Source organism: Pelodiscus sinensis, chromosome 16, assembly GCF_052426305.1.
Source record: "Pelodiscus sinensis isolate ZL-2025 chromosome 16, ASM5242630v1, whole genome shotgun sequence".
Taxonomy (NCBI): Eukaryota; Metazoa; Chordata; order Testudines; family Trionychidae; genus Pelodiscus; species Pelodiscus sinensis.
The window spans coordinates 9,240,009-9,732,479 of record NC_143067.1 but is presented as its reverse complement, the minus strand read 5'-3'; the positions used below and the strand labels follow the sequence as shown (position 1 = coordinate 9,732,479).

General features: G+C 44.9%; 5 protein-coding genes, 1 long non-coding RNA gene and 1 other non-coding gene across 21 annotated transcripts; 4 read left to right on the top strand and 3 right to left on the bottom strand.

The window, feature by feature from the left end:
* The first annotated feature begins 177,115 nt into the window (after window positions 1–177,115).
* Window positions 177,116–182,394, top strand: LOC149523501 (rho GTPase-activating protein 24-like). Its single transcript, XM_089769469.1, has 2 exons — window positions 177,116–177,871; window positions 179,846–182,394. Exons 1-2 carry the CDS (start codon window positions 177,615–177,617, stop codon window positions 180,096–180,098), a joined length of 510 nt encoding a protein of 169 aa, XP_089625595.1. The 5' UTR covers window positions 177,116–177,614; the 3' UTR covers window positions 180,099–182,394.
* Window positions 182,395–194,926: 12,532 nt separating this feature from the next.
* Window positions 194,927–249,846, bottom strand: MAPK9 (mitogen-activated protein kinase 9). Of its 7 annotated transcripts, XM_075900493.2 has the most exons (13): window positions 249,658–249,842; window positions 235,663–235,838; window positions 227,514–227,643; window positions 227,168–227,226; window positions 220,969–221,107; window positions 218,639–218,804; window positions 216,655–216,726; window positions 209,429–209,611; window positions 207,528–207,652; window positions 206,864–206,927; window positions 205,921–205,992; window positions 204,558–204,623; window positions 200,045–200,182 (listed from the first exon to the last, which is right to left on the bottom strand). In XM_075900493.2, the coding sequence occupies exons 2-12, from the start codon at window positions 235,782–235,784 to the stop codon at window positions 204,604–204,606; spliced, it is 1,152 nt and encodes a 383-aa protein (XP_075756608.1). In that variant the 5' UTR covers window positions 235,785–235,838; window positions 249,658–249,842; the 3' UTR covers window positions 200,045–200,182; window positions 204,558–204,603. The 7 variants fall into 7 exon arrangements, with proteins under 7 accessions (XP_075756606.1, XP_075756609.1, XP_075756607.1 ...); XM_075900491.2 differs by lacking the exon at window positions 204,558–204,623 and having other exon boundaries at window positions 194,927–200,177; window positions 249,658–249,840; XM_075900494.2 differs by lacking the exon at window positions 204,558–204,623 and having other exon boundaries at window positions 194,927–200,182; window positions 249,658–249,838.
* Window positions 249,847–249,897: 51 nt separating this feature from the next.
* LOC142818741 (uncharacterized) lies at window positions 249,898–298,547 on the top strand. Of its 5 annotated transcripts, XR_012896383.2 has the most exons (6): window positions 249,900–250,071; window positions 260,444–260,684; window positions 270,471–270,659; window positions 283,443–283,538; window positions 287,896–288,027; window positions 298,424–298,547. It is a non-coding gene; the product is annotated as an uncharacterized LOC142818741 (long non-coding RNA). The 5 variants fall into 5 exon arrangements; XR_012896384.2 differs by lacking the exon at window positions 298,424–298,547 and having other exon boundaries at window positions 249,898–250,071; window positions 283,343–283,538; window positions 287,896–288,186; XR_016346944.1 differs by lacking the exon at window positions 298,424–298,547 and having other exon boundaries at window positions 249,901–250,071; window positions 287,896–288,183.
* Window positions 258,947–402,927, bottom strand: GFPT2 (glutamine--fructose-6-phosphate transaminase 2). 3 transcript variants are annotated; one of them, XM_075900489.2, is made up of 22 exons: window positions 402,375–402,927; window positions 397,586–397,662; window positions 388,945–389,074; window positions 388,178–388,202; window positions 278,892–278,999; window positions 277,710–277,808; window positions 276,685–276,810; window positions 273,719–273,777; window positions 272,661–272,795; window positions 269,838–269,899; window positions 267,400–267,479; window positions 266,844–266,961; window positions 266,240–266,403; window positions 265,556–265,651; window positions 265,351–265,448; window positions 264,832–264,952; window positions 263,537–263,694; window positions 263,292–263,406; window positions 262,551–262,678; window positions 261,072–261,239; window positions 260,510–260,671; window positions 258,947–259,816 (listed from the first exon to the last, which is right to left on the bottom strand). In XM_075900489.2, exons 7-22 carry the CDS (start codon window positions 276,797–276,799, stop codon window positions 259,772–259,774), a joined length of 1,824 nt encoding a protein of 607 aa, XP_075756604.1. In that variant the 5' UTR covers window positions 276,800–276,810; window positions 277,710–277,808; window positions 278,892–278,999; window positions 388,178–388,202; window positions 388,945–389,074; window positions 397,586–397,662; window positions 402,375–402,927; the 3' UTR covers window positions 258,947–259,771. The 3 variants fall into 3 exon arrangements, with proteins under 3 accessions (XP_075756604.1, XP_075756605.1, XP_075756603.1); XM_075900490.2 differs by lacking the exon at window positions 397,586–397,662; XM_075900488.2 differs by lacking the exons at window positions 388,178–388,202; window positions 388,945–389,074; window positions 397,586–397,662; window positions 402,375–402,927 and adding an exon at window positions 288,464–288,651.
* LOC112543892 (U1 spliceosomal RNA) lies at window positions 345,932–346,094 on the top strand. The gene has a single exon (XR_003087181.3). It is a non-coding gene; the product is annotated as a U1 spliceosomal RNA (small nuclear RNA).
* Window positions 402,928–403,902: 975 nt separating the features above from the next.
* CNOT6 (CCR4-NOT transcription complex subunit 6) lies at window positions 403,903–479,732 on the top strand. Of its 3 annotated transcripts, none has more exons than XM_075900499.2 (13): window positions 403,917–404,055; window positions 406,292–406,664; window positions 440,316–440,429; window positions 447,271–447,457; window positions 453,490–453,575; window positions 456,633–456,737; window positions 456,823–456,891; window positions 464,379–464,536; window positions 465,025–465,179; window positions 468,574–468,728; window positions 469,611–469,841; window positions 471,160–471,362; window positions 475,395–479,732. In XM_075900499.2, exons 3-13 carry the CDS (start codon window positions 440,318–440,320, stop codon window positions 475,605–475,607), a joined length of 1,674 nt encoding a protein of 557 aa, XP_075756614.1. In that variant the 5' UTR covers window positions 403,917–404,055; window positions 406,292–406,664; window positions 440,316–440,317; the 3' UTR covers window positions 475,608–479,732. The 3 variants fall into 3 exon arrangements, with proteins under 3 accessions (XP_075756615.1, XP_075756614.1, XP_075756613.1); XM_075900498.2 differs by having other exon boundaries at window positions 403,921–404,055; window positions 406,287–406,664; XM_075900500.2 differs by lacking the exon at window positions 406,292–406,664 and having other exon boundaries at window positions 403,903–404,055.
* An 8,641-nt stretch (window positions 479,733–488,373) lies between these two features.
* Window positions 488,374–491,738, bottom strand: LOC112543888 (alveolar macrophage chemotactic factor-like). The gene is made up of 4 exons (XM_089769626.1): window positions 491,480–491,738; window positions 491,138–491,264; window positions 490,968–491,048; window positions 488,374–488,452 (listed from the first exon to the last, which is right to left on the bottom strand). The coding sequence occupies exons 1-4, from the start codon at window positions 491,532–491,534 to the stop codon at window positions 488,374–488,376; spliced, it is 342 nt and encodes a 113-aa protein (XP_089625752.1). The 5' UTR covers window positions 491,535–491,738.
* Window positions 491,739–492,471: the final 733 nt, after the last annotated feature.

The window sequence follows — 492,471 nt, the reverse complement described above, 5'->3', positions numbered from 1 at the left end:
ACTGTGCTGTGCTCCCTCCTTTATGAAGGCCCAGCTCTCTCCCAGTAGGGGTGCCAGATGGCTTAACCAAAAATACCCAACCCCCCGCCAAAAAAAGGGGGAGACCAAAATTGTTGAGCCAAAAAAAAAAAAGGACCCCGAGTGTTATTAAGCAAAAATAATGGAAAAATTTAAAAGTTTTAAAAAACCAGCATGGCCCCTTTAAGGCTTTTTGCCGGTAGCCATCTTATTTTCCTGCTCCGAGCCAGAGGACAGCTCCCCTGCAGAACCAAGTAAGCAGGGGAGGAGGACCCGGGGGAGACCAGGAGCTGGGCCTGGTTGCTGAGTGTGTAGGGTTGCCAGGTGTCGGGTATTTTCGCCTCTTGGCAGGGGAAAAAATCAGAAAATACCGGACATTTTAGGTGTCTGGTATTTTATGTATTTTTTTTTACTGGACAGGAGGTAAAATACCAGACTGTACGGGTCAATACCGGACACCTGGCAATCCTATCTCCCAGCTGGGTTTGATCACCGGTTATAACACCCCATCCAGGTGCCACTTAGCCTAATTTGGCAGCAGGTGCCTGTTAACCAGTGTGGGGCCTACCTGCCCCCTCACACTGAATTCAAGGAAAACCAGGTGTAGGCAATTCCTGCCCCTTTGGTTCCCCTTGCTTCTGCCAACACATTCCAGAGGCTGCCTCTTGACTTGCTGTGCGGCCAGACTGTGGCGCTGGGAGCCTAACAGACAGGAGCAGACACTGGGGATGGATTTGTGAGGGAGAGCAGTGAAGAAAGGGGGGAAGCAACAGCGACTAGAGGGATGAAGCAGAGATGGGGGGGGGGGACAAGGCGGAGGGGAGGGGAATGGAGTGGAGACAGGGAGGAGAAAGCCAGGATTGTTTATAATTAACTCTGGGTTTCATCAATTGGCTCCTCTACCATCAATATTGGTTCTGGAAGGAGAAGGGTGCTGAGGCTTGAGGGATGAGGGTTATTTCCCCTTCAGGTACTCTCACCATCCCATCACTGTTGGAGGTGAGCCACATCCACTGTGATTTATTAGCACTGCTGTCACACTCCCATTTCTGCGTCACTGTCTTTTTTGCTTGCCTAGCATCTGAAGAAGTGAGTTGTGTCTCACGAAAGTGTATGCCCTCATCAAGTTGTTCATCTTTCCGGTGCCATCAGACTCCTTGTTTTCCCATTCCTGTAACTCCTGCTCCTCACTGCAGGCCCCAGAATCTATCTGCCCCCCCCTCCCCCCGCTGCTGACGTACACATCACAGCCTACAGCATCAGCCATGTGTACCGCTCCCCTGTTCTTAAGGGTTAGTGATTTCTCCTCGTTCTGTCACCTCAGGGTGTGACCATAGGTCTGATTCTTCACCACCTCAAACCACGTGGACTCCTTCAGCACAAGTGTAAAAGACTGAAGCAGGTCTCAGTGGAGAACTCAGATTGAGTTACCTCTTTCACCCACTGTGCCCAGATGTAAATAATCATCGCTATACGAGGTGGTGGAGAATCAGGAATTCAGCACCTTACAGGATTAGGCCCAGAAAGAGCAGCTGAAAACTTGTTTTTAGGGATAGAATATAGTCTAGGCCAACATTTTAGTTGGCATCTAATCTGCACACACAATTACCTACCTGTCTGCTGACGCCTCTCAGATGCTGATAGCTGGATGTGTAGTTGCATATGTTAATCTATGTTGATCAGCCGTTCTATGTCTCTGCAGTCCAGCTGCCCTGTTGTTATGTTCGGCTCTTTTACAGTTTTAATTGTGTCTGTCTGATTTCACACACCAGGTTACACTGAGAGCTCTGTAACTCCAAAAGCCATGCAGATCCTGAAAAAAAAATTAAACTGTATTGTCTTTTTGTTATTAAATTCAACCCTGGAAACACAGAGAGGGTTCACGAGCCAGTTCAAATCAGCACAGCTCCATGGCTGTCAAAGAAGATCTCTCTGCCAGTTTAAATAAGCTGAGTATCTGGCCCCAAATGTGCATTTACGTTGTAGTAGGAATCCAGTCCTATTGCCTCCTTATTAGCTGTGATAGTGGTTTCTCTACACAAGGAATTAGGAAGATGGGGGGCAAACACTATGGCTACGTCTAGACTGGCATGATTTTCCGCAAATGCTTTTAACTGAAAAGTTTTTCCGTTAAAAGCATTTGCAGAAAAGAGCGTCTAGATTGGCACGGACGCTTTTGCACAAAAGCACTTTTTGCGGAAAAGTGTCCGTGCCAATCTAGACACGGTTTTGCGCAAGAAAGCCCTGATCACCATTTTCGCCATTGGGGCTTTTTTGCGCAAAACACTTTTTAGCTGTCTACACTGGCCCTCTTGCACAAATACATTTGTGCAAGAGGGCTTTTTCCTGAACAGAAGCCGCATAGTATTTGCGCAAGAACACTGACAATCTTACATTAGATCGTCAGTGTTCTTGCACAAATTCAAGTGGCCAGTGTAGACAGCTGGCAAGTTTTTCCGCAAAAGCAGCTGTTTTTGCGGAAGATCTTGCCAGTCTAGACGCAGCCTATGGCTTTTAGTTTAATTAAAAGCTTTACAGATTATTGAATGCTCAGAACTCAACCTTTGGGACTATAATAAAGAGCGATAAAAGTGCTAAGATAAAAGTAGCATTCCCATGCAAACATGGACTTCCAGGTCTCAGACATTTCAGTTTCTTTGTCAGGAACTTAGCAAACAGGAGGTAGTTCACTGTTTTGTCAGAGTGCTGCAAGAATAGTCTATTCATCCGAAATCAAATTAACAACCCTTTGTTAGAGTCAATTGCATGAAGAAGGCTAGCCTCCTATTGAACTGCAAAAATGTTCAGTATCTTTAAAAAAAATCATTGCACTATTTGAAACTAAATGTTTAGGCAACTTAATTAGAAGCAGATGGTGTCGTCGCCATAATTACATAGAAAGCCTCATATTTTGTCATGACACCTCATTGGAGCTGTTGATTCAGCATGAAAGGGATACTTCTTGGATTACTGTGAATATCGCTGCAGTTTTTGATGGAAGACCACACTGCCTTCTGATGGGAGCTGAAGGTGCTGAGCACCTTTTTGAAGACATAGCCCCTGTTTTAGGGTGCAGGACCTTCTTGCCTTCTCCAACAGCCAATGCTTGAGTTAAATCTAGAGCATGGAACTGGGAGCTCCCCTTGATTTTAATGAGGCCAGGACTTTAACCTGGGAGTTTACTATGCTTTCTTACACTCAAGCTACGTCTACACTGCCCAGTCTTGTGCAAGAACATATGCAAATGAGGTGCAGCGATGAATATCGTTGTGTCTCATTTGCATACTTAATGAACCATTTTTGTGAAAGGGGCTTTTGCGCAAGAGCCGTTCTGCCACTTATTTTCAGGGAGAATAGCTCTTGTGCAAAAGGGAATTTTTGCACAAGAAGGGGCAGTGTAGACTGCTCCTTCTTGCACAAAAGCCCCTTATGTAAAATGGTGGCTCATTAAGTATGCAAATGAGGCACAGCAATATTCATAGCTATGCCTCATTTGCATATGTTCTTGCGCAAGACTGGGCAGTGTAGATGTAGCCTCAGTGTAAATTTGGGGTAATATAAAAATGGCACCAGATCCAGAATCTAGTCCATCGAGATCAAAGAGGTTGGTCCAACTTCAGGGAGAGCAGAATTTAGCTTTTGTTAATTAACTGTCTAAGGGTCCCAGAGTCTCTCTCACTGCTTCCATTACCTTAGCTCTAAGAAGGAGTGACAGGGTGTCTGCCCTGCACTGGCCTCACAAAGGTAAAACTCAGCCCTGGGAGAGGGCTGAGATTGTAGAGCCAGTCAATTAGGGCCTAGCTGTGGGCTGTATAAATGAGGGCTCCTAGAAGGGAGAAGAGACTCACTCACTCACACTCTAGCTGAGGAGCAGGAGGTACCTGGCTGCTAAGGATGCTAGTGGTTTCCTGAGACAGAGCAGGCCTGGGGAAAGGCAGGCAGAGCTGGAGAGCTCTGGCGTGACCTCGCTCCCAGGCTGCAAGGCCTAAGACAAGTCTGGAAGGTACTATGGCTGCAGGGAGGCAGCCAGGGCAGGAGAAGGCAGCAGGTCCACACCCCTGGCCACTAATGAGTGACCATTTCAGAGCACAGTTTGCCCCTGAGGGAAGGAGCTAGATGAGGACTGTCAGGACGGTCACGGAGGCAAGGTGGGTCGAGGGGGTTGAGGGTTCCCTGAGGGGGAGAACCCCAGCATGTGGGGTCAAAGCAACAGGGCAATTCCCAAAGGGGAGGGAGCCATGGTTTGGGAGGGATGTGGGTCCTAATGTAAGGTGGCAGAACCGTTCACACGGTGAGACACTGGCTGGAAAGGGGTACTCCAGTGCTGAGTGGAGCTAATTCCCATGTGACCAGTAGGAGGCGCTACGGTGGTGAGTCACATCATGCCACAGAAGGGAATCCAGATTGGATCTCCCTGTTCCAGCACCGTCGGGACCTGATTGGTCCCAAACAAGGTAGTTTACTGCTCAAGGGGAGGTCAATCCTAGCCCCGCAGCTCCCACACTAAGGCTGTGTCTAGACTACATGCCTCTGTCGTCAGAGGCATGTAGATTAGACACATAGGCAAAGGCAAATGAAGCCGCGATTTAAATGATCACAGCTTCATTTAAATTTACATGGCTGCCGCGCTGAGCAGACAAACTGCTGATCAGCTGTTTGTCCGCTCAGCGCGCTAGTCTGGACGCTCCCCTGCCGACATCAAAGCCCTTTGTCGGCAGCCCCGTTATTCCTCGTGGGATGAGGTTTACCGGGGCTGCCGACAAAGAGCTTTGATGTTGGCAGGGGAGCGTCCAGACTAGCGCGCTGAGCGGACAAACAGCTGATCAGCAGTTTGTCTGCTCAGCGCGGCAGCCATGTAAATTTAAATGAAGCCGCGATCATTTAAATCGCGGCTTCATTTGCCTTTGCCAAAACAACAAATCTACATGGCTCCGTCGACGGAGCCATGTAGTTTAGACGTACCCTAATTGGACTTCCGGCTCTGACAAGGCTGCTGGCCCTGCTACTGTTGCTGGTCAAGCTGGGTTGCCAGTCACCAGGGCTCTCTGAATATTAGTGGTCTGGCTATTTAGAGAGGTTCAACCTGTATCAACTTCTTTCATGAGGGAGTAGTGAGGCATACTGAAGGGTTGTAAAGTGATTGAGAAACTCTGGAATAAGATTTACAGCTCAGAAACCTATTTTAAACAACCTATAAACCTTGTCCCATGTTGCCCCTCGTGTAGGGAAAACTCTCTGAACAACTAGTAAAGCTACAATGACCCTCCTCCTTCTTCAAATACTTCACTTCTGTAATGCCTTCAGAAGTCTGCCAGCTAATAAGAGCAGCATGGGTGAGTGGTAAGCTACATTGTACACACAGGTGCATAACTACGGGTGTGTCTAACCCTGCATAACTACAGGGTTTTTTGTTTTTTTTTAAAGAAGCCTTTTTTTAAAAAAACTTCCCCTGCATCTACACTGCTGCCGCATTCTTTCAAAAGTAAATTGAAAGAACGTGGCAGTTTTTTCAACCACGGAAAACCTCGTTTTATGAAGAAGAATGCCTTTTTTTGAAAGTGCTCTTTCGAAAAAGGCGCTATGTAATGCAAACTGTGCTTTTTCAAAAGAGAGCATCCAGACTGCCTGGATACTTTCGAAAGTATCTTTCGAAAAAGCCTCTTTCGAAAGAGGATTGCAGTCTAGACGCAGCCGTATACCTGTTTGCGATCTTTCTTTCTCTCTCAATCTCTCATTCTCATCCACAACTGATTGGATTATCTTGTCATTGACCTAGATTGAAAGCACAGTAGTTTTCACAATAGTAGCCCATACTATTCACTGTATTGTATTAGTGTAATTAACTGTTGGGTCTTTTTTTCTATTTAGTTCAGCAATAGCTTCTCAGATAGCAATAGGCCACACCCAGGTGCAGTGACACTAATTTCAATGACATCCGTTTTAAGGCTAAAGGGACCGTTACTAATTTCTAGTCTGATTTCCTGGCTAGCACGGGCCAAAAAACTCACCCAATAATTTCTGCAGCAAGCTATTATTGCTATTTGAGCTGTAGCATAGATGGCCCAATCATGGCCAAGTCAAATCTGGACTTAAAAAGACTAGGAACAATAAAGACTCCATCATCTCCAAAGGTAATATTTTTACAGCCTACCAGTAGTGGCGACCTTCTGAATTTCTACATGAGAAACTCCTGCACATCTTTTGCAAGCAAGGGAAAGTAATGTAGATAAATGCGGGGCAGGCTAATATACCACCCAAAATTCAATTGGCAAAATTAATGCAATGTATAGTTTGCAGGGACGTGAAAGCCCTGTTTGCAGTGAAGCGCACGACTGAAATTGATTTTACTTATTGATGAGTAAGACAGATCTAAAGAGAATATTTCTCCTAACAAGTAAAGAATCAACGTGGTAAGAAAGGCCTACAGCAGGGGTGGAGAATCTATAACCCAGAGGCTGGATCCAGTCCCCGGCTTGCCTCGATCTGGACCCCAAGTCTCAGGGCTCCCCTGCCTGCACTGGGGAGTTGGCGCTAATGCTCCAGCTTGAGCCTCTGCCCCCCTCCAGCAGGGCTGTTACACCAATGCTGGCTCCCTGCTGCTGGGTGAGGGGGGAGCCCCAAGCCTCCGCGGCTGGAGTGAGGCAAGCCGGGACCTGATCCAACCCATGAGCTCTGCCTGATGGGGAGAGAGGAAGTGGCTCCACATGCTGCCTCTCTCCCTTCCCTTCCCAAGCTGGGGAAATGGCTGCGCAGCAAAGTGCTGTCTGGAGGCTTTCCCCCCGCTGCTCCGATTGGCCGTAATCAAGGCAAATAGGAGAGCAAGGAATGATGCCTGGGAGCAGCGGGGAACTCGGAGCCAGGTGCGTCCCTGGGGAGCTATATCAGATAAGAACATCCTCCCGTTGTCCAGTCCCCCACCCTACTCCTGCTGTCCCCTTGTGCCCACTTTGCTCCTCCACCCTCCTCGCACCCAGACCCTGCACTACAGCCCATTTCTGCACTCCCTCCTCTCCTGCGCCCTACCTCCCACCCAGATCCCTCAGCCCCAATCCCCAGCCTGCTCCTGTGCCCTACCTCCCACCCAGATCCCCCAGCTCCAGTCCGCTCCTGCACCCTACCTCGCACCCAGCCCTTCCACCCCCAGTCTGCTTCTGGACCCTACCACCTTCCCAGACCCCACACACCAAGCCTACTTCCTGGTAGATCCCTGCCACACACTGAGCTCCTCATTTTGGCCCCACCACAGAGCCTAAAGGGGCCCACAAAATCTACTAGCCACATCCTCCAGGCTCTGGTGTGTGAGGGGAATGTGGGGAGTGTCCTTCTGCTTCTCAGTTGGGGCCACATCAGTGAAACACTGGGTTTTGGGGGGGGGTGCCTTTTAGTTTTGTGTGGCCCTGGCCCCAAAAGGGTCTCTCCCCGCCCTGGTCTAGAGCCTCAGATCTACTGAGGTACACAACTCCCTTTGATTTCCTCTGAGGATGTAGGCCAAGCTTACTAGTCTGGTCAACAGTTTACTCATTAAAGGGTGAATTAAAATGATTAATTCTTTTGTAATTAGCCTTGTTAAGTACAGCAGCTCCTAAAAATAGTCTATAAACTAGCAGGGTTTTTTCAATATTATTACAATACCTATACTGTTCAAGGATGTATGGAAAGTGGTTTTATCCGAGAACCACTTAAAGCCCAATGACCCTTGTAAACATCTGTCCTGGCATGTTTTATGGGAAGTGAGTGTAAAAAGCATGTGTCGGCTGTGCAATTTTCATACTTCTTCCCATGCGGTTCCAGAAAAATCGATCATTGCCATGATACAAAGAGGATATGAGAAGCAGGGAAAGATCGCTCAGCTGCTGGCATGGAAGGACATCTGGCAGCCTATTGTTATCATTGGCATTTACGCTTTGATCACGGATCATTTCATTCTTTTGCCAGTTGAATCACATGCTATTTAGATAACAGTAAATGTGTCAGCTCGCAGACTTCTCTCTGTGTGTCTGTGTGTGTGCGTAATTACACACATAGGTAAGTGTACTAACTTGCTCAGGTCCACAAGCCCCCTGGTTATCATTGGAAATTGTCAGGAGGATATTGCTTACGATGGCACAACTCCATCACTGCCCGAATCCCATGGTGCACTGCTCAATTATAAGAGGTATGAGTGGAGTCATGGGACGAGGCTCTCAGCTGCATCCAAGCAGTGCTTGGCTCAGCTATAGGCATCCTTGGCATTAGGTTGCTCTGCAGTGGCCCGGTCCCCTGAAACAAATTAGAACAGCCCCTTTAGAGTCATTAGGGTAGCTGTGGATTGCTGGGACACAAGGGAGATACGGCCATGACCTCTTCTCCTAGCCATTCCCTAAAGCCATCCATGGTGAGGGCTGTATGCCACCTGAAAATCCCCCTACTCAACAGAGCCAGGGTTGGTTTTGGGTTCATGCTTGTGGCAAGAATGAGGAGTGCTGCCATCAATGTGTGTGCATGAGTTCTGTGAGATCTGTTGAATACTCTTAAAGTGCCTCTGTGCTAATGCTGGTTTTGCTCTGTTAGGTTTTCTTTTTGGACCTAGACTTAGTCCACGCCAACTGAGGTGAACCAATTGTCCTCGGGACTCTGTGTATAGGTAGGTGGAAGTTGCAACGCCAAGAGGTTTCTTAATATCAGGCCCAAGAGCGTGAGAAAACGTTCTTTATGGTCTGGGAACTTTTTAGGGCTGTCTGCTTTCAAGACAAAACTTTGTACGGTAAAGGAAGAGACTCGTCCGATGTAAATAGTATTTTAAAGCAAAACTAGGAAAGGGTTCAAATACAGACATTAGAGGTGGACTGTATAATTGGAAATGTAGCTTAGCAGTGGAACCATACTGGATTCTGAGCCATGATGTAATCACTCATGCTTTGAAATACTGCACATGTCCTCTCTCACTTTCAACCTTCACCTTAATTCCCAGTACTGTTTCGTCACTTGCCCTGAAATAATCCTAGACTCAATGGATTGCACTGTTGTCCTTTCTTAGTGTTGCTTTGATCCAAAGTCAGGCTTTTCTCAAACTAAATACAGACTAATTATTCTACTAGAAGATGTACCCAACATTGCTCAGGTCCTTAACTTAATTTTTTTCTTCATTTAAATCATCGCTTTGGGGTAGGGCTGAGGATGAAGGGTTCAGTAGCAGGCTGCCCAAGGGAGAAAGGACAACCCCCGCCCTCTCTCACTGAAAGCAGCTTGGGGGCAGGTGAGAAGCGCTTTTCCATGACTGCTGCAGCTCCAGCAGGCACAGATAGGGGAGGGATGCATTTCCCCTGGAAGGTGCAAATCCAGGTTCATTTGCCCCCTGCGCTCCCCAGCCAGAGAGAGGAATGCAGCAAACTGCACTAACCCTTTTGTCCCTGATGCAGGGAAACTGCCAGCAATGTTCCCGTATAAATCAGGGAGGGGGGAGCTTCAGCCTCCTCACCATTCCTAAAGGGTGGAAAGCTCGGGGCAGGGGCAGGCCTGGACAGATTCTGGCCTTTTTCTGTGTGGTTTTCTGAGAAGCAATCCCATTCCAACCACATTCCATTTTCCTGGCACAACCAAACCCTTACATTGCTTTAAGTCAGGGGTGGCCAACCTGCGGCTCTTCAACCCTGAAAGTGCGACTCGCGAAGCCTCCCCTGCAGCTCGCCAAAGCACCCCTTGCCGCCCTACAAACGGCCCCCCAGCTCCTGGGGGCAAGATGGCGGCAGCCGACGGGAGCCTGATGGGGCCAAAAAACCCGTAGTTTTTAAAAGCGTCCTTTTTTTCCTCAACAATTCTGTTGCGGCTCTTCGCATTTTTTCGGCTGCTGTTTTGGCTTTCTTTGTTCAATGGGTTGGCCACCCCTGCTTTAAGCTATGACGTGAAGAAGCTGTCCATTGAATTTGGTGGTCCTAGTTCTTATGGTATAGGACAGGGGTCTCCAAACTACGGCCCGGGGGCCGGATGCGGCCCGCGAGGCCCTCTCATCCGGCCCGTGGAGACCTTTTTGGATTCAAAGGCAGAAGAAGTGAGATTGTTTCAAAACCCATTTGAAGCAGATGTGGCCAGTTGCCCAGATGAACTGCAGCTGGAAGTCATTGAGTTGCAAGCAAATGACCTCCTTAGGGACAAGTTCAAAATAGGACTGGTGGGTTTTTACCAGTTTTTGCCCAAGGAAGACTTTCCTAATGTCAAAACTTTTGCATCAAGGTACCTTTCAATCTTTGGAACAACATACCTGTGTGAACAAACATTTTCAAGAATGAAATACGTGAAGAACAATTTGAGAACAAACTTGTCCGATGATAATCTCAGGTCACTGTTGATGTTAGGGACAACAAATCTAAAGCCAGAAATGTCTGCTATTTTGGCATCCAGGAAACAATTTCACCATTCACACTAATACAGGTGTTCATGTGTGGTGTATGAATGTGTTATTAAATAATAACTGAATAAAATAATATTAAATAAATAATTAAAAACAACATCCATGTTTTGATTGTTTTTTATTTGGACCTCAAGTGTGTAGTCGGCCCCCGAACTGCTGTTTGATAGTTAATGCGGCCCTCGGGCTGAAAAGTTTGGAGACCCCTGGTATAGGAGATGTGCTTGGACAGATAGACTCACAAACTCTCTCAATTATATAGCAGATTCCCATTGCAGCGGCTGCTTCTTCTAGTCATTTCCAAAGTGTCAAAACTGGGAATGATGCCAGAATAGTGCAATAAGTGCTGCAGCCAAGCAAAGCCCGCGTGCGGATTTAAATACGTTCACCCTCAGAACAGGTACCGTGAGAGCAAGCTTCCCTCACAATGCAAGACCTGATCTGGAAGAACCAACTCCAAGGATGAAAGTGTATTTAAGCGTCCAGGCCATGCACTCCCCCACCACTGTGCTGCCAATGAGAGCCACTTGTAACGGGCTCCTTTAGAGAAGCAGACTCTGGAGATCAACAACGCATTTCTGACCAGGGCTGGAGACATAAGGTTCCAAGTCTAATTACAGTCCCGTGGTCCTGCCAGACGCCACGCCACTCCTTTATCCTTCAATGCTTTTAGGCAACACTTTGAAGGCTTTGACTCTGCAATTCTTAAACAAATCTTCCACTGAAGTCAGGAGTTTTATCAATTAGCTCCAGGAATTGATGATGAAAAGGAGTCAGGAGTGCTCAAAAGATGGCACAGAAATATAATGTGTATTTATGGCTCCATTTTAATAGGTTTTTTGGAGGTAAGTGCCCAAATCCCATTGAAATTCACTGGGGAATATCACCTAACTCCTTTAGGTTCCTTTGAAAAACTCAGCTTCATTTGTTAATTGCTTGAGCTGAGGTTTAAGTGATATTATTGCCCCTCTGTTTAACAAGGCAATAACCCAATTAGTGTGTGGACAAACAAGGGGGCCAAAGGGAACTGAATTTGGTCTGAAGAAGACAGAGAAGCAATTAAAGTGTTGTTATTGTAAGACAAATTTAATCAACTCAGAATGTTTTCATTTGCTCTACCCCTTGAAAGCAAGGTGTGGGAATCCTGTTTTGTATCTGGAGATAGTGGGCAGTGGAACCCACTGTAACATTCAAGCAAGTGATGACACACTAGTATTTTTACTGTGGCTATGGTGGGAAACTTTCAGTGGGCTTTGTGAACAAGACAGTATCATGCCCATCTTAATGGTCCTACTGGTTCACTCTTTCCTGCTCCATATCTCCTTGGTCTACTCCAGGATTCCAAACCCAGAAGAGGTTGCTCCCTAGATTAAGAAACGAGGCTTTAGTTTTGATTTCAGGTTAATTTTTTTGGTTGAAAAAGTGCAATTTTTACCCAGAGAAGATTCATAACATAAATTAATCAAATAGACATGACGATTTGTCCTAGAGAACGTAATGCCCCAGTCACTCAGCAGCTAGCACGCAACATTTTGTTTTGTTGTATGATGTTACACACATGGTAGACTGCACTAAAAAGAACCCTTTCACCTGAAAGTGTCAGATTAAGCTCTTATTTGCCATGCTTCCAAAATTACTCCAGGACTGTAATTCATGCTCATGCGTTTGTTTGGCTCTACTAAGCATAAAACGCCTCATATGAAAAATACACACAATGGTTATTACTAGTTGTGGATCTCTCTCTCTCTCTCATGTAGTTGATAGTTTGTACAATGTGCATGATGATGGAAAATGAATGATCGCTCAGGCTAAGAGAATTGCATCCGATATCATGATGATAATGCTTAATCGTGTGCTATGCAGACTACAGTCCCCAGAGCCGTAAGGATGCAACATGGAATTGGAAAAATGAAAGAGACTTATGACTCTGCTACAGTTTCATTAAGGCTCTATACATTTTGCATTGTCCTTTGTGACTATGTGAACTCAGAGCTGAGACTATGTAACAAACAGAATAGTTTACTCAAAGCCAGGAGTAAGAAAACATGACGGGGCTACTTTGTACATTTCATTTACATTAGGAAAGGTTCTCTTAAACCAACTGGCTTTATTGTAGTGCATGCTGGTTAGAGCAGTAGTAATCTAAATATTGCTAATACACTGTATTTTACTAGGGCTACAGTGACTAGCTATATATATAAAAAATACATGTTTAAACTAGGAACGCAAATCTTCTCTGTTGAGGCGAAAAGAATATATTGCAGAGATGGGGAGTCAATTTTCAAGTATAGGTGCCTACCTGGGAAATCCAAAGCCTGAATTTGGATGCTCAGAATGACGCTTTAGGATATACCTAAGTGATTTAGGAGCATATGACCCATTATGCATTTTAAAACTAAAGGTAATTAAATATCAGAACAATTAAATATCAGATGCGATAGATTCTCTGACACTTGATGTCTTTAAACCAAGAGTGGAAACGGGTGTTTCTAAAAGTGTTCTAATTCATCCAGAAGTTGTGGGATTACTGCTGGAACCAAGCTATCAAACTATATGGCCTCTGTTTATACAAGACGTGTTGGATGAGCCAGATGGGCCCTTCTGCGCTTACACATTTGAGGCTATGACTTTCAATGCCAGCTTCAATCCCCCGATGCAGGATTTCATCCTTTAGTTAATTAGATGTTTGAAAATTCAGCAATGATTATGCATCTTAGCCAAATGACCAGAGTTCGTAGATGTTTGTTCAGTGATTCCTTGGTTCCGAGCCTAATTTAAAAACCATGCAGTGATTCAAACCCCCCTTTTGATTAGCTTTCAGGACATGGACACATCTTGAGGCAAATACACAGTTTGGTGTATGTTAAAAGCCTGGTGTATGGGCACTTAGTAGGATTGCAAAGTTCTAGAACACTCTTGATTCTCACAGCTGTATGGCAGTTCCAGGGGAGGTGGCTGGAGATCTATGATGTATGAATGTGCTGTAGAAGTTTATGGCTGGGCATTTGCAGAATTTACTCTCCTCTCAACTAGGGATTCAGAAACATTTAAAACCCCACTATTACCCAATATGAGAATCGTTCCCTATTGCTTTTCTATTGCCTTTCTATAATAACATGCCCTTTAATCGTGCTTGTGCCATAAGAAAGCTGTACTCTGGGGGGTTGCTCTTCTTGGATTAAACACAATATAAAGCTTTCATTGTTATTGCATTGCTTATCATTCCTCCGCCATATCAGGTTATTAAATGGATACCAGTGTCCTTTAATAGGCCTTGAACTCTCTAGCTGTGCATCTCTTTCAGAATAACAAAGACTTTTAAATGCTGTAAGTAAATGTCACTGAATATTTCCTTTGAGGTTCCTTATTCAAAGGCGATCCTCTAGAGTTCCTCTGTTTTGAGGCTGGATGCCTTGCGGTAAAAGCAGTGGACTGTCACTCAGAAGACCTGCTTTTAATCTTTGGCTCAGCTACTGACATTGTGTGATCTTGGGCAAGTCGTTTTACTCTGTGCCTCAGTTTTCTGTCTGTAAATGGGGGTCACACTCCCTTACTTCAATGGGGTGTTGTGGAGCTAAAATCCATTGCTGATGCTCAGATACTATGGTAATGAAGGCTGTATAAAGGAGATTTTGGATGAATTTCAATGGAAAGCAGTATCAGGCAAACCTCTAATTAAAAAACAAAAACAAAAAAGCAACCCTCCTCCCCCAAGCCCAGGCCTGGGCAAAATAGGCCCCGCAGTCCCAGTGTGGAGCACTAGGCGGGGCTCCCTGCTTGCCTTGCCCCACTCCCACACCACTCAGAAAAGTGGCTGCTGGCCCGTTTCTCTTTAAAAACTGTGAGCCCAGAGGGAAGTGGGGAAGGCTTCAGGTGCTGCGCCTGCCCCCAGCACAATCCCATTGGTCAGCTCCTGGCCAGAAACTGGCCAATGGGAGCTGAGTGTTTGAATGACAGACAACATAAAGTACCATGCCCCTCCTCTCTGGTTATTCACACATGTACATGGCCACACAGCCTGTGCAGGGGAGTGGGGTTTGCAGGGAGGCTGTTTCAGAAACTGCTGGGCTGCTGGCCAGGAGTCAACCAGGTAAATCTCCTAGACAAAGCCTGCCTCTGGCACTCAAACCCCTCCCTTCCCCAACCTTCTGCTCCCCCCTCCTGCCCCCCTCCTGCACCCATATCCCCTTCCAGACCTGGCATCACAACCCCCTCCTGCCCTAGGTCACAACCCAAACTCTTGTACCCCAGTCCCTTGCACCCCCTCCTGTACCCCAATTCCCTGCCCTAGTCACAATTCAACCCCCTGCACCCAGGTGACAACCCCTTCCTGTCCTAGGTCACAACCCAAACCCCTGCAGCCCAGTCCAGGGACCCAGGTCACAACTGCCTCCTTCACACAAACTCCTTCCCAAACCCCACATGCCCTCCTGCACCCCACTTCCTTACCCCAAGCTCCCTTCTGCACCCAGCCTCCATCCCAGGCCCCGCACTTCCTCCATAAATGTTATGAGAAAGTGCCACCTTCGACCACTTTCCAAATTCTTGGAGTGCCCCCCACCACCCATAAAAATTATTGCCCACCCTTTCCCACGCAAAAGTAAATCTGGATAAAACTGAAGGCCAAAAAGAAGTTTTCCTGTTAATGCCTTCCTTGGAACATGGTGCATTTGTAAACAGATTGGGCCATTGCTATTCCACAATGACATTTTGGCTGGTTAGAGTCCTACTGGTTTGCATTTTAATGGCTGAGTACTTATTTCACAATTATGTTCATACTACTGTTATCTGAGTCTTATAATAAGCCTGCCTTTCATTAACAATAGTACATTCAATTGCATTTAATTTAATTTAAAACTATTTATTGACTCCCCCCACCAGCAGACATGCACACTGTCTTTGCTACATGAATGACCACATTAACTTCTTCCCAAGAGTCCAAGGTCTAGACCTAAGCTGGTGTAAGATACCAGTGCTTGCAAGCAGCCCTTTGGACTTCAACAGGACCTCACACAGAGTAAGGCCTATTTAGGGTGGATCTGATTTCCCATTATCAACTGCAAACTCCCTTCCTCCAGGAAGGGGGAAGACTGAGGTAAGGAAAGTTTTTTTTTTTTTTTTTAAATGTTATGCCAGAGAGAAAGGGCTTATGGCTAGAAAATGCTGGTTTAGCACTTCTCCATGTCAGAACCCATCTACTGAACTCCCATCCAACGGCTCTGAACATTATGGGTAAGTCCACACAGTACACTTATCTCGGAATAAGCTATTCCAGAAGAAATACTCCAAAACAGCTTATTTCGAAATAGCACGTCTACACTACAGAGAAGCTTTGAAATTAGTCCGAGGTAGGCTTCCCTAATGTGGAGGTGCTGTCTCAATGTAGAGCCCTAGGAAGCACTGGGAAGTAATTACTCCGAATGGCCCTGGGGAGGAGCTATTTCAAAACAGCAGCAATGGAGTGTCCACACTATAGCTATTCCGAAATAGCAGTCTCAGAAGAGGAGTTATCCCTCGTGGAATGAGGTTTACAGAAGTTGGAATAAGCTGTCTGATATTTTGAAATTATTTTGAAATAATGGAATTGCTGTGTAGACACTCGCAATGTTATTTTGAAATAGCGTCAGTTATTCCGAAATAATGGTGCTGCGTAGACGCATGCTAAGGCTGCAGGAATCCTGTGGCGAGCCGGCAGCAGACACAGTGCACGCTTTCCCTCCCAGGGTGCAAGACAGCAATGTCCTTTTCATCATCAGTGAATTTGGCCCTCTCCTTTCTAAAAGCAACCCCACCAGGCTGCAACAATTGCTTGTGCTTGTATATTTCTTTCTAGACACACAGAACCGGCTTGTGGTTTGAGATGACTGGCAGGGAAAACTTGCAGCTGATCTTTATCCTCATGCTGCAGTTAAAATGAAAGGCCAGTCAGAGTCTTCATCCTCATGACTCCAGAACAGCATTTTGCCCTGGGACTGTGCTTATTGTTCCCTGTTGTACATGTATAAAGGGGCGTCCTTTCCCCCAAAGCAGGCAGACAGAATTATGAAAATACAACCTTCCTGAATGGGGTTCCAGGAATAAGGTCATCAGGCTTGTTCTCTGAATACTCCCTGAAGTGAGCTTGCAAAGGAAATACCTGCTGCCTTCTCCACCTCATCTTCTTGGACAAAGACCTGTTCTATCTGTAGGCATATTGTGTATGATTTCATTGTTTAGTAACCTCCTTTTTCCTAACCACATCAGCCATACCATCAAAGACTCATTCACCAATGTAATATATGCCATCGTGTGCCAACCAGGTCCTTCTGCCATGTACATTTGATAAACCAGACTGTCTACTCAAAAGAATAAATGGACACAAATCAGACATTAAGCGTGGTGTCAGGGGGTACGCCCCCGTCAAGGGGCTCGGCCCCCTCCTACCGGGCCTGTACAGTACTCCAGAGTCCCAACGTAAAAGTCCAGGCCCCTCTATCGGGGCATATACGGTAACTAAAGTCCCAATGCAAAAGTCCAGGCCCCTCTATCAGGGCATATATGGCACTAAAGTCCCAATGCAAAAGTCCAGGCCCCTCTATCCAGGCCCCTCTATCAGGGCATATATGGCACTAGAGGCCTAGCCGCTCTGAGAAGCCTCCCTGGCCCGGGGTTCGCTTATCCAGGGAAGGGAAAATGGGTGGTAGGGGGACCCGGGCCCTCCCTCTCCTCCGGGTCCCAGCCCAGGGCCCTTTAGGCAGGGTCTGTGGCTCCTGCCGGCTCGGCAGGGGATCTGGCTGATACAGGCCGAGCCAAACTTTGTATCCCCTGCCCTGGGCTGCTTCCTACCGCGCCCTGGCTCCCCCCGGGCCCCTTCGCCTCTCAGGCAGTACCTGTCAGGGTTGCAGGCGCGCTCCTGCCGCCCTGGGTCGGCGGCTGCTTCCTCCGTGTCACGGTCTGGCGTGGGTGGCGACTCTGGTCCCAGCGGCTGCAAGAACACTGGGCCAACCTGGTCTCCTCCTTCGCCCTGGGGCCTCCCTGACTGCCGGGTTCCTTCTGCCTTTATACCCGGCCGCTGTTGGGAGCATGCCCAGCAGGGTTGGAGAGGCGGGGCTTTCTCTGCCAGCTGGGCCTGGGCTATCCCCTGCTCATGAGTGCGGGGCCTGTCCGCCCCGTCACACATGGCAACATCCAAAAGCCAGTGGGGGAGTACTTTAACTGCCCTGGGCACAGTTTGGGGCTTGCAAGTTGCCAGACAGAAAAACTTCAAAACCAGACTGTGGAGAGAAATTGCTGAGCTGGACTTCATGTACAAATTTGATAACCAAGATCTAAATCAGGGGTGGGGAATGTTTTTTGGGTAGGGGCTGCTGACCCACAGAAAAATCAGTCGGGAGCCAGAGGCTGAAGGGAGGCAGTGGGGTTAGGGGGGAGAGAAAAGGGGGCTGCAATGCCAGCACGGGCTCCCCAATGCTGGGGGAAATCCTAAGCCTTGGGGGCCAGATCCAGACAACCCAGCGACCACATCCAGCCCCTGAGCCTTAGATTCTCCACCACTGGTCTAAATAACCACATGGAGTGGTTCTCACATTACAATAGGTAATTTCTCATACAGATACTCTGGCCTTCTCATCACTGTTGGAAATTAGCTATATCCATTCTGATTTAATTAGCACTAATGTTACATCCCTCTCTCTCTCTGTGTATGTGTGTGTATGTGTGTGTGTGTGTGTTAGTCTGGTGTCACTGAAACAAAAAACAGGACTATGTAGCACTTTAAAGACTAACAAGATGGTTTATTAGGTGATGAGCTTTCGTGGGCCAGACCCACTTCCTCAGATCAAATAGTGGAAGAAAATTGGCACAACCATATACCAAAGGATACAATAAAAAAAAATGAACACATATGAAAAGGACAAATCACATTTCAGAACAGAAGGTGGGTGGAGGAGAGGAGGTAAATGTCTGTGAGCTAATGATATGAGAGGTGATAATTGGGGAAGCTATCTTTGTACAGGCAGTCCCCGGGTTACGTACAAGATAGGGACTGTAGGTTTGTTCTTAAGTTGAATCTGTATGTAAGTCGGAACTGGCGTCCAGATTCAGCCGCTGCTGAAACTGACCGCCAGTTCTGACTTACATACAGATTCAACTTAAGAACCCCAAGCTTCCCCAAGCCAGCTGCTGCTGAAACTGATCAGCGGCTGATTCCAGGAAGCCTGGGGCAGAGCAACTCTGCCTCGGGCTTCCTGTAGTCAGCACTGGTCAGTTTCAGCAGCGGCTGACTTGGGGACGCCTGGGGCAGAGCAGCTGGGGTGCTGCCGGCTTGGTCCAGTAGTGCCCAGAGCCGCACTGCAGGACCAATCGGTAGCGCCCCAGCTGCTCTGCTCCAGGGTCCAAAACAAAAGCCTGGTCTGCTGGGGGGGGCACACTAGCCGCACCCCCCCCCAGCAGACCAGGGACACGGGGAGCAGAGCCGCAGCGGAGTGCCGCGCCTCTGAGGCTTTGCTCTGGCAAAGCCTCAGAGGCGCGAGACCCCCCCCGCGGCTGCGGCTTCAGTCCCGGTGCCTGTGGTCTGCTGGGGACCGTCCCCAGCAGACCACAGGCACCGCGACTGAAGCGGCAGCAGCGGGCGGGTTCCCGCGCTTCTGAGGCTTTGCCAGAGCAAAGCCTCAGAAGCGCGGGGAACTGCCGCTTCTGTCCTGGTGCCTGTGGTCTGCTGGGGACCATCCCCAGCAGACCACAGGCACGGGACTGAAGCGGCAGCAGCGGCGGGTTCCTGCGCTTCTGAGGCTTTGCTCTGGCAAAGCCTCAGAAGCGCGGGAACCCGTCCGGTGCCCCTGGTCTGCTGGAGACGGTCTCCAGCAGACCAGGGGCACCGGAGCAGCTTACGAACGGGGCTTTCTCGCCCCGGAGATCGCAGGTAGCAATCCGCTACCTCGACCTCCGGGGCGAGAAAGCCCCGTTCGTAAGTGCGGATCCGACATAAGTCGGATCCGCGTAAGTCGGGGACTGCCTGTAATGGGTAAGATAATTAATGTCTTTATTTAAACCGAAGCGTAAAGTGTCGAATTTAAGCATGAATGACAGTTCAGAGGATTCTCTTTCAAGTCTGGTGTGAAAAGGTCTTTGAAGCAGGATGCAGGTAATCAAGTCATTCAAACAATGCCCTTTCTGGTTGAAATGGCAAAAAACTGTTTTTTCTTTGTGATCCTGTCTAATATCTGTTTTGTGGGCATTGATCCTTTGGCGAAGTGTCTGAGACGTTTGTCCAATGTACATAGCAGACAGACACTGTTGGTACATGATAGCACAAATTATATTTCTGGATGAGCAGGAATGTGTGTTCTTGATCTTATAACTCACTTGGTTAGGTCCAATAATGGTATCAGCAGAGTGAATATGTGGACAAAGCTGGCAATGGGGTTTGTTGCAAGGGAAGGTTCCAGGGTTGGTATTAGTGTGGTCTGTCCTGTGGTTGTTGGTAAGAATCATCTTGAGGTTAGGTGGTTGTCTATAGGAGACTATGGGTCTGTCGCCCAGTGTGTGTGTGTGTGTGAGTTACAGCTCACAAAAGCTTATGCTTTAATACCCTAATAAATTTGTTTGTTTTTAAAGTGTCACCAGACTCCTTGTTCCTTTTTCATTATTGTTATTTCCTGATTCAGATGCACCATTGAAAGATGTCAGGTCTGGTTATGCCCAAATATTTGGTTGCACAATGTAATGTGACATACTGATCTGAATGGTTATGAGGTTTCATCCTCATTTATGTTCAAAGCCTGGAAAATGTAAGTGCACGTGGTTTGCTATGGTCCACTTCTCAGTAGATTCATAGTACAGGCAGTCCCCGGGTTACGTACAAGATAGGGACTGTAGGTTTGTTCTTAAGTTGAATTTGTATGTAAGTCGGAACTGGCGTCCAGATTCAGCTGCTGTTGAAACTGACCAGTGGCTGACTACAGGAAGCCCGAGGCAGAGATGCTCTGCCCCAGGCTTCCTGGAATCAGACGCTGATCAGTTTCAACAGCAGCTGAATCTGGACGCCTGGGGCAGAGCAGCTGGGGCGCTGCCGGGTTGGTCCCCGCAGCGCCGCACCTCGGCGCTACTGGACCAACTCAGCAGCACCCCAGCTGCTCTACCCCAGATGTTCCTAAGTCAGCCCTGCTGAAACTTCCTGTAGTCAGCCGCTGGTCAGTTTCAGCAGCGGCTGACTTGGGGACGCCTGGGGCAGAGCAGCTGGGGTACTGCCGGGTTGGTCCAGTAGCGCCCAGGAGCGGCGCTGCGGGACCAACCCGGCAGCGCCCCAGCTGCTCTACCCCAGGCGTCGGCGAGAAAAGCCGCTTTGCGTCTCCCTGGTCTGCTGGGGGGGGCCACCCCAGCAGACCAGGGAGACGCGGAGCAAAGCCGTGGAGGACGCGTCCCTCCACCCGCGTCCTCCGCGTCTTTGCTCCGCGTCTCCCTGATCTGCTGGGGTGGCCCCCCCCAGCAGACCAGGGAGACGCGGAGCAGCTTTTCTCGCCATGGAGGACGCGGACGGCAAGACCGCCTGCGTCCTCCGCGGCGAGGAAAGCCTGGTCTGCGGGGGGGGCGGGGGGGCGCAGCTAGTGCGCCCCCCCCCCCAGCAGACCAGGGAGTCGCGGAGCAGCTTTTCTCACCACAGAGGACGCGGGCGGCGGGACTGCGGCGCGTCTGGGCGGTCCCGCCGCCCCCGTCCTCTGGGGCGAGAAAAGCCCCGTTCGTATGTAGGGATCCGACGTAAGTTAGATCCACGTAACTCGGGGACTGCCTGTACATCATGCAATCTTGTTTAAATATTTGAAATGTTTAGGACATTAATAATAAAAAATGGCTTGTAACCTAAAGAGGGTGATGGTTAGGCTCTTCCAGGAGGGTGTGTTTCCTGGATGGCAGTGGGAATGAAAATACTAGACCAAGTATAGACTAGGGATGTTAATGGGTAACTGGTTGCCTGGTAAGTAACACCATTAATGGGGAGCAGCCTCCTGCCTGCTTCCAGATGCCACCGCTATTTTAAAGGAGTTGCTTCTGCATGGAGCTGCCACTTCTGGCTCCATGCAAGCTGGGAGCTGGCAGCCCCACGCAGGACCGGAAACAGCCAGACTGGAACAGCCCCTGCCCATGGCAGGAGGGATCACTCCAGCCCAGTCATGGGGAGAGGGGAAGGGGAGAGCAGAGCATTCCAGCCCAGCCAGGCTTGAGTGGCCCCCTCCGTCCACCCTCATTTAATCAGTTAACCAATTAGACTTAACATTTAACCAGTTAACTTATTAAACAGGATTTTATATCCCCAGCATAGCCCAGCTGTTGTAGCAAAGGCAGGAGTGGCCCGAGGCCGGCTGAGGCAGCTGGCACCCCAGGCGGAATGCACAATCGGCGCCCCCACCTGCACAGCCGTCAGTGGCCATGACATAATCACAGGGCGCCCCAGCACCCTGTGATGTCATCATCAGGTGCATGGGCCAGCAACACCCTAAGCAAATTCCTAGTTTGCCTAGGCTCACAGGCTGCCCAGAGCAAAGGATAGTTCCATTTGCTACCACGGAGGATTTGGCCTACAGCTCATAGTACTATGAAAAAGAGCCACACGTTAAAATCATCTTGACTTAATTCACTGTCTTAAGGACTTCCACAGAACTGGAAAAGGAGATGGCTGGATGCACTCTCCTGGTTCATCTAGCCATTCTCAGCACTAGAACAAGCTTATTAACAGCACAAAGGCCATAATTTTCTAGCTAGACTCCTGCGGTTACAACTGCTGGTTAATGTGATTGTAAAGGTGTTAAAACTATGTCTGCACTAGGTGCTAAGTGGTGTTTCTCAGGTTGCCTAACATTTTAAAGTCTCAGTGGGGTAGCAGTGTTAGTCTGTACTTAAAAACCAAGTAGCACCTTAGGGTATGTCTACACAGTAGGGCGTACCTTGAAATAAGCTACGTAATATGAGCTACGCAAATTGTGTAGCTTATTTCAAAATAGCTTATTTCAAAATTTGGCACGGTCTACACAGCACTTATTTTGAAATAAATCACTATTCCGCTGATTTCCTTAATCCTCATGCAACGGGGATTACAGGAAGCTGGAGTAAGAAGCTTGTTATTTTGAATTTATTTCAAAATAACAGGCCTCTTGTGTAGACAGCGCATAACTCTGAAACATCTACACTGCCTCCATAGGTTGAAATAAGATATGCAATCTGAGCTATGCAAATTGCGTATCTTATTTCAATCTAATTTTGAAATAAACTGCTATTCCGAAACGTCCCTTAACCCTTGTGGAATGAGGGCTACAGGGATGTCAGAATAGCGAGCCTGTTATTTCAAAACAGATTTTGAAATAATGGGCTGGTTAAAAAGATGCGGAATAGCTATTTTGGGATACCCCTGAAATAGCGCAGCAGTCTAGAGGGACCCTTAGAGCAGTGGTTCTCAACTCGTTTCAGTCCACGGACCACCAGGCCAATCAAAACATTTTTCTGGACCACCTCCAGCACATGTAGCACAGGACGAACGACACAGCAACCGTTCAGCATGACAGCAGCAGCTACACTGACGCTCAGAGCCTCAGATAGAAGTTACTGGCAACACAATGCAATTGCGTCCTAGGTGACTCTATGGATGATGCGCCGCATGCTTGTGAACGCGGCATAAAACAGCCTAACGGTGGCGCCTTCTCACGCCGTGTGACTTTGGACAATGTTCCTGTGGACCACCGAAAAAGTCACTATGGACCACCAGTTGAGAACCACAGCCTTAGAGACTAACAAAAATAGAGAGAGAGTATCATGAGCTTTCGTGGACAAAAGCCACTTCTTCAGATGAACAGAGGGTTTTGCCTACGAAAACTCATGATACTGTATATTTATTGGTCTCTAAGGTGCAAGAGGACTACTCATTGTTTTTAACATTTTAAAGTTTCAGTGGTGTAGCCGTGTTAGTCTGTTTCAGTAAAAACAGCAGAGAGTCCTGTGGCACATTAAAGACTAACACATTTACTTGGGCGCGAGCTTTTGTGGGTTGGAGCGTTTCGTTTGTCAGACGAAAGAAGTGGGCTCCAACCCACAAAAGCTTATGCCCAAATAAATGTGTTAGTCTTTAATGAGCCACAGACGCCTCATTATTTTACCGTTTTTAAACAATCTTTTCTTCTCTTCAGGACAGGACCTAACGTCCATGCATTGCTGGGGGAGAGTTCAGTCTTCCTGCCACAGCCAGGATGAAATGGACCCAGGAGATCTCAAGACTCTAGATCAGTGGTCACCAACCAGTAGACCGGGATCTACTAGTAGATCTTGGAGCCTCTGACAGGTGACTGGTTTGGCCAAGAGGCTACCAAGTGCTGGCACTTTAGCTACCCCTCCCCCCACTGCTGCTCATCTCCTGCTCTTTGCCTTGGAGCGGCACCCCCACATCCCCAGGAGTCTCCTGCTCGCTGGGTAGGGCAGGGCAGGGCAAGCAGAGGAGGGGGCACAGATATCAGGATGCCCCCTCTTCCACCCTATATTCTAGCTCCACAGAAAAGGTGGGGATACAACAGGGCTTGGAATGGGGGGAGTTTTCTGCCTGCTTTTGAGAGCAGTGCAGGGCCAGGGCAAGGGTGATCCTGCCTCAGCCCCTCTGCACCACCACCCAGGAGCCACCTGAGGTAAGCAGAGTCTATCTGGAGCCTGCTCCAAACCCATGCCCCAGTCAAGAACCCCCTCCTGCACCCCAAACCTCTGCCCTAGCCCTAAGCCCCCTGGATCCAAACTCCTTTACAGATCCTGTATCCTGAACACCTCTCCCCCTCCGGAACCCCAACTCCCTGTCCCTGGCTCAGCTCAGAGCCCCCCTCATACTCCAAATCCCTTAGCCCAAGACCAGAGTCCCAACCCTCTGCCCCTTCCTGGTGAAAGGGAGGGAGAATGTGGAAGGGAGGAGGGAGTGAGCAAGGTCAGGGCCTTGGAGAAGGGGCGTGAAGGAAGCGGGGCAAGGGTATTTAGATTTGAGGTAGATCTTACATTGCACTTAAATTGAAAAAGTGATCTTGTGCTTAAAAAGGTTGGAGACCACTGCTCTAGATGATACTAAAATTGCTTTGCCACCATCTCCAATTGCCTTCTCCAAGCAAGGCAGACACAGGTACTCTGGTGAGCATACCAACATCAGTGCATATGAAATACCGACAGGTGGAACCAAACCTGGGACCTCGGGAGCTTAGGTATGAATCTCTACTGCATGAGCTAAAAGCCAGCTGGCTCTCAGCTAAGGCTGTAGAGCAGACTCGTTATTCTTTCTCTAGGAGGGACAGTGCACACCTAGGTTCTGGGTCTTCTGTTTGAACTGTGCACAATTTTCCCTCTCTATTTCCTCCTCCTTTCACTGCCTGGACTCAGCTCTGTACCAGCGCACTCAGCTTTCACCCATTCTACCCCACATGCATAGATGCAGATGATAGCAAGATGCCGCCAAAGACATTTTTCCCAGCCCCTTTGATTTCAAAGTCTGCCAAAAAAAGTGAGCAGCAAATTTATATTTTTTACCCTTCAAAATGTTTTTCATCTGCCTCAGAAAGGACGGTTCTTCAGAGTCCTGCCTCACTTTCTTCTTTGCCTTGCTCCTCAAACTGCAGCCTCTGCTCTCTTAACAAGCTTTCAGCCTCCTAACACTTCAGGGCCTTCAAAAGCTTTTTAACAAGTGCCTAGAGATGGAACAGGAAGGAGACAAACGATGACTTTCAATCCACTCCCTAGTCAAATTCTTACACTTCAACTGCAGTTGAGTTGAAATTCATTAGTAAATTATAGGGAAGGGACAGAGTAAGAGTCAAAGTAACTTTAATGGGAAATTATTCTCTGCAGTCTGATTACTGAACAACCAAGACAATCAACATGACAGAAAGTGTCCTCCTTTAAAAAGTATTTTTTGGCCAGTTTTCTAAAGCAGGAAGATTTAAAAAACAAAAGCAACCAATCCCCCCACCCAAACCAACCAATAATGAATACCTTACTCTACTGCTATTGATGTTGTTTCAGAGTGATTTTCTGACAAGATCTTTGCTTTTAATGAGGGGGTTTGGGAGGCTGGCAGATTTGCCAGGCCTTTGGGTTAGGGTGGATCTGCGTTCCTGGAAGGGGTGGGGCTTTGGATGGAAGGGGCAGGGCTGACTCTCAGCACCATCCCTATCCCCGCCCTCAGAGCCACCGGCACCGTGCAATGCTCCACTGGCGATTTAAAAGCCCTGTAGCTCCAGCTGCTGCCACACCTGGGGGCGGGGCTGCCCATGTGCTGCATGCCCAGGGCTGGCACAGACCTTGCTCCATGCACCCGGGAGTGGGGCCGCCTAACCGCCGCGCGTCTGAGGCCGGCACCGACCACGTGCTGCGCACCCGGGGCCGGCGCTGCTCATGTGCCCAGGGGCTGGCACCACGCATGCACCACGTGCCTGGGGGTGGGGCCGGCCCTGATCACTCGGCGGGCGCACAGAAATGGCCCGGCGGGCGCCATGGCGCCCATGGGCATCACGTTGGGGACCACTGCATTAGACCCTGGAACAAATGCCCCTTTGCCCCCCCCTCCCATCGGCGAGCCTGCTTTTCATCTATAAATAGGCCAGAGTTAAACAGAGACTGTTTTGCATCACACAGGGAATGAATGCCTGCACGGCAGCTACCAGCCGGGACAGCTTGTGCTCGCTGACTCGGGCTGGGCCTGCAGGGCTAGCCAGGTGCAATGGAGATGTTTGGGCTTGAGCCGGAACCTGGCCTCTTGCCCATCATGGGGTTCCAGAGCACAGGCTCCAGCTCTGCCGCCTGGCCCCCCCTGAGCCCAAGTCAGCTGACACAAGCCAGCCATGGGTATTCCGCCGCTGTGTCAACATACCCTTAGAAGCAAAGTTAACACATTAGACTGGGGTTGGGGAAGGCCGAGTTCAGTTCCGGCCTCTGCCAAAGACACTCGCATGGTCTGGACCACCGATGGGGAGCTCGCATCTCTGGCACTGCTTCAACCCACGTTGCAGACTCAGGGGAGCCTAGAAGTTCAGGAGTGTTGTCTCAGCTGCAATCTGCCCGGTGAGACTGAGACTTCCATGGTGCCCAGAAAAGCACCTCCCCCGGCCATCTGACTGGTGGGAGTCAAGCAGCCTCCAGGAGCCAGCTGTCCCCGGTGTCAAAGAGCTCTGACCAGTGATCCCTTTACACTGGGTGCTGGTGCAGCCACTCAGGCGAGATTCCAATGCTGCCCAGCTAATTAGCATAGCACCCCCGTAAGGTTTGTGTTTCTTCTGGTGGTGCACATTCACACAGGCCTTGGTGCACATAGAAATATTCCACACATGGATGGAAAAGGTTAGCGGGAACATTGGCCCTTACTCCAAAATAGTTTGCATGGAAGCCCTCAGGTCTCCAACTCTGGGGAGTCTGCCTGCCTACTCCAGAGCTGCATGCTTGGAAAGCTTTGGATCCCTGGCTATAGGGAAGTCTGTATGGTCAGTTGCCCCAGAGTCTTCTTGGAGGCAGAAAACCTAGGATGTGGAGGACCGGGGCAAGTGAACTGATCGGGAACCAGGCAGGCTTCCATGAGACCCTTGCAAGGGTAGTGGGTATCGCAAACGGGGGAAAGCACTGCCTTCTGCCAGGCATGGCCCTGCCCACACTGCCCCCCAGAATGCCTACTGTAAGAGAACTAAGGGAGGAGTGTTGCTGCCCCCAGCACCTGCCCTTCCCATACTCCAGGGCTGGGGAGGTTGGGACTGCACGCCGTTCCTCCTCCCCTTGGTGCTGGGGAGCAAGACATGGGCAGAAGGGGTGGGGCTAGGAGCTTGCCTCCCCTATCCCTATCTTCACCCAGAACCCATGGACCCTTGCCTAATTCTGTCTCATGTTGGTCAGATTCTAAACATTTCATGGAAACGTTTCCGTTCTGATGAAATCAGCCAACTCATGAAAAAAAGTGTCACTGGGATTTTTTTGTCCGACTAGCTGTAACAATAAGGGACTGTCTCTTTTTCAGTGTATGCACAGAGCCGAGCACATGGGGATCCTGGATTTCAGCTGGGATCTCTAGCTACTAAATAATAGCCTATGCCTCTAATAGGGTACGTCTACACTACAGCGCTAGTTCGAACTAACTTAGTTCGAATTAGTTAATTCGAACTAAGCTAGTTCGAACTAACGCATCTAGAACAAAAAACTAGTTCGAATTAGCGTTTTGCTAATTCGAACTAGCAAGTCCACATTGAGTGGACTCTGAACAGGGCTTAAGGATGGCCGGAAGCAGTGCTGGCAGGGCATCAGAGGAGGACTTAGAGCGTGGAGATGCTGTCTCAGGCTAGCCGAGGGCTGCGCTTAAAGGGTCCCGACCCCCACCCCGGACAGACAGTTCTCAGGGGTGCCCCGCTTACAAACCAGTCCTGGCTTGGAGTGCCCGAAGTACCCACACTGGGCACATCACACCACTCGGCCATCAGACCGGCTGCACTTGCCGCATGCTGCCATCTGGGGAGAGGGGACAATCGGGGGGCTGCAGGAGAGCTTCCACCCCCAGAAGCCCGCAGAGCCAGCCCAGTCCTCCCCATCGGGGGCTCGTGCCCCATTCCTCCCTCACCTCCTTCCACTTACCCTTCCCTAGCCCCCCTTCTTATTGATGTACAAAATAAAGGACACATGTGTTCAAAAATAGAAACTCTGTTTATTTAACAAAACTCGGGGAAACTGGGAAAAGGAGGTGGGAGAGGGGAAGAGAGAGGCTGGGAGAGGGGAGGGGGAAAACTGGGAGGAGGGAGCTGAAAGGGGGAAGCAAGGGAAAGGAGGGGGTGGGGAAACTGAAGGATCAGGGGTGGGGGTCTCGCCGGGCCGACCGCCTCCCAGTACAGCGAGGGAGGGGGCCTCGGCGTCCCCGGGGCGATGGGGTGGAGGGTGCGGAGGTTGAGGTGGGGGGTGTGGACATTGAGGAAGAGGTTGTGGGGGTTGAGGAGGGAGAGGTGGGAGGGGGAGCAGGAGTGGGAGGAGGGACAGCAGTTGGGGGGACAGCTGGTGCAGGATCAGCACGGGGCACCATGCTCTGCAGCAGGAGCTGCAGGTTGGTGCTCAGCCCTCGGACCTCAGACAGCAGCTCGTGGCGGACCTGCAGGTCTTCCTGCATCCATGACCGTAGTGTGCGGTGCACGGCTTGCAGGGCCCCAAGGTGCTGGTCCCAGTATTCCTGCTCCGTGCTGGCAGTCCGGAGCAGGCCGCGGGTGCGGGAGCATGTCCCAGGCGGGGTGGTGCGCCCTGCACGAGCAGCTGGTGCAGCTGTAGAGAAAGAAGAGAAGGGGTCAGTTCTCCCTGGGGACGCAGAGGATGATGCCCAGCCCCCTCCCCAACTCCGCAACGTGAGGGTGACCATGTCCTGCACCGTCACAGCCGCTGTGCTTGTACAGAGGCCATGGTCAGGATGTCTGGCTCTCCCCGGGACTGGAAGCTGCCCCAAGACCGCACCCATATCCCTGTGCCATGTATAGTGTGGCCGGGGCGGTGGGGGGAAAGGGGAGATGTCTCCTGCCTCCGTGTAGAGGGGACATGTGAAGGGAAATCATCCTGCTGGGTCCTGCCCCGGGGTCGGGAGCATGTCACGTCTCTTTGCACAAGCATGTGCCTATTGGGCAATGGCCCCTGGGTGTCACGCAGCTGGAGCCACCTGCCCAAGGGTGGCATGGCACGTGCTCGCACGTGCACAGGTGTCTGCGTGATCCGTGGAAGGCATGGCCCACGCGCGCGGTCCCTGGTCTCCCTGCCACCTCCCCCCCCGAACTACTTAATTCAAACTACTTACCTGGTACAGTCTCCCTGGACGACGCTGCTGGCGGTGACCCTTCCGGTGTGCCCAGGTCAGGGCCCTCTGGTCCCGGCTCAATGTCCCCCGGGCTGGCACGGACCGCCCTGCCCCCCAAGACTTGGTGGAGGGCAGTGAAGTAGGGGCAGGTGGCAGCCCCTGCAGTGGCGCCGCCTCTTGTGGCCCTGGCGTACGCCTGGCGCAGCTTTTTAATTTTAATGTGCACCTGCTCCTGGGTGCGCCTGTGTCCCCTGGTGGCCATGGCGGCTGCTATGCGCCCATAGACGGCCGCATTCCTCCTCCTAGTGCGGAGATCATGGACGTTGGGGGCCTGCCCCCAAACCTCAATGAGGTCCATGACCTCCGCACTAGTCCAGGAGGCCGCGCACCGTCTACGGCCCCTGGCTGGCCCCTGGGTGCTGGGGGACTGGGCAGGGGACATGTCACTCCCACTGGCTGCCTGGCTCATGGTGGGGCCACTGGTTCGGGGCAGAGACTCCTGGCAGGGCTGGCTGACTCCAGTGCCGTCTGGCCAGAGTCTACCCCTTTAAGGGCCCGGGGCTGGGGGAGAGGAGAAGAGTTTTCCTGGTTGTGCCCAGAGAGGCCACCAGGGGGAACCTGGGAAGGGCTAGCCTCCCACTAGTTCGAACTAAAGGGCTACACAGCCCTTAGTTCGAACTAGCTAGTTCGAACTAGGCGTTAGTCCTCGTAAAATGAGGTTTACCTAGTTCGAACTAAGCGCTCCACTAGTTCGATTCAAATTCGAACTAGCGGAGCGCTAGTGTAGCACCTATTAAAGTTAGTTCGAACTAACGTCCGTTAGTTCGAACTAACTTTGTAGTGTAGACATACCCATAAGGATTAACTTTAATTTTCCATAAAAGAATTATATGAAATTAGAAATGCCCCTTTGCCAACAGCTGCTTTTAAAATGTCATTTATACTGCAAGTGCTTCTATTTCCTATAATAAATACTGAAAAAGAACCCCACAGTTAAAGCTTAAATTCTTCCCTCAGGTGAATATCAGAACAAAGAGGAGCCATGCATGTAGTCTGAGGGGAGAATTTGGCCCTTGGCATTTCACAGATAAATTTGCCAGTGCATGCCCTGTGTTTCCTCTGCACCCTGCAAGTATCTTTGATGTATGACAACAGCGAAGCAGGTAAAACATGTGGCTATGCCAGACAAGTTACGGCTTAGCGGGAAAATGCACTTCCAGGCCCAAAGTAAGTGTAATGAAATAATGTTTGTGCTTTTTCCATTAAAGTTCCAACACGCATTTTAAACCATAAAATGAACTGAACAAGGGTATACAACACAAGATCTAGAAATCTGCAGATGATTAATATGTGTGGAGGGAAGGTGAATCATCACAAGGACCAATGCAACTACAATAGATGTAATTTTAGACTTTTTAATGCATTGGACCAAGAGATAGTAAATACAGTTCAGTGCACACAAATCATCCTTATCTAAATCCTGTCTCCCGGAGTAAAGGAGCCAAACTCATCCTGGGTGTAATTCCATTGTTATAATTTTGTATACTTCAGCTTTGAAGCTGTCCCCACTTCCACTAACCTTTTCAATGACACTGAATTTAAGCTGTACATATGTTACAAGCTATGTGAACCTTTGGTAATGTTTATCTTGTTCTCTAATAAAATCAGATGTGCATCTCAGATTTAGGGGGGAAATTACATATAGGGCTGGGTGAACTAGTTTCGAAATGCCTAGGACTCACCCAAGTATTTGTCGATATTGCAAAGAAAGCCTGAGGTCTCAGGTTTCATGTTGTCCACTCTCCTTATTGTCATGTGTTATTTTGTTTGGAGTTCCACAGTTTAGAAAGATATCACTGGACACACAGAGAGCTTGAGCAGTTGCAAGTGTCCATTTATTCCATAACACAGAAGTAACTAGAACCAGCCCAAACCGGCTGGGCTGACCCCTAGTGATCTAACTCAGTTACTATAACAACAAGATCTATATCTACAACAACCCAATACACAACAACATGCCTCCCCATGTCTTAAGAAATGCAAATCCAGTGATAAAAGATATCCCTTTAGTCATTTTTAAGGGTTGGTTTGAGGAAGTGTTTGAGTTTCCTCTACTGGTTGCATTTCATTAAACTGGCTGATCCATCGCAAGGCAAAGAGAAGGGAAAAGGATTTATGGTTTAAGTTCCACAACGTGACTGCCCATGCTGTGAAACCTTTCAGTGGAAGATGAAATGACTGAACAAATGGCAAACCAAAAGACATTCTCCTTTTCAGCCTTCTCTTTTTAAAAATTTCTGGTCATTTTAAATGAGGGGCTAATCTACCCCAGGACAGTTGTTCAGTGAAGTCATGTTTGTGAATGTGGCACACATGTCCGAATGGCAGAAACAAGTGATAGTGGCACAAGTGTAATATCGTTATACACCTGACCGAAAGCCAACAAAATAATAACTTGGCAAGATTTGATTGGTTTTGCTTTTGTATGCTGCCTTCAGCAACCTTTTGTTCCTCTCTGACTTTAAAAGCAAGCAAATGTGAGGGGATTGGAACAAATTCCTTTTAAGGGGAGGACAGAATTATTATTTCTTCAAAAATAGAAGGAATTATTTAGGCTGCATTCAATTTTTTTTCTCCTAAATAAATCATCCCTCCTCCCTGCATTATTTAAGATGTGTTTGATGTGCTAGTCAGATTAAATATGATTATTTGATTAACCATCCAGGAGTCAATGTCTGCCAGCTATAAATCATCACTATTCAAAAGGAAACCAAATGTCAGGGTTAAACTTCCTAATCTTGTAACAAGATCAGTTAGCCTGATAATTATGGTGATCAGTGACAGAACATGGGAGTGGTTTGTTTTGAAACTGACATTACACTGGTGCAATGGTAAATATGGGTAACTGTGTGTCTCCCTGCCTTGAATATTCCACAACCCGGGGGGGTGGGGGGAGAGGGGGAGAAATCAATGGATAAAAGAACTCTGTGTAAGCTTGAAAGCTTGTGTCTCTCATGGTCCAGTAAAAGATATTACCTCACCCACTTTGTCTCTCTAATGTCCCAATTGGTCACTTGCAGAAGTGTCAATTTTTAAGAAAGTTTTGACCTTGTGACAACCTCTATATTTGGGTTCCTACTTCTTTTATAAAGCTACTATGTGTAACAATCTCACCAGGTTCTTGGCCTGTCAGTGTCCCTCAATTCCCAAGGTCTTGCGCAAGGAGGATTGTTGCAATGGATGCTTCAGATGACTAAACAATCAAACAAACCCCCGATGAGTGCTGAAGGTGAGATTGTGTTACAAACAGATGAGACAGGGAAAGTCTGAACAATGGCATGATGGCACTGAAAGGTGATGGAGAGAGAGGGAGAATATTTGACCTTCTGGAATTTGTTCTTGGATTTTTCTTATGGCACTCGCCAGCTATAAAAAGGTACTGTGAGGTCTTCACTAATTTGTACCTTCCAGTGCCTTTTAGTGGGTGGCACATCAGATCTATTCAACTGTACGAGATAGTGTAACCCTCTATAGTAGACGTACCCCTTTTACTTCTAGGCTCCGTCTACATTGGCAAGATTTTGCGCAAATACTCTTTAACGCAAGAGTTTTTGCATTTAAGTATTTGCGCAAGAAAGCGTCTACACTGGCATGTGCTTTTGCGCAAAAGCATTCATGCCAGCGTAGATGCTCTCTTGCGCAAGAAAGCTCCAATGGCCATATTAGCCATCGGGCTTTCTTACGCAAGAAATTCATGTTGCCTGTCTACACTGGCCTCTTGGGCAAGAACAGTTGCGCAAGAGGGCTTATTCCTGAGCGGGAGCATCATAGTTCTTGTGCAAGAAGCACTGATTTCTTACATTAGAACGTCAGTGTACTTGCGCAAGAACTTCCGGCCAGTGCAGACAGGCAGCAAGTTTTTGCCAATGTAGACACAGCCCTACAATTAATGACACTGCGATGAAATGGAGAAGTCACATGGGAGGAGTCTAAGATGGAAGTCTTGAGTTCTATCCCTGCTCTTGACCATGAAATCTATGGTTCCAGGACAATTATATTATGACATGGCCCACTCTTTCTTGGTTCCTCTTATTTTATGTATTTGAAGTTGCAATAAGTCCAGTGCTAAAGAGCAGACTTCAGCTATTTTTTGTGGAAACAGATAGATGTTCCTTGTAAGCAAGATTCAGACATCACTACAGGGCCAATAAAGAGGAGAAACTAAACTGTGAAGAGGACTCTCCATACACACTCTTCAAGAATAGCACAGAGCTCACAGAGAATACAGCAAAGCAAATCATTTTAATATTTGTTAGAGAAATTAAAGTCCGGTCTCTAGTTCTTCCACTATGAAAAGTTCATCTCTAATATATATTAGTACTGTTAAGCTAAAAATGGCAACTGGAAGAGAGTTATTTGGAGGGAAAGAGGACTTCCACATAACAAAATGTCCATTTTACTGTATCATCAATCTACTCAAGTTGCAAGTATATTTTCCAAGTCATTCTTAGCTTCACGATGTGATTTAAACCCCTCCCTGCATGTCTCATTTAGGAATTACTGAGTGAAGTTGTTTAATTACATCGTGAATGTAACCAGACAAATGTGGAATTATTTCTTTCCTTTCATCATTAAGAGCTGTTGATAATGCTTCCAGAAAAAATTCAAGCTCACGCAATTATACCAAAAAATCAAGTTTTAAGAGTGAAGACAGATCACATGTAATGACAGGGCTCATCAGTTCAGCTGGGGGGTTGTAGTTAACTAGGAAGTTCAGGGATCAGTGTGAAGGAAGGTAGGGATTATCTTTTTGTTATGTGTTTGTATGATGCCTTGCACTGTGGGGCAACCATAAAATCAATAATATAGAATAATTCTCCTTCTATACGTTCATTCTTTTTGGGTCCAGGCCTGCAAGGTGCTGAGTGCCCTCAGTTTTCATTGAAGCTTTTTTGGCTTTCAGCACCTCAGAGGTCAGAGTCCTAGTTTTCACTAACACAGAGATCTTATTAGAAAAAAAATCTTACTACCTCTGTTCCCTCTTCTTTCCCCTTCATCAGAAGAATATATCGAAATGGTCAATAATTATAACACTCATATATGGTCAAGGGAGAGCCATAATCCAGCTGCTTTGGGCAGCTCAATTATTTTATCTCTCTGGAATTCCCCAAGCGTCACTCTCGCCTTTTTTGGCAGAAGGAATTTAAGAAGTTTGTTTGTATAGACTGTGACGCTTAGCACACCATGTCCTTCACATCATTCCAGCTGTTAAAATACATGAAAAGTTTCACAAACGGCCAAAACAATGTTTTCTTTTCCTAATTCATAATTTGGGCTTCTCTTTCTAGCTCTGGTGCTGAGCATGAAATCACATGTGAACACCGAACGTTAAGCTGTAACAATTACATTAGTATATCACCTTGAGCTGTAATCTCACAGACAGCTAAACAAGTTTGGGGCAGATCAGTACTGAGATGACAGATCTAAGATAAGCATTGCAGGAAGTAGTGGAAGTTTAGCGGAAATCACTCTTCTGTCTGAATCAGTATAATTTGACTGCCCCATCTTGCTGTCACGTCATGCTGTGCTGCTAGACATGGCCACTTTTCAGTATTTTCACCCTTGTCTATACTACCGCAGGCTGTTGGCCCAAGTTACACAATTTCAGTTAAGTAAAGATTGTAGCTGAAGTTGACGTACTTAGATCTACTTACCACAGTAATTTCATCATGGTGAGTCAACAGATGATACTTTCTCATTTTCTCTGCTTATTCTTCTCATTTTGGTGGAGTCAATGGGAGAGTGTTCGGCGTTCGATTTATCATGCCAGACATGGTAAATCAACCACTGCTGGACTGATCACTGCCCATCGGGTCAACCTGTAGTGAAGACATACCCATGCGGTCATCACAGATATTATGGCATTTTTCATAAATCAAAGGAAATAAAGTCCAGGCCCTAATCAATGGATCCTAGTGCCTCAGAGTTCAGGGGCTCATCTGTAAAGTTCTGAGTCTGCAAGAACTCCATTATAGCCCCTTCTTTCCCAATTTCCAACTCTTCAAGTAATATGCTTTCATGTACTCTGAGTTCCCCTTGCAGTTTCAGGGCTGTGATATACTTCATTCTCAGTCCTAAGCTGTAGCACATCAGTCATGTCCACAGAGCTAGTCAGAGTTAAGGTTGGGACTAGTCCTCTACTATCTAGTTATGTGTTTGGGAGATACGGACAAGCATAAGACTGGGAAGAAGGGTCTAACGCCAGCCCTTTGATCAACTCATCCTGTGGTGATGGACACGTCACAATTTATTATTTATATTACCGTAGTGCCTAGAGCTTCCATATGTAGGTGGACAAACTGCTGCACCCACATACAAGGAGAGACAGTCCTTGCCCCCAAAGAACCTATCATCTAAATAAACATGATAGACAAAGGAAATAGTATCAGTTCCAATTTGCAAGTGAAAAACTGAAGCACAGAGACATTTGGGGGACATCTACACAGTAGCGTTATTTTGGAATAACTCTGAAATAACATAGTGCATGTCTACACTACAAGCCTTTATTTCGAAATAATATCGAGCTGGAGGACTTCTTACTCCAATTCCTGTAACCCTCATTTCACGAGGAGTCAGGGAAGTCGAAGGAAGAGTAGTCTTCCTTCAACTTTCTGCTGTGTAGACAGCACCTAAAGCCGAGTTAAGCTATTTTGATTTAAACTATGCAGTTGACATGGCTGAAGTTGCGTATCTTCAACTTTAACCCTACTGTGTAGACATATCCCACGTGATTTTCCCAAGGTCACATGAGAAATTTGTAGAAGAGGCAGGGCATAAACCTAGGTTTTTTGCATCCCACTACAGTCCCTCAACTACAAGACCATCCTACTTCCCTGGTGTGTTTTGCCACTTTGGCAACCTGCTTCTCCAGCTGTGAAATGGTGATATCATCATGATCATATTTTTTACAGATGTTGCAAGTACTAATGTTCTTGCATCCTGTTAAAATACTAAGTATTATTAATATATTACGGGTGTTTCCATGGAAAGTTTAAACTTGCTCCCTTGAACTTTCAATTTTAGCAGAAGTAGCATCTTTTGCTTCAAAAATAATCTAAATTTTTCTCAAAGCCAAATAAAATGCAAATTGTTGAGTCTCTTCTATTTTGGAGAATGACAGTGAGGAGCTGATAAACAATCCACTCAGTATCTGAGAGAGCTTGTCACAACAGACATTACCCACACATAGCATGTCTTAAGATTTTCTTTTCTCATCCTGTATAGCCCAGGAAGAATGATCTTGTTTGCAGTGTTTCTTGGGATGTTTGCTGCTCAATTGTGCATGCACCTTTGAAATAGCATCACAAATTCTTCCTGGAGTTATGCACTTCAATGTTACCTTTATTCAGAATATACAATGGAAAGTAGATGGTAAAGAGAAAATAAACGCATGGCCCAGCCTGTAGAAGTGGGGTTGCTAAAGCTAACACTCTGCCTCAGGAAATAAATTCCAAGCCGAAATAGACTATACTCGAAAAATGCAATGCCTTGTGCAGATTGGCAAGCACTGAGTGTGAGGTTTTTCTCTGGACTACCTTGAATATCATAAATAAGTTTTTTACATTAATCATTTTCCTTTTAGACAACAGAAATGGTCATCAGACGAGCAGGAAAGAAAAAGAGCATTGTAGTCAAGGAAGCTTCCAACCGAGCAACCCACTTCAGTTAGTTGGGACTAGTTAAGTAAGCATGCTGGTCACCAAGGACCTCAGCTTGCAAACACTTATGCACTTGCTTAACATTATGCACAGCAGCAGTTTCTTTGAAGTCATTGGGGCAGCTCCTGTATGAAGTTAAGCATGTGTGTAAGCATTGGCAGGATTGGAGCCTTTCTAGTGGGGATCCATGCAGTCATATTCCAGTAAAACTAGCTGTTTTGTCAGGTCCTCATGTGGGCAAAACTCATTGATTTAATCAATTGCATTGGGTGCCTGCTTTCTGTATGTGCTCTTGGTAACAGTGTGATACAAGGACCCTACTTCTGAGCAATCCAACTTCAGTGGGGTGCTGTTTGTGCAAAGACTGCAGATTAGATTTACAGTCTTGCAGAGGAGGAGAGTGTGACACTAAATCCCATATTCTTCATGGTAATATTATTGTAATATGAATATGGCATAATTAAGATGTACTTTGATAAGGCATGTGAGATCTAGGCAGAAGAGGAGGTCTAGGCAGACCAGGAAGGATTTCTCATTTTCTCACAGTGGAGCTCAATACAGGAGTAAATGGTTGAAATTTTATGGCCTTTGTTATACTGGAAGTCAGGCTAGATGAGCTAATGGTTCCTTCTGGCCCTAAAATCTACAAATTGTGAATCAATCTGGGAGAAACAGGTGACCAAATAGGTCCCAGTCATTTGTGGTGAAATTAGACTCAATGGAATGTCAATGGGAATGTATCTGATCTTCCCCTCTTTACAACTTTTCCAGCACTAGCTCTTTGAGCAGAGATTCGGGATGCAGAGGTGTACCGAAGATCATACAGGAAATCTATATGCAATCCTAATGCCCCGGCTCCCACTCCTGTACTTTAATCACAAAACCAGGGTCCTGCCTCCTCCTCCTCCTCCAGATTAAATACACGAACCAAAAGAGGCCTCAATAAACGTTGCTTGTCCACATGCAACATTTCTGATCTCACTCTAGTGTATTTCAGCTGCAAAGCTAAAATACTACCTTAATTAGGAACGATTAGCTGAAAACCTTCAGAAGTAGATTCTCACCCACTTGCTAAGGAGTACTCTATCCTTCCCTATCCCCAGGGATCTAGACAATTGTGCGGCTTATTTTTGGATTTCCACAGTTCTATTGATTCTAAAATGCTTTAGGGCTGTAATATCCTTAAATACGCCCTGAACAATTAACTGTTCCAAAATATCCAGGCACTAATATGGACAAAATATATACGTGTGAAAGAACAGCTTTAAGAAACCCAGGGAACGTTAGATACACATCATGCTCATCTTCAAATTTAAGATTGAGGATAATTGCTTTAATGTGCAACTTTAAATCACTGTTCACCCTACTGAGTTTCCCCATGGATTTCTGTTTGAATAATGGCGTAATGACAGCACGGCAGCTTGTAGCAGACTGAATCATTACACCATCATTATCGAGGAATTACTCGTGCAATTAGTAATAATCCCCACATTTACAGTCAAACAAGTCATGCTTTCCCTGTTAATTTAATTTCCCCCCTTTATGGGTACAGAGGAAGAGAATTCCCTTGTCTATGAATATACCTCTGTGTCTCTCCCTTTAAATAGTTCCAAATTCTCTGCTCTCCCAAGAGAAAATTGTCTAGTTGGATAATGCACAGGAATTGAACTATATGAACTGTCAGGTTACCAGTCAGGTAGAAAGTGACTCTCTCATGTTTGACCTGGTTCTACCATGTATTTTAAATGGAAATCTTGTCCTTCAGATGACAAATTTATAACAGGAGAGGAATAACTACTGAGAACAGAACAAAGATTTTTCTGACTAGTATTTAGCCAGGGATTTGCTATGGGCCCTTTACTCACATTGGTGAGCAATTACTCACTGGAGGATTCCCATGGATAGCAAACAGGGATGTAAACTCCTGCTTAATTGGCTAACCAGTTTAAACATATTGTTTAACTGGTTAACTGATTAAAGGGGTGTTGTATCATGCAAGCAAGGTAGTAACAAACGCCAACAGGCTTTTCTTTACCAAAGGTGAAACCTCTTTACAAAGCTGCTGCTGCTCCCCTCTGTAGCTCTCACTCAGGCCTGGCCCATCTCCTCTCCCCTCCTTCCTGTTTCCTGTGCTTCCAGATTCCCAACAGCCAGTGCTCCCAGTTCTAATAATTACAAGCAGCATCTAAAACACCACAAGGGGAGAGCAGAACGGGGGTGACGGGAGCATGCCATCCCAGCTGGAGCATCTGCACCAAGCCCCCTGAGAGGCTGTACCCACAAGAGGTGGGTAGCTGCTCTAGCCCCAATTAGTTATCTTTAACTAGTAAGCCTCACTCATTAAGGGTGAGGCTTACTGGTTAACTGGTTAAACCTTTACATCCCTAATAGGAATTGGATACCCACATGAATAAGTACTCAACAACAGGGCTCACTGAAGTCAATCAGAAGAGTAGTACGGAGGAACAATTTGGCCCTGTGTTTTCTGGGGATGGTTTCTCTTGTTCTTTATTTATTCATTATAATACTCTCAGAGCCAGGAGAGAGAAGCTTCCAATACTCCGCAATACATATATTCTCAGGATAGTCTCCTCCTTTTCTCAAGGTAGTTTCTGGTAATAAGACATCCTGTCTGCAGCCTGCCTTTGTTGCATTTACCATTCTGTCACAAGGAAACTCACTATGGAAGTGATTTCATGTACATTTATTTCTGGGATCTTATAAAATATGATTTCATTAAATAATTTGTAACTGAATGATTTATATAAACCTAGCTCTCCCAGATGTTGCAGTATAAATCATGTCACACACACATGTTCATGAACAATTTTCATAAATTTAGTAGCCCAAGTGAGATTGCATAGGAAGACATAGATCAAATGTTTTGAAAAGCCATTTTTTGCTTCCACTGCATGGTCTCCCAAAAAAGGCATGATGTTTTTTGTTTTTTTTTTTACATTAGCAATTCCAACACACCAGAAAGAGAAAGCTCTTGTTTGAGACCAAGTGATTTTCATTGCTTGGTATCTAATTTAGTCTCAGTCTTCTTGCTTGCTGTCGATAATATTATTCATAATTACAGAGAAACCCTTCTCGTTGAGCAAACAAAGTTCTCCTGCCCAAAGGTGTTGATATAATGCAATGTTGAAGAGCAAATCTCAAAAATGATTAATGTCACAAGTAGAAATGTACTCTCTGAATTACATGTACAAATGCACATATAACTTGCTTGCTAGGAACATCATCTCCTTGGATGATTCCACTAATTCACTGTGCTTTGTACAGCCCTGAGGTCAGGTGCGTTTGCGGCTATGAGTTAGAGAAAGCGCTTGGCATCCATCCAGTCGTAGTAAAACAAAACACGCCTGGAGCCCGCACTGAAGATTTGTTCTCACAGAATGCTCCTGTAGATCAGCGCAAACCAAGGGTTGAATCCTGAAATCAGACTCCTGCAAACAGACTGAGCTGTACCTCCTTCTGTGGGATCTCTGCTTATAGAGGTGCAGATGCAGGATTGGGGCCCAAATCAGCAGGGAGATACCACAATTATCTTTCTAAAAGAAAAGCAATATTCGGATGCGCTGCATACACTCTCCTCAGGCCCACAGGAGTTCGTGGAAAGACTGGAGATTGATGTCAGTATGATTTGAATCAGGGTGTCTCTCCTTAAAAATCTCTTAATTGATTACTAATACCCCAGTCCTGTAAAGACCTACATACAGACCTTGCACATTAGATCAACAGTGGGGGTACAGGAGCCAATCTACATGACTTCATCTATGGTGTCTTGTGTGCGGTGAGGTCAGTGGGGGCTGCTCTCTCATCGATCCAGGCTACTCTTTTTATCCTGGCGGAGTATCAACATTGATGGGAGAGTGCTCAGAGATCGATTAATCGTGTCTAAGCAGACACAATAAATCGATGGCTGGTGGATCAATCACTTTGATATCAATCCCCAGTATATTGGAAAAAAGCCCTTAAATCTTTGCAGGATTGGAGCCTTGGCTTGTAAACTTCCAGAAGTAGGGAGATCTCTACTATATGTTTGTATTAAGAATGAAAAGGTTTAACCAGTTAACCAGTTACCCTATAAGCATTGCCTTACCAGCGTGCTTACTGGGATAACCAGTTAACCTGCACCCCGCCTGGCCAGAGCAGCCCCCCCACCCATGGCACAATGTGGTAGGCCTGTTAACTGGTTAAACATAAAGTTTAACCAGTTAACATTTTAAACTGGATTTTACATCCCTAGATTATATATCACTTAGTTTAACAGATCTCTACTGTAACACAAAGAATAAATAAAATCACATTTTGTTATTATCCTAACGTGTGGCATAGCAAGATAACATGTCAAAGAAAGATTAATCAGTTTTGAATCTTTAATAAGAATCCAGAGACTGACCTGCAAAACGTAAGTAGGTCAGATGCCAGGATGAAATGTGAAACACTAGAGTGCAGGTGAAACACTCCCTTAGCTCTCCATCTCAAGACTCAGTACAGAAGTTCATTTTTTCTTGCCTTGCCAAATGGAATAAATTATCCCCAAAGAAACTAAGACCAAAGTGTTCTTAAATGAAACCGAATTGTCAGAAAGTTGAGTGATCATCTTAAACTAGAAGTCTGGACTCACATCTGGAGTAAGTGGTAGAAGAGGATGTCATAGTCTAACGAAGTAGTTGTATCCCCAAGAGTTCACCCTGCATCAACACTGAGAATACAATCATTGTACATCTTCCCTCTCTCTTCTGCTGTCAAAGTCCAGGCCTGTCAGTTAGCATCAAAGCATGTCGGAGAATCACCTCCGAGTCAACTGTCCAACGCTGTCAGTAGTTCCCTTCTCTCGCTCGCTCACTCCTGCTTTATCTTCCTGACATTCTCTGAAATCAAAGGGTCACCTCCTGACTTTGTGACAGCTATTCTGCATCATGAAGGCAGCAGACAGGAGCCATAATGCCACCTGGACTGGACAGAAAAGCAGCTTTATCATGAGGGATTCCCTAGGTGGCATAAGGACTCCAATATTTGCCACCTCCAGCCTTTGCAGATGGTCTAGTCCGGGGCTACTCAACTTTGGAAGCCCCGGTGGCTACAATGATACTCACAGCACATGCCGAGGGCCGCAACGTAAGTGTGGTTGCATATACATATGCAAATATATGCAAATAGCTTCTTTCATATTGACGGAAAAGACTACATAACATACAGGCCCCATTTAAGTCAGTTCTGTTGATATTAAAAAAATGCAATATTTACCCAATTTCCAACCATATTACAGCACTTTTAATGAGCAATGACAGTCGAGGAATTTAACTACTAAAACACATATCAACAGAACACCATTATATTGACTACTTTTTTGTTTTGGCTCCCACCCGCAGGCTGCAGGTTGAGCCTACGTAAACCCAAACACACTGCGGGCCGCAAACAAATGGGCCACAGGCCACATGTGGCCCACAGGCTGTGTGTGGAGTAGCCCTGGTCTAGTCACTAGGTAATACACTGGACGAGCAATCAGGGCTTGCGTCCAAGCACTTGCAGAGACTCTGGTAATTTTTGGCAAGCCTCTTGGCCGCATCTTAAAACAGGGGCCAGTACTTCCTTCGTCACAGGGATACTGCCAGGGTTAAATCCACAACTGACTGGATCCCGTTACCATGGTGATAAAGATGACAAGTGCTGAGGTAGGCCTCGGCATGTGCTCAGGGCATCTAGTGCCAGCAAAAATTAATTAAAAACACGATCTTCCGTAAGCATAACTAGAAATTAAATAAGTGCAAATATAGAGGGAGATTTCCGCTTTTAGTACATAAAGACATGTCCTTCTCCAAATGGGTACCAATGGACTCAGAGAACAAGACTATATGTAACTTATTTCCTTGAATCTACAGTCTACCTCATGGTAGAAAGATCCTATGTAGCTGAGGTGTTTGTGACTGGAAAAACCTTCTATGCATTTCATTCTACTTATCGGTGCCATCCCCATGCCCTCAGACTCGGCCAGATAAAAAAATTGATGCGGATTGATGCATGCACAACAGTGCTATTTAAGTCTTACATTTTCACGGAAGCTGTGAGGCAAGCTTCAGGCCACAAGCGCAGGAATGTCTTGTGTCAAACCTGGAAGACGAGGGCAGCTGCACAGGATAATTCAGGGTGAAGAAGTAGAAAATTCCATGGTTTTTTTCAGTACTGAAAGTGAGACTGTGGTGAGAATGCACAATTCTTACACCAAAATAAGCAATGTGATGTTTGTGGAAGGTTTGTGCAGCTTCAGTCGTCTTCTTCCATTGCCTACGGAGGTGCCGTGTGTTTGGGTTAGCATGGTAGTTTGTGGATAATTTGGCTCCAGTACAGTGGTTCACAATCTATGGTCCGTGGACCCCTGGTGGTCCACGACAGTACTACAGGGGGTCCGTGGAAAGTTTTAAAATAAGGATCGGGCCCACTCCTTACTGTTCTCTCCCTCTTCTCTTCTTTTTTCTCTTTTTCTGCAGGGAGCAGGGGTCTCCGTGAAATTTCAATAGATTGAAAAGCGGTCCGTATGCTCAAAAGACTGGGAACCACTGCTCCAGTAAATAGTAGATATGTAAGAGCACCTTTGGGCAAATGGTTATCTGGGACCAAGATACGAGGATATTCATTACATCCCAGGTAAAGAAAGGTTAGCTACCTGCTCAACAGATCAGAAGGGACAGGCATCACACACACACCAGTGGAGCTGACAGCTTCTATAGGCCCCTGGGCAAAGTATGTGTGTGGGGGGAGGCTCCAAGGGCAGCCAGCTCTCAGCGCTGCCAAGAGTATGGTGTGCACCACCCTCAGCCCTTAGTGCTGCTTGGAATGGCCCTTTTGAATTGCCAGGCTCTGGGACAACTGCCCGTCTGCCTCTTCCCCATCAGTGGGTCTGACACACACACACAAAGTACGTGTCATGGAGCTATTGCAACATTCTTCCCTACAGGAGCAATTGTTCTTTGCTTTGAGCCAAGTCGTCATAACAATGGCACACAGTAATTAAAAATGCAGGTCCTGAGCCTATGAGGTGCTGCTGAGCACTCTTCACCCACTTCAACTATGGTATAAGTCCCATTTACCCTAGGAGGGGGCTTACTGCTTAGGACCGGGCAGGATCTCTTCCCACTTAGCAACTGGAGGTTAGTTTCACCAAGACCCTATAGTCAATAAAGCTTCAAACCTTGGAGAAGTTCAGAACTGGAGCCAGACTTTGTGACTCAGGCCCGTTCTCTGTTATTGGCTTCGCGGAAGCTAGGACAGCTTACACCAGCTGTGGATCAACCCTATTATGGGCCTAATTCTGGTCTCCCTCCAGTAGCAGTCAGGGGTGGGAATTACACTGATGGAGTTACGTCAGTGTGAGAGACAGGAGACCCGGATCCTACATGAGGTCTCCTGCAAAGCTTTTAACATGATTTGAAAGATTTATTATTTGCATTACAGCAGCACCTGAATGCTCCAAACAGGACTGAGGCCTGTCACTGGGATTCCAGTGCCAGGGCGCCCCGTAAGCCAGGGGTGGGCAATAACACGGCGGCAGTGTTAGCCAGAGTTAGCCCCTGGTGGGTTACTGCTGCTATATTTCTCTGCATGGCTGAGGTACCTGTGATTGTGGCTCCCATTGGCCATGGACCACCATTTCTGGCCAATAGGAGCAGCATGAAGTGGCACAGATTGGCACACCACTTCCCGCAGCTCCCACTGTTCGGGAACGGCGACCCGCACAGCCAAGGGGAGCTGTGGTCGCTGGTACCTGTAGCCATGAAGGTAAATATAGCAGTGAGGACCCACCAGGAGCTAACTCTGGCGGACCAGATCCAGCCCGCAGGCTGGTATTTGCCCACCGCTGCCCTAAGCCCTACGCCAGGCCCAAGCACTGACCCAGGATTCTGCCCTGGGGTGTCTGGCTGTTTCAGTCCACCAGCCTGGTCTTAACAGCCTCAGCCTTTTGGCTCAGCCGCAGGTAGTCAGTCTCCTCCTGGAGCTGTCTACATCCCAGAGATGGACTAGGTGCTGCAAGAGGTCTTGGTTAGGAGGAGAAATTAATACCAGCTTCCATCATCTTCGATACAAGCTGTTTATTTACAAAGAATACACGAAGCCCTGTTTCCCCACACACAGCAGCAATCAAACAGTGGGAGGCTGTTTCTTTGCTCACAACTTCATGCCAAGCCATCAGTAAGCCCCAAATCTCTCTCTCTCAGCTTTTTCCCAGGGGCTCACTACCAAGGTTTCTGTGGCTATGGTGTTTTCTTTTCTCTCAACTTTTCTGTCCTATCTTGCACAGACATATAAACCTTCACAAAACAATGCCCAGTAAAACCCTGGGTTTTACTGTATGTGCCTGGGTTTTGCGTAGCAGCTGCTATTGTTTCAACTACCTGGCTCCATAAAGGAGCTTTGCTTTTCTCACATTTATTCCCAAATAAATGGCAGTTTTTACACCCCCTGGTTTCTGGGAGGTTTAACTTACCTATTACAATATTTATTTCTAAGTCAGGTCTGGACAAAAAGTGCCCTTAGTCCACAGAAAATGTAAAGCAGTGACAATGTCTCACAACTGTGCTGGCATCTTGATTATTGAAGTGCTTTTGTATATGAACCAGGCTGAAATTCGTTACTCTGATACTAATGTAATGTTTCCATGCTCTGACAAAACCATCTCCACCCATCTCCAGCGTTTTCCTCAATTATTTTTACTGCATATTTATTCTCACAGATCAGACTCCCAGCAGAGCCTTGGCATATGCCTCCTTCATCAAGAAGCCGGGTGTTTTAGCTGGAAGGATGGTATTTTGTTGCTGCAAGTAATTAATTGAGGCTTTATACATAAGCACAACTGCTTGGCATTGTGCAACAATATACTGGCAGGCTCAGAAACACACTGCATGTCCTGTGCCACTTCTTTACACTTAACAATCCTTCTCCCTTTCAACACCATGTCTGAAGAATACTTTAGGGTTGAATCTTGGTGCTAACTTTGTTTTCTATTGTCACTTTGTATTGATGATACATCTTTGGCTCCATTTTTAGCCCCTCAGCTCAGGCAGCATCCCACTGTTTGTTTTTTGTCCACAGGCTCTGAACTGCATCTGTAAAGCTCACACACAAGCCAACGTAACGTCAGTGGAGTGTGAATCTACATTTCCCTTCCAAGCTGCGTTGGAATTTTGTTTTTAAACTCTTTTCTCTTTGCACTATTGTGTTTTCAAAGGGGTGTGTCTGCAGCCAGACAAAGCTTTTTAAAACAACCCTTTTCCCTGCTTTCTGGAACCTGCACTGGAAACTTGGAGTAAATCAAGGCAGGAAGGGTAACAGTGATTGATTTCTCACCAAGGTTTATTCCCAATATGGTTGAAATGCCTAATATGAAGAGACAGCAAATAGAGTAATTTTACAGCTCTGTGCAAATTAGGGTATAGCATCGCCTAAGTACCCTTTCACTCTCTGCAGTTATAACCAATGGCTGTGTCTAGACTGGCCAGTTTTTCCGGAAAATCAGCTGCTTTTCTGGAAAAACTTGCCAGCTGTCTACACTGGCTGCTTGAATTTCTGCAAAAGCACTGACTTCCTACTGTAAGAAATCAGTGCTTCTTGCGGAAATACTATGCTGCTCCCGTTCAGGCAAAAGTCCCTTTTGCGCAAAACTTTTGCGCAAAAGGGCCAGTGTAGACAGCTGAGATTTGTTTTGCACAAAAAAGCCCCGATCGCGAAAATGGCGATTGGGGCTTTTTTGCGCAAAAGCGCGTCTAGACTGGCACGGATGCTTTTCCACAAAAAAGTGCTTTTGCGGAAAAGCGTCCGTGCCAATCTAGACGCTCTTTTCCGAAAATGCTTTTAACGGAAAACATTTCCGTTAAAATCATTTCCGGAAAATCATGCCAGTCTAGACGTAGCCAATGGGTAAAGACAGTGCTACTATGCTACCAATAGAGAAGGTGTTGCTATACTACCAACCGCAAAGAGGAATGGTTGAGGTTCTGTCTTGTGTCCAGTGGTGAAAGCAACTTAAAATTTCTTACAAGTACTGTCCTCTTGCCTTTGCCACAGCTCAGATGTGCACCAGGGGGTGCAACCGCTTCCTTTCACCTCTGCTTGTGTCTCTCACATGGGATGAAGCCTAGGCAAAGGGTTTACTCCAACTTACAGCCTTGCATAGCTGCCTACACCTTCATGTGCACAACGCCACACTGCTTTAACCATTCAACCTTTCCTGTGTGCCCGCAGCTCTGCAGGAAGATGGTGCAGGTCTGTCTTGTTCATCTGACACATCCGCTTTCCCCCCAGGGTTACCAGGGACCAATCCTGGCCACACTCAATCCACTAGAAGCATGGGATCTGCCCCAGAATCTGCCCCAGGCCATCAATAGAAAGGAGGAGGATTCAGGTAGGAAGCTAACACGGCAGCACAGCAAACAAGGTACATCTAGTAGTTTTACAATGCGAATATTCTTTTGGGGAGGGAAAGTGAGGGAGAGGACACGCGTCTCAATGCTATTGCAATTATCTTAAGGGAGGCAGCAATATTGCTAATGGTTAGAGCAGGCCACAAGGCGCATGGAGACTGGGTTCTGAATCGGTCTCCTCTACTGACTAGCTGTGTGACCTGGGACACATCCCGTCACCTCTTCACACCCACCTGATCCAACTGTAAAATGAGGCTAACAAAGTAATGCACCATAAAGGGGGAGGGCAGGGAAGGGAAAATGCAAAGGAATCAGCCCAGACTCCTGTCCTGTAAGAGCCCATCCCTTCTCTAAGGTGGACTGCAAAGCTGAGGATGTGGCAGGTGTAACCACCACCAGGTGGATTTGAATCTAGGACTTCAGTATAGGAGCTGCTACAGCTTGAGCTATAAAGCCAACTTCCTCTCAGCCTAGGCTGTAGAGGTCTCTTGATCTTTTCTGCTGCTGTGGAATAGGTGCCACTGCATGGGACAGTGAATCTCACTAAGGGTGTGTCCAGACTCCATGCCTCCGTCGACGGAGGCATGTAGATTAGCCAGATCGGAAGAGGGAAATGAAGCCGCGATTAAAATAATCGCGGCTTCATTTAAATTTAAATGGCTGCCCCGATCTGCCGATCAGCTGTTTGTCGGCAGATCGGGAGAGTCTGGACGCGATGCCCCGACAAAGAAGCCTTTCTTCATCGACACAGGTAAACCTGGTTTCACGAGGCTTACCTGTGTCGATGAAGAAAGGCTTCTTTGTCGGGGCATCGCGTCCAGACTCTCCCGATCTGCCGACAAACAGCTGATCGGCAGATCGGGGCAGCCATTTAAATTTAAATGAAGCCGCGATTATTTTAATCGCGGCTTCATTTCCCTCTTCCGATCTGGCTAATCTACATGCCTCCGTCGACGGAGGCATGGAGTCTGGACACAGCCTAGGTGTGTGGGTAACACAGGCACACGCTGCAAAGCTGAGGGCGCGCCGAAGGAGACTGCAGGCACACACAGCAAAGCTGGCCTCCTGCCCATGGTTCTACAACAAAAATACCAGGGGGGTGCTCCTTCACCTGGGCAAAGCATTCCCGTCAACCGAGAGGCACTGTCAATCGTCTGGCTCCTTTCGGCCTGAAGAGCTGCCATTTTGAGTCATAGGAGTAGGGCAGGGATGCTCACACAGCGCCCTTTAGTGGCAGTCATGCAACACTGCAACCAACCATTGACGTGAGGAAGAAATTGCTCTTCCAGCCAACGTGGATTCACTTTCTCTATTTCCTTCCCATTTTCTATGCTTAGTCTTTTTCAGCAGAGGGTATCGATGCCCCTCCCCCCCCCACCAAAGGACACTGGAGGGCCACATTGGGCTGGATTGCACTCTTGCACTAGGGTAAACCAGCTGTAACTGAATGGCGTTAACCCCTGGAAAGCGGAGGGAGGGGGCGGGCATGTGATCAAACGCAAGCCCCCTGGCTTTAATGAGGGCTACAGAAAAATTAAAAGGATGAAAAGTGCAGGAAGGTTTCCTGCATCCAAAGGGAGATGGCTCCACAGTCTGCTGATTTGGGGTATTTGGAAGCAGGAGCGGCCCGAGGCGAGCTGAGGCAGCTGGCGCCCCAGGCGGAATGTGTGATCAGCACCCTCGCCTGCACGGCCGTCAATGGAGTGACATCATCATTGGGCGCCCCGTGACATCATCATCGGGCGTCCCGGGCACCCCGTTGAAGGTGGCACCCTAGGTGACGGCCGAGTTGGCCAATAGTCACGGGCCGCCCCTGAAGCAGGAGTGTGAGTCTGAGGCAAAATCTGAAACTAGGTCCTCCTCATCCTTCCACCCCACCCCCAACACACTGACAAAAGGTGAGGGGAGGGGATGGAGAATGAGTCCACATCACACTCACTAGCAGAGGTGGCTCTGCACCTGCCCCACAGGGTTGCGGCTGCTTCTCCTCCCCCACACTGGCTCCAGGCATTGTGATCTGACCAGGCCTGATTTTGGGATACTCCAGTATTGCGAAATAGCATTGCAGTATAGACATAGCCTAGGAGTTGCTCAATGAAATTCATAGACAGCACATTTAAAACAAACAAATGGAAGTATTTCTTCACAGTCAACCTGTGGAACTCCCTGCCAAAGGATGTTGTGAAGGCCAAGACCATAACAAGGTTAAAAAAAGAACTAGATACGTTCATAAAGACTAGGCCCTCAAGGGCTATGAGCCAGTGTGGGCAGGGATCCAACACCATGTTCTGTGTATCCCTCCCCTCTGTTTGCCAGAAGTTGGGAATGGGTGAGGCGATGTGATAGGGAAGTCATTTCAGATTTGGGCGGGGCGGGGGGAGCATATTTAGCCACGATTCCAAGCACTGATGATGTGTAGGACCAAGTGCACCCGCAAAGTGGGAGGGACTAGCCAGTAGCCGGCAGGAGTCCGCATCACACCGCACAGCCCCCTCCTCTTCTCTCCTTTCCCTCCCATCACTTGCTGGAAGTACCAATGGGGAAATAGCAGACCAGACCACGCTGTGCCACTCCCTGGCTGTGCTGCTCCAGGGAATGCAGGGAATAGGTGGGGTGGGGAAGGCTGGAGTAAGGGGGCGGAGAGAGGCAGGGACAGTACCCACCCTCCTTCCCCTGTCTCCAGTTGCTGCTGATTTCAAGAGCTACTAAGACACTTGAAAATTCCAGTTTTCTGGCAGATAATTTAGCAGTTTGATGACAGGAGCCCTGTATCTCATTCCTATGTAAAGGAAAAATAAATATTAACTCCACTCACCTCTAATACTAACATGTTCTGACATCTTGTGGTATGTTACGTAAGGGATACTGGTAGGTTTAGAATTGTAATCAATATTCTTACTTTGTTATGAACTCTGCAGAGAGAGAAAGACAGAGAGACCCTATCGCAACTCCTGGGTTGTCTCTCAGTTCTGGGAGGGGGGGTGGGGTCTAAGGGGTTACCGCAGGGGCAGATACATTTGGGTTCTATGTAAGAACATCAGAATGGCCATAGGGGGTAAGACCAGAGGTCGAAATAGCCGAGTATTCTATCTTCTGGTAGTAACCAATGCCAGGAGGTTCAGAGGGAATGAACAGAACAGGAGGATGTTGAATGTTTCATCCCCTCACCCATTCCCAACTTCCGACAAACAGGCCGGAGGGATATACAGAACATGTTGTTGGATCCCTGCCCACACTGGCTCGTAGCCCTTGAGGGACCTAGTCTTTATGAACGTATCTAGTTCTTTTTTTGAACCTTGTTATGGTCTTGGCCTTCATAACATCTTTTGTCAAGGAGTTCCACAGGTTGACTGTGAAGCAATACTTCCATTTGTTTGTTTTAAATATGCTGTCTATGAATTTCATTGAGCAACTCCTAGGCTATGTCTACACTGCAATGATATTTTGGGATACTGGAGTATTCCAAAATTGCTACCCCCCGTTTTCACAGCAAGTCCGTTATTTCGAAAAATAACAGGCTCACTATTCTGACGTCCCTGTAAACTTCATTCCACAAGGAGCAAGGGATGTTTCAGGACAGCAGGTTATTTCAAAATTTGGCTCTGTGCAGACAGCGCCAAATTATGAAATAAGCTATTTCAAAATAAGACACGCAATTTGCGTAGCTCAAATTGCATGTTATTTTGAGCTAGGGTGCAGTGTCGATGCACCTCTAGTTCTTGTTTTATGGGAAAGAATAAATAACACATCCTTATGATTTGCCATTTATGATTTTATAGAAATCTGTCATTTCTCCCCCTTAATCATCTCTTTTCCAAACTGAAAAGCCCCAGTCTTTTTAATCTCGCCGCATATGGAATGTGTTCAGTACTCCTAATAATTTCTGTTGCCCTTCTCTGTATCTTTTCCAAATTCAATACATCTTTTTTGATATGTGGTTACCAAATCTGCACACAGTATTCAATATGTGGGCATACCATGGATTTATATAGAGGTAATAAGATATTTTCTGTACTATTATCTATCCCTTTCCTAATAAATCCCAATATTGATAGAGGTTTTTTTTATTGCAACTAGACATGAAGCAGATATTTTCAGACATCTACAACAACTTCAAGATCTCTTTATTGAGGGGTTCTGCTAATTTAGACCCAATCGTTTTGTATATATCTTCATCAGGGAGCCGGGGTTGGTGCTTTAGCCCTTCACTGCCCCATCCAGCCCAGACCCCCCCCCACTCCCACTTTGCTTCTGCACCCTCCCTCCCAGTAGACCCCTCACACCCACCCCTCTCCTGCACCCACCTTCCTGCTTAGACGCTGCACTTCCACTCCACTCCTTCACCATACCACCCTCCCAGACCCACCAAACCCCAACCCACTCTGAACCCTTCTTCCTGCCCAGACCCCCACACCATAAGCTGCTTCCCAGCAGCCCCCTCCCACACATTGAACCCCCTCAATTTTGCCCCCCCCAAGCCTAGGGCGGCCCATCAGGTCTGCTATCCCAGCCTCAACTCAGGCATTGGTGGCATTGGTGTGTGAGGGGACTGTGGGGAGTGTCTTTCTGCTTCTCAATTGGGTGGGCCACATCACTGAGGAGGGTTTTTTTTGTTTTGTTTTATTCTTTGTTTCTCTGTGTGGCTCCTGGGTGATTTTTCTGTGGGCCAGCAGGCCCCGACCCATAAAAGGTTCCCACTCCTGCCCTAGACTATATTGCCTCCTTAGAAACGCTGGCCGGTATTTCCAAATGAGCCTAAGGGAGTTAGACACCCAACACATTTCAATACAGGCACTTTAGAAATGTTCAGCCTTTGTGACTTACTCTTGATGGCTTAGATCCCCTTCCAAAAGGGGTCTAAAAAGAGAGAGACCCACCCACACCTACACAGGTTTACTTAAACTTACAGCCAAGTCCTGCTATTCAGATGCACTGGTAATTTTAAGACACTGTCCATTTGATTAGCTTTTTTCTAGACAACCCTGCCCAAACCCCCAAAATTACATCACATTTCCCGGCACAGGGAGTAAATATTCTCTGACACACTCTACAGAGGCTTGAGCAATGCAGAAAACACAGACTGCGATGGAATGAGAAAAGGTCATTTCTGAACATCCTTCTGATGTTTCCGTGCAAAGAGTTTGTCTAAGCCAGAGAAATACTCTTTTTCCGTGATCAGTGCCTGGAGAGTGAGCATCCGTCCATTCCAGTTCAAAAAGCCAGGCTGAAAGAGCCATGCAAAGTGGGTGCAAAATGCTACCAAATGGGAATTTTTCCCTCTTATCACTGATTTCACACTCATTTTGCAGAACTGTCTTGGAGGTTGGTCTGAGACTGTGAAATGAATCCAACAAGAACTGCGGGGCCAATAGCCACCGGGGGCCCTGCGGCAAGGTGTGTGTGTGTTGGGGGGGGGGGGGCGGAGTAAGCTCTGTGTCCCTGGAAGGGGCAGGGCCTCTGGCAGAAGGGGCAGGGCCTCTGGCAGAAGGGGCGGGGCTAGGGGTAGCCAGCTCTCAGTGCCGCACAAAGCAGCACTCTAGAGGCTACAGCAGCAGTGGCGGTGGCTGGAGCCCTTGACCCCTTTGAATCACTGAGCCCGAGGGCAACTGCCCTTTTTGCCCCCCCCCCTCCCATTGGTGAACCTGAACAGGAATGAAGGGGCATCACCAGGGTAGGCGACAGATTTCTTCGGGCCCCAGGCAAGGTGGGGCATGCTTGGCTCCGGGCCCCCCAGAAGGGGCAGGGCCTTGGGTGGAAGGGGTGGGGCTAGGAGCAGTCAGCTCTCAGCATCGCCCGAACTGCGACACATAAAGCCCTGGCAGCAATTTAAAGGAGCTCCGGCGGCTGTCACGGCCAGGCCCCAGGACAGCTGCCCTCTTTGCCCCCACTGTCGGCAGCCCTGGACATCACAAACCACACCACCTTCCGCACCACGCGCACGGCGAAGTGCGTCATCCTCCCACTTCTAGCACAGAGCAGCATGGACATTTAACTTAAAAAATTCTGCCAAAACAAGCCATGCCACTGCACACACCATCCTCCTCCTGGGGAGTCAGAACAAGCCAGACAAATAGTTGCATTGTTTAATGGACAACAGGAAGGCAACAGATAGTTGTGTTGTTTAATGGACAACAAGAAGGCACTCAAGTATATGATAAGAGTGATATAAGAACCAGAATAGATTAGGGCAGAGGCAGATCAGGGTTACTACAATCACTTTTTGTTGCAGATTCTGTTTTCATTTGGCACAAAATCAAGATTTTGCCCAGTAAGTGTCCAACATTCTGTCCCTGGCTTGGAATTTAAGGGTCAACGAAGGGCAGCCAGAATATTTTAGGATCTCTGCCTTTCCAAAGCCAGCGATTGGCCAAATTAGATCGAATCTATCTAGTGTCTCTGAGACAGGCAGATTGAAAGGTACAGCCAACTCTGAGGACATGTCTACACTACAGTGTTATTTCGGAGTAACTCCCCTTATTTCGAAATAACAAGGCCAGCATCCACACAGCAAGCCCGTTATTTCGAAATGAGTTCAAAATAATGGGCTTCTTATTTTGAAACTAGCCAATTAGCCCATTATAAGACGGGATTTTCAGGTCTCTCCTCCACGTCGGTCTTCTCTCCTGAGCCTCCGGTCTCTCGCTCCATGTCTCTTTCTCTCTCTCTCCTCCTTCTACTGCCTCCCCATCTGTCTCTCAGCTCTCCTCCGCCTTCTGCCTCTCTCTCTCCGTCTCTCTTTTTCTTCTCCTCCTCCTGCCTCTCACTCGCTCTCTGCTCTCCTCTGTCTCTGTCGGGGATGCACGCTCGTCCAGGCCCCGCCCCCTGGGCGTGTACTCACCACCCCGCCCCCCTTAGCTTCCCGCCATGATGCTCAGCTGACTTCTGTGCCGCTCAGCCTGGCTGACACGCGGGAGCAAGCTGCCTCTCTCTCTCTTCTCCTACTACCTTGCCCTCTCTCTCTCTCTCAGCTCTCGTCTGCCTCCTGCCTCTCTCTCCTTCTCTTTCTCTTCTCCCCCTCCCACCTCTCACTCTATGTTTCTCTTCTCCTCCTCCTGCTGCTGCATCTCTCTCACTCTCTCTCTCTCTCGCTGTCCTCCGCCTCCTCTCTGCCTCCTCCATTCTCCTTTCTGTCTCCTCCACGTCCTCTGTGTCTGCTCCACTTTCCTCCTTTTGAATCCGGCGCCCTTTCCTGATGTCAGAGACGCACGCTCGTCCAGGCCCCACCCCCTGGCTGTTCCCTCTGGGCGGCGCTGTTGCCTCCCACCGTGTCGCTCGGCTGACCCCCATGCTGCATGGGGAGCGCCGACCCCAAATGGACGCTTGTGCTGCTTGCTCCCGTGCGGCGGCCCAGCTGAGCAGTGCAGAAGTCAGCCGAGTGCCACGGTGCGAAGCAACAGCACCGCCCAGAGGGAACAGCCAGCATTACAGAGTCACAAACATTGGGCTACTATATATATGATAACAAACCCTCATTTCATGAGGAACAACGCTTATTTCGAAAATGCTATTTCGAAATAGCGGTAGTGTGGACATTTTGAAATAGCTCCTCCCCAGGGCTTTTCAAAGTAATTACTCCCCAGTGCTTCCTGGGGCTCTAAGTTGAGGTAGCGCGTCCATATTAGAGAAACCTTATTTCAAAATAACCTGGTAGTATAAGTCTGGTAGTATAGACATAGCCTGAATGATAAGGATCTCTGGTTGCACAAGAAAAGGGGAATGGAGATTTTCTGAGAGGTACGTCTACACTGCAGAGCTATTTTGGGATATTGGAAGTATCCTGAAGCAGCTATTTCATGTCTATTGAAGCAGCCTGTTATTTCAAAATAGATTTTGAAATAACGGGCGGCTTATTCCAACATCCCAGTAACCCTCATTCCATGAGGGTTAAGGGGCATTTCAGAATAGTGAGTTATTTTGAAATTTGGCGCTGTATAGACAGCACCAAATTACGAAATAAGCTATTTTGAAATGCGCAAATTAGATAGCTTATTTCAAGCTAAGGGTGTTGGGTAGACACACCCTGAATGACTAGCCAGTTATCTAGGAACAAATATTCAGAAGCATTTCAAAGGGAAAGTATCTGCCTCCTTGACCTAAAACCATTAATCAATGAGGGTTAGTTGATCATTTCTAAATTTTCCAAGGAGTCATTGCAATGTTGGATATGCAAGGCCCTCAGGTACCAGAGCTTGGGGATGTTTGACCATTCCTCATAGCCGATAACAGCAAGCAACGTCAGTTGTGTGACCAGGATAAATAATCATTCTCAAAAGTATGTGGAGAGCCATAGCACGTTCTGTGTTGAGGGTGAGTTTTGTTTTAATTTTGTATGTGTGTCCCATGATGCCCATTCAGCATGGGAGTTTTTTTGTTCCGAGGCTCTGAAATGAAAACAAATTTTAAGACATTCAAAGGGTACATTGGGCCAGAATCTGCTCTCACTTAAAGCAGCGTAAGGGTCTCATCTCAGTCCCACGGACATCAGTGACAATGCTCCCATTGATTTCAGTGAATGTTGGAATCAGGTTCAACAGCCCCAATTCATGTAGCATCTCTATTCAGGACAAAACCTAAACTTATGCTTATTTTTAAGCATGTGATTGAATTTGGTGGAAGTCTATGGGACAGAAGCAGATGCTTAAAATTAACCACATGTGTATAAGTGTTGTCTTGAATGGGAATGGACTTAAGAACATGCTTGGCTGCTATCTTCAGGTGTGGTCAAAGTTAGCAGTAACATCACTGCAATTAAGAAGAGTCAGTGAGTGGAGAACCATGCCTGTTAATTACTGAGACAGTGGTGTTACTGTTCCAGGGCAAAACTCTGTCTGGGTAATTCAGCTTCATTTTTATTTGTGTTTTTATACTCCGTGGGGGAGGTCTGCTGGATTTTCAACTGTTCAGAGCCTTGCTTCTCACCCACAAATTGCCACAAAATATGGATGAAAGTGTTTGCAATAAAGGAAAGCAGTCACTTAGCATATCACCCGCCTTAGACCAGAATGCCAGGCTAACTACTGAGATTAAAGATGAAGCTATCAAGATGAAATGAAGATAAATCAATCACTATATTAAGATATCTGAAGAATCATTTGTATGCACTTAAATGTTATCATATTAAACCCAGCTTCAGTAAGGAGTCCCAAAATCATAAATATTCATCAACTAACCTTTTAGCAAAACTCAACAGCTGTGATGGTAGACGGCTATCAAATTCAGTTTAATAGAAAACCTGAGGAATAATGAAACTATTGCATGTCTGTCTCTTCATTAAAATCAGTGTTCAAATTTGCATAGTTTAATTTGTCAGATGAATAATTTCTCTTTGTTTCTATCCAATAGGACTCATGATCAATATTTAGTTTTAATTCCAGTCTGACATTTGCTTTTCCACAGTCAGGTTTCTGCAATTATTTTAGGTACAAAACTCCTGAAAGAGTGGAGCAGCAGCCAAAAAAGCAAACAGAATTTTGAGACTCAATTAAGAAAGGGAGTGAGAATAAAACAGATAATATCATATTGCCTCTATATAAATCCAGGGTACGCCCACAACTTGATTATTGCATGCAGATGTGGTCACCATCTCAAGAAGGATATATTCAAATTGGAAAAATGATTACAGGTGTGGAACAGCTTCCGTACGAGGAGAAATTAATAATACTGGGACTTTTCAGCTTGGAGACGACTAAGGGGGGATATGATAGAGGTCTATAAAATCATGACTGGTGTGGACAAAGTTAATAAGGAGCTGTTAGTGTGTTCTCATAACACAAGAACTAAGAGCCACCCAATGAAATTAATAGGCAGCAGGTTTAAAACAAACAGAAGGAAGTATTTCTTCATACAATGCAGATAACCTGTGGAACACCTTGCCAGAGGATGTTGTGAAGGCCAACACTGTAACAGGGTTCAGAGAAGATCTATCATATATACTGGAACATAAGCCCATTCATTTATAAGCTGCCCCCCCCCCCCAAACTTAGAGAAAAAAATGGTAAAAAGTCACTGATCCATTTATAAGCCAACTCTAGAGTTCCAGTCCCAACCCGGGCTGAGGGAACATGCTGCTGTTTGCTGTTCCCAGCCAATGGGAGCTGAAAGGCTCTGTGCCTGCAGCCTGCACATCCCTCAGCCTGTGTTGTTTCCCGCAGCTCCCATTGGCTATTGGGCCCCTGCCCATTGGGCGTCTACCTTAGCTGCGTGTAGCTCAGCCATACAGTCTGCCCTGCCCACCTGCCACTATGATCCTAGTGGTGGCTGCAGGCATGGAACCTCTCAGCTCCCAGTCGTGGGAGCTCCATGCTGGCAGCCAGTACGTCCTTCCACCCACATTGCTTCCCTAGGGAAGAACCCGTTCATAAGCTGACCCCCCACTCTTCACAGTGGGATTTTTTCCCCAAAAAATTGTATTATGAATGAGTATAGTCAGTAAGTAAATTCATGGAGGATAGGTCCACCAATGGCTATTAGCCAGGATGGGCAAGGATGGTCTTCCTAGGCTCTGTTTGCCAGAAGCAAATGTTGGGATGGATCACATGTTGATTGCCTATTCTGTTCATTCCCTTTGGGGCACAAGCATTGGCCACTATTGGAAAACAGGGTACTGAGCTAGATGGACCTTTCATCTGACCCAGTATGGCCATTCTCATAGATACAATTTTTGGATATTCCCATTTCTTCTTAACAATTTTTTTGCATGTGATTAAAGAAAGTAATTTCTCAAACCCAGGGAATAGAAGCCTGATTTGCACTATTAGAGGTGAAATCCCATCCTAAGGTCCGAATCCTCAGCTGTGCCACCATCTTCCCACCTTCCCTGAAACTCCAGCTTCTGCAGCTGAAACGGCCTAATAGCTGATCTAAGTTCTACTAGCTGCATCAATCCCTGAGGGTCCAGTCCATTAACCAGAGATTGGGGGAAGCTCAGTACATTCTGGTTCTTCTCTCAGACATGCCCACAGTCCACTTTGTTGAGCCTAACATATCCCTTCAGTTAGGGGGTATGTCAGGAAGGGAAGCAGCTATACCACCTTTATGCCATGATAAGGGGAAACCTCAGCTGCTCCCTCAGGACAGTTTTCTGGCTGCTTTGTGTTGCCTAAGTTGCCACACCAGTAGCGGAGTGTCTATTATGCAACTTCACAAGAACAAACTAGTAAAGGAGGCTCTGAGCTGAGTCGCAGTTGTGCGATCCACAGATCGCTCCACAGAAAATCCATATGAAGAATCTGGAGTTCTGCCAGCACAGAACTGAAGTCAAAATCTTCTGCAACATATCTATTGTGTCCGCACTGCAGAAAAGTAAACAAAATGATCCAAAGTCTCCTCTCCGTTACATCAGTGGCATCCCACAGGATGCACAGGTGCAATGGAGGAAAAATTGATCCCAGGGGGGATTAGACATAACAAAAATACTCCATGTCAAAGGCATAAAATCTTCTAAGTACAGGTTCCAAGTCCTCCCAAGAGCCCAGACAGCTGGGCAACAATGAATTCTCCAAACATAGATTAAAGAAGAAGGACACTGACAGCATCTAAGTTTTCAACCTGCATTTTTACATTTTGATTTTAATTCAGGGCTTTTGCCTAATCAAACAAAGACCATCTGCTGCAGTGCAATCTCCTGCTGATTTGCTCTGCCTGGAGTCAGTAACACGCGTCAGTGCTCAGACTCACACTGTCTTTTCCTGTGTCAGCTGATTTGTTGCAAGTCTGTTTGTTTTACCCAATATACAGTCGCTGGCTATTATTTAACTGGGAGCATGTGAGCGCGTATGATAGATACCCCATTGGAAAGCTCGACTCTAAATACAGAGCAAGTGCAATTGTCAATTACAAAATGAGCTTTTTCCATAAAAATACCTCACTGGGGAAGGGAGGGAGCTAACGCTGCATTGACGAAATTTAAATATTTCCAGTTGTGAAAAGCAATTTTAGCTTCTTTACTCATCGTTTACACTTGGTAGCAACAACTGGGAAGTTGCAGATATGTGCTCCCAGAACTACTCTTTACATTCAGCAATGGTTACAAAAACAAAAGAGGACTCAAGATGAGGGGGGTCAAATTCCCCAGTGGTGTAAATTGGTGCAGCAGCCTTAACTCTGTTAACACCTGCAGAGAGTTTATCCCACAAACAGAACATACAGGCTGTGTCTACATTGGCGTGATCTTGCTCCAAAGCGGCTGCTTTTGTGCAAAAACATGCTGCCTGTCTACACTGGCGGGGAGTTCTTGTGCAAGAACACTGATGTTCTAATGTGTGAAATCAGTGCTTCTTGCGCAAGAACTATGATGCTCCCACTCAGGAATAAGCCCTCTTGTGCAACTGTTCTTGCGCAAGAGGCCAGTGGAGACAGGCAACATGAATTTCTTGCGCAAGAAAGCCTGATGATTAAAATGGCCATAGGAGCTTTCTTGCACAAGAGCGTGTCTACACTGGCATGGATGTTCTTGCGCAAAAGCACATCTCTTATGCAAAGGCACATGCCAGTGTAGACGCTCTCTTGCGCAAATACTTTAACACAAGAACTCTTGCGTTAAAGAGTATTTGCGCAAGATCATGCCAATGTAGACGTAGCCACAGAGTTCGCAGAGGACAATGGTTTTCTAGTTTACACAGGATTCGGCTTGTTATGTAAGCCACTCACCTAGTATGGTTCACTGTCCCATTCAGTGGCACCTAGACCATAGTAACAGATAAGACCAAGAGACTTCTACCGCCGGCATGTCAAACTCGAAGCCTTCTGAGGGCCACACAAATGAAAACTAATAGTTTTCAGGGCTACCTAGGGTTCCCAGATGATTTGTAGAGCGCAAAAAAAAAAAAAAGGCAGAAGGGGCACCAATACCAGTCGCTAGGCAACCCTTTAAGTCATTATTTACTATTATAGATTATGTTGTAGGTATATTTTATAGTACAATAATTTGATGTGTAAAATTATCTGCTCATATTCAATAATTTTAAAATTAATTTTACATAATTTTTAATTTAAATATCAATTGAAGGTACTTTTAAATTTTTTATAGGATACATAACTTGTTTTGTTGAAATAAACACAAGTATAGACTGTGGTTAATGAAATAGAACAGGCTTCTGTGAAAATTTCAGATACTTTGTAAGGTTGAGATTTTGCATAAAGATATAATTATTCATGCAATTGCAAAAAATTGACATATAGATATAAAATTAATATACATTTTGTGATTTTATTTGGGAAAAAATAAAAACCAAAATATTAACAAAATAACCCTTTCTGCTCCCCCACAGCCAGGCACTCCCATACCCCCATTTTATCCCAATCTCCCTCCAATCCCCTAGAGCCAGGCCTCCCCCCCAACCTAATGCCTCCTCCCTTCACCAGAGTGAGGCTTTCCCAGCCCCTCCCCCTCCAACCTAATACCTGGGTCCCAGAGTCGACGTTGCCGCCTGAGGCAGTGCACAGTGTGAGCACAGCGACCAGCTGTGAGAACCTGCTGGAGCGCCCAGCGCAGAGCACCCTGCCGGCCCGGCCTGCTGCGAGCGCCTGCTAGAGAGCCCAGCCAGCCATGAGTGCATATGTAGAGCAACCGGCTAGCTGTGAGCAGGCACTCAGCCACATGCTCCAAGAGGCCAATGGGCTGCACTTCATTCCGCGCCTGCTTTTGCGGAAAAACTTGCCAGTCTAGACGCAGCCATTGTGTCTTCCTATAACACTCCTCCTAATACATTCCAGAGGGCACGTCTAAACTACATTCCTCTTCTGAAAGAAGAATGTAAATGAGCCCGACTGAAAATGAAGCATAGATTTACAAATCTCATGCTTAATTTGCATAATCGCATAAGCGCTTTTTCAAAAAAGGGTTTTTCGAAAAAGAAACCGCAGTCTAGATGGGGTTCTTTTGGGGAAAAAAATCCTTTTTCGAAAGAACCCATACTTCTGAAAAAATGAGGTGTACGGGTTCTTTCGAAAAACGTTTTTTTTTTAAAAAGAACCCCGTCTAGACTGTGGTTTCTTTTCTGAAAAAACGCTCTCACATGATTATGCAAATGAAGCGTGTAATTTGTAAATCCGCGCTTCATTTGCATTTTCAATTGGGCTTATTTACATTCCTCTTTCGGAAGAAGAATGTAGTTTAGACATAGCCAGAATGATGTTTGCTTTTCTTTTCCCACAGTGTTACGCTGTTGCCTCATATTTAGCTTGTGGTCCACTATGACTCTCAGATCACTTTTCTCAGTACTTCTTTCTTTCCCATTTTGCATGTGCCCAGGTGATTGTTCCTTCCTAAGTGGAGTCCTTTGCATTTGAAATATGCAAATGAGGCTAAGCATGGACTATTGCCGAGCCTCATTTGCATACCTAATGAGCCGCCATTTTTGCAGAAGAGGCTCCTGCACCAGAAGGAGCTGTCTACACTGCCCCTTCTTGCGCAAGAAAAACCCTCTTGCGCAATGCCCTTATTCCTGAAAATAATCAGCATAGCAGCATTGTGCAAGAAGGTTTTTCTTGTGCAAGAAGGAGCTTTGTTCTCAGCCCTTGCTCAGGTCTGGGCTTTTGCCTTTAAAAGGCCAGTTCAGGGCAAATGCCCTGTCACATTGCTAATACCTATTGTAATGGGGTGGATCAGGTCTTGAGGCTAAAAAGGGCCATTGAGAAGTCTTCCAGGCCTGCTAGAAAGGCTGGGAAGAAACCAGCCAGTCAGGGACTAGGAAGGACTCTATAAGAAGCTGCAGCACCAGAGTCAGTGCAGTTGCAGTCCAGACTGGAGGGAGAGAGGACCAGGGGTAACTGACTGGCCTGAGAAGGCAGTGGCAGCAGCAGCAGCACTATGGACAGCTCTGTGGGAAGCACTGCTTAGATCAGGACTACTCAACTTTGGAATCCCCAGGGCCACAATGATACTCACAGCACATGCCGAGGGCCGCAACTTAAGTGTGGTTGCATAGAGATGCAAATATATATGCAAATATATGCAAATAGCATCTTTCGCACTGACGGACATGAATACAAAGCACTTCCCACAATGCCCCAGTGCTCCCAGAACCTCCTCCCTGGGGACTAGGAACGCTGACACCCTGTACCCGTCTATTCTAACCAGCCCGTCCACTTGAATCTTTCCAGGCTCACCCCGCCTGGGAGATGCCTCGCTGTTGCGGAGCGTGTTCCCAGTGGAGGCCATGTTCAAAGAATCCCACCCATGGGCCTCGTGTTGAGCCTCGCGTAAACCCAAACTGCCCCACAGGCTGCAAACAAACGGGTTGTGGGCTGCCTGTGGCCCGTGGGACGCATGTTGAGTAGCCCTGGCTTAGAGACTTTGAACAGGAAGATAAAGCCCTGAGCTAAGGGCGAAGGAGTTGTCTCCAGGAAGGAAAGTCCTGGAGGCACCATTCTCATCTGGAGTAGGGCAACAGACTGAGAAACAGACACAGAGACAATCTACAGAGGCCACCAAGTTGGACCCCTGCAAGAGGTGTGCTCCGGAAGGGGTTAAGATTCATGGGTATGACTACACTGCACGGCTATTTCAAAATAGCTACCCTGCGTCTACACAAGCCGTCCATTATTTCCAAATATTTTTCAAAATAATGGGTGCGCTATTTTGCCATCCTGGTAAACCTCGTGGCACAAGGGATAAGGGATGGCTCGAAATAGCATGTTATTTCAAAATTTGACACCGTGTAGATGCGCCAAATTTCAAAATAAGCTATTTCGAAACAGATTTGTGATAAGATATGCAATTTGCGTAGCTCAAATTGCATATCTTATTTCGAGTTTGGGGTGCTGTGTAGACTCACCCTAAGAGTGACTCGGCCAGAAGGATGAATTGCCAAAGACACTTTCAGCATCGAGCTGAGAGATAGAGGCAGAAACCCACACTGGGCTAAAAGGGGCCTCGCGAGAGATGAGTGCCACCCCACTACACCCAGTCAAATTGTCACTGAGAGACAGGCATGGACCAGCTCCAAGTAGTAGATTCAGCACTGAACTGTGTGCATTAGCCCCATTCCTGTTATCCAAATGTGAAGTTTTAAGGGTCCAGGTTGCGGACTCTAATTTTGACTCTTTCATGCCATTGCAGTGGAACCAGAATGTTAATTAGGTCATTGTTAGTTCTCCATCACCAGCTTTTAGGACAAATGGTTCAAATGCAGAAACCCAACCTGAAGATCTATAAAATAAAGTGGGGGAAGGGAGATAGAGGTAGGGGGAACAGAAGAGATGTTGGAGTTGGTATCTGGCTGGCTGTTTTGTTGCTGCAGCTTGTGAATGCAGAACAGTAAAGAAGAAAACATCTCTGCAGGGATGCACAGAGTCCTGTGCTGTCGGCTACAAACAAACAGTCTAGAGACACACAGTAGAGAAAGGATAGTCACCACAGTCCAGATGTCCAGACAATATCTGGAAAAGCTTGGTTGCCACTCCAGGCCATCCTGGCAAACAATAAAACAGGCATGGGTGGAGTGGGGGGCGGGCGCACCAAACCAAACATGTTTTGGGAAAAGACTTCCTCCCCCAGCTCCTTTCTCTTTCCCAACCAACCAAGACCCCATGGACTGATTGTGTTCTTCCACACATGCAAATCAAGAGCAACTCCAGCCGAGCCACACCAGGCTAAACCAGTGTAAATAAAACCAGAATAAGAACCATGCGTCTAGGGTTAGATGCCTGAGTTAAATGAAGACCGTTGAGAAAGATGCCATAAACCTCCTCAGCCCAGGTGTGTGCTTTATTGGAACTGCGGTATCTCAATCGCTGGCCAGTCTCACCTACTGATGGGAAATATAGGTGAAACGTTGCTCAGATTGCTGTTTTCTTCCCTTAGTACTTATCTTGCTGCATTTCTGCCGTGTTTCTATTTGAGTATATGGGGCCAAGTGACTATTTTTCCTGCTTTTCCCCTTGTTACTTCTGGGGTTAAACACATCAAAGACAAGGACACAAAAATGAAGGGTCAAGTGTCACCGGCTGAGTTCATTCCTACTGTTGCTCTTGTGAAGTGAATGGAATTACACCAGGCATGAATTTAGCCCAGGACATACATATTCACTATAATGCATTTTTGGCTTTTTGAGAAAAATCATAAATCCAAGAGTGGCTACAACTAAGTTAGCTGGATCCAAACTACATAGAAGACAATGGAATGATGGCCATTGTTCTTTAGATGGGGCCCAATTTCAGCATGCCGTGAAAAATAAACCTGTCCTAATGCAATTTTATATTACTAAAACAACTTAAGAATGGCCATGCTGGGTCAAACCAAAGGTCCACCCAACCTAGTATTCTGTCTTCCAACAGCAGCCAATGCCAGGTGCCCCACAGGGTTTATTATTTCAAATTAAGTTGTGCATCCTGTGCATACAGCCTTAAAAAAAGCTCTCTATGTTGCTAGAAACAGAAAGAAATTATTCAAAGATGTTATGATTGTTTAACCAGTACGAAAGTCGGTTTGAAACTGCAATATGGTGCAGAAAACCAAGAACTCCAATACATGACAGTATTAATAATCAGAGTCACACAATAGCAAATTACTCTGTCTTGTTGACACTGCACTTGACCTTAAGGTTTGTGCTGCTGCTTGTAAATGGTTTTAGAAAGGAGAGGGAAGAATCCAAGTGGAGAAATTGGCAGCATAGATATTAATTGTAGCTTACTGTAGTTCAAACAGATAGACTCTGTTTACTAAAAGGAAATAACATGGTTATCACAGCAATGAGCATTGCATAAATGCCTAGACAGAGAGAAAGGTAAGAGTAGGGTCCGGAAAGAATTTAAATCCTTAGATTGTTTGGATGTGGATGCATTTTACATAAAAGCAGAAACTGGCATTTTGAATTTCGTATGTTTGGGGGGAATTTTTGTTCAATCTGCCAAATGTCACTCCTTAAAATCAATGTATTTCTTGATACAACTCTGATCATAAAATTATTAATGACACATTTATCTTTCACCTGGAGCTATAAGCGCATTGGTAGTCTGCATTATGGTTTTCTGTTGAAGCAGAATGGCTCTAGTTGTATCGTATAGCAGCGGTGAATTCCCTAAGCAGTCTTTCATCTGAATTAGAATTGTGAATAACTCACATAGGTGGATGTTTTTAATCTCAAAAATCTCATAAGAAAATCACTGTGTGACATAGGATGCTGGAAGAGCTTCCCATTCTTGTGGAAGGAAACTTATTTTATAGACTTCCCATTATTAGCCCATGTGACAAGAAAAATTCATAGATTTTGGTAAAATTAAACAACTTTCCTAAAATTTTGTACCTGTAGCAGGTTTCACCAACAGATGAGTATCAGGAAGCAGCATGTGCTATATTTAAAAAACAAATCTAAACACAAGGAAAAGTCCTCTGCTCCTGCAGTGTTCATAGCCCCATTCTGCTACGCCCATGGAGCGGAGGGACCGGCCAATTCCTGGATGCACTCTCTTGTGCCTTAGGAGACTGTCTTGCAAACTGTTTGGGATTCACATGATTTGCTTGGCAGAAAATTCTTAGTTCAGGTTTGCATCCTAGTCAATGCCTGGTATCATCTAGAGGGCAAAAAGTAACAACATCGCTGTGCAGCACAAAAGAGCATTTGTAAGCAGGGCTGAAGCTCTAGGAGTGTTCAGCTGCAAAGAGAATAAAGGATGGTAATTAAAGTACAGGGCTGGAATGTAAAATAAGGCAGCAGACACGTATTTATCAGCTCCTAAGTCTCCAAAAGGCTGTTGAATACCAGAGCGCACTTTAATTAACTGCTTAATTAAACTGTGCTGCAACTTTAATTTTGCTTAAGAAATTCTTGGCTTAGTGCCTCTAAGTCACGCTTTTTGAAAGCCAGCCAAAAGTGAACACCAATGAAACTAGGCCGGAGTGACTGAGGCAGTGCAGTCTAGTGGGCAGAGCAATGGATTGGGCCTTAGGAGAACTGGCTTCCTAACTCTGCCCTGACCTGCTGGATGACCCTGGGCAAATCACGTCCCCTCTGCGCCTCAGTTTCTTTGTAGGTAAAAGGGAATCACTGGAGCAAACCTGTGAAGTTCTTTGATAGCTATGGATGCGAAGAGCTACAGAAGAGCTAGATGTTATGACAGCTTGCACCTCCCTTAACCAGGACTCTCTCATCTGGCAACATCAATGGTCTGGCATGACCACTGATGCTGCTGGATGCGAGAACCCCAGAGCAGGAGGACCAACAGCTGGGAGTCCCTTGAGTCTGATGGTGGCAGGGCCGCAGCAGCCAGGGCAGCGGTGGAGCACTATCTGGGCTGCCTACTGCCTGGCAGTGGGACCGGGACTGTGGCTGCCCAGGAGGGGACCTGGCTGGGGCTGCGTCAGCCCTGGCAGCAGCAGCAGGCCGTAATATCCTGGGCAGCGGCAGCATGATTAGGGCTGCCCGCCTCCCAGCAGTAAGGCCAGGGCTGCAGCCACAGCTGCCTGGGAGAGGGAAGCAGAGGGCTGGGCCTGTGGAGGCAGCAGCCCAGGAGGCGAAACCTGGCCATGGCTACGGCAGCCTGGCAGAACCAGAGCAGCTGGTCACGTGCCACTCAGCACATAGCGGCGCTGAGGCTGGGGCTGGTGAGCAGGCAGTCTGGCTGGACCAAAGGAAACAGCAGCAGGGAGCGGCAGTGGGCTGAAAGGCTGGTGTCAGGGGACCTCCCGTTGTCCGGAAAATTCCCTCATCCAGAACCAGTCAGGCTCCGAGGATGCCGGACCAGGGAGGTCCAACCTGTATTATTTAACTGGGGTGGATAAAAACTGTTCAGAGTTAGGATCCTGCCCTGCTGATCCTTAAGGCTGTGTCTACACTGCAAGGATTTTGTGAAAAAACAGCTGGTTTTGCACAAAAACATGTGGAGCGTCCACACCTCAAATGCACTTTTGCGCAAGTAAATCAACAGTAAAATGGCAGACGGGAGGGCTTTTTCTAGGATAGGTAAACCTCCTTTTATGAGGCATTGCTCCTTTTTGAGCTACAGCTATTGCGCAAAAAGGCAAGTGTGGACGCTCCAGAGGGGTTTCTTGCACAAGAAACCCCTATGGGAAAAAGCACAGGTGCGCTGATGGCCATTCTGTGAATGGCCATCAGAGCTTTCTTGCACAAGAGCGTCCATGCAATGTGGACACGCTTTTGCGATGTGCTTTGAGGGATGGACATGCTCTTGCGCAAGACATTTTTGCACAAAAACTCTTGCACAAAAGGCTTCTTGCGCAAGAAGCATGTAGTGTAGATGTAGCCTAAGAGAATAATTCTTACTGCATCTGCGAGTTCTGTGGAGGCCTGATCCTATGGAACCTTCTGTTTTGCATCAGCTGGGCTTCATAGTGCTAGTACAGACCACAAGGATACATGTGCAAGGACAACACCCTGACATTAAAACTACTACGGGCCAGAATGAGGCTGGTGCTCCGAACATAAGACCTGCACACTCCCTCTGCAGCTTCCATAGGCCTGGGCTTTGAGGAGGAGGACGAGCAAACCTGTACATCTTCCTTGATGAGGTGGGCAGAATGAGGCAGGATCAGGCAGCCAGATCCTTGGTTCTGGCCTAATGCATTGGGCAGCTGACTGAGCTAAGCCAGCACACAGGGAGTAGGTAGCCTGCGGTAGGAAAAGGTCTACAGCAGATGACCACTCCCCCATGAAGCAAGGCAAGGGGGGGGGGGAACTATGACTTGGAGTCACAAAGCCATTGTTCCCCTTCCACTGGGCTGCCCCACAGATGCACAACCCAGCCCTCACACGAATCCGAACAGTGCGTTCCTTCCTGACCTAAATCATTGAGACAGAGGGAGTGAGGGTGCAACCCGCACACTGCGTGGGTGTGGTGTACCAACCCAGCCAACAGCACTCAGACCCCTTACAGCGAGAATAATGAACAAGCTTTACAGCCTTAACTGAGAGCCTTTCCACTAAGCTCCAAAGGTCCCAGGTTCAGTTCTGCCCGCAGACAACTGAGATCTTCTGGTGTTACAAAGGCAGCTAGCTCTAGGACTCACCCGCTCAAATTAAAAAATGTTGATGGGCCACGGGCTGAGTGTGCATTGTTTGTGTTCTTCCAGCAATGATTCCTGTTCTCCGTTGGGAGGCATGTCTAATGGCCCAGTCCCAAACTCACCTTGCAAGAGCTGCATCTTCGCTCCATTACTGGTAAAACCGAGCGAAGGGTCTGACCTCAATTCACAGAGTCTAGGGAAGTTTATTTTTATCGGATCCTTTCAGACCAGTGTCACAGGGCGCTTGCCACTCAACAGCAGCTCCTGCCTACGAGGAAGTTGCTTGATTTACAATAGAGGGTCCAGTGGAGGGTGACCAAAATGATTAGGGGGCTGGAGCACATGACCTATGAGGAGAGACTGAGGGATTTGGGTTTGTTTAGTCTGCAGAAGAGAAGAGTGAGAGGGAATTTGATAGCAGCCTTCAACTTCCTGAAGGGAGGTTCCAAGGAGGATGGAGAGAGGCTGTTCACAGTAGTGAGGGATGGCAGAACAAGGAGCAATGGTCTCAAGTTACAGTGGGAGAGGTCTAGGTTGGATATTAGGAAAAACTATTTCACTAGGAGGGTGGTGAAGCACTGGAACGGATTACCTAGGGACGTGGTGGAATCTCCATCCCTAGGGGGTTTCAAGTCTCGGCTCGACAAAGCCCTGGCTGGATTGATTTTGTTGGGATTGGTCCTGCCTTGGGCAGGGGGCTGGACTTGATGACCTCCTGAGGTCTCTTCCAGCTCTATGATTCTATGATCCAAAAGAGAATCCCTCAGGCAGAGACTCAGCGAGTCCCACGAAGAAGCCTTTTTCTGTAGCTGTCTTGAAAGGATTTTGGTTCCTAGTTTTGGAGCTGCTACTAAGGCCGTTGCTTCCAAGGGGCTGACTGTCTCTCCTGTCAGTTTGCATTTGTGGGATCTGACCTACTTTTTACTGCTTGTAGCCCAAATCCCTCTCAAGTTTTCTAACACAGGGAAACGACTTTTAAAGCATTTTAATGACAAGGAACTCCAGTGGACGTTCGAAGTCAATGCCAATCTGGCACTGCTCACCAGCATGAACCTCCCCTTCAAAAATGCCCATAGCCCATGTCTCACCAGCAATGCCTTTCTCAGGGCTCAGGCGTGCTGAAGAAATGCTTGCACCGTACATCGGTGCAGCAGGCTGCAGAATGTCCTTGTACCAATCACATTGGCAGTCAGGAGAAACACGGCCTGGATCTTAGACCCCTCCTTTGAGGGGTAAAAGGCAAAGTAGCTGCACTGCTTGCTACAAAAATGTCTGGACATATGGGGATTATTTATTATGGCCCCAATCCTGCTTGTCCCGACACCATGCACACTTACTCCGGTAGGTGTGGTCTACACTAGGCACCAGCATTTATGACAGCAGAAAAACACTTTTGCTGGTAGATCTTATTTTGGTTGCCTAACTGGCATAAGTTAGACTGGAAACAGTGCTCTTCCTCTTCTAGTGTAGAGCAGGCCACAGGTACGAAAGCCCTGAAAGGCAGCTGTTATGGCCAAAGGTGCTACCATAAATGTGATGAATCATGGATGAATAACTCTCCACTGAGGCTACATCTAGACTACAAGCCTCTTTCGAAAGAGATTGTCTAGACAGCAACCAGTATTTTCGAAAAAGAGAGGCGCTTTTTCGAAAGAGAGCACCCAGGCAGTCTGGACGCTCTCTTTTGAAAAAGCCCTGTTTGCGTTCAATAACGCTTTTTTCAAAATAGCACTTTCAAAAAAAGGCGTTCTTCCTCGTAAAATGCGGTTTTCCACGGCCGAAAAAACTGCTGCGTTCTTTCGATTTCATTTCAAAAGAACGCAGTAGCAGTCTAGACACAGGGGAAGTTTTTTCGAAAAAAGGCCACTTTTTTCGGAAAAACCCTGTAGTCTAGACCAGTGGTTCTCAACGTGGGCCATATGGCTCCCCAGGGGGCCACGCCTTACTTCTAGGGGGCCACATGGAAAAAACCAGAACATTAGGGGCCTCAGTAGGATTCTGAGGGGGCCACCCAAACTTAACTGCCAAACGTATGATGAATAAGGCTCAGAAGGGGGCCATGAGCAAAAAAAGTTTGAGAAACACTGGTCTAGACATACCCAGAGTTTGTTACCCCATGGAGTGACCACACCCAGGCACTGGTTAAATGCCTGCCTTGGGAGATGGTCAGTCAGCACAGTAGCACAAAAGCAAGCTTCCTCTATAGCAATGGTGGGCAAATACCAGCCCATGGGCTGAAGCCAGTTCTCCAGGGTTAGTCGCTGGTGGGCCCTCACAGCTCTATTTACCTGCACCTCCACAGATACAGGCGATTCCCATTGGTTTTAGTAAATCCCCAGCCACTACCATAACATATATAATTAATATGAATAACAGGCGGCTTTGTGGACAACCCGTTTATTTGGTTTGGCCCTCTAGCAAGAGTGCAGAGATGCTGTTACACTAGTGGTATCTGACAGTGCTACATATGGCCAGCATTGCTAGGCCTTTCGCGAGCACCAGCTCCAACGCAAACAGCAATGCTACAATCATCTTCCTTCCAAGTAGGAAGAGGAAGAAGAGAGAGGAGGGAGGCAAGATGTCTGGATGGTCTGGAGTACAGGTTGAACCTCTCTAGTCCAGCACCCTTGGGACCTGACTGGTGCCGAATCAGAGAATTTGCTGACCTGCAGGAAGTCAGTGTCTGGTAGCTTTACCAACACTTCCACTGCTTAGTGGGCTCCTAGAGGACATTTAGAGGTAAATTAGAGCTAAATAACAGCACAAAACACAGGGGCTATGTCTAGACTGGCCAGGTTTTCCAGAAAATCAGCCGCTTTTACGGAAAAACTTGCCAGCTGTCTATACTGGCTGCTTGAATTTCTGCAAAAGCACTGACTTCCTACTGTAAGAAATCAGTGCTTCTTGCAGAAATACTATTCTGCTCCCGTTCAGGCAAAAGTCCCTTTTGCGCAAAGCTTTTGCGCAAAAGGGCCAGTGTAGACAGCTCAGATTTGTTTTCCGCAAAAAAGCCCCGATCGTGAAAATGGCAATCGGGGCTTTTTTGTGGAAAAGCGCATCTAGATTGGCACGGATGCTTTTCTGCAAAAAGTGCTTTTGCGGAAGAGCGTCCGTGCCAATCTAGACGCTCTGTTCCAAAAATGCTTTTAATGGAAAACTTTTCCGTTAAAATCATTTCTGAAAAATCATGCCAGTCTAGACGCAGCCTGAGAGCCAGGACTGGTGGCTGTAAACAAACTTTATGGAACTGAGGGAAACTTGGTCACGCCCAGGATACATGGACATCTGGCTAACTAAAATCATGCCGGACCACAGATGTTGCTGGACCAGAGAGTGCTGGACTAGAAAGGTTCAACCTGTAATTACACTCAAGCAACAATGAAACCAGAATAGCAATTTTTTTAAATTTCCTTTTAACTTGAATATTTCTTGCAAAGATTCAGCAGCTCTCTAGAATGTTCCTAGGGAACAGCAAACCATACGTGAGGGCTTTCTTTGAATAGGATGGGTGGTGGAAGCTACGTTAAATGCATCAAATTAACTATTAATAATCCTGGAAGACCAATGATTAAATTGCATGTTATTTCTCCTCCAGTTTTTCTTTTTAATCTCAGTAAAAATGGATTTACAGTCTATTCCAAAATCCATATTTTTAAATAAATTGCAAATGTTCTTTTGTGGATAGGGCCTGTCTGAAAAGGATTATTACACAACACAATCTCTTTGTCCAGGGAAATGTAGGTTAAAGAGAAATAGAGCTGGAAATAAACATAAAGGTTTTACAGGGGACTTTGCAATATACATGTTTATTTTCTTTTTTGATTTTTCCACTACAGTGTCCCATGCAATTTAAGCTATTCATCGAAAAGCTTAGGATCAGTTCTTTTCGCTGACAGCAGTAAATATTTGGGCTCAAACAGTTCAAACATCAGCTTTAAATAGTCTCTGCTTTGCTTTCTCCCCCAGGGCCTCTGTCCTTAAATTTCTACACTGTAAAGTCATGTACGTGATTGTGTTTGGAGATGGAAGACTGTGCTCATTTTGCTGTCTCGCTGGGGGAGCACACAAACTCCACTAGCCTGGGCTCTCCTAGGCTCTGGTGTGTGAGGGGAACGTGGGGAGTGTCTTTCTGCTTCTCAGCTGGGGGCCATGGCAGGGAGTGTTTTAGGGGTTTTTTTCCTTTTCACTTGTGTGTGTGGCCCTCATCTGATTTTTTTTTGAGAGTCAGAGGCTCCCGACCCAAAAAAGATTCCCTGCCCCTGGTACAGCAAAGATTGAATCGTTCTTTGAGTGACTTTGAACTTCACATAGTTAAGCAATGGCACTCTGTGAAGATGTGAGGCCACTGTTGAATACTATATGCAACATTTGTATCTTATTACATGTGAATATAGAATTATAATTTGGTATCAAGTTCCTCCTGACGGGCACCAGTTCAAAATCTTCCTCTAGTGCAGAATAATATGCTTACATTTTGGAATGGTTGCAACAGTTTGCATAGGAACGAAAGAATCACAAAGGGAATTTGAAGCAACCCAGGGTGAGTTTTAAGACAGCCAAACCTAGGCTTTTATGTCACTATTAAATTGCCTAGCACCAGCCCAGGAATTGCAATGGGATTTTGTGTGCCTGTCACATAGTAGTTGGAGGATGTGTTCAGGGACTGAGTGGTACTAACCAAATGGCAGCGCGAGGCTGGCGTTATTTGTGAGGTCTAGTTCGAATATATGGAGTGGGAACGGGGCATATATATATGTAATAATTTAGAGAGCATCTGTCTAGGAGTCCGTCTGTTGGTGCATCTAAGAATCCACCAAATTTAGCAGGCAGCTTCATCTTCCCCTAATTTAAACCAAGGTCAGGGTTTGGTTGTGCTTGGAAAACAGGAAGTGTCGGGCATGGGACATGGACATGGATTCGGACATGGAAAGGGAGGGGGCCGAGAGGGGAGGGATGCGAAAGGGAGGGGCACAGGGAGCAGGGCCACAATGCTGAGAGTGGCCACTGGGGGCAGCTACAGCACAAAGAGCATGGCCAGCAGGGCTGGGGCTCTGCCATCTTGTCTGTGTCCAGACCGGTTTAGTAGCCCCACTGCCCCAAACCTAGAGCCTGCCTCCCCGCACCCCGTGGAGAGGCTGTGGGGGCAGAGGTGCTGAAGGAGGGGGAAATCCCTGGAGCCTGGCACCTCCCCAGACAGCCTGCACTGGGGGAGGGGGGCTACTGGAGGCTGTAGGTAGCCCTCAGAGCCTCGCCCCTCCCCCCCGACAGCCTGTAGGTCCTTGAGCCCCCTGCCCGGAGTTCTGCATCTCCCACCTGCCTTGACTTCTGCACTCCTTCCCCCTGCCCTGAGCCCCCCTACTTCCCTCCTCCTGCCCTGAGCCCCCCCACCTTTCTCAGAAGCCCCTCCTTACCCCAAATGTTCGCTCCAGCCTTCATTTTAAAAAAATACAATAATTGAAATAAAGCATGTATATTTTTAAGAGCAATTCCAGGTACATCTGCTAGTATATCTATATCTATGCTCACATACATGCATACGTACCGGGTGACACAAAAATATGATGAGAAAAAAAATCCAGATTCACTATAAAACTTTAACTAAAACCACATCCCACCCCCATTAGTACACTCAACACTTCCAAATGGCCATTAAGCTCAGGCATCGTGCACAGTGGATTATCTCCATCTTTCACACTGCAGCACTACACTACAGACTTTGATATGGCGCGTGGTTTAAAATGGATGTACGCCTTTCAACCGTGTTTGTATATGTCGCAAGGAACATTTTATTTCTGCAAATCAAATGTCTGTACATAGGCACTTTTCATATCATTTGAATTTTTCATCCGTATTGTTTTCCTGTGTCATAAAATAAATTGTCAGTACATGACAAAAGAGCCTAAAGTGGGACCAATAATAAAGCGCAGGGCTGTGAGGGGGAGAATCGACTGCATGCGCCTGTCTCATGCTGGCCCTGTGGCAGTGGGAACCTCTGGGATGGAAGGGCAGAGAGCAGTGCAAATGCCTGAGAGAAAAGGAATGCATAGATTGTTAATGCATAAATACCGAAAGGTGAAAAATGGGATGGATGAAACCTGAATTTCAACCTTAGCTTTGACTTTGTTTTTATTTTTTGCTGCTGCGAATCTAAACCTTGCCCATAACATTCTTTTGGGACCATTTCTGGTGATTTATTTAATATATTTAAAGAACGGAAGAGAAAAGCAGCAAGAAGTAAAGAAAGCCAGAGCCTCCGAAATATTTCCCCATCTCCTTGATTTTCTTGATGTTCATGTCAAAGTTAGAAAGGAACATTATTAATTACAGGCATCTAAAATACAGTCATCATTGTCTATCATTCAAGGCGACAGACTGACATCTCCTGAGTCGATCACTGAGCATTACCACTGATGATCTCAAGAACTCAGGCTAACATGATAACTAGCTCTGACAGGCTCTGCAGATATATTTGACTATCTGGTGTACGCATGTGGGAATGAGGTTATACCAGAGGGCAGGAATGTGTTTCTTACAGACAACACTCAAACAAATACTTTTGCTCTGATTAACTTTTATTTTAGATTGAGACCTTGCTTATGGTCTGCTGTTCCCTAGGAACGTCCTAGAGAGCTGCTGTATCTTTGCAAGAAATATTCAAGTTAAAAGGAAATTTTAAAAAATTGCTATTATAGTTTCATTGTTGCTTGACTACAATTACAGGTTGAACCTTTCTAGCCCGTCACTCTCTTGTCCAGCAACATCGATGGTCAAACATAATTTTAGTGAGCCGGGTGTCCATTTATTATGGGTGTAGCCAAGTTTCCCACAGTCCTTAAAGTTTGTTTACAGCCACCAGGCCTGACTCTCTGTGTTTGGTGCTGTTCTCTAGTTCTAATTTACACCTAAATCTCTTCTAAGAGCCCAGTAACCAAGGGTGTGTCTAGACTACCTAGTTTTGTCGACAAAAGTGGACTTTTGTCGACAAAACTATACCTGCGTCTACACTACCGCTGAGTTCTGTCGACATAACGTTGACAGAACTCAGCAGTTTTGTCGACGCTGGTATACCTCATTTTACGAGGCATAACACCTTCTGTCGACAGAACTCTGTCGACAGAAGGTGTTATTGCCTGTAACATTGCGTCCAGACTACGGAGTTCTGTCGACAAAGCAGCTTGCTTTGTCGACAGAACTCAATGTGTCTGGACGCTCTTTGTCGACGGAAGTTTTGTGGACAGTATCTGTCGACAAAACTTCCGTCGACAAAACGCGGTAGTCTAGACGTACCCCAAAGGAAGTGCTGGTAATGCTGCTAGACCAGGAGTAGGCAAAAAGGCCTTCGTGGGCCAGATCCAGCCCGCCAAGTGCAAAAGCACTTTTTGCGCAAAAGCATCCGTGCCAATCTAGCCTCCAATCACACAAACTGAGACACTTCCTGCTTTACTGCAGTTCTGTCCCCATGCAGGAACCAGTCCTGTGTTTTGTGCACTCCCAGAATTCCTCCCGAATTCAGAAGGGCCTTCCTTTTGTAACCATAGTACCGGATATTTTCAGCCCTTGTCAGCTAAGCAGGTTTACATTTAGTAACTAGGTGGGAGACCCCTCAGAAAAAGTTAAGTGCTTCAGGAGGTGTGGATTATTCACTAGGTAATGTGACACTTTCCTGTTACAATAATAAATCAATGCAGCATAAAATGCACTTTGCTCCTAGGCTGTGTCTAGACTGCATCCGAAAGATCCCTTATTCCTTATTTTAAGAGGAATAAGGGATCTTTCAGAAAAGGCTTTATTTTCCGAAAGATCCCCGTCTAGACTGGCGCTTTGTTCCGGCAAAGCTCCGAGCCGGAAAAAAACGGCAGCCATGTTTATGCAAATGAAGTGGGGGGTATTTAAATCCCCGCTTCATTTGCAATTGTGATGTGTCTAATTTGCATCCCTTTTATGGAAAAGGGATGCAGTCTAGACACAGCCCTAGAGTCTACAATGGGTCCTTTGCATCTATGGAAAGACTCTCACTTCAGCACCTTTGGGGAGAGCTAGTTATATACAGGGTAACACCATTGTCTTCATAGGGTCCTGGTGCCACAGCGAAGAGAGGTGGTGTGAATTTGTTGCTGAGTGGCTGCTCAAGGATGCGAACCTCCTGGTGCCCCAGCCTCCAAAATGATTCAGGCTGTACTTTCAGCACGACAGTGTGCTAGCTGAGAGGTGTGGGGCAATTGGGTGATGCAGGTGATGGGCATTTCAGGTACTTAAAGCCATGGCCCAGAGGGAAGCACTGAGCTGCGGAGACTGCAGGGGTGCATCTAGACTGGCAAGCGTCAACGACTTTAACATGGAACAGATGTATTCCAGTGGGTACACCCTGTACTATCTATTAATTTTCATTTGCCATTATTGAAAACCCTGGCTACGAGAGAAATAAATGGCTGCTTAAGTAAGACAGCATACAAACAGCTGTCAAGCTTTTGTTGGGTGAAAACATACTGGCTGTGTCTACATTGGCACCCCTTTCCAGAAAAGGGATGCTAATGTAGACTTCGGAATAGCAAAATCCGCGGGGGATTTAAATATCCCCCACGGCATTTGCATTTACATGGCTGCCGCTTTTTTCCGGCTTGGGGATAAGCCGGAGAAAAGTGCCAGTCTAGACGTGATTCTCCAGAAAATAAGCCCTTGAAAGTAGGAATAAGAGATCCTCCAGAAAAGGGCTTATTTCTGGGGAATCACGTCTAGACTGGCGCTTTTCTCTGGCTTATCCCCAAGCTGGAAAAAAGCGGCAGCCATGTAATTGCAAATGCCGCGGGGGATATTTAAATCCCCCACGGATTTTGCTATTCCGAAGTCTACATTAGCATCCCTTTTCCGGAAAGGGGTGCCAATGCAGACACAGCCACTGGGTTTGCAAAGCTTAAAATATTAGTGCACTCAATTCCATTAACCTTACTTGTCTTGGCATATTACACAAAATAGGATCACTTGACTCTAACAAAGACAAGTCCACAGCTCGAAACTTCTACCACAAGATAAAGTGCACCAGTGTGGGAGACAGAGCTTGCTTGAGAGCCAGTCTCAGGCTATGAAATGAACTTCCATAGGAATGAAGAAGTATCAGAGACTTCACCAAGAGTAGAGCTGGGGCTGGAGCAGGCTGGCGTTGGGTGTGGTGAGCAGCAGGGAAGAGCAGGGGGGAATCTGGGTAAAGGCCCAGTGCAGGAGGGATCCACCAGCCCACAGGCCTGGCAGGCTGGGGAGGGGCTGACTCTGGGGAGAAGGGTCCTACCACCCACAGCAAGTGTCTGACCTGAAGCATCCCTGCAGTACAGCCAAGGCCTTAGAATGGGCCTGGACAACACAGGGTGCGCGGGCCAGATCCGGCCTGCCAAGACACCCAGCAGGAAGACTCAGGCACACGCCCTGCCTGCCCATCCAGAAGAGCGGCTGCTGGGCTGCTTTTCGTTCACAGCTGTGGGAGAGGAGTGGGGAGAGGCTTTGTGCACTGTCCCTAGCACAATCCCATTGGCTGGTTTCTGGCCAATGGAAGCTGCCTGTTTAAAGACCAGGCAGCGTGCAAAGCACCCCCCCCTCCTCCCCTCAGGCTTTTGTTTACCTATGCACATGGCCCCTGCAGCCTGTGGGGGGCTGGGCAGGGAGGCTGCCTGAGAACCCTGCTGGGCTGCTGGCCAGGAGTCATCCAGGTAAGTCTCCCGCGTGAAGCCTGTCTCTGGCATGCCAGCCCCCTCCCTCCCTACAAGCCTCTGCCCCCCACTCCTGCCCCTACCCGACATAACGCAAACCCTCTGCCCCCCTCCTGAACCCATACCCTCTCCCAGATCCTGAACCCCAATCCTCTGCCCCAGGCCACAACCTCTTCCTGCCCTAGTTCATAACCCAAACCCCTGCACCTCTTCCTGCACCCCAGTCCTGTGCCCGCCTCCTTCACCCAAACTTCCTCCCAGATCCCACACGCCCTGCTGTATCCTAATCCCTTACCCCAAGCTTCCTTCTGCACTCAACCTCCAACCTGGATCCCACGCCTCCTCCATTTAATATCATGGAAGCATGCGGCCCTTGACCCTGTTCCAAAATCTTGGCGTTCCCCCCCATCCCCGCAGCAAAAATTATTGTGCACCCCTGCCTTAGAAGGAGGCCTGGGACCTACAAGGAACAGACTGAACTGTCCTCACATTCCAGAGACACTGTGCGTGAGGTCTCCCTGCCAGAGAGCAGAGTGATGTGTTTTCCAGTCACATTTTCCATTTTTTCCTTAATCTCTTTTTAAAAAATTGGTTGTTTAATAATCTGCACTTGCTTTTAACTGCATGTCATCAATGGCTCAGGGAAGTGTTCACTGTGAAAAGAGCACCCTGGAGTGGGGACACTTTAGTCCTGCCTGAGGTGACCACAACAAAGTTAGGTGTCAAGCCCCCAGGAATCCTGGGCCCAGCTTTGTTGGGGTTATGAGGATTCTGCCACACAGGAGGGTGGAAAGAGGAGCCCTCGAGGACAACGGGCCTCTGGTGAAGGAAGTGGAAGTGCGGACTCAGATCCTTTCACTAGCCCATTTCATCAGGGTAGTGTTAAGCCAGGAAAGTTCCCCACAATAGCAGGACCAATCCTCCGCTTACGTTAACGTTTGAAGTAGTTTCTTAAAAAGAGTGATCAGTATGTAAAAACCTGCTGAGTAGGTGAGTGGTCAAATCCACCATGTTTAGAAGCAGCCCTGTTCTTCTCTTCCTGCTGCCAATTACAGCACCAGATTCAAATATTTGTGCAGAGAAAACAATTACAACTCTACGGTAAACCCCGGAGAATGGGAAAGCGGAGATGACTCTCAAGCAGTTCATCTGTCCTTCCTTCACGAGCAAATAAACCCTCCCGGGTACTGATAGCAGAACAGCGTCAGGGTTGTAAGGAAAATGTGGATGGGATGGGTTGGCTTTTTCACGATCATTTTTCCTCTTTTCATAATTTGTCAATTTTTAATCATAAATGCTCTTCTGGATTAACAGAGTTTAATTAAACGTCAAAAAATGAGGGCTCTGAACATGGTATACACGTAAAGAGCTTGCTATAGCTGTTATCACAGCTGATAAAAATGCTGCATTTGCATTGCTTAAGTTCAGAGAACTAATTAAAATGATTTAAATCTGGTGTGGGAGAACACATGGATTATGTTGACTGATGCTGTGATTTGACATGTTCAGACTAATTAATGTCTACATTCCCAATCATATCAGAAAAGGGAAAAGTAACCTTCAAGGACTTAGCGGCTGTGGACCTTTTCCTTTTTTAAAGCTTTTTCAGTTTAGCCTGCTCTACCAGCTTGTCTGTGTCTTCAGTGTACTTGTTAAACTTTCAAACCAATCCTTTTGTGCTTGCTTCCATGCTGCACCACACCCCCGAGAATTGTTCCCCATCCACATCTACAAAGCTCTCTCATTAACCACCGACGAATCCCTCCTCCAAATTCACTTCTCCTGGGATGCCTACAAAAAATCTTAACAAGAGTTAGGCTGCCAGAATGCAGAGACCCTTATGGTCATACCGACCAATATTGTCTACTTATTTCCTTGTACTCCCTGGTCTGTCTATAGCCATCTGTTTTCTCTTGTTTTATAGATTTTAAGCCTTTATCATCTATAAAACAAGAGAAAACCGGTTTTTGTACAATGGGGGACCACAGAATCATATAATCCTAGGGCTTCAATAGACTTCAGTAGGTCATTGAGTCCAGCCCCCTGCCCAAGGCAGGACCAATCCCAACTAAATCATCCCAGCCAGGGCTTTGTCAAGCCAGCACGTAAAAACCTCTAGGGATGGAGATTCCAACACTTCCCTAAATAACTCATTCCAGTGCTTCACCACTCTCCTAGTGAAATAGTTTTTCCTAATATCCAACCTAGACCGCCTCCTCCCACCCGCATTGCTCCTTGTTCTGCCATCCCTCACTACTGTGAACAGCCTCTCTCCATCCTCTTTGGAACCTCCCTTCAGGAAGTTGAAGGCTGCTATCAAATCCCCCCTCACTCTTCTTTTCGGCAGACTAAATAAGCCCAAATCCCTCAGCCTCACTTCAACCAGCTCTATGACCCAGAATCCTTTAATACACATAATAAATAATTATAAAAATGGTTCAAAATGTTTAGGCCTTGAGTTTGCAAAGATGCATTAGAAGCCAATGGAATACTCTGTGCCTAAATCTAAGTACTTGCACAAGTCTTTTGGGGGGGAGGGGAGATGGCATTCTCTGAAAAGCAGATGTCAAATTCAGCACCCAAAAATTGAGGCATGCAAAATCACTTTGTCACTTTTGAAAATCTTTTCTTGGAAATCAGTTGTAAAAAAAGAAAGAAAGATAGAAAGAAGACTGGAAAACCATCTATCATGCAGAGGGAGTATATTAAAGCTGAAAGTATTGTACGCTCGAGCTGTTTTATTTGTGTAATCATTTGTTTAGCAGTCATTCTGATGTTTTTTCTACCCACAGCTTTCTGAATGTGTACAAAAATGACACTAGTATTATTGCAAAGCTTTGCATGATGATATGAGAATTTAAACTTTATCTCTTGAAGAGAGCACCATGGGTAAGGGATTTGTTTAAAGACTGGAAGTGCACTCCACTGAATTTTAGATCAGTTAGAATAAATTAAAATATATATTAGTTCATCTAAAATAATATTCATAAAGTCAATAATCTGAATCTGAGTTAGGCTGTTAAAACTGGATACATCATTACTGGAAAGAGAAGAAACTGAGAAGGAAATTGCAGTCTAATTAAAAAAACGCATTTAAATGATAGTGCAACTGTGGATGGTTATGGCATATTTGAGGAAGCAGATAAATGATGGGCCAGTGTGAAAAGAGAAAATATGTTCAGAAAATACAGAGGCTATTTTGAAGTCATGGGAGGATAAATGGCTGTGAGCACTGATGAGTGCTCAAAGGGATGTAACAAAGAGACAAAGATAGCCAAAGAAAACAGTATACTCTGTGCATTATATAGGGATGGTAGCTCCTGGATTCCATTGTTAGTGTTAATACAAAAAAGCATGACAGAGGCTAATGCCATGCAGGGCCATTCAGTGGAAAGGAAGAAAAAGATTGTGTGGCAGGAAGATATAGTGCGAATGCAATGGGGATTAAATCCTTCATTTCCCCTGCCATTGAATCTACACCTCAATCCATGGACAGTAGGTAATGCAGGCAAGGGAAGGCGTTGCCTACCCAAAACTGCCTGTGCTCTCCATTGGCCACCCAGAAGGATTGGGGCTGTGGTGTGGCAACCCGGCTCCCCGGCCAACCAGAAAGAATCGGGCTGCTATGCAGCTGCTGCTCCAGGTGCTTTGGTCACCTGGGAAGGGCGAGGCCTTGACACCTGGTGAGGCTGAGAGCAGTAACCTGGGAAGGAGCCGGGGTTGACTGCACAGGTGTGGGAGAGGTTGCAGAGGGGAAGAGCCTTGAACTTACCTTTTGCAACTAGGCCTTCACCCACCACCCATGTATCAGTCCCCTTCCCCCAAACTGCAAATATTTCAAACTGCAACTCAAAATATAATAGTTACATTTTGTCAGCAGTATTCTGATATCTGGTAGTGAATTTCTGAAACCACTTTCCCTAATCTGAGACTCTCTCGTTGAATACAAAATTGTCATTTTTTCCTGTGTTCCTTCCAGTCATGAAAAGATATTCTCTTACTCTTCATGAATGACCTTAAAATATTTTAGTTCTATTGCTTACTGGCAGCTTCTTGAACATCCAAAACCTTCCTTTTAGTTCCTACCACTGAGGCCCTATGATCTTATTCCTCTAGATGCTGAGGAGCTGAAAGGACTCTTGACTAGAACTTAACCATGGCAATACTTAATCAACTGGAAGGGCTGTCACTGTTTCACTTACCCTCTCCTCTAAGGATGCCATCAGAAATTTTATTGAGGGCTTGTTTCTACTACACAATGGATTGATACTTCAGCGGTCGATCCACTGGCAGTTGATTTATCGCGTCTGCTTAGATATGATAAATTGACCTCCGAGCATTCTTCTGTTGATTCCGGTACTCCACCGGGATCCGAAGAGTAGGTGGAGTCAATGGGAGAATATCAGCCACCGACCTTGCTGTATGAAAGACACTGCGGTAAGTGGGTCTAAGAATATCAACTTCAGCTAAGCTATTCGTGTAGCTGACATTGCATATCTTAGATAGATGGGGTGGAGTGGAGCGTAAACTAGGCTAATAGTGCTCTGGAAGATGATTTCCCTAGTAGTGGAAAAACACCCAGGACACAGCTACAGCATCAGAGCAAAGGCACTTTTTATCCTATTTCATATAAAATGTTTCAGCAAAGGGCAACAAATCCCCTTGGTTGGACAAACACTAGTATGACATAGTGCCTATGAAGTTCTGGGCTAACGTTCCCCTGTTCATAGAATCATAGAATAATAGGACAGGAAGGGACCTCGAGAGGTCATCGAGTCCAGCCCCCCGCCCTCAAGGCAGGACCAAGCTCCGTCTACACCATCCCTGACAGATGTCTATCTAACCTGTTCTTAAATATCTCCAGAGAGGGAGATTCCACCACCTCCCTTGGCAATTTATTCCAATATTTGACCACCCTGACAGTTAGGAATTTTTTCCTAATGTCCAATCTAAACCTCCCCTGCTGCACTTTAAGCCCATTACTCCTTGTCCTGTCCTCAGAAACCAAGAGGAACAAATTTTCGCCTTCCTCCTTGTGACACCCTTTTAGATATTTGAAAACCGCTATCATGTCCCCCCTTAATCTTCTTTTTTCCAAACTAAACAAGCCCAGTTCATGAAGCCTGGCTTCATAGGTCATGTTCTCTAAACCTTTAATCATTCTTGTCGCTCTTCTCTGGACCCTTTCCAATTTCTCCACATCTTTCTTGAAATGTGGCGCCCAGAACTGGACACAGTATTCCAGCTGAGGCCTAACTAGTGCAGAGTAGAGCGGCAGAATGACTTCACGAGTTTTGCTTACAACACACCTGTTGATACAACCTAGAATCATATTTGCTTTTTTTGCAACAGCATCACACTGTTGACTCATATTCAACTTGTGGTCCACTATGACCCCTAGATCCCTTTCCGCCATGCTCCTTCCTAGACAGTCGCTTCCCATCTTGTATGTATGGAACTGATTGTTCCTTCCTAAGTGGAGCACTCTGCATTTCTCCTTATTAAACCTCATCCTGTTTACCTCTGACCATTTCTCTAACTTGCTAAGGTCATTTTGAATTATGTCCCTATCCTCCAAAGAAGTTGCAACCCCACCCAGTTTGGTATCATCTGCAAACTTAATAAGAGTACTCTCTATCCCAATATCTACATCATTGATGAAGATATTGAATAGTACGGGTCCCAAAACAGACCCTTGAGGAACTCCACTTGTTATCCCTTTCCAGCAGGATTTAGAACCGTTAACAACAACTCTCTGACTACGGTTATCCAGCCAATTATGCACCCACCTTATCGTGGCCCTATCTAAGTTATATTTGCCTAGTTTATCAATAAGAATATCATGCGAGACCGTATCAAATGCCTTACTAAAGTCTAGGTATATGACATCCACCGCTTCTCCCTTATCCACAAGGCTCGTTATCTTTTCAAAGAAAGCTATCAGATTAGTTTGGCATGACTTGTTCTTCACAAACCCATGCTGGCTATTCCCTATCACTTTATTACTTTCCAAGTGTTTGCATACGATTTCCTTAATTACCTGCTCCATTATCTTCCCTGGGACAGACGTTAAACTGATCGGTCTATAATTTCCTGGGTTGTTCTTATTCCCCTTTTTATAGATGGGCACAATATTTGCCCTTTTCCAGTCTTCTGGAATCTCCCCTGTCTGCCATGATTTTTCAAAGATCATAGCTAAAGGCTCAGATACCTCCTCTATCAGCTCCTTGAGTATCCTGGGATGCATTTCATCAGGACCTGGTGACTTGCTGACATCTAACTTTCCTAAGTGATTTTTAACTTGTTCTTTGTGTATCCTATCTTCTAAACTTACCCTCTCTCTGCTTGTATTCACTACGTTAGGCACACCTCCAGACTTCTCGGTGAAGACCGAAACAAAGAAGTCATTGAGCATCTCCGCCATTTCCAAGTTCCCTGTTACTGCTTCTCCCTCCTCGCTAAGCAGTGGGCCTACCCTGTCCTTGGTCTTCCTCTTGCTTTTAATGTATTTATAAAAGGTCTTCTTGTTTCCCTTTATGCCTGTAGCTAGTTTGATCTCATTTTGTGCCTTTGCCTTTCTAATCTTGCCCCTGCATTCCCGTGTTGCTTGCCTATATTCCTCCTTTGTTAGTTGTCCTAGTTTCCATTTTTTATATGACTCCTTTTTTATTTTGAGATCATGCAAGATCTCCTTGTTAAGCCAAGCTGGTCTTTTGCCATATTTTCTATCTTTCCTACACAGCGGAATTGTTTGCTTTTGGGCCCTTAACAACGTCCCTTTGAAATACTTCCAACTCTCCTCAGTTGTTTTTCCCTTCAGTCTTGCTTCCCATGGGACCTTACCTACAAGTTCTCTGAGCTTATCAAAATCTGCCTTCCTGAAATCCATAACCTCAATTGTGGTGGTCTCCCTTCTACCTTTCCTTAAGATCATGAACTCTATTATTTCGTGATCACTGTCCCCTATACTGTCTTCCACTTTCAAGTTCTCAACTAGTTCCTCCCTATTTGTTAAAACCAAATCCAGAACAGCTTCTCCTCTGGTAGCTTTTTCAACCTTCTGAAACAGAAAGTTGTCTCCAATGCAGTCCAGAAACTTATTGGATAGCCTGTGCCTCGCTGTGTTAGTTTCCCAACATATGTCTGGATAGTTGAAGTCCCCCATCACCACCAAATCTTGGGCTTTGGATAGTTTTGTTAATTGTTTAAAAAAGGCCTCATCCACCTCTTCCACCTGGCTAGGTGGCCTGTAGTAGACTCCTAGCATGATATCACCCTCGTTTTTTACCCCTTTTAGCTTAACCCAGAGACTCTCTACACAGCTATCTCCTACGTTCATCTCCACTTCAGTCCAAGTGTGTACATTTTTAATATACAAGGCAACCCCTCCTCCCTTTTTTCCCTGTCTGTCCTTCCTGAGCAAGCCGTACCCTTCCATACCAATATTCCAATCATGCGTCCCATCCCACCAGGTTTCTGTAATACCAATGATATCATAGTTGTATTTATTGGTTAGCAATTCCAGTTCTTCCTGCTTATTACCCATACTTCTCGCATTTGTATATAGGCATCTAAGATACTGATTTGATCTTGCCTCCCTGTTGTGCCCTGACCCTCCTTTCTCCTTGCCATTATAGGCCGTAGTCCCCCCCATTTCCAACCCATCTCCCAGTCCCTGTTGATGTAGAAAAAAAGCAGGCTCAACTTTGCTAGACAGTTCTTCAAGATGGTTCAGCTAGTGAAATACATCTCTAATCATGCCATGGCAAGCTGACCTTGCATTGAAATGTTTGGCTCTCATTTCATTCAGTGGAATGGTTTATGCCACCATTGTGCTAATGCTCAGGACCAGTTGGGCTGCACTTCAAGGTCTCAACAGATGCTTCAGTTCTATCCAAATATTTGGAAGCTTTATTTAAAAAAAGAAAAGAAAAGAAAAATCTTATGAAACAAGTAGAGAGAATGTCAAAGAAAAGTGCATTTCAAGCATGTCCAAGAAAGCGCCTTCCAATGTATTCTGTCAATAGAGTTTGTCCTGCATTGTTTCTTTTCTTGCCTCGGTAAGGCTGAAAGGACCATTTCCAACACTGTTGTCATATCTGCTCTCATTGCCTTGAAAACTAGCCATTCAGAGCTTGCGCCTTCATAGCAAATAAGTCATTTGAAAAAAAAACAACCAACCAACGAACAACTCTGCCAACTGTTTGCCCATTGGGCATAGAACAAGGCACTACCAACAGCCTTTTCAATCTGTGCAAAGTGGGTGACAAACAGTTAACCAGGGCAAATGGAAGTGGAGAATCAGGCCCAAAGTTCAGAATCTGCTGTAAATATTGGAATCATTTATTTGGCTTTCACCAACACTTCTCTTGGGCAACAGCCCAAACAAAATTAGTGGCTTTAAACCCCAAAATCAACCAAGTTTTCACATCATACTATTATTAAGTAACACTCTCTATTTTTAATTATTCTTGTTCAGAAATTTCAGGAACCATTCTAAATATAATATCCAAGTTTATTGTTAGGCAATTCCCATTTATCACACACCTTCTATATGAACAATGAGTAGATCTGTGGCACCTTAGGGTGCGTCTACACAGCAGCATTATTTCGGAATAATGGCCATTATTCCAAAATAACAACGTGAGCATCTACCCAGCAATTCCATTATTTCGAAATAAATTTGAAATAACAGATGGCTTATTCCGAGTTCTGTAAGCCTCATTCCACAAGGAATAATGCCTATTCCGAAATAGCTACTTCGGAATGGCAGTAGTGTAAATGCTCCTTTGCTGCTATTTCGAAATAGCTCCTCCCTGGGGCCATTCAGAGTAATTACTCTCCAGTGCTTCCTGGGGCTCTAAATCGAGGTACATATCCACATTAGGGAAGCATGCTTCATACTAACTTTGAGTCTTCCCTGTAGTGTAGATGTGCTATTTCGAAATAAGCTATTTCAGAGTATTTCTTCCAGAAAAGCTTATTTCTAAATAAGTGTACAGTGTAGACATACTTAAGAGACTAACAAAAAATATGTAAAAACAACTAATAGTCTAGCAGCATCTTAAAGATTAACAAAACGTGTAGATGGTATCATGAGCTTTCATGGGTACAACCCACTTCCTCAGATGACTGGAGTATTAAACGTCCAGATCTAAGAATAAATAAGGGAAGGTGGGAAGAAGGGAGAAAAAAAGTAAAAAAAGTAATGAATTAGATTGTTCAAGTTACAAGAGGCTGATAAGAACAATTAGCACCTCTGTGAGTACCCATTGTTAAGTTGGTTGGTTAAGTCATGAGGATGTGGAAGGTAGTGTGCGAGTAAGCCAAGATCTTTAAATACATAAAGAAATCTTTTAAAAAATATATACTATAATAAGTTTTCCAGGGTAAGACCCAGTTCAACAGATGAAGTCGATTTTACCCACGAAAGCTCATGATATTATATTTTTTTTTAGTCTCTAAGACTATGTCTATACTACACTTCTTTTTCGGAAAAAGGTACGCATATTGCGCTCTGCAATTTGCATACTTTTTCCTGATTTTTTTTGGAACAGGCTTTTCTAAAATTTGGCCTATCTACACTGGACCAAATTTCAGAAAAAACTTCCTCTTTCAGAAGAGCCCTTCTTCCTCATGAAACGGGGTTTCACAGGGCTTCCGAAAGAGCACGTCTGCTCTTTTGAAAAAAATGTTCCCTGGACACGGTGGAGTTTTTCTGGGTTACCTCTGGTATCCCTGAAAAACTCCATAGTGTAGACATAGCCTAAGGTGCCACATGACTAATTGTTTTTAAAGTTACAGACTAACCCTGAAACATATAAGGAAAATTTAGATTTGGATCATAGTCTAGCCCGTCTAAACACCTACCTTCTGAAACGAGACACAGGCAACCCAAATTCGAGCTGGGTGAGGATAGGGATTTTTCAATTCCCTGGAAAATTCAAAAAAACTGGGGGAAAACCCCATTTCAGGTCAAACTGTAAATGAAAATGTATGATTTTTTTGGCAAACTGAAAAAAATCATTTTGAGTTGGAGCATTTTCAAATTAAAAAAAAACAAAATTAAAGGAAATTTCCAAGTAAAAAGTTTATTTTAATTGAAAAATCAAAGCATTTCATTTCAAAAACTGTCAGAAAATATTTTTCTTTATTATTAAGTGAAGAATTTGGTAAAATTGACAAATTCATAACGTGTTTCCATGGTACCAAATCCGCATTTGTTACTTAAAATATTCTTAGTCAAAAAATTTGCCCAGCTTTATGCAAAATACTAGTCAAATGCGACTCATGGAATCTGAAAATGCAACCCACATGTATCCTTTCAAAAACAGATATCCATGGAGACTACAGTTCCCAGTATGCAAAGCATCATCTTGATCTTCTGGACCCAAAATTTATGATTGAATAGTGGAGCCATTAGCCTCTGAGGGTTAAACCTTGACAGACAAGACCGTCATAACTACAATCTGTTCTACTTTTAGGAAAATGCAGACAGCTGTTACCCTCTTAGCACGTTACCAGCATGGCTCTTTGCTGGTCAAAGTTCAGCTTCTGTGTGAAGCAGCTGTTGTGTAAGAATGCAGAAGTGAGTATTTTTCTCACTGCTGAAACAAACTTCACGGAATGAGAACTAAGTGCATGTGGACAGAGTACATTTGTTTAGAGAAAAATCTGTTATAGCTAAAATAGTATGTGCACCAGGCTAGCTACAATGAAGCTCTCATCATCAGCTGTCTAATAAACTGTTTCACCTGGCAAACAAATACATTGTCAATGCTCAAAGGGTGCACCAAACAAGACTGGCTTGTTCTGCACTTACACTAATTCTCACAGAGCTGTTGAGAGCTGTGCATGGAGGGTTCAATAGCTAGTGATGTCCATTTCCTATTATATTACTACTACATTCACGGTGAGACTTGGCAATGCCGTCTTCTCCGAGATGTTTGTGGATAGACAGACCCCCATGAAGTAAGCAGCTGCTGTGAACACTTTTCTTTCCTTGCTCCCCTATCACCTCTCACACTCTGTGAAGTATTAGGTGTGTCGTTTGCCATCATAATGTGGTATTCGGGTCCCTAACATAACGGCTTGTTAGCCTACATGCGATACAAAACAAAATTCAAAGTGATGTGTCTGATCCTTTTCTGGAGGCTGCCATAGAAATAAACATGCTCTCATTGCAATCTCAGCACTCAAAATTCCTTATTTTTTTAACATAAAAACCAAAGGACAAGGAACCTGCTGATGGTTCTATCAGCTGATGGATCTATCAGAAAATGATGGTTTGCACGAACCTTCAGCTGATAATCAGTCTGATGTTTCTGGAGATGGCAGAGACTTTCTATTGTTTATTAGCAGCAGCAGACACCAACTGAATGGGAAGAGTAGTGTTAATTAGAATGTTATTGCCAGCTGTGCTTGCGAGGGCTAAGAAGTTGCAGTGTGGCTCACTGCCATCAAAGCTACACTGCTTCCAATACTTCATGTTCATGATCTTTCAAAAGGTGAGTTCTGGATAATAGCCCAAGACTAGATTCTGACAACGATTAGCTAAGAATAAGAGGCAGCCCATGAAGGACACTGTGACTTGGGAAGTCAGAATCACAGACGATTAGGGTTGGACAATATCTCAGGAGGTCATCTACTCCAACTTCCTGCTTGACACTGGACCAACCCCAGATAAATCATCCCAGCCAGATCTCAGTCCCAATCTCCTTGTAGCTCCAGTAGGATGTCAATGGCCATGGGTCGCTACTCTACCCGCACAGCATATGGTTTGCATGAATGCACCAGTACAGTTACGCTCCCCTCCCCCCCCCACACACACACCTGAATGGGAACATATAGATGCACAGCACCCCTTTCAGTAGCCATCAGGCGCCTCCCCATAGGTTGGCGCCCCGGGCAGCTGCCTGGCTAGCCCTCCCCGCTTAATCCGGCCCTGCCCAGGTGGGTGTGTTAATGCTGATATGAGCAGTTTAGATCAAGGCCCCAACAGAGAGAAACTGTGTGGGGGAGAGCGAGCGAGCTGAGAGAGGGGCTTAGAATCAAGGTGAGAGGTGCAAGACTGAAGGACTGGGGTGCTGGCAAGAGAGGGAGAAGAATAGAAAGCTCTGGTTAAAGAAGTTCACTGCAGGAAATCCACGAAGAGGCTTGTGGAGGGAGGGGACAGACGGTTCTTTCTGTCTCACTTGGTGCTTCGATGCCGCACGTCTCAGGAGTCAGATTCAGTGCTGCATCTTGGAGCTGTGTCACACAGAGCTGGCAATGGACGAGAAAGGACTATGGTATATCTGAGCCACGTTTGCACCCGCAGTCCTCACTGTTGTGGACTGAGTTGCTCTGAGGACTGGCAAGGCCTTGGACGTAACTTAGGCAGCCTTGTGGGCCTGTAATGGCAGGTTTCCTGGAATCGTCCAATGGATCCCAAGGCCAGTTGTACTTCCCGGGAGCCCTGTTTCTGGCATGTCTCTCCAGCCCCCTCCCATTCCCTATTCTCGTTCAGTAATCCTCAGGAGCCTTACAGTAATCTCCTGAAAAGCCTGCATTGGGGAATACTAGAGATGTTAAATATCGGCTAATTGAATAGCTGATTAACCTCATGAATTCTTACTGGTTACTCGACTAAACTATAGTCCCCGGGGGTGGGACCGGTAGTCAGTGCGCTCCAGCTACACTCCCGAGGAGCCTACTCCTGGACCCAGTGTGAGCCGGAACTCAGCCAGGCTGCCTACCCGCCCGGCTTCTAATACACTTCAAATGCAGAGTCGTAGCGCGGGTAGGTCCGGGACCGAGCGCAAGCCAGGACTGAGCCGGACTGCTGGACAGCTTGCTACAAAATTTACTGGCAAGGGTGGAGGGGAAAATGCATGGAGTCTACAGCATTAACCAATAAGCTTTTGCTTATCGGTTAATCAACTACACTATTATATGGGGGTTTTAGGTTCCCTTTGCGACAGTTTGTTCTTTTTATCTTGTGTAATGGGGCTGGAGTAGAGGTGAGGATTTAACCAGGTCCATTAACCAGCAAGGGCTGGGAAGTTAATTCACTTTGTATTCAGAATAATTCCTTATTTTTAAAACATTTAAGTTTGCAAAATGTTGGAATCCAAGAGACCTTTGTCTGGTCTCGCCTGCCCTTTTGGAGACTCCCCCTTCTATCCCTGCCACTCCATGCACATACAAATGCTTCGAGAAAGAAATGGTAATGACTGAAATGATCCAGTCACTGAACAGTGCTTGGGAGAATGAACGGGGGTTAACGAAGAACACAACCTCTGAATAGAAGCCAGTGGCCAGAGGAGAGCAGTTGTGAGGACTTCAAGCAGCTGACAAGAAACCATCAAAAAGTATTTGTGGTCAGGCAATAAAGAGAAGCTTCTTTTTGAACACATCCAAGCATGAAACTCCAGCAGAAGCTACCTTGTAATTTTATCCCAATATGTCAAACAGTGTTGTTTTTAGGCAGGAGACTGATTCCTGTGTGACAGCCGCAACTTTTTACACTCCTCTGGAATGATCCCGTCTCTATTTAAGGCCCCAGGAGTGGGAGAATTGCTGATTGCAATGCTGTGGTATGCACATCGAGGAAACTGTGGTGCCTTCTATTTTCTGTATTGGCCTTTGCATTTTTTCAGCATGGCTGCAGTCATTTTGTTCTGTGTACGGCATGTCACAAGGGAGTGGCACTTGCTGTCTGTCATGGAGACTTTCTTTTGGGCTACGTCTACACTGGCATGATTTTCCGAAAATGCTTTTAACGGAAAACTTTTCCATTAAAAGCATTTTTGGAAAAGCACGTCTAGATTGGCAGGATGCTTTTCTGCAAAAGCCCCGAACCCAAAGCAAATTCTTTCCAGCAACCACACAGCACACCTTGAACATACTCACCCAGGAACCTAACCCTGTTGCCAACTCCACCCACATGTCTATACAAGCAACACAATCACGGGCCCCTACCACATAAGCCATCACGTCAGAGGCTCATACAACTATACATCCTGTAATGAGGTCTATGTCATCAAGTGCCAGCAATGGCCCTCTGCCATGTATATTGGCCAAACTGGACAGATCTTACAACAAAGGTTAAATGGACACAAGTCAGCTATCAGAAACAGTAATAACCAAAAACCTGGAGGGGAACATTTTAACCTACCGGGGCACTCATTAATGGATTTAAAAGTAGCCATTCTTCAACAAAGGAATTTCAGGACCCAATTACAGAGAGTGACTATGGAACTGACCTTCATATGCAAATTTGACATTCTTTGTCAGGAACAAAGACATGAACTGGATGGGCCGTTATATTCAACACCCAAAAGACATCAAAAGCTAAGTATGCGACACTTACAGCCCACTCTATTAGCTTCATTAGCACCGGCATTACAAATGACAATTTTTTCCTTCCCCTCTCCCTTCTTTTTCTGTCATAAACTGGGAAATTTTTCTTTTTTTCTCCACTCTCATCTAAAGAAGTGGGTTTTGCTGACAAAAGCTCATGATACTATATGATTCTAAGATGCATTAACAGGTGTGTTGTGAGCAAGACACGAGAAGTGATTCTTCCGCTCTACTCTACGCTGGTTAGGCCTCAGTTGGAGAGTTGTGTCCAGTTCTGGGCACCGCATTTCAAGAAAGATGTGGAGAAATTGGAGAGGGCCCAGAGACGAACAAGAAGAATGATTAAAGGTCTAGAGAACATGACCTATGAGGGAAGGCTGAAAGAATTGGGCTTGTTTAGTTTGGAAAAGGGAAGACTGAGAGGGGACATAATAGCAGTTTTCAGGTATCTAAAAGGGTGTCACAAGGAGGAGGGAGGAAAAAATGTTCTTCTTGGCCTCTGATGATAGAACAAGAAGCAATGGGCTTAAATTGCAGCAAGGGAGGTTTAGGTTGGACATTAGGCAAAACTTCCTGTCAGGATGGTTAAATGCTGGAGTAAATTGCCTAGGGAGGTTGTGGAAATTCCATCTCTGGAGATATTTAAGAGTAGGTTAGATAAATGTCTATCGGGGTGGTCTAGACAGTACTGGGCCCTGCCATGAGGGCAGGGGACTGGACTCAACCTCTCAAAGTCCCTTCCAGTCCTAGTATTCTATGATTCTATTATTTTTGTTAGTTTGTAGGGGTATGTCTACACTAGCCCCGTAGTTATAACTAGGGAGGCTAATGTAGGCATTCAAAGTTGCAAATGAAGCCTGGGATTTAAATATCCCGGGCTTTATTTGCATCTTCCCATCTGGTCGCCATTTTGAAATTTCACTAGTCTGGACTAACTGCCCGTGGCTATATGTGGCAGGGACCAGGTAGTCTGAATTAAAGCCCTAATTCGAATTACCTGTTATTTCTCCTGCAAAGAGGTTTAGACATACCCTAAGATACTACAGTACAACTCGTTTTTTTTTAAAGTTACAGACCAACACTGCTACTCCTCTGTGTGAATTGGGCAGAGACTTGAAAAAATCTATAAGGACTTTTGAAAAATGTATTTATCATAATGATATATTCCATTATTGATCCGAATGGTTACCTCTTTGCAGGACATTCATTTTCTTCCTCTTGATTCATTATACATGTTAATGATAGATGTATTCTAAAGTGGGTTCAATGCGCCAACATTTTTCACCATCATCTGTAGTTTTCTTCCTGTAATTTACATGCAAACACATCAATATTTTCAAATATGAAAGCAGATTAACAAACTGTTTTAGGATCTAGGTACTCAGATCAGAATAACATGTGTGCTGTTTCTATATGTGAGCTGAAAATAGACTCAGAGGCATCTTTCTCGCATGCTGCCAAAATCTATAAATTAGCCTGCCAAGGTATAGGACAGCGCTCACAGCTCTCTGCTTTTGCTTAAGAAAGTCACCAGAGAAGCCTACTTTAATAAGTGGCAAATCATTATGTTTTCCTCCCGAAAATATAGCAATTGTGTTCATTGTGTGTATATACCACTGAGAGTCATAATGTGTGTAATACGTACATTAGTCTTTACAGTATACACAAAGCCCTGAAACCACCTGATTTTTGGACATCTACATAAAACTAAAATATTGCTCAAAATAAAGCCCCCAAATGAAATTAATAACCCCCCAAAACAGCAGCTAATGTATTCCCTGTGCAGAGAGGGGGAGTCTTGCACAGGGAGGATTTGTCTCTGGAGGGCAGGGGTTCCTGTAAGACAAGTCTTGTTAGGAATATTTCTTACACTGACTGCAAGGCCTCACCCATGTGCCTAAGATCCTGGCCTTATCCTTCATAGCTGTATTCACCTGAGTAATGGCTACTTGGACAAGTACATATGTGCAGCCCTGGCACAGACAATGTAACCTTGGGTGTGTCTAGACTACAGGGTTTTGTCGACAAAAGTGGACTTTTGTCGACAAAACTATAGCTGCGTCTACACTACTGCTACATTCTGTTGACATAATGTTGACAGAATTCGACAGTTTTGTCGATGGTGGTAAACCTCATTCCACGAGGAATAATGCCTTTTGTCGACAGAGGTCTGTTGACAGAAGGCATCATTGCATCTACACTGTCCTTTGCATCTACACTGTCATGTCGACAAAGCGACTTGCTTTGTTGACAGAACTGGATGTAGGCTGGACGCTCTTTGTCAACAGAAGTTGTGTCAACAGTATCTGTCGAAAAACTTCTGTCGACAAAAGTCTGTAGTCTAGACATACCCCTTCTTATTGACTTTAATTTTAGACTATAGGCTAAAATACCCTTTAACAATAAATGGGCTTTCTAGCACTGAGGATTGCTGAGGACAGCCGCTTGTAGCAGGTATGTGCCAACGATCTTTCTCTCCAGTGTCAAAAGCCATTCTATGACCAACCGCTAAGCCATCAAAGTTGCCACAAAGACAATAAGCTAAAGATGAGAAAAATAGGATGCTCCCCTTACCTGGCTGTGGTTAATTTCTCATTTACAATCTCCTTCCTCTCTTCAGTCAGAAATTCAGATAGCGGCATTAAAAATTCCGTCTGCCCTCCGCTTTGCCTCATTAAAATTGATAACGCTCATTTTGAACACCAAACATAATTACCTCCCCTTCCCCCCCCCCCCCACACCAACTAGATAGCATAGACTCTTTATTGATAATTTATGAGCATCAGCTAAGATGAACAACAAAGCCCCAGCTCTGGAAAAACCTCTCATTGCCTTCCTTTGAAGTTTCAAACGCGTGAACAGAAGATGAACCTTGTCTGAGGATATGAAGAGTGCCTCTGCTTTAACGGTGCGCTGCCATGCATCTCAACGGAGAGGATGACATGCACACGCCTCACATTTTTACACCTTCTTGAAGCCTGAGGAGGAATCACTCAAGCATGTTTTTTTCACAGGATTTTTCAGAAGCTATGGGCTAGATGCTCCAGGGCCTTAGTAGCACACTACAGCAGCAAGAAAGCTGTAGTAAGAGATAGCCACCATAAGACTATGATGTCCAACCAGTTCTGAAGCAGTAGCCACTATGGTGGCTACTGCTATAGTGAACTAGTCACACTTAATCGGCCATATAGCCACATTGTTCAAGCCAACTAGCCACAGTCAACCAGCCTAATAGCCACATGTGGCTAGCGGCTAGTGTGTTGGACACCATGGCCATAAGAGAAAGCCAAGCATTTACCCTGAGAAAGGGAACCCCTCTGCAGTCTCATACTTCATTTCCCACCAGGTAGCGGGGCTGAGGGCTTGACAGATATGGGAGAGGATAGGTGTAGTGAATAGGGATCAGGTAAAAGCCCTTTAAATAGTCTACGAGTCCTGTAGTGGTCCTGTGTTCTCGTGCAGGAGCCACCAGAACCGAACAGAGGAGCGGCATAGTAGATAATAAAGCTTTGGATATAATTAGTAGCCATGATTATTTGGAACCCAACAGTGTCTGTGTGGTCCCCGTGTATGCATAACACTCTCCCAGTCATACCATTGTGTCAAAACCACAACGCTTGCCAGGACTGCCTATTGCTCCCTCCCACCCTGGCTTAGCACAGCTCTCCGCTACAGCCGGCAGAACTTAGAGCAGCTTTTTGTGCCAGCCATTGTTTTGGTCCCCAAACCTTTCCTTTCCTTCAACTGTGCTGAGTGTAAAATGGCTGTAGCTAAGGATCTAGCCTGTTGCCTTCAGAAAAAATTATTTCCCCTTATACGTACCACATTCTGTCCCTCGCTTAAATTAGAGCTTCGTTCCCTCTCTAACCATCTTGTGGAGTCTATTAAAAAGTGAGAAAAGCTCCCTGGGTAGCCCTCAGCTGGTGTAAATTTCCATCCTCTGTTGAGGCTCACAGGACTATATCGATTGACGCCACTTGAGGATCTGGTCCATCCGATAGAAAGCTATAATGTGGTGTGTCTAAACTACATGGCTCCATCAATGGAGCCATGTAGATTAGGCTGATGGCAAAGGGAAATGAAGCCCCGTGCTAGTCTGGACGCTCCCACACTGACCTGAAAGCTCTTTATTGACCTCCCCGTTATGCCTTGTAGGATGAGGTTTACTGGGGAGGTCGATAAAGGGCTTTCATGTCGGCGCAGGAGCGTCCAGACTAGCGCGCTGAGCCGACAAGCAGCTGATCAGCTGTTTGTCGGCTCAGCGCGGCAGCCATTTAAATTTAAATGAAGCCGCGATTATTTAAATCGCCGCTTCATTTCCCTTTGCCGAACAAACAAATCTACATGGCTCTGTCGACGGAGCCATGTAGTTTAGACGTACTCTTACTGTCCTGTATGTAACCTATTGTACAGGGAGGTAATATGAGCATGCAAGTCATTGCTGCTGCATCATGGGCAGCAAACATAAAGTAGCAGAGGGGCCCATCTCTGGAACCTGTGTGATTATAATCACCCGCTCCCTTAGCTTCCAGAGAATGGGATCAAAAACAAGCTGAGTCCCGGTGCACTGGCTGCTACCTCTGCACCCCATGCTCCTGAAGTTCTGCCCTTGCCCCCTGCCCTCCCAAAATTCCACCCTTGAGGAGCTGGCAGCTCCAGATCTCCCTTTGGCCATAAGACCCCCCTCGCTCTGTAGATAGGCAGGGGACGGAGGGAACAGGAGCTGAGGAAGCCGCGCGGGCGAACAGCAGCCAATGGGTCCTGAGAAGCTCTGTGCCTTGCAGTATGCACATCCCTCAGCCCACGCTGAAGCTGACAAGCTGTGACTGTCCTCTGGAGTTGGCTTACAAATGGGTCAGTCACTTTTTACCACTTTTTTACCATTTTTGAATACGTCACCCCACTCTAACCATTCGAAAGCTATTAGGCTACATCTACCCTGGCAGCTTCTTGCACAAGAACTGTTTTGCAGAAGAGTTCTTGTGCAAAAAGTCCTTCACAAGAGCATGTCTACACTGGCATGTGCTTTTGCACAACAGCATCTATGGCAGGGTAGACACTCTTTTGTGCAAGAAAGCTCTGACGGCCATTTTAGCCATAGGGGTTTCTTGAGCAAGAAATTCATGTTGCCTGTCTACACTGCTCTCTTGCGCAAGCATTAATTAATAGGTAGCAGGTTTAAAACTAATAAAAGAAAGCTCTTTGTCACACAGCGTGTAGTCAACCTGTGGAACTCCTTGCCAGAGGAGGCTGTGAAGGCTAGGACTATAACAGAGTTCAAAGAGAATCTAGATAATTTCATGGAGGTTAGGTCCATAAAAGGCTATTAGCTAGGGGATAGAATTGGTGTCCTTGGCCTCTGTTTGTCAGAGGCTTGATCATTGTCTTCGGTCCACCCTCTCTGGGGCACCTAGTGCTGGCCACTGTCGGCAGACAGGATACTGGGTTAGATGGACCTTTGGTCTGACCCAGCAGGTTCATTATTTTCTCTGTGCATCTACACAGCAAGCCCATTATTTCGAAATAAATTCAAAACAACAGACTTCTTACTCTGAATTCTGCAAACCTCATTGTATGAGGAGTAAGGGAAGTCGGGGAAGCATGCTCTGTTTCAAAGTAAGTGCTGTGTGGATGTGCCCAAATTCAAAATAAGCTATTTCAACTTAAGCTACACAATTAGCGTAGCTCAAGTTGCATAGCTTATTTTGAGTTTAGCCCTGCTGTGTAGAAGTACCCTAAGTGGTGTCAGTGCTACTTGAGGGACAGTACACCACTCCCAGAAAAGGTGTGTGTGGGTGTGTTACATAGTTCTCCAAGCTGAGGGAGCATGTCCCAAACTTTCAGAGACATTTCAATTGAAACACCAGGCAAGCTCCCACTTGCAATACAGGGAGATGGATTGAAACCTGAGGCTTCTGGAGCTTAGTGCATGTGCCTCCATTGCATAAGCTAAAAGCTAGCAGTCTTTTAGCTAAGGCTGTAGAACAGACCTGCTATTCTGTCTGTATGGTCTCAGTACCACCAGATGGGACAGTATATCACACCCAGAAGGTGTGTGGATTACACTTTACCAGCAGTTACTAGAATTCACAGTATTCCTGTGAGGCAGTATTATCACAACAGCTTTACATATGGGGAAATTGAGGGAATTCAGCAGGTAAAAATGATGTCCAAGATCACACAGCCAATGATGGAGCATACAGCCCAGAAATCCTGTCTCCCAGGTTCCCCAATAGGGTTGACCAGTATTCAAAAAACAAGCAAGATAGTTTCCTTCAGCAGCAGAGGGCTGTAAAAGGAAATCATGGAGCTGTTGACAGGGGGAAGAGGCTAGGGAAATACAACTGGCCAGAAGAGCCAATGTTTCTCACTCACTGTGGTATTTTTAGCTTGCACATCTGCTGGTTAAACCAAGCAGCTGTTACCGTGATTCCCAAACATTTGTACAGACTGTTGCCAGTAAAGAAAACTCAGTCTTTTTTACACTTGTATAGTAGTTAGAAGCCTTTACTCCCTCCATGAAAGCCAGTGTGGAGAAGTGGGGAAGATAGAATTTGGGGGCGGGGTTAGTTTATGAAGAAGACAGCTTGAATCTCTCTGGTCCAGCAACATCCATGGTCCAGCATGATTTGAGTTATCTGATGTCCATTTATCATGAGTGTAGCCAAGTGTCCTGTGGTCCGATAAAGTTTGTTTACAGCTACCAGTCCTGGCTCTCCATATTCTGTGCTGTTATTTAGCTCTAATGTACCCCTAAACGTCTTATAAGAGCCCAGTAACTAGTGAAAGTGTTGGTAATGCTGCTAGACAATATTGACCTCCTATGGTCTGGCAAATTCTCTGGTTTGGCAATGGTCAGGTCCCAAGGGTGCCAGACTACAGAGGTTCAGTCTGTACAAAGGAATACTGAGGGAACAAACTGGGCTGAGGGAATAAGAGTAGAACCCCATACTTCCACACCAGACCCCCCGTGACTGGATTGAACTAGGACTTTTATGCTCATGAGGAACTGAGCGTGTCCAGGAGGCAAAAAAATGCTTGGTGTTAGAGTACCAACTTGGAGTCAGTGGGACTAGTGTTAGAGTACCAACTTGGGTTCATTGGGACTAGTCACCATAGTAACCACTACACTCCCAACTCCTCTTCTTTTGTGGGATTGGTCTCAAACGGTCCTAATGCCATTTGCAGGAGGGAGCACAGGTCAAAGCTTCCCCACTGAGTCCCCTAACCTCAGCTCACGATCAAATGTCTGTCAACCCCAGTGTCAATAAGACTACGCTCCAACCCACAGTGCCAGGGAGTTTCATGCCAGGCCCCGACACATCTGTAGGCTCCCATGTCCTCACAGACCTGTCCATACCCACTCTTCCATCCTCCTGCTGTTTTACCTCAGGTTAGTACTTTTCAAACAGAAATTAAGAAGGGACTAACTTCTAAAGAGCCATTCATCTTGATCCAAGTCCTTTCAGGTAAGCAGAGCATTCTGTTTACAAACTAGCCGTGCTTAGTGCAATCTGGGGACACCCAGTGCTTGCTCCAGTTTTCCCCCAGGCTGATGAAATAATTTCTCCAGGAGAGGGCAATATGCTGGAGCAGCAGCACCACATCACTTCCCTGGCTGGGCCTGGAAGGTGCCAGGACTTTCAACTCCCTTAGAAGTCAATCAAAAAGGAATAAAATGGGAGATGAAGGTGCTCAACCCCTCACAAGATAGGGCTCAGATGAAGGGCTGCAATTTGCTGTGTAACAAACAGCTTCCTCCCTCCCAGACAATGCTGTTTCCTGCTTCTTTCTTTGGAACGTTCACCCTGTGGCCTTGTCTGTTCTGGAAAAGCAGACCAGTTTAACTAAGTCGGCCAGGGGCAGTGTTCCTTGTAAGCTGAGCACAGGGGGTATGTCTAGACTGCATCCCTCTGTCAGCAGAGGGATGCAGATTAGGCAGGCTGACATTGCAAATGAAGTAGGGATTTAAATATTCCATGCCTAATTTGCATAAAAATGGCCACCATTTTTGGGAACTCAGCACTTCGTCCACAAAAAGCGGCAGCCTAGAGAGGGATCTGTCAAGAAAGAAAGCCTTTTTCGGCAGATCCCTTATGCCTCCTGCAATGTCGACCTGCCTAATCTGCATCCCTCTGCTGGCAGAGGGATGCACTCTAGACATACCCTGGGTGGCTGCCTAGGAGAGAGTCAAATGTCATTCAGCTAATCAGCAGAGTGCTCACAGCGGGCAGCATGTATTTTTACTGGTGGTGCACATCCACAGGGGCCTCAGTGCACATAACAAAATGTATTCCGCACATGGTCAGAAAAAAATAGTGGGAACATTGGCCAGGGTTGTAAAAAATTCATACCCCAGAGTGTTAAGCCGAACTAATTCCCCCTGTAGACAGCACAGGTCAATGGAAGAATTCATCCACTAATTGAATTACCCTCTTGGGGAGGGGAGGGGATTACCTTGGAGGATTACCATTGATGTAGTGATGTCTGCACTGATGTACTATAGCTGCTCGAGGAGAGCATTTTTAAATTTAGACAAGTCTTTAGTTTAAGTTTTCAAACACATCATTCAGCTGCTTGCTTGCTTCTCTTCCAAGAGCTGTTACCTTCCATACAAAGCCATTCGGACTGCACTTCAGCGGGATCAGGGCTCTCACCCTTTCTCTTTGCATTAGTCTCCCTCCCACCTAGATATTTTAATTCATTCCCGCTATTATGCTGGACCTCACCTCTCTGAATGGGTGAAAACATCAGTGAAATTATAAAAACAAACCATCATTAAGTGGACATTGAAACAGCTCAGATTCCTCCCACGATGTGTCCTTGCAAATTAACAGTGCCCTCTCTGCCGATAAGTGCATCATTGGATAATGTACTGCACTCAGAGATTACATGAGAGAAGCAGTTGTGTTTATCAGCATGTATAAATTCTAGTAATTACTCAAAATTTAATCACTGGTTTGACTGTCCAATTTCTCTTCCCTCCACAGTGTTCAGGACCTGAGCTGCACAAGGACTGATCTATTGTTCTTGTAATTCAATGATTCTTGATGTAGGTGGTTCTCAGGGTGATGAAACTTCTTGGCTTCCGCTGCTTGTGGATGGTGAATGAGTTTTGTTTGTTTGCCTTTGTTGGGCATTTTATTTTGTTCTAGACGGGTAGCAAGCACTGTACTTTTAAAATCTGTCCTAATCTCTAATCAATTCTCAGAAGCCACACCCGATCTATTAATATAATCCAACTAGTCACACAAAATATCCCCATCGTGAACGGAGGCAGACACCTTAAAGTGTATATGCTGCATTGTCCCTACATGTCAGCCTGATTTCTGGGATTTCTAGAATATTGAGAATGTGGATGTCACTTTGGCAGAACAGCATTCTGTCTGTTCAAATGTTGGCGAAGAATTATGTGAGACACTAGCCAAAGGCACCCAGGGCAGGTAAGTGCCCAACTCTCATGGAAAATCAAAAAGACTTTGGTGCCTGTCAACCATGTGTACCTCTGAAAATACATCCCACTAGTCATAGCCCCAGTAAAACCAGAAATGGGCCAAGCAAGGTTGGGATTTGGTTCTGACAGTTCTCTTCCAGCTATGCCCAGTTTACCAGATGCTGAGGAGGGTTCAGATAAGATGGTCTACTTAAAACTAATTCATGCCAAACTGACAGCAGTATCATCAACAGGACTGAAATGCATGCACGCAAGCAATTGCTTTGATTCATTCCTGTTAAGGAATTTTACACAGGGTTGTTTTTTTTCTTAAATTTCCTAAGTGCAGACATACTCAGACTGAGTGTCACACATTGAAGAAAATCATTTTAATGACTATGTTGGCTGTTAAAAAAAAATTCAGTTTCTTCTTGAACTTTCTGTCACAGTTAATGACATTTTGCAAACGTGTGGAATTCGGCATGAGGCCCATCACCTGCTTTGCTAAAACTCTGTGGTCACTTGGTACAATTTAACGTCACGTAACTAGGTTACTTTCAGCATGTTTCTGTTACATTTATTGGGCCTTGTGCTGGAAAACTCTTAACCAAAATGTGGGTAGTCTGGCATAGAGTTGGCCAAGCAGAGCGCTGATGAAAGAGGGTATTGTATAATTTGGCACTTGCGCCAAGTCTACACTGACTCTTTACAGCGCTGTAACTTTCTGGCTCAGGGGAGTGAAAAAGCTCACATATACCCTGAGTGTAGTACATTACAGTGTTGAAATGCTCCTAGCTCCCCTAGTGGAGGTGGCTTACACAGAGCGCTGGAAGAGCTCTCGCAGAGCTGGTGCTGTGGACAAAGCCCTCTTCTAACACCAACTAGCTTCCAACAATGCAGATAGGCTCCAGAAACCCAACCGTTCTCCCAATGGATGGAAACTTTACAATAGGTTCCAAAGCACCCCTGCATTGGAAGTTAGGATTTTTAGCAGTTGGATCTCCAGGTGTATTAGCATCGGTCACTTTAGCTGACACGTTCACAAGCCAATGGAAATTAACCTCCATTTTTACAAGTACTTGCTTCTACTGTGCTCCCTCTTGGAGAGCAGAGCCTCAGAGACATGGTGTGTTGACCCAGGAATACCCAGCACAACACCAGGGCTATGTCTACACTACAAGTTTTTTGCGCAAAAATGGCCTTTTTTGTGCAAAAACTGATGGAGTGTCCACACCTCAAGTGCGTTTTTGCGCGCACACACACACACACACACACACACACACACACACACACCCCAAACCAACCAACCAACCAACCAACCAAAGTAAATTGACAGGACAGAGGGCTTCTGCTGGTAGAGTTATTCCTCTCCCCACAAGGAATAACTCCTTTTTGTGCTATAGCTCTTGCACAAAAAGGCAGGTGTGGACGCACTGTAGAGGGTTCTTGTGCCAAAAGAGCCTATTCGAAAAAAGCACAGGTCCTCTGATGGCCATTCTGTGAATGGCCATCAGAGCTTTCTTGCGCAAGAGTGTCCATGCACTGTGGACGCTTTCTTGCGCAAAAGCATGTTGCTTTTGAGATGCGCTTTTGAGGTGTGGACGCGCTTTTGCGCAAGACCTTTTTGTGGAAGATCTTTTCTGCAAACGGCGTCTTGCACAAACACCCTGCAGGGTGGACAGATCCTAGTAGAGCCACCCCCAAAGTTTCCTGACGTAAGTGAAGAGCACAGCAGGAAATGCCATGGAAGGGCTCCAAACGGTTCATAGGTTCCCATTGGCATCTCTGAACAGTCTCTGATAACCCTAGAAGGGGTGTAAATGTCCTGAGGGTTGAATTTTAACAAAGAAAGCTGCTCCAGTTAGTTAAAAATGTGAAAGTGCCGAACAACTCTCACCATCCCTTGGCTAACTGACCATGGCCACAGAGAGATGGGACGGAGAGTGTGCCACCATGAGCAGCTGAACATCTCCCCATACTCCGCAGAGGATGCATCCAACCAGCTCAGACTCATTCCCCTTCTCAGTTCTTACTTTTCTTATGGAACAAGCTCCTGAAGAATCTTAAACCCTGCTGAGCTGACTGAATCTCAGAGCTCTTTCTGCAGGATTTCTCTTTTCCTCCTTCCTTCTCTCTTTTGCTGCAGAGTTGGAACAAGTGTTATCCAGCTGGTCTGGCTGCGAGGCCAGTTAGCAAGGTAGTTCTACGCCGAAGAACCTAAGAATGGCCACATTGGAGCAGACCAATGGGCTATCTAGCCCAGAACCCTGTCTTCTGACAGTGTCCGATGCCAGATGTTTCAAAGGGAATTAATGTGGTGGGGGGTTGTGCTCCCCACCAGCTCTGCCCAGGTCCTGCTTCCACATTACCCCCTTCTCCCAAGCCTCCACCCCCACCCTGCCTCCTCCCTGTCTTTGCTCTGCCCCTACCCCGCCACTTCCCTGCCTTTTCCTACCCTGTACTGCCCCCTCCCCACCTTCCCAGCACTTCCTGCATGCCACAGAACAGTTAATCGTGGTGGGCGGGAGGTATAGGGAGGTGGGGGAAGTGCTGATCGGTGGGGCTGCTGATGGACAAGAGGCACTGGGGGGGGGGGGGGAAGCAGTGGTAGGGATCCTGCTGGTAGGTGCTAAGCACCCACCCTTTTTTCCATGGGTGCTCCAGCCTCGGAGCACCCACACAATCAACACTTTGTCCTCCAGGCCCAGTTTCTGGCAGTTACAGTGTAGCGACACTCAGAGCATGGGGTTGTGTCTCTGACCATCTTGGCTAATAGCCATTGATGAACCTGTCCTCCATGAACTTATCTCATTCTTTTTAGAACCCAGTTATACTTTTGCCTGTACACAAAATCCTAAAACCTGACACTCGGTTATCAGCATGAGCCAAGTACAAGTATTTGACCTTTTAGTACAAGCGTCAATTCTCAGTGATTACGACCAACCACTAGAACCGTTCATGATTAATTAACTTTGGAATTTTTACTGGCCTAAAAACTCAGCAACTAGGAATACTATTTTTCATTAAAGCTTCTAAATCAATCAGTCAATTGATCGAACAAACACACTACCCCAAACTCCTGTGGCATTTGGATGAATAAACCATGCTTGTCAAAACGGAAGGTAAATTTAGCTGAAAAGCAAATGCAGAGGATATTAGTGCAATTTGAATCTGCATTTTTGATGGGTGGCATTTTCCTTTGGAGTCACAGGCCTCTCTAGCCAGGCAAAATAAAATAAGATAAATCTACACTGCCATTTTTTTGTGGAAGAAGATATGCAAATTGCGCTTGCATATCTTCTTCAGATTCTTTTTGCGGAAGAGGTTTTCCTGATATGTGGGCCCGTATAGATGGGGCCAAATGTTGGGAAAAAACCCTCTTTCACAAGACCCCTTATTCCTCATAAATCGAGGTTTGCAAAAGAGGGTTTTCCCTGACATTTGGCCCGTCTATATGGGGCCAAATATCCAAAAAACCTCTTCTGCAAAATGAATCGGAAGACGATATGCAAATTTGAATATCTTCTTCTGCAAAAACACGGCAGCATAGCTGTAGCCTCAGTAAAAGCAGTGACTATTTCTTCAAGGTGGAGGGATTTATTGGATTACAGGAATCTCATGACAGAGCTCATCTGCCAAATTTTAAATACAGATCTTTAGTAGAAGAGGGAAAATGTCTTTAAATTGCCGATCGCTTTCAGCTAAGTGGGCAGCGGTGTAGTCAACAGAGAAATTCTGTGTGGGCAGACCTATAGTTGGTGGCCTTATTAAAACTAAAAGAAGTTAATATACCCAAGGCATATTAAGTTACAATACAATGTAACCTTTACTCTATTATAATTTCTGATAAAATCTGCTAGCTTTTTGGCATTGTATGTGATTATATAGAGATTTCTTTCGATTGCCTACCTTGCATTTCCTTGAGCTCTATTGAAAAAAGTGTGCAGTGCACAAAGACAAGATTTATTGCACCTAACACTCCATATTAGAGCAGCTCTGCTAGCTGCAGTAAACAAGATATGAAAAAGTAATCATACAGATAACGCCACAAAGGAAGAAGCATTGGTTCCATCTTTAACCCTTCTCCTGCTTTTGTCCAGACAAAACTCTACATCCATCAGCTTGGTATCAAACGCAGACCTACTGTGTTAAAGGTTTTACTCGTATATTAACAGAATCTGGACTTGCATCTCTAACCCTGCCATTTCTAACACTCTCACAGGCCTTGGGAGACAGGCCAGTCCTCGCCTACAGACAACCCCTAACCTGAAGCAAATCGTTCCTGGCAGCCACACATCACACTTCAGACACACTCCAATCCCTGCAGTAAACCCCGGTGTCAACTCTGTCCACACATCTATATGAGCGACACCATCACAGGACCCAACCACTAGGCCATCACATCAGAGGCTCATACAACTGCACATCCTGTAATGTGATCTATGCCATCAAATGCCAGCAATGCCCCTCTGCCATGGGTATTGGCCAAAACGGACAGTCTCTACAACAAAGGTTAAATGGACACAAGTCAGACGTCAGAAGTGGCAACACACAGAAATCCGAAGCCATCATGTTAGCAACTTTTGCTTCCCAAAAGCAACCATTTGAGACCTACAAAGTTAAATAAAGAGTTAATTTCCATATCAAGGGCAAGTAGAGAAATATAAACTCAGTTAATTCACTGAAATAGAAGTCTTCAAATGACTCATAGAACTCTAGAATAAAAAGGGACCATGAGAGGTCAAGTCCAGTCCCCTGCCCTCACAGCAGGACCAAGCATCTACCAGTGGTCTCCAACCTTTTTACACCCAAGATCACTTTTTAAATGACAGACCATGCCAAGATCTACCACCCCGCCCCTTCCATGAAGCCCCGCCCTCTATTCTCCTCCTCTCCATCACTTGCTATCCCCAATCCTTATACTGCTACTTTAAAAAAAAATTCCCACCATTCCTCGCAGCTACTCACCTGTGCTGTTGCTCGGTGAGTAGCTGCTCCTCAAATGAGGAAATCTAATGTAAATGTACTGGACAGGCACGCAGTTCAGAAAGGGCTCAAGAGCTACTCTTAGAGCCTCCGAGATCTACCAGTAGATCGCGATCTACTGGTTGGTGACCACGGGGACCATCCCTGATAGATGTTCATCTAACCTGCTCTTAAGTTATGGAGATTCCACAACCTCCCTAGGTAATTTATTCCAGTGTTTAACCATCCTGACAGTTAGGAAGCTTTTCCTAATGTCCAACCTAACCATCCCTTGCTGCATTTTAAGCCTATTGCTTCTTGTCCTATCAGAGACCAAGGAGAACAATTTTTCTCCTTCCTCCTTGTAACACCCTTTTAAGTACTTGAAAACTGCTATCATGTCCCTTTTCAGTCTTCACTTTTCCAAACTAAACAAACCCAATTCTTTCAGTCTTCCCTCCTAGCTCATGCTCTCTAGACCTTTAATCATTCTTGTTGCTCTTCTCTGGACTGTCTCCAATTTCTCCACATCTTTCTTGAAATGTGGAGTCCAGAACTGGACACAATACTCCAACTGAGGCCTAATCAGTGCAGAGTAGAACAGAAGAATGACTTCCTTTGACTTGCTCACAACACTCCTGTTAATTATCCCAGAATCATGTTTGCTTTTATGCAACAGCGTCACACTGTTGACTCATATTTAGCTTGTCGTCCACCATGACTCAGATCCCTTTCTGCCATACTCCTTCCTAGACAGTCTCTTCCCATTTTGTTTATATGAAACTGATTGAAATGAAATGAGATTAAACAGAAGTCTACATTTAAGCCAGTCGCAAACCGCTATCCTTCACAAGCATGCACAGGAGAATATACGCTCTAGTCCACATTTTTTATGGTCCTGGCTATAACGTAGGAGAGTGGTTCTCAAATTGTAGGTCGCAACCCCATTTTAATGGGGGTCACCAGGGCTGACGTTAGACTTGTTGGAGTCGAGGGTTGAAGTCAAACCCTGAGCCCCACAACTGGGGGCTCAACTTTGGCTTTAACTGTGGACAGTGGGGCTCAGGTTACAGGCCCCCTGCCTTAAAAAGCTCTTGGATTTTCCCCCTCCTGCCGTTTGGAGTGGTGGGGCTCAGATATGCTCTGGCTTCAGTCTCCTCTATGGGGGTCATGGTGCAATGAAGTTTGAGAATCCCAGACCTAGGGAAAAAAAGTTAATGGACAATATCAGCAGACTAAAGATCCATTGATGTATTGCATTCAGTAATTCAGGAAACAATATAAATAACAATTATGAGGGGGAGGGGAGGCATGCGGGCCAGAAAAGCAAGGTAAAGTTGAGAAAAGAACAAAACAAAACTGGTAAATGGTCTTGAGCTGGTCAATGGCTTCTGAATCTGCAGGGTTCAATGTGGGAAGGCCTCTAGATCGCTCAGCAAGAAATAAGCAGCCACCCAGCAATTGCGCTGCATCCTTCCCAGTACCCAGGGGCGGTGAATTGTCCCAGAAGCCCCAGTCCTTTGCAAGCAATTATTTGTACTCTTGTATACACCCACACATGGGTAAACTGAGGCAGAGGGCAAGTGAGCCAATTGAGAAAGGTCTCACACAGAGACATCCTTAAGGTTTATGGTGGTCTATGTGGAGGCAGAGGTGGAGATGGGGACAGAGGAGTGGCCACTCCAGAAGGGTGGGGGGTGCACATCATTGCTGTGGGGGCAAGAGGGCATAGGAGTGGGAACTGGGGGGTGCTGCAGCACCCCACTTTTTTGTGGGTTCCCAGCTGCTGCCACTCCCCTGGCCAGAGTCCTGTCTGTTGCACAGGGCTCCGTTGGTGCCTGGGGTCCTCAGCTGCCATCCGAGGACACAGTCTGAGCCCCACACCTGCCCTGAGCCTTGGCCCAGCCTCCCGGAGACATGGCCCTGTTCCTGACCCCTAGCGAGGAGGGGCGGTGACTGGGCACAGCCGGGGTGGGCTGGGGCTGGCTGCCGGTGCCAGCACTGCCTCTACCTTGCTGTCCAGTCCCTCGGCAGTGGCCCTAGGCATATGCAGCTGCGTGTTCTGAGGACGGCCCTGGTCTCACCGCAGGCCTGTGGCAGACCTAAGAGCAGAGCCACTGCCTGCTCTAATTCAAACACTGGCTTCCCCTCCCTACACAAATGGATGGGGGGGCTATTGCTCATTTAGCAAAAAATTGCTGGGAAGACATTGAGGCTCAGGTTGGAGCTAGGGTTCTGGCCCCCTGCGAGGGGAAGGCTTTGAAGCCCACCCAAATGTCTATGCAGGCCCATTGACAGGGGCCAAAAGGGGCAATTGCTTTGGGGCCTGGCAATACAGAAGGCCTGGAACTTGGCCCTTTAAATCCCTGACCGAGGGCTGTGTGGCACATGCCCAGCAACACTGATAGTTGCCTAGAGGAGGCGTGATGCTCTCGAGAAATGCTAAGGGCTGTCTAGGCTGAGCCACGCCCTTTTTGCCCAAGGCTCCACCCCTTCTAGGAAGTACAAAGCAGGCCCTGCCCCTGCCTTCCCCAGGGACCCGGCCAGGCTTTCGACCCCCCTGTGTCTAGGCCACAGTTTTACAGCCCACAGCCTGAGCCCCGCAAGCCTGAGTCAGCTGACATGGACCAGCCACAGGTGTTGAACTGCGGTGCGGATGGATAACTCCTGATACCAGTCCCAGGCAAAAAATTTTCCAGGGAAGAGGAAAGACGACTAGTCGAGAGTATAAATCACGTTGTGTCCTTCTGGGAAGAAAAAGTAACAGATACTGAAAACAACATTAAAAATAAACTGGGCTCTACAGTCCAAACAGAGAGTATATTTAGCAGCCTGGAGTGGGAACGAGAGCAGAACATTCCGGGAAAACGTTCAAAAAGCATTCTCGGCAAGATGAAAAGATTTCCCCAGCAGAGATTCTGAATCAGGTTGCTATGGATTTTGGAAAGGGGCATTAACCTCTGACCCCTCACAAAATGCATTCCCTGCACACCACTGTAGAGCTGTGAATTGGACCCCAGCTCTGCAGAGACATAAATGAGTGAGTAACTTTACGTATCGAACTAGTTCCAGACAAATCAAAAGGACTGTACATGTGCTTCTATATAAAAGCAAGCATGGGAAAGCTTGGGTTTTTCTGGGTACTAGAGAAGCTGCAAAGGTCACTTGTCACGTGTAACAATGAACGAATCGGCACAATGAGTTCCCAGAAAAATTTTGCCTTGCTGCACGTCGCAAAGAAAGAAACCTTTCTGCTCTCTGGTGCTTCACAAATGGCCAGCATCACAGGTCAGCTACAGATGGTAACTAAAGGGAAAAGGGTAACGGGAACAATTCTGCACCTACTTTGCCACTCTAAGACCTTGCTGCAGTCCACAGAGCTGCAGGGAGCTTGAAGCAGCATAAAATATTTGGCTTTATGAGGTGGATTGTCAGCAGATGTAAATCAGCAGAGGCCTTCTGACTTCAGTGGAGCTACATTGATTTGTGCTAGCTTAGGGTCTGCCCTTTTGCCTATATATGAGTGAATATTCTTTTTGGCTGCCAAGGCCCTCCCTCATGCTGTGCTTCTGGGACAGTGAGAAATAGGCTTCCACCGGGGTGGTATCTAGGGTCTTCCCTACACTAAATGGAAGATCGCTCCTGCCACAATTGATATCCCGGAGTTCCATTTAGCGAGTCTAGTTTAGACTCACTAAATCAAACTCAGAGGGTACACTCACCAAATGCTCCCGTCGGTCTCCCGCCGTGGGGAGGCCGCCACGCTCAGCTTAAGATAATCTGACTCTAGCTACGTATTCGACATATTCTGCGTAGCTGGAGTTGCGTACCTTAAGCCGAGCTGCCTGATGTAGTGCAGGCCTGGTCTTTGTTACCAGCTCCACTGAGCTGGAGGCTGGGAATAGTTGCAGGATAAGCCAATAGAGGGAGCTGGATTTACAGCCTCAGTGCAAGGGGATAAAAATTGCACTGCTGTGTTCCAACAAGTGCCCTGGTGCCTTTGTGAGACATCCCGACCCCCAGAGAAGACAGCTACATTTCTACCACTAGCCTCCTGCAGAGGTTCCCCCACTCAAGGGCAATTTGAAGGAGCCCTGCTGGTGGAGAAGGAAGGCTCAGCATCTTGCCAGCACTGCCCACTCACCAGGCTGTGTGGGTTCCCTTGAGCCCTTGATCGCAGGAAGTTTTCTGCTGCTAGGGGCCCTGAATTGGCCACTAGCTCTTCACATAGCTAATTCTCTGCCAATAAAGGAATAAAGTGAGTCTTTCATCTCTTCACGCATTAGCCCAATCCCCAACCTCTTAGTCTGTCAGTCTGACGCACTCCATACATATTTCCTAGCCTCACTGTTTCATTTTGGCAGGTCTCGCATGGACCCGATTTGCCATGCGTTCTGTAGGTCAACGTGTTATTCGTTAAAAGCATCAATAGCTCCAAATTCCAAATGTTCCATGAAGGCCTTTAGCTACAGTAGGGCCAAATTGCAACAGCCTTATCCACGGCAGAGCACATCACTGACCAAGGAGTCCTGCTGGTTTCGTGAGGGCTGCATGTGTAGGGAGAACAACACGATAAGCCAACACGGTAGAAGCTGTCCCAAAGACATGAGAATGCATTTACCAAGGAGGCATCAAACCTCTCTTGTTCCTCAGAACAAACCATGTAAACGAGAACAGGAAAAACAGGAGATCCTGCCCCATGATTTAGGAAATCAGATGAAGGGGGGCCAAACACAGCGTCCGGATTCAATGAGGATGACTGGCCCCTTTTAGAGAGAGAATGCCAACGGATTAATCTGTCACCTGTTGATTTAGATTAGCCACATGAAGTGAGCTGGCCTTTAGACTTGGTTAGTTTCAGATTATTGATGTAACTCTTTCTAGCTGTCCTAAATCTGCAGCTGTAACCCCAGCTGCTAGTCTCCTGGGAACAAGTTGCTAGGCGACCGCTCTTGTTAGATGCAATGGCTACAAAAGTGGACCAAGTGGACACTTGGCACGTGTAAGACAGAGGACATGCTCAGGCAGAAAATTAAAATCCTGGGGCACACTTTTGGGGGATAGACGCTGAACATAATGAGAGCAAGAAAATTATTCTGACTAGGGCTACAATTGGAACAAACTGAGTAGTGATTTATTCATGCTAGTGTAACCTTTGCAGAAGAAGCTACTTCTTAGGTACTTAAATAGAACAGAAGCTTCAGGGGGTAGCTGAGTAAGTCTGTACAGGATAAACTTAAACAACAAAAAGTCTGATAGCAATTTATAGACTTAACAAAACACGTAGATGGTATCATGAGCTTTTGTGGACACAGCCCACTTCTTCAGATGACCAGAATTTTAGAACAGGCACTTCTGAAAAAAATGGGGATTCGTTACTGCACGTAAAGGAATGAAAATTAGCAGCTACAACAAATTTACTGGCAAAGATAAAGACAGTGAAATACAAAAGTAGTACGGATACCATATTTACTACAGCGTCCCCAGGCGCATCTATCCTGGACATTGAAGAAACAAAACTCAGAGGGGTAGCCATGTTAGTCTGTAACTTTAAAAGCAACAAGTAGTCCTGTGGTACCTTTGGGTGCATCTACACTGCACCCATAGCTCAAAATAAGCTACCCAATTAGAGCTACGCAAATTGCGTAGCGTATTGGAAGTCTATTTTGAAATACCTTATTTCATCATTTGGCACGGTCTACACGGCGCCAAATTTCGAAATAACCCGCTATTCCAAAATGTCCCTTACTGCTCGTAGAATGAGGTTTACAGAGATGTCAGAATAGAGAGCCTGTTATATTTTGAAATAACAGACTTGTGTTAAGACACGGGTTAGCTATTTCGGGAGACCCCCAGTATCTCAAAACAGCACTGCAGTATAGACGTAGCCTTAAAGACTAACCAAAATATCTAGAATTGTGATTCTTGGTTAGTCTCTAAAATGCCACCGGACCATTCATTATTGAGGTAACAGTCATTCACACCAGGTATTGGTTTTAGTCTATTTGCGATATGATAGCAGAGTTTCATGGAGATTTCTGCCTTACTGATTTTGCTCACCAGAGCATGTGCATTTCCTGGAGCATTATGTATTTAAAGCTGTCTAACATATATAAAGGGCAGGAGAGATATCTCTCTTCTCCTGCTTTAGTGAATGTCAGCATTTAATTAATCTCAGGGCTTCAGGGCAGATTTTAGTGCAATCAAAGAGAAAAAAATAATCGAGAGACAAAACATCAACGTGTGCTTAGAATGCCCCAGCGCATTATCATCAACCCATTAACTGTATAAACGGGAGACTACAAAGCTGAAGAGAGGCCAGTGAACGCATGCCACATATCCTTCCATTAGGACTTTTTTCCAGAAACCTATTATTCTCCACAACATCAGTTCTTTTAGTGGGAGCTTTCCTTGATGCTCAGTTTTCTGGGCTTTGGTTCTAGACAAATAAAGGTCCCAATTAGGAAGGGGATGTAATTGATAGTTACCCACATTAATGGGTTGTTATCATTTAACATTTACTTTGTGGTTCCACCTAAAAGTCACAACCAGGTTGACTCCCCTTGTGTGAGGTGCTGTACAAACACATACGAAGTGGCAGTCTACCTCAATAGGGCTCACGCTTTGCGAATGCCTAGGGTTGGACAATATGAAGGTTTATTTATAATTTTGCTCCCTACCCATCCCCAGCGACTATCCTTTCAGTCGACCGCTAGAAAAAAGCCACCAATCTTCTTTAGCCGCGTTGGAGCTAAATTTAGAAAGTTAACCTTTAAAAAGAAACCATTTTTTCCTATAAGGTTTCTCTCCCTGCCAACTCTACAGACTGTCAACCGCTCTGCAGCCCGGAGTCCCTTTGCTAATGCCCTGACTTTCACTTCCAGCCTGATGTCCCTGCAGAATGTCTCTCTGGTTCACAGCATGCATCCACGCCAACATTTTTGTTAAGTGTGCACTGATTTGGGGCATCTAGCCTCATCTTCAGAAGCGCTGGGCCCTAGCAGATCCAGCAAGAGCAGCGAATGCTCAGCACTGTGAAAATTTATCCCCATGTGTCTCAAATGAGACGCTGGGGCGGATACAAAATTTGCATCCATATCTGCACTAATGAGCCGCAGATATCTGCGTTCACATCCGCAGGTGCAGATACCTGCAGATAGAAAGTGGAGCGCCACAAACGTGCAGCGTTCTAGATACAAAATGCGTGTCCACGGCTGTATGCACAACAATGAGCCGCAGATATCAGCACCCACCTCTGTGGATATGGATAGCCGGGGATAGCAAGTGTCTTTCTGCAGATTTGCAGGGCTCTTGCTCAAAACTTTAACACTCTAGCGGCTAGGTCTCCTGCTAAGAATCATGAAGGTAAAAGAGAAAAACATCAAGCAGGGCTTCTGGGGAGAAAAAAAGGACAAGATAGAGCCAGAGGGGTAACTGTGTTAGTCTGTAACTGTAAAAACAATGAGTAGCCCTGTAGCACCTTAGGCCGTGTCGACACTAGGAAATTATTTCGACATTACTACATTTGACTTAACTCCCAATTTAACAAAATCGATCTAGCGTGTCCATGCTACGGGGAAACATTGAAATTAGTCCAAGGCTGGCTCCGTTAATGTGGACGCATTAGCTCCACTTAGAGCCCCAGGAAGCCCAGGGTAGTAATTAGTTCAAATTACACTGGGGGGTAATTATTGTGAAATAGCGGCACCGGAGCATCGACACTACCTTTATTTCTAAATAAATATTCCAGAAGTAGCGTTACTCCTGATGAAAAGCAGGAGCACAGATTTCAAATTAAGTGGCCCATTATTTTGAAATAACGGGCTTGGAAGTGCGGACGATCCGCTTACAAATTCGACGTAAGGGGAGTTATTTCGAAATAAAATCCTAATATAGATCAGGGCTTAGAGACGAACAGTAATATATATATAGTATCATGAGCTTCCGTGGGCGGCGTGTGAATGCCGTTATTCCTGAAAATAATCAGCGTAGCGGCATTGCACAAGAGGGTTTTTCTTGCACAAGAAGGGGCAGTGTAGACAGCTCCTTCTGGCGGAAGAGCCCCTTCTGCAAAAATGGTGGCTCATTAGGTATGCAAATGAGGCTCGGCAATATTCCCCGCTTAGCCTCATTTGCATATTTCTCGCGCAAGAAGCCGTGAATGTAGACATAGCCTAAGAGTTTCCCTGACAAACTAGCATGAAGAAACTCCCGATGTTAGCAGACGGTTGATCAGACAGGAGTTACATTCCTTGCAGCTATGTCATGCGCTCCTCAGATGCTAGGGTGGTGGGCACCGTAAGCACCTACATTGCTCCACCCTGGCATGGGACAAGACCATATTCATTTGCCCTTCCTTTATGAGTATGGGAAGGAGAGCCACAAGCTGCAGAGCAGGGCAGCACAGCGCCATGGGCCAGAGGCCAGCTGCCGCTCCAAGAAGAGTTCCACCATCGCAGCTAAGATAGCTGGAAACAGCCAGGAGAACCCGCTGCACATGCTGGGAATGTGTTCATCTGCCATCAATATTGGTGGAGTAATTAAGGGGGTAAAACAGGGCACTTCTGAATTGCACAATCTGGAGTGCCTAAAATGAAATAAAACCAGATACCGGGAGGAGGGAGTGCCTAGGACTTTGCTCTACCCTCTTAATAAATTCTTTGCCATCCCATCTGCTTTCCCAAATGCTGAGTCCTGGAGACGGCCCTAGAGTACAGATAGCTGGACCGCTGCCAGCTCTGCACATCTAAAGGCACATTCAGCCAAAGATGTTTTCTGGCATCGGCTTTGAGCACCTTTCAAACAAATAAAAATGCTGAAGGGGCATTATAATGGTTCTTTGAATATTAGTCACACTCCCACTAGCGTTTGGGGGTTTTTCCCCCCTTTCGTAGCATGAAGCTCAACTCATGAGACATCTGGAAGGGATCAGATCTGCTCTGTTCAAGGAGAGAGGAGGGACAGCTGGGAATACCACTGGACAAATGTGAAAAATACGGCATGTGTTGGGACCAGCGCCTCTCCCTCATTATGCCACGAAAATACAAGCTCTCCGACCCCTCCAAGGAGATTTCACACCTCTGAGACGATGGCCATCTGTCATGCAGCATGGGGAGCTCATTATTTCGACAGAGACTCTAGTGCCTGCTGCCATTTTTCTCTCACATTCTGCTGTCATAGAATGACTCCCATACCCCCTCGTGCCAGGCTACACAGGGTGATTGTGATACAGGGCCTGGCCTCAGCTTATAAAGCTTTGCAGATTTTTTCTGTTCTTAGAAGGTGCCATTAGTTAAGATTGGATTAAAATACAACAAATTTCAGATAGTTCTAATAACCCTCCACGTGCAAGGTGGGAACCGCTGTCTGCAGAACCCGGGTCCACACTTGTGAACCTGCAAAGGTGATAGCTGTGTTCTTAGACTGAGAGCCACAGGTGTGCACACAGTGGTGAGCAGGAAGCCATATGAAGACTCAGGTGCCGACACCGTGGTGCCTTGGTCTGTATTACCTTGGGTATAGCCTAAGGCATGAGTTATTCTGCTTATATTTTCATCGTTGCCAAATGCCTCCAAACAGATTGTGCTGCCCTACCATAGACTAGCCATGCCACCCAGAGACTGTCCTCATTAGAACACCCCAATCTCATCTCCTCATTTCTATAGGGTTGTCTTCTGCAGTAGGGATCATGCCCATTGAGATAGGGCAAATGCCGGGTGGTCCCAGAGTCACTGGTGACTTCCTGCATGTTACATTTTTGACCATAGTGATGAATCCATCGCTCAAAACAACAGGGTGCTTTTAATGTCATTCTGCGAGTTAGTTGTGGGTGGGGATACTGGATGGGAGGGCACCCCGCTAGGAGACACCGGTCCAGTTCCCCTGCTCCGATCACTCTTGCATTGTTTATCCACCTTGAGGATTGGTAATGAGAAACGGTGTTTGTAACCAGAGGAGGCGTTGCATTCTAACGGTGAGAGTGTTCAGCCAGGACCCAGGGGAACTGGGGTTCAGTTCCCTGATCTCCCCCCAGACTCTGTGGGTGATCTTGGGCAAGTTACTTAGATGCCTCCGTACCTTTGTGGATCAGGATTTAAGTCTTAGGCTCCATTGCAAGTCACAAAACTCCTGCTGAATCCTGTTGGCACCTAAGTTTCTCTTTCTGTGCAAGTGTAACTCACTCTCCTTCTGGAGACTCTCTGGGAGATGGGGGACCTTGGGTCTGGTCTACACAGGAAAAGAAATCCACAGTGGTTTGCAATGGAAGTCCAAATCACAAAAGGCTCAGTTGAGCGAGTTCAAGGATGTCATAGGCGTGAAAACACCTCTGCTTTTCCTGCAGGCTGACAGCAGGTGGACAAGCTGGGGATGCTTGTTCCTGCTAGGGCCAGAAACCATGGGGCAGTGGGGCCAGCAATCCCACGCTTCTCCTGAGCTATACATTCATTTTAAACTCTTTTTAGAGGCATTTTATGAAGCCTCACCGCTCCCCGGCCTTTAGGGGCCAACATTTTTAAAGTGCTCTGGAACCTCTTCTGGCCAAGGGATCATTTTACAAAAAGAGAAGTAAATATCTCAGAAGGCTGCTCAGCATTTTATAGAAATTGCTTTTTTATTCTTTTCAAATCTAAGGCCCGTGTAATATAAACACAGCTCATGGTAAGAATGGGAAGGTTTTTTTAATGGAAAGATTGTTTTATATTCTCCAGAAGATGTGTCAGGCTGTGTGTATGATGGACAAGATGTGAAAAAAGTTATCGACAACAACGCACAGCCTGTTGTGTTTAATTGTGTTAGACCCTATTTATGTTTTTAAGAAGAGAGCGGGAACAATTGGACTCTTAAATTGGCATCAACTATTCACTCACTCCAAGTCAAGACTGAACAAGGCCAAAAAGTATCCAATCCCTCCAGTGGTGAATTCTAAGCAACCCCAAGGCAGGAAATGCAGAGCACAATGCTGTTCCCGTAAAGATTGTGCCTGACGTATGTCAAGCAGGAGCAAAAAAACGTGATGAACACATGAGGGGACTTGACTGACGTTGGTAATTAGTGGTGGAGAAGAGCTATGCATGAAGGAATTCTATTAAAGCGAGGTGGTTGAGTGGGGGGAATATTCTAATATGCCCAGAGTTCATTTTCGATACACTTTTTCCACGCTGCTGACCATTACAGACTGAGATTTCAAAGCAGCCTAGGGGATTTAGGCAGGCCAGGGCAGGCAGATGTGTGTGCTGTGCATGGTCAATGAGGAACACTGTCTGGGCTAAGTCTCGCAGTCCTCAATGTGGCAAGAATCTGATTGCAGCGAAGTGGGGAGACCGGACTAGAACAACAGACATTTGACTGGAAGTTCCGTAAGGGCCAAAATGACTTGAGCAGGAGTTTCCTCCTGCAAACCAAGAGCAGAATCTGGGTTGCACTCCCTCCATCTGCATGCAAAGTGGTGGGAGTGGATGAGCAGCCAGCCAGCTTTGTGGCTGTGTTCCTCCTTTCCCTCCAGTCCTGTAGTGGGCACAGGGCCGGATTAAGGCATGGGCTAGCCGGGCAGCTGCCTGGGGCACCGCGTGCCTGGATCCCGGATCGTAGGCTGCAGCAGCTCCCAGCGGCCACCCTGCAGTGGCCGCCCGGAGCGGGGACTGCATTAACCCCCACAGCGCTGGACAGCAGCGCCCTTCTCCCTGTGGCCACGAGGTCCTGCACGACCTGGCCCGGCCCGCCCCGGGCAGCCCTGGGCCGTGCGCCAGTGGTGGTATCCGGGCTGGGCCGGGCAGGGCACCATGTGTACTGCTGTCGCCAGCTCTGCACGCCATGCAGGGAGGAGTGTGGAGTAGGCAGACTGGGGAAAGAAAGTGCCAGCACCCTGAAGATCTGGGAACAAAGGTAATTCCACCCTATGCTGTTATCTTCCCTTTGGGCCCTTTCTGCTGGGCAGGACATTGGACTAGAGGGAGGACCACAGGAACCGAGAACTAACATCAAGGTACATGACCTCCTGCAAATGCTAGATAATGGGTGAGGTGTGGGTTGTTCACCCTCAGAAGGGTAACCCATAGGGGAAGGGAGTGATTGGATGGGAACTCCTCAATGGGACCCTCACAGAGTTTCCTGACTCCCACTCACAATTCTTCCCATGGGACAAAAGGATTTGAGGCCCCAGCCAAAGACGATGGGCGCTTCCCACTGACTTTTAGTTGACTTTGTTGTGTGGGCCTCGGTCTTGTGCCTTTAAGGAAGACTAGAGAAGGCTGGCGAATGCAGCTACCCTCTGGAATTAATGGCATCTGGCTGTTGGCAGGGCCTGTTTCACCTGTTGCTAGTGAAAAGGAAGCCGCACAGAGTTAATTACCATGAACCGCTGGGAATATGACAATGTTTGATTAATTTGCCATGCATCCCAATAGGCATTTCATCTCTGTGACATGCAATGGTTCAAAAAACAGACCCCTCCTGCTTTAGTCTTAAAGGAAAATGCAAACTCCTGTTTGTAAGGGGGGGGGGAGGTAATTGTCAAACTGCCACCAGCATTTCACGAGGAATATATTAAATAATTGCATTTGCATAATTCAGCTTTGGAGCGGATTTATAAGTCTGTTTTTGTGCACAAATGTTTGCTCATGACAAAGGGGGCACAACTCAGGCAGCTGAGACACCTGAATGGCAAAGAGAAAATTGGATCTTCAGCAAAGTGTGCACGAAGCAACTGCTGCAATCTATCAGTGGTAGTGTCATGGTGCTCCATTACCTTGCTATCTCCACAATACACCTGAGAGGCAGAGCAGCAGTACTGTCCCCCTTCCACAGATGGGTAACCAAGGCACAGGGGACCAAGCAGACCCAGGTCACGCCAGAAGCAGAGGTGGGAACTGAGCAGGGATGACTCAGTTTCTAGGCTAGTGCTCTAACCACTGGAGTATCCTTCCCATAACACTGGAAAATGGAGTCAAATACACTCAGGGCCAGTTGCAACGCCTTAACCCACATTGGGTACCACTTTCCCTCCTTGGCACTGCTTGTAGACCCGGTGCCGCTCAATGTAAACACGGCCCTCGCAATCTGATCCTAAATACATGGACATACTAGGAACGAGTCTCGACATCCCAAATTTCTCCACATACAGCAAATTCTTACACAGGGTCTAGCTTAAACTCTGCAGCCTCTTGCAGACTGTGCAATCGGGGCATGGTTTGCACCACCCCAGAAGCATGCAGAGGGACAGATCCAATTCACACAAGAATGGTCTAATATCTAAAGTGGTGTCCACTGTTTTTTTTAGGACAGCTGCAGAGACTGGGCCAGTCGCATGGAAACTCGCCATTCAGGGCACACAGCTTGTGCCTTAGGACTTTGTGGCCACTTTCCCCCCGCCCTCTCCTCCCACAAGACCATGGCCCTCTTGCCAGGAGCTTCTCTGAACTCTCTCCTTGGGGGTGGGGTTACATAATATGGAGAGGGAACTTCCAGCAGTCAATGCTGACTCAGCAGTTGAGATCGACTTTTATAGAGCGCCTCTTTGGCATCCAAACATGGACGCCATCTCGGGCAAAGGACATTCTAGTGGGAGACAGGCACGGTTTCTTCTGGTTCCATCATCCATTGCCCTCATAGCTCCGCAGAGGTCAGTGGGAGCAGCTGGACTTCTCAGAGATCAGAGAACTGCATTGCATGGCAGCAGAGCTAAGGGGGTGCATAAGAGCCAATGTTTGCATAGAGGGCCATTTAGTTCTCGCTTTCTTCCACTTGACATCTGCCGAGGTTACATCTGCAGCCATAGTGGGTTCAGTCACGCAGCCAGCATCCAAGATGCGAGTATTCAAAAGATGATTTAAAAATGCCATGAATACCACTTGGACATATGCCTGCAGGCCGTTCAATTTTAAATGAGATGTCACATGTAATTTAGCGGCTAGACTATGCATTGTTTTTCACTTTTATTTGCATTGCTTTGGATAGCTCTGGATCAGCTCATGCCTTCATTCGACGAGTTAAATGAAAATGGCACCATTTTTCTGAATTAAAAGCCACACAGCTGACATGTCAATGCCACCTCACCGAACACAGAGCCACGCATCCCTAGAACAGGTGTCTAATTTGCATGGTATTAATGACAGGAAAGATGAATTCTTTACTAAATAAATAGATGCTTTGCGATACTCACATAAACAACAGGTCTTTGTATACTCCCAACATTGCAAAAAAAAGCCGTGAGTTCATTTTGTCCATTCTTGTATTATTATTCTCCAACTGATCTGTCTTCATAACATATCAATCCTATAATTTTTGTTGGGGGAGGGGAGCACCCTTTAAAAGTGGCAAATTACTTTTAGGCCGTGTCTGCACTGTACCCCTTTTCCGGAAAAGGGATGCAGATGAGACAAGTTGGAATTGCAAATGAAGCGGGGATTTACATCTCCCCTGCTCCATTTGCATAAACATGGCTGCCGCTTTTTTCTGGCTCAGGGCTTTGCCGGAAAAAAGCGCCAGTCTAGATGGGGATCTTTGGGAAAATAAAGCCTTTTCCGGAAGGTCCCTTATTCCTCTTAAAATCAGGAATAAGGGACCTTTCAGAAAAGGGGTGCAGTGTAGACACAGCCTTAGTGTAAATGGACCAAATGTGCATCCTATGGAAGAAATATGCAGGAGTTGGGTAAATCCCAGTTTGAAAAAAAATGAAAAAAAGATTCAACTTTTTAGCTGAAAGTTGAAATATGTTTGCTTAACTTATTAATGGCATCAGAGGGGTAGCTGAGTTAGTCGGTAACTGGAAAAACTTAAAAAACATCTGAAGAAATGGGCTGTGCCCACGAAAGTTCATGATACCATCTACATTTTTTAATAGTCTTTAAGGTGACACTGGATTATTCATTGCTTATTAACAACAATATTTTAATTAGAGTTTTCAGATTTTTTGCTGGAACAGAAAGTGCAAGCACAGGAAAATATTGCAATTAATTCTGCTTTCGTTTATCACAGAGTAAGTCCAGAATAACTTTATTCATTTTGCTGGAGCTCTTCTAGATTCACAGTAACATAAATGAAAGTTTGACTGACTCAGTTCCCGAAAAAATGCTGCACAGCCCAATTGCACAGCCCCCAGCGAATCAGATACTTGGGGTGAGATTTAAATAAGCAGCAAATTTATTTGTTTTTCAGCAGTTTGTTAGACTGGATTTCTTTTGATGTTCCTAGCTCTCAAGTCCAGAAGGCCCCATTCTGATAGTGAGTCTGACCTTCTACATACAAGCCATAGAATGTCACCCCTTAATTCCTCAAGTTGAAGGAGATGGCTCTCATTTAAGCTTCCCTGAAGCTTTTCTCTGGCTGATTGAGCAGAGCACTGAAACATGACCTGAAGTACCACTGAAAGGTACAGGACAAGGCATGGATTCAAGTGTTCTCCAATTTGGGGACTCGATCCCCATAGTTTCCACCAAAGAGAAGCAAAGCCCTCAGTTCACTGAGGCACTTAAGCACATGCCTCTGTGGAAGCTTAATAACTAAGAACGTCCGTACATGCTTTCCTAAATGAGGAAGGTCAAACAGCCTGGCTGCGGTGGCTGCTGAATAGGTATCCTGGGCAAAGCCGGATGGGTATCGTTTTGCAGACATTTTGCGGCAGACAGTATGGCGTGCTCCTTGCTTACTCCAGAGCTTGCCACATTAACATTCCTGAGTGCCAATACATTTCCTGGGAACAGTAGCTTTCACCAGAATCACAACTCCCAATAGTGCCAGCTACAAACATTCATCCAAGAGTCATAGTTTGATGTAACTTGCCTCAGGACAACAACAGAAGTTGGGTATAAATAAAGCATGGAGTGGTTCATAACAGAGGAGATGTTAACAAGAATACAAAATCTGTTTTCATACAAGCAGCAAGTTTAAATCAATTATTGCTTTCAACAAATAATGATTTAGACCAGGGCTACTCATTTAAGACCAGGGCTTCCCTCCCATTTGTTTGTGGTGCACGGTGCAGTTTGGGTTTACATGGGGCTCAACATGTGGCCCATGGGTGGGATCCTTTTGAACATGACCTCCACTGGGAACATGCTCCACAATGGCGAGGTGTCTCCCAGGCAGGGTGAGCAGTGAAAGATGTAAGCGGAGGGGCTGGCTGGAACAGACGGGTACAAGGTGTCGGCATTTCTAGCCCCCCGGGAAGAAGTACTGGGAGTGCTGGGGCATTTGGGAAATGCTGGTTGCTTAGCCTTGTGGGCAGAGCCTGAGAGGTGCTGATTGGCTCACACTGGCCACATTTGCATCCAGCACTGCGGCTCAAGGCTCAATCTTTGTATTCATGCCCATCAGTGTGAAATGCTATTTGCATATATATTTGCATGCATATGCAATCACCCTTATGTTGTGGCCCTCGGCATGTGCTGTGAGTATCATTGTGGCCCCCGGGGATTCCAAAGTTGAGTAGCCTTGATTTAGACCCAATGTGCTCACTCTACTCTATTGTCGAAAACATCTTGGTTGGCTTAGGGTACACAACTCCAGCTACACAAAATGTGTAGCTGGAATTGGTTTACATTAAGCCCAGCCACAGCAGCGTTCACACAGCTGGTCAGCTTCTCTTACTCCTCACAGAAGAAGGATGGTGGCTGTCCTCCACATTTGGTTTTAGGGAGTCTATACTAGACCCACTAAATTGAACACTAAAAGAGCGACTTCAGGAGTGTCGATCTTCTCCTAAGTGTAGACATGCCCTAAATTAGCAAGCCCTAAGCATACAGAAAGAAACAACCATATATACAGATGGTTAGTGAGAACAAAGGGGCTTATTTCAAATGATTAAATATGAATCAGAGGATTAATCTTGGATTTCAGAATTGATTAGTATGTTTAGAGGGTGGCACTTTCATCTATCTATTGATCAACGCTTTTTGGAAAATGTGCTGCAAATTGCTGTGCTATTCAAGGCACTCTCTCATTTTTCATCTTTGCCAGCCAAATTAATATGGTAGCAAAATCCCTTCTGGGCATTAGCAACTTCCCGAGTGTTTATATCAAATCAGCACCACTTTTGTGTGCAGCAGGGCAGTTAAACCAATGCTTGGGGGGAAAGTCTTAGCAAAAATTTGAAAAATGTTTCATTCTGTTTGCGACCATGAATGCTTTTGATTTGCTCAAAACATTTGTTATTCCAAATGATTCACTAATTAGTTTCTACAAACATTTACTTTCAAAAAATATTCTCCAGTAGTCACTTGCAATTCATTGGTCCCAGATCCTCAGCTAGTGAAATCAGCATTGTTCTATTGAAGTCATTATATTACACTGGCTGCCTGGACCCTAAAGGGCCATTTTGTCAGCTGGGGAATGAACTTCAGGACCTCCAACTATGTCTGCTTTCCTCCAGCCTTGCTCCATACACAAGGAGCTGGGATGGGGTGTAGGAGCCACTACATTGCTAAGGGAATCCCCACGCCAGGGTTAAGACTAGGGACGTGAAAGTGTAACTGTGTACACGGTTAAACCGTGCGCCTGGGCTCATCAGTTAATGTTCATGGTTCCTGGTACATGTGAGGAGCTGGGTTAAGAGCCAGCTACCCACGCGCGCTGACTCCCTGGGGAGCTGCCTGTCCTCCCCCCACACACCCGTTCATGCTGCTGCCTCCGTATCAGCAGTGCGGGAGGCGAGGGAAAACGGCAGGAGCTGGTACACGCGGGGAGCCAACTTAAAAGCCAAGTCCTTGTGCACACTGGCTCCTGGGAGCACACTCCCACCCCACGTGTAACCACTAACGCTTTCAGCAGTTATGCAGGTACCGAAACACATTTTAACATCCCTAGTTAAGACTGTGTTGCTGTGGTGGAGTGGCTCAGAACAGTCTTAGCCAAGACCAGGAAGTGGTCTAGCAGTTCATTCATTACCTTGCGATTGCTCCCACGTAAGACTTTGGCAAGACCCAAACTTTTCCCCACCACTCTTAATCCAATCAGGTTTTAGCCTTCAGGGAAGCTCATTGTGTCATTTGTCCTAATATTAAAGAGACCATTAACAATTTGGGGCCACAGTGGAGAATATTTTTGCCCTGATATCTTTTTTGTAGCAGGACAGGCCTGGCAGCCCAAACAATTTCCCCACTTCATGAAAACAGCAAGCAGATGGGTGGCAGAATTCCAGGAGAGCAATACAGCAGAGAACTCCACACAGTCTCTGCCTTTTGCCCCAGTTCCTTTCTGTTGCCTGTCGGAACCCCTGGCACCTTACTTGAGAAAGGAGAACATCCCATTCCTTACTAGTCATGGGTATGTCTACACTGCACCCCTTAGGCCTCGTAAAACGAGGTATACAGGATCTATCGGAAAAGGCTTTCTTTAGCGATAGATCAGCCTCTAGACTGCCGCTTTCCTCCAACAAAGCTCTGTGCTGGAAAAAAGCGGTGGCCATTTTTATGCTAATGATATTTAAATCCCCGCGTCATTAGCAATTTCACCCAGCCTAATCTGCATCCCTCTGCCGGCAGAGGGGTGCAGTCTAGACATACCCAAGTGACCACTTTGCCCGCAGCAACCTGTGCATATGCTGTGCCACCCTGGGCATGTGTCCCCAGCTGGCTGCCACACAGGGGCCCTGGCCTGTTACCCACATGCATGTATGTATGATGGCACATGACATGTTCCTGACACCACGGAGGATTACCTGTGGTGCATCTGCTGCTGTAAGTTACCAGTGATCAATAACCGTATAGCTATTTTAAGATCAAGTAAACATGAAATGAAGTCTCTAATTCATATTTAATCAGACGAGCAATTACTCTGCCACTAGCCCTTGTGTTTGAGTGGCTCTAGTACTCCATGGTACAGGTCATTGATAGAGAAGTGATGAGATGCGTTTGGGGTATTCTCTGGGGTAAGGACTGCTTTCTTTATTATGCATTTGTGCAGTCCCATGCACAATGGGGCCCTGATCTTGGATTAAGCCCCAACACGTTTCTGCAATAAGTAATAACAACAGAAGAGTGATTCAGTTGCAGAGGACTCTATTGAGCCTTACAGGAACTTGGTCCACCCATGAAAGACATACCAGCAAGCCCACCGACATGGGGGTAAAGGAGGTAATAGCTCTGGGGCCCACAATTCAAAAGGGCCCAGCACTCATGGCTTTCACCCCTGATAACGTAGCAATGGTGGTGTCTGGGAGCCCTGGGCCCTTTAAAATCACCGCTAAAGCACCACACCACATGCTCGGAGCGGCGCTGGGGGCAGGTACGTTGCAGTCCGGGTGGCACTGAGGGCTGCCTGCCCCAGCCCCGCCCCTTTCTAGGAGCGTGAAGCTGCCCCCTGTAACTTGTCCAGGGGCTCGGTGACACTGTTGGCTCCCCTGCATACCACACAAGCACAGTGGGACAGATTCTCATCTCAGGTGCAGCAGTGTAAAAAGTCAGAATATCTCCACTGACTTCAGCAGAGTCCTTGAATTTCCGTTGCTCATTGAGCTAAAAATCAGTCTGAATAGGAATATGTGAAAAAGCCCCCTTGCTCGCCATCTGCAAAGCAGCGGACATTTAGAAATGCAGACTGCTCGTTAGAACCAGGACTCTGTTCCTCGCTTTTGATTATACTAAAGAACATTCATGTTTCCCCAGATGCATGAAAAGCTGAATACTTAGTCTTGCAATCAGCCCTGGTGCCAACTCTGTCCACACATCTACACAAGCGATTTCATCACTGGACCCAACCACATCAGCCGCTACATCAGGGGCTCATTTAACTGCACATCCACTAATGTGATGTATGCCATCAAATGCCAGCAATGCCCCTCTGCCATGTATATTGGCCAGACTGGACAGTCTCTACAGGAAAGAATTAATGGACACAAATCAGATATCCGAAAAGGCAACACACAGAAACTTGCTGGAGAACCCTTTAACCTGCCCGGGCACTCATTAATGGATCTCCAAGTCACCGTGTTGTTTCAGGCCTACTCCACAAGCCAAATACACAGGGAAAGGTTGGAACCTAACTTCATTTACAAGTTTGATTCCTATCTGAGAGGAAGGAATAAAGATATTGGCGAGCTCGCACACTACCTTCCACATCCTAATGACTTTATCAACCAACCAAACAATGGGTACTCATAGAGGTGCAAATTGTTCTTACCAGCCTCGTGTAACTTAAACCATCTAATTGACTACTTTTTTCCCTTTCCCCCTCTTCCCCCCACCTTCCCTTTTTAATTCTTGGATCTGGACTTTTAATACTCCAGTCATCTGAAGAAGTGGGCTGTACCCACGAAAGCTCATGATACCATCTACATGTTTTGTTAGTCTTTAAGGTGCTGCAAGACTATTCATTGTTTTTTTAAGTTTTTCCAGTTACAGACTAACTTGGCTACCCCTCTGAAGCTTTAGGCGCTCTAGTACATCTGCCTGTTGAAAGTGGCAGCAGCGGCTAGGAGACCCGGTCTGTTTTGAATCACCAGTCCATGGGGCAGTTGGCCCCTTTCCTTACCTCCCCCTCATTGACAGGCCTGAGCCGAAGGCCTTGTGTGCTTCAGCACCTATGAGGGAACTATGCATTGTGGACACAAACTCCTGCATGTCGGGAGAACTGCTCCTCAGCAGGAAGTTTTAGCACAGAACCTGGGATCCTGAGGGAAGCAGAGAGGAAGCTGCTGGATTGCAATTCTAGTTTCTGTTTCTTCACAAAATAAAACTCAGCTCCTGGGGATTTGGCCATGCGGGCCTGGTCTGAGGGGAATACACCCGACACCCAACACAGAACACATTGAGGAAGCTTTGCCCCAGTCCCCCAAAGCTGTGGGAAAAGCCAGAAGGCAGACTTACCCTATCCTGGACAACCCCACACTGAGGTTACGGTTGTCAATGCTCCTGGATTGGCCTGGAGTCTCCCAGAATTGGCATCAATCTTCCAGTGACTAGAAAAAGAGTTTAAGAGGATTTTTTTTTTAAATTACATGACATCAATTCACTCTAACAGAAAAATGTGGTAATGGAAGAGGTGCTTAGTGACTTCTTTGTTTCTGTTTTCACCAAGAAGGTTGGATGGCGAGCATAGCGAATGCTGGAGAAAATTAGGTAGTTTCAGAAGTTGAAATAGGAAAAGAACACGTTACAAATTGCATAGAAAAGTTAGATGTTTTCAAGTCACCAAGGCCTGATCAAATGCATCCTAGAATACTCAAGGAGCTGATAGAAGAGATATGTGAGTCATTAGCTATCATTGAAAAATAATGGGAGAGATTCCAAAAAACTGGGAAATGGCAAATATAGTGCCCATCTACAAAAGGGGAAATAAGAACAACCCAGGAAATTACAGATCAGTCATCTTATCTTCTGTGCCAGGAAAGATAATGGAGCAAATAATTAAGGAATCCGTCTCCAAACATCTGGAAGATAATAAGGTGATAGGTAACTGCCAACATGGATTTGTAAAGAACAAATCATGTCAAACCAACCTGATAGCTTTCCTTGATAGGATAACAAGCCTTGTGGATAAGGGGGAAGCAGTAGATTTGGAATGTCTAGACTTTAGGAAAGCGTTTGATACAATCTCGCTTGAACTTCTTATCAATAAACTAGGGAAATATAATGTAAATGGGGCTACTATAAGGTGGGTGCATAATGGGTTGAATAATGATTCTCAGAGAGTAGTTATCAAAGGTTCACAGTCATGCTGGAAGGGTATAACAAGTGGGGTTCCAGAGGGATCAACAGTTTAGATAATGACACAGAGCGTATGCTCATAAAGTTTATAGATGATAGAAAGCAGGGAGGGGTTCCAAGTGCTTTGGACAATAGGATTATAATTCAAAAAGAACTGGACAAGCTGGAGAAATTGTCTGAGGTAAATAGGATGAAATGTACTAAGGATAAATGCAAAGGACTTCACTTAGGAAGGAACAATCAGTTGCACACATACAGAATGGGAAATGACTGTCTAGGAAGGAGTACTGCAGAAAAGGATCTAGGGGTCATAGTGGATCACAAGCTAAATATAAGTCAACAGTGTGACACTGTTGCTAAAGAAAAAAACCTCCTGCTATCCTTCTGGGATATATTAACAGGAGTGTTGCAAGCAAAACACGAGAAGTCATTCTTCAGCTCTACTCTGCACTAACTGGGCCTCAATTGGAGTATTGTGTTCAGTTCTGGGTGCCACATTTCAGGAAAGATGTGGACAAATTAGAGAAGGTCCAGAGAAGAGCAACACAAATCATTAAAGGTCTAGAAAACATGACCTATGAGGGAAAACTGAAAGAACTAGGTTTATTTAGTCTGGGGAAAGAGAAGCCTGAGAGAGGATATTTTAATAGCTTTCAAGTACCTCAAAAAGGTGTTACAAGGAGGAGGGAGAAAATTATTCTCTGAGGATAGAACAAGAAGCAATGGGCTTAAATTGCAACAAGGGAGGTTTAGGATGGACATTAGGAAAAACTTCCTAATTGTCAGGGTGGTTAAGCACTGAAATAAATTGGCTAGGGAGGTTTTGAAATCTCCATCACTGGAAATTTTTAAAAGCAGGTTAGGCAAACATCTACCAGAGATGGTCTCGATGGTGTTTGGTCCTGCCATGAGTATATGGGACTGGACTTGGATGACCTCTTGAGGTTCCTTCTAGTTCTAGTGGTCTATGATCATGTTGTGGAAAAAATATCTCCGGAATAGCTTGTCAGAATTAACAACCACAACTGGGAGGGTGAAAAAGAGAGGGCATTTCACACGCAATGGTTATGCTGGGGTAAGACCAGTTTAAGTGATTTCAGAATCAAGGCCACAAATCCCCTTTCCAGCTACATGTCAACAGTTTCTGGTTACCAAAAACATGCAGCAGATACTAATAAATCAAAATTCAGATGTAATCTTGGTGTGAAAAGGAAACTGATGTTTCTGCTGACGAAGTGTTCTCTGACTTAGAATTTAGTGCATGAACTTCCCCATGAAAAACGCTCTGCCGCAGTGAATTATTCAAGAAGATTCCCTGCCTAGATTATTGGTTCCCCCGCTTCTAGATAGCCAGTCACTCACCAGCTCTGTATTTTCCGTGTTTGCATTATCACTTGTTAACTGCATCATGAAATGCTACTGTTGATCTGTAGCTCTGGGAATTTTGGGTGTGAGTCTCCTCATATATTTTTCCTGATGTAAATCAGGAGCAAATACAGCAGAGGTATGGGACCCAGCAGGTGGCCAGCCACAATGCAATCTCTTCTCAGGCCTCTCACAAAGCAGTCCATGCTTTTCTCCCATCCACTTTCCTGCTAAAGGCAGCGATGGGAAACCGAGGCTAGTGAGTGGACTGCGTAAGTGGCCCTCCACCATCTTAGTGGGCTGCAAGACTGAAATCAGACACGTGCACTAACCATAACCCCAAGAATAAGATTGAATATTGTGACAGGGTCAGAACAGAAGGCTATAAAAGCAGTGGAGGGGAGATGTATAAGCCTCAGACTGAGGAGATCTCTGTTCCCAGAGTAACAGGGAGGGACTGGTTTAGAACCAGCAGAGGACACTGGAATCAGGGACACTGGAACACCTGGGACTAATTGACCAGGCCTACAGAGTCAGGCCAGCCTAGGCTAATTAGGACACCTAGGGGAAATTAAGAAAACCAGTTCAGATAAAATAAACTTTGCCTACAGTTCGGGCATGTGTGTAGCTGAAAGGATGGAGGAGGGCACTGCTGGGGGGTAGGAGGAAAGGCAACAACTGAGCACTAGGAGGATGAACCGGAGAGAGGAAGGTGCTAGGGAAGGTGTGAGGAAGTAGATCATGGGTCTAGGAGCCATCTTATAGCAGGTGTCAGGGACTCACATGGGCAGCTACTATTACAGGCCCCTGGGCTGGAACCCAGAGTACATGGTGGGCCCAGGTCCCAACACCCACCTCTCCATTTCCACTCGGGGAAAAGGACTGTGGAGTTGATTCTCCATTTCACTATATGCTGGCCGATGATGAAAAGAGTGCAAACAGCCAACAACTAAAGCCCTGGGGGTGCTGCCTACAAGTGTGGGCTGCTGTGAGCCTCTGAGGTGAGCAAAATCCACTAGGAAGCACAGGGCCATCCAGGTATTTTTTGGATCTTTGTCACAACACATTGCACTTGATTCTGCTTCTGTATCATGCCTTTTGAACACAAAGTGATCCATTATTAGGGGCAACATTGCCAGCAAAAGTAACCAAAAAGCCGAGGGCGTGCACGGCTCTCACCATGTTGTGTGCAGTCTGCATACTCCTCACGTGTGCCCTTGCTTTAAATGTGTCACTTCCTCTTTTGTCAGGAGCTGTTCGACCCTCCCCTCCCCCACAGGCTCCTCCCTCACTCCTCCCTTTCTCTCAAACTTCTGCCTGGCCTCTTCCCTGCCTCCTCCCCTGGGCATGTCCAGTTCCTTCTTTTTCCCAGCATTTCCAGAGTGCTGTGAATCAGAGCAGGGACACGGTGCAAGTCAGCTGATTCACAGCACTCCAGAAGTTCTGGGAGGGACGAGGAGGCGCAGGTAAGTGCAGGTCCCCCAGAGTGCAAGAGGCACGGGGGGAGGCAGTAAGAGGGAAATTGCACAGACTACATTTAGAACCCCTCCGGGCCACATTCGGCCTGCGGACCGCAGGTTTCCCGCCACTGTGTTAAGGACTTGGACTGTTTCAGAGACCATAAAACAAAGGCTACTCCTTTTGACTAGTTAATTATTCAGAATGCACCTCTGTGAATGAAAGAATAACCAGCCCAATGAGCAAGAACTGCACTCATTACAGATAACACAAAAACAATTTTCATATTTGGTAAGTCTATAAACGTAATTAGCTCATTAAGCTCACTCCTAGCCACTTGCTCTCACTAGGAGGATCAGCTTGCATTTCAGTGTCACTGAAGGACACTCTGACAACATCATCAGGAGATCAATGAGCTCTAACCAAATTAATTAACCCCAGAATGCCAGTGAAATGATAAAAGCATGCGCATCCTGAGGATTCCTGGAGAGAAACACAGGGCTCACAGTAGCAGTACTTCCTGCAACAAAGCTTATACCACAGCACCAAACTTAGGCTTTCCTGACACTGAGACCAGACCTACACTGAAGGGGAAGGTCAAATCAAGCTACACAACTCCAGCTACATTAATTACATAGCTGGAGCCCTTGAATCAAATTTCCCCACTGTTCTCACAGCAGGAGGCCGATGGGAGCAAACGCTTCTGTCAGCTTCCTCTACTCCTCACAGAAACAAGAGCACCAGCCACTGACAGGGGTGCCCTCTGAGTTTGATTTAATGGGTCTTTACTAGACCCACTAAATTGAACTCCAGAAGATTGATTGTAGCAGCGTCGCTCTTCCCTGGAATGAAAATAAGGCCTGAGGATTTGTCCTGATTACACCTAGCTGCACCAATGCAAGACAGCACCTTTGCTTAGCTACACTATTTGCACTTGTGGAAACCAGTTGCCCTGGTACAAATCATGGTTTATGGTGCTTGTACCCTGTCTGCACTGAAGGCCATACCAGTTCAGCTTTACCTATAGCCACCAGTGTTGTAAACTGAGGCAAAGTCCCCAGCATACACATGGCCTAAATCAGTGACTCCCAACCTTCTCCAGCCTTTTCAATCTATTAACAATTTACAGACTTCCCAAACAAGATGCAGGCTACAGGCACAGCTAAGTCCTTCAACCTGCATTGCTTCCCGTGGCTCAGGGAGCAGCGTGCACTGAAAAACTTGCTGGCTGCCGGCACAGAACCTCTCAGGTCCCAACTTTCCATGGACCCCTTACAGTACAGTCGTGGCTCACCTGGGGTGCACGGACCACTGGTTGGGAACCACTGGCTTACACATATTACCAGTGTTGTCTTCAAGTCATCATTGTCAAGTCCAAGTCGAGTCTCAAGTCACTACAGTTCAAATCTCAAGTCAAGTCTCGAGTCCCTAAAGTCACTTTCGAGTCAAGTCCCAAGTTGAGTCTCAAGTCTTAATTTAAAAAATGTCAAGTCCCTTTTGTAGAAGCCATCAATATTGGCATTTTTGGACAATTTTTCACCAAGTAGATTTAAAAAAATTAGCAAGTCTCAAGTCGAGTCTCAAGTCACAAACCCGAGTCGAGTCTCAAGTCGAGTCACCTAGGCGACTTAAGTCGGACTTGAGTTCAAGTCATGGGACTCGAGTCAACAACTCTGCGTATTACAACTATAAAGTCATGTGGGTTATAAAATGCTGCTAGCCCAGCAGGAGAGTCAGGTGTGGAAGAGAGTGGAAGAGTCTGTACAGGAAAAAAAAAAGAAAGAAAGCAAAGAGGTAAAAGGGACTCCAAACCAATGTGAAATAGGAAATGCTCCCTAATATAGAATCATTACTGTCAACAAAAGGAAAAGGAGAACATGGGATGTATCTCAAAAGGTTACAGGCTCAGAGGTGGCCTCTATGTATTGATAGCCAATTGCTCTGGGTGCTGAGGTTTTACCCTCTTCTCAGCCTAGGATAGCTGAAATCTTTTCCAAACCTCTATTCCTTGGCCCATGCTGGGAGGAGACCTTCACGAAGACAAGCCTGCCAAACGCAGTGGCAGGGGAGTGAAGAATGCATTTCCACTAGAGGTGGGCCCAAGCTGTGGATCACCCAGGACTGTACAGATCCTTGGGTTTGGTTCAGGCCCCATCTTGAAACTGAACTCTTTGTTCATTTAATCTAGGTCAAACCAAGCCATTTACAGACAGTCCCCGGGTTACGTACAAGATAGGAACTGTAGGTTTGTTCTTAAGTTGAATCTGTATGTAAGTCGGAACTGGCGTTCAGATTCAGCCGCTGCTGAAACTGACCGCCAGTTCTGACTTACATACAGAATCAACTTAAGAACCCCAAGCGTCCCCAAGTCAGCTGCTGCTGAAACTGATCAGCAGCTGATTCCAGGAAGCCCGGGGCAGAGCAACTCTGCCTCGGGCTTCCTGTAGTCAGCGCTGGTCAGTTTCAGCAGCGGCTAAATCAGGACGCCTGGGGTAGAGCAGCTGGGGTGCTGCTGGGATGTTCCAGTAGCGCCGCTCCTCGGCACTACTGGACCAACCCAGCAGCACCCCATCTGCTCTGCCCCAGGCGTCCTGATTCAGCCTCTGCTGAAACTGACCAGCAGCGGCTGAATCAGGACCAGAGCAGCTGGGTGCTGCTGGGTTGGACCAGTAGCGCCCAGAGCGGCGCTGCGGGACCAACCGGCAGCACCCCAGCTGCTCTGCCACAGGCGACCGGAGAAAAGCCTAGTCTGCTGGGGGGGGGGCATACTAGCTGCACCCCCCTACCCCAGCAGACCAGGAAGACACGGGCGGCGGACCGAGACGCACCGCGGTCCCGCCGCCTGGGTCCTCCGCGGCTTTGCTCCCCGTCTCCCTGGTCTGTTGGAGACCAGCAGACCAGGGAGCAAAGCCTCTGAGGACGCCGGCAGCAGGACAGCCGCGGGGCGTCTGGGCTGTCCCGCTGCCGGCTTCCCCCATGGCTTTGCAAAGCCTCGGGGAAGCCGGCAGCGGAGCAGCCCTGGCACGCCTGGGGTGCCCCGCTGCCCGAGCCCCCCCGCCGCTTTGCAAAGCCTCGGGGAAGCCAGCAGCGGAGCATCCCAGGCGCGCCTGGGGTGCCTCGCCGCCCGAGCCCCCCCGCGGCTTTGCAAAGCCGCGGGGGAGGGGAGGGGGGGGGCTCGGGCAGCCCAGGCGCCCCTGGGCTGCCTGAGCCCCTCCTCGGCTTTGCTCTGCGTCTTCCTGGTCTGCAGACCAGGGAGACGCAGAGAAAGTCCCAGAGTACACAGGCGGCAGGACCACGAGGTCCCACAGTCCGTATACTCTGGGGCAGCCCCGTTTGTAACTGCGGATCCGACGTAAGTCGGATCCACGTAAGTCGGGGACTGCCTGTACTAAAGAGGCCTTCTTCAAAGTTTTTGTGAGCACACATCAGGCTCCTACCCAACTTCTCCCGGGCTGTTCAGCAAGCAAACCAAAGCTCGGCCAACGCCGGTGGGGGTGGTTTTTGTGCCACCACCTGTAGCCATTTTAATATTTGCGAAGCTTTTTGCTTTCACTGGCTTGCCCGTTGGAAGCAGCTGCTCAGTTGTCGGCTTCCATACCATGACGTGCCAAACCACTACAAAACCCAACACATCGCTTTAACGGGAATTGTTTCTCGTGGGCACGACTGGGTATCCGGGGACCCCTGCAATTGTGTCTGACATCCCTCTTGGCTTCATCCCAGGGCATCGGCCACACTCAACTGGCTGATTCTTGGCACCACCCACCTTCCCAGCGCCAGCCCCATCACAATAGTCCTTAGCAGCGCTTTGTGTTCCTTTGCACCAGCTGTTGTGGATTAGCTGCTTTTCAAGGCCCCGCCTTTGTTGGAACAGCGAGTTTATGGTGAGACTTCACAGGATGGGCCCTGGAGTATTTCAGAGCAGCCATTGGCTGCCAGGCTCCCTGAATCCAGCCCTAGGGGAAGCAGATACTTTCGCCTGCTTGTTAAAAGTGTGCAAAGGAAAAAAAAAACCATGGCTGGCAAAACAGTGGTATGTTGCTGACTTCATTTCATAGGCAGCAGGTTAGCCTGGTGGATACAAAAAGGGAACCTCAGACGGATCAATAAGCCTCACAATCAGTGTTCCCTGTAAACTAAGCGCTTGGGTGGTTGCCCAGGAGAGAGTCAAATGCTGCCCAGCAGAAGGCCCAAAGAGATCACAGCTAGCAGCACATGTTTCTATGGGTGGTGCACATCTGTGGATGATTTGGTGCCCATAACAAAATTTATTCCACACGTGGATGGAACTAATTCGTGGTAACATTGCCCACAATGTTGTGATATAGGTATTGCATCAGTGTCCCAACGAGGCCAGGGGAGGGAAGAGCCCTACTGGGGCTGTGTTGAGGGAGGTGGTATAGAGGGCAGCACCACGACTGTGGAGGTATTTGTGCTTGCAGAGGGATCAAAGGAGCATGCAGAGCAGCAATCTAAAGTTCTCGGCTTCCCACAATGCCCTCCCCTGCCCATCTTTGCTGCTGCCCACCCAGTTAGGGTCATTACTAGTGTTCAGTGGCAGAAGCACACAGCTTACAAGGCTCAGGAGAAATTCACATGCCGGCCAGCTGATTAGCAGAGTGCCCACAGCTAGGCTTGGCTCCTACTAGTGGTGCACGTACACATGCCTCAGTGCACTTAAAATTTATTCTGTGCATTGATGGAAAAAATCTGCAGATGGATAAAAAAAGATTAAAGGGAACATGGGTCATTATCCAGGGATGCTGCTAACCACAAGGCCAGCCATAAGTTAGCCCTGAGTGATCTGCCCCAAGGTCACACAGCAAAGGAGGGGCAGAACTGAGTGCAGAACCAGGAATTCTGACTCTGAATTCCCAGCTCCAAGCCCAAGGAAACACTGTCTCTTGATTAATCTAACCAAAGACCTGGTGATCATGGAAGGCAGTGTGGTTCTGCTCCAGGACCAGACTGCCAATGCCTTAGAGCTGAGTTGGAACTAGATTTTCAAAAGACCATGGTGCCCATATAATCACTTTGCTAAAAGGGCTGGGTTCTCAAGGAGTGCTTGCCCCAAAGTCACTCCCATCGCAAGCCCCATGGCCAGCATTACAGAAGAGTGCAGCAGCCGACGTGGCACGCTGTGTTGAAAATCTAGCCCTGAAACATTGTCATCACTTCCTGCCTTTTCTTCATACAAAAAGAAAGTGCAAAGTTTTAGTATAATTAGCCCGTGTGAATTTGGTCTCGCTCCAAAGTGAATTTGGTCTCGCTCCAGAGTGAATTTGGTCTTGGCTTCACTCTGGAGTTATTCTGGGTTTACACCAGTGTAACTGAGCACAGAGTCAAACCCAGTGGGTCTTCACTGCAGAGCTAACTTGAGCAATCCACACTCAGGCTGACGAAGTCTGCGTCTGAGTAGCCAGTCTGCAAAGGCCTACCTGGGTTATTGTGTCCTCCCTTGTGGCACTAGGAATACTGGGTGCACATCTCATGGTGCTCTGTGGTGCAGTAAGATGAGCTGCTCTTGTAGATATCATACAAATGGGGCTCGTTGGCATGACCGAGAATTGACTCTTTCTGGCCAGCGTGGATCCTGAATGTGTGCTTGCAGTAGCTGCCTGATATTTAAGAATGAAAGGGACAGATTATTTCCCCCAGGTCCACATACAAAAAAGACCCTTCCTCCCACATGGGTGCAATTGGGCAGAAGTCACCTCCATCTATAGTATCCCCTTACATAACCCCTGTGGAGCACCATAGCTAGTGCAGGGTCAGGAAGGATACACATCCTCCCACCAAACCCCATGGGGAACCTGCTCAGAAGCTGCACCCTGCAGCCCCTTTGTGCTGTCAAAGCCGCTTTTAGAGGCTACACTGCCTGTATCAGAAGCAGACTGAGCACAGCTCCACCTAAGGAAGGAATGCAGAACTGGACCACAGCGGAGTGTCATTTTTTCTCCACTCAAGCTCCTCTGAAGAAGTGGGTTTTGCCCATGAAAGCTCATGGTACTAGATCTATTTTTGTTAGTCTTTAAGGTGCCACAGGACTACTCATTGTCCCTAAGATGAGGAAGATGAGAGTAAAAGAGAAGAACATTATGGAGACATATTAGCTGTAAGCGTGGAGCGAGTGCTCCAGTCTTCTATATATTATGTCTAGGGAGGGGAAAGAAGGGGGAATGCCAGGGAGATGCACCGGTTAAAAAGGCAGAAAAGCCCATAAAGTTCCCCTTATGATAGAGCAAAAGTCCTGTTGGGCCATGCAGAAAGGTTCTTAAGCCCTGAAGTATCCTTACAGCTTGGATCATCTACAGCAGGGTTCCCCAACCTATGGGTCAGGACCCAAATATGGGTCTCCATTACATTTCAAAAAGTGTTGCCAGGTGCCTCCCCAGGTGGCTCTTAAGGAGCTATTCACACTTTTTTTGACTTGCCCTGGTTCACCAAGTCTTCCTGAATTGTCAAAATGGGTCCCCATCTGGAAAAGGTTGGGAACCACTGATCTACAGTAAAAACAATGAGGAATCCTGTGACACCTTAGAGACTAAGGGTACGTCTACACTAGTTCGTTAGTTCGAGTTAGGTAGGATAATTAGGGCAAGCGGAGTTGCAAATGAAGCCCGGGATTTAAATATCCCGGGCTTCATTTGCATGTTCCCGGGCGCCGCCATTTTTAAATCCCCTTAATTCTAACTCCGTGCCCGCTAATCCTAATTCAAACTACCGTTATTCCTCATTCCACGAGTAACATTTCACGAGGAGTAACGGTAGTTCGAATTAGGATCTTTAATTTGAACTACCTACTCCGTGCCGCGTGTAGCTGCGGGCACGGAGTTCGGACTAAGAGGGATTTAAAAATGGTGGCGCCCGGGAACATGCAAATAAAACCCGGGCTTTAGCCTCTCCTTAGCCTCTCAGGATAGGATGAGGAGCAATGGGCTTAAACTGCAGCAAGGGAGGTTTAGGTTGGACATTAGGAAAAGTTTCCTACCTGTCAGGGTGGTAAAACACTGGAATAAATTAACTAGGGAGGTTGTGGAATCTCCATCTCTGGAGATAGTTAAGAACAGGTTAGATAAATGTCTATCAGGGATGGTCTAGAGATGGCACTGGGTCCTGTCATGAGGGCAGGGGACTGGACTCGGTGACCTCTCAAGGTCCCTTCCAGTTCTAATGTTCTAGGATCAGCACCGTTTCCTCTTGTTGTCCACCCAGATCAAGTTCTGTCCTCTGCTGTGCACATGACATATTAACCCTCTTTAGGCTTTGCAAACCTATTTTGTCTGTCCAGTGTAAGTTAGAGCAGCCCTTTGCTCTGCTTTTCATAGCCTCGGATCCCATCCCCTTTTACCTCTTCTCTACTTACGCTACATTGATGACATCTTTATGATCTGGACCCATGGCCAAGAAACACTGGAGACATTCCACAGAGATTTCAACAACCTACACCCCTTCTACATGAGAGATCCATTTCCTGGATACCACAGTACAAATCACCAATGGTAAATTAGACACCACTCTCTACAGAAAACCCACTGACTCATACAGTTATCTTATTGCCTCCAGCTTCCATCCAGAACACACCACACGATCCATCATCTAAAGCCAAGCCCTTCGATACAACCGCATCTGCTCTAATCCCACTGACAGAGACCAGAAACTTCAGGATCTCTACCAAGCATTTATAAACCCCAACTACCCACCTGGAGAAATAAAAACACAAATTGAAAGAGCCAGACGAATACCCAGAAACCATCTACTTCAAGACAGACCCAAGAAAACCAACAATAGAACACCACTTGTCATCACCTATAGCCCCCAACTTAAACCCATCCAACACATTATTGATAAACTACAACCTATACTGGAACAGGATACTACACTCCGAGAGACTCTGGGAGACAGACCGTCTCCTACAGACAACCACCATAGTCTCCTACAGACAACCACCTAATCTCAGGATGATTCTTACCAACAACCACAGGACATACCACACTAATACCAACCCTGGAACTTTCCCTTGCAGCAAACCCCATTGCCAGCTTTGTCCACATATTTACTCTGCTGACACCATTATTGGACCTAACCAATTCAGTTATAAGATCAAGAACACATATTTCTGCTCATCCAGAAATATAATTTATGCCATCATGTGCCGACAGTGTCCATCTGCTATGTACATTGGACAAACGTCTCAGACGCTTCGCCAAAGCATCAATGCACACAAAATGGATATCAGACAGTATCACAAAGAAAAAACAGTTTCTTGCCATTTCAACCAGAAAGGGCATTGTCTCAATGACTTGATTACCTGCATCCTGCTTCAAAGGCATTTTAACACCAGACTTGAAAGAGAAACCTCTGAACTGTCATTCATGCTTAAATTTGACACTTTACGCTAGGTCTTAACAAAGACGCTAATTATCTTACCCATTACAAAGATAGCTTCCCCAATTATCACCTCTAATATCATTAGATCACAGACATTTACCTCCCACCCCATGCCCAGTCTGTTCCGAAATTTGATTTGTCCTTTTTATATGCGCTCACTTTTTTTATTGTATCCTTTTGGTATATATGATCATGCCTATTTTCTTCCACAATTTGATCTGAGGAAGTGGGTCTGGCCCATGAAAGCTCATCACCTAATAAACCATCTTGTTTGTCTTTGAAGTGCTACATAGTCCTGTTTTTTGCCTCCCCATAGGGTCTGGGTAAGGCAGCATAGAGGCTTTATACTAGGTATAATCCATCTGGGGAGGAGGCTCCCTGCACAAGGTGTTCTCTTGGATCCCTTTCCTCCTGTGTGAATGTATAAACAAGCAGACATTGGATCCTGGCCTCAGTCTAAGTAAGAATCAGGGTATGTCTACACTACAAAGTTAGTTCGAACTAAAGGACGTTAGTTTGAACTAACTTTAATAGGTGCTACACTAGCGCTCCGCTAGTTCGAATTTGAATCGAACTAGCGGAGCGCTTAGTTCGAACTAGGTAAACCTCATTTTACGAGGACTAACGCCTAGTTCGAACTAGCTAGTTCGAACTAAGGGCTGTGTAGCCCTTTAGTTCGAACTAGTGGGAGGCTAGCCCTCCCCAGGTTTCCCTGGTGGCCACTCTGGCCAACACCAGGGAAACTCTATGCCCCCCTCCCGGCCCCGGACCCCTTAAAGGGGCACGGGCTGGCTACGGTGCCCGTGCCAGGTGCAAGCCTGCCAGCACCCAGCTAGCAGACCCTGCACCTGGCACGGCACAGAGCCACCCACCCGATGCCCCCCAGCCCACCCCCTCTTGCCGGGACCAGGCTGGCGGCTCCCGGGAGCTTGCCCTGGACCGCAAGAGGCGGGCACCTTCCTGGGCTAGTGCGGACATCATGGACCTCGTCCACGATCTCCGCACTAGGCACAGGAAAGTGGCCGTCTAGGGCAGGAGAGCTGCCAGCCTGGCCACCCAGGACCAGGTGTGCATGAAAATCAAGGGGGTCCACTGAGACCCCCGACACTGAGCCCTGAGCTTACAATGGCCGTACTGGGTCAGACCAAAGGTCCATCTAGCCCAGTAGCCTGTCTGCCAACAGCGGCCAACCCTAGGGACCCTGGAGGGGATGGACCGAAGACAATGACCAAGCCATTTGTCTCGTGCCATCCCTCTCCAGCCTTCCACAAACTTTGGGCAGGGACACCACTCCTACCCTCTGGCTAATAGGACTCCATGGACCCAACCTCCATGACTTGATCTCACTTCCCTTTAAACTCTGTTCTAGTTGTAGCCTTCACAGCCTCCTGCAGCAAGGAGTTCCACAGGTTAACTATTTGCTTTGTCAAGAACAACAACTTTCTCTTACTAGTTTCAAGCCTGCTACCCATTCCTTTCCTTTGGTGTCCTCTAGTCCTTCTTGATGGGAACTCAGGAAGAACTTTTCTGAATGCACCCTCTCCACCCAACCCCTGCTTTTAGAGACCTCTATCCTGTCCCCCCTCCGTCTCCTCTTTTCTAAGCTGAACAGTCCCAGTCTCTGTAGCCTTTCTTCATCTGGGACCTGTTCCCAACCCCTGATCATGTTAGTTGCCCTCCCCTCTCCCAGCCTTTCTCTTCCCCTCTCCCACCTCCTTTTCCCAGTCTCCCCCAGTTTTTTTCAATAAAGACAGAGTCAATGTTGGAAGAAACGTTATCTTTATTTTGTACATCAATAAGAAGGGGGGCTAAGGAAGGGTAAGTGGAAGGAGGTGAGGGAGGAATGGGGTACGAGCCCCCGATGGGGAGGACTGGGCTGGCTCTGCGGGCTTCTGGGGGTGGAAGCTCTCCTGCAGCCCCCCAATTACTCCCTCTCCCCAGATGGCAGCCTGCGGCAAGTGCAGCCGGGCTGATGGCCGAGTGGTGTGATGTGCCCAGTGTGGGCACTCAGGGCACTCCAAGCCAGAACTTCTTTGCAAGCGGGGCACTCCTTAGAACTGTGTGTCCGGGGTGGGGGTCGGGACCCTTTAAGCGCAGCCCTCGGCTAGCCTGAGACAGCATCTCCATGCTCTAAGTCCTCCTTTTATGCCCTGCCGGCACTGCTTCCGGCCATCCTTAAGCCCTGTTCAGAGTCCACTCAATGTGGACTTACTAGTTCGAACTAGCAAAACGCTAATTCGAACTAGTTTTTAGTTCTAGATGCGTTAGTTCGAACTAGCTTAGTTCGAATTAACTAATTCGAACTAAGTTAGTTCGAACTAGCGCTGTAGTGTAGACATACCCACAGGCCCTCTGTGTGAAGTGACTTTTCATCTACTTATCGGTCAATGAAGGTTTTCAGCTATGGAAACTACCTTCAGTGAATTAGCTATCCATGGTCTCCTCCTCAACCCTGTACCCTAGAGAAATTCAGACCCAAATCTGAATGTTGCAGATTGGCGCCATCTCTAGCAGAAAAACGAAAGCATGTGATCCCAGAAATTCCTTCATGCTTTTATAGAAACATGTTTATCCATCAGTGATGAGATTCTGCTTCTGTTTGTTTCACACTTTCTTAATCAACATCACCTCTAATGAGAAATGGCTCAATACTAGATAGTGGCAATTACTCCATAGCATATCTAATTCCCTCCTAGCCTGGCCTTACTCTGAGCATTTAAAGTCCATTGCTTACAAGAAATAGGGAAGCTACTGATGTATTTACTAAAAGAATTTAGAAGGGGATGGCTCAGATTGCCCTTAGCCATGAGCATAATTAATATCACTTAGGCAGTTAACTTGTTATTTCATAATTCGATTCATTTCTGCTTTGGCTCACTGAGTGGTTTTGAAGACAAGACAATGAATTATTGTTTTTATGTGACCCATGTCTCTGGCATCACACAGCTTTTAGCAATAGCTGCCAATTTGTCGTCTTGTTGTCTAGGGGCCTGGGAAAGGTTCGGCATTTTCTTCCTGCGTGAAATAAACAAACAAAGATCAACTCCCTGGACATTTTGCATCAAAGCATGGTCACTGGAAACAAGAATTACATTCATTCATGGCATAATTCTGTGAAAGTCAAAGGAGGGTAAATCAGTGATGAATCTGGCCAATTATGTTTCATTTTATTAAGGTCACAGAGATTTATAACAACTTTTATAATAAACCCCTTTCCAAGGCTGGGCTCGTTGCCCAAAGATCAGTAAACCCAGTCCACGTTTTAGGTGGGAACCATCACTTGCTAAGCATGCTGGGGCAGAATGTATCCACTGAGTTTTGCCAACTGCAGTGGCCATGCCTGGGTTCAGTCTGAAAACTGACAAAACTCAACAGTTGGGGCTTAACACCCCTTGCAGTTGTTAGATTTCAATTTTCATGAGTATAGAACCAGGACAAATAGAGGAGTAAGGACATGGACTGCTAAATTTCTCTTCAAAACTTTTTTTTTCATATGACTAACTTGTTTTTCATATTTTGAACTCCTCGGGTTTTTTGTTTTTGTAACTTCAGAAAAAAATGTGTGTCTGTACCCATTTCATAGACAAACTAGTTGGTTTGTAAGCGGGTACCTCTTAACTTGATTTCAACCAGGAAAGAATTTTTATTGTCCCCAAGTTATTTTCCCCTCCTTGTGCACTCCTACAAACAGTTTATTAGATTAGAAATCCTAAAATATCCATAACTGTGGCAATGTTAAAAGGCCCTCTCAATACCATGGCCATGGTAAGCACACATATTTTAAAGATAAGGTCAGACTTCAACATTTCTGGCCCACACACATGATTTACGTAGCTGCACTGGATACTTATTTTCATTGTGTAGCTGAGATATGAGCCACACGTTTTTAAATAGTCTGATTCAAGTGGATTCAGGCACAATTTATGTTGCCCAAACATTGAAGCTCTTTCCAGATAAATCCTGCCCCATAATCGCAATGAAGTGATTTACAGGGAGGCAGGGACTGCCAAGATTTTCAAAGCAGCTCTCGCGTCAGGGTCGAAGTGGCTAAACGAAGCATTTTAGATGTGGAGGCATCAATTATTTTGTATTATAATAGAGGAAAAAAGGTAAAATAATTAACTCTGCTGCTGCACTTGTGAGGTTTTAAGTTATTAATTCAATGGAGGGAATGTGTAAAACGGATCTTTGGCAAATAGATCATTCCATCACTCACCACTGCAAGAAGCACCAACCTCAAAAGCCTCTTTAGTCTTCAATGTATACTCTTCAAAGATTTAATAAACTAAGTTAATCCTATAGCCTTAACATTTCCTGCCCAGCTGCCACTCAAGAGCAGCTTAGCTCCCTTTTTCCTGGAGCCCCATTTCTGCAGAGTATAATTTTAAATGTAAATGCCCCTTATAGATGATCATAGGACAGATTTGTTCCAAAAGCAGTTCACACATGGATACTAACTGCATATGAAATTGAGCATCATTTAAATTCCAAGCCAGGCCATCAAATGCTGCTTACGGACATGTGGGTCAGCCATTAGAATAGGTTGCTAAGAGTCAGGATTCTAACGTTCCATTCTCTGCTCTGCCACTGATTCATCGGACCCTGGGTAAGTCATTTAACCACTCCCTGCTGTTTAGCCATCTGTAAAGCGACGGCTTACCTATCTCAAAGGGATATAATGAGGATCGGTATGTGTGAAATACTTTGAGTCCCTCAGAAAAAAGAGTCAGCCCCACTATCGTTAGTTTCCTGGCTGTTCCAATTTTTTTTTAATTCAAAACAAAACATTTTATTTCGATTCAAAGCTTTTTTTTTTTTTTTTTTTGTCATTTACAAAAAAATGAAACATTGACAGCTGCTCTGTGGTGCCAATTTGCATCAGCCTCAAAGGGTCTTAGACCAACCAAGAATTGGACTCAGAAAGGCTGGTCGGTGTCTCCATGTCCAGAGATCTTGGAGGCAACGGAAGTTTAGGACACGGCCATAGAGGGATAGGCAAATAAAAGCAAGAGAATTGTTTTTCCCCCCAGAGTAAGGATTTAGAGCCACCATTTATGTATATTGTCATAGCTCTGCTGACTTCAATGGAGCTCCACCAATTCCCACCAGCTGAGGTTCTGGCTCACAGAGAACAGGAGAAGATTCTTGTAACGGTTTCAATGATTTTCAGAAATGAGCTTCACAAAACACTGTAGTAATATCCTCCCTCCCATGGCCAACGTTAGCATGCTGTCCCGTAATTCTGCACTGAAATGTTCAAAACGATCTAAGGTCTTTGGATACCCAATTCCCACCCATTTTAGAAGCAGATTTAAGAGGATTGTTAGAAAATAACAACTTGAATGCGAATCGGGTACCCCGTTCACTTTAGTGGCTTTCAAAGTCTCAGCCTTGCTGTGTTTACATGCCATCTAACTTAATACATAAGGTGACACGTATGATTAATTAACACAGTGGTTCCCAACCTTTTCAAGCTTACGGACCCCTTTGAAATCTATTAACATTTCACGGACCCTCCAAACAATCTATTTTTGACAGTGGCCCAACTAAACCTTTCCCGCCACCCTAATAGCTTTTGAACGGTTAGAGCGGGGTGACATATTCAAAAAAGAGAAAAAAAATGGTAAAAAGGACCGACCCATTTATAAGCTGACTCCAGAGGACAGTCGCAGCTTGTCAGCTTCAGCGTGGGCTGAGGGACGTGCAGACTGCAGGGCACAGAGCTTCTCAGCTCCCATTGGCTGCTGTTCGCCCACGCGGCTTCCTCAGCTCCTGGCCCCTCCGTCCCCTGCCCATCCACGGAGCGAGGGGGCTCTTGTGGCCAAAGGGAGCTCTGGAGCTGCCAACTCCTCAAGGGTGGAATTTTGGGAGGACAGAGGGCAAGGGTGGAACTTCGGGAGCACAGGAGGGGGAGAGGACAGCAGCTGTGTGCGCCAGGACACGGCTTGTTTTTGATCCCGTTCTCTGGAAGCTAGGAGAGTGAGGGGAAAGTGCTTGCCTGCCGTGCATACCTCTCACGCCTGACTGGTGTGAGAGAGACATGCATGGGATACAAGCACTTTCCCCTCACTCCCTTAGTGTCTAGGGAACAGGATCAAAAGCAAGCCACATCCTGGCGTATAGGGCAGCTACCCCCTCTCCCCTACCTCCACTCACGCTCTGGGGGCGGGGGGAAGGCAGAAGAAAAGGAAAAGAAAAACAAGGATCAGGCCCACTCCTTACTTTTAAAAACTTTCCACGTACCCCGGGGTGGGCGGGGCCAAGGACCACAGATTGGGAACCACTGAATTAGTACATACAATAGTGGAACTCCCATTGATGTCAATGGGGACAGAGTAAGCGTAATGCAAGGCACTTTGTAATGGAGATATTCATTGCAGATACTATGGTATTATAGATGTAAAATAATGAAATGAACAGTATACAGACTGCTAAAGTTTTCCAAAGGTTAATATTTTGATGAACCTCACAAGTCTTTAAATGATTTTACCAGCCATATCCTTGGAAACATATGTGCTCCTACCAACTGCAAAATTAATCAAGCTCTTCTTAAATCATTAATTGAAACAGCCTTGATGTTTGATTTACAAATGCCTTTTAAATAAGAACCTTGGCTCCATTACTACTTTATCCAGATTTCTAGTATCTGCTATGCAAAAAGATGCTAATGCATGCTAATCAACTGGCGCCACTAACAAAAGATTTCAAAATGGGATGTTTTAATTTTGAAAAATCATGCACCTTTCACGGGCTAATAATTCAGCACAACAGAGTCACATTAAGCTTAAGAGTTCCTCCGCATTTTAACTGCATTGGTTTTGCAGTGGCTGGTGCTCAGAAATCTCCCACAAGTATTAAGGAAACAATGACAACACCACCAACCAACACTAAAGAGAGACTGATTAGGATTAGCCCTTAATTTCTCAGATTATTAAAACATCTGGAGGTGGGCAAGAAATAGTTCTTCCTTCCTTTAAGGTGAAACGATCCCACCAGAACCCTACACACAATTACAGACAAGCTTGAGAGAAGACTCACCCAGGCAAGCCATTGCAGGTTCCACTCCGGCCAGATCCAAAGAGCTCGTGGAAACTTGCAATCCTTGTTGATGTGAGTGAGTTCCGAGTTCCCTGTGGCTTTTGGGAGTTGGCTTTTGGCTCTGTCCTCACACTCGAATAGCTAGTTTCTTTAATGTGGAGCCTCAGTAAATAAATTCACAGAGGGGCCAGCTACTTGCATCCACTTCCTTCTTAGCAAACCAGTTGTGGGGTCCCCTGTAGTGGGCCCCAGGTGTGGCAGCTGCAATATCTTCCAAGTGGGGGAGGATTTTAGGGTTTCTCCGAAGGCACGCGATCCAGTCCTGATAGCTGCACGATGGCCATCCATCACACTCAAGAGGGCCTCGCTTCCATTTATTTGCTTAGCGAGATCTACATCATTCCCCACATCTGACTTGACGCTGAGCTCTGCTGCAGCTGGAAGGGCAAAGAGACTATGAAGTCAGCTTATGAAGCCCCTGGATAATGGTATATGGCTGATTATGGTGGCCCTACAATGCTTCCCTTACTCCTTTGCATAGGGACATGACAGGGAAGTGGCTGAGGGCAGGAGGAAAGTGGTCCCATTGACAGCAGCATATAGCAGCCCTTAGGCTGCTCCACATCATCATCTCCTAGAGCAGTGTTTCTTAAACTCTGTTCCTTAAAGGGGCAGGCAACCTTTTTTTTTTTTTTTTCTTTTGGCTCAATAAAAAATCCTTGGTGTTTTGTTCTGCATAAAAAAAATATATTGTTTGGTGTTCCTCGGTCTTAAAAAGTTTAAGAAACACTGCCCTAGAGGCTGCTCCCAACAGGATGCTGGGCACTACACGAACCCCAAAGCCAGCCATTGACTGCCCCTTCTGTCCTGTCCCTGAGAAGCGCAACCCAAATCCACACCAGTGAGCCGTTATAAAGAAATCAAAGGTCTGCTTAGATCAGAACCACTCCAGGGTCTGACCACATCAGGCAAAGGCAGCTGCTGCAAACAAAACAAGTAGAAATCAACATAACTCAGGGGAGCAGAGAAATGCTTTAAAAACAACGTCACGCAGCAAAGATGGAGACGGTCACAGAACATTTAGTGCAGCATACCGATAGCCATGATTTATTTCAGCCTATCTACATAAAAATGGGCTGATGGAGAAGAAAGTTTAGTAGAGACGCTGCTATATTTTGATTTATTGCTCTATCTACTGCATATTAAAAGGCAACTCCCACCACGTTCTTAAATTTCAGCAGCTACTGTCCCATGAATATTACAATGATGTGGCATTTCATCATTGCAAATGTATACCACGATGCTTTCTCATCTAGTTTCTCCAGAACATTGACAGGACTGGGAAAGCATTCATTCATCTGACAGCTAATTAGACGGTTTAAAAGAAAATGCAGCTCTGCTTAAGCAGCACAGTGCCATAAATGCCCTCTATGAAGCGCCATCGCTTATGGAAGCAAAACCACATAAAAGTACCTATCATCAAATTGAACTCTGAGTTCTTAGGACACAAACCTGCAAACAGAGTCAGTGAGACTACTTGCAAGCCTTAAGAAATGCAGATACTCAAGTGTTTGTAGGCTGCTTAGATACATATTTACCATGTCTACATGCTTTCCAGAATGAAGTCATGATGGAGCTTAGCACTGAGCTAAGCATGGTGACATTCCCCACCACGCAATCTGGGCTAATGGAATGTAAAATCCCTCTCAGTATGGAATGCTTTGCCTCACCAATCATAAACTATACAGGTGTTGCCATTTATGTAGTCTCCTGGCTAGTGTACGCCTCTGGGAAATCTATCATTCCAACACTGGGTAAAATGATTATGCACCAGTCTTGTTATCAAAAAAAGGTTCTCAAACACTTCAGTCAAAACATGCTGATTCATATAAAATGTGGCCCCCTCCTATTCACTAGCCCAGCATGAGGTTATTCAACATAGGGGAGAAGCCTTGTGACTTTTTCCCCAACTCTGGGAGACTAGGCCTGTGGCTCCTTTGTGTGCTCTGCATTGTGTGTCCGGGTGTGTGCACCTCAGACCAGACCCACTCAGGCAAACCACCCGGAACAGGCTTTATTCTGTAAAGAACCTAGAACAGAATTCCAGTTCAACAGCCTTATCTCTGCTTGCAGCTTGCATGCTCCGAACTCAGACAGCTCCAAGACCCCTCTGCCTCGCAGTAGGAACATTGTACCACATAACCCCCCTTACAAACATGTTAGAACACCCACAGTAACTAAGCCCCACAACAAACAAGCCCATGTTCTCCCTTTGTGTCATGTAAACTCCTCTCAGGGTGCTCTATAAGCTCTTTTTGATCCTACCTGTGGAGAACATAGAACTGGATTACAGTGTAGCAGATGCAACAGGATTACTCATTGGTTTAGATCCGTAGATCTCAACCAGGACTATTCAGCAGTGTTTTTTTGGGAGGGGGGGGGGGAATATAACACAGAATCCTAGGGTTGGAAGAGACCTCAGGAGGTCATTGAGTCCAAAGAAGGACCAACCCCAACTAAATCACTCCAGCCAGGGCTTTGTCAAGACGGGACTTAAAAGCCTCTAGGGATGGAAATTCTACCCCCTTCTACATCATGGGTTCCCAAACTAGGGGGCGTGCCCCCCTGGAGGGCACAAAGAAATTTCAGCAGGGGTGCAAGGCGACCCAACCCTCCCCCGCATCAAGTTTTGCTGCCCTGTTCAGTTCCTTTTTTTTTTTTTTTTGCTCAACAGGTTTTGCTGCTATTTGGAAGGAGGGCGTGAGGGTTTTTCAAAAATCAAAAAGGGGGTGTTGATACCAAAAAGTTTGGGAACCACTGTCCTACATTAACTCATCTAGATGAACGTCTGGTTTTACAGCAAGATACATAAAAAGCACTTGCAAAGTCAATACAAACAAAACATTTCACACAATGATTGGTTTACTCTGCTTTATATACTTACTGTCCACTGAAATATAAAGTACAATACTGATATTCCAATTCCTTTATTTAATAATAATTCAGAAAAATGAGGAAATGTGCAATTTTTCACTCATCACATGCTGAGGTGGTTGTTTTTTTTTTCCATTGTTGGATTTTGTAAGCAAATAGCTTTTTAAACGAGGTGTAACTTGGAGGTATGCAAGAAAAATCAGACTCCTGAAAAAGGAATGGCCGTCTGGAAAGAGTCAGAGCCAGTGGTTTAGATAAAGCAATAAAACAAGTTAATTAGCTAGAGAAAAATAGGCTTTAAGTGATTACATGTATTAAGACATAAAAGACAGAACTGGTTACAAAAGCATAAAAGTAACAAGTTAATACCTAAATGAACTGAAAAGCAACATGTGTCTCTCACCATAAGTTGTAACCGTTCCTAGGCTGGATTCCTTTCCAGCCAGAGGATGGACAGACGTATGTATGGACACATACATGCTCTGCTGCCCCAGTTCAATATTCTTCAGATAGTCACTGGAGCCATGAGCAGAGAGATAGGAGAAGAATTGTGGGCTCCTGTATCCTATTTTTATATCCTCCTCCTCTCTTTGAGAATCAACCCCTGCAGGGATGAAGACAGTCCTGCGTATGTGAAATCTGAACTCTAGCTGGGATGAAACGTAAATCTCTTGTTTACACTTCTCTGTTGCTAAAGAGTGGCTGCTTAAGTATGTGATAGGCCCCTTGACATGTTGATCCCTGTCTGAATTTGTCTGTGTATCTGTCTCTGAAACCTGGTTTGTGGATGTTACCCAGAACTACAACATATTTCAGAAACAATCATATCGCAAACTCTAATAATTTTACATGAAGTAATGTTACACACATTTCATCAGGATAATAATGTTCAGCAGATTATGAGTTTTCAAATGATACTGTACAAGGAACACTTTGTACAAAATATATCAGAACCGTATAAAATTGGTAAACATGGATACAGGATGTCAGGAGCACTAATCACCCTTCCCTAACTTAGATCCAGACCCTCAAAGAATCTACTTAAATATCTGTGGATATCTGGTGCTTTTTATTTAATGAGGATCCATTATTTGGATTGTGGTCACACCTACAGACCACAACCAAAAAGATAGCCCTTCATGTTTCAAAAGTTTCCTGACGCCTCAAAGTCATTGTCAGTAGCAACTCTGTAGGAAATTTTTGAGTCTGCATAGAAATTCCAGTATCATTAACCTAAACTTGGCTTGGAACCAGATGCTCTCAGAACAGCTCACAAAACAAATAGCTAAAAGGCATTTAACAGCATGCAGTAACCAATTAAATGCTACATAATTTAGAATATTTTACTACAAATAATTGCATTTTGAAAAAGAAATTGTGGGGCTTTTTTTTACTTTCTTTGGGAGTCTGTTAGCTATTTGATGGTTGGGCTACTGACAGCATCAAAACATCCAAAGCTTTGTACTAACAAACACTGCCTAATATCACTTATACCATGATTCATAGGGAAAATGGCACAATTCAGATGTTATTTCAATTAATGTTTATTAATTAAAATAAACATACATTAGCTGAAGATAAGAAACACACTGCCAGGAATCAGCTGAACAGCCTAGCCAGCGGTACACAGCAGCAAGAGGTACAGTGTGTTACATTTACAAAATTGCAACTAAAAAAAGATGGGGGTGAATTAATGATCCCCCTGGGGCCCCACTACACACAGATTGGCAGGCAGCTCTAGATTTGCATAAACCAACCCAGACAAAGAGAAGGAGGAGGATTTGCTAACACCACAGACTGTGCTGACCTGGGTTAAATGTTCTCCCCACCTGTTCTTGCTGTATGACCTGAGATGGCCAAGTGGAACCTTTGTGCTAAGATAAAGGCAGGACTTTGGAAAGCACTAACCTCTACGTGACATCTCCCTCTGCAGACATAGTCCCAGCCAACTGCCTTTGTGACCTTTAGTTCTTGTGCTAACCGGCTGTACTCAGTGCCCGGGTATGAGGGCAGAAAAGGGCAGCCACCAGGACGAAAGGGACAGGAGGGCCACACATATTCTGGGTGGCTCTAGAAAGGTGGATAAGGAGAAGAGTGAAGTGAGCTTTAATGAGGAACAACGGCAAATGACCAAATACCCTTTTTACACTATTACAAAATGCGAGGACAAAGAAACATGTAAAAGCAGTAAATTAGGCCACGTCTTCACTCTGTGGAAGATTGATGCTACTGTGATCAGTCTTCCAGAGTTCAATTTAGTGAGTCTAGTTAAGACTCGCTAAATCAAACTCAGAGGACACCCCCACTGCCAGCTGGAACGCCTGCTCTTCTGAGGAGTAAGGGAAGCCAACAGGAGCGTTTTCTCCCATCGGCCTCCCGCTGCGGGACACAACCAACCTTGGCTTAATGTAAGCTGACTCCAGCTATGTATTCTAGCTGGAGTCGACTTAGAAGTTGCGTCCCTTAAGCTGAGCTGCCGGGTCTAGTGAAGACCTGGCTTTAGACACATTTACCAGAAGGAAAGATGGTCTCTTGCTATTAAGGTTCTAGCCTGGGACCCAGCAGAATTGTATCTAGTTCCTGGCTCCGCCCCAGATTCCCACTGTCACCTCTGACCAATGAACCACGGTTACACATTTTCAAACACCTAACTGATTCAGGAGCTGGAGTTAGGCAATGTGTAAATGCTGATAAGATGCCTTCTTCTCAGACTCACTATCTTTCTTCTCCATTTACACAGCAAGCCCTTGAGGCCCGGGATTCTCACCCCCTGGATGCGATCACATTGCCTAGCACCAGGGGCCTTTGTCTCATGAAGGGCCTCTTGCCGCTACTGAAAGAAAAACAAACAATAATAAAAGAAAAACTCTTTACATGGCACTCAAGCCACACATGGAATTCAGGGGACAGTCGTCGTGGTTGAGTTTTAAGAGGGCAAGGTAGTTGCATCACCAATTAGTAAGTGCAGAAAGGTAATGGGAATCCAATTGCTGGTTTGGGCCATCAGCTAATGGTTTGTGATGGGCAGGAAGGGCATTTCTCCTTTCCCGCAATACCTTTGCAGCAGCACTGTGCATTTACCTTTGCAGCAGCACTGTGCACGGAGCAGGAGGTGCAAGGAGGTACCATCTTTTGGGGAAGGAGAGAAAAGGGGGGAAACAATGCAACCTGCAGCTCTATTGATAAAGGGCAGCAGCAGCTGCTTGTCCTGAATTTAATAGACCAGCCAGTAGGAAAACTAGCTGGAAAAGATTCCTGTGACCCCTCTCGGAAAATTCACTGGTGACAAAGCCCATACATAGGGCTGGATTGAGATGTGAGCAAGCAGCGGTGAAACACTGGGATTCTGACACCATTCTATTCCTCCTTGCTCTGAGAGGGTTAATGACTTATTCCTGGCATACATTCGCAGCAAATTACTAACCCCCAACTGACTGCTATTTTGATCAACAGCTAATGGGATGAGTGGTTGTAGCCAAATTCCAGGCCATCCCTACCTACTCCAGGGAGGAATTAAGCCCTATTTGTTGCCATGTGCCTGAACCAAAGGTCTGGGTAACCCATAGTCTTCTGTGCAATCACCTCATCTGAGTCAGACTCTGGCCAAAAGGAGGTCGTAAGTCTTAGAGGCAGAGACTGAGTTCTATCTTTTGGGGGACCCTAAGAAGCTATTTCATGTTTGTCAAAGTCAGAGCCTCTTGCATGTCGGACAGCGATGGTTGGTTGTTTTCCTTTTGTTCTCTCTAGTGGATAAACGTGTAGAGCATTCAGGACATCCACTAAATCTTGTTCTTAACTTTTACCTCCATTATATTCCATGTGGATGTGGCCACTATGGGTACTTCTGGAGGCAGGACACCACAGTAGATGGACCCCATGATCTAGCAATTCCTGTCTCCTCCCCTTCATTGCCTTGTATTTAACTCCTCTTCTAGATTCTGTTTTTATTACAAGACCCAGCATTTTGAAAATTAGTTCTTCTGAAGAATTTCAGAGTAGAAAGGAGTCTCCTTCTTCCTTCACAGCACACTGTTTCACTGAAGACACTGCACAGACACTGCATGAGTCCAGTAGAGAAAAATAAAATAAATGCAATATGAAAGATTCTTTGCCTCTGTCAACTCACTCAGTTAAGGAGAAAGTCTGGGGATCTCTCAATCTGTCAATCATTTCCCCTGAAAAGCAGATGTGTCCTCTAATTAATTGTGCTCTAATCCTTCAGTTGCCTGCTACTAATAAACTCTCAGCAAAAGACCTGAAGCTATGAACATTACTGATTTTGCTACTGATTTTTATAATTTTCCACTGCCCCTATTGTACATGCAAATGGATGGTAATGACTTGGTATTATGACTGCTCCATTCAAGTGACTTTTAGCAAAAGGCAATTTAATCAAGTGATTGGGACTTACCAGCGTTTCTCATTTATTTTTAAGCAGCAGGAGGGGAGGGAGATTTTTTCTTTAGAACTGCAGTTTTATCACACAGCGCAATGCTCGCAAGATCGCCCTCTTTCACCACCGGCTCGTGGAAACGTTGTTAATATCACTTATACACAACACAATAAAATTTTGATCATTTCAAAGTGTCACAGGGAACCCTATCCTTTTCCACATACAATCAGTCTTGGGGTATTCATGGCAGCATGACAGGGAGTATAAAAGTGAGTTTCTCAGAGGTGATACTTTCTTGCTAGCTAAAGCCCCACTCTATCAAAGTGATAGAAATGTAGCCATACTCCCCCACCCAATTCCCTTCTGTTCTGAAATTTGATTTGTCCTTTTCATATGTGTTCCTTTTTTTTCTATTGTATCCTTTGGTATATATGGTTGTGACTATTTTCTTCTACTATTTGATCTGAGGAAGTGGGTCTGGCCCACGAAAGCTCATCACCAAATAAACCATCTTGTTAGTCTTTAAAGTGCTACATAGTTCTGTTTTTTGTTCCACTCTACCAAAGCACTTGAAACATGCAAGGAGTCCTATTGAAACCACATTCTTAAAGTGATGCATCTGCTGTAGGGCTCAATCCAGCAAGGGCAAAGCATTTTAGCACCAACTCAGCAAACTGGTTAACTGCATGCTTAAGTGTTATGCTGGTTTGAGATCAGAGTTCTAGGGTCCTTTTAGATCCAAGCCCAGATACCTAAAGAAGTTTAAGCTCCTAACTTCCAATGAAGCCAAAAGTGCATGACAGATTATCAAATGCCAGAAATGCCCCACTGCTATATATATTGGACACAAACCAATTCTACTAGGCAAATACCAGTGGGGGCAGGGGACAGGGTGCCAGTAGGGGACAGGGTTCTGCAGCAGGGAACAGGGAGTCCCCCGCACCTGCCTCCTCCCGGGACTCCTCTCCCTTCCTCCCCGCCCCCCGCAGGAGCCTCCAGCATTCACCTCCTCCGGGACTGACTCGCCCTCCCGCAGAGCAGGGAAGCCCCAGCATAAGCCTCCTCTGGGGACTCGCCCCACCCCCCGCAAGTTCCCAGTATGCCACAGAACTGGGGGAGGGGTGCAGCCAGTGCACTTCCAGAACCCCCAGAAATGGCGTGCAGCTGCCAGACTTCCGTTCACTCTGCAGGAAGCTGGCACTACCTCCATTGTCACTGGAGGTAGGTAGTGGGGCTTCTTGGGGGTGAAGGAAATGGGGAAGGCCCCGAACGCCTCATGATTTACCAGTCTAGCCCTCATGATCAGCAGTCAATCGCGATCGATGGGTTAGTGACCACGGCCTTAGACCAATCACTTTATCTCTTTGCGTCTGTTTCTTCTCCCATCCCTTTTGTCTATGTTGCTTATTTAGTTTGCAAGTTCTTGTGGGGAGGAAAGGTCTCTCATGAGGTATTTGTACAGCATCTTGCACAATGAGGTTCTGATTTTGGTTGGAGACCGTAGCTGCTACAAGTAATAAAAAAACTAAGAAAACTACCTGGGCTATTTTACATAAGCCACGAACTAAAGAAGAACCTTTCCCCTGCATACCTCTATCCTGGACAGAAATAAAATACTGCAGAGAAATACAGTACTCAGTGCCCAAAGGACTACGACCAAAGGGGCACCATAAAGTTTGCCCATCTGCTGAATGAATCTGGCCCAGCAATAATGGCTCCCCCAGAATATTCCTTTATGGTCATTTTTTATGCTGTCCTCAAATTCATCTGTGCCCTTCAACCGAACAGAGAGACCATAGTTCTACCACATTAGTCACCTCATTTTTAATAATTCATGTTAATTACAGTCCGCCTGGCTTTCAAAACAGCCCTCACCTGGATTTCTCTCTTTCTCTCTCTCCCTAGCTGTTCCTTCAGCAGCTCTTTGCCTGCATCTCTCTCTCCTCTCCTATTATATATGAGGGTACAGAATGAGCCTCTGTAGTCTGGCACTTTCTGGTCTGGCACCATCCATGATCTGGCATGATTTTAGTTGGCTGGATGTCCCCGTTCCCTGACATCCCATAAAGTTTTTTTACAGCCACCAGTCCTGGCTCTCAGTGTTCTGTGCTGTTATTTAGCTCTAATTTACCCCAAATGTCTTCTCAGAGCCCAGTAAGCAGTGGAAGTGCTGGCAATGCTGCTGGATGATATTGACCTCCCATGGCGTAGCAAATTCTCTCTCAGCACTGGTCAGGTCCCAGGGGACCACCGTAGAGGGGTTCAACCTGTATTACTGAGCTCTGTCTTTGGTTCTTTATTCGGAATTTTACACCCTAACAATGGACAACGTCATCCATTCACTCAGCGGGAGCATCTGTATGTATATAACTTAGTGATCTCTTACTAGAGATTTAAAAAAAAATAAAGGACCTCTCCCAACTTACATTAGGATGAAAAAGAGGTGAGTTCCGACCTGTACGCAGAAGGGCATGGGTGACCACCAGCTGACAGAGACTGAAAAACAATTCCTCTATGGGCAAATTATTGTGTTCCCGGGATTCCTGCACCTTCCTCTGAAGCATGTGGTGCTGACATCTTTCAGAAATATGATACTTATCTTGATGGCCTGTAACAATCAGTGATGGACCAGAGCTGGCTGAAATATTCAAAACTGTGATTTTTCTATATTAATGGGATACAAGGTTTGCAAATAAATAAATAAAATAAATTTACCCTTTTCCCCTACAGCAGGTATAGAGGGGGGTCACAACATTTCAAGATAATGACAAAGCAGAAAGGAACTATCTTTATTTGCCAAAAAAATCACAAATACATCTCATGCTTTTCCAACCAGCCCTGCTAACGATTGATAGCATGTTGGAGACAAAATATGATCTGCCAAACAACACTATAGCTGCTATCTTCTGTGCCAGCAAACACCCGATGGCAGTTTTTAAAAATACTAATACAATTAAAGGCATTAGCGGAGGATCTTTTTAAATGTGTTTTTCATTGTTCTTCACCCATGGCACAGAGAAGTGGGAAAAATTATCAGAAAAAGGAAATAACTGAAATCAGCAAAAAAGGGACAAGAGAAAAGGCTTCTCCTTTCTTTTGATTACAGTTTTGCAGAATCAGAAGCAGAAGGGAAGAAAATGTATCTTTGATGAAAAACAGAACACTTCAAGGTTATACATATTGGGAAAAGTGAGAGCTAAAAAATGCACTTAAGAAATTGCTAGCTGTAAATGCAGAACTAATGTCACATCATTCTGATAAGTAATACAGATGTCTAGACTGAAGTTAAAGCTGGCATCATCATTCAAGCAACAGGAGTCTTCTTTTTTTTTTAAACTGGCAATAAGATTAAGAACATAAGAGCGGCCGTACTGGATCAGACCAATGGTTCAGTATCCTGTCTGCCAACAGTGGTCAATACCAGATGCCCTAGAGGAAGGGGACACAACAGGTAATCATCACATGATCCCTCCCCCGTCACCCACCTCCAGAGAAACAGAGGCTAGGGACACCGTTCCTACCCATCCTGGCTAATAGCCATTGACAGACCTAACCTCTATGAATCTATCTAGATTTTTTTTGAACCCTGTTCAAGTCCTAGTCTTCACCATATCCTCTGGCAAGGAGTTCCACAGATTGACTGTGCGCTGAGTGAAGAAAAACTTCTTCCGGTTTGTTTTAAACCTACTGCCTATTAATTCTTTTAATATTTCTTTTTTATCCTATCAACAGGAGTTCCAAGCCTGAGTTAAAGAGACAGGCCTTTCTAGGATTATGACTACACTGCAGGCTTCTTACGCAAGAACCTTTTGCGCAAGAGTTCTTGCACAAGAAGTTCTTGCACAATAGCACATCAACACTTCTATGTGCTTTTGCGCAAGAGTATCCATGGCAATGTGGACGCTTTTTTGCACAAGAAAGCTCTGATGGCCATTTTAGCCGTAGGGGTTGCCCATCCTCACATGCCTTTTTGAGCAAGAGCTCTTGTGGAAAAAAGGCTTATTCCTTGTAGAAAGAGGAATAACTCCTGCGCAAAAAGCCCTGTGTTCTTACTATTTACTGTACTTTCTCTTGTGCAAGAACATGCTTGTAGTGAGGACACTCTGCAAGTTTTTGCGCAAAAACTCTGCAGTGTATATGTAGCCACCGTTTCAATATTTGCATAATTAATTAAAAAATGAAATGGGAATGATAATGAATTTTTTTCCAACAAAACAAATACGGGAGAGGCAGTTTGAAAGTTTTGCATTTCTAGGTTGTGCTCCCCAGATCTAGTGCGGTAGGAGTTATTTTTATAAACAAAGCTAAGAATAAAGAGACATAAAGAGAGGGATCTGGAATCCTATTTTTGCCACCTCCGCCTGAAGGAATATTTCCAACACAGAGATACAACACATTGACCTCACTGCTCCCTTCCCCCGCCAATCCCACAAAAGGAAGGCTTCGATGTGGACCCCCACCAACAGACGTAACGAAAGTCTTGATTTCTACATGGACCGTTTCCACCAACGTTCTCGAGCTGACATTATCAGCAAACAACAACATATAACATACAACCTCAGTCATGCAGAACGCAATGCTATTCACAGCCTCAAAAACAATCCTAACATCATAATCAAAGAGGCCGACAAAGGAGGCACTGTAGTCATAATGAACAGGATAGATTATGAACAGGAGGCGAACAGACAACTCATCAATACCAGATTCTACAGCAAAATGCAGGACAATGTAGCACTTTAAAGACTAACAAGATGGTTTATTAGATGATGAGCTTTCGTGGGCCAGATCCACTTGCTCAGATCAAATAGTGGAAGAAAATAGTCACAACCATATATACCAAAGGATACTGTTAAAAAAAATGAACACATATGAAAAGGACAAATCACATTTCAGAACAGAAGGGGGATGCGGGGGAGGGGGAAAGGAAGGAAGGTAAGTGTCTGTGAATTGATTATATTAGAGGTGGGGAGAGTGGGATGTTTGTGAGCTAATGGTATTAGAGGTGATAATTGGGGAAGCTAACTTGGTAATGGGTAAGATAGTTTGAGTGTTTGTTCATTCCTTCTCGGAGAGTGTCGAATTTTAACATGAATGACAGTTCAGAGGATTCCCTTTCAAGTGCAGATGTAAAAGGTCTTTGTAGCAGAATGCAGGTGGTTAAGTCATTGAGAGAGTGTCCTTTCTGGTTAAAATGGCAAGAAACTGTTTTTTCTTTGTGATCTTGTCTGATTCTACAGGTCTCTCTCCTGTGACCCCACTAAGGAATACCAAAAAAAACCTGAAAAAACTGCTCATGAATCTCCCTGATGCTGCTCAGGAACAAATTTACACTAACACCCTCCTCCCCCAAAATCCCCAACCAGGAACTTTCTATCTGCTACCCAAAATACACAAACCTGGTAATCCCGGGCATCTGATCATCTCAAGTATTGGCATACTAACCACAGAATTATCTGGCTATATTAACTCCCTCCTCAGACCCTCTGCTACCAGCACTCCTAGGTACCTCCACGACACCACTGACTTCCTGAGGAAACTTCAGATCATCAATAATCTTCCTGAAAATACCATCCTGGCCACCATGGACATAGAAGACCTTTACACCAACATTCTACATGAAGACAGATTACAGGTCATCAGGAACACCATCCCCAATAACAACACTGCACACCTGATTACAGAGCTCTATGACTTTGTCCTCACCCACAACTACTTCCAATTCGGAGACAATTTGTATCTCCAAGTCAGTGGCACGGCCATGGGCACTCACATGGCACCACAATATGCCAACATCTTTCTGGCTGACCTTGAACAACGTTTCCTCAGCTCTCGCCTCCTAACACCACTACTCTACTTACACTGACTACATCGATGACATCTTCATCATATGGACCCACGTAAAAGAGACTCTTGAAGAATTTCATAAGGATTTCAACAACTTCCACCCCACCATCAACCTTAGCCTGGACCAGTCCACACGAGGAATCCACTTCCTGGACACTACAGTAGAGTTAAATAATGGACAAATTTCCACCACCCTCTACCCAGACACATTTCTCAGTTTATTGTATACAGCCAAGCCCTAAGATACAACCCGATTTTCTCCGATCCCACAGACAGAGACAATCACCTACAGGATCTTTATAGAACATTCCTAAAACTGAAATACCCATCTGGAGAAGTGAAAAAACAGATTGACAGCTCCAAAAAAGTACCCAGACATGCACTACTTCAAGATAGACCCAAACAAGAAAATAACAGAACTCCACTTGTTATTACCTATAGTCCACAATTCAGACCTCTCCAGCACATTATACACAATCTACAATCCATCTTGGAAAATGATCCCTCATTCTCAGATGCCTTGGGAGAAAAGCCTATTCTTGCTTTCAGACAACCCCCCAACCTGAAACGAATTCTTTCTGGTAACCATGCCACACAACCACATCATAAGCATTCAGGAACCCAGCCCTGCAACCAAACACTATGCCAACTCTGCCCACACATCTATACTAGTGAATTCATCACTGGAGCCAACAACATAATCTACCAAATCAAAAGGTCACTTGACTGCATATCCAGTAATTTGATCTATGCCATCAAATGCCAACAATGCCCCACTGCTATATATATATATATTGGACAAACTGGACAGTCTCTGTGGGAAAGAATCAATGGACATAAATCAGATATACATAAAGGGAACATACAGAAATCTGCTGGAGAACACTTTAATCTTCCTAATCACTTTTCAAAAGATCTTCAAGTGGCTGTCTTGTCACAAACCAATTCTACTAGCCAAATACACAGAGAAGCATTGGAATTAGAATTCATCCACAAATTCAATTCTCAGGCTAATGGACTCAATCGTAATGAAGAATGGTTGGGACACTATCAATGTAACTTTCAACGAAGGTGCAAACAGCTCTTTGTGTAGATTCCTATGATAGGAAGGATACTATCTATTGACTTTGATTTTTATCTGCTTCATTTTAACTACCCAGTCTGCAGATACTTACCGACTCCCAGCTCTGCCTTTGTTTTTCCCTTTAATTTTCCATACCCTCTGCTCCCTGTCTCCCACCCTCCTCCTTTTCCCCCCCCTCTCCTCCACTTCTCTCCTATTTATTTTGGATCTCCACATCCTAAACTCAAAACTTCGGTCATCTGAAGACATGGGTTGTGCCCACGAAAGCTCATGATGCCGTCTACATGTTTTGTTAGTCTATAAAGTCCATTTGTTGTTTTTTCCTGTACAGACTAACTAGGCTACCCCCTTAAACTTTGTCAGTTACACATTTAAAATATGGTGGGTCCCAAAGAGTTGCAAACCCAAATCACTTTTAAAGCAATCAGGTAAGCACTGTGTAAGTCAAAAGTACTGAAGGAAAGAACAGAGGCTAACAGAAAATCATACTTTCGTAACTTTAGTAAGGATCATTTTGTTAAAATATAAAACCATGCAGGCTGCCTGTGTTGCAACTCCATCATTCTCATTTGTTTGATGGACGGAACAAGATGGCTTTCCATTCACCAACACACACTAGCACCAGACATTGCCAGTTATGGAAAGTGTCTAATTTATGAATCATCCCTTGACAGCTCAGACAGTGAAACTGACAATATTCTCCTTCTCTCCCTCTCATGCAAAATTGGAGCTGGAAAATTACTTTGAAACATTTATTGTCATGAGGATATAGTCAATAGCCTGATATTGCAGTGAATGCCAATAGTTGTGCAGAGCCGGGATGAGTGTCTGGGTACTGACTTTTCTGTAGTTTAGTTACAGTGATCCTGGATGGCTAGGTACAGAAATAAAATGGCTTCTATGTAGATCATATTGGATAATAAGAGCGAAAAACCCTCTGTCCCCCTTTTGCATTCAATGACAAGGATTCAGCAGAGGGCAGGCCTTTGTAATGCTTTGAAGAAAGTGCTCAGGTACTAGAGCCTTGTCTATACTTACCCAGAGATAGACACTCCAGAGATCAATGTTCTGGGATTTGATTTAGTGGGTCTAGTAAGGACTTGCTAAATTGAATGCTGATGGTGCCTCTTGATTCTAGTACTTCATGGAGTCGCAAAGAATCAAGGAAGTCAATGGATGAGTTTCTCCTGTCAACCTCTTGCAATGGGGATGCTGCAGAAATTCAACTTAAGGTATGTCAATTCCAGCTACGCTATTCTGGAGTTGCGTAGCTTATGTTGACTTTTTCCCTAGGTTGAGACCTGGCCTTGGAGAGCAATAAACTTGCAATTGCTGGAGCCTAAGTGTAGGAGAGTAAATAAATTTGGGGAAACCGAACATTTAACAATAAAAGCAGAAGCCACAGCAAGAACTAGATGCAGGGAACGCTGAACTCTCCATCTGGTGGGTGGGTTGTATGACAGGAAAGGAGACATTTACCCATGTCTTAGATTATTGCTGTGAGTTGCTTTTACTTTTGGTTGTCAATTTGTGGCTGTGTATTTATGGCAACTCAAGACCAGTGGCTCCCAACCTTTCCAGACTACAGTACCCCTTTCAGGAGTCTCATTTGTCTTGTGTACCTCCAAGTTTCACCTCATTTTTAAACCATCTGCTAACAAAATTGGACACAAAAATACAAAAATGTTATAGCACACTATTGGTGAAAAATTGTTTACTATCTAATTTTACCATACAATTATAAATTCAACAATTGGAATATAAATATATAAATCAATTGATACACACACCCTATATTGCCTGTATGAAATTTCAATTTGTACTGAGTTTGCTAGTCCTTTTTATGTAGGCTGTTGTAAAACTAGGCAAATACCTACATGAGTTGATGTACTCCCAGAAGACCCCTCTACACGTCCAAGGGTAGTACCTCTGGTTGCGAACCACTGTCCTAGAATACTGGAGATGTGGTGTAAATAAATACTGCATTATAAGCTTAAAGGATTCTCCATTGGACCTTAATATCTCTGTTCCCACCCTAAAACCAGAGTTTGGAGCACTGATACAATGAACTAACTTAATAGCCTCACACCCAGAAGAAATACCATTTATCATAAAAGATCTGCTAGGTACAGGGAACCTGTGGGTTGGATAAGGGGAAGTAGCAGGGGTGGATTTACAATGAAACATACCATGCCCTGGCATGGGTTCCCCCTAACGACAGGGGGCCCAGGGCCAGGCAGTCCAGCACCAGCACCCCCATGTAGGAGATAGCTTCCCTGGGGGAGGGCCAGTCCTGCTGTAGAGAGGACTTGGGAGGGTGGGAGAAGAGCAGGGATGGTCACCTGCAGGCTGCAGCCTCAGGAGAGCTGGCAGGAGGAGGCAAGCAGCGCAAACATGGACTGGAAGGCTTCAGAGGAGTACGGGGCAGCTATTGATCAAATAAACCAGTTTGTTTGGGCTCCTTGCTCACCAGAATCTCTGTATTACCCACCTCCTCTAATTGCATGGCAGGTATTGTTAGGTGAGATGCAGTAAGAGAGAGACAGACAGAGGAAGAGACAGAGAATGGATAACAGCACTTCTAGGAGACTTTTTTTTATAGCTACACCCACCATACGCCTAACTAGTTTTACTTAGTGTGGCACTTGTACAGGGTGTCCTTTTCAAAGCCAGCTGTCTGAAAGCCTCACGCCCAAGTCCATCTTTTCTGTTGAGTGAAGCACACGCTTTGTTGCAAGGCACGTGTAAGTCTTTTATTTTAATAAAGATTCAACCTTCCTATATACATTCACCATGTCCACCTTCAGTGTCTGCATAGATGGAAAAGCGATATATCCCCTAACTTTGCTTTACTAAAGGTTGGTCAAAAAATGACTACTGAAATTGGAGAAATACCCCAATTGTTTCTCACTGAACATGGCCATTCTATGCATTTTCATCGATCGCAACTTAAAATTAAAAAAGCAACTGTGACACCTAGTGGTCATTAGGTTGAACACACCTATGGTTTGCTAGTCAGGAAAAAAAAGAAAAAAAGAGCAAGTGTAAGGGGACTGTTACCCCTTACTAAAACTCTGTGGGAGTTTTTTGGTTTACCAGCTTCAGAAGGGGAAGGGTTCATGAGACTGACAGACCCCAGAGACAATGGAAAGCAGCCAACACTCCAGCTCAGCCTGACTGGCAGGTTGTAAGTGGGGATTGTTCTGGCTCTCTCTCTGAGCAAACAGGGAGCTGAAAGAGCAGAGCGAGCTGTGTGCAGGAGAGGTCCTGCAAAGACAGAGAGCTGAGAGAGGAGAACAAGAAGAAGTCCTGCAGTGACAGAACCAGACACAGACAGGCCAAGCAGTGCAGACCCTGTGTTGAGCAGCAGACTGGCAGTGCTCAGAAAGCCAAAAGGAACAGAGAAGCAACACAAGAAGCTGGAACTGGCCAAGCAGCACAGCCTGCAGCTGGATGTGGTGAGCTACTGGGACCTGCAAAGTGTGGGGAAAGGCTCTGGACTGGGAGAGGGGTCTGGCCACTTAGAGACTGAGGCTGTGTGGTCACTGCCAGTGCAAGCATGTCCAGCCTGCAGCCCCCTGCAGCACATCCAGGGCTTCTAAGGAAGAGACTGTGAACTGTCCTTACACTCTGCAGACTGCTGTGTTGATGTCCCTGTGCTACAGAGCAGGGCTGTGTGTTCTCATTTAACCATTCTCATTGTTTCTTATTCTATTCTCTTTAATCAGTTGTTGTTTAATAAATTGTATTTGCTTTGAACCTTATGAAGTGATCACTGGGCCAAGAAGGCCTGCAGTGTAAAGAGAGCACCTCGGAGTGGGGACACCCTAACTCCTGCCCCTAGTGACTACAAGGTCAGGGATTAAGCCCCAGGAAACCTGGGCCCAGCCTTGTTGGGGTTTCAAGGGCTCTGCTACTCAGGAGAGTGGAGGGGGAGTCCCCAGGATCAGGGAGCCGTGGGGTAAAGGAAGTGGGAGCGGGGACTCAGATCCTTTCGCTGGTTCATTTCACCGGGGTGTATAGAAGCCAGGAAAGTTCCCCACAAGAGCGGGACCATTCCCCCGCTTACATAATTGGCGTCACGAACAGGATCCCATTCAAAGGGTCCATCCCATTGGTTTATTTGTTGAGTGCTGGTAGCACCAGCCAGGCCTGGTCGAGAGCACTACCATGGCTGGAATTGAAGAACTACAGACCCAGGTTGCTGAACTTCAGCGCAGATTATCAGACCAAAGTGAGGCATTACAGCAAGCTAGAGCGGAGCATAGAGAAGCCTTATCACTTGCCAAGGCAGTTATAGACCAACAGGCAGCAGAAGCTAAGAAACCCCCTACTATTTATGTCCCACGGGAGCGGAAGGTTGCAGAGTTTGGTGGCTTCCCAACTAGGCCAGGAGACATTACGGTAGAGGAGTGGGTGAAGTCTGTGAAGGCAGCTCTGCATGTGCTAAGAATACCTGAAGAAGATCATGTGGATTTCATAGAAGAGCACCTCAAGGGCCAGGCCAAGGCCACAGTAAAGTTTATGGCAATGGCAGACAAGAAAGATGTGAAAAAGGTATTTGAACTCCTCCTAGAAGTGTATGGAGACAAGGTACCTATTGGAATCCGGCTAAAGGAGTTCTTTGAGCGAAAGCAGGAGCCTGGTGAAACTATCCGGGCATATGCCTATGAACTCCAGGAGAGAATGAGCAAAGTGGAGCGGCGAGACCCTCAACGAGTTTCAGATGCAGATATGGCGCTGAAAGAACAGATGGTGTTTGGGCTCCGGGATGACTCCCTCCGCCGTGAAATGAAGAGAAGGTTGAAGGAAGAGCCTGGGAAGAAGTTCCCTGAACTCATGCAGGCTGCCATTATGTGGTCAGAAGAAGAGGAGGCTCCTTTGGAAGAGACCGCCAAGCCTAACTCCCGAACACGGAGTGGGGGCCTAGTCAGTGCAACTACTGGGGAAAAGGCCCTGCCCCAAACACAGTTAACGTTGGAAAGTTTAAGTGAAGCTATCCAAAAACTGGCAATCCAGCAGGGGGAGATGCTGAAAGTAATGACTGAGGTGGTGAAAGAAAAATCCACCTCCTCCACTACTTGGCCAAAATACCCCAGGACCCCAGGGTCCCGAAGACCCCCACTAAAGGATGAGCTGGGAAGGTACATTTGTTACACTTGTGAAAGACCAGGGCATACTAGTCGAGATTGTCCACTGAAGAGGGGACTGGAATCCCGAGCGTCTGGAATCCAAGAGACACCAAGATCGAGTAGCACATCAGGGGAAGGCCAAGCGGGGACAGAAGGGTTCCTACGGCTGTCCCTCGGAAAAGGGCAGCATGCCAGCAGTAAGGAAAAGGACCCCGATGATGCTAGTGCATTTGATGACTTCTGTGGTCGAGCTTTTGGGGACTGCTTGACAGTGATGGTAAAAGAGGTATCACAAAACCTGGTAGAAGGTGAGGATGCAATAATCTCAGGGTATTCGTGGGAAGAGATTCGCACCCTGCAAAAAGAAGGGGACCTTGGGCCAGTCTTAGAGGCAGTCATGAAGCGGATGAGGCCAGACCGGAGCTTTGGGGACAAATACCCTCAGGCTAAGAAGCTGACCAGACAGTGGGAGCGACTTAGGTTGCATCGTGGAGTGCTGTTCCGTGTAATCTGTCATCCTCGTGATGGCGAAGAAGTGTGGCAGTTAGTGGTGCCAGTGTCACTTCGCCGACAAGTTTATGAAGCCAGGCATGACCATGGAGGGCATTTTGGAGACAGAAGCACTCTTGAGGTGATGAGGAAGAACTATTACTGGCCTACAATGGCTAGTGATGTAACAGCATGGATCCGTCAGTGTAAGCGGTGTGCCCTAGCCAAGGATGTGTTTCCGCCCACTCGGGCCCCTTTGACCTGCACTAATGTGACTGCCCCAATGGAGGTCTTAGCAATGGACTACACTCGGCTAGAGAGATCTTCAGAGGGGTTTGAGAACGTACTGGTTCTCACAGATATGTTTACCCGATTCACTGTTGCAGTTCCAACTAGAAACCAGACAGCGCAGACAACGGCTGAAGCCCTCCTAAAACACTGGTTTATGTATTATGGTTGTCCAGCACGGTTACACTCAGACCAGGGGAGGAATTTCGAGTCAGGGGTGATATCAGCATTGTGTAAACTGTATGGCATAGCCAAAAGCCGAACAACACCCTATCACCCACAAGGAAATGCTCAGTGCGAGAGGTTTAACCGGACAATGCATGACATGCTCAGAACACTCCCACCGGAAAAGAAACGAGCCTGGCAGGAGCATCTCCCTGAGCTGGTGATGGCCTATAATAGTCACATCCATTCGTCGACAGGGTATTCTCCTTTTTATCTCATGTTTTCTAGAGATCCCAGGTTGCCATTGGATATTCTGGACAGAGAGGGCCCTGAGGAAGATGATGTGACCAATCTGGATGACTGGGTCAAAAGTCACCATGACAGGCTGAAGAGAGCCTGTGAAGTTGCTCTCAGTACGTCTAAACAGGCAGCCCAAAGCAGGAAGAGGACTTATGATCGCAAGTCCAGGGGGGCTCTCATCAGGCCTGGTGATCGTGTACTAGTTCGTAAGCATAGACACCGGGGGCGTAATAAAATACAGGACAAATGGGAGTCGAGTCCTCACATTGTAGTTGCTCATAACAATCCTGACCTACCAGTTTACACCATTCGACCTGAACGCGGAGGTCAGGAAAGAACAGTTCATAGAGACCAGCTAAAACATTGCACCTTTAGTTCAGTCAGGAATCCTAGGAGGCGTAGATCGGGACGGCCTGAAGAGACTGAAAGGAGTTGGGGAATGGTTCTAGTCCCACAAACTGAACACCAAAGGGAACAGAGGGTAGCAACCCCAGTCCATAACGAGGATGACCAGATCCCTCAGGCTGACCCAGTATTACCCGAAGACAGGGAAATAGAAAATATGGGTAATGAACCACCTGTTGTAAGAAGGTCCCAGAGAACTAATAAGGGTGTATTGCCTGTTAAACTTAGAGATGATTATGTTATTGGTCCTATGTAATGGCTTAATGAGTGTCCGCATGTCCAGTAGAAATAAGATGTTAAGTATGTGAAATGTTTTTGTTAATTGTTAATGTTTTTTATATGGTGTGAATTTTGTGGCTGTGGTAGAATTCTAGCAAGGGGGAATGTAAGGGGACTGTTACCCCTTACTAAAACTCTGTGGGAGTTTTTTGGTTTACCAGCTTCAGAAGGGGAAGGGTTCATGAGACTGACAGACCCCAGAGACAATGGAAAGCAGCCAACACTCCAGCTCAGCCTGACTGGCAGGTTGTAAGTGGGGATTGTTCTGGCTCTCTCTCTGAGCAAACAGGGAGCTGAAAGAGCAGAGCGAGCTGTGTGCAGGAGAGGTCCTGCAAAGACAGAGAGCTGAGAGAGGAGAACAAGAAGAAGTCCTGCAGTGACAGAACCAGACACAGACAGGCCAAGCAGTGCAGACCCTGTGTTGAGCAGCAGACTGGCAGTGCTCAGAAAGCCAAAAGGAACAGAGAAGCAACACAAGAAGCTGGAACTGGCCAAGCAGCACAGCCTGCAGCTGGATGTGGTGAGCTACTGGGACCTGCAAAGTGTGGGGAAAGGCTCTGGACTGGGAGAGGGGTCTGGCCACTTAGAGACTGAGGCTGTGTGGTCACTGCCAGTGCAAGCATGTCCAGCCTGCAGCCCCTTGCAGCACATCCAGGGCTTCTAAGGAAGAGACTGTGAACTGTCCTTACACTCTGCAGACTGCTGTGTTGATGTCCCTGTGCTACAGAGCAGGGCTGTGTGTTCTCATTTAACCATTCTCATTGTTTCTTATTCTATTCTCTTTAATCAGTTGTTGTTTAATAAATTGTATTTGCTTTGAACCTTATGAAGTGATCACTGGGCCAAGAAGGCCTGCAGTGTAAAGAGAGCACCTCGGAGTGGGGACACCCTAACTCCTGCCCCTAGTGACTACAAGGTCAGGGATTAAGCCCCAGGAAACCTGGGCCCAGCCTTGTTGGGGTTTCAAGGGCTCTGCTACTCAGGAGAGTGGAGGGGGAGTCCTCAGGATCAGGGAGCCGTGGGGTAAAGGAAGTGGGAGCGGGGACTCAGATCCTTTCGCTGGTTCATTTCACCGGGGTGTATAGAAGCCAGGAAAGTTCCCCACAAGAGCGGGACCATTCCCCCGCTTACACAAGCAAATGGTCTGGTAGCACTTTATAGACTAACAAAACATGTAGATGGTATTGTGAGCTTTCATGGGCAGTTAACTCCGGTCATCTGAAGAAGTGGGCTGTGCCCACGAAAGCTCACGATACCATCTACATGTTTTGTTAGTCTGTAAAGTGCTACCAGACCATTTGCTTGCTCTTTTTTTCTGTAACAGACTAACTCGGCTACTCCCTGAAGCTCAGGGGGAAAAAAAGAGTCCTGTTTCTTTCCAGTCCTGAAGGAGAGCTCTGTACAGCTTGAAAGCTTGTGGCTCAACAAAAGGTATTACCTCACTCATTTTGTGTCTCTAATGTTCTAGGGCCAATACAGCTACAGGGGATGAACCTGAGGCCTGATGTGGCCCTCACTTGCCTGGATCTGGCCCACAAGGCTCATGCCCCCCTCCCCTCCCAGCATTGAAGAACCTGTGCCTCTCCCCCCCCACACACACACTGTCCCACTGCAAGGCTGGAGTATACAAACTCTTCTAGGCTGGGCAACCCTAGACTCTGGTGTGTGAGGGGAATGTCTGGTGTGTGAGGGGAATGTTTTTCTCCTCAGGTGGGGGCCACATCAATGAGTCAGGAAGGGTTTGGTTGATTATTTGTTGTTGTGTTTTTTTGTTTTTGCTTCTCACTTGTGTGCAACCGCCAACTGATTTTTCTCCACTGACACTTCAGCATCTAACTCCCATTTCAATGAATGGCAGGACATTCACATTTTCCCATCAAAAGCGATGAATGGGACACATCGAGCCAGCTTCATTAGCATGGGCTCTACAATTAACAGGTAACTGCTTTTGCTGTTATATACACCTCGGATTCTGTTACTTCCATTTCAACTCCTCTGATGAAGTGGGCTTTACCTACCAAAGCTCATGAGTCTATATATTTGTTAGTCTCTAAGGTGCCACAGGACTACTTGTTTTTAAATAACCTTTGACACCCTGGAAAATAATTCTGGTTATTAAGTGATGCTTTCCATCCGGAAGGATTCTGCAATGCTTAAACTAATTTTAACAAAATGACTTCACCCAGCAGTGAAATGCAGCTACAGCTGTTTAAAAGCAGTGATAGTACAGAGAAGTTAGGAGAGGAACTGAGGGATATTTTTCAGCAGGAACTCCAGGAGAAGTGAGAATTAAAGGAAGATATTCATGCAGTTCTGGGCTCTCTAGCAGGGCTGCCTTTGTGGTTACAGTAATTAATAAATAATGAAAATGGCAAACTCTTCTACAGTGCTGGTCTCAGTGCATTACAGGGAGGTCAGCATCCTTATCCCCATGTGCAGCCAGGGACGTGGAGAGCCAGGGAGGAAAAGTGACATGCCAAGGTCTCCTGCAGGCCAGTGCCCTAATTTTTTTACTCTCTCATATTCTGTTGAATGACACTTGTCTTGGACTCATGCAGATGCCATTTATGTGGGACACTCCACATGAATATGCAACAACCCTCTGCTACTGTGTCAGTTAAAACTGGACTGAATACAACATATCTGATCCAAAAACAGGTAAATGAAAAATTAATGCACCTAGCGGCATGCACCTCTACCCCCTGCACTCAGAGACACCTCTCACCACTAAAATAAGCACCATACAATACATCCAATGCACCACAACCACAAGTCAGCCAGCACCCCCAAATGACATTTCTCACTATTGTACAGGTCTGTAAAAGCACAGTTCCTTGTGTTGGGGTAGAGGAATACTGCAAGGGGACCTACTGCAGTAATTTCTGTTCTCAGTAACAATGCCTCCCTCCACACAAGAGCAGAGTGTGGCTGTCCAGGGATCCGTCAACACTAGGCAAGTTAGGGGTAGGTGACCGTGGATGTTAGGAACTGTCCTTCCCCATCCCTTGTTTGTATACTCTTGCCCATAACATGTATTGAAAGTGATTTGGTGTCTATCACCATTTCTGTTAACAGTGTTGAAAATGATTGTGGTCATATTTTCATTAACAGCTGAACTGCTTTTGACACCAGGTGAGGAACAATCCATTACTAACAACACTGGTCACAGACATACTAGTTTTCCTTGTAGCTGGAACCTTGTCATTACATTTTTGAGATACATATATACCCTCCCCCCGTCTTTTAATCAGAACAGAAGTGTCAAGTACATGTACACCGATACGTACTCTGATTTAAGTTTTCACTTACATCCTGGCAAGCCACAGTTAGCCTGCTGACCTTTTAGAAAACTTCAGTCAATCCACAGTGCAACTCATGTCTAATAAAATGTGAATGGATTCTATTGTTTTCTCTCTCTTTTTTTTTTTTTTAAGAAATCAGAAGAGCAAAAAACAGGCATCAGACCAGAACTGGGAGAAAAATCCCCTACTTGTTTCTGAGAACTATTTCAAGGCATGTTCCATTTTAACCACACATTGCAGCATCTCTACATTTCAGGAAGAAGTCGTTCCAGACAAGGAATCATCCGTTCCAGGCAATGGGTGTGCAATTAGTACAAAAGAAACAATTTTTCAAAACATCCCATGCCTATGCAAGCTGAAGGTTTGGATTCAAGTTTTTATTTATGTATATATCTAGAGAGAGAGAAGGAGACAGAGACACAGAGTGTGTGTGTGTGTGTCCCCGTCCGTCTGTCCATGCACCTTTATACAAACATTGCAGGGTCCTTCATCTGAAATGGACAAAGTCTACACACACTGGTGCGAGCAGAAAGAGAGAACGTTGCCTTTTCCTACCGACTGATAGGAAGGACTCTTTCCCCTACTCAGGACATGGCCCTCTATGGGGACTTGCAGCAGCTTTTTCCTCCAGGCAAGGCTCCAGCCCTGCTCTCTTGCCCTTCAAATGATTCCTTTAACCAGCCCCCTCCCCATCAGACTACTGACCCCTTTCCCAGTTCCTTTCCTTTCTTGGGACACTGCCTTGCTGTGCAGAAGAGTGAAGATTAGACTGCCTCTTCTTGAGCCCTTTATACTTGCTCTGCCCTGAATCCTGATGAGGTTGGGAAGACTGACTAGACAAGGTTTAAGCTTAAACTTCTTCTCAGGACGTACAGACCAAAAGTACGGAGAGAGCAGTGCGGGAGTCCCTTAACCAGTGCATCTTAGTGTCCATCTGCTCTGCAAACAGGGTCACCCCATCAAAGGGGAGAACCTGTGATGAATGTTGTGCCTTGGGGAGGAGGCTGGAGAGAAGCAGCCAAGATGCTCTCTGCACGGACATAGCCAGCCAAACCCATGGAGCAAGCTGCAGCATCCGCCACATCAAAGGCTTCCTGGAGCGTCGCTTGAGCTGCCATTGCTCCTCCTCCCCCCCCCCCCCCGTGCCCAGGCTTGAAGCACCTTTTTCAAGTCCTCCCGGGGAGAAGACTCTAACTTGGTGACAGCCTGCTCTATGTTCACCCCATAGAAGGCCATGAAGGCTTGGTGATTTGCCACTCAGAGCTGTAGGAGGAATAAAGCTTTTGGCCAAGTAAGTCAAGTCTGAGTCTTTGTTTTTTGGGGTTGTCCCATGCTGGTCTTGTCTCTTCCGTTGGTTGATGGCTTCCACCACTGAGGGAGTTGGGGGCTGGGTGGGAGTAGCAGGTACTTATTCCCCTTTGCCAGGACAAAGTGTTTCTGCTCTGCTCATTTGGAAATAGGGGGAATAGAGGAGGGCATTTGCCACAAAGCCACGGCGATGTTGGCCTCCCCATCATGGAGGAGTAAGGCCAACCCTTCGCCAGGGCTGAATGTTCCAACATCCCAGAATGGGTATACTCTGACTCCTCAAGTTCCTCCACTTGGAGGTTTAAGTTGGTGGGCCCAAGCATCGTCCAGGGGCACCACTGGAGGGAGCCCACAACGGCCTCATCCCAAGAAGAGGCAACGACAGCTTGCACCAGGGGAACGTCCTCAGGACCGAGAGAGGCTGGAGTCTGCGCCTCCATCTCCTGCTCCACCTGGAGGGAGGGAGCCGTAGAAGCCTGGAGTGGTGGGAGGCATTTAGTGAAGGCAGAGGTGGCCGACAGTGCTGTTGATGTACTGGTTACCGAGCACAAGACCTGGGATGGGATGGAAACCCCCCATGAGTTCCAGGGTTACCACTGAGACAGCCAGGCCTGCGATCACTGTACTTCTTTGGTTGAGTTAGTTCATTGTCAGGCAAAATGTGCATCTAAAGCACATGGGCAGCGACTTAGGGTACGTCTAGACTACCGGGTTTTGTCGACAGTATCTGTGGACAAAACTTCTGTCGACAAAGAGCGTCCAGACACATTGAGTTCTGTCGACAAAGCAAGCTCCTTTGTCGACAGAACCCTGTAGTCTAAACGCAACCCTACAGGCAGTAACACTGTCGACAGAAGGTGTTATGCCTCGTAAAATGAGGTATACCAGCGTCGACAAAACTGCTGAGTTCTGTCGACGTTATATCGACAGAACTCAGCGGTAGTGTAGACGCTGGTATAGTTTTGTCGACAAAAGTCCACTTTTGTTGACAAAACTCAGTAGTCTAGACACACCCTTAGATTGCAAACTCTTCAGGCACAGACCATTTCCGTTTTATGTATGTACAGTACCTAGTGCACTGGGGCTTGCAGCCTCTAGGTGCTACCAAAATACAAATAATCAACAGTTCAAAAATGCTATATAAAGGAAAAGGCTATTACCTTTTTCCATAACTGCTGTTCTTTGAGATGCGTTGTTCGTGTTTGTTCTATATTAGGTATATGTGCTCGCCACATGCCCTGTGCTGAACATTTTTCCCTCTGTAGTGTCCTCTAGAACATCCCACACATACTGCAGTATAAGGAGCACCACCGGCTCCCTGCAGCCTTGGTTCCTTCTTGCCAGGAAACTCCAACAGGGGAAGGAGGTTAGAATGTGGAATGAACATGAGCAACACATCTCAAAGAACACCAGTTATGGAAAAAGGTTACTGTTTTTTCTTGGAGTGCTTGCACATGTCCATTCTGTATTAGGTGACTTCCAAGCAGTACCAACGGAGGCAGGTAGGAGTCCACTGATGTGCAGATTGCAACACTGCGCTGTCAAACCCCATGTTGTCTCTGACTTGCTGAGCGATGGAACAATGCACCATGAATGAGTGAAAAGAGAATCCCATTGAGGCTCTATAGATGTCTTGGATAGGGCTGTGCACCAGGAAGGCTGCCAAGGATGCCCCCACTGTACCGCTTACCAGGAACAGCTCAAGGTAAGCCCTTCCTGCCCTGTCCCTGACCCCTCCCCCTCCAAGCCAGAGCTCCCTCCTACACCAGAAAGCTCCCATCCTCAGCCCCACTCCAGTCAAATTATGTTGGGTCACAGGCATCAATTTTCTTCAACTGGGTCATGAGAAAAAAAAATGTAAAAACGACTGTTAAAAGAATGTATGACAAGAAATTCTACATTTAAATGAAACGAGGAAGGTCTTTGATAGCTGTGTAACAGCTGGTACTCTTCACAGTTGTCTGTCTCTCTCCCTCCCTCCTCCCTTTTTTGTCAGAAAGTAATTTATCATAAAAGATAAGAAAATCTAATTCTTCAGAGACTTCAGCCATCTGTTATTTATGAAACCTAAAATGTGTGTAAAGCAATTACATTATTCTGACGAAAAAAATGTCTCGAATATTAAAGACTTTGGTTTGGTAGCAACTGCAGTTCTTGATTTTTATTTACTCGGTTCTTTCCTTCTGCAAAACAGAATCTGTGGATCTCACTCCTTCAGTCAGCAGATTTCTTGTCATCAATATGAGTGTAGTTCTTATTTCTCCTGATTCTTCGTATGCCAATAATCATGAGGCTTCTTTAGTGAATATTCAGTGCTTGTTCAAGTTTAAGGACTGTTTTCTAAGGAGGCTTAGAGTAAAAATTTCAAAAGTCCCTTTTACTTTCTATGTTCTGCAAGGTCCCTAGCAGAGCTTTGGGCACAATGTGATGAATAATAGTGTATTATTCACATGAGAAAAGAGAGAAACTTAAAACTCACAATAGCTAGTGGATGCTGTGGAAGAAAACATTGTCCTCACTCTGAGTTTGTAAGCAACAAGTAGCCAGAGGCAGTTTTATTACGAGCTGCAGCAAGGGAAAAACTGGTTCGGACAGGGGGGGAAGCCCCCCCCCTCCAAGGCAGATCTTCGAATACAAGCAATTATGAAGCAGTTTATATACTGTCTATTAGATATAATAACAATTAGTCTCCTTCCCATTCCAAACACCAATGGCTAACAGTTATTTAGTTCCACCCAGATGCTCCTTATCTCAAGGTCCCTGCCAGAGTCAGCATTCTATCCTTATCTCCGTATGGAGGCGAGAGGCAAAGGCAGCGTCTAATTACAGATCTCGCGTTGTCAGGCCACAGACTTAGCCTGACTCTTGCTCTCTTGTTAACAAGACCAAGATGGCTCCCTTATTCCCTTTTCCTGCCTCCACAATGCCGAAGTCTGCCGTTGGGGGGGGCTGGGGATTGTAGTCAAATTCAACTAAGCCAGCCCAAATCAATCAAAACCATATTCCTATCTGATTAAAGCTGTATGAGCCTCATCCAGACACTTTTACAGGTCTGAGAAAAGAAAAATTCCATGAAGGATGCAGAGTTCCCGCTACAGTACATGGATTATAAACATTTGGTAACATCACTCAAGTTAATAAAGTTTCCCAGTAGTTTCTCAACCTTTTTTTTTTTTATAAAGTACCCCTTTAAAAAAAATTATAAGTACCTCCAGTACCTCCAGTTTTCAGACACACAGACACACATTTTTTTCTACCATTGCAACACATTTGTTCAAACAATTTAATCGTAGCCAGGTGGGCGATGAAATTTTTGGGTGTAAAAAGTACAAATATAATAAAACGTGTAAAACTTAACAAATATTCAGTTTTCTCCAAATTTCGGTTGTGTTGATGTACCCCCCAGACTTCTCAGGGTACTCGTACCACTTGCTGAGAAATACTGGACTAGGTAGCCTAATGGATGACTAGGGATGTAAAATCCCATTTATTCAGTTAACTGGTTAAATGTTATATTTAACCACTTAACCGGGATCCCATGCTGCTGCAAGCCTGGCCAGGCTGAAGCGCCTCTCCTCTCCGCACGGTGGGCCCAGCTAGGCTGGTGATGCTTACCAGTTAAGCAGTTACTTCCCTACTGATGGCCGGTTTTTCTATAGCAAAAGGGGACCAGCTTTCAATGCTCTATATTCCTGTGGGAATAATGCACCATTTTTAATCTAACATGTAAATTTAGGATATCGCAATTTCATAAAATAAGTGAGATAACCTAGCAGCTGGCCACACTTAGTTATGAAAGCATCCGGTTCAACAGATATTTTTAAAGTATATGTGGAGTAGCCTTTATTTTGAGTACATCACTGTCAGAGAATTTTTGTTTGTTTAAAAAATACAAACTCTTGAGTCAGGAACAGAAAACATGGTAAGAACATCAGAAAGAGGAACTCAGCATGGATAGTGGGAAATCCTGAAAAGAAAACAAAAAGTGGAGCTGGGCCAGCTTTCTGCCAGTTTTCTATAGTTTATTTGTATTGGTATTTACACTAATAGCTTTGCCCACTTTTCAAACTTCATCTTGTTTCTTGTACCAAATGGCTGAGGGAAAAGGCTCTCCAAATCATTAAACTGATTTAATTTTAAAGTTAAATATATTTAAATTGCAATTACAAGCTTCTTTTTCTCCTGTTTAAATTTGCTGTACTTAACCAGAAAAAATGAAGCTGTACTTTATTTGAGTATCCTCTGAAAAAATGCCATTAAAAATAAATGTCTATTTAAACTGTATGCATGTTAGCTAGTTTTTCCTACTGGGACTGAAGAGTAAGTAGACAAAGGGCCCTAAAGCTTCCTTGACCTCACAGTCCTTGATACAATAGTGGTGGAGAGACTGAACCATTTTACTTTAACCATTGCCTCTGCTTCCTTGAAAATATGCGACAGTTGATGTCAGAAATCAAAAAGCATAGCAAGCTGTTTTCCATTCATGCAGTTTTTCTCACGCCAGGCTGGCTAGACACACAGCATCCAAAACAGATTTAACATGCCTCTTCCTTAATCTGTGGAACATGGGACATAGGAAGCCTTGTATTTGTAGAATACAGACCAGATATCCCCTTCTGTCCTGGGTTAGTGACAGCCAAGATTACCATGGCAGAAGATTTATCAGAGAAGAATGCAACTAGCAATGCAGACAGCTATGCAATGTGCCACCCACAGATGTCATTCAAACTATGCAGAAAAGATGGAGGGTGCACAAAAGAGGCGGTGTCTCGTGGGGATAAGAACAAGCCAGCGCAATGAGGCCATGCGCATAGTGGACCTGAGACACCACCCATTCCATATCAAAAACAAAATCAGAGACTGAAACAAGACCCAGGCTCCAACAAAATGGACTATTTCCAAGTATTTGAAAAGCTTCAAACAGCTGTGGAGAGGAAGAAAAGTTTCACAGTCCAGAGTGAGGCAGATGCATGAAAACAAGCTCTCTTCTATAACTGATTCTTTTTTGAAAGCCAGGAGGGCATAAGCAAAGACCTAGATCTCCAGGGACTAGATCTCAATTTGAAATTATGTTTGAAGAAAACATGACTTCAAAGTATTTAACCAGGTCTACCTGTCCAGAAGAACCCCAAGAAACTAAAACCGCAATTTCCAATGTTTTGGGGCTCCAGGAAAGCTTGGGATATGGCCCAGCAGACAACAGTAGTGAAGGATCTCCTACTGCCAATGACTTCTCAGTAAATTCGACTTCATTGCAGCACCATCTTCTCAGCCTGAAGAAGCAGATGTCCAGGCAAAAGGCAGAGTATGAAGCTAAAATTACAAGGTAAGGGATCTTACACTATGAACTTCCCGGGACAGGGACTGTATTTCTTTGTACGTACTCTGCCTCCTGCCAGAAGGCAGAGAGCCCCAGCTAGTGTCTTTAGACATTATTGCAATAGAAATAAGGATTGTTCACATTTTATGGTGAATGTTTCTCACTATCCAATATTTGCAAGAGACCAAATTTGATATGTTACAATTTAGGCTAATGGCACTTATTTAAAATTAACAGAAGGCAATATCATCTGAGCTGGTCAGAAATTTTAAAAGCATTTAAAATTTCTTGGAGAACTGGAAGATTTTTTTTAAAAAAAACATGTGTAGTCTACTGTAGAATTCCTACCCACCCGCCCCGAGCCAGGGTGAGGAGCTGTAATTTGCAGAGCCGAGTGGTTTGGGGAAAATAAGACACAATATGAACAACAACAACAACATGTGCTAGCACAGAGCTTTATAAGCATAAAAGGAAAATTCTTTGCAACAGCTCAGTGGAGAAATTGGCAAGTACGACCCTACTTTTTCCCTATTCAGTTTCCTGATATGAAAGTAATCTACCTTAGGCTGCTTAGTGAGTCAAAGGTAGACGTGGAATAAGAATGAAGTAGCTCCCTACGTCTGCACTCAGTTAGCTGAACAGTGCTGCCTGTTGACAAAAAATTGTTCATACCTTAAAATTTCAGATCAATTATCCAAATTGAATATTTAGATAAACTGTGAAATGCCTTGACATAATGTTAGTGACTTGCAATGGGGGACATTTAATTTGCCTTCAGAATAAGAGAACAAGTGGAATTTTGCCCAATACTGAATATTTTTGGAGGTTTGAGTTTCATAGGATAGTCCCATTTTCAAAGGTTTAACAATTCTGTTTAATACATTTATTCCCTGCAAACACTATGACGACAACACCTGGTCAATATTTTTTGCCCAGCACTGAAGAAGCCTCAGTATGAATGGAATTAAAAGCAATTAATGACACACATTGCCTTGCCATATATTATGCAGGTCTAGCCTTACAATAAAAAGGAAAGTAAATGATACAACTGACACAAAAATATCATAGGTCTTAGATGCATCATCTTTTATGTTGAGTAACATAAAAGATTAAATAAGAGGTGGGTGGGAAAATAAAAAAAGCTGTTCCTTTTTTTAGTTCTATCTTTACTACCTTCTTCTTAAACTCTCCCTTCCCATTTTAATTTGGTATTCTCATTTTCTTTCCTAAAAATGGTTGTGTTGGTGATTGCTGTTGAACAGGTTTAGCGATTTCCACTGTACGGCCTATTACATGTGAGTGACACAGTTCTCACATATCTAATATTCCATACAGTACAAGTTAAAGCAACAAAAAGTTAAACAGTTAAACAACAAGAGTCTGGAAATGCAAATTTTGATAGCTGTTAATTTTTTCAGTGTTAGATACAGAGGGTGTACAAGCATCCTGAATACTTGTGATATTCCACTGAAATCTGATGTAAATCCAACTGTTTGTGGGAGTGATTTCGCATAGAGGTTCTAAGTGAAGACTATACACTGATTATAGCCCCTCTCTTCCATAACTCTTAATATTAGTGGAATTGCACACAATCTAAGTAAAACAGGTAGGTCTTTGTGCAAAAAAATATGCAAAATTGCTTTTTTATGCTGCAATTTAAGGTTTACCAGCATGAGTATAAAATGGAAAATTGCATTTACCTTTAAGGAAAAAAGACAACTTTCTGAGCAGGATTGGTACTTTAATTCACTGAGCTGCAGAAATTGAACAAATTATTAACGATAGGAGAGAAGTGCATTAGCAACAAGTTGAAAGGGAACTCAACATAGTCTAATTTGGAGATTCCAAGTGCCTCTCTAGACACTTCTATTTATAGCATCACATGCTTAAAACAAAATGCTTTTTATAAATTTAGGCTTCTCATGAATGGTGACAGGAAAAAAAGAGCCCTATAAACTGCAGTGTCTATCTTTCAAACAGCCTGGAGCAGCGGACCAAAGAGCTGCAATCAGAGATTAAGGATCTACATTCAAAACTGGGTCAGCAGCGGAAGTGGTACAGTCTGGTGGAGATTAAAATGCGAAATGCAGAAAGGGCACGGGAAGATGCAGAAAGAAGAAATGAAATGCTTCAAAGGGAAATGGAAGAGTTTTTTGATACCTTTGGGGAATTAACAAACGATGTGAAGAAGACAGAGAGAAAATTGTTCAAAGTTTTTAAATCAATGAACTAGATCAGTTTGAAAAAAAGAGCTAATATTTGATTAAATGGTTACTCTTTTCAATGCAGAAATTAGATTCTGAATCTTAAAATAAGCTTAGTAATAAAATTAAACTTCTTTAAACTTTTCATACAAATGGGATAGAATTGCAGCATTTTATTAAACCAAGTAAGTAATGCCTATTAACTTTAAATAGCATAAATCTGATTTTGAAAGTTTTGTTAAAAATTATTTTTGCCTGCTCATATAAAAATCTTGTATTTGTTCAAGACAATCCAAAAACTGCAGTGAGAACAGCACACTAATAAGTCACGTCAGCACTGAGTGGAAGAAAAAAATCTTTATTTGAACCCATGCGAAGCAGAATTGATTATATTTCAGTCTATCCATTTCTCCAGCCACAGAGTAACTAACCAAATAGCCTTATTACAGTTATACTTGTAAATTATCAATATAGTTTCTCTAGTCACTAGCATCAACACCAACTAATGAGCAACCAAGGTCAATTCAGACGCATGTCAAAGAGTTTAAAAACTTGAATTTTCCAAAAGCAAAACCAGAACAATAATCAACACAGTTTATATTCTGAACACTGGGATAACTGATGGCCTGTGTTATGATGGGATACAAACAATAAATTATGTATTTATGGCTACCGATTGCCAGTTTTCAGAGACAAGAAGAATACATAATTGAGTGACATTGTATTACAAAAATGGAGGACATATTTGTAAGTCATTTCAGTGCCTACGGCTAGTTGCATTTTTCCTCCTCTTCAGTACCAGTCAGACAATTGTTTTTCTCTGTTCAGAATGAAAGGGCAATTCCAGATGGTTTCTGCCAAAAACGAAGTATACAGAAAGAAAATTCCCTTTTTTGAACATTCCTTACCATTGTCAATTTTTTAAAGAAACTTACTCAGATGAATTATGTAAAATAAACCTTCCTGATTTTTTTTTAAATCTATTTGGTCACCAACTAGTCTATTTGGAAAAAAACTAATGCTACTTGGATATTTTTTCAGATAATGAGGTCTCAAGCGATACATGCCATTTTCAGATCAAATCAATAGGAAAAAGATTTTTTTTTTTTTTTGCAAAAAGTAAGTATTTTAAAGAAAAGCAAATCCCCAATTGGTCAGTGTGATCTGTATTCACCAAATTACTTAATTATAATCACACTTCAATGTTTTGCTAACTAGAACTGGGATTATTCATGTGTTTATTTATAGCACGTACCTAACTACTTTGCTGCATCGGGACCTACTTTCAGCATATGGTGATGTCTGGAGTTAAGGGCCACAAGAATGTCTATTATATAGTTTCTTAGTTCCTAACTTTCTCAAACTTAATTCTCAAACTGAAGTTCTGTGTGTTCAATCCAAGGGCACATATTTCGGAAAGCTTGAGCAAACACAGTTCAGTTTTGCAATAAAAAAAGATACACTTCTCCCATGTGAAGAGAAGAAAAGAAGAAGTGTGACTTTGTTAAAGGCTTCTCTTGTGCTTTACCTGGAGGCAATAAAAGCTTGAGATTTATCAGGGAGAGTGGCCCAATGAGCAAATTTTGATTGTACGGGCGGAGGGGGGGGAAGCGGAGTCATGTTTGCCTTAATCTGGTCATAAGGGCTAAAAACAAACAAATCCCAAAGCCTTACTCTCTGTGTTTGTGTACACATTGGGTCGAATTGTATTTTAATGTATAGGTGCATATACAGGATGATTTATGAAGGCACAGATGGAATGACTCAAGAGTCCATAGAAGTGCTAACTCATTTCATTTGATTTGATAATACGTGCACTGCATGAGGGAGTACGTGTATTGCCATCATAAGGTATAAGAGAATGAAAATAATCTTCAGACCTGAGGAACATTGTTCGTTGGAGACAGGGAGCACCGGCTATCAATTGGATGGTCTTTGAATGTGGGTCAGTTTATGAAGCCTCAGTTCTGAAAATAAACCTTAGTTCTGTGAAAAGGAAAGAACAAATTTGAGATCAGGAACGAGGTGCCAATGCAGAACCTCTCACTGCAACACAGCCTCATTCTATAACAGGGGTCACCAACCTTTCAGAACAGTAATAGAGATGTAGCCGTGTTAGTCTGGTCTTACTGAAACAAAAGACAGGACTATGCAGCACTTTAAAGACTAACAAGATGGTTTATTAGGTGATGAGCTTTCATGGGCCAGACCCACTTCCTCAGATCAAATTGTGGAAGAAAATTGGCATGACCATATATACCAAAGGGATAAAAAAAAAAAAAAGTGAACACACAAAATTGACAAATCAGATTTTAGAACGGAGGGGGGCATGCCGGAGGGGTGAGGGGGGAAGGTTAATGTCTATGAGATAATGATATTAGGGGTGATAATTGGGGAAGCTATCTTTGTAATGGGTAAGATAGTTAGCATCTTTGTTATGGCCCATTCGTAAAGTGTCAAATTTAAGCATGAATGACAGTTCTGAGATTTCCATTTGTAGTGTGGTGTTAAAAGTCTCTTTGGTGTAATATACATGTATTGAGGTAATTGAGACAACACCCAGTCTGGTTGAAATGACAAGAAACTGTTTTTTCTTTGTGAAACTGTCTGATTTGTGGGCATTAATTCTTTGGCGAAGTGTCTGAGAAGTTTGTCCATTATACATAGCAAATGGACACTGTTAGCACATCATGGCATAAATTAAATTTCTGGATGAACAGGAATATGTGTTTTTGATCTTGTAACTGACGTGGTTAGGTCCAACGATGGGTTCAGCAGAGTCAATATGTGGACAAAGCTGGCAACGGGGTTTGTTGCCAGGGAAAGTTCCAGGGTTGGTATTAGTGTGGTATGTCCTGTGGTTGTTGGTAAGAATCATCCTGAGATTAGGTGGTTGTCTGTAGGAGACTATGGGTCTGTCTCCCAGAGCCTCTCGGAGTGTAGTATCCTGTTCTAGTATAGGTTGTAGGTTATTGATAATGCATTGGACGGGTTTAAGTTGGGGGCTATAGGTGATGACAAGTGGTGTTCTATTGTTGGTTTTCTTGGGTCTGTCTTGAAGTAGATGGTTTCTGGGTATTGGTCTGGCTCTTTTTTTTTTTTATTTCCCAGGGTGGGTAATTGAGGTTTACCAAAGCTTGGTAGAGATCCTGAAGTTTCTGGTCTCTGTCAGTGGGATTAGAGCAGATGTGGTTGTATCTAAGGGCTTGGCTATAGACGATGGATCGTACAGTGTGTTCTGGATGGGAACTGGAGGCATGTAGGTAACTATGAGTCCGTGGGTTTTCTGTAGAGAGTGGTATTTAATTTACCATTGGTGATTTGTACTGTGGTGTCCAGGAAATGGATCTCTAGTGTTGAATGGTCCAGGCTGAGATTGATGGTGGGGTGTAGGTTGTTAAAGTCTCTGTGGAATGCATCTTTCGTGGCCATGGGTCCAGATCATAAAGATGTCATCGATGTAGCATACGTAGAGGAAGGGTAAAAGGGGATGGGATCTGAGGAAACATTCTAAGTCAGCCATAACTACCTTATCCACTACAAAGATAGCTTCCCCAAATGTCACCCCTAATATCGTTATCTCATAGACACTAACCTCCACCCCTCAACCCGCTCTGTTCTAAAATCTGATTTGTCTATTTTAAAGCTCATCACCTAATAAACCATCTTGTTAGTCTTTAAAGTGCTGCATAGTCCGGACTTTTGTTTCAACCTTTCAGAAGTGGAGTGCTGAGTTTTGACCTATTCACCTTTATGTACAAGTCCAAGTGCTGGTGATACTTTTAAAAGTCAATAATAGTCCTACTTACAGCAGCTTCATTAATAAATTAAGATGCAGAGCTTACCATTTAGTGTGATCCTTGGCCTTGTTGAGTTCTCCAATCTCGGGCTCATAGTTTGATACTTTAAGCAGCACACAAGCCAGTCAGTACTATGCATATGCAAAGAGCAATCGTTTTTTTCAGGATATGTGATACATATCCAACCCCCGGTGGCAGCAACCCACCTACCTGCCCATGGCTGCAACACTCCCCCTCCAGTCCCCAACCCACCAGAGGCTTCAACATGACACGGCAGCAACTCGCCTGGCTGCCACGTGTTCTACGCCTAAAATGCTGGCTGGCACACAATGCGCTCTCAGCCCCAGCAGCAGCCAGCCCCCCAACATGGCACTAGCCGCCCACAGCTGCAACGCCTCCCCCTCCAGTTCCCAGTCCACCTGTGGCTTCAACATCCACTCCATGGCCACCCGTGGCTTCAACACTACTCCCCTCCGGTCTCCACGCTGCCCGGCTTCAACAGACCCAGTCTGGTACCCAACCAGTCCATGGCTTCAACAACCAAGGTCCCCAACCTGCCTGCCTGCAGCTTCAACTTGCTGTGACTTCCAACATGGCATGGCAGCAACTCACCTGTCTGACACATGTTCTAGGCCCGAATTGCCACCTGCCCCACAATGTGGCCCCAGCCCCAGCAACAGCCCACCCCCAACATGGCGCTGGCCACCTGTGACTGCAACACCCTCCTTCCAGTTCCCTGACTCCCCACAGCTTCAACTCCCACCCCCTATGGTGCCCAAGCCGCCCACAGATTCTTCAACCTCAACCTCTCCCTCTCCGGTCTCCAGGCCACGCGAGGCTTCAACCTGCCCTGCCCTGCCCCCTCTGTAGATAAATCTCTGTAACATTTCCATATAACCATGTATCATTCTCATATAACTTTGTATTAAGAGAAACGTTGTAAGTCCTTTGATAGATAGATCTTGTCCTTATCTATATCTATATCTATCTTTGTGTAAGCCTTCTTATAGAATCCCTTGTATTAAGAGAAACCTTGTATCCAGTCTTTTCCATAAAAACTTTGTATTAAGCCCTTATGTTATAGGCCTTAGGAATAGGAAAATGTCTTTTTCTAGGGGTAAAATAGATCTCTCCCCTTTCCTTGATTGTCCTGTTGAAATAAAAGAGGTGTGAATGGAGAAGCCTTGAAAGGTGAGCACCTCCAGCAGCATTTGCAAGGGTGGAGAGGGGCTGAGAGCCAGATCCAAAGACAATTAGATTTGTGAAGTGAGCTCACTGAAAAAGAAGATTGGACATATGGCCTTGGGAGTCAAGCAGCAAGTGCCTGAAGGACCCTCTTTGAAGAAGCATTAAAAAAGGCATCACAAGTATCTCACTGAATATGTAAATGATGGCTAACTGGCTGCAGGAGAGGAATAAATATGAGGCATCTTGCAGGAAGATGCTGGGTTTGTGTCTTGTCAACATCAGAGCATCGATCTGGATCATCAGCCCAGCTCCACCCTCCCCCATCTAACTCACCTGGTCAGTGTAGTTAGGGGGAGCAACTATTGCTAACAGCAAGACAGAGTGTGTGTGTGTGTGTGTGTGTGTGTGTGTGTGTGTGTGTGCACGCGCGCATGAGTGTAATGTATCATATGCATATGAAAAAGTATTGATTGATCTTACACTCAATAAATATGGCATGTTGCCTTATCCCCCTGAAAAAGATCCCGTGTGCTTCTTTTAAGCACACCTCCTTCCCCGTCTTCAACCCACCCACTCCCTTCTCCAATGCAGCCCCAGGCTGTCCCTGTTCCCATCCGCAGGAGTAGTCATGACACTCATCTTCCAAGAGCAGGAGAAAAGTGAGTTCTGCTGTGGAGGTGGGCGGGCTTAGATTTTTTTGGTGCGTCGCCGCGTAGGCATGCACATTAAAAGGAACAGTGGCACAGGCTCCTGGATGCCAGGGGAGGATGGGTGAGGCTGAGCTCCCGCCTTGCGTGCCAAGGAGAATCAGCTCCGGGGGTTGCCGACCCCTGTTCTATATGATCCATTGATAGGTGCAGAGTGAAACAGGCGGTTTCATTCAGTGCTCAAAACTGTAAAATCATTGAAGCAAGGCTTTACAGACCTTTACTTGTGAGAAAGGTGTATGCTATCTAGTCCACCCCACACACTCCCTAATCTCGGACCACATTGCCCAACGTCCTACTTAAATACTCTCCATTGGTGTCTAGTCTTTTAACACTGCAATTTCAATCTTTTCACACTCATCAAGGCTTTACATAATTCCACACCTGGCTTAATTTTTTAACTGGGCTCTTCTCTTCTTGTACTTCAACACTGTTTTTGTCTGTTAGATGCACATGCAGTATGATCCTGTTCTTTTTCTACTGGAAATCCAATAAAGGACTCCAAGAAGAGGGGAGAAAGGGAGGGTAGTGGAGCACCCATAGGAAAAAGCATCTCAAAGAGCCACACAGTTACTACACAGGATCAGTAACTTCTTCTTCAAGTGGTGTCCCTGTGGGTCCTTTGCTCGGGTGACTAAGTAGCAGTATCTGCCACACTGTAGTGGGCATTGAAGAAGCAAGGACCACATCTGCTAGAGTGGTGGTAGGTATGGGTCCTTTCTGTTGGGCATAATGTTATGCAAAAGTATAATGGGAAGACCATGTTGCTGATCTACAAATATCTGCTAGTGGCACATTATGAAGAAAATCAGCTGATGTGGCCATTGCATGTGTGCAATGTGCCCCAATAATCTGTGGTGGTTCTTTTCCACAAAGCTGGTAAGCCATATACAGTAAAAACTGTTATCTGGCACAGCCAGGGATTAGGGCATGCCGGTAACCTAAAAATTCTGGTTATTTGAGGGGTGGCAGGAGCTGTGCGGGGCCTACAAGAGGGGCCTAAGGGAGCCATGCAGGGGCCAAGAGGTGGCCTGTTGGGAAGGGGGGGGCACGAGCCATGGGGAGGAGAAGGCGAGAGGCAGCCTGGTGAGGGGTGTGGAAGTCGGGGGGGGGGAGGCAGAGATGGCCTGCCAGGGGAAGTGGGGGTGCCAGGAACTGTGGGGGAGCCGAGATGCTTGCTTCTGGCTGCCGTTTGCCCCTTCTCCAGGTACATCCTGCACATCTGAGGAGCACTTAAAGGGCCAGTTTCCTTTTTTTTTTTTTGTTCTTGTTGTTTTGTTTTTGTTTTTCCTGGCATCAAAAATTTGCTGGTTTCTACAGTTTTGCAGATGCTTAAGTTCCGGATAGTGCAGGTTTTACAGTATATGTAGCTTGCAATCCACTTGGAAATCAGTTGTGCACAGACGGCTGTTCCCTTGTGGGGACCGGACAAAAAGATGAAGAGTCTTGGTTCTCTCTAAGTAGAACATGAGGGCTCATCTAGCATGTGCAAGATAGATTCTCTCAGAGAGATGTGAAGTTTAGGAAAATATATGGGCAAATATATGGGTTAATTCAGTTGGAAGTCCGATATAACTTTGGGGAGGAACTTGGGATGAGGCCTGAGCATGACCATATCCTCAGTAAAGGTAGTGTAAGGTGGGTGAGTCATGAGGGCTGTAATTTTGCCCACTCATCTTGCAGATGTTATTGCCACTATGAAAGCCACTTTCATGGATAGGTTTTGTGGTGGGGCCATGGCTAGTGGTTCGAAGAGTGGCCAAATGAGTGTGTCAAGTACAAGATTTAGGTGCCAAGGTTGTATAGGCAGGTGTAAATTTGGACACGTTTTCCGCAAGTCTCTTAAGAAGCACTGTCATCGGGTGTGCAAAGAGTGAGAGATTGTTGAGTGGTTTGTGGAAAGCCATAATAGCAGAGACATGGATGTGAACCGAGCTGATGGAGAGGCCTGTATCACTGAGGTCCATCAAGTGCTCCAGTACGATAGGTATGGGAGCAGTGTTTGGTTGTAATTGATTAATGCTACACCACTTGTGAAAGTGTTTCCATTTGTTTTGGTAGGTGTATCTTGTAGAGGAATGTCAACTATTTAGTAGGAACCGTTTACCTCTCTCTGAGCAGTTAAGTTCTTCATTTTAGAACTATGGAGAAGCTATGCTGTGAGTTTCTGGGTTTTTATGTTCAGGTGGTGGGTCTTAACCCGGTTCTGGGTTAACAAGTGGGGACTCATGAAGAGAGGAATCAATTGACTTATTGACAGGTGACGTAGGTAAGGGAACCAAGGTTGTCTTGGCCAATAGGGAGCTATCAGAATTACTGTGTCTTGGTGGGAGTGGATCTTGTTGATTACTCTGGAGAGTAACGGAATTGGTGGGAAAGCACAGAGTAAGGGAGAGGTCCAGAGAATGGTGAAGGCGTTTCCTTCCAATCTCCTGCCTTGACCTGCTCGGGAACAGAATCCTCCATAGTATTTGCGGTTAGTTGCTGTGGCAAATAGATCTATGATTGGGAACCCCCATTTTCAGAAAATTCAAAGAACATTGAGATTGAGTTCCCATTTGTGTTGTTCAAAGGAGTGTCTGCTCAGTTTGTCGGTCATGGTATTCTGTTGGCCTGGTATGTAAGTGGCAATTAGGGTTATCTGGTTCTTGCAGCACCAGTTCCAAAATCTGATGGTCTCTGCACATAGTGAGAGTGATTGGGCACACCCCTGTCGATTGATGTATGACAGACCAGGGCTACTCAACTCTTGAAGCTCCAGGGGCACATGCTGAGGGCCACAACTGTAGCACAGTTGCAAATATATGCAAGTATCTACTTTCATGCTAACAGGACTATACAACACGCAGGCCCCATTTAAGTCACAACTGCTGATATTAATGAAATGCAATATTTACCCGATTTCCAGTCATATGATAGCACTTTTAATTAGCAATGACAGTCCAGGAATTTAACTACTAAAACACATATCAACAGAGGACCATTATATTGACTACTTTTTTGTTTTGGCTTCACAATTTCAACAAATCAATCAAAAACTGCCAATACAATATTTACTGAAATGTAGGTAGAATCAATGTGAAGTTAAAGGCACGGAGAGGAGAAGTGGCATGGCTAGAAAAAGAATTCAGGAGTCCTGCTTCCCAGAATCCCTTCCTTTCCCCTACCTGCCCCACCAAGCACCAGCTCCCACAGTCCTCACAGAGCAGAGACTTGGAACCCCCAAAACTCTGGTTAACAGACCCATTGTCCACCTACAGGAACGGAAAAGTCAGAAGTTTTAATACCCAGGTCCCTGCTCTAACCCACTACCCCATGCCTTCCCTCAGAACCAGGCACCCTCCAGCCCTCCTGCTCCAATCCAATGCTCCGCCCCTCCCCCAGAGCCAGGTACCCCCCCAGATGCCCATGATCTAACCCAATGCACCCACTCCTCCTCCAGTCAGGCACCCCCAGCCTCCCTGCTCTAACTCAATGTCCTTACCCTCTCACACAGCTGGGGACATGAATCTAGTGGGGTGGAGGGTAACGCCCTGGATCTCACCAGAGCCATGCACTTTTCCCTCCAGGTGCTAGGGCCCGTGCGTAGAGCGGCTGTGAATGGTCCAGGCGTGCAGCTCCAAATGTTCCACTGAAAGCATGTGCCACTGCTCCCTCCCTGATCCCCTTTGCAGGGCAAAAAATCCCAGATATTTTTGCCTTTAAAAAAAAAAAAACCCATCCAGACGACGATTTAACATGTAAAAACAAGGACGTGTCTGGGAAAAAACGGACGTATGGGAACCCTACCCAAGCCCCAGCACAGACCCCTCTCATCTCGGCCTCACTGCCTGGCTCCGCCACTGTCTTGCTGCTCAGGTTTGCCACTGCCTTGTCATGTGCCTCTTGTCACCCCCAGCAGCTCCAGCGTATGTGCCGACGTGGCCTGGCTCAGAGAGGCACTGCCACTGTGGCAGACATGGCAGGCCTGCTTTGTTGCCGCCTTTTGCCACCGGCCCACAGCTCCTGCGCCGATGTGGCTTGTCTCAGTGCCGCGCGGCTCTGCTCATGGGGAGGCATTGCCGCCGTGGCAGACGTGCTCTGCCGCGCCTCCCCCCAAGTTGTCCAGCAGCTCCCACTCACGCGCAGGCACGGCTTATGTCAGCGCCATGCGGCGCGGCTCTGCTCGCGGGGAGATGCTGCTGCTGTGGCAGACATGGCGGTGCGCTCTGCAGCCGTGCCCCGCCCCCTGCCGGCTAGCAGCTCCTGCACACACAGCTTGGCACTGCCGCTGGAGCCCCTGCAAAGAGGGAGCCTGGTGGTCCAGGAGGTGGTTCAAGGTGCCGTGGGCCGCATGCAAAGGGGCTGAGAGCCACATGTGGCCTATGGGCTCATGTTGAGTAGCCCTGACAGAGGGTGTGTTGTCCATGAATGGTTCTGCCCTTTATAAGGGGAAGGAAGCGAGCGCATGCTTGTGGATAGCCCTGAATTCCAGGAGGTTGATATGGAGGTGCAGCTCGAGTTGAGAACATCTGCCCAGTACTGTTCTCATTCCACAGTGGGCACCCCAGCTCAGAAGCGATGCATCAGTCGTGATCGCTACTGATGGGTCTGGACGATGGAAAGGTACACCAGCTAGCAGATTGCTTGGAAAGGTCCACTAGTTGAGAGACTGTAGTACTATTGGTGGGAGCGTGAGGTGATTCACGAGGTTTGTGACAGTACATGTTCCCAACCGACACAGGCAGGACTACAGGCAGCTCATATGTTGTCTTGCGAAATAAGACAATGGCTGTGGCTGCCATCTGTCCCAGCATTTGAAGATACGTGCATGCTGTGGTGAAGGGAGTATGTTTGACTCCCCTGATAAGGTTGCATACTGTTTGGAATTGTTGCTTTGGCTGTCACTTTTGGGTAGGCTGTAAGGTAGATTTCTGGATATTTATAAGGAGGCCCCGTTGCAAGTACTTTTTAACTCTATAAATTGTGATGGGAGTTAAAACTGAATAGTATTAAGGTTTATATTTTACAAAGTACAGGGCTGTGCAGACAGTGCTTCCAGGAGTACTTGATTACTGATCACTACAATTTGTCTCTCACTGTACATTTTCCACCTGGAAATAATATCCAATTGCTCTTAACATTTCATGCTGTTTTAGCTAATCAGGAGAAAACAGCTGCAAGCAGTTTCACTAGAGTTTCATACTATTAATGTTTGCATTTCAGAACCACTAGTTAACTGCAATTTACAATAATTCATTTTTGTCGTACAAAATGATTGGAAATGAATACTTCTCTAGTGCAACATTTCACAGTAATGTGTACCTTCAAAGCAAAAAAACTGAAGTAGAAAAGACAACACTGCTGCAGTAAATAAAACAGGCTTCTCACATATTTTAAGTTCACATATTTATTTGAAATTTTACAAGTGTCTTTAGTATTGATGTTCTAAAATAAGACTTAAAAAAACCACTTAGGAAACCAAGTTTTAGATGCGGCTACAGCTTCCTTGAAATAAGTCTGAAAACAAGGAGTGACTTGCTATCAGTAAAAAATATATTTTAATGTTTTTGAAACCAAAATCCAGCATGAAACAAAATAGCCACTACCATTACACAGACCATTTCCCTGTTGTACAAGCATCAAGAATGAGATCTGGCAATCAAATCTCAATGTATCAGGCTGCAGTGGGCAATAATTTTTGCAGGGGGGCCACCATGAATTTTGGTACATGGTTATGGGCAGGCTCCACCCCCAGAAGGGGCAGGGCTGAGGACTATCCTCCTTGAGATTTGTCTGGGGCTGGAGGCTTTGAAGTAAAAACACAACAAAGGGCTCACGGATCCATCGCTAACACATTGTCTAGCAGCCACCCAGCGTTGCTGCTGCAGTTTTAAGGGCTTGATGCTCCGACCCCTGTTGAGGAAGCGCTGTGATTGGGAGCCATTTAAATAGGATCCTGCTGCCTGAGCCATGGCCTAAAAAATTTGGTGGCATGGGTAGAGATGTTAGCGAATAGTTGACTACTCAACTACCCGATCAGCTTATGCTTACCAGGTAGTTGAGTGAAGTATTTAACTACTTGCTTTTTCCCCCCGCTTTTTGCCTCTGTATGAGAGGCAGCAAAAGCACCAGGGAGGGGGAGAGGGGGGGAAGAGAGACAGGAGCCAGTGCTGGGAGGAGCTGGCTTAAAAGCCAGTTCCCCCCAGCCCCATTTTCATTGTGCCGCCTCCCCCCTCCCTTGCTGTCTCTCTGAGGTAGCAGGGGAGATAGGAGTGGCTGCTCTGTCAGCAGCCCCTGCCCTTAGGGGTCCCAGTGGGGAGCTGGGCCTCCCCATGGATAGGGGCTGCTGCCACCAAGCAGCCCCTGTTCATGCTAGCTGGGGCTGGCAGCCCACAATGGCTGCTCTGGCAACAGTCCCTGGCCATGGACAGCCCTGGCTGCCATGAACAGGGGCTGCTGCCAGAGCAGCTTCTGTTTGCGGTGGCCAGGGCTTGCTGCTGCCAGAGTAGCCCCTCCTGTGGACAGCCATGGCCACTGCTAGATTCAGCGTGAACCAGGACTGAGCAGTCCCAGCTCACACTGGTCCGAGATGCTTTGCCAATGCATTTTAATTGTAAGAAGAGAAACCGGGCTCGCTACATTTAAAACGCAGAGCTGCAGCACGGTTGGCTCCCAGAGTCGGTGCAAGCCAGGACTGCTCAGTCCCAGCTCCAGCCAGCTCTGGGAGCTACCCCTGTTGCAGATCTGCAGAGTGGCCCCTTATCGACTAATCGTGTAGTCGACAATACAAATTGTATCAACTACACAATTAGCCAGATAACAGCAATTTAACACCCTTAGGCATGGGTAGCAGGATATAAATAGAAAGTGGTCAGATGAAGTCCACAGGCTGGATCTGGCCCAGCCCCATATTAGGCAGAATAGGCCACTTTATGTATCTGTACAGTTAGACTTAAAAGCACATCTGTTTTGAAATAACACACTATAATGGAATTAAAATAAAGGCCATAAATTCTGAACAAGATATATGCTAGGGCTTGATGCTATTTTTTGTGATAATTGGTAAACCTGTAGGAATGACCAATAATATGCACATTTTGGTGGGAGTGAACACAGATGAAGACTTTGACAAAATTCTTAGAGAAAAAATTTCAAAATTTGATTAGGCAAGTGTTAAAATATCTACATCAAAAACACCTTATACAGAACATTCTCACAAAAATTACACCAGCTGATACTAAGCAAATACAAACACCTTATGCTTGTGATGAAACCAGGAAAATCCAGGAAATTCTGTTAAGGCTAATACTTCATTTTCAACACATTCAGTCACTGCAGACTGAATTTCCTGGACTCGACAGTTTGTATAAAAAGCAGTTTAAAAAACAAACACACACGATGTAACGAACCTGCATTTGGTGTTCATTTCTTTCTTGCTCAAAACCTAAAATGGAATCTATTAAAATCCTTGTAATTTTATCTATAGACCAGAAAGGCATCATTGTATTGGACAAATCATACTATAAATTACTTCGTGTTTGTCTCTATTTAAGCACACCTCTTGCAAAAAAGTTCGATACGCCACTTCTAAAAAAAAAAAAAAAAAAAGAGTTCTGTATGATAACAAGAGATACACATTGTACTGAGTTTTATTTTTAGAAGTATTTTATTCATCTAATAAACCAGGTGTGGGGTACCTTTTTTGGGGCAGGGACCGCTGACCCACAGAAAAATTAATCAGGGCTGCATACAAGTGAGAAGCACAAAAAACAAACAAACAAACAAACAAAAAAAAACCCTTCACTGCTGTGGCCCCCAACTGAAGAGCAAGATACTCCCCACACTGCCGTTGCCCTCCAGAGTCTAGAGGGGCCCAGCCTAGAAGATCTGTGTGTAGAAGATCAGTGGGCAGCAGGGGAACTGGAGCACCAGTGCAGGCTCCCCAATGCTGGGGGGAGGGGCGCTCTGAACTTGGGGGCTGGATCCAGGCAAATTGGGGGTGGGCCTGAGGTTCCCTATTCCTGCAATAAACTAATGGCTCCAAAGAGGCATTAACCTATTATGGAAATGTAAACTGTAATAATTTTTCTGAATTTTATCTGAAAAAGTTACACACACATAAGTCAGCCATTTGAAAATGTATAAATATATAAAAAAAACCCAGAAGTGACCGCCACATTGCTAATTTGCCAATTTCATTAAAAAAAATTAGCACAAATCCAAGTATCTGAAATTCACAAAAATATTGCACACATATATAACCTTTAAGTTACCATTTTTTCCCTTATAAGACAGGTGTGAGCACATGCAATGTGCTACTATAATTCTCCAAAATTTTAGCTTCATTTCCATAACATGGAGATCAAAAATACTATCATCATTATTTCTCAGCTATCATGCCTTCACATGGCACATAAGAAAAGAAAATAAGGCTCTTGTTGATTATTGTTCCCAGATGATGATACTCTAATCCCCATTGGAAGGATCAGTGCCACTCTCCACAGAATAAATTTCTTAGAAGCAGGAATTATGCCTGCGTGTGTGTTTGTGCAGCACCAATCAAAATAAAGCCTTGATCTTGATTAGGGAGTATGGACATGATCATAAAACAGCCCTCCTCTGAATCATAGCATGCATTAATAGCCTCTGGTTTCAATCACAGGACTAATGTTCTTAGCTGATTCTGCTATTAGAATGAAGAAACCCTAACATCTATATAACCAGTGGCTGGGCAACCATGCTGCTAATTAAACCATTTTAGATCTTGGGAAATGATGCTTGCCAATTGACATTTTACAGTGCATTAAGTTTTAACCATTTAAAAAAAAAGTAAATTTTTAAATCTCTGAAGATAGTTTATGTTTAAAGTATGATGCTGATTCAACCTGAATGACAGGATCACAAAGGAACATGAAGGTTTGCAACATATTAAACAGTTTTAACATGCAAAAAACAATGTAAAAACAGAATGTGAAGGTTGTGTTTAGAAGAATCTTAAAGTGCTTCAATGCTGCAATTAAAACTTTTGTTGTGCAAAACTGCAAGCACCTTTTCAAAAATTAAGCAGCAATATGACAGAGTAAAATCTTAAATATTAAATACATATTCAATATTCTGCTTTTGAATTTCAGGACCAAACTAGCTTACCACATATTCAGTAACAGAGCCCAAAAGAAAATCTTCTGATTTGATTTTGTATTTGATCTTTTTAAGCATACATTTTGATTATATAGAAACACAGCAAATTTGTGGGATTGAAATCCTCATGCAGAATTACAGCTACAAAAATAAATATTATCTTAGATAACACAAAGGTTGGTTGCCTCTCCATTTTCTTCTAATACAAATATTAAGAGAAAAGTCTGCTTTCTTAAAACATATTAACATCATTTAGCTCAAAAGATTTTCAGCATGCATAAGTAGGCATAAGAGGAGGTTTGATTTGATACAGCTGTGTAGTAAGTTATAGTGATTTCTAAATATGCATTATGTGATGGACAATCTAAAATAATATATAAGATAATGAACCAGAATACATTTACTTCTGCCATATCCCCAGTATCAAATGAAGTCAAGGGCATTCACGGAGAAGTAATGAAATAACCAAGACCAGGTAATCAGCTATAGGAAAAAAAATAAAGTCAAAATTCTGCATTTGGATGGAAAGTGCACACAACAAGTTAAATTAAAATGTGAGCCAAACAGTGCTCAGCTCAGGAAAGAATCTGGATTCAAGTATCCAGGATCACTAAGTTTAGCATCACGCCCTCATAGAATCCATTTTATATATAAGTAACACTTAAAGACACTCAGTGTTTCTTCACTTAAAAGTACTTCTATTCAAAGTTTCACAATTCAAATGAAACATCCCAATACAAACTATATTGCTGGAAGACTGAACCTATCTGCCTACTTGGTACTAAGTTCAGTAAAGATTTGTCTGCACTTGAGCACCTGAGGAATTTTCTAGGAATTTACAATGTATGCCAAATCAGTACAGTGCACTTCTACCATTTTGAAATGGGTCACTCTTGGACAATGAACATATACATTGTATTCTGAAGTTCTAAATCCCATGCTATTCCTAAATCATAAGTTTGACAAGAGTTAAGTAAAACCAGATCCAAAATGGAAAATGATTTAAAATTAAGTCGAGGTCCATCTAAAAGCTTTTTTTTTTAAATATAAAGAAAAGATTAATAAATTGAAGGAGGAATCATATTTTTACGAATCTTGAATAAACCAGCACACACTCTTAGGATTTAAAAGACCACCACCACCACTTCCACAAAACAATCTGGTCCCTACAGTTTTTGTATTTTCACAACCAACTAGTCAACAATTTCTAGATGAGTCTGAGGGTACATCTACGCTACACTGTTATTTTGAGAAAACTAGCATTATTTCGAAATAACAATGTAAGCGACTACCCTGCCATTCTGTTATTTCAAAATAAATTTGAACTAATGGACGGCTTATTCCAAAATCCATAAACCTCATTCTACAAGGAATAATGCCTGTTCCGAAACAGCTATTTTGAAATAAGTTGCATGTAGATGCTCCACAACTGCTATTTCGAAATAGCCCCTCACCAGGGCCATTCTAAGTTATTCCTCCCCTGTGCCTCCTGGGGGCTCCAAATCAAAATAGCATATTACGGAAACCTGTCGGACTAATTTTGAGGCTTTCTTGCAGTGTAGACGTGCTATTTTGGAATAACTATCCGGAATAGCTCTTTTCCAAATAAGCATGCAGTGTAGACATACCCTGAGTTTATCTGGGCTTGCCTTCTTTGATAAGGAAGTTTAAATCCTTACCAGAAACAGGTTAAATAAATTTGAAAAGCTTGCTTTTACAATGGTTAGAAAGGTATATTTTATGTGATCTGTGCAGACAAACCTTATTTTGACACAGTGTTTTTTAAAAACCTAACAAAAAGAAAATCTTTCATATCAAAGAATTTCCTCAAAGCACATTCTACAGACTGCTCACTCAGCTTTCAAAATGGTTGGTTTCTTAGTTCAGTCATGTTTTTGAGGAAAAGCGATATGAGCACAAATAAAATGAAATCAATCTTTTAAAATCACTCCATTTCTGCAATGCCATTCAGTTACTCAGTGTTTACATAATTAAAGTGTGGCTTAAAATCTGAACCATTATCCTCTTCTACTTTCAAGTGAGCAGTTAAGTATAAGAACTGTAACTAAATTTGATCATTTCTTTTTAAATAGTGCATGTGTGTGTGTGTATTTGAAAGAGAGGCAGTGTAAACACTGGCGGTAGAGTCTGTCATACAGAAAGGCAACATTCATGTTCATAGATTCAGTTGGGTTGTTTACTCTCTCCCTCCCCCCCTCCCCACACACACTTATAAATGCTAAACATGAAGTGCAGAAAACTGGTCAACTGTACAGGCCCTCCCTGGTCTGGCACCCTTGGGACCTGAGTTGTTCTGAACCATGGAGTTTGCTGGACCAGGGGAGGACAAGACTCTGGTGGCTGCTCTGGTGGGAGCAGGGAGCCAGTGGCAGCCTCAGCCCCACCACACAGGGGCTGGGAGCCCACAGCCTGTCCCAGCAGAAGCTCTGGGGGCTGGGGGCTGCTCCAGCCTGGCTGGAGTGGTCCCCTACCCAGATCCCACTTAAACTAATGTTTCAGCGGTTAACCGTTTAGCTGGTTATCTGGGATTTTGCATCACTAATAGAAAGCTTAACACACTGCATAATCTTGAAAATGACAAGTCCAGCAGGTCATTCCCAGCTGTTAATAGATATCAAAATATCCAGCAAGAACTTTTAGAGACAGGGCCAGACCAATACTGGCAAACAATAACTTACTAATAACTCATTTATGTTATTACTAAGGTAGCTTAATTGTATTTGCTATGTAGCAGTACTGTGCCATGCCCTTTATGGCTCAGAAATAGTGGAAAAGCAATTCTTAAGCAATCTTAATGATAAGTTGCATCATTTTGCACATTCATTCTATTATTTCAAAGTTCTTTGAAAACAATAAAGCCAAGATTTTCAAAAACCTGAACCTGCATCCTTTGAAATTAAGGCTCCTTAAAAAGGTACCTCAAAAAGCACAAGTCATGTCTGAAAGTTTTGGCCTGCATAGCTAATCCTACATGCAATCAGTAAAGAAACACCATGTCTGGAAAAACCCAGTCATTTTTTAATCAACACACTGGAAGAGAGAGAGCATACCTTCAATTTTTTCCCCACTAAGTGAACAGAGTGGAAGTTAATCACAAGATAATTTAAAATCACCAGAGCTCATTCTATATGCTAGGTGTGTTTGAACATTAACACCACCAAACACAGAGATAAAGAAGCAACTGTATTGTGTAAGAACACAATAAGCATTTTTACCAAAGGTTCACTCTAATGACAAAATAAAACCTGGCAAATTTTGAACATTTCACTGGAAACAAAATAATAAATAATATATCTGTACTTTTAAGTAAAAAAAAAAAAAAATTCTAAAAAAGTACTTGTTAAAAAAAAATCAAAATGCTAGATTTACTTCCTACAGGTTATATCACTGAGATACTTCTGTCCAATTTCCTGATAAATTTACATGTACAGCAAATTAAAGTATTTAAAAACATTTATAGGGACACACTGCATTCATAGAAAAACTTCTAACTTGCAGATCATAAGCAAGAGCATACAAAATCATGGACAAATCTTTTTCCTTTCCCAAATAGTACACTGACCAATTCAGCTCTGTAATGTAATGGTTCAGTGAGAAAGTCACATGATTTATTTTCAGATTTAAAGAGAACGTAACAACTAAATATAATGCTATTATGAAAGCAGTACGTTTTGCCTTATCTTAGACATTTTTCATTACTATTTTAGTTATATAGTTTAATCATAACAAATGTACACAAAGATTCTTTAGCAAAGCATTTCTTACACTTGTGTGTTTCAAAGCAAACATGCTTTGTTTGCAAATATGCAACTGCATAATATTTGGTAATTTAAGCACTATTCTACTGTACACACATTTGCTAATAATTCAAATATTTTGCAATGCAAGAGGCAATGTTTGTATTCTTTAAATCTGAAAACTCTATTGATAACCTCTGTTAAAACAGAAAGAAATCTTCACTGCAAACAGCCTTCCTCTCCTGGGGTACCTTGTTAAAAATGTACACAGACTGCTTTTTTAAACAAAAAAAGAACATTTCTAATTTGGACATAGAGTTTAGCTCTATGGATCATATAAGAAATATTTAAGAAAATCAGTTGTCAAGTCAGTCAAAAGGACTATCAAAATTTAGAAGTGTTCATATTGTAGAATAGTTCCATAAAGAAGATTAGACAAAAAAATTATGCAACTATTCCAGGGGTCACTTAGGTTTCAAGGCTCCCCACTGTCTTTGCATTTTATCAGATTTTGCATTGAGACACAAGTAGTAACTAAGGGAGAAGCTCCACAGGAGTCCTTTTTGTTCTTGAAAGAAAACGTAGGGAAAGGGTAGTTTCTTAATGTTTTTATTCATAAAGATCAAAATAATGTATTAGCCAGAAAATAAGGAAATAATTTAACACTTCATTCATTTAAAGAGACATGACTTCATCAAACTAACCCAGTCTATCTCCCACTAAAACACAACTAAAAGACGTTCAGAGAAGCATAGTTGCATTCATATGTAAAATATGAAATGATTGCTATGCTATTTGAAGGTCACAAGTTTGTTTCTTCTACAAGAAGATATACAGAATTATTGTGAGGTGAGAAGAGAAAGGGCTTAATAGGAAAAAAAGTGCTATGTGGAAGAACAATTGCCCCTTGAATACAGTACTAACATGTCCGATATGTAAAGTAACACACACAAAAAACATATTGGAGTTAAATAGCACAAACTTCTGCAGTCATATTTAAGCAAATTATATGGATGCTATACATTCAAAAAATCCACTGCAGGCTAAGTCTATGCAAAAATGTATTGACCGTGTGTGTTACAGAAGTCTACTGAACAAGACAGAAGGTCCATCAGCTTACTCATATCTACTGTAACTGCTCACCTGAAATAGGCTGAAATAAAAAAGCCTATAGTCATGTCTAAACTGTAATTTTTTTCTTTAGACATTGCTTTCATTTTACAACATTAAGCAGGGATTCTTACTACAACTGAGTAAAACACAGGCATTAATTTAGTAGAACATGCAGAATATGGAGTTTCTCTACTTGGTTCCATTAACTTACAGGCAATTCAGGCCAATGGAAACAAGGGTTCCCCCTCCCCCCAATGTTACGTCTCCAATCCTGGCTAATCATCGGCATCCTTCAAGGGGTCCCGTCAGGGCATCAATGCTGCTGTCGGTATCTGAAGCCAATGTTTGCTCTGTTGACATGGATGAAATGTCATTGATAGATGACGACTGGGAAGGGCTGGTGTTGCTATTCACTGCTGCATCTGTGCTAAGTAAACCAAACATAATAAAATCTGAGGCAAGACATTATTGCAAATATAAACAACATAGCTTTAGGATTCTTAGTATTTCCTCTCTCAGAATACACAACATGTTACAATTATAGGGTATGTCTACACTTGCTCCCTATCTTGAGATAGGGATGCAAATGCAGTGTACTGAAAGTGCTAACGAAGCACAGGATTTAAATATGAGGAGTATGAAGAGTAACAGTTATTTTGAGAGAAGGGTTTTCTTCTTGAAATAACGCTGCTACACAGGGTGTTTTATTTTGCAATAATGCGATTTTGAAATGGCAGCCGGACACGATTATGCTAATTAAGCGTGGGATATTTAAATCCCACGCTTCATTAGCAATTTCGGTATACTACATTTGCATCCCTATCTCGAGATAGGGAGCAAGTGTAGACATACCCATATTTATTAAGAGACTATCCAAGTTAGCTCAAATTTTTAGTTACCGTATCTGTGTAAAATACATGTAACAATGTGCATTGTTCCTCCAAAAAGAATACTGTACTTTCTTTTAAAAAAACCCCAGCAGCTCATCACTTTTGAGCAAAATTAGAAGAGCAAACAAGTCTGCATTCATTTCAGATAAGCAAATTTTAGTTTTACATTTCCACGGTGTTATAAAGAGTAGGGAAACATTGTTCCATCCCCTTATGACTAGAACCCTGCACGGATGCAAAATTTGTATCTGCATCTGTATCCACAAAAATACGCTGTGAATATGTACGCTGACATCGTGGATGTGGATACCCACTGATATCTGAAAATATGAAGGGTTCTAGATACAAAATTTATTTCCACATCCACATGAACTTCAATATCCACATCTACGAATGTGGATACCTGCGGATTTACAGCAGATATTCATGAACTTGCAGGTCTCTACTTATGACATCTCATTTTGTCATTTTTATATGTTTAAATAATTTATAACATTATTCTGTGAGAAGGGAAGATGTCAATTTCACTCTTAACAGTAATGTTTTTTGCATTACCTATTCACATCAGAAAATTTAATATTTGTCAGTACAGTCAAAGCATACAACAGGTATCTCGTATCTCCCAGAACAGATAGGATTACTAATTTTTACAACCACCTAAAAGAGAACAAGACAACCTCTTTAGGTGGAAGTACTACTATCTGGTTACTAAGGCTTGGTCCTTTAAAGAGAATGCATTCTGTGATATTTAGCATTTCAGACAGAGCAAAGGGTCATGTGACCTGAAATGGGGGTGACGTGTGGCTATGCAAGGACAATATAACAAGCAGAATGTGCTCAGAGCAGAGCGCCTCATGTGGAGAAAGTATCAGGGCAGACTCCAAAGTTGGTTAGAAGACACCAAAGAAAATGTCCAACAGTAACCTGTAGGAAATATGAAGTACTGGAAAGCTCAAGCAACAGAGCCAGGCTTAGTAGTGGGAGGTCCAGGGATGTTACCATGTAGTCAAGTACACAATTAACCGATAAGCCTGGGTTTATTGGTTAATCTTATTAACCACACACAATCCCACCCCTTGCTGCCTCTGTATCAAAGGCAGTAAGGAGGGAGGGGGAGCAGGAGCCGGTGCTGTGGGGAGCCAGCTGCTGCCTGCCCTGGCACCACAAGGAAGCACTCTCTCTGCACTGGTTTGCAGGCTCCACCTGTCATTCCCACTGGCTAGGAATTTCAGCCAATGGGAACAATGGGGGTGGTACCTGCCGGTATGGTGGTACAGGGCCATCTGAGCTCTCTTCCCCAGAGCTGCACCAGGTGGACATACCCCTGCCCCCTCCCACACCCATCCCCAACTGCCTCCCGCACCCCTCTTCCTACCCAGACCACCCCCCACAACCTCAGCCTTCTCCTTCACACTTCCTTCTGGCCAGAACCCCACACCCTGCCCTCCTACCCCCAACCTGCTAGCCAGCAGCCCCCCTTCCACACTGAACTTTTCAGCCCCTCCCCAGAGCCTAGGGGTCCCCACAAAATCTACTACCTCTGTCCTAGTTTCCATTTTTTATATGACTCCTTTTTTATTTTGAGATCATGCAAGATCTCCTTGTTAAGCCAAGCTGGTCTTTTGCCATATTTTCTGTCTTTCCTACACAGCGGAATTGTTTGCTTTTGGGCCTTTAACAATGTCCCATTGAAATACTTCCAACTCTCCTCAGTTGTTTTTCCCTTCAGTCTTGCTTCCCATGGGACCTTACCTACAAGTTCTCTAAGCTTATCAAAATCTGCCTTCCTGAAATCCATTACCTCAATTGTGCTGGTCTCCCTTCTACCTTTCCTGTGTATAGCCTGCAGAATTGTTTTACACACCATACCTCACTTATCTCAGTTTTCAGCTCATAGCATATTTATCACTTGGTTTGGCAGTTTCTTTTAGAATGAAATAAAAACTGTTCATACCTTCCCCAAGAAGATAAAAGGGGCATTTCCCTGAACAGATTTACTGTAAAATGTAGGGATGTAGAAGAGCTTATCGGGTAGTCAAGTCAACTACTCCCATCCCCCCTCCCTTTTGCTGCCTCCGATATAGAGGCAACAAGGGGAGGAGCAGGGGCTGGGGGGAGCTGGCTTAAAAGGCTGTTCCTGCTAGCATCATCTGTGCAGTGTGTGGGGGGGGAAGCAGGGGTGCAGTGCGGGACCTGGTGTTCACGCCAAGTCCCATGCTGCGGCTCTACCTTTTAAATGTAGTAAGAGCTGCCCTCTTTTTACTACATTTAAAAGGCAAAAGCACACCAGTCCAGACCCAGCGCAAGCCGGGACTTCTTCAATCTTGGCTCGTGCCAGGTCCCATACCTATCCCCGCTGTGGCTCTGCAGTTAACTGTAGCAGAAGTCTGGCTGCCTGCATGTCCAGCTCCTACTACATTTAAACAGCAGAGCCGCAGCAGCCCCTTATCAACTAATTGTGTACTCAATACAAACTGATTCGAGTACATGTTTAGTCATTTACAGGCAGTCCCCGGGTTACGTACAAGATAGGGACTGTAGGTTTGTTCTTAAGTTGAATCTGTATGTAAGTCGGAACTGGCATCAGCCGCTGCTGAAACTGATCAGTTTCAACAGCCGCTGAATCTGGACACCAGTTCCACTTACATACAGATTCAAGATAAGAACACCAGGCGTCCCCAAGTCAGCTGCTGCTGAAACTGATCAGCAGCTGATTCCAGGAAGCCCAGGGCAGAGCAACTCTGCCTCGGGCTTCCTGTAGTCAGCCGCTGGTCAGTTTCAGCAGCGGCTGACTTTGGGACGCCTGGGGCAGAGCAGCTCGGGTGCTGCTGGCTTGGTCCAGTAGCGCGGCTGCTCCTTGGAGCTACTGGACCAACCCAGCAGCACCCCAGCTGCTCTGCCCCAGGCATCCTGATTCAGCCACTGCTGAAACTGATCAGCAGCTGAATCAGGACGCCTGGGGCAGAGCAGCTCGGGTGCTGCCGGGTTGGTCCAGTAGCGCCAAGAAGCGGTGCTGCGGGACCAACCGGCAGTGCCCCACCTGCTCTACCACAGGCCCCCGGCTTTGCTCCACGTCTCCCTGGTCTGCTGGGGGGGCACTAGCTGCGTCCCCCCCCCAGCAGACCAGGGAGACGTGGAGCAAAGCTGCGGAGGACCCGGGCCGAACCGTGGCGCTTCCAGATCAGCGCTGCGGTCCGGCCCGGGTCCTCCGCGGCTTTGCTCAGTGTCTCCCTGGTCTGCAGACCAGGGAGACGCTGAACAAAGCGGCGGAGCACCCAGCAGGACCCGCGCCGCTTCCAGCTGATCTGGAAGCGGGCGCGGGTCCGGCCCCGGGTGCTCCGCTGCTTTGCTCTGCCAGCAGACCAGGGAGACGGGGAGCAGCTTTTCTCGCCCCGGAGAAGGTGGGCGGCGGGACCAGGCATCCCACTGCTCTAGTTCTCCGGGGCGAGAAATCCCCGTTCGTAACTACGGATCCGACATAAGTCGGATCCGCGTAACTCGGGGACTACCTGTACTCGCTATTTAACATCCTTAGTAAAATGTAAGGTCTTCGCTGGAATTAACTGTGACTAAATGTCTTCCTGTGGCAGAATGTGACCATTTCAGCCTTTTGAACAGACCATAATACAAGCTTCTGAATTTACAAGTGAATTTAAATCTATGTAAGGTATCCAGCTAAGAAAAAGGATATAAAGCAAACTTTCTAAAGCAGAACAGAAGAGCAAATGAAGCTGTTTCCCAGGAAAAATACAGACACAACACAATGGGTTTATGAAAAATACAGCCAAATTTGAAGTCTACCTGCTTTTCACTTATGCTGTTTCTAATATTATTTATTAAGACAAAGGGCAAGGATAATAAATTATTAGCTTATTATTTATAAATATGGGAAACTAAGTAAAAAGGATTTACCTGCACTTGCTTTGTCTTAGGATTCAGAATCTGTCAAATCACTACCCTAATTAAACAAATTAGTTCCTAAGAACAATAAAAGGATAACGGTGAATACAGCAGATATAGACAAGAAATAGGGCAAAAGTTCTTCTTCAGTTTTTTATAATTTGCTAACAAAATCATTACTACCCACCTTACTTACAAGGACAACACAAGAATCCTGCCAAACTCTGAATAGAGAGATTGAAACACTGCTGCAAATTTCTTCAGTGCACTGGACATTTTTCCATTACAAAACCATTGCAGATGTTAGCTATTGAATTAAAACCATTAAGTAGTACAGGTGTGCTGTTTTCTAAAATACCACTATGTATTTATGAGAGGTCACAAGCACCCTTGATTTCAAATGTAAAATGATTTTAATACAATCAATGCAAGGTCATATACAACCCAAGAACGACAGGTTATACCTACAAGACAGGAGACGGTCTTAGAAAGACATGGTTCATAAACAATTAAATCCAAAGCAATCTTTTTTTTTTTTTTTTAAACTTCTCCTAGTCATAGAGTGAGATGCGTGTGCATACCCCACACTGAGCAGGAAGAGGGTTAATATTCTGTGAGTAGAGCAAACTAGGCATGTTCCAAGTGCTGGGCTAGAATAAAAGGGAGCAACTCAGCTCGGTCTGGACTAGAGAGAAAGGACCTGCAGCAGGATCTCCAGAGGTGGACCAGCCACATATCCAGATAGTGGGAGCTGGAGACTCACGAGACTGGAATGAGCCTCCAGAGCCTATAGAGCCAAGTGGAGGGACTTGTGCCGTGCAGCTGGAGGATTCTGAAGCCTCTTGGGTCGCCCTACCACCAGAGATGGTAGGCACTAATCCAGGGAAGGCGAGCGAGTAGTATCCCCCACCCGAGTGAGAGACTGGTGTTTTGGTGGGCTTCCCCGCTGATCTAGTGGCGGTGCATCCCCTTCATCTCCTGGGCACTGGACATTAGGCCGTGCTGCCCTATATCCAAGGGGCAGTTCTATAGATTCTGGCCAGTAGACTGCACTTTCCTGTGGTGACCAACTGACGTGGGTTACTGACAGATATAAAGTAGTAATATGGGTGTCCACAGACCCCTGTGACTCCCCCCTCTCAGGACAGGGTATGCCTATACCACTATAGGCAGGAAGAACAGCATGTTTCCACAGCTCACTACATAGTCAGTTTGCCTTGCTATGAATCTGGAAGATTTATCAGGACCAAAAGCATTAGACACCGAAAGTTTCTGGCATAACTGGATTATTGATTCTAATTCATGTAAAATGAGAACCTCACCAAACATGTATCAGAGTTGCAGAAAAGATTAAACTATTAAACCAATGACTAACCTGAGGGCTGATCTTTTACCACACCATTCTTGCTTCTTTCTTCCCAATCCATTACTTCTTTGTATATTAATTCTTAAAAAGGTAGGTAGGGAAAAAATAATATTACCAATAAATCCCCTGTGCTTTCAGCCATTTCCTTGTACACTTTTAAAGGGTGCATTTGTACACTGTTTAAAAGGTACACATTCCCATGGAGCAAACAACTGTTACGATGAACAGACTTTGCAAATGTACTTTAAGATTTTAAAAGATTCTCAATCTTTACCAAAAAATAACAGATACACTCAATCACAATGTGATTGAGACTACTTGAGTAAGGGCTACCTCACTTTTTCACCACAAGGTGATATACACAACACCATAAAGAAGGCATATGGTAATTGTTATCAGAACACAAAACAGCTTTCATCTTTTTGGGCAAATTACCAATATAAAAGCTACTCAGCAAGGAAAATTGGCATCTTATTATAAATAACCAACTCTGCTAGCAGAACTCCGGTACTAGAACAGATCTGAGATTAGGTACTGTGATTTGGAAGGCAGAAGGTGTATCTGTTTTGAAGATCTCTTGATTAAGAAAAATATAGTAGGCATCCATTATAAATGAAAATTTACATTAGAAGGCTGGTTTCACAAAACAAAAAACTACAGCACTCACCTACCCATAAGGAGAGCTAACAAAATACCAAAAAATACAAATAAAACGTCCATTTAGAAATATGCTACTTTCTTCTCTTTCCAACTGTACTCTATACCAATCTATAAATAATTCCATAACATGACATTTATTGTTTGTTGGGTATTTAATCTTTCATATTGTTGCATGCTGTAATGTATTATCTGATTGGTTCTGATAAATCAGGCAGTGTTGCACTTATACTACATTAGTACTATGGTTGATAAATTACTACCATTACTGTAATGTGTTATATTTTGCTGTTACCTTTCCATTCTTCAATGGCGTGTTCTCTTTCTTCCAGTTGTGCATCATAGATTTGAGGAGGAGGCTACAAAGAAAATAAAATCTGAAATATAACTGCAGCACTCCATTAATATAATTAACCATGGTGTCCAAAAGAGGGGAAAAAAACCCCACACTAAACGAAATTATTATTTTTAGTTGCTAATTGTTATTTTTAGTTGCTAATCTTTGGCTGGGTCCCTTTCCAATATCTCCATCCTATCTTTGTATGCATTAGAATTGCATGCTTCCAATTTCAAAACTAAAAGCAAGCAAAGAAATGTACCAAAATTGTTAGATTGGTCAACTGAAAACCGCATATTAAAGCATGAGGCCTGAAATTCTCAACAAAATTAAATGGTTTTATTATAAAGCGGGTAGGATAAAAAACCTGCTTAAGTTACTGTTAAACTGGCAACTATCAGCTATAAGAGATATTTTTCAAACCAACAATAATGCCACCACTTTGGCTGTTTTGGAAGTGGTACTTCAATTACTTCAAGCTATGATCCTCTCAGGACTACATATGAAATCTTTTCTAGCCTGAAAAGGGAGAATTCACCATCTACTCTGACCCGACACAAGTTATTATTTCAAACATAAAGATTAGAGTGATCACTTGAGAAGTATTTTTATGTACACTTACTGCTTCCGCTTCAGCTGGATCATACCAGACCGTGATATATGGATGACGTAAGGCTTCATCTACAGAAATTCGTTTGTCTGGGTCTACTACCAGCATTTTTGATAATAAGTCTCTAGCTTGACTTGCTAATAGAGGGGGGGAAAGTACAGACAGAATTTTAGATTCTAAAAATGCTAGAGTGAAACAAAAAACACATGGCAGAATATATCCTAGCAAAAATTGATATACTGAAACAAAAATTCCTATGAAGGTTAATAATTCAAGTAGTTTTATTAGTTACCTGAAGACTCTTGGCCTTCAACTGTGTCTCAAAATTTACCAAGATTAAGCAGGTCTCTTGTAACTTGTGTGAGAGTTTCACTGAACATTATACACCACATGAAATTAGTCTCTAGTACAACTAAACCCATCTTGCTGTATGCATAAAAGTGTTAACTCTATTGAGAGAAACTAGTATCCGCAAAAGCCAAGTGAGACTTTTTTCTTTTTATTATATTGTTACATATATTTAAAATGAAGGTTACAATGTTTGAAATTAAACATTAATGCTATCAAAGTCATGGTCCCACTCTTGTGAATACGTACAACTAATTTTGCTAGTGCACTCAGTCCCATTGAGGTACTAGACCATGATCTGGATGGCACTAATCTTTCGAATATAACAGTGCACTATTTTAAAAATAGGTATTAATATAGCAAAAAGAAAGCTTTAGCTCTTCTGACTTGACATCACTAATTCCTTTTGATAGAGAGTTATTGCTTATGTTACATTAGATACCTGTATCCTTATGGTCTACTACTACTCACACAAGTGAAATTAATAATACCGTATTTTCCAGCGTATAAGACGACTTTTGATGCTAAAAGGGGGTCGTCTTATACACCGGGGGTCGTCTTATACGCCCTGGCAAAGCCTCAGAGGCGCGGGACCCCGCCGCTGCTGCGGCTTTGCTCCCGATGCCTCTGGTCTTCTGGGGACCGTCTCCAGCAGACCAGGGACACCGGGAGCAAAGCCGGGGAGGCGGAGGGGCACTGGGGTATAAGACGAAAACCTATCTTTTAACTAAAAAATTAGGGGGTCATCTTATACGCCCAGTAGCCTTATACGCCAGAAAATACAGTAGGTATTTGATATTATTATGCAATGTGGTATCATAGTTATAACAAAATTAAGCTGCCTGCTATTGAGGCTTTTAAATAGAATTACCATTGCACGTGGCCAAGAGGTAGATGCATCAGGCAAGCTTAATATACCAGTAATTTAGAACAAAATCTATTTAATCAATACACAGTTAAAATGAACAGGACAACTACACGTGCATATTGATATCAACTAAAGAGATCAGTTTTCATTATCAAATGCCTTTCACAAAAGTTTACTTAGCAAACATTCAAGCTTGTTCTGCAGAGCCTACATCCCGGTTCCCTGGGATCAGGGCCAGCATGTGCTGAGAGCTGGCTTCCGACTGCCCACTCCACTTCCAGGGAGATGGTTGCACTGTGGGCTCTACAGTATAAGCTTTATGCTGCAGAGCCACCAATGCAGAGTGACAGCCAGCTTCCCAGAAGCAGGGCTGGCAGCCAGAGTCAGTGCACACCAGGAGACAGCTTATTAGTGTACCAGCTCCCTGCTGCTGGCCTAACTCCCAGCATGCCGGCTGCCGCCCCACACTGCAGGCTTTGATACAGAGCCAGCATGGGTGGCACCCGGCTACCCAGAAGCTGGGCCAAGAATCAGCATGCAACGATTATGGAAACCAATAAGCTCATGCTTATCTCTTAACCATTTAAACAGTTACACTCTTACATCTCTAGCATCATGTTTGCATTTTCTGCCCATACTATATATACTTTAAGTGAACCAATTTAGAAAGATTCCCCCTGCCCTCCAAATACCTTACTTTTTAATTTGTCACGGTCAGATTCCGATGGAAATATCCAATCTGGGAAGAGCTCTTCAAATTTGATACCTGGATATTTCGGTCTGTTTTCTACATAATTCCTCACAGTAGGCTGTAGTTTCTTCATAAAATCTGCTGATGGTGTTCCTAACTGTTCAATAACTTTATTCCATTGATCAATATCTGGATGCTATCTTCAGGAAAAGTAGCTGAAAATTTTCAAAATCTGCACTGTATAAGGTATTGCTCATAGAAAATGTGCTTACCAAGTAACTGGTTAACCAGCAGCCTAGCCTGGTGCAGCCTTTGGCCCAGCCCAGCCACCCACCCACCCACGGCGTGGGAACCCAGTTAACTGGTTAAACTTAATGTTTAAGCCAGTTAACTTTTTAAACATTATTTTACATCTCTAGTCGGCAAGAGAAGCTCTCCTGCAGACAGAGTGCTGTTCACACCGGTGCTTAAGTCAGCGTAAGTTGTGTCACCATGAAGGTAGTTAATTCACATCTCTCAGCAACATATCTGACGTCAACTTAAGCAGTAGTGCAACCATAGCTTATTAAGAGTTCCAATGTAATATCAGGGGAGATAAATATGCTTTGGAAGATGGATCTTCCTAACATCTAAAAGATATTTGTACACCTTCTCTGCCAAAGCTGTCTTATTTATCTGGCTTTTACCAGATAACACTTTGGTTAGGAACGTGAATCTCAATATGTTGCTGTATAAACAGAATGCTTCAGGAGTAATTAGGAGAACAACATATAATTACTATATTTTGTTGGAATAAAGCTAGAAATGTCATGGATTTTTTTTACTTATTTGTATTTAAAAAAATGCAGATGAAGGCAGAACTAAAGCCTCTGGTCTTCTCTACATAGTCTGGGGTTCAGATAACATTCAGCAATGTGGCTCTATCAGACATCTTATTGCATGCTATGTAATAAAATTCATAGGAATGTCTGAAGACTACAAATAAATTTTTGTATTATTTCTATAATCACTGACTGTGATATAGCAAATTAACTAATACAAGATAGTTTCTCTCAAGGTTCTAACATCAGGATACCTTTTTACTGAACAAATCCCTAATCATCTTCTGAAATCAGAATTTGTGATTCTAATGCAATACTACATTTTGCTGAGCACCAACTCTGTCAACATTCACAAGTTAGACATTTAGTTATGTCACATGTAACATTTTCTATATACATATTTATGTAGCTAACGATTATAACTTAAACAAAACAGCATGCCTTTACACAAAAAAGATCTGTTTAGAAGTTGTTGTTAGAAGTACTTAAATTTCAGCATGTCTGCCAGAAATATTTTAATATCAATGATGCACACTGATGCATATTACAAATATACACCTCTAATGCAGAGATTATAATACATTGCTTATTCCATGCATTCAAATGGAAAACGGACATAAAAAAGCATGGTAAATAAAAAAGGCACAAAAGTTCACTCATGCTAAAACAATGTGCACACAAAGAAAGTTGAACATACACATACACACACAATATTGTTCCCACTCTGGTAGAGGCTCTACCAAACTACATTCAAAGGATCATTTCTCTTTAAAATTATCACCGGTTAGGGTTAATAAAACTTCACACTCAGTCTCTACTCTCATAATGCCTACTTCTCTTTCTTTCATCAATTATAGACCCAGGAAAAATTGACTAACAGTAACTAATAAAGAACTGAACAGGACCAATGAGTGTTTGAACTGGATTTCTCAAAAGAACCACACCAAAGTTGAAAGTAGAAACAAACACTGTTAACTCGAGAACTGAGGACATTACAAACTTGAGTTTAATAAGCATGCATAGTAGCATTTGAAACACTGACTAGATGGAAACTTGACTTGTAATGTAAGGTGTGCACAGGATGCTCTGTAAAAGCCTGCAAAATTTCATCCACAGAAGCAGATGGCAGCCTTTGGGGCAGAGGCTGTATTTATCTTACTGATAATAAGACTTCATTCCTAGAAGTCCTTCAACAGATTCTAATCCAGCAGTAGGCAATAAAATGGCAGCAGTTCACTAGGGTTTGCCCCTGGTGGGCTGCTGCTGCTATATTTACCTGCGCTGCCACAGGTACAGGTTGCTATTTCTGGCCAATGGGAGCTACAGGAACCATGATTTTCTGAGGCTCACACCTGGACCAAATGTAGGGGATTTTTCTCAGTCAAAAATATATCCCTAGAATTAGAGTAACCCCCTCCGCTAGAGTTCAAGTGACTGTAGCAAGTAGTAGAGGTGCTATGGCAGTGGTTTCCAACCTTTTTTATACCGCAGACAGGCCAACTCATTAAAAATCTTTTGACAGACTGATGCGCATATTCATTATGGAAAATAACGAATTTTCACATTTGCATATTCATTGTGGCAATTAATTTTAAGATGTCATGTTATTTTGCCAACCATCAGCCATGTGGTTCCTCCAGTCTTGGCCAGCCGGAGCAGCTGCCACCACTCTCACCCCGTGGTCCCTCCCAGCCCCAGCCAGCTGGAGCAGCCACCCAGCTGCCAGCCTGCCAGCCACACAGTTCTTTCATCCCTGGCCAACCGGAGCTGCCGCCTGCCTGCCCTCCCCACCAGCCACGTGGTTCCTCCAGCCACCCACCTGTCAGCCATTCAGTTCCTCCAATCCTGGCCAGCCAGAGTAGCCACCTTCAATCCCATCTGCCAGTCACATGGTTCCTCTGGCCCCAGCCAGCTGAAGCAGCTGCCAGCCCTCCCACCCGCCCGCCAGTCAGCTAGCCACACAGTTCCTCCAGCCCCAGCATCTGGGTGCTCCGAGCCCTACCGGAAGGGGATGTGGAAGAGCAGCTTGTTGCTACGGCTGCCCGAGCTCACCGGAATCGCTGATGGGGCTGGTGCTCTTGCCCCTCCCCCAGCCCTCCCCCTTGCCTCATACCTCCCCACATAAGCTGCAGCTTCGGACCATAGAGGTGCCTCAGCTTAGGGGCAAGGAAAGACTAGCAGGCTGTGTCTACACTGGCATGAATTTCCGGAAATGCTTAAAACGGAATACTATTCTGTTTTCAGTTTTTCCGGAAAAGGAGCGTCTACATTGGCAGGCTGCTTTTCCAGAAAAGCCCTTTTTCCGGAAAAGCGTCCGTGGCCAATGTAGATGCGCTTTTCCGGAAAAGAGCCCCGATCGCCATTTTCGCGATCGGGGCTTTTTTCCGGAAAAGACTACTGGGCTGTCTACACTGGCCCTTTTCCGGAACAGTGTTCCGGAATAAGGACTTATGCCCGAGCGGGAGCAGAATAGTTTTTCCGGAATAGCGGCTGATTTTGTACAGTAGAGCATCATTGCTTTTCCGGAAATTCAAGGGCCAGTGTAGACAGCTCGCAGCTTATTCCGGAAAAGCGGCTGATTTTCCGGAATAAGTGCCCCAGCGTAGGCACAGCCGCAGACTTCCTATTCTGCACATGTGGCTGAATAGCACTGCTGCTCCAGATCTCCTGGAGCAGCCTGTGCTGCAGTCGGGTGGTGCCCTTCCCCTGGGCTGCAAGGCATGAGACATATACACACACCTCCCTCACTCCAGCAATTCTCTGCGTCCCATGCTGCTCATGCCTGCATGCACCTAGAGGCCCAGCACAGACCTCGAGGGCACCCGCCTGCTGTGCCACTCACAGCACACTTCTCCAGCGGGTAGGACCAAGACAGCGTGGCGTGGCGTGGCTTGGCCTGACAGAGTGCCGTGGCCTGGCAAGCAGTAGTTTGCAGCCCGCTGCTGGTCCACAGACGCCATGGTGCTTGGGAACTGCTGTACTAGGGATTCTCAATTAAACAAGTGTAAGAATCCTACTGAAGAAAAATACACTGTTTTTGCTCTTATCTCATTATCTGAAACCACTGAATTATTTTAGCTGTATCTTAAAAATACACCTGAGTAGGAATGTTAGATATAGGTTAATTGAATAATTGTGCCACCACATCAAATTTTAGCTGTTACGCTATTATTCAATAGTTCCCAAGGGTGAGGCTGACAGCTAGTGCACTCCCAAGCCCACTCCCGGGGAACCCTCTGCCACCCTGCACTGCTATCTTTGATACAGAAGCAGCAACAGAGGGGAGAGTACACGTAGTCAACAGGATTCACCAATAAGCCCAGGCTTATTGGTTGTGTATTGACTACACGTTGACATCCCTACAGCTGAGGCAGACACTTGAATGAAAAATTTCAGCCCAAATGGTTAAAGTTTGACAAAGTTACAAGCAGCTAGAAATGGAGCCTCAGAATGGAAAACATTAGGCAATATTAACATTGCCAGCAACATCTATATGGTTTGGCTAGGAAGTTATCAAGCACTGGCACTTCAGTTGCCCCTCTGCCCACTGTCATGCTGCTCCTGCCCTTTACCTTGGAGCTGCCCCCCTGGGAGACTCCTGCTTGCTGTGCAAGGTGTGGGGAGAGAAAAGGGGGAGGGCGTGCTGATGTCAGGGTGTCCCTCCTCCCCCCACTCCTGTACCCCCATCTCCACACAGTGAGAAGGGGATGGAGGGAGCTTAGCAGTGCAAATCTGTCACACACACTGTGTGGGTCACTGACATTCTCACAAACACCAACTATCCTTCATTCTCATCTCCGGACACAACACATATGTGGGGGGCTGTTATTACTTCTCGTACTACTTGCAAAGTGTGTTTTTTGGTTTGTGATTGGTCTGTGCATTTCGTAATTTTCATTTCTCTCTTACACTTAAATTTAATTCTTTGAGTAGTGAGTTCTAAAATGCTTAACCTGTTGTGGCTGGAGTAATTATCCCTGTGGTAACTGCTGCTCCTGGAATTGGCTAGCATATCCCTGCATCCTCTAAAGGTACATCTAGACTACATGCCTCTGTCGCCAGAGGTATGTAGATTAGGCTACCCGACATAGTAAAATGAAGCGGCGATTTAAATAATCGCCGCTTCATTTAAATTTACATGGCTGCCGCGCTGAGCCGACAAACAGCTGATCAGCTGTTTGTCGGCTCAGCGCGATAGTCTGGACGCGCGGGTGTCGACATCAAAGGTATTTGTCGACCACCCAGGTAAGCCTCCTGGGATGCTTCATTTTACTATGTCGGGTAGCCTAATCTACATGCCTCTGGCGACAGAGGCATGTAGTCTAGACGTACCCTAAGAAAGGAAGAGTAGAGGGTCTCCACATGCTGTCTTTGCCTGCAGACACCACAGCTGCAACTCCCATTTATCGGTAATGGGGAACCAGGGCCAGTAGAAGCTGTGGGTTCAGTGCCTGTAAATGAGGGGCAGCACATGGTGCCATGGAGCCATTGCTGTACATGCCAGTTCCTTTCAGGAGTGGTGCAGGGCCAGGCAGGCGTAAGCCTGCCTTAACCCCACTGCTCCAACACCCAGAAGCTGTCTCAATTCAATGGTGCCCAGCCAGAGCCTGCTTCCTGAACCCCTCCCAGTCCTGAACCTCGTCCTACACCCAACCTCCTACCTCAGATATGAGTCCCCCTGCACGCAAACTCCTTCTCAAAGTGTGCACCCTGAAACCCCTCCTGGATCTCAATCCCCCACCCTGGGCTAAGCCCAGATCCTCTCCCACACTCGAAACCCCTTGGCCCAAGACCAGAGTCTGCACCCCAAACCCCTACCATAGTCTGGGGGAAGAAGGTGGATGGAGTGGAGCAGAGTGAGGCCTCAGAGAAAGGGTGGAGAAGCGGCAGGGCTTCAAAGAAAGGGTGGGAAGGAAGCAGGGCAAAGATATTTAGGTTTGAGATAGATCTTATATTGCACTTAAATTGAAAAAGTGATCTTGTGGCTAAAAAGGGTTGAAGACCACTGATATAGATAGTATGTGTTACATTAAATATAGATTGGTGGAGCTTTATTTACCCTTCCAGAAAGGAAAATTATATACATATTTTACAGGTATGAAAAAAAATTCCCTTGATTTATTTATGAATAAATCAAGACAGCAATCAGGATAATCAATGTTAACATGCAAGTGAGAAGATATACAACATACATGAAGAATTGTGTTAGGTTGGTCTAAAGGCTTTGAAGGATAAAACAAATATGCAAGTGAAGAAGAGGTGAAAAAAATGTATCAATTATTTTGTGCTGTTAAATTAATGCATGTTAATCAGCTTCTGAAGATTAGTGTCATGAATTTAGCATTCAGATTTAAATTCCTACATAGTTATGTATTTGTTTTTAAAAGAGGTTTTACCTTCACAGAATCTACTTTATAGGGGTTAAAAAAAAATTATGTATTAATGCAGCATTAGATGTTCCATTAAGCCCCTCATTTTTTGAATAATTACATTTTCTTCCTATTTGAGTCTGCAAATTTTACATTATAAACTGGAAACAAGTAAATAAGTTATATTTTTGTACTTTGCCTATAGAAAAAGGCTTCAAAATACATCAAATTAATTTTTTTACAGTACATCTATTGACAAAGACAGTTTAATAAGATATATTTAATGAGTTAAAAGTCTTTCTTGATCCTTACAGGTCATGGCAACTTGAAACATCTAAACCATTCTAGATGCATATATATTAGAGACACTAGATACAAAGAATTCCTATTATATATTAAAATAAGATATTGTTGAGAAAAATTCGGACCAAGATGTCAAGTTTGTAAGAACAAACTTTTATAAAACCCCATACAAATGTTTCCATAATGTTAAAAGAAATTCCAAAAGAAAAAGGTATTTGCTTTTAAATGTATGTCTCCCTTCTGCAGCGTTTGCAAATGAGACACTGCAGCACTGTGGTGTGCTATTATACAAGAACCATAAAAACAAACAAAAAGAACCTTTGACTAAAAACAAACGACTGAGAATAGGATTATTTTCACTGTGCAAACACAGAAATGTTAGAAGCAAAATGTGGTAAGTAAATTTAAGATTTCAGTTTTAATGATTTAACTATTGCAAACACGGACAAGGAAATTTTCTTTTTAACTTAGTATCTATTTAAAGCTACAAAATGAGAGTTATTAGTATGAATAGGAAGTATTCTAGCAATAAGGATTGCGTTAAATGATGCTAAGTAAGTAGGAGAAAGAAGGAAGGTCAATGACACTAATTTCAAACATTACAATAGATCATTAAAATATAGTAGTGAAATATTTTGTTTTCTTTTATTATTTTATATAGATAAATAAATACTGTAAAAATAATTGTGCATCTTTGGTGGATGTGAAAAACGATTCAGGGATGACTAGGGAAGGATACGATCAGTGCCTTGGAATATCACACAACCTTTCACCAATTCTCCCATGATGCACCCAACTGACCAGATATCAACTGAAAGTAAAAATGAAATGATCAAATTATGAAGTGTCATGAATAAAAGTGGGAAAAAAATGTGAAAACCCTATTGTTTACAATAAAAACACAAGGTGGCAGAAAAACAAACTGCTAACACACGAGTTTCTCAACAGTACAGAACAGACACTTTTTAATGTTTTATACTTATAATAATTAAATTTGTGTGATGTAGGCCTCAAATTTTTGGATTTTCTTTAACTCTATAAAATGCTTTTCTGATCAGTTCTTAAATCTTCAATTACTTTTATTTATAATCCCTGAAACCACTGTTTAGAAGGATACAATCTCTTCCTGGGAACAGGACCTTATGGAGGACCATTTCTGCCATTATGCACCCAACAGACCAGATATCCACTATCATATGTTAGGCGCAACAAGGATAAAAGATTAAAGAATGTTTTTAAATTACCACACAGTTTTTTTAATTTTTAAAATGTAAACTGCATATTTACAGTTTTATAGATTAGTTTATTATTCTAAATGTTATGTTGAACGTTCTTGTCCAATTCAGGATTCTACCATACACTTATTAAATAAACATTTCTGATCCACACCAAGTACTCTTTATTTTTATATGTTTAAATTACTGTGCTGTCAACAGCCCTTCATATCAGATAGACCATCATGACATCTCACTTGGGAAAATTCTGTCATCCAAGTTAGAAATCACAACAAAGCTTTACAACTCAGAAAAGGTATGCTCCCATGCCATATATGCTAATCCAGGCTAAGGAAGATGAAGAAAAGGGATGCATTGGGCTGAAGGTCTAGCTTAGAATACAGGATATCATCTGCCTAATAATCAGCTGAAAACTTTTTTTGATGTGGGAATGAAGTTCAAGAACATTGCCTTCCTGAAAGCTTTAAGATGCTTAAAATGTATTAATAATACAGTATTCCAAGAGTCGTAGGTGCTACACAGACCTAGGATTATATAAATTAAACTCTCTGCCCCAGAGAGTTTAAATAGAAGACAAGACAGAAATGAAGCAACAAATGTTTAGGTGGTAAAAAGGGGAAAGAAGAGATCTTACAACAAGTTAATTATTAACCTATGATGGTTTTGCTAGATTTTTAAAAACTATATGTATTCTTTTTCGAGGACAAAATAGTGGTAATAGGAATGAAGAAGAAGCGGAGTGAAGAAAGTGAGAATGGAAGGGTAGGATAAAGAGAGAAGAAGTGACAGAGAAAAAGACACAAAGTATAGACAAAAGCTTTTCCACAATGGCTACGTCTAGACTACATCCTTTTTTTGTAAAAGGGATGTAAATTAGACATATTGCAATTGCTAATGAAGCGGGGATTTAAATCTCCCCCGCTTCATTAGCATAAAAATCGCTGCTGCTTTTTTTCGGCACGGAGCTTTGACGGAAAAAAGTGCCAGTCTAGATGCTGATCTTGCGGAAAATAAAGCCTTTTCCGAAAGATCCCTTATCCCTTTAAATCCCCGCTTCATTAGCAATTGCGATATGTCTAATTTACATCCCTTTTACGAAAAAGGGATGTAGTCTTGACGTAGCCATCGTGGAAAAGCTTAGGATAAGGGATCTTTCGGAAAAGGCTTTATTTTCTGCAAGATCAGCATCTAGACTGGCGCTTTTTTCCGGCAAAGCTCCGTGCCGAAAAAAAGCAGCAGCCATTTTTATGCTAATGAAGCGGGGGAGATTTAAATCCCCGCTTCATTAGCAATTCCAATACATCTAATTTACATCCCTTTTACGAAAAAAATTAGATGTAGTCTAGACGTAGCCTAAATGTTTTACTCTGCAAATCTCAGTATACCCAACATCTTGTTACAAATTAAGATGACTTAAGTGTCTTGCCAGAGATTCTTCTGAGAATGCACCTTAGATAAAAGGTTTACTTCTTCATTACTGCAACTTACCATTCTCTTTGTATCCCATGCCTAAGATAACCTCTGGTGCTCTGTAATACCGTGTTACTACATATGGCGTCATCATAAAATTAGTACATGCTGTTCTTGCCAGTCCAAAATCAAGGATTTTGAGCGTACAATCTGATTTTACTACTATATTGCTGGGTTTCAAATCCTAGAGAAAAATTATTTCAGTTAGGCTCAAAATATTGAGAGACAACATACAACCTTCCATACAAATCATTATAAGCTACGACACAGTACTGAGCATAAGCAGCTAAATATACATTCATTGCATGCATTCTTTCAGTTACTTTATGTACAAGTTACATGCGCATAAAAATACTCTGAAAGAGCATTGCAGGTTGAACTTCTCTAGTCTAGCATCTTCAGGACCTAATTGGTGCTGAACCAGAAAATTTGCCTAACCCCAAGAGTTCAATATGGTCTAGTGGCATTACCAACACTTCCAACTGCTTACTGAACTCTTAGAAGACATTTAGGACAAGGAGCAATGGGCTTAAATTGCAGCAAAGGAGATTTAGGATGGACATTAGGAAAAACTTCCTAACTGCGAGGGTGGTTAAACACTAGAATAAGTTGCCTAGGGAGGTTGTGGAATCTCCATCGATGGAGATATTTAAGAGCAGGTTAGATAGACATATATCAGGGATGGCATAGACAGTACTGGGTCCTGCCATGAGAGCAGGGGACTGGACTTGATGACCTCTCGAGGTCCCTTCCAGTTCCAGTGTTCTAGGAGTAAAATCAGAGCTAAATAACAGCACAGAACACTGAGAGCCATGACTGGTGGCTGTAAACAAACTTTACGGGATCACAGTAAACTTGGACACACTCATGATTAGTGCATATCCAGCTAATTAAAATCATGCCAGACCATGGACACTGCTGGACCAGAAAGTGCCAGACTAGAGAGGTTCAACCTATATTAAGATTACTAAATCAAGCACTCAAAAGTCAGGAAATGACAGAATTAAGATTATCCAAACAATTTTAATTAGGGTCTCTTGTATATATGCACTACAAATCACTCTTCAATTACATGATCACATACTATATTTAGTATACAATACTTAGTATGCCATATTTAGTTTTTATGTAGGAACTGCCTCATTCAGAGCACAGAATGGACATGCTCTAAGAATCAAATCAGGGTTGTGGAGACTAGTTAAGGTTGTGTCTCCAACAGTTAAATGCTTGACTTTGCCAACAAACTATGCTAAAAATATTTTAGTGTGTATATAATTTCTTAGGTTGAGAAGTCAAACTGAAAAGATAAAAATTCCAGTATGTGACATCATACCATCACCTACATGGGTCATCAGCAGGGTAGGAGCCTTCAGATCGCTACTGCTGAGACCTTTACCACTGGGTGTGATGGAGTTACCAATGCTACCAGTAAGTGGTCATCCTCTATGTGCACCAGCACAAGAGAGGGATAGGAGATTTTGCCAATGGGTTTCACAGATATCTGTTGACAGCAGAGGAACAGTGAGATGAGGGAATTTTGTGTCCATTCCAGAATTTATAAACTCTCTTGATTGTGTTTTAACAAGGACCCCAAGAAGGAGAGGGTGAATGCAAGAAGTTCCAGGATTATATGGAAGAAATTAAAATGCAAGAATGCAGGGAACTTGAATCCATAAAGGAGCAGGATTAGTCATGCAGACTGGGACAGAAAATAGGCCTAACAGGGCTACAGAAAGGCAGGATGTTGGCTGTGCAGGGCAGTGAAATCTTGAGCATCCATTTACTGATTTTATTATTATTAACAGGGCTCAACAAACTGTGGCAAGAGCTACTCGTCAGCCCCGCAATGCGCATGCGCGCAGCGCCGGTGAATGGCGCACACGGAGCAACCGGCTGAAATCTACTCACCACGGGCGAGTAGAAACAGCGGTTTGTCGAGCCCTGATTATTCATATTATTGTTGTACATAATTTTTAAGAGACTTCATTTTTAATATAAATTATTCTCTTGTTTTAGTCATAAGGTTCTTGGAGCATCCTTACTCTTCTTCCTTCACCTATCAATATGAATATTTTACATTTTCCCCTAATCAGCATTAAAATTTAGTCTCACTTAATAAAAAGAATTGCAGAAAATGCTGTGTCAGGACCCGTAGAACTAGTATGGTTTTTGGAGTTTATCACATCTGGTCTGTCCTTGAAACTAGATATAGTTTTTACTTTACTGTTAATAAAATTAATAAAAAATGAAATACTGATTTACAAGATAACCAGAAAAAAAACAAATTTCATATAAATGCCACCTTTAAAGATGCAAGTTGTCAATGTCACTGTCAAAACACTACCTACTCTGTGGATAATACCAGCTGAATGGAGATGTTTGATACCACACAACATCTGGTAGAGAAGGTAGGACATTCTTTCATGATCCAACTCCATATGAATAACCTGGCACAAGTTAGCATCCATCAGTTCCATAACCAAATACCTACAGCATAAAGAAATTTAAGATTAAAAAAGTTCATCTCAGGTATTTTATAACTAACATTGAAACATATTTTGGAGTAGGACCACAAAAAAGTAACTGAAAAATTAGTGTTGGAATGCTGAATGTCACCATTCAACTTGTTTAAAACAATGATCTAAAAACAGCAACAACGAAAAAAACAGAAATAAACATACTTTTTAAAATAGATGTATACATTAAAAAGGAGTAGAAGAGCACATGAAAACCTTCAATTCTATCAAACACACTTTAAGAGCAGGACTGGTAGTTGATACTGTGTCCCTTAATGTAACAAAAGTTACAGACAGAAGAGAAGATTACTCACCCTCTGCAGTAGCTGATGTTCTTCCAGATGGGTATCCCTGTGGGTGCTCCATCTTAGGTGTTTTGGTGCTGCAGCACGCCTGGCCGGAAGATTTTACCAGCAGTGGCTTTGACAGCTAGCTCGCACATGTCCAGAAGCGCTACACGTGCTAGGAGGCTAATGCGCATGCATGAGATACGGTCACCTCAGTTCCTTTTCTGCCCCGGAAAAGTATGGAAATAATACCGAAGCAGAGGGGAGAAAGGGTGGATGGTGGAGCACCCACAGGGATACCCACCTTCAATGTCAGTTCAAGGGTGAATAGCCCTCTCCTCTTCTTCGAGGAGTGTTCCTGTGGGTGCTCCTCTTTAGGTGACTACAAGCAGTTTATCCACTGGAGGTGGGAGCTTCGGACGGTGTAGTGTCTTTTTGGACTGTGGTAAGGATTGTATGTCAAAACGCAGTTTCTCTGGACAGGTAGGAGGTCATAGCATAGTGAGCAGCAAATGTATTAGTAGAGGACCAGGTGGCCGATTTGCATATATTGGACAGGGAGATGCCCTGTACACAGGCTGTTGAAGCTGCAAGTTGGGCAGGTGGTTCTTTACCGAAGACTGAATATATTATTTTTTTGCATTCCACTATCCATTTTGAGATCCTCTGGGAGGAGATGGGGAGTCCCTGGGTTCGTTCGGTGTTTGATATAAATAACCTTTTGGTTTTCCAAATTTGCTTGGTTCTTTCCTGGTACAACGCAATGGCCCTCCATAAATCAAGTGTGTGGAGTATGGCCTCTGTCTGGTTGGTGTGGGGTTTGGGAAAAAAGACTGGTAAGTTAATAGGTTCATTAAAGTGGAAAGAGGAGGGCAGCTTCGGCAGGATCTTAGGGTGAGGCCAGAGTACTACCTTGTCCTTATGGAATCTGGTGAAAGGAAGGTCTGCCGTGAGAGCCGCAATTTCACTGACTCTCCTGGTGGATTTTATTGCCACTAGTAAGGCCACCTTCATGGAAAGGAGGAGCCTGCAGCAGGTCGCCATAGCTTCAAACGGTTTACGGCCCTCCGAACCAAATTGGGGTCCTAGGCCAGAGCCGGAGGTTTGATTGGTGGATAAGTATTCTGCAATTTTTTGAGGAACTTTTTGGTCGTGGGATGTGTGAATAGCGACTTGCTGTCTATTGGCTGGTGTAAAGTGGTTATGGCAGAAATGTAAACCTTCAGGGAACTGACTGAAACCCCCAAGTTTTTGAGTTTGGTTATGTATTGCAGGACCGTGGGTAATGGAGTGGAAGATGGGTCAAGATTGTGGAGGGGACACCAGGTGGAGAATCAACGCCACTTGTACAGGTAAGTTTTGGGAGTGGATGTTCGCTGACTGCTAAGGCTATGCTGGACTTTGTCTGTACATTCTGCTTCTAGTGAAGTGAGCCATTGAGGAGCCAGGCCTGAAGGTTCAGGGTGTGGAGATGAGGATGCCGAAGGCAACTGCAACATTGGGTGAGGAGATATGAGAGCCGGGGGAGACGCTGAGAGCACTCGGCTGACGTCTGCAGTAGGTATGTATACCATGTTTGTCTTGACCAGTCTGGCGCTATCAGTATGACATTGGCATTGTCTAAGCGTACCTTGGTGAATTCTTGATGGAGAAGCAGTATGGGGGAAAAGCATATAGTAGGGTTGTCCCCCACTGTATCGTGAATGCATCCCCTAGGGATTGTGTTCCAATGCCCACATGCGAACAGTAGCATAGACACTTTTTGTTGACACTGGTAGTAAACAAGTCAATCTGTGGGAAGCCCCACTGCGTAAAGATTTGATGCAGAATGATGGGGTCTAGTTCCCATTTGGGGCTCACAGGAAAGTTCCTGCTGAGGCTGTCTGTGGTTATGTTGTCTTTGCTGGGGAGATGTGAGGCAATTAATGTTATGTTGTGAGCAATGCACCAAGTCCATAATCAAACTGTCTCTCTGCAGAGGGGGTAGGATCTCGCCCCTCCCTGCCTGTTTATGTAGAACATTTCAGTTTGGTTTTCCATAAAGATCTGCACTGTGGAGTTGGAAATACAATTCACAAAATGCTGGCAGATGTAGTATACTGCCTGAAGCTAGCACATTGATGTGCATCGTGGTCTCTGTGTGGGTCCACAGTGCTTGTGTGGTGAGGGTACCCAGGTGAGCTCCCCAGCCCTGTTGTGATGAGTCTGTGGTAATGGTGAATGATGGGGCTTGCCTGTGGAAGGGGACCCCAGCGCACACGTTTTGTGATTCTGACCACCACCGAAAGGAACATTTGACCATGTTTGGAAGTGAGACCAGCTTGTATAGGTTGTTTACCACGGGCTGTATTCTGTGCTCAGCCAGTGTTGTAGAGGCCTCATGCGTAATCTGGTACGCGGGACAACCTAGCAGGAAGTTGTGGAGCTGTGGTATGAAGTTGTACTAGTTGCAGTGTTGCAAGGAACATGTGATGGGGTAAGGATGCAACAGCACGGATGCAATCGAGTTGAGCTCCTATAAACTTTTGTTGGTTGGAGCTGGCATTTGGAGAAGTTGATTTGGAAGGCAAGTGAATGGAACAGAGACATGGTTTTGTGATTAAGTTTCTTGGAACGACTTGCCCCTTATAAGGCAGTCATCGAGATATGGATAAACTGACACTCCCAGTCTTTGTAGGTGGGCCACCTCAACTGCCAAGACCTTGGAAAAGACACTCAGCACTATGGATAGGCCGAAAGGTAGTACTGAATACTGAAAATGTTGTCCCCTTGCTGTGAATCTTAGGTACCTCCTGTGCGCAGGGTATATGGGCACATGGAAGTACTCATCTTGGAGGTTGAAATTCGCTAGTTAGTCGTCTTTGTTGAGGGAGGGTATGATGGTGGAGAGGGTAACCATCTTGAAGTGTTGGTACAGGACGTATCTGTTGAGAGCTATGAGATCAAGAATGGGACTATGGGTCTTCTGCCCCCTGACTTCTCTGTGAAAAAAAATACCAGGAATACAAGCCGGTGTTTTGATACTGTTGTGGAACTCTTTCTACTGCATTGATATGGAGGAAGTGGTTGATCTCTTGACATAGAATAGTCTTGTGAGATGGGTCCCTGAAGAGGGATGGGGGTGGGTGTTTCGGTTTTGGGAGGAGATAGGAAGGGGATGCTGTATCTGAACTTTATCACATCCAGAACTATTTGTAGTTATGGGGCACCAATGATGGTAAAATGGTGCTAATCTGTGGTTGGATAATAGGGTGATAGGAGGCTTGGGTGAGGGAAGATGAATCTGACGGCTCTCGACCAGACCTTCAAAATGTTTGCCTAGAGTTAGAGGACTGAGATGGAGTGGGTTGAGCGGCTGGCTGCTGCCTTCTCCCTTGACGTTGGCGCTTTCTAGGGTTATATTGTCTTTGAGAATGACCAAAGAGGGAAAGTCTGTATCTCTGAACGTAAGGTTTGTTTTGTTTGCATTTTGGTGCAGGAGCCTGGAGCATTTTAAGTGTGGTCCTGGAGTCTTTCAGAGAATGTAAAGAAGCATCTGTGCCATCAGCAAAGAGCTTCAGGCCCTTGAACAGAAGGTCTTTCACCTTCGTCTGGACCTCCTTTGGGAAACCAGAGAGGTGGAGCCAGGAAGCTCTTCTCATCACCACAGAAATGGCAAGGTCATCTGAGTCCAAAGCAGCTTGGAGGGCTATTCTAGCTGTCAGGATACCCTCACTGGTATTAGCTATCATTTGTTCTATTTTTTCCCCTCTGTGAGGAATTGAATAAAATCTGTGATTTGCTCAAATATGTGATGAGTGTATTTTGCCATCACCACGGTGTAATTAGAAATACGTAGCTGTAGGGAGGCAGAGGAGTATGACCGTCTGCCCATTATGTCTAGACGTTTCCACTCCTTATCAGGAGGGGTGGAGTTGGCAATGTTTTGCTTGCTCCTTTGCTTCACTGCCTCAATTACTATGAGTTAGGGGAGGGATGTGAGAATAAACCTCAGCACCCTGAGGAGCCATGTAATATTTCCTATTTGCCTTCTTGTCCACTGGGTGAATTTGCCAAAATTGCTTGGCTAGGTCCATGAGGGTGGGGTCCATGGGGAGAGCGAGCCTCGTGGATGGAGAGGTATGGAGGATGCTCATAAGTTTATGCTGGGTCTCTCGCCATTGTGGTTAATGAGACTTCGAGGACCTCAGCTACCCTCTTGAAAAGGTCTTGGAAAGCCTTGAAATCGTCCCCAGATAGGGCTTGTGGAGGCATGAGTGTGTCCCCTGGGGATGGAGGAGATATCTGTGTAAGTGGGTGACAGGAAGTAGTGGATTCTTCGTCACTTAGTGGTTGATTGAAGTCTGTCTGGTCCCTTGAAGCTTCAAGAGACACAGTGAATGTAGGCCTGGAGCGGTAGGGCCATGTGGGGAGCACTGGCATAGGTGGTGGTAGCCAATGCACAGGTTGCCATTGTGGTAAGGCTGGCTGTGAGCGAAGGAATTTGCGCCTCAGCATAGAGTGTCTGGGAAGAGTTCATGACAAGGTCATGATAGGAGCCTGATCCTCCTCACCAGATAAGCGCTTGTCCGGAGCCCCAGCAGGGGACAGAGCTGCAAAAAAGATTAAGAATTTTTTTTTAAAATCTGTGGAAAAAAAATCGCTCTCAGCCTTATGTGAAGAGGCTGGATCTGAAGCTGAGGGAAAAGAAACTCCTCAGCGCAGGAGAGAGGAGTCCCCCTGAGGGGAAGCGCGGGGCACAGACTCCGCACCTGTCTCCATGTCTGAGGGAGACACTTGGTCTTTTTGGTTTTTTTGAAGGATAGTAAAAATATCATAAAAATATTATGAAAAGGCTAAGTAAAGGAAACGACTAGCTGTCTCTGAGAAGAAAACTGCAGAGTGCACTGTGGGTTCTGACTGATGCCACCAGTGGCAGAGAAGAAACTGAGGTGACAGTATCTCGCACATGCGCATTAGCTGCCTAGCACGTGTAGCACTTCTGCGAGTTAGCTGCCAAAGCCACTGTTAGTAAAATCTTCCAGCCAGGCGTGCTGCGACGCCAAAACATCTCAGGTGGAGCATCCACAGGAACACTCCTTGAAGAAGAATGAAAAAATAAACATGTCACATTGAGATTTTTTTCCATTATGTCCTGACTTAACCTCAACAAAATTAGGGAAAGCATTTTTTAAAATAAAGAACAATTATTAATTTCCAAGTTTATGTACTTTCCTTTTTTTAATCCCATCATCAAATAAATCCATTCTAAAGCTGCTTCTACACAAACATTAACATAACAGTGATTGGAGCCTTGAATACTTTGATGAATATCTTACTGCCATGTACAAGAAATATAGTCAGCTTTAATTGAAGCTGAAAGTATTGGGGTTCTGGGTGCTTGAGTTCAGAAGACCATGTCAGGTATCTACATTAAGTTACTGGCTTGACGTGATTTATTTGACTGTCCTATCTAAAGGAAAACAACTGTGATAATTACAGATCCATATGCAGTCAGTAAAGGTGGTTGATGAAAAGAGGAACATTCTTTTTACTTTTCCCATTATTTTCTATTACTACACACATATCACAACAATTATAGCTACATATTTTCTCAAGGAGCTCATTGTAACATGTAAATATTAATTACCAGCCAGGATTCTATCCTATGTACCATATTTCTTCACAGATAGAAAAGTTGTAGCATAGAATATTTCTCTAAATTCAAGACAACATCAATCAAGAAAAGCCTAAGAAGTACTTACACATCTTGAAATTCTTCAAGTGATTTCTGTGGTGTAAATACATTTAACAAATTAATTATCTATAAAGAAAAATAAAACAAAGACATCTTAAATTTATGAATTTTTATACACTAAACATGGAACAAGACAATAAGGTTATTGAAACCATTTCAAAAATTCAGTTTCTCTTTTTACACTTCTTATTTACCTTATCGCTCAACTTTGACAGTCACACTAGACTGGTCTATTAGTAACATATCTTATTTCTTATTTCACTGGTTTTATTTCACACATACAATCACAATACTGCAGCATCTAATGGGAGCACTATTTGAAAATAAATTAAATTCTTACGAAACTAACTTACGTTTTTGTGATTGACACATTTTAAAAGAACAAGCTCCCTATACGCTCTTTTTGCATGTGTTTGGTTCTGAAACGGACGACTCAGCTTCTTTACTGCAACATTTATCCCAAGGACTGTATCAAATGCAGCACTGAAAGTTTTGAAAGAAACATTGTAAGTACAAATATTTTGAAGAAACAAGAAATAATTGAGGCTTGAAATCATGCATATCCACAAACCTGCTCATATTCATTTCTTCTCATCTCTGTTCATACACCAACAAAATGGAACCAGCATATCCTTTTGCAACAACAAATGAAGTATAAAACAGAAAACCTTCTGAAATTTCCATTGAAAGTTTCAAGATGGGGGTGCTAATACCAGATATTTGATCAACATTCAAAATTAACCTTACTTGAAATAAATTTATTTAATCACGAGAAACTTCCCTGCCCACACATACACCACACAGTGCTACTGGCACTACTTTTAGGGTAGATGCATTTCTGTTGTAGACATTAACTATTAGGGATATTAAGAACTGTGTAATTCGTCAATCGTGTAGTTGACAAAAAATGTTTCTACTGCATGATTAATTGATAAGGGTTAGCGCATTGCAAGCACTCAGTCTTGGCTCGAGCTAGGTCCCAGCAATTATCTCCATTATTGACACTGAGAACCTTAAAAATATGCAGTAAAAAGACATTTTTGAATTTTGCAAAAATATGACAAATAAGATAATTAATTTTCATTAATTGAGTCCTTCAGAATTCTTTTAATTTATGGTTCTTTGAGAGAAGGAACTCCACCCACAGACTGAATAAGAGGATTACAGGAAGGAATAAAGGTTTCCACTTAAGACAGGCAACTAGATTTGCTTTTATCTCAAGAGCTTTACTTTTTCTTAATGACCCTTCTGCTTCCATTTACATGAGAAAGTTTTGCAGAGGAGTTTCACGTTTGTCTTCAATAGTCACAATTATCTAAATCTGAGCCTATATATTTCAAGCTCAATTTTGGATTCTCAGTTAGTGCCAACAGATGTAGTAGAAAAGAATATCCATTTTTAATACTTTTAAACAATTTGTAAGCAGCTCTCTTTACTTCTCCCTCCTTAGGACACACTTAGTAGTAGACTTAAGAGCACCTTAATGTCACTGTACTGCACAATAGTTTTCCTTTAGGTAGCTTCAACATCCAAATAAAACAGCACATACTCTGTCAACATTAAATCACTGCTTCTTCTATAGCAGTAGTTCTCAAACTTTTTGACGTGTGGACCTTCCCGCTCAATGCAAACCTTTCTGTGGATCACCAGCCAACCACCCATGATGATAAAGTGGGTACAGGGTGGGGGAGGGTGAAAGAGGAGCAGGATTTGACCAGGAGGTAGGTGCAGAAGTGGAGTAGAGGGGGATCTGGGTAGGAGGGAGAGTGAAGAAATGGGATGGGAATACGGGATCTGGGCATGAGAGGGATGGGGGCACTTCCCTGGCTCCGTGCCTCCTGCCACTCCCAGGCACAGCTCTCACTGGCTGAGATTCTGGCCAATGGGAGCAGTAGGGAAGTAGGGTGAGTGGTTTCCTGCACTGCCGTCCCCCCAGCTAGGGGGAGGGGTAGCGGTAGCACACAGAGCTGCTTCCTCCCCCTGCAAGCTGGATCTGGCCTGCAAGGCTCGCCCCTGCACTCAGCAAGAAGCCAGCACTGGTGCTCCAGCCTGCCAGGGGGTGAAGGAGGGAGAGTGTGCTGCTAGAGCACCAGTGCAGGTTCCTCGCTGCATACAAGGGCGAGCCCTGAGCCTGCGGTCCACCTGCAAGATAGTCATGGACCACTAATGATCCGTGGACCACACTTTGAGAACCACTGTCCTATAGGGAAAGCAGTACTTAAGAGTAGATGTGACATTACCAGCAGTCTCCTGCAAGAGGCAGTAAAAAAAAAAAAAAAAGAGCACAAATGCTATGATTATGTGATCAAACCCTAATTAACACACATTTCTAATCTAAAATTAGAGTCTACTATTAGTTAACTATTTTACATATCTGCTTTCTTTAAAGAAGTCACCATTAGCAGGTAATTTTTAATTGTTAACAGAGCCAAAGCTTGAATATGTAAAATAGAATACATAAGAGGAGGAAGACAACTAGACATTTTTAAAATAGTATTTTTCACCCAGTCAGTATGAAAATAAGCTGATATTTTTCAATATTTACCCAATCAAGATAATAATATATTACTATATATGAAGTGTTCTATGTATTAACTCTATTAATCAGTACAAAATACCAAATTCTCTTGGTAAACAAGTGTGTTTGGATGAAGCAGTGGGTGATAATTCTCAAGATACTCTTGGAGAAATTTTGCACCACTGTCCAAAGCAGAATTAATGATCTGTGCAGAATTTCTTTGTTCCTTCCAGAATTGGTGCTTCTGAACTGCTGGCCACTGGACCCAGCAAAACAAAGCTCTATTTTAAAATAGTGTGCACTGATTTATTTTTTTTAAATAAAACTGCCCTGCATTATCAAGTTCAGTCATAAGTAGACAGACAACCCCCCAATAGCTATGCATACATGTTTGATTTTAAAGAGAATAAAGTCCCTCATTTTATTTAGGAACTCAGAGATCAGGTGACAAATCTGACAAACTCTCTCCAGAAGGATAAAAGCAAGTGAGTGAAGGATACAAACTTTCACCCATTCCATGTTCACTGATCTATAGGAGGGATCTGAACAATATACATAAGACTGGCCATACTGGTTCAGACTAAAGGTCCATCAAGCCCAGTATCCTGTCTTCTGCCAATGCTAGGTGCCATAGAAGGTTTATTATTTCAAAAAAAGTTGAGTATGCTGTGCATACAGACATTAAAAAAAAATTCTATATGCTGCTAGAAACAGACAGAAATTATTCAAAGATTTCATGATTGTTTAATCCATATGAAAGTAAGTTTGAAACTGCAAAATGGCATAGAGAACCAAGAACTCTAATACATGGAAGTATTACAGACTGACACACATACACAAGAGCTAAAATGCCTACACTGTAATCAAGTACTCATTTTCAAATGCTCTATAATTCATTATTTGTTTACAGTGAGAAACATATAACCTTTCAGATCACTGAGCAAGAAGAATTTTTTCTTCCCTATCATTCTAAATTCAAGCACCTAATTTTAAGGAAAAAAAACACATCTAGATGATAACTATTACAGGTACAAAATTTTAAGGAAGTTGGTTCATTTTGCCAAAATCTGCTAACTGTTCTTATCACCTGGGAAATCTATTAAATAATTTTCCTTCTACATGAACCGGATACTCTTCCGGCATCCTATGTCACACAGTGATTTTCTTAGAGATGTTTGAAATTAAAAATATCCACCTGTGTGAGTTCTTCACAATTCTAATTAAGATGAAAGACTGCTTAGGGCATTTACCGCTGCTATACAATACAACTATAACCATTCTGCTTGAACAGAAAACCATAGTGCAGACTACCAATGTGCGTATAGCTCCAGGTGAAAGATAAATGTATCAATAATAATGTTATGATCAGAGCTGTATCAGGAAATACAATAAATTAAAGGAGTGACATTTGGCAGATTAATAAAAGGGTAAATTTTGCTCAACTTACATTCCTTAACACAAGAAATTCAAAATACCAGTTTCTGCTTTTATGTAAAATGCATCCACATCCAAACAAATCTAAAGATTTAAATTCTTCCCTGCCCCTACTTCTACCTTTCTCTCTGCCTAGACATTTATGCAATGCTCATTGCTTTGGTAACCATGTTATTTCTTTAGTACGTCTAAACTACATGGCTCCATCGACGGAGCCATGTAGATTTGTTTTTTTGGCAAAGGCAAATGAAGCCGCAATTTAAATGATCGCGGCTTCATTTAAATTTACATGGCTGCCGCACTGAGCCGACAAACAGCTGATCAGCTGTTTGTCGGCTCAGCACGCTAGTGTGGACGCTCCCCTGCCGACATCAAAGCCCTTTGTCGGCAGCCCCGTTATTCCTCGTGGGATGAGGTTTACCGGGGCTGCCGACAAAGGGCTTTGATGTCGGCAGGGGAGCGTCCAGACTAGCGCGCTGAGCCGACAAACAGCTGATCAGCTGTTTGTCGGCTCAGCGCAGCAGCCATGTAAATTTAAATGAAGCCACGATCATTTAAATTGCGGCTTCATTTGCCTTTGCCTATCTGTCTAATCTACATGGCTCCATCGACGGAGCCATGTAGTTTAGACACACCCTTAGAGTATATCTATTTGAACTAAAGTAAGCTATAATTAATGTCTATGCTGCCAATTTCTCCACTTTGACTATTCCCTCTCCTTTCTAAAAAAAGCTTACTAGCAGCAGCACAAACCCTAAGGTCAAGTACAATGTCAACAATACTGTAATTTGCTATTGTGTTGCTCTGAATAGTTCTTGTCAATTACATGTCTTTTACAAATACAAGCTTTTCATCTGCACCATTAATTAAGTACCATGCATTTACTCTCAACTAGTCGGTGAAGGGTACTGGAATAAAAAATTATATACAGTAAGATATTGTGTTACATATCTTGTGATCATTCTCAGTAAAGCAACTTTTCGAGAATAAATTACTTGGCTCCTACACTGAGTTTAATCTTAGGAACCTCTATGTTTAAATCTTACGCTATCTATGCCATCTCTTTTTGTAATACTGTTTATAAACATTCAGTATGTCATTTTGAAATGTTTCCTCTAAAACAGACATTGGTATAGCCTACATATCAGAAATGAAAAAAAGCAGGAACCCTAAGATCATGGACTGGCTACCTGAAAGAGCCCGATGTAAGGATATTTTTGAAATAGGGAAGAAACTGAGAAAGGAAAAAACAAACAAAAAAAAAAACAGGGAGCCCACAGGAGACAGGGAAACTTGAAGAATAGAGAAGAGTGCCAAGAAATCAGTCTATAGCGCCATTTGGAGAAGAAAAGGAAGAATTTGTGTGTGTGTGTGGGGGGGGGGAGGAAGCGTTCAAAGAGGTATGTAAAACTTTGGTAGATGTAGTCTTTCCATAAAAGCTCACATTCAGTAATAGTTACAAGCTATTTAAAAAAAAAAACTGGTGGGAACACCTCCTAAAAAGGTAGGGAGCAAAGTTAAAACATTCGCTGAGGGGGCCTGACATAGGGATGTTTTCAAATAGGGAAAAAGCTGAGCAGGGAAAAATTTTTTAGAAAGTTTACAAGCAGCAGCACAAACCCTAAGGTCAAGTACAGGCCAAGTTCTTTGAACTCCATCCAAATTTTTTTTTATTTTGTATTTGAGGTATATATGTTTTTTTAAAAAAGACTCTTTCTACCAGATAATGCCAACAATACTGTATGTATTAAAACGTATTTGTTACTTCTGCGCACACATTAATAGATGAACCAAAAGAAAAAAAGTATCACATTGCTCCCATTCACATATTGCTAAGGAAATAACTAACTTCAAATCTCCTTTAGTTAAAATAATGGACTAATGGACTAAGTAGTGGGGATCCTCCACCAACAATTCAGACAGAACTCAGATGGATTCTGACAGACTTAAAAAAAAATCCCAACGTATTTGATTAACCCTGAAATTAATTTTAAAAAGTCTTTTATTAAAGCCCCAAACCCTTAATTTCTAAAATCTACTATTTTACAGCTAGTGAATAGGAGGTACAACAGTTAGCAACAGATAATTCTTCTGTACTGAAAGCACTGTATTATGAATGCTGATTTTGGGCAAGTTTCCATGCATCTCTCTATATATATTTTAGAGATTTGTGGGTCTGTCTGCAAGTGCACTTGTTCAAAAACTCCTCCTAAATGGTAAGAGCTAGGACCACCAAATTTTGCATGCATCTTCCTCTTCTCCTAACTGAAAGCAAGGTGAGCTTTTGGCTGTGCCAAGACAATTGGAAGCACTGGCAAAGGGACTGTTTTCTATAACATGGAAACAGAGGGGCTGTTCAGAGGGTCATTATACTAAGAGTGGCCACTGGGGGCAGCAAGCCTGCAGAGAAGAGCTATCCTGCAGAGTGTCCACTAGGGGCAGTTTCATCACTAAGGGAGTGGACAGAAGGACTGGGGCTCTCGTCTTGCCTGCCCTCACTCTAGATAAGTAGTCCCCCCCTGCCCTAAACCCTTCCCTCTCTTCCCCCCCCCAGCCGTTGGCCACAGCACCGGAGGACAGGGGAGGGGGATACTGTGGGGGAAAGAAAGGGCCCTGGGGACAGGAGGAGAGGCAAAGGGGAAAAGAAAAAAAAAAAAAAAAAAAAGGCTGTGCCTGATGAGACACCTCCTCCCCCAACCTGAGCCCAACTCCAACCCTCATTCTCCCACACTCCCTGCCCCCAGCCTCCTGCACTGCACTCCGTCCCCACCCCCCCATCCTCAAGGCCCTGCCCTGAAGGAACAGGGCAACACTAGTAAGCCTTTTAGGTTTAAATATTTTACAAGATGTAGTTTTAACTGCTTAATTTGCAGACAATGTTCAGACGATGAGAACTGGCATACCTCTGATTTTTATTCCTTCCCTGCCTCTTAAATCTAGAATTCTCCCTTCTTCCACCCTACACCCTGACCTCTGCACTGGACTTCACTTTGAGGGAACAGTCTGGTTTCTAGCAACAGGGAAATTATATAGATCAGAAATGCACCACATCTAGAAAAGAAAATCCCTCGTGCCATCTGGTATTAATATAAAGAAGTGAAAGTTAAAGAGAGACAATATGAAAAAATTAAAATGGCATACTGAAGGTTACCTAATCACTGTTTTAGAGACAGTCCATTAAATCAATGTGGGCAGCAATGGACTATGACACATATTGTTGAGGACTGAAAAATCATTATTTCCTGGAGGTCTTATCTTGAACATCATTGGTGAGAACCCCATGACCTGGCTCAAACAAACAAACCTAATCACTAGTATCTACACATAACTCGCTCAAAACACAGTATTTTCAAAAAAAGAAAGTTTCCATTTTAAAATCTTTTATTTCTTGCTTAGCAGCAAGACAATGGCATTTCAAACATATCCACAATAGTTGAAAATAGGAGAGATTAAATACGTTTGTTTCACATACATATATATGGTAGAAAAATATAAAATGTTACATGTACAATGTCTGCTGTGAAAACATGCCTTCTAAAAGCTCAGTTACAAGAATTCTAAAAACGTGAACAGATGAAGTGCAAGGAAAAAAAAGAAAAAAAAAGTCTTTTCTCCCTATTTAGGGCCCTACCTGCATTCATTACACATCAAGAACTCCACTTGACTTCAATAAAATTTTGGATGCACAAAAAAGCAGGCAGGATTTAAAGCGTAACAGCGCCCATGGGCAATTATTCTAATTTAGTACCAGTTAGTATATCTGCTAGTACCAAATAAGTTTTGCCCAATAAAATATGGGCCTGACAGGTAATCTGGGTAGAGCTGATAGCTGCAGTCTAGAAAACATTTGAAAAGTTTTACCTTTGGGTGGCCCAGTGCTGTGGTGACATACAAGAGACTAAGGTTCAGGCTCAGACTAACGATTCGCACATCCTGGGGCAGTGGAGGCTGGACACATAGTTGAGGTGACACACCAAGGAAGAGACGGCCAGCCCAACCCCTCACACAGCATCCCTTTCTGGTTAATCCATGGAGTGATAATGACATTGATTTGCCTCATCCTGCCAGTTAATGGCAAGGCACTGCATTGATGGCTCCTAGAAATGGATAGGAGTGATTGGGAATAAAAGGGGGGGGAAAAAGGGGGCCATGATGAAGAAACGAGTAAAACCCAGAATCTCTCACCATCTCATTGTCATACCTTACACTGTAATATCATAACTACATGGGGAATGTAAGACTAGAAATAAAAATAAAATGGTTAATGAGAAGGAAATTTGCTACCTATTTTAACAACTTAAGCAGATATCTAAGAATTTAAATTTTGTTTCCTAAAACAAAATCTCAATACTAGAAACTACAGCAAGCAGGTATTGTAGAGCCTGCTTAGTTCATAACCCTGTAGCAAAAGATAAAAATATTAATTGCAATCAGTATTTTATATTCTGACACCTGTATAGTTCACCCTTTTCATTACACCAAGAACATGTTCACATTTTGCTTGGTATTTAAAACTGTTTGTGCTTAAATAAAGTTTGTTCATTACTCACCAAACAATGCCCTGAGCCCCAGATCCTATGGGCTTCAATTGCTGGTAGCGTTTTAGTACAGTGAATGTGGAATCTGCGACTTGAACACTGTAAAACTGACTATCACATTTACTGTCACTCATGTTGCAGTATCATGAAGACTTTTTCCCCCAAGGACCTGGTACAGTTTTCAAGATCTTTAAACACAAAGAGATATTGAACAATTGTTTATTCTAAAAAGGGAAATGCGTTAAAAAAAGTGTCAATATATTTTCTGTATAACAGTTATTCAATACACATGCTATTTATGAAATATTTTCATCAGAAATTGTTACTACTATACCAAGAGGGCCTACATTTTGAAAGATTTATTAGAACATAAGATTCTGCAGTCATAAGTTTACTATGGCCAATGAGCTACTGAAAAGTCACATTATATAGAACTACAAATCCTGGAGTTTCCTTAACAAAAAACAACCTAACTTCTTTACTTCTTTTACCCATCTTTCTATAAAAGAAAAACTATAGGCATGTTCAGTTGAGAATAAAATTTTGAGAAATTCCAAGAGCTAAACTAAAAATAAATCTAACACCACATAAACCAAGGCAAGAAGTCTTCTTACATGTGTAGTACCAATACTAAATTAATCAAGTTACAAGGGAAGACAGCTGAGATATACCGGTTGAAAAATAAAAAGGAGATTTTTTACAAATACATAAGAACTGCTATACTGGGTAAAACCAAAGGTCCATCTAGCTCTGTATCCTGTCTTCTCACAGTGGGCAATGCCAGGTGCTCCCAGAGGGAATGAACCAAACACATAAACATCCCTTCCCTGTCAGCATTCCCAGCCTTAGACAAACAGAAGCTAGGGACACCATTCCTAGCCATCCTGCTAATAAGCACTGATGGACCTATACTCCACAAATTTATCTAGTTCTTTTTTGAAACCTGTTAAAGTCCTAGTTTTCACAACATCATCTGGCAAGGAGTTCCAGAAACAAAAGAAGGAGTTGTCAGAAACAAAAGGAGGACATTAAACGATAACAGTAACCAGAGTACAGGCAGTCCCCGACTTACGCGGATCCGACTTACTTCGGATCCGCACTTACGAACGGAGCTTTCTCGCCCCGGAAGTCGGGGCGAGAAAGCCCCGTTCGTAAGCTTCTCCGGTGCCCCTGGTCTGCTGGAGACCGTCTCCAGCAGACCAGGGGCACCGGGCGGGTTCCCGCGCTTCTGAGGCTTTGCCAGAGCAAAGCCTCAGAAGCGCGGGAACCGCTGCTGCTGCCCCTTGAGACCCGGTGCCTGTGGTCTGCTGGGGACGGTCCCCAGCAGACCACAGGCACCCGGACTGAAGCCGCAGCCGCGGGGGGTCCCGCGCCTCTGAGGCTTTGCCAGAGCAAAGCCTCAGAGGCGCGGGGAACCACCGCTGCTACCGCTCCAGTCTGGGTGCCTGTGGTCTGCTGGGGACGGTCCCCAGCAGACCACAGGCACCCGGACTGGAGCGGCAGCCGCGGGGGGTCCCGCGCCTCTGAGGCTTTGCCAGAGCAAAGCCTCAGAGGCGCGGGGAACCACCGCTGCTACCGCTCCAGTCCGGGTGCCTGTGGTCTGCTGGGGACGGTCCCCAGCAGACCACAGGCACCCGGACTGGAGCGGCAGCCGCGGGGGGGTCCCGCGCCTCTGAGGCTTTGCCAGAGCAAAGCCTCAGAGGCGCGGGGAACCGCCGCTGCTGCCGCTTCAGTCAAAGCGGCAGCAGCGGCGGTTCCCCGCGCCTCTGAGGCTTTGCTCTGGCAAAGCCTCAGAGGCGCGGGACCCCCCCGCGGCTGCCGCTCCAGTCCGGGTGCCTGTGGTCTGCTGGGGACCGTCCCCAGCAGACCACAGGCACCCAGACTGGAGCGGTAGCAGCGGTGGTTCCCCGCGCCTCTGAGGCTTTGCTCTGGCAAAGCCTCAGAGGCGCGGGACCCCCCGCGGCTGCGGCTTCAGTCCGGGTGCCTGTGGTCTGCTGGGGACCGTCCCCAGCAGACCACAGGCACCCAGACTGAAGCCGCAGCCGTGGCGGGGTCCCTCGCCTCTGAGGCTTTGCCAGAGCAAAGCCTCAGAGGCGCGGCACCCCGCTGCCGCTGCGGCTCTGCTCCCAGTGTCCCTGGTCTGCTGGGGGGAGGGGGCGCAGCTAGTGTGCTCCCCCCCCCCAGCAGACCAGGCTTTTGTTTTGGACTCTGGGGCAGAGCAGCTGGGGCGCTGCCGATTGGTCCTGCAGCGCCCGTGGGCACTACTGGACCAACCCGGCAGCACCCCAGCTGCTCTGCCCCAGGTCCTGATTCAGCCGCTGCTGGTCAGTTTCAGCAGCGGCTGAATCAGGACGTCTGGGGCAGAGCAGATGGGGTGCTGCTGGGTTGGTCCTGTAGCACCCCAGCTGCTCTGCCCCAGGCGTCCCCAAGTCAGCTTCTGCTGAAACTGACCAGCGCTGACTACAGGAAGCCCCAGGCAGAGTTGCTCTGCCCCGGGCTTCCTGGAATCAGCTGCTGATCAGTTTCAGCAGCAGCTGACTTGGGGAGCCTGGGGTTCTTAAGTTGATTCTGTATGTAAGTCAGAACTGGCGGTCAGTTTCAGCAGTGTCTGAATCTGGACGCCAGTTCCGACTTACATACAGATTCAACTTAAGAACAAACCTACAGTCCCTATCTTGTACGTAACCCGGGGACTGCCTGTAATAGCATAATAGCGCAAGTTCAGTTATTGTGAGGATGGATTTTAGACATTTTAGACCACATTTGAATTTTGTCATTCACTGGTGCTTCAGAAATTTCCCCTCCCCCCACAAAACAACAGAATTTTGCTGCAACAAGTCAAAGTGTGAATGCAGCTTCGGCAGCAACAGCATGCACCTGCCAACAAAGCAAAACCCTCATCTGGGGTGGAAGTATTTTGTCAACAAATGAGCTGACAAACAGCATTCACACACACTTATTTTTAGCGAAATAAACATATCAACACAACCTTATCACTAAAAGCTGCATAGTGTAGACATGTACTTAATTTTCTTACAGGTAATGATGGGTCAGGGTTGGGCACGGAGATTGCAACAGGACATTATGTGTAAGAAAATTAAGCGTGGGATAGAGTGGGGGGGCTCAGAGCAGAGGGTGTGGGGGGTGCAGGTGTCAGGCAGGAGGTTGGGAGGTTTCCAGGGTAGGCTATTCAGGTGTAGGATAATGAGGGCAGGGTGTAGGGGGTGAAACTCAGGGCTGGGAATGCACCCATCACACTCTGCAGCCACTGGATCTCCAGGGCTGGCCAGTATCACGCTGCCTAACCTCCCAAGCACCAGGGCTGGAGCCTGGGTGTATTGTAATTATGCCACCCAGGGCATCAGAGCCAAAGCCTGAGCCAACCAATCTCTTGCCAGTGTGCTGCACCGGGGTGCACTAGCTTACTTCCACCTTTGGTGAATATATGGATGCATATAGGTGTCAAATTAAGGTTGCACAGGCCACCAGAAATGTGGTATTTTAGCTCTTAGGCTCTACAATTTAAATAGCACATAATTTGCTGAAAGAGACAAATAACTACACTCAAGGAAAAATTCTGTGTTTTTTTTCCAAATACTTAGAGCCACTGGAATAGTTTAAAAAAATTAACATTGCATTTAACGTTTAAAAAAAAGTTAAAATATTTAATTCACTGAGGCTGACAAAATAAATAATGAAGATAATCACTTTCCTCTCGGTTTTAATAGAAAAGAATTCACTTTTAATCATTGCTTTGGAAATGTTTTGTCATGCATTGTAAATGTTTGTGTATATATGTATTTTGGTTTTTACATCCACTGCTTATATTTTCTTTATAAACAAAAAAACCTTTTATACAAACAATAAATGTATATAAAGCCAGAAAAAGTAGAATGCTTTTCTATTTGAAATAATGAAATTTTTTCTCCATCAAAACCTCCATGAAGTAAGCTTAAGCTCAGAGCCATCGATATGGCTATAGAAATGGAATAAACATATTGAAATCAACAGTGTATCATTTTGGTTGGTTTTGAAATATCAGAAAGACCCTATAGTCAATTTGTTGGCATTTATCTATCTGTCTATGGTATCATGACTTTTGAATGAAGCATCTGATCAATTCCATGAGAGGATACACTGAGCTCCTGGCATCTGATTTAGAAGACCAATCAGCTATCATCACTGTCCATGGGTTAAAAACTGGCTGATGACAGCTATAAAAATCTTCCAGCATGATATAATTCATTTTATCTCTGTTCCAATAGATTTTAAAATAATGACCACCTGAATGACTTATCCCGCAGAGAGAAACACTACTGGTGGTGGAAAAGGGGCAAATAGGAGAGTGCACACAACCCCCAATATGGGAGGGGAGAATGAGGGATCCTGGCATGGAGTGGAAAATAGAAATAGGGGGCAAACATGGTGGAGGGAAGATGGGAGACAATGGGCAAGAGGCACAGGGGTCAGCGTCTGGCGGGGGGGTGGGGAGGTTGGGAGAATAAGGAGGCATGCTGAGGTCTTGGCTTGACAGACCCAAGTTTGAAAATAGGAGAAATATGAGGTACATTAGCCCCTGGAATAGGGAGAACACAGAAACCCCCGGAAGTGAGGGAGAGGATAAAAGCAGGGAGCTTCTGAAATGGAGGGAGACAGGATCATGACACACACAGAACTTGTGTAGGGAATAGAGCAATACAAAGAACTCCTGTTATGTCAATGAGCTCAGACCACCAAAGCAACAAACTGCAAGACCCTATAGAAGAGGACTAATTGGATTTAAAGGGCTATTCAAGAGAGTACCTTATTACAGCCAGGTATTGCAAGAATACTATGCTTTATTAAATAAAAGAGGAGAAACAGTCTATGTTTTCAAACAAATTATAAAGAGAGATTCATAATATACCAAAAAGAGTTGCTCATAAATTCAGAATTAAAACAATCCTCTCTCTTCACTCTTTCAAGCATCCAAGTCACTTCAGTGAATTCTTAGAATCTATAAAAATACTGTAAAAATTTGAACTCTGTTTTTAATTTACAGGGCATTAGTTTTATTGGCAAGGATTAAGAAACTCTTCATCGCATTTTCAAATTTTATCTTTGAAAACTCATGAAGATTGGGAGAGATCATGGATGATTGGAAAAAGGCAAATGTAGTGTCCATCTTTAAAAAAGGGAAGAAGGACAATCCAGGGAACTACAGACCAGTCAGCCTTACCTCACTCCCCAGAAAAATCATGGAGGAGAGCCTCAGGGAATCCATTTTGAAGCACTTGGAAGAGGGGAAAGTGATCAGGAACAGTCAACATGGATTCACGAAGGGCAAGTCATGCCTGACCAATCTGATTAGCTTCTACGATGAGATAACTGACTCTGTGGATGTGGGAAAGTCAGTGGATGTGATATACCTTGACTTTAGCAAAGCTTTTGATATGGTCTCCCACAATACTCTTGCCAGCAAGTTAAGGGAGTATGGATTAGATAAATGGACTATAAGATTAATAGAAAGCTGGCTAGACTGTCAGGCCCAACAGATAGTGATCAACAGCTTGATGACAGGTTAGCAGTTGATTTCTAGCTGAGTGCCCCAAGGATCGGTTCTAGGACCAGTTTTGTTCAACATCTTTATTAATGACCTGGATGAGGGGATGGATTTCACTCTCAGCAAGTTTGCAGATGACACAAAGCTAGGGGGAGAGGTAGATACGCTGGAGGGAGAGGACACAAAGCAAGGAGGAAGGGTAAATACAACAGAATGACCTGGATAGATTAGAAGATTGGGCCAAAAGAAATCTGATGAGGTTCAACAAGGATAAGTGTAGAGTCCTGCACTTGGGACGGAAGAATCCTGAGCATTGTGACAGGCTGGGGATCGACTGGCTAAGTAGCTGTTCTGCAGAAAAGGACCTGGGGATTACAGTGGATGAGAAGCTGGATACGAGTCAACAGTGTGCCCTTGTAGCCAAGATGGCTAATGGCATATAAGGTTGCATTAGGAGGAGCACTGCCAGCACATCTAGAGAAGTGATTATTCCCCTTTATTCGGCTCTGGTGAGGCCACATCTGAAGTAGTGTGTTCAGTTCTGGGCCCCCCGCTATAGAAAGGATGTAGACTCATTGGAGAGGGTCCAGCGGAGGGCAAACAAAATGTTTAGGGGGCTGGAGCGCATGACCTATGAGGAGAGACTGAGGGATTTGGGTTTGTTTAGTCTGCAGAAGAGAAGAGTGAGAGTGGAGGGGGTTTGATAGCAGCCTTCAACTTCCTGAAGGGAGGTTCCAAAGAGGATGGAGAAATGCTGTTCACAGTAGTGACAGATGGCAGAACAAGGAAGTTACAGTGGGAGAGGTCTAGGTTGGATATTAGGAAAAACTATTTCACTAGGAGGGTGGTGAAGTACTGGAATGGGTTACCTAGAGAGGTGGTGGAATCTCCATCCCTAGAGGTTTTTAAGTCTTGGCTTGACAAAGCCCTGGCTGGGTTGATTTAGTTTGGATTGGTCTTGTCTTGGGCAGGGGGCTGAACTTGATGACCTCCTGCGGTCTCTTCCAGCTCTATGATTCAAATTGAGTAGGGATAGCTGAAAGAATACAAACTATAAAGTCAGATTTTTTTTAAATTACGTAACAGTGAGCATTAGATTAGTAGTCAAAACTCTAAAATATGATCACTGTAATATCTAAGCACCTATCAAATAATTCCTGCTCTAAAACAGAACAGATTTTTGCTGTTTTCTTCATCATTCCCTCCCCTATTCTGCGAGTTTTAGGTCCTCCGACACCCCTTTCTTATTCTCTCTGAACAAGAGTTGCCACTTGGGTGTGTAGCAAGCAGGTGTGCTGTAGAGTCACATCCCATTTTGCTAAAATGTGTTTATTTAGGTTATTTATTTATTTTCAGCGGTTACATGTATTTTCAGCGGTTACATGTTTATTTGTGAGAGGAAGCGGCTCCCGCCTCCTGCCATTCCCCCTGCACACCACTGCCGCTGTATCAGAGGCAACAGTGCAGGGAGGAGCAGCTCCACGGGAGCCAGTACATGCAGGGAGCCAGCTTCAAAACTGGCTTCCCTTGTGCACTGGCTCCTGCTTGCCCTCCACCCCCGCATTGCCTCAGTTAGAGGGGTAGCGGCGCGGGGGGTGAGGACAGCATGTAATAGTGAAAGTTAACTGATGAGTCCAGGCTCATTGGTTAACTGCGTACACAGTTACACTTTCACATCCCTACTATGCACCAAATCTCTGCATAGGCAAACTTGACAAACCAGAGGAAAACAAGGCATCTCCTGACCGTCAGCGTTTGAGCTGAATGGATGGCAGAACTGAGGTCTCTGCTTAGCAAAGTTAGCACTGAACAAGGAAAAGGTTAAACTCCAAAATATAAAATAGATCACAGCTGTCCTAATTGTAGCAAGTGGGTAACAGGGATAGGGCAATTACACAGCATACTACAAGAAGGATATGATGAAGGTAAAGGGGGTTAGAGTCTGCTGCTATTAATAGCCAGACCTTAGGTCTTATCTTCACTAAGAAAAAAGGGTCTTATACCTGGGAGCATTCTGTGCCAAAAAATTAAAAATTCCGCAAATTTTATTTGCCAAAATAACACTACATCAGTGTTCACCAACCAGTAGATCAAGAACGACTGGTAGTTCTTGGAGCCTCTGACAGGTAATCCTGACTGGTTTGGCCAACAGGCTATTATCAAGTGCCAGTACTTCAGCTGCCCCTTCCCCCACTGCTGCACATCTCCTACCCTTTGCCTTGGAGCTGTCCCCTCAGGAGCCTCCTGCTTGCTATGCAGGAGAAGGAGAGGAGGGTGCTGATGTCAAGGTGCCCCCCTCCCACCCTGTAGCCTATCTCCACAGAGCAGAGAGAGGGCACAACAGGACTTGGGATAGAGTTTGCTAGCTACTTCTGTGAGTGGTACAGGGCCAGGGTAGGGGTGAGCCTGCCTTAGCCCCACTGCACCACCAACCAGGAGCCACCTGAGGGATGCAGTGCCCAGCTGAAGCCCACATCCCGAAACCCTACCCCAGTCATGAACCCCCTCCTGCACCGCAAACCCCGTCTTACCCCTGAGCACCCCGCATCCAAACACCCTCCCAGAGCCTGCACCTAGAACCCCCTCAAGCATCCCAACTGCCTGCCCCAAGCTCATCTCAGAGCCTCTCAATCTCCAAATCCCTTAATCCAAGACCAGAGCTTGCACCCCAACCCTCTGCCCCTGCCTGGTGAAAGGGAGGGAGGACAGAGCGAGCAGGGGCAGGGCCATGGAGAAGGGGCACAAAGGAGGTGGGAAACAGGTATTTGGGTTTAAGGCAGATCTTGGATTGCACTTAAATTCAAAAAGTGATCTTGTGCTTTAAAAGGTTGAAGACCACTGCACTACTTAATCATACTAGTTTCAATTTTTTTTTGTAATTAATTTAAAAATACCTGTCAGCAAGTATGTCTGTACAGACACCCACAGAAATTCCCCCAAGAGGAAAGAGTTACAGGAACCCCCATGACAATTCAGTTCCTGTATCTCTGCTCCCTTCCCCACGCCCTCCAGAGCCCAGCCTGGGAGGGGGGGCAGACACCCACAATCCCTCCCCTTCAGAGCCCAGCTGTGGGGCCCCCCAAGCAATACACTAAAACCTTCTTCCTCTCAGAGCCTAGTCACATGGCCTGTCTAGCCTGGATACACCCCCTCATCCCTAGAGCCCAGCCATGGATCACCCCTTTGCCTAGATAACCACTTCTCCCCTTCAGAGTCCAGCCCCAGGGTTCCATCATCCCAGTTACCTACCCACCACCCAGCAGTGGGGGACTCCCTGACCCATAAACCAGCACCCTCTCCCCTCCCCAAGCCCAGCCATAATTCCCTCCCTGCGCCCATGGACCCAAAGGGAAAAACAGCCTGATGCTGTGTCCAATTCTTACATGGAATTTGCTTCAGGAGGTAGCTGAATTAGTCTGTACAGGATACACTTAAAACAACAAATGGTCTGGTAGCACTTGATAGACTAATAAAACATGTAGATGGTATCATGAGCTCTCATGGGCATAGCCCACTTCTTCAGACTGAAATTTGCTATGCACCATCCACTCCTTCCCTCAAGACTTGTTGGGAACAGCTGCCAGGGACCCTCTAGTTCCTTCTCCCTCCCCACCAGCAGTGTCTTCTATGCATGAGCTGAGCTCTGCTGGGTCCAATGACCCCTAGTGGCAGCTACCAGCACTGCAATCCATTTCTGTGGTAGGAAAGGAAATTCAGAGTACACAAGTTTAATTTCTGCAAAATCCTGCAAATGTGCAGTGGTGTGGAATTCCCCCAGGAGTAAAAGGTATTTTGCTAGCCAGAGGTATATTTCTAGTAGAGAAAAGGTATCTTATTTTTATACAAATCAGTAGGTGAACTTGGAGATTAGGCTCACTCACAGAATTCAAGTCAACCTGCTAACTCGTGAAAAATACCAACTGCCTTGTCTACTACCAAGATTTTACATTGAGTTAGCTAATTTGAATTAAGAACCTTTTTCTGACAGCATTAAAAACAAAGCATTAAACAAAGGCAGAAGCTGCAAACTCAAAAAAGCATTCTGACAATTTTACTGCACATTAAAACTATCCTAAAATCAAGCTAATTTAGAAGCCAGGATAAAGGTTCTCTGAATTCCTAACTATTGGAAATTGATTAGTGTTTTGATTAGGATTCAAGACCACCAGGCTTGTCAGTCAACTAAATTTCTTGATACTAGTTTCTTCACTGACAATACTTTATTTGACCTATTATATGTCATGGGTATGCACAGCACACTCTCAGCATTCTGCCTGTAGATCCATATCAGTAGGCCCAACACTGTTAAAGAACTTCACTGGAATTTAGCATCACATTCAATTTCAAAAACAGGAGTTTTCAAAGACTGGTATTCTAATTTTATTTAGTGCAACAAATATGACCAATATAGAAACAGAAAACCAAGGTATTCATGCTATGAAAGATGGACATTGATGATAATCTCACCAATATCTTCATAAACTGAAGTCTCTTAGATCAATATTAAGTACTGCCAATTTAAAAGGATTATACAAAAGTGATAATAAAAATATACACATGGTAGTAAGAAAAAAAAGCAGGTTTAAAAATGTCACTGTGTAATCGTTAAAAATCCTAGTGGTTACTCAGTTACACACACTGCAGGCTCTGCAGTATAAAGCTTATATATAAACTTTATGCTGCAGAGTCCACAACGAAGCCGGCTCCCTGGGAGCAGGACCAGCAGAGGGTGCAGCAAAGCCTGCTCACCAGGAGCGGGGCTGGCAGGGGTTGCAGTGAAGCCAGCTCCCTACAGGAGCAGTCCCTGCCTGTAGTGGGCCCCACAGGTCTGGAGCAGCTCCCTGCCCATGGCAGGCAGGGAGCTGCTCCAGCCTCTACTAGTTAAGAAGAACTAGTAAGTGTTTACTGGTTAAACATTTACATCCCTAACTTCCATACACTGGGTGGCTCAATCTGAAAGCTATTTTGTTTTCCAACAAGTTGTTGCAACCATGAGAAAAGTTCCAGAAGCACAACATAATACAGCACTTCAGATGCACTAAACTTATGAATACATTTTAGCAAATATACACTATTTAAAGTGTAATTGTAGTCAGTAGAGTGCCTAAGCAAAAGTGGCATGTTTTTGCTAAGCAGATTCATTCTCTGTGTATCTTCAAGTCACATCTGCTTACTTCATAGCCAAACCAAGTTACTACTATTAGTGCTGCACTCTAAATACAACCCTGGGGAAATATACTTCTACAAAATTGATTATGTTTTTGCTGAAGACTCTTTATTGCTGGCAATGAAGGGCAAAGAATCTCAAGGATCATAACTTGATTTTTAAATCCCAGACTGATTCCAAGCCTGATAGGTAGCATAAAAAGATCTAATCTGCCAAATGTATACATGAAAAGATGAAATCACTGAGACAAGATGTGGAAAGACTCAATGTCACTTTGTTTTTTACTAACAATTTTTCTAGCATAAATGCACTTAAACCCAGTCTGTACCTTACTGTTAGATCAGAGGTCCCCAACCTGTGGGGTGCTCACACCCCGGGGTGGTGTGAAGAAACATTCAGAGGCACCAGGGGAAGAGAAGTCAGGGAGGGAGCACTATCTAGCCCCACTCTGCTCCCAGATCTATTCAGGCTAGGGATGGAAACGACTAGTTGATTAGCTGACCATCTGATATGCACTTGTCAGATAGTCAACTAGTGATGTGACTAGTTGCTCTCCCTCCCCCCTCGCTGCCTCTACCAGAGAGAGGAAGCAAAGGGGGGGAGCAGGAGTTGGGGGGGGGCGGCTTAAAAGCCGGTTCCCCTAGCACAGTTTTGCAGGGGGGTAGAGGAGGTAGAGGGACAGTGGAAACGCTTTTGCTGTGATTCTGCTTTTGAAATGTACAAGAGCTTCAGTGGGGCCTCCTTTTGAAAGGTACTAGAGCCTGCTGGAGCTCTTGTACATTTCAAAGGCTCAGGCACTGCAGGGCCATTCTCCTGCTGGCCCTGCACTCCCTGGGGTGCTTCCACCTTTGAACTGTAGCAAGAACCCCAGTAGGGCTCTTGCTACTGTTCAAAAGCGGAGTCGCCCTTATAGACTAATCAAATAGTCAATGGAAATCCCACTGACTATTCAATTAGTTAATTAATCTAAATTTAACAACCCTAATTCAAGCCCAGGTCCAGCCCTGGTATCAGCTCCGAGCCATGGCTCAGGTTCTATTTCAGGGATGGGGAATCTTTTTGGGGTCAGGGGCCACTGACCCACAGAAATAACAGTTGGGGGCCCGCACGCAAGTGAGAAACAAAAAAAACCAAAAGACTAATCCTCACTGATGTGGCCCTTAACTAAGGAGAAAAACACATTCCACATTCCCCTCACACACCAGAGCCTGGGGGGCCTAGGCTAGTAGATTCAGTGTGCTCCAGCTCCGTGGGGGAACGAGAGATTGGGGTGCCAGCACAGACTCCCCAGTGCTGGAGGTGGGGAGCCCTAAGCCTCAGGGGCCAGATCCAGGCAAGCTGGGGCCCACCCCTGCCCTATTCCCAATTGTACCCCTGCTCCCAGGCAGTTATGACCTGCCCAGGGCCCCACTTCTGGCCACGACCCTAGGCCTGCTTCTGTCCCTTGCTCCTGGCCGCAATTCCAGCCCCTGCTATTGGCCCACTCCCAGCTTTTGGTCCTACTTCTGGTGTCTCAGTTGCGAGCCCAGCTACGGCTCCAAACACCCTGGAGCATTAGGCTTTTAAGAATACACAGTTTTCAAACTAATAATATTGACAGTGAATTAATTCTTGGAAATCAGTAAACTAAGACAGCATAAACTGCTACTACTCCTGGTCTACGTCTAGATTGCATCCCTTTTTCGGAAAAGGGATGCAAATTAGACGTATCGCAATTGCTAATGAAGCGGGGATTTAAATCTCCCCCGCTTCATTAGCATAAAAATGGCTGCCGCTTTTTTTTTTTGGCACGGAGCTTTGTCAGAAAAAAAGCTCCATCCTAGACGCAGATCTTTCGGAAAATAAAGCCTTTTCCGAAAGATCCCTTATTCCTTATTTTAAGAGGGATAAGGGATCTTTCGGAAAAGGCTTTATCTTCCGAAAGATCTGCGTCTAGGATGGCGCTTTTTTCCGGCAAAGCTCCATGCCGAAAAAAAAGCGGCAGCCATTTTTATGCTAATGAAGCAGGGGAGATTTAAATCCCCGCTTCATTAGCAATTGCGATACGTCTAATTTGCATTCCTTTTCCAAAAAAGGGATGCAATCTAGACATAGCCCTGCCGTATACTAAGAGATGTTAAGAGTTTAACCAGTTAACTGATAAAACAATACTTATTGATTAATGTAACCGGTAAAATGCTGCTCCCCTGGGGAATTGGCTGCCCCTCCCTCCTACCCCCACCACGGCTTTACATTTGAGCTTGGAGCCTGCAGGCAGGTTCAGTCCAGGCACATGCCGGGTCTTGGCAGCTGACCCCACTCTGCTGCAGCTCTGCATTTCTGCCTGCTGCCTCCAAATTTAAATGCAGAGCCGCAGCTTGAGAGCAGGACCAGCTGCTGGGACCAGCACATGCCAGAACTGAGTTTGCCAGCTCCTACTGCAGAACCCACTGTGGGCTTAGTACATCCCCGGGCTAAACTAACAGTTAACCGCAGACCCCATAAGACATTTAATGGGGTTGCAGGCAGTGTAATATGGGCACTGGTGTGGCGCCTCAGGAGAAATTCAACTGCAGCCCAGCAGAGCGCCCACAGCTATGTTTTGTTTCTATGGGTGGTGCACATTTGCACATGCTTCCGTGCTCATAACATTATTCCACACGTGGATGGGATTGCTGAGAGGGAACACCGGCCGGGGGGGGAGGGTGTCATTTTTGTCGCCAGAAGAGGGTAGCGGGGTTTAGAGAACCCCGCCCTGCACTAGACCCACAAGAGCCGAGTCGTAGCGGGCCTGTCAGTCACGGCTGCTCGTGTTCTCCGGCGGAGCCGGGTCGCAAGGACTTTCCCACGGAGCGATCCCACCCGCAGCGGCGACAGCTCGCCCTGCAGTTCGGCTACTCGCGCGCCGCCCTCCCTCCGGCGGCACCTCCCGGCCGGGCGGGCGGGCGCTCACCTGAGGCGGGAGGATGCGAGCCGGGCAGGAGCTCGCGGCTCTGACAGACTGCGGCAGCGGGGGGGGGGGCCTGGCGAAAATACACCGCCCCGGCCCGCTGCGGGGGAGCTCCAGGGCCAGGCCGGGCCCCAGCCCGCCGGCAGAGCGCGGGAGGAGGGGCGGCAGGGAAAGTTTCCGGCGACAGCTTCGCCCTGAGGGGAGGCGGGCTCGCGGCACCCGCGCGCAGTGGCGGGCGAGGGTCTCGCGCGAGCCGCCGCCCCCTCCCCCAAGGCCTGGAGACTCCTCCCCCCTCCCCGTTCCGCCCGCCAACGGAAACCGCCCGGCCGTTGGTTCCCCTTCTCCCCCGCACCGCCCCTCCCCCCTCACCGTCTCCGCCTGAGGCTCGGCGCGCGGGTCCTGCGGTCGCCGCTTCGCTTCTCCGCCTGCCCGGGCCTCCCTCGCCACAATGGCCTCTCTCGTCACAGCCCCCTCACGGGCCGCGCCAGGTCCGGACCCGCTAACAGACAGCCACGCCGCCCAACCACTGCTCCCCGCTCGCCGGCCGCAGCCAATCAGGCCGTGGGGGCGGGCCGCGCTAGCCACTACATAAGGAGGGTGGGGGGACTGCAGTAGAGGCGGGAGGGTCTGAGGGATCGTTTTCTGGGTGGCAACGGCAAGCCCCTCGTGGTGATGACGTCACCAATCTGTGTTAGCCTGTTCCCGTTGTTGTGATGTCATAAGTGTGATGTCATCTCACACCACAATGCCAGTCAACGCTTCAGGGCAAAGCACCAGTGTCAGGTAGGGTTGCCAGGGGTCCGGTTTTGTACCGGACAGTCCAGTATTTGAGCTTTCTGTTCCCGCAACAGATTGAGAAAATAGAAATGTCCGGTATTTTCTAAAGAAGATGCAGTGTAGATTGTGATGTAATGTCAAGTGTGTCCGGTATTTTTATTGAAACCAGCTGGCAACCCTACTGTCCTGGGGTGGCGAGGTCAGTCCCTCGCAGCAAACGGCTGTCGTGCCTAGCCCTGACGTCATAAGAAGACCCTCATGTTGCCACATGCTGATGCCATCCCTTCCTGTCAGGATGGAGCTGGGCGCTCATTGCATCACAATGAGTCTGCTTTCCATCAAAATTGTAGAAGACTGATAGGAGGTGACCACTCTGCTGCTACCGAACCATTCCAGTGAATTCGGCAATGCATGGCTGCCACATTTCCTTACCGCATAGCCACCACTGGAAAAGGGGGAAGGAGGTCACTGTAGGGTAGGTAGCACAGCCTCCCGCACTCTGTTAGTTGTTAAACATATGAATAGCTCTTGTAATCCACAGCATTGGTGTAAAATGCCACAGTATGTGTTTAGAGTAGAGGATGACTGAGCATTAAAAGCCCAGTGAGGGGAAATATTTAGCCACCGAACTCACAAAAATCTACATTACAAGCCTGCTCTTCCGTACTTATTCCCTCCCCACCTCAATCTTCAGACTGCTTGCTTTGTAAAACTGCTACTGACTAAAAAAATACAACCTTAACACAATCTACATCAATGGGTGGTAAGTGACTCAATGCTTGTGATGGGCTGGACCCCCTGGTAGGCTGAGGTAACACTGAGCTTGCCTTTTCTGCCAGCCTGGGCATCCTTTAATCCTGTCTCCTTGTGTCAGGCTCTTAAACGTCTTCAGAGCGCGCACACACAGGGGTTGCACCCAACTGCAGCATGATACTGACATTGATACCAGCTGTGGGAAGGCTCAGTTTAAGGGACTTGCCACAGCACGCAGGTGGCCACCTCCCTTAAAGTGCAAGCCCAACATTATATGAAAATCTGCCTCCTCTGTTGATGTGGAGTAAGATATGCAAAATTTCTCTCCCCCACTGCCACTAGAAATTACATAAACTGGGATATATTGTAAAGAAATAATTTTAACTATATAAAGATTGATCTAAAGTGTTTATAACAGATAGCAATCTGCTCTTCTCTTTGCTAAGAAAATACAAAGCATGCAAACTGCTCAAGTCAGTTGGCTAACAAACAATAATGCCTCACCCTAGATATTATTTAGGTAGATTCTTTTATAGGCCAAGTATCTTGCCAGCCTGAATCAGGCAATTCTTCTCCCACCCTGTTCCGGTCCTTTTATTTCCTGTTATTTTCAAGCATCTCTTTGGGTGGGGAGGCAGAGGAGAAGCAAACTGAAGGCCTTGATTGTTTTCCTCTTCCATCTTATAGGATTTCCATACGGCACAAATCCTTTCATTCCCCCATCTCCCAAGTGGAAAAGTCCAACACTCAAAGATGGAGGATAGTAACAGGTGACCAGATCACTTAACGCCGTAGGATCTCAGCATCCATGAGTCAGTGGCAGTATGGAATGTCTCCAGGAAGGCCAAGTCTTTTCACACAAAAAAACTTAAAAAAACAAATAGTCTTGCAGGACCTTAATGTTTTTTCAGTTAGGGTATGTCTACACATCAAAGTTATTTCGAAATAACAGCTGTTATTTCTAAATAAATTTCCTAGTGTCTGCAAGCCAACCGCTATTTCGAAATTAAATTGAAATAGCGGAGGGCTTATTTCGAAATTGGTAAACCTCATTCCACAAGGAGTCACGCCAATTTCGAAATTGCTATTTCGAAATAAGTGCTGTGTAGACACTTATTTCAAAATAGGGGGCCTCCAGCCCTTCCCAGGGTGCCCTGGTGGTCACTCTGGCCTCAACCAAGAACACTCCTCTCCCTTCCCCACTTCCCCGGAGCCCTTAAAGAGGTAGACTCTGGCCACAGTGCCTGTGCCAGCTCCAAGCCTGCCAGCCCAGAGCCAGCAGTCACTACTCCTGACCTAGTGGCCCCAAGACATGAGCCAGCAAACCACTGGCAGCCAGTCCTCCACCACTCCCCAGGAGCAGTCTGCCAGCTCCCAGGAGCTTGCCAGGGCCTGGAGAAGGCGGGCACCTTCCTGATCCAGTGCGGAGATCATGGACCTTATTCAGGTTTGGGGGGGTGCCCCCAACGTCCATGATCTCCACACTAGATGGGGGAACGCGGCCATCTATGGCAGGATAGCTGCCAGCCTGGCCACCAAAGGCCACATGCCAACCCTGAACTTCCCCTCCCCCTTCTTCCCCTTGCTTCCTCCTTCCAGCTCCCTCCTCCCAGGTTTCTCCCTCCCCTCTCCCATCCGCTCTCCTCCTTTCCCCAGTCTCACCAGAGTTTCATCCCACCCCCATTTTGTTAAATAAAGAGAGTTTGTGTTCATGAAAATACATCTATTTTATTTTACATCAAGAAGGGGGGTTAGGGAGTGGTAAGTAGAAGGATATGAGGGAGGAATGACGCACAAGCCCTCAGTGGGGCAGACCAGGGAGGCTCTTAGTGCCCCATAGGGTGGAAGCTTTCCCGCAAGGCCTCCTGGATACTGACAACCCCCCGATGGACCTCCCGGATGGCAGCCTGCAGAAAGTGCAGCCAGGCTCGCAGCAACGTGTCCACGAGAAGCACCAGAGTGCCCAGGGGCAGCTCTGGTTCCATGTTGCAGAGTGCTGTGGTGTCCCGAGTGAGGGCAATTAGAGCACGCAGACACAAAATGCTTTGCTGTCCCTCATCGAGGTAGGCAAGCAAGCAGGGAAACCTGAGAATCTGCTGTTCAGGAGGGGTTCCTTTAAGCACAGGCCTCAGATAGCCTCAGGCAGCAACCACACAATGTAACTCCTGACCTGATGCCCTGCCAGACCTGGTTTTGGCTGGCCTTAAATGTGATTCAGCGTCCGCTCAGTGTGGACGTGCTATTTCGAAATAGCCAAATGCTATGTTGAAATGCATTTTGTGTGTAGATACATTATTTAGAAATATCTTATTTTGAAATAACTATTTCAATATTAGATATTTCGAAATAACACTGTAGTGTAGACGTACCCTTACAGACTAACAGAGCTACCCCTCTGAAGCCTTTTCACAGTCCATTGCTGTCACTGTTGGGCCATCAGCCCTGTCTGGCTTTTCCATTGTTTTACCTGTAGTGTTAGCAGTAGGTGTTACTCTCTGTAGCATAGTTGAAATACAAATAGAAATATTGACTATGTAACTTCAGATACAAAAATGATATAAGTATACAAGTTGGATAGTCACATTCAGTAAATCATAACCTTTCCAATACCTTATCTGAGCCATCTCAAGGTCTCTCTCAATTATGAAGAGTGATAGAAATGTAGCCGTGTTAGTCTGGGGTAGCTGAAGCAAAATGCATTTTGCTTCTCTCAATTATGTCATCCATATCATAAGCTTATTTGCATAAAGATATGGAGTGTAACATCACAATGAGCATTTCTACCTCTGTCTAGTCTCCCCTCACTGTAATTTTAAAATTTTTTTTACTGAATTAACGTGCTTTAGACTAGTTATCAAATTGCCTTAATACTGCACTTTTTGGCAATACAAGAAAACTAGCTGCTCAATAAACAGAAGAAGCCCTTTCCATCACCTGCCAAAAAATTCTGTTCAGCAGATGCCATTGGCTTCCATGCCTGATTTTCACTATACCTTTTTTTGGTGTAGTACTGGCTTTTGACAAGTAAAACAAACTGTGGGAGCTTCAGAACTATTTACCAGAAATTACTACAAGCAGCTATTGTAGCACTGTCAAGCCATCCAGTTAAGTATTAAAACATCTCTATTTAAAAGCAACTCTGCAGGGAATATCTTGTATGTATATACAAACAAAAAATTCTTGACAAGTACATGCATGAGCCATTAAAAAAAATCACATTCAAAGCTTGAGTTAAGGTAATTCTTGAATGGTCTGCTGTGAGAACTTAGAGCACTTCACTCTTATAGTTAAATTCCCTTGAGGTTTGTAATAGCTCCTCTCTGTGTTAGCCCGCAACTATGTTTACATAATATAAAAAGTACAAATGCAGAATTTTTGAAAATGCATAATTTAAGATGGGGATTTTTAAATTTTAGATATAGCTTTCTGTATTACCAAAACAATCTTAATTTTTCATATTTGCTAAAAGCTTAACTAAAAATGTAGTGCAGTATGGGGGGATTCTATTGTACATTTTAAAGAGCCACTGTATCTGAAGGTCAAGTCATCCTTCAAAGCTGGAGTTCTGGATTTTATCATTGAGACTACATAGGACAGGTTTTGTAGTTGATATTAACATGCTTCGGAGTAGAAGCTGAGCAGCTGATATATTATTGCAATTATCCAACTGTACAGAATGAAGGGGTTGAACCAAAAGTGTTTGATAAGCCGTTGGAAGAAACACTGAGAATTTCTGCATGAAAACTGATCAGTTTTTCCTGTGTGGTTTGATATCCTATCAAGGATTTTACCACACCCTGTGTTCTCGAGATTTGTGATGCCTGCTTCATATGAAAAAATGTACAGTAATAGACTCTGCTGAACCATTATGCATATATAGCCCCAACAACGGACACAGCTCAGTCAGTGCCAGGAATGAGACAGTGCCCCCTAGGTCAAAGACAGTGCCTCCAAGATACAATTTTATATACAAGTTACACATCACTCCTGGGCTACGTCTAGACTGGCATGATTTTCCGCAAATGCTTTTAACAGAAAAGTTTTTCTGTTAAAAGCATTTGCAGAAAAGAGTGTCTAGATTGGCACGGATGCTTTTCCGCAAAAGCACTTTTTCCGGAAAAGCATCTGTGCCAATCTAGACGCGGTTTTGCACAAGAAAGCCCCGATCGCCATTTTCGCCATCGGGGCTTTTTTGCGCAAAACAGTTTTCAGCTGTCTACACTGGCCCTTTTGCGCAAAAGCATTTCCGGAAAAGGGCTTTTGCCCGAACGGAAGCAGCATAGCATTTCCGCAAGAACACTGACAATCTTACATGAGATCGTCAGTGTTCTTGCAGAAATTCAAGCGGCCAGTGTAGACAGCTGGCAAGTTTTTCCGCAAAAGCAGCTGCTTTTGCAGAAAAACTTGCCAGTCTAGATGCAGCCATGATGTATAAGGTTGCCACCCTCTGATATATTAGCAAAGTCTTGACTGTTTCTAGGCCTCAAACCAGGCCTATGATACATGGGCTTATATTTCAGCTCTCATCTTACTACAGAGGGCTATAATGTATCTGCACCCAATGATTGATAAGCATAATAGAAAACTAAGATTCCAAGACAGAGACTATTGTGGTAATCCAGTCTGACCTGTGTAACACTGGCCACAGACTGCCCCTTGAATTCCTCTTTTTAAAAATCAAGACTGGATGTTTTTCTAAAATTGTCCACAATGGAGAATCCACCATGACACATGGTAAATTGTTCTAGTAATTAATTACCTTCACTGTAAAAATGTCTTACTATTTCCAGTCTAAATTTGTCTAGCTTCCACTTTTGAGCCATTGGATACTGTACACCAGGGGTGGGGAACCTTTTTTTCCCCCAATCACTGGCCCACAAGAAAAAAAACCAAAACAAAAATCAGCCTGCTGCCACACACAGGAATAAACATTCACTACTTCCCTTCTCCCGAGTGAGAAGTGGGTGAAAAAATGCTCACTCACACTTTACTCTGCGGTAGAAACAAAAACAGGACTGTGTAGTACTTTAAAGACTAACAAGATGGTTTATTAGATGATGAGCTTTCGTGGGCCAGACCCACTTCCTCAGGTCTGGTCCGCAAAAGCTCATCATCTAATAAACCATCTTGTTAGTCTTTAAAGTGCTATATAGTCCTGTATTTTGTTTCATATATACCAAAGGATACAATAAAAAAAAAAATGAACACATATGAAAAGGACAAATCACATTTCAGAATAGAAGGGGGATGGAGGGGGGAAAGGAGGGAGGTAAATGTCTGTGAGCTAATGATATTAGAGATAATTGGTGAAGCTATCTTTGTAATGGATAAGATAATTAGCGTCTTTATTCAAATTTGAGTGTAAAGTGTCAAATTTAAGCATGAATGACAGTTCAGAGGATTCTCTTTGAAGTGAAGTCTTAAAAGGTCTTTGAAGCAGGATGCAGGTAATCAAGTCATTGAGACAATGTCCTTTCTGGTTGAAATGGCAAGAAACTGTTTTTTCTTTGTGATCTTGTCTGATATCTGTTTTGTGGGCATTGATCCTTTGGCGAAGTGTCTGAGACATTTGTCCAATGTACATAGCGGATGGACACTTTACTCTGCATGTGCCACACTTCAGTCGGGTGGGGCAGGAGGGTGCGGAGACTCAGGACTTTCTCCCTCTAGCAGGGAGAGCCAACTCCTCTAGCTTCAACCCTGCTTGGGGAAGGGAGGGCACAGCAGTGCCTGATGTATGCACAAGCTAGGTAAGCTATAGCTTAGGGCCTCGTATGTGAAAGATGGAGAAACTGGAGAGGGTCCAGAGAAAAGCAACAAAAATTATTGAAGACTTAAAAAACACGATCTATGAGGAAAGACTGAAAGGATTGGATTTTTTAGTTTGAAAAAGTGAAAAATGAGAGGGGACATGAAAACATCATTTTTAGGTACTTGAAAGCTGCTACCAAGAGGGAGAAAAAAATTATTCTCCTTAACCTCTGATAAGACAAGCAGCAATGGGCTTAAGTTGCAGCAAAGGAGGTTTAGATTGAACATTAGGAAAAACTTCCTGTCAGGCTAAGAATAGATTGCCTCATGAGTTTTAAGTATCTCCAATGATAGAGGTTCCATAGAGCAGATTAGATAAACAACTGCTTGGTCCTGCTATGAGAGTAGGGGACTGGACTTGATTACCTCAAGGTTCCATTTAGTTCTAGTTAGGGATGTGTAGAACTAGTTGACTATCCCATAAGCAAATGCTTATCGTATAGTCGACAAGTTGCTTCACTCCCCCCGCCCCCTTGCTGCCTCTATCAGAGAGAGGCAGCAGGGTGGGGAGGAGAGAAGAGGGTACTTCAAAGCAGCAGCACTGCTCGAAGCCTAGGGCCAGATTCTGGTCTCCACGTAGTGCTGCCGCTTTGAAACACTGTGCCGCTGGGGTGGCCCCAGGCTGCATGCAGCGTTTCAAAGAGGCAGTGCCACGTGGAGCCCAGGATCAGCTGGGGACTGCCCCATTGACCGCTAGGCTCCATGCAGCGCTGCCACTTTGAAATGCCACAGGGTGCCTGGCATCAGGCTCTTTGCACCATTTCTCATAGAGCCTGGGATTAGTGGGAGAGTCCCCAGCTCATCCCAGGCTCTGTGAGGCACTGCCACTTTGAGAAGCTGCAGGGAGCCTAGCATCAGGCTGTATGCAGCACTGCTGCTTTGAAATGCCATAGAGAGCTTGGCCCCAGGTTCCTCCCGGTGTTTCAAAGCAGCAGCACTGCGTGGAGCCCAGGATCAGCTGGAGTCCCCAGGCAAAATCGCCCTATCAACTAGTTGATGCAAAATGGATCGACTGTTCGATTAGTCAATTACTCGCAATTTAATGTCCTTAGTTTTAGTGTTCCGTGATGATGAGGCATCTCTAAATACTAAACTAGTAATTTTTATTGCATGCTCACCTATGTACTGGTATGTATGCAAATAGAAAATGTGGCGATTTTCATTTCTTTTCTGTTGGAATAATACACCTTTTTGGTAAGCTATGGGGCCTCTTAAACTTGACATAGCTTAGGACCTCAGCAGGTCTTAATCTGGCCCTGGTACATCGACTGTGGGCTTCAGGGCTGCAGCACAGAGACTTGCTGTGGAGTGGATCAAATTAAGTGGATCTGGCCTGCAAGTTCCCCACCTCTGTTATATACTTTTCTCTATTAGAATGCAGAGCCCATTACTTATTTTCCCCCATGTAGATACTTCTAGATCTTGTTACCCCTTACCGTCCCTTTGTTAAGATCAAGTTCTTTGAGACTCTCCTGATCACAAGACATGTTTCCTAATCCTTTAATCATTCTCATGACTTCTGAACACTTTGCTCTTTATCATCAACATCCTTCTTGCATTGTGGGTTCCAAACTGGACTCAGCATTCCAACAGCAGCAGTCGCATCAGTGCCAAATAGAGATAAAAAATAAACTAACCTCTCTATTCATCATAGAACACTGAGTTGGATGATGTTTTTGTACAAGTGAATGACTACAAATAGTTATTATACTTATATCTGTGTATGTACCTCAGAGGAAATAATTCCACTGACACTGAATCCTCCATTAAGTAGGCCCTGCACTCGAGTCTAACAGTATCTAGGTGAGACAGGGGATGAGAGAAAAATGAACACCTGTTTTGTAACAGGTGTTGCTCATATCCATTCCACATAGGTGTGTATGCCTGGCACATGCACCTGTGCCCGAAGTTTTTCCCTATGCAGTACCCACAGGGGCCAGGATCCCCAGCATGCCCTGGAATGGCACAAATATGCCATGCTATAAAAGACATTGCCCAGCCCCTCTTCCACAGAAAGCCTGTGGCGTATCAACCCAGATTTTGAACCCAGTCTTCTGTCTTAAGTACAAGACCATTCTCTTAAAAAAGACTTGAGCACTTTTACTCATTTTCCATTATTGCAAAAAAGACACGATTGTTTTAATATTTTGATGGTATAAAGGTTAAGAAAATTTCCGTGCAAAGCTGGAAAAGCAGATGGCATTGTGCTGCAGAGTAAGTAGTTTATAATCATTCGTTTCTTTTGTTACAAATTTTGGAAAGGTCAGGAATCAGGTGAAAGACCACACAGGTGAAAGACTTTACACCACAAGAAGAGTTTACATTTTCTTTTTACTTTAATTGTCAAGGGATTTGATTGTACAATCTTTACACAGAAGCATCATTGAATATCAGTCTCCCTTATTCTGTTGCACAGTACATTCAATGCAGATCAAAGTGGAACTGTACATGAATCAGACTGTTGATCTTGTTTAGGTGAACTTTTAGTTAAGCAAGTCCAAAGGAGTCTGAAAATTTTCAGCCCCAAAAGAGGAATGAAGGAAAATGAAGATTAACAGAGAAATTAGGTGCAATGGAAAGTGTCCAGAAAAGCTAGGGGAAAAAAAGGGAGTGAAGGAGGGAAACCCTCAAACGCCACAGATTTCCTGTTCAAAGATTAAATAGAAGTGACTACACAAATAAATGTTAATGCCCAGAATGTAAGTTCTGAGCATGTAACAATGTTACAAGATAAGCAACATACTAAAAAAATAATTTAAAAAGCTATACAGTTGTACTCATAAATATTTATGTCTTTAAAAACTAGTTAAGTAGTGTTGGCCAAAAAGGTTCACAGTTACTCTGACCAGAGCTGTATATATTATATATATATTGCACAGTAGTAGAAAAGTTAATTATACCTATGTAAACAATTCTCCTCTTCAGGAATTGAGGATTTAGAGGAATAACATTTGCCATAAGCAAAAGCATTTGGGTACAAGGCACACGGAAAGTTTTTAAAAACGGCATTAAAAAAAGTTTATAATGGTCCCCAAAACTTCCCAATTAAAGGGTATCATTCCACTTATATAACTATCAATTAAAAAGACAGGAGTAAAATTTAGAACTTTGGTGACAAAAATATCACACTGCTATGGGTTGTTTATTCCACAGTCACAGATTTCGCCAGATTTCTTGGAAAGTCCACCTGAAATGAACAACAGATTTTCAGTAAATGGTAATTAAAGCAATTTAATTAATTCAATTTGCATACACACAGGCATGCAACAATAAATTCTGTTGCCCATCTGTCCTAACACTAGAAAAAAAAAATATTTAAAAAACATGAGTGGTCCTGTAGCACCTTAGAGACTAACAAAAAATATAGATAGTATCACGAGCTTTCATGGACACAACAAACTTCTTTTGATGAGTGGAGCAAGAGGCATGGAAACCCCAAAACTTTAAATGCACATGAATATTAATCCTTTGAATATATGCATTATTAGGATAGGGAGTCTTATCACATGATAAAATGTTAAGATGGGCATTTGGACAAACTCGCCATTCATTCTGAGGTCAATATTCTTAGTAAGTTTTATCAGTGTGTCGCATGTGCTCCTTGAATAAAATTTCACTTCACCTGGAAAGATTTCCTGAAAATAGACAGAAGTCTGCACTTGAATGAGCAAAAGATCAGTCAATTTCACTCTTGAACAGAACTGCATTTAAAAGCAGCTCAAGTTAGAATTTCAGAACAAAGCCCCTATCTTGACTAGTTAGAACACAACTATTTCCTTTTTATAAAATATTGTTTAACTATTCTTCTCTTTAGGCTGGTCGGAGGAAGTTCACAAGCATGTTTCTCTAACTGCAGTACCTAAATATAGAAGGCACTTACATCATATCCTCTAAGAACAGCCAGGTGGAATGAAAGCAGCTGTAGGGGAATAACACTCAAGACTCCTTGGAGACAGTCAACTATGTGTGGCAGCTCGATCGTTTTGTATGCAAATTTTGAACTTTCAGTATCTTCTCTAGAAGACAGAATAATTGGGCGACCCTATAAAGGAAAGGTAATGAATAGTGGTGACACAATTAAAAAAAAACAACTTATGGTGTATGTTTCTGGTTTCTGAAATAACTATAGTATATTGAAGCCATTATGTAAACATAGTACCAAAAATATCACTGCAGATTTACTTTATAGTGAACTAAGTGCTTGTTTATATGGTGGTATTTTTAATTTAATCTAGAGGTTAACTCTAGTACCACATACAGTTTTATTATTCCAATTGCATTACTGGGGTCAATCTTTAATGTCACATTATAATCTGAAGGTAAATGCAATTCATTTGATAAGACAAAACCACCATCATATTCCATTTCTGAAGTGTGATTAAGGGTTTCATTTCACCATTCAAAACCTCTCCATATGATACAGTATTCACTAAACAGCTTACCTGTCGAGCAACAACCTGTTGCAAGGCATTCTGGCACTTGGTGAAGCAGGCATCCTTCATAATTACCATGATAACAGGCATATGTTTATCTACAAGGGCCAGCGGTCCATGCTTTAATTCACCAGCCAGGATACCTTCAGAGTGCATGTATGTGATCTCCTTGATTTTCTAGAAAGCAAGTGCCAGAGCATTATCATCAAGTGCAAAACAGGTAAGAACTCAGAGGGCAAAAACAGATACAACCTTGAATGGCAACTGTTTAAACATTTCACTCCAGTTCTGAAAAGAACATAATAATTTCATTTTAAGACAATCTACTTCCCAAACTTAATTTTGGCAAAATTTTCTTGACATCACTTATAGAACTGAAATTATTTGATGAGCTATATCTGACATAAATCAATGGGAGTCATTGATGGAGGGGTAGGGGGAGGAAATAGACACATGGAGTAGGAGTGACTAGTCAAAGAAAGTCAAAGTTAGTCAAAGAAATTTGCAACACAGATTGAGAGGCATTAAAAATGGCCAGTGTTAGACACCAGTTTATATTTTAGAATCAGTCACATCTTTGGCATGTGGTGATCATTTCTGACCAAATATACTGTATCATCTGATAATCCTAATGAGGAAGGTTTACTGCAGAAATGGTGCAAAAATAGTTCAGTCAATTTTTCTTAGACATACCATATATACTTGATCATAAACCTGTTGTTCATAAGCCAAACCCTCTTCCCCTCCCCCAGTTAAAAAAAAAATTGTAAAAAATCACAATGACCTGTTCATAAACTGACTATATATTGGCGGTTTGCCAACTTCTGGTCCCTGCTTGTCAACCACTGACACATCGGGATGTTTTGTTTACCTGGAGCATCTGCAAGCATGGAGTCCTGCAGCTCCCAGTGTCTGTGACTGGCCAACATGAGTGGCAGGAAGCAGCAGCCAGTATGTCCCTTGGCTTGCATCGGTTCCCACAGCTCCCTGTAGCTAGGAACAGTGAACAGCAGCCAGTGGGAGCCAAGGTGCACATAAAACGTCCCAGTGCACCAGTTGGTTGTGCTGCTGGGCTGCAAACTGAAGTTTGCCAAACCTCCTATCCCCTACCCCTTCCAAAGGGAAAAAAAATGGTTAAAAAAAAAAAAAAACCACACACACACACTACACAAATGAGCGGTTCATAAGCCAATCCCCACTTTTTTTTTTAAACCGAAAAAATTTCAGTATATGATCAAGCCTATATGGTAAGCGTTTTTGGAATTTTTTTTAAACTAGCTCTAAAAGCATGTTTGCCTATATGCACTTGCATCTGCAGTTAGAGAGAAAAGCAATGGGAAGGAAAGCAGAAGAATTAAAAGTGGGTAGCTAAAGTAACTTGTACAGTTGTTATAATCCAAAGATGTAATTACAGGAAAAAGGAGAAGCTGTATTTTCATAAAACCCAGACAGGTAAATAGGACCCTGCCCTTTCAAAAGCATACCCACCAATGCTCCTTCCAGGCAAGTGGCATAGTTATAGCCACGACCCATAACCAACAGCGATCTCTGTTTGTATAGTTCAAGGGCCAAGTCATGTATCTTCTCATCCAAGGACAAGACTTCTTTAATCATCTCTATCAGATTAAATAATAAGAGAACGTAGCATAAATGTCTTTATTAGCTTGGCAGTATTTCAATCTGTGTCAATGAAACAATAACAGATGGACTGAACTATATAAATATAAACTTGACAAATGCAAAGTTATGATGGCTGGACAGATGCCCGAATTGTAAGAGGACCTATTTGATCTATTTTTACAATTTTTTCTGGGACCGGTTTTGTAAGAGTTTGATTTCAGCAATGATTTGAACAAAACAGTAAATACTCTAAAATTACTTCAAAAAGAACCCGTATCTGAAAAAAATTGACTGCAATTTATATCTTAGACCACCACATTTCGGTTTTCCAATAGATTTACTTAAGTGTCCGTTTACATGATAGCTCTGAGTAGGTCAGCTTCATAATTTTACAAATCAGTTTTCCTTAGTATGCAAACCTTTCATGAAGCCATAGGAAAAAAGTCATTTTAAGTTGGAATGTGACTTGTAGATGTGCTACTTGAAATCAAGTTAATATACCACTTTACTTCAAAGGATTGTGTTCCAGAAAGAAGAAAAAAGTCTTAGTGCATTATGTTCTATATGCCAATTCTTGGAAAAATAAAAAAGCATGTACTTCAAATATACCTGGTAACATTTGCAGCCCACTGATGATCTCCTGTCTCCTAATCTGCAAAGAAATTCTGTCTTCAGACATCATGAGGCCAAACATTACAAGAGAAATGAACTGACTGGTGTAAGCCTGCAGATAAAGACAGAATGTTAACTCATACAGACTTGACTGTTCAATGCAACCTAGATCTTAGCTACCAATATTAACATTTTGTATTTCGCTGAGGAAATATATAAAAAGCCACAGTGAATCAAGTTACCTTTGTGCTAGCCACTCCTATTTCAGGCCCAGCATTAATATGTACCCCACAGTCAGTCTCCCTGGATATTGAGCTTCCCACAGTATTTGTAATACCAACTGTCAGAGCCCCACGATCCTTACAGTATCGCAAGGCCATAAGCGTATCTGCTGTTTCACCTATAAAACAAGAAGTATGACATTTAAAATTAAAACAAGCAAACAAACAAAAAAACCCAAAACACAGAACAGCAAGAGCTCTGGGAAGCATTAAATCTGTCCTAGTCAAGGTTACTTCATGCTCTGACCAATTGAATCCAGTTATGCACAGCAAGAATGTTTTCACTGATTACAAATCTTTTACATTGAAGCCTCATTTCAGCATTACTCACAAGCAGTTTCTACCATCTACTTTAGATTCACACCACAGATTTGGAAAGCAAGATGTGCATACAATAGAGCTCTGCCATGTTTAATCATAATTTTCCTCCCCTTTATTTTACTCTGAATTAAGACATTCTTAAATAACACTTATTTCTGTATTGGATTTTTTAAATATTTTGCTACATGCCTCCATTCAGATAGTCCTGTGGGTACGTCTAGACTACATGCCTCTGTCACCAGAGGCATGTAGATTAGGCTACCAGATATAGTAAAATGAAGCGGCGATTTAAATAATCGCCGCTTCATTTAAATTTACATGGCTGCCGCGCTGAGCCGACAAACAGCTGATTAGCTGTTTGTCGGCTCAGCGTGATAGTCTGGACGCGCGGGTGTCGACATCAAAGGTATTTGTCAACCACCCAGGTAAACCTCATCCCAGGAGGCATACCTGGGTGGTCGACAAATACCTTTGATGTCGACACCCGCGCGTCCAGACTATCGCGCTGAGCCGACAAACAGCTAATCAGCTGTTTGTCGGCTCAGCGCGGCAGCCATGTAAATTTAAATGAAGCGGCGATTATTTAAATCGCCGCTTCATTTTACTATGTCTGGTAGCCTAATCTACATTCCTCTGGCGACAGGCATGTAGTCTAGACATACCCTTAGAGACTAACAAAAACATATATATCATAAGCTTTCATGAGTATAACCTACTTCATCAGTTGAGTCTCCAACTCTTGAATATAGTGTTCAGGGATAACGTGAGTCTCCAACTCCTCTGATGTGGGTCTTAACCACAAATATATATAATCATGAGCTTTTGTTAGTTTCTAAGGTGACACAGGACAACATGTTTTTAAAATGTTACAGATTAAAATGGATACCCCACTGAGACCTTCCATTCAGATAGTGATAAAAGTCAAGGCAACTCACCTGACTGACTTATAAAAAAGCACACATCATCCCTGAACACAGGAGTGTTTCTATCCAGGAAGTCACTAGCAAGTTCCACCATCACAGGCAACTCTGTCAACTCTTCCAAGACTTGTCGGGTCTATATTTAAGAAGCATAAGACACTTGTTAATATGGCCATCCATATTTATCCTTTATAGTTCAAGGTGGGGGGGGGGGGGGGGAGACAAACATGAAAACATTCATAGACCTTACAAGATTTTATTTATTTCTGCTACAAAAAATAGGACAGTTGTAATTACTGATCAATTTTAATAAGTTACATCAAGGAGCAAAATATTAATTTCTGGCATGGTAGATCCTAGTAAATCTGTATTAAACACTATCAGGTGCAAAGGAGAAGAGAAAGATAGATATATAAAAATATATGTAATTGCAGACTCCCGTGCCGATGGGTTAGTTTGAAATAAAGGCGAAAGAAAGCTGTTCTCTATCACAAAAGTAAGTATTCCACATATTTCGGAGAAAGTTGAACGTACAGCTACTGCAGCATGATAGCTGGTCCCACAGCCAATAATGATCAGTCGTCGGCATCTTCTGATTTCTTTCAAATGATCCTTCAGACCACCCAACAGAACTGTAGTCACCCCCAACAAAAAAGAAAAAAAGCGTACTTCAGCAAGGGATTTTATGATGAAGCTAATGTGATTTATAACATTTAATTATTAAATTGTGCCACGCTACCTGATTTGGTCTCAAAGTTTACCCTGCCTCTCATGGTATTGACAACAGATTCCGGTTGTTCAAAGATTTCCTTCTGCATGAATGCACTGAAGTTACCTGTTTAGACATACACACATGATCAGGTTTCAGTTGTTTGTTATTTTAATTCTAATCCAATTAGAGAGTCAACTTTGAGAATGACCTGTAGAAACATGCTGGTTTGGACAAAGGGTTAATGTAACTTCCCATCAGTTTCACCTGACTAAAGATATAGGGATGGGGAGGCAAGAGTAGGCCATTTGCTCCATGTAACAGGATCAGTTTTCCCTAAAAAGGGCCAATAATTGTGTTTGGGAGGAAATTGTGAATAGACAGTTTCTTTGTAACCAAAGTTCTAATGTGGTATGTTACAGCTTTGTCAGATCACTGGAGGCTTATGTGTACTGAACACATTAAAAACTATTGAGGGCACAAATTTGATGTAATTTACAAGGGCAGATAGTGCCATGCACTCTCAATACTTCCTCTCGTCAGAAGTCTTGCAATTGCCAGCTTCCAGGATGTACTTTTAAAGTACTAGAAACACGTACAAGTGTCATTACATGATCAGATGGTAACTTTCTTGGGGTTTTAATCCCCCACGCTCCATTATACAGGAGACTATCCACATCTGAATAGGCTACATTTGTAAACAGTCCAACTTACCTTTCATGATTTGCTGCAATTCCATCTGCAAAGTCTGGATGACTCGGGAGGGGTCATCACTAGCTGAACGTTTTAGCCGATGGATAGAAAGTTTCCCATCAGCCACTGCTGCAATGTCATCATCTTCCAGGAAAATTACTCGATTGGTGTGTTCAATGATGGCACTACAGAAAGACAAGTGAACAGAGGGGAGACAGATTTATATTTGGAACAACGTTTCAGTGGAAAGCAGAAGTGTGACTAAAAGACAAAGCCACCCTTCATTCCAGTTACACATACTTTGCTGGTATTTGCTGCATAAACTTGTTTTCGCTGCTTGCATTAGATACATTTTACATCACAGGCAGAAAGGCTAGAGATTGGCAAGTATCATTAGCACATAGCTCAAAAACCAGTGATATTCTATTAAAAGATCTTTCCCACCTCTGGTATAAGTTTTTCCATCCTTATCAAGTAGATTAATCATCAGTTGGGCTTACCACATCTCCGTGATAAAAACAGCCTACTTCCAAAGCACAAGAGAACAGTAGAGAACCAACAGACAAGGGGTCAAAAACCATGTCACTGCTACAGGGCAAGCCCAAAAAATGTAAGCACAAGTTACCTAGCATCAGAAGCAAAGAAAAATTCAACGGCTTTATCTCCAATAGCATGAAGACAGGTAGAACTATCCAGTCTTTTCATTCGGGTCTTGCATATTTTCTTCACATTTTCAATGTTACCTAGTGATTAAATAAAATGAGACAAGTCCAATATGTAGGCCAATCTGATATGCAGAACCCAACTGTTTGAAATAGGTAGAGAACTACACAACTCAAGATATCACAAAGAAAGCTACGATCACCAATAAGAGGAAACCTGCATTTCTTAGAATTTTGACTTGAATACTCTATGACATAGCACATTTGCCCAGACTACCTACTAGCAAGGAGATTCACTGATTTTAAGTGACTCCACTCTCAAATGGACATTAAGTAACAGTAATACAATGGGTATTGTCACACAAGAACTCACTTCGAGTATCTATGAATTGTTTTCAGGTACAGAAGTTAACCTCTTCTCTTTTAAAGGGCTTAATGTGACTTGAAATTAAATTTATGTTTAAGAGAAAACCCTGCACTATATTTGTTAGGTATCTTGAAAAAAAAGTTATAACTTACATGTCCTATACAAGACAGGAATCTGTTCAGTGGAAAGCTTGTATTTGCTGCGAACTCCAATGAGTAGAGGACTCCCTCGCCTGTGAATGCAACAATGAGCAAGTTAGCTATAAAGTCCTTTATACAGGGCAGTTCAGTCCTCCAATTAAATAGACATCAGCAGAGTTGGAAGGCTACACCCTTTCCTGTTCCATAGGGAGACAGATGCTGCTTCAACCACACCCTTATGGCAGGGTATATTGGGAATGATGCAGAGAATTTTCCCCACCTACAGCCACCCCTCTTATGGGAAGGCATGTTATAATCTTAGGGTATGTCTACACTACCCTCCTAGTTCGAACTAGGAGGGTAATGTATGCATACCGCACTTGCTAATGAAGCCCGGGATTTGAATTTCCCGGGCTTCATTAGCATAAGCGGGGAGCCGCCATTTTTAAATCCCCGCTGCTTCGAACCCCGTGTAGCGCGGCTACACGGGGCTCGAACTAGGTAGTTCGGACTAGGGTGCCTATTCCGAACTACCGGTACTCCTCGTTTCACGAGGAGTAACGGTAGTTCGGAATAGGACCCTAGTCCGAACTACCTAGTTCGAGCCCCGTGTAGCCGCGCTACACGGGGTTCGAAGCAGCGGGGATTTAAAAATGGCGGCTCCCCGCTTATGCTAATGAAGCCCGGGAAATTCAAATCCCGGGCTTCATTAGCAAGTGCGGTATGCATACATTACCCCGCTAGTTCGAACTAGCGGGGTAGTGTAGACATACCCTTAGCTGGTTACATCCCCACCCTGTCAATGCAGCGGGTCTATCTGCTACTGGTGCAGTGTCTAGTGCCATAGTGTCAAACCAGGTCTGAAGCCACTGCTCTAGCAAACTAGCCACACTCAACTGGCCAAATAGCCACATGTGGCTGGCATGGTGCTGGACACCACGGGTCTAGTGCCTAGGGTTTGCCCTACTCTGGAAGCTTTTCCCCCCCTTCGTTGTACAGCTGTTGAAGGACAAGTGCTGCTGGAAAGAGACAGCAGTAAGCCCACTGATCATTACATATTTAGGGATTTGTGTTGCCTTTCTTCCTCTGAAATTCTGGACCCTAATTACTGTGGCTATGGATGTGTGTGCTGTTAAGAGTCAAGACAGAATTCTATCATTCTTCTGAGCCAGATGAATCATACTCCACATTAAGTCACTAGAACACACTTTAAACTGGTCAATTTTTTTTTAAATCTCAGCAATCTATTCCACCTTAGCGTCTATCAAGAGAAATCAGTATACAAGGTGTTCAAGTGAAAAGCAACTATGTTGAGTTCTTCATAATTTTAGAATTCCCACTTATTTCTGCAAGCATGAAGTTTCAGCAAACATAAAAATAAGGCACACAGAGACTGACATGGAAAGTTCCTCTTTGCCATCACAGATAAGGGATTTTGCTTGTGTTCCAAAACATGGAGGAGACTTTTACATGATTTCCCCTCCCCACCCTCATGTCTGTTGCAAAAGGCATGCTACAGAGCAATCTTAACATGAGAGGTTAAAACATGAATTACCATATTGTAAATTGATTGCCTTTTGTATTTTCCTGAAAGTTGCTTTTCCAGTCAGAAATAAAAGCAGAGTTTGTAAACACTACCATGGGTTTTGTCAACTGAACTAGATCTACAGATCAGTGTTTGCACAACATTTTAGCTCAATTGCTTCTAGTGAGCTTGAATGAATACACTATTCACAGTATTTCTTCAGTATAAAACCAAAGTGCACAAGCACTCTCTTTTTTTTAGTCTGTTACCAAACAGTAAAATAAATATACCCAATAAAATTGCTTTGGAGAAAGGTGGTAAACTTTTCAAGTGACACTGTACAGCATACCTAAGAAATTCTACCTGTGGCCCATCCTGTGTGCTGTGTCTGACTTTGTAAGTTCCTCTCTTGACACAATAGGTATCAATAACGTAACTGGGTTATATGCATCAAGAATAAGTTTTGTTTGTCAAGTTATCGGATTGCTCTTCAGGCATGTTTTACACAACGGAGGCCGCATTTGTAACAGAGACTTTCAAAATGGAAGTCCTGATACAATTTAATCCTTCAAAATTCTGTAGTTTTAGAAAGTGAAAATAGTTTGTGACCTCTAAATCAATTATATTTAATGGTCAATTGAAAGTGTACTCAAGGGAATCAAGGCTGGAGTACAGCTCAAGAACCAGAAGTGATGTTATGCACAAGTGCAGTGTTTTCATCTTAAAATAAGTTTGTTTCCTTAGATTTCACTTTTTCTAACCCTTTGTTTTCAAATGGTATTTGATTCAATAATGCTTATAGTTACTTATAAACAAAAAATAGCCAAATCCTGAAGTAACTGTTTCCACATTTTACATCAGAGATTTATATTACATACTGTCATGAATGAACAAAATGTGTTAAAAAGAGTGGATTTTCACTAACCTGGTGGCAATAGCTTCACCTGGGTAATGGATGCTCTTGAAAACCAATGCAAAAGCACCTTCCTGGAAACCATAAAAGCAAAGTTACATGAGTGAGTCACATCTGTCCCCCACCCACCTTCCTGAAGGGCCTAGCTCATTATATTATCTGGAGTCTTTTCCTGAAGTCAGATTGTCCCCTTGAAAGGGTCAGTGAGGAAGTAGTGGAAAAAATGCAAGTCAGACATCGTGTAATCTACAAATAGCCTGAAAGATTAGAGGAAGAGAGCTCTCTTCCTCCCCCTCCTACCATACACAAAAAAGGCTGTTGATTTCCATCATGAACAATTTTCAGTTGATGAAAATTGACAGCTGTAGATTCAGGAACATTTGGAAATGCAATACACATTTGTTATGCATTACAGAATGTGCATGGGATGACTCCCAGGTTTGTAGGCCAAAGTTCTGGTCCTACCACTTGGTTTGCTTATCATCAAGTGTAGGTCGTAGGCTCTTATAAAAAGACTCTCCACACTCAGAAGCAGCCTTGTAAAGGAATGTTTGTTAGAGAGCTTTGAAGTTGAAAAGTACAATATGGTGCCTAAGCAAACTCTACCCCGTGTTACTAAGACTATTTCCTGTCTCTCACATACAGGGACTGTGTGATATCAGCGAGGCTGGCATAGGCGGGATTTGGGGCTGCACAAAGCAGAGCCCACAACACTACTGAAGGGAGTAGGCATGGCAGTCTATGCAGATGGGTTCACCAGTCTCCAAACTAGGTCTCTGGATCCTGGCTTTCTCTCCTGTATATTGCAGCCTTAGGGTACGTCTACACCACAGGGTAAGAGTCGAATTCAGAGACGCAACTTGAGCTACGTCAATAGCGCTGTTTAAGTCAAAATAGCTTAATTCAGCTTTTGGTGCTGTCTACACAGCAGGAAGTCGAAGGAAGAACACTCTTCCTTTGACTTCTCTTACTTCTTACTCTGACTCCTGCAACCTTCATTTCACAAGAAGTTCTGCAGCTCACCATTATTTTGAAATAATGGCTTGCAGTGCAGACACACTCTTTGTTATTTCTGAAATAACGCTGCTGTTTAAACATACCCCTAGTGTTGCAGAAAATCCTATTGAGCTGCTGGAAGGAGAAAGTGCTTTGAACTAAAAGTGTGGCCATGGCACGAGCCATGTAAACCACCTCTGCAAGGGGACTAGCTAACAGCTCTGGGAGCACAGCTCCCAGTGCTGTCGCCTGGTTCACACTTGGTGCTTCACAGTGCTGTAACTTGCTGAATTTGGGGGTGAGGAGGTTTTTTTGTTGTTGTTTTTTTAAACACACCCGAGCCAGAAAGTCACAACACTATTAAGTGCCAGTGTAGGCTTGGCCTAAACTATTCAGCACTGCTGACAGTCAACCTGTGTTTCAATTAATCACAACAGCATTCAAGAAAGATTACTGCCCTCTGTAAGGGAGACCCCTTAAAAAGGCTACTATTTGACCCCTGCAGAATGTCTCATTTTAAGCAAAAGCCTTTTAAAAGTAAAGCAGCAACTTTCTCCCTTGTTGCTTTAAAATATAGTTAATGAAGTTTAGATTTACCAGGTTTTTCAAGCTTCCAATGTTTTAATCTGATTTCTTGCTCTATATAAAAGATGCTGCAGATCTCTTAATGCTGTGGTGGACTCAATAAATTAATGCAATTCTCAAATGATGGGTCAGGACCCCAAGTTCAGGCAGTGAGGCGAGTTAGGGTTTCCCCGATTCTGCACCCCAATAGCAGCCAGAACAGTCTCCACCAGCCAGTAGAATAGAGAGGGGTTTATTGATTTTCCAGAATTCAGCACAGCACATACGTGATGTGGCTACCGGGGGCAGGGCCAGGATGGCTCAGGCCCCTAGGGTTTGGGCTCATCACCTGTAGCCACCAGCTTAGCCTGTTCTCTCCATGCTTCCCAGACAGCCACTGCCTCTCCCCAAGGCCCTGCCCCCTAGCCAGGTGTTGGTCTCCACCTTCTTCCCTTTCTCTCTCCCTGGGAGACTGAGCCTAGGTGTCTGGGTTAATACACATTTGGGTGAGTCAGTGGGAATCACATCACAGAGCAGGGGGACACCAGGTTACAGAACAGACAGCACCCCCACTACGCCACAGAGGCACAATCCTGTTTTAATGGGGTTGCCAGGGCTGTTAGACTTGCTGGGACCCAGACCTGAAGCCAGAGCCCCACCACCCAGGGCCAAAGCTGAAGCCCATGCCCTACCACTAGATGTGTTCCACAAGGGGTAGACCTCTGACTCCACCACTGGCCCTGCCCCCACACCACTCCTTCCACCAAAACCCTACATCCGCCATGCCTCTTCCCACCCAGTCCTGCTCCTCCTCGGCATGACACATCTTCACTCTTTCCACCCCCCTCTGAATGCTGCCAAACCGTGGACAGTGGCAGGCATGGGGAAGGAGAGGAGGCACTGATAGGTGGGGCCTACCAAGGGGCAGCCAGTGCTGGAGGGTACCTGATGGTGGGCCAATTTTTGCCCCTTGGGTGCTCCAGTCCCAGACCACACACTGAGGCCCTGCCTATGGCTTCCATTATACCCCTCAGTGGTGGGGCTCAGGCTATAGGCCTCCTGGCTGGGGATGAAGACCTGGGTCTTTACCCATCCCCCCAGCTGGGGGCTGGCAGGGCTCATGCATCAGTCCCCCCATCCCTTCCGCACCAGGGCAGTGTAGTGATTTCAGTTGTCAGAAGGGAATCAGGGTGCAATGAGGTTTGAGACCCGCTCTTCTAGTAGCAGCGTGAGCCGCCCCCCTTTAGCACAGGAAGATGGAATTGCCACACTTACCAGCTGTGAAATAACTCTCTCTACCAAGGCGGAAAAGCTGATCTCTTCACTCTCTCTGTTATCATACATGTATTTAATCAGCTTTGGGATGGTTTCAGTATCAGTTTCAGATTCAAACTCGTAGCCTTTGGTCTCCTGCAATTGAAGGCAAGATAAGGGTTTTCTGCCTCAGGCAGAAACTCAACAAGTGCCATAACTGCTGTCTCAAAGTACAGATCTCAAACAGAGGATGACACTGGGCTGGTATACATTTTCATCACTCAACAAAGTGCAAAGATGTAACAAAATATAACAACATTATTTTCAAAGGAATACGTAGGTAGGAGACTTTCGGGCAACTGTAGGGTTGCCAGGTGTCCGGTATTGACCCAGACAGTCCGGTATTTTCGCCTCCTGTCTGGTAAAAAAAAATTCAGAAAATACCAGACACCTAAAATGTCCGGTATTTTCTGATTTTTTTCCCCCCTCTAACAGGAGGCAAAAATACCGGACACCTGGCAACCCTATGACACTCAGCAACTGTGCCCAGCCTCCGGTTCCCCGCTTACATGGCTCTGCAGGGGATCTGTCTTGTGGCTGGAAAAACAAGATGGCCATTGGCAAAAAGCCTCTTCTTAAAGGGGCTATGCTTTTTTTTATTTTTTTTTTTTTTTTTGTTTAACTGCCAGGGTCTTTTTTTTTTGGCTCAACTTTCGTCCCTCCCCCCCCCCCCCCTTTTTTTTTTTTTTAAACTTTACACACCCCACAGAATTTTTCCCCGGTGTTTTCTTTTTTGGGGGTGGGGTGATGTTCGGTATTTTTGGTTAAACCACCTGGCAACTGTAACATAGCAGGGTAGGACATGAGCAGCAATAATGCTTGCAGACACCAGTCATGCCATGTAAATGGTCAGAAATGCTCAGCTTTGCATCAGTTCCTGGGTATTCTTATTAGGCAGGTTCGATTCTAATTTAGTTTGTAAATAAAATACTGTACATTTGCAGTCACACTATGCAGATGCCATGAGAAATTTGCACAGTGGATTGAACTGTCCAGTATTGGAATTATTCCAAACGTACCAGAAATTTCTTCAGGTCCTTATAGTTGGTGATGATTCCATTATGGATAACTACAAACTCTAAAGGAAAGATTCAAATAATGAAAAAATATTAATGTGTAATTCTATGCGCAAAACTGAAATTAGCTCAGTCACAAAAATCAATGAGTTACTTCCAGAGCTTTCAGATCAGGCACCCAGACAGTGAGTTACAAAACGCAAGGCCCTTGGCTTTTTAAAATACAACTTTATAGGACTGAGTACCAGGATAGTTATACAGCCCTCATCATCGCAGTAGCATTGGAGCACTTCCCAAAATAGAAACTGTAAATCTTTCCTGTCCCCCACCCCCCTCTTCCCAGCCAGCCAGTGGGAGAAATAGCTTGATTAGTTTGCAGGGTAGAACGTGGTCTTGTTTCTCAAAAAAAGTCTGTTGCTCTCTAAAGAGCTCACACAATTTCTGAGATTAAATACTGCAGCTAGAGATTAGTACTAACAGTAATCCTTATTAACTTTAGTATTGTATGGGCCGTGTTTTGTTAATCAATACCTAACAAATATGCCACATAAAATACAAGTTGGACCTGCCAAAACCGGGACCTCCCTCATCCAGCAACATCCGTGGACTGACAGGACCATGGGTGTTCCTGGACCAGGCAGTCCTGGCTGGGAGCCCCAGCTGCAAGAGGGCTGGTGGCTCGGAGCCCGGCAGGGCTGGGACTGGCGCCCGTGCCTCAGTAACACAGCAGGAGCCGCAGCAGCTCCAGTAGTAGGGCCAAGGACTTGACAGTCATGGCAGCAGGGCCGAGGCTGGAGATGTGGCGGCCCTGATAGTGCGGCTGGGGCAGCCCAGCAGAGTGGGGGAGTGTGGCTGGGGCTGGCAGCAGGGAGGGAAGGTGGTCTGGGGAGCCAGTAGCAGGGGTCCTCCTTGGGTCTGGCAAAATCGCTCGTTCGGGATCAATGAGGTCCCGAGAGTGCCGACCAGAGAAGTCCAACCTATATAGCCAATGGAGCCAGATTGCTCAATGATTAAACAACATGCATGCCAATTAAAAAAAGTCACCATCCAAAAATCATTACATTCCTGAGTCAACAGGTCATGCATATACTGTAGTGTCAAGCAAAGAATGTTAGAGCAGCTGGACACCTGAAACGTGGATGTTTTATTGTTGGACAGCTGTTTTCAAATATGGTAACTCCTGTTTCACTTCTGGGCTGACTCAGAGTAAAGGAAGATTAAAATAAAATAACTTTAAAAATTCTTTTAAAAGGGGGGGCTAAATTAAAAAAAAATCAACTTATATTTAGACACCGTAAGAAGTAGCAAGATAGTTACTATCCGGGGGAAGGGGCAAGAGAATTTGGCCCTTAGTTGCTTAGAAGGGTGTGGCCCGATATCCTAACAATCTAGGTGCTCCTGGCGGGCACCGCGTTGGGGACCACTGCTCTATGTCAACAGGAGGGCTTCTCCTGTCAGCATCACTACCATCTCTTATAAAGATGCCTCCGAGGGAAGATGTTCGCCTGTTGGTGTAGTAATGTCTCCACTGAAGCACTACACCAGTGCAGCTGTGCCAGTGGAGTGTTTAAGTATAGATCTGCCCTTAAAATTTTTCTAGCTAATCAGCATTCAGACACAATAGACAGCTCCAGCTTAGCAGTAGTTTTTTGTTTCAAAAACAGAACAAAGAATTTTACAGCCCTAACAGGCTAAAAATTCATCCTCACTGGAATGCCTTTGAAATGTAGTTACACCCAGGATGAGTTTGACTCAATAACATGTATTTCTAGGTTATGGCTAAGGAGAATGGCTAGTTTTGTATTAAAAATTCCAATACACACAAATATTTATCATTAGAACACTTTATAGCTTTAAGTATCAGAGGGGTAGCCGTGTTAGTCTGAATCTGCAGAAGCGATGAGGAGTCCTGTGGCACCTTATAGACTAACTGAAGTGTAGGAGCATAAGCTTTCGTGGGCAAAGACCCACTTCGTCAGATGCATGTAGTGGAAATTTCCAGAGGCAGGAATAAATATGCAGGCCAGGATCAGGCTGGAGATGACCAGGTGGATCCAATCAAGGAGGATGAGGCCCACTTCTAGCAGCTGATCTGGAGGTGTGAATTCCAAGAGGATAGAAGCTGCTTTTGTAGTTAGCAAGCCATTCACAGTCTTTGTTTAATCCAGAGTTGATTGTGTCAAACTTAAAGATGAACTGTAGCTCAGCAGTTTCTCTTTGAAGTCTGGTCCTGAAGTTTTTTTGCTGCAGGATAGCTACTTTTAGATCTGCAATTGTGTGTCCAGGAAGATTGAAGTGTTCAATCTTCCTGGACACACAATTGCAGATCTAAAAGTAGCTATCCTGCAGCAAAAAAACTTCAGGACCAGACTTCAAAGAGAAACTGCTGAGCTACAGTTCATCTTTAAGTTTGACACAATCAACTCTGGATTAAACAAAGACTGTGAATGGCTTGCTAACTACAAAAGCAGCTTCTATTCTCTTGGAATTCACACCTCCAGATCAGCTGCTAGAAGTGGGCCTCATCCTCCTTGATTGGATCCACCTGGTCATCTCCAGCCTGATCCTGGCCTGCATATTTATTCCTGCCTCTGGAAATTTCCACTACATGCATCTGACGAAGTGGGTCTTTGCCCACGAAAGCTTATGCTCCTACACTTCAGTTAGTCTATAAGGTGCCACAGGACTCCTCATCGCTTTTATAGCTTTAGTGATCCTATTGCACTTCTGTTTCTTAAACATGACAAATTTCTTTAAGATTTTTCACTGCAGAAATGTTTGATTTGAGCAATTAAACCACTTTGCCATGTTCACAAATGTGTTAAAATTTCTGTTTCGCTAGATAAAAATGTGTAAATGTCAAGTCAGAACTCAATTAAGTCAGTTTTATAGTTTTCCACTGTAGTCTGAAGACTTTGGTGACATTTCAAATTCAAATAGGATTCCAGATTGGCATGGAGAACACCTACCATTTCTTTTATCTGATCTCTGAGGGTGACTGTTCACTGCATTGGGCACTCCATGGGTTGCCCAGCGAGTGTGAGCAATTCCAAAATGCGTTTCAAAGTCTGCCTTTAAGTCCATGCCATCTTGTTCTACAGAGAGGGGGGGAGAGGGGAAAATCAGTTCACTGACAGCTATAAGTTGAATCTTAAATCACACAAATGCAAGATTAATAGAACTTTTTCCACATAATTTTAAAATTTCAGTATTTAAAGAAACTGCCAGAAGATGACAAAAACCGCCAAAATATTTATTTACATGGCACTAAATTAATTGCTAATGCTGAACCATTTTCCACCCGCCATAATAGTTATGAACTATTCCAAAAGTTCGCATTCCTACAAGATACAATGCGGACATATATTAAAGTGCAACTTCTGCTTTTTATGGATGGAAGCATTATATGAAACTGATGCTACCAGGAGAACCAGTCGCTTTAGTGCTAGTAAGAGCTTCAGTGGGACAACAGTCCATGTTCCACCATTCCTGCTGCAGAATATTCGTTAAGACTATGGTTGCTTGTAAGAGGAAACTCGTATTTCCAGAGACATGGTGGCCACCAAAAGGATGAGTGGCTCGAGGCCTGCAGCAGTTCTACTTGAACAAGAAGAATGCTGCTTTACACATAGAGCATGAAGACTGATACACTGACAGTGGTCTCTGATCACACAGACCACTCATTCCAATCTAATGCCTTCAAGGCTGCCAACGGGGAAAAGGGGAAGCTGCCTTGGGACCCGGTAACTTACGAGGGCCTGGGATTCTTAGCCACCGCCATTACGACAAAAGCAGCGAGAGCCCTGGGCAGTGTGGACCGGGGTAGGGCTGATTGGGAAAGGCTAACTCCCAACCCTGCCCATTCTGTCTGAGGCCCAAGGGCTTCATTTCTGTCGGCAGCCCAGAATGCCGGATATACAATGCAGCCATCGACAGCAGCGTTTTTGCACAAGGGATGTCTAAGTACAAAGCCAACACAGATTCTTAAACTTACTGTATAACTCCTCATCTAGGGCCTTTACTTTTCCTTTTTTCTTTATTAGCCTGATGTACCTTTCTTTATCTTCGTTATTATTTCCATCAATAGCAACCCCTAGGATTCAAGAGACATGTTTATAGGTGTCAGCTACGCAAGAAATGCATCAAACAGGCAATGATGTTTGTTCAGACTCAGACTTGAAGTCTAGAAGAAATGTCCTGCCTGAGATTAGACTGATATGCACATGGCAAAGACATGGCTCACTTGAAAAATAAATGCTTCTATTCTGGACTCCTGTGGACAAAGCTTCAAACAGGATTATGGCAAGTCCTGTATCTCCCAACTCAGGCAAAATTCCTACTCAAGTCAACAGGAGTTTTGCTTAAGTAAGGAGCCCCAGCTAAAGCGGCGAGGAGTCCTGTGGCACCTTATAGACTAACCAAAGTGTTGGAGCATGAGCTCCCGTGGGCAAAGTCCCACTTCATCAGATGCATGTAGTGGAAATTTCCAGAGGCAGGTATAACACCTCCAGATCAGCTACTAAAAGTGGACCTCATCCTCCCTGGCTGGATCCACCTAGTCATCTCTAGCCTGATTCTGGCCTGCATATTTATACCTGCCTCTGGAAATTTCCACTACATGCATCTGACGAAGTGGGACTTTGCCCACGAAAGCTTATGCTCCAACACTTTGGTTAGTCTATAAGGTGCCACAGGACTCCTCGCCGCTTTTGCAGATTCAGACTAACACCTCTCTGATACTCGAGCCCCAGCTAGATTTTGTCCAATGATATAAACTAGTTAAAATTAAGAGGATGTATCATAACCCTCCTTAATCCCTCTCCCCCATTCCAAAGACCAGCCCCCATCGGCCCCAAAACCCAACCCTACATCGGATAGACAGTCCTCCCTTATCCAGTTTGCTTTGGTTACATGGTCTACACCTCAGTTATAGCCGAACATGTGATTAAATCAAGTTTCAGTCTTGTGAAGTACTAAGGAAAGTTGAAGATGAGATTAAGAGCCAGGAGACATTAATTTGATCTTTTCCTGGCAACAGTAGAAAATCAGATTGAGAGAATACTGTGCAAATCAAGATGCTGAATCTTGATTAGAAGCACTAGCAATATTAACTTAAATTTAAAAGGTAAGCAGATACAATCCTGTTTACAATTGCTCATTTGTACATCAAGCACACCTGCAGAGTCATATCCTCGATATTCTAATCTCTGTAGTCCTTTTATCAGAGTCTCAAATATCTCCTTCCGGGTCCGAGGTACTCTGTAGTTCAGATAAGCAAAGATGCCTGTAAGTGGAGGGGGGAAAAGGAGACAGAATACAAAGAGCAAATGTTTAGTTTGTTTGGATTCCTTCAGAAATGGTTTGAATTCATAAATAATTTTAAATCCATTAATATTTACATACTAACATTTCCCAAGAAAGCCTCCTATATTTGGAGCAGTTAATCCCAGTGGACTTTAAAATGGGAAGAGAAGTTTATCCAATCATTTTAAATACTGCAAACAAAATACAGCGTTCACATCCATTAAACATGTGCAGCAGTTCTAGGCAAGCTTAGCCTTTCATTCTTCACACAAATATCACAAATTAATGACCATGGAGCTGAAGAGAGTCTTCCATTTTCAGATGCAATAGTGAAAGAATTAGGGATGTGAATGACTAGTTAACTCGTCACTTCCCCCTGCTTGCTGCCTCTATCAGAAAGAGGCAGCGACGGGAGGGGGGGGGAGAAGAAAGGGGTGCTTCAGGCAGCACCACGTGCAGCCCAGGGCCACACCCTGGGCTCCATGTGATGCTGCCGCTTTGAAACACCGCATGCAACTGGGGGCTAGCTGGGGACTCCCCCACTGACCCCAGGCTCCATGTGGTGCTGCCACTTTGAAACACTGTGGGAAGAATGGGGCCAGCAGAGGACTGCTTGAATCCCCTGCTGGTTCCGTGGTCCCTGCAGTGCTTTTGCCTTGGAAGTGTCGTAACAGCCCTGGGTCTGTTGCTACACTTCAAAGGCAGAGGCGCCCTTATTGACTAGTCGATATGAACTGCATTGATTATTCTATTAGCTGATTAATCTAAATTTAACATCCCTACAAAGAATTGGAGAGTACTGTAAATAATTGCAGGTGCAGATCTAAAACTAGACATCCCAGTACAACGAAAGGTGATGTTAGTCATCTAAGTCAGGGCTCAAAATGCTTTTTAAATAGGATAGGTACTTGGAGCAGAGCATCTATTTTTGAAAAGCCCCTACTTTCTATGGCAGAGATGGGGAACCTAAGGCCCAGGGGCCAGATGTAGCCCCCAGCTTGCCTGGATCCGTCCCCTGAGGCTTGGGGCTCCCCTTCCAGCATTGGCACTGTCACTCCAGCCCCTTGCCCCCCGCTGTCCCACCACAAGGCTGGAGCACACAAAGTCTAATAGCCTGGGACCCCTAGACTCTGGTGTAGGGAATGTGGGAAATGAGTCAGCAAGGGTTTGACATTCTCTCTGTCTGTCAGGGTTTTTTTTTTTTTTTTTTTGCGCTTCTTTCTTGTGTGCAGCCCCCAAGTGATTTTTCTGTGGGTCAGTAGCTCCTGACCCCAAAAAAGGTTCCCCACCACTGTTCTATGGTATACAACAGTCATTTTAGCAGGGAGAGAGAGAAGAGAAAACTAGGGAAGCAAATAGCCAGAGATTCTGGGTCTATTACAGGGGTGAGTTTCTCTGGCCTGCAATGGGCTGGAGGTCAGTCCAGATTATCCTGATGGTCCCTTCGGACTTGAAAGTTTGAGGTCATCTTGTTCAAATCGGCTGTAGGAAATAACTGAACACTCTGCCCATCCTGTCCCTCTGTTTGTGAAGCAGAGTGCAAAAGCTGGACTATTTTTTCTTGAATGGGTGGGAGAGAAGGACAGTGAATGGGACACTACTAAGTCAGGAAGGAATTCCTAGCGTGTCAGGTTATTTTCTGAAGGCTGAAGTGTAGCAGCTTAAGTGCCATAGAGGCATAGCATAATGTTTCTATGAAGAATAACTGCTAGGGCAGCAGACAGCCACACTGGGCTCCTGGGTAAGATGGGAGAGGGAGGGCAGCTCCATGCTCCCAGAAGGGCAGGACCTCAGGCAGAAGAGGCAGGACCCACCAGTCCTCAATGCCACGCAGAACATACCATACCCCCCCCCCCCCCCAGCCCTTAGAGGTGCCTGGAATGTGCCACATAGCACTCCAGGAGCAATTTAAAAGGCCTGGGACTCCAGGTGCTGCTGCATTAGTGGTGGCGAGGAGCCCAGGTCCTTTTGAATCACTGAGCCCTGAGACAGTTGATCCCTTTGTCCCCTGCTGGCAGGCCTGATAACTGCTGATCGTGTTGGAGATGCAACTTCAGTGTTTGTTTTTTTTGAGTTTTTTTTTTTTAAAAAGGTGACCGGTAAGCAAAAAGACAAAAATGTATGCATGTGATCATTTTTGTTATAAATGGTAGCCTGGAAGGTTTTGCTGTTTAAAAAAAAAGGGGGGGGGGGACATTTTTAAAACATTCTAAATTAGCTCCTGTCTAGTCCAGAAAGCCATATGCAGACTAGAGAAATAGTGAAACTGACAACAGAGCAAAAAAAAAAAAAGTTGAGCTATTTAGAGACGCTTTAACCTTTAGGATGTATTAACAAATATGGAACTGCAATGACTAATTAACGTTTTGAATACAAGAAGTCTTGGTTAAAGATCCCATAACGAGATCCCATAACGTTATTCCATCAATTAAAGGTATTAAATTTAGATATCCCAGCGGTCCTCCAAAAGCAAGGAAGTTAGTGAAGATAGAGAAGATAGAATAGTTGAACATCAGGGAAAACTCTCTGCTAGTGCAAATCCAGTAACTTCAAAGGGTTTCTACAACAGATTATCTGTAGCCTGATATAAATTATTGTGCTCATTAGAGTGGTCCTAGAACAGCATAGACTCTGTAGAACAATGCTCTACTACAGAAGAGCAATCCCTCTATTTCAGTGGTCCCCAACCTTTTGAGGTTGTCGGGCGCCAGGGGGCGTGGCCATTTGCCCGCTGGGCGCCAGGGGGCGGGGACACTTGCATGCCCAGGGGCGGCCCCCCCCATAGCCACTTGCCCGGGGGCGGCCCCCCCCCATAGCTGCTTGCCCGGGGCCGGGGGCCCCCCCATAGCCACGCACCCGGCCCCCCCCCCCGCAAACACCCTGCAAGCGCCATGCGCCCGGGGCCGGCGCTTCCCCCTCCCCCCTGCAAGCGCCACGCGCCCGGGGCCGGGGCTTCCCCCTCCCCCCTGCAAGCGCTGCGCGCCCGGGGCCGGCACTCCCACAAGCGCCACGCGCCCGGGGCCGACACTCCCCGCAAGCGCCGCGCCATGTGCCCGGGGCCAGACCAGCCCCGAGCACCTGGCGGGCGCATGCAAGTGCCCCCGCGGGCGCCATGTTGGGGACCACGGCTCTATTTAGTCTCTCACCAACAGAAGTTGATCCAATAAAAGATAACACCTCACCCTACACTGTAACAACACAGCCACAGGACCACTGCATACATCTGTTCAACTGAGGCATTTCTAATGTGCCCATCATATTAATATCCAGGTGGCAGTTTGTGCAGAGAATGTTGACACAGTTACATTTTTGAAAAGGCATTTAAACCCATTGCAAGCATTTTTCTTACATGGATTTTTTAGAAGTAATGTCTAAAGCCTATTACATATAGAGCCACCTCGGCCTGAGGACTTGTGGACATCTCTTTTAGACTCATTTCCAGTTGCATTTTAGTTTCTTGAGTCTGATGGTGAGCCTCAAAGATTCTGCTCTTAATACCATTCCAAAACATTGCTACATGCCTCCCTTTTCTGATCCAACCCTGCTTTCTACGCCGGATTTCACAATGTACTTAATGACACATAAGGCTGATACGTTCAATGTGGTTTCCTTGTGATTTTGCAGTGTTCCAGGAAAAGCTTCCTTCGGGACTGCCTTTACAATGCTACCAGTGTGCTGTAATTGTTAAAGGCTCCTTGTTTCCAGGGAGCTCTTAGCTATATTTCTACGTATGTGAACTAGGAGGTTCAAGCCTCTACAGATCATTACGCTGAAAGTGATAGCAGCAGGCCAGGCTGCCAAGGATTACATTACACATTCTTTGGGTATAGGGAAATTCATTCTCAAAACTAAATCTCAACAGTATTTCCTTCTGTTTAGTGATTTATTCACTCCATGTACTTTCTTCTCTGCACAGATGATCCTTTTTGGCAGATTTTAAGAGGTGCTGAGGAACATACAGTTAGAAATAACCAACGTTTTAGTACAGTATTTTCTGAAAAAGCTAATATTCACTGGAAGCAGAAGCAAATTATTGGTTTGACAAATATTTTTACTCATATAAACAAGAGCTGTGAAACTGATGCTTTAATGGCATCCAGAGATATGAGTTGGATGCCATTTCCAGAAGATTTTGGATAAAGAAAGCCAACACATTTTAGCTTAAGTATTATAAAAAAATCAAGTAAAGCTATCGAACGTGATGGTCTCACACACCAGCATGATCTGAACAATGAAATGTTGGCCTTAAATATAAATCTAAGGTGCAAGATAGAGTTGGATATTTTGTATCCATTCATAGTCATTCCTTTTATCTTTTGCTAGGGTATTGTGCCTTTGACCTAAATACCATGAAACTGTAAGACATGGAAGATGAAGCCAGCTATCACTACATAATGACTGTTTATTATCTGATTTGATCCAGTCACTTGGAGCAGATTATCAATTCCAGTACAAAACGGCTTCTGTACAAACAAAGGAAGGACTGGAGAATGGGGCCACTCAACCACTACTCAGGAGTGTAAGTAAAAGCAGAGTTAATCTTTGCTGGAGAACTCTCCTGAAACCCTCATCAAGAGTCTGCAGTTCTGGCTTTCCCAGCATGTCATGTGTTAGAAAGAGAGACTGAAAGTTTTCTTTGGAAAACTTCACAAGAATGCTTGTAATTACAAGATTTCACCAAGATGGGGGCAGCCTATGCTTTCAATTTGACCACAAATACAGGGATCCCTCTCTCCCACCCCCACCCTCCAAGAGACACAAATCTGTATTTCATAGTTGGGAGTTGAGTGCATTGTTGGTGCAAAATACTTAGCTCCGAGAAAAGTGACTGTTCCATTTTAGACATACCAGAGCTTTTTATTTTACATTTCAATAGCCAAATCTTTTGTTTAAAATAAAGTCAACATTTCATACATTGTATATCCTTAGTACACTATTTTCATGCAAAATTTCTATTTACAAATCACAACTCTGGTTAAAACGTTTAAAATTAACCTACATAGTCCTGTTTTTTGTTTCACCTGGAAAGGGTATTCCGTGCTTCTATGTAGATACATTTTAAGTACCTAAATTTAAGACCCCCATACTGCAAATCTTTGGCCTGTGGGGGATACCTAAACACATGCAGTGCACACACTAAAGGTACCACAGTGAATATTTCCAAATTAAAAAAAAAAAAATCACTGAACCTTAAGGAACTACCGATATTTTAAAAAATATTAAAATATCCACTGCCTCTAGAATATTGAAAGTGTCTGTGTTAAGTGATGTATAACAGTTATATTAATGGGGCCATACATCTTAGCTTGGATATTTTTAAGATGTCTCATGTCCAGAATAAGGATTTCCGATCTTTTCCCAATGGCACTTTAGGACTGAAGTTCCAATATAACTTTTAAAAATGTTTATATGAATAAAGACGTCAGGAGGCTGAATGTGATTAAAGCCCATCACTCTCACTATATGACTAGTTACTTTTCTTGGTGAGTTAGCCTACCCCTAAATTAGCAGTTTTACTAAACTGCTTTAGCAGGATTAACACCCTTATTTCCTCAATCAATAAAATCCGCATACTTTGGGATTCTGAGTCATTTCCAGTCTCTCAGTTTAATGTTTATAACTGACATGCCTGTTTACCTAGCATTGTCTCTTCCCTAAGCTCCTTACAGGGTTTCTTATTTGAGACCACTGAAGGCACCATTTAACTCTGTTTTGATAAAAGCAATTTAAAAGTTCAGTAGCTGCTCAATCACCATGCTGGACAAGACCACACTTTGGTTTCTGATTCAGAGCAGAAAACGGGGAGGTGACCCAAACTCAACCTCAGTCCAAATCTCAAACCAAAAACCCTTTTTACAGTTTCAAACAAGTATGGGTAAATAGCACTGCTTTCCCTATCCTGCAAATGGGCTCCTTATCTGTACCAAATTCTTCTGGAGTCTTGAAGGGCCTCTCTATGGGTACGTCTAGACTACATGCCTCTGGCGACAGAGGCATGTAGATTAGGCTACCCGACAGAGTAAAATGAAGCGGCGATTTAAATAATCGCCGCTTCATTTAAATTTACATGGCTGCCGCGTTCAGCCGACAAACAGCTGATCAGCTGTTTGTCGGCTCAGCGCGATAGTCTGGACGCTCCCCTGCCGACATCAAAGGGAGTTGTCGACAATCCAGGTATGCCTCCTGGGATGAGGCATACCTGGATTGTCGACAGCTCCCTTTGATGTCGGCAGGGGAGCGTCCAGACTATCGCGCTGAGCCGACAAACAGCTGATCAGCTGTTTGTCGGCTGAACGCGGCAGCCATGTAAATTTAAATGAAGCGGCGATTATTTAAATCGCCGCTTCATTTTACTCTGTCGGGTAGCCTAATTTACATGCCTCTGTCGCCAGAGGCATGTAGTCTAGACGTACCCTATATGAAAAAAATAGTCCAAAAAGATTCCATCCTTTGCTATACTGCACTGCAGTATTGAAGCCCTAGTGTAGGTATCTGAAGCATCTAGTCACATGCAAAGTAGGGATGTAAAGCAGTTTGAAAAAATATAACTACTAAAAATCCTAGTGATTACATGGTTAACCATTTTTGGAGACGGATGGTTTGGTGAGACTAGGGAGGGAAAGCTGGTAAGGGTGCCCCTATGGCTCCCAGAGGCCAGCTGCCAACCTGCGCTTAGGGCACTGCAATATAGGGCTTATACTGCCAAGCCCACAGCACAGGGCAGCAACTGGCTTGCAAAGAGCAGGGCCGACAGAGCCCACAGCACTCTGCTAGCCCCACTTCTGGGGCACTGTCCCTGCTTCCAGCAAGGAGCCAGCTGCCCTGTGCTGCAGACTCTGCAGTATAAAAATCTGCAGCAATGCTCTGCAGCCAAAGCCAGCAGCCCAAGCTTAAAGGCCAGCTCCCAGCGTGCACCAGCTCCTGGGGACCTGGCTGCGTTGTGGGAGTTTAACTGCAATGGAAATCTAGAAGATGATGCTTATCTGTTAACTGGTTAAATAGTTAAAACCCTTAGGCCATGTCTTTGGCTGCTGTGATTAATCTTCTGAAGTTCGATTTAGTAGGTCTAGTAAAGAAACTCACAGGACACCCTCTGGTGGCCAGTACTCCTACTCCCGTGAGGAGAAAGAAGCTAACTGGAGGCATTTGCTCTTATCAACCTCCTGCTGTGGTGACGGCAGGGAAGCTTGAATCAAGGTATGTCAGACTCCAGCTATGTAATTAATGTAGCTGGAGTTGCATATCTTGATTCGACCTTCTCCTTTAGTGTGGGCCTGCCATTACATCCCTAATGCAAAGCCAGTCTAATCAGCAGTCTCTGATGGGTAGGCTACCATCGTAAAGGCCTTGCCATCAGTAGGCAAATAAAAGTATATTAATTAATGACTACAGCATCACTGTAAATTTGACCATTTTTATATTCATGGAAGAGGTTTCTCTGTTGATATAGTTATATTCACCTCTCCAAGAAGTAGTGGCTTTGGCAATGGAAGAATGCTACTGAGTCATGTGAAAACTAGCGATGTCAACATGGAGTCAACTACATGATTAACCAATAAGCATAGACTATATCAGAGGCAGAAGCCTGTGCCCATGAGGAGCCAGCTTTTAAGCCAGCTCCCCACAAGCATCAGCTCCCACATAACTGCCTGAACCTCCCGCCCCACCTCCATGCAGCTGCCTCCTCTGATCCTGTGAAGCCGCCCGGCGCACACCCTCCTGAGCACTGCTGCCAGCAGCATGGGGGCAGGAGGCAAGGGAGGCTGCCATGGAGTAGCCTCTGTCCACAGTGGGTCCAGCTTGGATCCCCACCCCCCTGCAGACAGAGGTTGCTGTCACCTTGCACTGCTGTCTCTGTATCAGAGGCAGCAGTGCGGGCCACCAGGCAAGAACCGGTCTGCATGAGGAGCCATACTGTGTGCGGAACCAGCATGGACCAGCTCCCTCCTGCTCTCCCACACTGCTGCCTCTAATGCAGAGGCAGCAGCGTGGGAGTGGGGCCACAGCACACTGGCTGCCAGCCCCGCCTCTGGGGACTACTGAACAATTGTGCGACCGATAATATGTTGTGCAGTTACACAATTATTCAATTTCTTAGTACCTAACATCCCTACTGAAAACTACTACAAGTTGCCTTATTACTGGGATTTTAACTCCGGTTAGGTAACTAGTTAAGAACACACATTTTTTCCTAGGGAAAACACAGCCAAGTGTCAAGAGAAGGCATTTGGACTCAGAGAAGTGGTTTTCAACTTTTCACATGCAGACCCCTAAAACATTCCAAATGGACGTAAACACCCCTTTGGAAATCTTAAATATAGTCTGTGGACCCCAAGAGTCAGTGCACAACAGGCTGAAAATCACTGATCTAGAACAAAGATTAATAGTCAGTACCCCAAAAACAGAAAACCACTGGAGTGTACCATCAGAAAGCTGTTGTGATGAAAGATGACTGCAAGATGAAATGTTGGGAGAGGGCAAACAAAGATCTGATTGGATCTGAAAAAGGGTCTATGATGGCAAACTGGGGAGGCAGGCAATACCTGTGGCAATCACAAGTCATCATAAGACATTCCCTCCCCCGCCACACCCACATTTATGGCTTACCATCCCCAGAAACCAAAACACCAAGAATAGGAATGCTGCAAAATAAAGTAGGCCAAAAAGAACACACATGACTCCAGCCTGGATTTTCTGCATTTTTAAAATTACCAGAACTCCTGTTCGCAGTGGGACAGGAGTTCAGGCTAATTGTAATGCCATTAAAAAGAAAAAGGTGGGTGAGGAAAAAACTGGTTATCCCAGTAGCTTTGGCTGGTGGCAGAGACAAGGTGTTGAGCTCTACTTAGCTCTTTTTTTTTCTTTTCTCTTTTTAGGTCTGTGGTGCTCCAAAGCTTGTCTCTGAACCAGCCCCTGGGGGTGGAAATCACAGAGAATCCTTCGCCCACCTGGTCTCAGGGACCAACACAACTACAACAACCCTGGAAATTAACAAGAGAGTCACCCAGGTCTCAGCCCTTGCTCCCCTGCTGTCTCCCAGGAGAAGATGCAATTCCCGCTCTCCCCCCTGCCCTTGTGAAAGGATTACAGATGGGTTTTGTCCTCGCTCTCAGGCAGGGTACTCATCACGGTCCTTGCAGCCCCCGGGCTAGAGGATGGGGGCAAAATCAACCACCTACCCCCACTCCCTATAAAAGCCACTCGCTTTGGGGTGAGGAGGGAGGACTGGTCCCTCTGGCCGCCGCCAGCTGGAGGGAGAAGGGGCGGAGCCAGGCGATGGGGGAGCAGGGGGGGCCGGGGCAGATACCCTTGCTGGAAAGGAGGGGCTCCCGGAAAGCGGGGGAGGGGGCGCCGGGGCCCGAAGCAGGCCGGGAAGAGACAGAGGGGGTCCAGCTCCCTGAGGCCCCCGCTTCTGGGGGGGAGGGTCCCCATCCCGCCACTCACCGCACATGGTCCCGGCGCGCCGCAGCCCTTCTCCCCGGGAGCAGAAGCCGGCTGGCGCCGCGGCCCCGCTCTTATAGCGCGGCGAGCCCGGCTCCCGCCCCGCTCATTGGCTGGGCAGGCCGGGGGCTGGTCCCGGCTGCGGACACAGGACGGTCGGGCCGGGGGCGAGGGGAGCCGGGCGCTGGGGCGGGGGATGTCCGGGCGGGCGGAGCTTGCATGGCCCCTGGGGGGCTGGCGGCTGCGGCCGGGAGAGAACGGGCGCCCCCTGGCTCCGGTCCAACCAGGCAACACCCCGCCCCGGCTGGCGGCAGGAGCTGGCTGGAAAGGCGGAGGACTCCTGGGCTTTCGGGAGTTACCCAGAGCGGGGCCGCGCAAGGCGCTGGCTTGTCTAGCGCCCAGGGGGCTGGGACCTGAGCCCAGGGCCCGCCCGGCTTTGGGAGGGATGGGCCCGTTGCACCACCCGTGTTCACAGCCCACCCGCACACAGACAGACAGACAGACAGACGGACACTCTCTCTCTCCCTGGAGGATGGGGGGGGGGGGTGTCACACACACACACGTCCCTGGAGGATTGGGGGGGATGTCACACACACGTCCCTGGAGGATTGGGGGGGTCATACACACTCACGGCCCTGGAGGATTGGGGGGGATGTCACACACTCACTCAAGGCCCTGGAGGATTGGGGGGGATGTCACACACTCACTCAAGGCCCTGGAGGATTGGGGGGGATGTCACACACACGTCCCTGGAGGATTGGGGGGATGTCACACACACATCCCTGGAGGATGGGGGGGATGTCACACACACATCCCTGGAGGATGGGGGGATGTCACACACACATCCCTGGAGGATTGGGGGGGATGTCACACACATACTCACGACCCTGGAGGATTGGGGGGGATGTCACACACTCACTCACGGCCCTGGAGGAGGGGGGGGTCATACACACTCACGGCCCTGGAGGATTGGGGGGATGTCACACACATACTCACGTCCCTGGAGGATTGGGGGGGATGTCTCACACTCACTCACAGCCCTGGAGGATGGAGGGGGTCATACACTCACTCTCAAATCCCTGGAGGATTCGTGTGGGGAGGGGGGATATTTGATTAAAACAGGTACTATGGACACTTGGCTCTTTGCACACCAGCCAGCCAAGGGCTAGGGTGTTTATTCCATTTGCTGTCTTGGAACCACTGGAGAACTGTAAAAGAGAATCAAGGTTAAGCAATGAGGCAGCCCTCTCAGAAAATTTCCCAAAGGAGGCCACGTTCCTTTCACTTTCCTTTGCCGGACAGGTTTTGGCATCACTGTTCCACAGCCCAGCCCAGTGAACTCTGAGAGAACTCACTGGGGCATCCGGCCTCTTAAAACCCCAACTCAGGAATGCATTTAAAACAGGTGCTACCACCTCAAGCAGGGAGTTAAATTCCAGTGAGGTCAGTAGGAGTTGACACACACTTTTAAGAGTTTACCTGAATAAGGGCCAAAGTGGAGCACTACACGTTTTCTTTCTGTAGAAGAGAGATTTCCAAGGGCAGCAACATAGTAATTACATGAGTGGCCCCATGAAGATTACTTTTCTGGAAATAAATTAGGAACCAGGGCTCCAACATGGTTTCTTTCTATTGACCAGTATTACACTTCCTTTTGGTGGATTTGTGGACCACCAGAAAAAAAGACTGGCTTCTGAGAACCACTGAACTAAAATGATGGTGGTTGGTTTTGTGACAGATGATGTCCATAGCCCATATGTCATTCACAGTACAAAGCTAGAGTAGTTTAAGTGGCTGTCCAAATATGACTGAACATGAGATAGAGGCATTACCTGGCTTTTAATACAGTTTTGATCTCTTATCTTAAGAAAGAAGAACAGAAATGTGACTTTTCAGTTTTGCAGTGAATGCTCTGCCTTATATAATTGTACTGAGATGTGATCATTCACCAAAATATGATTGATGTACCTCTGAAACACCACATAAATCTCTCATGTGGATAGCCAAATGAGCAACACTCTTCATACATAGTAAGAGGATCTCACTCTTTGTCAACATATATTTATGCTGTCTAGCAGAATAAAAACAGGAACATAAGTGAGCTTTTAATATTAACATCCCCACTCGACCCAACATTTTCTATTGCAAAAGAACAAAACATTAGCAGGACCTAAAATTTGGGATCAGGAAGATTGTAGAGATTTTTCATAAGGGTTGGGCTGGCATCTCTTATTATATTCTAGTTCACCACTAGCAGCTTTGCAAAATCTTTCTAAATGGGACACTGCCAGTCTGAGGACAAAATTTAGGTTTTGAAAATATTTTTTAAACGTTGTGAAATTAAAAGAAAGGAAAGAAAAACAGTTTTTGGAGCATGTAACAACCTTGAACTGATCAATGAGGATCAGGAAATAAAACAGCATGGACAATGAAAATGGACTCAGAGAAATGCAATAAGTAAATATGTAATTAAATAAGTATGTATGTGATACTTGAGGGGAAGGAGACTTTATTTTCCCAAACCCAGTGAATTGTTAATCAGACAACTTGGGTTTTAAACCCACATGCCACTGACCTACTGCACATCCTTGGGCAACTTCACCTCTCCGTGCCTATTTTCCCTTCCCACCATGCCCTGTGAAGCTCTGATCACAGTTGGAGTCTTTAGGCCATATTGTAATATAAATAGCAATAATGTTGCTAGTAGAATGTTTCTATCTCTACCATAAACAGGCATCATAAGTTTGTCAAAAAAAGGATCACATCAAATTAGCTTCTTTTGATAGGTAACCAACTTGGAGGATAAATGGGCTGAATAAACAGTTTCATTTTAGCATGGCAGTCAATACAATTCCATAGGACGTTCCCAAGAGGAAACTGAAGAAATGAAAGTGAGCTGGAACTGTTATAAACTGGATGCACAGTGGCCATAGGTAACTGCTGGGGAGGGACACAAGGAGGGCATTGGAAACATGACTGCCTGTACTACCTCTAGCCCAGAGGAGGTCTTTTTCCAGGAAGGTGCAGGGCCCAGGACAACCCCTCTCCCCCACCTCAAGCCCCACCACTTCCCACCCCACCTGATCCCTGCTCCACCCCACTCAGTCTCTTCTCCCAAGCAGTGAAGCTCAGGGGACTGGCAGGGCACATGGTCCGACTCCGGCAGCAGGAGTTGCCCCCCACCCCAGCTCTCACCGGCAGCAGCATGAAGTGGGGCAACCCAGCCCAGCCCACTCCACTCCCCCAGCTCCCAACCACATCTCTCCACTTCCCACCCCCAGTGAGTGCGGGAGGATAGTTCCACCCCTTCCCTTAAGCCCCCTTCCCAGAAACACAGCTGGGAGTTGGGGAAGCAGGACAGGCTGGGGCGAGTAACTCAACTTTCCCTCACCGTGGCCAGTGAGTGCGGGGGTAGGTCCCTCCACTAAACCCCTGGACTGCCACAGGCCTCATGGGGCCCCCCAAAACATGGTTGCCAGAGTTCTGGCAGCTGCTGGCCCCTTGCCCCCTCCCACATGTCACTCCTGTCAGTAGCATTAACAACTGAAGTGGAGTAATTCATAAGTAAGTATTGTTGGGAAGAGGTCTGTCTGTCTGCCCTGTGTCTAATATTTGGCATTTTCTTCAGTAACTTGGAAGCCTGTACAAAGAATGCACTAGTCATACCTACAGTTAGGCCAGCTTGATTTGGCCACCTCAATTTTAAGGCGGTCCGATTAGATCATCATAATGGTCCCTTCTGATTTTAAATATTTATGAATGGTCTAAACCTGAGATACATTCTGCTATTCAGCATCTACTTTGAACTCAAGAAGCCAGGTCTTGCAATTCCGGGTGCTGCTCCAGATTCCACATTTAAAAAAACAACAACATTTAGGGACTTTCAGAAGACAGCAACAGAAGTGCGGCGGGGTCTATGTACAGATTCCTCTGCGCTGACAAGGAAGGGGCCAAAGAGGCACTGTGAGTGCAGCTACAGTCAGACCCAATCCTTCTGGCCCCGTTCATCAGGTATGGTAGGGAGGAGGCCTTCGAAAAGGAGGAAACGACAGTTAGCAAGCAGGGGAGAGATCACCCGGAGCAGGAAAGTGCTGAAGCAAGTCACACACCCAGCCAGGGATCTCCACCCAGACTATTTGGGAAGAGCAGTGAACTCACAAGGTAAGCCTGGTGGAGTGAGTCTGATTAAGCAGCCCAGCCAGAGACACATCTCAAAAACTACTGCATGCGGTTATGGGTCAAATCACAGGGGTCCTCTTGAGGTTTTCATCCAGTGTGCTGGTCACGCCACTGAGCCCACCTATCTGCCCTCTAGGGTGCCCCGCTAGCAGGGGCTGCTGGGCCAGAAGCTCTGGTATCTCCCAGCCAATCCACAAAGCTGGGATTACCCCCACCGCAGCAGAGCAACACAGACACTGAAACATCTCAGCTCTGGAAGGCTCTGCTATAAAGCCATTGACAGAACCCAGGAACACAGCCCCAAAGAGGACTAAAGCCCCAAATAAATACCTCTTACCCCCATATAAAAGTTTTACACAGAAAAGGCTTATAAATTCTCCCTCATCAATACAGGGGTGATATGCACCGTGTTTTCTCTCTCCCCTCCCCACCCCTCCGGTAACACTGGGCTTGATAATAAATAAAAGTATAAAGAGTAGGATTTAAGTGATTTGGAAATGAAAACAGATTAAAGTAAATTATTAAAACAAAATAAAACATGCCAGCTAATCCTAAAACCCTGCGGAACTTGTTACATGCAAATTCTCACCCTAGCAATTGTTCTAATCAACTGTTTCACGAGCTATGCAGTCTCCTCGCTTAGGCCCAATCCTTCCTCCTTTTCAATCTCAAACGTTTCCAGCAAGTGTCTTGGCTGTACGGGTCTACTGGCATCTGGCCACACCTACCTATGTTTGGTTTCCCCTCTTTATATCCCTTTTGCCCAAGGCAGGAATTCTTTGTGCTCAATTCAGATTTCTCACCTTGAGTGGAAAAGTACTAGATCCAAAATGAGTTCCAGCATCAGGTGATATGGTCACATGTCTTATTAGGACCAATCAGTTTATATGAAAAACAAAACCATTTACAGCTCATGAACTTGATCACCGAGGCATTTAGTTGCTAAAGTATCCATAATGATTTTTACTAGTATACCTGGACCATAAAACCAGTTCCCACTCAGTTTTTCTAACTTCACATACAAGAAAGATACATGCACAAAAATAGAATATATTCACAAGCTCTTGAATGGTAGGTTATATAGCCTATTTTTCATAAAGCATCTTTAAGTTATATATATTCAGAAGCCAATTTTCATAAAGCATGGGGGGGTGACTGACACACACACACACACCACTGTTGGCCTTTATCCCCTTTGAGGGGCCCCAGGAAGAAATTATTTTGAGGTTGTTCTGGGACATTTAACTTTCCTTCTGATCCCGTGCAGAGCAGATTTACAGCCTACAAAGGAAGGACCCCTTGCAAGAAGTAACTGAGGCCTGTCCACCTCATGCAAACAACTTGGTGTGGCCAGGGTCTCCCAACATCTTGGAGAAAAATATAAGGAGGCTTTTTTACAGAGTTTGTGAATTTAGGCTTATGAGTAGGGTTGCCAGGTGTCCGGTATTCACCCGGACAGTCCAGTATTTTTGCCCCCTGTCCGGTAAAAAAAATTCAGAAAATAACGGACACCTAAGATGTCCAGTATTTTCTGATTTTTTTCCCCGGCCAGGAGGTGAAAATGCTGGGCACCTGGCAACCCTATAAACACTCAGTGCCCGGCCTTCCCCTCCCACTCTGGCCCCCAACGCTCCAAGCCCCTACGCTTACCTGGTTCCGCAAGGCTACTGGCACAAAATGGCTGCCAGCAAAAAGACCAAGGGGAAGCAATGACTCCCCTGGGTCTTAGTGCTCAACTGCTCCCCAGTTCCTATCCCTGCACTCACTCTTAAAGGGGACATGCTGTTTTATTTTAATTATTTTTTTTTGGCCCAACAACTTTGGTCTCCCCTCCCCCTTTTTTTTCTTCGACAGAATTTTTTCCTGGTGTTTTTTTTGGGGGGGTGGGGGGCGGGTGTTCAGTATTTTTGTTTCAACCATCTGGCAACCCTACTTATGAAGGATTTTTACTCTAAAAGGAAAAAAAAGAAGATTGCAGAGAAGAGACACGGGGCAAATTCAGACCAGAGTTAAATGAGTACAATGCCATTGTAATTTACATCCCGTCTAAAGTTAACACAATAGTGAATAGGATTGGACAGAATAACAGTTGCCAGCCACCAAAATGAAACCAAATCTGAACTGGACTCTGAGGGTCAAGAAACTTTGCTGATTTCATTGCTTCAGGTCCTTGTACTCTCTGGTTCCAACTAGGACCAGAAATGGAAGAGCCGTCCCTGGATATCATGAAAAAAATCTGTTCTTGAAATATCTGTGGTCTGACCAGGAAAGCAGCCTTTGAGAAAAACCAAGATTTCTGACTCCATTTTGCAGATCGAAGAGATTTAGACATTGATCCATACAATTGGTTGTAATCCAGATAAACTTCCAACAGAGACTTGTCTGCAGGGTGACCAGATAGCAAGTGTGAAAAATCAGAACATGGTTTTGGGGAGCAATATAGGGGCCTATACTATATTAGACAAAGTCAGGAATAATGGGACTGTCCCTATAATATTGGGACATTCAGTCACTTTGCTTGTATGTCTCTTTTGTTAACTGTCCGCAAATACAAGAAAGGGTGCTCAAAAGAAGATAGAAACAAAACATTATCCTTGGTTAACAGGAGCCAACCAAATACTAATGGGCGTAAACTACAGAAGAGAACATTTAGGCTAAGTGTTAGGAAACATTTAGGAGGAGCCATTAAGCAACAGAACAAACTGCTAAGGGTGGTTTTATAATCACTTTGCTGATATTCAGGCTAGATGTGACATGCTTATCTGGGATCACTTAGAAAAAACCCTTTCATTAGCCTAAGATACAAGGGTGGATCAGATTACAAAATAGGGGTCCCTTCCAACTCAAATACTCCTGTGATTTTAGCTGGGTTATGAAGTAATAAAATTCTTGTTATTGACAGATTTGAGACTGTTAGTCATTTAGCCCCATAAATTATTTATACATATTTCCAAGAACTCTCACTCTCAGTAACCAGATTTGTCCTCATATGTGGCATATAGTCCAGTATTTCCTGATCGAATAACAATTCAGCTAACAATCACTGCCAGATTTAACTGACACGAAGCATCCTCATTTGTCATGCTCCACGCCCCTTGACATTCATGGGATCTGTACCATTGTACAGCAGTTCACGGGAAGGAAGGAACGATAGATTGGAAAAGAGGGTGAAAGTAGTGGGAAAATTAGGAGGAACTCAAAGCATCTTTTGCCTCAAAATGCAAACATTGCGAGGTCAAAATGGCCATTATATATTTATGAACCATATTAGTTAGCCCGGCCTTGATTCTAGCCTGTCTCTAGCCCCTATTCTTCAACTCATTCCTTCCATCAAAAAGATAAAGGTGTCTAAGAGGGTATGTCTACACTACAGCACTAATTCGAACTAACTTAGTTCGAATTAGTTAATTCGAACTAAGCTAATTCGAATTAGCGCATCTAGACTTAAAAACTAGTTCGAATTAGCGTTTTGCTAATTCGAACTAACATGTCCACATTGAGTGGACCCTGAACCGGGGTTAAGGATGGCCGGAAGCAGTGCCGGCAGGGCATCAGCTCAGGACTTAGAGCGTGGAGCTGCTGCCTCAGGCTAGCCGAGGGCTGTGCTTAAAGGGACCCGACCCCCACCCCAGACAGACAGTTCTCAGGGGTTCCCCGCTTGCAAAGCAGTCCTGGCTTGGAGTGCCCTGAGTGCCCACACTCAGCACATCACAGCACTCGGCCATCAGCCCGGCTGCACTTGCCGCAGGCTTCCATCTGGGGGGGGGGTCAATCAAGGTGCTTCAGGAGAGCTTCCACCCCGAGGAGCCCGAAGAGCCAGCCCAGTCCTCCTCATCAGGGGCTCGAACCCCATTCCTCCCTCACCTCCTTCCACTTACCCTCCCTAGCCCCCCTTCCTGATGTACAAAATAAAGGACACGTGTGTTCAAAAATAGAAACTCTCTTTATTGAACAAAACTCGGGGAGACTGGGAAAAGGAGGTGGGAGAGGGGAAGAGAGAGGGTGGGAGAGGGAAGGGAACTAAAATGATCAGGGGTTTGGAACAGGTCCCATATGAAGAGAGGCTAAAGAGACTGGGACTTTTCAGCTTAGAAAAGAGGAGACTGAGGGGGGATACGATAGAGGTCTATAAAAGCACGAGTGGTGTGGAGAGGGTGCATAAAGAAAAGTTCTTCATTAGTTCCCATAATATAAGGACTAGAGGACACCAAAGGAAATGAATGGGTAGCAGGCTACAAACTAGTAACAGAAAGTTGTTCTTCACAAAGCAAATAGTCAACCTGTGGAACTCCTTGCTGCAGGAGGCTGTGAAGGCTACAACTAGAACAGAGTTTAAAGAGAAGTGAGATAAATTCATGGAGGTTGGGTCCATGGAGTGGTATTAGCCAGGGGGTAGAAATGGTGTCCCTGGCCTCTGTTTGTGGAAGGCTGGAGATGGATGGTACGAGACAAATGGCTTGGTCATTGTCTTCGGTCCATCCCCTCCAGGGTACCTAGTGTTGGCCGCTGTCGGCAGACAGGCTACTGGGCTACTGGGCTAGATGGACCTTTGGTCTGACCCAGTACGGCCATTCTAAGCTCAGGGCTCAGGGTCGGGGGTCTCACTGGACCACCTTGATTTTCATGCAAACCTGCTCCTGGGTGGCCAGGCTGGCAGCTCTCCTGCCCTAGCCGACCACTTTCCTGTGCCTAGTGCGAAGGTCATGGATGAGGTCTACGACGTCCGCACTAGACCAGGCGGGCGCCCGCCTCTTGTGCCCCGGGCAGGCTCCCGGGAGCCGCCAGCCTGGTCCCGGGAAGATGCGGAGGGCTGGGTGACAGTGGGTGGCTGTTTCGTGCCATGCCAGGTGCAGGGTCTGCTGGCTGGGTGCTGGCAGGCTTGCACCTGGCACAGGCACCGTAGCCAGCCCGTGCCCCTTTAAGGGCTCCGGGGCCGGGAGGGGGGCAGAAGAGTTTCCCTGGTGGTGCCCAGAGTGGCCACCAGGGAAAGCTGGGAAGGTCTAGCCTCCCACTAGTTCGAATTAAGTGGCTACACAGCCCTTAATTCGAACTACTTAATTCGAACTAGGCGTTAGTCCTCGTAGAATGAGGTTTACCTAGTTCGAATTAAGCGCTCCGCTAGTTCGAATTAAGTTCTAACTAGTGGTTTGCATGTGTAGCGCCTAGCAAAGTTAATTCGAACTAACGTCTGTTAGTTCAAATTAACTTTGTAGTGTAGACATACCCATACATATTAATATTGTTAAGGCCCATTGTCAACCATGTGGGGAGAGTCTCCCTAAGAGGTAGAGCCCGAAGTATCATTGGGATCATCTTAGCTAAAGTCAGAAGCCAAGCACCAAATCAGAGTCATACCACAGGTCAAGCTGGAGTCAATAACTACAAGACAAGGCAGTAGGTACCAAAACCTGGTCAGCAACAGGTCTAAGCAATTAATGAACAGGAAGCTTTATGCCAAGAGATGACCAATCATGTGTCTGCTGCTAAACAGCTGACCTTCCTACGGTGTAGCCCTGTTTGCTCGGTATCAAGGAGTTTCCTGTTTGGCCTTGAGGCATGGGGGACACAGCAGGTGAGGGTCTTACTTAGTGAGGTTGGGTGTGAGACCTGTGGCACTACCAAATATATGCAAATGAATGTGAGTGCTCACAAAGCTCATTGGAGGAAAAAAAAACCCTCAGATGTTTCCTGCTTAAGTCTTTGAAGACACGTGTGCTCAAAATCAAAGGTTGCAATTTTGAGATACTTCGTCTAAAGTTCTGATTCTAATTTCATTTTCAGCAGGTGTAAATCTGGAATCAGCCCGGTGAGGTCAATGACATTACACTGATGCAAAACCAATGTAAGTAGGATGTTCTCTGGAACTTGCTCCCAGCTGCTAGTGGAAAGAAGGAAGGGCACCCGGCTTCTGAATAGCTAACTCAAGCTTGATTTCCATTGACTTCATTGCAAGTTATGCCTGAGGAAGCAGTTTGGATTGGCCCCAACATTATCACCTAGCACTATACTGGAGTTCTGCAGAAAATTAGAAGCTAACTTAGAACTCTGAACAGAAAAACCTTCCTCGGGTTCTGGATGCACTGGAGCAACAAATTTAAAGAAGGAAAAGTATTTATGTGGCTGGAGTTTCTCTTGGGCCAATATTGTATGTGTTAAATGGACTTGTTTGAGGGAATAATGTGTATTTAATGATACATAATGCCTTTTTTATATGTGTAATTTCAGAACCAATAATAATTTACAAGGAAAAGTTAGCCAGCATTCATCACTCCTTCCTTAAACAGCTGTCCTTGAAAAACTAAAGGTGTGTGTTATGAAAAAGAGCATGGTATTAAGTCTGTTTTCATAATGGATATGTCTGGTAACAAGAATTTAGTAACTAGATTTTTAATCAATGGCAGCTTTATAACAGAAGTTTCATAATGAGAATTCCATGCACTCTGCTATAATGGGGGGAGGGGGAGTCAACTTGCCAGCCTAGATGTTAGTTTTAGTATTTTTTCAAACACTGTAAAATTTAAGTTATCACTGGACGCACACACATACTCTTTGGATCTAATTTCTATGGAGCAGCATAAGATACTACACTGAGCTTTTAACACCCAGCCTTAGTAACAGCAAGCTGCAAACCAATTAGTGGGGAAGGCCAAACAAAAGAATACAATGGCTGAAACATGTAGGAAGTTTGCCAGAGTTGAGAGGAATATGGTAGAATATCTGTTATTTTGATTGAATTTTCTCAGCTCTCTATGTGGTCCTTCAGGGTTAGGGTGTATTGACATAGCATGAAAGTTTGTAATTCTGGTTATATATGCTCTGGGGATAGAGTCCCCAGAATTGTCTGTTGAGTATATTTTAGGAGTATTGAATTCATAGGAAAATAAATAAAAGACAGAGGAGCCTCCAGCCCATCTACTTATTAGAAGGAAGGTGACAAGTTGAGAAATAAAGTAAATGCCAAGGAAAGAAAGCTTGAACTTTTTCCTCCCCTACCACATTCTCTCCTTCCTCAGACTAGATAATTTAGTTGCATAGGCTTACAGGACTTTACCAGCAAAGAAAGAGTCACTTGGAAAAATTAATTGTTGGACAAGTATAAAGATGTCTTGCTTAATTCCTACAAGGAAGGTAACTGCACCCAACCAGACACTCACACCATGGGACAGGTCACAGCATCACCTGACTTATGCATGGACGGGCATCTTGAAACTTCTTCCCAGGTTCCATAGCAGCCCCGTTGGCAGAGGTCACATGGGAAATGTACAAAGCCAGCACATTGCAAACTGCACTGGCTGACTCACTCGAGGCTGCCAGACAAAGTGAAGTGAAGCCTATGTACTGCTACACCCTACTTTTCTAGAGCAGCCAGGCAGCAGATCTCACCTGTTATTTTAGAAAGTCTCATTCCGTTCCAGTTCCGTGCCATTCTTGCACCAGTTGGCTTTATCCACACAAGCATCTGAATGTCTTTGAACTGGACTTTGAAATCAACACTTGTGAGGCTAGAAAACATAGTTCTGGAAATAGTAGGCTGGACATTTTTCTGGCAAGCACTGTCCAGTTTCTATTTCAAAGCTGTTGTTCTTTAAAAAGCAGCATTTTTAGGAGCAAAGCTCTGGCCTCACAGAAGCTACATCTATGGGTTTTTCTTGTAGTTATTGCTCATAAATTTTGAGTGGCCTTCAATAACCAGTCGCAACCTGTTCCATCTTATAATATACATGGACATATGATTGCACCATTGTCTCCCCTTCTCCTTCAAGGCCATGATGACATGTTCCAAATTTAAAGAGAATCAGACTGTAGCAGGGTGGTCAGACTGTAGCAGGGTGGTCACCCTGCTCCAGGTGGAACAAAGGTTAAACCCAGACACAGAGAGGGCTGAGACTATGGGGAGCAAGCAGCTGAGGCAAATTGCAGCCCATTGGAGCCCAGCTGGGGTTGTATAAATAGTGGCTTCTATAAATAGGGAGGGGGAGAACAGCACACACTTCCTCTAGAGCAAGAAGGATGTGGGTGACAGAGGGTTCCTGAAACAGAGCAGTGCTGGGGAAAGGCAGGCAGAGCTGGGGACCCCACTCCCAGACTGCAGGGCCTGAGGGAACTAGAGCTGTAGGGAAGCAACCAGGGTAGCAGAAGGTGCTCTGATGCTGAAGAGCTAATTCCTGAGGAGACCAACAGGTAGTAAGTCACAACATGTTACGCAGCCTAAGAACAGAGTAGTTGTCCTTGAAGTCAGTACATTCTACATTGTGGCTTTTGTGCCATGATTTTTGTAAAACAGACTAGAAACAAAATCCCTCACTCAGACATGCCTCCAAAAAGCCACAAGTGATCCAAGAACTCAGCTCAATCAATACCTGAAAGCTGCCACAGGAAATATTAGATGCCTAAAGATGTTACTGGACAGTCTGCTTATATTGACCGGCACAAAGGGTGATTAAAACCCCACAGTTGGCTTGTCAGTTGACTTGGCTCACAGCGCTGTGGCTAAAAGGCTGTTTGATTGAGTGTAGATGGCTAGGTTCAAGCTGTTCTGAGACCCTCTTAGGCTCTTAGGGCATGTCTACACTACCCTCCTTGTTCGAGCTAGGAGGGTAATGTAGGCATACCGCACTTGCAAATGAAGCCTGGGATTTGAATTTCCTGGGCCTCATTTGCATAAGCGGGGAGCCGCCATTTTTAAAACCCCGCTGGTTCGAACCCCGTGCAGCGCGGCTTGAACTAGGTAGTTCGGACTAGGCTTCCTATTCCGAACTACCGGTACACCTCGTGGACCAAGCCAGAATGTCTACACCAAAGATACTCAGGCTGCAAGTAGCTCTTTAATGTGTCTTCTCCAACTCTCCATAGCACATGGCACTAAAACACTGTGGCTGTGTCTAGACTGGCCAGTTTTTCTGGAAAATCAGCCGCTTTTCCGGAAAAACTTGCCAGCTGTCTACACTGGCTGCTTGAATTTCCGCAAAAGCACTGACTTCCTACTGTAAGAAATCAGTGCTTTTTGAAGAAATACTATTCTGCTCCCGTTCAGGCAAAAGTCCCTTTTGCGCAAAGCTTTTGCGCAAAAGGGCCAGTGTAGACAGCTCAGATTTGTTTTCCGCAAAAAAGCCCCGATCGCGAAAATGGCGATTGGGGCTTTTTTGCGGAAAAGCGCGTCTAGATTGGCATGGACGCTTTTCCGCAAAAAGTGTTTTTGCGGAAAAGCATCCGTGCCAATCTAGATGCTCTGTTCCGAAAATGTTTTTAACTGAAAACTTTTCCGTTAAAAGCATTTCCGGAAAATCATGCCAGTCTAGAAGTAGCCTGTGTGTTTGGTTAATAACAGATTTAATTATTAACCTGAATTTATTATGTTATTAGCCATTTGTAGTTGATATAATAATATTTGGTTAGTTATTTTGCTGTGAGAACAATATATAAAAATAGTAAAACACACAGAAATGAAACAGTGAATTCACATTACAGAGGCTCTGAGTACTGTTGATTGCTAATTTGGCTCCTGGACCAATGAGGTCTGAGTTTCACTGGTCTACAACCACTGGTGAACAGCCCCTTAGCCTGAGCCCCTGAACTTGTCAGCTGGCACGGACCAACTCTGGTTTCTTATTTCAGGATAGACATATGTCAAATGTCTCATCATGTAACAATACGGTTGGTGCCGATGACACCGTGTGGAGACTGGAGTCCCCCAGATGGACCTGATCCTGACTGGCCTTCAAGACAAGTTCATCTGTCTCATTGGGAGTGGTGTACTCTGTATGTCTGGTGTCTGTATTCTGTTTTGATACTTAATAAATAGAGATTAAGTATGATATTACTGTGTAAAAGACCCTGCAAACCTGCAGTGTGTAAGGTTACGCCTAAGTCTGCAGAAAGGTAAGGGTTAGTGCCTACATTGGAGAGGTTATGCCTGAACTCTAGGAATGGATGAGGGTGGGTGCCTATATTGAGAGGGTTACCTAAATCAATACTTCTGTGGTCAATCTTCTGGAGTTTGATTTAGCTGGTCTAGTAAAGACCTGTTAATTGAACTCAGAAGTTGCTCCTGGTAGCATAGGTACTCTTGCTCCTCACGAGAAGTAAAGGAAGCTGACTGGAGCATTTGCTACCATCGATCCTCTGTGGAGATAGCTGGAGTCAACATACCTTAATCTGAGTTTCTGGACTATGTAATTAATGTAGCTGAAGTTGTGAATCTTAATTCAACCTTCCCCCGGAGTGTAGCTAGCTCAGTGATAGAATTCTTCTGTCAACCAAGTTGTATCTACAGAGGCCTAACTACATAGCTCAGGGCTCACCATTTTTTTTATAGTCCTGAGGAAAGTAGGTAGGTCAATCTAATTTAAGTGTGTAGCCTAGGCCTTGAGTATACGAAGGATTCTCTTTCTCACTAATGGACCCTTTATCCAACCTGAAATAGACAGCTGACAATCAGGGCATGATCCAGGGCCCACTGAAGTCGATGGATGTCTTTCCATTGATTTCAATGTGATTGGGATTAGGCCCTAACCCATCGTAACAGGAGGTTACCAGTGTTCCCTTTAAGGTGTGGGACAGCACAGCTTCACAGGTGATTAATCAGCCCCAGGGCTCCATGCACAGAGCGGACTGACTGGGTGGGGCTGATTAATAGCTTATGAAGCTGTGCTGCAGAGTAGTGTAAAGCAGCCATGGCCAATCCGCGGCTTGTGAGCCACATGTGGCTCTTACCCCCCCCCCATAAAGTGCGGCTCACCAGTGGCTCGCAAAGGTGCCCGTGCGCCCCTAGAAATGGCCCCTGGTTCTCTGACCTCACTGGGTGCTGGGGACCCATCCGGCGCGATGAAGTGCTGGCCAACAGGAGCCTGATATGGCCAAAAAGCCAAACGCGGCTGGGTTTTTTTTTTCTCGACAACATTTCCTCCCCAGCTCTTTGTGCTATATGCAAAACTATTTTGGCTCTTGGCCTGTAATGGGTTGGCCACCCATTGCTTAGAGACAACACTGACGGTTACCTACAGCTGCCCAATCCTACCGCAGGTGTTTTAATATGGTTGTTTCGGTGCAAGAAAAATCTGTCCACTGCTACTAAGTGTAATGATCCTCTAGAATACATGTTTCAGTCAAGAGTCCTTGTCCTCATACTCCCACCTAAGTCTCGCCTGCACCATTATCAGATGCTATTTCTGTCAAATATTTACTTGGCTTGCTCTTAGGGTTTAGCATTTGATATGTGTCAACTGTACCATCTGCTGCCATTTCTTTAAGTTTTGTTTTCCCTACAACAGCTTGTGATCTTGTTCTTTTATCAGCTCATTCAGCAGAGAAGGGAAAACGAACCACTGATGTTATTTATTTAATAGAACCATTAGTTTTCTTTTCTCAAACTTACTGGCAACCGAGAAAATCTGTATATGAGTTCCAGTCACACCTGAGAACTGAGGTGCCACCTTGGGTTTTCAGAACTGTCCTTCTGAAAATCCAAAAGCAACAATTTAGCTTCGGACACATCTGCTATAGTGAGAATGGAGAAATTCCATATCATTGACTTCTGTTGGTCCTTTGCCTCCACCAGCTGTAAGCAGGGCCAGTGTTATGCAGTTTATCTGTATTAGGTTAAAGGTGCCATTGGAATTAGTGAAGGGATATGACAGGGCTGTTAGTTGGGCATAAAACATCACTTTTAAATGGAAGGAGTGATTGAAATTGCCAAAAAAAAAAAAAATACATTTTTTTACGTGAAAAGGAAATCATAGTTAATGGTAGCCAGGTTCTGATTTCATATCTGTGCAAATCCACAGCAACTCCACTGAAACAAAGTTACTTTCAAGTTTCAAATAACTTTCCCCCTTACTCTCTGTGACGGGGTGTACCAGCTCTGCACTGAACAAGCAGGGTTTAGCCAGGCTATCCTGGCTGACGGAGCCCTGTCCCTGCAGCCCTGCTGGGCATGCTCAGACTGTAGCCCTGGTATAAAAGCCTGGGGAGAGGCTCAGTGTGGGTGGGCTGGCGGAGGAGAAGGGCCTCTGGTTGTAGCTCCTGAGCAGCAGCCGTAGCTGCTTGAGCTGAGAGCGAAGGCCCTGACGACGGCTGGGTCGCAACTCCCACAGATTCCCAGGGATACGTGGCCCCTGAGGAGTCGGAGGACCCAGCGGCTACGTGGGATGCTGACCCATCAGATCTGGTAGGAAGTGGCCTGGGAGGGAGAGGGAGGGAGTACAGGCATGGCCTCTCCAACCCCCAGATCCTTGGTGTGTTTTGGTCGGATTCCCTGCTGAGGGAGTGGTGGACCGTTCTGTCACTCACAAGGCCTGGGGCCAGGACCCAGTGGAGTAGGATGGGCCCAGGTCCCCCTACCGGGGCACAGGGCATCCACACACCCCCATGACTTTGGTCATTAGGCTCTCCAGCAGTGCATTAAAAGGCCAGTCTTTGACATTGATTCCCTGACTTGGGCCAGTGAGCCAACCAGCCTAGCATTGAAGGGCCAGCCTTGGACTTTAACTTACTGACTTTGGCTATTGGGCCATCCGACCCAATGTTAAAGGGCCAGATTCTGACTTTGGTGTACTGACTTTACCTTAGTAGGCTTTCCCGCCCTGCTTTGTCGGGCCATGCATTGACTCTGGCCATTAGGCTGTCCAGCCCCGAGGAGAGGGGCCTAGCCATAGGTGCTTTACCGGTTGTGCAGGGTGGGTCGCAGACAGCCCAGGGACATGAGATCCTACCCCCTGAGAGAGAGAAGAGAAGACCACCCTGTGACACTCTTGCAAATAATATGGAGTACACAGCAGGCTGCTACCACAATGTGGACATTGCATTTCTTGAGGTCTAACTTAGTCAGTGTGGGAGAAAAATCAAATAACTCCAATTGTGTCTAAGGGGGGACTTTGGAGGATATCAAAACTCTCTAAAAGAAAACTGCTGTAAGGGTTAAAAGTTTTCCAGGCCTCTCTCCCTGTAACAGAGAGAAATCATCTTAACTCTAATCAAGACCCTTACAATGCCTCCAATCTCAAGTTCATGGAGACTCCTAATCTGTCACAAATTGCCATGTAAACTCTTATCTTTGTCACAGTTTGCCTTGTAGACTGCTCACTCAAGTTCTCATGTGCCTTTGTACTGTAAAACTGACTTCTAGCACTTCTGATGTGAACAGAAACATCTCAGAGTCCTTCTGCTGAGACTCTGATATGTTAAAGAAAACAATCAACAACTAAACTGTCGGACATACTATATAAAGGATCCCTGAAACTCTCTCTCGGGGCTGCTGCTGCTTTCACTCTGGTAGCTGTCAGCCTGCATGAATGCATAATAAAGTTTTCCTTCTAGATTTCTCTCCTGCCTCACTGCTTTGACCTCCAGCCTCGGACCCTTCTGGGGACTCTGTACCCCAGGGGAGCGAGATTTCCCCAACATCAGTAGACTGCAAAACCTTCCCTTCCAATGCCCAAAACACTTTCTACCACTGTTCTGCACTTGCTCAGCCTACAATTGAATTGCTCCTTATTGCAGTCCAGGCTGCCTGTATATGGCTTCACGATCCAAGGGAGCAAGGGGTAGGTTGGGTTGCCAAGGGGAACTATTGGCATTTCAATGCCTCAGATGGTAATTTTCCAGTATGGAGAAGGAGTTTCTAAAGATGTGCATGTCATACACCTTTCCTGACCATCCCATTGCCGAAACGGCCCCACGAGGGCAGAAACTTCCCATGGTTGCTTGGTCTGGCAAGCTGTGATGCGTGCTTTCAGGGGCTCCTCTCTACAACTGTGTCTCTCATGCTGCTGCTCCACTGCCTCCCCCCTGGCAGGACACAAACGGGATGCAGTAGGCATGTGCCTTCTCTGGCTCTGGTGGTTGTTGTAGACACCACAGCATTCACGGCACGGAGCCAGAGCTGCTGCAAAGCAGTATTAGGCTGATGGGCCTCATGCTGCTCTGCATGGGGCAGTACTTCCAGACTGCCCGCATACTGCTCCAGCAGGATGAAGACCAGGAACTGCAGGTCGAACTCCAGCAGGGACCACACGCCCTGCTCGCCCAGGTTCTGGCACTCCTGTTGCTGCGCATGCCCCTGAACCTCCTGGACATGGCAGAATGCTGCTTTTGGTGCAGTGCAGAGACGAGCTCGGACTGATGGGACTGCATCACCCTGCAGGTACACGACGACCAGCACTGGTGGCAGGACTTCCGCATTCAGAAGGCCACCTTCCTCAAGCTCTGTGAGTGGCTCGCCCCTGCCTTCAGAGAACATCCTCATGCGACCCCCGGGCAGAAGCACATGGCCATCATTGCATGGAAGCTCGCCATGCCAGACACCTACCACTCTGTTAGGATCCAGTTTGGCGTGGGGAATTGCACAGTCAGGACCATGCTCTTGCAAGTAGGGAAGGCCATTAACTAGGTGCTGCCATGGAAGGTCGTCACTCCTGGAATGTAGACAGCTTTGTCAACGATTTTGCTGTGGGCTTTCCCGGGGAGGAGGGGACATAGATGGCATGCACATCCCCATCCTGGCCCCTAACCATTTTATCAACAGAAAGGTTTACTTCTCCATGGCACTGCAGGCGCTTGTGGATCACAAGGGATGCTTCACTGACATCAGAGTTAGATGGTCAGGAAAGGCGCCCGACGCCTGCAACTTCCAAAATTCCTGCCTCTTCTAAAAGATGCACACTGGCACTTTTTCCTCCCGACCGCATCATCAGAGTCAGGAAGGTGGATGTGCCCAACATCATCCTGAGCGACACAGCCTACCCCTTGCTCCCCTGGCTCATGAAGCCCTACACAAGCAGCTTGGACCCCACTAAGGAGCACTTCAATGCCAGGCTGAGCAGATGCTGCATGGTCATCAAATGTGCATTTGGCCATTTAAAGGGGAGGTTCAGGAGTCTCCTTCCTGCAAAACAGCAGAGGGTTCACCCCTCACCACGCTGTTCCCCGCCCACCCCCACTCCCCAGCCAGACGTAGTGCGGGTCCCGGCAGACCCGTCACAGCGATATAATCCCCTTCCTCTTTATTCCCCTTCCCTTTACCAGCCACGAGCACCCATGGCGCTCACAGCAGCTCCAATTGTTCAGCTGGCTGGAGCACTTCCAGGTTCCAGTTGGTGCTGGACTATCAGGAGTGCCGGACCACTGGATGCCGGACAATTGGAGTTTTACTGTAAATAAAATCATGCCAGACCACAGATGTTGCCGGACCAGAAAGTGCCAGATGAGACAGGTTCAACTGGTAGTGCCTTCTGGCAAAACATATTTAAACATACCTGGTGCCTATACCTACACAGGTCTAGCATGCACATAGCCTGAAGGAATAACACCATACAACTCTTCCCTTTCAAACACTCCATGCAGGTTCCAGTTGAACACTGGACCATGGTTGGATCCCATCATGTTTACACAGATGAAGGTGTATATTGAACATAAGGGGTGAAAATGGCCAATGTGAGCAACTTCAACCTATTTTTCTTCTCCAGAATGTGCTTAAATGTAAAATCATACAGCATGTAAAATTGAGGAAGATGAATACATTCCACTTTTGCTGTAAAGTGCTATAAATGCCACATGTTCCTGGTAGGTGTTGGGAAATATTCTAATTAGGAACAAATCTGCTTCTCCCTCGTGTATTTGATTTTGTGTTGTTGGCTGTTAATAAAGGACAAGAAGGATCACTTCAGAATCTGTATGAGCTCTGATGCCAAAAGCCATTGTCCTGTCTGCGACGCTAGTAACCAAAGGAGCCTAGGAACAGTTAAGAAAGACCTGATTTCCTGCCAACATTCCTCCTAATAAAAAATGAAAGGAGTGGAAAAGCAGACTAGGGATGATGTACAGGCTGACCTCTCTCTTAACAGAAAGGTTTGCATAGTTTTCCACAGGGCGTCATTCGTTTTTGAAACTCTGTCACAGTGGAGGAAATCCCAGCTGGGCGTATGACTTAGTAGTGGGTTCTGAGAAAAAGGAAGGGCTCCAGTCTACTATGATGCTGCATTTTGTTTTTTAAAAAAATACTGAGTCATGTTGTTTACAGGTTGCCTCGGAGACGGATACATGGCCTACGGAGACCAGAGATGAGGCCTTGTCTACACATAGGGTTGGAAGAGACCTCAGGAGGTCTTGAAGTCCAACCCACTGCCCAAAGCAGGACCAATCCCAACTAAATCATCCCAGCCAAGGCTTTGTCAAGTCAGGCTTTAAAAATCTCTATGGATGGAGACCCCTCCGCCTCCCTAGGTAACCTGTTTCACTGGTTCATCCTCCTGGGCTGTGTCTAAACTAGCAAGTTTTTCCGCAAATTCATCTGCTTTTCCGGGAAAACTTGCCAGCTGTCTACACTGGCCGCTTGAATTTCCACAAAAGCACTGACGATCTCATGTAAGATCGTCAGTGCTTTTCCAGAAATACTATGCTACTCCCGTTCGGGCAAAAGTCTTTTTCCGAAATACTTTTGCGCAAAAGGGCCAGTGTAGACAGCTCAGATTTGTTTTCCGCAAAAAAGCCCCGATCGCGAAAATGGCAATCGGGGCTTTTTTGTGGAAAACCACGTCTAGATTGGCAGGATGCTTTTCCGCAAAAGCACTTTTTGTGGAAAAGCATCCGTGGCCAATCTAGACGAGCTCTTCCGAAAATACTTTTAATGGAAAACTTTTCCATTAAAAGCATTTTCGGAAAATCATGCCAGTGTAGATGTAGCCCCCGTGAAATAGTTTTTCCTAATATCCAATCTTGACTTCCCCCACTGCAACTTGAGACCATTGAACCTCGTTCTGCCATCTGTCACTACTGAACAGCCTCTCTCCATCCTCTTTAGAACCCCCCTTCAGGGAGTTGAAGGCTGCTATCAAATTCCCCCCTCACTCTTCTCTTCTGCAGACTAAATAAGCCCAAATCCCTCAGCCTCTCCTCACAAATCTGACTGCACTCAGAGCTGTGAGCACTGTTAACCATCATCAGCGATGGTTCTGTTCTGTAGCATAGATAAACCTTGATCAAGGGACATCCACTAGCCATTTTGCCTCTTTATGGCTCAGTTACTGCCTCTGTAAAAATGGGATGTGGTGGGGTGATGTTACAGAAGACATCTTGGGGTTGTTTCTCAGTGGGGCTGATCATACCACTGACACCCACTTTCTTACTTTCTGGGGCTCCCCACAACCCTGTCCCGCTGGCCAGATCCTATGTCTCCCCTAGGCAAGGCACAGATTTGGGGTAACCATCCCCCTGAAAAGAAATGGAGACAATGAACCACTTCAGCTCTGGAAGAATGCACTTCTAGGGCACAGCATCCAGTAAACCAACCCCGAAAAGGGATCAAATCCCAAATAAATCCTTCTTTCTCTGAGTAAAAGTTTCACACAGAGAAAGCTCATGTGCATGTTCGGCCTCTTTATCAATGAAAGAGAGAATATGCATGTTGATTTCCCTCGCCCGCCCCAGGTAACAATTATTTACACTGGGCCTGATAATAAGGCCTGTTTTTATTAAGTACAGTTGGATTTAAGAGGTTGCAAGTGAGGATAGACAGATCAAGGTAAGTTACTACGTTAAAATGAAAAAGAAAACACATAGCTAGTTCTAAATCACTAAAAAACTTATTGCAAGCAGATTCTTACTCTAATGAACTGTTCTTGTTCTAGGCACAATCCTGGATTTGCCAGAGACCTATAGGATTTGGGGGATTCTGACTACGTGTGAATCACTTAATTGCTCATGAACAATGTAGCCCATCCTGGTAAAACCTTTCTAACAAAACAACACCGTGGGTTGCAGCATTAAAAATACGTATTGGCCACTAATTTTTCTCTTCCCCCCTTAGGAGGAACCCATCCCTTTCCAATTTTGAACTATCCTGGTGATGGCTGGCACAAGGAGGCTGGTGCTCTGAGGGGTTTTAGGCCTGTGTCTTATTAGCTAAAACTTATCGGTTAGGGATCTGCTGGTTGTAAAAGCAGCACCTCGGCAAGGTGGGCAGAGAGCTACAGGAAGACTTGTGCAGGGAGCCAGGTGGGAGAGCTCCAGGAAGGAGCAGACTCTGGGGCAGGAAGACTCTCTGTAGTCCTGTAGGAGGGCTGGAAAAGAACTGCTAAGTCAAGGGTGGGCAATCATTTTTGGTGGGGGCAACTCCAAGATTTTGGTAAGTGGTCAAGGGCCGCACTCTTCTGTGGAGAGGGTGTGGGGTCTAGGTTGGAAGTTAAGTGCAGAAGGATGCATGGGGTAAGGAACTGGGGTTCAGAAGACAGTGTGGGGTCTGAGAGGGTGTTTGGGTGGAGGAGGGGGCTGTGACCTGGGTCAGGGAATTGGGATATAGGGTCAAAGAGGGAGTGTGGGTGCAGGAGAGGATTCTGGACTGGGGGACAGTTGTAGGAGGGGGTACAGGATCTGGGAGGGAGTTGTCACCTGGGGCTAAGGGTGCAGAGGGTTTGGATGGTGACCTGGGGGAGGGAGTTGGGTGCAGGAGGGGTTGGGGTGCCAGAGGCAGACTCTGGCTGGGAGGAGTTTACCTAAGTGTCTCCTGGCCAGCAGACTGCAGCACCCACAAGGCAGGCTGGGCTCCCTGAAAATATAGGCCGCCCCCTCCACGTGGCTCTCGCTCTGGGTCGGGGAAGAAGCTTGCACTGTCCCGGTCTCCCGGGCCAATCTCTCAGCTCTGATTGGCTGGCTGTTTCCAGCCAATACGAACTGAGAGGTGGCTGAGGTCAGTTCTTATTGGCTGGTTGTTTCTGGCCAATAGGCGCTGAGGATTGGGCTGGGAGCAGGGAGATTGCACAAAGCCTCCCTCCTCCCTGCAGAGCAGAGAGCCGCAGGGACTGTGTTTTAACCCGCAGCAGCTGCATGCCTGAGGGTCCTGGCAGGGGGGTCCACGGGCCGGATCCGGTGGCTTGGTGGGTAGGATCTAGCCCCTGGGCGGTATTTTGCCTAGCTCTGTGCTAGGAGAAGGCTCTGGCAGAAAGCCCTTTTCTGGTGTGCATGGAAGAGAGAGCACAATTTACAGATGACTCTCAGGCCAGTGGTTGGTAAGACCGTGCATGGACTAGCTATCCCCCAAAGAAGACTCAAAATTAGAGGGAAGGAACAAGTGATGTGAAATTTCTGCTACTACGTTTTACATGAAAGAAATAAAGCTGAAGCCTGAGAGAAAAAGGGCCTGACCTAAGCTTTGTATGGGAGGTTGATCCCTTTTTCACCAGGGAAAAGAGATGCTATCCCTGAGATAAAATCAGGGCTGAGCCCGAGTCTTCAAAACTGGCAGCATGTACTGAGCACCCTTACAGATTTCCCAGGGCAACTACCTCCAAGAGACAATTATGGGAACACATAGCATGTGGACATGTAGCAACCCTACTGTGGAGAGAGGCCTGCAGATTACAATGCCCCTCAAAATGGCTCCAGGTCATTTTCAGTCCAGCTGTCAAACAGTTAAGTTGCACCCCCCAGACCTTCTGCACTCTCCCACTTGCAGCCCCGCACACATACCATGATTGCAAAATGGGGTTACTATGGAATGTTCTCAGTTAGGGACCAGAAATAATGTCCGTTCCCTATGGAGCCAAAATACAAAAGATTATCTTAGTTTATTCAAAGCTATGAACCAGGATGCCACAACTGGCCAATAAAGTCTCATGCTTCAGACTGGAACCTGAACAGGACAGGTTAACTTTTCCACAGAGGTTACATTTTTGTAGAGGGTTTAAAGACATACAAGTTATCAGACCAAGAACATTGTGGGAAAACTGACCTAGTTCCAACTCTTCAGTGAATAAATTAACACCACTTCCCCTGTCTTCCTCTCCCAGTTAAATGTGTTAGCATGAACTGTAAAATCTAATCAAAAGGAGCCAATCTGTCGTTGATATGTACAGCATGACAACTTATTTGTGCCTCGTACATTTAGTGAGAGCAAAAGTGAAAATCCTACGAGAAGATGTTTTATTTTGAGAGTGTGTTTGACTTCTCTGTCCATTCACCGTTTCAGTGGAGGAGAGCTAAGAAGCTTTTTCACACTACTCACTTGGAGAGTTCAGCTCTATTTGCTTTGACTTCTTGTAGCTGATCCAAGGGATTAAAAAAAATATATGTCTGAACATTTCCACTAATGAATTCCAGACTTCTGGACTGTAAATCCACCTGCATTCTCTCAAAGGTTGTCAACAACTGAGCACATCTGCGTGGAGGACAACAAAATCTAAACACAGTCTTGCTTGTGTTTCTACAGCCCATACTCTGGGGATTTATGTAACAATATGTTAGAGCAATTAAAGACCATCTCAATTGAACTAGATTTACAGCAAATTTTTATAGCTACTTTTACTTTCACAACAGCTGACCCTGCTACCCTGGTTCCACAGCGCACACAGACCTTTCCATGTGACATATCTTTATTGTTTTTTCAAATTTCAAATAAATTATTAAAAAACTAATGGATCACAGACCACACTTAACATCTACTTCAATGGGCAATAAGCTAGAGAATACCCTTTAATGACGGGTCATTTAATGATTTAGGTCAGATTCTTCATAGGGCTTGTCTAGGCAGCAAGTTCCATGATGGAAAACCAGGGTGTGAACCTAGGTCTAGTCTACACTAACCCCCAGAGTCAACCTAAATTACATCACTTTAGCTATGCAAATAGGGTAGCTGATGTTGACATACTTACTACAGCGTCTTGTGTGTGGTAAGGTCAGTGGGGGTGCTTTCCTGTCGACACTGGCTACTCTTGTCCTGGTGAAAAACTGGTTCTACAGGAGAGTGCTCAGAGATTGATTTATCCTGACTAAGTAGACATGATAAATTGACAGCCGGTGGATCAATCACGGCAGCGTTGATCCTGGGTGTACAGAGACAAGCCCTTAGAATGCACCAGACTGCTTCAGAGTAACTATAGCACAGCACAAGTCCTGGAACTTGCTGCCTAGACAAGATATTAGTTACACCCATGCATCAGATACAGTGTCAAGGAGGTCTGCACAGGTGCAAAGGACCCAGAAGCATTCCTTAAATATTTACAAGTAACCGCACACACACCCTGCCATTATTGAACTGTTTAGGGGCCATGTTTGCACAAGTGTCCCCATTGGTGTCAGCAGGACTAAGGGGGTGAATAAGGTAACCTGGGCAAGACATGCAGAATGCCATGTCTATTTGTATCTCACCTCTAGGGCCGTGGTTTTCAAACTTTTTTTCCTCACGACCCATTTGAAGAAAATTGTTGATGCCCGCGACCCAACATAATTTGACTGGAGTGTGGGCTCCTGGCTGGGGCTAGGAATGAGAGCTTTGGGAGGTAAGAGGGGGCTCCAGCTTTGGGGGGGAGGTCAGGGCTGAGGCAGGAAGGACTTATCTTGAGAAGCTCCTGGTCAGCGGTGCAGTGGGGAGATTAAGGTAGCTTCCTGCCTCTCCTGCACCACAGACCATGCTGCACCCAAGCAGCAGCCAGCAGCGGCTTCCCAGACAATGGGTGCTTGAGGCGGGGCAGTGCATGGAACCCTATGTACTCTCCCTACGCCTAGGAGCCAGGCCTGTTGCCAGGCCAGCTGCTTCTGGGGCACAGCACAGTCTGCGGTGCCAGGACAGGCAGGGAGCTGCCTTAGCACCCAACTGGTTACCTGACCCCTTCACAGCAACGAGACCCAGGGCCCGACATTTCACGGCCCAGTACTGGTCGCAAAACCACTGCCCTAGAAAACCAGGATTTAAACCCCCATTCTTTGAAAAATGCTTTGGGCTCTTTAACTGCAAGAGGCTCAGGGCCTCTGTTTTATGGCTCATCTGAAAGGCTCCAGTTCCTGGAGAACGGTGTTCCTGTTAGCCTGCTGGGTCATCGGTTCCAGTTCTGACTCAGAGGGAAGAATGCCATTCACATGATGTGACAGTGCAGACCTGGGTTATAACAGCCTGCAGTGTCCCTCCACTCCACTCTTATTCAGCTGTGCCCAGCTCCTAGTGACCAGACTTTTCAGACTGATGATCTTATTCGGACTGGGACAAGACATTTACTGGTTTTGTCTCTATAAATTGACTTCTGAATAAAACTTCCGTGTAATCATAGGAAGCTTTGCTGGCAAGGAAAAGAGCTAGAGCAAGAACATAGAATCCTAGACTGTTAGAATGCAATAACTGGAAGGGACTTTGAGAGGTCATCAAATCCAGTCTTCTGCCCTCATGGCAGGACCAGGCACCATCTAGAGCAGTGGTCCCCAACCATTTGTCTGCTGGACGCCCGGGGGCGGGGCCGCTCATGCGCTATGCGCCTGGGGCCGGCACCGTGCATGCACAGCGCACCCGGGGCAGGGCCGGCCCTGATCATTCGGCGGGCGCACATAAATGCCCTGGCAGGCGCCATGGCACCCACAGGCACCGCGTTGGGGACCACTAATCTAGAGTACCATCTCTGATAGATGTCTGCCTAATTTGCTTTTAAATATCTCCAGTGATGGAGATTCCACAAATTCTAGGCAATTTATTTCAGTGTTTAACCACCTTGACAATTAGGAAGTTTTTCCCAAGGTCCAACCTAAACCTCTCTTGCTGCAATTTAAGCTTCTTGTCCTATCATCACAGGTTAAAGAGAATGATTTTTCTCCCTCCTTTCTGTAATACCCATTTAAGTACTTGAAAGCTATGATGTCCCTTCTCAGTCTTCTCTTTTCCAAACTAAACAAACCTAGTTCTTTCAGTCTTCCCTCATAGGTCATGTTTTCTAGACCTTTAATTATTCTTGTTGCTCTTCTCTGGACCCTCTCCAATTTCATCATATCTTTCCATGATATCTGGTTCCCGGAACTGAACACCATACTCCAACTGAGGCCTAATCAGCACAGACTTCTTACATGGAAATATATTTGGGAAAAAATGTGCAAAGCGTCGACATTTCCAGAGTTCTAGATCCCACACTAGCTTCCTGAAAGTGATAGATTTAAGGGCTTGCAAGTGTTTTCTTTAAGCAGCACATGGAAAATATTGATGCTTTTACAGAAACTTGACTTTATTGTAATTACCAACATCTTTCTTCTAAGATTGCTCCAGTTCCTTCAAAGGCAAACTTGCACTCATTGATAGCTGCTTGCAAACTAATCTTTCTTGCCCACATGACATAATCCTGTGTATGCAGTCCTCGTTTAGCTGTCTGAACATGCAAGTTGTTCAAGTGAGTCTGCCTACCATACAATCCAGATTTAACCTATCCTTATTTACCATGCCAGAGTTTGAGTCATTTGCAAATAGCAGCAGCAGTAATTTTATGTTTTCTTCCAGATGATTGATAAAAATGGGCAGAAAACTGGTCCCCGTGGTTTAGTTAAGCTATTGCATTAACACTGTTTTAGAGATTTCCACTGGTGGCACATCTTGGGTGGAGGATCTGTTAGGAATGGACTTCTATTCATAGGCAGTCTAATGTGTTCTTCCAATGGTCAGCACTAATGTATCTGAGTCACGGCACCAAGATGTGAGAGGACTCCTCCCTTCACCCTCCCACTTCTTTGGTCCTTCTCATATGAACAGAAAACAGCAATACTGGCAGTTCAGAGATGCAAACAATTCTGTGTTTATTGGGTTAGCTTCCAGCAAGCATGAATCCAATTTCCTTTCCTTTCTTCCTGTTCCTTTGTTCTTTCCCCCCTTACTCCCTGTTTGCCCCTAATACATATAGTAATATTTTCAGGTATACGGTACCTTAACCAATAATTCTACTGAAATTTAACTAACCAATCCTAACATAATGTAACATGATTATCTAACCAATTATATCCCAAGACCTTCACTGGAAAATTGATTGTACAGGAAACAGAAACAAAGAACCAGACAGGATGATAGAGGTAACCAATAGAGAGATGGGGAGTGGGCCCTTGCCAGATAGAAAGCTCTCAACCTAAGTTTCTAGGCTCTTCCCTTTATCTGTAGACCATAGATAATAGCCCCAAATTGTTGCAATGTGCCTTATTTCAATATGAATGCTTAGGACTGGTTTGGAATGTTCCAAAAGCTTTAGCTTAAGAACAAGGCATCAGACAGATAAAGACATCGTTGTAAGAAGTCCTGACTTGTACTTCATTCAATTACCGATTTTATTGTGCTCCCCCTGTCATCTCTACAGCTCTCAACAATATAGATTGCTTCCAATTTCTACTTGACAATTATACCCCATGGACAATCACATTGGCCTGAGCACCAATATTCCACCTCCAGCAGCAGAGGAGGGGGACCTGGGCCCGCCCACTCTCCCGAGTCCTGGCCCAGGGCCCTATGGTAGGGAGCCTGACTCCCTACCCTAGAAAACGGGGAAGAAGTCCCTAAACTAGTTTGCTCACGGGCTTCGCGACCCCGCCCTGGGCCACTTCCTACCTCCGCTATCCGAGTTATTTACTCTCTTTCCCTTGAGGAAAAGGGGGGAAGGGTCTTCTCACCGCCCTGGCGACCTTCCTTCTTCCATCCCTTCCTCTCTCTCACCGGCGACGGTGTCTTCTTACTCCCTGCCTCAGCACTTGGTGGGTGACGTCACGCCAATTCCTGAGGCTCCCTTTCCCCTCACTCCCTCTCCAGCGCTGGTTTGACGTCATGCCACATTGGTGTGTGACGTCATCTCTGCACTATGATTGTGGTGGCTCCCGGGGCTCTCGCTCTCCGCATGGCCCCTCCCCCGGCTCCGAGTGAGGTTTCAAAGTCTGGCCCTGCCGCTTCCAGCCCATGGCGGGCGCCGGCCGGGCTCGGCTCCAGAAATCGCCCCGGCACCGGGTGAAAGCGGGGTTGCTTCACCCTGCCACAGTTGTTCTTATGGCCTTTAGAGGCAGGCCTGAATTTCTATGTCCTAACATATGGAACAAATCGAGTAAGGAACAAAGTAGCATCATACATATCTCAGACAGCTTGGCTCAGCTCTGATCCCAAGAATATAAACTATCATAGTACCAAACGCTATTTGAATTGGTTTTAGAGAATTTGGCATAAATTAAGTATATGATGCTATACATGTACTGCATGGTCCAAGTTTCCAGCAGCCTATAATACATGTGTCATATGCATCACACTCCTATGGAAATATGCATTTAAGGCTTTGGGAATGGGTCAAGATTAATTAAGTTAGAGCAAAGAATCCATGTGCATTTTTAGTTCCCGAGCATATTATAGTATTCCTGAACTTATTGAGGACAAAGACGTGGCAAACAACGTCAACAAAATATTGAAAATATTACTTTTTAATGCATGTCCAATAAATGCATCTTATCCTCAGTGAGTAGGGTCACTCAGAAGAGTAACTACAGTTTAATTGCTAGACAGATATAATTATACTGAATGTGGGCTGTCAGACTAATGTTTACAAGGCATGAGTAGCTAATCCAGTTTCACTTGTTTTTATTCCACTTCACTGTCTAGGTCTCATGCCCTGGCACAATGCTGTGATGTTTGGTGCAAAGTGAACAGTTACCCAGTCACAGAGATAAGTGGCCATACCAGTTGCAAGGCCTCTTTACACATTACACCCCTCTGGCGGCAGAGGGACTGTGAGGGGGTTCATTCACTACCACAGCACCCCCTGCCGTCTGTCCTAGGAATTAGCTCCTTCTCCTGGCGGGGTGCCTTCCCTCGGGTGGTGTCTCCCCTCTTTCCTCCAGGCCATGGCGTTCTCTTCAGGACACTGCCATCTGGCAGTGCCCACGTCAGTCTCTGAGCCCCCCTTCCGGGGGTTGTTGTTTCTTCAGCAGACCGTGCTTCAGGCCCTGCAGTCTGGGGGTTTGCTTGGCCAGAGCTCCCCTTGCCCTGCTTTGCCTCCCCCAAGCCCTGCCCTAGCTCCAGGGAGCCTCCTACTCCCCCAGCAGCCAGGCTCTCACTGCTCTCCTCGGGAGCAGCAGCCCATCCTCTTATATAGCTCCCAGCTGGGCCCTAATCAACTAATGCAGCCTCAGCTGGGGCTAAACTCCCAGGTCCTGCTCCGGGCTGGGGTTTGCCCTTAAAGGGCCAGTGCAGGGCAAACGCCCTGTCACAGGGACGTAAATAAAGCACATCGAAAGTGCAAATGAAGCGGGGATTTAAATATCCTGCACTTCATTTGCATAATCACGTTCTGGTGCTGTTTCGAACAAGCGCCATTTCGAAACTGAAACTGCGGTTTAATTTTAGAAATGGTGCTTGTTCGAAACAGCACCAGAACGTGATTATGCAAATAAAGCACGGGATATTTAAATCCCCGCTTCATTTGCACTTTTGAGGTGCTTTATTTACATCCCTCTGCCGACGGAGGGGTATAGTGTCGACCTAGACCAAGGGTATGTCTACACTACAAAGTTAATTCGAACTAACGTCCTACTTGAAAGTAGGAATAAGAGATCCTCCGGAAAAGGGCTTTATTCCGGAGGATCGCACCAGTCTAGATGCTTTTTTCTGGCTTTTCCCCAAGCCAGAAAAAAAGCGGCGGACATGTTTATTTAAATCCCGGGGGGATATTTAAATCTCCCGCGGATTTCCCTATTCTGACTTACCTGCTTTGCATGACTTTTCCGGAATTAGGGGCCAGTCTAGACGTAGCCGGTCAGACCAAAGGTCCACCTAGTCCAGTAGCCTGTCTGCCGACAGCATCCAACCCTAGGTACCCTGGAGGGGATGGAGCAAAGACAGTGACCAAGCCATTTGTCTCGTGCCATCCATCTCCAGCCTTCCACAAACTTTGGGCAGGGACACCATTTCTACCCCCTGGCTAATACCACTCCATGGACCCAACCTCCATGACTTGATCTAACTTCTCTTTAAACTCTGTTCTAGTTCTAGCCTTCACAGCTTCCTGCAGCAAGGAGTTCCACAGGTCGACTCTTTGCTTTGTGAAGAAGAACTTTCTGTTACTAGTTTGAAGCCTGCTACCCATTCCTTTCCTTTGGTGTCCTCTAGTCCTTCTATTATGGGAACTAATGGAGAACTTTTCTTTATGCACCCTCTCCACACCCTCTCGTGCTTTTATAGACCTCTATCATATCCCCCCTCACTCTCCTCTTCTCTACGCTGAAAAGTCCCAGTCTCTTTAGCCTCTCTTCATATGGGACCTGTTCCAAACCCCTGATCATTTTAGTTGCCCTCCCCCTCCCAGCCTCTCTCTTCCCCTCTCCCACCTCTTTTTCCCAGTCTCCCCCAGTTTTGTTCAATAAAGAAAGATTCTATTTTGAACACACGTTTTCTTTATTTTGTACATCAGGAAGGGGGGCTAGGGAAGGGTAAGTGGAAGGAGGTGAGGGAGGAATGGGGTACGCGCCCCCGATGGGGAGGACTGGGCTGGTTCTGCGGGCTTCTCGGGGTGGAAACTCTCCTGCAGCCCCCCGATTGCTTCCTCCCCCCGGATGTCAGCCTGCGGCAAGTGCAGCCGGGCTGATGGCCGAGTGCTGTGATGTGCCGAGTGTGGGCACTCAGGGCACTCCAAGCCAGGACTGCTTTGCAAGCGGGGAACCCTGAGAACTGTCTGTCCGGGGTGGGGTTCGGGTCCCTGTAAGCACAGCCCTCGGCTAGCCTGAGGCAGCAGCTCCACGCTCTAAGTCCTCATCTGATGCCCTGCCGGCACTGCTTCCGGCCATCCTTAACCTCTGTTCAGGGTCCACTCTGTGTGGACATGCTAGTTCGAATTAGCAAAATGCTAATTCGAACTAGTTTTTAAGTCTAGCTGCGCTAATTCGAATTAGCTTAGGTAATATAGAGTCTGAGCTTACTCATAGGGTAACCTTTTTAAAAACAGGGTGCAAATGACTTAGGAACCTAAATTCCATTATTAAAAATGACTTAGGCTTGGTGTACACTACAAAATTAAGTTTGTTTAGCTATGTCACTCAGGGGTGTGAAAATTTCACTTAACTCGGTAGTTAAGCCAACCGACCCCCCAGAGCAGACAGTACTTGGTAACCATAAGAATTCTTTTGTTGATCTAGATACTGTCTCTTAGGAAGAAGGATAACCTGCACTCCAGTTGGCATAGGTAGTCTGCTGCAATAGCAATTTAAGTGTAGACAAACCCTTAGACCATGTCTACTAAACAGAAGATTGCCGCTGCCACTATCAATCTTCCAGACTTCGATTTAGCAAGCCTAATTAAGACTTGTTAAATCAAACTCAGAGGGTGCCCCGCTGGCTGCCTGTAATCCTGCTTGTGCGAGGAGTAAGGAAAGCTGATGGGAGCTTTTGTTCCTGTCGGTCTCCCACTGTGGGGATGGCGGGGAAATGTGAAACAAGGAACCTCAGCTCCAGCTATGTAATTAATGTAGCTGGAGTTGCATATCTTCATTCGATGTTCCCTGTCAGTGTAGACCTGACCTTAGGTCTGACTTTGGGTCTGTAGGAGTTTAAGGCACACGTTCAAAAGTGATTTAGACACTTTAGTCAAGTAGGCCCTTTTGAAACTTGGACCCCACATGAAATGAAGCTTAATCTGAATAGTTTATTTGAAAATGGAAGAGGTAGCCTAACTCACAGTCAATTATATCAAACATCTGGTGGCTCTTCATTATGCTCAGTAGGCCATAACCATAAAAGTTAACCTTTTATTTCCATTTGACAGAAAAAACACTCCTGCCTCCAAAGCTTCTTGCTTAAAGTAAATGGGAATGGATTTGAAGTCCCTTTCACCCTCTTTTACACAAAGTTGATAAACTCTTCACATCAGCGATGAAATTGCTGCGTTCTTTTAAATGGTAGAATAATTAGCTGTCTCCCGTTGTTTGCGAATCATTCACAAAGCTAACTTGATTGCTGAGAACATATTCATTATTTCCCTTTATAGATTCAAAACCAGTCCATTTCCACTATGTGCTAGTCAGCATTCTTGGTCTAGTATCATTGCTGTTGCCTGAATATTACTGCCTATTGACCAACAATTAGGATAAGAGAACAATGAACAGTGAACATATGACTTTTCTGGTCTAAGTTTTTCCAGTGGATAATAATTACCTGTGCTAGTTGAGGGATTCATAAACTAATGCCAACCATCCAGATATTTGACTAGAGAATTGTGCAACCCCATTCATAATAGCTGAGTAAATTAACCATAAACAACAAATAGTCTGGTAGCACTTTAAAGACTAACAAAACATGTAGATGGTATCATGAGCTTTCGTGGGCACAGCCCACTTCTTCATAAACCATCTACATGTTTTGTTAGACTTTAAAGTATGACCAGACTATTTGTTGTTTTTTAAGTTTATTTTGTACAGACTAACTCGGTTATCCCTCTGAAGCTTTTGAATTAACCATGTTTATCTGAGATTCACTTTTCCCACTATTTATTCAGCATTGTCTTATCTCTCTCTGTGTGTTACTGATTAGTTTTTTCTGGTCTAGACAGAATTTGCTTTGATAAAGTCAAAGAAACAACTTGGTCAGTTTTATCCACTAGCTGTTCGCTATTGAGAGTGAATCCTCAAAACTTTTGCAAAATCATTTTGCAATGAAGTATACTAATTTCTTGTAAAAATCCCTTCCTAATTCCTCCACAAATGGTACATCAGAACAGAAGTAATATACACTGTAAAGGGATCCTATTCCAGGGAAAGGGCTTTCAGGGAAAGATCTGAATTGTCAACCCCTTAGATTTTAGACTTCTATAAAACTTAAGAGAATGTCACAGCATGTCTAGCGCCTCCAGTGTTTAGCAACAGGATAACCACCTCCAGGGATAAGAAAAGTTAATGATGAGAGGGATCAGTAAATATCCACGAAAGTGCAAACATGAACCTGATTTTATAATATTAAATTCCCCAAAAACTTTGCTCTGAAACACAATCCCACAAATGCTTCTAGCATCACTTGAAGCTTCTCTTCTGCAAACTGTTCAGTGCAAGCTTCATGTTGCCTGCCCAATGCACCTTAAAAGAGTGACATGAAAGCAATCAAATGAAGCTAAATGATCAAGGGAGGCATTCCTAATGCAGAGCCTTCTCACAGCGCTGTTGTGTGGATAAATATGTTAAAGGCAACAAGGTACTCAGATACTCTGGTGATGGAGCCCATATAAGCACTTCTGATTCTGACTCACTAGGTAAACACATAGGCCATCACCTTATAGTGAGCTCCATGCACAGTTAATGGAGGTCTGCCCATGTGACGCTTACTGTAGGATTGGGGCCTTAGCCGACGTTTGTGATCAGAATATCCAGCTATAAAATGGAGGTAACACTCTGCTCTCTCACAGGAGTGTTGTAAAAACTCATTTTTATTTATAAAGGTCTTTGAGGCCCTTGAATGAAAGTTGCTACTTTGCATGATCACTACAGGTATCGCCTTAAACATTCTTTTCACAGAAAGGGTTGAAAGCAGAAGAAAATCAGTCTAATTGTTTTCTAGCTACTCACTCCTCAGGCCCAGAGATCTGACTCAGAGATTGACTGGGAGACAGGATCACGAAAGTCTCAGTAACAGAACCGAGCCAATACAATGGAAGTAACAGTGATGAGGGAAGTACTATTTGGAAATGACTGTGGTGACACCCTGCACTAGAAGGAATTAAAACTTAACTGTCTTGCCCAATACTGGAGGTCCCTGTGCAAAAGTCAGCTCAACAAAACTAGAGACAAAACGCCTACAGAAAACTATGAAAGACCAGCTCAGGGCTATTAACCAATCAATTTCCAGTGCAGATTCAGCAAATCTGGACTCATGAGCATGTTTCACAAGACTGGAGAGAATCCATCCAGCGACAGCAAGAAGGCAGAACCACTAACGTGCATACTCTCTCCCCTCACTATGCCTTGGTAAATACTTGTTCTGGCTGTCCCAAGAGAATGAGAGGCACAAATTGCATGTGTCTGACTGCTAGGGAGATCTGAGAGGTGTTACGCTTTCTGGATCTAGGTTCTGCATAGGAATGCACGGCTTCTCTTTTGAGTTCTAGGTCAGGTACTTGAACCTAGCATGAGGGTGGAGTGTAATTATTGCTGCATCATATTGGCTGGTGGAATCAGTTACTACAAACCAGAGAGAGGATCCGCTGAAAGGGCAGGGAAGGACCTGCAGTGAAACCCAGCTCTGGAGGAAAGTTTCTGTTTTGTTATTGATGGTACCAAGCCGCACAGCAGAACACAGGGGTGTATGTATGTTCTGAGTAGGGTGGAGTGAGAATTCCACCTACTGGCCCTGTCCTTGTGTCTCTAGAGCAGGGACAGACATCCCTTCCTGGGCTTACCAAAGTGATGAATAATTTTGGGAGTCTCCCGCGCTGCTGTTCCCCCAGCTGGGGGAGGGGAGGGGAGCAGCAGCATGTGGAGCCGTGTGCAGCAAGGCTTGGGGCTTTCTCCCCACCCCCCAGCAGGAAACTGGCACTGGAGCGCCAACCTGGGGGGGGGAAGGCTGCCACGCCAGTGAGGCCTCCCCGCTGGGGATGGGACTAAGTAGGCACAGACCCTACTTTGAGAACTACTGCCATAGAGTGAGCTCTGTGCGCAATTACTAGAGATCTGCCCAGGTGGGGGGTAGTTTGGTTCAATGGCGCCCCGCCCTCCACTATCAAAATTGTTCCAACACCCCTGCCCAGGCACCAATTGGCCAAGAGCCTCCCCTTACAGCGTAAAGGATGTCAGCACCATTACTACAGCGAACAACCAATTTGGCAGAAGTTTAGATTTCCATAAAAATGGCTTCTGCCTTGATCTTCAGCCTTTCCTTATGTCTCCCTTTAACGTTTGCACAGCAGAACATGCTGGTAAAAGCAGGCTGTAACAATGGAGCTCTGCTTTCCGTATAAATCCTGACTGACACACACAGACTGTACCACGATTGCTGTAGCAGGGAGTTATTTTCTCAGTCTCCCACCTGGTTTTTCCTCTTTCCAGGCCGCCCTCCCTACACAGCTAATCTGCACACCCTCAGCAACCATATAGTTGCAATATATGACGCAGCCAATGGGGTAGGATTCTTATCAGGAACATCAGGCAGGTTCCAAAACCTTAGTCTCTGAGCCAAGTTAGCTCACCATATACGCTCCTAAGTGTTTTCCCGTGTAACCTGAGATCACATCGTATTTCTTTTCATCTGCTTCTTTCTTAAGCAACAGCAGAAATGTTTTGATTAAAGCAAAGGAGGCTTCTAATCCTTTTGATTATATTCAAGAAAGACAGGCTTAAATTTACCCTTCAGATGACTTATTGAAGTCACATCTGACTCATGTGCCAACAGGCCCTCCGCCCCAACCCACCCTCAGGACTCTGCTACAAGATGGTTTTAATTACAAGCAACAAAAGCAGAAGTTCTTAGTTTCTTGCTGCAATATTTTTCATTATTAGACAGAGGTAGCACTTGAAAAACTTTTTCTGTTAAGAAATTAGTGGATTAAAAACTCCGGCAAATCCATGGATATCTATCCTATACCCATGGGTATCCTCATCTGTGGATGTGGATATGTATGGCTCATTTTTGCAGATTTTTTATCTAGAACCTTGCAAATTTGTGGATATTCGCTTTATATTTGCAGCTCATTTCTGCAGCTGCAGATACACAATTTTGTATTCGCACAGGGCTCTGCTGATTAGGGAACAAGAGGGCTTTCAGGTTGGAACCTATGTCTGTGCATCTATGTTCAGTGAAGTATCGGAAGGAGCGTGGGCAGTAAGTTAGCTAACATCTGTAGAGCAGCGGCACGATACAGTGAGAATTACCTTATTGACAATGGCTTTTGAGTGTCAGTTTGCTTATGTAGGGTATATTAACACTAATGGGCTGCCTTTAATTTTTTTCTTTCCGTATTGATTATACCATTGGGTCAGGGTTGCCAACCCACAGAAATTTCATTTACAGACAAAATGGGAAAAATTTACGAACACACAAATTTTTTTACGGACATAATTTTCATACTATATTAAGACGACATAAATGGCCAAAAGTGAAAACTAATCATTGTCATTCATACATCACAAGAGCAATATGCTATTTAACTCACTTTCATTTAGTTAGTCATGGTCCTGGTAATGTCCTGGTGCTATCTCAGCGGGATAATGTATATGATAACATCACGTGGATCACGTGATTCACGTTACATCACTTCAACGATTGAGCTAAATAAACAACTAAAATGTCCAATTTCCACTGCTCCGCAGTAAAACGGCTGAAGCAGCACAGAAGAAATGTAATTGCTATAGAATAATTGCTTTTTTAAAAATTGTATTGCACTTTTACAAAATTTACGGACACCTAAATTTTTTTACAGACTTTACAGACGTCCAATTTTGGCTACTTTTTTATGGACTGTCCATAAATTTACTGATGGTTGGCAACCCTGCATTGGGTGAACCCCTTGAGGAATGCTTCAGCATGCTAACTCATCCCTCCACTGCTGCTACTATCCATAAATGGATGGGGGTAGAGGGTACATTAAACCACTTTTAGAAAGTGTAAGAATTCAAAGAATTTCTGCATCAGAAATGGCTTTCCTTAGTCACCTTTACACACTTCTGGAGAAGGAGCTTCAATCAAGCCGGAGCTATGTCACACATGTGGCTATGTCTACACTGCCATGCTATTTCAGGAGACTGGAGTATCCCAAAATAGCTATCCCGTGTCTTCACAGTAAGGCTGTTATTTCAGGCTCGCTATTCCGACAGCCCTGTAAACCTCATTCTTTGAGGAGTAAGGGACGTTTCAGAATAGTGCTTTATTTCGAAATTTGGCCCCGTGCAGACAGTGCCAAATGTCAAAATAAGCTATTTTGAAATAAGCTATTTCGAAAGAGACGCAATTTACAGACCTCCAATTGCATATCTTATTTTGAGTTATGATGCAGTGTAGACACACCCATTGTGTCCAATGTGTACTAAGGAGAAATACAGAATGTTAACATTGTCCATATACTCTAAAGTGGATAAAAGATGGAGTCCCTATGACTAAAGAAATAAATACCTCTACGCTAACTCACACAGCGACAAAATTCATGGTGGTAAATTGCTGTTCCAGTAGAATGTTACAGCCCAGCGTTTCACTGCTGAATTCACTTAATTTTGTACAACCAGCTTGTTTCTTTGTAAGGCCATAGTCCCTGATGGATCACCTCTCATTCACAACATGTGCCTAGGCAGCATCATGTGGACAAAGCATCTCCTCTGCATATACTCTCGGCTTCCTACATGGAAGCGTCCTAGGGGACAGCTGCCTGGGTGTCACTTTCCCATATCCCAGCAAGATTTGGGACCTATAGGAGAAGGGGGAGTGAAAGGGGAGATCTACATCCTCTCCCACCCAGACATGGGGATTCTAGAGTGAATGGAGCCTGGGTATTGTATTAACTCTTTCGTGGCCCTTCTGCACTTGGGGAAACAACCTTAAAGGAGGGTCTTGGAGATACCAATGGCTGGAGGAGGGAGATGTAAGTAGAGCTCTGGTGTTAGGGAGTTGCCAGACAGGCTAAGGGCCACAGAGCCAGGGCAAAGGAGCAGTAGCATCCCTAGAATCAGCACTTTGTTGGGCAAATCTCAACCTCTTCCCTCTCCCCATGGAATGACCGTCCAAAAGTTCTATCTTCCAGGAGGTAGCAGCATCAGACGCTTACAAGAACCAGACGTTGAAAGACTGCGGAGCAGGCTGCATGTTAACAGGCCTTCCCAGGGCACTGCGCAGCCACAAAGCAGCTAAATACCTGCTGCTGACGTGCCAGACCCTAGACGCCCACGGCAGAGTTGTAGAAAATGGGTTTACAATCTGCAGGATTTACGTTGCTCATGGACTGACCTGGGCTAAGATGGTGCATGTACTTTCTTCTCTCTGTGCAGCACAGCTGGGGCCAACCCAGATCAAAGGGAGGTGACAGGAAAAAGGCATCAGATACTCGCCTGTGCAGCATCCCCATAAGTTCGGTCAGGAAGCTTGCGATTAACCCTGGGTCGATTCCACTCCATGTGTCTGAGTAATTCTCATTGCCAGTGATAGATGTTTGGTCCCTGGTGATAAAGGTCACGCTGGGGGCTAGACAGGGTGATCCCTAGCAGTTCTGGTGGTCTTCCCAGCCTCCTCCCCCGCCCCGGGAGAGACTGGCCCCTCCGCAGAGGCAGGGCTGTGCACAAAGGCCATAGGGGCAGGAGCTGCGGCGGGGGTGGGGAGGGGGAACAGGGCAGGAGCTGCAGGGGGCAGGAGCAGGCAGCCGGGAAGGGAGGCAGAAGGAGACTGTCATGCGCCTGCACTCACGGGTGGGAAGTAGAGTGGGGCAGGATGGGGCAAGCCACTTTCTGTTGCCATCAGGGAATGCAGGGGTGGAGGCAGGCATGACCCTGCTGCCAGCACCAGGCCCCTCCACTAATCACCTGGGCTGTGTTGCTGATAGGAGGGGGATTGAGAGAAGGAATGCAATGGGGGTGGAGCAGAGGCAGGTGGGATGGAGCAAGGTTGGGGGCTTAGGAGAACGGGTGGAGTGGGGTCAGGGCAAGGGAGGAGGGGGAGTGTTCAAGGCCCCGCACACCCTCTTTGGGGGCACAGCCTGGGGACGGGGACGGGGGTAGCCACTGGAGCCTGCAATGCTGCATACCTCAGCCAACAGCCATCGCAGGCCCCGGGACAAGGTATGGGGTGGGACAGGGCCTTAGGCAGAAAGAGTAGGGCTGAGAAACCAGCCCTCAGTACCGCCCAGACCCTAGCACCTCCCCTCCCCCGCCCCCAGAGCTGTGCAGAGCGCCTGGTTGGGCACTCCAACAACTATTTCAAGGGTGGAGGCGACAGCCAGGAGTCTCAGGTCCCTTTGAATTGCCAGGCCCCAGGGCAATTGCCCCTTTGCCCCCCATTCCCAGTTCGTGGGCCTGAGTACACCATAGAGCTGCACAGGGTACTAAGGTGCCCCAAATTTCATGGTACCCTACACAGCTGCATGTTTTGTGTACTGGTAGGGATGGCCATGGGGTTAGACAATTTAAGGATTTCTTCAAGTGTTTGTTGATTTTTTTACCCCCAATTTGGATAACTTAAGTGAAGTTCCACTGTGTGTTGTCCCACTTTATATGCTATATACCCTGTTTTAGCAGGTTTTATGTTCCCCCTCTTTCGGGTCCTGTATTTTATTTTCTATATATATATTTATTTTATTCTGTTTTAAAAATTTTGCGAGCCGCCTCGAATATATTTTAAATAGAGAAGCGGGATAAAAATATTTTAAATAAATAAATATTTTAATCTACTGGAATCAATAACGTATCTTAGCAACACATACATGGATTTGAGCTTTGCATGCTTCACACTGGAAATCATAGTTCAGGGTTAAAGTACTCCTCCCAGACTAGTCAGTCATGAGGTTGTGTCTTGGAGGCACAAGACATGACCTAGTCACTGTGTCACAAGAAGGAAAGGCACAGAATTAACTTTTACTCTTTCCTTGTTGCAATTTTCTGTACTCTTAGCTTTGCTTTCAACACCAGCATCTACTCCAGTTCTGTTGGCTTGTAGACAGAGACTGATTAGGGCTGGCTAGAACGAGGAGCAATGGTCTCAAGTTGCAGTGGGATATTAGGCGGGAGATTAGAAAAAATTATTTCACTAGGAAGATGGGGAAGCATTGGACTGGGTTACCTAGTGAGGTGGTGGAATCTCCATCCCTGGAGGATTTTAAGTCATGGTTTGACAAAGCCCTGGCTGGAATGATTTAGTTGAGATTGGACCTGCTTTTAGCAGAGGGTTGGACTCAGTGATCTTCTGAGGTCTCTTCCAAACCTAGGAGTGTATGTGTAGACAAGGCATCATCTCCTGTTTCCCTAGGCCATGCACCCATCTCCAAGGAGCCGATATAAGCAACATGACTCAGATACACAACTCTCCTATTAGCTAGTTTGTAGTGTAGGCCTCTCTCCCTCCTCTCTTCCCACCTGTTCCCGAAAATCCAACCTGAGCCTGAGAAACATTTGCAATTAAAGCTTCATTCAAACAGCTGAGCTCCTGCTAGAAGTCTGCTTTCAACAAATCCATATGTTCAGATGAATACAATCTTCAGTCCAGGAGTTCCTAACTGGCTTTCACAGGGTATGTCTACACGACCACCCTAGTTCGAACTAGGGTGGTTAATGTAGTCATACGAACTTGCAAATGAAGCCCGGGATTTGAATTTCCCAGGCTTCATTTGCATGTTGCCGGGCGCCGCCATTTTTAAATGTCCGCTAATGCGGACTCCGTGCCTGCGGCTACACGCAGCACGAACTAGATAGTTCGGACTAGGCTTCCTCGTGGAACGAGGCGTACTGATAGTTCGGAATAGGAAGCCTAGTCCGAACTATTTAGTTTGTGCCGCGTGTAGCCGCGGGCACGGAGTCCGCACTAGCGGACATTTAAACATGGCGGCGCCCGGCAACATGCAAATGAAGCCCGGGAAATTCAAATCCCGGGCTTCATTTGTAAGTTCGTATGACTACATTAACCACCCTAGTTCGAACTAGGGTGGTCGTGTAGACATACCCACAGAGAGCACACACAGCAACTGTTTGTACGGAAGGCCATCTGTAAAGAACCATTCATACCCATCACTGATCACATCCTCAATAATGTAAAATAAAATGACCAAAACACCCCTGGTTTCCAAGTGAGAGAGAGGCAGACAACAGTTTCCTGAGGCCCTGGGCCAGAGCAAGTCGGGTTCCCTTCCTACCCCTTCCATCTGCAGCCCCACCCACAGCCCCACCTCTTTCTGCCCCTTCTATGGGGCCTGTCCCTGTTCCACCCCATCCCCCATTGCAGCACTGCAACCCCTTTAGCACCTTTCTCCCCCTCTCTGCTGTGCTCTGGGACTGTGGCACGGGGACAGAGCTTCTCTGGTCTTGGGGTCATGGGGCCACTCCAGAGCCACACTGCCCAACAACCCCATGCTCCAAGGCCAGGAGGGATAAGGAGGCTGTGGCCATGCTGCCCATCCTTCTGGTACTCTGGGATGGGGGCCAGCAACCATGTCGGGGGGGGGGCCAGTGGCCAACAGCCACAATGTGGGTGCAGATGGGCTCCAGGGGGCATGGAAAGGGAGGATGGGGAAAGGGACAGGAACTAAGGGGGGAGAGGTGGATTGGGGGTGCTAAGCACTTTACTCACTGCCCATGCTTCTGCTTCCTGGCATGGCAGTGAATTTTTTCCCAGGTTCCCTGGGCTCCTGGGCATGGGCCCCACTGGCCCAGTGGCTAATGTGCTACTGTGAGGTCACACCGAGGCAGCGAGGACCAGGTAAGACGACATTGTTATTTGATATACATGAAGCTGCCGTGGCACTTCCAGAGATGGTTTCAGAGGAATAACCCAGCTTAGAGCAATGTGAGATTTCCGTGCTGGGTGGGACAGAGGGTGCTTCATTAATCTTCTCTCTCTTCAGCGCTACACAATTCATTATACAACTGAGAAATTGGATAGTCTTAAGGATCTTCCCTGCCAAATGGCACCAATGCTCTGTCACATGGGAGCAGCTTACGCAGTCCATGTGGCAACAGCTGGCAAAGGGTGTGTGTCTTTGTCAGGCTGCCTGTGGGATGATTTTTTCACTGCCGGACAGCTTTTCCAGCTGAAAATGGGTGTGTCCTGTTCACTCTCAAAACCTCCATTTCCTGCTTTCGTCACACTGTGCTGTTAGCCACTGTCAGTACCAACAAGTGCAACTGGTTACCAAGGACATGGGGGAGGCACTGGCCATGTAACTGCCTCCACACGTTACTCTTCCCCATGGCAACCAAGGGAGGCCCCGCCTCTTCCCCCAAACCTTTTCCCTGCATTACCTGGCCTGGGGATTAGAGGGAGGGTCTGGCCCCTCCGCATTCACCAGCGGCCATGGCAGGAAGTAGAGAGATGCAGCTCTGCTCTTTGGCTGTCAGCCGCATCACTCAAGAGATGGGAGGGACCACTTCTCAGACTCGCTGGTGGGAAACGGTCAGCTATCGGAGAGCAGAGCCACATCGCTCTGTTTCCCCCCGCCACTGCTGGTGAGTAAAGAGGGCCTGGACCCCTGCTGTGGATGCCAGGCCTTCCCCAATAATACCCCCAGTCACAATGGGAACCCCATTTTTGTTTTCAGAAGGGGGTTGTGGTACAGAGAAGTTTGAGACCTAGAGAGATAATCACACCTGGAAAGCTCTTCTGCTCATGACATTCAACCTTTGTCAATTTGGTCTTCAATAAATAGCAAAGGTGACCTTAGTATTTGCAGAAAAAAACCAACAAATAGTCTGGTAGCATTTTATACATTAACAAAACATGTAGATGGTATCTTGAGCTTTCGCGGGCACAGCCCACTTCTTCAGATGACCGGAGTTATGAGTACGAGATACATAGGGAAGGACTGGAATCACAGTTCATCCACAAATTCAATTCACATGCTAATGGACTCAGTCATGATATGGGCTGGCTAGGACACTTAATAACCACTGAAGGTGCTAACAGCTCTCTGAATGGTATCCTTCCTGTCTTAGCAATCTATCTATTGATTTTGATTTTTATCTGCTTAGGTTTAAGTACCCATTTTCCAGATACTTAATGATGCTCTGTCTCACACCCCCTTCCTTTTTTTCTTTTTCTTCCCCCTCTCCTTCCCTGCTCCTATTTATTTCGAGCATAACTCTAGTCATCTGAAGAAGTGGGCTGTGCCCACAAAAGCTCATGATACCAGCTACGTTTCATTAGTCTATAAAGTGCTATCAGACCATTTGTTGTTTTTTTCTGTAACAGACTAACTCGGCTACCCCCTGAAGCTCCTTAGTATTTGCAGTATTTCCTAGTGCATATTGGGAATAACTTAGGGTTGGTCTACACTATGGGTGGAGATTCACTATGGGTAAATAACATAGCTGAAGTCAAAATACTTAAATCTACTTACCACCGTTTCTGTACTACCATGACTGGGGATGCTCTCCTAGGGTGTGTCTAGACTACAGAGTTTTGTCGACAAAACTATACCTGCATCTACACTACAGCTGAGTTCTCTATACCTGCGTCTACACTCAGCAGTTTTGTCGACGCTGGTAAACCTCATTTTACGAGGCATAACGCCTTCTGTCGACAGAGTTCTGTCAACAGAAGGTGTTGTTGCATGTAGGGTTGTGTCTAGACTACAGAGTTTTGTTGACAAAGCAGCTTGCTTTGTCGACAGAACTGAATGTAGTCTAGACGCTCTTTGTCGACAGAAGCTTTGTCGACAGTATCTGTCGACAAAACTTCTGTCGACAAAATCCTGTAGTCTAGACGTACCCCTATTGATTCCCCTTGCACTTCTCATTCTTGTGGAGTCGCTGCAAGAGTTATCAGTGGGTGTTTTATCAAGTCTACACTAGACTTGATAAATCGATCCCTGCTGGATCAATCACTGCCCATAGATCTGGCCAGTAGGATAGACATACCCTCAGAGAAACTCTGCAAATAGTGAGATCATCTGGTAGAGTTACGATTCAAAACTAGCAATTTTGTTCAAAGGTGACCATTGGACATGCTTGGACTTTGCACATGCAGATGTTTACATTGCAACAATTATGGCTCAGTGAAAAGTTTGTTTTTTAAGGGAGCAGCCAGGGTTGGAGCCAGTGCACCTTTGCGTACACAAATGGTATTCTCCCCTGCAGGGAGTACTTGTATGAGAGCCACATGGGCTACTGACAATGGAGGGAATCAGTGCATGCCATAGCAGTGAGAATCCTTCCTCCAGATTCCGCGGATAACCCCAGCACTTAGTCCATTGTGGCAGGGCGTGTGTTTGTTGTGGACGGCCAATTTCCTACTCCCGCTGAAGTTAATGAACTTTGGCATCAACCTCAATGGCAGCAAAAATCCTTTCGTTTTCCCTCCACGCCACAAGCGTGGCTGTTTGCGTCCGAGCACCTGAGTCAGTTTTTCAACTGACATTTCTGTAACTGGATTAAAAATTGGAGAGTCTTTGGTTTTTAAACATGCTAAATAAACACAGATTCCCTTTGTGGGGCTGAAAGCAATAAACTTAAAGTACATCAGTTTTCTTCATTATGCAATAACATGGCTCAGAAAACTCGGTAGTGTGTGGTTTACTATGTTCTGCCTTTAATGCTTGGGTGGAATGGTCCTAGTGCTGCTATCAAAAGATGCCAATCTTTGCACAATCGCTACATATGTTTATGTTGAATGAGTAGAAATAGAGTGCCCAGGCCATAAACATATTAGGAATGATAAGAAAAGAAATGATACCGAAATATTCTCTCTCCCGTCTACAGTACACAGCTACATCTGTGTTGGATCAGAATTTGGCTCCTGAGGCAGGACTTTCAGAATATTTTGTTTCTGTTTTCACTGCCTTGGGGAATTGGAGAACACTTCCCTGACTTTTCACAAGCTCTTCTTTTTCTGTTGCAAGGCTCTCAGCCCTGATCGTTTTTTTAGCACTGCTTATATTATAAGTAACTCAGAGGATATTCTGCAGGGTTTCTTCCTTTTTCACTTAGGGGCTATCATCTCGTCTCTCTCCTCCATACTCTCAAACTTTTGCATGGTTTTTCAAGCTTCTCTTCCACCATTTCAGAGTCCAGATTATTATTATTAACCAAGAGCCCTGTGTGCTAGGTGCTGGACAAACAGAACAAAATGACAGTTTATTCCCCAAAGTGCCTTCAATGCTTAAAAGTGAAATGGAAGAAGTAATACTAAAAAAGAGGATCTAACTTGTCTTAGTGGTTGTGGTGGGGTGTCAGCCAACAAGGGAAGCTCCAATTAAAGGTCAATCCACCCCCACCACCTGGTATGGCCCTTTAAGGATTTGGAATATCCAACAAATATTCAGGGAGATGCAAGAGTCCTGGAAATGAATGTTGCTTGGGGTGGAATCTTGACACGGTACCTTTAACAGCTTCAAATCTTCCAGGGAGGGTGGGGCTAGGTCCCCTCATACCAGCCAACTGGAAAGGAGTTAGGAAAAGGGAACCAATGTAGAAGCTGTCTCCTCCTTCATCCCAGGCAGACATTAGTGGGAGAAGGCTCACCTGCTGAACTCCTGCATGCAGGGGTGCTGGAACAATTTGTATAGTGGGGGTGCTGCTGGGAGTCATTGAATCAAACTGTAAACCCATATGATAGAAACCACTTCAAGCCAGGGGGTGTGGCAGCATCTTCTGCTCCTCCCCACCGACTTCCAACACCTATGCCTGCATGGGAGGCTAACTTGAAAGGGCGTTCAGCTGAAGGGAGTTGTCAAAAGCCTTGCAGCTGACTTAAGTCGCAACCGCGGCTCCAGAGAGAGGGGGAACTCCTGCTTCGAGGAGGGAAAGAATGACTAGAGTCAAGCAAATCATAGAGTTACTTGTCAGAGCCATGCTGCTATGAGAGGGGAAAAGGGAAGCTTTCAGGGGGTATCACAGCAGCTGGGAAAGAAGAAGTGGTGAGGAACCATAGATCCCAGGTAGGGATAGTAGAATCCAGAGACTTGAGGAAAGATGTTGACAAGATTGGCAAAGGTACAAGCAGAGTAGAGAAAATGTTGGAGGGACTGAAGGAACAGTCGTTAGTTGCCTGAACAGATACCTGGCCTGGAACCCAAAGGGGAGGGAGGCTTGGTCTAGATGGTACTGGGTCCTGCCGTGAGGGTAGGGGACTGGACTCGATGACCTGTCGAGGTCCCTTCCAGTTCTAATGTTCTATGATTCTACTCTGCAGGGAAAGTATAGGCATCAGAAGAAGAGGCCAAGGTTCTTGGGCCCCAGTGAAGACTGATGACTAGACTCACAAGTCATTAGCCTCTGGGACTTCTAGGACTCTTCTGTTAACCCTGGAAGGGGAACAGACTAGGCTCTCACCAGGCTACAGAACTAGAACTGGCCACATATAACCATTGTGACACCAGAACAACTGAAGGGGGTGCTGGACACTGCCACACTGCAAACGGACAAATGAAGATGCTTTGGCCGAGAGATGCTGGTTACAGGGGAGCATTTCACACCAGACTCACTGGCTGTGTCTAGACTGGCCAGTTTTTCCGGAAAATCAGCCGCTTTTCCGGAAAAACTTGCCAACTGTCTACACTGGCCGCTTGAATTTCCGCAAAAGCACTGACTTCCTACTGTAAGAAATCAGTGCATTTTGCAGAAATACTATGCTGCTCCCATTCGGGCAAAAGTCCCTTTTGCGCAAAAGGACCAGTGTAGACAGCTGAGATTTGTTTTGCCAAAAAAGCTCCAATCGCGAAAATGGCGATCGGGGCTTTTTTGCGCAAAAGCGCATCTAGATTGGCCATGGATGCTTTTCCGCAAAAAGTGCTTTTGCGGAAAAGCGTCCGTACCAATCTAGAAGCTCTTTTCCGAAAATGCTTTTAACGGAAAACTTTTCTGTTAAAAGCATTTCCGGAAAATCATGCCAGTCTAGACGTAGCTACTGTGTATTAAGCAAACTGCTTATTCCCTAGCAGATTTTTTTCTAAGCACAGATGTACTGAATAAAAATTACTTAATAGGAGTTAATTAGAGATTTAAAATAATTTACAAGTGATTGCTAATTTATTAATCAATGGAACCAAAAGCATTGGATTCCTCAGATGAAAATTGTTAATGAGGAATCAGCTAGGCAGGGTTTTTCTAATGCAGCTCCAGAGGAGCCGGGTTCTTTGCCCATTTTCTTTAATCATTTGGAGGAGAATACAAAGTGACTGCTGATGAAGTTTGCAGATGACCCAGTGGTGGGTGAGGTAAATCAGAATAGGTTAAATCTAGCTTGGAGGGTAAGTGGACTCACTTGAACACCATGTATTTTCTGATAGCTAAATGCAAGGTCAGACCTCAGGAAATAGGGTAGAATACTCTTACAGGATGGAAAGCAGGGAGCCTGAGAAGGACTTGGGGATCACAGTAGACAGCGTGTGAGTTTCCAGGACAATGCTGTGACCCAAAGGGCTGATGGGATTCTTTCATGCACAACGGGAATATCAAGTAGAAACTGGGGAGTGGTATTATCTGATTATCAGGCGTTTGTGGGATCATGAACTGCCGTACTGTGTCTAGGGCGGGTGTTAGCTTTAAAGGAAAAATTGAAGAGCATTCAGAGAAGTTCCACGTGAATACCTGGAAGACTAGAAACCCTCTCTTGCGATGAGAAACTGAAGCTCAATCTACTTAGTTTGGCAAAAAGAAAGTGAATAGGCAGCATGATCTCTGACAAGCACCTACCCAGGGAGAAGGTAACAGCTACTAGAAGAAAGGTCCCCAAAGTTTTCCTGTTGAGTGCCTCCTTCCAGACCTACCAGCTGCCCACATACTCCTACCCTACTCATCCCTGATACTTGATGTGTTCTCCTTAGTACTCCCTGTCTTTAGCCATCTGTCCATATTTCCATAAGGAACTGTGCTGCCCAGCCACCAGATCACTAAGCCTGGGGCAGCAATGGCACTTCTTGGCCACCCACGCTTCGGAGCTGGAGCCTGGGTGCGCGGTGGCTACCCAGGGGCTGTGGGTGCTGGCTTGGGCTCAACAGGACAGATCCATGCCTCCCCATCCCCTGTTGGCCGGCACTGGGCCCGAGGACAGCGGAGGGGTGGGAGGTGGAGAGTGACCTGGGCTCCAGCTGTGGAGGATGGGGGCCAGAACGGGAGGGGTGGGCTAACCATGTACCCATGTACCGCCAGTAAGTGGCAACGTACAGAGCCCTGGCCCCAGCCAGCTACTCTTGTACCTGTGTGTGCCACACCAGGGTGCACCAGCTTACTCACCCCTCTGGTGGTGGTTACAAAATGCAAAGAGCAGCATTAACTGCTCCGCAGAGTTCTGCTTTGAAACCCACCTTTTGGAGCCAGCTCCATCCCCAGTTCCTTTTTCTCAGTCTCACTATCCAGTATTTTTTTCCTTTCTCACTATCCAGTATTTGCAGAGCCTTGACTACATGGTATTCCCAGGTGGTGGGGACTGTGGCATGGAGCCATCATTTCCTCTCTTCGGCGAGCTGAGAGACCCCTTTACACTCTTTGTTGTGCTCCTTTGTGCACCAAGGTCCAGAGGGAAGAAGCATTTGCTCCTTTACGTTGTTATACAAGTCTCAGAGGGGTTGTCGTGTTCGTCTGTCTCCGAAAAACAATGAGGAGTCCTATGGCACTACCAGGGTTATTTGGGCATCAGCTTTTGCGGGCAAAACCCCCCTTTCTCAGATGCATGTCACATACGCACATGCCCATAAGGTCTTTTTTACAAAGTTGGCCAATTACAGACCATAATACCTAGGTGGTTTGGGGCAGTTTTGCTCCCTTCCATCTGTCATGTGGCAGAAGGCTTATGTGAGGAAGTGAGAAGAGGGCCTGGCAGTGCAGGAGCTAAACAAGGCCTTTTTGCCCAATTAGCCCCGCCCCGTTTCACCTGCAGCCAATGCCAGGCCTGGAGGGAGAATGAAAGGAGGGTTCAGGGCTGACCAGCAAAGAGGCAGGAGCTGGTTCTGCCGTCCACAAGACCTGAGCCAGAGCTGCTGGCCGAGTCGCCCACAGGAGCACGCAAGCCTCCAACCCTCCCTCCTCCCCCCAACCTCCAGATGCAAAGGGGGAGAACCAGAGGGAACCTCCCCTCCCTCCCGTGGAGGGGGAAATTGGACTCTTGGGGCCACGACCCAAACTGAAGGAGCAGACTTTGCTAAGTGGCCGGAAGTCCTACTCCCTGGGCCCCAACTAACCCCAGGACCTAACCATCCGGGAATCTTGCTGCCTGGGAGACCCAGCTACAGCTGCATTCATTTCCTTTAGAAACCAATGTGTGTCATGGTAGCTGACAAAACAGTTCATTAGAGAGTAATCCAAGAAACTCCCCCCAGATCTGCGTAGACACAACGCTAGACAGAACACTCATTCCAGTAAACAAATGGGTGTTCCTTACAGAACTCTCCTGGAATAAGTGTTTATCAAGAATAGTCAGGGATTTGAGGAGAATGCGGAGGAGTCAAACGTACAAATAGTTGGCAACTTTTTAAACTTTCAAGACTGAGAAATAGTATAATACTCTAAAAAGAGACTGTATTTCCTACAGAAGTGTAGGGGTTCTACGATTTTGAATGATCACATATACCTGACAATAGTGCGAAGAGATCTTTTGCACTGAGAACAGGTAATGTAAATTCTTAGTGTGATCTGTTGTATTTATTTAACACATTGGTATAGGCCTAAAGTAAGATCCTGTTGAGGACGTGAGAACTGTCACAGAGCATTTTACCTGAATGTCATGCTAGAATTTCAACTAACAGTAATTGATATAATATTGCGATGGATTCTAAATCTCTTGTAATCTGATCATGCAAGTTTGAGGGTTTTTTCCTCCCCTCTTCTTATTTTTTTCAGTTCTGATGTCATCTGGAGGACTGGATTTGCAAGGGTGTGTTCCTGATTTAGAGATTACTCTCTGCATCATTTCCCCATAGAGCAAGTTCAGAGTGTTTTTTTTTTTTGGGTGGGGTATTGAGACATAATGGTGGTTAATGTTTGTTTGGGTCTGTAGATTTTATAACTTCCTACACATCCTCTGGATTTAACATCTGTGTTTTTTCCACGGCTTGCAACTGTGGCATATTTCTAAAGCTGATAGCAGACATATTGCTGAATGGCAGATCTGATACGTCAGTTGTCAAGATGCCCTATATATGAAGGACCCCTACACACACACACATGCACCCTTTGAAGACCATATGAGTTTGTTTGCCTTCTGAAAAAGGAAGGCTGGTAGAGTAATGTGGCAACTACATAATCTGCCTCACTCAATACCTGACCTATCATTTAAGCATCTACATTTATCAGAGCTATATATATTCCTGAGTTTGGCCCTGATCTTATTGAAGAATTGGGGTTTTTGATAGTGCAGAAACATTGGATCACTATTTACTGTGGGCCATTATTTTCCTAAAACTTGTCCTCTTGGAAGGCAGTCATTCTGAAAATTGGATCAGGCTGCTGTTCAGCTCCTTGTGATATTTATAGTGTTTAATCTTGGCAGCTGTCAGCACATTTTACCCATAAAAATCTTAGGGGGGGCATACCTCAGAGCCACAGAATAACAAGGCAGAGTTAGATCTCAGCTCAGAATTGCTTTCCCTTTCTTGTCTCTCCGAACAGGAACCTACCATGAAACCAGTGACAAGTTAATAGAAATAGCATTGGGTTCTAAATCAAGGCAGATTTTCACTATCTACCATGAGAAACTTTTTGCTTGCTCAGATGAGTTTTCCATCTCAAGCACCCTAGGGCCGGGGTTTTCCAACTTTTTTCTCATGACCCAGTTGAAGACAATAGTTGATGCCCACAACCCAACCTAATTTGACTAGAGTGTGGACTCTAGGGTGGAGGATGAGAGCTTTGGGGCGTAGGAGGGTGCTCTGGCTTTGGAGGTGTCAGGGTTGGGGCAGGAGGGACTTACCTTGAGCATTTCCTGGTCAGCTGTGCAGCGGGGGTGCTAAAAGAGGCTTCCTGCCTCTCCTGGCACTGCAGACCATATACCCCAGAAGCAGCCAGCAACAGGTTCCCAGCCAATGGGAGTGCGGAGCTAGTGCTCAGGGCAGGGCCAGTGCCAGTGCACAGAGCCCTGTGTACTCTCCTCCCCCACCCCGCACCTTGGAACTTGTCGCCGGCAGCTTCCGGGGTGCAGTGCAGTCTGCGATCCAGGACAGGCAGGTAGCTGCTTTAGGACTCCCACTGGTCACCTGATCTCTCTGCAGCAATGAGACCCAGGGCCTGAGCCTTTTTATTGATTATTATCATAAAACTGGAAGGGACCTCAAGAGCTCATCCAGTCCAGTCCCCTGCCCTCACAACCAAACACCATCGAGACCAGGGGTGGGCAATAATTTTTGATGGGAGAGCCACTCCCAAGATTTTGGAAAATGATCAAGGGCCACACTCTTCCATGGTATTAATGAAGGAGATGTGGGGTCTGGAATGGAAGCTGGGTACAGACAGGAACTTGGAGAAAAGGATTAGGGTGCAGGAGGGAGACTGGGGTCTGGGAGGGAGTTTGGGTGATGGAGGCAGATGTGACCTAGAGCAGGGAACTGGGGTGCAGGTTTTGAGCTGTGACCTAGGGTAGGAGGAGATTGTGATCTAGGGCAGGAGATTGGGGTGCCAGATCTGGGAGCGGGTATGGGTGCATATGGAGTAGCGGGGCAGAATTGTGGGGCAGAGGGTTGGAGGAGGGAAGGGCTGAAGTGCCAGAGGCAGGTTCTCACCAGGAGACTTACCAGCCTGCCTGCCCCTGCCTGCAGAGCTAAAGGCTTGCAGAGCTTAAAATGTTTCTGCCTGCTCGGCCATGTGCTTGAGTGAGCGAGCAGGAAGGTTGTGTTTTGTGGCTGCCTGTTATTCAAAAAGGCAGCTCCCATTGGCCAGTGTCTGTCCAGAAATGGCCAATGGGATTGTGCTGGGGGGTGGGGGCAGCATCTGAATCTTTCCCCTACCCCTGCAGACTGAAAGAGAAAGAGCCCTGCCACTACATTTCTGAGCAGCATGCAGAGCTGTTGGGCCAGCAGGGGATGCTGCTTGGGGTTCCCCATTGCCTCCGCAGTCTGCATCCAGTGGCTTGGTGGGCCTGATCCCACCCACAGGCCATATTTTGCCCAGGCCTGGTCTAGACAGTCCCTGAAAGGCATCTGTCTATCTTGTGTTTAAGCATCTCCAGTGGTGGAGATTCCACAATCTCCCCAGGCAATTTATTCCACTATTTAACCATTCTGGCAGTTACAAAGATTTTCCTAATGTCCAACCTAAACCTCCCCTTGCTGCAATTTAAGCCCCGTGCTTCTTGTCCTATCATCAAGGGCCAAGGAGAACAATTTTGCCTCCCACTTCCTGGGAATTGAACCTAGGACCTCCTGTTTACTAGGCAGGCACTTTAGCCAGCTGAGCCATGGTGCCACCTTATCCTAACTTTACCTCTCATGGGCTCAAGTAGCAGAAAACAGGAAGGTGTATTTCCAGTCAGAATTTGCCATGCTCCATGTGAAAAGGGCATGGGTATGCGTGTGTGAATAATGTATCAAAGAGTAGTAGTTATTTATGGTTCACAAACCTGTTGGAAAGGCATAATAAGTGGGGTTCCGCAGGGGTCTGTTTTGGGACTGGCTCTGTTCAATATCTTCTTCAACGATTTAGATATTGGCATAGAAAGTACGCTTATTAAGTTTGCAGATGATACCAAGCTGGGAGGGGTTGCGACTAATCTGCAGGATAGGGTCATAATTCAAAATGATCTGGACAAATTGGAGAAATGGTCTGAGGTAAACAGGATGAAGTTTAATAAAGACAAATGCAAAGTGCTCCACTTAGGAAGGAACAATCAGTTTCACACATACAGAATGGGAAGCTACTGTCTAGGAGGGAATGCGGCAGAAAGGGATCTAGGGGTTATAGTGGACCACAAGCTGAATATGAGTCAGCAGTTTGATGCTGTTGCAAAAAAAGCAAACATGATTCTGGGATGCATTAACAGGTGTGTTGTGAGCAAGACACGAGAAGTCATTCTTCCGCTCTACTCTGCGCTGGTTAGGCCTCAGTTGGAGTATTGTGTCCAGTTCTGGGCACCGCATTTCAAGAAAGATGTGGAGAAATTGGAGAGGGTCCAGAGAAGAGCAACAAGAATGATTAAAGGTCTCGAGAACATGACCTATGAAGGAAGGTTGAAAGAATTGGGTTTGTTTGGTTCAGAAAAGAGAAGATTGAGAGGGGACATGATAGCGGTTTTCAGGTATCTAAAAGGGTGTTATAAGGAGGAGGGAGAAAACTTGTTCTTCTTGGCCTCTGAGGATAGAACAAGAAGCAATGGGCTTAAACTGCAGCAAGGGAGGTTTAGGTTGGACATTAGGAAAAACTTCCTGTCAGGGTAGTTAAACACTGGAATAAATTGCCCAGGGAGGTTGTGGAATCCCCATCTCTGGAGATATTTAAGAGTAGGTTAGATAAATGTCTATCAGGGATGGTCTAGACAGTTTTTGGGCAGGGGACTGGACTCGATGACCTCTCGAGGTCCCTTCCAGTCCTAGTATTCTATGATTCTAGGATTAAGAGTGGTGTCACTCAAATACTTAATTAACTTTATGCTTTAGGCATGTGTGTGTGTTTATGCATCAAATGCCCTAGGGTAATATTCAGGTTGCTGTGGTTAGCCCACAAGGGGTCTGGAACAGACAGTGATGTGTATCTCCCCTAATGACTCTCACCAGAGACAATGGTCAATTCAACTGAAATCACTTCCTGGCTGAGAACAGGTAGAGATTTGCACAATAAGCATCAACATTTCATTCCCCAATGACAGTCTAATTAAATCATTAATCAGTTGGCTTAAAGAAGGGCATTGTCAAACATGCTTGTGGTCAGCCTCATATTAATGGGTCTTCAGCAGAGACTTTGAGTCTGGAGACTTTGTGTATTAGCTTGGTGGTGTCAGGCTGACAAGTTACTAGGTAGAGTACATGCTTTTGAAATCTAAATCAAGCTTCATTATAAGAAATAGTTCCTCAATGTTTGTCCTGTAGACGAGCATCGCACCGAGCTTTGGGACCAGTAAGACCTAGAGACTTTTCTGCAAGCTCCACAGTAGTCTCACACGGCTGTCAGCCTCCGGGTGCACATAAGAGAAAACCATCAAAGGTAGCAGAATTGCTTGTTATTGAACCAGCCACGGATCAGAGGAGTGAAGTGTACTCAGTACTTCTGACAGGCAGGCAGAAATTGACAGACCTAGCTCTTTAAAGTGCTACTGTGGCCCTTTAAAGGGAAGGCTCTGAGCAAAACGGAGTATTTTTTTAAATAAGCATAGAAAAAACATCCCGCTGCATTCTGAATCACTTTCATTCCGCAGCTCAGCATAGGACGACCACATAATGCCGGCCCAATTGGTTCCAGATGCAGTGTTTCCTGCAGTGGCTGACACACAAACATCAATGCAATTGCTCAGTCCCAAGGGTCAGGCCACAAGCAGAGATTACTACCAACTCCAGAGAGTGATGGGGAGGAAGAGGGACCTTTACTAAAGCTTTGGCCCCATGGAGCTTTCTCAGGTTCTGAGAAAGTTCTGGGTAACTGCAGAGTAGCATGATAGCTCCCAGTGTGTGGCCAGTGCAAGACGAGGACACTACAGTGTGCAGAAGGAGGCCCCATACTGCCCCGCTCACAGTACCAAAAGTTTCAGAGGGGCAGCCATGTTAGTCTGTAACTTTAAAAACAACGACTAGCCCTGTGGCACCTTAGGATACGTCTATACAGCAACAGTATTTTGAAATAACTACCGTTATTTCTAAATAACTTAGTCCGCGTCTACACAGCAGGCAGTTATTAGTTATTTCGAAATAATGCTGAAATACTGTCAAGCTGGAGGACTTCTTACTCCAACTCCTGCAACCCTCATTGTACGAGGAGTAAGGGAAGTCGGAGGAAGAGTGCTCGATTTCAAAATAAGTGCTGTGTAGAGACTCCCAATTTATTTCAAAATAAGCTATGCAATTAATGTCGTTCAATTTGCATATCTTATTTTGAGGTAAGCCCTGCTGTGTAGATGCACCCTTACGGTATGTCTACACTACCACCCTAGTTCGAACTAGGGTGGTTAATGTAGGCAACCGGAGTTGCAAATGAAGCCTGGGATTTGAATTTCCCGGGCTTCATTTGCATATTTCCGGGCACCGCCATTTTTAAATGTCCGCTAGTTCGGACTCCGTGCCCGCGGCTACACGCGGCACGAACTAGGTAGTTCGGATTAGGCTTCCTATTCCGAACTACCGTTACTCCTCGTGTAAGGAGGAACACCGGTAGTTCAGAATAGGAAGCCTAATTTTAAAATGGCGGCGCCCGGAAATATGCAAATGAAGCCCGGGAAATTCAAATCCCGGGCTTCATTTGCAACTCCAGTTGCCTACATTAACCCGTAGTTCGAACTAGGGTGGTAGTGTAGACATACCCTTAGAGACTAACAAAAATATATAGGTAGTATCATGAGCTTTCGTGGGCATAGCCCACTTCCTCAGTTTCTCTTCACTCTGCTCATCTGAGGAAATGGGTTGGACTCACGAGAGCTCGTGATATTATCTAATCTAATCTAATCTATCTATCTACCTATCTATCCCCACCCACCCCATCTATCTATCTAAAGTGTAATTTACTAATAAAGCTGGAAATCTGTGGCTGGCTTGGGGGTACAGAAATATTGGTCTGACTCAGGGCTGGCTTAAGACCTTTAGAGGCCCTAAGCACTGAAGAGATTCTGGTGCCCCGTATATGTAATTCAAAATAAAAACAATACTATACCGTAAAATCTCATTTTTTTGGGTGCCCTTGCTTTGCTGGTGCCCAAAGCACGTGCTTAGTCTGCCTATTCGATAATCCAGCTCTGGTCTGACTTTATATACTATGGCTCCAGTTCTAAATTGTATAAATTGTTAATACATTATTAATATACATTATTTTTCAGATATCTAAAAGGGTGTCACAAGGAGGAGGGAGAACACTTGTTCATCTTGGCCTCTGGGGATAGAACAAGAAGCAATGGGCTTAAACTGCAGCAAGGGAGGTTTAGGTTGGACATTAGGAAAAAGTTCCTAACTGTCAGGGTAGTCGAACACTGGAATAAATTGCCCAGGGAGGTTGTGGAAGCCCCATCTCTGTAGATATTTAAGAGTAGGTTAGATAAATGTCTATCAGGGATGGTCTAGACAGTATTTGGTCCTGCCATGAGGGCAGGGGACTGGACTCGATGACCTCTCGAGGTCCCTTCCAGTCCTAGTATTCTATGATTCTAATATCTTTGAATAATGATGAAGTGAAATTTGCCCAGGAAAGCTCATAATTCTATATATTTTTGTTAGTCTCTAAGGTGCCACTGAACCACTCCTTGTTTTTAAAATAATTAATTGTCCGAGTCCAACAGATAAATCAGTTTCTTATACCCAACAATAGCACTTCTCGCGATATGCTTATATCCATCTACGGCACATATTCCTCATGTCTGTGATATGCTGGTCAAACCTGCTAATCATTTATTAACCCTTTAAGAATGGAATCTTAATATAAAGCTATCACATTACGCTGACATCTGCAGCCCGACCTGCAAAACTGGTACTGTGCAACGTGAATGGAAATCTGTCACACAGAGGGCGAATTCTAACCAATCCCATTGATATTTGCCACATGTTGGCGCTCTAGCAGGACGCCACACGAGGTCAATGGAAAGGTCATTTTATTATAGTCCTTATATTTTCACTATGGAAGCGTCTCCTACCCTTGCACTAAAATGCTAACTGCTTCAGGGTGGGATTTTTCAAAAAAATTTCAGACATTAGACCTCAATCCAAAGGACTTGGGTGTCTAACTTCTCCAGACCTCTTCCAAAATCTCAGGCTTAAATTGTTACAGTGTGAATTCCTCTGTCATATCTTCATAAGGCTTTGTGTTTTCATTGTCCTCTTGGCTTCCTGTTTAATAATATATACCCAGCAGGGGAGAGATCGTGATTACGAAGGTTGTTTTCCCAGCGTGAGGCACATCCATTGCACTGTGGGTGCGCTGACCCCTGTGATTTTCCCCAAATACGGGAAACTCGACTGCATGATTTGTGGTGGCGATTAAAAATAATAATCTTTGATCAGTGCCAGCAAGAAAATATGACTGTAATCGTGGGTGGTTGGTGCAGCTGGGGCTGGCGAGGCAGGCCCTCAGGCTCCACTTACAGCCCCACTCTCGCCCTCCCCCCCACCCGGTTAAGGCCATGTCCCCACCTAGGGTTACAAAGTAGACCCTGCCAAAAAAACGGACACGCTTGAGCGGGGCGGGGGGAGGGACCGGGCAGGAGGGGGGGTGGGATGGGAAGCAGAGCTGGGGGGGGGTCTGGGTGCCAACCGGGAGGAAGGGGGGATGGGGGGGCGGGAAGCAGAGCTGGGGGGGAGTCGAGGGCCACAGCACTGGCTGGGACGGAGGGGGTCCGGGGGGGGGCGGGAAGCAGATCTGGTGGGGGGTGCAGGGTGCAGCCACTGGCTGCAGCCGGAGTCCAAGAGGCCGCGCCCGTGGCAGGCGCTCCCTTTAGTTGTGAGCAGAAGCCATGTGGGGCTGGGAGTCCCAGTCCCCAGCCCACCCAGCTTTTCCATGCGACCACAGGCTCCCAGCGCCAATCGTGGCCCCGCCTCCCAGTCTCTCCCCCGCCCCCGCCAGGCTTCGGTCCGGCGACCAGCCGGAAATTCAGGAAATTCCGGACATTGCACATGTCTGGTATTTTCTGAATTTTTCTACTGGATAGACGGTGCGAAAACCGGACACCTGGCAACCCTACCCACACCACAGGGAGGGAGGCGGCAGCACAGCCTGAGCCTCCCCAGACTCCCGGAGCAGCGTGGAGGCCGTGGCCTGAGCCGGCCTGAACCTCCCTGCCCTCAGGAGAAGGGGGGAGGGAGGCAGCCACATGGCTCCAGCCTCCCTGCCCCTAGGAGCAGCGGGGAGGGAGGCAGCAGTGTGGCATGAACCGCCCTAAGCAGGGGGAGGGCAGGCGATTGGGGCAGCAACACTTTACCCCCAGAACACCTACAGTGGGCTTTGGGGGGGCAGTTTGGGAAGGCAATGTCTTCCCTTGCCTAAGCCACCAGACACCCATGACTGTGATATGTATAGGGTTAAGAATCAGCCGTATTTTCTACAATATGTTGACTTACACGCTGGCTCTATTTGGTCCCAGGCACGGAAGCACAAAAAGTAGACTTGGACATTACACCGTATGAGTAAGCAGTCCTGGTAGCCCAGATCCCTGACTAAAACCTGCATCATCCGTGGGGTCATTATTTCACCATAGCCGGACATGGCTCCAAAGAAACAATTTAGTTCCTTGGTATGCATAAAATAAATCTCTGCTGGCAGGACCCAGAGTACTTATAGAAGCAGCCCAGGAACACTGTTAAATTACTACACCTATGTTAGCTTATTACAGGAGTGCATCCCTGGGGGTCCTTATTCCAGAGTATTTCTGTTTACAGTTAGGTACCTGAGGGTGAACAGAGGGAAATCACAATAGATGTGAACTATCTAGTCTGCCAGAAAAAAATCTAATTGAAATGCTGACCCACCCATCACTCTCAAACCTACATTCTTTAGCCATTACTAGAAAACAGGATCAAAGACAAGCCTGAGTAAACAAAGGTGGCTCCTTTGCATTTCCCTGACTTGTGGTAGGTGCACAGTTAGTCTGGACTTACAGAAAGTGAAAGGACTTGTAACTGGAAAAGGAAGCAATGGCGATACTGTTCTATATCAGTGTTTCTCAACCAGTGGTACAAGTACCCGTAGGGGTACTTGAGAGAAGTCTGGGGGATACGTCAACACAACAGAAATTTGGAGAAAACTGAAAACTGAAGTGAAAGTTCTTTTTCACACAGCGCATAGTCAGCCTGTGGAACTCCTTGCCAGAGGAGGCGGTGAAGGCTAGAACTATAAGGCTACGTCTACATTGGCCCCTTTTCCGGAAGGGGCATGTTAATTTCAGAGGTCGTAATAGGGAAATCCGCGGGGGATTTAAATATCCCCCGCGGCATTTAAATAAAAATGTCCGCCGCTTTTTTCCGGCTTTTAGAAGGGGCCAATGTAGACGTAGCCTTCACCGCCTCCTCTGGCAAGGAGTTCCACAGGCTGACTATGCGCTGTGTGAAAAAGAACTTTCACTTCAGTTTTCTCCAAATTTCTGTTGTGTTGACGTATCCCCCAGACTTCTCTCAAGTACCCCTACGGGTACTTGTACCACTGGTTGAGAAACACTGATATAGAACAGTAACGCCATTGCTTCCTTTTCCAGTTACAAGTCCTTTCACTTTCTGTAAGTCCAGACTAACTGTGCACCTACCACAAGTCAGGGAAATGCAAAGGAGCCACCTTTGTTTACTCAGGCTTGTCTTTGATCCTGTTTTCTAGTAATGGCTAAAGAATGTAGGTTTGGTCTGACCCAGTATGGACATTCTTATGTTCTTATGAATTTATCTTTTAAGTTTTACAGCGCTTTATTATTTTTACACCCAAAAATTTTATTGCCCTTTAAGTTGTTTAAACAAATATGTTGCAATGGTAGAAAGAAAATTTGTGTCTAAAAACTGTAGGTACTGCGGGTGTGTGTGTATATATATATATATATATATATATATATATATAAATGGGGCACTGTGATAGGGCGCCTCCGCCCCGCACTGAAACCCCCTCTCAAACACAGAAGCAGAGAAGTGGGGGGTTTGCGGAGCAGGGACAGAGAGCCATGGGGAACCCCGTTCAGGGAACGGCGGAGTCCCAGGAGAGTGGCAGAGCGGGGGAGACATCCCGTCGGGCCCCGGGGATGCACGGGGATGATGTTATCGGGGACGTCATCCCCAAGAACCAGGAAGGGACATATGGGGATGACGTCATTGGGGACGTCATCATAAAGAGCCAGGAGGGGAATTTGAAAAGGGGCCTCCGTGAGCCGGGGGGGGGGGGGAAGATGTGGGAGAGAAGCACAAGCGGCCGGAGACCGGAGTCTATGGGAGCAGGATCTACGGAGACACCCTGGGTGAGCTTTAACCCGGGTCCCCTGGGTAGTCGTGGACGCAACACTGGGGAAGAAGTGGCCCAGGGCAGGGGCGTGGACCCCGTGAGCGGGGGAGTTTAGGGGTTACAACCTCCTCCGCTAGGTAGGGACATGGGTCCCTGCCTTAGGGCCCTGGGTTGGGGTTCGGAGCGAGGGAGGGCCCAAACCCCCTTCCCTGACCGCCCAAGATCTAAAACCCGCCTTGGGAGGGCGGATCTTCTCCCAGAATTGCCTGTGAACTGCAGAATTAAATAAACTACGTAACTAATACTGAGCACAAAGGGGGTAAATCAAGGTGCAGACGCAAACCCTGCTGGGGAATTCGTAAGAGGAACTTATAATTTATTTTTTTTTGAGAAAGGGGTACTTTATAAAAAAAGGTTGGGAAACACCATTCTATATGATCAGCCCTTCACAGACATTGGGCCTGATCCTTATCAGAGCTCCCTTCAAATCCAGAGCCCCACCACCAATGTTCCCTCTAATCTTTTCCATCCAGGTGCAGATTTTTTCTCTCTGAGTGAGTGGAATACATTTTATATGCAGATGTGCACCACCACTAGGAACACAAAACTCACTGTGGGCACCCTGCTAATCAGCTGGGTGGCATTAGAATCTCTTCAGAGTGGCCGCACAAGCTCCCAGCTTGCAGGGAACACTGCCCGTTACTCCCATTCCTGCTCCCCAGTGTGTTACTTGCAACAGGGAAACTAGAAATGGACCCCAATTGAAACAATTTTTAAAAAGGACCAGGTCTCAGTGAGCACAGCTCTGGACTACTGCCCAGTTCAGTCCATCTCTAACTAAAACATTTTTGTGGGCTGGGAGGATTTATCCCTTATTATTTGGGCAACATGCTTCCTTGATTTATGCCCTGGCCAACCGCAGCAATATAAGTCACAGCAGACTTTGGCCCTTGGACTTTTATTTCTGTGGCTGAATAGTGAATTTCTTGGAAAAGGATCTAGCATCAAAATGTTTGTTGGTGGAAGGGGGCAGGAGAAGCGACGGGGCTAGATGAAACTAAGGTTATTTTTCCAGTGGATGCTATGTGTAGTCCCTGTTCATTCTAGTAACCCTCTGTCCAGTCACACAAAGCCTTAAACGTGCAAAGTTTAAAATGGTGTCCAGTGAAATTCAATACACTTGATTCCAGTGCGAAAATCTAGGCTGTCTTGATTAGGGGCTTGATCCAAAGTGTCTTAAAATCAAGGGAAAGACTCCTATTGGCTTTGGATCAGGCCCCTGGACAAGAAACAGAGCAGTGGCTCCATTTACTTGATCAATCCCATCTGTGAACACAATGTTTTCTGAAGGAATCTGATTCGTTGGACACAGAACAATTCTTAGTGCTCTGGCCTGTTTCTCCAATCAATGATCCAAGCTAGTAACAGTCACTCTAGGTACATAAATGATTATGCAACCGTGAAGAGCTCCAGGTTTCAAAGACGTTAGTTATTATATCTCTGCCAGGGTTTCCTAACCTACTCTCTTCTGTCCAAATCTCTTACACTCAGACCTTTTATAAATTTCATGTGTAAATGAAAGGCCAATTCCAGGCAGCCGAACAGAAAATCAAGAGACAGTTAAATAAAACAGTCAAGGAAAGTGGCTGTTTTACGCAGAATGCACACACTCTTCCATGAAGCTTAAATCCTTTCCGGGAGACTGTTGTTGTAGAGGTGTAGCCCTGGCATCTTTGCTGATGACTGTGGGTCATTTTATGAAGCTGATGCATTGTTGCAAACCCTCAGTGTTTCTGCTCCCAAAGGAGCCATTGGTCTTTAGAGCACATTATCATCTGGAACCACTGCTATTGACTGTTTTTGGGGAAAAGTTCAAATTCCTTTTTGGGGACTGCTTTGTTTGTATTTCCACCAGCGTTAAGAAACACCAGGAGATGCACTGCCTCTTGAATTCTGGGAAGGGAATAAGCCATCAGGGGATAAATCCAGGCTTTGTGGAAGGATTTAAGAGAAATTAATCTCTATAGCGTATCTACTCATTGTCTCTTTTTTTCTTCCTCCTCTCCATTTTTTCCTTCTCCTCCCCCGCCATTCCTCCTTCCCTTATTTATTCTTGGATCTGGATTTCCAACACTCTTCTCATCTGAAGAAGTGGGCTGTGCCCATGAAAGCTCATGATACCATCTACATGTTTTGTTAGTCTTTGCAGTGCTTCTAGACTATTTGTTGTTTAAGTTTTTCTTAGTAGGACAGTTAGAGATAGCACATATATTTGTATTTAACTGCAGAAGGAAGTGGAATGGAGATTGTTAGATCTTCAAGATCTCTCCAATATTGCTTTCCAGCTCGACTTTCCCTTGATACATTTTTTACCCACTGCCTTTTTTTGTTCCCCCCTCCCAATTTTCCCTTCTTCCATCCCCCCTCCCATTTCCCCTCTTTATTTTGATCCTAGACATCCAACACTCCGGTCATCTGAAGAAGTGGACTGTGCCCACGAAAGCTCATGATACCATCTACATGTTTTGTTAGTCTATAAAGTGCTACCAGACCATTTGTTGTTTTTTCATTTGAATTAGTATAATTTGCTGCACTCTTAATAATAATAAAACTACAGCCCTGAATCGTAAAATGGAGGCATCTTGGGCCAATAAAACCCCAAAGCATGTTCAGTTAATATAGGACAGATGTTCCTCCTCATTCTGACAGTCAACATTTTCGAATGGTGGAATTTGTTCCTTCTTTTTAATTAAAGGAGGACTGGTGCTTGTGGAAATGCGAATTAAGATCCAGAATCGGCAACTGATCTTAGAGCACATTTGGAACTCAGGCTGTTTAATTTTCCCATTCAGTGCTCCTCATAATCCTAAATCAACTTTGCAGTGTTGGTAATTCAATATAATGCACCCAGTTATCAGCTCGTAAAGTGGTCTTGGAAGTCACTCAGCTTTGCACGCTTGGTGAGCTGATTGCTTTATGGATGGCTAGAACTCAGGTAACACAAATGTGGGTTTTGGTTGGAGTCATTTCACTTGCTTGAGAGCAACTGGAAATAATTTCCTGTAAGTGTTAGACTTTGTCATTTTACATCAGGCAGCACCATGAGAGGCTCACTTAGTCACAACAGTGCAGTAAATGATACTAACATGCTCTGAAGGATAAAAAGCACACACGGATCAGTGTGGTGTTTCAGTTATTCTCAGTTTAAACTTCATGAAGGGCGGTTGTGTTCAGGAAGGAAAAAGGGCAAACACAGTGTTCCAGACAGCATCCTTAATAGGAGTTATACGACCCTTCCCCAGGGCAAGAGAATGCAGGTAGAAACTCTTTTAGCATTGTTCTGATAGTGATGGGGGGGAGGGGGGAAGGCAACTAAGGGACAATTTCAGCTCAAACAAGTTTCAATTTCTATTCAGTTTCAATAACTTTCTTTGGATCTTTTACGCAACCTCTCGCTCCACTGGCAGCTGACGCTTCCTGGCTCCAGGCAGGTTGGAAGGAGTGAAAGAGCCTATTCACAATTCTTTCTCCCCCTCCCCCTCCAAATGCAAGGCTGCCTCTCAGGGAAAGAGACAGATGGAGCATATTTCTTTATGTGTGGTCCCATTTCTCTTTACAGCAGCAGGACTACCTGGCTGGTCTGAAAAAGAGGAGAAACAGGCCTAGGAGAGTGAGGGAAGAGAAATGGAGGAGAGACTAGTAAGAGTTGCTAAGACAAATGCCGAAGCGTATAAATACCTCCTTCCCCCCACCACTGCAGCAGAGGTTGTGGTCAACAGGCAGGGAACAGATAGAGCAGTGATGGGCATCCTAGGCCAGGCAGTGGGCCACATAAGTGGCCCTTCTTCATCTCAGTAAGCTGCGAGACTGTTATACCCAAGACAGTCTCCTAGGATAGGGTAGTTATACTAACTGTACTTGCATCCCTTGAATTTGCGGGGGTGCCACTTGAACCGTAGCAGCGCTGTGATTGGCTGCAGAAGGTGCGCACGGCTCTCACAGTCAGTGCAGTGTGCAATCAGTGCACACCTCACTTCACATGCCCTCGCTTTAGGTGCATATCACTTCAGTAATACCGGTAGGGAAAAAAACCACTCAGACAGAAACCAACAGAATCTGGCAATCCTGTAGTAGGCCACACACAGATACAAAATGTAAACAAAATGTCTCGTGGGCCACACATAGAACCCCCATGGACTACATGTGGCCCTCAACATAAGGTGATAGATAACAGCCAACATGGATTTGAAAAGAACAAATCATGTCAAACCAGTCTGATAGCTTTCTTTGCTAGGATAACAAGTCTTGTGGATACGGGAGAAGCAGTGGATGTGGTATACCTAGACTTTAGTAAGGCATTTGATATGGTCTCACATTTATTCTTATCAATAAATGAGGCAAATACAACTTAGATGGGGCTACTATAAAGTAGGTGCATAACTGACTGGATAACTGTTCTCAGAGAGTAGTTATTAATGGCTTACAAGGAAAAGAACATAATGTCATGCTGGAATGGCATAACAAATAGGGTTCCACAGAGATCTGTTTTGGGACCGGTTCTGTTCAATATCTTCATCAACGATTTAGATGAAGGCATAGAGTGTACACTTATTAAGTTTTCAGATGATACCAAGCTGGGAGGGATTGTAAGTGCTTTGGAGGATAGGGTCATAATTCAAAATGATCTGGACAAACTGGAGAAATGGTCTGAGGCAAATAGGATGAAGTTTAATAAGGACAAATGCAAAGTACTCCATTTAGGAAAGAATAATCTGTTTCACACATACAGAATGGGAAATGATTGTCTAGGAAGGAGTATTGCAGAAAAGGATGTAGGGGTCATAGTGGATCACAAACTAAATATGCAAAAAAGGCAAATATGATTCTGGGATGCATTAACAGGAGTTTTGTGAGCAAGACACGAAGTCATTCTTCTGCTCTATTCTGTACTGATTAGGCCTCAGTTGAAGTATTGTGTCTAGTTCTGGGCACCACATTTCAAGAAAGATGTGAAAAAATTGAAGAAGGTCCAGAGAAGAGCAACAAAAGTGATGAAAGGTCTAGGAAAAATGAGCTTTGAGGGAAGGCTGAAGGAATTGGTCTTGTTTAGTTTGGAAAAGAGAAGACTGACAGGTATCTAAAAGGGTGTCACAGGGAGGAGGGGGAAAATTGTTCTCCTTGGCCTTTGATGATAGGACAAGCAGCAATGGGCTTCAACTGCAGCCAGGGAGGTTTAGGTTGAACATTAGGAAAAACTTCCTTACTGTCAGGGTGTTTAAACACTGGAATAAATTGCCTAGGGAAGTTGTAGAATCTCCATCACTGGAGATATTTAAGAGTAGGTTAAATAGACATCTATCAGGGATGATCTAAATGGGGCTTGGTTCTACTGTGAGAGCAGGGGACTGGACGTGATGATCTTTTGAGGTCCCTTTCAGTTTTATGATTTTATGATTCAAGCTACAGGTTGCCTACCACTGAGATAGAGCCTTCATTGGGTCATGATGAGAAGGGAAAGTTCTTAAGGCATGAGGAGTGTGTGCTGTTCGGTCTACCGGGTACTTAGAGCCCACTCTATTAGAACATAAGAACATAAGAATGGCCGTACTGGGTCAGACCAAAGGTCCATCTAGCATAGTAGCCTGTCTGCCGACAGTGGCCAGCACCAGGTGCCTCAGAGGGGGTGGACCAAAGACAATAATCAAGCGATTTGTCTCCTGCTATCCTTCTCTAGCCTCTGACAAACAGAGGCCAGGGACACTATTTCTATCCCCTGGCAAATAGCCTTTTATGGACCTAACCTCCATGAAATTATCTAGCTTCTCCTTAAACTCTGTTATAGTCCTAGCCTTCACAGCCTCCTCTGGCAAGGAGTTCCACAGGTTGACTGCGCGCTGTGTGAAGAAGAACTTTCTTTTATTAGTTTTAAACCTGCTACTCATTAACTTCATTTGGTGTCCTCTAGTTCTTCTATTATGGGAACTAATAAATAACGTTTCTTTATTAATCCTCTGCACACCACTATGATTTTATATACCTCTATCATATCCTCCCTCAGTCTCCTCTTTTCTAAACTAAAAAGTCCCAGTCACTTTAATCTCTCTTCATATGGGACCCGTTCCAAACCCCTAATCATTTTAGTTGCCCTTTTCTGAACCCTTTCTAAGGCCAAAATATCTTTTTGAAGTGAGGAGACCATATCTGTACACAGTATTCAAGATGTGGGCGTACCATAGTTTTATACAGGGGCAGTAAGATATTCTGTGTCTTATTTTCTATCCCTTTCTTAATAATTCCTAACATCCTATGTGCCTTTTTGACCGCCGTTGCACACTGTGTGGAAGTTTTCAGAGAACTATCCACGATAACCCCAAGATCTCTTTCCTGATTTGTCGTAGCCAAATTAGCCCCCATCATACTGTACGTATAGTTGGGGTTATTTTTTCCAACGTGCATTACTTTACACTTATCCACATTACATTTCATTTACCATTTTGTTGCCCAGTCACTCAGTTTGGTGAGATCTTTTTTAAGTTCTTCACAGTCTGCTTGGCTACGTCTACACTGGCCCCTTTTCCGGAAGGGGCATGTAAATTTCACGAGTCGTCGTAGGGAAATCCGCGGGGGATTTAAATATCCCCGCGGCATTTAAATAAAAATGTCCGCCGCTTTTTTCCGGCTTTTAAAAAAAGCCTACTTCAAAGTAGGAATAAGACCCTCCGGAAAAGGGCACTTTTTCCGGAGGATCGGGGCCAGTCTAGACGCTCTTTTCCGGCTTTTTTAAAAGCCGGAAAAAAGCGGCGGACATTTTTATTTAAATGCCGCGGGGATATTTAAATCCCCCGCGGATTTCCCTACGACGACTCGTGAAATTTACATGCCCCTTCCGGAAAAGGGGCCAGTGTAGACGTAGCCCTTCTGTCTTGACTATCTTAAACGGTTTAGTATCATCCGCAAACTTTACCACCTCACTGCTTACCCCTTTCTCCAGATCATTTATGAATAAGTTGAAAAGGATCAGTCCCAGGACTGACCCTTGGGGCACACCACTAGTTACCCCTCTCCATTCTGAAAATTTACCATTTATTCCTACCCTTTGTTTCCTGTCTTTTAACTAGTTCTCAATCCATGAAAGGACCTTCCCTCTTATCCCATGACAATGTAATTTACACAAGAGACTTTGGTGAGGGACCTTGTCAAAGGCTTTCTGAAAATCTAAGTATACTATATCTACTGGATCCCCCTTGTCTGCATGTTTGTTAACCCCTTCAAAGAACTCTAACAGATTAGTAAGACAGGATTTCCCTTTACAGAAACCATGTTGACTTTTTTCCAACAAATTATGTTCTTCTACGTGCCTGACAATTTTATTCTTTGCTATTGTTTTGACTAATTTGCCCAGTACTGAAGTTAGACTTACCAGTCTGTAATTGCCAGGATCACCTCTAGAGCCCTTTTTAAACATTGGTGTCACGTTAGCTACCTTCCAGTCATTAGGTATGGAAGCCGATTTAAAGGATACGTTACAAATCACAGATAATAGTTCAGCAATTTCCCATTTGAGTTCTTTTAGAACCCTTGGATGAATGCCATCCGGTCCTGGTGATTTGTTAACATTAAGTTTTTCTATTTGTTCCAAAACCTCCTCTAATAACACTTGAATCTGAGGAACTGTCCTGGATTGATTACCCACAGATTTAGGAATCTCCCTAACATCCTCAGCCATGAAGACTGAAGCAAAGAAATCATTTAGTTTCTCTGCAATGGCTTTATCATCCTTGATTGCTCCTTTTATATCTCGATCGTCTAGGGGACCCACTGGTTTTTTAGCAGGCTTCCTGCTTCTATATTTACTTAAAAAACATTTTGCTATTTCTTTTTGAGTTTTTGGCTAGCTGTTCCTCAAAATCTTTTTTTTGCTTTTCTTATTCACTAGGATTGGACTTCCACTTCTTGAAAGATGCCTTTTTGCCCCTCACTGCTTCTTTTACATGGTAGTTATGCCACGGTGACTCTTTTTTAGGTCTCTTACTATGTTTTTAATTTAGCCTCATTTAGCATGGACATTCTAATTGACAATATTTTTTCCCTTCTCTTTCCCTACCCACCCCCGCTTTTTCTCTGCTATTTATTTGTACCTTGGACCCTTAAATCCATTCATCTGAAGAAGTGGGTTGTGCCCATGAAAGCTCATGACACCATCTACATTTTTTGTTAGTTTCTAAGGTGCTCCAGAACTATTCTTTTTTTTTTTAATTACAGACTAACACGGCTACCCCTCTGAAACTTTTGTCGCCTTGAGTAATGCGGTACTGGGCTAGTTCGGGGAGGGAAGGGCCTGGAAGCCAACTGGTTCCTGTGTCAGACCTCTCTGGGGATGGATGGCCCCTTTTGGGATTGGACAGACCATTCAGTCCCTGCAGTTGGATCTTTGCATCCCACCCCGGCTATGTGTGGCTGTCTGAATGGATTCCTTGGTGTGCTGTGAGTCTCACCAGATCACCATTTGAGGGGATGGAGAAGAGGTTTTCCCACAAGACTGGTTCATATCAGGTTTGCTTCTTTCTCCTACAGCTTGCCGGGGTGGCCAGTCTGTTTGGACAGTTACAAGGAAAAGAACATGAACATTTCAACACTCCCTTCCCCGGAAAATCCTTTATCACAATTGACTGCCCATGTCCAGTGCATACAGACAAAGCAAGAGGGGTTAGCCAGCTCCTGAGGTAACCTAGACTTACTGAGGCACCCAGTAGGCCACTGAAAACACCTCAGCTTGCTTTGGGAGTGAGGTTTGCCTTAAATCTGATACAGACTAAAGCAGCTCTTACGGATATCCACCCACCCGCCTGCTAGGGATGTGTAAAGGATTCCAGCACAGGCTAAATCCCTGACAGAGTGGGTGAGGCTAGCTCTGTCTCCCTGGTGATCTAGTGGCTAGGATAGAGCACTTTCATTGCTATGGCCTGGGTTCAGTTCCCACTCAGGTAATGCAGCCTCCCCTCCCTTCTTGGTTAAATTCAGTAGCCCTGGACCCATGGGTGGTGGGCAAAGGTAGCGGTTGGGAAGGCAATCCCACAGCTCCACCCCAGCCCCACCCCTTCTGCCCTGCCCCCTATGAGAGCCAAACTGTCCCTCTCCCCAGCACCACAGAAAGGTGGGGCAGCGTGCAGCCCCAGCCTCCCCGGTCCCAGATTGGGCGGGCACTCGGGAGCAGCAACACTCTGCTCCCAGTATGCATACTGTAGGCATTCTGGGGATGGAGTATGGGTGAGGCCAGGCTGGCAGTTTGGGAAGGCAGTGCCTTCCCCTGCCTCAGATACCCGTCGCTCCTGCTTGGACCCAAATAATTGCCTGGCAGTTGAAGGGCTGGGAGAGAAATGGGAGATTAGTTTCAACTGTAGCCTGATGATACATTAACCTATTTTCCTTCTCTGTGACCTACATCCTGAGAGCCCTGAGCAAAAGGAGCTGCCCTGTAAGCATGTAGACTACACAGGCAATAGTACAGTCCTGAGAAAAGATAATGTGCTGCAGGAAGATTCATACATATGCTGCAGAACCTTGAGGCTACGTGTACAGTATTTCAAAATTACTAAATTCGACTTAACTCCTGATTTAACAAATTCAAACTAGCATGTCCACACTACAGGGAAGCATCAAAATTAGTCCGAAGCAGGCTCTGGTCATGTGGATGTACTACCTCAGACTTAGAGCCCCAGGAAGCACTGGGGAGTACTTATTTCAAAATAACGGCAGCGGAGCATCCACACTACCGTTATTTCAAAATAATTATTTCGGAATTAGCGTTCCTCCTGATGAAAAGCAGGAGCACAGATTTCGAATTCTGTGTCCTGTTATTTTGAAATAACAGGCTTGGTAGTGTGGATGCTCCGCTTATACATTCAACCATGGGGCAGGTATTTTGAAATCAAGTCCTAGTGTAAACCAGGGCTAAGAGCTCGCTCACAGGGCATCTGGACAAGCAGACTATGGACACGTGATCACTGAGGAAGGGACCAAGAAGTTGATATTCACAAGTGCTGAGCAGCTCCCTGTTGAAGTCAAGGGGAGCTGCTGGTGCTAAACAATGAAAAATCTGTCTCAAGCTGATGCCTCTACATTTCCTGTTAGAGCAGGAAGCCAAGTCATGGGATGACTGGGTGCTTGGTCCAACCAAGAGAAAGATGCAGCGGAAAGCGTGACAGAGGTTTAAACGGGAACCTCCTGAATTTGTTTATTGAAGGTTGGCATCTTGAGACGTATCTCATTCCTGAGATTGCTGGAAAGAACAAAGGGTTGGTAGTGCAAACCTCCCCAGAGCATCTGACGCTTGCAGGATGTTCCCAAGGTGATCTAAACTTGAGAGGCTGTTGATAAGACTTGAACAGACTTAGATAAGCAAAAATGATCACTCCATGTGTCTTTGAATGTACAGAGTGTTCTTCCCTCCTGCTAAGTGGGGGAGAAGGGGAAGAACAGCATCTTCTGTACAATCGCCTGGTTCTTCTTCGCACCTACCCTCTGAGCTTTGTCATAAAGTTAAGAAGTTTAATTTAACTTTCTTCCTCACTTGTATAGGGGCCAGTTTCAAAAGAGATAGCAGCAGGCTACTGTGACTGCCCCCTGAATCCTGCTACTAAAACATCACAGATCAACGCTCAGCCAACAAAAATAGAAGTTAGCAGTAACAGCACAATGCATTTTAAATTTCCCTCTAAACGCATGGCATTTTCTCTAGTTTAAATCAGTTTTCAGAGCTGCACTTGTAGTTATAAAAAATAAATGCCAATGATGGACAACGCGCACATATGCCAACCACCAGGTACATGGCCACTTTATCCACCTCTGCAAAGGTCTTTGAGACCCTCAGATGAAAGGTGATATATTAAAAGCAAAGTATTAGTGCTTTCCCCCTATTTTTTTTTAAAGGAAAATAGTTTTCCATCTTTCTTTCTTCACTACTTAATTTAATTTTCTCATTCTGAATAAGTGCAGTTTCATCCACTTTCTAAGGGAAAAACTTTGGGTACTTTAATAGCTTTTAAATTAGCTCCGATATGCATGAACTAACTGCTCAATAAGTGTATTTCTGGCTAGAATTAGATAGGAAGTCCTGCAGGCAAATAAACTAATTTGATCAAATTATATTATTAGAGGCAAAACATCTTTACATGCTATCTGAAGCACCTGAATGCTAAGGCTAGGTTCTGAGTGAAACTGAGTCCCATTGGAAAAGCAGTGATGATGAGGTGATCTAATATACTTCCAGAACTAGAAAAGATGACAGCTCACACACATAAGGAATTTAAAAAATAGCCGGGCATGCAATTGTAACGGTATCCCACATATGTTTGGCTATGTCTACACTGCGGAGTTTTTCCGGGATACTGGAAATTTTCTGGAAAAGCTCTGCTGCATCCAAGGAGCACTTCCGCTTTTTCCGAACAGTTTCTGAAAAAGTGGACGCGTTCTTTCAGCATCCCTGTTTTCCTCATTGTATGAGGAATAAGGGATGTTCCGAAAGAGGAGGTTTTTCTGACATTTGGGCCCATGTAGATGGACCAAAAGTCGGAAAAGCCTCTTCCAAAAAAAAAATGGAAAAAGGTTCGCAATTTGCATAACTTTTTCTAATAGAACTCGGCAGTTTAGACATAGCCTTAGTTGTATTAGCAATAATTAAAAATTTGTGATCAAAATATTTTTAACCAAAAACCAAAAAACACCCGTTGTTCAAAGAAAAATGTCACCAAATATCCCACGGGTTTCTTCAAATAACTGTTGTTTTTTTAATGGAACCTAAACATGAAGATTTTTCAGTTTCCAGATTTTCCTCACTCATCCAAACCATCCTCCCAATGGCAAAATGGAAGAGGGAGGAAAAGAGGGAGCAGAGGAAAAAATGAAACAAAGAGGTGAGAAACCCAGAAAAATTTCAAAACAGAAATACTATAAACTTCAAATACATGAGAAAAATCTGCTCTTATTTGAAAACTGTGGCATGAAAATAAATTCAACATGGCGGGGGGGGGGGGTGAATCTAATTATTCCCTTTTCAGGTATCATCTGGATTTTATGTTTAGTTACATAAAAGCAATTGAATTCAAGAACAGAGAGGCCTGGCCCAGTAACCCAAACCTAGGTTTTGAGTTTTCAGTTTCTATTCCCACTCTGCGACTGACCTTCTGTGTGCCAGTGGACAAAGCAAATCACTTAATCTCTGTACCGCTGTTTTCCCACTCTCTGTTTAGATTGTAAAGTCTTTGTGGAAGGAACTGTGTCTGAGGACATGTACCGCACCTCGCACAATGGGGATCTAAATTCAGAGCTTTGGCTTTCCTGACATATAAATAATTGACTAGAACAGTGTTTCTAAACCAGTGGTATAAGTACCTTTAGGGGTACTCGAGAGTAGTCTGGGGGGGTACAACAACACAACTCAAATTTGGAGAAAACTCAATTTTTGTTTTAAGTTTTACAGCGTTTTATTATTTTTGTACTTTTTACACCCCAAAATTTCATCGCCCACCCGGCTACAATTAAGTTGTTTAAACAAATGTGTTGCAATGGTAGAATCAAATTTTGTGTGTCTGAAAACTGTAGGTACTGGGGGGTACTTACCTTTTTTTTTAAAAAAAAGGGGGTACTCACAATTTTTTAAAGTGGTACTTTATAAAAAAAAAAGGTTGAGAAACACTGGACTAGAACAGCAGCTTCTTTCTTTTCACTGAATATCACAGAATGTAATCACCAATCACGTGACCTTTTACAATATCCACAGTGCTTTCCCTGACAGAAAACCTGTCCTCAGCTACCTCACAGTCAACAAGTTTTGGACATTCCTTTAGACTCAACTTCACTTGAACAGTATTTGTAGCTCTCTCTTATTTGCTTCTCACAAACACTTAGGGAAGCTCATTTTTGTTCACAAAAGCACGTGGAAAGGATGTGTGATTTGCATGTACCCCGGGAAAGAGGTGGTATTCAGTGTACATGTTCTTTGGTTTGCCTTCCCTGTAACCTGCAGGGAATACCTGTGGCAGCAGGAGACTGAAACAAAGTATGAAAGAGTTTAAGGGACACCTGGATTTGTTTCTGGAAGAAAGGGAAATTAAGGTATATGAAATTAAAGCAGTGGATGAGATTAAAGTCCATGGAGGGAAAAGGCAGGCATGTTGAGTCAGATGCATTATTCCTAAAGCTCCTCACCTCCTCCAATCATTTAAAAAACAAACACTGTAAACTAAAATTTACCCAGATTTACATCTTTTAAAATCCATATTTTCTCCTCTTCTTACTGTTTGCCTAAATGGGCACATTTATCAGTTTTGAAAAGCTAGCTCTTTGCACCTTCACAGCCTGTCTGTTTTACCATGGGAATATGAAACACAGCCATGTTATTCACAGTAAGATGACACAGCCATTCTGCAGCTCCAGATTGGATATTACCTATTTCCAATCATACCTAAGCCAGACACTCACCAAATCCGTGTTCCATCCATGGCCAAAGTTGCTGCACTCAGTTTGTCCATTTGAAAATAAAGCCCTGGACCAGGGATCGGCAACGTGTGGCATGCAAGATGATTTTCAGTGTCACGTGCAATGACCAGGCTCCCCTTTTCCCCCCTACAATGGGGAGCCCATGCTGGCGATCCAGCATTGCGCCCCCACAAGACTGGAGCCAGTGCTGGCTTCCCGGGGGGGGGGGGGGGGGGAGGAGAGGGGAAGCCCGAAGTTCTGCCCGAAGTTCTGGCTTGCGGGGAAGCGTGTGCACTCTGCTTTTCCCCTCTCCACAGGAAAGCCAAAGCAGAGCCCAGGGCAGGAGACCAAGTGGGGCACACGATGAAGAGATTTCCCCACATACACCCCTGGCAAAGTGGCGCAGCCCCGAGTAGGAAGGTTCAATCTTGGCACGCGATTTCAGAAAAGTTGCTGACCCCTGCCTTAGACAAGCTTTGGTTGATTTGGGTTCATGTGTTTCACTGCAAGTATCACAAATGTGCCTGGATCTTAAAGCTGGGTAGAGACCAGAAAAGTTCCCCCCTAACATTCACTTGACGAATTAAAACATTTGCACTAGTAACCAGACTCAAAGGCTACGTTTAGACTGGCATGATTTTCTGCAAATGCTTTTAACAGAAAACTTTTCCATTAAAAGCATTTGCGGAAAAGAACGTCTAGATTGGCACGGACGCTTTTCTGCAAAAGCACTGTTTGCAGAAAAGCGTCCAGGCCAATCTAGATGCGCTTTTCTGCAAAAAAGCCCCAATCGCCATTTTCGCGATCAGGGCTTTTTCGCACAAAACAAATCTGAGCTGTCTACACTGGCCCTTTTGTGCAAAAGCTTTGCGCAAAAGGACTCTTGCCCGAACGGGAGCAGCATAGTATTTCCGCAAGAAGCACTGATTTCAGACAGTAAGAAGTCAGTGTTCTTGCAGAAATTCAAGTGGCCAGTGTAGACAGCTGGCAAGTTTTTCCGCAAAAGCAGGTGCTTTTGCGGAAAAACTTGCCAGTCTAGACACAGCCAAAGTGTTAAATTTACCAACCAGGGAACAGAAACAAGGCATACACATCCAGTCCACACTGCATGAATTTTTATAATGAATGCTAGCAGCTCACAAATTACCTGCAGGATCTGAAATTATTTGTAGGCACTGCCGAACAACGCATGCATTCTAGAAGACAGCCTGAGCATTTGTCCAGAGGAAGGTGACTAAAATGTATCAAATCATTCAGCTGACCTCAGCTGTAGTCCACATGGGATTTTTCATATCTTGCTTTCAGATGAATGGGTTACTTTGAAAACAGCATGATATTAAAGAGCCAAAGCCTAGGGATTTTAGCCCAAATGTGTGCAGACTCAGTGAGTGAGGAACACCAATACAGGTTTACTTGTAGGTGTTTCTTCACAGCAGAGCCAGTTTGAGTCATAATATCCACACCCAAAAAGCTCAGTGACGGGTGCTTTAAGGACAGGCCGGCAGGTGGGTGGGTCCTTGCTGCTCCAGTGCTGGTGATGCTTGAGTTTGTAAAGCTGTGGGGAGATGGTAGCCAGAATGACACTCACCAGCAGTTAATCCAATCACTGGCTAATCCAGTCACGCTATGCTGCTGATCAAACTCCCCTGTGTAAGTGGAGTGGTGTTTGGAGGGGCTGTTACTCCTACACTAACTAGGCCAGCATAAGTAGTGCATTCATGCTAACTTTTGCATTGTAGATAAGCCCTGAGAAACATCAGACAGCCCCTCTGCCTATCACTGAATCCTCTTTATTGTATTCATAGGTGTGCGCAGGGGGTGTGCCGGGTGTGCCAGGCACACCCTAATGTCTCAAAAAAGGTGGCTTTGCATTTTAATTTAATCGCATGATACGCTCTTTTAGTTTTAAAGTGTGGATTGTTGTATTATGCAATAAGCGCCAAACAGCGTAATATAGATGTTGTAGAAATGTATAGAAAGCCCGCATTCGCTCGCAGCATGTCCTTTATGATTGAGTAGTCAATAAATGTTCGTCTTTAAAAAAAATAAAAAATAAAATTCCCTGGGTGCACACCCTAATGAAATGTGCTGCGCACGCCTATGATTGTATTTCTACCTCCGCGTAAAGAGCAGCCATAGACACCAGACAGGCTAGAACAGTGATGGGCAGCCATAAGAGTGAGTGGGCTGCATGACTTTACCTTCCTTCACCTCAATGGGCTGCAGCAGCCCATGTCCCACTAGGGCTCCACTTGCGGCCTGTAGCCCCCATGTCTGTCTCCCAATCCTCATGTGCCTCTTGCACATTGGGGTACCAGAGCCGTGCACTTACCTGCTCCTCTTCCCTCCCTCCCAGCACTTTCTGAATGTGCAAATCACCTGATTCCTGCTCCATCCCCACGCTTCCCCCTCCCTCTTCTAGCTGGAATCCCGTGAACAGCTGATTCCTGGCATTCCAATCCTGGGAGGGAAGGGAAGGAGCAGGAACAGAGTGCGAATCAGGCGATTTGAGTGCACCAAAAGGGCTGGAGGGGAGGAGAAGGAAGTGTAAGGCTCCAGTGCCTCCAGTGTTGAGGAGGGGGGCAGCCAAGGAGTCTGCGAGCTGCAGGTGGAGCCCCAGTGGGCCATGTGCGGGGTCACAGTGCCCACCCCAGTCTAACACCTGTGTTTACTCCCCACATAAACATGCCTAGAGGCACTGCAAACAGCTGTCCTGTGACTTCACTCCTGCACTTCCTACTCTCAAGACATGTTGGGCGAGGAGAGGGTGACAAAGAAATGACGAGCCCCCCCACAGGCCAGAGGAATAGGCGTGAAGCATTCGACTCTAACCTGTTCAAAATGCACAGAAACTCATTGAAAAGACTGGAAGCAATTCTATATAGAACCTGATTTGTCTGGACTCCTCTGAGCCCTGCACCTCATTGTCTAGGATTGCCTTATGTGCATCTTATATGCAGAAAAACCCTGTGACTTCCTGCAGTGTAGACATACCCTGAATGTTCGTGGCTATGGGGAAGCTCCACTCTCTTACTCATTCAGGCTACTGGGAGATCCACAAGCTGAATGAAAGAAGACAATTAGCTGTCAACAGGGCAGAATCCTGGATTCCGGGAGGTTCTGCTGATGTCAAGTGAAGTGAGTCGGATATCACTAAAATGTGGAACGCACACATATATATAACATAAACCACTACAGGGGGTGCCCGGCAATAGTCCCCCTAATTTTTCCATTCATGTGCTGAATAAATGTTGTTGTATGCACTGAGGCATGCACAGATGTGCACCACCAGTAGAAACACTTGCTACCTACTGTGGGCATTGTGCTAATCAGCTGGGCATCATTTGAATCTCTCCTGGGTGGCCGCCCAGGCACTCGGTTCACAGGGCACACTGTATACATTTTGCCCTTATCCATCTTTTCAGATATTCATTTCTCACTAATAGGGGAATGTGTGCCAATTTACATTGATTCTGATCCACATATCCATTATTTGCACAGATCACGACTGACGTGAATTGGAACATGCTCCTCTATTGTACAGTACAATATTGTACTTGCATCTGCTTATTACCTACAGAGGACTTTTTCCATGCAGATTAAGGAGATGGCATGTGAAGGAAAACCCAGTGTAAAGGTGTTTTGGGAGTCCTACAACATCTTGAACAGTGTGGAAAACACTGATGCATTGTGGGAAGATGTCCCTTTGCAATGTATGAATGGTGTTGGGTGTCATGCATGGCCAGATACCGTCCCTGAGTTTTGATGCCGTTCCTATTCTCAAGCAAAAAATTGTCAAGTTGGCAAAGGAGGTCAGCTTCCAGGAGGTGGAAGAGGAGGATGTACAAAAGTTGTTGGAGTCTCACGCTGAGCAACCAGCAAATGAGGATTGACTGAGCTAGACCAACAGTGGATATTCAAAGAAAGCAAAGACAATGGTGATGACAACAAGGGCAGGAAGCCAGGAGTTTGACGACAAGAAATCTCTCCCATTTCTTTGGCTTGCTGGATGAGATGATGGAAATCGTAAGAAAGCCGATTCTTTTTGTGAACAGTGTGCCAAAGTCTCCAGGCCTTTCAATGATGCAGTGGCTTGATGTTGGGAGACACAGCATTCACAGATTCATGCAGGAGAGAAGAGGTCAATAAAATACTTTTTAAAAGACTTCTATAACCAAGAAGCCAGCTGCTGAAAAGCCAGCCCAAGAAAACCCAGATGCCACTCTCTCTGTTTTATACTACATTTCTATGCCATATTGACTGCATTAAAATGTTCTGTGTGTTGGACTGGTGCTAGTAGGGTTGTACATTATTCAATGTTTTATGTGTAAAATGTGTACTGTATACAGTACCCTATGGCTGTGTCTAGACTGGCAAGTTTTTCCGCAAAAGCAGCTGCTTTTGCAGAAAAACTTCCCAGCTGTCTACACTGGCCTCTTGAATTTTCTCAAGAACACTGACTTCCTACTGTCTGAAATCAGTGCTTCTTGTGGAAATACTATGCTGCTCCCGTTTGGGCAAAAGTCCTTTTGCGCAAAGCTTTTGAGCAAAAGGGCCAGTGTAGACAGCTCAGATTAGTTTTGAGCAAAAGCGCGTCTAGATTGGCCACGGATGCTTTTGCAGAAAAGCGTCCGTGCCAATCTAGACGCTCTTTTCCGCAAATGCTTTTAATGGAAAACTTTTCCGTTAAAAGCATTTGCGGAAAATCATGCCAGTCTAGATGTAGCCTGTCATTGTAAAAAGGGAGACTGTTTAGCGAAAAGCCCATTGTCATAAGCCAATGAAGTTGTGAATGCATCCCTCCCCTTATTCCATTACTAGCAGACTTACCCAGTGTTGCTCAGGTCCTTCAAGGCAAAAGGGTGCAGGAGGCAGGGCTTACCAGTTTAAAAACAAAGAGGAGATTTTCACAAAAAACGTGAGAACATAAGAGCAGCCATAACAGGATCTGACCGAAGGTCTATCTAGCCCAGTATCCTGTCTTCCGACTATGGCCAATGCCAGGAGCCCCAGAGGGAATGTTCAGATCAGGGACCCATCAAGTGATCCAACTCCTGTTGCCCATTTCTAGCTTCTGACAGAGGCTAGAGACGCCATTCCTGCTCATCTTGGCTAATTGTCATTGATGGACCAATCCTCCAGGAATGCCTTTAACTCTTTTTTGAACCCTTTAAAGTCCTGGTCTTCACACCATCCTCTAGCAGGAGTTCCACTCTCGTAAGAGCCAGATTAACTGCAGTGAAGACCCTAGCCAACCTTCAGGCTGGGCATCTTTCCCAAGCACTAAATTCACACATACACACCTTAATTCTTCAGACAAACCTTTCAGAATCCCTTTGAACACTTATTCATTGGAACCGTTGGCAGAAATAAAGGGGGTGCGATGAAAAATTTGCAGCAAGCTCCAAATACTAGAGCTTAGCTTTTGAAAATGCATCAGAAGTCATCTACAAATAAGACAGGCATGGATAGGGGATTCCATCCTTAGTTTGGGCTATACACATTCATCCCATGACAGAGGGCTTTTCAGATAGCTAAGATCCACAGCAGCCTCTAATGGTGGCATTTGGTCACTGCAGGATTTTAATTGACTTAATTCAGCAACACTTCCTTTTGGTTGCTAGGGGTTTGTGTATGACTAGGTTTGTTTGGATTTTTATGAATTTCCACCCTCTGGAGTTCTTTCATCTCTGACGTGAAACACAGAGGGGGCAAAGAATGAAAAAGGACAAGGATGACAACTATGAAATCATATGGTTACTGAGCTTGGGCATGAGGGCACCTGGATGGCGTGCGTGTGTGTGGACGCAGTCAAATTTTATACAATAAATGTATACGTATACGTATACGTTTGCTTTGTTGTTAAATGGATACATTCAACCCCACCTCCCAGATCAGCCCTAATTAGCGGGTCATTTGAAGGCCAGTGAATGCTGCAGAAGGGACAACCAGGGCGGCATGAAGTCATTAGAATGTGAAACTGACAAAGGTGCAGACCAGCATGGCATCGCTGGGGAAGCAGAGGTGATGCTAGAGAGTGGGGAAAGTGGTATGGGAAAACTGTGTTAAAATATGACTTTAAATGCTCAGGGATTTCCTGGCTTTGATCAGACTGGTGGACAGGGAGAGGGCAAAAGGGGCCTGGAGGCCTAACAATTTAAAGGGGCCTTTAAATTGTTGCTGGAGCACCCTGTGCTGTGTGCTCTCGGCAGCTCTAAGGCCTGCGGGGTGGGGGGGAGGCATGATGTGCTCTGGGCAGCATGGAGGGCTGACAGCCCCAGGCCCTGCCCCTTCTAGGAGCATGGAGACAGGAATTCCCCCTCCCACGTTGCCCAGGGGCTCACGGAGGCTGTCAGAGCCCCTGGATCTGCTTGTAGGCTAGATAGTTCTCTGGGGAAGCACGTGCCAGTGCAAAAGAGAGACAATTAGTAAGGGACCAGCCTGTAGTAAAGTGGGATGTGTTGTGCCTGTTTCAGTGAGCAGCCTATGTTGCATGTCTGGGTGTTTTTTGCTTAGTGTGTGTTCTCATTCTGGACTCTAAGAATAAAAGTCGCATTGTTTTGGCGACCTTCCAGCAAGAGTGTTTGGTGGCTTTGTTTAAATGCGCTGTGCGTTTTCCGTTTGAAACAGCCAGGGACAACACAACACATTCACAGTTCCTGAATCTAACAAGGGGTATAATATTCCTTCTGCTGGACTGATTGTGCAGATGCTCTACAATACCATGCTGCTCCTACTTCAAATAAGTGTTTAGCAATTCATATTTAGTGTCAGTCTTTATTACCAGTGTGTGATCTTCATTTGTGGGTCCTGCAGTTCCATCATTTACATCCGTATCCTTGTTTCTTGCCATTTTACACTGATTGCTCATGACAACGGAAAAACAAAACCAACAGAGTACTTGGAAGTCAAGACTTTCATCATGTTTGATGGACACCCTACCTCGCAAGTGTCCATGCCACTTCCCACTGGTTACAGGCAAGCAGAGGGCTCTCTCTGCTAATCTGTTCCAAGTCTGCCGATGGTCCAAATGCACTCTGCACATAATACAGAACTGCCTTTTTGTTTTAAAAATCAGATTGAACCTCTCTCATCTGGCACACTCTGCTCTGGCAACATCCGTGGTCTGGCATGATTTAAGTTAGCTAGATGCCCACTTACCATGGGTTTGGCCAAGTTTCCCGCGGTGCTATAAAGTTTGTTTACAGACACTGGCTCTCAGTGTTCTGCACTGTTATTTAGCTCTAATTTACCCCTAAATGACTTCACAGAAAGTGCTGTTCCACTTATTCACCTCAGCAAAATAGAAATAGAGACCCACTCACTACAGTACTGACCTCCCGTGCTCTGGAAAATTCTCTAGTTCGGACCCGTCAGGTCCTGAGGGTGCGGGAGTAGAGAGGTTCAACCTGTACAACCATCCACATATCCACGTCACTTCCAGAGACAGCGGGAGTCTGACAGGCTCACTTTTCTCATAAAGCCAGTATCCCGGTTCTCACAGTACTTCTTCTGAGCATTGTATCCAGTCTTAAGGTAGGCTGCCCCGTGCAGTCATTAAACCAAAAAAGCCCCAAGTACCAATGACTGCCATTACCTGTAACTGACTCTGAGACTAGTCACTGTTACCAGCGAGTGTGACTGAGTGGATTTAAATCAGTGACGGCAAAACCGCCGAAGGCTCAGTTTGGACAATCATCAAAAATATGACACTGCTTTGCCAGGGAGTGCACTAGCTCCCTCTTGGCTTCTGAGTGCCATTCAAGTAAACCAGGGTCAGCTATCTCAGTGTGACATGCTCCAGCTCAGCCATGATTATGGGCTTGATGCAGGAGCCATTTGATAACATTCTATGGTTTGTGTTAGGCAGGAGGTCAGACTAGGCCTATGTCTACACTACTTCAAAAAAGTCAACCTAAAGCCTGAGTCCAGCTATGTGAGTAATGTAGCTGGAATCAACATACCTTAGGTTGAGTTACAGCAGGATCTGCACTCATGTTCCCTGTAAGCTGGGTATTTGTGCAGCCACTCAGGAGAATTTCTGAGCTGATTAGCAGAACACCCACCACTAGGTTTGTTTCTGCTGTTGGTGCACATGCACATGCCTCCATGCACATAAAAATTATTCCACGTATGGATGGAAAAAAACCGCACACAGATGGAAAAGACTAGAACAGGGGTGGGCAATAATTTGTGCCCAGAGGACACTTCAAAAATGTTTAAAGTAGCCCCAGGACATCCCGGAAGGGGTGGGGCCTAAACAGGGAGAGGCGGGGCTATACCACCCCCCGATCATGATTGGTCTGGGGGTGTGGGAGCCCCTTTGTCCCCCCTTTCCACTAGGCACCCATGCCCTGGAAGAGGCTTGTCATACTCCCCCACCCTCAGGCCAATCAAGTTCTGGGGCCGGGGGAGCACCCAAAGCCTTCTCCCGCCCTGCGAGGACACATGGCATTCTGAAGTACCTTGGGCTACTCGCAGGGCTGGGTCATGGTGAAGGAAGCTTCATGCAGCTCCCCTGCTCCCAGGCTCTGATTGGCCTGGGGGCAGGGAGCACCCAAAGCCTAGTCCGCTCTTCCCCTCTCCCCCCGCAAGCAGCGCGCGGTGCTTCCAAGAGTCGCGTGCTGCTCACAGGGCAGGAGGAAGCGTCGGGCAGTGGTGCAGGGTGGGGACAGAACGAAGAAGGCTTCAAGTGCTCTCCTGCCCCCAAATTGGCTTGGGGCGGGGGAGCAGCAGGGCCTCTGCAGGCCGGATCCACCCACTTCGTGGGCCGCATCCAGCCCCCAGAGGCTCTTTTGCCCATCCCTGGACTAGAAGGAACATTAGTCTACACCACGGGATACTGGGTCAATGAGAGAAACTCTCCCATTGACTTACCTTTGTCTTCTCACATGGAGTAGACTAATGAGGTCAACTGGAGAGTGATCTGTGCTCTACTTAGTGGGTCTTCACTCGACCTGCTAAATCAACTGCCAGTGGATTGATCTCAGAGTACTGATTCATGCTGTAGTGTAGATATAGCCTACATGATAATATGGTACTTTTTGGCTTTAAAAATTTCAGTCTATAAGTTCTTAATTGAACCATAAAATCAGTTTGGGTCCTGGCCATACAGGAAATAGCTTTTCTCCATGGACAGCCCTGACTGAGGAATTAGCTCCCTGTGCTAATCTCACACTACCTAATTGCTGGCTATTCAAGTGTGGGTCTTGGTCCATTTCTTTTCTCATGCTTTCCTCGCGGGAAGGGAGGTGCTGGTGTTTGTATTTCGGACAGAATGTTTCTCCTCAAGTTATTTGGATTGAATAATAAAAGTGTTTTTATTTTTAAAAAACTAAATGACATACATGTAAGCCAAGATGTGGTAACTGAATGCACTTCATAAGATTAGTTAAACATTTTCTGGTTTTGGTCACAATACTGAACTAACCAGTAATATCCAAATATAATACTTCACTTCCTCTCATGGATTCCTTAAGACCTAATTTTCCAACCATCAACTGGCTCAAAATCCAGCTTATCTCCTTCCCCAACCACAAAAATCCTAACTTGGTTCTTGTCTATTTCAGATTCCTCCTAATATTCAAAAACCTCACTCCCCTGCTCCCATCTTTGTCTGTTCTCCAGCATGCTCCCTAGAAATAGAGTGGGGAGAGAAAGGGTGAACACTAGTATGGAGAAGAGCTGTTTAAGCAAAAAGGATAATGCTGGCACGAGAACAAACAGGAATAAACTAGCAATGAATAAATTGTGACTAGAAATTAGAAGTTCTCACATCAGATATTCTGGAACAGCTTCTCAGTAGGAGTGAGGGCAAAAAACTTAACTAGTGTTAAGATGAACTTGATAAGATGATGTTATGAACTGGAATTTGCCTGTAATAGCAGGGGACTGGAGTTGCTGAGCTGGGCCATGAGCTCCTTTCCAATCCTCTGTCTATATGCTTCACACATTTCTGTTTTTCCTTTTTCAGGGGGTGAAATCCTGGTCTCATTGAAGCCAAAGGCAGTTTGTGTCCTCCTGTAACCCTCCGGGGGCAGATTTGAACCTGAGAGATGTAGAGCTTAGTGTAGGAGTCTCCACCATTTGAGCCAAAGCCACTTGGTCCTCAACCCAGGCTGTAGAGGTCTCTTGTTCTAATCTGCTGCTGTAAGTGGTCTAAGTGCCAATACATGGGACAGTGCTCCACACCTGGGTGTGTGGGTTACACTTCCGCCACAGAATATCCCTCTCATAACCTAATAATATCCTGAAAAAAACTTAAAAAAACAATGAATAGACTTGCAGCACCTTAAAGACTAACAAAACATGTAGATGGTACCATGAGCTTTCGTGGCCAGTTTTCAAATAAATTAATGAGTGCCCAAGCAAGTTATTAATGGATCTCAAAGTCACCATATTATCTCAAACCAATTTCAAAAGCCAGTTGGACAGGGAAGCTACAAAACTTAATTTCATTTACAAGTTTGATTCCTACAACAGGAGTCCAAACAAAGAGGTTGGCTGGATGGCTCACTATATTCCATATCCTAAGGACATGAAAAAACAAACAAAGGGTACTTAGAGTGGGTACTAAGTATTCTTATCAGCTTCATTTGTCACTGACACTTGCATTGACAATTTCTTTCCCCCTTTTTCCCCTTCTTTTTCTTCCTCTTCCTCTTCCTCCCTCCTCCCCTCTCTGTGCTATTTATTTGAAAACTGGGACCCTTAAACTCCATTCATCTGAGGTAGTGGGTTATGCCCACGAAAGCTCATGATACTATCTACGGCTACGTCTAGACTGGCATGATTTTCCGGAAATGCTTTTAATCGAAAAGTTTTCCGTTAGGAGCATTTTCGGAACAGAGTGTCTAGATTGGTACGGACGCTTTTGCGCAAAAGCACTTTTTGAGGAAAAGCGTCCGTGGCCAATCTAGACACACTTTTGCGCAAAAATCCCCGATCGCCATTTTCACGATCGGGGCTTTTTTGCGGAAAACAAATTTGAGCTGTCTACACTGGCCCTTTTGCGCAAAAGGATTTTTGCCCGAACAGGAGCAACATAGTATTTCCGCAAGAACACTGACAATCTTACAAGAGATCGTCAGTGCTTTTGCGGAAATTCAAGCGGCCAATGTAGACAGCTGGCAAGTTTTTCCGGAAAAGCAGCTGATTTTCCGGAAAAACTGGCCAGTCTAGACACAGCCTACATGTTTTATTAGTCTCTAAGGTGCTGCAAGACTATTCATTGTTTTTTAAGTTTTTCCAGTTACAAACTAACATGGTTATCCCTCTGAAACTAATAATATCCTGTTAGACTCTGCTATCTCAGTATACAGGAAACCAGTCTCCTTTGATGGGAGTGACATAGGCCCTTTCAAATATGAAACTTTTCTCCTACCAGCTGAAATGCATAAGCCAGTACTTTTGAAAGCAGCTGTTGCGTTATCTAATATATTGCAAAGCACCCTGACCCACCCTCTGACCACATCAAGCAATACTGCATCATTGAGATCAACACATTTATGGGATACTGCTGTTTAGAGAAGTTACTATTTTTCTGTTTTGTACTAACTTATCCGGTCTTATTAAACCAGAGCTTCATTTGATCTGTTAGGCTCCAGTGATTTCAGCAATTTCATCTTTAAGAAAAAAGGAAAAGAATTTTCTTTTAGAAACATAAGTTACTCCCATATTACAATCATAGGGACAAATCACTCCTCTTAGCAAGAAAAATCGTGGTGCTATAGAAACGTTGAGAGACCATAATTCAGCAAAGCACTCGAACACATACATAAAGCTAATGGGAATAATACTCAAGTTAAGAAAAGCGTGTCTATGCCGTTTGGGCTCTGCGCTCCCAGTGCTACATGGAGAGCGCGGTGCCCAACGGTAGCTTGCACAGCTTGCTCCCGCGCGGTTGCCTGGCTGAGCAGTGCAGACATCAGCTGAGTACCACGGCGGGAGGCGAAGGGGGGGACAGGGCAGTGACATTCACAGCCAGGGCGCGGGGCCTGGAGCTGCTGTCACACTGCACGTCACTGCCCCGCCCCCCTTCGCCTCCTGCCGTGGCACTCGGCTGACTTCTGCGCCGCCCCCGCAGCCGTGTACATCACCATCCTGCCCCCCCTTTGCCTCCTGCTGTGACTTCTGCACCTCTTATCTGGGCCGCCGCCCAAACGGCCGCTTGCGCCACTTGCTCCCCCGCGGCGGCCCAGCACAGAAGTCAGCCGAGCGCCACGGCGGGAGGTGAAGGACGTGACTCAGGCAACAGCGCCGCCCAGAGGGAACAGCCAGGGAGGCAACAGCGTTGCCCAGAGGGAACGGCCAGGGAGGCCACAGCGCCGCCCAGAGGGAACAGCCAGGGAGGCAACAGCGTTGCCCAGAGGGAACAGCCAGCACTTCAGCGTTACAGACTCACAGACATTGGGCTACTATATATGAGATGTCACAGGGGTCTGCAAATCCCAGCACTTGGTGCTGTCCACTGGCTCAGCCCTAGGGTAGACTTGTCTTACTACAGATGAACTGCCATAGTTGTTATAGATCCCCTCTGTGTGTGACATTTGCCATCTTGGCTGACATCCCAGGTATCTCCAAAGATAAAAGCATGGGCTTCCTCTAAGGACCTTGGGCTGTAACAGTCTTGTATCCTCTGTAGATTGGATATAGAGGGGACCCGTAACACACACTTGGTAGTGGATTACACATATCCTGTGTGTTGCTGAAACTAACTGGAGCAGGACCCTCTTGCTGGTGAGTTATCAGTATTTCTAGGCGAGCTAGGAGTGTCTGTCTGGCAACAGGCAGAGGATGTTGATAGGTGGTAGAGTTCTGCAGTATGCAAACCACGATCCAAGAAGTTCAGTTAGCAGAGTCGGCAAACTCAGCCAACAGTTTGAACCCAATGAGCTTTGTGGACAGTAGTACCTCTGTTGCTGAATATGGAGTAATGTTTATTTGGCAAGGTCTGTACAGTTCTTCTGCATGGCTAGAAAAGGGTGCACGTGTTAAAAGGCAGGTTCAAATTCATTTATGCCACCATCAGGGATAAGGACAGGACTGCAGCAATCCAAGTACGTGTGCTGATGTTTAATTACATTTCAGAGGTGATCTGTTGTAAGCAGGGCTGACTCGAGCCATTCCTGCACCCCGGGCAATGGGAGCGCAACGCTTGCGCAGCTCCGCCCCAGGGCACATGGTGTATGCGCGGCCCCGCCCCCTGGCGCTGCGCACCTTACAGCTGCAATCAGGCGTGTGGCACATTCCCCGGCCCCGGGTGCGCGGCACCCCTTACAGCTGCCATCAGGTGCCTCCCATAGGTTGGCGCCCTGAGCAGAGGCCCAACTAGCCTCCCACCTTAATCCGGCCCTGGTTGTAAGCCAATGAGCAATCTCATCCATCCAGCCAGGCAGGATCTTCACAGACAAAAAGTTTGCACAGCAAGAGCAAACACCCTAAAACTTTGGGGAAAATTAGACCCAGATTCAGATTTTAGATCTTAACCCACTCTAGTGTTTTTGTATAGAAATCTGGCTAGCATTCTGCCTTTTCAATAACATTGAGTGCAGCCTGAAAGGAACTGCATGTTTTCTACTTTATTAACAATACATTACACATCCACGAACTGATGGATGATTCATGCTGAGCAGCCTGCTGACGGACCTGTGTACATAGAGAGGGTGTTTCCTTCTAGGTCGTCACAAGGAAGGTAATTGGCAGGGTACTGGAGAGAGCCTGTGCCGCAGCTGGCCAAAAGCACACCCTCAAAAGGCTTTTCAGAACCAGCATGCGTATTTCTAAAAGAACCACCCTTCCAAGAACTGAATGCTGTAACTATACATCAGTCTGCAATCAATTACCCAATCTGGCTAATCTGCAGTAATGACTCTGTGAGCCCTTGTGGATTACTGCATTGTTTTTAATTGCAAGCAAACCACAGTCTACAGGGGGGGAAAGTACATTTCATCACAAAATGGACTTTTTCCCATAGTTTGACAAATGTCTGCTAATTGGTAATTTTTATAATGTCACAGTGTATCATACTAGTACATATACTGGGTTTTCATATGATTTTTAATGGAAACTTATTAATATCCCTGCCATTATATTTTTGTTGAGTAACAGATATACCATGTGATTGGTTCATATCCAGTCCCTTCCTACTAGGAAATGGGATGAGATTTCAGAAAGAATTCTTAATTTCTAGGTCAGCAAAGTGGAAATTAATGAGGTTTACTAGTAAAAGTATTAATGAATGGGAAACTTTTTGACATACAATTAATATCATTTTATGGCATGTTATTTTATTTTCAAGACTATTTAAAAGCATAGGGACTTTGGCTCAGATCTTTGAATGTATTTTGACATTGCTGTTTGCAGCATTGCAACTTCTAAATTATTTTCAATTGGATTTGAGCTCCTAAGTGCCTAAATCACTTTTGAAAATAAGACACAGGAGTTGCAACCCTGAATGCAGCAATGCTGAAATATCTTTGAAAATCTGGGCCTTTAGCAGCGTTCTTTGTAAGCTGAGCTCTTTGGCAGCTACTCAGGAGAGATTCAAATGCCGCCCAGCTGATTAGCAGAGGGCCCACTACCAGCAGCATGTGTTTCAACTAGGGGTGCACACCTGCACATGCCTCAGTGCATGTAACAAAAGTTATTCTGCACATGTATGGAAAAATTAGAGGGAACCCTGGCCTTTGGTCTTAATTACTACTGACTAGAAAACTGACCTAAGCTAACACCCAAAATATTGTGCTGGGAGACAATAACAAATTAGGTTAATTCTTTAAAATAACATTTTTTCTATATTTTTGGCCAGAGCACCAGTCCCAAAATGATGCACAGAAAAACTGGCTGGTATTACCTGACAGATAAGAAGCGCGAAGTATTGGAAACCTCCTAACACTATCTAATGAACACAGAATTCCAGCTCAACTCTGCAGACTCAGAAGGTTCAAGCAGTTAAAATAAGCACAATGAAACCTTTGGAGCTCACTTAAATTTTAAGTTCATAAGATGATGGCGTTTCTTATAATATAACTGTCAGTATCTGAAAGCACTCATCAGCCTGTAAAAGCAGGAAAGGGCAAGGGCTCAGACCCCCAATGTGCCCTAATCCAGCTCTGGCCCAAGAAGCAGCATAATTGGCACCTATTCACAATGGCCAAACTATGTCAGACCCTATGTGGCATCTCTGTGCACTTCGAAAGGCCTTGTGAAAGCCAGCCTGTGCAAGGCCAGATAAGACCCAGTCCTTTCATTTTCATGTGGTATAGTTAGACTTTAGTAAGGCGTTTGATACGGTCTCGCATGATATTCTTATCAATATACTAGGTAAATACAACTTAGATCGGGCTACTATAAGGTGGGTGCATAACTGGCTGGATAATCGTACTCAGAGAGTAGTTATTAATGGTTCACAATCCTGCTGGAAAGGCATAACAAAGTAAGGTTCCGCAGGGGTCTGTTTTGGGACTGGCTCTGTTCAATATCTTCTTCAACGATTTAGATATTGACATAGAAAGTACGCTTATTAAGTTTGCAGATGATACCAAGCTGGGAGGGGTTGCGACTGCTTTGGAGGATAGGGTCATAATTCAAAATGATCTGGACAAAGTGGAGAAATGGTCTGAGGTAAACAGGATGAAGTTTAATAAAGACAAATGCAAAGTGCTCCACTTAGCAAAGAACAATCAGTTTCACACACACAGAATAGGAAGCAACTGTCTGGGAAGGAGTACGGCAGAAAGGGATCTAGGGGTTATAGTGGACCACAAGTTGAATATGAGTTAGCAGCGTGATGCCGTTGCAAAAAAACCAAACATGATTCTGGGATGCGTTAACAGATGTGTTGTGAGCAAGACACGAGAAGTCATTCTTCTGCTCTACTCTGCGCTGGTTAGGCCTCAGTTGGAGTATTATGTCAAGTTCTGGGCTCCGCATTTCAAGAAGGATGTGGAGAAATTGGAGAGGGTCCAGAGAAGAGCAACAAGAATGATTAAAGGTCTAGAGAATATGACCAATGCAGGAAGGCTGAAGGAATTAGGTTTGTTTAATTTAGAAAAGAGAAGATTGAGGGGGGACACGATAGCAGTTTTCAGATATCTAAAATGGTGTCATAAGGAGGAGGGAGAAAACTTGTTCATCTTGGCCTCTGAGGATAGAACAAGAAGCAATGGGCTTAAACTGCAGCAAGGGAGGTTTAGGTTGGACATTAGGAAAAAGTTCCTAACTATCAGGGTAGTCAAACACTGAAATAAATTGCCCAGGGAGGTTGTGGAATCTCCATCTCTGGAGATATTGAAGAGTAGGTTAGATAAATGTCTATCAGGGATGGTCTAGACAGTACTTGGTCCTGCCATGAGGGCAGGGGACTGGACTAGATGACCTCTTGAGGTCCCTTCCAGTCCTAGTATTCTATGGCTGATGTAAAAGGTAACATCTTGCAGAAGATTCAATCCTCAAGTTTATGCACCACAGCCTTGGAGTAGTTTGGATTCCTGTAACCTGAGCTCTATCCATACTGCAATCCATGAGCCTCAGCCTCTGCTTGAAGAGTAGTGATTGCCCACAACAGCCATGTTAAGAAAAGCAAGGCAAAGTTGAAGAGACAACTTGACTTTTATCCATGTAAGTTTAGGGTTGCCAGGTGTCCGGTATTCTACTGGACAGTTCAGTATTTGCGCTCTTTGTCCAGTTAAAAAAAATCAGAAAATACTGGACAGGTGCAATGTCCGGTATTCTCTGATTTTTCCATCTGCGCACCGGATGGAGGCCTGGCGTGGGCAGGGGGAGTGGCTGGAAGGCAGGGCCACATTCGGCGCTAGAAGCCTATGATTGCGCAGAAGCCTGGCTAGGGCAGGGGGAGTGGCTGGGAGTCCCAGCCACTCCCCCCTGCCAGGCTTCTGCACAATCACAGACTCCCAGCGCCGATGGCGGCCCCACCTCCCAGCCTGGGAGTCCCAGCTGGGAGGCGGGGTTGCGATCGCCGCTCTGGGCACCCCAGAACCGCGGGGGGGGGGGGGCTTATTATCCCGCATTCCGAACTATCGGAAAAAACTATCAGAAAAGGGTATGCAAATTGTGGAGCGCAATTTGCATACCTTTTTCCGATAAAACCCCGTAGTCTAGACATAGCCAGGGTGATGATAACCCTAGCTGCCTAAAAGATAGCCACACAGCTTTATCAGAGCTGAAGTATTTCTAAAAAGACAGCCATATACAAAGCATGTCCACTCAAAGAACCTTGGGATAGATGCATTATGGAGACACATTTATTTTGCTGAGAGCTTTCAAACACTTACATGTGCCTTTCCAATAATGCTGACTCAGTTCCAACTTGCTACGCTACCTTTTCTCATCATGATGCTCTGTGATTTCTGTTTACTCAGTGCTAGATGTATATTTCCTAAGGCAGGATCACTTAAATATATGCAAGCCAGGACTTGCTCTTTCAGCAGCATTGGATGGGATTACCCTTAGTCGGAGGAAACGGTGACTTGTAGGAATATCAAAAGCTAACAAAGGAAAACTTGGAGGCCCCAGCCATGTACTTATTCTCCAAAAAGGTGACCTGACTTTTCCCCTCATATTTTAAAGGATGGTTGGCAGGGTGATTGGGAAGCCTCTAAAAAACAAAATATAGTGAGGATATGCTACCACCTGCTGGCCAGTTTTGGACACCACATCTTTCCAAATGCTCTGACTGCATTTTGCATGGAACGGTAATTGTCAATCCAAACCACGGATACAAAGATGTTGCCTAGAATTCAAACAGCGAGTTATTGGACAGACTCATAGCATCCCCTAAGAAAATCCCCCACTACACTGAGACAATGCTAAGGCTGCATAGTAAAATGTCAGACTACAAGAGTGATTTTTAAAATCATTGAGCTCAAGCCCCAGAAAGCTCCCTCCTGTGGAATTACTCTGCACATATCCCAGAGCATGAAACAAAGTATATGGACTGTAAAACGAGTAGTCCTGTAGCACTTTCGTGTAGGGGTGGGCAATAATTTTTGACCAGGGGACACTTCAGAAATGTTTGAAGTGGTCCTGGGCCACCCCAGAAGGGAGGAAGGGGCAGGGCCAGGATCCTTCCATGCTTCCCCTGATTGGTTTGTGGGTGGGGGAGCACATGAAGTCTTTGCCCCCGCCCCAGAGAGAACCGCCAACGGTTATGAGCCTCCTGGTGGTGGGAGGAGTCTTTGCATGCTCCCCCTCTCTCCTAGGTCAATCAGGGCCTGGGGGGTGCATGCGAAGTCTACCCCCGCCCTGCTTAGAGTCACCTGCCTGCTGAGCAGCAGCTGGCGGCTGACTCTAGGTGCCGAGCCCCTTTCAGGGCAGGAGGAGACTTTGTCCGTTCCCTCCACCTCCAGGCCAATCAGGGTTTGGGGGCAACAGGAACACTCAAAGTCTCCTCCCGCCCTGCCCCCATCTTTCAAGGAACACGTAGTGCTTAGAAGTGTCGCAAACACCTTTCAGGGCAGGGACAGGGCGGGAGGAGACTTGGCGTGCTTCTCCCTGCCCCCAGGTCCTGATTGGCCTGGAGGCAGGGGGAGCATGAAGTCTCTCGCTCCCTGCTCTCCAGCGCACGGCGCTTAAGTACCGCACACTCCCCTGTCCCTAGGCCCTGTTTCGAAGGGGGAACGGCAGGACATCCATGGGCCGGATCAACCTGCTTGGCGGGCCGGAGAGGCCCTTTTGTCCACCCCTGCCTTACAGACTAACAAATAAATACATATAGTATCGTGAGCTTTTGAGAGCAAAACCCACTTCTTCGGATGAGCGTGAGTCGGTTTTGCCCACAAAGGCTCATGATACCATATATATTTATTAGTCTCTAAGGCTATGTCTAGACTGCAAGCCTCTTTCGAAAGAGCCTCTTCGAAAGAGAGCATCTAGACTGCACGGAGAAATTTCGAAAAAGCGGCTTGCTTTTTCGAAAGAAAGCATCCAGTGAGTCTGGATGCTCTCTTTTGAAGAAGCCCTATTTACATTGAAGAACGCCTTCTTTCGAAAGAGGAACTTTCGAAAGAAGGCGTTCTTCCTCGTAAATTGAGGTTTACCGCCATCGAAAGAAAAGCCGCGTTCTTTCGAATTAATTTCGAAAGAACGCGGCTTGAGTCTGGACGCAGGGGAAGTTTTTTCGGGAAAAGGCTACTTTTCCCGAAAAAAACCCTGAGTCTGGACACAGCCTAAGGTGCCACAGGCTACTTGCTGTTTTTAAAGTTACAAATGAACACGCCCCTACTTCTGAGGGTATATGGACTGCAGGCAAACTGAAACGGAGAAGGGAATTACTACCAGGCAACAAGGGCCTTGGAATAAAGCCACAACCGGGAACAAGGCCATAATATCAAAGAGCTGCTGCTCTTTCAGACGGGCAACCATTAAAGTGAATGGCTGCAGAAAACGTAACAATACAAGGCTCTCAGTATGCACACATTCCTGGACCTTTCCTCTAGGGATGTGCACATATACCCGTGTACACAGTGAACGATGAGCCCAGGGTTACACGCAGCGCCCCCCTCCTCCCCCGTACTGCCTCTGATACACAAGCAGCTGGGGAGGGAGGGAGCAGTGCCACGAGAGCTGCCTCCCCCCACATAAATGTATCACTGCTGACGTTTTCAGCGGTTACGTGCTCACATAAATAAACGCACTTTAACATTCCTACTTTCCTCACTCTGGCCCAGAGCCGTGGCGGAGAGGAAACTAAGCAGGCAAGATAGACAGGGACAGCTGACCTGACTCCTGTCCCGCACCATTTTCTGAGATTTGGTCAAAACAGAATTTTTTTGAAAGTGTTCATGAAAAATGACAGACAGACAAGACAGACCAAGTCAGCCAAGAAAAGCCAGTAGCCCCATGGTCAGGGCAATCACTTGAGACAGAAAAGGAAGCCCTACTCAATTCCCTGCTCTGGCTGATTCAAAACAGGTTCTTGAACGTGGGTCTCCCTGTTCCCATCAAGCTGTTAGATTTCCCACTCCTGCACTACAGCATATCCAAGGCCCAGGGGCCACATGTGGCCCCCAGCTTGCCTGGATCTGGCCCCCAAAGCTTGGGGATTTCCCCAGCATTGGGGAGCACTCACTAGTGGTCCAGCCCCCCCACCGTCCCTCCAAGGGGCTGGAGCACACAAAATCTGCTAGCCTGGCCCCCCTAAGCTCTAAATGTGGGGAGTGTCTTTCTCCTTTTCAGTCAGGGCCACATGAGTGAGGGTTGGTTGGTTTGTTTTGCTTCTCTCTTGTGTGCGGCCCGCAACTGATTTGTCTGTGGGTCAGCGGCCTCCAACCCAAAAAAGGTTCCCCACTCCTGCTATAGAGAGACTCTCTCAAGGTATGTCTAGACTACATGGCTTCATCGACAGAGCCATGTAGATGAGTTTACGAGACATAGGAAAATTAAGGCATACCGGAGCGGTCGACAAAGGCTTCCCTTGTCGACCACGGCGTGTCCAGACTGCCCCACTGTGCCGCCAAACAGCTGATCGGCACAGTGTGGCGGCCATTTTGATGTAAATGAAACGGCGATTATTTAAATCGCCGCTTCATTTTCCTATGTCTAGTAAACTCATCTACATGGCTCCGGTGACGGAGCCATGTAGTCTAGACATACCCTCAGTGTCTCCTGAGGGAGCTGTTCCACTTTGTATATATATTTACATATGCGGTAGGTCCAGAGAAATGGACTAAACGGGACACTAAGGTTCTAGTCCTTGTGTCTCCCGCATCCCATCTGTGTGTCTGAACCACTAGGCTAGAGTCTGCCTCTAGCTTAATGAATATTTAATTTAACTAGGGGGCTGTGCCCTGCTCACTATGAACTCCAACCCCCTCCTCTCTGGCCGCTTTTGAGACCAGGGAGCCTGATGATGTCATTCTGTGGCACGGCAGGAAAAGCTTTTTTAATATATATAAAGCGGTTATATCTAAGAAGTGGAACCGCTCCAACAGGAGAGAGAGACTGACTTCCGTCAGAGCTTGATGGTTAGTGACTTGAATTGATTTATTTTTAAATTCACATGTTAAAATTTGTCTCAGTCTAGCTTGATAAAATCTTTCATGTAGCCAATGTATTGGTGCAGTGACTACTGGCATGTAAAAAGGCCCTTCCCTCCCAACATTAATGTAAACAAAAAAAGTCACAAATGCCTCCAGAAAAGAAAAGATGCGTACCTATACAGATCAAATATCAATTCAGATTGTACAAATATGATCTCTTTAATCATGAAAGATTTTTCCCCACTTCAGCCACCTTGACCTACTATAATGAAAAGAGCAAAGCAACCTAAGGGGAAGTAGAAATGAACAGAGTAGAAACAGTATGTGTAGATCATCTTTTTAAAAATAGCTTAAAAACATGACACTGAGATTCCATAAAGCACTCCACACCGATCTACAGTTAACACAGTCAGAGGATGTCTGTTCAGTGCACTCATAGCTTGAACTCTTACACCTTGCTATTCTCAATCTGCCACATTCAACAACCACAAGCAAAAATGTCTCCCCCTGCCAGCTGTCTCCATGCCGCTCTTGTTGAGCACTTGCCAGCTCATCAGGAGCAGGATTTAAATGGTAAGTTAAAAATATGTGCAATAGTGTGAAGTTGTTAGAACAGACTCAATTCCTTTTGATTAATTTTCACCTTTTTTTAATCTTGTAACCTAAGAATACAAGACACTCAGACAAAGGCCACATCTACACTACAAAATCATGTCAACTTAACTTTGGAAGCCCCGGAGGCCACAATGATACTCACAGCACATGCCGAGGACCGCAACTTAAGTGTGATTGCATGTACATGCAAATATATATGCAAATAGCTTCTTTCCCACAATGCCCCGGCGCTCCCGGCACCTCCTACCTGGGGGCTAGAAACACCGACATCCTGTACCCGTCTGTTCCAGCTAGCTCATTCGCTTGCATCTTTCACTGCTCACCCCACCTGAGAGTCGCCTCGCCATTGTGGAGTGTGTTCCCAGTGGAGGTCATGTTCAAAGGATCCCACCCGCGGGCCACATGTTGAGCCCCACATAAACCCAAACTACACTGTGGGCTGCTAACAAATGGGCCGTGAGCTGCATGTGGCCCACAGGCGGTGTGATGAGTAGCCCTGTATTAAAGCATGCATGTGTGCACACCCTTGACTCCTTGTTTTGGTGGTGGGCAGCCTCCTCATCAGCGTGTGTATCAATTGCGTTGTTGGTGTGAGTTACAGCGGGGATGGTTTCTGAAGGTTATTAATGCTTAATATAAGCAACCCAGTGACAATGCCTCGACTTAATTAAATCAACTGTCTGTGGCATTACTAAATCAGTGTAGAGAGGTACGGGGGTGGGAGCCAAATTCAACTGAAGATACCTCAACACTTAGGTTGATGCAAGCAAGGCAGCTTATGCTGATTAACTGCACTAAGTAGACCAGACCAATAGAAACAAAGATCTTCCCATAGCAAATCGGACCACTGGTTCATCCAACTAGGACGCTGGTGGTGATAAGTGAGGGGTATTTCAGAGGAAGACAAAAAACTTTAATGCACTGAGGCAATTTTGTATTCCGGTATATGTAGAAAAAAATCCTTCCTGATTCCTGTAGTGATCAACCCCTCTGAAGCATGGAATTAATTTGATTTTTAAACAAGTATGGCCACTAAGTAATATTAATGGTCATAAAGTTACGCAGTCTTGTAAAGTTCTGCTACAATAACTGATGTTATGGGTTTCTGCAGCAATGCCCTTTCCTCTCCCCTCTCAACATTTCACACTGAGCCCCTTCCAGCTTTGTACTTTCATTTGAAACATGTTCACTAAAATCCTTTGTAGTGGCTCCATTTCAGAAGGGTCACTGCCAGGAGGTATTTAGACACTGGAGGTATCAAGTGTGAGGGCAAATGGGATCTCAAGGTGAGGAACTCATCTGGGCAGTAAGGAAGTCTGTCTTAGTACATATTTGCAAGTCTCAGTACATATTTGAGTTATTCCAGCCTTGACAGACAAGTATGCACCAAAGTATGATGGTGACCTCTCTGGTCTCCCAGGAAAGGCTAATGTCAACTCAGAGAAAGAGAGAAAAAGTTTGGGCAAAGAACATATCTGAACTATCAACTACAAAACACTCCAATGTGCTGAGTTAAAAAAACAAAACAAAACAAAAAACCCCCAGAACAGAAAAAAAACATCCAAAGCCCAAACATAACACAACTCTGAATGGGGAGGGACAGCTCAGTGGTTTGAGCATTGGCCTGCTAAACCCAGGGTTGTGAGGTCAATCTTTGAGGGGGGACATTTAGGGATCTGGGGCAAATCTGTCAGGGATGATACTTGGTTTGTTTCTAGGGCAGGGAACTGGAACTGGAACAGGGAACTGGACTCCATGACCTCTCAAAGTCCCTTCCAGCTCTATTTCCATATATTATTAAAGAGTGCACTGCCTATAGGGACTGTCTACACAGCAGGTAAACACATGATTGTACCACAGGTAGTTAAGTCTGTGCTAGCTTTACCTAGCCAGTACAGGTATTAACAGAAGCATAAACATGGACTAACTACCCACATACGTATCCAGGCTCCCTGGGATTGTACGTGGACAGCTACCCTGTGTTGAAGCGCATGCCAACACATCTACACTGCCATAGTTAACTGTGTTAGGATTAAAGCTAGCAAGAGATGCCGACCCGTTCTACAATTATATCTTCACTTGCAGTATGCAGCATGGCTGTGTCTAGACTGCATCCCTTTTTCGGAAAAGGGATGCAAATTAGACATATCGCAATTGCAAATGAAGCGGGGATTTAAATCCCCCCTGCTTCATTAGCACAAAAATGGCTGCTGCTTTTTTCCGGCTCGGAGCTTTGCGGGAAAAAAGTGCCAGGCTAGACGCGGATCTTTCAGAAAATAAAGCCTTTTCCGAAAGATCCCTTATCCCTCATTTTAAGAGGGATAAGGGATCTTTCAGAAAAGACTTTATTTTCCGAAAGATCCGTGTCTAGACTGGCGCTTTTTTTCGGCAAAGCTCCGAGGGGATAAGGGATATTTCAGAAAAGACTTTATTTTCCGAAAGATCCGCGTCTAGACTGGCACTTTTTTCGGCAAAGCTCCGAGCCGGAAAAAAGTGGCAGCCATTTTTATGCTAATGAAGCGGAAGAGATTTAAATCCCCGCTTCATTAGCAATTGCAATATGTCTAATTTGCATCCCTTTTACGAAAAAGGGATGCAGTCTAGACACAGCCCATGGGTCGCAAACTCTCAGTCCATGGGCCATCCCTAACCAGAATGATTGGGCAATCCACCCAGCCCAGGACTCCCAGCTGGTTGGAGGGGGAGGGCAGTCCATTAGTGGCCTACAAACCCTGCCCCTTCCCGCCATCACCCTGCCCTCTCCCCTCCATGGCATTTTGTCCCTGAGAATGTGGCTTCGGGGATCACTGGGTGAAGGGCCCCTAGTGCAGAGGCAGCAGCCCCTCCCCTCACTCCCAGCGGCAGGAGATGCAGGGAAGCAGAATGCACTGGGGGAGTGCACTCGCTTCCCTACGGCTCCTGCTGCTGCGGGGAGTGCAGGGGGCATAACTGCAGCGGCCACACTACACCAAAGGCGCCCCTCTGTCCCATGATCCCCAAAGCTGCCTCCTCAGTGACAGGGTGCTACCGGGGGGACAGAGTGGGGCAATGGTGGGAAAGAGTGGGACTTGGGGGCCAGAAACAGACCCCCCCCCACTGAGCCTTGGACCAGATTGTGCAATCGCTCCAGCCAGGGGTGGCCCCTGAGCTAGGAGTCTGAGACCCATGGTATAGACATACCATTAGTGTTCTCAAGATTACAGTACACTTCCCAAATATTATTTTCTCACCACTAATAGATATTAGTGCCACTCCCCCATTTGAGTTTTTATATAACTCAACCAGCTAACATTAAGCAAAATTGCATACAGTTTGAAGTTTTCACTACTAATGTGTATTAGGTACTAACCATGCTACAGAAACTGGATATACAAATGATTTTGGCCTTATGCACCATACTAATATGTTGAATCTCTATAAAATTAATTAAAAAAAATAAGGGAAGCTACAGAAAGTAGCTACAGTACAAAAGCAGATAAAAAAGCTCATTTGGAGTAACAGATCTTTGTGTCAACAGGTTTTTATTTTTATTCACAAGATTCAACTTGAGTTATAAAGTTACAAAGAGGAATCAGAATAATTAATAATTAATTCTAAATGTTGCATAATGTCTAAGGCAGGGCTGCTCAACTTTGGAAATCCTAGGGGCCACAATGATGCTCACAGTACGTGCTGAGGGCTGCAACTTAAGTGTGGTTGCATATACATGCAAATATATATTTTAATATATGCAAATAGCTTTTTTCACACAATACCCCAGCATTCCTGACACCTCCCCCCCAGGGGCTAGAAACGCTGACACCCTGTACCCATCTGTTCCAACCAGCCGGTCTGCTCGCATCTTTCAATGCTCACCCTGCCTGGGAGATGCCTCGCCGTTGTGGAGCGTGTTCCCAGTGGAGGCCATGTTTAAAGGATCCCACCTGTGGGCCAAGTGTTGAGCCCTGCATAAATCCGAACTGCACCGTGGGCTGCAAACAAATGGGCCACGGGCCACATGCGGTCAGGAGGCCGCAAGTTGAGTAACTCTGATCTAAGGTGTCAAGTCATATTAGTGTTCACCCCACATTCAGGAAAAACTTACCACTGCCTCTTCTCACGTAGCTGGCCTGTCCAAAGACACATGATTTGCATACAGATTACACAATGTATTCACATATCAATTCACTCCCACTGAAACAGATGCAAATTGGATGGAATGTTGTAACTGTACCCACATACAGTAATACATTTGAACTTCCTTAATCTGAGTGTCTGTGATCCGGGAAGACCCTTGGTTCAGACCCCTGCATGGCTAGGGTGCTAGCACTGGTTGCCTGCTGCGGGGATGTGATGGGGAGCCCTGAGCTTTACAGGCCAGATTTCTGCTTGGTAAGAGGAGGAGGAATCAGATCTGCATGCTGCTGCTCCCCGTTAGCCCTGTTGGGAAGCTTTTCCCCCGCAGCTCCTATTGGCCACAAATCATGGCCAATGGGAGTGGCGGGAGGCCCAGAGCCACATGTGTCTCCAGAAGTGGGGCATCAGGTAAGCGCACCATCCCCATCATGCCCACACCCCCATCTCTCTCTCACACTTTCCCTCGCATCCCATTCCCAGCATATTCCTGCATCCTCTCTCTATCTCTCCTTGCCAGACCCTGTACTCCCCAATAACAGTTTAAATACAGTGCATTAAGGATTTGTCTTCGGACATGTTATCTATAATGGCTTGCACGTACAAAAGCTTTAGGAATAGACTTTGTTTAATACAGCCTAGCCTATTTCTCAAGATTGCAGGGTTAAAGAAGTTCAAGTGTAACACAGCTGCTGAGAACAGTGAAAAAAACTGAAATGGTAGTGGGAATTTAAGTACCTTAGACTATGCCTTGACTTGAATGGAAACTGGATCAAGCTCCAAAGAAGGGTCACTTGGGTTGACACACTTATACTTCCTCAACGACAGCATCTCTTGCAGTACCAGCGCAGCATTCCAGTGTGTGATGCTGAAACAGATGTTCAGGGCTTACTGTAGAAAACCACTACCATTTCTAATGAGATCATAGCCTGCAACAATTTAACACACCTTTAAGTTAAATTATAGCGTCAAGCACTTTAGACTTACAAGGAGAAGGTCCTAACAGTTTAAGGGACTCAAAGTAAGAGTTAGAAAAGCTTCTAATTAAAGAGAATTATTGGGTGGAGGTGAAAAAGATATTAGATCAAAATATCGCGGGGGTATTTTTTATAGAGGAAAATCATGTTTTGCTCTGTTTGTTTTGCCATACCCAAGTAGAAGAAACCTGCCTGTTCAATAAGCCCTATGAGATCTTGGCACTCTGGAATATTGTTCTGGCAGGCCAATGAAACTGATTAAGATCATACATGAGGAGTCACTGCAGGGGGAAGCTCTGCAGTGCAGGAGCACAGATGGAATTAGGTTTCCAGCATGTATTTTTCTGCTGCTAGAGAGAAAGGGTGGAGGGAGAGAGAATAAAGATTAGAAATAAAGAGAGGGAGATAGAAGAGTGTAGGAATAGATAAAAAAAAAGAGAGGGAAGGCTAAGAAACAGGACTAACAGTGTGTCTGGTTGCTAAAAGGCCCAAGTAAACCCTCCTTTATGGTGTTAAGAGTCCTCCCATCCCCATGTATCAGACAAAACTACTATACTTAGTACTTTTATAACTGCCTCCAAGACTAAACAGATTTTGAAGCACTGTGACAGGTTGATACCACCCGTTTCACATGGGGTGTAATGGATTCGGAGTGGTTAGGTGTCTTGCCAAACATTGTATAACTAAAACTGACAAAGCACAGCTCAGTATATCACATTAAAAATAAATCCTACAAAAACACAGATGAAGAACTCTCACTGTAACTCTTAAAAACAAAGGTTTCCAGGGACTTGCACATTGCAAATGAATGAAAAGTAAACAAACGACATTGTTTTGATCTACAATATAAAAGCAACAGTTGGGACGCATGCAGAGCTGCACGAGTGATTTGGTGATTATTTAATAAGTGTAAGGGTGGATAATACGAGCCATAACAAGACTTTTTAGAGATTTTTCACAATCTGATGTGAACATATTGAGCTAAATAGGATTCTGGAGGGTGTGATAGAATTAGACAGCATTTGTCTGTTAAACTGCAGAAATGGGTCACATGCTACTACTTAACAGGGAAATTCAGAGAGTCTCACAAGATTAATCCATTACGACTTGCTTCCTAAGGTGACAGACAGTCTGAATCTCAGGCTCCTCGTCCAATGTTTGAAAAGGATTTTTACCCCGTAGCCACATCTTCCCACTGAAGTAATGGTGCTTCTGAGAGACACTGCCTGAAGTTAAGTATTTCTGCAGTTCTGCTCTCCTGCACTGGAATAGCCAGCTTAGATTAATATAAATCCAGCACCATGCATTAAAACAACCATTGAAATGGTTACCAGAGATATAGTCCTTGGAAAGAACCACTAATTTCAATGGAGAGTCAATGAAATAGAAAAACAAGCCTATGGAACAGTAAGAGGATGGCTGGGGATGCACACACATGTACCCTAGGTCAAATTTAGGCCTGACATAAGAAAATACAATATGGACTTCACAAGGATTTGTAATTAACTGACATCAAAGCTGAATTTGATCATTACCGTCCAAGGAAGCAGTGGGCAACCTGCAGCACCATCCCCTGCAACTCCCAGTGGCTGCGGTTCTTGGTTCCCAGCCAATGGGAGCTAGGGGAAGCTGCAGGGACGTGCTGCATACCATTTCCACAGCTCCCATTGGCTGGGAAGAGAGAACCATGACCAATGGGAGCGGTGCCCACAGACGGTCACCGCCAGCAAAATGTCTTGCAGCCTGCAATCAGATTATCCTGATGGGATGCATATTGCTGATCGCTGGTCCTAGTGCTGAAGACGAGCTCAACACTTTTCAGGATGCAATCCTAAGGGCAATTTTTTTAAACAAAGAACGTACACATCTAGAACCAGTCATAGTTAACATCTGGCAGAATGTCTATTTAAAATGATATGCAGTGTTGCTGTTGTAGCCAGGATGGCCCCAGGACACAGTCTCTCTAATGTGGGTGAGATAGTATCTTTTATTGGACCAAGTTCTGTTAGAGAAAGAAAGACAAGCTTTCAAGCTACACAGAGCTGTCACTGAGGGATTACTCAAGATAAAGTGGCCTGTTAACGCCCCTCTAGTCATAGGACAAAAATGGGGGTTAGTGGGTTACAGATTGCTGTAATAAGCCATAAATCCAGTGTCTTTAAAACCATGGTTTTCCATGTCCAGCAAAGGCTTTGAATTTAAGCTCCCTGGCTTGTCTTTTGAAAGTGCTGGGCAGAATTCCTTTGAGGAAGAGCACTGATAGATCAGATAGAGTCATTGCTCACAGGGACCCAGAGCTCATATTCTAGTCAGAGTCTAGACATCTACACAGCAATTCTTCAGCCCTGCAGTCTGAACCCCGCAAGCCAGTCACTTGACCCAGGCCAGATAGAGGGTTTGGGGTTTTTTTTATCTCCAAGTAGATATTCACTCAGAAACAAATCAGTCAGGAAAGAGGTTCAACAGGCACAACTACATGATTTAACAGGTGCCCCATTTTTGGGGAGTCATTTTGAAGATTTATACAATGCATTCCAGCAATTTTAAATAATTGAAAGCCAAGAGCGTGTGTTTTCAAACATCATCTTTGGTTCAGTAAAGAATTAGACAGCAAGTTTCTTCCCAGAATTTCAGACTGTGATAAAGAGCAAAGGCCAACAAGTGCAGAAGCATAATCACCACTTTTCACCCACTTAGCTCACAAACTTTTACCAAAGCAACCTGTCTTGCATTCCTTTTAAAATCAATTAACTCAATAAGAAGTTCTGGATGAGTAACAAATGCTGAGTTATATTTTTGAGAGTTTTCTCCCATCTAGTGTCTCATCATTAGCCTGGCCGTAGGGCAAGAGTGGGCAATAATTTTTGCAGGGGGTCCACTTCACAAACTTTTAGTATGTGGTTACGGGCCAGCTCTGCTCCCAGAAGGGGCACAGCCTCAGGCAGAAAGGGTGGGACTGGGACTACAAAAAGAGAATGAGTATGTTTGTGTGGGTGTGACACTTTGTGTGTAAGAGACAGATTTTGTGACACAAACTGAGTGTGTGTGGTATAGACAGGAGAACGTGCAACAGTATGTGGCACAGACTGGGTGTGTGTGACAGTGACACAGCGTGTGTGCTGGCTGCTGGCGGGTAAGTTTCTGAGACAAGCCATGCTGTCTCTCCAAAGGAAATCTGTCTGGCTCTGTTGTCATCCCCCGACTCCTATTCTGCACTCCTGAGTCACACACTTCAGATTGGAGCAGCTCTGCTGACTGTCTCCATCTACAACCCCTGCTCTGCAGAGATGTGGTATGTGACAGGGGAACACACTGACTTCAGCACTCCCACCGCACAACTAACAGAAGCATCCTGGGAGCAGCTCAGTTGCAGGACAGGTCAAGTTGGGGGGAGGAACGGCTGAACACAAGCTGCTGGCTGTAAGTATGCATGGTCAGCTAATCAACTGGGCGGTCTGGAAAGAAGTGTTTGGGGGGCTGGATCCAGCCCCTGATTTGCCCACCCTGGCCTTAATGGAATGGTCATCTGTTTAAAAAAAAAAGAATGAATGAATTGGGGAGAGCAACCATTAAGACAAAATCTGTTACAGTGGAGTGTAATCTGTAGTTAGGAAATTACAGCAGTACATTTAATATGACAGACAGCTTCTTGAAGGTATTCGGATGTGACTGCAAGTTGGAAAGAAGAGTAAAAAAGCACAATGACTTTCTTTCTATCGCAGTGTTTCTCAAAGTGGTCTGCGGACACACTCTGAGAAAGCTACTACTTGGCCGTTCTGGTTAGTTTACTTACTGGCTCTGCAGCCACGGAAGCTCGCAGCTCCCATTGGCTGTGGTTTGCCATTTGCAGCCAATGGGAGCAGCAGGAAGCAGTGTGACCTTGCTGCTTCCTGCAGCTCCCCTTGGCTGCAAATGGCAAAAAATAGCCAACGGGAGCTGGTAAGTAAACAAAGCGGAGCGGGTCGGTAGCTACTTTCTCAGGGTATGTCTACACAAGCTGCCCATTATTTTGAAATATTTTTCCAAATAACAGGTGCACTATTTCGCCACCCGGTAAACCTCATTGCATGAAGGAAAAGAGATGGCTCGAAATAGCATGTTACTTTGAAATCTGGTGCTGTGTAGATGCGTCAAATTTCAAAATAAGCTATTTCAAAATAGTTTAGAAATAAGATACGCAATTTACATAGCACAAATTGCATATCTTATTTCGAGTTTAGGGTGCTGTGTAGATGCACCCTTGGAGTGGGTCCACAGACCACTTTGAGAAACACTGGTTAATACTTTGATATTACAGTACAGCCTCTCCCCAAGTTACGAACGAGTTATGGACCAAACAATTGGCCGTAACTCGATCAGTTCATAACTTGGACCCCATTGAGTTACATAGCGACCACGCTGTTCGTAAGCGCGGGTCGCGTTCCTAACTCGGGGACTACCTTTACGACCGCTTCATGGGAGCTTTGGTCGTAAATGCAAACGGTTGTAACTCGACCGTTCGCAACTTGGGAACCGGCTGTATAGTGGAAACAGATATACCAGATAGCATTATCAAGTAAATGTTTCTTAGCGTTAGAAGCTTTCAGGAGAAAAATAAGATTTAATATATGTCTCTAAACTGTGACAGTTGCAGTAACGGGTCATTATAACAGTGATCTTAAGACAGTACATACACACATCTAAGATGGTGGTAGAAGTCAGCATTGGCATCTGTAACTGATTAAAAGGATTTAGAAATTCCTGCCTGTTTATGGTGCTTTTCATATATATATAGCACAGTAAATTTTGGAAAGAAATAGCTGGTAGCTCTTACTCTTTTGAGACTTTATGTTAAACTTGATGTATTTATCTTATATTTATATACACTCCCTCAAAAATCCCTAAGTTAAAAACATTAAAGTTACAAAATAAAGAACTCAAAGGGTTAAGAAATGTGAAAATGAAGGTTCTTTAATTCAGTCCCCCGGCAGATACACCTTGTAATAGTTCTAAATTACATGATCACACACTATTTTTTCCAGCAGGACCCGTACTTTATTCAGTGCACAGAATGGATGGTGCTCACTGAATAGGCAACTATTCAATATTTCTATTTATCTTCATCACCAGAGTAAATATATTTGGCGACACCCTCACTGGACCTAACCATGTCAGTTATATGATCAAGAACACACAGTCCTGCTCATCCGGAAATATAATTTATGCCATCATGTGCCAACAGCGTCCTTCTGCTATGTATATTGGACAGACTTCTCAGACACTTCGCCAAAGAATTAATGCCCACAAATCAGACATCAGACATCTTCACAAGGAAAAACCAGTTGCTTTTCATTTCAACCTACCTGGACATAGCCTTAATGACCTTACTACACTCATCTTACTTCAAAGAGACTTTAACACCAGATTACAGAGGGAAACTTCAGAACTTTATTTCATGCTTAAATGTGACACTTTACAAATGGGCCTCAACAAAGATGCTAATTACCTTAACCATTTCAAAGATAGCTTCCCCACTTATCACCCCTGATTAGCCATTCATTGACTCATAAAAAGCTATTTTCTCCCTCCCTCCCTCTCCCCACCTTCTGTACTAAATCTGATTTGTCAGTTTAATAATGTGTTCACTTTTTTCATTGTATTCCTTTGGTATAGATGGTCATGCCAATTCTCTTTCAGAATACGATCTAAGGAAGTGGGTCTGGCCCATGAAAGCTCATCACCTATTAAACCATCTTGTTAGTCTTTAAAGTGCTACATAGTTTTCCCTTCTGTTTTAGCAAGATCAGACTAACACGGCTACCTCTCTATTCCTAGTCTTGTTACCCCCATTTTACATAGAGGGAACAGGACACAGAAATTAGGGCCAAAATTGTCAAATGCCAACTAATTTTGGGTACCCAGTTGGAGTAAGAACTAATTTTCCAGAATAATTTGTATTTTACGGTACTTTATATTACAGAGCAGCAATGCAACTGAACTCAGTTGCCATTCTAAGTGCTTAGCTTTTCCACAAATCAGACCCTTGGTCCCTCCACTTGGATGCTCAGAGAATAACACAGTAACCGCCTGTAAAACGTTGGTCAAGGTGACCTGACCAACATCCCATAGGAACTCTGTGGCAAGGGCAGGGATCGAGTCCAATTCTCCAAGCAGGCAATCAACTGCCTTAAGCATAAGGCCTTCCTTTCTCTCCTGCCTCATTCACAACATGCTGTCCAACTTCTGCAACTAGTGAAGGAGTTGTACAGATAACAGCCGCAATCACTATGCAATCCAGATTCATTCTCAAAGCACAATCAATCTGGTGCACGACACGAAGCAGGGTTACTGTTTAAAAAAAAGAGCATGTGATCTCATCATTAAAGCCTGACAATTCTATTTGTTGATTTTTTTTAAACATAGGAAATTACACCAAAGTCTTTAGAAAGCAAGCAAAGAACATCTACTATCGTGTGGAGCCACATGATCCCCCCCCCCCCATTTGTCTCATCAGTAATGTTGGGATGCTTAGATCCACAGTACTCTTTTCTGCCACTTAAGTTATTCCTGCTCATTCCCTCTTGCCCATCTCTGCTTCTCTTTTCCCCCTCTGCCTCATTCACCACCCTGTGTTTCAGACAAGCTCTTCTTTCTCCTCTGCACTGCCTAGGGACAGTCAGGGGGAACCACCGTGGCTCCGTTAAGCGCCACAGCAATTCTCAGGAGCTAGGAGGCACAAGCGCCACTCAGCCCCCACTGCCATAACTTGGAACAGGGGGGGCAATGATTTCTGATGGGGGACCACTCCAAGAATTTGGTAAATGGTCAAGGGGCCACACACTTCCATCATATCAATGGAGGAGGAGCAGGGTCTGCGATGGAGGTTGGGTGCAGAAGGGAGCTCAGGTAGGAGACTAGGGTGTAGGAAGGGGTGTGAGGTATGAGAGTTTGGGTGAAGGAGATGGTTCTGACCTGGGGCAGGGGATTGGGGTACAGGGTCTAGGAGGGGGTATGGGTGCAGGGAGGACTTTGACCTGGAGGAGGGATGCAGGAGGTAGTGCAGAATCTTAGAGGAGGTTGTGACCTGGGTCAGAGGTGAAGGAGCAGGTGTAGGGTTTTGGGTTGTGGCCTGGGGCAGGTGATTGGGGTACTGGGTCTGAGAGGAGGCATGGGTGCAGGAGCAGCAGAACAGAAGATTAGGGTTATGACCTGGGGTAGGGATGTAGGAGGGGGGAGAGACAGTTTTGGGGGGGAAGGAGGGGTTGAGGTGCCAGGTACAGGCTCTGACTGGGAGGCGGTTTCCTAGGTGGCTCCCAGCCAGGAGCCCCGCTGGTCCCTCAGGCAGGCTCAATGTGGCCGGCTGCAGGGGCCATGTGTTTCTATGAGTGCCGCGAGTGCTGGGAGGGGGGTACTTCATGCGCTTCCTGCCCTGCAAACACAATCCAGGGAGCTCTAATTGGCCAGTTTCTAGGCAATGGGAGCTGGAAGATTGCACTGGGAGTGAGGGCAGTGTGTGAACCTTCTTGCCCTTTCCCCAGCTCATGGAGCTCAGAAAAGCACACGGCACCCTCAGCCAGCTGCTCTGAGCAGCGTGAGGGGGCGTGGCAGGCAAGGAACTTGCCCAAAGCTCCCGGTGGGCTACAGGCTGGATCCAATGGCTTGGCAGGCCAGATGTGAACTGCAGGCCATATTTTGCCTGCCCTGTCTTGGAGGGCATTCAGTCTCTCTGTGAGGATGGTGCATGTGATCTGCAATCAAGAGCCCCAAGGGGCCTGAGCATACAAAGGGCAGATTAACTCTAGAGAGAATTATTTTGGGGAAGATCTATGGGTTGTCTTATACAGATCATACTAGATAATCATAACTGTCCCTCTTCTGGCCTTGAAATCTATCAATTTAGTGAACAAGCAAGTCTCTACTTAGCAGAGTCAAACAGATTTTTTCAAAGGTTTATAATTTTGGCCAAAACTGGGAATTTGAGGAAAAGCGAACACTACACATCTCAGTCACAAAAGCACCCCCCTGCAGAATATTATACTCCTCCTCAAAAGCACAGAGGTACTACAGCTTCTTAAAAACAGTTTTAAAATTTGTTAGCACAAGCAAAACGCTTTCCCCTAACCTTGTTCTCAGAAATGTCTAACTATTTTTTTCTGAACTTTCCAAAAATATTCAGCCTGAAGTAGATCTACAGCATGGAAAATTTCAGCTCTAATGGTAATGGTTTGGGTAAAGTTATAAGCAAGCAAAAACAGTCTTACAATGGGAGGGATTGGGCAACCTTAAGCAGATGTGGGTATGATAGAGAACATGGGAACCAATTAATTGTTTTCCTTCTGAAACACTAGACATAAATTAATGAGAACAAAATCTCATACAATGGAACAAATACAACCGGTCTAAGCAAAACAATCAATTCTTACATTAATTTAACCCTTTTAAGCTTCAGGATCCTGCTGGCCTGAAATCAGGAATGTTATTCCATGTAACAACATTGCTCCTGAAATATAAGAAAAGGTTTCTGAGCAGATAAAAGATTAATGGGAAGGCCTTTTTTTTGACTGATGAATCTACTATAACCTTGAGCAACAAGCACACTCTCATATACTATATCTGCCACGTGAGACAGTCAGAATGAAAGAACCTCATGTTACAATCAATCTCAGATCTCATTAAACATCCAGAGCAGAAAGTTAATACTGTCACCAACCATCTGTTCAAATGTTTGCTTGGCTACAGTTCTAATGACACTTACATGGAGCAAAAGTTAATCACATGTACAAATGAGCAAGAGCGATCTTGGGCAGGAAATTCAGTATACCATAAGAGTTCCTGGAAAAATATGTAGCTGTCTTTGTTCTACTCTGAAATATCAACCGCAAAATCAAATTGACTGTTAAAAAAATTACATTCTTGAGGTCAACGGTATCAACTACTTCAGAATCTCTGAACAAATGTTTTTGTTTGTTTGCTTTATAGCCTAATAAAAAAATCACCAGAGAATCAATGCGAATTAGAACAAAGCTTGGAGTATGCTAATTTGCTGCACCTTGAACTAGGGATGTAAGTGACAAGTTGACTATCCGATAAGCAAAAACTTATCGGATAGTCTTGTTGCTTCCCCCCACCTTGCTGCCTCTATCAGAGGCAGCAAGTGGGGGAGCAGGAGCCTGTGAGAGCCAGCTTAAGTCAGTTCCCTCCAGTACCATCTCCGAGGGGCGCAGGGGTGTACTGGGGATCGGGTGCAAGCCGGGAATCAGCTGATTGCTGGCTCATGACCAGTGCCAGACATGCCTCTGTTTTTAAATGTATTAAAAGCCTGCTGGCTCCCACACTTACCAACTAATTGACTAGTCCAGTGTTTCCCAATTGGTGCTCTGTGGAATCCTGGGGTTCCGCGAAGCGAAAGCAAGGGTTCTGCAAAGAGCCGCCACTCCCTTGCCCCCTCTTAAAGAAACAGCCACGCCGGGGCTCTTTTTTTGTTTGTTTGTATTGCTTGATGAAACGCAGCAGTGGGGCCTTTCCCCCACCCTCCCTCGATGAAACACAGTAGCGGGTTTTTTTTAAGGAAACCCTAAGGATTCCATGTCCAAATAAAATTGGGAAACACTGGAATAGTCAATGGAAAATCCATCGACTGGATGATTACTTGATTCAACTACATTTAGTATCCCTACCTTGAACTACAAGTCTGAGACCACTGTATAGCATACAATAACAGTAGTACAGCACAGTGAATTTTACGAGCATTTTATAATTACTTCTTCTGATGGTCAAAGTCCTCAATCATCTAAAACAGCGCTACTTAACTTTGGAAACTCCAGGGGCCACACTGATACTCATGGCACGAGTTCTGCAAAAATGCAATATTTACCTGATTTCCACCCATATGACAGCACTTTAAATAAGCAACGAGAGTCCAGGAATTTAACTACTAAAATGCTTATCAACAGAGGACCATTATATTGACTACTTTTTTGTTTTGGCTTCCACCCGTGTTGTCGCGTGCTTAGCCCCACATAAACCCAAACTGTGCTGCAGGCCGCAAACAAACAGGCTGCCGGCTGCATATGGCCCATGGACCACATGTTGAGTAGCCCTGATCCAAAATTTACTTTGCTAATTGGTCTCTATTTGAAATGATCAGGGCAAAAATCACTGGATCATTTCCCTATCTATTTTTAATATGTGTGAAAAAATAGCGTCTGTAACTCAGGAGACTTGGTATAATCTATGAACAAGGACAAGGGTAATGGAAATATCAGCTTTCCCACATTGCTCCAGCTATTTACCTATTCTGGAGGAGCAACACCAGAGTGAAAAGGGTTCCATTGTCCATTCATGGTCTTTGACCTCTACTGAGATCAACAGGTGGGCCAAGTAACAGGGATGTTAAATTTCAACTACTCAGCTAATCGAGTAGTGGGGCTCTTGCTACATTTCAAAAGCAGGAGTGCCGCAGTCAGAACCTGGCGCAAGTCCCTGCTCATGCCGTTTCCCCACTGTGCCTCTGCCGCTCCTTCCCCCCAGCACCGGCTCCTGCTCCCCCCCTTGCTGCCTCTCTCTGATAGAGGCAGCAGGGTGGTGGTGGTGGTGAAGAGAAACTAGATTTGCTTATCAGCAGGGCTTGCCAAGCCGCGTTGTTCGGCGTTCTGCACAGATTGTTCTGCGCATGCGCAGATCGCCTGAACCCAGCTCTTCCGGGATGTAATCTACTCACCACGGGCGAGTATATTACAGAGATTGTCGAGCCCTGCTTATCAGGCAGTCGACTAGTCACTCACATCTCTACCAAGTAACACATGTTTTTGCAATGTCAACATTTTTAAGGCAGATATTAGATAATGAACTTTTGGTCATCACCTAACTTTGCAAGATACTGCCTAAATATGAAAGACTCCACACATTATATCCCAGTACCTGTATCAGACCCCAGGTATGCAATCTCCCACAGGCTAAAGAGCTATAAACAACTGACTCCTCCTAGATAAGTAACAATTCTTGGGAAAACCCATTATGTATTTGAAGACTTACTATTCCTTTTGGAAAATGAATTCCAGACAGACGGATACATTCCATTAAGGCCATATTTACTCTAAAAAGTATTAACAACTTAAGTATGTGTGACTATTAATATCTGAAGGGGTAGCTGGTTATCAGAAAACATTTTGAGAAGTGATGTTACATGAGGTGGAGCAAAAAAACCAGCTTTCATATACAGAAGCCTAAAATATACCATGACTAAGTCCAAAATATAGAGCCAAAGAAGGAAATCATTTATTTAGCTCTATTACAAGTGTGAAGATTGCTAAGTCTTTCACCAGGATTACATATGTAATAAGTGTATGGTCATTGTTTTTAAAGAATATCATATGCATTGCTCAGAAGCAAGCAAGGGAACAGTCCCTCCCTTTCTAGTTCTTTTAACATATAATATTGCACAAGAACAATCTTGTTCCTCGTCCACAGAACTACAATTTGCTTTATTTTTTGTCACATGCCTCTACTTCAATTTAGACACCTGAAGGCTTTGTCTTACTAGCTTTCCTAGTTCACACCCAGGCTGTACTTCCAGGATGATGATGATGATGATGATCTTTTGTTATCTCTTCTGATCAAATGGTGCATAATAAAAATAGCATTTCACTGTCATGACACCAATGTTGGGCCATTTTGATTTCACTACACCTATAGTCACTCAATCTCTCATTTCTGGACAACACCCTCATCCTGCCCGTCACTCAAACCTGTATCCTGTAAAGGCCATGTCTACAGTTACAAGGTTACAGTGGCTGTACTGCTGTAAGAGCACTCATGTAGCCACGTTATGCTGATGGGAGAGAGCTTTCCCATTTAGATAATAAAACCTGCTCAAGAAATGGCAGTAACTATGTTGGTGAGAGAGCATCTCCTGCCAACGTAGTGCTGTGCACATAAGTTCTTATGCCGGCAAAACTTGCGTTGCTCAGGGCTGTGTTTTTCACATTGAGGTGCAACAAAAGTTTTGCCATCATGAGTGTTAGTGTAGATATGGCCTACATATAACAAAACACAACAGATGGCTACAGACTGACAGACGGGAGTACAAAGAAACAGTACAGCAGCAGCCTGACTGATCAAGTTTCTTGCAGACACCATGATAAAGTTTTAAGTAAGGCTTTGAAGCGGGATAATCCTTGTGCTGATGTTTCTCTCAAGCATGAGGTCAGCATGACAGAAAGCACAGAAGATGCTTGTTTGGAAATTTAACACGAGTGATGGAAGCTGGTATCGTAGACCGATTGGAGACGGGCGTTGACATCTCAATAGTGAATACGATTGTAAGTTAGGAGTAGACCATGAAGGGCGTTCAAAGTGAGGATAAATAGCTTATGTTTCATGCAATGGAAAAGTGGGTCCTGTGGAAGGGTCCAAAAAGGTTTGTCAGAAGAAAAAGCTAGGAAAATGATCTTTATGTCAATGCTGAATGGATATGAGTAGGACAAAAGTTGCATTAGTCAAAGTCAGACAGAAGAATGTTTCAGTGACTAAGACTAGATAAGGAGAGCTTGGACAGGAATTTTAGTTGGATGGATAGAAAATGCTGCATCTGAGAGGTATAATGCTGAAAAAACCTGCAAGACTTAGATATCTCCAGTAATGGAGATTCCACAACCTCTGGACTTGATGACCTCTTGAGGTCCCTCCCAGTATTCTATGATTCTATAGCCTGGATATGAGGATCTAGAGCAGGCATGGGGAACCTGTTTTGGGTCGGGGCCACTGACCCACATTAAAATCTGTCGGAGGGCCGCACACAAGTGAGAAGCAAAAAAATCTCAAACCAAAAAAACGTGGTCCCTGGTTGAGGAATGAGACTCTCTACACTCTCCTTGCACACCAGAGCCTAGTGGGGCCCAGACTAGTAGATTTTGTGTGCTCCAACCCCGCGATGAGGCAGCGAGGGGGCTGGAGCGGCAGCATGGGCTCACCAGTGCTGGGTGAGGGAGGCCCTGAACCTCTGGAGACAGATCCAGGCAAGCCGGAGGCTGCATGCAGCTCCCAAACCTGAGGTTCCCCACCTCTGCTGTATACTATTCTTCCCCGTAGTTGAACAGATAAGTCTATGCTAACTAGTTCCTCTTATTGCTTCCCATCTCTGCAATAAAATTTTCAGATAAATTGCTAATGTTATACATTCGTTGCAGATAACTCGCTGTTGTTATAGCTCACCTAGAAGCCACCAATGAAAAATCAGCATCATTCTAGCAAATGTATATCCAGGGAGCAAATAGGCCATTTTCCTTGTTGATTTCTTTCTCATACTTCTCATTCTTGTATACAAGAACTTACACACTTCTTTTAAGGTCATTACTTTTTGATAAAATACTTTGTTCCTTATACTGTTCAATATTCTTTCTAGCCCTCATATCAGGAACTTTTTTACAGCCAAGTACTACTTGATCTCCCCATTCCCAGAATGTTAACGTGTTAATAATATTTTCGTTATGTATTTGCTTTTTTGTCCCTTTCTACCAATTATTCAACCACTCGTGCACAGCACCCTCCAACTTCCCCATTAACACCTTCACGCCACCTGTTCACCCAACTCCTCAGTGATCCCGCACCTTTTTTTTACCTACTCCAAAATACTCCTACAAACCCCACACGCTATGTCCAAGCTTGTTTTCAACCATACACATTGACCAATGCTGTCCCCTGTCCCACTGCATGCACTACACCGCTACTCAGATCTCACCAATATGCTCCTCCAAACATGCCCTGGGACCCCACGAGCCCCCCGCAGCTACCCCCTCTGAAACCCCCGCGGCCCCCCGGAACCTCATGGGCCCCTCGCGGCCACCCTCCTCCCAAACCCCACGGGCTACCTGCCTCTAGAACACCAAGGGACCTCCGCAGCCACCCCCCCCCCCGCAACCCTACGGGCTCCCCCAAACCTCACGGGCCATACCCCTCCGGAAACCCGAGGCCATCCCCCTCCGGACCCCCCAGGTCTCCCGGACCCCTCCCCACAGCCACCCTCCTCTGTACCCCACAGATCCCCTAGGCCATCCCCCTCCGGACCCCCCAGGTCCCTCTGGACCCCCCCGCAGCCATCTCACCTCCGGACCCCACAGATCCCCGAGGCCCTCCCCCTCCGGACCCCCCAAGTCCCCCAGACCCCCCCCCCCAGCCACCCTCCTCTGTACCCCACAGATCCCCTAGGCCATCCCCCTCCGGATCCCCCAGGTCCCTCTGGACCCCCCCGCAGCCACCTCCCCTCCGGACCCCACAGATCCCTCCCCCTCCGGACCCCCCAAGTCCCCCAGACCCCCCCCCCGCAGCCACCCTCCTCTGTACCCCACAGATCCCCTAGGCCATCCCCCTCCGGACCCCCAGGTCCCTCTGGACCCCCCCGCAGCCATCCCCCCTAGGTCCCTCGGACCCCCCCCCCCCCCCTCCCCTCCGGACCCCCTAGTCCCTCCGACCCCCCCCCCCCCCGCAGCCATCTCACCTCCGGACCCCACAGATCCCCGAGGCCATCCCCCTCCGGACCCCCCAGCCATCCCCCCCCGAGGCCCCCGGACCCCCAGATCCCCCTCCCCCCCCGCGCGGTCCGTTGGGCTGTGGGGACGCTCCGAGCGCGGCCCGGCCAGGCCGCAGAGACGCCGCGCGCGGCGTGCGGTGAGTGTGGGCGGCCCCAGCGCGCGGCGCTGCGGAGGGGCGGGGTGCTGGGGCGGGGGGGCGGCCTGCCCGCTGCCGCCATGATGCTTGTTTGCTTTCAATGCGTGTGAGGAGAAGGGGGAGGAGGCGGGGGGGAAGCTGCTCTCCCGTCCGGCCCGCGGCAGGAAACAAAGAGCCAGGCAGGCAGCGGAGAGAGGGCGGCGGGGGGACGGGGATGCTGCAGCCACAGGTACGGGCAGGAGCGCGGATCCCCGGGCTTTACCCTGCGGGGTGGTTCTTGTTGGAGGAGTCGCGCGGCGTATTCCTGCGGGGCGGGGTGTGTGTGGAAAGAGCGAGTATTATTACTCCGGGGGGGGGGGGTGATTGGGGGAGGGGAGTACTGCTGCTTTGAGGGGGCGGGTATCACCGCTATGGGGGGAAGAAGTATTACTGGGGGGGGGCACACGGGCGCCCCTGTGTTGGGGGCCAAAGGGGTAGGAGTGCCCTAGGTGGGGGGCAGAGAATGGTGTATTGGTTCCAAGGTGCGGTTGGGTGGGGGCAGATTGCTAGGGAATTTGGGGGGGGGGATTATTGCTGTGGGGGAGGGAGACCTCTTGGTCTGTGGTGGGGTGGATGGGAGTATTGCTCCAGGGCCTGAGAAGTAGTATTGATTTGAGTTGGGGGGGGGGGGGTTAATCCCTTGGAAAAAGCTCTGTGGGGGCTTTGTGGGGGGGGGGGGAAGCGACGAGTGATTTTGCTCTGAGGAACAGGGGGCTGGATTAATACTCCAGGGGGTGGGGAGTTGAGGCTGGGAAAGGGTATTTCTCGCAGCAGGGCTGAGGGAGGAGAGGGGATGTCATTGTGGAGGGGAAGAAACGGTGGAGAAGCATTATTGCTGGAAGCTGGGGCAGGGAGGCGCTGAAGGAAGGGGGCTTGAGTGGGTGGGTGATATGAGAAACTCTTGAATGAAATGGGGCTTCTTTTCAAGAGGAATTAGACTGGAAGCTTATCCACAGAATAAGAGAGCCCAGAGGAAAAGGGCCTCCTTCCCTCAATAGCTTATTGTACCCCATATTTATTGGCATTTAGAAAGTAATTATATTAGGGTGGATTTGCAGTAAGAGGAAAGGTGGGGGCTTCTTTCAGAGGAAGTAGGTTTATTCTCGTTTCAAAGGCTTACACGCATTGAGAAAGCAATTAAGAGGCAGTGACAATGGACTTGAAATTAGTATAATGGCATTTGGAAGTTTAAAAGCGTTTTTCCTGTGTAATTGAGTTTAAAATAATTAAACATGAAGACAGAAGGAAATGACATCAGTATGATAATTGACCATCTACATTCAGACCACAATTTTCCATCAGTCTACCCCTCTGCATTGAGAGACTTGAATTCATTTAAAGCTGATGTATTTCTTTTTGTAAGTCTTATTTTGTGAACAAGCAAAATTGGTTTGTAAACAAAATCTGTTTTCTGCTCCGAGAGAAGCCTCCCCTTTCATTTGCTGCTGATAGTCTGAAAACTGAGGCCTAGCTGGCAATAAGGAGGCCACAGCAGCAACTGCTTAGATCTATCTGAAGTAGAAAGGAAGAGTGTTAGAGGGTGATTGTCAATCCTGCTGTCCAATGAAATGACTGGGGAGGGCAGGACTTGTGGTGACATGCAGATAAGTGGTTGGGCCAATGAGACACTGGGATACACACATGTAGGGCGTAAACAATGGGGAACTGGGAAACATACTCCAAAGACAAGTTTATGCAGTGTTGTTATATGAAAAAATGTGTGTATGTCGTTAATCATGGAAATTATAATAATATCCAATTGATAGGGTTACTAAGCTCATGAGCAGGCAATTACTTTTGTAATTGACGGTTTGGAGAATGATTGCTATTGTATTTGTCAGACTCTGAGACAAACATGTAGGAAGTAAGCAGTTGTGAACTAGATGCTAGATCTATTTTTCGCTACACTACATGCTTTCAAATGTGAAGAATTTTAAGTTGCTGTGTTTCCCACTAGTGAGGTTAGCAAACCTGTTACATGCCAATTCCTGTATTTGGCTCAAAATTGAGATTTTTAGAGGTAAGATTTTACATAATCTGATCAATAATGTCTGTAAATTAAAAAAAAAATTCTTGTGAAACTGGCTTCATTGTCCCATCCAATCTTAATATGGGGGGGGGGGGCAGAAAAATGGCTCAAGTTCTTTTGATCTGAAATATATTAGTAATGTAGAGACAAGAATTGCTTGAATATGACACTCTAGGAAGGCAATTGATTTATAACCAGTAATGGTTGTTCAGTTCTTCCTTTGTTTAGTTTCAGGAGGTTATTTTATTTATTTGAATTTCACTGAGTTGAGTATCAGATAAAAAAAAAATCAAAGAATGTAGGAATACCGGTGGTAATTGTCTGGTTTATGTGTGTAGGTTTGCAAGTGTTGATTGGTAATTTTATTGTATCTTGCATTTTTTTCATCCTAGAGCAGGTCTCGTAATTGGGAATTTATCAACATTTCCACTGGGGTAATTTTACAGGATTATCTGCCCTGTGTTCTTCCTGCTGTTTCATCTGGACTCTGGAGTTTGCTGCTAGCAATGAAGCCTTCTGTGGGGGTTTATTCACGCTATTACTGAAATGGAGCCATTCGCATTTGGATTTACGCTTTATTCACTTTCCACTTGAATCGCTTGGATCAGTCCATTTATAAAAAGGAGACTACTATGCATCTTTTTTCTGTTTGCATATTGAAGTTGAACGCTGGGTGCATCCTTGATGTGTACAGGCTGTTTACTTTGCTTGAATGTTAGAGGAAGAACTGAAATATAAAGATAGATGAGACTATAATACTGCATGGGCAGGTAACTACTTTCGGTATTTTATATTATCGGATCTTTTCTTTTTTGAAAAAAAATGTAGTGTTTCCAAGTTTGAAGAAGCCTTGTTAAACTGGGTTCACAGTGGTAAATGTTGAGAAGTAAAAATATTAAGATCTGGATATTCTAGGAGTGAGGAAGAAAAAAAATGATTAGTAAATCCAATGTACTGTTTAAAATGGAGAAAACAGCTTGGAAAACTGGAAGAAATGCCTCCAAAGTTAAAAAAAATCCAAGATTTGCCCCCTCCCTGCCCCCCAATAAAGTCACCTCACCTGAATAAGTTTAACATCCCTCTGAAGTTTTGTCTACACTGCATTTTCATTGGTAAAACTTCTGTCACGCAGGGGTGTTAAGAAAATACACCTTGATGGACAAAAGTTTTACCAATGAAAAGTGCCAGTGTGGACAGCCTTGGCTGGCACAAGAGCATCTTTCACCAACAAAAATACCACTCCTCATTAGGGCTGGTTTGGTTTTGTTGGTGGGAGAACTCTCTTGTGGACAAAGAGTGGCTATACTGCTTCCCCTAGAGCAGCAAAGCTTTAGTGCTGCTGTTATATGGCACGCAGTAGCCAGCATAATGCATTAGGCACTACTATCACTTTATAAGACCTTGCAGTGTATATAAAACAACAGCTGCTAAACCTTCTATTACAAAACCAAAGAAAATGAGGACTTTTGTTCATAGTGCAACATGTGATATTATCATAGTGTTGTTATAATGCCTAGGATTCCCAGTCATAAAGCAGAACCCCATTGTTCTAGGTTTGTACAAATACAAGCCAAAGATAGCCCCTGTGCCCAAGAGCTTGTGTGCTGTTTTCTCTGCCAGCAGAATATAGTAATTTACAAGTACTCTGTTGTTCATCTTGTCATGTAATTTTGGTGATGCATACAAATCATGGGTACCTTGACATTACTGGTCCAGACAGCCCGGCTGATTGAGTGGGTTATTTCTGAAAGAAGGCTCCATTTTTTTCTTTAGCGTATAGGATTGTATACATACTATTACATAAGTAATTGCTTTCCCCGTAGATTTCCTTTGTTCTGTATATTTTTTTCTTTTACAGTTGACCAATGTTAATATTCAAAGGTAACATTTTGTATTGACATAGATTCAGTTTGAGAAGAAAATACTTGAAGCCTTAAAATCTAATGAGAATAGCCTTGTAGTTCAGGCAGCAGACAGTCCCGAGATCTGGGTTTCATTCATGATTCTCTCATAGTCAAACCTTGCCTGGGTCACATGGTGGGTTGTTTTTTTAAAAATTTTAACATGAGAATAAACTATGTACTCCAGAAGGGAGTTTTTAGGCTAGATTAAATAATGCTTGTAAAATCTTTTGACATGGAAGCTATGTAATTTTGACATTCATACTAGGGATGTTAAATATCGGTTAATTGAATAGTCGAGTAGCCTCAAGAATTCTTATCAGTTAGTTGACTAATCTATAGTCCCTGGGGGTGTGTGTAGACTACATGGCTCCGTCGACGGAGCCATGTAAAGTAGTTTACCCGACATAGTCAATGAAGCAGGGATTTAAATAATCCTCGCTTAATTAAAATAAAAATGGCCACCGCGCTGTGCTGACAATCAGCTGATCCGGCACAACGCGGCAGTCTAGATGAGGATCGGTTGACAAGGGAAGCCTTTGTCGACCGCTCCGTTATGCCTTGTGAAACAAAGGCTTCCCTTGTCGACCGAGCCGCGTCTAGACTGCCACGCTATGCCGGATCAGCTGATTGTCGGCACAGTGCGGTGGCCATTTTTATTTTAATGAAGTGAGGATTATTTAAATCCCTGCTTCATTGACTATGTGGGGTAAACTACTTTACATGGCTCCGTCGACGGAGCCATGTAGTCTAGACACACCCTGGGGGTGGGGCTGGCACCCAGTGTGCTCCAGCCTCACTCCTGAGGAGCCCCCTGCCACTCTGCACTGTTGCCTCTGTATCAGGGTGCCAGAAGAGAGCTGGTCCATGAGGGGAGTCAGTTTAAAAATCAGATCCCCTCATGGACCTGCTGCTGGTCACCTGCCTGTGTAGGTAGGATCTGAGCTCCCAGACCCGGAGTGAGCTGGAAATGAGCCAGGCTGCCTGCCCGCCTGGCTCCTAATACACTTTTAATGCAGAGCTGCAGCAGGATAGGTCCCAGACTTGTTTCAAACCAAGACTAAGCCACACTACTGGCCAGTCTGCTAAATTTACTGGCGTGTGTGTGGGGGGCGGGGGGGATGTGTGTAGTCTATAGCATTAACCTATGCGTTTTTGCTAATCAGTTAATCGACTACTTTATTATATCCCTAATTCATACTAAGGTACACAAGAGTAGACTCAAACTGAACCTCTGCATTGGTTAGTCTAGCTTAGAGGTGGGCGAAAGGTTCTTGGCGGGTTGGAAGTGGCCCGCAAAGCGAGTTGATCCGATGCACCAAGGCCCTGCCACTCTTCCCGCCCCCAGGCCAATCAGGGTCTTGGGGCGGGGGGAAGCACGCAGAGTCTCCTCCTGCCCTATCCCCACCCTGCAAGAAGTGCATGGTGCTTCTAAGCATTTTGCGCTCCTTGCAGGGTGGGAGGAGACGTCGCATGCTCCCCCAAGCCCTGATTGACCTGGAAGGGGGGGGGGGAGGAGAGCATGTGGTGCTTCTATGCTTGGCCCCCACCCCCCAAGCCCTGGTTGTTCTGAGGGCGGGGAGAGGAAGCATCCAAAGTCTCTTCCCACCCTGCAAGGGGTGCAGTTCTTCTAAGCACCACACACTCCTTGCTGGATGGGGGTAGGATGGGAGGAGACTTCGCATGCTACCCTAGGCCAGTCAGGGCTTGGGGCGAAAGGGAGTGCATGAAGTCTTCTCCTGCCCTGCAAGGGGCTCAGCACTTAAATTCACAGCTGCTGCTCAGCTGGCAGTTGACTCTAAGTGCAAAGCTCCCTTGCAGGGCAGGGGCAGGGAGCCAGAGACTTCACATGTTCCCACTCCCCAGGCCCTGATTAACCTGGGGGCAGCAGGAGGGAATGAGTGAAGTCTCCTCCCACTGCCAGGGGCACCTGGGGGCAGCAGGAGGGAATGAGTGAAGTCTCCTCCCACTGCCAGGGGCACGGGTACCTAGAGGGAACTGCCAGCTGTTAAGAACAGCTGGTGGTTCTCTGGGGGGGAGGGTTTCAAAAATTTTGCATACTCCCAACATCCCCAGACCAATCAGGGTCTGTGGATGGGGGAGCATGGAAGTGTCCTGGACCTGTCCCTTCTGCCTGAGGCCCCATCCCTTCTAGGGCAGCCTGGCGCCTCTTCAAAAATTTCAGAATTGGCACAAGTAAAAAATTATTGCCCTCCCTTGGTCTAGCTCTACCTAATGTACTGGTTTGCATTCCTTTCCCTAATCCAGTTTTAGTGCTTCACAGTTGGAGATGTGATCAATGAATAGATATCATGCAAGATTATTAGCATTTTAAATCATAGCATTTATTATAAGGCCCCATATTTTATTTAGGCTATGAAAGTCCACTTATTATGGAAAGTTGGCACGTATTTTTGTACACAACATGCACATAGTTTCCATGTTAAGTGAATTTCTGCAGTTGAGTTAAAGCCTCAGAAATGTATGTTATAAATGCACAGAGGTCCCATATCAGAAGCTCTTAAAATGCTTTCTGCAGTTTTTAAGAGATTAATAATTTTAACTCCAAAAAAGCTTTGTGATTTTTTATTTTTTTTTATTTAAGAAGTTTTGGCAACTGTCAGTGAGATGTCTGCATGAAAGCTCCTTTTTTTTTTTTTTTTTTTAATTACTCGGAGCTCACTTCTCCCTTTTGTAAAACTTCTGTGAAAGGGCTGGCCAAGATCATGGGATTTGGTGGCGCTGTCAAGAAGGGGCCAGGCAGTGGCCAAGAAGCATAAAAAATGTAAACAGCAGTGGGGGGCGGGGCTGTGGGGAGGCAATGGGGGAGGGGAGTTGGAGCGTTAGCACCGGCTCCTGAATGGTGTGGGAGGCCCTAAACCTCATCTGGCCCCAGGGCCTTAGGTTCCCCACCCCTGCACTAGGGGAAAGACAGCAGACTAAGCTAGTTGGAAGTAGGAAGGGTTTATTGGCATCAGGTTGTTGATGTGAAAGGGGATTATTTAGCATGCTGCACCATGCCACAATACCAGGTGTTCATTCACAGCATTCCAGCTCTGGGAGGGCAGAGGTGGAGCACAAATCAGGTGATTTGCATGCTCTGAAAGTGGTGGGAGGCAGACAGAATGACTGCAGAGTCTCAGGTGGAACCCCAGTTGGCTGTGGGCTGCTGTGGCCCACTAAGATGAAGAAGGGCCACTCATGTAGCCCATTCACTATTTGTGGTTGCCCATCCTTGATGTACATCATCTGCCACGTTAGGTGGGGAAACCACAGTAGCCCCTTTATAGCTAAGATCAAGACATTATTCATGTCCAACTTTGACCATTAATGTCCATTTAACTGTCACCAAAATTCTTTGTTCGACAGTTTTGCAGTTGTAGAGTTAAGCTAGAGAAGGTTATTTTAAGAAAGTTTGAGATTATACAAACTTGTAACATTTTTGGGTTGTTTACATTTTGAATGTTTTTCTTACGTTTTTCCCCCTCATAACTCAAACAGGCTTTCGTAAATAAAATTTTGACACATAGTTATTCTTGTAGTAAATTTGCTCACACATCTAATGCTTTCATTTGACAGTTCACAAAACCTGCAATAGGTTTTGTTTTTTTTAATTCTGCATGAGAAAACGGGTCTATTAGTTACAGTGCAGAAGGGAGAGGTGGCTTAACCCAAGGGAGAAGGGTCATGTGGATGCAAATTAAGATATGGGCTACATGGATTTCTAGTACTGTAATTTGGGAATATTTAACTGTGTGAGAGTGTGGAACTCCGCATTTAAAGTAAGGAAATTGAATAACATTTTACCATGTTATTACCTTGATGGTCTTAGTTTATTACAATGTTCCCTCTAATTTCTTCTTTCCATGTGTGGATTTTTTTTCCTTCCACGTGCAGAATAATTTTTTATGGGCACTGACATGTGCACAGGCAGTAGAAACAAATAACCTAGTCATGGGCACTCTGCTAACCAGCTGAGCAGCGTTTGAATTGCTCCTGAGCGACTGCACAAGCTCACAGCTTTCAGGGAATGTTGGTCTATTGTGCTGCCATCTTCAAGCAGTGATACTCTGGTTAGAATGTTACCTGTTTCATTACCACTAATGTGCTCTAATAATATTTAAAAATGAAGAAGGTTTAATGTAATATAGCATGGTTTATAACAAAATGTTATGATCAGGCTCATCCAGCTTCTGATCATTTTTACATGAATGAGTGGGCAGATAAAAACTAGGCTTGGGCCATGCTTAAAACTTGTATCAGCATATCGCTGTAAGTCAGGGATGTGGAAAAAAAGACCATATTCCTAACTGATAGAGCTATGCCAATAAAACCTTAAGTGCGGCTGCAGCTATGTGAAAAGGAAAGTGCTTTTCTCATGTCGCTCAGGGTGGTAGTGTTCCTACATTGATTGAAAAAGTCCTGCAGTCAGCTGTGTCAGCATAGCTGTGCTGGCTTAGTCTCTGAATTAGACATAGTCCTAGACTCTTGGTAGTTCTAAGTTATTTTTTTTAAGATATTTTTGTGGCTTTTCCTTGTTTCTTAGTTGATAAACTCTGGCTAATTGAAAGGGCATTTTCACTTTTTACTGAGTAAGGTGATACAGTATTTGCTCCCTATTTCAAGAAATTATGTTTTCATTGAATTTTGCAAATGTTATGATACTCTATTTTTTTAACTGTAATAATTTTCTGTACTTGGAGGTATTTGGGAAATACGACATATTTAAGATCTGTTGCAAACACATCAGCTAATTTTTTATAACTTATGCTAAATACTAGGGATGTTAAAAAGTGGTTAATTAGGTAATTGTGAAAAATCTTAGAAGTTACATGCTGCAGGCTCACTGGGAGCTGGGCTGGCAGCTAGTGTGCATGGGGAGCTGGCTGCATTGCAGGCTCTGCAGTATAAGGTTTGTATTGCAGAGCCTGCCGCGCAGGATGGCAGATGGCTCCCTGGGAGCTGGCGTACACTAGAAACTGGCTTTTAAGCTGGCTCCTGGTGTACATTGACCCCTGCCTGCCACCCTACTCCCAGGGAGCTGTCTACTACCCCACGTTGCAGCCTCTGATACAGATGCAGCAGCATGGAGTGGTAGCAGGTTGCCCAGGAGCTGGTGTGCACCAGAAACTGGCTTTTAAGATGGCTCCTGGTGCCTACTGACTCCCATCTGCTTCCCAGCTCCCCGGGAGTTGACTCCTACCCTGCTGCCTCAGTATCAGAGGTGGCAGCCGTCTCTCTGGGAGCCAGTGTGTGCCGGGAGCCAGCTTTTAAGCCACTCCCGACTCCTGGCCCAGCTCCCAAGGAGCCAGCTGCCAGTCCATGTTGCAGGCTTTGATACAGCTCATGCTTATCAGTTAACCGTTCAAACGGTTACTGTCACATCCCTACTAAATACATGTTTACATGAGGTTTTAATGCCTCCCAAGAAACTGTTCTAGTTCAGTAGTATTATAGGCCTATACATTGGCTTAAACTCAGTTTTTTCGAGTTTATTGAACTCGGATATTTCCCACAATGCCCGATAAATCACTCTGGCCAGCCCTTTGAAGTCCTTTGCTCTGCAGCCACGTAAACAGATGTTCCCCTTCCACCTGCAAACCCCAGGAACTTTAACATCCATTTCCTGCTGTCTGGATCATTGTCTAGTGGTCCTCAGGGAAACAGGGGTGGCTGTTGCTCAAGATGCTCTCCTGCTTGGAGCACCCCAGAGCTTTTGGATATTATCATCAGTGTGTGGGGTGAAGAATCAGAGCAGTCACAGCTGCAAATGACCCATAGGAACTGAAACATGCATGGTCACGTTTCCCGAGCTGTTTGAGTGAAGGGGTAGGATCGAGATAAAGGAACTTCTGCAGTTGTACCGGAAGGTTAAGGAGGCAATCAGCCAGTCTGGTGCTGCACCCAAAACATGCCGTTTTTATGAAGAACTGGACGCAATCCTGGGTGGGGATCCCATATGCACAGCCAAGGATACTGTGGACACTTCCCATAGCACAGAGTCAGAAACAGGACATAACCCAGATTCAGAAGCTCTTGATGAAGAGGTGGAAGCAGACGAGGAGGAGGGGCTCTTTATGTGATCAATTTGTGCGGCAGGCCGCCGGGAATTTGTTCTCAAGTCTTGAAGAGTCTCAGCAACTGGACATGGAGCTTTTAGCAAGGGAAGAGTTGTAGGGTAAGTTGCTCTGTTGCAGCCAGGAGGGAGGCGGCAGTGGCTTGGGACAGTGAGTTGCTGTGTATTGCAGTGGGGTGAGTGGTGGCGTAGGAAGTTGCTCCTGCAACTGGCGGTGGGGCTGGGGACAGCAATGCAGGATGCCCAGAGGCTGTATTTCTGTGAGCTGGTTGGGTCTGTGTTATGTCCAAAGAGGGCATTGACATACATGCAGATATCAATAAAATCTTGCTGGGAGATGATGGGAAGTGAAATGTGATTTATTGCTCTGCATGCTTGCATAAGTGCTGCCACAACGGTAGACTTCCCTACTCCAAACTGATTTGCTGAGCTGATTTGCAGCTGAACCATAGCAATTGGGAGTTGCCAATTTCCACAAAGCAATGGCAACACACTTCTCTACTGAGAGAGCAGCTCTCATTTAGGTTTCCTTGTGCCGCAGTTCAGAGGCCAGCTCAGCACAAAGGTACAGGAAGATTGCTTTATGCATCCAAAAGTTCTGTAACCACACCTTTGTGACAATGCAATCCCACCACTCAGTGTTGGTGTCCCGACTCCAAAAGTGACACTCCTCTGCACAGCTGCTCTGCGACAGCCAAATGCAATGCCACTTTGCTGCTGTCCCTGTCACTCATATTGTCATCTGCATCCAAGTCGTCTTCCTCTTATACTAAATAGGGATCTGACTGGTTACCCGGTAAGCATTTGGTTTACCAGTATGCTTATTGGATAACTGGTTTCATGGCCAACTGTGGCAGACTGAAATAGCCCTGGCTGAGTGGGGAGCAGCAGGGCAGGGCTGCGCCTGCGTCAGCCAGTGGGACCTGACCCCGGCTGGAATTTTATATTGCAGAGCCTGCAACAAAGCCTCCCTGGGAGCAGGTCCACCAGCCCCTGCCCGCCCAGCTCAGCTCCCAGGGAGGAGGTTTTGCTGAATGTAAATGACACTATTAATCGATGAACATTTGCTTATCAGTTAAATGGTTAGTCGTTTACACTCATGCGTCCCTAGTCAACAATTCTTTTGCCAAATCTTTCCAGTGGAAGCATAGCCTAAGTGCAGCTCCTAGAGCTCTTCACACCCACCATTCTCTACCCACCAGAGTGGGACAGAGCTCAGGACATCTGCCCTGTGGCATGGTGGTGAGGTTAGGAGCTTCTGCCAGAGAAGGCTGCTGCCCATAACGGGGGGTGGGGGAGTGGGCATAGTTGAAAGGTTGTGCTGTCCCAAGAGCTTGAGTCACTCTTTCCCTCAGTGGCTCCTCCCTTCATCACCCAGTTGTTAGCACTGTGGGGAAAGCTATTGGCAAAGACCTGGGAGTTAAAGGGAAGGGTTTCTGCTTTACCTCCTTGAGGAGAGGCAGCAGCTGAAGCCATCAGCCCACGCAAGTGCCTTCTTTGGGGCTGAAGCTCCGACCTAGTCCCTCCTCCTTGCAGGGCTGAAGCCCTGAGCCCCAGTAGGCACCTCCTGCAGGGCTGAAGGCTCAAGCCCCAGCAGATATGTCCTGTCTCAAACTTCTGAAGATTGTCATATGTGGCTCGAACAGTAAGTTTGGCCACCTGATACAGGCTTTTATGTACATATTTGTAACTATTTAGTGAGTTGTTCTTAGGCAGATGAGCTGCTTTATGGTCAAAGTCTGAACTCCTTACTCAGGCAAACTCATTTTGCAGATGTGTAAAGAATACAAAAAAGGGGTCTTGACATTTAAATGTCAAATATAGTGCACGTATACTGTGATTAACTTGATTGGGTAGAAAGAAAGAATTATTCAATACTTAGCCCAAATATAAATGGAATTTGCTTTGAGCTAGTCCATATAAAAATCAATAGGTTAATTGATTTCTACTCATGCCACCTCATTTGACAGTCTAAAGGATAAGAATTGGGATTGCAGTCAGGTTGGGGAATTGTCATTATAACCCTCCTTTTCACTTAGATTTTTCCTATGATTTCCAGCTTTTAATGCTCATGGTTAGTCTCAAATATGCCCTTTTTTTTAAGTTTCAAGAAATTCTGTTCAGCTCTTTGGATTACTTTTGTAAGAGAGACATACTTTGTGCACTTAATATTATGATTTTTTTATGCAAGGACTGTGTCTTCCAATATTTTTCTACAATACTTACCATAAGGGAGCCTCTGATCATGACTGGGGGTTACTGTCGCTCCCACAATAACAATAATATTATTTCAAGACAACTTTAAAACTTTAGGTATTTATCATATACAATATCTTTAACTAGAAGTATCGTTATATATACCATTGTTGAAAATTAAGATGTCTATAGCTACTCTAATCATCTAGGTACACTCATGCTCAGCAGAAATATTTGGAAACAGCATGGCAACTCAGTTAAATGTTTGTCAGGGTAAATAGGGGGAAAATGTATATCAAAATCACAAGTCTTTACTAGAACCACAAGTAAGGACACAAGGATAGAACATTGTGTTGGAAGCATGTTTAGAAACAATGCTGTGGTCTAGGGGGTTTAATGTTAGCTGACCAGACTCTAATACAGTAGTTGTCTAACTGGGTTGGGACCTCCGAGTGGCTTAGATCTGCTGGGACCTGGGACCAAAGACTGAGGGCTTCAGCCCTGGGCATTGGGATTCAGGTTAGGGGCCTCCTGCCTAGGCTGAAACTCTGAGGCTTCAGCTTTGGCCCCTACACTGAGGGGCTCAGGCTGGTTCAGGCTTCAGTCCTCTCTCTCGGGGTTGTGTAGTACAGGCAGTCCCCGGGTTACGTACAAGATAGGGACTGTAGGTTTGTTCTTAAGTTGAATCTGTATGTAAGTCGGAACTGGCATCCAGATTCAGCCGCTGAATCTGGACACCAGTTCTGACTTACATATAGATTCAACTTAAGAACCCCAGGTGTCCCCAAGTCAGCTGCTGCTGAAACTGATCAGCAGCTGATACCAGGAAGCCTGGGGCAGAGCAACTCTCTGGCTCCCGCAGCAGACCAGGGAGACGGGGAGCAGCTTTTCTCGCCCCAGAGGAGGCGGGTGGCGGGACCAGGCGTCCCGCCGCTCGAGTCCTCCGGGGCGAGAAAATCCCCATTCGTAACTGCGGATCCGACATAAGTCGGATCCGCGTAACTCGGGGACTACCTGTAATTTTTATTGTCCAACTTCAGTGCAATGAAGTTTGAGAACGCGGCCGTAGTAGAAAGTTGGTTTGATAGAAGAGGGATGAAACATTGCTTGCATAGTCTTCCTGGCCCAGAGCAGATGGGTCCTTAGAATACATTGAAACTTGCTGCCTAATAACACTAAGAATCCAGGGCATCTTAGAATTTTTAGGCTGAACAGCTTTGTATAGACATATGCATTTAACAGCTCACAGGAGAGATAAGCATAGGGTTTTTTTTGGATATGTCTGCACTGCAGATATCTGCAGCTGACCCATGCCAGCTGACTCAGACTGTTTAATTATCTGTTTAATTATCATGTATACATTCGAGCTCGGACTTCTGCCCAATCATCTCTACTCCATTTAAACATTCCCATGAATCTGAGACAGCGAACACAGGCCACCAGTATGTTTTTAACTGCAGTGTAGACATTCCTTTGGAGCTGTGTTAGTTATTACCGTGAATCCTCTTTACGCCAGGTGGGCGGTACGGGACAGGCATATGGTCTGCCTGGAGAATACCCCCAATATAGTAGTATTGTATGCCCAGCTGCAAAGCTGCCTTCTTCAACAGCCCCAGGTGCAAGGGATGTTCTGAGATAGAGAGGACATGTGAAGAAGGGAAGTGGTGTGGCTGAAGCAAATCTGCACCTCAGCTGTTTTGCACCCTGCAGAGTCCAATTTGAGCTATATAATCTAGGTGCAACGTGGCTGCTGCAGTCTAAGCTGGGGACAAAACTGGCTCACAGGAAACATGAAAACTGGCCTATCCTGGCACCAGTAATACCACAGTAAATACATTTTTAGGAGTTTTTCAGAAGTTCCAAGCTTCAAGAGATTTTATCTTTTAGTTTGTAAGACTCTAAAACACTACCCTTTCAATTTAGAGCAGGGGTGAGGATCCTCAGGCCCGGGGGGGGGGGGGGGCAAATGCGGCCCCCGGCTTGCCTCAATCGGGCTCCTGAGGCTCAGCATTAGGGAGCCTGCACTGGTGCTCCAGCCCCTCCCCCCCAGCCACCCACCCGCTGGAGCACACAAAATGTACAGTATTAGCCTAGGCCCCACTGGGCTCTGGTGTGCAAGGGGAATATGGGGAATGTCTTTCTCCTCAATCAGGGGCTTCTCACTTTTCTTCTTACTTGTGTGCGGCCCCTTGACTAATTTTTGTCTGTGGGTCAGTTGCCCCTAATCCAAAAAAGGTTCCCCGTCCCTGATTTAGAGGAAATAATGGCTCTAGAGCCTTTTTGGGGAAAAGGTGGTACTTTTTTTTTTTTTTTTTTTTTTTCCAATTATAGAATTTGCATTCTGGATTTTTGTATTGAAGGAAATATCAGATGGGAAATTGGTAGGATGTTCCCTGCAGGCTTGATTTTATTGAGAATAGCATCTGTATTTGCTTTCCTGTAGAAGGCCTTTAAAGATAAAAGTGACTCAAAGCCACTAGGGTTCTAGAAAAATCTAGTAGGGAACATAGCATTCTTTGGAGGAATGAGGTATGGACCATTTTTAATAGGTATCTGATTGGATTCTGAGTGTATCAGACTTTATGAAAGCTGCTGAACAAGGCTTAAAGTTGTGTTGAGTGAGTAAGAGCCACCCCCATTGAAAACAATCTAGACTTAACGCTAAGAACAGGTTTTCTGGGCCCTCACCGAGCTGGGCTCTGTGGCTTTCAGTAGATGCTGATGGCTCATTGCAGTTGACTTCAATTAGATTTTAAGTACTTTACACAATCCGTTATAAATCTTTTAAGAATCTTTACTTTGGAAAGAAATTAGCTGCATTAGTTTATATGCAATTGTAAGGAAGTGTGTACATTTTAGTGTAGAAAAAACAAATCACTATTTGTACATAACTAATCATATTCTAAACTTGTTTTCAAGAAACAAGGATAGATTCCTTTAGGTTTTGCCGTTGTATGCCATTTTGAACTCCTAATGCAATGCTGTAAGTGAATATAAATTACTGCACTGGGTTATGTCTACAGTCCAAGTGCTACCATGACAATGCTGTAATGTAGACACCTAGCTACAGTGAGGTAAAGGGTTTTTGCACTGCTGTAGTGAATCCACCCTTTGAGAGCTGATAACTAGATCAACAGAAGATTTATTTTGTCAACCTTGCAGTGTCTATCCTAGAACTTAACTACATCTATCAATGGTGTTAATTTTTCATGCTCCCTATCTGGCACAGTTAGTTTGATCTAAGTTTAAGTGAAGACCAGGCCTTGTTCAGCAAGAAGAGAATTGAAACTTGTGGTTTTGTATTGATGGCCATGTACAATTCTAATTTTGATACCACCTAATAAGGAGAAAGAGGAAGCATTACTGATGAAGTTATTAAATGAAGAGACCGTAAGACGTCAAAATGCTAGGTGATAGAAAAATCTGTTAAACAATTATCAGAAGGGATACCGTTAGACTACTGACCAGGTTTGTATTAGAGATACTTGACAGAAGTTTCTTGAGTAAATTATATTCTGAGGTTTCAAACTCTAAATGAGATAAAAGCAACCTTGCATTTTCTCAGACTTTTGTGGTGGTTAGGTTTTTCCATAAGGAATTTTTTTTAGAGGCATTGCACTTGTGCTGCTTCAGTAGAGTACATAGGAACAACAACAATAATCAGATTAAGATTACATGAATTTCATTTACTGGTAGCAACAAGGGAAAGTTGGGTTAGACAGTAGGAAAAGCTTCATAATGGTAAGGATAGGGAAGCATGAGAACAAGTTACCTTGAAGATTGCAGAATCTGTCATTGAAGGTTTTAAAGAATAGATTAGACAAAATACTGTCAGATATAATCTAGATTAATAGGTAGACCTGACGCAGTGTAGGAAATTGGACTGAATGACCTATTTAGATTCTTTCCAGTCCTGCATTTCAGTGATTATGGGACTCTGGCCAAATAAAGAAGTGGTGTTGGATCCTGGAAATATCTGAAATCAGGCTCCTTTGCCTTGAAGGAGAACTGCTGGGGTGTAATAATTTTTGAACTGAGAGAAAACAAAAGGTTCTGGAAGATTAACTTCCCACTTTCCTTTTTAAAGGTGAAGAGACAAAGGGGGAACATGATTGAAACAAAGGCTTGAAATTAGATGAGATAATGGAGAGAAAAGAACATAAATGCAGTTTGAAAAAGGAGAGAAATATCCGAGGGAGTTGCTTAATTTAGGGGAGATCTTTGGCTACCAGTTCCGTTAACAAAAATAGTTCTCAGGAAGGTAGCCAAACCAAATAACCACATCTCCCAACATCAAGGAACTCTTATTCCTGTTCTCAAATTGGATGAAGCTCTTAACTGAGAATACTTGTTTTCAAAGATTTGGGCTTTTTTTGTTGGCTGGTATTCAGATTGCTGAAGTTTACCAGTTCTGTTCTCTGAATATTAGAGATTTTGGTGTTAAAATTATAATTTGAGTGACATTTTGTAACAGTGCCATTTCACTTTTTCTCATAGTCTAGACTGGAAGTAATGAACCACAGTGCATTTACTACACAAAGTGGGAGCTTGTAAAATAAAACTAAAAATGACAGCAAGAAAAGGGACATAGAAAACAAGAACAGTCTTCTACTTTAGTATAATTTTTAAAATACTTTCTTGGGGAATGGGTGAAATGAAGATTTAAGTAGAAGAAACTCAACCTATTGAGCCCCACCGAATAACTTTTTAGTGCAAGGCAAGTGCTACAAAACATCCCAAAAGATATGGTGACGTTTAGATATTGGTCCTGAGCACACAGGTAGTCTTTTTGAATATAATGTATAAAAGGCATTCTCCAAAGTTGCTGCAGATTTACCTTCCTTTAAAGGAGGCTAATTTTCAGGGGTCTTAACTAAGAATGTTAAAATGTGGTTAATTGACTAGGCATTTAGGCACTTCCGCGTTTTTCCTTTGAAATGTACAAGAGCCCCTGCTGGGGTTCTTGTACATTTCAAAGGAGGAATGCGGAACTCTGCATACAGCCCGGGCCAGCGGGAAGTCCCACTGACTCCAGTCTGCAGGCGAGTGCCTGCTTTGAAATGCACAAGAGTCCCCAGAAGGGGCTCTTGTACATTTCAAAGCCATGGAGTCCGAGATCAGCAGGGGTCTCAGTCCCCACGCTGACCTCGGGCTCCATGCTACACTGCATGCCTCTACACTGCACTGGCCAACTGACCCTGGGTTCTGCATGGCCCTTCCCTGAAACCTGGGGTCAACTGGGGACTCCCCCACTCCATGAAGCTCTGACACTTTGAAACGCTACATTGAGCCTGATGCTGGGCTGCATGTGGTGTTTCATAACAGCAGGGCTGCATAGAGCCCAAGGTCAGCTGGGGACTCAGCCCCCAGCTGAACCTGGGTTCCATGCGGCGTTGCCACTTTGAAACACTGTGGGGAACATTGGACCCGTGGGGGACTCAAGCCGTCATCCACTGGCCCCATGCTCCCTGCAGCACTTTTTCCTTTGAAGTGTAAGGCGGAGACGCCCCTATCGAATAATTGAATAGTTGATGCAAATTGCATCGATATTCAATTAGCTAATTAATCTAAATGTAACATCCGTAGTTGTGAATATAGGACTGGGGAAGGGCCTTACTTCACACTTGCTACTGCTATTTGTATGGGGATAGATTTCTGTAAAATGTGCTTAACAAGGCAAAAGTACTACAGTATTTGGTATATCTTCACTATAAAATTAATTCATGTGATTGGCGCTTGGGTCCGAGTCCACTGTTTAATTTACCCTAGGTGTGAGTGGCCATGTTGTAAAATCATGCTTGAGTTACTGTGTCCTCATTCTTGCTGCCGTCACCTGTGTGCATCACTCAGAGTTCTGTGGGCATGTTCCCCCATATCAGTAATCTGACCCACCTTGTGATTCTTAATCAGTGAATTGTAGGATAACTGGTCTGTCCTCCTGGACACATGATGAGGGGGAAATTGTAGGAAGACACTGGGGCCAGGATGTTAAATATCGGTTAATTGACTAGTCGAGTAACCTCATGAATTCCTATTGGTTAGTCGACTATTCTATAGTCCCCGGGGGTGGGCCCAGCAGCCAGTGCACTCCAGCCTTACTCCCAAGGAGCCCCCTGCCAGTCTGTGCTGCTGCCTCTGTATCAGAGACAGCAGCACAGGATGGCAGGTGGGAGCTGGTCCATGAGGGGAGGACTGGCTGCCTGTTGCCCTGTGCTGCTACCTCTTGTAGAGAGATAGCAGCCCCTGTTTAGCGGCGGTCTGAGCTCCCGGACCCTGTGTGAGCTGGAACTGAGCCAAGCAGCCTTCCCACCCAGGTCCTAATATATTTTAAATGCAAAGCTGCATTGTGGGTTGGTCCCGGACCCAGCATGAGTCAGGATTGAGCTGAGCTACTGGCCAGCCTTCTAAAAAATTTACTTGGGTGTGGGGGAAGTGGAGGAAGAAAGGGGAATGCGTGTAGTTTATAGCATTAACCGATAAGCTTTTGCTTATCGGTTAAGCAACTACACGATTCCATCCCTTCGCTTGAGAAGTCAGTACCTAGATGATTTACCTTGTGTCATCACCACAATGAGCAGGTCACCAACCAGAGCGAAAGTCCTGCTTTTGCCCCAGATGAACCAGTCAGTCCAGGCTTAAAACGCCATATATGTGAAAGGGTTTTGTCTGGACATGGGGATGGGGTGGGGAATAAATGTAATATCTAAGGGTATGTCTATACTGCATTCCTCTTTCAAGAGAGGAATGCAAATGCAGCTGAGCGAAATTGCAAATGAAGTGCGGATTTGAATTTCCCGTGCTTCATTTGCATAATCACGTCCGGGCGCTATTTCGAAATACCCTGTTTTGAGATGATAAATGCTGTGTAGACATGGTTATTTCAAGAAAAAAACCTTTCTTTCGAAATAACCCTTAAACCTCATTTTATAAGGAGTATTAGGGCCAGAAAGCCTCACCACGTGTTTTTTAAAGGGGCCACAGTGTTTTGGTTTTTTTTGGCTTAACAACTCTCGGGGTCCTTTTTTGGCTTAACAAACTTTTTCCTGGTGTGGTTCAGTTTGTTGATCAGTATTTTTTTCTGAAACCAACTGGCAACCCTAATAAATTGACTCCAGAGAGCTCTCCCATTGGCTCCGGTACTCCATCAAAATGAGAAGAGTAAGCGGAGTCAGTGGGAGAGAGTCAGTTGTTGACCTACTGTGATGAAAATAGTGGTAAGCAGACCTAAGTACATTGGCTTCACTTACGTTATTCACGTAGCTGAAGTTGCATAACTTAGGTTAATGGCCCACTGTATTAAAGACAAGGCCTTATTGTTGATGCAAGGTAGGCTTATTTTTGCAACAGAAAGAGCTGGAACCTGCTTTCAAATGAAAGTTTGGATTACATGGGAAACAGCTGAGTTACCAAAGTGACAGGTTTGCAGAATTTCCATCAATGAACTGTCTTGTTTGAGCTTCCAACATCAGTGTTTAAGGAGAGCTACTGTATCTAATGTGAATCATCACTCATTTTCTGGTGTAATCTTTAGCTAGTATGAGGGTTTATACAGTAAAAAGTAATGAAAATTTGCTCATACATTGCTATCTCTTAGCAGTGAAGAAAGTCATTTATATAGTAAGTTCTATAGTAAATGTATAGCCTTGTATTATACAGACAGACCCATGATAAAAAATAACATCTTGTTTCTTTTAATTTTGCCCTTTTACATTTGGATGACACTGTGTACTTTATTCACTGTTTTTTGTGTTTGCTTTTACTTTCAAGTAACAATGAGTGTAATTCAGGAAAGATCACTAATGTCATTGAAGAATGTTATAATAGAGCCCAAGCCTTCCCCAGTTTGTTCATTCCTTCTGGGACACCTGGTGTTCGTTACTATTGGAAAGGTGGAACTTTGGTTTTTCATAGAATGGCTGTTCCTATGCTCTTAATTTATCAGATTCTTATTTATGATACCTTGTTCTTGCTTGGCTTCTGAGACTCAATTCTCACTTGGTTCTGCTACCTCTCTGGCTCCTCCAGTGTATCCTTTGGAGGATCCTTTCCAACCACCTAAAATTCAATGGGACTTTTGACCACAGAGCATCGTATTTGGTTACCTGTTATTCTCCTCCCTGCACCTTGAATCAATAATCTGATCTGCAAACACAGGATCAGCTATAATCTCTATGATGAACTTTGTTCTATGCTCTGTCTCTATCCAGATCTTTTGTCTTTGATGTAAACTAAAATCTCAGGCTGTTTCTCTGACATCTTTGTAGATGTTCAGCCATCAGCTTAATCAGTGTGGACAAAATGGTGCTCCTAATCTTTCTCCAAAATTTTTCTGCTTCTTTCCCTCTTGTCTCTATCATTGTGCATAACACCACCAAGCTCCCTGTCATTCAGGCCCATAATCTGTGTGTCATCTTTGACTCAGCCCTCTCTAGCTCCTCCAATCCAAACTGTATCTAAATTTTACCAGTCTTTCTGCATAACATCTCTAAAATGTGGCCTTTCCTTTCCATTTGCACAACTGAAACTCTTATGCAGATTGTCATAATTTCTTTTTTCAGTTATAGTAAACAACTTCTATTCTATCCTTGACAACTAAATGCAATTTTGTTGTGCTCAAATGCATTCAAAATACTGCTGCACATATAACTTTCCCAGCTTGATCATGTCTCCACTCTTTCTGCATTCCCCCACTGTCTTCCCTTTCTGCATTGCATCAAATATAAGCTCTTCACTTTTAAGGCCTATTGTACAATCCCCTTGCGACTTACCATATATCACATGCTACTGAGATGTTAATTTCCTCCTACAATCAGCCAGTGATACTAGCTGTCATCGCCTGCTACTTCAATTTTCAGAAAAGATCATTGTGCTTTCTCCCATGCTGTCCCTCAGACATGGGAGGAGCTCTCTGTAAACATCCAGGCTGTGTCTACACTGGCCCCTTCTTCGGAAGAGGCATGCTAATTTCTAACTTTGGAATAGGGAAATCCGCGGGGGATATTTAAATATCCCCCGCGGGATTTAAATAAACATGGCCACCCCTTTTTTTCCCGGCTTGGGGAAAAGCCGGAAAAGAGCGTCCAGACTGGCGCGATCCTCCGGAATAAGAGATCCTCCGGAAAAGGGCTTTATTCCGGAGGATCGCGCCAGTCTGGATGCTCTTTTCCGGCTTTTCCCCAAGGGGCGGCCATGTTTATTTAAATCCTGCGGGGGATATTTGAATCCCCCGCGGATTTCCCTATTCCAAAGTTAGAAATTAGCATGCCTCTTCCGAAGAAGGGGCCAGTCTAGACGTAGCCCCACAGTACTGCCTCGTTCTTCTTTAAATCTGCACTCAGAACTCTGCTTTGCCTACAAAATACTTAATGATTAGGTGGCTAATTTGTTGTGACGACTGATTGTCATGCTGGCCAGTATTGTTTCATTATTTTCTTGTGCTGGTCTGTATTGAATGTTTTATCTTGTCATTTCTTAGATTGTGAGCCCTCTGATGAAGGGTTGTCTTTTTGTTCTTTGTTCATACAGTGTGTAAATTGGGGATTCTGGTTCATGACCAGGGGATCTTGAATATTGCCACTGGAGCCATAAATAATAGTTTGCACATTTTAAGCATCCGTACATTTAATTCACATGTATACATTTTCTGGATTGCATGATCTGGTTTGATTTCATTGAGCTTTTGTACACAAACTTATAAAAAATTATGCTTTTTTGGACAGATTTGTGAGGTTAAAACTGTGCTGTTTAGAGTTCCAATATTGACAACCCTTCTACTGTTGTACTGAAGAAAAAAAATCAGTTCTTAGCTATTTTTTAATGTGAGATTGAATTCCCTAAAAGGTTGTGCCCCTACAAATGCACTATTGATACAAAGACCTTCTGCAAGGGAATGAAAAAAGAAAAGAATAAGATGGTGGAGATTAACTAGCAAGACATTCTTGCTTTTTCATGTCAGCTATCCATTTCAGCTTTATCATGTCAGCTAACTTACCAATGCTCTTATGTGAGTAGGCTCATCTGAAAATGCTTACTTTCAATATGTAACCCCACAAAATCTTGATATATTAAGAGCAATTTAAAGGAACTGCTGCTGCCTTGGGACATTTTTGAAAAATGTATTCCTAGCAATATATACTTGAGCTGTTTCTGATAGGAATATTTCATCTTGTATTTGATGCTACAAGCCATTGACATCACATTTGATTATAAGAATGATTGTTTAGCTGCAAATAGAGAATTATAACTAAAGGAAAATATTTAAAGCAATTATTCCTAAGAATAAAACATACAATTTTCAGCTGTGATAGTAAGTATTAATGGTCTTTGTGGACTTGCTGTTGCCATACAATATCTGATTCACCTCAGAAAACCAGCTATTCGTATTACAAATACAAATATTGAACAAATGCTAATATTAAACATAATCACATGGTGATTTAGTCCTAGGGCTGTTGCTACACTTCAAAGGCGAAAGTGCCACGTGGAGCCTTGGGTCAGCAAGAGACTTCCGAACTGACCCCAGGCTCCATGCAGCGCTGCTGCTTTGAAACATTGTGGGGGAACTCTGGTCCAGCTGCAGTGTCCCCAGGCTCCTCGTAGCATTTCAAAGCGGCAGTGCCACGTGGAGCCCAGGATCAACTGGGGATTCCCCTGCTGACTCTGGGCTCCAGGCAGTGTTACCATTTTGAAACGCTGCAAGGAGCCTGAGGCTGGTCGCCCCACGGCCTTTCAAAGTGGCAGTGCTGCATGGAGCCCAGGGTCAGCGGGGAAGTCCCCTGCTGATCCCGGGCTCCGTGTGGCACTGCCACTTTGAAATGCCATGTGTAGCCTAGGGACACCCCAGCTGGTCCCAGGCTTCATGTGGTGCTGCCACTTTGAATTACCCCCACTTCTCTCCCCCTCCCCTGTTGCCTCTTTCTGATAGTGGCAGAGGGGGAAGGGAGGGGAGACTAGTCAACTAGTCGTTCACATCCCTATTGTGATTACTAATATAATCTCTTAACAGAGGCATTCAGAGGATTTTTATAATGTGTGCTTGTCCCTTTTTTCATCTTTGTAATGTTGAGGCCTGGGAGATTTGTTTGGTTTTCAAAAGTTGTGGGTTTTTGTTGTGGGATGTGTGTGTTCTGGGTTTTTTTGTTTTGTTTTTTTTAATCTTGGAAATACCAATAGTAATCAGACGTGGTCCTCCGTGGTTTTGTTGGAGCACTTTTTTCAAGAGATTTGGGGTACTTTGAAGTCACTCTTTAATGGAAGTAATGGTGATGTTGAACCTTTGACAGATATTTCTCTGTAGTGCTAATAAGCCATTGGTCTTATAGCTAGCAACAAAAACAAAATTAAGTTGTCTGACTTAATTTCTCCAATTCTTAACTGCTCATCTTTCTTCATCTTGTTGTGTTTCACTAGTTTTCCAGTAACCAGAGTCTTCCAGAGTAAAAAAGATCAGGTTTTATAATGTGTGAAGGGACAGATAGGTCCTACGCCAGCAACCAAAGGGTTAAGGAGAGCTTGTGGCCCCAGATTGCCCCACTCTGCTGCATCTGCAACATATGTCAGACATGGAGAAGCAAGTTAAAAAGAGGAGACCTAATTCACCTGCAGACCAGAAACTAAGCTAGCTTGCTGGCCTGATAAGCTTCTTCTAGAATTGATGACCAGTTTGTGGGGCATTGACAGAAGCATAGACTGTTTGAAGGCAAACCTTAAGTAGAATGGTGGAGTCCCTTGGATGACCCTGTTCTGAGATGTGGTTTCTGAATTCCTTTGGCCCTTACCATCCTGGAAGGGTTGGGGACTGAAGCGTGACTTGGCCAGAGAGCTAAAGCACTGCTGCTTTGGACTTGGGACATGGACATGTACCAGCAGACACCCACAGCTAGGTGAGTTGTGTCTTGGCAGGCCATGAGGGGATGCCATAGTTGAAACCAGTCAGAAATGTAAACAACAAGCAGAAACTTGACACAACCTTTCAGGTCTTTTATCTATATGTTTATTTTAGAGATTTATGGGTCTGTCAGTGAGACCATCTGTCTGCAAGTCTGTTTGTTCAAGAACTCCTCCTAAATGGTAGAGCTAGGACTACCAGATTTGGTATGTAGCTTCCTTTTCACCAAATCCTGACCTTGATTTAAGTTAGGTTGTGCCAGGAAAATGGGATGTGCATGGAATTCTATTGTTTTCCATAACATGGAAAAGGAGGAGACTGAGCGGACGACTATCGTACAGAGTGACCACAAGGGAGCGGCTACACCATCAACAAAGTGGCCAGGTGGGATCAGGGCTTGCCATATTGCCAGCCACCGGCCCAAGTAAATGGCCCCCCTGTCCTAGACAGTGCCGGACAGAGTGGGAAGCCCTGCTGCCCACTGGCCCTGCTGCCATGCTTGTCCACCCCTCCTGGGACCACGCTAGGGGCTGGCAGGGCAGGTCAGCACCCCCAAGAAACAGTGGGGCCAGAAACTGTGGACCACCGTTTCCTCCCCAGAGGAGAGAGCCCCCAAGGAGAGGCGGGGAACTACAGTCTACACAGAGACACAAACACTCTCTCTCTCTCTGCCTCTGCCTCTTCCTCTGCCGGAGGAAAGCCCCACCTCCAGAGGAGAGGCTGGGAACCATGCCCTCCCCCCAGACATGTACTCTCCCTCAGGAGAGGCCAGGAACTGTGGCAGACAGAATCCTTCCTGCAGTTTTCCTTCCCTAAATCACTGGTTTCATCTGGCATAGGTTAGTTGTAAGCTAAAGCTGCCATGTGAACTTTTTGTAGGTCATATGAAATGAGTTTCTGGTTCTTATTCTAGCTCTTTGTGGTTAGCCATTCACACTACAGCATAGTCACTCAATAATGAATATTCATTACGCCCTTTTCTGCTGCCATCCTAGCAGAAACAATTGAATGTATATTGAGAATGTCAACCCTATAAGTAAAAAGTCTCAGAGATCAGCCCTAAAGGTTTCAGACATTGTTGGGCAGCAGAGTACTGTAGTACAACTGATCTGTGAATGGAATACATTCAGGACTTCACTCTCCAATACAGTCCAGCTCCTTCCACAAATATTAATGGCTTAATTTTCAGAGGTGTTAAGAACCTGAGATTGTGAATTAACTTCAGTCAGAATTGCTAGTGTGAGCATTTATGAAAAATCAAGCCGCAGATTTTATCTAAGTAAATTAAACATTATGTTGTAGGAGGAAGAAGTGGGCTGTGCCCACAAAAGCGCATGATACCATCTACATGTTTTGTTAGTCTATAAAGTGCTACCAGACCATTTGTTGTTGTTTTTTGTTAGTTTGGTAGGTAAAATCTCCCAAGATTTCATCCTATTTGCCACCATACTGTGTATGCACCATTTAGGCGCAAGAATTTCCCTGCAGTTGCTCTTCTAGGCAGCCAGAAGTTGCTGTGGCATTGGGCATCATAGCTGGCATCAGAGAGAAATCTGCTTTTCTGGAATGGAAAGGAGTGAGGAAGGGGGTAGGGAAAATTGCGCAAGTCAGAGGAAAGAACCCGGTTTATAGGAAACTGGGTAGGAACAGAAGGTGGCGAGACAGAAGCACAAAGGGTTGATTAGATGCAATGACGGATAGCGACAGATTTTGAACACAATAGAGCATGGGTTCCTCCTGAACCCAGAAGTTTTGCCTCTAATCTTGTTCCATCAGGAAATACTTATGAAACCCACTGGCAAAGTATGTCTTGTTCTCTTCTAGTGGCTGGTCCTCAGAACACAACTACCTGCTACTGGTACCAGATAGTCCCTTAGTAGGTGCACATGATGGAGCATGCTCTTGGAATTAATCAAGGTCTTGTAGAGAATTATTTTGTTTTCTGTGGTACCTCTGTCAACATTTGACAGGAATTGGAAGATACATAGTGAATGAGGCAGGATTGCAGATAGAAAAAGGATGGACGCGTAGTTAAGGAAGATAGAATCCAGTTGTTTAGAAAGGCTTTCATTCCTGTCTCTTCCATGAAGTTCCTATTAGGGATGTTGAATAGTGTTAGTAAGCTAATTGAGTAGCCGATGGAATTTCCACTGATTATTCAATAATTGAGTAGCCGATGGAATTTCCACTGATTTATTCGATAAGTTAATAAGGGGGTTATCTCCGGGGGTAGTGTGAGTCAGAACTGAGCAGTCTTGACTTGCGCTGGCTCTGGGACCGCTGCGGCTCTGCTTTTTAAATATAGTAAGAGCCTGCAGTGATCTGGGACCAGGCACAAGCTGGGACAGCTAAGTCCTGGCTCATGCCAGGTCCCTGCTGTGGTTCTGCCTTCCCTGCCCCCCATGGAGACAGCGCTTTCCCCCCTAGACAATGTCTGTCCTACGTTCACCTCGTAGTTTAACAGTAAGTGCACTTCAGTGCCTTTGAATTGTACTCCTGTAATATCCAGCCCCTGACACTGTCTACTGAGAAATTCCAGATCTTCTGCACCCAAAGGTGCAGAGTATTCCAGTTTTACCTTAAACCACACAACAATTGTGAGCACATAAGTAAACCACCTACTGTTTTATTATAAGAGCCAATAAAAATTTAACTAGAAATGAAAGAAAATGAATGGAAACAGAAGCGTTCAGTAAAAACATCATAGGCTGCAAACCTGTGTCTACACTTACCAATAGTTAATAAAGTATGCTTTCCCCTAGAACTTTAGTGTTTTGCAGAGCAAGACCCAAAACTTCATAAAAGCATCCAGATTCCCCATGACATTTCCTTAGTGAATCATAGAATACTAGAACTGGAAGGGACCTTGAGAGGTCATCAAATCCAGTCCCCTGCCCTCATGGCAGAACCAAGCAGGAGTGGGCAAAATACAGCTTGTGTACTGAATCCAGCTTGCTGGTACCTCCACCAGGCTCTCTGGCTACCCCACCCCCACCTTGTGCTCAGGGCAGCTCTCTGAATGCTGTGAGCCAGGAGAGGGGAAGAGAGGATTCCACTGCTGCTGCAAAATCTTACAGCTCCCATTGGCCGGTTTCCAGACAATGTGAGCTGCTTGTTGGCAGGACAGGCAGCACATGATTTACCCCTCCCCATTCTGGGTTCGCAGCATTCAGAGTCAGCTGGTGCAGAGGCAATGAAGACAGGGACAGGCAGGACTGCTGGCCAGGAGCTTCCTAAGTAAGTGTTTTCCAGCCACAGCCTGCCTCTGGCACCTAGCCCTCCCCCAACTCTTTGTCCCCCTTCTGTACCCATAACTCCTCGCAGACCTTGCACCCCCCTCCTCTACCCCTGTTCCAGGTCTCAACTGCCTCCTTCACACAAACTCCTTCCCAGATCCCACACCATCTCCATTAATATCTTGGAAGAGTGCAGCCCTTGGAGTGGCCCCCCGATCAACAGTTATTGCCCACCCCGGTCTAGATCATCCCTGACAGATGACTGTCTAACCTGCTCTTGTGTATACCTAATGAATGGCTCCATAGTGCTTCTGTCCCTTCTGTGTAATACTGCAAGAAGCCTTTGGTTCTATTCTGAAGTAGCCTTTGGGTTCTATTCACAGTCAGTATGAAGTTCTGTCTGTAATGTTCCCTTTTCACCTGCAAGAGGTTTTAATCACTCAGTTGTGCCCCTGATGGTTTTCCATGCATAGTTTTGAGAGGAAGCAAAGCTAGTCCTTTGAGCCTTGCGTTACCTCACCTGCTGATAAAGGAGGAGTGACAACTCATTCTTGCTTGAACGGCCCATCCCTGAGGATACATCACCTTCTGGTGACTAATTTCTATTCCTAGTCCATAAAGCATATTTTGAACATAAATATAGTATTCCTTAAATATTACCCATACATGCACATCATCAGGATTGGGTCTTGCCAAATTACAAATCTTTTGTAGATATTTTGTATGATATTCCTTATGAATAAACTAGAAGATTTACTTGGTGTTTCTTGGATCCTTAACTCAATTAATTTTTGTCTTTGGAAAATAAAATGAAACTGTACATGCTTAATTTAAATCATTGCTCTGAGGTGGGGCTAGGGATGAGGGGTTCAGTATGCAGGCTGCTCTGGGGACAGAGGATTTCCCCAGCCCCCTCTCATCGTAGCAGCTTAGAGCCAGGTGGAAAGCGTCTCTCAATAGTCACTGCAGCACCAGCAGGCACAGTGTGGGAGGGGTACATGTCCCTCAACTGGGGCAGGTCCAAGTTTGTCTGCCACCTGTGTGCCACAGTGAAGAATGCAGCAACTGTTCACTTTCCCCTTGCTGCCTGGCGAAGGGGAGAAGTCAGCAATGCTCCTATACAAATTGGGGATGCGAGGGGAGCATCTTCTACTCCACCTTCCCTAAATGGTGCTGAGGTGTGTGTGTGGAAGGCTCGGGGCTAGGGCAGACCCACATTGGGGGTGTGTGTGCGCCCCAGCCAGCTCCTTTTACTTGGCTGGTGATTCTCTCTCTTTTTTGTATGACTTTCTGAGAAACAGTCCTGTTTTAGGCACATCCTGTTTTCCTGACACGGCCAAACCTTTACCCTGCTTTAAGTTATAAGAGGAAGCTGTATATCAAATTTGGCATTCCTACCTCTTACAGTTTAGGAGGAGTTCTTGAACAAACGGACGACTGGACTGACAGGCACACTCAAATATATAGTAGATAACTTCCAAGATAGCACGTTACATAACTGGTCCAAGTAAAGGTTGCATGGACGTTCTTAATTCTAACATTTCCTAAATTGAGTGTTTGACTTGGCAACTCAAATGTTCTTTTAGTATTTTTGTGGGAGTGTAATATGTATATTTGCGTGAGTGTGAGAGAGAATAAACAAGGTTCTACAGTAATAAATAGAACCATTTCAAATGATCAAGTGAAACATCAGGCAAAGAATGCATTTTATATTGACAAACTGTTCTATTTTGATAATTGTAAATTAGTTTCACTGAGATTTTTAAAGTATTAGTAACTGTACTGTGATGTATATTTTGTAAAAATGAATAGTAAGCTCTCACTACAGTGACCCCTATTTAATTCTTTAGTGCTAACAAGATAGGTAGCTTAGTGTGGCTCTGCTAAAAAAAATTCCTTGAATTATGTAATTGATTTCTACAGACAAGCAAAGATGTTTAAAGATTTTACAACTATAGAACAAGGTACCCTATCCCTGTAATATATAGTATGTGTAGAAATACACCTGGCATACAATTCAAGGTCACATGTGCAAAGCATAAGATTATCAAAACCTCAAACTATACATCTGTTGACAAGTTGCTAAGAATCTCAAGCTGCCAAATAGATATTTTGGTACACTGAGCTATAAAATTTTAAATAACACATTAGCTGTGGTCAGAAAAACCTAGGTACAAGGAGGGCAGTTTGTTGGAAAGGCACCATTTATTTGAAATTGACTTAGTTTAAAATTAGAACATTAACAGTCAGGATTCTAGTCCTCTTTAGATAAAAAGTACAATTCTGAAAATTCACTATGGACAATAAGAATGACATCTCTTTGTTTAGAAGATCTGCTTGGTGTGTGTGTATTGTTTTGGTTTATCCATTAAATTAAGCATATAAGTGAGTAATTTTTCATCCTCTTAGCCTTACTTAGTGCCTGTAGGTACAAGAGAATGATCTAGTTTCTATTCATTCTCATGCATCAATAGACTTATTTATAAACAAGTTCCGGATATAAGACTAGTCAGTTACACCTGTGCATACCCACAGCAGGAAATGTGGTGGGAGAGGTGCCATGAACGAAAGCATATTTTAGCTTGCACATCTCCACCTTAACCTTCCTCTCTTTCTTGTAAACTGAGCGTGTTTTCTGTGGAATCAGTGATACAAAATCTCAGTCTCATTGGAGAAGCCAAACTGGCTTAAATAACCCTTTAGGATAAATTGATAAATAAAATACAAATAAAATACTTTGGTAAAGAGGAAGAGTGCTAGTTTTGTGTGAAACTGCTTTGCTGTTTTAATATTTTTAGACTGTGACTACACTGAAAACCTTGCAATGGCATCCATGCCATTGTAAGGTGTGATGTTTAGCTGTTCATTATCACTGGGAAAGAGCACTCCTGGGAACCAAAATAAAACCATCTCCAGTGAGGGGCAGTAGCATCTCTGGGAATATGGTCCTCTGATAAAGCACAGTCCACACTCACGCTTGTTGTTAATTTTTTTGTTGTACGGAGAGCTGTTTTTCATACCTCTGAACAACAAAATGATGAAAGAGCTATTATAGACAAAGCCTCATGCAATGTGAAGTAATCTTTTAAATAAAGTGTTAGAATGTTTCATATTGTACTTGTATACTTGAAAGGCATAACATTTATAACTTTTTGACATTTAAAGTTTTTTTGATTAGTGTTAGGCCCTGGGTTTACTACACTGAATATAATAACTAAAAGGTTGTTTGACTGAGCAACTTTCACCTCACGTTTATTTTTTAGCAAGGGACTATTGAGTTCCCATGTTAGATTTTAATTATTTCATTTCAGTGAACAACATTGACAGTAATGATTACATAAACATCACTTCAGTTTTACACTGTCTGAAAAATTCCATCCCATTTTAAGGAATACTAAATGAGAATTTTTAAAAGTTACAGCCCCACAGAATTTGTGTAAAGGATAATGGACTTTTCTCGTTCTTGTAGATAGATTTGTTCAGTGGTAACTATGTTGTCATATGCCAGTGCCTTTACATGCTTCTCATCACAGAACATTTATTTTTATTTAACAAAAATAATTTCAATTACCTTTAATACTATGTATTACTTTGCTAGGTCATAATAGTTGGTCATATGTTAAAATTTCCTTTAAGACTTACTGTTTTTGTGGAAGGATGTTAAGACTTATTATCGAATAATTCTGTATTCAGCTAATGTAATACTGAGAATTGTGGGGGGTACAAGGTCAGTATAACATCCTTGTTCACAGTCTGTGATTTTTTTCCTCAGATTAGTAACATCTAAAATCAGTGGTTCCCAAACTTTTTGGCATCATGCCCCCTTTTTGATTTTTGAGAAACCCTCCCTCCCCAAAATAAGCAGCAAAACTTGGGGTGGGATTGACCAGGGTGTATGTGGCTGGGTCACCTCGCACCCCCCTGGGATTTCTTCATGCCCCCCAGTTTGGGAACCCATGATCTAAATGAATTAACTTCTAAACTTAATTTTGAACAAATCATCAGTGTGGTTCTTTATGCATTGCCTTATCTCAGACAACTAAGAAATACTTAGAAATACATACTTCTACAATAACAACATAAATTTTAATTTTTTCATATATTTGAAACATTTTTGGCAACTTTGTGACTTATCAGATCTTAATACCTCAGAAGGCATTTCCTTAAGAAAGAGAGATTTATTCACTGTAAAGGGCTCTTATAGTTTTGTTTTGAAAATTCAGTATGTTAACTGACCACTCAACTAATGTACTATACAGATAGAATTTACTAATATATTATTGCCTTGTTAGCAGTTTCCTTTATTTAAATATTCTAACATGTTTAATAAACGTTAAGGAGCAAACCTAAGGTTTGTAACTTCCCCCCCGCCCCCATGATGGATGTGTGTGTGTATATAATTTGCGTGTTTCTGGGGATGGGCAGAAAGATTGTAAAAGATCTTGGTTTGAATAAATAACTTGTATGCCAGATTTCAGTCCTTGACACATGAGATGGTTAATATCAAAATTTGAGGATTCCCCCCCCAAATGTTATCAATAGTTCAATTTTTTTAAATAATTTTATTTAATAAAACAAGTACAATTATACCCTCTTCATCTTAACACCATGTTTAGAAGTTATTTTATTCATAGGTTTGCTAAGCAGATATCCGATAATAAGCTGATATAAACTAAACTCCTAGATAGCTATATATAACAACAACAAAACAGCCAAGCATTTGTTTTTTAGAATTCCAAAATAAATAGTGCGTTAACCAAAAACAGTGATCAAGGGGAAGGGTCTATCACTATAAAAATGATAAACAAAAGATAATCAGTTTTCAGTTCCTCACACAATACTGAAGTGTGCAGTCTTTTAACCAGGAAAAGGTAGCTTTCAGTTGTAGATTTTTTTTTTTGTTACATAACTGCTGCCATAAACAAAACAATGACAAATTTTACAGCCTATATGTCTGCTCAGTCCTATTTCATGTTCTGCCAATCGCTAAGACAAAGAAGTTTGTTTACGTTGACGGAAGGTACTGCTTCCTGCTTCTAATTTACAGCATCACTAGAAAGTGAGAGCAGGTGTTCACATGGCACTTTTGTAGCTGACATTGCAAGGTATTTATGTTCAGCTATGCCAGACATTCATATGCCCCTTTCACGCTTCGGCTACCCAGAGGACATGCTTCTATGCTGATGATGTGCTTTAAAAATATGCATTCATTAAATTTGTGACTGAATTTCTTGAGGGAGAATTGTATGTCTCCTGCTCTGTTTTACCCGCATTCTGCAATACATTTCATGTGATAACAGGCTTGGATGATGGCCTTGCACATGTTTGTTGTAAGAATGCTTTCACAGTCAATTTGACAAAATGCAAAGAAGGTACCAATGTGGGATTTCTAAAGATAGCAACATTACTCAAGGCAAGGTTTAAGAATCTGAAGTACCTTCCAAAATCTGAGGGACCACCAAAAAAGAAAATCAACCTTCTGCTGGTGTACTCTAACTCCATATGATGAAAATGAACATGCATCAATCTCCCTGGTTGGATCATTATCAAGTAGAACAAAAGGTTCAAGAGAGTCTTCTGCTGCTGCAGACTCTCCAATAGCTGGATTCTTTATGTACTAGACGCTTTACCAGGATTTTGGGGTCTTACTTGCTGAGTGAAAGAAGATAAAAGTAGGTTGAAGAATCATTGTCTAGTACAGTGGTTCTCAAACTTCATTGCACTGTGATCCCTTTCTGAGAACACAAAATACTACATGATCCCTGAAGGGGGAACCAAAACCTGAGCCTTCATGAATCCCGCTACTCCAGGTAGAGGGGCCAAAGCTGAAGCCCAGGGGCTTCTGGTGTGTGTGTGGGGGGGAGGGAGGGAGAAGCGGGGGGCAGGCATGTAAGCTTAGCTCTGGGTAGTGGAGCTTGGGGCTTGGACTTCAGACTTGCAAAGGCCTGAGGTGGGTCATGACTAGGGACGTTAAAATGCATTTATTTGTGTAAATGTGTATCAGCTGAAAATTTCATCTGATACATATTTACATATGGGGGGGAAGGGAGCGGTAGGAGCTGGTGCTTGTGGGGAGCCAGCTTTTAAATGGGAATTACAGAGGTGGTGCCTGCCGGGAATACTTCCCTGTAACGCACAGAGCCTGCAGGCTGGATGTGGCCCCAGCTTGCCCTTATTGGGTGCTTGAAGGTCAGGGTTTCTCCCCACGTGTAGCCGGGACCCAGTGCTGGCATTCCAGCCACAGTGTCCCCCGTTTGTCTGGAGTACCATTGCTGGCTCACGCTGCTGGGTGTGCGGGGATGCCGAGCCCCAAGCCTCACTAGCTAGATCAACACAAGCCATGCACTGGATTCAGCCCGAGGGCCAAAGGTTCCCCACCCCTGGTTTAGATGATGGGCTTCTTGAGGCAGAAACTGCTATGTTTTTATGTTGTAAAAGAGCAGAGTACTACGGGCAGTTAACTATTTAATAATGATGTTGCAAGGAATGGATGCATGCTCATTGAGAGAGGTGGTACATTAATTCTCCGTGAAACTACTTGACCTGATTTATGCAGGGTGCCATGGACAATTTTGCTGCACCTTGGAACTTCTGCATAAATTTCAAGTAACATTAGAAAGTATCTTTTTAACTGAAATCAGTTAAATATTTGTGCAGCTTGTTTTGGTAATAAAATAAGCTAGAATGCTAGGACTGATCTGATTTTACAAAAAAAGGAATGTGTACCTTTCTGGGGACCAGGATCTGGGCAAGAGTTAGATAAATCTAGGATGTAGTGTGGGATTTTGAAACCAAAGAGGATGTGCTTCTCTTTCCTTCCTTTTTGGGGGAGGGATTGTGAAGGGGACCCTAATAGTTTGATATTTGTGGAGGGAATAAGTGTTCTTTAATGCATCAGTTCTTGTCAGCAAACAGCTTACCTACAGTCCTGTCCTCAGTACATACCAGAGGATGTAATGAAAATGGATAAACACCCTAGAGAGATTTGTGTGTAATGAGGAGTGATGCAGCTAGTGTTGGATTTAAAAAAAAAATCTGTTGACAATTTTCAGGATTAATACCTGTTGAGATGGATGGAAGAACTCCTGTGTCATCATTAATTATCTTTTCATATTCAGGCAGGCAATATGTAATGGTTCAGATTTCAAAAGGTACTTTTGCAAACATAAATGAATTTAAAAGGAGAAAAAACTTACCCCTTCTCTGGCATGGATGGGTACTGTGGTTATTTCTAAATGTGCAGAGAAAATAGCATTCTGGTAACTTGTGTATTAATGATTCTCATTCCATTCCAATTAATAATTATTATGAGAAACTGTTGTTGCTAATAGTTCTTGAAAATGAGTAAGTGCAAGCATCTTCATAAATGGTCTATCAGCCAGCTCTGAAAATTGCATAATATAACACTGTTTGAATGTGTCTCCCCCCCCCCCCTTTTTTGGGTGGGCTACTTAATACTTTAACAAATGTTAAAGCAGGCTGCTTTAAAGCAGTCTTTAAAAGAGTATAGTGATATAATTAAAAAAAGGAAGTGAGTAAAAGGAGGAGATATTGGCATCAGTTATCTCAGCTATATGTGCTTAGTAGTTGTTAAACCTGAGAGAACAAGATGACTATTTTTGAGTTGTCTTGTTTAAACATATTTCTATTTATACAAGCCAAAATACCGAGGAACTTTCTAATCCTGCCTTCTGTAACAAGACCGTTTCACTGCATTCTAGCAATACCCAGGCTCTAGCAGGCTTTGTGGGTTTGACGGGAGGGTTAGCATGTGGTACGATAGCTCCTGAACACTGGTTCATCTTTGTAAACCCCCACATCCTTAGCAGGCCTGGTGTAAGCACAAAAATTGCATCACTTGTTAACTAAATACTATAAAAGCTCTGTTATCTAGCACTCAATTAAACAGCATTTCTGATATCTTCAAATACAAATCTTCAGTCTAATAACTGGGACTGGTATACTGCCCAGCACATTATGCAGTTGAATATTCTGTGCTCTATTTTTATGGAAAAGAGGCAGAAGACAAGTCAGCAAGCTAATATCAGGGATTTAGTCAAAAAAGTAGCTTTCAGGATATGTCATTGGGTGATTACCTATTCAGCCCAATCTCCTACACCTTCTACATCTACAATGATAATTGATGTTGATAATGATGACCCTGAGGCCCTGCAAGATCCTGAAGTACCTTCTGAATTATTAAAGAAATATTAAATTATCTTCTGTATAGTTTGTGTTAAGTGTATTGTTAGTAATCTAGTTGAACACCATGTGCTGCCCATAGGGATATGAGGTGTCATAACCTACTATATAGAAAACTTTACGTGTATATACCTAAGTGCTTCAAGAAACCACCCCTCTGCAGTACAGCACTTATACTGGATTTGAGCGTACCTCTATACTATTTTATATTTTATTCATTTAATTGTACTCTAATTCCTTGAAAAATGGTATTCCATTGGTAAAGTATAACTCTGTTAAGAAGAATATTTGATTAACTGGCACTCCCCATTCCGCAGACATGTTGGATAACAGAGCTTTTACTGTACCGCCTCTCTCCGAGTTACGAACGAGTTACGGACCAAACACTTGGCCGTAACCCGAGCTGTTCGTAACTCGGACCCCATTGAGTTACACGCGACCGCATTGTTCGTAAGCATGGGTTGCGTTCGTAACTCGGGGATCGTCTTTACGACTGCTCCATGGGAGCTTTGGTCGTAAGTGCGAACTGTCGTAACTCAACCGTTCGCAACTCGGGGGCAGCTGTATAATCAGTTTTGTTAACTAATTAAGTTAAATCAATATCGGACATTCTTCATCTGATTTCAGAGCATCCATAATAAGGATGTGCAGACTGGATGTGTAGACTGGGCCACCTTTTGCTATTGTTCTAGGTTGTAATCGCCTGTGTTCTTTCTGGCAACACTTTTTCTCCCCCTTGGTTTGTGACATGACACAGTAAGATTTGTCCCAGATGAAATAATTACATGTATTATCTAAATATCAGGACATATTCTCTGTATTAAAGTAGCTCTTGAAACGAGGAATGTTCTTTAGAACAAAGATAATATGTTTGTTAAATGGAATAATGTAACAAAGTGGTATTTTTCTGTGCTTTTCAACAGGAATGCCCAAAGAAAAGTACGATCCACCTGATCCACGGAGGATGTACACAATTATGTCCTCAGAGGAAGCAGCCAATGGAAAGAAATCAAATTGGGCGGAGTTGGAAATAAGTGGTAAGAAATGGAGGAATACTGGTTATGTGGTGAAATGATTTGATTTAAAATTGGAATTCCAATACTAGGCATCAGATAAACTTTTATCCTGTAGACCAGCGCAACTCAATACACGGCCCATGGACTGCCTGCAGCCCATTTGTTTGTGGCCTACAGTGTGGTTTGGGTTTACATGGGGCTCAACATGCAGCCTGTGGGTGGGATCCTTTGAACATGGCCTCTACCAGGAACATGCTTCGCAATGGCGAGGCATCTCCCAGGCAGGGTGAGCATTGAAAGACCCAAGCGGGAACAGAAGGGTACAGGGTGTTAGTGTTCTCGCCACCAGAGAGGAGGTGCTGGGAACACCGGGGCATTGTGGGCAGTGCTTTGTTATTCATGCCTCGTCGGTGTGAAAGAAGCTATTTGCATATATATTTGCACGGACATGCAATCACCCTTAAGTTGCCGCCCTTGGCATGTGCTTTGACTATCATTTTGTCCCTTGGGGTTTCCAAAGTTGAGTAGCCCTGCTGTAGACAATCCCTCACAAGTAAGCAGGGTTGAATTACATAGGCACTTGCTTATTTGAATAAGAAATTTAAAGAACACCAAGGAGTTCTTGCTAGTAAATTGATGCCCAACATGGCATTGGGAAATATTGTGTAGCAGTAGATTTCCCTTACAAATAGGAGATAAAAACAAAGGTGTTGACCACTTTGGGCCATTAAAAATTTCTGGGCACTTCACATAGGTGTTAAAGGTATTTAAATCTGATGCACTGACCAAAATTGGGCAGTTGCGTTCTACCTGCCTGTATTTTAGGTAAGCTAAATTAGGATTTGTTTCCTCTCCTAAACTGCTTTGTGACTGTGCTGTTTGACAGGGCACAATTGCTGCAATTGAATGGCTGAAGAGGTATTCCGGTACATACTTGATATTTCCAGTTAAAAGACCTACATCCCTTGCTTGAAGTTTGTTGTTGTACACATGTATGACTAGGTGTTTGAGGACCTGATTCAGAAAAGCACTTTAATATATGATTGTTTTCCTGAGTAAGGGATGTATGGACAGACTGCCACCAAATTAATAATACCTTTTTACTGTAGATTTGTAAAGCACTTTGGGATCTCTTAGAATGAAAGGTACTATAAAGATGTACAATTACTACATCTGAGCTTGTCATAATAGGTTAGTTAATGTTGATGTAGAAGGCTTTAATTTAACAGGAGCTTTAAACCTTTGTTTTATAAAAAGGCAAAAAACAAAACAATGTATACTTTGAATTCTGTTTGAATTTTTCATGCTGGTTTGGTACAACTACTCCAAAATTATCACCCTCCCCTTTTTATTCCCCCTTCCTCCCCTTGTATAATTTGAGGATGCCACGTGGCATATTTATATCTCCCCCTGGTTTCTTCCAAGCTGGAGAGAGTCACATGGTCTCTGGCCAAGCACCTAGATTCCTTCCCAGGTGAGTCTCTGGTACTTAAGAGATCTATTGTCCCTGGAGCCTTGCTAATTAGCATGTTCATAGGCTGAGCCCATTGCTCAACCACATACAGAAAAACTTCTAGTATCCATACAGAGTACATGTTTATAGCACCACACACAGATATTATACAATTACATGAATAGAATATATAGACTCAGTAGATAGTAAGCTTTCATTTGACACCTCACATGGCCCTCTTTGTACCCTCTTTTGGGGCAAACACCCCGCCCCCATTGGCGCAGCAGTGACCTGGCTGCTTCCCTTAAACTCCGGTAACCTGACAACTACACTACAGTTTTTTCCATTAGAGATCAGCCTACAGTACACTACAAACATTTGTAGTCTAGAACAATGTAGCAGGATCCAGGCTAGCCTTTACATACGTTTTAATTCCTTAGAGTTAATTGACAATCAGTAAATTCAAGCTTTTATTTATATATAGATATATATGCACATAAAATATATCTGGAGACAAGCCCTGTATGTGTGACACTGTCTCATCAGTACCTTGTAGCATAAGGGAAAATTCTCAGTTGATCAAGGGGAGACCATGAGTTGAAATCTCACCTGTACTAATTGTGGTTTATATTCCATGCACTTCATGACTGTTATTAACCAGGGCTAGGAACCCCAGTCGATGGTGGAGAGAAATGAGCTGTCACTGCATATTACAAATGTATTAAGACATTGTAGAAGGTCACCACAGGCACATTTAGCAGTAGAACCCAGGACTCCAAATATGGTAGGCCCATATCAGTGCTTTAGTGTTTGGTCTTTCCTTCAGGTGTGTACTGAATTTAAAATCATAGAATTATAGGGTTGGAAGAGACCTCAGGAGATCAGAGTCCAACCCTCTGCCCAATGCAGGACCAATCCCAACTAAATCATCCCAGCCAGGACTTTGTCCTGTAAAAACCCAACTTCTGCCACCTCCCTTGGGAACCCATTCTAGTGCATCACCACCCTTCTAATAAAATAGTTTTTACTAATATCCAACCTAGACTTCCCACCACTGCTACTTGAGACCATAGCTCCTTGTTCTGCAATCTGTCACTACTGAGAACAGACTTTCTCAATCCTCTTTGGAACCTCCCTTCAGGAAGTTGAAGGCTGCTATCAAATCCCTCCTCATTCTTCTCTTTTGCAGACTAAACAAGACCAAATCCCTCAGCTTGTCCTCAGCTCCAGCCTCCCAATCTTTTTCGTTGCCCTCTTCTGGACCCTCTTCAATGTGTCCACATCTTTTCTGTAATGGGGGGAGACCAGAATTGGACACAAGACTCCAGATATGGCCTCACCAGTGACAGATAAAGGGGAATAATCACTTAGAATCATAGACTACTAGAACTGGAAGGGACCTTGAGATATCAAGTCTAGTCTTCTGCCCTCATGTCAGGATCAAGCATGGTCCTTATCATCCCTGATAGAGTAGGTTAGACAGACATCTTAAATATCACCAGTGATGGAGATGCCATAACTTCCTTAGGCCATTTATTCCAGTCTTTAACCACCCTGACAGTTAGGAAGTTTTTCCTAATGTCCAAACTAAAATGTTCTTGCTGCAGTTTAAGCCCATTGCTTCTTGTCCTATCATCAGAGGCCAAGTAGAACAATCCCCCCCCTTCCTCTTAGTAACCTGAAAACTCCTATCATGTCTCTGCTAGGTCTTCTCTTTTCCAAACTAAACAAGCCCAGTTCCTTCAGCTTGCCTCAATAGCTCGTTTTCTAGACCTTTAACCATTTTTGTTCCTCTTCTCTGGACCTTCTCCAATTTTTCCACATCTTTCTTGAAATGTGGTGCCCAGAACTGGACACAATACTCCAACTGAGGCATAATGAATGCAGCAGAGAGCAGAAAAATGACTTCTCGTGTCTTGCTCACAACACTCCTGTTAATGCATCCCAAAATCATGTTTACTTTTTTTGCAACAGTGTCACACTGTTGACTCATATTTAGATTGTAGACCACTATGACCCCTAGATTCTTTTCTGCAGAACTCTTTCCTAGACGGTCACTTCCCTTTCTGTTTGTGTGAAACGGATTGTTCCTTCCTATGTGGAGTACTTTGCATTTGTTCTTATTAAACTTCATCCCATTTACCTCAGACCATTTCTCCAGTTTGTCCAGATCATTTTGAATTATGACCCTATCCTCCAAAGCACTTGCAACCCCTCTCAGCTTGGTATCATCTGTAAACATAATAAGCATACTTTCTATGCCATGATCTAAATCGTCGATGAACTGGTCCCAGAACTTGCGGAACCCCACTTATTATGCCCTTCCAGCATGACTGAATTACTCTCTGAAAGAGGTTTTACAGCCAGTTATGCACCCACCTTATAGTAAATGTCTCTAGATCTGCTGGCAGTGCTCCTCCTAATGCACCCTAATATGCCATTAGCCTTCTTGGCTACAAGGGCACACTGTTAACTTGTATCCATCCAGCTTCTCATCCACTGTAATCCCCTGGTCCTTTTCTGCCAAACTGCTGCTGAGCTAGTTGGTCCCCAGCCTGTAACTGTGCTTGGGATTCTTCCGTTCCAAATGCAGGACTCTGCACTTGTCCTTATAGAACCTCATCAGATTTCTTTTGTCCCAATCCTCTTATTTGGCCTGGTCGCCCTGGACCCTATCGCTACCCTCCAACGCAGTGGTTACCAACTGCTGGTCTGCAGATTGGTGCTGAACCGCAAACCACTGGCTGCCGGGCCATGGCACATTGCCAGGCCATGCCCATGCTGGCTGCTCTGGGACCGGGGTTGGGGTATACGCCTTGCACATGGCCCTGGCCCCCAGACCTGCCTCCCAGCAGCTAGCTTCAGCTTCAGTGTCTGCAGGCGGCTGTTCATAATGGCTCTGGAGGCCGGGGTTGGGGTACATCCTGGCCCCCTGAGTCACCGCACAACAGCTGGCTTCAGCTCCAGCAATCACTATGTGGCGGGTGGCTGCTGCAGCTAAAGCCAACTGTTTACAGTGGCTTGGGGGAAGGGGGGAGATTTGATTTTATGCAAATATGTAAATGGATTTGCATAATGAATATGCAAATAAAATGTTAACGATCCATCAGAAGTTTTTGACTGGGTTTGCTGGTCCACAGTATAAAAAAGGTTGGGAACCACTGCTCCAACATATCTACCTCGCCCCCCTAGCTTAGTGTCATCTGCAAACGTGCTGAGGGTGCAATCCATCCCCTCTTCCAGGTCATTAATAAAGATGTTCAACAAAACCAGACTTGGAACCGACTCTTGGGGCATTCTCCTTGAGACTGACCACCAACTGGATATCAAGCCGTTGATCACTGCCAGTTGAGCCCAACAGTCTAGCCAGCTTTCTATCCACTTTACAGTCCATTTATCCAATCCATATGTCTTTAACTTGTGGGAAAGAATGCTGTGGGAGACCATGTCAAAAGCTTTGCTAGTCAAAGTATATCATGTCCACCACCTGCCCTATATCCACAAAGCCAGTTATCTTGTCACAGAAGGCAATCGGGTTAGTCAGGCATGACTTGCCCTTAGTGAATCCATGTTGACTATTCCTGATCACTTTCCTCTTCCAAGCACTTCAGAATGGATGCCTTGAGAATTCTCTCCATGATTTTTCTGGGGACTGAAATGAGGCTGACTGATCTATAGTTCTTTGGATTGTCCTTCTTCCTTTTTTTGGAGATGGGCACTAGATTTGCCTTTTTCCAATTGTCCGGGACCTCCCCAAATCGCCACGAGTTTTCAAAGAATGGTCAGTGGCTCTAAAATCAGATCAGCCAACTCCCTCAGCACCCTCGATGCATTAAAGACAGCCCCATGGATTTGTGTATGTCCAATTTCTCTAAATAGTTGTTAACTTACCCTGGGGGACTAATCAACATATTATCAGTATGTCTACACTATGGGACAAGGTCGAGTTAAGATACACAATTTCAGCTATGTTAATTGTGTAGCAGAAGTCGAAATACCTCAATTCAACTTTTGGTGCTGTGCTCACTGCAGGAAGTCAAAGGGAGAACACTCTTCCTTTGACTTCCCTTACTCCTCATGGAAGCAGGACTACCGGCATCGATCCGAGTGCCCCTCTCAGTTCGAATTAGCTCTCTTAACTAGACCCGCTAATTCGAACCCTGTTAGACATACCAACAGTGTTTCCATGCAGGTACAGAATTTGATTGTAGAGCTAACCCTGCTGCAGCTCCCCTGCTTATCGACTAGTTGATGGGCAATCCATCAACTAGTTGATTAAACTAAATTTAATATCCCTACTCTGTGTCAGAGGCAGCAATATGGGGAGGGGAGGCAGGAGCTGGTGCCCTTGAGGGGCCTCCTTTTAAGCTGGCTTTCTACAGCACCAGATCCTGTGAAGCCACCTGCCTTCTCCCCACACACTTCCATGTTGCAGTCTCTGATACAGTGTGGATGGCAGGGTCTCTCCGGGAGTGAGGCCGGGAGCGCACTGACTGCCAGCCCCAGCAACTGTTGAATAGTTGTGTAACTGCTAAAATTTGATGCAGTTACATGATTATTCAATTGCATGATATCTGACATCCCTAGTATGCAGGCCAGGGAGAGGGGAGTTACTCCAGCCGTGTCTCACTGCAGCAGGTGAGAAGTGCCTTTCCATGGTTGCTGCAGCTCCAACAGACACCAGCTGGGGTAGGTCCAGGTTCATCTACCCCCTGCGCTCCCCAGCCAGAGTGGAGAATGCAGCTAACTATGCACTTCCCCTCTCTCCCTGATGTAGCAGTGTTCCGGTATGAATCAGGTGAGCTCCCCCCCAAGTATGCCTGGGGAGTGGGAGCCTCAGAGCCGGGGCAATACTAGACTCCTAGTGGGCAGTTTAGCACTGAGGGGGATAGTGAGGTGCACCCCAGCCAGCCCCTTTCACCTGCCTGGTTATTCTCTTCTTTTTGTATGGCTTTCTGAGAAACAGTCCCATTCCAGGCACATTCCATTTTCCTACACATCCAAACCATTACCTTGAGTTGAGCTATGATAAGAGAAAACTGCATGCCAAATTTGGTGCTCCTAGCTCTTACTACTTAGGAGGAGTTCTTAAACAGACAGATGCACAAACTCTCTCAAATATATAGCCAACTTCTAGAAAGGAAGAGGATGTTCAAGGCTCAAAGCATGAGTTCAAAAATGTCTAAAGATCCCAGGAAACAAAACTTAAAGGAAAATATATTTGCGTGATCAAAACGTTATGCAATTAGAGGGGAGTATCTTCTATGTAATCTTTCATTTTTTAACCATATTGCAGAAAACTCTAAAGGCTATCTACACAAGATGTTATGCATGCTACAACTAGATGTTTCAAATGTCCAAAGTTCTTTTTATTTTACTCCTGTGTTTCTCTCTATCTCTGTCTTACAGGGAAAGTAAGAAGCTTAAGTTCATCTTTGTGGTCACTGACCCATTTGACAGCTTTGCATCTCAGTGACAATTCCTTATCCCGTATTCCTTCAGACATTGCCAAGCTTCACAATCTGGTATATCTGGACCTGTCCTCTAATAAAATCCGCAGTTTACCAGCAGAGCTCGGAAACATGGTGTCACTCAGGTATGCAAATTTAATTTCATGTTCATCTGCAACCCCAACAGGAATGTTTCAGGTTTTGGCATGTTTCTATTCTGTAGCTAACCAAAGTCAATATAAAGAGTTTTTTCTAATGGTTGGAGTTGTAACTGCACAGCCTTAGCACACTTATCTTTTGCACTAATCCCTACTTGCCTTATGCACCAGTGCACAATGACTTCCTACAGAGCTGAGCATAGTGGCAGTCAGCCCTGTATGACATTTCTAAATCCTGTTTACATCCACACTCTTCCAAATGCATCCCCAAACCTTTATGCAGGGGTTATGCTCTTGAAGAACTGTTGATACTAGGGATGTAATAGTATAGTCGATTAACTGATAAGCAAAAGGTTAATGCTGTAGACTACGTGCATTTCCCCCCATCCCTGGACAGTACATTTTTTAGCAGGCTGGCCAGCAGCCCAGCTCAGTCCCGGCTTGCACTGGATGCTGGACCTACCCACACTGGCTCTGCATTTAAAGTGTATTAGAAGCCAGCTGGACAGGGAGCCCAACTCAATTCTGGCTCTTGCTGGGTCCCGGAGCTCAGACCCCTCCCGCCCTGATAAGAATTCATGAGGTTAATTGACTATTCACTTAACCAATATTTAACATCCCTAATTGATAACCAGAGAGGTGGGTGCAGGAGTTGCGCCTTAGTTCATGGTCAGAGAGAGTATTTTATAGTAACTAGCACAAAAGCCCTACACTATAGTAACACACACAGTAAGAGCAGACTAAACATTTCTAAATACAGATAATCAAACAAAGTTAGTGGCTGTTTTCTTCATGGCAAAGTTAGTGGCAAAGGGAGGAGGTGTTGCCTTATATATTAAAAATGAACACACTTGGAGTGAGGTGGAGATGGACATAGGAGATGGAAGTGTTGAGAGTCTCTGGGTTAGGCTAAAAGGGGTTAAAAACAAGGGAGATGTCACGGTAGGAGTCTACTGCAGGCCACCTACCCAGGTGGAAGAAGTGGATGAGGCTTTTTTTAAACAGCTAACAATATCATCCAAAGCTCAAGATTTGGTGGTGATGGGGGACTTCAACTATCCAGATATATGTTGGGAAAATAACACAGCGGGGCACAGACTATCCAATAAGTTCTTAGACTGCATTGGAGACAACTTTTTATTTCAGAAGGTTGAAAAAGCTACCGGGGGGAAGCTGTTCTACATTTGATCCTAACAAATAGGGAGGAACTGGTTGAGAATTTGAAAGTGGATGGCAGCTTGGGTGAAAGTGATCATGAAATCATAGAGTTCACAATTCTAAGGAAGGGTAGAAGGGAGAACAGCAAAATAGAGACAGTGGATTTCAGGAAGGCAGATTTTGGTAAGCTCAGAGAGCTGATAGGTAAGGTCCCATGGGAATCAAGACTGAGGGGAAAAACAACTTAGGAGAGTTGGCAGTTTTTCAAAGGGACATTAAGGGCCCAAAAGCAAGCCATTCCGCTGCCTTGGAAAGATAGAAAATATGGCAAAAGACCGCCTTGGCTTAACCACGAGATCTTGCATGATCTAAAAATAAAAAAGGAGTCATATAAAAAATGGAAAGTAGGACAAATTACAAAGAATGACTATAGGCAAACAACACAGGAATGCAGGGGCAAGATTAGAAAGCAAAGGCACAAAATGAGCTCAAACTAGCTTCGGGAATAAAGGGAAACAAGAAGACTTTTTATAAATACATTAGAAGCAAGAGGAAGACCAAGGACAGGATAGGCCAGTGGTCAGTGAAGAGGGAGAAACAGTAACAGGAAACTTGGAAATGGCAGAGATGCTTAATGACTTAAGCTTCGGTCTTCACCGAGAAGTCTGAAGGAATGCCTAACATAGTGAATGCTAGTGGGAAGGGGGTAGGTTTAGAATATAAAACAAAAAAAAGAACGTTAGAAATCATGTAGGAAAGTTAGATGCCTGCCAGTCACCAGGGCCTGATGAAATGGATCCTAGAATACTCAAGGGGCTGATAGAGGAGGTATCTGAGCCTCTAGATATCATCTTTGGAAAATCATGGGAGACAGGAGAGATTCCAGAAGACTGGAAAAGGGCAAATATAGTGCCCATTTATAAAAAGGGAAATAAGAACAACCCAGGAAACTACAGACCAGTTAGTTTAACTTCTGTGCCAGGGAAGATAATGGAGCAAGTAGTTAAAGAAATCATCTGTAAACACTTGTAAGGTGGCAAGGTGATAGGGAACAGCCAGCATGGATTTGTAAAGAACAAATCATGTCAAAGCAATCTGATAGCTTTCTTTGATAGAATAACAAGTCTTGTGGATAAGGGAGAAGCGGTGGATGTGGTATACCTAGACTTTAGTAAGGCGTTTGAAATGGTCTCGCATGATATTCTTATCAATAAACTAAGCAAATACAACTTAGATGGGGCTACTATAAGGTGGATGCATAACTGGTTGGATAACCATACTCAGAGAGTAGTTATTAATGGTTCACAATCGTGCTGGAAAGATATAACAAGTGGGGTTCCGCAGGGGTCTGTTTTGGGACCTGCTCTGTTCAATATCTTCATCAATGATTTAGATATTAGCATAGAAAGTACGCTTATTAAGTTTGCAGATGATACCAAGCTGGGAGGGGTTGCGACTGCTCTGGAGGATAGGGTCATAATTCAAAATGATCTGGACAAATTGGAGGAATGATCTGAGGTAAACAGGATGGAGTTTAATAAAGACAAATGTAAGGTGCTCCACTTAGGAAGGAACAATCAGTTTCGCACATACAGAATGGGAAGCGACTGTCTAGGAAGAAGTATGGCAGAAAGGGATCTAGGGGTCATAGTGGAACACAAGCTGAATATGAGTCAGCAGTGTGACAATGTTGCAAAAAAAGCAAACATGATTCTGGGATGCATTAACAGGTGTGTTGTGAGCAAGACACGAGAAGTCATTCTTCCGCTCTACTCTGCGCTGTTTAGGCCTCAGTTGGAGTACTGTGTTCAGTTCTGGGCTCCGCATTTCAAGAAATGTGGAGAAATTGGAGAGGGTCCAGAGAAGAGCAACAAGAATGATTAACGGTATAGAGAACATGACCTATGAAGGAAGGCTGAAAGAATTGGGTTTGTTTACTTTAGAAAAGAGAAGACTGAGGGGGGACATGATAGCTGTTTTCAGGTATCTAAAAGGGTGTCATAGGGAGGAGGGAGAGAACTTGTTCATCTTTGCCTCTGAGGATAGAACAAGAAGCAATGGGCTTAAACTGCAGCAAGGGAGGTTTAGGTTGGACATTAGGAAAAAGTTGCTAACTGTCAGGGTATTTAAGCACTGGAATAAATTGCCCAGGGAGGTTGTGGAATCCCCATCTGTGGAGATATTGAAGAGTAGGTCAGATAAATGTCTATCAGGGATGGTCTAGACAGTATTTGGTCCTGCCATGGGGGCAGGAGACTGAACTCAATGACCTCTTGAGATTCCTTCCAGTCTTAGTATTCTATGATTCATCTTAGATTACTATTCTAAGAATTTAATTTTATGACAATAGTTGTATAATACTTGAGATATTTGCTTTAGGGATGTTAAAGTGCTAAACCATTTTAACCTAGGTCCTGCTGTCAGGTCCCACCCACCCAGCTTGTTCCACAGCTGGGGCTGCTCTGGAGCCCACGCCACCACTAGAGTTAACTGACAAGGTCTGGTTAACTGGTAAGCATAGCAGTAAGCCTCATGGTTACGGGTGTGCTTACCAGTTAACCATTTAACATCTCTAATTTTCAAAGCAATTCCAATTGATATCTTGTGGATGGGTTTTTTCGTTGCTTTCCCTTCTGTGGTAGTTATGTAGTTACACTTCCACACCAATAAAAGAACCCACTCTTTAGCTAGCCAGGTTGTTACTTACATGCATTTTATGCTTTCAGATTGCAAACAATGTTTCTTCTAATCTTTTCCATCCATGTGCGAAATAAATAATAATCTAGGAATGGAGTAAGTAGGCCGTTAGTCTTCTCCTCTAAAACATCTACATTTATCTATGCTCTTTTTACATCTTGCAAGGAATGGCTAGGGAACTATAGTCTGGCAGAATCAGATGGATCAGAATCAGTCTGAAGATTCTCAGAGTGGCCCACAAAACCCGTATTTTAAAAGTCTTTAGTGAAGCATCTCAATATTCATTGAATTTGGCAACTTTATTGGAGATCTGTGCTTCGCAAAATGTTCCAAAAGAGAAGAAAAACAGTCTTCATTTATTAGTATGTTTGCTAGCAATTTAGCCAGGAGAAGGGACAACCATACTGTATTTTCTAATAACAAAATACTATCTTTTGGAAATCTAAAAAGAACCATTTCACATTTTTTCAGCAACTTTTTTCTAGTTAAAAAATTGTTAAACTAAATAACTAACTAGAAAAACTAAGTCCAGTAAAGTCCCACAATATTTTACTTAAATAAATGATCCAGTTTTTACACATCAAGTTGTGAGCAGGTTCAAGAAGCAATCTTATGTGAAGATTGTGACTATATCACAGATTTTAACCTTTATAGCTAAGTTAGACCATTCTAGGGTTGGTCTGCACTGCATTGACATAGCTATGTTTCTGGGGTGTAAAAAATCCACATCACTGAGCTCTGGTCTACAGTAGGACTTTATTTCGAAATAACCCCCCAATCCCAAGTTGAATTTAAAGTAGAACACCCACATTGCCAAACCCATTATTTCGAAATAACGGGCCATGGAATTTGAAATCTGTATTCCTGCTTTTCCAGGAGGCATGCTAATTCCAAAATAGTTATTTTGAAATAATGGTAGTGGGGACGCTCTGGTTCCACTACTTGGAAATAATTACTCCCAAGTGCTTCCTGGGGCTCTTAAGCCGAGGTAGCGCATCCACGTTAACGGAGCCTGCCTTGGACTAATTTAGAGGCTTCCTCGTAGTGTGAAGCTAGTTTGATTTTTGTTAAATTGGGAGTTAAGTCAAATTTAATAATTTCAAAATATTTTCCTAATGTACACACGACCTGAGAAAGGTAGGTAAGCTAACCGAACCCCAATACAGACACTGGTAGGCTGATGGAAGAAGTCTTTTGTTGAGGGAACTACTGCTTCTCAAGGAAGGTGTATTATCTGGGAACCACGCCACTTTCCGCTGCTCCCCTTGGCTGCAGATGGGGAACTGGAGCCAATGGGAGCCATGAGGCTCCATGGTTGTGGAGCAGGTAAATAAACAAACCTCAGTGGCCAGTTAGCAGGTAACATTGGTTCAAAGTGAAGCACTGTAGCGTTTTAAATGTAGACATAGCCTGAGAGTGTGTAGAAGGCATGTTATCAAGTTGAATTTCTCTTGGCCTTTGGTTGCCAACTTCTGTTTCTCCCAAATGAAAAAGCATACACAATATCTCAACAGAAGCATTGTAAAAAATGAACATTAGAATACTACTCTTTATTAGCCAAAATACAGTTAATTAAATGGATTTTTGTGCCATATAGACTTCATGCAATATATTAACAGATATCTAACTTTTGTTGACAAAGCCGTGAAATTATTTTGACAAAGTTAATTAAAAAATAATAATTTGTTGTGATGTGTTAGAGTGACTTAGCAGCACACTAACATCGTAATATAATAGCTATAATTCTACTGGAATCATTTTTGTTTGTTCTTGGTTTTATTTTAATGACAAAAGTCTTATTTTTCATTGTCCTTTAAACTTAGCACAGCCATTAGTGGTCCAGCTTGTCAGAAATGTAATCCTTCATTTCTTGTTATTCCTTTACATTTTAATGGTTAACTACAAACATTTATGGCCACATAGTTGGATTACCACCCAGCTAATTCTACTCTGTACATCTAACATCATGAGCTTTTTTTAGTGGGTACAACAAGATATTGTTAATTCTTGCTCACTGTTTAGTCTTCCAATTTTTCCAAGTAGTGGTGTGATAGCACAGATTTCTTCTTATAGTGAAATTGTTTCAGCAATAAACAGTTGATCGTAAATACTGTTTTATTTCCCACTTTATATTATTGTAACTTTTTTTTTTTTTTTGCCTACAGGGAACTCCATTTAAATAACAACCTGTTACGGGTTCTACCATTTGAGCTGGGAAAACTATTTCAATTACAGACATTAGGTCTGAAAGGTATGTCTTTTACCTACCTACCTTCTATGTTTTGATCCCATTCTTGAGTTACAGCTGTTTTAACCTACACATTGTATAAAATGCTACCAAATAGCAGCTATAAGAATTTATTTTTCTCTTTATAAATATATTGACGTTTAATGAATCTGGCCCAAAAAAGAATGAAAAATGAAGTTCATTTTCTGGTTGCCTATGTGGAAGCTATATGCTGCTTTTGATTAAGTCTGGCCTAATTGAACTTACACTGCAGTTATGGAACTCTTTCCCTCAAGAGGGAGGTCAGATGGATATCTTTCTTAGAATTTTGTACTGCTGTTATATAATGTCAGACTGCAAATAACAATTTAAAATTGATTTTCACAATTTTGGGGCCAATACTGTAAGTGTTTGGTATGTAGATCTATTGACTTCAGTAGGAGTTGTGTGAATGAAAGGCTTACAACAGGGGTGGGCAAGATACCTTTTGCGAGCTGGATCCAGCCCACCAAGCAACCTAGATCCGGCCTGCAGACCACCTTGCCGGGACCCTCAGGCATGAAGCAGCCACTGTTTTAAGCACAGGGCTCCTCCATGTGAGTCTACTCTGGAGGGAGGGAAAGGCTTTGTGTGATTTCCCTGCCCCTAGCCATAGGGTTACCAGGTGACTTCAAAAAAAATACCGGACACGCTGGATCTCAGATGTGTGCGGGGGGACCGTCTGGGAGGGGAGTGGGGCTGGCCGGGAGGAAGGGTGAGGGGGACCAGCCAGCGGGAAGCAGGGCTGGTGAGGGGGAGGGGAAAGGAGGGGGCAGCGGGGCTGGCCAGGGGAGATCGGGGGGGGGGGGGGAGAGGAGGGGAATGGCCGGCAGGAAGCAGGGATGGCCGGGAGGGGATCGGGGGAACCAAGCTGGCCAGGGGAGATCAGGAGATGGGGTGGGGAGAGAGAGAACCGGCTGGCGGGATGCGGGGGATATTGGGAGGAGGGGAGGGAGAACCAGCCCACGGGAAGCAGGGCTGGCTGGGAGGGAGTCAGGGGGAGCGGGGCTGGCTGGAGGAGAACCAGCCGGTGGGGAGCGGGGCTGGCCGGGGGATAACCAGCTGGCAGGGAGCAGTACTGGATGGGGGCGGGGAGAAGGGGGAAGAGAATCAGCCAACGGAGAGCAGGACTGACCTGGGTGCACACAGATCCAGAGGCGCTGCCTGTCCCGCGCATGGTCCTGGGGATTCCATCCTGGCCCCCCCCTCACATAATTGTGTACTGCCTGGCTGGTAGACATGCTCATGCAGCGTGAGCGTGTCTACCAGCCAGGCAGTTTGCAATTACATACTGATGCGCCTAATAATAATAAACTTACCTAATGAGAAAATACCGTACATTTTGTATGTCAAGGACCACTTTTCTGTGGAGGAAGTGCAGGGTCTAGGACAGAGGTTGGATGCAGAAGGGCGCCTAGGGTAAGGGACTGGGGTGCAGAAGACTGTATTTCCTATTGTTCGGAAACAACAGACCAGTAGGAGCTGAGAGATTGGCCTGGGAAATGGGGGCAATGCGAGCCTCTCCCCTCTCCTGGAGTTGAGCCACATGGAAGGAGCAGCCTGCAGTTTTAAGTAGCCTGGAGCTGCACCAGGCAGGGAGCCCAGTCTGCCTTAGAAGTGCTGCAGGGTTGCTGGCCAGGAGCCGCTTAGCTAAGTGCCTCCCAGCCAAAGCCTTTCTCTGGCACTCCTGCCCCTCCTGCATCCCAACTCCCTCCCCCAGGTCACCATCCAAACACTCTGCACCCCCCTGCTCCAGTTATAACTCCCTCCCAGATGCTGTAACCCCTCCTTCACTCTTTCCCCCAGGCCAGAATCCTCTCCTGTACCCACACTTCCTCCCTGACCCTACACCCCAGCCCCCGACCCAGGTCACAACCCCCTTCTTTGCCCAAACTCCCTCTCAGACTTCATACTGTCTTCTGCACCCCAGTCCCTTACCCTGGGCACCCTTCTGCATCCAACCTCTGTCCTAGACCCTGCACTTCCTCCACAGAAAAGTGGTCCTTGACCACTTTCCAAAATCTTGGAGTAGCCCCCCACCAAAAATCATCGCCCACCCCTGCCTTACAAGATCAGGCTCTTTCTATTAAGTATTATGTCTATAAACCTCATTAAATCTCCAGAGTCTATGATGATTGGACAATTATACTGTTTCCTTATTTTTGTGACCTTTGACGGCCAGACTGTAAAAGAGCCCCCTTAGGGTGTGTCTAGACTACAGAGTTTTGTCGACAAAAATGGACTTTTGTCGACAAAACTATACCTGCGTCTACACTACCGCTGAGTTCTGTTGACATAACGTCGACAGAACTCAGCAGTTTTGTCGACGCTGGTAAACCTCATTTTACGAGGCATAACGCCTTCTGTCGACAGAGTTCTGTCAACAGAAGGTGTTATTGCATGTAAACTGTCCTTGCGTCTACACTGCCATGTCGACAAAGCAGCTTGCTTTGTCGACAGAACTGAATGTAGTGTAGACGCTCTTTGTCGACAGAAGCTTTGTCGACCGTATCTGTCAACAAAACTTCTGTCAACAAAACTCTGTAGTCTAGACGTACCCTTAGTTAATCAGAGATCTGGAAGAGCGAGACCATATTCTGGTGTAGGTGCAGGGAATCCTTTTGGGCTGTGGGAGGGCACTGCCTCATGAAATAAAACTGGTGGAGATTGCTCCTGCCCCAGATGTGTTCCCCATCACCATTATAAGTGTATTTGGAAAGGGGCAAAACTTCAGTATGACAAATCCTCTAATAGTACAGGATCTGTTAGAGAGCATTGTCTAGGAGGTTAGACTAGATGATCACGGTGGTCCCTTCTGACCTTAAATTCTATGAGATCCAGAGATTAAGGTTTGAGCTGCCCTTCTAGAACTCAGATACAGAGGAGAAGGTAGGTGTTTCCAGGAAAGGAAAGTTGAAATGCTTTTTAAAATAGGAAACAGTTGTCATTTTTCTGTATATAGCCAAAGCTTTGAACGTCAATACAAACCCACACTCAGTCATTTTTCTTATTTAATTTTACTTTTTATAAACATGTTTGCAGGAAATCCACTTACACAGGATATACTGAACCTCTACCAGGAACCAGATGGAACACGAAGGCTACTGAATTATTTGCTTGATAATTTGGCAGGTACTGCAAAAAGAAGTAAGTGATCATTCCTAATATATGTATTTATGCCACTTAAAATAAATATGATTATTTCACTTAATTTTTTAAAATGTTCTTATAGTTTCAACAGAACAGCCACCTCCAAGATCTTGGATTATGTTGCAAGAACCAGACCGAACAAGGCCAACAGGTAGCATTGCAGTGATTCTTTATAGATTTTTTTTTTCTTATTTAAAATAATTTCATTGTTCCATTTTGCTGAAATAGTTGTTTGATACTGAACTAAAACATCTCCTACTGACTAACAGGTAGTATAGGCATTCCTACATCAGACAGCACATTTGTCTGCAGAATTAGCTACTTTTTTCTTAGAGGTAGTGCCATTATCTTTAATTGAACTACTTGCCAGTAGAGTTGAAATTCAAGTATTATAAAAGTATCTGATCAATTGGAAAATATTCATTGAATCACCATCAACTTCCTACCGCCTGCCGCTGCCCAAGTTGTGTAGCAACACTGCCCCCTAGTGCCTCTCCGCGAAGCCTGATCCACACAGGTGCTATTGCAGCTGGGAATGGGCACACGTATGGCACAGCTGTTCGCATCTGTTCCAGAGTTGGAGACCGAGAATATACAAATATGCAAATTAAATGTTACCGGTCTGACATTTTAATGCCATCCCCTGCATTAAAAAGGTGGCTGTAGTCTCATGCCGCACTGCTGGGTATGGAGCAAGCTGGTCTGTGGGGGACAAAGAACCAGGCTGGGTCTCAGGAGATGTGGATGCGGTTCCTGGCTTTTCTCCTGGGTGCTGGAGGACTGCGGGCAAGTCCCTTCTGCTTCCCATACCTCAGTTTCCCCATCTGTGAAACCGGGCACAATAGCATTTACCGCTCCTTAGAAAGAGCTTCCGAGACCGATGAGAAACAGGTACCAGGGCTACTGGGAACAGACACGTGTGAGGAGTTTGTCCATGGACACACTGGTGAGGTAAATATCCCACGTGACTTGCTGTCACTTTTGACTTGCTGTAAACCAGTGATGGCAAATATTGGCCCACAGGCCGAATTCCACATCACCGTATATACCTCCACCTCCCCAGGTACGGGGGATCACAGCTCCCGTTGGCTGTGAGGAAAGCTGGAGGCCTACAAAAGGCAGCATGCTAAGTGGTAGACAGAAAGGGCTCTAGGGGTTATAGTGGACCACAAGCTGAATATGCGTCAGCAGCGTGATGCTGTTGCAAAAAAAGCAAACATGATTCTAGGATGCATTAATAGGTGTGTTGTGAGCAAGACACGAGAAGTCATTCTTCCACTCTATTCTGCACTGGTTAGGCCTCAGTTGGAGTATTGTGTCCAGTTCTTGGCACCACATTTCAAGGAAGTTGTGGAAAGATTGGAGAGAGTCCAGAGAAGAGCAGCGAGAATGATTAAAGGTCTAGAGAACATGACCTATGAAGGAAGGCTGAAAGAATTGGGTTTGTTTAGTTTAGAAAAGAGAAGATTGAGGGGGGTACGTGATAGCTGTTTTAAGGTATCTAAAAGGGTGTCATAAGGAGGAGGGAGAAAACTTGTTCATCTTGGCCTCTGAGGATAGAACAAGAAGCAATGGGCTTAAACTGCAGCAAGGGAGGTTTAGGTTGGACATTAGGAAAAAGTTGCTAACTGTCAGGGTAGTTAAGCACTGGAATAAATTGCCCAGGGAGGTTGTGGAATCCCCATCTGTGGAGATATTGAAGAGTAGGTTAGATAAATGTCTATCAGGGATGGTCTAGATAGTATTTGGTCCTGCCATGAGGGCAGGGGACTGGACTCAATGACCTCTCGAGTTCCCTTCCAGTCCTAGGATTCTATGAATACAGGAACAGCAGAAAAGTTCCCCCTGTTGTTTAACAAATGTAGAATAAAAAACATTCCTTGGCCATCAGAGAATATTTAAATTTAAAACTTGTAGCCTCGAGGAAAATCTGGGCAATTGCTCTTTATTTGTTGTTGTATTAAAGAAACATTAAGTTTTTATTGTACAATATTGAAGCTTTTTATTACTGAAGATGGGAACTGTGCCAATTTATTTGATTTATTTAATCTTCAGTTCCAAACGTTACAACACTTAACTTATTCTTTAATCAGTAAAGCAATGTGTATTTTAAATAACTTGAAAGAAAGTACAGAGGTTAGTCACTGAATTTTTAAAATGGGAAATGCATTCTTCTTTTTTTGATATTTAGTGGTTGTCATAATATGCTGCCTGGAATCTGACACATATCAAAATGCTGCTGTTGTGAAAGGTTTTGATTCCTTAAAACTTCCCTTTCCAGTCTTAATTTTGCTAACATTGGTCATACTACTAGTGCTGATGTTTTGCTGGCTTAACTAAAAAAATACATTGTTTTTGTCAGTTTTCTGCTAACTTATAAGGTACTGGTCTTATAAGGTACTGGTCAGTCTTCCAAGCCACTTGCCATGGTTAACAGGGAAGCCCCCATGGGGCACTTTTGTAACGAGGAAGAACTAGGCAAGAACCCAGGAACTAGTGTGCCTTTTTGAACATAGGGTCCACCTGTCCAGGAGCCGCTTTGCCCTAAATCTCCATACTCCTCAATTCTATGCCCTGTCTCATTTGAGGGCATGGTAGTGCATAGATATGCAGCATGGCAAATTCTCATTGTTTAGTGGGTAAGTAGTTCTTCTGGATGGAGGGAGTTGAGAAGCTAGGATTCTCTCTTAATTTGAGGAGAAAGGAAGGAAGTAGGGGCCTGATGGAAACGAAGACATATGGAAACCAAACTTGGTCAGCTCCTATCCCCCACTGTAGCATTGGGTGAGATGATAGGGTTATACAGGTTAAATAAACACTTACTGGAAAGCATTGTGCTTAAAAAGCAAAGTCTTCAAACAGAATTTCTGAGTTTTAATGTATAAATACAGCTTGATAAACATTTCAAAAAGGAAACAATATATTTCTGGGTCTCCGTTCATTGCTGCTTGCGTCTAGGTCCTTTCTTTTCTCTCTCTGCCTGGAGAACCATGGCAAGATATTTGAAGGGCCTGAATATTAAGATTATCACAGCCTCTCCACTGCACTCGGACAGTAGAGCTGCTGCTAAGGTTATGACTTCTTTATTCAGGTCCTAAGATTTTGATAAGACCCTCCAGCAAAGTTGAGACTATGATCATTTTTTGTTTTTATTTAAGATTTCTTTAATTTTGTTTTTCTTTGAGAGAATAGTTGAGAGACTCTCCCTACATAATACAGAAGCTTTAGTGGACAATAGAAATCTTATTTTTTGCTTTGCATTTTTTCACTGCAGACCTCTTTCCATTTTATTTTCTAAATATTAATTCAGACCTGGGCTGCCCAATTCTCATAGACTCATAGACTTTAAGGTCAGAAGAGACCATTATGATCATCTAGTCTTACCCCCGGCACAGTGCAGGCCACAGAGTCACACCCACCCCTCTTAGAATAATCCTCTCACCTATGTCTCAGATATTGAAGCCTTCAAATACTTTGAAGGCCCCAAAATGCAGAGAATCCTCCAGCTGTGATCTGTGCCCCATGCTACAGAGGAAGGCAAAAAACCTCCAGGGTCTCTGCCAATCTACCCTGGAGGAAAATTCCTTCCCGACCCCAAATATGGCGATCAGCTAAACCCTGAGCATGTGGGCAAGACTCACCAGCCAGACACCTAGAAAGTTCTCTATAGTAACTCCATTGACCTATTTCCCACTGATAATGAATGGTCAATTAGTTACCAAGATCATGTTCTCAAACCATCCCCTTATCATAGAACTGGAAGAGACCTCAGAAGGTCATCAAGTCCAGCCCCCTGCTCTAGGCAGGACCAATCCCATCTAAATCAACCCGGCCAGGGCTTTGTCAAGCCGAGACTTAAACACCTCTAGGGATGGAGACTCCACTACTTCCCTAGGTAACCCATTTCAGTGCTTCACCACCCTCCTAGTGAAATAGTTTTTCCTAATATCCAACCTGGACCTCTCCCACCACAACTTGAGACCATTGCTCCTTGTTCTGCCATCTGTCACTACTGAGAACAGCCTCTCTCCATCCTCTTTGGAACCTCCCTTCAGGAAGTTGAAGGCTACTATCATATCCCCCCTCACTCTTTGCTTCTCCAGACTAAACAGACCCAACTCCCTCAGCCTCTCCTCATAAGTCATATGCTCCAGCCCCCTAATCATTTTGGTTGCCCTCCGCTGGACCCTCTCCAATGCATCCACATCCTTTTTGTAGTGGGGGGCCCAGAACTGGACACACTACTCCAGATGTGGCCTCACCAATGCCGAATAAAGGGGAATAATGACATCTCTGGATCTGCTGGCAATGCTCCTCTTAATGCAACCTAATATGCCATTAGCCTTCTTAGCTACAAGGGCACACTGTTGACTCATATCCAGCTTATCATCCATTGTAACCCCCAGGTCCTTTTCTGCAGAGCTACTACTTAGCTGGTTGGTCCCCAGCTTGTAACTATGCTTGGGATTCTTCCGTCCCAAGTGCAGAACTCTACACTGGTCCTTGTTGAACCTCATCAGATTTCTTTTGTCCCAATCCTCTTATTTGGCCTGGTCGCTCTGGACCCTATCTCTGCCCTTAAGCGTATCTACCTCTCCCCCCCAGCTTAGTGTCATCCGCAAACTTGCTGAGGGTGCAATCCATCCCCTCATCCAGATCATTAATAAAGATATTGAACAAAACCGGTCCTAGAACCGAATCTTGGGGCACTCCACTAGAAACCGACCGCCGTCCTGACATCGAGCCATTGATCACTACCCGCTGGGCCCGGCCTTCTAGCCATCTTTCTATCCATCTTACCGTCCATTTATTCAATCCACATTCCCTTAACTTGCTGGCAAGAATATTGTGGGAGACCGTATCAAAAGCCTTGCTAAAGTCAAGGTATATAACATCCACTGACTTCCCCATGTCCACCGAGCCAGTTACCTTATCATAGAAGCTAATCAGATTGGTCAGGCACAACTTTCCCTTTGTGAATCCATGCTGACTATTCCTAATCACTTTCCTCTCATCCAAGTGCCATAAAATGGATTCCTTAAGGATCCCTTCCATGATTTTTCCAGGAACCGAGGTAAGACTGACTGGCCTATAGTTCCCTGGATCATCCTTCTTCCCTTTTTGAAGATGGGCACTACATTTGCCTTTTTCCAATCATCCGGGATTTCTCCCGATCTCCACGACTTTTCAAAGATAATAGCCAAAGCCTCCTCAATGACATTTGCCAACTCCCTCAGTACCCTCGGGTGCACTAAGTCCGGACCCATGGATTTATGTACGTTTAGCTTTTCTAAATAGTTCCTAACCTGTTCTTTACCCACCACGGGCTGTCCATCTTCATCCCATCTTGCGTCACTTAGCGCAGAAGTCAAGGAGCCGACCTTGTCCGTGAATACAGAGGCAAAGAAAGCATTGAGTACTTCAGCTTTCACCACATCATCTGTCACTAGGTTACCTCCTTCATCCATTAGGGGCTGCACACCCTCTCTGATCACCTTCTTCTTGTTAGCAAGCCTGTAGAAACCTTTCTTGTTATCCTTCACGTCCTTAGCCAGTCGCAATTCCATTTGCACTTTCGCCTTCCTGATAACCCCCCGGCATTCTCGAGCTATACCTTTAAACCCTGGTCATTTGTCCAAGTTTCCACTTTTTGTAAGCTTCCTTTTTGTGCTTAAGTTCACCAAGGGTTTCCCCTGTAAGCCAATCCGGTCTCCTACCATGTTTGCCTCTCTTGCTACGCGTCGGGATGGTTTCTTTCTGTGCCTTCAATAAGGCTTCTTTAAAATACTGCCAGCTGTCTTGGACTCCTTTCCCCTTCATGTTAGTATCCCATGGGATTCTGCCCATCAGATCTCTGAGGGAGTCAAAATCTGCTTTTCTGAAGTCCAAGGTGTGTATTTTACTACTCTCTTTTCTTCCTTTGGTCAGGATCCTGAAATCTACCATCTCATGATCACTGCTTCCCAGGTTGTCACCCACCTCTACTTCCCCTATTAGTTCCTCCCTGTTTGTGAGCAGAAGGTCAAGCTGCGCACGGCCCCTGGTCGGATCCTTCAGCACTTGTGTCAAGAAGTTATCCCCAACATTCTCCAAAAACTTCCTGTATTGCCTGTGTACTGCCGTATTGGTTTCCCAACAGATGTCAAGGTGATTAAAGTCCCCCACGAGAACCAGGGCCTGCGATCTGGCAGCTTCGCTCAGTTGTCCAAAGAAAACCTCATCTACCTCGTCCACCTGATTCGGTGGCCTATAGCAGACACCAACCACAACATCATTGCTGTTGTTTGCTCCTTTAAACTTAACCCATAGACTCTCAACAGGTTTTTCTCCCTCTTTATACTGGAGTTCAGAGCAATCGTAGTGCTCTCTTACATATAGCGCAACTCCGCCTCCTTTTCTCTCCTGCCTGTTCTTCCTTCCATGACAGTGCTCCAGTCATGCGAGTCATCCCACCAAGTCTCTGTTATCCCAATTAAGTCATATTTCTTGGACTGGGCCAGGGTCTCCAGTTCTTCCTGTTTGTTGCCCAGGCTTCTCGCATTAGTGTACAAACACTTCAGGTAACCAGTTGATTGCCCTATCTTCTCCATTAGAGACAAGGGTCCTCCTTTCTTGCTCCTTCCTCTCTGCATTTCTTCCCGGTATCCGACTTTCCCTCTCCCCTCAGGGTTTTGGTCACCGTCCCCTGACGAACCTAGTTTAAAGCCCTCCTCACTAGGTTTGCAAGCCTTCCTGCGAATATGCTCCTTCCTCTCTTCGCTAGGTGGATCCCATCTCTTCCTAACAATCCTTGTGCCCGGAACAGAGTCCCATGGTCGAAGAAACCAAAGCCCTCTCTGTGACACTACCTGCGCAACCACGCATTTACGTCCTCAATTTGACGATCCCTGCCCAGTCCTTTCCCTTCAACAGGGAGGATGGACGAGAACACCGCTTGCGCTCCGAATTCTTGGATCCTTCTTCCCAGCGCTACATAATCCGCAGTAACCCGCTCAAGGTCATTCTTGGCCGTATCATTAGTTCCTACGTGGGAAAGCAGGAAGGGGTAGCGATCGGAAGGTTTGATCAGCTTGGTAAGCCTCTCAGTCACATCCTGAATGCGAGCTCCCGGTAAGCAGCACACCTCTCGAGATTCCAGGTCCGGATGGCAGAGGGATGGTTCAGTCCCGATTGTAAGCCCAGGTGTCCTTCGAGAGCCTGTTCCTACAACTGGCTTTGTAGTTCCGTGTTGATAGAGATACCAGTGTTGATGGGAGTGCTCTCAGAGATCGATTTATCCCATCTACAGCAGAAGCAATAAATCTATGGCCAGTGAATCGATTGCTGCAGCGTCAATCCACCGCATAGTGTAGATGAGGCCTCAATGTAAACTGCCTTTATCTGCTATCTACTATCAGCAAAATATGGAGATGTTTTTGTAACCTCATAACAATGAATGTTGTATGTCGAGACAAAAGAAGTGACGAGTTACTTTAAAGAGAACATCCGATGCATTTTTGGTAGGGTCAGTTCTTAAACTACATAATTGAATTAAAGTATTTGAAGCGTAAAATTAGTTAAAATCACTGAAGGGGAAAAATGTATGTAATTGTGCCTTTTAATATAAATATATCAGTAATTTAAATTATTGTTCTGCAGCCTTGTTTTCTGTCATGTGTTACAACGTACTTTGTGATAAATATGCCACCCGGCAGTTATATGGCTATTGTCCCTCTTGGGCACTGAACTGGGAGTACAGAAAAAAAGCCATTATGCAGGAAATCTTGAGCTGCAATGCTGACATCATAAGTCTTCAGGTAAAAGATACATTTATTTTCCTTTTATGTTCCTTTGTACTGACTCTTGTACATTACATTATGTTCATTAAAGTAAACTTTTTCTTTTAAAGCAACATGTTGTAATTTAGAGCACTTGACATCAAAAGAATGCTTTTTAATCTACACAGTTGGAACACTAACCAGGAGCTGCTGATCAAAGAAATATGTTGAAGTATGTGTATATATAATCTGACACATGTTCAAATAAGAGGCATGAGATAATCCTATCTCTTGGGATTGCAGAAATGTATTTATATTGTCTGCCTTAAAATAGCAGTATGGCTGTCTTATGCTTACATTCCCTGATTTATCTAATTTTTTTAAGTTTCTTAAAGCCAGTAGGGAGGTGATTTACACTTTCTTATAAAAGAAGCTAAATAAAAGACGCTGAATAATGCAGAAGTAACATCCAGTCTGATGTACTCTGGTGTTAAACAAATACAGTGTGTTGTCTTATAACTTTACAGGAGGTTGAAACTGAACAGTACTACAGTTTTTTCCTGACAGAACTGAAGGAGCGTGGCTATAATGGGTTCTTCAGTCCAAAATCTAGAGCTAGGACAATGTCTGAACAGGAACGAAAACACGTTGATGGTTGTGCAATATTTTTCAAAACAGAAAAGTAAGTGTGCATTTCATAAAACCTTCTGTTGTGCCTGTTCCCTTCTGCACAATTCTTCTGGGTTAAATTTAGGCCTCATGTTTTTGTGGAGAAGTATGTCTTTTTGTAGAACTTATATTCTTATATTACTGGGGATAATGGAAAGAGTTCACACTCCTTGGGATCTCTTTAGCCAGAGCTAAATAGCTAAACCATTTTTGCATATCTGCCCCATACATGGCAACTCCATGTTTTATGCAAAGTATTCCTATCTCTAAAAGGAATACTTTGCATAAGAGGCACCATGTTGGACATGTCTAGTCTGAAAAAAGCCCATAACAACAATTATCTTCTAATGTTTTGTACAGGTTGTATCTCTCTAGTCTGGCACTCTGTGGTCCAGCATAATTTTAGTTATCAAGATGTCCACTTTTCAGTGGGTGTACCCAAGTTTCCTCCAGTCCCATAAAGTTTGTTTACAGCCACTAATCCTAGTTCTGTATTCTCTGCTGCTGTTTAGCTCTAATTTACCCCTAAATGTTTTCTAGGAGCCTAGTAAACAGTGGAAAGGTAATGTGGCTAGATGATATTGACCTCCCATGGATTGGCAAATTCTCTGATTCAGCCCTGGTCAGGTCCAGAGAGTGCTGAATTGGAGAGGTTCAACTTGTAATTTGTTGTACAAAAGAGAAAAGCACTAACAAATAAAATGGAATATAAAGGCAAGCACAATAAAAGTATCATGAAATATTGTGTGTGTTTTCACTACCCATGTTAAAAAGTTCAGAAAATCTCCAAATCAATAGGAATAAAAGAAACGAGCAATAAGAAATGTGGGAAATGTAACATGTAGAACATGTACATCAGGCAAAAGAAATTGCCACCGTAACAGTTGACACCAGCCTAGCTCTTCAGCTGCTTTTGCTAGGGATGTCAACGTATAGATCACTACAAGATTAACCGGTAAGATTGGGCTTATTGGTTAATCCTGTTGATTACATGTATTTCCTGCCCCTCCCCCCTTGCTCCTTTTTATCAGAGGCAGCAAGGGGGGGGAGAGGCTGGAGCCGGTGCTCATGAGGAGCTGGCTTTCAGCAGGCTCCCCACAACCACCAGATCCACTTACCCCCACCCCTGTGCTGCTGCCTTGAGGAGGGGCAGACAGGAGCTAGTACTTGCGGAAATCTGATTTTTAAGCCAACTCTCTGTGCCTGCTGGCTCTGCAGACCTACGTGTCTCCCGTTGGCTGTCTCCTATATAGTCAGTGCTGCCTGCTCCCCCTGCCCCCACGCTGCTACCTCCAGCAGAGGCAGCAGCGTGAGGGGGAGGAGAGGCTACCTCGAGGCAGCCTCTGTCCACAGTGGGCCTGGGCTCGCCGCAAACAGAGGCTGCTCCACAGAGCAGCTTTTGTCCACGAGGAGCTCCCCCCCCCCCCCCCCCCCACACACAAACTGGGCTGCTGCCACCCTATACTGTTACCTCTGTATCCGAGGCAGCAGCGCAGGATGGCAGGGGGCTCCCTGGGAGTGGGGCCAGGAGCGCACTGGCTGCTGTCTCTGCCCTGGGGACTATTGAATAGTTCTGTAACTGCTAGAATTTGATGTGGTTACATGACTTCCATGACATGCTATCTAACACCCCTGGTTCTTAATCTGAGAGAACTTCATGCTAAAAGTAAAATTTATTCCACTGCAACCCTTCCCTTCTCTTTCCTTCCCCATCCTCGCTCTTTCCTTGCTATTTATTTGTTCCCTGGACCTCTTAACTTCTTTCGTCTGAAGTAATGGATTGTGCCCATGAAAGCTCATGATACCATCTACGTTTTTTGTTAGTCTCTAAGGTGCTTCAAGACCATTTGTTAAAACTATACCCTTTAATTTCTTTCTTTAGTGGAAATGGACTGAGTCATTTTGATTTTCATGAAAAATGTGATATTTGCCCTTGAAACTCTAACCATTCCTAAAATATAAGCTTAAACTTTAAAAAAAATGACTACTGATTTTTGGGTACTCAAAATGAGAGCTCTTAAAAGGGACTTGGTTTTTAAAAGATGGGAGAACTCAAGACTTTCTGAAAACCAGGGACTACTTTAAGATGTCTAAGTCAGGTATCAAAAAAAAAAAAAGGCACCCAAAATTATTAATCACTTTTGAAAATAAGAGAGATACATAGACAGTTACATTTGCCCTAGGTATGTAAGTCTTTATGAATGTTTCTATGTTGTCCTCTGGCCACAAAACAATGCAGATGTAAGTTTCAGAATACAGGCAGTCCCCGACTTACGCGGATCCGACTTATGTCAGATCCGCACTTACGAACGGGGCTTTCTCGCCCCGCAGCTCGCAGGCAGCGGTCCCGCCACCTTGACCTCCGGGTCTGCTGGTCTGCTGGCAAAGCCTCAGAGGTGCGGGACCCCGCCGCTGCTGCGGCTTTGCTCCCGGTGTCCCTGCTCTGCTGGAGACTGTCTCCAGCAGACCAGGGACACCGGAAGCAAAGCCGCAGCGGCGGCGGGGTCCCGCACCTCTGAGGCTTTGCCAGAGCAAAGCCTCAGAGGCGCGGCACCCCGCTGCCGCTGCGGCTTTGCTCCCCTGTCCCTGGTCTGCTGGGGGGGGGGCGGGCGCAGCTAGTGTGCCTTCCCCCCCAGCAGACCAGGCTTTTGTTGTGGACCCTGGGGCAGAGCAGCTGGGGCGCTGCCGGTTGGTCCCGCAGCGCCGTTCTGGGCACTACTGGACCAAACCGGCAGCACCCCAGCTGCTCTGCCCCAGGCGTCCTGATTCAGCCGCTGCTGAAACTGACCAGCGCTGACTACAGGAAGCCCGAGGCAGAGTTGCTCTGCCCCGGGCTTCCTGGAATCAGCCGCTGATCAGTTTCAGCAGCAGCTGACTTGGGGATGCTTGGGGTTCTTAAGTTGAATCTGTATGTAAGTCAGAACTGGCAGTCAGTTTCAGCAGCGGCTGAATCTGGACGCCAGTTCCGACTTACATACAGATTCAACTTAGGGACTGTAGCTTTGTTCTTATCTTGTACGTAACCCGGGGACTGCCTGTACTGAGGTTCAGAAATAAAGGTTGTCTCATACTGTCTTAAACCTGCTAGTTCAAATTTGTGCATATGATAGATCTGGGGAAACAAAATATCTTACTATATTTAACAACTTTTAGGGAAAGTCCAAAATAATTTAAGTATTAATTTTAGGAGAGTGGAGATAATTTAAATCTATTTAAAATGGAGCGCAGATAAAATTGCTAATGAAATTATCTGTTTTCAGCTTAACATTTTTATAAAGCACTAATGTGACTGGCTGATTCTTATAAACTACTTACATCATCTAACAAGTTTTAATGAAAATGAGAAAGAAGCTGTATTTCCTTTGTCATGTGACAAATTAAGGAACCACACAATGTTGTTCTTTCAGATTCATCTTAGTTCAGAAACATACTGTTGAATTCAATCAGCTAGCGATGGCAAACTCAGAAGGGTCTGAAGCTATGCTAAACAGAGTTATGACAAAAGATAACATTGGAGTTGCTGTGTTGCTAGAGCTGCGAAAGGAATTAATAGAAATGTCATGTAAGTAATTTATTCCCATTTTTTTACTAGACTGTGATACAGCATGTTAGTCTCCAATACAAATGAAATTTTTGTTTCAGTGGAGTAGAGAATGTAAAACAACTTTCCTCAAATAAACACCATAACTACAACTGTAGTCTGAAATTTTCTGGGCAAACTTCACTTAAAAGAGAATTTTGGGGGAAACGCCACATGTTTTTGCCCTGGAGTTCTCAAAAAAGTTGAGATCTCAATTGACCTTGGAAGTGTCTCAGTATGGCCCTATTTAGCATATAGTGTTTTGTTGTTTTTCCCCATTATAGTAAGGATTTGTGAACAAAAGCATTAACCAAACATACCTTTAATTTGCGGAGATTTGTAATGTGTGTATGTGAAACTGCTGAGTTTAAAGACATAATTCTTAAAATACTAGACTGATTTTGCTAATTAGGGTGTTGATGACAGAGTATTGCTAATAATGGAGAAAAATATGTAATTTTAAAAATAATACTGTGCATTGTTTTCAGTGTGATTCTATATTAATATTAATGGCATTTTCAAACTTACAGAAATTGATTGTCCCATCTCTTGTTTCTGGATCTTCATCATTGGATGTTAGCATGATGTCGGAAGTAGTTGTAACCAGTTCCCCCACACAAGTGGAACCCACTTAATTTCTTAACAATAAAGAAATATGTTTAGCTTAAATCTTATATTCCTTCAGGTAGCATTTCTCTCCCTACCCCCACCCCCACCCCCAATGATTCTGTGTTAAGTTTGGCCAATCTTAGCATCAACCCTGATTCAAATCTGTCACTTTTCCTTTTTTTTTTTTTTTCTTTTCTTATAATACAAGCTATCTAGTAGATATAGCAACTGAAAAAAATTCACTTACAATTTTAGCTGGAAAGCCACAACTTGGAATGGAGAAGCAGCTAGTTCTTGTAGCTAATGCACATATGCACTGGGACCCAGAATATTCTGATGTGAAGCTGGTTCAGACTATGATGTTCCTCTCTGAAGTAAAGAACATTATTGATAAAGCCTCTCGTAACCTCAAACCTGGAGTTTCGGGAGAACTTGGAACCATTCCACTTGTACTGTGTGCAGATCTCAATTCTCTGCCAGATTCTGGTAAGAACAGCAAGTTTTCTTTTTTAGAACAAAATGTATGGGATATATGAATTGAAATTCAAAGGTCTTCCTTTTTAAAAGAAAATACTTTGTTTAAAAACACAAGATGCTTGAGATTTTAAGATGAAAAACATATGATGGAAAGCAGGGAGTCGAAAGATGATGAAACTATTGGATAGCCTGTAGAAATTCTGCACCTGTGTACATATGCAAAGTTCATGCCCTCTGAGGATTTCTTTGCATCCCCATAGAAAATGACAGGAAACCAAAAGAATATTGCAAAAATGGTCAAGTACCTCTCCCCAGAAGCATGGATATATGGTTTTAGGTGCCCTGAGCAGCTGGTAGAAAGGAGGCTGGGGACACCCTGACTGGTGGTGGGTCAGGTCCACTCCCTGTTTGCCCAACTCCAGTTCACCCCGAACTTCCCACATCCTAATCCTCATTCCACAAAGTCTCATCACCCTCTTCCGCCTCCCTCCACTCCAGCCAATCCCTACCACCCCTGCACCTAGTTTTGCTCTGACTGGTGGCTCCTACTCTATGCCAGGTTCAGCCGCTAGGCCCAGCTGGGCTGGCGGTAGGGAGGGGCAGTGTTCCCTGTAAGCTATGGGCTTATGTGGTTGCATAGGAGAAACTCAGATGCTGCCCAGTTGATTAGCAGAGCACCCACAGCTAGATTTTTAGTTTCTACTGGTAGTGCACATTGCTTTGCCTTGGTGCACATAAAATTTTATTCCACACATGGATGGAAAAGATTAGAGAGAACATTGATGGGGGAAGAGTACACTGCCCTTGTACGGAGTGGCCAGGCTGGGTCCCCACTTTGAGGATAACCTAGTTCTGTCATCAATCTGTTCATCTTGCCTGCTGCCTCTGGAAGTAGCCCTACCCTGAAGTAAGTGCTCAGGGATAGGCTGAGAAGGGCTAGTTTCAGAGGTGAAGCAAGGGTGGAGTTTGAATACCACAGAAGGTAGGGGTGAGAGGAAGTTGCTCATTGCCTTTGCTAATGTTTTTACTTTTTTTTTTTTCTCCTTCATCTTAGGTCTTGTTTTAGCTTGCAGGCACATATTCTGCCAAGGAGCGTGCCTTTATCTATCTTACACTTCCTTTTAGTGTATGGCATGGCACTACTATAGAAAATTTTTGAATATGTTATAAAAGTCATATTGACCTTACCGTATGTATTTAACTTGCTTGTTTAAGGTCCAGACACAAGCAAGGAATGCAAGTAACAGTTTGTTGTTTGCATACACCTCTTAACTAAATGCATAAGTTGGTTCCTTTTTTTTCCCCACCTCCATGCCTTTCTTAATAGGTGTTGTTGAGTACTTGAGCACTGGTGGGGTGGAAACAAACCATAAAGATTTTAAGGAACTGAGGTACAATGAAAGTCTTACCAACTTCAGTTGTAATGGAAAAAATGGAACAACGAATGGAAGGATTACACATGGTTTCAAGTTGAAGAGTGCCTATGAGAATGGCCTAATGCCTTATACGAATTACACATTTGACTTTAAGGTAAGAATTTTCCTGTGTTACAGCAGGGTTCCCAAACAGTCCTGCTCCTCAGCAGGGACCAGGGTCAGTGATGGGTTGAGGAGGCCAGGAAGGTGCTACTGCTGGTCCCCCCCCACCCCCAACACCCTGCTGGATGTCTTGAGCTTGTCACCTGGCAGCCCTTCCCTGCTCACCCAACCTGACATGCCTCCCACGTACCCTCTTCCAGGGAAAGGCTCTGGGGCTGCCAGTGCTGGGCAGGTGCTCAGGTCAGGCCTGGCCATGACTTTGTTGATCCTGATCATGGCATCCAGGCAGAAACAGAACAGTACCACCAAGTCCTGGTCCTTAGAGGGGGAAGGGAGTGTAGTGGGGTTGCAGGGCCCACTACTCCAGGGAATCCAACAGCTCTGGATTTTGGGATACGGTGGCCTGGAGTCGGAACAGTCCAAATCTTCCAGCTGCCTGGGTTTGAGGACTCTCAGGACTAACTCCTTTTTCATCACACTCTACCCATAGCGAACCATCCAGGAATGTGTGGACTGAAGCCCACGCTTTGGGAACCCTGAGTTACAGTATTTTGAAACCTCTTTCTGTTATATAACTTAACTAAATGGTTTCCCTAGACTATTTGTTGTAGGAAAGAAGTTTGCACTGACATTTAGAGTGTGTGTGTGTGTGTGTGTGTGTGTGTGTGACTGATAGTTTTACAAACTTGCATTTAAAATTCCATTGAAACAGAAAGCACTTATTCTTTCCTCATAATAGAACTCAAGATTAGTTGTTCCCTCTTTGCAAGGCCCTAATGATGTCTTGGGTCTTGGATGTTTTATTCTTTGTATAAACAGGAAGCACCCTTAAAGTATTTCATTACATATTTTTAATTATCCCAACTTAAGGATGTTAAAATGTGGTTACTTTCCTAATGGAGTAGTCAATAAGGATAGGCAGTTCCAGCACTCCATCTGGCTCGTGCCAGGTCCCAGCATAACCTCTTCTGCTGCCGCTCTGCATTGTAAGGGATGGGGAGCCGCTGCCGGCTCAGTCCCTGGTCCCATGGGTCTCTCCACAGTCAGAACAACCTTCCCTGCTTCCGCTCTGCAATGTAAGTGACAGGAGCGCTCCAGCTTCCCTGTCGCTTGCAGTGCAGAGCAGCAGCAGGGGAGGTTATTCTTACTGTTGAGAAACCTGTGGGACTAGAGACTGAGCTAGGCCCTTCATGCGCCGGTTCTCCTGTCCCTTCCAATGCAGAGTGCCAGCCGCGGAAGAAGTGGGTATGCAACTAGTTGATAGTGCTAACCGATAAACACCTGCTTATCGGTTAGTCGACTAGTCACTTACCCCCCATCCCAAATAACTAAAAGGAGAACGTGGGGTGTTAAGCTTCCGAATGAAACAATATTAAATAACTATCCGCTTCTCTGCATTGTTACTCTGCTTTGTTGCAATGTGGACGATTATCAACACTTCCTTACTCAGGGGAAGCAAAAACGGTTCTCTTTCTCTCTTCAAATCTGATGTAGCTTGAGGCCCTCTAGTTGAGCATTACTGAGTGTTTTAGATGCAATCTTTTTAAGTTTCTCTATTTTTGGAGTAGAGGTAACAGCAATATCTTACTCCTAACAATTGAAAAATTTATGGTTGAGCATCTGGCCTGCGGGTAGCTTCATTGCTTTATTCCTAACAATTCATGGTGAAATGGTTAAAATAATTAGTAAATATTTTAAACTAAAATTCCCTTACGAGGTTTAAGGAATGTCTTTCCTTGGTAATAAGTATGGTCAGACCAATGGTCTACCGTGGCCAGTGCCAGGTGTTTCAGAGGGAATGAGCAGAACAGGTAATCATCAAGTTATCCATCTCCTGTTGCCCATTCCCAGCTTCTGGAAAATAGATGCTATGAATACTTCAGAACATGGTTTTGCATCTCTGCCCATCCTGGCTAATAGCCATTGTTGGACCTATCGTCCATGACTTTATATCTTTTTTTGAACTTTTTGACTTTGATCTTTTTTTTGTTATAGTCTTTGCCTTCACAGCTTCCTCTGGCAAAGAGTTCACAGGTTGACTGTGTGGTGTGTGAAGAAATACTTCCTTTGGTTTGGTTTAAACCAGCTGCCTATTAATTTTCATTTGGAGACCCCCTTACTTAGTTCCCATATTATAAGGAGTAAATAATACTTCCTTATTTATTTTCTTTTACATCAGTCCTGATTTTATAAATCTCTACCATGTCCCTCTCATAGTCATCTCTTTTTCAAGCTATAAAATCCTGATGTTATTAATTTCTCCTCATATGGAAGTTGTTCCCTACCCCTAATCATTTTGTCATTCTTTTCTGTACCTTTTCCAATTCCAGCATATCTTTTTTTGAGATGAGCTAATCAGATCTGCATACAGTATTCGAGATGTCGGCATACCATGGATTTATGTAGAGGCAATATGATATTTTCTGTCTTATTATCTATCCCTTTCCTGCATTAGGCTGCATTGTTTCTTGCTTTGAATATGGCTGCAATTTTATCTAGGGACAATAGGAATTTGCCTTAATAAGACAAATCATAACAAGCATTTTGGTTTTAGAAAATCGCTTGGCACCAGTGTATTACCCCTAATCAAAAGATATTTGATAACATTCTTGAAAGATTAGAAGCCCTCGATACTATAAGGAGGTATCTCAAGTGTTTAATTTCAACAAGTAGTCCTGTGGCTCCTGAGCGCTGGTCTACACGAGGGAGTTATTTCAAAATAAGGAGCTGATTATTTTGAAATAACTCCTGCTTTCCATGAAGAATAATGCTTATTTCAAAATAGCAGCAGTATGGATGCTCCACTGCTGCTATTTTAAAATAAGTACTCCCTAGAGTCATTCAAAGGAATTACTCCCCAGTGCTTCCCAGGGCTCTATGTTGAAGTAGCACATCCACATTAGGGAAGCCTGCCTCCGACTAATTTTTAGGCTTCCATATAGTGTGGAAACGCTATTTCAAAATAGTTACTTCAAAAGTTATTATTTTGAAATAAGTTGCTTCGATATAATTTCCTAGTGTAGATATGCACTTAGAGACTAACAAAAATATATATCGAATCATGATCTGGGGGTAAAACTCTATTCATCAAATGAGTTGGAGTGGAAATAATAGAATCCAAGATATATATAACAGCAAAAAGCATTTACCTGTCAATTGTAGGATCCGTGAAAATGAAGCTAATTATGTGGGCTGGATATGTCCCATTCGTAGCTTTTGATGTGGAAATATGAATGTTAAGGGCAGGGGAAATTGGCTTTAAGTACAATATTTGGCTTATGTGGGATAACTGGAAAGATTATTCTGAACTTGAATCAGAATAGCAGAGCAATGACTAATAATTGTGTTCCATCTTTAATTTAGTTCTCACTAAATTTGGTCCCACTAAAGTTAAAAGGAGTTTTGTCACTGATGTTAATGAGACTTGTTTTTAGCTCTTCATGCCAAATGTAAGTAATGAAGAGCCAGGAGCAAATAGTCATTCTCGGTATCTTAAAAGACCAAACATATTAACAAAATGTACCTAACCTCTGTCTCTCTCCAACTTGTTGATTTGTCACAACACACTATGGCAAAACAGCCCTGAAGATGGCCCGGTGGTTCCAAAACCTTCATCATAAGGTGGCTGTTCCATTTTAGTATGTTAAAATGCAGCCGGTAAAGGCAAGGAAGGAAAAGACTAACCTCCCCAGTGATTGCCAGCACCTCCAGATCTGTAACAGTTCTGAAGTCCCTCTTAAACAAGTGGGTGGGAAATGTCTGAAGTGAAACTACCAGGAAGAGGTGAGGAGAAGTGATCAAAGGCCCAGTACACACTGCTCTTCCCTGGCCCATAGTGAGCAACCCTTATAACAGATCATATAGGGGAGACAGAAGTAGTGGAGCAAACGGTGCCCCAAGAAGCAGTGCCACTTCCTAGCTATTTGGCTTCAAATAAGTATTTGAAAAGGTTGCTGCAGTGTTGCCTTTGAAAAGGTATTTGGCCGAAGGATCATGCACTAAAACACTTTTTTCCCTATTACAGGGTATTATCGACTACATCTTCTACTCTAAACCTCAGCTAAATATACTTGGCATTCTTGGACCTTTGGATCATCATTGGTTAATAGAGAACAATATAAGTGGCTGTCCACACCCACTCATCCCTTCGGACCACTTCTCACTTTTTGCACAACTGGAGCTTTTGCTGCCTTTCCTGCCCCCGGTAAATGGAATCCATCTCCCTGGCAGGAGGTAGTCAAGTACAACTTAGAGGGCAACCTCCATCTGACTTGTAAAATTGTAAAATCTGAATATAGAGGAGTGAGGTATGGCCAACAGGGATTTTTTCTTAATGATCTTAATTTTAAATCTAATTATTTGATAGACATAGTAAAAGCCAGGTGCTATCAACAGACACAATTCTGAGCCCAATATACTTTATATACTGTTAGACAGGAATAGGTGCGTTTGCACCTTTCTTTAATTTGTTATAATTAATCATCCTGTTTCTTCTGTATCCGACATAACACATTCATGCCTTGAAATAGAGAATTGTTATACAGTATGTTCTCTTTGCACAGGTATCTGTAGCACTACTTTTTTGAGGCCAGTAGTACCATCAAGAACATTCTTCCGTACTTCACTCCCTCCTTTTTCAGACTTGCTTGTAAAATATAGAATTTGAATTTAGCCTTTATTGATTGTATATGAACAACAGAAGACCTGATTTATGAGATTTTGTACTTTAAAAAAATCAGATTTGGAAAATGATTGTATTGTAAACTAAGGCTAAATTTTTATCTGTTTTCATGTGTTATAAAGGCCAGCTTGTAAAAGAAGTTGCAACAGATTTTCTCTGCTAATGATTTGCACTTGTTAGGGTTTTGTTAGCCCTTTTGTACTACTTTTATTTTCAGTTGAGAACATTGCTTTTTACATCTAAATCTGTAAAATATTGGCAAATTCTTTAAATACATGCAGTTGACTTTCTGATTTTAAAAAGAAAAACTGTAAAGTTCTCACAGAACAGATAAGCTAAGCAGTGAATGATGAGTAGGTCTGTATGGACTGAAAGTTATTGTTGATGTGTGTACATTTCTAATATTTTTATCTCTGGTTTTTTAAGTAAAATTAGGGATGCTTGTGTACAGCTTCTTAATTTTTATTTTAAATGCTACTTGTCCTATCTGCACTGTGCCTGCTTAAATTTGTTCTCAGCTAGCACTGCCTGTGCATGCAGAGAAAATCTGTGCATCCTCTTTTATATTTTTTAAATAATGTTAACACTTGTGAAAATTTTATGAAGATACTTTTGTATAAGCTGTGGCATCTTAATTTCCTCTTGAAGCATTGAATACACACTTTTTGAACATGTTCAGATTATGGGTACACAGTTCCTACCTTCTAATACCTAAGCACTGCTTCTTTCAGTGTCCTTGCACAGTGCAGTTCTTTTCACTAAGAAGTACTATCATGTGAATCCATTTCAGTTTGTGTGTTCCTCAGTCTCAGAGACAGCATTCCTTGAATGAAAACAATTACATTTTTCTGTTTATGAAGCAGTGTAAATTAGACGCATTTTCAGTTCAGGTTCCTAAGATAACTCTTCAGATCATTTTTAAAGTGACCAAGTCATATTTTAAAGTGTCAAGCAAGACTAAAATTAATAGTGTACCTTCATAGTGCCATTACTGTCATAAAGCCAAGTGTAAAACAGCTAATGAATTTAACTTGGACATACAAAAGGGAGAATTTATTCATTCCTCCTTAACTAATACACTTTCAAAAATCAATGCAGTTAATTGAGAGAGAGAGAGAAAGCGCGCACGCTTGGTCTAACTGCTTTTGTTTCAACTGCAGGCAGGGAAGCAAAAGGACACTGAGCAGTACGAGAAATTTCTGAATATTATAAATTTTTGTATAAAGAATGAGTTAGGTAATAATGATTCAAAATTTTATGAAGAGAATTTTTTGGCACTTAAATGTGCTAAAACCATTCTGTTTTAAATAGAAGTAAAATTACAAATAGTTCTGATCTACAAAATGTGTGTTTTAAATTTCAGTAGGAAAAATCTTGATCTTGATCTTGAATCCTTGTCTGGAACCTGATTTTGTTGTTTTGTTTTTTAGTTGTGCAAACACCAAACGTCCAATTTATAATCAGTACATTGAAATGCTGGTAGTATTGATGTAGTAGATTTAATGCTTAGTGTTTATTTTTTCTGTTTGGTTTTTTTATTTTGTTTTTTGTAAAGTGTGAATAAAAGGTGTTTTACTCATGTTTCCTAAACAATGTGTTGGTAATGTGCATCATGACAATTTCCAGTGATGATGAGCCAATTTGGCTTGTCAAACTGAGCAAATCTATTTTTTTTCCTGATCTGGATTATGTAATAAGTCCAGAAAGCTTTACGGAAGGGGAAGGGAAGCACTTATTCATTTTGTATTTCTTAGAGGGAAATAATTTACTTTAATAGATATTGGAGCTTGAGTGCACTTGTTAGATTCTAAAGGTTTGAGCTTTACACAATACCTTTTCACCTCTCTTTGGTAGTGTTTTAAATATATTTGAATTTATGGCAGCCTGTTAAAACATTATGGCCCTTTGTGCGTGGAAGATACAGTTGTTCTTCCCTGGACACACTGCAATCTATGGGTCAGTTTGAACGACTTTTCTCCATATTTTAGACTAATCCTGTAGGGACTGATCTAAAGTCCACTGACCGTAACAGAGAGACTCCCATTGACTTCAGTGGGTTTTGAGTCAGTCGCTAAGGCTATGTCTACACTACAGCCTACGTTGGCATAACTTATGTAATTCGGGGTGGGAATTGAGTGACATAAGTTATACTGACATAAGCGCTTGTGTGCACTGCACATATGTCATTAGCTTGTACCGTTCACGGAAGTGGTTCTATTACTTAAGAGCTCTCTTCCATTGGCATAAAGTGTCTTCACCAGACACGCTGCAGCCATGCAGCTGCAGTGGTACGGTTGTGCCACTGAAGCACCGAACCTATAGATGTTCCTAATAGCTGAAATTCTGAAGCCTACTGAAGGATACATTTTTTTGACTATATGGAAAAAGACAGATGCGCCAATACTGGACTGAGTGAAACTTTGTTAAACAAATCTAAAAGAAATATTTTCCTATGTTAAACACATCTCATTCAAACTTCTCAGTTTTCAGTTGTAACATAAACAAAATATTGCAATAAACAGTCTTTACAACATATGACATCTTTGCCTCGTAAACACTATTATGAAATGGTTATTTAGAATACTTTTATTTAAGGTGGCTTTAGTTGTTGCCATACTGTTCCTTCAATGTTTTTGTTATGAAAGCACGTAACACAAAATCATAGACTCTTGGGTTGAGGTATTGTATTCAAGGTAGACCGGATATTTGAGAGCCATCTTTTTTTTTTTTTTTTTTTTTTTTTTTACCATTTGGTAAAAACTTTCAAGTATGGTCTGCCACAACCTTGCTAATTATTCACTTTTAGAAAAGAATTCTCTGTATCTAAATTTAATTTGCAAGTATATTTTAAAGAAGTGGAAACAAATACAGAACATTGATAGATAGTTATATCAGAAGTAGGCAAAGAAAAACCACTAGGAGAATGTTTGTAATTATTGTCCCTTTGGTGGCTTCAGCAAATTAAAAATGGCTAGCATATTGTCAGTAAAACTGATTTTGAGTTCAGAAAACAGTTGCACACATCTCTGGTCTAATTTTAACATGAGAAATTATGTAAATTCATCTAGGATGTAAGATTTAAAAAGTCAAGTTTGCATTTTAGCCATGCAGCAAAAACACCCCCAAACCCTACAAAAGACAAAATAATCACAGCACCACTTAAAAGAAACAAATCACACTGTAAAACATACAAATATTTCAATTTACTGCTTAAGTAGAGAGTCTTTTTTTCCTTCCAGCCTGACACAGTATTTTTAGTATATGTTAACTGCTATTCTTTTTTTATTTGCATAAAGTTTAACACTTAAGTGTCTTGGTATGTTTTAAGTAGTTTAAAATAGACTATCTTAGTCTTTATTCACAGTACTTCTGTATAATGTGTAATGCACTGGACTAACTCTTGTTTACCATTCATTTAATGAAAACCAGCACATTATCTGCACTAAGCTCAAAGAATGTTGCATTTGTCTACAGGCAGCTCTTCAATAAGATAAAGGGGGAAACTGAATATGGTCTGATGGTAAACAAGGGCTTTTACTGTTCTCTTCAGTGGAACTTTCTTCTTGGTCAAATTTTAACTAGCTAGTATTATATTTATATACAGGGTCTTCTTTTTTTTCTTTACCAATGTATTTTCCTACTCATAGCTGATCAATAAATTCAATATCTGTTTCAAACCTTTTTGCAGTGTCATTTCTATTTAACATTTTTATTTCTAAATGCTTCATGAAGCTGCGGGAGTAATGTAAGTACATTTGCAAGAGTTTATACACAAAGCTGACACATACATGAAACTACAATCCTGTAGAGACTTTTGTATTGTGACTCTGCAAGCTAGGCACTGATTCATGTCTTTTACGTTGGAGATTCACAAATCAAAGCCATGAACACCAAATCCTCCAGACTGTTGTGGAAATTCATAATCAGGTGTGAAATCTGAAGTTTGCCTCTGAGAGGCCGCCTCACAATCCCAAAACTCAATGCCATGCCATTTCTGATTTAAACTAGACAAATTAAGCCTGTAATGCAGTAAGCTGTAGAAAAATTCATGGAGGTTAGGTCCATTAAAGGCTGTTAGCCAGGGGGTAAGGAATGGTGTCCCTAGCCTCTTTGTGAAAGGCTGGAGAAGGATGGCAAGGGACAAATTGCTTGATCATTGTCTTTGGTCCACCCCCTCTGGGGCACCTGGCAGACAGGATACTGGGTTAGATGGACCTTTGGTCTGACCCATTACGGCCATTCTTATGTTCTTATATGAAAGTAGTACTTGTCTGTCTCATAAGTGCAGCAGGAATACAAATCTTTGTAAACATTGAGTCCCTATCTCTTGCTTACAGTCACCACAGACATATCATCTACTCTGGCTTCCTCTCTTCATCCCCTCGGCAGAGCTCAGGGCAGAAGTGTTCACCAGCGGAAGAGTTTTTTTGTTTTGTTGGGGTTTGGTTTTTGCATGGAGAAACCTCAGGCAGCAAACACCACCACTAAACTTCTCAATTTTAAGTGATGCTGTTGTCAGATCAGCAAATTTCCCAGAATACAACGGTATGCTCACACCACTGATCCCATACAGTTTGCAAGATGCTATGTGAATGATAACTTTAACCAGGCAGTTCCCCTAAGACCTTCTTGCCCTTGACATACAAACATCCCATGTGCAGTTCCAAGACAGAATCGATGCAGGTCCAGCCTGTCAGTAGCAGAGATTCATGCAACAAGTTGCTGCAAACAATCTTGATACTATCCTGGTGTATAGTCAGATGCAGGACAGGTACAATGCATGCAAGGCATAGGCACGCAAATGATGAGATAAGTGGGGGGACAGCCAGTTTCCATTGTTTGTATCTCATGAGTTCTCTCATCCTAGAATGGGCAGGTAGCCTTGTACCTGTGCTAGCCAGGAGCCTGTTAAATAGACAACAGGTTCTCCTAATCCTAAAATTAGCATAGGAGTAAGAGATCACAGCTACAAAAAGGCACAACATTAGTGCAGCTGGATTGAATTTGTATCCCATCTGGAGGCAGTCTATGGGGTTGAGGAGTCCATGTAGCTGGGCCATGCTTACAAACGAGATGAGGGTCGTGAGGAGAGCATGCCTAAGTTCAAAGATTCAGGCCTAATGGAAGAGATCCTGATGCAACTGGACAATTCTACTCCATCAGCCCTCAAGAGAATTAAAAAGTACAGAACTAAAATCAAAGCTGTTATAAATCAGTGGAGTCCTATAAACCTATATATGACCACGTCAACTGGGTGAAGTGGTAGAAAGCTAGGTGATCTCAAAGTTAAAGGTACACTACCAAAACCCAGATTATGAGCTTCCACCTAATGTCTTTTCATAAGACTTTGTCAATAAGAAGACTTGATAAGAATACAAGAACAGCCATACTGGGTCAGACCAAAGGTCCATCTAGCCCAGTATCCTGTCTTCCAACAGTGGCCAATGCCAGATGCCCCAGAGGGAGTGAACAGAACAGGTAGTCATCAAGTGATCCCTTCTATCACCCATTTCCAGCCTTTGATCTAGGCCAACAGATAAATGAAGCTTCTACATCTTCTCTAAGTAGAATCCTAGACTTCAGAAAGATACGAAAGTAACGGGGGGGAGTGGGCAGACCCTGTAGGAACCAGTCTCAATTTTTTGAACTACTTATTGTATTTCCTGCTATGCTGTCCAGTTTTGTTTTTAAACTAAACAAACTGGAGTTTGAACTACTGAAATCAAATTAACAAATGAAACTTTGTATCTGGTCAAGACCAGTATGAAACTGCTACCAAACATCTCTTGGAACTTTCATTTGTATGAATTTCTTGTTAACTTTAAAATAACCGTAAAAGTTCCATATTAGGTTTTGGCTTGTTACAATTCTAATAAACCAGATTCTTTTTTCTACGGAAATTATTTTTAATAGTGTAACATGTCTTTGAATTAGTGAAATTGAGTTTCAATACAATAGTTTAACGGTCGTGCCATTAGATTTCCCAGACTTCACTATAAATGATGTAAAAGGCAAATAAAATACAATGGACACTGACACGAGCAATGCTGTTTCCAAGAGCCACTTGCAGACCCATCTCTGTGGTTTAGAGGAAATAGAAAGTGAAAACCTTTACTCCAGAATAAGCGATCCAGGTTCCTAAAGTATTTTGTAATCAAATGAGCAATAACTGTCTGCTTAGCTCACCAAATTTTACATGTACAGGACTGCCACTTTAATATTCAACAAAAAACTGGAATTTTTGTGCATACGCCACAGTTCAAAATTATGGGTATATGATTATTTGTTCAGGCCCTAAGTCCTGCAATTGAAAGTGTGACGTTACATCCACACACATAGTAAGTACAGTGTGGGCCTCCTTACACAACTTTTCTAATACATGTCTCTCATCTTCAAGAAAGTTGTGGAGAAATTGGAGAGGGTCCAGAGAAGAGCAACAAGAATGATTAAAGGTCTAGAGAACATGAGCTATGAAGGAAGGCTGAAAGAATTGGTTTGTTTAGTTTAGAAAAGAGAAGAGTGAGGGGGGACATGATAGCTGTTTTCAGGTATCTAAAAGGGTGTCATGAGGAGGGAGAAAACCTGTTCATCTTGGCCTCTGGGGATAGAACAAGAAGCAATGGGCTTAAACTGCAGCAAGGGAGGTTTAGGTTGGACATTAGGAAAAAGTTCCTAACTGTCAGGGTAGTCAAACACTGCAATAAAGGTATGAGGAGGTCGGGCCGTGGGGCAGTAACGTGGCAGGGGGGGAACTCACCCGGAAGTCATGTGGTGGGGGGCGCCTTAGTGAGGAGATCTGGTCCCAGCAACTAGACAGTAGTAGGGAGCCGGCAGCGGCTGCTCAGCTCCAGTCCTGGCGGCAGCAGGAGCTGGAGAACCCCATCCCAGGGAGCAATGGCTGGCTAGGCCGCAGCGGGCTGCGTGGGTGGGGGGTTGCAGCGGTTTAGCATGGGCCAGGAAGGGAGGCACCTCCCTTGGTCTGGCAAATCCTTGTCCAGGACCAGTCAAGTCTCAAGGGTGCTGGACTAGAGAAGTCCATCCTTACTATTTTTCTACAAAATAACGTTATCAAAACTTACTTTTCTTCTGGTGCTGTTTCTCCACAAGAAACGTGGCTATTTGGTTTCTGAGATGACCTCAGGAATGATTAAGCAATTGAGCCTTTATTAATAACCATGGATCCAAAGGTACCTAATGAAAAAAATTGCAGGTCTTATGACATGGAAGATCTTGTGTAAAATGGTAAAAATATTGCACTAAGTTAAAAATTGTTTGTAGTGTAGCTCTCAAAGAGCCTTCAAAATGACACAGCTGTTTACTGTTAACCCAGTCCTGCAGAAGTTTCTCTGTCTTGATAACAGCAATATCTCATTGTATCCAATTTATCCTCATCGTGTTTAAAACCTGAGATCACTAAATGTCAACACTTTATTCAATGAAGACTATGTGCGGCACTGACTACTAAATCAGCATGCAATTCAACAATTGCCGGCACCAAGAGAATTCCTCCACCATGAGGGCATTGAGTTCACATTGGTACCCAAAATCTCCACTCCTTGGGACTGGCCAATCACCTAGCCACAGATCTGACCAGCCTCCCTTATCTTCTGCTTCCTCCTCCTCCTCCTCACACAGCGAAGAGGAAGAGAGTGGGCATGATAGTTGATTCCCCTGCCAACACTCCTCTCTGACACAAAGGAGACCACCTTGGGAGCCCACGAAAGCCACTCATGCTGGCATGATGCAACTGTGGTATGAGCAACCATGATCCTACCCACCACCTACCTATCTTCTATGCACTGGCCACCATGAGACCCTTAGGCACCTATGTACACCACTGCCTGCCCCTTCTATTCCAGTCCAATGGGACATCAGATCTCCTCCACTTGATACACATGACACTGTCTAATATCTTGAGCAATGGGGAGGGGTAGCTCAGTGCTTTGAGCATTGACCTGCTAAATCCAGGGTTGTGAGTTCAATCCTTGCGGAGGCCATTTGGGGCAAAAAAAAAAATTTGTCAGGGATGGTACTTGGTCTTGCTGTGAAGGCAGGGGACTGGACTCCATGACCTTTCAAGGTCCCTTCCAGCTCTAGGAGATAGGTAATCTCCATTAATTTTAATTTTTTTTAAAAACAATGAACTTCTGGATGAGGTGAATCACGGTCCCACAATGAGGACATGTCCCCAATCAACAACTCCCCTCCCATCTCAGATGAAGTGGTTGTACTGCCCACGCGAACACCAGCTGATGACTTCAAACAGTTCCAAGAACCGGTCAAGAGAGTGACATCGTACTGCAGGAACTGCAAGAGATACAAGGTAAGTTATTGCAAATGTTTTCAATCCTGTGCTATTACCAGGATCCCTGCTGACACGGCAACCATCAAACCCATGGAAGCCATTTGGCAAACATCTACCTCTGCTCCCCGCCACCAGCAAACATGGAGACAGAAAATACTTTGTCTCGGCTAAAGGCATGGACTTCATATTCTGCCACCCAGAGCCAAATCTGCTTGTTGTCGATGCCATCAACCATTGAGAAACAACCACGGTTTCAATCCATGCCCCGGTATAAGGAATTTTCAATGTCTAGGCCTCTTTGGACCAAAAAATATATATATTCATCTGCCACCTCACTGGCCAACTACAACTACTCCAATTATGCCAAACTACAGAAGCTCCTTGATGACTTGCCACAACACAAGTGACCCCAATTGCAGTACAATATCAAAGAGAGTCAAACACTAGCCTGAACAGCCGTACAGGTGGCTAGGGACCTTGCTCACACAGTGGCCTGAACCACTGTCATGACTGTTGTGATGTGCAGGGCCTCCTGGCTAAAACCTCAGAAATTTCAAAGAGTTTCCACTCAAGGTTGAAGACCTTTCATTTAACAGGGCTATAGCTTTTCACATCTAAAACTGACAAGGTGCTCCATACCATGAAGGACTGTCACGCTGAGCTCTGCACCATCAGCATTTACACCCCACCCACCAAGAGACAGTGCGACACCCCATACCAGAGGCCTCGCGACACTGCTTTCCACTGCCAAAATCAATAGCAATTTGAATATAAAGCAAAACAATGCTCCCAGAGATGCCAAGTGCCATGCACCCAATCCAGGGCAACCCAGTCCTCCACATCCAAACCCCAATCTTGAAGATTTGGCTGAGGGTCTGAATGACTTCTCTCCAGAACCAGCAATAGCAAGATCCTCTACCTGCCTACTTGGCCCTTACTTAACACCCTTCTATCAGGCCTGGGCCGATATAACAACAGAACAGTGGATACCAGAGATTGTACAACCAGAGTACATTATCTCATTCCTCTCTACTTCTCCTATCCTCCCCATCCTTCTTCTGGGAGCCTTCTCATGAGCACCTCCTGCAGCTAGTGGTGCATCACCCGCTTCGAATTAAGGATGTTAACTAGCAATTAATTTACTAGTTGAATAGTTGATGGAATTTCCATCGACTACTTGACTAGTCAATAAGCATTTCCGCGTTCCGCCTTTGAAATGACCTACACAGGACTATACATGCACCGCCTCCAGGACTGGCTCACCACAGTATATACACCTGCCCACCTCAACCTGTGCAGACCGATCATGCTTCCATCAAAGGTACTTGCCTTCCGACGCTGGTGGAGACAACTCCAAAACTTACTTCCAGGCATCACTTTTCAACAAGACCCTACATCACTTGTTATCACTGTGGACACCATCCCTCATAGGCTGAGGCACCACACTATTCAGAATCCCACACTAGAATCCCACCTACGCACCATGGACAGTCTCACCAATGTGACATGTATATTCTTTTATGAACAAAGACAAGCCTGATCTCACTCCTTGTTCACTGAAGCGCTCAAACTATGGAACTGGTGTATCCCTAACAACATAACCCTGACTGCATCCTACTTACTGGGCTGCCAGAACACCAGGGCGGACACTCTGTCACCATTTCTCAGAATGGCACGAGTGAGATCCAACCCCCGCCATCCTCAGAGTAACATTCTGCAAATGGGGTCCCCACAGAGCCATCTCTCTGCAATACTGATGAACTGCAAATGCCCTTGCTTCTGTTCCAGGGCAGGTCTCAAACCAGGATTACTGGGAGATGCCTTCCACAGCACGTGCAACGCATCGTGTCTCCCACCCATGGGTCATACAGAAGACACGCACAGGCCATACATACGTTATCCTCGTCCTCCCGACATGGCCCAGATGCACTTGGTATTGTTGCCTTCATTGCCTTGCAGTAGGGGACCTCACCTGCTACCTCTATGACAGGAGCGCCTCTCGCAGCCCCCAGGCCACACGCTGCACCCAAACCCTGTTCTGAAGTTACCGGCAAGGCGGAGCCCCCGTAGGGGTGCTCATCTCAAAGAACAATTGTTACTGGACAGCTTCTTACTTCACTGACCTTTTCTCTCTAGTATCTTGGGACCAATACAGCTACATCATCACAGTGCAGTGCACATAGACCCTAGAAACAACAGTTAGAGGCAGAGGCAACTGGTCAGGGGTAATGTGGGGGGTGGGCACTGGCCACATGCCCCCCTACCTGGGGAAGGGCCAGGACAGCCCCCTTCCAGCCAAGCCCTGCCTCTCTCTGCTCCTGCTCTGCCCTTGCTCTACCCCACCTCTTCCCCCAACCGAGGTGGCCCAGGGAACCAGCAGGGCTGGCAGCAGCAGCAAGAATCCGCCTCCCCCCTCACACACACACCGTACCCAGCAGTGGCAGGGAAAGCAGAGCAAGGCGGTCCTGTTCTGCATTACTCTGCTTCCTGCCAGGCAGTGCAGTGACGGTTCCACCTCCTCCCACAGAGCAGCCCAGTGCTGGTGAGTGTGGGGAAGGGGAGGACATCTCCAGCAGGCACCAGTCTCCCTGCTGTCTGCTGGCTGGGCCCATCCACCCCATGGTATTTGGGGGGGGCCCTGACGCTCCTCACACATTGCCCCTGTTTGGCGGTATGAGTACATATGATTTACCAAAGGTTCCAGCAGGCAGCTTGCTCTGTGTAGCCATCACTTCATTCTAAGGATGTTAAGAGGCAGGTAATTGACTAATCGTGTTGTTGTTACAATTTGTATCGACTACACGATGAGTCGATAAGGGAAGGCGCTTTGTCCTGGCTCACGCCTGTCTAGGAGCTACCGCCGCTGCGGCCCTGCAGTGTAAGTGTAGTAGGACCTGGGTGCACAGGCAGCCTGGCTCTTACTCCATTTCAACTGCAGAGCCAAAGCTGTTGTGGACTGGCGCGAGCTGGCACTGAGCCGGGCATGCTTGGTCCCAGCTCAGGCCGGGTCCAGGAGCCCTGTCCACAGAGGTCCCAGCAGGGAGCTGGGACCCCCCGCCGACAGGGGCTGCTGCTGGAGCAGCCTCTGCCTGCCATAGGCAGGGGCTGTTTCATGGCAGCCTCCCCTGCCCACCCCTCCATTGCTGTCTCTGATAGAGGCAGCAGTACAGAGGAGGCAGGTTTCACCATGAAGACAGTGCTGGTGGGAACCGACTTTTAAGCCAGCTGCCCCCAGCACCTCCTGTTTCCCCTCTACTCTTATCCAGAGTAGCTGAGTACTCAACTCGACTATTCACTTACATCCCTACTTCATTCACTGATTCCTTAGCACTGGTCCGTCCTGCACACAGTAATATAACACATCTATGTGAACCTGCTTATCTAAAGTTAAGTTTCCACTTCATGCATCCAGCCCGCAGGTTCATGCCCGAATAAATTGGTTAGTCTTTAAGGTGCCCCAGGACTCCTCGTTGTTTTTGTGTCATGACTTCATTGCTGTTTTTAGCTGTGCTAGATTAACGTTAGTGCGGCTGTACCTACAGCCGTGGCAGGCACACCTCTGGTTTCATATAGAAAGAGCCTCGACCACTTTTCAGGGGTTCCCCCCGTCCTGTTTTCTGCTTTTAGATAACTGTCTGAACCAAATGTTTTCACCAAAATAATCTATTTCACCTGATCTGTGCTATTCCCGCTGGGTGTATCATTTAACGTGTTGGCTGTGAAATGGTTAACAAGTTGCTGAAAAAGTTATGAGTTTAGTCGCTGCCTAAAAAAAGACACACCAGGTTGGCGCATACGTTTCAGACGCGGAATGAGAGAGCTGGGAGCCCGTGAACTGCAACCAGTACCAATGCAGTCCTACCACTAGATGGTGCCCATAATACAAGAAAAATGAGTACAGAGCGTTATGCACACACCAAGTATTGTCTAGAGACTTATGTCTAGGGAGTGAAGTGGGAAGAGCTTCCCCTAAACATATTCACAGGGACTTGAGAAGAATTCAGTGCTGGTGAACCCTTAAATCGTGTAGCTGTCCGTTAGCAAGTGCTGAATGGCCAGAATACACGATGGCGCGATGAATGAGATCGAAATGTCACTGCAGTGGGAGAATGACGAAGACCCACGTCAGGCACTGGCAGAGTCACTTTGATCATGCCAGTCTTTAAGTCTGCTGCTTAATTTTGTTTCAATGCAAAAGTCACCAGCCGTGGGGGTTGCTCCCTTACAGGGTGAAGAGGAACATTCTGGAGGTGCAGGGGGGTCCATGCCAGCCCCCAGGGAGGGACACCCACCAGCGGTCTGCTTCCAGTTATGCTCCTGCCCTGCCCCGAGCTGCAGGCCTACTCCTGGCCCTGCGCCCAGCTCTGCCCACAGCCTCACCCACCAACCACAATCCAGCCATCGCTCCAATCCAGGCCCCAGATCTGATCCCAACCTGGACTCCTTTATTCCTGTCTGCGTTCCTCCCCTCCCCTGGAGCCATGGCCCCAGCTCCGGGGGAAGGGGCAGACAGGGACAAGGGAGGGCATGACCCGGAAAAGTTTGGGAACCGCTGTTTTCATGGCTAGGCCAGCTCCGCAGTTGTAAATCAGAGCAGGTGGAGTCAACGCCAGCCAGCTGGACACTGAAATTCTGGCACTCACAACAGTTGCAAAGGGCGGCTTCCATGCCAGACCGCTTGGCATTAGGACAGAGACGTGGTCCCACCTTTAGGGGAAAAAGATAATTGCACGTCCCCCTGTATTTGTGCACAGACTTGGGGGCTGGGCTGGTGCCTCCCAGTCCTGGGACTTCCTTAATTTGCACTCAGCACAGACCCTTTATAATAAGCTGAATGCAGTGCCCCCGGCCAGATGTCCAGCCCACTCCCCATGTGTCCCTCCGCACACACTGTGCCAATCGCTCTTGCCCTGGTAGGGAGGCCCTTCTCTGCTGGCCACTACTCCCCAGCTGGCAGTGGGCACATGCAGCTGCTTTGCATTCCCTTTGCAGCGATGTGGCTTGCACAATGGGTCTTAGGCTGAGTATGTGTTGAGCTCTGTGCAGATGGGGGAGAGTAGGCAGCGAAGATGGCGAGGGAAGAGATGGGGTGGTGTGTCTAGACACAGACTAACCCTCTAGGATTAATCCTCTTCCAGTGGAGGCAAAGTGCTGCCGTTAGTCACCTGCATCTCACCCAATCCTCTTAATTGTCGCTAATTACTTTCTAGCGGAATACTCAGTCGCCTTGTTTGACTCAGAAGCAGCAAGGCAATTGAAGATGCAGGGGCCTCTATTGCATTTGGAATGACTTATTCCAGAAAAAGGCTTCTCTTCCCCCCTCCCTCCCATACGATAAGAATATTTTTGAAAGTTCCAGCGTGGTTTATTTAATTCCTTGCTTATCTCATCCACAGAATGCAGCTATTCTATTTTATTTTTACCACTCCCTAAAACAATTGAAAATGGACAGAAAGTTGTTTTGATATTTATTGTATAAAATATAATGTACAGTATATTACAGAAATTAAGAAAAATACAATCTAGTCTCTCATGAATGCGGCTTCTTGAATGTCAAATGATCACTTGCCGCTCGCAATATTTAACTTAAAAAGAAAAAGATAAATACTTTGATAGCCAGCGACTTAAAAATGACACATTTTGTGAGTCATAAGAAGGCTAAATCAGGTAAAGTTCTGAGGCTCCCTCTTCACGAATCAGATAATTTTCCTGAAAAATATTCAGATTCTGGGTTTACCATTTTTCTTTCCCTTCTTCCTGTAAAGAAAAGAGTAACACTGAGTAGTCTTGTCTTGCATCCAGAATGATCACAGTCCTTGCTGTGCAAAAACCCAAGAGGTAAACTGAAAATCTATGCCTGGCCTTTTCCTGATACTGAGAGAGAGACTCAATGAGGATGTATCCTAAATGGGCCAGAGTCTTAGAAAGTAGCAGGGACTTTCTTTAATTGTCTCTGGCCCCGTCTACTGCCATTCACGCAGCAACATGACAGAATCTTGGGATGCTCCAGGACCATCCAAAGGTGAGAATCTGCATTAAGCCGTATTGACGTAACACTCCTTTTACTGAGAAAATTCCACAGTCCTTAGGCAAAACCCCTCATCGTGTCTCCTACTTGTAGGGCCATCTGATTTCTGCATTTTATTTACCCACAGGGATTTTTTTGCCAAATGAAGAAAGGTCGCTCCACTGAAAGGGGTGCCCATACAGACCTGCTACACCACTGGGTAGGCTTAAGAGAGGAAGTGTAGTAAAATAAACTACCTGTTCAATTTCAGTTTGATGTTTTAAGTTGGCTGCTCTAATGATCCAAATTAGAATTAAGCCAGTGCAGTGAAATCAACACTCCCAGCTCTTGAAGTATAAACACCAGAGAAGGACTTAAGAGCACAAGTAGATCGGGTTAGGCTTCCTGTTTAATACCAGCTCTCAGGTGCTAGAGGTCGATTCATTCTTTTAACACAACGGCAGGAGACTCACTCCCTGCGGCATGAAAGTCCCTGATTCTGATAAGTCCCTGATGCTCTCTGGTCCTGCTATTTCTGTGAATTTTTGGCCCCCAACTAGGGAAGGTTTGATACCAACGATGAAAAAAACGGAGTTGTTCTTACCTGATGATCTGCTGGAAAATATTTCTTATCTGGTTTGCATTGGGATCCAAGCATATTTGTTTGCCACTTCTCAAGTTTACTCTGGAGGGGGAAAATTAATCCGATGAGACAAGTGGGTGGAAATTCTCCCTTTACATTGATTTTTTTATGATACTGGATTTGAAACTCACATTATTTCCACATTTTCACATGAGGCAGATGGAGGGAGAATTTCTATCGTCTTCAACTGGGCAGGAGTAAACGCAATCCTGTCTGTAGTTTGAAGGCATAAGCATCTCCCACCATTCATGGTTAGTTCTGTAAATACGAAAATAATAATAAAAAAGCTCCATCAGTTAAAAAAAATCAAGTACATGAAGTTTGTTTGGTAAACACATCAATTCAACTTATAAATGGAAGAATTTACAATGATTACCTCAAGTTTCAGGCACTCTTAGGACCTGCTCTCTGTGCCGTTACAATATCTACTCTGCAGCTGTGAAAATAGAATGTAAAAACTCAAAGGAACCTACCGTGTGAAGAAGTTAGAGCAATGACAGCAAGTGCGACTATGAGCTTGAACAGCATCTTTCTGCAAGACCTTCCTTCCTCTTTTGGTCAGGTCTTCTTGTGTTGTCAAAGCTAACGCTCGTGCTTGTGTACCACAAAGCCAAGCAGCTTAAATAGTCTTTTGAAAGACAGTAGGGGGCTGACATCAGAGGCTAAATTTGAACTGTAACGGAGAAATTTCGAATATGGTCATGTGGAATATGTTTATTTTTATCCAGCGGTGATTCGTGAATGGAAAATACCTTAAATATACATTTCAGACAACAGGTAAGATTGGACAATAGCGACTGAGGATTAGGCTTGGGGGTTTCCACATTGTTGTCTGTGGATTGACATTGGTCTGTGATGCACTTGCTGGTTGTCTATGGAGAGCTGGCTGTTTACATGAGGTGGGCTTGTGCTTGTTACCTGTGAAATCGAATTAAAGGCAGCTTATCTATACACTGTGTCTTGGAGGGGTAGCATGTTAGTCTGTAACTTTAAAAACCATGATCAGTCCTGTGGCACCTTAGAAACTAGTTGAAATATACAGAATCATGAGTTTTCATGGGTAAAACCCACTTCATCAGATGAAGTGGAGTGGAAATAACAGAATCCAAGATAGATAAATAGATAAATAAAAACAGCAGACGTACCTGTCAATTGTAGGCCCCATGTTAATGAGGCTAATTAAGTGGGCTGGATATATCCCATACATTGCTTGTGATATGGAAATGCAATGTGCTACTGTTGGTTCATGTCGTTGATTTTTTGTGTAGCTGTGACACAGTTGTTATGAAGACACTTTGGCCTGGTCTACACTACATTGGAAGGTCAACATAAGATACGCAATTCCAGCTGAATTACAGAGCTGCAGTCAATGTGTCTTATGTTGCATCTCTGCACCATCCACACAGTGGGAGGCCAACAGGAGCAGACACTCTCATTGGCTTCCCTTATTCCTCATGAGGAGCAG

What these genes read in the sequence shown, in the direction of transcription:
- LOC149523501 (XM_089769469.1), top strand. Translation starts at nt 177,615, where the DNA reads ATGTTTGAAGAAAACATGACTTCAAAGTATTTAACCAGGTCTACCTGT. An exon ending in TATGAAGCTAAAATTACAAG is followed by an intron (nt 177,872 to 179,845) that starts GTAAGGGATCTT and finishes TCTTTCAAACAG; the next exon opens with CCTGGAGCAGCGGACCAAAG.
- MAPK9 (XM_075900491.2), bottom strand. Translation starts at nt 235,784, where the DNA reads ATGAGTGACAGTAAATGTGATAGTCAGTTTTACAGTGTTCAAGTCGCA. An exon ending in AATGTGTCAATCACAAAAAC is followed by an intron (nt 227,227 to 227,513) that starts GTAAGTTAGTTT and finishes TTTTCTTTATAG; the next exon opens with ATAATTAATTTGTTAAATGT. An exon ending in CATGGGATACAAAGAGAATG is followed by an intron (nt 216,727 to 218,638) that starts GTAAGTTGCAGT and finishes TTTTACTTTCAG; the next exon opens with TTGATATCTGGTCAGTTGGG.
- GFPT2 (XM_075900488.2), bottom strand. An exon ending in CTTGCCTGGAAGGAGCATTG is followed by an intron (nt 261,240 to 262,550) that starts GTGGGTATGCTT and finishes CTTGCTTTCTAG; the next exon opens with AAAATCAAGGAGATCACATA. An exon ending in AACAGGTTGTTGCTCGACAG is followed by an intron (nt 260,672 to 261,071) that starts GTAAGCTGTTTA and finishes TTTCCTTTATAG; the next exon opens with GGTCGCCCAATTATTCTGTC.
- CNOT6 (XM_075900500.2), top strand. Translation starts at nt 440,318, where the DNA reads ATGCCCAAAGAAAAGTACGATCCACCTGATCCACGGAGGATGTACACA. An exon ending in AGACCGAACAAGGCCAACAG is followed by an intron (nt 456,892 to 464,378) that starts GTAGCATTGCAG and finishes ATTGTTCTGCAG; the next exon opens with CCTTGTTTTCTGTCATGTGT. An exon ending in GGAATTAATAGAAATGTCAT is followed by an intron (nt 468,729 to 469,610) that starts GTAAGTAATTTA and finishes TTACAATTTTAG; the next exon opens with CTGGAAAGCCACAACTTGGA.
- LOC112543888 (XM_089769626.1), bottom strand. Translation starts at nt 491,534, where the DNA reads ATGCTGTTCAAGCTCATAGTCGCACTTGCTGTCATTGCTCTAACTTCT. An exon ending in TGCTCTAACTTCTTCACACG is followed by an intron (nt 491,265 to 491,479) that starts GTAGGTTCCTTT and finishes TCGTATTTACAG; the next exon opens with AACTAACCATGAATGGTGGG. An exon ending in TGTGAAAATGTGGAAATAAT is followed by an intron (nt 491,049 to 491,137) that starts GTGAGTTTCAAA and finishes TTCCCCCTCCAG; the next exon opens with AGTAAACTTGAGAAGTGGCA.